This window comes from Macaca mulatta, chromosome 19 (genome assembly GCF_049350105.2).
Source record: "Macaca mulatta isolate MMU2019108-1 chromosome 19, T2T-MMU8v2.0, whole genome shotgun sequence".
Classification (NCBI taxonomy): Eukaryota; Metazoa; Chordata; class Mammalia; order Primates; family Cercopithecidae; genus Macaca; species Macaca mulatta.
The window spans coordinates 52,978,676-53,535,135 of record NC_133424.1 but is presented as its reverse complement, the minus strand read 5'-3'; the positions used below and the strand labels follow the sequence as shown (position 1 = coordinate 53,535,135).

The 556,460-nt window shown below is 52.9% G+C and overlaps 18 protein-coding genes, 10 long non-coding RNA genes and 2 pseudogenes across 203 annotated transcripts in view; 14 read left to right on the top strand and 16 right to left on the bottom strand.

Moving 5' to 3' along the window:
• The window catches only part of LOC144337541 (uncharacterized), a 14,153-nt gene extending 3,279 nt beyond the window's left edge, over window positions 1–10,874 (bottom strand). Inside the window, exon 1 of the long non-coding RNA XR_013410747.1 lies at window positions 3,280–10,874. This is a non-coding gene — a long non-coding RNA (uncharacterized LOC144337541). The remainder of the gene's footprint in view (window positions 1–3,279) is intronic.
• A 23,475-nt stretch (window positions 10,875–34,349) lies between these two features.
• Window positions 34,350–48,723, top strand: CXCL17 (C-X-C motif chemokine ligand 17). The gene is made up of 4 exons (XM_001105835.5): window positions 34,350–34,658; window positions 45,659–45,739; window positions 46,415–46,516; window positions 48,289–48,723. The coding sequence occupies exons 1-4, from the start codon at window positions 34,580–34,582 to the stop codon at window positions 48,384–48,386; spliced, it is 360 nt and encodes a 119-aa protein (XP_001105835.1). The 5' UTR covers window positions 34,350–34,579; the 3' UTR covers window positions 48,387–48,723.
• A 1,418-nt stretch (window positions 48,724–50,141) lies between these two features.
• Window positions 50,142–77,104, top strand: LIPE (lipase E, hormone sensitive type). Of its 16 annotated transcripts, XM_077982925.1 has the most exons (12): window positions 53,621–53,816; window positions 59,250–59,504; window positions 60,043–60,134; window positions 67,426–67,961; window positions 70,038–70,128; window positions 70,239–70,384; window positions 70,569–70,754; window positions 70,892–71,186; window positions 72,282–72,509; window positions 73,092–73,268; window positions 75,563–75,987; window positions 76,518–77,104. In XM_077982925.1, the coding sequence occupies exons 4-12, from the start codon at window positions 67,446–67,448 to the stop codon at window positions 76,749–76,751; spliced, it is 2,298 nt and encodes a 765-aa protein (XP_077839051.1). In that variant the 5' UTR covers window positions 53,621–53,816; window positions 59,250–59,504; window positions 60,043–60,134; window positions 67,426–67,445; the 3' UTR covers window positions 76,752–77,104. The 16 variants fall into 16 exon arrangements, with proteins under 16 accessions (XP_014979550.3, XP_077839051.1, XP_077839050.1 ...); XM_077982924.1 differs by lacking the exon at window positions 59,250–59,504; XM_077982922.1 differs by lacking the exon at window positions 59,250–59,504 and having other exon boundaries at window positions 70,038–70,143.
• On the bottom strand, window positions 59,230–65,418 carry LOC144337553 (uncharacterized). Its single transcript, XR_013410760.1, has 2 exons — window positions 62,787–65,418; window positions 59,230–59,705 (listed from the first exon to the last, which is right to left on the bottom strand). It is a non-coding gene; the product is annotated as an uncharacterized LOC144337553 (long non-coding RNA).
• Window positions 69,806–82,613, bottom strand: LOC114673985 (uncharacterized). Of its 4 annotated transcripts, none has more exons than XR_013410733.1 (3): window positions 81,850–82,613; window positions 76,973–78,955; window positions 69,806–70,102 (listed from the first exon to the last, which is right to left on the bottom strand). It is a non-coding gene; the product is annotated as an uncharacterized LOC114673985 (long non-coding RNA). The 4 variants fall into 4 exon arrangements; XR_013410734.1 differs by having other exon boundaries at window positions 76,973–78,652; window positions 82,537–82,613; XR_013410732.1 differs by having other exon boundaries at window positions 76,973–77,077; window positions 82,537–82,613.
• A 6,707-nt stretch (window positions 82,614–89,320) lies between these two features.
• CNFN (cornifelin) lies at window positions 89,321–92,554 on the top strand. 3 transcript variants are annotated; one of them, XM_015124098.3, is made up of 5 exons: window positions 89,330–89,478; window positions 90,048–90,229; window positions 90,679–90,792; window positions 92,097–92,233; window positions 92,331–92,554. In XM_015124098.3, the coding sequence occupies exons 2-5, from the start codon at window positions 90,193–90,195 to the stop codon at window positions 92,418–92,420; spliced, it is 378 nt and encodes a 125-aa protein (XP_014979584.2). In that variant the 5' UTR covers window positions 89,330–89,478; window positions 90,048–90,192; the 3' UTR covers window positions 92,421–92,554. The 3 variants fall into 3 exon arrangements, with proteins under 3 accessions (XP_077839246.1, XP_014979584.2, XP_077839245.1); XM_077983119.1 differs by having other exon boundaries at window positions 89,406–89,478; window positions 90,150–90,229; XM_077983120.1 differs by lacking the exon at window positions 90,048–90,229 and having other exon boundaries at window positions 89,321–89,478.
• A 6,140-nt stretch (window positions 92,555–98,694) lies between these two features.
• On the bottom strand, window positions 98,695–151,440 carry MEGF8 (multiple EGF like domains 8). Of its 3 annotated transcripts, XM_015124043.3 has the most exons (41): window positions 150,538–151,440; window positions 143,415–143,578; window positions 142,969–143,175; window positions 141,994–142,174; window positions 141,824–141,912; window positions 140,864–141,279; window positions 140,258–140,403; window positions 140,010–140,132; window positions 134,610–134,764; window positions 134,190–134,309; window positions 133,670–133,814; window positions 133,422–133,585; window positions 129,654–129,854; window positions 128,421–128,621; window positions 127,737–127,973; window positions 126,800–126,918; window positions 126,575–126,706; window positions 126,375–126,488; window positions 125,675–125,923; window positions 125,007–125,206; window positions 124,459–124,669; window positions 124,110–124,359; window positions 123,402–123,534; window positions 122,120–122,367; window positions 121,932–122,042; window positions 121,665–121,783; window positions 121,137–121,344; window positions 120,519–120,699; window positions 119,810–119,973; window positions 118,880–119,024; window positions 116,818–117,049; window positions 115,609–115,732; window positions 115,225–115,438; window positions 114,635–114,849; window positions 108,915–109,122; window positions 108,576–108,735; window positions 107,858–108,050; window positions 107,216–107,386; window positions 106,779–106,909; window positions 106,154–106,286; window positions 98,695–102,147 (listed from the first exon to the last, which is right to left on the bottom strand). In XM_015124043.3, the coding sequence occupies exons 1-41, from the start codon at window positions 150,722–150,724 to the stop codon at window positions 100,879–100,881; spliced, it is 8,370 nt and encodes a 2,789-aa protein (XP_014979529.2). In that variant the 5' UTR covers window positions 150,725–151,440; the 3' UTR covers window positions 98,695–100,878. The 3 variants fall into 3 exon arrangements, with proteins under 3 accessions (XP_014979529.2, XP_014979530.1, XP_077839015.1); XM_015124044.3 differs by lacking the exon at window positions 106,154–106,286; XM_077982889.1 differs by lacking the exons at window positions 142,969–143,175; window positions 143,415–143,578; window positions 150,538–151,440 and adding an exon at window positions 135,697–135,787.
• A 475-nt stretch (window positions 151,441–151,915) lies between these two features.
• On the bottom strand, window positions 151,916–162,810 carry TMEM145 (transmembrane protein 145). Of its 6 annotated transcripts, none has more exons than XM_077983007.1 (15): window positions 162,623–162,810; window positions 161,773–161,847; window positions 161,591–161,698; window positions 161,421–161,507; window positions 161,227–161,328; window positions 161,043–161,127; window positions 160,861–160,932; window positions 160,680–160,748; window positions 159,864–159,944; window positions 159,685–159,763; window positions 159,459–159,552; window positions 158,541–158,713; window positions 156,328–156,448; window positions 153,175–153,381; window positions 151,916–152,687 (listed from the first exon to the last, which is right to left on the bottom strand). In XM_077983007.1, exons 1-15 carry the CDS (start codon window positions 162,740–162,742, stop codon window positions 152,439–152,441), a joined length of 1,722 nt encoding a protein of 573 aa, XP_077839133.1. In that variant the 5' UTR covers window positions 162,743–162,810; the 3' UTR covers window positions 151,916–152,438. The 6 variants fall into 6 exon arrangements, with proteins under 6 accessions (XP_077839133.1, XP_028694712.2, XP_028694715.1 ...); XM_028838879.2 differs by having other exon boundaries at window positions 152,800–153,381; window positions 161,591–161,668; XM_028838882.2 differs by having other exon boundaries at window positions 161,591–161,668.
• Window positions 162,811–165,458: 2,648 nt separating this feature from the next.
• Window positions 165,459–169,709, bottom strand: PRR19 (proline rich 19). 2 transcript variants are annotated; one of them, NM_001194317.2, is given in 3 exon segments: window positions 165,459–166,009; window positions 166,094–166,700; window positions 169,350–169,451. In NM_001194317.2, coding segments are annotated over 2 exon segments (1,071 nt in total). In that variant the 5' UTR covers window positions 166,695–166,700; window positions 169,350–169,451; the 3' UTR covers window positions 165,459–165,539.
• A 4,486-nt stretch (window positions 169,710–174,195) lies between these two features.
• PAFAH1B3 (platelet activating factor acetylhydrolase 1b catalytic subunit 3) lies at window positions 174,196–181,186 on the top strand. Of its 5 annotated transcripts, none has more exons than XM_015124038.3 (6): window positions 174,196–174,329; window positions 174,688–174,781; window positions 174,986–175,075; window positions 177,009–177,125; window positions 177,204–177,254; window positions 180,855–181,186. In XM_015124038.3, exons 1-6 carry the CDS (start codon window positions 174,196–174,198, stop codon window positions 181,140–181,142), a joined length of 774 nt encoding a protein of 257 aa, XP_014979524.3. In that variant the 3' UTR covers window positions 181,143–181,186. The 5 variants fall into 5 exon arrangements, with proteins under 5 accessions (XP_014979524.3, XP_014979523.3, XP_014979522.3 ...); XM_015124037.3 differs by having other exon boundaries at window positions 177,204–177,287; XM_015124036.3 differs by having other exon boundaries at window positions 177,204–177,326.
• A 1,248-nt stretch (window positions 181,187–182,434) lies between these two features.
• CIC (capicua transcriptional repressor) lies at window positions 182,435–210,022 on the bottom strand. Of its 27 annotated transcripts, none has more exons than XM_077982907.1 (22): window positions 209,162–209,285; window positions 206,040–206,755; window positions 203,952–205,485; window positions 191,241–191,390; window positions 190,922–191,156; window positions 190,713–190,842; window positions 190,435–190,617; window positions 190,187–190,352; window positions 189,104–189,306; window positions 188,791–189,016; window positions 188,253–188,356; window positions 186,748–187,981; window positions 186,469–186,656; window positions 186,014–186,135; window positions 185,754–185,920; window positions 185,361–185,651; window positions 184,939–185,264; window positions 184,384–184,628; window positions 184,132–184,286; window positions 183,917–184,048; window positions 183,496–183,627; window positions 182,435–183,407 (listed from the first exon to the last, which is right to left on the bottom strand). In XM_077982907.1, exons 2-22 carry the CDS (start codon window positions 206,214–206,216, stop codon window positions 183,040–183,042), a joined length of 6,468 nt encoding a protein of 2,155 aa, XP_077839033.1. In that variant the 5' UTR covers window positions 206,217–206,755; window positions 209,162–209,285; the 3' UTR covers window positions 182,435–183,039. The 27 variants fall into 27 exon arrangements, with proteins under 27 accessions (XP_077839033.1, XP_077839030.1, XP_077839032.1 ...); XM_077982904.1 differs by having other exon boundaries at window positions 185,361–185,654; window positions 209,162–209,284; XM_077982906.1 differs by having other exon boundaries at window positions 184,132–184,283; window positions 185,361–185,654; window positions 209,162–209,284.
• A 12,040-nt stretch (window positions 210,023–222,062) lies between these two features.
• DEDD2 (death effector domain containing 2) lies at window positions 222,063–282,930 on the top strand. 9 transcript variants are annotated; one of them, XM_077983101.1, is made up of 7 exons: window positions 222,074–222,206; window positions 260,147–260,591; window positions 260,878–261,485; window positions 262,743–263,108; window positions 264,490–264,609; window positions 270,788–270,928; window positions 281,704–282,930. In XM_077983101.1, the coding sequence occupies exons 4-7, from the start codon at window positions 262,781–262,783 to the stop codon at window positions 282,093–282,095; spliced, it is 981 nt and encodes a 326-aa protein (XP_077839227.1). In that variant the 5' UTR covers window positions 222,074–222,206; window positions 260,147–260,591; window positions 260,878–261,485; window positions 262,743–262,780; the 3' UTR covers window positions 282,096–282,930. The 9 variants fall into 9 exon arrangements, with proteins under 9 accessions (XP_077839225.1, XP_077839224.1, XP_077839227.1 ...); XM_077983100.1 differs by lacking the exon at window positions 222,074–222,206 and adding an exon at window positions 259,766–259,896; XM_077983099.1 differs by having other exon boundaries at window positions 222,063–222,206; window positions 259,898–261,485.
• Window positions 224,442–232,034, top strand: ERF (ETS2 repressor factor). Of its 10 annotated transcripts, XM_077983026.1 has the most exons (5): window positions 225,671–225,725; window positions 228,450–228,667; window positions 229,043–229,277; window positions 229,664–229,779; window positions 229,868–232,034. In XM_077983026.1, the coding sequence occupies exons 3-5, from the start codon at window positions 229,246–229,248 to the stop codon at window positions 231,139–231,141; spliced, it is 1,422 nt and encodes a 473-aa protein (XP_077839152.1). In that variant the 5' UTR covers window positions 225,671–225,725; window positions 228,450–228,667; window positions 229,043–229,245; the 3' UTR covers window positions 231,142–232,034. The 10 variants fall into 10 exon arrangements, with proteins under 10 accessions (XP_077839153.1, XP_077839148.1, XP_014979552.1 ...); XM_077983027.1 differs by lacking the exons at window positions 225,671–225,725; window positions 228,450–228,667 and adding an exon at window positions 224,442–224,468; XM_077983022.1 differs by lacking the exons at window positions 225,671–225,725; window positions 228,450–228,667 and adding an exon at window positions 224,444–224,594 and having other exon boundaries at window positions 229,043–229,259.
• GSK3A (glycogen synthase kinase 3 alpha) lies at window positions 237,033–250,008 on the top strand. The gene is made up of 11 exons (NM_001266636.2): window positions 237,033–237,373; window positions 239,423–239,610; window positions 243,215–243,298; window positions 243,455–243,565; window positions 245,500–245,630; window positions 245,719–245,825; window positions 246,808–246,905; window positions 246,986–247,081; window positions 247,509–247,695; window positions 248,034–248,126; window positions 249,315–250,008. The coding sequence occupies exons 1-11, from the start codon at window positions 237,091–237,093 to the stop codon at window positions 249,386–249,388; spliced, it is 1,452 nt and encodes a 483-aa protein (NP_001253565.1). The 5' UTR covers window positions 237,033–237,090; the 3' UTR covers window positions 249,389–250,008.
• On the bottom strand, window positions 252,896–259,476 carry ZNF526 (zinc finger protein 526). 4 transcript variants are annotated; one of them, XM_077976313.1, is made up of 3 exons: window positions 258,371–259,476; window positions 255,841–256,221; window positions 253,097–255,759 (listed from the first exon to the last, which is right to left on the bottom strand). In XM_077976313.1, exon 3 carries the CDS (start codon window positions 255,740–255,742, stop codon window positions 253,730–253,732), a length of 2,013 nt encoding a protein of 670 aa, XP_077832439.1. In that variant the 5' UTR covers window positions 255,743–255,759; window positions 255,841–256,221; window positions 258,371–259,476; the 3' UTR covers window positions 253,097–253,729.
• On the bottom strand, window positions 274,840–279,418 carry LOC144337545 (uncharacterized). The gene is made up of 2 exons (XR_013410751.1): window positions 276,348–279,418; window positions 274,840–275,526 (listed from the first exon to the last, which is right to left on the bottom strand). It is a non-coding gene; the product is annotated as an uncharacterized LOC144337545 (long non-coding RNA).
• Window positions 282,931–284,036: 1,106 nt separating the features above from the next.
• Window positions 284,037–393,218, top strand: POU2F2 (POU class 2 homeobox 2). Of its 38 annotated transcripts, none has more exons than XM_077982977.1 (17): window positions 284,719–285,139; window positions 322,424–322,484; window positions 361,531–361,596; window positions 361,729–361,763; window positions 361,924–361,980; window positions 366,737–366,853; window positions 367,098–367,394; window positions 383,498–383,603; window positions 383,702–383,793; window positions 388,045–388,158; window positions 388,311–388,452; window positions 388,547–388,695; window positions 388,775–388,951; window positions 390,347–390,413; window positions 392,005–392,206; window positions 392,335–392,408; window positions 392,684–393,218. In XM_077982977.1, the coding sequence occupies exons 3-17, from the start codon at window positions 361,539–361,541 to the stop codon at window positions 393,013–393,015; spliced, it is 2,019 nt and encodes a 672-aa protein (XP_077839103.1). In that variant the 5' UTR covers window positions 284,719–285,139; window positions 322,424–322,484; window positions 361,531–361,538; the 3' UTR covers window positions 393,016–393,218. The 38 variants fall into 38 exon arrangements, 37 of the variants coding, with proteins under 37 accessions (XP_077839113.1, XP_077839100.1, XP_077839103.1 ...); XM_077982976.1 differs by lacking the exon at window positions 284,719–285,139 and adding an exon at window positions 304,214–305,183; XM_077982973.1 differs by lacking the exon at window positions 284,719–285,139 and adding an exon at window positions 304,214–305,183 and having other exon boundaries at window positions 387,997–388,158.
• LOC144337526 (uncharacterized) lies at window positions 284,851–496,431 on the bottom strand. The gene is made up of 2 exons (XM_077983107.1): window positions 495,919–496,431; window positions 284,851–285,228 (listed from the first exon to the last, which is right to left on the bottom strand). The coding sequence occupies exons 1-2, from the start codon at window positions 496,429–496,431 to the stop codon at window positions 284,851–284,853; spliced, it is 891 nt and encodes a 296-aa protein (XP_077839233.1).
• LOC144337554 (uncharacterized) lies at window positions 325,280–330,315 on the bottom strand. The gene is made up of 2 exons (XR_013410761.1): window positions 330,145–330,315; window positions 325,280–327,097 (listed from the first exon to the last, which is right to left on the bottom strand). It is a non-coding gene; the product is annotated as an uncharacterized LOC144337554 (long non-coding RNA).
• On the bottom strand, window positions 346,061–351,479 carry LOC144337535 (uncharacterized). Its single transcript, XR_013410738.1, has 3 exons — window positions 351,310–351,479; window positions 351,043–351,166; window positions 346,061–349,799 (listed from the first exon to the last, which is right to left on the bottom strand). It is a non-coding gene; the product is annotated as an uncharacterized LOC144337535 (long non-coding RNA).
• On the top strand, window positions 394,088–398,126 carry LOC106994777 (uncharacterized; annotated as a pseudogene). Its single transcript, XR_001441452.3, has one exon. The product of XR_001441452.3 is annotated as an uncharacterized LOC106994777 (transcript).
• ZNF574 (zinc finger protein 574) lies at window positions 402,499–416,996 on the bottom strand. Of its 4 annotated transcripts, none has more exon segments than NM_001194277.2 (2): window positions 402,499–405,660; window positions 414,156–414,783. In NM_001194277.2, a coding segment is annotated over 1 exon segment (2,691 nt). In that variant the 5' UTR covers window positions 405,641–405,660; window positions 414,156–414,783; the 3' UTR covers window positions 402,499–402,949.
• Window positions 408,458–412,329, bottom strand: LOC144337538 (uncharacterized). Its single transcript, XR_013410741.1, has 3 exons — window positions 411,919–412,329; window positions 410,386–410,468; window positions 408,458–409,183 (listed from the first exon to the last, which is right to left on the bottom strand). It is a non-coding gene; the product is annotated as an uncharacterized LOC144337538 (long non-coding RNA).
• Window positions 412,791–491,883, top strand: GRIK5 (glutamate ionotropic receptor kainate type subunit 5). Of its 13 annotated transcripts, none has more exons than XM_077982912.1 (20): window positions 412,791–412,953; window positions 419,352–419,480; window positions 419,800–419,964; window positions 422,326–422,423; window positions 422,529–422,694; window positions 425,698–425,876; window positions 428,104–428,157; window positions 428,259–428,420; window positions 430,607–430,759; window positions 431,154–431,258; window positions 431,374–431,481; window positions 442,924–443,127; window positions 464,588–464,701; window positions 464,886–464,995; window positions 465,475–465,648; window positions 483,022–483,187; window positions 483,871–484,096; window positions 486,370–486,498; window positions 486,599–486,720; window positions 490,909–491,883. In XM_077982912.1, exons 2-20 carry the CDS (start codon window positions 419,402–419,404, stop codon window positions 491,335–491,337), a joined length of 2,943 nt encoding a protein of 980 aa, XP_077839038.1. In that variant the 5' UTR covers window positions 412,791–412,953; window positions 419,352–419,401; the 3' UTR covers window positions 491,338–491,883. The 13 variants fall into 13 exon arrangements, with proteins under 13 accessions (XP_077839038.1, XP_077839041.1, XP_028694696.2 ...); XM_077982915.1 differs by lacking the exon at window positions 412,791–412,953 and adding an exon at window positions 415,021–415,937 and having other exon boundaries at window positions 419,352–419,458; XM_028838863.2 differs by lacking the exon at window positions 412,791–412,953 and adding an exon at window positions 415,021–415,937 and having other exon boundaries at window positions 419,352–419,458; window positions 464,588–464,797.
• LOC144337544 (uncharacterized) lies at window positions 452,247–457,899 on the bottom strand. Its single transcript, XR_013410750.1, has 3 exons — window positions 457,779–457,899; window positions 456,301–456,658; window positions 452,247–455,007 (listed from the first exon to the last, which is right to left on the bottom strand). It is a non-coding gene; the product is annotated as an uncharacterized LOC144337544 (long non-coding RNA).
• LOC144337546 (uncharacterized) lies at window positions 458,227–459,858 on the top strand. The gene is made up of 2 exons (XR_013410752.1): window positions 458,227–458,587; window positions 459,041–459,858. It is a non-coding gene; the product is annotated as an uncharacterized LOC144337546 (long non-coding RNA).
• LOC144337527 (deoxynucleotidyltransferase terminal-interacting protein 2 pseudogene) lies at window positions 481,069–482,588 on the bottom strand (annotated as a pseudogene). The gene has a single exon (XR_013410725.1). The product of XR_013410725.1 is annotated as a deoxynucleotidyltransferase terminal-interacting protein 2 pseudogene (transcript).
• ATP1A3 (ATPase Na+/K+ transporting subunit alpha 3) lies at window positions 495,959–527,197 on the top strand. Of its 44 annotated transcripts, none has more exons than XM_077976288.1 (24): window positions 495,959–496,120; window positions 502,040–502,126; window positions 502,225–502,284; window positions 503,193–503,396; window positions 505,101–505,214; window positions 505,332–505,466; window positions 506,549–506,666; window positions 506,787–507,055; window positions 512,453–512,651; window positions 512,728–512,837; window positions 512,923–513,112; window positions 514,836–514,918; window positions 515,744–515,963; window positions 516,231–516,406; window positions 516,485–516,621; window positions 517,962–518,112; window positions 519,108–519,276; window positions 523,242–523,396; window positions 523,476–523,599; window positions 524,204–524,349; window positions 524,846–524,976; window positions 526,005–526,106; window positions 526,439–526,530; window positions 526,814–527,197. In XM_077976288.1, the coding sequence occupies exons 1-24, from the start codon at window positions 496,115–496,117 to the stop codon at window positions 526,840–526,842; spliced, it is 3,207 nt and encodes a 1,068-aa protein (XP_077832414.1). In that variant the 5' UTR covers window positions 495,959–496,114; the 3' UTR covers window positions 526,843–527,197.
• On the top strand, window positions 497,211–501,515 carry LOC144337560 (uncharacterized). The gene is made up of 3 exons (XR_013410768.1): window positions 497,211–497,532; window positions 499,765–500,219; window positions 500,937–501,515. It is a non-coding gene; the product is annotated as an uncharacterized LOC144337560 (long non-coding RNA).
• Window positions 527,198–534,274: 7,077 nt separating the features above from the next.
• On the top strand, window positions 534,275–536,939 carry RABAC1 (Rab acceptor 1). Its single transcript, NM_001260923.1, has 5 exons — window positions 534,275–534,396; window positions 534,678–534,890; window positions 535,287–535,384; window positions 536,517–536,618; window positions 536,702–536,939. The coding sequence occupies exons 1-5, from the start codon at window positions 534,341–534,343 to the stop codon at window positions 536,788–536,790; spliced, it is 558 nt and encodes a 185-aa protein (NP_001247852.1). The 5' UTR covers window positions 534,275–534,340; the 3' UTR covers window positions 536,791–536,939.
• Window positions 536,940–556,460: the final 19,521 nt, after the last annotated feature.

Genomic DNA, 556,460 nt, shown 5'->3' with positions numbered 1-556,460 from the left:
CCACAGGAAAAAGGGTGCTCACTTTACTTTCAAATCAATGCCCAGTCACTGTTAGCGCAAGCCACAGCAGTGGAGCTAACCAACACATGATGTAAAATGCCTTCTGTTTGCCTGGTGCTATGACAAGTATCACAGGCAAGATCCCTGAAGATGGAAAGGGGCATCCCACAGAAGAAAGCAGCAATCACAGCTAATGCAACTTATCCTGCTTCTGGGCTTCATCTTCCCCCAACTCACTGATTCAATCTGTCCTCCACTTTGACAGTCAAAGAGATCACCCGAAAACACAAGTCTGCTAATGTCAATGATACTGCCTTTGGAAACATTATAACAATGAAAAAAATATGGCAGTAAGAGATCTTATCTAACCATGCTCCCCCATCTTGTCTTTCCGTAATCATTCTTATGCTTAGGCTAAACTAACTTTGGGAGATATTTAGCTTATAGTTTAAATGATAAGAAACCTTCCCCAAAACTCAACCACCTTTGTAAAGTTAATGAATGGCCATCGGTCTAGGGGGAGGAGAGGAACCTGAATTCTGCTAAGCTGTAGACTGGTCACCAGATATGCCCTGCACATAACATCACTGTTGTAAATTGGCCTTTTGAGATATCTTTTCAGGTTTTTTGCATGTCTGACACCCAGAGCTCTACCTGGACCTGCCAACTCCACTCCTGTGGCCCTACCCAGAAGCAACTCAGCTCAAGAGAGCAGCTTCAAGACCCTATGATTTCATCTCCACCCAAACCAATCAGCAGCAAGCACCCATTACATGGCCACTCCAACCCCTTCCCCTAAACGCCTTTGAAAAACCTCTAACCTATGAGCTGAAGATGAGGCTGATTCAAATAACAATTCCATCTCCCATGTGGTGTGGCCAGCCTTGTGTCAATTAAACTCTTTTGTCCCACCCCCATAAACTCTTTCTTTATTGCAATGCTGTGGTCATTATTTGTGCAGCGGGCAGGAAGAACCCATTGGGTGGTTACATCAATCCCCTGCCTAAAATCTAGGTGTAGTTCTCCATCACCTTGAGGATAAAATCTAAACTTCTTCACCAAGCATACCAGGCTCTTCATAATCTGGTCCCTGATTATTTCTAATCACTGTCCCTGTGTACTATCTGTGACAACAGGCTCAGCTACTTGCAGTTCCCCGAACATATCACTGACTTTGCACTCCCTCACATCACTGACTTTGCATGTATTGTTCCCTCTGCCTAGACAGCCCTCCTCTCAATTTCTACTCCTCTTTCAGAACTTAGCTCTTAAAAATAGAAAGAAAAAAGAAGAAAAGAAAATGTTTCACTGTTCTCAGCATTCTCATCCCAGGATGAGTTAGTGAGCCCTCCCCTGTGCTCTTACAACACTTGTTTTGTCCTTTAATCATAACGCTTGTCATTCTTTTTTTTTTTTTTTTTTTTTTTTTTTTGAGACACAATCTCACTCTTGTTGCCCAGGCTGGAGTACAGTGGCACGATCTCAGCTCACTGCAACTTCCACCTCCCGAGTTCAAGCAATTCTCCTGCCTCCGCCTCCCAAGCAGCTGGGATTACAGGTGCCCATCATCACGCCTGGCTAATTTTTGTATTTTTAATAGAGACGGGGTTTCTCCATGTTGGCCAGGCTAGTCTCAAACTCCTGACCTCAGGTGATCCGCCTGCCTCAGCCTCCCAAAGTGCTGGGATTACAGGCGTGAGCCACTGTGCCCAGCCCATGCTTGTCATTCTATTCTGTAACTGTTTGACTTGCCTCCCTTATAAGACTATGAGCTCCTTAAGGGCCACCATGTTTTTATTCCCATTAATACACTCGGTACCTAATATAGTGCTTTGTAGCTAGTAGGCATTCAGGAAACTACATGCTTATTAAGGAATTCAATGAATGAATGAATAGCACCAAACATTTACTGGATTCCATGTGTGAGGCACATGGTAAAGTGTTAAACTTAATCAACGTATTGAGTTTGTGAAAGGAAAATAAAATCCTGGGATCCCAAATTCACTATGCCAAAGGGAAAAGTTAAGCTTGGGAACTGAGTCATGCAGAAACTGCCTTCTTTTTGTTCCTAAACAGACAGCTGTAATTTCACAGGCTTACATTATCTTATGTAAAATGTAGATCTGTTGAGCACTAGATAAATGCATAATTGACTCCCCCCCCCCATTCCTTTTTTTTCACATGTAAAATGTGAATTCACTGAGTGCTAATGTAAAACAGTTACATTTACTTGGGAGCCTCCCAAGAATGTAATTGTTTGCCTCACTGCCTACCCTCCTTTTTCTTTTTCTTTCCTCCTCCTCCTCCTGCCTGCTGTTTCTCCTTTAAATATTGAAGTCCTCAAAACCATCTTTGGAAAAAGCAAGGCCACAGATTCTACTGCAACAGGTCTCTTTTTCTCCAGGTGCATCCTCAACCTTGGCAAAATAAACCTCTACATTGATTGAGATCTGTCTCAGATACTTTTTGGTTTATACGTATCTGTAATATAAATAGTATCTGGCCAGATACTAAAAAAATCAGTAACTGCAGGTGCAGTGGTTCATGCCTGTAATCCTAACACTTTGGTAGGCCCAGGTGGGAAGATCATTAAGCCCAGGAGTTCAAGACTAGCCTGGGAAACATGAGGAGACCCTCTGTCTCTACAAAGAAGAAAGAAGACAGAAAAGAGAAGAAAGAAGAAGGAGGAGGAAGAGGAGGGAGAGGAGAGGGAAGGGGGAAGGAGGAGGAGGAAAAGGAAAAGAAAAGAGAAAGGAAAAGAAAGAACAAGGAGGCCTAAATTTGGGGAAAAAAAAACTCTGAGAAAGCACCTGCCTAACCTCCCTCAGGAGACTCTGGTGAAAAGCAAATGTGATAATGCCTGTGAAACTATTTTGTAAATTGAAAAACTATACAAAACACCTAAAGAGAAGCAATAATGTTATTTCTGCCCTTCTTAGGTTATTTCAGAACAGGAATGGTATAAACCTGAAGTCTACCAAATAATCACTCCTTTCCTGAAACATTTTATCAATTTATTCACTTCTCCAGGTGCCCCAAGTTAGGTGTCTCCTGAGATGTATCTTGCAGAACTCAAAACTGTTAATAGAGTTATAATGTCAAAGTACCTATAACATACAATAAAGGCCTTCCTCACCCACACAGAGTCTCTCACAAGAGGCTTCTTCCCTGATATTGCACTGGCTTTCTAAACAATCCTCCACCTACAGTTTTTCCCCTTCATACCAATTCTGCATTTTATCATTAAAATAATCTTCCTGGCCAGGTGCGGTGGCTCACGCTTGTAATCCTAGCACTTTGGGAGGCCAAGACGGGAAGATCACAAGTTCAAGAACAGCCTGGCCAATATGGTGAAACCCCGTCTCTACTAAAAATACAAAAATTAGCTGGGCATGGTGGCATGTGTCTGTAATCCCAGCTACTCGGGAAGCTGAGGCGTGAGAATTGCTGAACCCGGGAAGGCGGAAGTTGCAGTGAGCCAAGATCACACACCACTGCACTCCAGCCTCGTGACAGAGCAAGACGCCATCTCAAAAATAAATAAGTAAACAAAGATAAAAATAAAAGTCTTCCTGTATCATAGAATCATAAACTCTCTAGCTAGAGAAACTCCTCTACAATCACATGATCCAAACTTCTTACTGTATAGATGACGGATCTAAGGCACAGAGAAATAAAAGAATACGTCACCAAATCAAGGTCATAATATGAATGTTATTCCCCTCCTCAAAAACCTTCAGATAAATTCCAAACTCCTTAGCACAGCATTCAAAGCTCTTTACAACCTGACCTCAACCCACCTATTCAATCTCATCTCCCTCTCATATCCCCTACAAGCCCTTGGTTCCAATCTTCCCTATCCTCTGAACTGATGCTACTTGGCCTCATTCTGTTCTTTCTCTGGAGTGTCCCTCCACCTTCTTCTCCAACCTTTGCAGGTTTGCAAAACTCACTTGTTCAGAAAGCCTTCCCTGGCTTAGCTCATAGGGCAGCTCTCATACCTCTGAACTCCGAAAGCCTTCACAGTCCATGACACTTGTTGGCTGACGTTATTGCGAAAGTTTCCCATTCACAATAATTGCACCTCAGATAAACATCATTGGTTTCAATAACACCACTGCGCACAACCAGCCAGTATTATGTTACATGCATTCCCAACATTGTGATCTACATGATTTTCTATCTTATTACCTCTCATCCCATCTAGACTGCAACCTCCTTAAAGGCAAGAGATTGTACTTTATATTTTTCCACAGCCCCCAACTGCACCTAACCTGTGACTGTGAGTGTTTACTGAGCACCTATAGTGTGTAAGTTCCTGTTCTAGGGCCTTTGTGTACGTGATGTCATTTGATCCTCATAATTCAGCCAGGCACAGTGGCTCATGCCTATAATTCCAGAATTTTAGGTGGCTGAGGTGGGAGGATTGCTTGAGCCCAGGAGTTTCAGATGAGCCTGGGCAACACAGAGAGACTTCGTCTCTACAAGAAATTTAAAAATTAGCCAGGCATGGTGTCGCACACCTGTAGTCCCAGCTACTTAGGAGGCTGAGATGGGAAAATTGCTTGAGCCCAGGAAGATGAGGCTACAGTGAGCTGTGATCAAGCCACTGCATTCCAGCCTGGTAACAGAATGAGCCTCTGTCTCAAAAAAGATCCTCATAATTTTCTCACAAATGAGAAAAGTGAGACTCAGAAAAGAGTAAACTGTCAAGATCACACAACTTAACTAAAAAGTGGCAGAGCTATAGTGAAATGCAGGTTCCTCGGCTTCCAAAAAGATATTTAGCCAAAAACCATGCTGCCTCTAACCCAGTTGGTGACTTGAATGGGACAGGTGCACCGGAACTGCTCAGTGACTGACCAAGCCATTCACAAGCCCAGGCAGAGGCCCAAAGTATACACGACAAGGAATCAAAGCAGGCTTGATGCTCCCTTCCTCTAAAGCCCAGATTTGGGTTTCCCCAGGTCCCTGCAGGGTCTCCTTAGTTTCTTGGCACTGACTGTTCATCTTGTGCCAATTTAGGCAGAGGCCCCACTCTGTTCCCCAGGTAGCTTATCTGGGAGCCCTGACCAAATGGGTAAGACAGCAGGATACAAAAAGCCAGATTCCTCCGAAGCAGTGAGAAAAGTGATTCTTGAGCAACTGGCTCACTGGAAAGGAGCCCTTTCCTATGGCCACCCTGCTCCTGTGTTTTCCTTTCGGGGCCTGTTAGGCCTGTCAGGCAACTTTGGGATTAGGGAAACAAGACTTTTGCCAACAAACTGTGTCTAACAGAGTTGGAGTGGGAGAAGCCCTGACACCTTGCAAACCCCGGGACAGCGGGAAGACCCGTCTCTCTCCTGCCTTGCCCTGACTGAGGGCCACATCCTCCATGTGCCCGTGGGGAAGCACAGCTTGGAAAATAGGCTTTTCTACCCTGGCGGCAACAGCTGCCATTTACTGCCATCAGTTATTTAATTTAATAACTGATTGCCAAGCTCTATACCTGGTGCTTTAAATGTTTGTGTTTTGGGGGTTTTTGTTGTTGTTGTTGTTGTTGTTGTTGTTGTTGTTTCCACCCCCCCCCCAATCCTTGTTAACATTCTGTGGACCACAGTCCAGTGCAGTAGTTAAGGACACAGGCTCTGAGGTCAGGCTTCCATGTTCAGAATCCCAGTTCCACAACTTAAGAATTGTGTTAATGTGGGCATGCTGCTTAACTTCTCTATGCCTCAGTTTTCTTATCCGAGAAATGACAACTACAATAGTACCTAATTCCTAGAGATGTATGGGGATTAACTATATTAATAAATATAAAGTGCTCAATACAGTAGCTATTATAGCTATTACATGATATCATCTTCATTTTACGAATGTTGCAATTGAGCCCTAGAGAGCTTAAGTCAGTTGCCCAAGATCACACAGATAATAGAGAACAAAGTGGATTTAAATCCAGGTCCAGTCTGTCTGACACCAAAGGCACCAAACCCCCAGTGCTTGAAGTCTCCCTCTCTGTCTCTTTCTCTCAAGCTGAACTATACTTACGGAGCTGCTGGGGTGGTTAAAGAGCTACCACAGGACCCAAGTTAGAATTAAGTTCCCAGGGTCACCCTGGAGAAGTGAAAATATGTAGGGCCCAGAGCTGCCATTAAGAATGTGGGGTTTGGGGCCAGGCATGGTGGCTCAGACCTGTAATCCCAGCATTTTGGGAGGCCTAGGTGGGTGGATCAGCTGAGGTTAGGAGTTTGAGACCATCCTGGCCAATATGGTGAAACCCTGTCTCTACTAAAAACACAAACAAAAATTAGCTGGGTGTGGTGGTGGGCACCTGTAATCCTGGCTACTCAGGAGGCTGAGGCAAGAGAATCACTTGAACCCAAGAGTCAGAGATTGCAGTGAGCCGAGACCACACCATCGCACACCAGTCTGGGCAACAGAGACTCCGTCTCAAAAAAAAAAAAAAAAAATGTGGGATTTGGGCCAGACGCAGTGGCTCATGCCTATAATCCCAGCACTATGGAAGGCTGAGGCAGGAGGATCACTTGACCCCAGGAGCTAGAGACTAACCTGAACAATATAGCAAGACCCTGTCTCTACAAAAATAAGTTAAAAAATTAGCCACATGTGGTGGCACACACCTGTGGTCTCAGCTACCCAGGAGGCTGAGGTGGGAGGATCGCTTGAGTCCAGAAGGTTGAGACTGCGGTGAGGTGTGTTCACACCACTGCACTTCAGCCTTGGTGACATAGCCAGACCCTGTCTCAAAAACTAAAAAATAAAAATAAAAAAAAGAATGTGGGGTTTGGGCTGAGCACAGCAGCTCAAGTCTGTACATAATCCTAGCACTTTGGCAGGCTGACACAGGAAGATCACATGAGCCCAGGAGTTTGAGACCAGTGTAGGCAACAAAGTGAGACCCTGTCTCTACAAAAAATTAGCCAAATGTGGTGGCATGAGCCAGCTGCTCCGGAAGCTAAGGCAGGAAGATCACTTAAGTCCAAAAGGTCGTGACTGCCATGCATCGTGATTGTGACAGGGTACTCCAGCCTGTGCAACAGAGTGAGACTCTGTCCCAAAAAAAGAAAAAAAAGAATGTGTCGTTTGGAAAATTTTCACTCACCCTACCCCCAGTGATTTTACACAAGTGACATCAGGCTGAAATGATATCAAAAGCAGTATTAAAAGAGGAAAGAAGTCATGAAAGGGCATCATGAAGAATTAGAAGAATGGGAGAAAACAGGGAAGGAAGTCCCAGCTGCCACTGCCTTTGTGCCTCTGTGTGGTGGAGGGGACAGCAGCTTAATGTACGAGCCTCAGACAAAAACTTGGCACCAGTTGGTCTGAGCATGTCTTTTTTAATTTTTTATTTTGAGACAGGCTCTGCCTTCTGTCACGCAGGCTGGAGTGCTGTGGTGCAATCATGACTCACTGCAGCTTCGACCACCAAGGCTCTAGTGATCTTCTTGCCTCAGCCTCTCAAGTAGCTGGGACTATAGGCATGTGTCACCATACTCAGCTAAATTTTTTAATTTTTTTTTTTTTAAGAGATAAGGTCTCGCTATGTTGCCCAGACTGATCTTGAACTCCTGGGCTCAAGGAGTCCTCCCACCTCGGCCTCCCAAACGATTGGGATTAAAGGCACGAGTCACCATGCCTGGACTGAGCATTTCTTGTGCATCTTTCTCCACATATACCCCTCCCCCCTTTTTTTGAGATGGAGTCTCACGCTGTCACCCAGGCTGGAGTACACTGGCATGATCTCGGCTCACTGCAACCTCCTCCTCCCGGGTTCAAGCAATTCTCCTGCCTCAGCCTCCTGAGTAGCTGGGATTACAGGCGTGTGCCACCTCGCCCGGCAAATTTTTGTATTTTTGGTAGAGATGGGGGTTTCACCATGTTGGCCAGGCTGGTCTCAAACTCCCGACCTCAGATGATCCACCCACCTTGGCCTCCCAAAGTACAGGGATTACAGGTGTGAGCCACCATGCCCAGCCTTAATTTTTATATTTTTAGTAGAGACAAGGTTTCACCAAGTTGGCCAGGCTAGTCTCTAACTCTTGGCCCCAAGCAATCCTCCCACTTCAGCCTCCCAAATTGCTGGGATTAAAGCCATGAGTCACCATACCTGGCCCTGCCCCCTTTAACTACTGCCCAGCATTCCAGTCTGAATGGAGAGAAGTAATTATAGTTCCCTAGGGATGGCTCCACAAGGCTCAAATTGCCCTGCCATCTAGCTACTACTGTTTGTAAGAACAACTAACAAATCCCACTTCTGGTCCCCCAGGGAACATGCACTCTTTCTCCACCTCTGGGTGTGCTTGAGGCCATGCTGTTGTATCTGGAGAGCTGAGGGGCAAGCTGAGTGATAACTGCAGTTGCCACCCCCACCACATTCCCCGCCACAGCCTTTCTTAAGGAGCCCAGTATCTTGCCTTCCCGTGGCCACTGTGTCCTAAAAGGGAGAGTCAGAAAGTGGCAAGGGGCTGGACTCACACCCCACTCTCCTGTGTCAGCTGCTGCGTGTCTGAGCTAGCCTGCCTGGTTCCGAGAGCTCCCAAAGGCTTGCAAGAGAGAGAGTTGGGTACTGTGAAGAATTAGCCCCAGAAGACCGTGTTCAAGAAAAGATAAACCATTCGTTCCTGAGGAAAGGGATCCTATTTTATTTATCTTTGAGAATTCAGGACCTGGCCCTTGTTAGATACATGAAAAATATCAGTGAAATTTGTTTTTAAAGGGCAGAATGCCTAAACGTTGGTTAGAAACAAGCCATAAATCTGACCAGGTTCCTGCATGTCAACGTGTCGCCAGTTTTCCGGGAACAGGATGATACCTCTGTCACAGAAACGATCAAATCCTCTAGGTCCAACTCATAAATCCAAGGGTGTGATGGCTAAACAACCAACATCTGATTTCTGAGAACTGACCTTGGACTGTTCAGAAGGTCTGAGAATTTCATCCTCCACCTCCCAACCCCTCACATGATTCATACCCAGGAATAAAACAAGGCGGATTTCGGACTGGATTAAGAAAATTTCTAACATCTTATCCAGCCTCTGACAAGCTACCAGGACATTGCACAAAAAGCAGAAACAGAGAGAGAGCAAGCCCAGCTCCTAAATCACTTTCTCTCAGCATCAGCACATCAGCAGCCACTGATCCACATTCTGACCCACACGCATGCACCAGACACATGTAATACACTCACAAAGCTTCACCTTAAACTCTTAAGTAGCAGTGACATACAAGACATTATCACAGCACTCAGAGTCTCACATGTGTTACAGGAGCTCCCCAGACAATACTTACCAAACTGTAAGAATATACCTCCACCCACCCTTCACCATATCTGTATGAATACTGGGAGCTGTAGCATGCACATGTGTCTCTCTGTGCCCTGGATCTGTCAGGTTCTATGGAAAAGGGGAAATATGAAACAGAGACCCTGACGGCTATGAAAAGAATTTCCTGCAATTTGCTTCAAAGACACATAGGCAGGAAACAGTTAGGAAATCTATCAAAACAATTATAGCCTACTCTAGAAACTAAATATTAGAGAGGCAGGCAGAACAGGGAGGGAAGTCACGTCATTACCAGAACATATGAGAAGTCTGTGCAATGGCAGGGAAGCTACCAACTGGGCCTCCTTCCCCAGAGCCAAGGGAAGCTCCTGCCTCCAGAGACTCTCCTCACTACACCCACAGTGGGCCTCTTCAGCCCACAGAAACACAGAGCTATTTAAGAAGAGATGCAAATAAAGCTCACAACTTGTTCTTTTTTGGGGAGGGAGGCACACGTGACAGACAAAGCCGCATTCGGGGCTCTGCCACACCTGCTGCAACCTACCACTGCTAATCATAAAATCAGAACTTGAGAACACAAAAGATGATCTCACTCAAATCCAACAGTTTACAGATAAGAAAACTCCCGTCCAGAGTGAGCGAGTGACTTTCTCATGGTAACAAAGAAAGTTGGTAGCTTAGCTGACACAGAACGAGGCCTCCTCACTCCCAGCCCAGAGCCTTTCCTTCACTTCTGAATCTTCCTGAGGCCAGAGTGTGTGAACTTCCCCAAAACTGAGCTGTGTAAAACTCTCTGATGTCCGCACCCAAGGCAGTGGGTATAAATGGATTGGTCCTCCAAACTTGCTAGTGGATGAGGTGGAAGCAGAAAGATTAATACTTCCTCCTGTTTGTCTGTCTTGCTCAGCTCAGGGCCCTAGGGCAGTCACAAAAGATGAGGACACGTGAAGACTGCAGCTGCAGGTAACAGGATTCCCGTTTCACATCCCAGGCTGCAATTCCACTGTCCCCCATCCACTGCTCTCAGCAGTCCCCACTTTTTTTTTTTTTTTTTTTTTTTTTTTTTTTGAGACGGAGTCTTGCTCTGTCGCCGGGCTGGAGTGCAGTGGCCGGACCTCAGCTCACTGCAAGCTCCGCCTCCCGGGTTCCCGCCATTCTCCTGCCTCAGCCTCCCGAGTAGCTGGGACCACAGGCGCCCGCCACCTCGCCCGGCTAGTTTTCTGTATTTTTAGTAGAGACGGGGTTTCACCGTATTAGCCAGGATGGTCTCGATCTCCTGACCTCGTGATCCGCCCGTCTTGGCCTCCCAAAGTGCTGGGATTACAGGCTTGAGCCACCGCGCCCGGCCCAGTCCCCACTTTTGAGCAGATTGAGGTGAAGCAGCTAAACTTCATGTCACTCCACCTCCATGGCAGAGCATGGCAGGCCCAAAAGAAGTCACAACTAAAACTGCTCCCCTCCCAGGGCTCATTGCCCAACCCAGCACCAAACCACATGAAGGTCCTCAGCTGGGAAGTTCCCCCACAGGACAGAGAGAGAAGTGAAACCCATCTCAGGGGAGAAAAACCAATGAAAGACAAATGTAAGAGGTGCTGCCTCACAGTGCCTTCTCTGGTATAAAGGCAAGTGGTCCTCCCACCCCACCCCTCCCTCCAAGAGCCCAGAGAAAGAAAGAGAGCATGGACCACATTATTGTTTTGGGTTTTGTTTGTTTGTTTGTTTGTTTGTTTGTTTGAAACGAAGTCTCGCTCTTTCGCCCAGGCTGGAGTGCAGTGGCGCGATCTTGGCTCTCTGCTACCTCCACCCCCTAGGTTCAAGCAATTCTCCTGCCTCAACCTCCCTAGTAGCTGGGATTACAGGTGTGCACTACCAAAGCCCAGATAATTTTTGTATTTTTAGTAGAGACAGGGTTCCACCATGTTGTCCAGGCTGATGTCAAACTCCTGACCTCAGGTGATCCACCTGCCGCGGTCTCCCAAAGTGTTGGGATTACAGGCGTGAGCCACTGCGCTGGCCTACATTGTTAATTTCACAGAGGAACAAGACCCAAACTGTGGTGACTGAAGAAGCCAAGATTCCATTTCCTTCCAGAACCAGACATTCAGCCTGAACTCAGTAGGTCTCAAACATCAATGTTTGAGAAATTCTTCTTTCAGTTGGCCCAAGTGAGAACTACAGATCTCAGGTTTTTTTGTTTTGTTTGTTGCCGTTGTTGTTGTTGTTGTTTTGAGACAGTCTCACTCTGTTGCCCAGGCTGGAATGCAGTGGCGCAGTCTCGGCTCACTGCAACCTCTGCCTCCCGGGTTCAAGCAATTCTCCCACCTCAGCTTCCTGAGTAGCTGAGAGTACAGGTGCACACTCTCATGCTCAGCTAATTTTTGTATTTTTAGTAGAGACAGGGTTTCACCATGTTGGCCAGGCTGGTCTTGAACTCCTGACCTCAAGAGATCCCCCGTCTCGGCCTCCCAAAGTGCTGGGATTACAGGCGTGAGTCACCGCGCCTGGCCTAGATCTCGGTTTTTGTTGTTGTTGTTATTGTTGTTTGTTTTTGAGACAGAGTCTCACTCTGTTGCCCAGGCTGGAGTGCAGTGGCGCCATCTCGGCTCACTGCAAGCTCTGCCTCCTGGGTTCACGCCATTCTCCTGCCTCAGCCTCCCCAGCAGCCAGGACTACAGGTGCCCGCTACCACGCCTGGCTAACTTTTTGTATTTTTAGTAAAGACGGGTTTTCACCGTATTAGCCAGGATGGTCTCAATCTCCTGACCTTGTGATCTGCCCGCCTCGGCCTCCCAAAGTGCTGGGATTACAGGCGTGAGCCACTGCGCTCGGCCTAGATCTCAGTTTTTAACAAACATTCTCGAAGATTCCAATACAGATGATCCAAGGACCACTCTATGAGAAGTCCTACCCTGTTGTCGATCTGGGAGTCAACCTGAAAGTTGACACTTTCTGTACCTGAGCTGCATTTTATCTATGTCTTCGTTAAAGGTAAAAGGAAACAAAACAAACAAACACAGAAAAGGCCAGGCGTAGTGGCTCACGCCTGTAATCTCAACACTGGCAGGCCGAGGTGGGCGGACCATGAAGTCAGGAGTTCAAGACCAGCCTGGCCAACACAGTGAACCCCCGTCTCTATTAAAAATACAAAAATTAGCCAGGTGTGGTGGTGCGTGCCTGTAGTCCCAGCTACTTGGGAGGCTGAGGCAGGAGAATCGCTTGAACCTGGGAGGCAGAGGCTGTAGTGAGCCGAGATTTCACCACTGCACTTCCAACCTGGGCGACAGAGTGAGACTCTATCTCAAAAACAACAACAACAACAACAGAAAAGTATAGAATATACTGAACTACACTGAACTGCTGAGTGATTAAGACCACATGCTATGTAGTCCCCCAGGCGGCCTGGCTTCATATTCTGGCTCCAGCATACAAGCTGCAAGGCCCTGGGCAAATGACTATACCTCACTCCCCTCATCTGTAAAATGGGGCCAATAAAAGTACCCACCGCATGTGCTGTTGTGAGGATCAATTGAGGTCATCTAGTTAAAGTGTTTAGCACACTGCCTGGTATGTACTGAGCACACAATATTTGTACTATTAGTACACAATATTAGTTACACTAGCTGTGTTAGATGTACTAATTGTAAACATACAATATTTGTTGGCTATTAGCATTTAATATTGTCATATAAACATATAAAACTCATTACTCATTACACTCAGGCCGGGAGCAGTGGCTCACGCCTGTAATCCCAGCACTTTGGGAGGCCAAGACGGGCAGATGACCTAAGGTCGGGAGTTCGAGACCAGCCTGACCAACATGGCGAAACCCCCTCTACTAAAAATACAAAATTACCGGGCGTGGTGGCACATACCTGTAATCCCACCTACTCAGGAGGCTGAGGCAGAAGAATCACTTGAACCCGGTAGGTGGAGGTTGCGGTGAGCCAAGATTGTGCCATTGAACTCCAGCCTGGGCAATAAGAGCAAAACTCTGTCTCAAAAAAGAAAAGAAAAAAAAACTCATCACACCCAAGAGACTGGATAGGCCAAGTAATTTTTAAGCAGTAGAGAGCCTTCCAAGGAGACATCTAGATGTGGTAGCCTGGCTTTTAGCTTCATCCTTCTAAGCTACTTCTTCCCCTTTACCCTCCTAGTCTCACCTCTCCCCCTTCCAACCCATGGACACAGTGTTCTCAGCAGAACTGTACATTTGCATTGTGCTTTTTATAGTTTACAAGGAATGCTAACATATTTTACAGCATGTGTTTCACCTGCTTGCTCTTCCCTATTATCTTTCTCCAAAAGTCCTTCCTTCACTGTCCTCTTTTCACCTCTCCATTCATTGATTCACAGTCCCCATTTTCCAAAAGACCTATTGGTAGTAAATATGTGACCCCTGGGCTAAGAATATCTATCCAGCCAAAACCCTGAAAAATCGCTCTGATCAGAGAACAGGGAGGGAAAGAGTAGAAAACAGCCATGAGCTCAATGCAGGAGAGCAGGTGTGAAGTTCCCACAGAGGCAGAGACCTCCCCAGCTCACTCCCTCTTTCCTCTTCATCATCTACCACTCCTTGGCTCCAGCCCCAGCTGTATTCTTCCCACTCCCCACACAGTAGTTCCACCTGGATGGCCCATAGGCATCTTACCTAACATCCAAAACTGGATTTAGCATTTCAGTCCCTAACCAACCTAGCCCCGCCCTTATCTTGGTGCTAATGACATCTGGTCCACCCAAATGCCTAAACTAGACACAGCTCAGAGCCATCTTCAGACCCCTCCTTCCCATCTCCTCCTCCCCTCTGGTCACTCACAAAGACCTCCAACTCTTCCTCAAATGGCTCACGCCTATCCCCCTGTTCTCCATGCCCTCTGATCTCGCACTTCAGATCTGTCTCTCATGTGGACTCTCCACAGCCACACTTCTCCTAGAGTATATGTCCTGAGACACAGGTCACTTCCCACTTAAAGCCTCTGGTAGTTCCCCACTCACAAGAGTCCAGACTCCTTAAGCTGGTGGTCAAGACTTTCACAGTCTGGCAGGACTCTGCCCTTCCTGCTATCAAAGAGCACCAAAACAAGACCAGAACAAAAATATCCACCCTCTCCACTCTTGCCTAAAAGGCCAAAGAGCACATAAAGCCTGAGGGTTGGTCCCCTCTCATAAGGACATTAGCCAAATTGATTTCTTCTGAGCGTGGGTCCTTGGGCCCTGAAGGAATGATATAGATTTCAATGAGGAAGAGGAAAGAAAATGCATGGCCAGAGCAGTCAAGCTGTAAGGGCTTGAGTTAATCTCAAATCTCATTTTGCAGAAGGCACAGCTAAGGCCTAGATAGGCAAATCTACTCATTCAAAGTCAGAGCTCAGTCACCAACACCACGACCCAGGTCCTGGCCCACAATTCTTCTTCTTCTGCCAGCAGGCCTAGAAGACTCACTCAAGAACAACTGTCTTGGATTCCCACAGCTTTCCCCTTTCTGTGGTCACAACTCAGGACTCCCTACCCTGCCCCACAAGCCTGCAGATTCTGAGATGACCGGGAAGGAACAGAACAGGAAGGTGTGAGCTTTGGCACCAGTTCAAGGTAGAACTGTACGGGCTAAACACAGGGCCTTTGATTATAGAAAAAAATAGGCCCATTGTCTTGGTGGGTGGAACCAAAGCATAGCAGCATCTAAGAAACCAGTTTCTTTGTGTCCAGTGATGAGGACTTAGCCCTAAAATATTAGGATGGGGAGGGAGGAGGGGTGAAAGGGACACATATTTTAATACGATAGATTAGCAAACTAATACAGGAACAGAAAACCAAATACTGTGTCTTCTCACTTATAAGTGGGAGCTAAATGAGAACACATGGACAGAAAGAGGGGAACAACAGACACTGGGGCCTACTTGGGGGTGGAGGGTGGGAGGAGGGAGAGGATCAGAAAAAAAAAAAAATGTTGGGTACTATGCTTAGTACCCGAGTGACAAAATATCTGTATAGGAAACCCCTGAGTCACAAGTTTACTTATATAACAAACCTGCAGGCCAGGCACAGTAGCTCACGCCTGTAATTCCAGCACTTTGGGAGGCCGAGGAGGGTGGATCGCCTGAGGTCAGGAGTTCCAGACCAGCCTGGCCAACATGGTGAAACCCCGTCTCTAATAAAAATACAAAAATTAGCTGGGTGTGGTGGCGTGCGCCTGTAATCCCAGCTACTCGGGAGCCTGAGGCGGGAGAATTGCTTGAACCCAGGAGACAGAGGTTGCAGTGAGCAGAGATCGCGCCACTGCACTCCAGCCTGGGTGACACAGCGAGACTCTGTCTCAAAAAACAAAAACCAAAAACTTGTACATGGAGCCCTGAACCGAAAATAAAAGTTTAAAATATTTTAAAAGAAAATTTAAAAAAAAGAGGCAATTACAAGAGTTCTTACCCCTAAGTTTTGCTTGTTTCCTCACATAGTGCTTTATACAAGGTCCTCTGATTCCCCCAGGATCTAGGAGGGTTGGGGAAAGGTGTAGCTCCCTGGAGGATAGAGGAATCAAGAAGAGATTTAGATGATTCCATTATGAGGCTATTAGTAGAGAAAGGAGCCACTCTATGTTTCCCTAATTGCTAGTAAAGAAAAACAAAAAACAAACAAAAAAAAACTCAGGGCTATATATCCCCCCTTTCAACAAAGGAAACAAACAAACCTTCCTACTAAGTTACTAAGTACAGGTGACCTGTTCCGGGACTGGGGCCCTGCCCACCTCAGCATTGTTAATAAATAATAGGAGGAAAAAAGCAGAAAACGCTGAGCCCTAAACAACAGATTTTAGGAGCACATTCTCCCCTGCCACCGAGTCTGAAACTCCTTCATATTGATTCCAGGCTCCCGGAATGTCTCAGTTTACCCCGTAAGATGTCACTGAACACATTCCTTGATGACTAGTCATTCCTTTGAGTTTGATCCATGGAAATGATGGACCATTTAGATCGAAGGATAAGGCCCTCTCTTTCTGCCTTTGCAAAAACTATGCCTATAATGTCACTCCTGTCCTTGGCAAATTCATCCTTACACTCAGAGGCATGCCTTCTCAGTGATCTTCCAGAGGATTTCACAGGTACATTGAAATACTTCTATTTATAACATCGCAATGTAATTGTTACTCGCGTCCATGTGAAGAGAGTCTACTACACAGGCACTTGGGTGTAAGTGGGCTGAGTCTGAAAAGAGAGTCAGCAAAGGGAGAATAGGGTGGGGCAGTTTTACAGGATTTGGGTAGGTATCGGAAAATTACAGTTAAAGGTGGTTTTCAAGACTCTTGTAGGCAGTGGTGGAGGTCACAAGGTGCACGGTGGAGAGATCATGAGACTCATTGTCCAGGAAAAAGAATGTCACAAGGTCAATTGGTCAGTTACAGTGGGGCAGGAACAAATCACAATGGTAGAATGTCATCAGTTAAGGCAGGAACTGGCTCTTTTTACTTTTGTGGTTCTTCAATTGCTTCAGGCCAGCTGGATGTATACGTGTAGGTCACTGGAGATATGATGACTTAGCTTGGGCTCAGAGGCCTGACAGTAATTATCTTTAATTTCTTACCTTTGAAAATTAAGACAAAAAGTATGAAAGAAAAAATAACTATCACTTGTATTCTATTTTCCACCCATAATCTAGACCTAATCATTGTTTAACATTTTGGCCTATTTTTTCCAGTTCCTTTTTTCTGTGTAGCAGACTGTAACCTCCTGGAATGTAAAAACTACATACATTTTTCCCGGTTCTTACAGTTCTGGAGGTCAAAAGTCCAAAACAGATCTTTCTGGGTTAAAATCAAGGCATTGGCGGTGTTCTTTCTGGAGGTTTTCTTCTGGAGGCTTAAGGAATGGATCCTCTTCTTTGCCTGACGCAGCTTCTCGAGGCCACCTGTATTCCTTTGCTCATGGCCCCCTTCCATCTTCAAAGCCAGCAGTGGCCAGTGGAATCTTCCTCATACTACATCATTTTCACTCTGACTCTCCTGCCTCCCTCTTTCACTTATAAGAATCCTTCTGATTACAATGTGCCCACTCAGATAATCCAGGATAATTCCCCCAACTCAAGATTCTTAACTTCATCTTATCTGCAAAGTCTTTCTACCAAATAAAGTAAAATGCACAGGTTCCAGGGAGTAGGATGTGGATATTTTCAGGAGGCCATTATTCTGCCTAATACAGGTACCTTTTATAAACTTCACCAACAACAAAAATTTGCCTTGCCTTCCTTCTGTGTCTCACTTTTCTGTCTGAATCATAGGCAAGAGCACAAACTTTGAGGTGAAATACACTAGCACTGCTACAAACTGGCTGGATGATCCTACCATTCACCTTGCATCCCTCAGCCTCTACTCATCTGCAGCACAAAGATGACTCTTACTCCATCAGAGGATGACAATAAAAGAGTAAATTAAAATGTGTAAGGCATTGGCCAGGCGCAGTGGCTCACACCTATAATCCCAGCACTTTGGGAGGCCAAGACAGGTGGATCACAAGCTCAGGAGTTCAAGATCAGCCTGACCAACATGGTGAAACCCTATCTCTACTAAAAATACAAAAATTAGTTGGGTGTGGTGGAGCACACCTGTAATCCCAGCTACTCAGGAGGCTGAGGTAGGAGAATCCCTTGAACCAGGGAGGTGGAAGTTGCAGTGAGCCAAGATCACGCCACTGCACTCCAGCCTGGGCGACGGAGCGAGATTTCATCTTTAAAAAAAAAAAAAAGATGTGTAAGGCATTAGACACAGAGCCTGGTACCTGGTGAGCCCTCAGTAAACATTTCTTTCAGTCTTTTCCTTTTGCCATCCCATTTCTCTCACCCTCACCCATCTTCTTGGTCTCCTTTCTTTTCAGTGACTTGCTCACTCTAAACTACCATTTAGAAAGCAGCCACACTACCCATTCTCTTGTCATTCTGCTGGAAAGTTCTTGTGATGGAGTCTGCTATCTACTCAAGACAGTCCACATTATTTGTATGGAGAGGTCTGTTTAAAACAAGAAGTCCTTTTCATGTTCACATAAAATTTTTACATGCTTCCTCTTAATGTACACATACCAGTCCCAATTCTGCCCTGCTAATTCATATATGCATTTCCTTATTTCACTCTTCTTCAGTCTCTTTTTTGAGACAGAGTTTCATTCTTGTCACCCAGGCTGCAGTGCAATGGCACGATCTCAGCTCACTATAACCTGTGCCTCCTGGGTTCAAGTGATTTTCCTGCTTCAGCCTCCTGAGTAGCTGGGATCACAGGCACACACCACCACGCCTGACTAATTTTTGCATTTTTTAGTAGAGATGGAGTTTCGCCATGTTGGCCAGGCTGGTCTTGAACTCCTGACCTCAGGCAATCTGCCCACCTCCGCTTCCCAAAGTGCTGGGATTACAGGCATGAGCCACCGAGCCTGGCCCAGTCTTTCTCTTTACATCTTATAAATAAGGATAGTACCTGCTGGGCGCGGTGGCTCACACCTGTAATCCCAGCACTTTGGGAGGCCGAGGCGGGCGGATCACGAGGTCAGGAGATCGAGACCATCCTGGCCAACACGGTGAAACCCCGTCTCTACAAAAATACAAAAAAAAAATTAGCCGGGCATGGTGGCAGGCACCTGTAGTCCCAGCTACTCGGGAAGTTGAGGCAGGAAGAATGGCATGAACCCGGCAGACAGAGCTTGCAGTAAGCCAAGATCACGCCACTGCACCCCAGCCTGGGCGACAGAGTGAGACTCCGTCTCAAAAAAAAAAAAAAAAACGAACAAACAAAAAAAGACTGAAGCAGAGAAGTTTAGTAATGTACCAAGTGTCACTCAACTCCATAATTTAACCTCATACTCCTCCCCATGGGGCAGAGGACATCCTAAGATTTCCAAGGTCTCCTGAATGACATCCACCTTTCAGAATGATTTTTGCCCCCTTTACTCTCAGGATTTGACAAACAGCCAGCATTTTGTTTTCTGTCTCACCCTTCACTTATGCAGCTGTTCCCTAACACCACACTCACAACTATGCAGCCCTGAATAAAAGCTGGCTTTTATGAACCTCAATCTCTTTTGGCAAAAATGAAGGCCAGGTTCTGGCCAGGCACGGTGGCTCAAGCCTGTAATCCCAGCACTTTGAGAGGCCGAGACGGGTGGATCACAAGGTCAGGAGATCAAGACCATCTTGGCTAACCCGGTGAAACCCCGTCTCTAGTAAAAAATACAAAAACATAGCCAGGCGAGGTGGCGAGTGTCTGTAGTCCCAGCTACTCGGGAGGCTGAGGCAGGAGAATGGCGTAAACCTGGGAGGCGGAGCTTGCAGTGAGCCGAGATCCTGCCACTGCACTCCAGCCTGGGCGACAGAGCAAGACTCCGTTTCAGAAAAAAAAAAAAAAAAAAAAAGGAAGGCCAGGTTCCCAGTTCTCATAAAAAGTAATTTTTTTTTTTTTTTTTTTTTTTTGAGACGGATTCTCACTCTGTTGCCCAGACTGGAATGCAGTGGTGCAATCTTGGCTCACTGCAACCTCTGCCTCCCAGGTTCAAGCGATTCTCCTGCCTCAGCCTCCTGAGTAGCTGGGATTACAGGTGCACACCACCACGCCTGGCTAATTTTTGTATTTTTAGTAGAGACGGGGTTTCATCATGTTGGTCAGGCTGGTCTTGAACTACTGACCTCGTGATCCGCCCTCCTTGTCCTCCCAAGTGCTGGGATTACAGGTGGGAGCCGCCGCATCCAGCTGTAATTTTTGCTGAATTGTTAACTATTTGTACAGTCATTCTCTAGCTGTAAAAGGGGTGCACTAGGGACAGATAATGTCATGAGAAGGAAGCAGGAGGAGGGAAAGTAACTGGAATGATCACAAAGGGGAGAAGATTTGAAATCCAGAAACAGTCATAAAACACACCCAGAGTGTGTGGCCTTTGAGCAATGACAGTCCCACCTGCCTCTTTCCAGGCCTAGTGGCCTCTGACTTCCTTCTCAGTTGCCCCTCCCAACCTTGCTTTCTTAGAACAATACTAATGGCCAGGGAGGTGGGGCCAGGCCAGAGCACATAGCACTGAGTGGTGGGGATGGAGGAGCTGAAGTGGCAGAAGAATGACTCATGCGGACCTGACTCACCCAGGTATACATCACCTGGGCAGGGAATGGAAGAGTGAAGGGCTGTGCAGGACGCATGGTTTAAGGCGTTGTACTAGGGAGTGGTACTTCCTCACTGCTGTCTCACTGACAGCAACAGAGTGGGTGTGGAAGACATCACAGCTTTTTCCTATTTCAAAACCCACTGTCCCTCCCTTCTCCCTCTATCCAGTTACATTCCTCTGCCCTTAGGTCACTTATTTACTCAGTTGTATTCCAAGGAAAAAACAAAATCGCAGTTGAATTTCTTAAAGATCCAAGCATTCGGTTCCGTTAAAGAGCGTCTGTCCTCTTAGTGATGACCAGGCACAAATCTTTTTAAAAGGCTCTGCAGGAAATTTTGATAAGAGCCTTCACACCACCCACATACTTTCTGGGAATCACTGAGCTATTAAAGTGATGAGGAAAGAATCTGCTATATGCTGTGCTGGGGACCTTTATGTTTGCATCTGATCTAAGGGTCACAATGACCCTTTGATGCAGGTACTATTACCCCTCTATTCCAAGATGTTGATAAACTTGTCCCTTATCTCAGAACTGGTTAAGGGTGGAACTGCTCAAAGGATTCAAACTCACATATTTCCGAATCTAAAGCTCATGGTTCACTCCACACCGTGGTACCTACCAGAATTCAAAGAAAGGAAGGATGACCGCTTCTAACAGGAAAAACTATGCAGGCTTCGATGAAGAGACAGGGTCTCAAATGGGCCGTAGGACAAAGAATAGCTCAGGAGGCTGAACAGGAAGGCAAGGGTATTATACAGGAAGGAGTAAAAGAATTAGAATAAGATCAGGCATGAGAAAGTAAAACGTAGGTTAAGTCCTTCCATGAAGATCAATGGAGTAGATTGAGGCCATGCTATGGGGGCTTTAAATGGTAGCCTAAGGAACAGGAACTTGATCCTAGATGACAGCAATCACTGGAAAGCTTTGAGAAGGTCACAAACATGACCATATGGTATTTCCAGGAAGATTACTCTTGACAGTATTATTAGGCAAGATAACTTGGAGAAGTGGTTCTCAGCTTTGGCAACTCAGTAGAATTACCTGGAAGTTTTATTTTCCTTTCTTTACTTTCTTTTTTATTTCATTTTATTTATTTATTTATTTATTTATTTTTTTGAGACGGAGTCTTGCTCTGTCACCCAGGCTGGAGTGCAGTGGCACCATCTCAGCTCACTGCAAGCTCCGTCTCCCGGGTTCACGCCATTCTCCTGCCTCAGCCTCCCGAGTAGCTGGGACCACAGGCACCCGCCACCACGCCCAGCTAATTTTTTGTATTTTTAGTAGAGATGGGGTTTCACCGTGGTCTCGATCTCCTGACCTCCTGATCCACCTGCCTCCGCCTCCCAAAGTGCTGGGATTACAGGCGTGAGCCACTGCGCCCGGGCCTTTCTTTACTTTCATCTGAAATAATTTCAGACTTTCAGAAAACTTCTACAAATAGTCAGGGTCCTCATATACTTTTCACTCAGCCTCCCCTAATGTTAACATTTTAGATAACCACAGTATAATCATCAAAATCAATAAATGATCACTGATACCATACAATGAATGAATCTGTAGACCTTATTCAAATCGCCTTTATCTTCCCACTAATGTTCTTTTTCTGGACCAGGATCCAATCTAGGATCAGACACCGCATCTCATTGCTCTGTCCTCCCAGTCTCCTTTAATCTGGGACAGGTCCTCAGAATTTCTCTTGCCTTCATGACCTTAACATTTTCAAAGAGTATTGGTGAGTTATTTTGTATAATGACCCTCAGTTTGGGCTTTTCTAGTTGTTTCTCATGATGAAACTAAAGTTATATACACTGGGTAATAATACTACAGAGGTGATGCTGTGCCTTCTCCATCCATCATATTAGAATGCCCAAAGATGGGTCGGGCGCGGTGGCTCAAGCCTGTAATCCCAGCACTTTGGGAGGCTGAGACGGGCGGATCACAAGGTCAGGAGATCGAGACCATCCTGGCTAACCCGGTGAAACCCCGTCTCTACTAAAAAATACAAAAAACTAGCCGGGCGAGGTGGCGGGCGCCTGTAGTCCCAGCTACTCGGGAGGCTGAGGCAGGAGAATGGCGTGAACCCAGGAGGCGGAGCTTGCAGTGAGCTGAGATCCGGCCACTGCACTCCAGCCTGGGCGGCAGAGCGAGACTCCGTCTCAAAAAAAAAAAAAAAAAAAGAATGCCCTAAGATGTAGATATCTCTGATTACTGGAGATGTTAACTTTGAGCACTGGGCTACAGTTTCCTCACTGTAAAATGACCATTTTCCTTGGAAGCATTCATAAACAACCAGTGCCTGGGCCACATCATGCACTAATCAAATCACACTCTCTTAGGGGAAGTCACAAGCATTGGTAGGTTTTAAATGCCCTACAAGTGACTCTAATCAGTATCCAAGGTTGGAAACCCATAGCTTAGACAGTGAAGATTAGAATCCTGGAAATCAGCTAGGAAGCCATCCTTGGGCTTCACTTTTTAAAAGAACATCCAGTTACAGGCACAATAAATATATCTGAACATGGGCATGGCCCCTTTGTAGGAAAATAGGAAGGTTAAAAAGCCCCTGATTGGCCGGGTGCAGTGTCTCACGCCTGTAATCCCAGCACTTTGGGAGGCTAAGGCAGGCGGATCACGAAGTCAGGAGATCAAGACCATCCTGGCTAACACGGTGAAACCCTGTCTCTACTAAAAAAAAAATACAAAAAAATTAACCAGACGTAGTGGCGGGCACCTGTAGTCCCAGCTACTAGGGAGGCTGAGGCAGGAGAATGGCGTGAACCTGGGAGGTGAAGCTTGTGGTAAGCCAAGATTGCACCACTGCACTCCAGCCTGGGTGACAGAACGAGACTCCATCTCAAAAAAAAAAAAAAAAAAAAAAAAAAAAAAGCCCTTGATTGGGAAAGTGATGGGTGAGTAGGCTGCTGTCCAATAAAAAGAGAAGGCAGAACCCCAAGTAAAGGGTCCAGCCCTTCTGGTCCATTTTCTCTCCAGATGTCAGAGAAACCTTTGCTCCAGTGAAAGTACATACTATGTAATTTTAATATCCTAAGCCTGACTGACACGGCCTCCTAATTGCCACCGACAGGGAGGGAATTATGAGTCATGTGATATAAATATATGACCACACATGCAAAGATGTACACTTCCAGGTATGATTGAAAGAACAATTCACAGAATCCAGATCAGAGGTACATTAACTCCCTAAACCATCCTGTCCTCCCAATTCGTTGTGGTTTTTTTTTTTTTTCTCTTGGTCTATCACCCAGGCCAGAGTGCAATAGCGTGATCATAGTTCACTACAGCTTTGAGCTCCTGGGCTCAAACGATCCTCACACCTCGAACTCCAGAGTAGCTGGGACTACAGGCACACACCACCACACCCAGCTAATTTTTTATTTTTTCGCAGAGATGGGGTCTCGCTATATTGCCCACACTCCCACTTGGTCTTCTGTCCCGAATCTCTTCAGAAGTAAGAGAGTAAAGACTGTTGTAATTTTAATGAAACAGGAAAGTGTGTACACATCTCCTGTAACGAGGCTGTTTAAGCAAAAAGATAATGGGTTCAACTTCCTCAGTTATTATTTTGGCATTTCCATAAAGAGATATCATCAATCTCTCCCTTAGAGAGACCACGGATATCGTGAAAAGGAAACACCAATTCAACCAAAACCCAGAGGCAGGAAGGACCCTGACGAGCAGTCCGAGGTATTCACATGCCTGCCAGGGTCTGGTGCTGCTGGTGCAGAAGGAACTGCTATTGGTACTAGCTGAAAAAAAGAGACAGCAGCTCTAATACTCAGTGGGTAGTAAAAAAAGAATTCACTCAATTCACCTTTGATTCTCACACAGCCAATACCATTCCAGCCTCCCCATGGAGTCTCACTGAGAGGGCTGGCACATAATTAAATGCCAATACATGGGTAAAATAATTTATAGAAGTGAGGGATCAACTGGGTCAGGAATGGCTGGGAAAGGTTTCATGGAACAGACGGGATTCAGGTGAGGTCCTGAATGGTTCAACCTTAGGAAAGCAAAGACAAGGAGAAACACACGCCAAGGGAACCAGGTGGCAGGCACCACTGTAGATGCTAGCTTTGAAGAGGGTTCAGGAATGAGAGTGGGTTTGCAGATGTTGTTTTACTTTTTTTTTAGTTTTACATTTGGGGGTACACAGTAGGTATATATATTTATGAGGTACAGATTTTTTTTATTTACCCCTCTCAACCACCATGTGGGGTTATTTCACAGGATGATGTTGATCCTCAAAAAGGTGAAGTTACTTGCCAAGGTTGTTGGTGGATGTTGGATTAGAAACTCAGTGAGTCTAACACCGGAGCCCATGCCACCACCACTACCACTGAGAAAGACCAGAACGGAGTACGTGTAGGGAACAGGAAGGAGCAGGAAGAGCTAAAGCAGAAAGAGATGGTTAAAATACAGGGAAGTGGCCAGGCACAGTGGCTCACGCCTGTAATCCCAACACTTTTGGAGGCCGAGGCGGGCAGATCACGAGGTCAGGAGATCGAGAACATCTGGCTAACACAGTGAAACCCTGTCTCTACTAAAACTACGAAAAATTAGCCGGGCGTGGTAGCGGGCACCTGTAGTCCCAGCTACTAGGGAGGCTGAGGCAGGAGAGTGGCGTGAACCCAGGAGGCGGAGCTTGCAGTGAGCTGAGATGGCCCCACTGCACTCCAGCCTGGGCAACAGAGCGAGACTCCATCTCCAAAAAAAAAAAAGCAGGGAAGTTAGGTGAGCCTGCTAAAGGGGGATCATACATATGTTGTGGAGGCCTGAACACTGGACACAGACATTTGAACTTGATCTTGTGAATTACCGAAGAGTTACTGAAGGTTTTGAGTAAGGGCAGGACCAGTCAAAGTGACATGTTGAGCCAAGCCCAGAGTGGGTGATAAAAATGAGGCTCTGAGTTCCTAAGCTAAAGAGATGCCACCAACAACAGTGAAGGGGCCATGTGATGCATGAGGCAAGGACTGGACAAAAAGGCTGAAACCCTGGGTTTAAACGCAAAACGTCATGCAGTGAGGTCATGGCTATGGAGGGCAAGTTCTATTCTTTCTCCGCACCTCAGTCTCTCCTCATCCATAAATCAGATGCAGTGAGAATTAATCTCTAAATGATACTCAAGCCTTGCAACTCAACGTGTGGTCCACCAACCAGCAGCAATGACATCGTCCAAATGCTCTTTAGAAATGCAGAATCTTGTGAAAATGCCAATCACAAAAAAAAGAGATGCAGCATCTCAGGCCCCACCAGAAGAATCAGAATCTGTATTTAAACAAGATCTTTGGGTGATCTGTGAGCACATTAAAGTTTGTGAAGCATTTCGTCTAGATCTTTTTTATTTTGTATTCATTTTTGGAGTTTTTTGAGACACAGTCTCATTCTGTTACCCAGGCTGGATAGCTTAATGCAACCTGGACCTCCTGGGCTCAAGGGAATCCTCCTGCCTCAGGCTCTCAAGTAGCTTGGGCCACAGGCATGTGTCACCGTGCCCGGGTAATTTTTTTATTTTTTGTAGAGAGGAGGTCTTACCATGTTGCCCAGGCTGGTCTGGAACTCCTGAGCTCAAACCATCCTCCTGCTTCAGTCTCCCAAAGTGTTGGGATTACAGGCATGAGCCATTGCACATGGCACTTCCAGTTCTAAAACACAATTACTTCACACTCACCTCAAATGCTGTTACTTCACAAGAGGAAAAAGGAAAATAAAGTTTACCTTTAGCCTCATTCATGCCCTTAATCCTAATGGTGTCAGACTGGCCCACGTCGGAGCAGAGGTTTTAGGAAACACCAGTGAGGCAGTGCTGCCACCTTGTGACCATCACTAGTAAATGCACTTAACCCTTGTCGCCAGCAAAGGAAGTGGGAGGGCTGGCAAGCGCAAAGGGTAGGGGGCAAAGTCCAGGTCACAGAGGAGATAAAATCACAATCGCCCACAAAGACAGGAAGTAACTGTCAGAGAGCTCAGCCTGCATTATAGGGCGGTGTCTCATTGCAAAGGACAGTTTGTATAATACCTAATATGTGGTATCAGTGGGAAACCTGGTTTCAAGCCAAGCTCTGCCCTTGTAACCTTAGAAATCACTCACTCTAACAGGTATTTTCAGACACCCAGCTCAGGCCTGAACTCCACCAGTAAACTTGTAATTTCCCAAGGAAACTTACTTTACTGTGACAGTTCTTTTCCATCCTGAGCCAAAATGTGTCTGAGACACACTCACCAATCTTCATCCTACTCTCTGTAGGCTGAAATAAGTCTAACTTCATACCCTTTACCGTCCTCAATCTTCAGGAAACGTAGAAGGGACTAATGGTCTTTTAAAGACACACCTCACCAAGCTTAGTCTCCAACTTAAAAAGGACTGGACAGTACTTTTACCTCTTGCCCGTCTCAGAATTAGAGCCTGTCCTCGAGATGCTACAGCGTACAGTCCATTTGAACTTTTATATGGACGCACTTTCTTGCTCGGCCCCAACCTTGTCCCAGACACCAGCCCTCTAGGTGACTATCTTCCAGTCCTCCAGCAGGCTAGACAGGAAATTTGCCAGGCTGCTAATCTTCTCTTGCCTACTCCAGATTCCCAGCCATATGAAGACACCCTAGCTGGACGATCAGTTCTTGTTAAGAATCTGACCCCTCAAACTCTACAACCTCGATGGGACCGGACCCTACTTAGTCATCTGTAGTACCCCCACTGCCGTCCACCTGCAGGATCCTCCCCATTGGGTTCACCGTTCCAGAATAAAGCTGTGTCCGTCGGACAGCCAGTCTAATCTCGCCTCTTCCTCCTGGAAGTCGCAAGTACTCTCCCCTACTTCCCTTAAACTCACTTGTATTTCTGAAGAGTAATAACCCTCATGAGCCTAATACGTCCCTTCATCCTATTAGGTCTATTCATCCTTACCCTACTTTTTGCAACAGGGCTTTACGCAGTCACCCCCACTACTTGGACTGAGCCTCCAAAAACTTGTCATCCCTACTATCTTTTGTCTAGTCATACTCCTATTCACCGTTCTCAACTACTCATAAATGCCTTGCTCTTGTTTACACTGCCGGTTTACACTGTTTCTCCAAACCAGCACGCTGATATCTCCTGGTGCTATACCCAAATCACCACTCTTAACTCCTTCTTAGAGTGGATAGATGATCTTTGCTGGCAGGGCACCCTCCAATACTTCTACCCTGATGAAGTTCTATTCTTTACTTTTATGCTCACTCTTATTCTCATTCTCATTCTTATGCCACCCTCTACCTCTCCCCAGCTATCTCTACCACACTATCAATTTCACTCACTCTCTCCTAGCCGTCTCTAATCCTTCCTTAGAGAACAATTGCTGGCTTTGCATTTCCCTTTCTTCCTGTGCCTACACAGCTGTCCCCACCTCACACACAGACTAAGCAACACCTCCTGTCTCCCTACACCTCCGAACTTCCTTTAACAGCCTTCACCTTAGCCCTCCTGAAGAACTTCTTTACTTTCTAGACAGGTCCAGCAAGACCTCCCCAGACATTTCACATCAGCAAGCTGCCACCCTTCTCTGCACTTACTTAAAAAACCTTTCTCCTTATATTAACTCTACTCACCCCATATTTGGACCCCTCACAACACAAACTACTATTCCTGTGGCCACTCCTTTATGTATCTCTTGGCAAAGACCCACTGAAATTCCCCTAGGTAACCTTTCATCTTCTCGATGTTTCTTCACTCTTCATCTCCAAAGCCCAACTACACATATCACTGAAACAATTGGGGCCTTCCAGCTCTGTATTACAGATAAGCCCTCTATGAATACTGGCAAACTTAAAAACATTAGCAGTTATTATTGCTTAGGAAGACACTTATCCTGTATTTCACTCCATCCTTGGCTACCTTCCCCTTGCTCATCGGACTGTCCTCCCTCTTGTTTGCTTATACCCAGCCCCGTAAATAACAGTTAAAGTTTGCTCGTAGATACCCAACGCTTTCTCATACGCCATGAAAATCGAACCTCCCCCTCTATGCAGTTACCCCATCAGTCCCCATTACAACCTCTAACGGCTGCCGCCCTAGCTGGATCCCTAGGAGTCTGAGTACAAGACACCTCTTCTAGTATTCCTTCTCATCGCTTTACTTTGCATTTCCAGTTTTGCCTTGCACAAGGTCTCTTCTTCCTCTGTGGATCCTCTACCTACATGTGTCTACCTGCTAATTGGACAGGCACATGCACACTAGTTTTCCTTACTCCCAAAATTCTATTTGCCAATGGGACCAAAAAGCTCTCTGTTCCCCTCATGACACTGACACGACAGAAAAAAAAAGGTTATTCCACTAATTCCCTTACTTATCGGTTTAGGACTTTCTGCCTCCACTATTGCGCTCAGAAATGGAATAGCAGGCATTTCAACCTCTGTCACGACCTTCCATAGCCTCTCTAATGACTTCTCTGCTAGCATCGCAGACATAGCACAAACTCTGTGAGTCCTTCAGGCCCAGGTTGACTCTTTAGCTGCAGTTGTCCTCCAAAACCGCTGAGGCCTTGACTTACTCACTGCTGAAAAAGGAGGACTCTGTATATTTTTAAATGAAGAGTGTTGCTTTTACCTAAATCAATCTGGCCTGGTATATGACAACATAAAAAAAACTCAAGGATAGAGCTCAAAAACTCACCAACCAAGCAAGTAATTACGCTGAACCCCCTTGGGCATTCTCTAATTGGACATCCTGGGTTCTCCCAATTCTTAGTCCTCTGGTACCTGTTTTTCTCCTTCTCTTATTCGGGCCTTGTGTCTTCCGTTTGGTTTCTCAATTCATACAAAACCGCATTCAGACCATCACCGATCATTCCATATGCTACTTTTAACAACCCCACAGTACCATCCTCTGCCCAAGATCTCCCCACGGCCTAAACTTCTATTCCATGTAACCCATTATAAAATTTTCTTTAAGGTGTCCACGCAGCCCCTAATCCCACTCGAAGCAGCCCTGAGAAACATCACCCATTATCTCTCCATATCACCCAAAAAAAATTGTTTTCGCTGCCCCAACACTTCAACACTATTTTATTTTTCTTATTAATATAAGAAGACAGGAATGTAAGGCCTCTGAGCCCAAGCCTGCATGTATACATCCAGATGGCCTGAGGCAACCGAAAAGTACAAAAGAAGGAAAACAGCCAGCTCCTGTCTTAACCGATTGACCAACCTTACCACATTCTATTATGTCTTATTCCTGCCCTGTCCCAGCTGATTGATCGATCAACCTCGTGACATTCTTCTTCTGGACAATGAGTCTTATGATCTCCCCACCATGCACCTTGTGACCCCTGCCCCTGCCTGCAAGAGAAAAACCCCCTTAAACTCTAACTTTCCACTGCTTATCCCAGTCCTATAAAACCGCCCCATCCCTAACTCCCTTCACTGACTCTCTTTTTGGACTCAGCCCACCTGCACCCAGGTGATTAAAAGCTTTATTGTTCACACAAAGCCTGCTTGGTGGTCTCTTCACGTGGACACGCATGACACTAACATTTTTTCTTTTCCTTTTTTTTTTTTTTTTTTTTGAGACAGAGTCTGGCTCTATCACCCAGGATGGAGTGCGGTGGCGCGATCTCGGCTCAATGCAACCTCCCCGTCCTGGGTTCAAGCAATTTTCCTGCCTCAGCCTCCCGAGCAGCTGGGATTACAGGTGCCTGCTACTGCACCCAGCTAATTTTTGTATTTTTAGTAGAGACATGGTTTCGCCATGTTGGCCAGGCTGGTCTCAAACTCCTGACCTCAGGTGGTCTGCCTGCCTCTGCCTCCCAAAGTGTTGAGACTACAGGCATGAGCCACCACGCCCGGCCAAGTCTAACACTTTTTCACACAACCGACCTTCAAATATTGGTAAACAACCTCAGCCGGGCACGGTGGCTCACACCTGTAATCCCAGCACTTTGGGAGGCCAAGGTGGGTGGATCACCTGAGGTCGGGAGTTTGAGACCAGCCTGACCAACATGGAGAAACCCTGTCTCCACTAAAAACACACACACACAAAAAAAAACAAATAGCCAGGCATGGTGGTGCATGCCTGTAATCCCAGCTTCTCGGGAGGCTGAAGCAGGAGAATCGCTTGGACCCAGGAAGCGGAGGTTGCAGTGAGCCAAAATTGTGCCATTGCACTCCAGCCTGGGCAACAAGAATGAAACTTCTTCTCAAAAATAAAAATAAAAAAATAAAAAACAACCTCTATGTGCCACCTACCCCGTCTTCCCTCAGCCATTTCCCATGTGGGTTCACCTGAAGCCCCACACCCTCTGCTCACTTTCCCACAGGTAAGTGAAGTGCAGCAACCACAGCTGACACTCCGAATCCTCAGGGTGGTCCCCAGAGCAGTAAAGCCACAGGACCCCCATCCCCATCCTGGCACCTCACGCCTATCTAGAAGCTGAACGCCACATCAGTTGATCTGGGGACGCTGACTTTCCCTGCTTCTGCTGCTGCTCAATCATCCCACATGTGTGCAGGTGTCTACTTTTTATTCAGTTTTATTTTGTAAGAAATATTTATCGGAGCCTGCTGTGTACTGTCACTGGAGAGACAAAGGTGAAATCACACCTGGTCCTGCCTCACAGAGCTCCAGGCTATGGACAGAACCCACTCAAAGTCAGACCATTACCATTCAGTGAGAAACACCGTGACAGACATCAGAAAAGGGTTTTCTTTTTAAAAAAAACAAAACAAAACTTTTTATAGAGACAGGGTCTCACCATGTTGCCCACACTGGTCTCAAACTCCTGGGCCCAAGCCATCCTCCCACCTCAGCCTCCCAAAGTGCTGGGATTACAGGCACCCATCCAACACAGGCTTTTTGACTCATCTCACTAATCCCCTGTGAGTAATCTTCCACTCTTGGTTTCCTGGGATCAGTTTTCTTCATTTCAAGCTCAAAGTGAAAAAGAGAATGCAAATTTCCTTGATGGTCCTTTGTGTGGTCACAGCTCAACCCGGCATGTCCTCCTGGCTAATCCAGGGTGCTCAGGACTCCCACTTCACTCTGAACGTCCTCTCTCCTATTGGAGCTCACCACATCTGCACCTGCAGCAGCCAGGTGGCTGTACACTAACAGAAAATCCAGCAAGTCAGGAAACTTGATTTACTCCCTTAACTTTGAGGTTAGTGACTGTGTTGTTGAACTAATCCTATAATTTCCCTGAACTTTAATTTCCACGTCTGTAAAGTGGGGCAGGTGGATTCGGTCACCCTAGGTGCAGCTGTATAGTGAGAGCTCCTCAGAGGCAGCAGCACACCTGATCTCGGCATCCACCGTCTGGCAAATACCAGGCACACACTAGGCACTCAAAGCCTCACTGAATATATGTGTGAATAAATGACTATATGCGAGCCATGTGGATCATGGTCAAAGTCAACAAATATTTCTGAACGTCTACCAAGTACACTGTACAACAGGGAAATAAGTAACCCACACAGGACGGTGTTTTCTCCCAACTTCCCCTTACCTCCTTCCTGGGGAAGGGAGGGCCTCTGTACATCAGAGAGACTCTTGATACAAATAATGTTCTTGAGATGTGTTATAAGAAGTTGTCGGCCGGGCGCGGTGGCTCGAGCCTGTAATCCTAGCACTTTGGGAGGCCGAGACGGGTGGATCACGAGGTCAGGAGATCGAGACCATCCTGGCTAACATGGTGAAACCCCATCTCTACTAAAAAATACAAAAAACTAGCCGGGCGAGGTGGCGGGCGCGTGTAGTCCCAGTTACTCGGGAGGCTGAGGCAGGAGAATGGCGTAAAACCCGGGAGGCGGAGCTTGCAGTGAGCTGAGATCCGGCCACTGCACTCCAGCCTGGGCGACAGAGCGAGACTCCGTCTCAAAAAAAAAAAAAAAAGTTGTCATGTTAACAAGAAAAAAGTCCATTTGTCTTGGGGGTGTTTTATATTAATAGACCTAATGGACCCAAAGCCCCCTCCAATGGGACACAGGATGCAACACCCACCCCAAGTGCATGGAGGGGAAACCAGATGGAGTGAACTGACAGGGAGCAGGACCTGGGGGAGAACAGTGAGTAAAGAGACTGAGACACCCAGAGGAAGGTCTGAGGAGGAGCTCTTGGCCCCTGCAGTGGCCTCGGTGTGGACTGATGCAGAACTCAGCAGCACAAGTAAAGTGGCCGCACCAGGCTCCATTTGTACATGGGATGGTTTTTCAGTAACATTTGCTTTCTGCTAATGGGCTGCATTTTCACACACTTTTTTTTTTTTTTGCTCCAGGGGGCACCTCTCCTACAACACGCCCCTGCTCTGCACGACCCTCCTCTCTGCCCTCCACCAACCCAAATCCTCCCCCATCTCCAGCTCAAGTTCCACCCGACCAAGTCCCTCTCAGTCCCCCTGCACTCTTGCCACTTGGAGAGATGACTGCACTCATATCTCTGGGCTTTATGAAATGGATGTCATGTCCCTGGTTAGACTTGAGCCTCCTGAAGGCAGAGACCATTTTTATATTTTCCCAAAGAAGCCACATCCGTGATTTGCATCAGAACAAGCTTAGGCCCAGCCTGAGCCTTCAACTTGGACACAGGCTCAGTCCTAGCAGTCCCTGGCCCCTGCAGTGCTTTATAAACACTGCAGTAGCAAAGTCCACAATCAACTCTGTGACAAGTCAACAGGCCGAGATAATTTGAAAACGTGGAGAAAAAAGAATGGTCAAACAAAAGCAAAGGGCTTTGACTCATGCCTTTCCTCTTTCCTCCTCTCAGGGAAACAAAGTCACACCCCCTGTTCTCACTCCTGCCTGGAGGCTTCCAGGGAGGGCTCCCTTGTTTGCCTTCCCTTCAGCCCCCATGAATATCACCCAGCATTCAAGCCCAGCCTCTCCTCTCCCTTTGCGCACATTTCCTAAAGTCTCAAATAAATGTCAAGTTTCGTGAGTGCTGATATTCTATGCCCCTAATGTTTACTTCGAGTATTATTACCTTTCTTCTTTGACCTGGGGCCATTTCCAAAGAAGTGCTGGAGCCAGGCGCCCCAGCAGCTGGGCAAACACACTTCAGGGTTCCTTCCCTTCTGTGGCTCCTGTTTCTCAAACCCTCTGGGACCTGCAGCTCTGGAGGTCTCTTCCCCCAACCCAGTTCCCTCTCCTTTAGACCAGAACAGCTAAGCCATGGCCACCTTCCTGATGGACACACAAGGAGGCCTGGTGTCACCCACTGCTCCGGGGCGGTGTTCTGGGCAGGGGAGCTGCCTCTTGTCCCAGATCCTGCTCTGCTGCTACCTTATGTGGCTACAGAATTGAAGGGAATTGTGAACAGAGAGAGGACAGAGCAACTTCCCAGGCAACAACACTACTATTGCTGATATTTTTAAAAGGATGGGAGCGGCCGGGCGCGGTGGCTCAAGCCTGTAATCCCAGCACTTTGGGAGGCCGAGATGGGCGGATCACGAGGTCAGGAGATCGAGACCATCCTGGCTAACACGGTGAAACCCCGTCTCTACTAAGAAATACAAAAAATAGCCGGGCGAGGTGGCAGCGCCTGTAGTCCCAGCTACTCGGGAGGCTGAGGCCGGAGAATGGCGTGAACCCGGGAGGCGGAGCTTGCAGTGAGCTGAGATCCGGCCACTGCACTCCAGCCTGGGCTACAGAGCAAGACTCCGTCTCAAAAAAAAAAAAAAAAAAAAAAAAAAAGGATGGGAGCAGGAGGGGAAAGAGACCTTGTCAAAGTCTCGCCTACCAACACTTAGCAGCCACTTTCCTGTCAAATATTCAGATAGAGAGGGTCACTGAAAGGTATAAGGAAATCCAAGCAAGAAAAAAAGGTTTGAGGAAGAAATCATGAGGCACTGGGGTGTGAGGAGGCGGGAAAGAGTACAGGAGAGAACTGGCACGGCTGCCAAGTTATCAGTCACCTTCTTATGTTCTTAAGAATGCTGCATTTCTTTTGTTTGACCAGTTTCACCTCCCAGATTCCCATAAAGCACATGGTCTAATCTGTTACCTAAGAGCAAAACAGCGTCACCTCACCTGTTCTCGCCCTCAAATGGGAACGCTGGCCTGGGACTAAAGCATAGACCGCCAGGCTGAGTACCCTGACCTGAGTCATCCCCAGAGATCAGCAGCCTCCAACAGGGAACCTTCCATTATACTCTTCAAGCAACTTAACAGCTGCACCAACCGTTGCAATGAAAGTTCTAATCTCTTCCTTCCTCCTGTTGCTGCCATTGATGCTGATGTCCATGGTCTCTAGCAGCCTGAATCCAGGTAAACAAGACTGTCTATGAAGGGGAAAATGAGGGGAGGAAATGTGGCAAAACAGGCCACAGACACATCAAAATGCAGCTTCTCTTAGCTGTGGGGTATTGGGGTGAGTGAGCCTTTCTCAATGCCAGTTTCCTCCTTTACAAAAAACAGAAAACTGTACTTACACCCAAACGATGTTGACAGAGTTAAATGAGATATTGTATGTGAAAATATCTGCAACTGGCCGAGCGCAGTGGTTCATGCCTGTAATCCCAGCACTTTGGGAGGCTAAGGCGGGCAGATCACAAGGTCAGGAAATTGAGACTATCCTGGCTAACACGGTGAAACTCCATCTCTACGAAAAATACAAAAAATTAGCCAGGCGTGGTAGCACGCACCTGTAGTCCCAGCTACTCAGGAGGCTGAGCCTGGAGAATTGCTGGAACCCGGGAGGTAAAGGCTGCAGTGAGCCAAGATGGTACCACTGTACTCCAGCCTGAGTTACAGAGCGAGACTCCGTCTCAAAAATAAAAAAGAAAAAAAAAAGAAAATATCTGTAATTGTAGCTGATCCTCCTCACACACACAGGTATGTATGTATGTATGTATATATATACTAGCTCAACAAAGATTTGCTCCCATGTCTTCTCCCCCAACCCTTTTCCAAAAGAGTAACATAATTATCATGGCTAAACTTAATGATGGTGGTGGGAGGGTGTTGAAGGCAATGGTACCTTTATAGAAGATCAGGAAGTCCTTGCTTATATTCTTTACAGTGCACCGGAATGCCACCAACATGTCTTAATGCTATTTACTGGTAATGAAATAAACTAGAAAAAGCCTGTCACCAGGTAGTGTCCATATTTGAAGCTTTATTCGTAGCAAGCCCTGCTGTAACAGCTCACATTTTGGGAAGCAGACCTTAGCTTAGGGGTTGCAAATCTGCTCCAGCTTTCACTATAAAGTGGCCCAGCCCTTCACAGAGCAACCACGAAGAACAGACCTGACCCCCATGTATATTTCTGCTTGTGAGCACCATCTCCCCAAAGGCCACTTTGAGGTGAAATGGCTTTGCTGCATACTCAGCACCAACTTGGTCCTAAAATCAGGAGGCATTCTCCCTTCTCCACTCCAATTTCCAACATCTCTTCCTTTGTAGAGAGAGTGCTCTGGAAGCTGCTAAGCCCCATAGCCCTAGGGCCTAGACCACTATTCCAAAAGGGAAGACTTTTCCATCACTATGACAGACACCCATGCTACAGTCCTCTGCCTGAACTCAAAGCTCTAGTCCCAACCTGTTTTTCCAGTGTACCTCCCTCTACTCACTAAAAAATACTATTCTCCACCCAAACTAACCTGTTTGCTCTTCGCTGAACATGTATTGTGTTTTCCCATCAGCTCAACTTTGCTCAGACACCCAACTCAAAACCACCTTCCACAGCTTCCTTCAGTTCCTCTCACAGGCAGACATGTGGTCTCCCTCCTGAGAGCCAGCTTAGCCCTGCTGGACACTCTCTTCTTGCACTCATCATCTGCTGCCTTATATTGACGGGCCTCATGTGCCTTTCCTGCCTCTACGCCCTGCGTCGGCTGCAAACTACTTGGTGGCACGGACTGGTGCACTGTTTCCATATCCCTCACGCTATTCAGCTCAGTACTCAGCGAACATTAGATAACCTCAAGAATGCATCCTCAGGTTTCTAAATCAAACCAGGGCTTCATAGCAGCTCTACTGACATTGGGGCTAAACAGTTCCTTGCAGTGGGGGCTGTTCTGTGCACTGTGAGATGTTCAGCAGCATCCGCGTGGCGTCTCTCCACTACACGCCAATAGCAGCCTCCCCTCTCCCTCATCCAAACCCATTATGGAAGCCAAAAATATCTCCAGACATCGCCAAATGTCCCCGGAGGGGGATCCACCCTTGGTCAACAACCACTGCTCTACACCAATAGTTCTCTGCATGGCCACACTTTTAGACTCACCTAGACCTTTACACTCAGCCTGGGAGTCAGGGGGACCTAGATCTTGACTCTGCCACACACTTGGCAACCCTAGACAAGTCGCCTCACTTTTTTGAGTTTCAGTTTTATCATCTTAAAATGAAGAAAATACCACTTGTCACACACACTTGTGAAGATTAAATGATCCGCAGTGTGACCTAGAAAGGGTTTAATAACGGACTGAGTAAAATTTCTAAGTCGCTCCTAAAGGACAAGGGTGAGGAACTGGGGAAAGCTCCCTGCGCCACCAGGAGGCACCATCACAAACCACGTCGCGGGGGTGGCAGCCGGGCTCAAGCCTTGTTTCCCAGCCAAGTGAAGTTTTGCAATGTAGGCCTGAGTCTGAGCTACTTAGTGGCTAAAGGAAATAATAGCTCCTCCATCCCCAAAATAAATCTCAGAATAAAGTCTAATCTTATTTTATCTCTTAATCACATACATGCTCAATATGCTTTTCACAGGGTTAAGGGAAATAAAAATAAGTGAGAATATATGAGGTCATTAGGAAATAAATTACTTATAATAACAGATTCATTAATTGTAATATTATTTAATTATAAAATTACTTATATCAGACACATTAAGAACTCCTATATCACAAGCATTGTTCTAAGCACTTCACACTTATCTCATTTGTCCTCACAAATCTAATGCATTTCTTACTTTTTCTTACTTTTCATTTTTCAGACTTTGAAAAATATTATAAAAATAGAGTTCCAGTATAGCCTTCATCCAATTGTTTTCAAACAATATCTTATGTAACCATAATACAATTATTAAAACCAGGAGATTAGCATTGATACCATAATATTAACTAATCTACAAATGTTCAAATCTTGCTAATCGTCCCACTCATGTCCTTTTTCTGCTCCAGACTCCAATTCGGGATCCCACTGAATAAAATGTCAGATCTCCTAAGTCTCCTCCAACCTGGGATAGTTTCTCAGTCTTTCCCTCTCTTTCAGGACCTTGACACTTTTGAAGAGTACTAGCCAGTTGTTTTGTAGAATGCTCCCTGAATATGGGTTTGTCTGATATTTCCGGCTACGCATTTTAGGCAAGAATACTTCAGAAGTGATGTATCCTTCTCTGGACATCCCAGCAAGAGCCCCAGGATGTCGGTATCTCTCATTACTGATGGGGTTCACTTTAAGCACTTGGTTCAGGTGGTGTCTGCCAGGTTTCTCTACTGTAAGGTTACTATTCGTCTCATTGTAATTAATAAGTATCTTGCAGAGAAACACTTTGGAAATATGTAAACAGCCTGTTTCTTCTCATCATACTTTTTTTTCTTGTTGTTCACCAGTTAACAGCATCATCATACTTTTAACATTAATTTTTAGAATCTATGGATGATTGTTTCCTACAAAGAATTATTACTGTGGTATTGGACAAATAGTGATTTTCTACTTCTATTGTTCCTTCTACATTTATCTAATCGGAATTCTGCCATAAGAAAGAGTTATTTCTTTTTCTTTCTTTCTTTTTTTTTGTTTTTTGTTTTTTGTTTTTTGTTTGTTTGTTTGTTTTTGAGATAGAGTCTCACTCTGTTGCCTAGGCTGGAATGCAGTGGTGTGATCTTGGCTCACTGCAACCTCCACCTTCTGGGCTCAAGCGATCCTCCCACCTCAGCCTCCTGAGTAGCTGAGACTACAGGCACACACCACCACACCCGGCTAATTTTTGTATTAGTAGAGACAGGGTTTTGTCATGTTAGCCAGGCTGGTGTCTAATTCCTGGCCTCAAGTGATTCCCCCACTTCCACCTCCCAAAGTGCTGGGATTCCAGGCGTGAGTCACCATGCCCAGCCTTTTCTTCCTTATTTATTTGTTCAGTTATTTATTTATATCAGCATGGACTCATGAGTATTTATAGGTTGGAATCCATTACTATCATTATTTATTATGTTGCTCATATTGTCCCAAAATTGGCCACTGGGAACTCCTTCCAGTTGGCTTCTATGACCTTTAGACATGTCTCCATCATTTTTTGAGCAGTTCCTTCGTTTCTGACACCACAAGAAGCTTCGGGCTCCTCTTGTGTTTTTCTGTCCCAGCCCTGGATCAGCTATTTTTCCTGGAAGCCCTAGTTCCTTTCATGGGAGAATGATATTTACAGACCATGGGCACTGACTGATAGGCCCATTGCTAGCAGGTGCTGGTGCTTCTAGGCCCTCTAGTGGTCAGAGCTGGGAAATAACACACACGCACACTCATGTACAGCAGTCCCCACTTAATCGCAGTTTCAGTTACCCGCCAACTGTGGCCCCAAAATATTGTTATGTTATCTTGAGAAACAGAGAGAGAAAGGCCACATTCACATCATTTTTATTACAGTATATATATATATATATATATATATATTTTTTTTTTTTTTTTTTTTTTTGAGACAGAGTCTCACTCTGTCACCCAGGCTGTAGTGCAGTGGTGTGATCTCGGCTCACTACAAGCTCTGCCTGCTGGGTTCACGCCATTCTCCCGCCTCAGCCTCCCAAGTAGCTGGGACTAAAGGCATGCGCCACCACAACCGGCTACTATTTTGTATTTTTAGTAGAGACTTGGTTTCACCGTGTTAGCCAGGATGGTCTCGATCTCCTGACCTCGTGATCTGCCTGCCTTGGCGTCCAGAAGTTCTGGGATTACAGGCGTGAGCCCCCTCCCCAGCCTATTACAGTATATTTTTTAAATTGTTCTATTCTATTAGTTATTGTTAATCTCTTACTGTGCCTAATTCATAAATTAAATTTTATCATAAGTGTATATGTGTAGAAAATATATACATATATAGGGTTTGGTACTATCTGAGACTTCAAGTATCTTGGGAGTCCTGTGGATAAGGAAGGTCTACTGTACTATTATTAACCACATCTTACAAATTAGGAAAATGAGGCATAGAAAAGTTACACAACTTTGTCCAAAATCCCAAAGCAAGTATATAGTGGATCTGGGAAATGAAAATAGTGACAGATGCACCATAAATCCTAACAAGTGGAAGTAACTTATTTACACATCGACATCAGCAGAAAGCCACAAGCCCAATATTCCAGCATAGACACTCTCTTTGGAAAATAACCAAAATTCCACAGCAATAACCACAATGATAACCATCATGTACTCAACACCCGCCTGGGCACTGAGCTCCCACAGCAGCTCACTTATTCCCAACAACTCTGTGAGGAGGATTTTACCATCCTCCTTTTACAAATCAGGGAATCGAGGATCACAGAAGCCAAGTGACTTGTCCAAGTTGACATAGTTAAGTGATAGAGCCAATAGCTGACCCCAGGCCTATCTGGATATAAAGTGCACGTTTATGCCACTGTATCAGTGGTTCCCAAAACTGATTTTAGGTGCAATGTAAATAAGCTTCTTTTTACTTTAATACTTCTGTGTTTATTTTAATGCATGTTAGGAAAAAAACTAAGCATACATCAAACCTGTAATTTCACAGATAATATTGCATAGGATGAGGATGTTTTGCAAAATAAATTTATTTAGAGAAAAAGTATAAGGCTGGGCACGGTGGCTCAAGCCTGTAATCCCAGCACTTTGGGAGGCCGAGACAGGCGGATCACAAGGTCAGGAGATCGAGACCATCCTGGCTAACACAGTGAAACCCCGTCTCTACTAAAAAATACAAAAAACTACGGCGCCTGTAGTCCCAGCTACTCGGGAGGCTGAGGCAGGAGAATGGCATGAACCCAGGAGGCGGAGCTTGCAGTGAGCTGAGATCCCGCCACTGCACTCCAGCCTGGGCGACAGAGTGAGACTCCACCTCAAAAAAAAGAAAGAAAAAAGAAAAAGTATAAAGTGGCCAGGCATAGTGGCTCATGCCCGTAATCACTTGATGTTAAGAGTTCAGGACCAGCCTGACTAACATGGTAAAACCCGCTTCTACTAAAAATACAAAAATTAGTCAGGCATGGGTGGTGGGTGCCTATAATCCCAGCTACTTGGGAGGCTGAGGAAGGAGAATTGCTTGAACCCGCGAGGCAGAGGTTGCAGGGAGCCGAGATCGCAACACTGTACTCCAGCTTGGGCGACAGAGTGAGACTCTTGTCAAAAAAAGAAGGAAGGAAGGAAGGAAGGAAGGGAGGAATGGAAGGAAGGAAGGAAGGGAGGGAGGGAGGGAGGGAGGGAGGAAGGGAGGGAGGGGAGGGGAGGGAGGAAGGGAGGGAGGGGAGGGAGGAAGGGAGGGAGGGGAGGGGAGGGGAGGGAGGAAGGGAGGGAGGGGAGGGGAGGGGAGGGGAGGAAGGGAGGGAGGGAAGGGGAGGGGAGGGAGGAAGGAAGAAAGAGAAAGAAAGAAAAAAGAAAAAGCATGAAGTAAATAATACTAAGGGTAGTTTAAGCTATAGAAAAAAATCATAAAGATGGTCTAAAAATGTCTGAAGTTTGGGAGACATAATACTATAGCACCATGCAGCTTCATTTTCAGTTTCCTCTGTGAAACTAGGGTCATATAGCAGTGCAGAATAAAACAATAGACTAAGAATCTTGTACCTGTAGCTGGGTGTGGTAGTGCTTGGGAGGCTGACGAAGGAGGATCACTTGAGCCCAGGAGTTTGAGGCCACACTGTGCTGTGATCATGTCTGTGAACAGCTATTGCACTAGCACGGGCAACATAGCAAGACCCTGGTCACTAAAAATAAAATAAAATCCTGGACCTGGGTTTCAGCCCTAGATATGTCCCCATTACCTTTATGAACTTGGGCATTTCATTTGCTCTCTCTGGGACTGTTTCCTCATCTTAAAAAAAAAAAAAGGAGATAGTGATTTAATGAAATTAGTACAGCCCTTGGCTGGGCGCAGTGGCTAACGCCTGTAATCCCAGCACTTTGGGAGGCCGAGGTGGGCGGATCACGAAGTCAGGAGATCGAGACCATCCTGGCTAACATGGTGAAACCCCATCTCTACTAAAAAATATAAAAAACTAGCCGGGCGAAGTGGCGGGCGCCTGTAGTCCCAGCTACTCGGGAGGCTGAGGCAGGAGAACGGCGCGAACCCCGGAGGCGGAGCTTGCAGTGAGCTGAGACCCGGCCACTGCACTCCAGCCTGGGCCACAGAGCGCGACTCTGTCTCAAAAAAAAATAAAATAAAATAAAATAATAAAATAAAATAAAATAATTAAAAAATAAAATTTAAACATTAATACAGCTCTTTTGAAAGCAATTCTTAACTTTTGACCCAGTAATTCCACTTTGGGAACTCTCTCCCAAGAAAATAATCTAAAATTTGGAAAACAGTTATAAGAACAAAGAAATTTACCAACTTCTAAAAAATAAAACTTTCTAAATATTCAGCAATGGGAAAGCAGTTAAATAATTTGGAACACATAATTATTGAGAGTATTATGCATTCATTAAAAATGTGTTATAAAGATAACACAGCAACATGCCTATGAATGGAAAAAGAGAATGTGTTTACATTCTATGGTTATCACTACATTGTATAAAAAGCATATGCAGGCCGGGCGCGGTGGCTCACGCCTGTAATCCCAGCACTTTGGGAGGCCGAGGCGGGCGGATCACAAGGTCAGGAGATCGAGACCACGGTGAAACCCGGTCTCTACTAAAAATACAAAAAATTAGCCGGGTGCGGTTGTGGGCGCCTGTAGTCCCAGCTACTCGGGAGGCTGAGGCAGGAGAATGGCGTGAACCCGGGAGGCGGAGCTTGCAGTGAGCCGAGATCGCGCCACTGCACTCCAGCCTGGGCGACAGAGCGAGACTCCGTCTCAAAAAAAAAAAAAAAAAAAAAAAAGCATATGCAGGTAACAAATATGCCAAAATACCAACAGTTTGTAAGAATAGTAATTTCTCTGTTTGTACTTTCAAAATTTTCTCCAAAGGTTAAATTACATTTAGACTGAAAAAAAAACTTCAGAATTAAGGAATTCGATTAAATAATCTCTGGGATTTCCTTCAGGGCCTAAAATTCTGTGGTTTTTCTCTGGAACTAGGAGTAGAGGTCAGGCAAGAGTAAAAATGTTAGAAAAGTTTACATGGCAGGGGCTATGCCAGGTTAAAGTACTTTGATAACACTCAAAACAGCACATGAGAACACTGGAAAAGCAGCCCTTGGGGAAATGACGCAACCCCCTCCATCTGTGTGGCAGAAGTCTGGGAAGTAGGAGGCCTGAATTGAGCCATATGATCTCTAAGGGTCCCCTCCAAACAACATATCCATCCACGTATTGAACAAACATTTACCAAATGCCTACCATGTGTCAGGAACCACGTAGCTGAATGACTATTGAGCCAATGGTTCAGAGTCTAGTGAAGGAGAAAGATTTTATGTTAGTTTGCTAGGACTGCATTAACACAATACCACAGACTGGGTGGCATAAATAAGAGAAATTTATTCCTCACAGTTCTGCAGGCTGGATCTATGAAATCAGGGTGCCAGCACAGCTGAGTTCTGGCAAGGGTCCTCTTCCAGGCTGCAGACAGCGGACTTCTCCTCTTATCTTCAAGAGGTGGAAAGAGAATGAAAGAGCTCTATAGGATCCCTCCTACTTTTTTTTTTTTTTTGCGACGGAGTCTCACTCTGTTGCCCAGGCTGGAGTGCAATGGCATGATCTTGACTCACTGCAACCTCTGCCTCCCGGGTTCAAGCAATTCTCCTGCCTCAGCCTCCCCAGTAGCTGGGATTACAGGTGGCATGCGCCATCACACCCAGCTAATTTTTGTATTTTCAGTAGAGACAGGGTTTCACCATGTTGGCTAAGCTGGTCTTGCACTCCGGACCTCAAATGATCCGCCAGCCTCAGCCTCCCAAAGTGCTGGGATTACAGGGATGAGCCACCATGCCCAGCCTAGGATACCTTACTTTTAAAAAAAAAAAAAAAATATATATATATATATATATATTTTTTTTTTTGTAGAGACAAGGCCTCGCTATATTACCTAGGCTGTCTTGAACTACTGCCCTCAAGCAATCCCCTTGCCTCAGCCTCCCAAAGCACTGGGATTACAGGTGAGAGCCACCACACCTGGCCTATGTCCCATTCATAAGGGCCTTTTTTTTTTTTTTTTTTTGAGACGAAGTCTTACCTTGTGGCCCAAGCTGCAGTCCGTTGATGCAATCTCAGTTCACTACAACCTCCACTTCCCGGGTTCAAGCAATTCTCCTGCCTCAGCCTCCCGAGTAGCTGGGACTACAGACGCATGCCACCATGCCCAGCTAATTTTTGTATTTTTAGTAAAGACAGGGTTTCACTATGTTGGCCAGGCTGGTCTTGAACTCCTGACCTTGTGATCCACCCGCCTCAGCCTCCCAAAGTGCTGAGATGACAGGCGTGAGCCACCGCGCCCGGCCCAAATCTCCTTTTATTATAAGGACACCAGCCAGACTGGAGTAGGGCCCACCATAACAGCCCGATTTAATCACCTTTTTTAAGGCCCTATCTCCAAATACAGGCATTCTGAGGTACTGGGGGTTATGGATTCAACCATATGTGAATTTCAGGAGACACAATTCAGTGCATAAAAGATTTCAAACAACAACATTACAGTGCAATAACAGAACTGCATTCAAATACAATAGGAACCGCATGAAGGCATAATTCATTCTGACAGGAAGTATCAGAAACCACCATAAAGGAGGTGTCATCTGAGCCAAGTTCTTACTTGAGAATCTCAAGTCTATAAACCATCATCCTTGATTGTCATAGGAATTTTTTTTTTTTTTTTTTTTTTTTTTTTGAGATGGACTCTTGCTTTGTCACCCAGGCTGGAGTACAGTGGTGCAATCTTAGCTCACTGCAACTTCTGCCTCCTGGGTTCAAGAGATTCTCCTGCCTCAGCCTCCTGAGCAGCTGGGTCTACAGGCGCCCGCCACCACACCTGGCTAATTTTTTGTATTTTTAGTAGAGAGGGGGTTTCACCGTGTTAGCCAGGATGGTCTTGATCTCCTGACCTCATGTTCCACCTGCCTCGGCCTCCCAAAGCGCTGGGATTCCAGGCGTGAGCCACCGAGCCCGGCCTGTCATAGGAATATTTTAAGTATCAAAAAATGGAGATAAGATAGAATCAGAAGATAAAAACAGGCTCGGATAGAGGCCAAAAGAAGAATGTATTTGTTCCAGAGGAACAAAGGTAAATACCATCATTTGATAGCTGAACTGGGACTCTGGATTCAAATACAGCTACTTGGGGTGGGTGTGATGGCTCATGCCTATAATCACAGCACTTTGGGAGGCCAAGACGGGCAGATCGCTTACACCCAGGAGCTCCAGACCAACCTGCGCAACGTAGCGAAACCCTATCTTTACAAAAAATACAAAAACTAGCCAGGAGTGGTGGTGCATGCCTGAAGCCTCAGTTACCGAGGAGGTTGAGATGGGAGGACCAACCAAATCCAGGAGGTCGAGGCTGCAGCCGTGACTGCACCACTACACTCCAGTCTGGATGACAGAGTGAGATCCTGTCTCAAAAAACAAACAAACACAAACAAACAAACCCAGCAACTTGGAGGTCAAGGGAAAATCTTGGTTTATGGAATAATCTCCTCCTTGCTCTCACTCTTTTAAGTCATGAGGATTTTAGTGTGAGGTATGGGGAGAGGTCGGGAGGCTTTGACAAAGCCCTACCTTTTATCCTCTCTTCCATCTAGAAGCCATTCTTTCTCCACCTACCTTCAGCTACGCTTTTCCCTAGGCCAGATGTTGTTTAATCATGAAATTTTTTAATATGGTTACGTATAGGCCGGATTTTAAACCTCAATTCCTCATTGATTAAAATACCCCTCAGCTGGGCACAGTAGCTCATGCCTATAATCCTAGCACTTTGGGAGGCCAAGGCAGGAGGATCACTGGAGCCCAAGAGTTCAAGACCAGCCTAGGTAACGTACCAAGACCCCATCTCAAAAATATAAATAAAAATAAAATATTCGTCTCTTAAAGTAACCTAGATTCTTGAAGTAAAAATGGAAAAATGGAACTGTGCTGACCTAGGTAGCACAATGCTGGGAGGATCATTTCTGTTCCCTTTCCAGTGTCTGGATGTGACCTGTTTCCTTCCGACAGGGGTCGCCAGAGGCCATAGGGACCAAGGCCAGGCTTCTAGGAAGTGGCTCCAGGAAGGCGGCCAAGAATGTGAGTGCAAAGGTCAGTAACTCAGCATCAACAACAGCGATGGCATCACCATGACCCCAGCTCTCTCCCTTGGGCCCCTCTGAGACCAATGCAGATGTTATCTCAGCTGACCTCACCCATTCCCCTCTCCACAACCTGCCACATGCAGCACCCGTGCCCGCTTTCTTCCTGACTCTCAGGCAAAAACTGGACTTCTCCAAGGTCTAGGGGGAAAGCCAGCCAATGTCAGGCTGCCCCCTGCCCCTTATCCTTTTCCTAAAGAACGCAGGGCTACCGCCCAAAAGGCTTTTTATTTTTTCCTGGCCTTCCAAAAGCTTCCTGAATCCTATTCTCAGCCTTATTTTACTTATAGGTAAGACTGAAAGCAGAGAGACAAAATGGCTTCCCCAAGGGAAAGCAGCCACTGGAAAGCAGACACCCAAGCCTTACTCCTCATTCTTTGGAGTAATGATATTCTGATGCACCCTCCAAACCTGCCACCAAACCCTTGCCCAAACAGGTCAGGAAAAACAACTCAGAAATACAAGCATTCAAATAGCCGGATGGACACTGTTCTGTGTTGACCCCTTTTCCTACCCCATTGCAGTAGAAATTCAAGGCACAGAAGATGGCGATTAAAGCTTCGTCCTACTCCCTCCTATCGTATGTATTAACTCTCCCATCTAAGCAGCAGTGCTGTTGTTTCAGATTGGTTCCTGAGAGCCCCGAGAAGAAAAGTCATGACAGTTTCTGGGCTGCCAAAGAAGCAGTGTCCCTGTGATCATTTCAAGGGCAATGTGAAGAAAACAAGTAAGTTTTCAGAGGATGATTTTCCTTATACCACAGTCACTCCGTGGAATCACTAGGGATGAAGCACGGTTGAGAATAGAAAAAAGAGGTGAAATTAAGACCAGGATAAGCACACAACTCAGCCCTTTCTACTCAATGTCAACTTGTCAGGAAATAGGAAGAGCAGGAAAAGCAGGATACAATTCTCCTGATACTGGAAAGGTTTAACCAAATTCTTAGATTTTAAAACCTCACTTTTACCAAAGTGGGGGTAGATGGGGCTGTTGGAGACCTGGTAATTAATCTCTGAAGATTACACCAGTGTCAGTATCAAACAGAATTTGACTCCTCCCTAGTCTAGCAGTTTTGTGTTTGTTGTTTTGTTCTGTTTTTTGAGTGGGGGTCTTGCTCTGTTGCTCAGGTTGGTCTCAAACTCCTGGGCTCAAGTGATCCTCCCACCTCAGCCTCCCAAGGATCTGGGGTTAGAGGTACACACCATCATACCCAGTTTAGTCTACCAGTTTTTAAGTGTCATATTAAAAAGTATATTGGCAGCCAGTCACAGTGGCTCACGCCTGTAACCCCAGCACTTTGGAAGGCCGAGGCAGGTGGATTGCTTGAGGCCAGGAGTTCAAGACCAGCCTGGCCAACATGGTGAAACCCTGTCTCTACTAAAAATATAAAAATTACCTGGGCATAGTGGTGCACGCCTGTAATCCCAGCTGCTCGGGAGTATGAAGCATGAGAATTGCTTGAATCCGGGAGGCGGAGGTTGCAGGGAGCTGAGATCACGCCAGTGCACTCTAGCCTGGTTTTGAACTCCTAGGCTCAAGCTATCTGCCCACTTCGACCTCCCGAAGTGCTAGGATTACAGGCGCAAGCCACCATGCCCGGCCAGATTTCTTAAAGGTCAGACTAAGGCAATACGTATAGTATAATCTCATTTTTGTTTTTAAAATAAACCATTGTATTTATATACCAGAAGGTATGGAAAAATATGTAGCAAACTATTAACAGTGGCTAGCCCTGGAAAATGTGTTGTAGAGGCTAGGGTGGGGATTTAAAAATGTTTTTCCACTGGATGAGTCTTATTTTTATAATCTTTAAAACTCTCATAAAAATTAGATGTTGCCTGGGCACAGTGGCTCACGCCTGTAATCCTAATATTTTGGGAGGCCAAAGTGGGCGGATCACCTGAGGTCAGGAGTTCAAGACCAGTGTGGCCAACATGGTGAAACCCCGTCTCTACTAAAATAGAAAAATGAGCCAGGCATGATGGTGGGTGCCTATAATTCCAGTTACTCGGAAGGCTGAGACAGGAGAATCGCTTGAATCTAGGAGACAGTGGTTACAGTGAGCCAAGATCAAACCACTGCATTCCAGCCTGGGTGACTGAGCGAGACTCCATCACAAAAAAAAAATTAAATGTTAAGGCCAGGCACGGTGGCTCACGCCTGTAATCCTAGCATTTTGGGGGGCCGAGGAGGGTGGATCACCTGAGGTCAGGAGTTCCAGACCAGCCTGGCCAACATGGTAAATTCCTGTCTCTATTAAAAATACAAAAATTAGCCAGCCATGGTGGCAGGCACCTGTAATCCCAGCTACTCGGGAGGCTGAGGCAGGAGAATCACTTGAACCTGGGAGGCAGAGGTTGCAATGAGCAGAGATCGTGCCACTGCACTCCATCCAGCCTGGGCGATAGAGCAAGACTCCGTCTCCAAAATAAAAAATAAAAAGAAAGAAATGTTAAAAATGTTTTTAACACTAGCCTCTCCCCTTTATTTGCACCCTAGGACACCAAAAGCACCACAGAAAGCCAAACAAGCATTCCAGAGCCTGCCAGCAATTTCTCAAACAATGTCAGCTAAGAAGCTTTGTTCTGCCTTTGTAGGAGCTCTGAGCTCCCACTCTTCCTATTAAATATTCTCAGTCAAGAAGACAGTGAGCACATCTACCAGACACTCTTCTTCTCCCACCTCACTCTTCCACTGTACCCACCCCTAAATCATTCCAGTACTCTCAAAAAGCATGTTTCTCAAGATCATTTTGGTTGTTGCTCTCTCTAGTACCTTCTTCTCTTGTCAGTCTTATCCTGTGCCCTCCCCTTACCCAGGCTTAGGCTTAATTATCTGAAAGATTCCAGGAAACTGTAGCTTCCTAGCTGGTGTCATTTAACCTAAATACAATCAGGAAAGTAGCAAACAGAAGTCAATAAATATTTTTAAATGTAACAGATCAAAATTGTTTCTTTCAAATGGGGTCTGCCAATTCACATCCAAATGACCCATTTTACTCTATTCACTGCAGACTGAATGCAGATTCTACACATAATTCTCCCCACCAAGACCCTCACTCTGTCTCCATTGGCCTACTTGTTCATCTTTCACTCATTCAACAAATCTTTCTGAGGTAAGAGCTAGGTAGGACAAAAAAAAAAAAAAAAAAAAAAAGTATACCAATGAACCGGACATGGTCTTACTAAAGATAATATAGGTTTAAAAAAAAAATTAGCACAGTTTCTTAGCACTTAGGCAGCCTTTGGTATTTATAACTACTATCATCACCATTACCACCATCGTTATCAGTTATCATCATCAGTGGTCACTGTCTTTGAGTTTCCAATCTAGTACAGGATCATAGTTCAGGGCTAGAGAGATGGCATGGAGTATCTCAAATGTCATTCAGAAGGGCCTCAAGCTATAAAGATGGGAGGGCATGACATTAGTTTTTAGCATGGGAGTTAAATGATCAGAGTGACAATATAAGGAAATTAAACTGCCAACCTGGCTGGGCGTGATGGTTCACACCTGTAATCCTAGTACTTTGGGAGGCCTGGGGCGGGAGGGTGGCAGGCGGATCACTTAAGGTCAGGAGTTCAAGACCAGCCTGGCCAACATGGCAAAACCCCATCTCTACTAAAAATACAAAAATTAGCCAGGCGTGGCGGTGCGTGCCTGTAGTCCCAGCTACTTGGGAGGCTGAGGCAGGAGAGTCACTTGAGCCCAGGAGGTGGAGGTTTCAGTGAGCCAAAATAGCACAACTGCACTCCAGCCTGGGGAACAGAGCAAGACTCTGTCTCAATAAATAAATAAATAAATAAATAAATAAATAAATAAATAATCTGGCAACCATTTGTAGGAAGGAACAAAGAAGGAAATAATTATTACAACAACTACAGAGACTGCCCCCTGAATGACGCTTTCCTCAAACATCAGAATGAGAGAGGAAAAAGGAACACTTATCCAGCATCTGGCTTCTATCATCCCAGATGACACAGAAGCCTAAACTGGGATGCTTGCCTTATGAGAAGAAACATTTTAACTGAGTGGTGGGTGGGGTGGGGCCCTGGGGCCCTATTTATGACACAAGAGAGCAAGCCCCTCCCTTCTTGTAAGAGAGTGCTGGGCACATAGCCTCCTCCTATTCCTAATCCTCCCACCAAAGAAAGAGGCACAGAGTTCACTACTTAGTGGGGGCCAGCTGTGATCGGCCCACTGCCAGCTGCCTTAAAAAGGAAGACCAATGATGCCAGGATGGAGTGAAACCCAAGGGAACGTGCCATCATGAGGAATCAATGAGATATCTGTGAAGAGAGAAGGCTGGGTGGGAGCCCAGAAGGATGAAACCTGGAAGATCAATATCTCCCGTGAGGGAAGTAACAATGGAGCCAGGTTCTAAGTCAGCATCTAGGCCAGACTGGCAACCTGAGCCACACCAGAGGCCTATAACCACGCCAGAGCCAGAAAAGACACCCATAGCCCAGCCAGAATCGAAGACCCAACAGGAGCCTGATTCAAGGCAAAGACCCCTCACCCAGCAGGAGACCCCTGCACAACATGATGCTGAATCCCAGAAGGATCCTAGAGCCCAACAAAAATCTGCTTCACAAGAGGAATTTCTTGCCCCACAGAAGCCTGCACCACAGCAATCACCTCACATCAAAAGGGTGCCCCTCACTCAACAGGAACCTGCCTCCCAGCAGGGACCTGGGCTAGGAAAAGAATCTACAACTCAACAGGAGCCAGCATTGAGAGAAAGACATGTAGCCCAGCCAGGGTCTGGGCCAGGAGAGCCACCTCCAGTTCAACAAGAAGCGGAATCAACACCTGAGGCCCAGGCTAAACCTGGAGCCAAAAGGGAGCCATCAGACCCGACTGAATCTACATCCCAAGAGACACCTGAACAGTCAGACCAGCAAACAACTCCAGTCCAGGGAGCCAAATCCAAGCAGGGATCTTTGATAGAGCTGGGATTTCTAACAAAACTGCAGGAACTATCCATACAGCGATCAGCCCTAGAGTGGAAGGCACTTTCTGAGTGGGTCACAGATTCTGAGTCAGAATCAGAGGTGGGATCATCTTCAGACACAGAGTCTCTAGCCACGATGGGTGGAATGGTGGCCCAGGGAGTGAAGCTACCCTTCAAAAGAAAATCTGGTTATAAAGTGATGTCAGGATATGGTGGGACGTCGCCACATAAGAAAACCAGTGCCCAGAATCACAGACACTACCAGGATACAGGTGAGTTTGAACCTGGAGGAATTGAAGCCTCTCAGGGACAGTCATTCATTTACTTAAGAAATACTAAAAACTTATGGTGTATCAGGTTAGCTCTGGTTAGCCTTCAACAATCCTGAGATAAAGATCAACATTCCCATTATTAAACAAACAAAAAAAAAGCCGGGCACAGTGGCTCACGCCTGTAATCCCAGCACTTTGGGAGGCCAAGGCAGGTGGATTGCTTGAGGCCAAGAGTTCAAGATCATTCTAGCCAAGATGGTGAAACACCATCTCTACTAAAAATACAAAAATTAGCCAGGCATGGTGGCGGGTGCCTGTAATCCCAGCTACTCAGGAGGATGAGGCAGAGAATCGCTTGAACCCGGGAGGTGGAGGTTGCAATGAGCCGAGATCGCGCCACTGCACTGCAGTCTGGGCGACAGAGTAAGACTCCATCTCAAAAAAAGAAAAAACGAAGTCTCACTCTGTCGCCCAGGCTGGAGTGCAGTGGCATGATCACGGCTCACTGCAGCCTCAAACTCCTGGGCTCAAGCGATCCTCCTACCTCAGCCTCCCGAGTAGCTGGGACTACAGGTGCACCACCATACCCAGCTAATTTTTACATTTCTAGAGACGTGGGCTCGCTCTGTTGCCCAGGCTGGTCTCGAACTCCTGGCCCCAAGCAAGCCTCCCACCTCGGCCTCCCAAAGTGCTGAGATTACAGGCATGAGCCACCGAGCAACTGGCCAACATCCTCATTTTATAAATGAGGACACTGAGGCAGAAAAATAAAGAAGTAAGGGTTCTTGCACAGGGCCATGCAGTTAGGAAGTGGCAAAGTCAGTATTTGAAGCCGGGGTCTTTCTCCCCTGGACCAGGCTCCCTCCCTACAGAGGATCTGGGGAAAATCAAATCCCAGAGTGGGAAGGCACTCTGGGCTAGGGACCAGGAGACGAGGAAAGTGGCCCTCTTGCCAGTATTCATTCATCCATCCACAGAAACTGACCAAGCACCAGCTCTGGGGCAGACACAGGCATAAGTCCCAGCAATACAATGCCAGATGGGACCTTACCCTTCTGGAGTTTCCATGCAGGCTAGGCAGAACATCGGGGCATCAACAGTCTCTCAGTTTACCAGGTCTGTCCTCTGCTGCCAGGAAGACACCTGCTTCCTGCCAGGTTGCCCCCATAGGGGACTCAGTCCAGCCAGGCGGAATGGCCTTGCGGGTTGTGTTCTCAGCAAGGAGGAGCTGGGAGGAGGTGCGGGAGCCGCCAAGGTCTCAGGCAAGGTCAGGGGCTGACGGCAGGAAAGTTGGGGGAGCAGCATCAGAGGATAACGGGCCCAAGGCTCTGGGCTCGCTGCAGGCGCTCTCTCGCCTTCTCTGCCTCTTCCCGGGGCCCAGTGCTGCCCCCTGCCTGCTTCATAGGAGCCCCAGGAAGCTCGGATCTTCCTTCTCTAGGCTCAAAACCCCTGCTATGGAGAAGGGAGGAATGCAAGTTTTATCTCTGGAACTGGAGGTTACTTGTTGAAGTCCCCTGTCGTGGGGGGAAAAAGCAACGCAGCCCTAATCCTGAAGTTGAGGGCATGTGTGAGGCCCTGGTCCAGAGGGCAGGCAATGGCGGCCCCACCGCCCAGAAGCCAGTCCGTCCTGTCTCTCCCAGAGCTGATAAGAGGATAACGCGTTTCTCAGAGCCGGGGCTGGTGGGTATGCTTTGAGAGGGAAGGAGGAGGGGCAGCAGGCAAAGACAGGGATCGAGGTCTGCTCTCCCCAGTGCTGAGGATGGAAAGCTGTTTCTCCAGGCATCCAGAACACAGTCTCAAGGGATGCCCGCCCCACACCGCCACGGCGGGTGAGGCCGCCTCTCAGGCGGTCCAGAAGCAGTTAGCTGTGTGCGTGTGCGCAAGCCTCGAGCCTCCTATGTTTCCCGCCTTTTCTCAGGCATGCGTCGTTCCCTCTACCTCCGCTCTTGGGCCGGCCAGCGGCGTGAAGCTAGTGCGCAGGCGCCGAGCGTCCTCGCCACCACCACCCACCACCCCCATTCTCGGAAGCAGGGATTGGGGGGCTGAGACAGAGGGAGAAAGATCCCCCAGGAAAAGCGCAATAGGAGAACTAGGGGCCGGGAGAGGGAAGGCGGGGCTCCCTCCTCCAACGGCTCTCAGGCACAGCCACGCCTCCAGCGCTGGCGCCCCGCCTCCTCTTTGACTTGGCAGAGGACCTGGCCCGCCCCCACCCCAGGCGGAGGCCCAGAGGCGCCCCACTTTTACCCCTTCAAAAGGCGGGCCGGGCCGCGTTCTAGGGGATCCCTCCCTGGGAAGGTGAGTGGGATGGCGAGACTGAGCCAGCACATGGGAGGCTTCCCAGCACGTGGGAAGATTGGGACTTCCCTACTGGGGTGCTCCCCGCGGGGCTCCGCACTAGTCCTGCCCGAAGGACGCTTTTCGCCGCCTCCAGGGCTGCCTTTTTGTTGGCCGCGAGCCCTTTAATGCGCGATAGGGGGGCGGAGCCAGATCTTAAATTCTGGCGGTTGGGGGCGGAGCACGGCAGCGGAGGGAGACCAGGATTGGCTAGGGAGCAGGACCCAGAGAATAGCAAGCTCGGGATTGGGTAATAGGGGGGCCCGACGGTAGTGTGTAGCGAGGATTGGCCCCCTGGGCAGGGCCTCGCGGCTGGAATTGGCCCCCGCGCGAGGACCGCGGGGAATTGATGGAGTCGGCCGGGGGAATGGAACCCGCCGAGGCCGCTATGGCCCCGGCCTCGAAGAATGCCAAAGAGGTCTCGAGGAGCCGCGGTCGCCGGCGGTGGCGAAAAGGCAAGGCCAAAGGTGAGCGCGCGGAGACCTGGAGCAGCCCGGAAGGAACCTCGTACATCCTGCGGGGGAGTGGGGACAGCGTGGACTGGCCCACTGCCACGAGGAGTGGGGGGGTCTACGGACTGGCCCATTGCCGCTTGCGGGGAAAACGGGATGATCCACTGTGAGAAGGGGGTGATGTGAGAGCCGAGAGGCCCACCCTGGCACAGGGACTAGCTGACGCCCGGATCGGCTTGGGAGCAGAGTCCGGAATGCGAGCCTCGTGGACCCAGGTTCCCGCTCGGATTCCGTATTCGCTGTGTGACCAAGGGCAACGGCTGCCCTCAGTGTTTTTCCACCTGGGGAATGGTTCAAAAGCGCCGATGTTCAGGGCTCCAGCGCTCTTGAGAGGATAAGGGGGAAGGAAGTTAGCAGGTGTTACTCCAAGAGGAAGTCTAGGGGTGAGTCAAGGAGAGGTAGGAGGAAGGGGTACCCATAGTGGAGAGTGCAGCGAGGCCAGTAAAGCTCATCGCAGTCCCGGCCTCCCACTCGGCAAGTCAGTCCATCCATCCAACCATTCATTGTCAGCCCACCTGCTTCAGCCAGCTCCACTGTGGCCTACCCCTGGCCCCTACCCTTTCCAGGACAAATGGCCCTGGCTTGGCTTCAGACCTGCAGACCTGCACACCTGCCTCAGGAAAAGGGAAGGCCTGATTTCTCTAGGGTGTCACATTATTTTCAGGTCTCAAAAGGCAGAACAAAGGCTGACAGACCAACAGAAATGCTGCAAGCCTCAGGCAGGGGCAGGTCCTCAGTTAGAAGCAGTTATCAATCAGCATGGGGACCTGTGGGAAGTTCCCATGCAGGAAGGAAACTAACACCACCCCTCAGCCCCCGGGACCCCAAACTCATTGCTTCCCCTGCCATAGAACACATCATTAGCCCAGAATAGACCTGGAGTTGGCTCCAGACACACGCAGGCTCAGACAGGCTCAGAGGGCAGACAGACTGAAGCCCAAGGGCACTCGCTGTCACAGCAAGACACTGAGCCTCACACCAGCATAGCATACCCAGAGGCAGTACAGACTGTAGTTAAGAAACGTGGGCGTTGGAGATCTGGTTCCTCAGGCTGGGAGCTGTGATGTGCTGGGCAGGAGACTCCCTCTTTCCCTGCCTCAGCTTTCTGAGCTCTAAAATGGGTATGATGATAGGAGTACCTCCTTTTGTGAGGTTAGAGTGAGTGTAGAGCATTTGGCACAGGCACACAGCAAACCCTCAGGAGAACTGAAGGTTATTGTTACTGTTAGTCCTCACTAGACAGTGAACATCCTAAAAGCAGGACTGTATCTGCCTTGTTTACCCTGTACTTCCAGAGCTTGGTATGCCAGGCAAATAGGCACTCAAATATTTATTGGATTAATAAGTGAAGGAATGTGTGAACTGTAACAGAGATCATAATACTCATGCTTCCCTTGGGGTTGTCATGAGGAGTCAGAATCCAGTTGGGCAGGGCTCCCTGCAAAATGAGCCATTCACAAAGGCTCATTCCTGCAAACTCTAAGATTTGCCTGTCATTATTTCCTAAGGCCCCGCCCTCGTGCCAGGCTTTAGATAAATTAATCAGACCTCACTCCTGCCTCAAGGGCATCTGGGCTGGCTGGAGCAATCCTCGTCATCAGTTTCATCTTGCCAGTAACTGGATGAGGCTAGTGTCCTTATGATCACCCCATTTCCCAGATGATGACACTGGGGCTCTGAGGGACCAAGGCCGCCTAGGCTTCCTTACTTGGCCAGTGAGGGCAAAGAGATGGCTGCCCCAGCCTCCTCCAGGCAGGGAGTTTGTGGGCCCACAACTGCTGTGGGCCCAAATTTGATTCTGGGCCCAAGAGGTTCCAGTCACACAAATTCGTTCAGCAGACATTCATTGAACACTGAGCTGTGCTAGGCCTGGGCTCTCGGTAGCAAGAAGAACAGCTTCACAGTTGAGCTGGGGACACAGATGTTACTCAGATAAGACTATGATTGTAAACTGTCATAAATACAACAGAGAAAAACACCCTGGGAAGATAGAATTGGGAGGCTTCCCAAGGAGGCAATATTGGACCCAAGGATGGACAGGCGTTAAGTGTGCAGGGGGCAGGCAGGGGAACAGAGTGGACAGGATAGAGAAAGACCTGAGGCTTGAGGAAGCATTGAGTTACAGTACAGAGGGAGCTCAGCCAGGGCCAGGAGGAAGAGGAAGAGGAAACAGCTCAGGCAGGTTAAGAGAGGAGGATGGTAGCTGGGTACAGTGGCTCACACCTGTAATCCTGGCACTTTGGGAGGCCAAGGTGGGAGGACCCCTTGAGTCCAGTAGTTTGAGGCCAGCATGGGCAACATAGCAAGACCCCACCTCTTTTTTTTTTTTTTTGAGACAGAGTCTCGCTCTGTCGCCCAGGCTGGAGTGCAGTGGCACGATCTCGGCTCACTGCAAGCTCCGCCTCCCGGGTTCCCACCATTCTCCTGCCTCAGCCTCCCAAGTAGCTGGGACTACAGGCGCCCGCCACCTCGCCCAGCTAGTTTTTTGTATTTTTTAGTAGAGACGGGGTTTCACCGTGTTAGCCAGGATGTTCTTGATCTCATGACCTCGTGATCCACCTGTCTCGGCCTCACAAAGTGCTGGGATTACAGGCTTGAGCCACCATGCCCGGCCTGCAAGACCCCATCTCTAGCAAAAATACAAACATTAGCCAGGCATTGTCGGGTGTACCTGTAGTCCCAGCTACTTGGGAGGCTGAGGTGGGAGGATCAGTTGAGCCCAGGAGGTTGAGGCTGCAGTGAGCTGTGATGGCACCACTGTACTCCAGCCTGGGCAACAATGAGACTTTGTCTCAAAAAGAGAGAGAGAGGCCGGGCACGGTGGCTCACGCCTGTAATCCCAGCACTTTGGGAGGCTGAGACGGGCGGATCACGAGGTCAGGAGATCGAGACCATCCTGGCTAACATGGTGAAACTCCGTCTCTACTAAAAATACAAAAAATTAGCCGGGCACAGTGGCGGGCACCTGTAGTCCCAGCTACTCGGGAGGCTGAGGCAGGAGAATGGCGTGAACCCAGGAGGCGGAGCTTGCAGTGAGCCGAGATCGCGCCACCGCACTCCAGCCTGGGCGACTAAGCAAGACTCCATCTCAAAAAAAAAAAAAGAGAGAGAGAGAGGAGGATGGTACCTGGCTTGGGAGGCCATGTCCAGGATTGGGGGCTTTATCCTGAAAGCAAAGGAGAGGGTGAAGGGTTGGAAGTATGTGAACAGATTTATGTTTTAGAAGGATCCTGTGGCTGCTATGCAGACAACAAAGAGAACAAAATCAGAAATATATAAAGAGCTGTCACAGTCACCCAGATAATGATGCTACAGCCTGCACCAGGGAGGAGGCAGTGGAGGTGGGGAGAAGGGCCAGGTTCCAGAGGCCTTTGGTAGGCAGAGTGGGCAGGACTAGGGGATGGATTACATGGGAGATGGTGTGCGGGGAGGTGGCCAGGATGACATCCTGGGTTCCAGCTTAGGCAAATGGGGAGAGGGTTGTTCTCAACACACACGCAGAGACCAAGACATGCACAAGCATGTATATCCGTTTATACATAAACAAATACGCCCACACAAGCTCACAGGCCAAAAGAAACAGAGACACAGATACATTCACAGGCTAAGAAACACACATAGGCCATGACACTTGCATACGAACATTCATACCTTCAAACGTACCAGTGCCGACGGACACAGGCCAGGACACGCTAGCCATGACACATACCTGCAGAGGTGCATATGTACACGTGAACCCCAGACACCCTCACACCTGACCAGAAAGCATATACTTTGAAGCACAGACAGAGGGAGCAGCACACAGAAACAGCAGAGATCAGCAGCGCTGCCCTGGAGCTGCCCCCTGCTGGCCGTGTGACCCCAGGTGGTCACGTCACCTTTCTGTACCTCAGTTTTGTCATCTGCCAAAAGGGATGATAATGGTCCCTCCCTCATGGGTTGTGGGGCAGGTGACATGAGTCCTTCGCATACAACACATAAAGAAATCTCATCACCTCCCTTGAGAATGAAAAAAAAAAAAAACCCACAAGAAAAGAAATCCCAGCACTTTGGGGGACCGAGGTAGGAGGATTGCTTGAGCGCAGGAGTTCGAGACCAGTCTAGGCAACATAGCTAGATTTGATCCGTATTTCTAAATTCACACACACACACACACATACGGAAAGAGACCAGGCACCAGGCACACAGAGACTGTTGGTGCAATGTTTGCTCTTTTATTCAGCCACTCATTGTCCCCGCCTGCATCTGATTCTAGGCTTCCCGACTTCAGAAGCCTTTGCTTCCTCCCAGGCCCCAGACCTGGCCCTTCCTCCATCCCCCATCCACCCCCACCCCACTTCCTTCCCCACCGCCCTCCTTATTCCTGTTCAGTCCCCAGGAGTCGGATTCAGCTGTCCAGAAGCTCTTTAGGGCAAAGAAAGGTCCAGTGCCCAGTAAGTGGGACACCCCCCAAAGCCAAATCCCCTCTGCCCTACCTCTGCCCTAGTCTGCACCCACGGCCCCAGTGGGCCTGCCCCTGCCCCAGTGCCCTCTGCCAGGGATTCCTGGCGAGTTTCTGGCAGCCTCAACATCCCTTCCTGCCAGCTCCACCCAGCCCAGCCCTCAGGGAGCAGCCTGGAACAGGACAAAGGGCAGAGCTCTGGAGTCCCTAGTGCCTGGGTCCAGCCCCTTCCCCACTCCTTTGTGTAGTCACTTGTTTTGTCGGAAATGTCACCTCTCCTCATCTTTTTATCTTTTTTTTTTTTTTTTTTGAGACAGAGTTTCACTCTTGTTGCTCAGGCTGGAGTGCAATGGTGCGATCTCTTCTCACCGCAACCTCCGTCTCCCGGGTTCAAGCAATTCTTCTGCCTCAGCCTCCCGAGTAGCTAGGACTACAGGCATGTGCCACCACACCCGGCTAATTTTGTATTTTTAGTAGAGACGGGGTTTCTCCATGTTGGCCAGGCTGGTCTCGAACTCCCGACCTCAGGTGATCCACCCGCCTCGGCCTCCCAAAGTGCTGGGATTACAGGCATGAGCCACCACGCCCAGCCCCCACTCCTTACCTTAAAAGATCCCTACCAGCACGGATGCTACCACTTTACCAAGGGATGGCAGTGCACCAGGCACTGCCTAAGGGCTGAATAAAACAGGCAAAAGTCCCTGCCCTCAGGGAATTTACAATCTAGTGGGGGAGATAGAGAGCAAACAATATAAATTCAGGCATGTCTCAGAGATATTTGGGGTTTGGTTCCAGACCACTTGATAAAGCGAGTCACACAAATTTGTTGGTTGCCCAGTGCATAGAAAAGTTATGTTTACACTATCCTATACTCTATTAAGTGTACAATAACATATGTCTAAAAATACCATGTACATATTTTGTTTGTTTGTTTGTTTTTTCTGTAGAGACGGAATCTCACTATGTTGCCCAGGCTGGTCTTGACTCCTAGCCTCAAGTGAGCCTCCTGCCTTGACCTCCCAAAGTGCCGGGATTACAAGCATGAGCTACCACAGCTGGCCCCATACTATGCTAATGATCATCTGAGCCTTCAGCAAATCCTCATCTTTTTGCTGGTGGAGGGTCTTGCCCCAGTGGTAGTGGCTGCTGACTCACGAGGGTGGTGGTTGTGGAAAGTGGCTGTGGCAGTTTCTTAAAATAAGGTAACAATGAAGTTTTCTGCTTCAATTAACTCTTTCACAAAACAGTTCTCTGTAGCATGTGATGCTGTTTGATACCATTTTGGCCACAGTAGAACTTTCAAAATTGGGGTCAGGCCAGGCACAGTGGCTCACGCCTATTATTCCAGCACTTTGGGAGGCCGAGGTGGGCAAATCACCCAAGGTCAGGAGTTTGAGACCAGCCTGGCCAACATGGTAAAACCCCGTCTCTACTAAAAATTCTAAAATTAGCTGGGCATGGTGGCAGGCGCCTGTAGTCCCAGATACTTGGGAGGCTGAGGCAGGAGAATCACTCGAACCTGGAAGGCGGAGGTTGCAGTGAGCCAAGATCGCACCATTGCACCCCAGCCTGGGCAACAAGAGTGAAACTTGTCTCAAAAAAAAAAAAAAAACGGGGGCAGTTCTGTCAAAGCCTGCTGGTGCTTTATCAACCAAGTCTATGTCATAGTCTAAATCCTTTGTTGCCATTATTCCTGGCTATCAAATGTATTTCTTTTTTTAATTTTTTTTTTTTTTGTAGATGGGGAGGGTCTCACTATGTTACCCAGGTTAATCTCAAACTGGTCTCAAGCTATCTTCCTGCCTTCGCCTCCCAAAGTGCTGCAAGTACAGGTATGAGCTACCGCACCCAGCCTACAAAATGTATTTCTATTTTAAAATGTATTTCTAGTTTTTATTATTTAATAAGACTTAGAGCTAGGCATGGTGGCACATGCCTATAATCCCAGCTATTCAAGAGGCTGAGGCAGGAGGATCACTTCAGGTCTGATGTTCAAGACCAGCCTAGGCAACACAGCCCTATCTCTTAAAAAATACAAAAAGTTAGCCAGGTGCAGTGGCTCTCACCTGTAATCCCAGCTACTCAAGAGCCCAAGGCAGGAGGATCTCTTGAGGCCTGGAGTTCAAAACCAGCTACCTAGGCAACGTCGCAAGACTCTGTCTCTAAAAACCTGAAAAAAAAAAAAATGAACCAGGCATGGTGGTGCCCATCTGTAGTCCCCGCTACTCAGGAGGCTACAGTGGGAGGATCACCTGAGCCCAGAAGTTCAAGGCTGCAGTGAGCTATGATCGCACCACTGCACGCCAACCCGGGCGACACAGCAGGAATCCATCTCTAAAACTGAAAATTAAAAAAATAATAATAACAAATAATAAGACTTAAAAGTTGAAATTATTCCTTGGCCGGTGGGCTGCAGAACAGATGATGTGTTAGCAGGCAGGAAAACAACATTAATCCACTTGTATGGCTCCACCAGGGCTCTCTGGTGACCACGTGCATTGTCATTGAGAAATATTTTGTTTTTTTCTGTGCAGTCCGTCTCAACAGTGGGCTTGAAATATTCAGTAAACCATGCTATAAACAGACATGCTGTCATCTAGGCTTTGTTCCATTTAAGAGCACAGGCAGAGTACATTTGGCGTAATCTTGAGGGCCCTAGGATTTCTGGAATGATAAATGAGCACCGACTTCAACTGAGTCACCAGCTGCATTAGCCCCTAATAAGGGGGTCAGCCTGGCCTTGAAGCTTTGGAGCCAGGCACTGACCTCCCCTCCAGCTATGAAAGTCCTAGATGGCATCTTCTTCCAATACGTGGTGGTTTCATCTACACTGAAAATATGTTGCTTAAGGCAGCCATCTTCATCAGTGATCTTAGCTAGATCTTCTGGATAACTTGCTGCAGCTCCTCCAGCAGCACTTGCCACATCACCTTGCAATTTTTTTTTTTTTTTTTTGAAATGAAGTTTCTCTCTTGTTGCTCAGGCTGGAGTGCAGTGGCACCATCTTGGCTCACTGCAAGCTCCGCCTCCCAGGTTCAAGTGATTCTCCTGCCTCAGCCTCCCAAGTAGCTGGGATTACAGGCATGTACCACCACCATGCCCAGCTAATTTTTTGTATTTTAAGTAGACACGGGGTTTCTCCATGTTGGTCAGGCTGGTCTCAAACTCCTGACCTCAGGTGATCTGCCTGCCTCGGCCTCCCAAAGTGCTGGGATTACAGGCGTGAGCCACGGTGCCCGGCTGTCACCCTGCGCTTTTATGTTACAGAGATGCCTTCTTTCCTTAAACCTCATGAATCCACCTCTGCTAGCTTCCAACCTTTTTTCTGCAGTTTCCTCACCTCTCTCACCCTTCATAGAATTGAAGAAGGACAGGGCTTTGCTCGGGATTAGGCTTTGGCTTAAGGAAATGTGGCTGGTTTGACCTTCTATCCAGACCATTCAAACTTTCTCCATATCCACAATAAGGCTGGTTCACTTTCTGGTTTGTTTTTTTTTTTTTTTGGGTTTTTTTTGGTTTTTTTTTTTTTTTTTGTAGACAGAGTCTCACTCTGTCACCCAGGCTGGAGTGCAGTGGCGTGATCTCGGCTCACTGCAAGCTCCGCCTCCCAGGTTCACGCCATTCTCCTGCCTCAGCCTCCCTAGTAGCTGGGACTACAGGTGCCCACCACCACACCTGGCTAATTTTTTTGTATTCTTAGTAGAGACGGGGTTTCACCATGTTAGCCAGAATGGTCTCAATCTCCTGACCTCGTGATCCGCCCACCTCGGCCTCCCAAAGTGCTAGGATTACAGGCGTGAGCCACCACGCCTGGCCAAGGCTGGTTCACTTTCTTATCATTCACGTGTTCACTGGAGTAGCACTTTTAATTACTTTCATGAATTTTTCCTTTGCATTCACAACTTGGCTAACTGGCAGAAGAGGCCTAGTTTTTAGCCTGTTTCTGCATTGGACATGTCTTCCTTACTAAGCTTAATCACTTCTAGCTTTTGATTTAAAGTGACAGACACAAGACTTTTCTTTCACTTGAACACTTCGAGGTCATTGTAGGGTTATTAATTGGCCAGATTTCTATTTTATTTTATTTTATATTTTATTTTTCATTTCATTTCATTTATTTGAGACAGAGTCTCGCTCTGTTGCCCAGGCTGGAGTACAATGGTGTGATCTTGGCTCACTACAACCTCCACCTCCCAGGTTCAAGGGATTCTCCTGCCACAGCCTCCCGAGTAGCTGGGATTACAGGCACACACCACCACACCTGGCTAATTTTTTATTTTTAGTAGAGATGGGGTTTCACCATGTTGGCCAGGCTGGTCTCAAACTCCTGACCTCAAGTGATCCACCTGCCTCAGCCTCCCAAAGTGCTGGGATTACAGGCGTGAGCCACCACACCCGGCCTCAATAGTGTATGTCTCAGGGAATATGGAGGCTCAAGGAGAAGAGAGATGGGGGAAATGGCTGGTCAGTGGAGCAGTCAGAACACACACAACATTAATCGGTAAAGTTCGCCCTCTTACGTGAACATGGTTGGTGGTGCCCCCAATTACAATAGTAACACCAGAGATCATTGATCACAGATCATCATAACAGATATAATAATAATGAAAAAGTGTGAAACACTGTGAAAATTACCAAAATGTGACACAGAGACACAAAGTGAGCTCCTGCTGTCAGAAAAATGGTGCCAAAAGACTTGTTTGAAACAGGGTTGCCACAAACCTTCAATTTGTAAAAAATGCAATACGTGCGAGGCACAGTAAAGCAAGGTATTCCTGTAGTAAATTGTATAATATGCTAGACGGTGACAAGTGCCACAGAGAAAAATCACCCAATACACCATCTCAGGAAGGCCGAGTGAGCCCACAAAGCAAACCGCATGCAGAACACATGGGCCATGGCCCCACTTATAAACCTGTCTCCCATCCTGAGCCAGCAGAATGACCAAGTGCAGTTTCCAGATGAGGAAAACAGACTTATCCAGTGTTGCCAGCAAGGGCTTGGGCCATCATCCCATTTTCTCTTTCTTTCTTTCCTTCTTTCCTTCTTTCCTTCTTCCTTTCCTTCGTCCTTTCCTTTTTTTTTTTTTATTTTTGAGACGGAGTCTTGCTCTGTCGCCCGGGCTAGAGTGCAGTGGCATGATCTCCGCTCACTGCAAACTCCGCCTCCCGGGTTCATGCCATTCTCCTGCCTCAGCCTCCTGAGTAGCTGGGACTACAGGTGCCCACCACCGTGCCCGGCTACTTTTTTGTATTTTTAGTAGAGATGGGGTTTCACTGTGTTAGCCAGGATGGTCTCGATCTCCTGACCTCATGATCCACCCGCCTCGGCCTCCCAAAGTGCTGGAATTACAGGCGTGAGCCACCGCACCCGGCCTCCTTTCTTCCTTTCTTTTCTGACAGAGTCTCGCTGTATCGCCAGACTGGAGTGCAGTGGCATGATCTCGGCTCACTGCAACCTTCACGTCCTGGGTTCAAGCCATTCTCCTGCCTCAGCCTCTCAATAACTGGGACTACAGGCATGCGCCACCATACCACTAATTTTTGTATTTTTAGTAGAGACGGGGTTTCACCATGTTGGTCAGGATGGTCTCAATTTCCTGACCTTGTGATCCACCCACCTTGGCCTTCCAAAGTGCTGGGATTATAGGCATGAGCCACCGTGCCTAGCCCACATCATCCCATTTTCACAGCTGCAAGCCTAACACTGACTCCTGAGGCCTCTGTCTATCCATCTATCTGCCAGCCCTGGGAAGGGGCAGTCCTCTCCCGAGCTAACTAGCCCCTCTGCCCTCACTCTGCCTCTTCATGCCTTCCTTCCTGCTTCAGATATCCACTGAGCATCTGCTATGTGCCAGATCCCATGGTGGGCCCCAGGGCCACCTGGGGGATGACAGTCCGGGACAGAAGATTCACCTCCAGCCAAGCAAATGACCCTGAGGCCTCAGGGCCCCTCAGTCACACAGGCCCCTTCTAAGGCCCAATCTTTTTTTTTTTTTTTTTTTTTTTTAAAGACAGAGTCTCACTTTGTCACCCAGGCTGGAGTGCAGTGGCACGATCTTGGCTCACTGCAAGGTCCGCCTCCCGGGTTCACGCCATTCTTCTGCCTCAACCTCCTGAGTAGCTGGGACTACAGGCGCCGCCACCACGCCTGGCTAATTTTTTGTATTTCTAGTAGAGACGGGGTTTCACTGTGTTAGCCAGGATGGTCTCGATCTCCTGACCTCATGATCCGCCCGCCTCGGCCTCCCAAAGTGCTGGGATTACAGGCGTGAGCTACCACGCCCGGCCCAAGGCCCTAATCTTGTACTTGTAATTCTGTATTTCTTCTTCCCAAAGGGCCACGCCCCTGTACCTTATAAGTTTCATGGCTCCATAAAACCTAGTCCTGTCCTGGGGGAGATGAACAAACGTAGACAAATTATAAAGTGTCAAATGGCAGGATGGAACAGAACTAAGTATCATGGCAGAAAATAATGGGGGCATGCATATCTTAGATGGGGAGGAGCAACTGGGGAGTACCTGTTTGAGGTGACAAGCTGAGGCCAGACAAGGAGTGTGTGGAATGACACAGGTGAATGACATGGGTGAAGCATCTCTCTGAGCCTCTGTTTCCCTATGTGTGAGGTGGGGATGCCAATCACAGCAGGGTGGGCTGAGAGGGGTAAGTGGCAGATCCAGGGTACCCAGTATGTTCAACCACCCAGTAGGACCAGCAGGCAGCTCAGGCCCCTAGCTGAGCCTGGCACTACCCTTAATCGGCTTTTGTCCTTCCAGGAGGGACAGGCAGGGCTGGCTACCTCCTCTCTCCCCCCAACAGCTGGGGCTGGCTGTGCCAGGGCCAGACTAGGAGGCGGGAGCTGAGATCACTGGGCCTTTGGCTTCCTGAGTCCTCTCTGGGGAGAGAGAGGGCAGCCTGGCTGGGTGAGAGGGGACAGTTTGTTCAGGACTGGGGCTGGGACTCCTGGGTCCTAAAGGATGAAGGGGCTGGGGCTGTGGACTCCTGGGTCTGAGGGAGGAGGGGCTGTGGGTGTGGACTCCTGGGTTCTAAGGCAGAGGAGCCTGTAGCAGGACTACCAGTTGAGCTGAGTCTGCGAGCAGGTGGGGGGCAGGGCAGGGAGCTGGGCCCTCTACTCTGTTTACAGCACGTGGTCCTCACTGATCTTTCAGGGGGGGAGGTGGCTTGTGCGGCTACACCCTGGGCAGGCCAGCCCCGCCTCCGGGTTTATAGCCCCAGGCTGCTACTGGCACAAGCCACAGACCAGCAGTCTCAGCCCAGGGGAGCTCGGAAGATGCCTAGGAGGGGTGAGTGTGCAGCCAGCTGAGAGACAGGAATGGCCGCTGCCAGGCCCCAGGACCTAGAAGGGAAAGGAAATACCTTCTTCTAGGGGAAGAGGCAAGCTGCTGGGCTTTGGGAGGGAAGTCCCTGAAGTAGATGGTAGCATTCCACCAACGGCAGCTTGTTCAGGACCTGAGTGACAAGGCATCCAAGAAACAGGACGGCCTGAATGCCTGGGAAAGGATCTCAGAGGGAAGATCATTGGGGACTGGGAAGTGTGGTGAATCAGACGTAGTCCAGGGCAAACTTTGAGATGTGGTTTCCAGAGTCCTGGCGGGGAGCCCCACGTAAGTGTGGCTGTGGACTCAGAGAGCTGGGTTTACAAAAGCTCTGCCACTTGCAGTGCAGCTTTAACCTCCTCACTTAAAACCTGAGCCTCGGCAGGGCGCGGTGGCTCATGCCTGTAATCCCAGCACTTTGGGAGGCTGAGGCAGGCAGATCTGAGGTCAGGAGATCGAGACCATCCTGGCTAACATGGTGAAACCCCGCCTCTACTAAAAATACAAAAAATTAGCCGGGCATGGTGGTGGGCGCCTGTAGTCCCAGCTACTCAGGAGGTTGAGGCAGGAGAATGGCGTGAACCCGGGAGGCGGAGCTTGCAGTGAGCTGAGATCGCGCCACTGCTCTCCAGCCTGGGCGACAGAGCGAGACTCCATCTCAGAAAAAAAAAACCTGAGCCTCAGTTTCCTCTCCTGTAAAATGGGGATGCTGGCAACAATAGAGATTTGAACCTAGGTGACATGGGTCCCAGAGGGTTAGCGCGCTAAAGCAGCAAACACACAGAAAGCTCTCAGCCCGGGACCTGCACGGATATGCTCAAGGTCGATAACAGCGATGAGTATCGCTGTTCCAGGCAGGGGAGCAGGGCTGGCCATGCAACCCAGGACCCGTGGACAAGGCTGAAGGCCAGGGGACCCCACTGGGGGAGAAGCAAGACTGAGTTTTTGGGATCTCTCAGAGAAACAGGGAGGGAACTGGGATTTAGAGGGGCTTCCACAGCCAGACTTGAAGAATGAGGAATGACTCATCAGTGAAGTCTAGAATTGTGAACTCCTGAGTTCAGGGAGAGCTGCGCTTGGGGACCAGGGTCCGGAGAGATGGGAATGGGAGGACTCGGGCTGAACTCTCCCAAATGTTGTTGGAGGGGAAGGGCCTGTGGGTAGCACTTGGGGCCTAAGAAGGAAAGATGGGATGGGTCCTGAGAGTGGGGACCAACTGGAGGTCTAGACTTCTTGGAATCTAGGAGAAGGAGTCTTGGGCCCCAGGAGAGTTCATGGAAACAGGTGCCTGGACTCTTGGGTCCCTGGAAGGAAGAAAGGACTGGCAGCCTCCTGGATCATAGGAGAGATGAATGAGTTAGGGAAGCAGAGTCATGTGGGCTCAGGGAATGTCTGGATTCCTGGGTCCGAGGGATAGGAGGCCAGGGCAGCAAGTTTCTGAGTCCCAAAGAGGTGACAGCAGGGGCTCCTGGATCCTGAAGAGGAAGGGTCTGGGGCTTGGACTCCTGAGTCTGAGGGAGGAGGAGATGAGGGCCCAAACTACTGGCTCCTGAGGAGGGACAAAGGCACTGGGAACTGGGGCCCCAAACTTCTGATTCCTAGAGACAAGAGGGTGACCTCTTGTGTCGAAAGGAGGAGGAACCTGGGGTCCTGGGCTCCTGGAACTGAAATAAGACAGTGCTGGGGTCTGAAGGAGGAGCGGATAAGCTATGGCCCAGACTCCTGGGCTCCAGCTGAGCAAGGCTTGGTCCAACCCCGCCTAACAGGCCTCCCCACCTACCCACAGCCTCGAAGCTCATCTACAACATGGACCTGCACACAATGACACAGTCGCTGGTGACTCTGGCGGAGGACAACATAGCCTTCTTCTCGAGCCAGGGTCCTGGGGAAACCGCCCAGCGGCTGTCAGGCGTTTTTGCCGGTGTGCGGGAGCAGGCACTGGGGCTGGAGCCGGCCCTGGGCCGCCTGCTGGGTGTGGCACACCTCTTTGACCTGGACCCAGAGACACCCGCCAATGGGTACCGCAGCCTGGTGCACACAGCCCGCTGCTGCGTGGCACACCTCCTGCACAAATCCCGCTATGTGGCCTCCAACCGCCGCAGCATCTTCTTCCGCACCAACCACAACCTGGCCGAGCTGGAGGCTTACCTGGCTGCCCTCACCCAGCTCCGCGCTCTGGTCTACTACGCCCAGCGCCTGCTGGTTACCAATCAGCCGGGGGTGCTCTTCTTTGAGGGCGACGAGGGGCTCACCGCCGACTTCCTCCGGGAGTATGTTACGCTGCATAAGGGATGCTTCTATGGCCGCTGCCTGGGCTTCCAGGTGAGCCCCCTGCCCCGTGCCCCGTGCCCCTCTGGGCCCACGATGAAGGCACCTGGTGGCCCCTGGCCTGGCCTATAATATGGTAAAGTAACCACAGTGGTCAGCATTATCGGACTCAGCAAACAGCAGGTACAGAAAGGGGAAGTTGGCTGGAGCTCAGACAGAGCTGCACCAGGGGTCTCAAACTCATGGGCCCTAGGTCATATCTGCTGGGTAGTAAGAAATCCAACTTGCAGAGCTTTTTCACCAGGATATCCACTACTCTCTGTTGTTCTACACACAGGAGATACATTCACTCTGTTACCTGTCTGGCCCCTGAAGTCACTTGAGGTTGAGACCCCTCAGGGAGGGATCTGGAGCCATGTGACCCTGTAGTCTTTCTGGCCCTCTCTGGGCCTCCCCTCGCCTCAGCCTCCCCCTCCCACCCCATGTCTCCAGGCTTCCCTGCAGGCTAGCCTGTTCTCAGCAACCCAGCCCAGGTGTTCCTGGAAACCTCCCCTCACCAGGGCTGAACCCACGAGTATTGATCAGCCCAGCTGGGCCAGCCAGCTCCTCCCTGTGTCCCAGCTGTGACCCTAGAGTCATGAGAAAGAGATCCTGGGGCTGCCCAAACCAGCATCCCAGCCATAATAGCCAGGCATTCAGGTGCCCTCTGGCCTACTGGGCACCTGGCCAGGGGCAGGGCCCAGCTCTGCTTTGGTACAGGGCAGTCTCCCCTCTAAAATGTCAGCCTCTGGGAGGGCAGAGGCCTCCCCTGTCTTGGTCACTGGACCAGCCTGGTGTCTAGCATGCAGTAGGACCTTGGCCAGTGTAGAGTGAACACAAGAATGCACCAGTCCCTTGCCTTGGCCTCCTGTGGCTCCATTTCCTCTGATCCTGTGTCCCCATTGTCTTGTGTTTTTTTGGTTTGTTTTTTTTTTTTTTTTGTATTTTGTTTAATAGGGATGGGGTTTCATCACATTGGCCAGGCTGGTCTCAAACTCCTGACCTCAAGTGATCCGCCCGCCTAGGCCTCCCAAAGTGCTGGGTTTACAGGCATGAGCCACCGCACCCGGCCCCCACCATCTTTCCTTAACTGCCTGTCTGCTCCCAAAGTGCTGGGTTTACAGACATGAGCCACCGCACCCAGCCCCCACCATCTTTCCTTAACTGCCTGTCTGCTCTGTCAGACGCTGTCTCCCCCTTCCCCTGTGGTGGCCGGCTGGCCCCATGTCTAGGCCTCAGTCACCCTCTCTGGCTGTCTTTCTGCCTCAGGTCCCTGTGCCTGGGGGGCTGTCTCTGGCCATCTCCCTGTTCCTGTCTTCCAGCTGCCCCCTCTCCCCATCCATCCTCTCTCTGACTTTCAGGAAGTCCCTGCACCATCCTACTCCCCACCTCACAGCCTACCAGTGGCACCACCCTGCACTGAGAATGAAATCCAAATTCCTCTGCCCAGGACCTGCATGAGCCCCCTTTGCCTCTCCAGTGTCACTGCCTGCCCCTCTCCCCACTGCTCACTCTGCTCCAGCCACACTGGCCTCCTGGCTGTCGCTACCCAGGTCAAGCACCAAGCATGAGCTCACCTTTTTTTTTTTTGAGACGGAGTCTCACTCTGTTGCCCAGGCTGGAGTGCAGTGGTGTGATCTCCACTCACTGCAACCTCTGCCTCCCTGGCTCAAGCGATTCTCCTGCCTCAGTCTCCTAGGAGCTCACCTTTAAGCCTTCACGCTCTCTGTGCCCTGTGCAGGGAACACCCTCCCCTCGCTTCAGTCAGATCTCTCCTCTGAGACCCGCTAAGTAGCCTGACCCCTAGTCATCGCTCGTGTCCTCTCCACTTACTGCCTTTTTTTTTTCTCAAACCATTCGTCATTCCTTGTTTTGATACTGTGCATGGCTTTGCTTGTCTGCTGATCATTTGTTTTCCGTTTGAGAACATCAGGTCCTTGAACCAGGTGAGAGCTATGCCCAGCACACAGTAGGAGCTCATGAAATATTTACTCAATGAACGTGTCTTCCCTGCACATCCCTGTGCCTCGCTCCTGCCCTGTCCCCATCCCTCTCCTGAGCGGTGGGTGACGCAGCCGCGTCTCTCCACAGTTCACACCTGCCATCCGGCCATTCCTGCAGACCATCTCCATTGGGCTGGTGTCCTTCGGAGAGCACTACAAACGCAACGAGACAGGCCTCAGTGAGTCCCAGCCGGGTTCTACTCGCAGCCTACCCTCCTGGCCCTCCTCCCCACTCCTGCCCAAGTAGCCTGACCCACTGGGGCTCCCTGACACCCCTTCCGAACCCCAGGTGTGGCCGCCAGCTCCCTCTTCACCAGCGGCCGCTTTGCCATCGACCCCGAGCTGCGTGGGGCTGAGTTTGAGCGGATCATACAGAACCTGGACGTGCACTTCTGGAAAGCCTTCTGGAACATCACCGAGATGGAAGTGCTATCGGTGAGGGCCTGTTACCGATGGGGACACTGAGGCCCAGAGACCCATCTGAGGCCACAGTAGGTCTCTGTGGGGCTCCAGGCCCAGGAATGGCACACAAGGGGAAAGACTGCGGATCAGAGGGAGGGGTGAAGGGCACCCCTGCAGGCAGACCCTCCCCAGCACCCCTTCTGTCCCCTCCCTCCAGTCTCTGGCCAACATGACATCGGCCACCGTCAGAGTAAGCCGCCTGCTCAGCCTGCCACCCGAAGCCTTTGAGATGCCGCTGACTGCTGACCCCACACTCACGGTCACCATCTCACCCCCACTGGCCCACACAGGCCCTGGGCCCGTCCTAGTCAGGCTCATCTCCTACGACCTGCGTGAAGGACAGGTAGGGTTTCAGCCTCAGCCAGGGACAGGGACACAGCCGAGAAGCACGGGCAGCCCCCGCCTTGGCATCCCCATGGAGGGGTGCAGCCCTGGCCAGCTCTCCCCAACCTCACACATCACCTCCCTCCTCACCCCCAGGACAGTGAGGAGCTCAGCAGCCTGGTAAAGTCCAACGGCCAACGGAGCCTGGAGCTGTGGCCGCGCCCCCAGCAGGCACCCCGCTCGCAGTCCCTGATAGTGCACTTCCACGGCGGTGGCTTCGTGGCCCAGACCTCCAAATCCCATGAGCCCTACCTCAAGAGCTGGGCCCAGGAGCTGGGCGCCCCCATCATCTCCATCGACTATTCCCTGGCCCCCGAGGCCCCCTTCCCCCGTGCGTTGGAGGAGTGCTTCTTCGCCTACTGCTGGGCCATCAAGCACTGCGCCCTCCTTGGTGAGCCTCAGACTCCCACAGCCACCTGCATCTGCTCCCATCCTGCCCAGCCTGCTTCAAGCTCCTCCAGCCTCAGCCTCACACTTTCTACCTTCCTCACCCCCACACCTCCCAGCTCCTGCTCACCCAGGTCCTGCCCAATCTTCCGCCTCAGCCAGTTTATCCTCTGTCCCCGACTGTGGCACCCAGACTCTCCATCTCCTCCACCTCCACTTCCCACCCACCGTCCTGTCTCCTTGGGCCTCTGCCATCCCCCTCTGGTAGCTCCAGGCCCTGCTTTCCTGTCCTGCCAGCCTCCTGGCCCACAGTCCAGCTTCTCTGACCTCCCTCTTTGAAGATCAGCATCTTGGGAGGACACTGAGGCACAGAGCAGGGTGTGGCCATGCCCCAGAGCACAGAGCCTGCAGCCCAGGCCCTCTGTGCTGAGCCTGAACCCTGACCTTCCATTCCCATCCTCTGAGGCCCCCCTCCTGCAACAGGTCTGAGCTCGGCTCGCCTTCCCCACCACCTGCCCTCGCTGCTCCCAATCTCCAGCCCCGACAGACTTTCCCAGCACTTCCCTGCGCCTCCAGGTCCTGAGTCATCCTGATCCTCTGTCTACCACATGAGCCCAAATCTGTGCCTCAGTCTGCCAGTCTCTAAAACTGCAGTCTGCTGGCCGGGCGCGGTGGCTCAAGCCTGTAATCCCAGCACTTTGGGAGGCCGAGACAGGCGGATCACGAGGTCAGGAGATCGAGACCATCCTGGCTAACACAATGAAACCCCGTCTCCACTAAAAATACAAAAAAATTAGCCGGGCGTGGTGGCGGCGCCAGTAGTCCCAGCTACTCGGGAGGCTGAGGCAGGAGAATGGCGGGAACCCGGGAGGCGGAGCTTGCAGTGAGCCGAGATCGCGCCACTGCACTCCAGCCTGGGCGACAAAGCGAGACTCCGCCTCAAAAAAAAAAAAAAAAAAACTGCAGTCTGCTAGGCCTTGGAATGCCCCACACCCCACCTTGGAGAGCCCAGTTCTCCCAGCTTGAGTTCCTCCCTACCCTCCCTCCCCAGTCTCCTGCCCCTGCCAGGCTGTAACCAACCACCCCTCTCCCAAACCAGGCTCAACAGGGGAACGAATCTGCCTTGCGGGGGACAGTGCAGGCGGGAACCTCTGCTTCACCGTGGCTCTTCGGGCAGCAGCCTACGGGGTGCGGGTGCCAGATGGCATCATGGCAGCCTACCCGGCCACAATGCTGCAGCCTGCCGCCTCTCCCTCCCGCCTGCTGAGCCTCATGGACCCTCTGCTGCCCCTCAGCGTGCTCTCCAAGTGTGTCAGTGCCTATGCTGGTGAGGCCCACACCCTCAGCAGGGAAACAGGACTGCATGGATATCTGGGTCCTGCAGGGATGGGCTGGGGACCGGGACTCCTGTGACTGAGGAAGGAGAGGCCAGGCAGAGGAATCCAAGACTCCTTGTCCCTTTTGTGTGTGTGTGTGTGTGTGTGTGTGAGAGACAGAGAGAGAGAGGGAGAGACAAGGTCTCGTGTCGCTCAGGCTGAGTGCAGTGGCTCAAACACACCTCACTGCAGCCTCGACCTCCCAGGCTGAAGCAATCATCCTGCCTCAGCTTCCCAAGTAGCTGGGACTACAGGCGTGCACCACCACGCCCATACCCACGCCCAGCTAATTTTTGTTTTTCGTTATGTTGCCCAGGCTGGTCTTGAACTCCTGGGCTCAAGCCATCCTCTCGCCTTGGCCTCCCAAAGTACTAGGACTATAGGAGTGAGCTACTGCGCCCAGACTCCTTATCCCTTTTGAAGCAATTGGATATTCTCACGTCCCTGGGGCCACAGATGCCTGAAGTTCTGGGTGTTAAGACTGGGCCCAGAAAGAGAGGAAAACAACTCAGCTCCCCACATATACTCTGCAGGTGCAAAGACAGAAGACCACTCCAACTCAGACCAGAAAGCCCTAGGCATGATAGGGCTGGTGCGGCGGGACACAGCCCTGCTCCTTCGAGACTTCCGTCTGGGTGCCTCCTCATGGCTCAACTCCTTCCTGGAGTTAAGTGGGCGCAAGTCTCAAAAGATGTCAGAGCCCATAGCAGGTGAGTGATTCACTCCCATCACCTGCCCAGCCAGGGTGGGCCGAAGGGACAGCCTAGCACAGCAAAAGTCCCAGGGAAGATGCTGGGCATGGTGGTTCAGGCCTGCAATCCCAGCACTTTGGGAGGCTGAGGTGGGCAGATCACTTGAGGTCAGGAGTTCAAGACCAGCCTGGTCAACATGACAAAACCCTGTCTCTAGTAAAAATACAAAAAAAATTAGCCGGGTGCGGTGGCACACGCCTGTAATCCCAGCACTTTGGGAGGCCAAGGTGGGCAGATCACTTGAGGTCAGGAGTTCAAGACCAGCCTGGCCAACATGACAAAATCCCTTCTCTACAAAAAAATACAAAAATTAGCAGGGTGTGGTGGTGTACACCTGTAGTCCCAGCTAGCAGGGAGGCTGAAGCCTATGAGAATCGCTTGAACCTGGGTAGCAGAGATTGCAGTGAGCCAAGATTGAGCCTCTATACTCCAGCCTGGGCAACAGAGTGATACCTTGTCTCAAAAAAATTTTTTTTAAAAGAGTACCCTTACTGGGCTGTGGTGAGGTCTGCCTCCACCCATTTGGGTCAAGTGGCCAGCACAATACGTGGCACCCAGTAGGTGCTATTAGAAGATGCCAACACCCCTGGTGTGCCCATTCTGTCCCAGTGACCCTCTGGGCCACAGAGCACTTAAGTAGTTACTATCACATTGTTTTGCACCTCGCCTTCGTGGATTTATAAAGACAAGTAAGGCTGGGTGTGGTGGCTCACGCCTGTAATCCCAACACTTTGGGAAGCTGAGGCCGGCGGATCACTTGAGGTTAGGAGTTCAAGACCAGCTTGGCCAACATAGTGAAACCCCATCTCTATTAAAAATACAAAAATTGGCCAGGCGCGATGGCTCATGCCTGTAATCTCAGCACTTTAGGAGGCTGAGGCGGGCGGATCACAAGGTCAGAAGTTCAAGACCAGCCTGACCAACATGGTGAAACCCCGTCTCTACTAAAAATACAAAAATTAGCCAAGTGTGGTAGCAGGCGCCTGTAATCCCAGCTACTCAGGAGGCTGAGGCAGGAGAATCGCTTGAACCCAGAAGGCGAGGTTGCAGTGAGCCGAGATTACACCACTGCACTCGAGCCTGGGTGACAAAGTGAGACTCTGTCTCAAAAAAAATAAAAGTTAGCTGGACATGGTGGCACACCTGTAATCACAGCTACTCAGGAGGCTGTGACAGGAGAATTGCTTGAACCCAGGAGGCGGAGGGTGCAGTGAGCTGAGATCGCATCACTGCACTCCAGCCTGGGCAACAGAGCAAGACTCCATCTCAACAACAAAAAAAAAAGAAGTAAAAAACTGAAGCTGTAGGGTCTTGGCCCTCGTGGTAGGCAGTGTGGGTCTGATAAAATGAACAGATCTGAGGCCAAGCTGGGCACACCAGGTGGGCTGAAAGTATATCTTTAGCATCATTTGGGCACTTGCTTGCCTAGTCATGTGAAGGGATAAAACTGAAGAACACAAAGGAAATTTGGGGAAGCAGATCCATGTTGGCTACAGGTGCCAGACCCCTAAGAATTGGATACACGCTGGAGACTTGTTAGCTCCCTGTGAACAGAGCCTCCCTTCAAGCCACTGGGCCTGCTCACTATTCAAGTCACTTTGATCCATTTACACCCTGTGGTAAGTGTAATCCCAGCACTTTGGGAGGCCTGGCCAACATGGCAAAACCCCGTCTCTGCTAAAAAAAAAAAACCACAAAAATTAGCTGGGCATGGTGGCACATGTCTATGGTCCCAGCTACTCGGGAAGCTGAGGCACGAGAATCACTTGAACCTGGGAGGTGGAGGATGCAGTGAGCCATGTTCTCGCCACTGCCCTCCAGCCTGGGTGACAGAGCGAGACTTTGTCTCAAAAAAAAAAAAAAAAAAAAAAACTGATATACTGTGATTCCCAGTGGGTAGCAGTACCTAATCCCACATCTTAACCCACTGAGTCCTGCCACCTATGAACCAAGGACTATTTTCATTTCCTTGATCTAGAAGAAAAAATAAGTTCCTAGAAGTAAACTGCACCTAACCTTCCCAGTCACACACACACACACACATCCTTCACTAGGACACACAGCCCCACTGCCAAGACCCCTGCCCCCATGACCACCTGGGGCATCTGGAACTCCACCCATCCCCTAGGCGAGAGTCTGGGGAAACAGCCTTTCACAGCCCTCCACAGGTGACTGCCCTTCCCATTGCATTCCGTGCCAGCCACACACACCCAAACTAACGGAGCCAGGCCTATCTGCTCCCCCTCTCTCAGAGCCGATGCGCCGCAGTGTGTCTGAAGCAGCGCTGGCCCAGCCCCAGGGCCCACTGGGCACAGATTCCCTCAAGAACCTGACCCTGAGGGACTTGAGCCAGAGGGGAAACTCCGAGACGTTGTCGGACACCCCCGAGATGTCGCTGTCAGCTGAGACACTTAGCTCCTCCACACCCTCCGATGTCAACTTCTTGTTACCGCCTGAGGATGCAGAGGAAGAGGCTGAGGCCAAAAATAAGCTGAGCCCCATGGACAGAGGCCTGGGCGTCAATGCCGCCTTCCCCGAGGGTTTCCACCCACGACGTTCCAGCCAGGGTGCAACACAGATGCCCCTATACTCCTCGCCTGTAGTCAAGAACCCCTTCATGTCGCCACTGTTGGCACCCGACAGCATGCTCAAGAGCCTGCCACCTGTGCACATCGTGGTGAGTGCCAGAGGGGGCCGGCACAGGTGCATTTAGAGAGGAGCAGGGCACCCAGGGAGGAGCGGGACCGGGCACAGGTGCACCTGGGAAAGACAGCTCTGGAGTGGGGAGAAAGGGACAGGCGTGTGCCCAGGAGAGAACAATGCCCCGAACAAACGGGAGGAGGACAGGAGTCAGGGCTGCCTCCGTTTTATTTTGCAATTTTGAGTACCAAGAGACAGGATCAGTGGGGCAGCCCCTTGGGCTTGGAGAATCAAGAGGGAAAAAAGGTGGGTTTGGCGGGGTGGGGAGGGAGAGGCTGGACAGAGGCCAGGGAGTGCAGTTCAAGTCATTCTCCCTTCCTTCCCACCACTCCCCCACTTCCCTCATTCTCTCCCCAACTCCTCACCCACCATGTCTCCTGCCTCCGTCCACCCCTGTCTGTATCCATATTTCCTGCTCCCTTTGTTCATCAAACCCCTCCTCGCTCTACCTGACCCCGGTCTGTCGGTCCCCCACCCTCTCTCCACGTCCGTCCTGCTGTCCCGTAGGCGTGCGCGCTGGACCCCATGCTGGACGACTCGGTCATGTTCGCGCGGCGACTGCGCAACCTGGGCCAGCCGGTGACGCTGCGCGTGGTGGAAGACCTGCCACACGGCTTCCTGACCCTGGCGGCGCTATGCCGCGAGACGCGCCAGGCCGCGGAGCTGTGCGTGGAGCGCATCCGCCTCGTCCTCACTCCGCCTGCCGCGCCCGCGCCGGCGCCCGCCCCACCTCTGGTCTGAGCCGCCCGCCGGATCCGGGCTGCGCGGGGAGACGGGGGCTGCGGGGGGCGACACTAAAAGCCTGCTGTTCCCATCTGCGCCGGCCTCCGTCATGAATGCGCTCCGGGCCGGGCGGGTGGGGGCGCGGGCTGTGCCTTACTTAAGTCGGGGGTGGCAAGGGGGCGGGGCGGGGGCCCGAAAGCAGAGACCCCCGCCACGGGGAGGGGGACGCGCACACACACCGGTCACCGAGACGGCTGGACCTGCACACCACCGCTACCTTCTGCTGCTGCTGTGACCGCCGCAGGGACGGGGACTGGCCCTCCCTTGCAGGTCGGTTTGTCTGTCTGTTGTAAATAAAAAGTATTTAATTAGTTTGGCCTCTCTCAAATACGGTGGGGTATTTGCCCACCAGGGGGCAGCATCGGACTCAAGCGGCTGGGAACCAAGAAACCTGGGATGAGGAAGGAGTGTGGGGGCCTGGATTCTTGGGACCAGAAGGGAGTGGACTTCCTGGTAACCCAGACCCACCTCCCCTCGGACTTCATCCAGGTATACTGCCAGGAGATGCTGGGTCCTCAGATCCCCCCCTTGAAGACCTTCGGTTAGCTGGACTCGCTCTGGTCCCAGGGAGACCAGGCTCAGCATACATCGGGGGAAATAAAAGTTAAAAATAGGCCGGGCGCGGTGGCTCACGCCTGTAATCCCAGCACTTTGGAAGGCCGAGGCGGGCGGATCACAAGGTCAGCAGATCGAGACCATGGTGAAACCCCGTCTCTACTAAAAATAGAAAAAATTAGCCGGGCGCAGTGGCGGACGCCTGTGGTCCCAGCTACTCGGGAGGCTGAGGCAGGAGAATGGCGTGAACCCGGGAGGCGGAGCTTGCAGTGAGCCGAGATTGCGCCACTGCACTCCAGCCTGGGCGACAGAGCGAGACTCCGTCTCAAAAAAAAAAAAAAAAAAAAGTTGGCCGGGCGCGGTGGCTCAAGCCTGTAATCCCAGCACTTTGGGAGGCCGAGACGGGCGGATCACGAGGTCAGGAGATCGAGACCATCCTGGCTAACACGGTGAAACCCCGTCTCTACTAAAAAATACAAAAAACTAGCCGGGCGAGGTGGCGGGCGCCTGTAGTCCCAGCTGCTCGGGAGGCTGAGGCAGGAGAATGGCGTAAACCCGGGAGGCGGAGTTTGCAGTGAGCTGAGATCCGGCCACTGCAGTCCAGCCTGGACAACAGAGCAAGACTCCGTCTCAAAAAAAAAAAAAAAAGTTAAAAATAATGTCTTGGGTCTCAAAGGCTCCAGTGACCCAAACACCCTACAGAACTGGAGCAAAGTCAGCAGGAAACCAGAAACAAACTGGCACTCAAAATACTATAAATGCCGCCAGCCACAGAGGTTCACGCCTGTAATCCCAGCACTTTGAGAGGCAAGACAGGAGGATGGCTTGAGTCCAGGAGTTTGAGACCAGCCTGGGCAACATAGACCAGTCTCTACAAAAACATTTAAAAATTAGTCGGGCGTGGTGGCACACCCCTGCAGTCCTAGCTCCTCAGGAGGGTGAGACAGGAGGATCACTTAAGCCCAGGAGTTCGAGGTTGCAGTGAGCTATGATCGCACCACTGCACTCCAACTTGGGCAAGAGTGAGACCCTTTTTCCAAAAAAACAAAAACTGGAAATGCAAGCTCTGTCCAGCTGTGACAATCAGCTCTTGGACCAACTCTCTGGCCCCTTGTAAGCCCTGAGTTTGGAGTTGAGATGATTTATACCCAGGACGTTCCTTCAAAGGGCTTCTGATCCTGGATTCAGAGAGGGGGGAAGAACAGACACAGGCTGTCACAGTCCCCGGGGTTCCACCTGTGGTAGTCAGGGAGGGCTTCACAGAGGTAGTGATCTGAGCTTGACACTAAAGGATGAACAAAAGTCTGCTAGGAAGAAAAAACATTCCAGGTTGTGAGAGCCAGCTGGCAGTGATCAAAGCTGCCACCTGGCTAGAAAAAGCTTCCACCTGACCAGAAGGTCAGGTGCAAAGTGGGGAGGGGCGTGAAGGGCCTGGAGTGGTCAGCAGGAGCAGGGCCTGAAGAGCCTGGAGCATAATTTGGACTAAACTGGAGGGCAGTGGGGAGCCACCGGAGCGCTTTGAGCAGGAAAGGGCCAGGGTCAGCTCAGGGCACTAAAAGATTCTGCTGGGACACTGGGGGATGGACAGAGAAGGGCAAACTGGAGTCCTGCAGGCCAAGAAGGAGGCCTGAGCTGGGGCAGGAGCTGTGAGGGTAGGGAGTGGAGGTGGAGCATCCCAGAGCCATAAAAGCTGGGAAGAACAGCACTTCCTGATGAGGTTACAGGACAGCAAGGGGACAGAGATGACACCCAGGTCTAGCCATGGGAGCAGGTGGACAGTGAAGCTGTCTCTTCAATAGGAGGAGGCCCAGGTGTGTGTGTGACACGTGAGACCTGCTGAGGGCCATTCTGGACATGATGAGCTGCAAGGTCTCAGGAAGACAATCCAGGAGGCAACAAAGGTCAGAAGTGCAGGCTGGGGCTGGGTGTGGTGGCTCATGCCTGTAATCCCAGCACTTTGGGAGGCCGTAGTGGGTGGATCACCTGAGGTCAGGAGTTCAAGACCAGCCCGGCCAACATGGCGAAACGCTGTCTCTACTAAAAATACAAAAATTAGCCGGGTGTGCCGGTACATACCTATAATCCCAACAAATTGGGAGGCCGAGGCAAGAGAATCGCTTGAACCTGGGAGGCAGAGGTTGCAGTGGGCTGAGACTATGCCACTGCACTCCAGCCTGGGCGACAGAATGAGACTCTGTCTCAAGAAAAAAAAAAACACACACACACACACACAATGCAGTCTAGGTGGAGCCAAGGGACTGGAACCTTTCCAGGAAGCCTGGGCAGGTAGGACAAGCAACAAGAGGGCCAGGACAGAGACAGCCCTGAGGATCACGCCCCCAGTAAAGGGGTGGGCAAGGGTGGGCAGTGGAAGGCAAGGCTGGAGGGTTCTAAGGAGCAGCCGGAGAGAGAGGAAGCTGCCCAGGAAGGAGGATGTAGGGCGAAGGGAGTTTCAGGGAGTGGACCAGGTCAGATGAGGATTAAAATGTTATCCTCAGGTCTCAGCAATAGGCAGGTGACCTCAGTGACCTTGTCCAGAGCCACTGCAGGGTCATGGCGGTTGGGCAGCCAGACATAGTGCATTGAAGAGGGAGTGGAAGGTAAGGGATTGAGCCAGTGGGCGCCACAAGGGAGCTTGATACAAGGCGCCTGTGTTTAGAGATGCTGGACATGTTTGAATGCTGGAGGGGTGGGAGAGACTGAAGCTGCAGAAACAAGAAAGTGGTTTCCTGGGGGGTGGGTGAGAAGCAAGGGATCCTCAGCTCAAAGGTCCTCGTTCACCCAGCAAGTGACTTCTGAGTCAGGGCCTGTGCTGGGGCAGGGAGCCACAGGGAGCTCCAGCCTGGGCGACAGAATGAGACTGTGTCTCAAAAAAAAACCACACACACACACACAATGCAGTCTAGGTGGAGCCAAGGGACTGGAACCTTTCCAGGAAGCCTGGGCAGGTAGGACAAGCAGTTCTGTAGCCCAGAACTCTTCCTGAAGGTCCAGGTCCACTGGCCTGAGTCACTGCTCCCCTTGTCCAACTCATAGAACCCCTTGCTCACCTCTGTCCAAACAGTCACTACCCATCAACCTGCTCCTCTTTCCTGTCCCCACCTCAGGGATGGCTCCATTGTCCTCCAGGCCAGAGCTCTGGGTCTCATCCTGGACACCGCCTTGTCCCATAGCCCATCAATCCCCACTTTCTGTTCTCTCTGCTTCCGGAATCTCCTTATTTATTTATTTATTTATTTATTTATTTATTTATTCTTTTTTTTTTTTTTTTTTTTGAGACGGAGTCTCACTCTGTCGCCCATGCTGGAGTGCAGTGGCGCAGTCTCGGCTCACTGCAAGCTCTGCCTCCCGGGTTCACGCCATTCTCCTGCCTCAGCCTCCCAAGTAGCTGGGACTACAGGCGCCTGCCACCACGCCCGGCTAATTTTTTTGTATTTTTAGTAGAGACGGGGTTTCACTGTGTTAGCCAGGATGGTCTCGATCTCCTGACCTCGTGATCCGCCCGCCTCGGCCTCCCAAAGTGCTGGAATTACAGGCGTGAGCCACCGCGCCCTGCCTATTTTTTCTTTTTCTTTTTTTTTTTTTTTTTTTTTTTTTTTTTGGAGACAGGGTCTCACTGTTGTGCAGGTTGGAGTACAGTGGCATGATCTTGGCTCACTGCAGCCTCGACTTCCCGGGCTCAAGTGATCCTCCTGCCTAAGCCTCCTCAGTAGCTGGGACCACAGGCACGCACCACCACACCCGGTTTTTTTTGTCTGTTTGTTTGTTTGTTTGAGACAGAGTCTTACTCTGTCACCCAGGCTGGAGTGCAGTGGCACAATCTCAGCTCACTGCTGCAACCTCCGCCTCCCAGGTTCAAGCAATTTTCTGCCTCAGCCTCCTAAGTGGCTGGGATTACAGGTGCCCACCACCACGCCTGGCTAATTTTTTGTATTTTTAGTAAAGACGGGGTTTCACCATCTTGGCCAGGCTGGTCTTGAACTCCTGACCTCGTGATCCACCCACCTTGGCCTCCCAAAGTGCTGGGACTACAGGCATGAGCCACCGTGCCCAGCCACACCCAACTAATTTTTTGTAGAGATGAGGCTGTCACTGTGCTGCCCAGGCTGGTCTTGAACTCCTGGCCTCAAGTGATCCTCCCACCTCAACCTCCCAAAATGCTAGGATTACAGACATGAGCCATGGCACCCAGTCTTGCCTCCTGAATCTCTATCTTATCCCCTCAGCCTCTTCCCTGATCCAGGCTCCACTCTCTCCTGCCTGAATCCCTGCCAGAGCCACCTCCTGGGCTACTGGCTTCCAGTCTCATTCCTCCAGTTCTGGTCCAACTATGACCTTGTCCTTCGCTACTCTCAACCCTTCCATGGCTCTCCACTACCCCCTCACCCTCAGGACAAACTCCAAGCTCCTCAGCGTGGCCTCTGCCCATCTCTTCAGCCTCCTCCAGCCTTACAGTTCCCCTGCTGGCCACACAGACTTGACTGGCCTTCCGCTTGGGCACCTGCGCACAGTACTACTCCTGCATGCCTCCCTGTCTTGGGTCACGCTGAAACACCCTCCCCACAACCACTTTGCAAACTGGCACCCCCACTTTGCCTGGCATCTCCTGCTCCTCCAAGATCCAGCTCCAATGGCCCCTCCCCTGGCAACCCTTTCCCGACCACGCCAAACTCAAAAAAGTCTCTCCTGGGCTCCCCACCGTCTCTGCACACCCATGCCCATCGATGTCCGTCCTCCCATCTGGCCCGGGCTCCTTGAGGGCACGGCCCAGGCCTGACTCATCTTGGTCACCAGCATCGCCCAGCACAAGGCTTGGCACACCAGAAGCCTCAGGAAATGTTTGTCTAACTAAGTAATAGGTGGGAGAGTGTGTGAGTGAGTGGCTAGACGAGGGAATCCGTGAGTGAGTGGCTAGACAAGGGAATCCGTGAGTGAGGGAATTAAGGAGGGCAAGAAGGGCTGAACGGATGAGGAGCAGGAAGGCAGGAGCAGACGAGAATCAGGCGTAGGGTGTGAGGAACGGATGAATAACTGAGATCCAGCATCCCGGTCTCAGTTTCTCCAAGAAAGCAAGATGGGTTCGCCGGGACTGAGCTCCCCCCTCCGCCTCGAGCCTCACCAAGCCTCACGGTTTCCCACCCAAGCTATGTCCAGACTCCCAATACCAGGCGTGCTGGAAAGGGCTTACCCGGCCAGACCCGCAGAACCGGTTCCCTCGCGAGCCCGCTGGGCCCTCTGCGGAGTGGACCCGGATTCGGATCTCTCAGGTTCCGGGTCTATTGGCCGACTGATGGGGGCTGGCAGAGACTGGCGTCTCGGAAAGCCTATCGCTGCCCGAGTTGGGCTGTGGGCCCCGCCTACTAGGCAAAGCGTCCTGAGTGGCCCAGGGAGGTAGAAGGCCGAGTGTCCATTGGCTGGAAGATAGTGACTGACGTCAGGGATAGCTTATCGCAGCCAGACTCCAAAGAAGCGCCTGGCGTGTCGGACCCGCCTCCGGAGGGGCTGAGTCAGGATGGGAGCCCTGGGCGTAGACGGTCGCCGAGTGGCCGCGAATAGAATTTCTGGCCCTCAATACCTAGGCTGTTTGCTGACCAGATCCTTGGGTCTTCAGGAAGTTTAGGGATTTGAGAGTTCAGACTCCTTGGTTCTGAAGGAGGAGAACCCTGGGACCCGAGGAAGGAGGGACTAGGGGCCCGGACTCCTGGGTCAGAGGGAGGAGGGGGCTGGAAACCTAAAGGTTTGATGTCTAGGAGCGGGAACTACGGGATCTTGAGTCACTCGCCCGCCCAGGGATGACAGGTTTGGGGTTCAGGATTTTATCAGGCTATTTATGGGAAGGGAGCCAGGCCTTACCCCCAGGCACGTGGAGGTAATGAGGTGGAGATTGGAATACAGAGGGAGAAGGAAGAGGCTCAGGGGAAGCTCTGGCCTAAATATGCCCTTTCCTCATCCCGAAAAGGGAAGTCAGAGGCAGGTGCTGTCTGCAAAAGGAACCCAGAACTGGAGGAGACTGGAGACTCACGTGAGACCACGAGAAAAACAGAGCTACCAAAGGGGAAATAGCAAAAATAAAACAGTAATAATAATAGAGCTCTCTTGTACTGAGTTTACTGTGGCCTGGTTCTGTGCTGAGCATTTTACATAATTATCTCATGTCTTCCTCGTCACAGCTCTGAGAGATTGGATTATTACTATTATTATTATCCCCAGTTTACAAGTGAGAAAATTGAGGCCCAGTGAGGGAGAATCAAAATACAGATGTAAAAATACAAGAGAGACACAAAACACAGATGGAGATAAACAAAGAGTTACAGGCCCAGAGAGAAAAAAGAAAATGCAGGCAACAAACAAAAGGAGAGGAGCCAAGAGCTAGGACTCCTGGGGCTGGGGGAGTGGAGAGCTGGAGACTCGGACTCCTGGGTCCTGGGGAAGGCAGGGCCAAGGATGGGATCTCCCAGGTATTTTCCCCCGCGAATCCATGATACTAAGCTTGTCCAACCCTTCTGGCTGTGGGTGTGAGCCCGGTTGGGGTCGAAAATAGTGATTAGGAGGTGCAGATGCATCATGAGCCTATTAGGAGGTGATAAGAAAATGATTCATGGCAGTGCCCTTAGCCTGGAAGGGACCTTTCCCCCACGGCCTCTGTTCTTTGATCTGGACAGATCTGGCCTTTTCTGTCCCTCCCCATCGCTGCATCTCCGTCACTCAGAACTGTCACTGAGGCCCATTGTGGAGGCAGAGGGCCACCCTGGAGCAGCAACAGCTTCCCTGGTGGGCATTCATCTCTCTGGGTCTCTCTGCTTTCCCCCAGACCCTGAACCGACCAGAGGTCCTGGCACATTGCAGGGGCTCAGGAAATGCTCATGGAATGAATGGACGGAGATCCCCATCTCTGCGCAGCTCTTCCTCTGTCCCCATCCGGTTACGTTTTTCTGTGTCACCATCACGTCTCTTAGCCTCCCCCTCGCCTCACCAGTCTCCTCCCACCTTCCCTTTCAACCTCACCTTTCTCCTCGAGCCACTGGGCCCACTATCCCCATTAGGGAGAAACCAAGGCTCATTTTGGAAGATCTTTCTCCCAGGGGTCAGGTACAGGACATTATGTAAGGGAGTGGCCTCACAGCTGAGAGAAGGGTTCTCAAGAGTCCAATTACAGACACACTGCCAGCACCGCAGTCAGAAATGCAAGATCACACCAAACATGTGCCTTCACAGTTTGTGTTAGATTTGATGTTGCATTTACACCCACACAAAGAATCACACACACACAGTAATACAATCACCTACAAGCACAAACACAAATACAGGCACACAATCACAGAATCACCCGTGATCACAGCACACAAGAAATATCCTATTCCACATGCAAAACAGACACCCCAGCGATGAAATTACATGACCAGTCACTGAGAGGCCACTCATCCAGCTCCTACCAGAAGGAACTGAGCAAAGACCTGGGTTAATTCCCTACTGTATCCCCGGCAACCAGAAGAACACATCATCGTCATCAGCAGCAGCAACAAAAAATGTTTCCTATGTGACAGGCACAATTCCAAGCACTTTTTTTTTTTTTTTTTTTTGAGATGGTGTCTCACTCTGTTGCCCAAGCTGGAGTGCAGTGGCGCGATCTCGGCTTACTGCAATCTCTGCCTCCTGGGTTCAAGCAATTCTCCTGGCCCAGCCTCCCAAGTGGCTGGGACTACAGGCACACACCACCACGGCCAGCTAGTTTTTGTATTTTTAGTAGAGATGGGGTTTCACCATCTTGGCCAGGATGGTCATGAACTCCTGACCTCAGGTGATCCGCCCACCTCAGCCTCCCAAGGTGCTGGGATTATAGGAGTGAGCCACTGCGCCCAGCCACACTTTTTATTTAATGCTCTCAACAACCTTATTTGCAACAACCCATCTTATAGGTGGGAAAATTGAGATCCAAAGAAGTTTAGTGACTCGCCCAAGGTTTCACAGCCACTGACAGGCAATCAGAATTTGGTGGGGTTTGTTTTTTTTTTTTTTTTTTTTAGATGGAGACTTGTCCTGTCACCCAGGCTGGAGTGCAATGGTGCGATCTCAGCTCACTACAACTTCCGCCTCCTGGGTTCAAGCAGTTCTCCTGCCTCAACCTCCCGAATAGCTGGGACTACAGGCACATGCCACCACACCCAGCTAATTTTTTGTGTGTGTTTTTACTAGAGACAGGGTTTCACCATATTGACCAGGCTGGTCTCGAACTCCTGACCTCAAGTGACCTGCCTGCCTCAGCCTCCCAAAGTGCTGGGATTACAGGTGTGAGCCACCATGCCCAGCCAGCAGTCAGAATTTGAACCCAGGCTGGGCACAGTGGCTCATGCCTTTAATCTCAACACTTTCGGAGGCAGAAGCAGAAGGATTGCTTGGGCCCAGGAGTTTGAGACCAGCCTGGGCAACATAGCAAGACTCTGTCGCTACAAAAAAGTTTTAGAAATTAGCTGGCATGGTGGTGCACACCTGTGGTCCCAGCTACTCAGGAGGCTTGAGTCAGGGAGGTCAAGGCTGCAGGGAGTCCTCCCACTCACTGCACTCCAGCCTGGACAACAGAGTGAGACTTTGTCTCAATAAAAAAAGAATTTGAGGCTGGGCGTGGTGGCTCACGCCTGTAATCCCTGCACTTTGGGAGGCCGAGGCAGGTGGATCACCTGAGGTTGAAAGTTCAAGACCAGCCTGCCAACATGGAGAAACCCTGTCTCTACTAAAAATGCAAAAAATTAGCCGGGCATGGTGGTGCACGCCTGTAATCTCAGTTACTCGGGAGGCTGAGGCAGGTGAATTGCTTGAACCTGGGAGGTGGAGGTTGCGGTAAGCTGAGATCTCACCATTGCCCTCCAGCCTGGGAAACAAGAGCGAAACTCGGTCTCAAAAAAAAAAAGAATTTGAACCCAGGCTTTCCCAGGCTTTCTGGCTCCAGAGTCCATCACATAAGGCTACCATTCAATACATAATTGCTGCCTTAATCCACCAGAATTACAGAATCACAGTAACTGCGAACACACCCAAACGGCAGCGCAGTGTGTGGACTCACAGGAGGGCAATACAGACACACAAATAGAAGAGACCCTCTCATATCACACCACAGACCACAGAAAAAGCACAGAGACACATCATGATAGTCAGGGATTGTCATGACAATTGGTCACAACCACACACAGAGACACAACACACAGAAACACAGGGGCACACCCAGAGCTCCCCAAGTCCCTCCTGTTCCGCTCCCAGCCCCGCTGGGCTGGCCCTCAAGGAAACAGCAGGTTGAGGATGGGAAGGGGGGCCACCCCACTTGTCCGCTCAGCCCGACCGGTTCCACCAGGGCCACAGATGGCACAACCCACCTTGTGAAACCCAAGTGATGACTGACCCATGTTGGGCAACTGGACTCAGACCTGGTCTGGATGCCTGGGTTCTGGGGAGAAAGGGCCTGGGAGCCTGGACTCCTGTATTTCCAAAGGAGGAGGGGGTTGGGTGCCCCATTCCTTCTAAGGGGGAAGAGGAGGATTGGGACCTGGACTCTCAGATCCTGAGGATGGAAGGCTGGGGCCTGGACTCCTAGATTCTGCGAAAAGAGGGGGCCGGAGTCCTGGATTCCTCTGTCTTTGATGGTAGGGTTCCAGATTTAGCAAATAAAACTATAGGAAGCCCAATTTAATTTGAATTTTAGATAAATAACAAATACTTTTTTAGTATAAATATGTCCCAAATACTGCATGAAACATACTTATACTAAAAAAAAACTGTTTGTTGCTTATCTGAATTTCAGATTTTACAGGACATCCTGTATTTTATGTGGCAACCCTGTTTGAGGAGGATGTAGGCCGATGCCTGGTGACTGGGCCACCATCACTCCTCAGCCCCCCAGGAGCTCCTCCTCCTGCTCACGGCCCTCCTCGCCCCCAAGCAGGCCACCTCACAGCTTCCCCAGTCTCTATTTCCTCACCTGCATGAATTGCTAGATCTAATTGGGGCCCCCAGGCTGTGTCAGGAGTGAGAGAGGAAACTTGAGGACAACTCAGAGTGTCATCCTGGGAGCCCTAGGGTCCTCGGAGATGACTGACCTTGAGTCACCTGCACCCTTAGTCTGGACAGCAGGGGGGATGGGGCCCTGTGGCTGCCTCCACAGGGCAGTTCTGGAGATGAAGAGAGATGGGAAGCGAGATTCAGAAGAGATTTTGACTTAGGAGACAGAGACCCTGGGATAAGGGCATAGAGACACAGAGCCTGGAAGGAGAGGGACCCAGAGATGGAGAGACAGAGATTTGGAAAGAGATCTGCAGAGATGAGGAAAGAAAGAGAGATTCACAGCTGGAAAGGTGAAGATGCAGGGTGAGAGACAAAGATTCAGAGATGGGGAGACAGGGATGTTAGGACACAAGTGGGAAGGAGATGTTCCCCAGACATCCAGGCTCCAGGGCCAATGATGGACGTGCACCGGCAAGACAGTGAGCACTGCCAGGAGTTCTGGGGACAAGGAGACTCAACCCTCTGGGTGGTGCTGGGAGACCAAGGCTTGGGTCCTAATGTGTTGGAGGCAGGGAGGGGATACCTCGGATCCCAGGCTAGCAGGGCGATCCACCTGCCATCACCCCATACCGTAGGGTGATGACACCACCTTCTCTGCAGGTGACACCCCAGTTTTCTAGTACCTCCTACATTTTTGGGGTGACACCCGTGCTGAGAACCCCACCCAGCTCTAACACTGCTTCCCTCACTGAGTCACCTCCCAACCCCGTCAGGCCTGTTGAGGGGAGACTTTGGCGACTCAGGCATCCAGGCCCCCAGCTCCTTCCCTGCTCAGGAGCCCAGCAGTGTGGAATCCCAGGACCCCTACCTTACTGAGGGATGTGCTCCTGGCCTCATGAGACATGGGAGTCCGGGGCCCCAGCCCCTCCTCCCTCAGACCTCGGGGTCCAAGCCCCCAGTCCTTTGCTCCATTAGGACCCAGGAGTCCCGGGTGACGTCCATGTCCTTCAGGAACTGCGGCTTTTCAGTTCCCACCCTCCTCCCTTCCCAATTTGGAGCTGGGGTGAGGTGTGTTTATTTACTTTGGTTCCAACATGAGTCATTCCCCAAAACACACTGCCCCCCATGTGTCTCCTGGCTTGAATGGGGAGGACATTGTCCCCCTCTCCCAGGAAAGTGGGGACATCACTGAGAGTCTGATGAGAGACCCTGAAAGGGGAGCCCCACACAGCACTCTCTCGCACTCCACCTGGCCTTTCTCTCTCCCCACCCATCACCTCTCCCCATTTCCCTACCCTCTAAGCCTGTTCAGTGATTCCCCCACCTGCCTCTCCACTTTTCCATCTCCATCTCTCTTCTGTCTCCCATCTCCCCATTTTTTTTTTTTTGAGACAGGGTCTCGCTCTGTCACTGAGGCTGGAGTGCAGTGGCAGGAACACGGCTCACTGCAGACTCAACCTTCTGGACTCAAGCAATCCTCCTGCCTCAGCCTCTCAAGTAGCTGGGACTACAGGCACATGCCACCATGCCCGGCTAATTTTATTTGTATTTTTTGTAGAGATGGGGTCTCCCCATGTTGCCCAGGCTGGTCTCCAACTCCTACGCTCAGGCGATCCTCTCGCCTCAGCCTCCCAAAGTGTTGGGATTACAGGCGAGAGCCACCATACCTGGCCCATCTCCCCTCTTCTTGTTATTTCTTTTCACATTTTTGTGCTCCTCTGTTTCTTGGCACCTCTCCATCCCTCTACATCTTCCTGTGTCTCTCCCTTCTGTCTAGAGGGACTTCCCTGCCTGCCCTTCTGACACTGTGTTTCTGTCTCTCCCTCTCTTTTGGTCTCTGCACATTGACGCAGCTGTGGCCCCCCAAACCCCTACCCCACCCCACCCTGCCGCCTTCTCTCCCCTCAGTCCTGGGAGCTGAAGCAGGAGGGGAAGTGGGGTGATGGGAGTGGAGAGGGAGGGCGGGAAATCCCAGTTCGGGGAGAGGGTCGACCAGACCGGCTTGGCTCCCTGGGCACCTCTGTCAGAGCCCCGCCCAGGGCTGTGTGGCCGCCCATATAAGTGGCTCTGGGCTGAGAGGGAGAAGTCAGTGCCTGTGTCTCCACACCTCTGTCTCCATCACTGCCTCACGGTCCTGCAGGTAGGAGCAACCCCTCTACAGCCCTCTTCTTTGAAGTTGGGTGCCTCTGCTCTGATCTCCCTCCTCCTCATCCCACTCATATCACTCTGTCTCCTTTCGTATCTCTGAATGTCTGTCTCTCGGGACATCTCTGTCCTTCCCAATGCCCCCAAATCCCTCCTTCTTAACTGGGGTGGGCTGAGCTGAATTTAGAAGTCCTGTGGCCCAGCATCACCTCTATGAACCCCCTTGGCCTGGGCCGTCAGACGCGGGGTGTTCCTCCTCATGTCTCTGAGCCTCAGTGTTCATCTGTGAGATGGGCTTGCAGAGGAGTCAAAGTGCTGGGCACATGTGGGCGTTACTGGTGACATCTCTGTGGGCACCTGGCTCTGATATTTCTCCCCTTGTCTCTGACTCTGTCCATCTCCATTTCTTACTCTCTCTCAAGCTCTACCTCGGGTATGGGGAGGGTCCTCTGCCATCTGTCGGGCAGTTGGAAAGCAATGGGCGAGTTTCTCGCCCCCACCCTATCCATTCCCTACTCCTTGTCTCTCCTGGCCAGCAGGCTGACTTGGCCTCTTTCTCCCCAGCTCCTCTACCCCTGAGAGCCCAGCCCCCGGTGCCCCAGTCCCTTGCCCCCACCTCCCCAGTATCCAGTGTCCCTTGGACAGACTCTGCCACTGTCGCTGCAGCCACTTCTGCCGTCCCCAACGCCACCTCCTCAGGGCCAGCAAGATGCAGTTTGAGATGCACGACAACGTGAAAGGCAAAGGTGGGATCACTGGGTGGACCAGCAACCCTCTCAGTACTGGAACCTGGCCGCCTCCCTCCCCTGGGCACCCTTGCTTCGAAGACAGACGGCGCCTGCTTCCACCCCAGAGGCCCCAGAAATGCTGCAACCCAGAACCCAGGCCCAGACATGGAGGAGGAGGAGGCACTGCCAGGCCCCACCCAGATGTGGTTCCCACCCTTCCTCGGATGTGCAGGAGACCCCCACCCCCAGCCTAACCAGACGTGCAGGACCCAGTAGCAACAGGGACAGACTGGGGTTGCCGGTACCCAGATGTGGCAGAAGGGAAGGGGGAGGCACAGTGGTGCCCCTTCAGTGGGCGGCCTGGTGGCCCCGCCCAGACTGCCCGGCAGAGGGAAGGGTGGCAGAAGTGCAGGGCGCAGGAGGTGCTGCGAGGCTGCCAGCTGACCCCTACCCTCCCACCTCTGCAGCTATGTCCTACCCCGTGACCAGTCAGCCCCAGTGCGCCACCACCAGCTGCTACCAGACCCAGCTCAGTGACTGGCACACAGGTCTCACGGACTGCTGCAACGACATGCCTGTCTGTGAGTGCCTGCCTGCTCCCTCTCCAGGCCCAGTGGAAGGCGGGTTTGGGGGAAATTAGGAGAGGGAAGCTCACCTCCAACCTCCTCCCACCGCTTGCTAATCCCACTCCCACCTCCCTTCCTTGGACTCGGAATTCCCACTCTTTAACACTCACCCTTTCCTCAGACTCCCAACACTCCCTAGGATACTACCTCATGCCTTCCTACACTCAACTTCTCGGGCCCTCAACCTCCCCCTTGCACTCTTAGCTTTCCTCACTGTGACGCCCAGCTCCCTCTTCAAACCATAACTCCTGGCCCAGTGCACTGGCTCACGCCTGTAATCCCAGCACTTTGGGAGGCCGTGGCAGGTGGATCACGAGGTCAGGAGTTCAAGACCAGTCTGGCCAAGATGGTGAAACCACGTCTCTACTAAAAATACAAAAAATTAACCGGGTGTGGTGGCGGGCGCCTGTAAACTCAGCTACTCGGGAGGCTGAGGCAGAAAATTGCTTGAACCCGGGAGACAGAGGTTGCAGTGAGCCAAGATTGCGCCACTGCACTCCAGTCGGGGCAACAGTGTGAGACTCCATCTCAAAAAAATAAAAATAAAAAATGAAATTAGCCAGGGGTAGTGGCACACACCAGTAGTCCCAAGCTATTCGGCAGGCTGAGGCGGGAGGATTGTTTGAGCACAGCAGATCGAGGCTACAGTGAGCCGTGTGATCACACCATTGCACTCCAGCCTGGATGACAGAGCGTGACTTTAATTTAGTTTTCTTTCTTTCTTTTTTTCTTTTCTTTTTCTTTTTCTTTTTTTTTTTTTTTTTGAGACGGAGTATTGCTCTGTCGCCCAGGCTGGAATGCAATGGCACAGTCTAGGCTCACTGCAACCTCCGCCTCCCAGGTTCAAGCAATTCTCCTGCCTCAGCCTCCCAAGTAGCTGAAATTACAGGCGCACACCACCACGCCCGGCTAATCTTTGTATTTTTAGTAGAGACGTGGTTTCACCATGTTGGCCAGGCTGGTCTCAAACCCCTGACATTGTGATCCGCCCGCCTCGGCCTCCCAAAGTGCTGGGCTTACGGGCGTGAGCCACCGCGCGTGGCCTCCAATTTCTAAAAACAGAGGAAGAAGAAGAAGAAAAAGAAAAACCCTATCTTCCAATCGCTAAGCCATCCTCTCCTTGGACTAATTCCCTCCGGGACCTCTCCTTGGCTGGGACCCTCATGCCCCTCTGCGACTAATCAGCCGTGCCCCTCCCCGGGGCGGAGCCGTTGGGAGGCCCCGGCTGGCCCGCCCCTGACCGCCTACGCCCCACCCAGGTCTGTGCGGCACTTTTGCTCCTCTGTGCCTCGCCTGCCGCATCTCCGACGACTTCGGCGAGTGCTGCTGCGCGCCCTACCTGCCCGGAGGCCTGCACTCCATCCGCACCGGCATGCGGGAGCGCTACCACATTCAGGTGCGCGCGGGACTGGGGACCCGCGGGAGCAGGGAGCTGGGGACTGGCCTCCTGGGACCCACGGTAGGGCTCCTGACCACTCTCTCCCACCCTCTAGGGCTCCGTCGGGCACGACTGGGCGGCCCTCACCTTTTGTCTGCCCTGCGCGCTCTGCCAGATGGCGCGGGAGCTGAAGATCCGAGAGTAAGGAAGTTCCCTGTCTTCCCCGTCCTTTTCCACCAGTCTCACCTCTGGCCTTATCTGGCCACTCCTGGGAGGGACTGCCTCACCACCCCTGTCTCGCTGCCAGAAATACACCCACAATAAAAACCTGAAAACCAACTCCGCCTACATCCATTTTGTCCCAGGGTAGGAATCTGGGTGGAGAGAGAGGATTGGTGAGAGAGGTGGGGACACTACAGATGCCTACGTGTGACCCCGCCAGGCAGTGTGTGACTTTGGCAAGTTATCCCTCCCAAACCCCAGGCGCCCTCACCTTAACAAAGTAAAACCACTAACGCTTTAGCTGCAGACTCCCTGCGTGAAGCTGCCTGCACTCTGAAAATAAGCAAAACCAGAAAGTCAGTCTTGGGAGGGCGGGGGCACTGAAGTTCAAAGGAACAACACAGGAGAGCGCCCTTGCTTGCTCCATGCCTATGGACTGTTTGGCCTGCACACAATTCGAACAGGCGTCGGCGACTTTTGTCTCCAAAGCAGAGAACTTCCAAGCTTAAGGCTCTCTGGAGCTAAAAAGGAATATTTTTTTATTTTTTTCTTTTTTCTTTTTTTTTTGAGACGGAGTCTCACTCTGTTGCCCAGGCTGGAGTGCAATGGCGCGATCTCGCCTCACTGTAAGCTCTGCCTCCCGGGTTCACACCATTCTCCTGCCTCAGCCTCCCGAGTAGCTGGGACTACAGGCGCCCGCCACCACGCCCGGCTAATATTTATTTTTTTTTGTATTTTTAGTAGACAGGGTTTCACCGTGTTAGCCAGGATGATCTCGATCTCCTGACCTCGTGATCTGCCTGCCTTGGCCTCCCAAAGTACTAGGAGTACAGGCGTGAGCCACCGCGCCCGGCTCCTTCTTCTTCTTCTTCTTCTTTTTTTTTTTTTTTTTTTGAGACGTAATTTCGCTCTTGTCGCCCAGGCTGTAGTGCAATGGCGTGATCTTAGCTCACCACAACCTCCGCCTCCTGGGTTCAAGCGATTCTCCTGCCTCAGCCTCCCGAGTAGTTGGGATTACAGGCATGCGCCACCATCCCCAGCTAATTTTGCATTTTTGGTAGAGAGGGGGGTTTCTCCATGTTGGTCAGGCTGGTCTTGAACTCCTGACCTCAGGTGATCCTCCCACCGTGGCCTCCCAAAGTGCTGGGATTACAGACATGAGCCACCGCGCCTGGCCTAAAAAGGAACTTTTAGGAACTGTCTACTTCAATCAATGCTCTTTCCTGCAAAAGCAACCAACAGCAGATCAAAAAATGTTCAGGTCTCAAAATTGGACAGACCTGGGATCTAATCTTGACTCCTCAACATTTAGCTGTGTTATCTTAGTGAATTCATAAACCTTTCTGAACCTGATTCCCCCTCTGGGGCTAACAATCCCTAGCATGTCATATGGCTATTGTGAGAACAAGAGATGGAATAGAGGGAAAGGCCAAAATGTGAACTCAAATCACTGTGGGCTGGATGTGGTGGCTCCTGCCTCTAATCTCAATGCTTTGGGATGGCTGAGGCAGGAGTATCACTTCAGGCCAGGATTTGGAGACCAGCCTGGGCAACACAGCGAGACATCTCTACGAAAAATTTTTGAGCCAGGAGCAGTCACGCCTGTAATCCCAGCACTTTGGGAGGCTGAGGCAGGAGGATCGCTTGAGCCCAGGAATTCGAGACCAGCCTGGGCAACATGGCAAAACTGTGTCTACAAAAAATACACAAAAATTAACCAGGCATGAGGCTGGGCGTGCTGGCTCATGCCTGTAATCCCGGTATTTTGGGAGGCAGAGGCAGTTGGATCACCTAAGGTCAGGAGTGCAAGACCAGCCCGGCCAACATGGCAAAACCCCGTCTCTACTAAAAAAAAAAAAAAAATTAGCCAGGCATGGTGGTGGGTGCCTATAATCCCAGCACTCAGGAGGCTGAGGCAGGAAAATCACTTGAACCCGGGAGGCAGAATTTGCAGTGAGCCGAGATTGCACCACAACACTCCAGCCTGGATGACAGAGCAAGACTCCTTCTCAATCAATAAATAAATAAATTAGCTGGGCCTGGTGACGTGCACCTGAAGTCCCAGCTAATTGAGAGGCTAAGACAGGATGATCACTTGAGCCCAGAAGGTGAAGGCTGCAATGAGCTCACAGGATGAGACCCTGTCTAAGAAAAAAATAAGAAAAAGAAAAAATTTCTTAAAATTAGCTGGGCAAGGCTGGGCTTGGTGGTTTACGCCTGTAATCCCAGCAGTTTGGGAGGCTGAGGTGGGCGGATCACGAGGTCAGCAGATAGAGACCATCCTGGCTAACACAGTGAAACTCCGTCTCTACTAAAAATACAAAAAATTAGCGGGGCATGGTGGCGGGCGCCTGTAGTCCCAGCTACTCAGGAGGCTGAGGCAAGAGAATGGCGTGAACCCAGGAGGCGGAGCTTACAGTGAGCCGAGATCACGCCACTGCACTCTAGCCTAGGTGACAGAGCGAGACTCCGTCTCAAAAAAAAAAAAGTTAGCTGGGCATGTGGCTCACACCTATAGTTCCAACTACTCTGGAGGCTATGGTAGGAGGATCGCTTGAGTTCAGAAAGTCAACGCTGCAGTGAACTGTGATCACGCCACTGCACTCCAGCCCAGGTAACAGAGAAAGACCCTGTCTCAAAACAAAACAAAATCATTGTTTTTTGTTTTCTTAAGACAATCTCGTTCTGTCACCCAAACTGGAGTGCAGTGGCACCATCTCAGCTCACTGCAACCTCTACCTCCTGGGTTCAAGCAATTCTCGTGTCTCAGCCCCACAAGTAGCTGGGATTGCAAGCGTGTGCCACCATGCCTGGCTAATTTTTCTATTTTTAGTAAAGACAGTGTTTCACCATGTTGCCCAGGTTGGTCTCAAACTCCTCAAGCAATCCGCCTATCTTGGCCTATCAAAGTGCTGGGATTACAGGGGCGAGCCACCACACCTGGCCAAAATCATTGTTATTATAATATGTATAATATAGCAACTATTCTAATTTTTTTTTTTTTTTTTTTTTTTTTTGAGGCAGAGTCTTGCTCTGTCGCCCAGGCTGGAGTGCAGTGGCACAATCTCAGCTCACTGCAAGCTCTGCCTCCCGGGTTCGTGCCATTCTCCTGCCTCAGCCTCCCGAGTAGCTGGGACTACAGGCGCCTGCCACCTCGCCCGGCTAATGTTTTTGTATTTTTAGTAGAGATGGGGTTTCACCGTGTTAGCCAGGATGCTCTCGATCTCCTGACCTCATGATCCGCCTGCCTCAGCCTCCCAAAGTGCTGGGATTACAGGCATGAGCCACCATGCCCGGCCTATTCTAATATTAATATATTACTATTATTTGCTGTTCTCTCTCTCTCTCTTTCTCTGGAGCTGTATCCACTCATTGAGTGACATCTTCCCTCGGGATATCTAAGAACCATCTCAAATCTAACATATATAAAACCTAACTGCTGAGGTACCCCAATCCCCAAACCGCCTAGTCTTTGCCATGCCAGGAAACAGCAAACTCTACCCGTTCCGTTGCTCAGTCACTTTCTCTCTCACCCAGTGTCCAATCTGTCAACAAATGCTGCTGGTTCTCCCTTCAGAATATATCCAGAATCTCACTTCTCCCTGCTCTGCTATCCCGACCTTGTTCCAGCCACTCTCCTCTTCAATACGGACGCAGGGGCTTCCTCACTGGGCTTCCCACCCTCTTCTACCCCTTTAGCCTCTTCCTCCCAGGGGAATCCTGTGAACACCTACATCAGAGCCCATTCCTCTCAGGCTCAGAATCCTCCCATGGTGCCATCCCTGACAGAGTGGAAGCTTGAGTCCTCACTGTGGTGCAGGGACCTGCAGGATATGGCTCTTGTTCCCTCTGTGACCTTGTCTGCCTATCTCCCCTTATTCCCTCTCTGCGCCAACCACATGAGTCTTGTTTCTCTGAAATGTCAGGCACACTCCAACCTCAGGGCCTTTGCACTGGCTGTTCCCTCAGCCTGGAATGCTCCTCCCTCAGATGTCCCTCTGGCTCACTCCCTCATTGCTGCTCATGTGTCATCTTACGAGAGAGGCCTTCCCATCCCACCTATGTTAAATAGCAAGTCCCAGGCCAGGCGCGGTGACTCAAGCCTGTAATCCCAGCACTTTGGGAGGCCGTGGTGCGTGAATCACTTGAGGTCAGGAGTTCACGACCAGCCTGGCCAACATAGTAAAACCCTGTCTCTACTAAAAATACAACAATTAGCCAGGCATGGTAACAGGCACCTATAATCCCAGCTACTTGGGAGGCTGAGGCAGGAGAATCATTTGAGCCCGGGAGGCAGAGACCGTGCCATTGCACTTCAGCCTGGGCAACAAGAGCAAAACTCCGTCTCAAAAAAAGAAGAAAAAAAAAAGCAGTGCCAACCCCCTGCTCTCTCACTACCTTTTCTATCACTTTCCAGCATCCAGCATCATTTACTTTTTATTGGGCACCACACTGGCTTATCAGCTCCATGAGGGCAGAGACCTTGTTCACTACTCTGTCCCCAGCTCCCAGCACAATGCGGGGCCCATTGTAGGCAATCAGAAGACACTGGCTTAGAAAAGGGAAGCAATTTTGGAGGTAATGTGTGGGGCAACGGAGACAGGCTTGTGAGTGGCTCGTCTCTTAATTAGCCCTGAGTTCTTAGGCAACAGAGCTTTTGAATGGGCAAAATGGAAAACCAAGCCAGCACCTCCCAGTGATGACAGGAAGATTAAGACTCACATCAAGCACCCAGCACAGTGTCTGGAGGGCTGTAGGCTCTCAGTAAAATATTCCCTCTATCCCTGAAATCCCCAAGGGGTTGGGAGCCACACATAGCCTAGAACTCAGGCATCCAGCCTTCCATGCCCAGACTCTCTCCCACCTCAACATACGCCACTTGCACTCAGGTATGTGCAGGCAGAAGTGATAGTGGAGGGCTGACGTGGAGGGACGAACACGTACCATAGGGCATTTGTGAGAGTCAGGGAGCGTGGCTATGCATCCCAGAGAAAAGGCCCAGTCATGGTGCAAATCGTCTTCTCAGGAGGTTGAAGCTACAGTGCGCCAAGATCACATCATTGCACTCCAGCTTGAGTGATAAAGCTAGATCATCTCCGAAAAAAAAAAAAGAAAAAAGAAAATACCGTGTTATTCCTGGCCCATAACGGAGACTCACACACCCTCTGAGTCCAACACATCGTCCTCCTCTGCTGAGCACCTGATGAAGCAACCAGCTTGCACTTAGGAGCGGGGTTGTGCAGAAAAGATTACATTGTTTAACACACCCAGCAAGATGCCTACGCTGCTGAGGCTGATGGAGGGATCTCCAGCTCCCACCTGGGAGGAATCAGGGCTTTTGTTTGCCCAGGTGCATACCAGGTAAAGCAGCTCTCACAATGCTTTCAGTTTTGGCTATGACTCTCATCAAAGTAGAGAAAGCTCATTGTTCTAGGGTCTCATTTCATTCTCGGCCCTGTCTGGTTCGAACCCTTCTATCAGGGCCTGGAATAAAATCTGTGCCTGAGTTAGGCATGGTGGCTCACACCTATAATCCCAACACTTTGGGAGGCCAAGGTGGGAGAGGATCACTTGAGCTCCAGAATTCAAGACCAGCCTGGGCAACATGGTGAAACCTCATCTCTACCAAAATTACAAAAATTAGCTGGGTGAGGTGGTACACGTCTGTAGTTCTAGCTACTTGGGAGGCTGAAGTGGGGGGATCGCTTGAGCCCAGGAAGCTGAGGCTTCAGTGAGCAATGATTGCACCACTTCACTCCAGCCTGTGTCACAGAAAAAGAGACACCCTGTGTCAAAAACAAACAAACAAACAAAAAACCAAGGCCAAGTGCGGTGGCTCATGCCTGTAATCCCAGCACTTTGGGAGCCAAGGTAGGCAGATCACTTGAGGTCAGGAGTTTGAGACCAGCCTGGCCAACACGGTGAACCTTGTCTCCTCTAAAGATATAAAAAAATTAGCCAGGCATGGTGGCACATGCCTGTAATCCCAGCTACTTGGGAGGCTGAGGCACACAAATCACTTGAACCTGGGATATGGAGGTTGCAGTGAGCCAAGATCACACCACTGCACACTAGTCTGGGCAACAGAGTGAGACTCTGTCCGCTCAAAAAGCAAAACAACAAAAAGCCGTAGCTGGGACCAAGGCAGCCTATTTCCCCTCCTGAGCCAAACTGGGGTCTCCCTGAGGAAGATCTAAGGAAGGGTCAAAAGCCACTGCCCACGTCTCCCCTCGGCGCATCCCTTCTGGGAAACAAGAGCTGTTTATTGTTATTTATTATGCTTCTGTTGTGGCAGACCCTTCCCCCTTCCGCCTTTAGGAGGGGCAGTCAGGAACAAAGCCATCCCAGCTTGGAAGTGGTACCATCATAAGGGCAATTATCCAAGTTATTCAGTGTTCGGGGCTGCATCAGAGTTGAGAGCCAGCCCTCCTGAGACATGTGCAGATGCACTCAGACACCTGGGTCTTGCCCATACTTTTTATTTGTTAATTTCGTCGCTCCCCTCTTCTTCCGATGTGGTCCCAGCCACCTCTGACATGCATGCATTGGCAGGGCCTCTCACACTGAGGCTCCACGTGAAGGGAAGATGCAGAGTCCAGTTTCTCCAGGAGCTAGTGATGGAAGTCTTGGGAAAGGAGAGTCCCAAGTTCAAGAAGACAGCTAGGGTCAAAGGGAGGGAGGTCCTCAAGGGGTAGAGAACAGGAGTCCAAGGAGGTGGCTCAGGTGTGGCGTGGCCCCGCGGGAGAGCCCAGAAATCTTCCAGATAGCACTGTCTGGAACAGGGCTGTGCAGTGACGGTACCAGCATTTTCATCCCCAACCTCAGTGTCCCCCATGCCCACCTGGGGTGGGATCTCAGGCAGAGGTTTTGTCCCCTCTGAGGCTCCCCCTGAACACGCCTCTGTTGTTCCAGCATTCACTGCGTGACCCTGGTCCCGGTGAGGTAACACCACTGCTGAGCTTTGTCCCTGCAGCCTGGGGATCCTGCTCACCTCTAGGCTGTCTCATGATGCCATCTGTCTCTTCCCAGCCACTTCCCTTGCCAGCACTACCAATCCCCCTACTCAATTTCTGCTGTTGAAATATTCAGTGTTTCTGTATCCCTAGTTGGACCTGAGTGAAGAGATGTCTGAAGGGCATCTCATGTCAAGAACCAGACTCTGATCTTCCTCACAAGCCCCACTCTCCCCCATTCAATTAACGACCCCCTCAGCCATCCACAGTTCAGGCCACAAAGCTAGGGGTCATCGTGGATTTGTCTCCTCCCTCACCCTGACGTCCACACCATCATTATATTCTTCCACACACATCCCGCATCTGAGCGGGACTCACTCATTGCCACCACCCTATTCCAGTCCACCATCCCTGCTGCCCCTCTTGTCCCTCCAGTCCATTCTCCACAGCACAACTAAGTGACCTCTTAAATTTTTTGAGATGGAGTCTCACTCTGTCGCCGAGGTTGGAGTACAGTGGCGCAATCTGAGTGCACTGCAACCTCTGCCTCCCGGGTTCAAGCAATTCTCCTGCCTCAGCCTCCCAAGTAGCTGGGACTACAGGTGTGCGCCACCACGCCCGGCTAATTTTTGTATTTTTAGTAGACACGGGGTTTCACCATATTGACCAGGCTGGTCTCGAACTCCTGACCTTGTGATCAGCCCGCCTTGGCCTCCCAAAGTGCTGGGATTATAGGCATGAGCCACCGCACCCAGCCCTCTTAAATTCTGAAATAGGTACATCGGATCCTGTCACTCCCCTTCATCAAACCATCCAACAGCTTCCCGTTGCCCTGAGAATAAAACTCAAAACCCTGTGTGGGGTCCACAAGGCCCTGGGTGATCCAGCCCCTGCCTGTCCCCAGTCTCATCTCCTCACACTTGATCTGGGTCACACTTGCCAGTTTTCCAGTCCTTCCAATAAAACAAGCCTGCTCCCACCCCAGGGCCTCTGCCTTCACTTCCCGAAGCTCTTCCCGTGGCTGGTTCTTCTCAGGCATTCTCAGTCTAGCTTCTCTGAATGTCCAGCCGACTTCACCCCGTCGTCCCTCACTGCCACGTCCTCTGGAGGCCTCACGGCACTTCTCCCTCTCTGAAACCATGTTACTCGTGTGTGCACATGTGCAAGTGTTCATGTGTGTGTGCATGTGGGGTGTGTGCGTGTGAACTGATTGTCTCCCTTCACTAGAACCTAAGTACCATGAGATCAGGGAACCTCGTCTCTCCATTCCTGCTTTGCCCCATGCCTATGACAGTGCCTGACAGAGTAGGTACTCAATAAATAGCTGCTGAATGCAGAACAAAGGAGGCCCCGTCGGGGCACCCCTGAGGGAAGGGAGCCAGTGGTCTCCAAGGAGACAGTGTCCAGGGGCCCCCAGGTGAAGGGCCCCCAAGTCCAGGGCGGCCCCACTGGGTGACCCAGCTGCTGTGGATGAGGACCCTTGGCATGTCAGAGGGACATGCTGGTGAGGTTGTCCTGGCTCAACAGTCCCTTCCGGCCCACACCAGCCCCATGCCCACTGCCCCCAGCAACCCCGCCACCCCCACAGTACTCATGCAGCCTGTGCCGCAGTGTGACGAGGGCTGACCCCAGGCAGGCACCGTTGGGTGCATGGGGCCCGCCAGGCAGCTGGAGCAGCAGGGTGGCCACGCCGGCCATGCCATCTTCTGTGGGCTCGAGGGTGATGGGCCCAGCTCGCAGCCCAGCAGTGGTGGCAGGGATGGCTGGCGGGCAGCAGCCCCCTCCCATGGGTCCCCAGGGACCACCGGCCCCTGTCAGCAGCAGGGGTGCCAGGAAAGGCTCAGAGCGGCGGAAGGCGGGTGGTGGGAGCCCAGCTGGCTTCCAGGTGGGGGCCAGGGCAGTAGGGTCAGGTGGGAAGCAGACAGTGACCTTGGCGAAGGGGCGGCTGGCCATCTTGGTCATCTCCTGCAAGTGCCGGCGTTGCTCCTGCCGCTGATCCAGAGCCTGTTTGGCCTTCCAGAGGAGCACACAGAGTGAGAGGAAGAGGAAGAAGCAGGAGAAGAAGACGGAGAAGAAGACAAACAGGTCGATGTGGGCCTGGTCCTGCCGGAAGAAGAGCAGACCCTGCGAGTCGGCTGAGCCGTTGGTGCCGGGCCCACTTGGGTCTCCCACACCCAGCAGCAGCAGGTAGAAGCGGCTCGACTTGAGGGCATGGTGCTCGTGCGGGTAGGTGATGACCAGCCGGTCCCGCACACTGTGGACCACCAGCACTGCCGACGGCTCCGTCACTGTCACGTAGGTAATCAGGCCCTGCGGCCACACCTCCCGTACCCGTGGCTCTGCTGGGGCGCCCGGTCCACTGCTGGCTCCTGCTCCTCCTGGATCCCCGGCCCCCCGGGGCCCACCATCTGCAAGGGGTGGCGGAGGTGGTGGGGGTTGGGATGCCTGGATGTGTACTGTATGGACGCCAGTGTCAGGGGCCACACGGACCACGAAGGTGTCAAAAGAGGTGGAGACATAGAGGTCCACGGCCCCAAAGGTCACGTCCAGCGTCAGGCGGATGTCCACGTTGGTGAATTTGGGCTGCACACCAAAGAGGACAGTGCGGCCAGGGCCTAATGCCCGGCGCTTGGGCTCATGGAAGCAGTTGGTCTGCGACGTGGGGTCCAGGCAGCACTCCTGCTCCACTGAGATGAGGCGGTAGCACTGCTGGCCGCCCAGCGGGTTCCCATGGAATGATTCTCGGCACTTAGCACACTGCGGGCAGAGTTAGAGGCGGTGGCCATCAGGGCTGAGCACGGTGCCAGCCTGTCCCCCAAGCAGCAGTGACGAATACTCTATACCTACTGCTAAGTAGCCATTGCCCTGGGCCTCACCCCCACTGCCCCAGTCACTTCCCTGTGACCCCCGGACCTTCTCTGCCACAGTGTAGACCTTGCCAGGACCTGACACTCCAGCACTGCTGCCCCTGGTGTCACCCTAGTGACCTGAGCACCCTGATACTGAGGCCTCTGGCACTCTGAGGCACAGCAACAAAGAACACTGCTGCATTCCGCCTCTACCTCCTTGCTAGCTGTGTGGCCTTGGACTAGTGACTTAATCTCACTGAGCCTGAGCACACAGACTTAACCCATGAGCTCTGCACATAGGGAGTAACCATGGCTTGCTCACAGGACCGCTGAGATCATGCGCATGGCACTTGGCGCAGGGTCAGCCAGCCTCGCCCGCCTGCCTGGATGCTTCTATACTGTGCCAGGGGTCCTCCCACCCCGGGGCCTTTGCACTGATGGACCCTCTGCCTGCATGGTTCTCCTCTCACGTGCCAGCTTGTGGGGCCCCCTTGCCTCCTTCAGGTCTTTGCTCAAGAGCCTCCTTCTCACCTAGGCCTTCCCTGGCCACTGTGTCCTGTGTCTACCATTCCCACTCCCCAACAGCCCTAGCCCCTGCTTTCTACTTAACTTTCCTTAGCGCTCATCACTGCCTAACACATGAGCATCTGACTTGTTTGTTCATTTCTGGATGCCTCCATGAGAATACAAACTCCTAAAAACAGAATATTTGCCTGCTTTGTTCCCTACTGTGTCCCCAGCAACCCACACAGTGCTTGCCATATACTAGGTGCTCAATGACTATGTGCTGAATGAATGTGTGGCTGGATGGATAACGGCTAAGATTCCTGTGGCTTAGTGGAAACCACTCAAGTTCTGAGATCAGATCAGGGTCACTCCAGGCTCCAAGCCTAACTGACCACCTGATCTGGGGTGATACTTCTTTTTTTTTTTTTTTTTTTCTGAGACAGAGTCTTGCTCTGTTGCCCAGGCAGGAGTGCAGTGGTGTGATCCTGGCTCACTGCAACCTTTGCCTCCCACGTTCAAGCAATTCTCCTGCCTCAGCCTCCCGAGTAGCTGGGATTACAGGTGCCTGCCACCACGCCCAACTAATTTTTGTATTTTTAGTAGAGAAGGGGTTTCATCATGTTGGCCAGGCTGGTCTCGAACTCCTGACCTCAAGTGATCTGCCCGCCTCAGCCTCTCAAAGTGCTGGCATGAGTCACTGTGCCCAGCTAGGACATTTGATGTCTCTGAATCTGTCTTCCTCTTAAGTCTGTACCCCACTGAGGCCCCAGCACAGTCTTGCAAAGTCTTTCACATCTATGCTGTCACCACTGTCTACACAGCACAGCATCCAGCTCTGTGGCAGGTGCTCCTGGCATTCTAGTTATTACTGCAATCACTATTAGAACCAAGAGAAAACAGGCGCAGTAACTCATGCCTGTAATCCCACTGCTTCGGGAGGCTGAGGCAGGAGTGCCGCTTGTGCCCAGGAGTTCGAGACCAGTCTGGGCAACACAGTAAGACCCCCATCTTTAAAAAAAAAATTTAAATTAGCCAGGCATGGTGGTGTGTACCTATAGTTACAGTTCCTCAGGAGGGTGAGGCAGGAGGATCACTTGAGCTCAGGAGTTCAAGGTTGCAGTGAACTATGATTGCACCATTATACTCTAGTCTGGGTGACAGAGTAAGCCCAGTATCAAAAAAAAAAAAAAAAAAAAAAAACCAAAAGCCTGACCAGGCACGGTGGGTCATGCCTATAATCCCAACACTTTGAGAAGCCAAGGTGAGTGGATTGCTTGAGCTCAGGAGTTCAAGACTAGCCTGGGCAACATGGTTAAAACCCCATCTCTAAAAAAAAAAAAATTAGCCAGGTATGATAGCGCAATGCTTGTAGTTCCAGCTACTCAGGAGGCCGAGGTGGGAGAATGACGGAAACCGGGGAGGCAGAGGTTGCAGTGAGCCGAGATCGCACCACCGCACTCCAGCCTGGGTGAAAGAGCCAGACCCTATCTGAAAAATAAATACATTAAAAAAAAGAACCGGCCAGGTGCAGTGACTCACGCCTGTGAGCCCAGCACTTTGGAAGGCTAAGGTGGGCAGATCATAAGGTTAAGAGATTGAGACCATCCTGGCCAACATGGTGAAACTCCGTCTCTACTAAAAATACAAAAATTAGCCAGGCGTGGTAGTATGCGCCTGTAGTCCCAGCTACTCAGAAGGCTGAGGCAAAAAGAATCCCTTGAACCTGGGAGGCGGAGGTTGCAGCAAGCCAAGATCGCGCCACTGCACTCCAGCCTGGTGACAGAGTGAGACTCCGTCTCAAAAAAAAAACAAACAAACAAGAAAAACTACTACTTCTGAGCAGCCAACAGACCTGGTAGAGGAGGAGGTCTGATTTAATCTCTGAGACTCCCTGGTAAAAGTCAATAGGCCTTTCCCTTATCAAGAAGGCAGAAACTCTGGGCTGGGTGTGGTGACTCACGTCTGTAATCCTAGCACTTTGGGAGGCCAAGGCGGGCGGATTGCCTGAGCTCAGAAGTTTGAGATTAGCCTGGGCAACATGGTGAAACCCCATCTCTACTCAAATATAGAAAATCAGCCAGGCATGGTGGCACATGCCTGTAGTCCCAGCCACTCAGGAAGCTGAGGCAGGAAAATCCCTTGAACCCAGAAAGTGGAGGTTGCCGCAAGCAAAGATCACACCACTGCACTCCAGCCTGGGCAACAGAGCAAGACTCTGTGTCCAAAAACATTAAATTAAATTACAAATTAAAAAAATAAAATGTAAAAGGAGAAATTCTGGCCCAAGATAGAAATGTTAGGGGTCAGTAAGGCTTGTAAAACTGTTGCCATTTGGGGTGGGGTTGCATCTTTGCAGCTATTATGTTTCCATAGATGGGCAAGGGAGACTGAGAGCAAGGGACTTTCTCATCCCTCTGGGACTGGAGAGAGAAGATGGCTGGGTGAGGTGGCAGGAACTGTACTCTGAGGAGGGAGCCTGGCACATTATAGAGGCAAGTCCGGAACACAGCAGCCACCCAGGTGGCCAGTGCAGGCGCTCCAGGAGCCTCTGTGCAGAAGAAAAAGGGAAATGCACTCCAGGGGAATTTGAATCTGGGTATTAAATGATGTGAGATCTCTGCTAGCCTCAGTTCATCAGAGGGGGTCTGCCAACTGGGAAGAATCTGCCTGAAAATGAAGCCAATGCAGAGGAAAGCAGAGTCAAGATGCAGAGAGACTCCTGATGGCATTGTGTGAGTACCTGGATCCAGCCAGTCCTGAAGGCAGACCCCAGACCCTCAGTTCTTAGAGTCAATACATTTTCTTGTCTTCTGTTTTTTTTTTCTTTCTTTCTTTCTTTTTTTTTTTTTTTTTGGAGACAGAACCTGCAGCCTCCACCTCCTGGGCTCAAGCAATCCTCCCACTTCCACCTCCCAAGTAGCTGGGACCACAGATGTGCACCACCATGCCAGGCTAATTTTTAAATTTTTTTCAGAGATGGGGTCTCACTATGTGGCCCAGACTGGTCTTGAACTCCTGGGCTCAAGTGATCCTCCCGCCTCAGCCTCCCAAAGTTCTGGGATTACAGGCATGAGCAACCATGCCCAGCCCATTTTCTTTTTTCGGTGCAGCTACCATGAGATAGATTTTCTGGCATGTGCCACCTTTAGCTGTGACTACTTGTAATGGAGACTGTCTCCCAACCAGTCTGAGAGTCCCCCAGAGGCTCATATCTGGGTCCCCAGCATCACCGCCCAGGTCCTATAACTGAATGGGGCTCAGGAACAGTCTGTCAAGCTGCCCTTGATCCCAAAACCACTGATTCAGAACCATGTTGTCAGTCCTGCCCGAGCCTGGCTACCTCATCCCAGCCCTGACCTCTACAAGGTGTAAGGCCCTTGGCCTATCACTCGCTTCTGCAGCCGCACCTGGAACTTGTAGCAGTCTCGACGGTCACTGGGGGAGCTGCCCTGGCATGTGCCTGTCTCTGTGTTGTTCTGACACGGACAGCCCGTCCCATCCTGCTCGTTACATGTGTCCGCGTGGCCGTTACACTGGCATCTGGGGAAGAAGTTGAGGGTTACGGAGCCCCCATGGCCTGCAGCGGTCCAGGATGGACACCCTCTATGTGAGCTCAACTCTGTGCAACAGGCCAGAAGAGGAAACTGAGGTTCACAGAGGTCAAGCTGTTTGCCCAAGGCCACAAAGCAGTTAAATTGCCATTGGGATTGGAACCCAAGTTGCACAGACTCCAGCACTCACTGAACACCCAGAAAGAAGGAGATGGAAAGGGGAGGTTGTTCCAAGGCCTCTGCCCTCAGCCGTCCCATCTTGTTCTCGATCGGGCCGCTCTGTGGCCTGCACTTCAGCACTAGCCTTGGAGGTAGGCAGTGGCATCACATTCCAGTTCCTTCCCTACCCCGAACTTAGCCTGGGCGCTCCCTGGGGATGTCATCCTCTCCTGACTAGGGGCGGAGGACTAAGGAGGGGGTCTGGCTCTAGAGTTTCTCCCAGTGAGAAGGGCCGGATCTCCGGCACCCCCGTTCCTCTTACTTAGTGCACTTCCCGTCCAGAAGGAAGTAGCCCTGCAGGCAGCTCTCGCATTTCTCCCCATAGCTGTTATTCTGGCAGTTCACACACATGGCCTCGTCTTCACTAGGACCCTCTGTCACCCAGTTTTCAATCTGGCCAAGGAAGGACAGTGTGATCACAGAAAGGCATGGACCAGCCCACTCCTTCCCTCAGACCCAGGAGTCCAGGCTCCCACCCTCTCCTCCCTCAGACCCAGGAGTCCAGGCCCCAGCCCTTCTTCCCTCAGACCCAGGAGTCCAAGACTCCAGCCTCTATGCTCAGACCCAGGAATCCAGGCCTCCAGCCCCTCCTCCCTCAGACCCAAGGGTCCAGGTCTCCAGCCCCCTCCTCCCTCAGACCCAGGAGCTCCCCAGCCCCTCCTCCCTCAGACCCAGGCATCTGACCCCACTCTCTTTCACCTCCTCTGGGTCCAGTGAGTACTTCTGTGGCTCTCCCTTGGCCATTTCGAACTCCTTCTTGGAGATGCAGACGTGGCTATTTCCACGACAGAAGGTGTGGCAAGGCCGGCAGGTCCCGCCCCCAACAGCTGAACCCACAAACAGCGGGAGGCACTGCTCACAGTGGCTGCCCTGAGAACCGAGGACAGGGTGGTCAGAGAGACTGGAGAGTCACCTGGGGTAGGAGGGCGTGAGGGGCACAGGGGCTGGTTCTGAGAGCCCATGGGAGGGCAGCAGAGGCTCGGCTACCTGGTTTGGACAATCCCAGCCTCCCTGGGATTTAGCCCCTGCCTTCCCTTGCACACCTGCAGCCCAAAGTCCTGAGCTCAAAAGCCCTTCCCTCCATTATCTCAAATCCTCCTCCACGTGCCTGTCCTCCTGGCCCAGCTCCCACTCCGTCCACTAGTCCAGGGCAGATCCTCTGGGATCCAAACCCAGGCAGCGTCTCCCAAGTCTCCACACATCTCCCTGGGACAAGGCTCTGGCTTATCTATTCCTGGCTTATCAGGGCTCAGAATGAGATGTGAGCTGCCTGAGTGTGGGAAGAAGGCAAGCAAGGGCCTGGGTCCCAGGGTCAGGGGTCTGAGGCCCCAGAAGGCCCACCTTGGTGTGGTTGCGGCAGAGCAGGCAGTGGTCGCGCGCCCCAACACCAGCACATTCACTGTGGCGGTTGCAGCGGCATTCTGTGGAGCAGTTGCGGCCCACAAAGCCAAAGTGGCAGCGGCAGTGGTCGGGCTCCACGCATGAGCCGTTCACGCAGCCCTGGGCGCACACAGGGCGGCACAGCCCTGTCACGCTGCAGGGGCAAAGTGGGGGTCAGGGCAGGTGGCCACCCTCCCCATGGCTCCATGGCCTAGCGCCCAACCCACTACCCCACCCTCTTCTCAACTGGCTGCTCATCCCTGCTCTGTCCCATTGCTATCTCCTCTTCAGGATCTAGCCCACCACCCGCTCCAGGTGTAGCCCACAACCCCTCTCCTCTTTTGAGGGTACCCTATTCTTTTTTTGATTTTTTTGTAGAGATGGGGTCTCCCTATGGGCTGGTCTCAAACTCCTGGCCTTAAGTGATCCACCTGCCTTGGCCTCCCAAAGTGCTGGTATTACAGGCATGAGTCACTGTGCCTGGCCACTGGGGTACCCTATGAAACTCATTCTTCCCTGCTCAGTCTCACCACACTTGCCCTTCCGGGATCAATCCCACTGCCTTCATGCCTCAAGCTTTCTTTTCTTCCATCCTGCTTGGCTCTAGGCCTCATCCATTACTGCTCCCACAGACTCTCCCACCCTAGCCTGTCTGGCCCCGCGCCACCTGCAGCCTCACTTGTCCATGGTGTAGCCTGTCTTGCAGCTGCACTCATAGCCATGGGGCTGGTCGTGGCAATTCTGCGTCTCGTTGCAGTCGTGGTGCCCGTTTGCACACTCGTCCTCGGGGGGGCAAGACAGGAAGGCCCAGGAGGCCCCCGGACGCCCACACGTCAGCCCTAGCACCAGGGATATAGCGTTTTACCTGGACCTCTGTACCACCTGCCCCAGCCGCCTAGGCCCTCCCTCCTGCTTCCTCTGAGTCCCACCTCTGGGTCTGGCCCAGTACCCCCATGTTCACTGTATCAGACACCAGCCAAGGGCCAATCCCTCTCCCCCATGTCCAAAGCCCTCTCACCATCACGGGGGCCGCTGAGTCCACCCTCCATGCAGCGGCCGCCTCCATCCTGCCCCCCCCAGGCACACCAGCCACAATGGGGGCGCCGCAGGCACGAGGCACACTGGGTTGCCTGAGCACAGCCCAGGGAGCAGCTCTCAGGTCCCCGGAGCAGCCGCCCACAGCCTCCGGCCATACATCGCAGTGGCAGGTAGGAAGGGCTCAGACACTGTATGGGGAGGGGAGGGGGATGGGGATGCAGGGAAGAGAGAGGTGGGGAAATAAGGTTAAACAAACACATTCTGGGTATCTTCCCAGACCACACCCTCTTTGAGGTCTCGCCCCTCCCTGGCCACAGACAGGTAGAGCAAAGTGGACACTAACTGGGGTCTTCAGGTTTTCCCTCTCAAGCATTTGTAACTACACCCCAAGGCTGGAAGTCGGGCTAGGGAGGATCTTGAAACTGGAAGGTTGCCTGGCCACAGTGGCTCACACCTGTAATCCCAATACTTTGCGAGGCTACAGTGGAAGGATCACTTGAGCCCAAGAGTTCCAGACCAGCCTGGGCAGCACAGTGAGACACCATCTCTACAAAAAATAAAAAATTAGCTGGGCATGGTGGCACACACCTATAGACCCAGCTACTTGGGAGGCTGAGGTGGAAGGATTTTGTGGGCCCGGGAGATTGAGGCTGCAATGAGTCGTGACTGCACCACTGCACTCCAGCCTGGACAACAGAGTAAGACCCTGTCTCAAAAAAAGAAAATAAACTGGAAGATCATGTAGACTTGGGTAGAAGGGATTGTTTAGATAAGCAAATGATGATCAAAGAAAGAGGACGCAGACAGACAGGAAAAGAGCAGGCTGCAGAAAGAGACAGAGATGAGAACCACGTGCCCCAAAGACAGATGGAAAGGCAGCTGTCCAGGCTCTGTCTCCAGTTCCTCATGAGGCCCTGCTGTACTTTCTACCCTGGGTTCCAACAGGTACCACTGTATTGGTGGAGGGAGTTCCCCTCCTCACTAAGAGCGCTTCTGTTTCTTCCAGGTAAAGGAACAATGGCAACGATCCGAGAAACAGATAGAAAAGAGTATCAGGAGTGGGGCTGCAAACCAGTTTCTTAGAAAAATGTAATCCCAGCACTTTGGGAGGCCAAGGCGGGTGGATCACGAGGTCAGGAGATCGAGTCCATCCTGGCTAACACGGTGAAACCCCGTCTCTACTAAAAATAGAAAAAATTAGCCGGGTGTGGTGGCGGGTGCCTGTAGTCCCGGCTACACAGGAGGCTGAGGCAGGAGAATGGCGTGAACCCGGGAGGCAGAGCTTGCAGTGAGCCGAGATCGTGTCACTGCACTCCAGCCTGGGCGACACAGCGAGACTCGTCTCAAAAAAAAAAGAAAAAGAAAAAGAAAAAGAAGAAAAAATGTGGCTGCTGAGGCAAAAACAAAAAAAAGGCTTCTCCCACCCCACACTGAGAAGCTGATGAGTCCTTGGTTAGGGGGTGGGTAGCAACTCACAAGCCATATTTATATGTCAGGACCCCAAAAATGTGCACAATGAGATTCAGGCTCTTGGGAACTTACCTCAGTGTATAATACAGGCATTTTATTTATTGCTTGGGCCATAAGTGAAGTATAAGAGGAAAGAGATTAATCTGCGCTGGCTGCCTGAAAGCACTTAAGAAAAGGCAAAGCAACCATGGAATCCTAAAATAGAAAACCCTGACTGCTGTGGCTGGAGCTCTGAGCCCACTGAGGGGCCTGCAAAGAGCTGAGACTTGCTGAACTGCCAGAGGCAAATTCTCTGCTGGGCTGGGCTTCCAGATCTAAATTTAGGACGCTTGTTGGCAGATGGTGGGACAATCTGGGAGGGGTAGAGCACCCTGAATCCTCAGTCCTGGACAGCACTTTCTGCAGTGATCTCCCTAGTGACCAAATGCAAAGATGCCCAACACCATACACTGCATTTCCTGAGTTCATGGAAAAGGTGTATGAACATAAGTTCTGAGAGCAGGACTCTAACTCGTCTGCTGACATTCCCCCCAGCCTAGCAAAGCGCCCAGCAGAAAGAAGGTGCTCAATGATAAATTCGCTGAAGAGAGGGAGGGTGGATGGGAGGAAGGAGGCAGACCAGAGAAGGGTGTCTTTGCTGCCTGCCCCAGACTCACAGGCCAAAGTCATTAAAAAGAACAATGCTGGGCCAGGCGGTGGCTCACACCTGTAATCCCAGCACTTTGGGAAGCCAAGGCAGGTGGATCAAAAGGCCAGGAGTTCGAGCCCAGCCTGGCCAATATGGTGACACCCGGTCTCTACTAAAAATACAAAAATTAGCCGGGTGTGGTGGCATGCGTCTGTAGTCCCAGCTACTCAGGAGGCTGAGGCAGGAGAATCACTCGAACTCAGGAGGTGGAGACTGCAGTGAGCTGAGATCGCACCATTGCACTACAGCCTAGGCGACAGAGCGAGACTCCGTTTCCAAAAAAAGAAAAAAAGAGGCCGGGCGCGGTGGCTCAAGCCTGTAATCCCAGCACTCTGGGAGGCCGAGACGGGTGGATCACGAGGTCAGGAGATCGAGACTATCCTGGCTAACACGGTGAAACCCCGTCTCTACTAAAAAAAATACAAAAAACTAGCCGGGCGATGTGGCGGACGCCTGTAGTCCCAGCTACTCGGGAGGCTGAGGCAGGAGAATGGCGTGAACCCGGGAGGCGGAGCTTGCAGTGAGCTGAGATCCGGCCACTGCACTCCAGCCTGGGCGGCACAGCGAGACTCCGTCTCAAAAAAAAAAAAAAGAAAAAAAGAAAAAAAGAACAATGCTGGAAGGTTAGAATCAGGCAGCCCTTGAGCCAAATCACAACAGGTCTCACCTGTTATGTTTGATTTGTGTGGTGGAATCTAAGCCAACACTTCTTTTTTTTTTTTTTTTTAGACAGAGTTTTACTCTGTCACCGAGGCTAGAGTGCAGTGGCACAATCTCAGCTCACTGCAACCTCTGCCACCCAAGTTCAAGCGACTCTCCTGCCTCAGCCTCCCGAGTAGCTGGGATTACAGGCATGTGCCACCGCGCCTGGCTAATTTCTGTATTTTTAGTAGAGACAGGGTTTCACCATATTGGTCAGGTTGGTCTTGAACTCCTGACCTCATGATCCACCCACCTTGGCCTCCCAAAGTGCTGGGATTACAGGCGTGAGCCACAGCGCCCAGACTAATTTTTTTTGTTTTGTTTTCTTTTGTTTTAGAGATGGGGTCTCGCTCTGTCACCTAGGCTGGAGTGCAATGCCATAATCATGGCTCACTGCAGCCTCAACCTCCCAGGCACAAGTGATCCTCCCACCTCAGCCTCCCAAGTAGCTGGGACTACAGACACACACCACCATACCTGGCTAATTTTTTTTTTTTTTTGTAGAGATGAGGGTTTTGCTATGTTGCCCAGGCAGATCTCGAACTCCTGGCCTCAAGCAATCAATCTGTCTCAGCTTCTTGAAGTGTTGAGATTATAGGCCTGAGCCACCACACCCAGCTAAGCCAGCACTTTAAAGCTATGAGGTTTCATAGAAGGTCTGGCAAAAGTCCCCTCTCACATTCACATACACCATCAACACTATGCTCGTCTGGCCCCTGTGAGCAGGCTGTGCTCTCCAATTCACTGGCCCCACCTCATCCCCTTGCCTCCCTCCTGGCCACTCCCCAATCTCCTTAGCCATCCCAGCTCTTCAGGCATGTGAGAACCTGGCAGGCACCAAGAGGCTGGGGGAACAGTGCATGCCCACAGGACTGTGGGTATGCCTTCTGGTTCCTGGAGCTCCCACAAAGATAAATGATGGAAATTTCAATAATATCTGGGGAGTACCCATACCACCAGTAGAACCCCAGGCTTGGAGACAAGAGGCCCCTGCTTTACCACAGACCAAAATCACAGGGGCTTCTGCCCTTCTGGCCACATCGAGAGCCCCCATGGGGAGTTCCCGCAGCCACCCTCTTGGTGTGTCCCATACAATGGAGACTGGGAACCCTCCCAGTGGCAGGACTTGGGTCAGCCAGATTGGCCCTCTCACCACTGCTCATTACAGTAACAATGATCATGATCATTAACCATTTTTTAGTCCTTCCTGAATGGCAGGCATTGCTCTATGCTCTAAGTAAATTATCCCCCACTTAAATGGTACAACCTCCCTAGGGGACAGGATCTAGTGAAATGATTCCCATTTTAGCTAACTCTCCCTGAGGTCTCGGAGAGGGGAAGTCACTCATCCAAAGTCAAACAGCCAGGAAGTGGCCAAGCTGGAGTCAAACCCAGACCCCACTGACTTCACAGCCTGAGCTTTTGATCACAAGGCAAACTACCTCCCGGTGAGAGCTAATGTACCACTCCCAGGCAGGGCTCCTAGCACTGGATGCCAAGGTCTGTGGGATTCTTGGTCCTCCACACCCTGCCCTCCTGGTCTCGGATTTCCATGAAGCATTGTTGGTTTCTTTAGTCCACCTCTCAAAATGGCAAGTGTCCCACATCCCTGCACTGTTGTCTACTAGTGTCTGGGTGGCTGGACTGATCACTTAGTTCATGGGTTGTGGGATGGTGAGTAGTTTTGCCTCCAGTGGGTCTTGCACAATCGAAGTATGAATGAGGAGTGGACTCTGGCTGAGTGACAGTGCTTCCACATGGGACAGTGGGAGGTGAATGTGTCTTGTCTCCCACTGGGGGGCAGTGGGGTGGGGTACGAATGCCTTTGTCTGCCACCGCAACAGTTTAATCATGTCAGGCGGAAGCATCTTTGGAATGGACTTTCTGGAAACAAGAGAGCATGCGCTGGGCAGTCCAAGGGGTGGACTGTCACGGGTACACACATGCCTGCCTAGGCCACACCCACCTTCAGGAATGATCTCTCCACCCCACAGCCTAGAAGAGGCCTAGATCTGACCTGCCACATTTGAACGGCATGCTCCTAGCCCTCCCTGGCCACATCCCACTACACCAAGGCTGGACATGTAGCTCGTGCACTAAGTCAGAGTTTCTCCTCGAGAATGTGAGCTAACCGACAAACACAGAGATGAACGTGGTCTCTGGAATTAGAAGGCATCTATACTGGGAGTCAAGGCCACCATCTGAGGCCATGTGTGTTGACATCAGGCCGAGAGAAAGCAGACAATGGAGAAGTGCAGAGAACAGCTGAGAAGATTATGGGTCATGTGGCCTGAGAGCGGCAGAGCATCAACACTTCCTACTCTCAGAGTCCATCAAATACCCCCACTTCCTTATAACAAAACCAGCTCGAGGGAGTGTCTCTTTCTTACAACCAAAAGTTCCATCGGTAGAGAGAGAAAGAGAGAGAGGAGGGAAACAGAAAAGGTTTGGGAGGTTGAAGAGGAAAGTATTAAGAGTCGTGGATGTGAACCTATGAATTATATCAACAAAATTAACAATAAAAATTAAATTTAAAAATGTTTAAAGTCATGGAAAGGATGAGGAGACCATGATACCATGGACAAGAGTTGGAGAGGCAGAGGCTGGGGGCTGGGAAAGTGGAAACACACAGAAGCATGGCTGGAGGACACAGCAGGGACCCTCACAAGGCAACGAGGGAGGAAAGAGATGGTGGCACCAGAAGGAAGCAGGACTGTGGCTAGAGCCAGGGAGATGGAAGGAGGGTGGAGGAGATGGTGGAAGAAAGGTCCCTGCCAGGGCAGAGAGGAGGGAGACCTGCCCGGGCCCTTGCCTGGCATGGTCCTGGCTGGGTACAGTACCTGCTGCAGGCTGCTGCTCCAGACACAGTGCTGCCAGCCCCCATCCGCTCCCTTAGAGTCCAGGCAGGAGGTGCAGTTGGGTAGGAGGTGACAAGGGGTGGGGCAGGGCAGTGGGGGTGATGATTCCACCGGCATGGGGGACACATTCAGCAGAGAGTGGCTGAAACAGGTCCAGTCATAGGTGGGCTGCACGGACAGGATGCGGCGGGTCTCCCCTGGGGGTGGGGCATGGGGATTAGAACCTCAGACCCAGGAGATCACAAGCTCAGCCCCTCCTCCCTCAGACCCAGGAGCTCAGGCCCAGCCCCTCCTCCCTCAGACCCAGGAATCAAGGCCCAGTCCCTCCTCCCTCAGACCCAGGAGTCCAGGCCCCCAGCCCCTCCTCCGTCAGACCCAGGAATCAAGGCCCAGTCCCTCCTCCCTCAGACCCAGGAGTCCAGGCCCCCAGCCCCTCCTCCGTCAGACCCAGGAATCAAGGCCCAGTCCCTCCTCCCTCAGACTTAGGAGTCCAGGCCCCCAGCCCCTCCTCCCTCAGACCCAGGAGTCCAGGCCCCAAGACTCCCCTCTCAGGAACTGGGCCCACTGCTCACCCGTCCTCTTGAACTGCCGTGTCCACATGCATTTGCCCTCCCGCGTGCACTGCTCGCAGTCGGCAGCCCCGCACGCAGCCTCGGAGCAGTTCCCTGCCCAGAAGACCTCTCGCTGGTTGATCCGACAGTCATTCTCAGAGGTGCAGGACCCATTGCGTCCAATGCAAGCACCCTCGGGGCAGTTGGTACACCACTTACAGCGGGGAGCGGATGCCTGGTGAGGGAAGACAGGCTGGATGGGGCCCTCAGCACCCCTCCTGAGCCAGCTGAGAGCTCGGTGGTTCCTGAGACCCTGGGGTGGGTGGGACAGTTGACCAGAGTGGAGACAAGGACCTCCCTGCCCTACACCTGCCGCTTCTCATCCCCGTCTCCCCCACCACTCACCTCTCCATCTCCAGGTTGCAGGGTCCGAGGATGGCGGGCCAGGCACTCACTGCAGGTCCGGAGACGTCGACATTCCTCCGGGGAGCGAGGCATTGGGGAGCAGGGGGAGCCCCCACAGCCCAGTCTAAAGGGAATGAGGCCTGGCTCACTCACATCCATCCAGATCCCCTCCTTCTGCCTCCCAGACACTGTCCTGCAGGTCCCCAACCCTGCATCCCAAGCAGGACACAGCACAGGCCTCCTAGGCCTGGCTCTCCCTACCCCGACTTGGTAATAGATGGTCCCACATCCACCTGTCACCCAGACCGCAGATGCTGGACCACACCACAGGTCCTCCCACCCATGCAGCCACCGAAGACTTCTGCCTCCTGGATTTCTCTCTGACCATCCCCTCCTCCCCATTCCTGCAGCCCCTTGCCCAACCTGGTCCCCACCTGCAGCCTCTCGTTACTCTACCCCTCACAACAGCTCCAGGGATCTCACTGCCTAGGTCCATCCCTGCCCTGTCCTGCTCAGGCCTTCTTCCATGGCTCCCTGCCCTGCACAGTGGGGGTCCACAATCCCTTACCCCAAATCCCAAGAGGTACACACATTTCAGACTGTTCTGGATTTTAGAAGAGCAGTGGGTGTACCCACTGTTACACAACACCTCCAGTAGGGTCTGGGGGAAGGAGCACCCCGTAATCAAACCATTAACATTCTTGTAGTAACTGACAACACACCCACTGGGCGAATAAGGCTCACTATTAGCCTCACGTCAGTGAGGGTGACTGGCAGCCAGGTGAGTCTGTGCTAAGCTTAGGAAAGCACTTTCAGTGTCCAGGATGTCTGGATTCCCGGAACCGCAGCTGAGGAGTCTGCGGAGCTGGATGGAGCCAGTGCCTCTGCCAGGCACGGGAAGCCCTGTCTGAACTGACCCCCTCCGGCTTCCAGTCTCAGCCTCACTTCTGAATCACTGATGGTCTCCACTCTACCGTTCTTTTATGGCCCAGCTCAGACTCAGCTCCTCCAGCAAGTATTCTTGCATGAGACCCCAGTCCCAGGCAGGTGTCCCCACTCAGAGCTCCCCCGGCCACCCTGCCTGCGGTGATTCACCCCTTTCCTGAACCAGACAGTGTACTCCTGAGGCCTCTGTCCTGGTGTGGCCTAGCACAGGACCCCCTTCAGAGGGCTCCACTCCCCACTGCCTGCCATGGTCGCCATGGTTACCTGTGGGCCTGATCCCCGGACAAGCAGGCCCCATGGCACCAGGTGCAGGCCCCAGACTGGTTACAAGCTTCGGGTGAGGATAGCAGGCGGCAGGGGTCAGGGGGCAGGGTCAGTGCCAGCAGGCGGCCCAGGGCCACTCCCCCGAAACCCCCGGAGATGTACAGGCGGCCCCCGACTGCTGCCACAGCATGGGCCACAGACTCCTCCACTGGGGGTCCCACAGAGGCTGGGCCTAAGGAAAGATGGGGTATTCAGACAAAGAGAGAGCAGGAGACTCCAGGAAGAGACCCACACCATGATGCCAGTCAGAGAAGGATGCAGGGAGAGAGGAGAAACACAGGGTCAAAGGAGAGCAGAAACAAGACCAAATGTGGTGACTCACACCTCTGATCCCAACACTTTGGGAGGCTGAGGCGGGAGGACTGCTTGAGCCCAGGAGTTCAAGACCAGCCTGGGCAACATAGAAAGACCTCGTCTCTATAAACAATAAAAAATTAGTGGGGCATGGTGGTATGCACCTGTGGCCCCAGCTACTTGGAAGGCTAAAGTAGAAGGATCACTTGAGCCCAGGAGGTTGAGGCTGCAGTGCACTGCACTCCAGCCTGGGCAACAGAACAAGACCATGTCTCAAAAAAAAAAAAAAAAAGAGCAGAAACAGAGGAAATACATGAGGAGAGACAGCAAGCAAAAAAAAAAAAAAAGGGAGAGCCACTGCGCCAGGCCACCAATGCATTTTTTTTTTTTTTTTTTTTTTTGAGATGGAGTCTCACTCTGTCGTCCAGGCTGGAGGGCAGTGGTGTAATCTCGGCTCACTGCAAGCTCCGCCTCCCGGGTTCACGCCATTCTCCTGCCTCAGTCTCCTGAGTAGCTGGGACTACAGGCGACTGTGCCTGGCCCCACCAATGCATTTTTAAGATGGTTAATTTTGACCGGGCACGTGGCTCATGCCTATAATCCTAGCACTTTGGGAGGCCAAGGCAGATGGATCATGAAGTCAGGAGATCGAGACCATCCTGGCCAATATGGTGAAACCCCGTCTCTACTAAAAACACAAAAAATTAGCCGGGCGTGGAGGCAGGCGCCTGTAGTCCCAGCTCCTCAGGAGGCTGAGGCAGGAGAATGGCGTGAACCCAGGAGGCGGAGCTTGCAGTGAGCCGAGATCGCACCACTGCCCTCCAGCCTGGGCGACAGAGTGAGACTCCATCTCAAAAAAAAAAAAAAAAAGATGGTTAATTTTATGTTATGCGACTTTCACCTCAATTGTTTTAAATCCTCAAAAACAAAATTGAGAGAGACAGACATGAAGTAGTGGAAAAGACAGATTAAGAGAAAAAGGGAATTAAATCCCAGCACTTTGGGAGGCTGGGGCAGGTAGACTGCTTGGGCCCAGGAGTTCAAGAACAGCCTGGGCAACACAGTAAAAACGTGTCTCTACAAAAAAAAAAAAATTATTCAGGCCTGGTGGCGTGCTGTAGTCTCAGCTACTCGGGAGGCTGAGGAGGGAGGATTGCTTGCTTGAGCCTGGAAGGCAGATGCTACAGTGAGCCAACATAGCATCACTGCACTCCAGCCTGGGCACAGAGTGAGACCCTGTCTCTAACAAAAACAGAAAAAGAGACAAAGGATCAGACAGAGAAGCAAAAAGGAAAGAAGACAGACGCAGAAGCACACTCACAACAGTCACTCACAACATTGAAATAAAAAGGCAAGTGACAGGCACGCTTCTAACCTATGAACAGCAAAGACTGGCAGGAAACACCCCCATGTCTAATAGTGGTTGTCTCTAGAGAGGGGGATTATGGGTGTTTTTTTCCCTTCCTATTTTACAAATTATATACAGTGAACATTGTTACTTTTACAGTCAGAATAAAAAATAAACTTCTCTAAGAAAAAAAAAAAGGAAGGAGGGCATCTCCTGGTGTTTAGATAACATAGAAGGAAGGGAGCTCTGCCAGTGGGTCTACAGGGGCCCAGTGACTCCTGAGGAGTGGGAGTCCCAGGACGGGTATGGGGCTCCTCCTCAATGTCCCTCAGCCTCCTGGGAGCCACAATGGGGACTTACGGGTGAGGTCGGGCAGAAGCCAGGCATTGCAGTTGACTTGGTAGAGCAGAACGTCGCTGCTGAACTCGTCAGGGTCCGAGCGCCCCCCAAGAACCACCATGGTGTCCCCTAACAGGGCTGAGGCATGGAAAAGCCGGGGACGGGGCTGTTGGGGAGATGGGGTAGGGGGGCGGACAGGACAGCTGTCAGAGCTGTCCTCTGCTCCCTCTCAGCCCTCCAGTCACCCCTGCACTTCTCTACCTGCCCCCCGCAGCCCACCCAATCCTAACTCTCATCAAATCTCACCTCCTTCAGGTGAGGTGAGATTTCCTCCAGGAAACCTCCTGTGCCGGCAAGAGCAGCCCACAGAACCATCTCCTTCCTGAGTTCCCGGAACCCCCATGACCCAGGCTGCTCCCTAGGAACTTAGCCCAGACCCCTTGAGATGAGCCACCCACATTCCTCACACAATCTCCCTAGAGACAGTGGGGGCGTCCTGGGGGTGAGGCTCAAGTCTCTTGCTTCTAGCCCCTTGCCCCCAAGACGGGCTTGGAAACGTGTAGACTGAAACCACCAGCCTCTCTAACCAGTGCAGACAGGGCTCCCTGCCCTCCTACACACATTCTCCTTGGCCTTGAAGGCAGAAAGAGCAGGGAGCCTCGGTCCTGCTTTGTATGAGTGGAAAAACCCAGGACGGGGAAGGGGCCTGCCAGGGCCACACCAAGTCAGGACAGAGCTGGGCAGAGCTCATGCCTCTGACCTCCCGGCCTCAGGTTCTCTCCTCCAAATCAGGGATGGAAGCAGGGGAGATGTGGGGTTATCAGCTTAGTTAGGGAACGCAGAAAGGAGGGGAAGCAGGAATCCGGGATGGAGCCAGTACCTGGGGCGCTGGGAAAGAGGGCCCCTCCCTCCTGCCCCATACATCCATGGGTCTGGGCCTCTTTTCCTGACCTTTGCCCCCTGAGAAGGGGCCAGCAGGCTCCAGGTGCGGTCAGGACAGTGCAGGGAGTAGAGCTCGGGGGATGGGGCTGCCAGCTCCACATGGAATCGGAACCCCCCAAACACATAGAGGGAGTCGGTGGCCTCATGGTAGACGGCGGAGTGACCGTAGAGACCTGGTGAGGGGCAGGGTGACAGGCTGGGGGAGGGGCTGACAACACCACTGATCCCAGTGACCTCCCGGTCCCCCTGTTCAGTGACCACTGAGGCTGGAGGCCTGGGAGCCTCTCTCCACCCATCCCTCTCACTTGGGTTCGAACAGACAATCACTAGAGACTCTGGGAAAGAGAAGGGAGTCCTCAACTGGCAGGAAGTTCTACCAGGCTCTCGGGAGGGAGACAGGGCATCCAGAATGTCTAGGGGACAGCGATCAAAGAAAGGAAGTGAGATTGAGGAAGAAACCCTGAGGAGCAGGGAGCTCAGAGCCTGGGGGCGGGGGACGGTGGCCACATGTGGCCAGGAGTGGGCAGTTAATTATGGAGTCTGGGAAGGACAGACAGAGAACGTCAACATTCAAGAGGGGGTCCTGAGAATCTGCGTATGGGCAGGAAAGAGAGGGAAACAGGTGGCCACAGAGCACAGGAGTGGACGGAGAGCCCACAGGAAGCCTGGATGCCCGGGAGGTCCATGGGAGCTGTCCCCTCCCGGTCCCCAGCCCCACCTGTGGGGGGTGTCCCGCTCTGGGCTCCTGACACCCAGGTGCCGGTCGCCAGCTGGTACTCAAGCAGCTGCTGGTTGAAGCCATTTTCCGGGGAATAACCGCCCACCAGGAGCAGAGATAGGCCTCGGCGGGCAGTAAGGGTGTGACCAGCAACGGCTGGCAGCTCCACGGTCTGGGGGGCCTGAGGGATGGAGGGCCAAGGTCACCGATGGGGCTAGAGGTCAGGGGTCACCTTGTGGGTAGAAGCGATCCTCAGCCCCCCAGAGTCCTCCCTGAAGTACTAAGGAAGGAGTGACCCCCCAGGGGCCAGTCAGACCAGCCTGGGTCCTGGCAGGTGCACAGTGGGCCCCTTGGCATTTCCACCTGCCCAAGCCTGGTGTGGCTTTGGGAAGTGTGGCTTTGGGAAGCCCTTGCTCCCCTGGCCTCTCTCTGCTGCTGAGTGAAGCTGTGTCCCAGCCCAGGACTGGCTCGAGACAACAGTGTGCCCCAGGATGGCTGAGGAAATTCAAGTCCAGGGCTTCTGTTTCCTCTGGGGGTGAAGCTGGCAGGAGCTACCACAGCTGTCTCTGTCAGGGCCCAGCAGAAGGGCTGGGGAGTGGGCTGGGGAGAGTTGCTCACCTTCTCCTGCCGCCATTGCAGGGTGGTGAGGTTGAGGACCCAGAAATCACGGGTGACACCCCCAGCGGTGAGTCCCCCCAGCAGATACATGGCACCACGGCCAGCAGGCACATATGCAGCTGCATGGAAGGAGCGGGGCGATGGGCCTGGGCCCCCATCCTCAGCTCCCGCCAGCATCTGTGTCCACCGCCGCTCACTCACTGAGTACCTGGGGCCAGGGTGCAAAAAAGCAACCTCATTATAATCATCTCAGCATCTTTCAAGGTGACCCTGCCTGACAGATGTCCCTGCATCCCGTGGGGTGACCTTCCTATGACAATCCTCTCACCATTCCCTGGGGTAGCATCACCTAAATAAGTACTCTGGTCCCCAAGTGTCCCCGGGTGAGCCTCCTGTGACAACTGTCCCAGTATCCTTTGAGCTGTCCTTTACTTTAGAGGCTTTTCTGCACTCCTCTGAGGTGACTCTTAGCATCCCGAGGTGACCTTCTCTCATTCGTAAATCCCATCTGCCTAGGGCAGTCCTCACCTGTACAGGTTTCCCAGCAGCCCCTGGGGCAGGCCCAGGCCCCCAAACATCCACAAGGTGGCATCAGGTCCCTCCACCATGGTGTGGCCCAGGCGGTGCAGGAAGCGGCTGGCAGTGTCCTACGGGTGGGTGAGGACGTCAGGGATCAGGCTAGGGTCAGGACAAAGTGCCAGGCCTGGGTGTAGGGTGTAGGGGTGGTACCAGGAGTGGAGGTGGGAGAACGACCTGGGGGCAACCATCCCTAGACAGTGGGTACCCGCAACTCACGGCTGAGAGGCGGCTGTCCATGAGGGTCTCCCAGACCAGCTGCCCACCATCCAACTTGGTGGCGCAGTCAGGACCCCCGAAGCCTTCGGCACAGATGCACACACCCAGGCTCTGGAGGATGACAAGGGACTCAGGGGAGCCCTGATCACCAGCCCTGTCCCACCAGGCTTGACCTCTCCCACCTGTACCTGGTTACAAGTTCCTGCCCCAGTGTGGGCATTGCAGTTCTCAGGACACAGAGCCATCCGGCAGTGTGGGCCAGCCCAGCCTTGAGGACATCGGCAGAGCCCCGCACCTGCAGCACCGTCCTGGGGCACGCATTCCTGGGGGACTGGGCAGCTCCCAGGACCCCCTGACCCACAGCGGGCGGAGCCCACCGAAGCATTGAAGCCCCAGGATGAGGAGCCATTGGCCTCCCAGTGCAGCACCAGCAGCCCTGTGGGGAGAGAGGCCAGAGGCTGGTAGCAAAGCCATGCTCCTGCCCCATCCAACCCCAGATGCTGAGAAAACCCAGTGTGACTGGGCGGGGAAGGAAGGCACCATATTATTCATAATCATCGCCAGGATGAACCAGTCTGCACCCCCTCCCTCGGCCAACCCATCAAGATTGATCTTCAAGCCTAAATCTCTCACCAACTGATAGCTACCTCCTGAGCTGCTATCCAAGCCCAAGTCCCGTCTCACCTGGACACTGGTACTCATCCCCTACTGGTTCTCCTGGCTGCCTACACTCCTCCCCACTCATGGTGGCCCAGTGATCCTCAAAACGTGAATTGGGCCCTGTCCTCAGCAAGCTCCAAACCTTCTACAACTCCTACTGCCCTTACATAAGACTGGATCTCTTTAGAAAAGATAGTGATTTGGGGGCAGGTGGGACAGGAATTACTTGATATGTTACGATATATAAAATATGCCTCAATAAAGTTATATATATAGGCCGGGCATGGTGGCTTATGCCTGTAATCCCAGCACTTTGGGAGGCCAAGGTGGGCGAATCACTTGAGGTCAGGAGTTCAAGACCAGACTGTCCAACATGGTGAAACCCCATCTCTACTAAAAATACAAAAAGTAGCCAGGCATGGTGGCATATGCCTGTAATCCCAGTTACTTGGGAGGCTGAGGCAGGAGAATCGCTGGAGCCCGGGAGGCAGAAGTTGCAGTGAGTTGAGATTGCGCTACTACACTCCAGTCTAGCTGGAAAGAGTGAGTGGTGTGGAGTCCTCACACCAGCCACATTCTATGTGCCCCAGAGACATGTCTCATTCAGCCCTTCTCTCTGCAGACATAGCTCAGCCAACACAATCCTATTTTCCTCTCAACTAAGGACAATGAGGTCCAGAGATGGTGAGGGACTACATCACCCCACAAGCAGTGGCAGACCCAGGTCCTGCGCCCACTTCAGGTGATGAGTTCGGGGGCAAGGGATACATAGCCCAGGACTAAGAGGTCCCACTTCCCCAGCCCCCATACCAGACAGGGCCTGAACAGTGAGGGGTCTGTCCCGTCGCTGGCCGCAGAAGGCAGCTATGAGGCTTCGGTCCGACTGGACAACACCAGTGTCCAGGAAGCGTGGGAATCCATCAAAGGCCAGGACGTAGCTCAGCTAGAGGGGTGCAGAATCGAGGATTAGGAGACAATGAGGATGAGAACGAGGGCACCTGGAGTCTGGGAGAAGGAGAGGTTCAAGAGGGGGAGGCAATCTGAGACTGGGAAATGGGCTGTTTGAACATCCAGGGGAGACTGTCAAACTATGGCAGGGAGGCAACCACTCCCCTTCCTGTGTCCAAAGTAGACATGGCTCATCTATCAGGCACCTCTTGCATTAAGCCTCTTTCTCCACATGCAGCTCCTGGCAGTCAGTACCAATCAATCAGAGTTGGTGCACAAGGTGTAACAATTTACCATTCCTGGTCTGGGAATGGGGAGATTGAGGATCTGGAGAACTGGAGATGGGAGCTGAGGAAATCGGAAGCTATCTGGGAAGTGGGAGAGTCTGTCTGTGGGCCTAGGAACAAAGCACTGGGGATCTGAGGAGGAGTTTGGGTTTTGAAGGATTAAAAGCAAAAACAAACAAACAAACAAAAAAGCAACACTGGGGTCAGGGTCTGGGGATGCAGACTGGGTCAGGGGACATGGTTCTGGCTCATGGGCCTGAACCCTTGTTTCCTCAGTGCTCACCGTGCAGGGGGTGCTGCTGTCGGGGGAGAAGGTGAGGGTGAGTGGGGGACAGAGGGTCCCGGGAGCACAGGGCTGTAGTTCCTCAGTGGCTGAGACAACCCACACACAATAGGACAGGCCAGGCCCGGCTCTCGCAGCCCCGCCACCTGGAGGCAGCAGCCCCCCGACCCGGCGTGAGCCCAGTGCCACTGAGGACACATTGGTGAGGAGGGCTCGACCTCCACACTCCCGGAAGCAGGAACCACCGGCCCTGGGGAGATGGAGGAGAGCCAGTGTCAGACCAGTCCTGCCCCTCCCCACTGTATCCCCAAGCACACCCTACCTAGCCCTGGCTGGCCCGCTGGCTCACCGGGGATCCCCATAATAGCCTGGGGAGCAGAGCTGGCAGTGGGCACCCTCGGTGTGGTCCTGGCAGAAGCAGAGCCCACTGAGGTTGTCGCAGTGGCCACGGCGGGGGTCCCCGTGCCCATTGCACTGGCAGGGCCGGCAGCCCCTAGAGCCCGTGGCGTTGCCGAAGCTGCCGGGCCGGCATCGTTCGCAGTGCTCTCCCCATGTCCAGTCTGTGGAGGCCCCAGCAGGTGGGATAGAGTCAAGTCAAGGGTGGAAACAGGCCCAGGCCTACTGGGTCAGCTAAACCCTGACCCCACCCAGCTGCTTCAAAGGTAAGAAACCAAGGCTCAGATCAGGGTAAACAGCAAGTCCCAAGAGGGGGAAGTGAAGCCCAGCCAGAGTGATGGGTGGCACTGAAACCTGTTTGAGTCAGGAACAGGAATGGGGCAGGGGACCCAGAGCTGCATGAGGGGACACTGAGGCCTCCTCCAAGAAGAGCAAGCTGGAGCCCCAAGAAGGGAGGAGGCTCCCTGGGTCCAGGCTGGGGCCAGGACGAGGGCTGCTCACCCTGGCACTCGTCGCAGAAGCCAGGGCCCCGCTTGCGGCAGTGGCTGTGGAAGCTGCAGCCACAATCCCGGGAGCAGCGGGGTGCTGGGGGACCCGGGGCGGGTGTGGGCAGGGGCAGGTCTGATGTCCAGCCTAGGTCGCACACGCAGGTGAAGTCCGGGGGGCCGCTGCACACACCATGGCCACAGTCCTCCAAGCACCTGAGGGGCCGTGTTGGGGGTGGGGAAAGCGCCAGGCAGGCCCAGAGCCCCTAAAGCACCTCATCACCTCCACCCACCTCATGACACCATCAAAGCCACTGGCTGTTTCCATGGTTTTGCACTACGTGGGTGACCCTGTCTCCAAGGTAACTCCATGCATCACCACGCCTGTCTCTATAGCAACCACATAGCACCACTGTGAAAACCTCTTTCAACTACGTCCTCTGCCTCCATGGCAACGCTGAAGACTATGGCCCACAGCCTATGGGTGCCCTGTTTCCATGGTAACCAGGGTTACACTGGGGACCCTGTCACTCTAACGAGGACCTAGTCTGCAAGGTAAACCCCTGGCTAACTAGGGATGCTGGTTCCACAGGAAGGGACCCAGTGCCATGATGGCTTCCTCCCTCCACCTCCATGTGCCCCAGCCTGGGGCGACATCTCCATAGCAACCCCCACCTCACTCACGTGCGGTTGCAGTGTGAGATGCCATCACCCTGGTAGCCCCGCTGGCAGTGACACTCGTAGCTGAGGGGCGTGTTCAGGCAGGTCGCCCGCGGATGGCACCGGGCCAGGCCCAGGCGACACTCATCCACGTCAGGACAGCGGGCATATGCCCAGCGGGCAGGGAGGGCCACAGGAAGCCCCAGGCCCTCCCCCACCCACAGGGAGCAGTTACCCCCACCGAGGGGCCCTGAGAAGTCCCCCTGTAGGCACCTGTGGGGTGAGAGAGTGAAGAAGCAGGGGACAACATAGAAACAGGAGCCATACATAGAAACAATGACAGGGAGAGAGGAGGCCAATCGCAAGGAGAGGGACGAAAATATAGATTTGGAAAGAGGGACAGAGAAACCAGGAGAAGTCGAAGACAAAAACAATTTTGGAAGACAGAAGAGAGACATAGACGGAGATGCAGTGAAAAGGAGAGCAGAGACAGAAACAGACAAGGAGAAAGAAAACGAGTTGCAGAGACCCGGCAAAGGAGGACAAATTGAGAAAAAAGAGCGGGAGGGTAAAATAAACAACAGAAAAACAATATGGAAAAGGGAAGGTGGCCATGGGATGGGGTCAGGGCAAGAGGGCAGAGAAGCAAAGAGGCTATTAGAATGACCAGTCATGGAGGAAGGACACAGCCGGGCACCCTGCCCACCTGCCCGCCTGGGCTCACCGTCCCAGTGTGGGGTTGTCCTCATTGCCACACCAGCCACACTCGTGGCTCTGCAGACACTCGTGGCAGGTCAGGAACCCATCGCAGCTCCGGCACCGTGGCTCCGAGTGCACACTGCAGGATGGCAGGGGTGGGGGTCAGAGCCCTGGCCCCTTGCCAGTGGGGATCTTCCTCTGTTAACCCTGCCCCAGGGACCGTACCTGTCATCCCAGCCTCGACAGCCCCCGTGTGGGTACCGGGCCAGGTAGGCGGCAAACAGGAAGCAGGTGTGGGTGGACTGGCACCAGGCGCACTGGCTCGAGTTGGCCAGGCAGTCCTCACAGGTCAGTCGCCTGGGGCGGGGAGCGGTGGCCAGGTCACTCCACAGCCAGCCCACATCCGTGGGCACATCCACCCACCCACTCCCTGGACCCAGCCAGACTCACTGGTTGCAGAGTGGGGGACACTCGTCTGGACTCTTTATGGCACCCCGACCCCGGCCCCGCCGGCTGCAAGCCGCGTCTCCTTTGCGGCTGGTGCTCTGATGCCACTCACAGAAGGGGTCCTGGGGGTCAGTTGGGCAGAGGAGTCAGAACCCCACTCAGCCATCTCCTTTGGGATCCCAGTGCCTATCCCACCCCCTGCCCCACCCTGCAGACTGTCCCTGCAAGGCCATCTCCCTCCCCAGCTGCCTGCATCTCTGGACCCCTCCCTTCAGCCACAGACACCCATAGATCTGCCTGCCCAGCACCGACTCTCTCTTTTGGGCAACAGCGCCCCTTCTGTGTGGTCCGGGTGGGGCTGATTCAATCCTCAGGATCCAGAGGTGGGCAAGGGGCCACACTCCCTCCCCCAAACTCCAGTCATTGGCCCAGGAGCCTGCACAAGGCCCAACCAGAGCCACTGAAGTACAATCCTGGGACTTCTGTTGAGCTCCTGGATGGTGGTGGGGTGAGGGGAGAGAAACAGAAAGCCTCACTGTTTGAGACAGAGCAAGGACTGAGAGCCTGAAGCTTTAACTCACAAAGAAACAAACCCTCCCAGGGAACAAGAGGAAGCAGGGTGTCGAGGGCTGCCTGACATCACTAGGAGCTGGCAGGCCTGAAGGCCTACTCCTGGGCTCCAGTGCCTGTGCTGAGAAACTCCCCGCTAGTGGAAAAGGGTGGAGTTGCATTCTCTGGCCCCTGCAACAGGGAGAGTCCTGACTCCCAGGTGCCTCTCTCTCTAGCTCCATCTCACCCTCCCCACCAGGCTCTGCTGATCAACGACAAAAGAAAGCCCTTGCTATTTCCCCCACGCCCCCCACCAGGGGTTCCCTTGGCTGCCTGTTGCCTGCTCTGGCTGCCTCCACCTTGTGACCTCCCCTGGTGGTCCCACAGGCACCTGGGTGCAGGCATGGCAATCCCGATGCTCCTCGCAGAGTGGGCAGAGGGTAGGCACCAGCACCAGCAGGGACCCACCAGCCCTGTCATCCCTGCAATGGGCTCCACCCTGGCGCAGGTGGCAGCTGGCACTGGTCAGGCACCAGCCACAGCCCTGGTCTGCCAAGCAGCCCAGGCAGGAAGAATAGGAGGTGCAGGCCGACGAGCGGTAAGGCTCCAGGAAGAAGAAGGAGATCTCCTGGGGAAGGGGTCACAGGAGGGACAGCAGTCAAGGTCTGGGGCAGGGGTCAGAGTCTGGGGCTAACTGAAAGTAAGGGTTTGGAACTCAGGTTGAGAACTCAGGCACATAGGAAGTCAGGATTTAGGAAATCAGTAGAGGTCCAGGGTCTGGAGGAATCTGGAGATTATTATAGGTCAAAGTATGGAGGGCAGAGGTCAGGGTCAGCAGGGTCAAGGGTGAGGAGTCAGAAGACAAGGGTCAAACTATGGGATCAGGTCAGGGTCTATGGGCAGAGGTCAGGGGCCACAGGGTTCAAGGGGAGGTTCAGAGTTCAGAGGCCAAGAGTTAAGTAGTCCGAGGCCAGAATCTAGGGATTTCAGAGTTTGCGGCCTGGCGTTCAGAAAGCCCAGGTGATCTGAGGCTGGGGCCTGTGGCTAGGGTTGGAGGTGGGTCCTGGGTACTCACACTGCCTCCTGGCACACCAGTCCGATCCCACAGCAGAGTGAGCTCGCTGTGCCCAGGGCCTGCCGAGCCGTTCAGCTGGCCCCGGATCTCTACTGCATACTTGTGGTCCCGCCCGGGCAGGGGGAAGAGGCGAGCAGACCCAGGGCGCTGCAGCTGCCGCGTCTCCTTCTCCTGATGAGCCACCCAGCGCCCCACCTCCTCCTGGGGTAGGGGTGAGTGACAGGCAGGGGCCTCAGAACCCTTCTCATTCCTTCCTCAGACCCCTGATACCTCCAAACCCACCCTGCACCCCACCCCCTCCTAAGAAGAGGGCCTCAGAGCTCCTTAGATCCTGAGAACCTCGGAGGTGAGACCCCCAGGGACCCTCCTCCTCCTCAGGGGCTTTTTTTTTTTTTTTTGAGACAGGGTCTCATTCCGTCACCCAGGCTGGAGTGCAGTGACACGATCATGGCTCACTGCAGCCTCAACTTCCCACGTTCAAGTGATCCTCCCACCTCAGCCTCCCAAATAGCTGGGACTACAGGTGCATGCCACCATGGCCAGCTAATTTTTGTATTTTTTGGATAGATGATGTCTCATCATGTTTCCCAGGCTGGTCCCAAACTCCTGGGTTCAGGCAATCCACCTGCCCCTACCTCCCAAAGGGCTGGGATTACAGGTGTACACCTCCACGCCCGGCCTTCAGGGGCCTTTCAGGTCTGACTCAGACCTTCCTCACCTCCTTCAAAGTTGCCCTCAAATTCTGCTCACAATTGAAAACTTCAGCACCCTCCCTCCTCTACTGAAGATCCATCCCCAGCCGGGCGCAGTGGCTCACGCCTATAATCCCAGCACTTTGGGAGGCTGAGGCAGGCAGATCATCTGAGGTCAGGAGTTCCAAACCAGCCTGGCCAACATGGTGAAACTCCATCTCTACTTAAAATGCAAAAAAATTAGCCGGGCGTGATGGTGCATGTCTGTAATCCCAGCTACTCAGGAGGCTGAGGCAGGAGAATTGCTTGAACCTGGGAGGGGGAGGTAGCAGTAAGTCAAGATCGCGCCATTGCACTCCAGCCTGGACAACACAGTGAGACTGTCTCACACAAAAAAAATACTAATAATAATCCATCTCCTGCCTCTGATTTCTCCCCAGTCCTCCCCCAGAACCTTCAAATCACCACAGATGCCCTGTACCACACCCCTAGCTCCCATATTTACCATAAACACCCCCCTGAATGTCCCAGGCAGCCTCACCATGTTCTCTGTGTCAGGGCCACGGGCCATCCGGGCCAGAACGTGTAGGCGCTGGGCCCGGGCCCACACAGCCACGTCCTCAGACCCTGGCCCACCCGGCCCTCCAGGCAGCATTGGGTAGATGAAGCCACGGTAGACCAGGGACACATCTGTTTCTGCGCTGGGTGTCAGGGTGATGGTCGTGCTGCGGACAATCGACACCTATGCAACCAGGGATGGGTGTATACGTGAGTCCCTTTCTGGACTGTCCCCAAGTCTCCACACCCCTGAGGCCACATCAGAGCCAGAAAAGACTGGTCAACCTAACTTTCTTCCCCATTTTACCAAATGAGAGATTGAGGCCGAGGGACAGGGGTTAGGTGGCTTGTCAAAGGTCACTCTGGGAAAAGAGGCAAGACCTAAATTCAGACAATAGACAACAGGGTCCCAGAGCCCACCTTTACCCCTGGCCTCTTGCCATTTCCATCTCACATTAAAACTCCAGGACTGGACACTTCAGTGTCTTCTTATCCAACTCCTCACCTTTTCAGCTAAGCACTTCAAAGCCCAGATCTAATATTCAAAGTGACAAAGTGCAAGATTTATTTTCCTGGTGTGTGATTTTGTAATAGCAGAACAGTGGAACAGTCCAAGTGTTCACCAGTGGGAGGCTATTTAAATAAACTACAAATGTAAATGGAATGTCATACAACTGTTTAAAAAAAAAAAAAGAATGAAAGCCAGGCACGGCCAGCACTTTGGGAGGCCGAGGCGGGCAGATCACTTGAGGTCAGGAGTTCAAGACCAGCCTGACCAACATGGTGAAACCCCATCTCTACTAAATACAAAAAATTAGCCTGGAGTGGTGGCGTGCACCTGTAATCCCAGCTACTTGGGAGCCCGAGGCAGGAGAACCGCTCAAGCCCAGGAGGCAGAGGTTGCAGTGAGCCGAGATTGCCCCATTGCACTCCAGCCTGGGCAACAAGAGCGAAACTCCATCTCAAAACAAACAAAAACAAATACAAAAACCAGCCAGGAATGGTGGCACATGCTTGTAATCCCAGCTGCTCGGGAGGCTGAGGTGGGAAGATCACTTAAACCCAGGAGGCAAGGTTGCAGTCAGCTGACATTGCTTGCCACTGCACTCGAGCCTGGGCGATAGAGAGAGACTCCATCTCAGCTTGCAGTGAGCCGAGATCTGGCCACTGCACTCCATCCTGGGCGACAGAGCGAGACTCTGTCTCAAAAAAAAAAAAAGAGAGAGAGACTCTATCTCAAAAAAAAAAAAAAAAAAAAAGAACGAGAGTGTTTCTCAAGTTCTGTTAGAGGAAGCTTGCCAGGAAGAAAAAAAGGAAGCAGTCGTGTAATATTCATAATGTTACTTTCGTGTGAAAGAAAAATGATACGATGTCATGCTTCCTTGTATTTGAATAGGTAAATTCTGGAATGAGATGAAAGAAACCCAAATGGATCTTCCAGGGAGGTATGGTGGCCTTAAGTTGCAGCCAAGCTGGGGCTAGATAATTCTGGACCACTTAAGGGGTAGGGAGTTGGGTAAATGAGAGAGACTGTCCATTTAATGACTTTTTTTTTCTTTTTCTTTTTCTTTTTTTTTTTGAGACTCTGTTACCCAGGCTGGAGTGCAGTGGAGCGATCTCGCTCACTGCAAGCTCCGCCTCCCGTGTTCATGCCATTCTCCTGCCTCAGCCTCCCGAGTAGCTAAGACTATAGGCACTCACCACCATGCCTGGCTAATTTTTTTGTATTTTTAGTAGAGACGGGGTTTCACTGTGTTAGCCAGGATGATCTTGATCTCCTGACCTTGTGATCCGCCTGCCTCGGCCTCCCAAAGTTCTGGCATTACCAGTGCGAGCCACCGCGCCTGGCCTTTTATTTATTTATTTTTAATTAAAATGGAGTCTCACTCTGTTGCCCAGGCTGGAGTGCAGTGGCATGATCTTGGGTCACTGCAACTTCTGCCTCCCAGGCTTGAGATTCTCCTCCCTCAGCCTCCCAAGTAGCTGGGACTACAGGCACGCATCACCATGTGTGGCTAATTTTTGTATTTTTAGTAGACACGGGGTTTCACAATGTTGGGCCGGCTGGTCTCCAACTCCTGACCTCAAGTAATCCCCCCGCCTTAGCCTCCCAAAGTGCTGGGATTACAGGCACCCGACATCACGCCCAGCTAATTTTTGTATTTTTAGTAGAGACGGGGTTTTGCCACGTTACCCAGGCTGGTCTCAAACTCCTGACCTCAAGAGATCCGCCCACCTCAGCCTCCCAAAGTGCTGGAATTACAGATGTGAGCCACCGTGTCCAGCCCCAATGACTTTTGATATCACTGTGATTTTTCAACCATGTGAATATATGAGCTATTTTAAAAATCAATAAAGAGGCCAGGCGTGGTGGCTCACGCCTGTAATCCCATCACTTTGAGAGGCTGAGGCGGGTGGATCAAGAGGTCAGGAGATCGAGACCATGCTGGCTAACATGGTGAAACCCCGTCTCTACTAAAAATACAAAAAATTAGCTGGGTTTGGTGGTAGGTGCCTGTAGTCCCAGCTACCCAGCAGGCTGAGGCAGGAGAATCACTTGAACCCAGGAGCTGGAGGGTGCAGTGAGCCGAGATCATGCCACTGCACCTCCAGCCTGGGAGACAGAGAGAGACTCTGTCTCAAAAAAAAAAAAAAAAAAAAAAAAAAATCAATAAAGAGCTACTGTGGAAAACAGTTTGGACATTCCTCAATAACATGAATATGGAATTACCATATAACCTAGCAATTCTCCTAGGTATACAGCCAAAAGCATTGAAAACAGATGTTCAAACAAAAATGTGTATACAAGTGTACACAATGTGTACAGCGACATTATTCACAATAGCCAAAAGATGGAAACAGTCCAAACGTCCATCAGCTGACACGAATGGATAAACAAAATGTGGTACAGCTACACAATGGAATATTACTCAATCACAAAAAGGAACAGAGTTCCTTTCCGAATGAAGTTATAAAATGAATGAGCCTTGAAAACACTATGCTGAGTGAAAGAAGACAGACACAAAAGGCCACATAGCATAGGCCTCCATGTACATGAAATGTCCAGAACTGGCAAATCCAGAGATGGAAAACAGATAAGTGGCTGCCAGAGACTCGGGGGAGAGTGGAATAGAGAGTGACTACTTAGTGAGTCCAGGGTTGTCCTCTGGGATGATGAAAATGTTCTGTAACAAGATAGTGGTGATGGTTGCACAATATTGTAAATGTGCTAAATGTCACTGATGAAAATTTTTATCTGTATTTTACCACAGTGCAAAAATTCTTTTTAAAATCTATAAAGAGGCCAGGCACAGTGGCTCACGCCTGTAATCCCAACACTTTGGGAGGCCAAGGCAGGCAGATCATTTAAGATCAAGAGCTCAAGACCAGCCTAATCAACATGGTGACACTTCGTCTTCTACTAAAATACAAAAATTAGCTAGGCACAGTGACGGGCGTCTGTAACCTCGGCTACTGAGGAGGCTGAAGCAGGAGAATCACTTGAACCCAGGAGGCAGAGGTTGCAGTGAGCCGAGACTGCACCACTGCACTTCAGCCTGGGCGACAGAGTGAGACTCCCTCTAAAAATAAAAATAAAAATAAAGAATAAAGTCCATAAGGAAAATCAGACCCTTGAATGTAAAGACTTTTGGAGTAAACACAAGAGTGATAAAGATGCATTTGAGAAAAAACAAACCCTAGGATCAAGATCATCATCAACACCCCACCGAAGGCCACACCTCCTACCCACCTTGTCAGGCTGGGAGGTGTTGGGCGGCTGCTGGAAGGTGAGCAGGTGTAGGCCAGGCAGGAAGCTCTGGGTGACACAGGCCTCCAGGGACGTGACGAAAACAGGCGCAGGCCCCCACCAGCCCACCGTGCCTGAGATCTGCTCCCCTCGGCAGCGGGCCTGCTCTGAGAGGACAGCGGGTGGGGGCTGGTGGGTCAGTGTGGAGTGCTTCGGTCCCCTCCCCCAAGCCCACTGCTGTGGACACTCACCAGGCCGAGGGAGGCAGCTCTCATTGTGCACACACCAGCCCAGGGTGCCGGGTCCCCGTGGAGGGGCTGTGGGGCTACTGAAGGCCAGGCAGGCCTGGCAGTCACCCAGGAGGCGGCCCAGGCCCAGGCAGCTGGCGGCTGGACACTGCGAGGAGGAGAGGGGAAAGGGCTCACTGTCCACTGGAGCTCAAGAGATCTGGGAAGGAAGGGCTGTGGATACAGGGTCCTGCGATGGAAAGGGCCAAAAAACTGAAGAACAGGGAGTTGAAAGACGACTTGGAATGTGGGAGATTCAGAGGACGGGGGATGCGGGGATGGGGTCACGGTTTCAAAAGGGTCGGGCTGGGTGGGATACGCAAAGATTCAGGCTCTGCGGTCTGGAATCAGGAAGGAGGATCTTCGGCATGAAAACAAGTCTCCCAGTTGAGGGAAAGTCCTTGTCCAGCTGGTTAGGCAGAGGGAGACACTGAGGGAGGACAGGTCTGTGCTAGGGAACAGAGGGTCTAAGGCAGTCACTTACAGCCCCCAAGGGGGTCCCAGGAGGGGGTGCAGCTTGGCAGGCTCCTTGGCACCAACTGCATTCCGGGTCCCGGGAGCACACGCTGTGATCTGTGTACATGGAGCAGTAGTCCAAGTGGTACTGCAGGGAGGCAAGGGGACGGAGGACAAGCCTCTCAGGCCTGGGCCGGCCTCCCAAGTCCCCGTTTGCTTTAGCTATCCCAGAGGACCCTGAGTGCTCAGCACGTCCATCCGTTCCTCCCCCAGGCCCAGGGACCTCTAGCTCCTCTTTCCTCTGCTCTGGGGATCTCCTTCCCTTCCCTCATGGCCCTAGGGATCCCCCCTCCTTCTCCCAGGGATCCCCTCCTACCTTTCCCCTCACCTGTGGAAACCCTGCTACCTCCTACCCCAGCCACCCTTTCCCTGTCACCTCAGTGCTCACGTCAGGGGCAGGTGCCTGGAACACAAAGGGGGGCACCTTGTACGCCATCAAGTCCCCACGGGGCCGGCCGCTGTACCCCCCAGCCACCAACAGGACGCTGCCACCAAGCACCGCAGCCACATGTGAGTACCGACCACTGGGAGGCGCTGCTCGGCCTAAAGGAATAGAGACCCCAATGACATTATTAGACTCTCAGCCCCTCCACCACCTCCATGGCTCCCGATTCTCCTGGGCCACAGTCCAGCCTTCTATTCTGGTGGCTGCTTCAACCTCACCTACCCAAGGACACTCTCCCAGCCCACCTGGCCCTGAACAAGCTGAGCTCCCTCACCCCTACCCAAATCATCTTTCTGATCTTTAGAGTCAGAAAGACTTGGGTTCAAATCCCGGGTCTACCACTTACTTGGGTTCAAATTGTGGATCAACTACTGACTAGCTGTGTGATCCTGGACAGGAGAATGAACTCTGAGTCTTGGTTTCCTCCTCTATAAAAAAAACCATCATCTCGTCCTCAAGGAGCTGGGAGGACGGAAGAATCTGCTGAGCCCCAGCAGGCTGCCTCAGTCTCCTGTTTTTGTCTGTCTAGCACCAGCCTCTCTTCTGATGATAGCGCCTGATTTTCCTCTGGAAAACCAACCTTTCCCTCTCCCAGTCCATGAGACTTAGGTGGAGTTGTCCCTGGTTCTGGCAGAAGTGAGGCCTTAGCCCAGGCCCATCAGTCTCAGTGACTGGCTCGGGGAGGGGTACAGGGCCTGATTCTCAATTCTTGGGGCAAAGACACTCTCTTCTCTCTGGGCATTTTACAGCAGTAGGAGGTAATCCACGAGCTGCCTGTGACCATCTACACAAGGCAAGAGACTGAAGTGAACCCAGCTGAAAAATTGAGTGAGAAGTGGCCGATGCCATTTTGTGAGCACCTAGATCCAGCCCAGCCTGAAGATAGGCCCTATAGTTTTCACTCAAGTCAGCCAGGAAATTCTCCTTTTCGCTTAAGCCAGCTGGGTTGGATTTCTGTCAGTTACAGCCAAGAATCCTGACTGACAGGTAAGTGGTCAGTGAATGGTGACTTCCCTACCCTCTTACCGACCTGCATGCACTGTAAACGTGTGGGACTTGGCCCGGGGAATCACAAACTGCGAAGCAGGAAGAGGCCTCCAGAAACATCACACTCCTGACTCCTGCCAGTGAAGGGGACCAAGGGATAGGCAGACGAGACCTAGAATGAGGGCCTCAGACACCGGGTCTGGACTTTATTACTGATGGTCACACAGGGTTCCTCTAGGGCCTTTCCTCCTCCCCATCCCGTAAGTGGTAAGGTTCCTTCCTTAAACCTGCCCTCTCCTCTCTTTCCTTTTCAGGGAGGAGGAGTGAACAGATGGGACTCTGGGAAGCCCACACGTCCCCGAAGTGATACGCCCAACCTGTGGGTATAAGTATCTTCTGAAGAGAGGGCATGTGGCTTTCATCCGATTTCAAAGCAGTGTCTGATCTAATAAGAGTGAAACATTTCTCCATATCTCCTCCCTGGTGACTCCTCTGGCCCTGAGACAGGACCCTCACTGCTATAAGAAAGACAACATGGCTGAGCGTAGTAGCTCACGTCTGTAATCCCAGCACTTTGGGAGGCTAGGTCTCACGAAGCTCGCTTGAGGCCAGGAGTTCAACACTAGCCTGGACAACACAGCAAGACCCTATCTCTAAAAAAAAAAAAAAATTTTTTTTTTTTTTAATTAGCCAGGTGTGGTGGTGTGTACCTATAGTCACAGCTATTTGGGAGGCTGAGATGGAAGGATGATTTGAGCCTAGGAGCTTAAAACCAGCCTGGGCAACATAGTCAGGTCTAATGGCTACAAAAAAAAAAATTTTTTTTTTTTTTTTGGGGGGGAAATGGAGTCTCCCTCTGTTACCCAGGCTGGAGTGCAATGGTGTGATCTCGGCTCACTGCAACCTCCGCCTCCCTGGTTCAAGTGATTCTCCTGCCTCAGCCTCCTGAGTAGCTGTGACCACTGGCATCCACCACCACGCCAGCTAATTTTTGTATTTTTAGTAGAGATGGGGTTTCACCATATTGACCAGGCTGGTCTCGAACTCCTGACCTCATGATCTGCCCGCCTTGGCCTCCCAAAGTGCTGGCACTACAGGAATGAGCTACTGCGCCCAGCCAAAATTTTTTTTTTCTTTTTTTTGAGACGGAGTCTGGCTCTGTCGCCCAGGCTGGAGTGCAGTGGCGCGATCTCGGTTCACTGCAAGCTCCGCCTCCCGGGTTCACGCCATTCTCCTGCCTCAGCCTCCCACATAGCTGGGACTACAGGCGCCCGCCACCATGCCGGGCTAATTTTTTTGTATTTTTAGTAGAGATGGGGTTTCACCATGTTAACCAGGATGGTCTCGATCTCCTGACCTCATGATCTGCCCGCCATGGCGTTCCAAAGTGCCGGGATAACAGGCGTGAGCCACCGCGCCTGGCCTTAAGTGATAGTTTTATACAGATGGTTGTTTGGGGATAGCCATGCTGTCTCTGTCACTTATCTACCGTGATCTTGAAAAAGTTGCTGCTAAAGAACTATCAACAGGCCGGGCGCGGTGGCTCACGCCTGTAATCCCTGCACTTTGGGAGGCCGAGGCGGGCGGATCACGAGGTCAGTAGATCGAGACCATCCTGGCTAACACGGCGAAACCCCGTCTCTACTAAAATACAAAAAATTAGCCTGTAGTCCCAGCTACTCCGGAGGCTGAGGCAGGAGAATGGCGCGAACCCGGGAGGCGGAGCTTGCAGTGAGCCGAGATGGTGCCACTGCACTCCAGCCTGGGCGACAGAGTGAAGACTCCGCCTCAAAAAAAAAAAAAAAAAAAAAAAAAAGAACTATCAACAGAGTAAGCAAACAACTATCAACAGAGTAAAAAAACAACGTGAGAAAATATTTGGAAACTACGCATCCAACAAAAGTCCAATATCCAAAACCTATAAGGAACTTAAATAAACTAACAAGCAAAAAACAATCTGATTAAACAGTAGACAAAGGACATGAACAGACATTTTTCAAAAGAAGACATACACATGGCCAATAAGCATATGAAAAAAATGCTCAATATCACTAATAATGAGAGAAATGCAAATCAAAACCACAGTGAGATACCATCTCACACCAGTCAGAATAGCTATTATCAAAAAGTCAAAAAATAACACATGCGGCTGGGCGCAGTGGCTCACACCTGTAATCCCAGCACTTTGGGAGGCCGAGGCAGGCGGATCACGAAGTCAGGAGATCGAGACCATCCTGGCTAACACAGTGAAACCCCGTCTCTACTAAAAATACAAAAACAAAATTAGCTGGGCGTGGTGGCAGGCGCCTGTAGTTCCAGCTACTCGGGAGGCTGAGGCAGGAGAATGGCGTGAACCCAGGAGGTGGAGCTTGCAGTGAGCCAGGATCGCGCCACTGCACTCCAGCCTGGGCAACAGGGCCAGACTCCGTCTCAAAATAAATAAATAAATAAATAAAATAACACATGTGAGTGAGGTTGCAGAGAAAAGAGAATGAATGCTTACTACTGCTGATGGGAATGTAAATTAGTTCAGGCATTGTGGAAAGCAGTTTGAAGATTTCTCAAATAACTTAAAACAGAATTACCATTTGACCCACCAATCCCATTACTGGGTATATACCCCAAGGAATACAAATTGTTCTACCATAAAGACACATGCATGTGCATGTTCATCGCAGCACTGTTTACAATAGCAAAGACATGGAATCAACCTAAATGCCCATCAGTGACAGACTGGATAAAGAAAATGGAGGCCGGGCGCATTGGCTCACGCCTGTAATATCAGCAATTTGGGAGGCCAAGGCGGGTGGATCACCTGAGGTCAGGAGTTTGACACCAGCCTGGCCAACATGGTGAAACCCCATCTCTACTAAAAATACAAAAATTAGCCAGGTGTGGTGGTGGGCGCCTGTAATTCTATCTACTCGGGAGGCTGAGGTAGGAGAATCACTTGAACCTGGGAGGTGGAGGTTGCAGTGAGCTGAGATCATGCCATTGCACTCCAGCCTGGGTAACAAGAGTGAAACTCCATCTCAAAAAAATATATAGAAAGAAAAAAAAAAAGAAAATGTGGTACATATACATCGTGGAATACTACGTGGCTATAAAAAATAATGAGATCATGTTCTTTCCATCAGCGTGGATGGAGCTGGAGACCCTTATCCTAAGCAGATTAATACAGGAACAGAAAACCAAACACTGCATGTTCTCACAAGTGGGAGCCAAACATCGAGTGCACATGGACACAAAGAAGGGAACAACACTCTTGAGGGGCCTACCTGAGGGTTGGAGGAGGGAGAGGATAAAAAAACTACCTACTGGGGCTGGGCGCGGTGGCTCATGCCTGTAATCCCAGCACTCTGGAAGGCTAAGGCTGGCAGATCACCTGAGGTCAGGAGTTCAAGACCAGCCTGGCCAACACGGTGAAACCTCATCTCTACTAAAAATAAAAAAAAAAATTAGCTGGGTGTGGTATGCGCCTATACTCCCAGCTACTTAGGAGGCTGAGGCGGGAGGATCACTTGAACCCAGGAGGTGGAGGTTGCAGTGAGCCGAGATTGCGCCACTGCACTCCAGCTGGGTAACAGAGTAAGACTCCTTCTCAAAACAAACAAACAAACAAACACAAGAAAAAACTACCTGTTGGGTACTAGGCTTAATACCTGGGTGATGAAATAATCAGTACACCAAATCCCCATGACACACAATTTACCTATATAAAAAACCTGCACAGGTACTGCTGAACCTAAATTGAAAGTTAAAAAAGCCGAGCACGGTGGCTCACACACGTAATCTCAGTACTTTGGGAGGCTAAGGTAGGCGGATCACTTGAGGTCTGGAGTTTGAGACCAGCCTGGCCAACATGATGAAACAATGTCTCTACTAAAAATACAAAAAAATTAGTCAGGCATGGAGATGCATGCCTATAATCCCAGCTACCCAGGAGGCTGAGACAGGAGAATCGCTTGAACCCAGGAGGTGGAGGTCGCAGTGAGCTGAGATCACGCCACTGCACTCTAGCCTGGGCGATGGAGCAAGACTCCATCTCAAAAAAAAAAAAAAGAAAAGAAAATGAACAAGAAGGAAAAGTTGCTGTCTCTTAGGCATTTCCCTGGGGCAGCTGGAAACTGGCAAAACCTGGATTGGAATCCACATTGGATATTGCCATAAGGGCCTCCATCTCCATAGTGATGATGCCCTGGTCCCATCTCCATCCCAGGCTCGCCTCCTGAGGCTGGCACCAACTGACCTGGATGTCAGGCTCACCCTTACAGACTGAGGTAGCTTGAGTCCAGAATCACTGTGGAGGGAGGTGGGACCCTTGGGAGTCCCTAGGGAAGAACAGGGACCACTCACCCTCAGGGGTTCCTGGCGGGGCAAGCTCAGCTCCTGACACCCATTGATGGCAACCAAGGTGGTAGAAGAAGATGCCATCTTCGTAGCACTTTTCCTCCTGGTAATGAGTGTGCACATTGCCCCCTGGGAAAGAAGGAAAGGGGCATAGCTGGCAAGCCTGGTGGAGGTGGGGACTGCCATGCAGGGAGCCTCAGCTCAGGGTTGGCTCAGGCCCTCGGCAGGCAGGCAGGACTGGGGAGCCTCCTCACCATAGACCACCATGTAGTTGCCCAGAACACTGGCTGTGTGGAAGGCTCTCTCCCTTGGGCCCTGAAGCCCATCCCGCCCCTTCAGCGTCGTCCACACACGCCGATCCACATGGAAAAGCTCAGTGGAGTTCACTCGCACAGAGAACCTATCAAAGGAGAAGCAGGGCAGGGGCTTAGGGCAGGAAGCGTCCCTCTCCCTCCTTCAGGCTCTTAGGAGCCATGTGATCACCCAGGGGTGAGACTGACCATGACTGCCTCTATGTCCCCTCCAAACTAGAAGTTCCCTGTGGGCAGGACTCTGAGTCATCTCTGGGTTACCCGCATAAGCTAGCAAGGGGTGGACACCAAGCAGGGCTCTGTTGAATGGATACATGGGTGGGAGTGTGTGGGAGGCAATTCACCAAGACATTGAATAAAACATCAGAGAATGCGTGAGTGGGTGAGTGAGTGAATGAGTGAATGAAGGAATAAGTAAATACACAAAGGAAGGAGTGACTGAAAGACCACAGGAGTCCAATAGTGGGCAAAGACCTCTAAAGACTAAAGGCCTATGGTGTTGACCTGGGCCTGGCCTGTGGGGCATGGGTTGTGGGACAGGTCACTTACCGGGCAGTGGAGGGCCGGTGTCCACCATGGACCAGCAGGGCACGGGACGGGGCATGGAACACCATGGAGTGGCCGGTGGCAGCAGGGGGCCGTCCACCTGCTGGAATCACCTGCTCCCAATAGCCCCCGCTGGTGCTGTCAAGGCGGAAACGGAAGAGGCCAGAGGAGAAGAGGTCGTGCTGGGTACGGCCTCCAGACACATATAGCCAGACATCATCCACCAGGGCAGCCGCATGACCTGCCAGGCCTGGGGGCCCCGAGGAGCTGGAGGCAGGTGGTGCCAGGAGCTCCCAGTGGCCCCTGCCCAGTGGACTGAAGGCCCACACATCGTTGATGAGTGAGCCGTCTGCCAGCTCACCACCCATCAGCACCAGGGAGCCGGCCCAGGCCACGGCCACATGGGAGTGACGGGCAGCCTGTGAGGAAGAGACAAGAAACAGAGGTAAAGACATAGCAAGGGAGCCAGAGCCAGGCTCAGACAGAGAGATGCAGAGCCAGAGAAACATAAAGAGAAGGCGAGATAAAGACAGAGACAAAGAGAAAGGTAGAGACCGGTAGAAAGAGAAAAGAAGAGACAGATTCACAGAAACAGAGAAACACAATAGGAGAGGGAAGAGGCAAGAAGACAGAGTTAGAGGGACAAATGGCAGACAGAAACAGACCCAGAGAAATGGAGACACAGAAACGGAGAACACAGAAGCCCAAAAGTCAGACAGATGAAAACAGAGACAGATCGAGCGACAGGAGACACGTGGAAAAGTAAGATACACAAAGGCAGATAAAGGAAGAAAAAGAAGAAAAAAGAAAATCAGAGAGAAAAGGCAGAAACAGGGAGAAGTAGGTTCCTACATCAAGCTGCGGGAACTGGGGGAGCACTGGGTGATAGGGGGTCAGTCTGGGGGTCCCTAGCTGGGTCTGATTGAGTGTACAGGCTCCTCCAGGGCAGAGGAGGGGTCATACCGGGGCAGGACTCAGGTCCCAGGATTCCCAGGTGTTGGCGGAGAAGTTGTATAGGACGAGGTCACCCAGGGCATTGTTGAGGTCCTGGCCTGCGGAGGGGTGGACAGTCTCATGACCTGGCCACAGGCTGCCAGGCCTCCAGACCCCAGATACTCGCCCTATCTGCTCACCTCCAAAAACTGCCAGCAGCCCCGGTGGGGACAGGAAGGCACCAGCTGCTCCAATACGGGCAGAGAAGGCAGGGTCCCCAGCACTCACGTTGTGCCACCAGCCAGCCCCCTGGTTCTCCCACAGGTGCAGGTCACAGGCACGTCCCAAGAAGCCAGGCTCACAGCGGCATGGTCCCAGGGGCTGTGGGGAAGGAGACATAAAGACAGAGATAAGAGACAGAGAGACAAGGACAGAGACAAAGGAGACACAAAGACAAAAAGAGGCAGAATGAGACAGGCACAAAGGGAGAGAGAAAGAGATAGATAGGAAGGGAGAGAATGGAAACGGAAAGAGAGAGAAAGAAAAGGAGACAGAGAGAGACAGGAAGAGGGGAAAGGCAAATTGTCAGACAGAAACAAGAGACAAAGAGACACAACCAGAAGGAAGCAGACAGATGGAAAAAAGACCAACAGAAAAAGGAAAAGACACACAGAGAAAAAGGAGAAAAGACAGAAAGAAGGCAGGCTGGAGAAGACAAACAGCATGGTTGACATTCAGCCTGAACTGAAAGAGCTCAGATCTGGGGAGGTCAAGGCGGGGAGGGCTCAAAGCGCAATCCAGATTGAAAGCTGGGTGTGCACAACTTCAGCGAAAGGTCAGCGGTGCGAGGCTGGAAGTCATGGCAGGGGGTCCAAGGCCACACAGAGTGGCTGGATGGGAGGACGGAGTTGGGCCTGGCTGGAGGAAGGAGGGTGGTGTTCACAGGTAAGAGTGGGGTACGCTCAGCAGGGGAGGGCCTGCAGGTGAATGTGGGGTGGGGTCGGAGTAACAGGTTGGGGGCAAGCTCTGGAAGGAGAGGGAAGTGGGTATCATGGAGCAGGGTGGGGTGGTGGGGGGAGTTTCATGCAGGAGCAAGGTCAGACCTAGGAGATAGGTGTGGAGAGTATGCTCACAGATCAGGGCCCCAGGGGAAACAGGGCTGGGGACCAGCTCACCGAGGCGCAGGTGCCATGGCTGCCACAGTAGGCTGAGCACTCCTGCACGCCACAGTCAGGACCCCCCCAGCCCGGCTCACAGGCACACACACCCGGCGGCTGGCACTGCCCGTGGCTCCGGCAGCCACCCGGGCACAGGGAGAAGCGGAATGAGGCGTTAAAGCCCAGTAGGTTGTAGTTGGCATCACTGAAGAGGTGCAGCAGCATCTGCAAGCACAAGGTGGGCTGGGTAAGGTGGGCAGAGCCTGGGGATTGGCCTGGGAGGGTGGCCCACTCCTGTCCCCTTCTATCCTAGGGGACCCAGAGCCTCATCTCCTTCCTTTGCCTCTCTCCACCTTCCCTTGTCCCTGTGCTCTGCTCTCGAATGCCCTCTTACTGACTCTCTGCCCCTCCTTTCTTCTTCCATTTCCCTTGGTTTATCTACCCACAGCCCCATCCCCACTAACCTTGCCTGAGGAAGCTTCGATGGGCGGAGGCCGGGTGCTCCCACTCAGACTGGCAAGCAGCGGCCCTCGCGGGGAGTCACCGTCATACACAAACAGGTAGTCATACGTGCACTCTGTGTCCAGGAAAAGGAAGTCCAGCAGGATCTGGTGCTGGGGGCTTGGGGCTGGGAGGTGAGCACAGAGGGACTAAGCTCTAAAGCGGACCTTTTCCCCACACCTCCCTGCAGCCACTATTGTACACCAAACCCTGCTCCAGGTGATGCTGGGGGCTCAAGGATGAGTCAGACCTGGACCTCACCTTGGAGGGGCTCCCAGTCTCATAACCTAGGGCAGTCAAGGGCTGTGACAGCCGGAGGGACAGGTGCTCAGAGAAAGAATCACAATATTCCAGACCTCTAGAAAGGTCACCTGAGATCAGAATGAACATCCCCACCATTCAGATGGGAAAATAAAGTGCAGAGAGAAAACCCCATCCCAGTGGCCACACAGAGCAGAAGCCACAGTATTCCTGATGCCTCTCTCTTCCTGTCCATGCCTGAGCTTCAGACATGTCCAGGCTGGAGGGTCAAGGTCATAATCCCAGTGAGAAAAGCACCTCTGTGACAGTCCCCTGGCCCTCGCTGAACAGAGCTTCAAGAGAAGAGTCCAGTTTCTTCCCCCTGAAGAGAGGCCTAACCTTGGAGCAGCATAGTTCCCCTCTGTCCCCATCCAGAGTCTCACCTCTGTTTACTGTGATGGCTACAAGCACAAACTCTGGAACCAGACTGCCTGAGCTTATGTCTTGGCTCTGTCACTGAATAGCTACTAGCTGTGTGATCTTGGCCAAGTAACCCACCCTCTCTGGATTGGTCTCCTCATCTGTAAAGTGGGATATAGTGGTACTGTAGTGGATTCAAACTTATAGGCCACTCCTGCCACTGAAAGGTAATTCCCTGCCCCTTGTATCTGGGAAAAGCCTTAGTGACTTGCTTGACCAATTAAAAAACAGCAGAAATTCTGAAACTTTCAAGGCTAGATCATAAGAGGACTTGTACCTCTCACCTGGGCCTCATAGAACACTCCTTCTCAGAACACAGCTGTCATGCTATGAAAAACCAAAGCTGGCCAGGCACGGTGGCTCACACCTGTAATCCCAACACTTTGGGAGGCCAAGGCAGGCAGATCACGAGGTCAGGAGTTTGAGACCAGCCTAGCCAATGTGGCAAAACCCCAACTGTACTAAAAATACAAAAATTTGCTGGGCATTGTGGCAGGCGCCTGTAATCCCAGCTACTCAGGAGGCTGAGGCAGGAGAACTCCTTGAACCCAGGAGGTGGAGGTTGCAGTGAGCCGAGATTGTGCCATTGTACTGTAGCCTAGGGGACAAGAGCAAGACTTCATCTCAAAAAAAAAAAAAGAAAAGAAAAGAAAAGCCAAAGCCACAAGAAAAGGCCACACACAGGCATTCCAGCTGAGAGTCCCAACTGAGCTTCCAGCGGATAGCCAGCATCAACTGCCAGCCCTGGGAGGGACCTTCCTGGATGTCCAGCCAAGGTGAACATTCAGCTGACTGCAGCTCCAGCTGACATCTGACTGCAACCTCATGAGGAGCAATAATGCACATGAAATGGTGACAACGGAGCGGGGTGGGTGGCTCATGCCTGTAATCCCAGCACTTTGGGAGGCCAAGGAGGGTGGATCACTTGAGGTCAGGAGTTCGAGACCAGCCTAGCCAACATGGTGAAACCCCGTCTCTACTAAAAATACAAAAAATTAGCTGGATGTGGTGGCACATGCTTGTAATCCCAGCTACCTGGGAGGCTGAGGCACAAGCATTCTTGAACCTGGGAGACAGAGGTTACAGTGAGCTGAGATTGTACCATTGCACTCCAGCCTGAGCGATAAGAGTGCAACTCTGCTTCAAAAAAAAAAAAAAGAAATGCTGAAAACGAGGCCCACATATCGTCGTGGTGAGTGCCACTACCCCTAACACTGGCACTGTCTTATTCTCTGCCAGTCCTGTTTCTGGAAGCCCCTCTCATTCCACATCCCACATGAGAAGGCTCCTGAACAGGCAGCTCAGGGGAGGCCTCTGGGTGAGGGAAATTAGGAGGCCTAGGCTCTCGCTCTGGCTCTGGCTCTGCCCATGACCAGCTGGAGGACCCTGGGCCAGTTCTTTCCCCCATGACCCTGAGTGTGTCTATCTAGATCCTGGAGACACTCAGCCACCACTGCCAATGGCTGGGTGATCCCGGGCCAGTTCCATGGGCTCTCTGAGCCTCAGTTTCCATGACTGTAAAATGGAGATAATTCCCCCCACCCACAAAGGCTGGAGTGAACATTCAATGAGGTGACGACTCCAGCCTGCCAGCTTAGAGCCACGGTGTGCCCTGGCTGCCTGGCCTCATCCTGTCTCACCAGAACCATTCACCCAGCCTCCTTCTTGCCCTGACATGAGTCTCTGATCTTCCCAACTCAACATCTGGCCCCATCCCTCCCCTGCCCCAAAGCCCTGCATGGCTCCCTAGCACCCTAGGAGAAAGTCCAGTTCCCTAGCCTGCTGTTCAGAGCCTTCCTTTGTCTCAAATCACTCCACTGCTTACAGCTCTAATGGGAGCTGGGCCTTTGTACAAGCTTCTCCCTCTGTCTGCAACGTATTATCTCTTCCCACCACCAGCCCTCTTCCTGATGCCCCCTAGCTGGGTTAGGTGCCCCTCTCCAGGGTTCTCACATCCCATTATAACCTTCATTCCTCTGGGCCAGGAACATCTATGTCCAGTTCTGTCTCCCTGCAGCCTACAAAGCCCATAGGGCAGGGCCTGGATGTGGGCCTAATTCCCTCTGCAGCATTGCCCAGACCTAGGCTTGGCAAAGGCTCAGGAAATGCTGGATGACGGAATGAAGAAATACACAAAAGAAAGAATACTAAAGCTGGAAGCTCTCCCTCAGGGTCTGACCAGAGCCCCCAAGAACATCAGACACAGACCCCACCCATGCTCTGGGGAACGCAGAAGAACCATTCAGCAGGGCCACACAACCAGACCTCCCAGAATCTTACTAGCCTCAACCACACTATAAAGCTCTGTTTCTGGAATCACAAGTACATCTTTGTTAAGTGCCTGCCGGAGGCCAGTTCACCATCTGCCTCCCCAAGTTCTTCCCTAAATTGAAGGTCTGTTTCTACCCAACCCCCATACCATTCCAGACAGAAATCTGATCTCAAACCCCTCCTGCTCAAAAGCAGGATGCCTCTTATTCATGAAGATGTTATAAGGACTAGGACTGGGCTAGGCGTGGTGGCTCACATCTGTAATCCCAGGGCAAATCATTCGAGGCCAGGAGTTTGAGACCAGCTTGGCTGACATGGAGAAACCCCGTCTCTACTAAAAATACAAAAATTAGCCAGGCGTGGTGGTACATGTCTGTAATCCCAGCTACTCAGGAAACCAAGGTACGAGGATCACTTGAACCTGGGAAGCAGAAGCTTCAGTGAACCAAGATCAAGCCACTGGGCTCCAGCCTGGGCAACAGAGCAAGATTATGTCTCAGAAAAAAAAAAGTCTAGGACTAGGTAAAGTGTGAACATAATACAAAGTTAGTGGGTTGGTTGTTTATCTTTTTTTTTTCTTGAGACAGGGTCTCGCTCTGCTGCCCAGGCTGGAGTATAGCAGTGCAATCTCGGCTCACTGTGACCTCAGCCTCCTAGGCTCAAGGGATCTGCCCACCTCCGCCTCCCCGGTAGCTGGGACTATAGGCACATGCCACCACCCACCACGCCCAGCTAATCTTTTGCAATTTTTTTGTAGAGACAGTGTCTTACCATGTTGTCCAGGCTAGTCTCTAACTCCTGGGCTCCAAGTAATCCTTCCATCTCAGATTCCCAAAGTGCTAGGATTACAGGCGTGTGCCACTGCACCTGGCCGGTTATTTTATAATAGATACAGGAAGATGTTGGTTCTCATAGGTAAGAAGTGACAGGCATTGGTAAGAACAGATCATCAAGGGGGGTCTGGAGGTCTCCCAGACTCCTCCCTCACCCCAACATCTACCCAGTTGGTCCCCAAGCCTCATCAGTGAAACTCCACAAACATCTATTGCACTCTCTACACCTCTCCACCCCTCTAAGCCCCTGCCCTAGTTAGGAACTCATTCTCTCTTGCCAGATCAGCTCACCAAGTCTCCAGTCTGCCCCCCACCCAGCCTGAGGGCAATGCCCTACTCCTGCTCAAAACCTCCTGTGGCTCCCCATCAACCCCAAGGGGAAGGCCAGGCTGCTCAGTGTGACATTCAAGGCCCCCCTTCCCCTGCTTCTGGCTCTCATTACCTCCCAGTAAAAAGTGCCATCAGACCAGACAAACCTAGACAGGGATCCTGAGATACTCCAGCCACCCTCATGTCTTCATAGAGGATGTTTGTTCCCTTTTCCCACTCAATAAACTCCTACGCATGCTTCAGAACCCTGTTTCAGTGGCTCCTCCTCTGTGACCTCCAGCACAGTCCTCTTTCCTCCCTAGGTACATCCACCCAACCCCTCCACTTCCCTTCTCAGCCCTGAGCACTGTCTCAGTGAACACACTGGGGACTGAATATCTGTGTCCAGCCCCACTATTCCCAAGCAGTCTGAGACTTTTTTTTTTTAGGTGGCATCTCGCTCTGTCACCCAGGCTGGAGTGCAGTGGCGTGATCTCAGCTCGCTGCAACCTCCGCCTCCCGGGTTCAAGCAATTCTCCTGCCTCAGCCTCCTGAGTAGCTGGAATCACAGATGTGCGCCACCATGCTGGGCTAATTTTTGTAGTTTTAGTAGAGGGGGGGTTTCTTCATGTTGGCCAGGCTGGTCTCTAACACCTGACGTCAGGTGATCCGCCCCCCTTGGTCTCCCAAAGTGCTGGGATTACAGGTGTGAGCCATCACACCCGGCCTAGCCAGTCTGGGACTCTTTAAGGCCAGAGAGTGATTTATATCCAGCACACAGACCCCTTTGCCACACACACACACACACACACACACACACACTTCCTATTCTGTTCTCATCCCACTAGCTTAACAGGAATGGCCCCCAAGCTGGGGACAGGTAAACATGCTAACACCGAGAAACATGCCTTCATCCATAGCCCACACAGCAGCCAGAGAGATCTTCTAAAACATAAATGAGATCATGTCTCCTCCCTGCTCAAAACCCTTCCATAGCTCCCCAGAGCCCCCAGACAAAGACAAAGCTTCACAGCCTCCCAAGGGAGGCCCTGCATGATTCAGGCCCTGTCACACCTCCGGCCTTTGCCCAGAACCTCCCGTCTGGAGGCCAGTTTCTACATCCACTACTCTGTGAGGCCTTCCTGGGCTTCTGCAGGTACTGCCTTTCAACTTCTCTTCCACCCGTTTGCCCTCAGGATACAGCTCAAAATCACAAAGCCCTTCACTTGCTGGCTCCTCCCACTCTGCAGCCTCTGGCTCATTTGTTGTCTTGTATTCCAGGTTTTTGCTTTTAAGATGGAGTCTCCCTCTGCCGCCCAGACTAGAGCTTTGCGGAGCAACATCAGCTCACTGCAACCTCCAGGTTCAAGCTATTCTTGTGCCTCAGCCTCCTGAGAAGCTGGGACTACAGGCATGCGCCATCACACCCAGCTAATTTTTGTATTTTTAGTAGAGACGGGGTTTCACCACGATGACCAGGCTGGTCTGAAACTCCTGACTTCAGGTGGTCTGCTGGCCTTGGCCTCCCAAAGGGCTGGGATTACAGGCATGAGCCACCATGCTCTGCCAGTATTCTATGTTTTAACACACTGGATTTCTAGTTCTTCAGAAGCATCACTCTCCTGCTTCCCTACCTTTGCATGGCTATTCTTGCCTGGAATGCCGTTCTGCTCCCTCCTACAGATGCCTCTGATCTCAGCTATACCCCAGGTTAAATCACAAGTCTTCACAGAGAAAGAGCCAGTGAAGCAGGGTTCTGAGGCATGCATAGGAGTTTATTGGGTGGAAAAGGAAAACAAACAGCCTTGAAGTGCGTTTGTCTCTTCCACTGACTGGGAGTCCAGAAGGGTAGGGCTGGGGCCTTTTCTCCCCTCCTGACAGATTCCTATTGGTCCTTTAGGTCTCAGCTTAGACATTTCCTCCTCCAGGAAGCTTCTCTGTTCTCCCCGGCCCCAGATCAGGCACTTTCTCTGGGCTTTCTCAGGCCTGTGGGATTCCTCCATCACAGACCACTCTTGGCTCTCACTATTAGTGTGTTTGTCTCCCCGACTAGACTCCAAGACCTAAGTCACCGGGGATTGCTGGAGCTGTCTCAGTCTGGGCTATGTCCAATGGGAAACATAATGTATGGCACATGAATGACAGAAGAAAAATGCTTTTATTGAAGTACTTTACAAATAACAACAATAATCCTAATGCCATTTATAGAACAGTTACTATATGCCACACATCAGGCACGTGAAATACCCGTTTTCATTTCATTGCAACAACTCTATGAGGTGAGTACTCTTGTTATCCCATTTGTGGGGGGAAGGAAACTGAATCTCAGAGAAAGAAAGTCACGTGCTCAAAATCACAAAACTAGTAAGAAGAAGCCAGGCACAGTGGCTCACACCTACAATCCCAACACTTTAGGAGGCTGAGGTGTGAGGATCGTTTGAGCCCAGGAGTTCGGGTCTAGTCTGGGCAACATGGTGAGACTCTGTCTCTACACACTCAGTTACTTGGGAGGCTGAGGTGGGAGGATCACTTGAGCCCAGGAGGTAGAGGCTGCAGTAAGTAAACTGTGTTGGTACCATTGCACTCCAGCCTGGGTGACAGAGTGAGACCCCCACCTCAAAAAAAAAAAAAAAAAAAAAAAAAGGAAGTAGTAGTAGAACCAAATTCAAAGCCAGATGATTGGATCCAGACCCTGAGTTCTTAACAGTTACTCAGAAGACCCGGCACTGATGCTCCTGTCTTGTAATTGTAAACCTGGGTGTAGGTGCATCTCCCCCACCAGACTGGGAGGCCTTCCAGGGCAGGGCCCAGGTTGGCTGCAACCCTGGCTGTCAGGCATTTTAGAGCAAAAGGCCTGGACCAGAACCGAGCTCTGGGAATGTGGTGAGTGGATGAATGCACACATGAATGAACTAGCAGCGAATTAGTGAGTGACCCACGCGGCCCCACTCACCCTCGATGAGCCACTCGCAGTTGCCATTGACGCTGTAGTTGCCAGCACCATCCGTCACGAAGCCTGGCGCCTCCCGCAACACCTGCCGCTGCCCCTTGCAGTCCCCCGCCTGGGCCCCAGGGGACAGCGACCCCAACACGGCCAAGGCCAAAGCCAGTGCCGTGGCCAGAGCCTTGCCCAGGGCCATCGCCGCCTCCTGTACTGACTCTTAGAGCGGGAACGGGCCGTAAAAACCTGGAGAGGACCCTCTACCCGGCGTGAGGCCCTGCAATGCGACCTCTATAGGCATAACATGGCCTTGTAGACCGAGGAGGTCCTGGAGACGCAGTCCCGGCGAAGGGAACGGCCACTGCTGACAGGCTCTGGAAGCCGAGGGCTGGGCCCTATAGAGCGATGGAGGCCCTGTATATGGAGTCACTATGGACGGGGACGACCCCTAAGGACCTTGGGGGTCCCCTATAGACACGGGCCCCCATAGGGGGCCAACCCCATAAACAGTGTCCAGTATTACAGACTCGGGCTGCTGCAGGCCAAACGGACCTTATATACGGGTGAGTCCCCAGGGGGCGAAAGGCTCTACGGCCCGGCAGAAGCCTCCATAGAGGCTGCGGGCCGGGACAGACCAGGATCCGATGGTCCAGGAGAGACTCCTCCAGCCGGGGGCGGGGCGCGAGCGGGTGCCGGGGGCGGAGTCCGTCTTCAGGGGCTCGGGCCTGGACCCCATTGACGCACTCCCCTTGCTCACCCACCCGCGCCTCCCTCCCAAGCCGGATGGGCCAAATCAGAGAGACGAGGGGACGCTTGGGCCAGAGCGGCCGCGGGAAGACCCGCTGTGGGAGGGCGAGGGGCCTAGAGCCGAGGAGCCGCAGTGGGAGGCACGGCGGAGAGGAGGCGAGAAGTTGCAGAGCGGTCGGTCAGAGCGGCCCTGGGAGGACTGCGGAGCGCCCAACCCCAATCCTCCATAAAGGGAGACTTCCGGGGAAATTCCCCGCCCATTTATTCCCAACCGCATGCGCAGCAGCCTCCTCCTGGAGCGATGCTCCTGGAGACGAGAAAATTACACATGCGCAATGCTAAGATCGTAACCCAAACTCTGGGTGCCTGTGATTGAGCAAAGCACGGGCCACTGGAGGGCGCCTCTACCTCTGAGTGAGGAAAGGAAGGCAAAAATAAAGGAGTGGTGCAAGGCCCTGCTAGATGTTTGATCATCTTCAACGTTCCCAGATTCTGGAGCAACATAAAGATCAGGTTATACAGGCCTCTGCCTCCGGTTCCAAATTCCCATTTCACAGATGAACACAATGAGGCCCCGAGCCTGACATAGTTCTGGCTCAGCCCCGCCGCTGAACACCATCAAGATGTAAAAGAAGCCATGTTATAGATAAAAACGAATCTTTTTTATTTTGGCAAGAAGGGGGAAATGTCTTTCTGCCAGGGACCCGAGGGAAGGCCCCCGGAATGGAGATAGGGGCAGACGGAGCACGGATCCGAGGTCACAGATCCGAGGGAGGGTTTCAGGGTCGAGACCAGCATCGCAATATCCATCCCGGGGTCGCAGAGTCCTGGAGAGTCACAGGCAGGGTCCCGGCGGTCACCACGGGTGTTCCGGAGTCCAGCGGGGTCAGAGGTCTCGAAGGGGGCCAGGGGGCCGGAGGTCACGGAACAGCGGGAGCCCAGAATCCGGCGCCGTTCGGGGCAGGGGCTGAGGGAGGGGACGGGGAGAGCGGCTCCCGCGGGATCGTTTGGCACAGAGGGGAGGGGGGCGGGACGCAGCGTACCCAACCTGGGCGCGCGGGGTAGGAAGGGTCGGGAAGGCCCGGGATGGCCGAGCTCTCGGGCCGGGATAAAGCAGGGGTCCGGAGCCCGGTCACGGCCCATGGGGCAGGGGCGGGCAGGGGTGCTCAGACCGGGGGTGCGGTACCCCCGGCCGTGTGCATGCTGAAGTATTCGGTGAAGCCGGTGTGCGGCGCCGCCGTCTGGGGCACGAGCGGCTGGTAGGGCGGCGTCGGGCCGTCCCAGCCCGGGTCGGCCGCCTTGGGGAACCGAGCGGGAAGTGGGGGGGAGGCTGCGCCCGGCTCGGCCATGGTCACCACGCGGCCCCTCGGGGCCACCGCCGCCGCCACCGCCGTCTCCTCCACCTGCTTCCCGGCCTGGGAGGGGGGTCAGGGTCAGAGGCAGTCCCGGACCCTCGCGGGGCAGATGCGGCCCCGAAGGCCCGTCCCCCTCCCCCGGAGAACCCTTCTACCCCAGGTGTGGACGCACGTGTCAGTCAGGGAATGACTGGGTGGCGGGGCGCCTGGGCAGCGGGGCCAGGTACTCAAAAGGCGGCGTCGGGGCGCGCGGGGCGAACTCCGGCGGCGGCCGGGGAGCTGGGGGAGAGCCGCGGAAGGCGGGCGGTGGGGGCACGGCGCAGGGCGTCTGCAGGGGTGTGCGCAACAGCGCCAGTACCCAGTCAGGCAGGGTGGGCGCGGGCGCCAGGGGACGGTCGCGGCGCGGTGTTGGGGCGTGGGGTGTGCGAAAGGCAAGGGGAGGGCTCAGGCGCCCGGGCGCCGGGGGCGGCGGCGGGGCCGGGAGCGGGGTCAGGTACTCCAGGGGCGGCGCCAGCAGCTCCTCGGGCGCTGGGGCTGCGGGGCTTACGGAGGTGGTGGGCGGGGGGATGGAGAAGAGCTCCGTGAAGTTGGGCACCGAGTCGCTGATAAACGTCACGTTCCCATAGACGTGCTGCGGAAAGGCCTTGTCAGCGGATTGGTTCCCTCCGGGTCCAGGGACTCCAGCCGATGCGATCTGCGACGTGCGCACGTGGTACGGGAAGTTCTTGTTGGCCGCTGATGGGCGGGTCATGATCTGAGGCCAGGGCCAGGAGCAGGTGTGAGAGGCACTGTCAGGCCAGAGGCTGTCCCCATAAACTTGGGGTTCGAAGGATTCCCTTTCAGTTGACATCCCCCACACTTCCTGAAGCCATTCACACTGGATTAGGTGCCCCCTCTGGGCTCTCAAAGTGCCCTGGATCCTTACCTTTTCCCTTCAACACAACTCGACCTGTGCTTCCTCCATCAGAGCCCTGATCACTGAGCTATCACTGATCACTGACTGGTTAGAGTCAGCGTCCTGCACAGTATGATAGCCACTGGCTGCATGTAGCTTAAATTTCATCAAAATAAATTTTAAATGTTGGTCAGTCACACTCCCCAATACACACTCACTATGCCCTACTCACATTCAAGTGCTCAACAGTCACATATGGTTAGTAGCTCCCATATTGGAAAGTGCAGATAATAGAATATCTTCATAAATACAGAAAGTTCAACTGAACAGCAACTAATAGACTCTAAAATGTCTCCATGAGGCAGGAACCAGACTCTTCTGTTCCCTACTGAGTCCCTAGTACCTTCTAGAACCATGCCAGCACATATAAGCCTTCAATAAATATTGGTGGGCCGGGCGCGGTGGCTCACGCCTATAATCCCAGCACTTTGGGAGGCCGACCTGAGTGGCTCACCTGAGGTCAGGAGTTTCAGACCAGCATGGCTAACATGGTGAAACTCTGTCTCTACTAAAAATACAAAAATTAGCCAGGTGTGGTGGTGCGCCTATGATCCCAGCTACTCTGGAGGCTGAGGCAGGAGAACCCTGCTTGAACCCAGGAGGTAGAGGGTGCAGTGAGCTCAGCTCATGCCACTGCACTCCAGCCCGGGTGACAGAGCAAGATTCCATCTCAAAAAATAAAATAAAATAAAATAAAATAAAATAAAATAAAATAAATATTCGTGGAATGTAGGGATGTCTGGTACCAGTTAGTCTGATAGGCCGTGAGGGCAGGGACTGGTTGTGACTCCCTTGCCATATTCCAGAAGCCTAACACAGCTCCTCTAAGGTTGTGCTGTAAAAATGAACAAGGAGCTGAAAGCAATGAGCAGTGGGATACCCAGGTGGAGCTGTGCTGAGCTAACGTGAGCATCCTTAGGAAGGAAGCTGGCTGAGATACAGCAGGAAGGGCACTGCGCTTGCCGTTCTGAGCCTGCATCCCGCCTGTGGGATCTGTAGCTCACTGAGTGTGGGATCTGCGGCATGTTGATTAAACTCCCTGAGCCTCGCTGTGGGGAAAAGGGATTGTAGCGCCTACTTGGAAAGATGAAAGGGTGGAAATGAAAACCACTGGTGCAGAGCCCGGCACATGGTGGGTTCTCAGCGTTTCTTCTCTTTCTGTCCCTTTCTGACTTCCTGCAGAGCTTCAGCATGGACCGGCCTGGGAAGGTGAGCGAGTCTGTACCTAAGTCAGGCTCTGAGGCAAAGGATGGGGACCTGTCCCCTCCCTTAGTGGCTGGGCCCACTCCCTACACAGTGTATGTTGTAGATCCCCGGAGTCAGAAGCTGGGACACTTGGTCATGCCTGTTTCCCTTTCTGGTTGCCCTTCATTTCAGACCTTGTGGTCTGCTGGAGAAGGACAGGATTCAAAGTATTTGCCTGCCGCCAAAGGCCACGGAGCCCTAGCACGTCACTTCTCCTCTCTGGGCCTTAGCTTCCCTGCTCTGTGTAATGGGAACAACGTCAATTATCCACCCTCTCCTGGAGCTGCTCTGACAATTAAACAAGAGGGCAGGAATAAATGCATATGGATGTTCCTAGAATGAAACAGACTGGTTCAAGACAGGTGTCCAGTGAACAACTGATGAATAAATTAATGACTATTAGAACTGTCACCAAGAATGTCAGATAGGATGTGAACCCAGGTAAAGAACAGATGTGGTGGGGTCCGGGTGCAGTGGCTCATGCCTGTAATCCCAGCACTTTGGGAGGCCGAGGTGGATGGATCATGAGGTCAAGAGATAGAGACCATCCTGACCAACATGGTGAAATCCCATCTCTCCTAAAAATACAAAACTTAGCCAGGCACACGCCTGTAGTCCCAGCTACTCTGGAGGCTGAGGCAGGAGAATCACTTGAACCTGGGAGGCGGAGGTTGCAGTGAGCCAAGATTGTGCCACTGCATTCCAACCTGGTGACAGAGTGAGACTCCGTCTCAAAAAAAAAAAAAAAAAAAAAAAAAAAGCTTCACCCTGTGCCACCCCAGCTGCTTCTTCCTGAACAATGGCCTGTGATGGCAGAATGTGGGCGGGGGCAGGGGGAGAGTGGAGAGATCAAGGATAGTGGGGAAGGCAGTGGGGATACAGAAGAGAAATGGAAGAATCTGGGGACACAGGGTCAGGAATGGAAATGGGAAGGGAGGGCAAAGAGAGAGTATGGGGGTTGAGGAAAGAAGCCAGGACACAAGGTAGGAGAGAGGAACGGAAGAAAATGGACATGGGCCCCGAGAGGTGGCTCAGGCCTGTAATCCCAGCACTTTGGGAGGCCGAAACGGGTGGATCACCTGAGGTCAGGAGTTCGAGGCCAGCCTGACCAACATGGTGAAACCCCATCTCTACTAAAAATACAAAAAATTAGCCGCACATGATGGGGGGCACCTGTAATCCCAGCTATTTGGGAGGCTGAGGCAGAAGAATCACTTGAACTCGGGAGGCAGAGGTTGCAGGGAGCCGAGATCGAGCCATTGCACTTCAGCCTGGGAGACAGAGTGAGATTCTGTCTCAAAAAAAAAGAAGAAAATGGACTCTGAGGGGCACAGTAGAGGAGCCTGCAGGAAGCAAGCGGGCGCTCAATAAAGGAAGAATAACTAAAGGGAAAATGGATCAAGACCTCAGAACAGGAGGTCCAGCAGATCAGGTGTAGGAGCCTCATGCATCTTCTGCCCTCGGGTCCTCCCCTCCGCCCCCACAGATGCCCATCCTCACCAGGAACACGCCATGGGCGTACAAGTGGATCCCCAGCTGGATGCCATTGACAATCTTCTCCCGGGCCCACTTGGGGATGCCGAAATTGGCAATCAGGGCCATGACAGGAACCGCAAAGAACCTGAAGGGGGAGTATTGGGTCAGCAGAGACACTGCTCCTGTCCTCCACCCCACCCTATAGCCCCGCCTCCCCTGCCATGTATACACACAGACCCCAGGCAGGTCCCAAACTGGAGAGAAGCCAGTGTGACCTTCAGAAGCCAGAGACTGAAATGGGGCAGGACTGGACTGGGAAATTCTGAGGGGCAAGAATGAGGTTCAATTTAACTCAGTTCCACAGCACCCCAAATCCTGGCATCTAATAAGAAATCAACAGATAGGGCGGAACGGTGGCTCACGCCTATAATCCCAGCACTTTCGGAGGCCGAGGCAGGCAGATCACCTGAGGTTAGGAGTTCCAGACCAGCCTGACCAACATGGCAAAATCCCATCTCTACTAAAAATACAAAATTAGCTGGGTGTGGTGGCATGCACCTGTAATCCCAGCTATTTGGGAGGCTGAAGCAGGGGAATCACTTGAATTCGGGAGGCAGAGGCTGCAGTGAGCGGAGATTGCACCACTGCACTCCAGCCTGGGCAACAAGAGCAAAACTCCATCTCAAAAAAAAAAAAAGAGCCAGGCGCAGTGGCTGACACCTGTAATCCCAGCACTTTGAGAGGCCAAGACGGGTGGATCATGAGGTCAGGAGGTCGAGACCATTCCTGGCTAACACAGTGAAACCCTATCTCTACTAAAAATACAAAAAACTAGCCGGGCATGGTGGCAGGCGCCTGTAGTCCCAGCTACTCGGGAGGCTGAGGCAGGAGAATGGTGAACCCAGGAGGTGGAGCTTGCAGTGAGCAGAGATAGTGCCACTGCACTCCAGCCTGGGGAACAAAGTGAGACTCTGTCTCAAAAAAAAAAAAAAAGAGAAATCAGGCCAGGCGTGATGGCTCATGCCCGTAATCCCAGCACTTTGTGAGGCCAAGGCAGGTGGATCACCCGAGATCAGGAGTTCCAGACCAGCCTGGCTAATATGGTGGAAACCACATCTCTACTAAAAATACATAAATTAGCTGGGCATGGTGGCATGCGCCTGTAGTCCCAGCTACTCGGGAGGCTGAGGCAGAAGAATCGCTTGAACTCGGGAGGCGGAGGTTGCAGTGAGCTGAGATCATGCCACCGCACTCCAGCCTGGGCGACAAAGTAAGACTCCGTCTCCAAAAAGAAAAAAAAAATACATATTTGATGAATGAATGAACAAAAGATAATAAGAAGTAAGGACTTATTGCATGCCAGTCCTGTTTCTAAGCATTTGACATACATAAACTCATTTAACTCTCACAGTGACTCTATGAGGCAGATAAAATTTCCATCTCCATTAAAAGGTGAGGAAACTGAGGCAGAGAGAAGTTAATGGGCTTGTCTGAGGTCACATCATCTATAAACTTTAGAGCTGGGATCTGAACCTGGGCAGTCTGGCTCAGAATCTGCCAACCTTATTGCTATGTTATGGTGAACCATAATAATTAAAATAGTTTTGGGTGTTTTTTCATTTTGTTTGTTTTGTTGTTGTTGTTTTGTTTGATTTGTTTTTGAGATGAAGTCTCACTCTGTTGCCCAGGCTAGAGTACAGGGGCACGATCTCAACTCACTGCAACCTCAGTCTCCCAGGTTCAAGTGATTCTCCTGCTTCAGCTTCCTGAATAACTGGGAGTACAGGCGTGCACCACCATGCCTGGCTAATTTTTTTGTATTTTTAGTAGAGACGGCGGTTTACCATGTTGGCCAGGCTGGTCTTGAACTCCTGACCTCAAGTGATCCACCCATCCTGGCCTCTCAAAGTGCTGGGATTACAGGCATGAGCCACCGCACCCAGCCTACAATAGTTTTTACTGAACATTTACTATGTGCCAGACACGCGGCCCTCATGTAGTGGCCTATGCTTGCTCAAGATATCCCTTTGAGGAGATCCTGTTGTTTTATGGGTAAACCTGATGGACTTCTTGTGAAAGTAATTTTCCACAAAGTGAGTAAGTGTCAGATTCTGGGTGACAGCTGCCTGAGTGAAAAGCCCATCTTCCTCACTATGGAGGGTCTGAGATGGGAGGCAACCACTTCTGGGGAGCCCCGAGAGGGAGGCAGGGACAGGCTGGGGCCCACCAGTTCTCACCAGAGGGTATAGGCAGCAAAGAAGGGCACATAAAAAGGCTGCTTCTCAGGAAAGTGTCGCAGTGAGACGAGCACAGCATAGCAGAACCACACGTAGGCCGCCACCTGCAGTCCGATGAGCCCGTAGCCGGCCGGCGACTCATACGTGTACAGTACCTGGCCCGGGTCAAAAAACTGGACCCGCGGGAGAGGGTCCATCACAGCCTGGCCTCCTCCCCTCTATTAGGGTCCCCGGACCCCACCCTTGGGCACATGGGAACAGAGGTACTCCGTCAGAACAGAAGCAACAGGAGAGCCAGGCATGGAGACAGAAGCATATCGAGGTAGAGAGAGAGGGTGAAAAAGACAGGAAGAGAATAAATCAGTTACTGTGTGCTCAACACGGGGCTAAACACCTCTCATGTGTGAGTTTTTCCATCAGCATCAACTCAACAAGGTAGGTCTTATTATTGCTCCATTTCACAGAAGAGGAAACTGAGGCTAAGAGGGAAGCCCTTTGGCCAAAGCCATATAGAAGATAGAAAGCCTTAGAGGAGCCCCATGGGTTAGGTAAGATCCTCCCAATTTTCCAAGAAGAAAATGGGCCCAGAGACAGGGGTCGTCACCCAAGGTCAGGCAGCTAGGAAGTGGGAGAGCTGGTGTGGAATCCAGGTCTGTGTGACTCCTGAACTCTTAGTCACGATATTGAGCATAAATGTGACAGACAGTGAGAGACAGAGGGAGGAGAAAGAAAGCTGCTGCGGGATGGTGAAGAGAGGAGGAATCACTTAGACAGATGGGGAAGCAGAAAATCAAAGAGCGGGAGAGAAAGCGAGCCAGCAGGAGCGCAATGTGGGCAAGGGCGAGCAGACAGGTCAAGGGGGAGGCGGTGCCAAAAGCAGGGGAAGGCGGGGCCTGACCAGGGGCCAGTGGGACTCACTTCTGCCTCGTAGATGAGCAGCACCACATGAGTGAGCGTGTAGAGGGTCATGTAGACAGACAACTTCACGGAGCCCGCGTGGCTGATGCGGCCCCTGGCGGCAGGCCATGAGGGGAGACAGCAGGGTGGGGGCCGTCAGGGAGGAGGATGGGCCTACCCCCTCCCCCACCCTGCCCCTGTCCTGCTCCCCCGTCAGCCGCCCCACGAGCACGCCCTGCCCGGGCACCGTGTCACCGTGAATCCCTTCCCCAGGAGGATGAGCATCAGCAGGAAGATGAGGAAGCTGGAGGAGAAGAGCAGCTTGGCTGGGAGAAGGGAGGAGGGGGTGGCTCAGAGCCAGGCTCAGACCCGATGCCCGACCTGAACCCTGGGCTCCACCCTCTCCCCACCCAGCTTCATTCTCACCCAAGATCTTCACACTCTCGTTGCCAATGCCATCGGTGGCATACTGACCCCAGTAGATGCAGAAAAAGAGAAGGCTCAGAACTGGGGGGAGGATGGGCAGAGAAGAAAGGATAGAAAGCAGCTGTGGGGCATCACTGTCCTCTAGCACTGCCATCCAAGTGGTCTGAACCCCGCCTCCTCCCTCAGGACTCCAGACCTTCTACCCCCACTCACCTGCTAGGAGAATCTGAAGTACAGCCCCCAACCCTGCTCCCCCAGGACCCACGGATCCAGGCCCCCACCCCCTCCTCCCTTAGACCCAGGGGTCCAGGCCCCCACCCCCTCCTCCCTCAGACCCAGGAGTCCAGGCCCCCAGCCCCTCCTCCTCCAGGACCCAGGGGTCCAGGCCTCCAGCTCCTCCTCCCTCAGACCCAGGAGTTTAGGCTCCTAGCCCCTCCTCCCCCAGACTCAGGAGTTCAGGCCTTTATACCCCCTCAAGGACCCAGGGGTGTCAGGTCCCACTCCCTCTTCCCCCAGGAACCAGGGGTTCAGGTTCCCAGCCCATCTTACCCCAGGAACCAGGGCTCCAGGCCCTGAGCCCCTTCTCCCTTGGATCCAGGAGTCCAGGCCACCAGCCCCTTCTCCCCCAGGACGGAGGAGTCCAGGCCCCCAGCGCCTTCTCCCTTGGACCCAGAAACCCAGGCCCCCAGCCCCTCCTCCCCCAGGATGCAGGAATCCAGGCCTCTAGCCCCTCCTCCCCCAGGACCCAGGAGTCCAGGTGTCTGGCCCCAGGTGTCTGCTCTTCCAGAACGCAGAAGTTGGGACACAGAACCTCACCCTCTACTCCTGCTGCGGCCATGAACATTTTATAAGTTGTGTGGAGCAACTGACGACCTTTCAGCAAATCTAGGAAGCAGAGTAGGGAAAGGCTGTCCACAGGCAGAAAGGGAGAGCAGCTCACCTCCCACAACCCTGCTCCCTTCTGTCTCTTCCCCAACACCCCATATGCCAGACTCACATCCAAAGTAACAAGAAAGGAAGAAGATGAGGATGAAGATGAGGAGGAAGGTCACATCTGTCTCCAGGATCCCTGCCAATTTGGTAGGAGGAGTAAGGTTCATTCAGGTGGATGTCCCCTCAGTGGGCACCCAGCTCTGGTGTCCCACAGAGAGCCTGGTTTCCGGGTCCCCACGTGCTCACCAAACTCGTCAGCGGAGAAGTGTCGTGTCCAGAAGGACTTGCCATTGGTGAGGACCATCTCATACTCTAGCTGCAATCCATCACCCTGTAGGGAGTATGGAGGCCTAAGAGGGGCCCTGGGCAAGTTGGGAGTTGGCAGAAAGGCAAAGAGAAGGTGGCCCAGGTGGCCACCCCAGCACCTTACCCCACACTTGCTGAGCGCAATATACCACCACCTTTCACGCACTGAGCGGAAGCTGCGGCCACTGGAGCAGCTCAGGTAGCGGGTTCCCTCCTCTGATACCACCTGGAGACAAGCAAGAAGACTGAAGCCTGCCCTTGACGCCCGCAAGGCACCATCCTTCAGCACCTGCCCACTGCCCCAGGCTGGGCCTGTACCTGACAGCCGGACCAGGCATACTGGGTGGTGAGGTTGATGACCTGGTTGTTCTCTGGCCGGATCACTGACTCCTTGGCCAGGCAGTCCTAGGGAAGGCAGGGACAGGGTCACTCCCTCAGCCAGCCACGACCTTCTCCCCTCTCCCCCATGCCCTCTTCACAGCCCTCACCTTGTCCCCTGCCTTGTACACGGCTGGCCACTGGGATGGGTCGTCAAAATAGAGGAGGATGTTCTGACAGCACTTGGCCTGCAGACCACAGATGTTGTGGGCGAGGAGCTGGGGCAGCCTGTGCCTTTGGAGGCCAAGGGAAGTACCCAGCCTCAGTATGGCGAGTGTTGGGGGAGACTCACCTCAGGGTAGCGGAAACGGAAGTCCAGTCGGCCGTAATCCGAGAGGAAACAAAATCTTGTCAGGAACACCCAGTCCTGAAAAAGGGGCCCAGTCTGATCCTCTGCTGAGAGTCCTTCAAGAACTCTTTACTCCATAGACCCCCAACTTTTCTTCCCTACCCCTCAGGTACCTGGCTTCCCAAGTACTAGAAGGAGACCAGGTCACCTCCAAAATCCTTCCCTGATCCCATCACTGTGGGTCCAGGATTCCTGCCGCCCTGATTTTCTCCCTCCATTGCCCCCCCAAGTTTCCTCCCCTCCATTCAAACACTCCTCCCTGCATTTCCTGGGAGGCCCCAGAAAGACCTTAGGGGCCAGATGCCCATCCTGGCCACCTCGTGTCCTGGCCAATATCTGACCCCGTTCTCCCAATATCCACACTCCCCTGCACCCCACCCCGTGCTCCCAAAAACCATCCCGCGCGGGGGAATCTTCCAAACGGCCCCCTCCCGGTCCTGAGCGGGAGTGTGGCAGTGAGCTCCGGGCTCTCTGCTGAGTGAAAAGTGCTGTCCCTTCAGCACCACCTCTGCACCACCCCCCTTCCCAAACTCTGACTCTCCCAACCTGCTCTCCCTCCCCGCCCAGCTCTGACCTCAACATCCCTCCTACAACCCCCAGGTCTGGCCATGACCCCACGGCTCCTCTTAGCCTCGACTCTGGCCCAGTCCCCCATTGCTCTCGGCCCCATTCCCCCGAGGCTCCCTGAGTCCGCCGGGAGAGGCGGCAGGGGGCGGGGCGGTACCCGCTCCCCTCGCCTCCCTTGCGTCCCCCGGGGGCCGGCGGGCGACAGAGGAGGGATCGGCGTGCTCACCTCCTTGGAGCTGAGGTTGCCCCGCACGTACTTGGCCCGGGCGCGGGGGGGCAGTGACAGCAGCAGGAGCAGCAGAGGCGGCAGCAGGCGGCGCAGCGCGGGCGCGCGCTGGGGCTCCATTCCGCCCGCTCCAGCCCCGACTCCGCTCCGGCTCCCGCTCCGGCCCGGCGACGGAGGCGAGAGCGCGCGGGCCGGCCAGAGCGCGCCCCCGATTAAAGGGGCCGCCGGGCGCCGCGCTCCCCGCCCCCTCCTACAAGAGGGCCCTACCTGACTCCTATCTTCAACGCGTGGGAGGGGGATGTTCATCCTCTGTCACCCCGCCCCAGCCCTCCCCTCCTGGAGTCCCGTAGATACCTATGGTTTCCCGTGTCCTAAACTGAACTCATGTCTTCCAAAGCCATGCCCCCTCCAGACTGCCTTCTCTGGATACCCCCCTGTCACCCAGGCTGGAGTGCAGTGGTGCGACCTCGGCTCACTGCAACCTCCACCTCCCAGGTTCAAGCGATTCTCCTGCCTCAGCCTCCTGAGTAGCTGGGATTACAGGCGCCCACCACCATACCCGGCTGATTTTTTCGTATTTTTTATAGAGATGGGGTTTCACCATGTTGGCCAGGCTGGTTTCAAACTCCTAACCTCAAGTGATCTGCTCACCTCGGCCTCCCAAAGTGCTAGGATTACAGGCGTAAGCCACCGCGCCTGGCCAACAAGTCTTTGATTGCCCATCACCACCTCTATTGCAACCACCCCCAGCTGTGTCCATCCTGGAGTTGCCAGCATTCTAGATCTGATGCACCCTTCGAAGTGCCCACGGAGGCACAGAGAGGGCAAGCCACTTGTTACACTCCATGGTAGTGGTGGAGCCCTCAGTATAACCACCGTACCCCTCTGCCTGACCATGACCTGTCACTGCTTACCACGTTGTGAAACTGGGTTGCTGTGAGAGACAGAGGTGGTAGTGTGAGATAGCCAAAAGCGTGTTTCAGATCCAAGTTGAAATAACTTGCTTGGGTTCATTCAAATCCCAGCCTGGCCCCTACTTTGTCATTTGTCCACCATAAGACCTGGGCCAAGTCATGCAGCCCTGTGATCTCTCAGCCCAGTCCCCTCTATGCGGGTATCAACCCTGTGGTTTCCCAGAGGACAACAGCAAGCCCTAGAAAGGCTTTTCAGAGTACAAGCCACGCCCTTCACCTTGATTTTCCTGATCAGACTCCAACAAATATTTCTAGCTTTATCCTTCTCCACTGCAGAAAACTGGGGGCTGCTCAAAATATAATTTTTTAAATTTTTCTAAGCCAAGGGGCCAAGCCGGAAATATAAGTGAAACATTTTTTTTGTTTGTTTGTTTGTTTGTTTTTTGAGACGGAGTCTCGCTCTGTCGCCCAGGCTGGAGTGCAGTGGCGTCGGCTCACTGCAAGCTCCGCATCCTGGGTTTACGCCATTCTCCTGCCTCAGCCTCCTGAGTAGCTGGGACTACAGGCGCCCGCCACCGCGCCCGGCTAATTTTTTGTATTTTTAGTAGAGACGGGGTTTCACCGTGGTCTGGATCTCCTGACCTTGTGATCCGCCTGCCTCGGCCTCCCAAAGTGCTGGGATTACAGGCGTGAGCCACCGCGCCCGGCCAAGTGAAACATTTTTAATGGAGAGCATGGATCCCAAAAAGAGGGGCCCTCTGCTACTTGGCCAGTTGTGCCAGGAAGGCTTGTAGTTCTGCTGCCAGATCCCTTTTTTTTCTCTTTCTTTCTTTCTTTCTTTCTGAGAGAAGCCAGAAATGCAACTTAAAAAAAAAAAAAAAAAAAGCAAACTGCCTGGTTTGTAACAGTAGGCAACTGATTCAAACATTTAAAACATATCGTGGGTGAAATTTTAAAAAGCCTGTGGACCAGATTCAGCCCTGATCTGTCACTCCTGCCCTGAGCCTGCACATACACTGTTCCCTGTGTTCACACACCAGGAGGCATTCAAGGGCAGGCCCAGATGTGCCTTACTCTAGGTCCCAGTGTGGCCTAGGGATTTGCTGAGTGAAAATGGCCCTACATCTGCTATGCACCCTCCTCCAGGACTTGCATATGCTGTTCCCCTTGCCTGAAATGTTCTTTTCCATAAGTACCAAGTTTCCACCAACTTTGAAAACTACAGGGTTGGCAGGGCACGGTGGCTCATGCCTGTAATTGCAGCACTTTGGGAGACCAAGGTGGGTGGATTACTTGAGATCAGGAGTTCGAGACCAGCCTGGCCAACATGGCGAAACTCTGTCTCTACTAAAAATACAAAAATTAGCCATGTATGGTGGCGCTACACCTGTAATTTCAGCTCCTTGGGAGGCTGAGGCAGGAGAATCGCTTGGACCTGGGTAGCGGAGGTTGCAGTGAGCCGAGATTGTGCCATTGCACTCTAACCTGGAGAAGAAAATGAGACTCTGTCTCCAAAAAAAAAAGAAAGAAAAGATACAGCTCTTCTATGAAGAATTCTCTCCTCACTAGGGCAGTCATCACTCCCTCCTTGGACTGCCCCAGCCCCTGCACCTCTCTTGCTCTCCTAGACACAACCATTGGAGCTGGGGTTGTGTGTGCCCACCACCAAACTGGGAGCCTCATGAGGACAAGGCCTTTGTCTCACTCACTCTGGGGCCCCAGCATCACCAGAGCTCAGGGTCAGGTATACAGTTAGCCACAGTGGGCATATGTGTTGGACTAATTGAAGTCCCAATTTTCCCCACTATGCTGGCTCCTCAGGCCCTATGAAGGTAACAAGACACAGTACCATCCCCTCCATCTTGAACCTAGAACTCAGAGCTAAGGAAAGCTGCTCTCCTGGGTCAGCAACTCACTGAAAATCAAGAGGGCCATGAAAAGTACTTTATTGAGGTAACTGGGAATACAAGATATCTGTCCCTAGCCCTAGCCTCAGCCCCTCCTCAGTACAGTCTCATGGGTGGAAAAGACCAGGCTTCCGGACTGCTCTGGGCCACTACCCAGGAGAGGCTGGGCGGTGGGGAAGCAGGGCAGGGGCTCCAGTCCAGGACAGAGGTTCGGGGCAACAGGGGTGATGAAGGCTGAGGCAGGGGCTGAGGGAGGCCAACCCCCCAGGGCCGAGGAGGGGGTGGCGTGGCTACCAGCCAGATGCTTTTTAGCAAGTCAAACGCTGTTGGAGGACCCCAGGCTGTTCCAGATGGCGAAGACAGTGAGGGAAAGTATGGTGGCCAGGGACCTCTTGGTGGTGCCATACTCCCCCTGTGCGCAGTGGGCATGCTGGAGGTGTAGGGCATGGGGAAGGTGAACTCCTTTGTCCCTTGTTGCTTCCTTTGCCTCCCCTCCTCTGGGACTTGATCAGGGCTATTGATCCAGAAGGGTGTCATCTTTCTCTCAGAGACCCCAGGCTTGGCCCCTGGCACAGAGAAAGAAGCATAGAGGCCAGCTGAGCTAGAGTCGACAAAGGGAAGGGGAGTACAGGGGCAGGAGCGAGGCTCACCTGGCAAGGGTGGCTGGCAGCCCCGAAGCACCAGTGCAAGGTCAGGCACACAACCATGACAGGCCTGCAAGGTACGCACGATGGCATCCCTGGCATCCTGAATCAGGTTCCTCCGGGGGAAGGCCTGTGGCAAACTCAGCTGACACGGCAGCTCTGCCAGCAGCTGCCCCACGCCAGGCAACTCTGGGGAACTGGGTGGGCCTGGGCCCGAACCTCCAGGCATCTGGTTCTCTTTGTCCCTGGATTGTGGGGCTATTTCCTGGGCCCTGCCTGGGCTTGGGGAGGGCTTGGCGGGGAGTGTGGGGCTGCCTGGCACCAGTGTCCCACTGCTAAGCAGCCTTGCAACATCTAGGGATTTCACCTCGTGATTGAAGAGACCCCGATGCTCCCGGCTCAGCCGGCCCTGGGTTATGACCACGAGCTTGGAGGCAGTAGGGACCACAGGTGGATCCCGAATGGCCACAGGAGGATCGTGATGGGCTAATGGCCGGCGGCTGCCCACCAGGGCCTTGTTACGTTCTCGCCTAGTCTTCCGACGGCGGACACGACCAGGTTTCTCAGGCTGCTGAAAAGGTTGGGAGACTGGTCCCCGGGTATCCATGGTGTCCTGGAATATAAAGATAGGGTGGCCATCAGCATGCAGATAAGTCAAGGGGAGTAGCAAAGTGAATAGGGAGGGCCAGGCGCGGTGGCACATGCCTGTAATACCAACACTGGGGTAGGCCGAGGTGGGTGGATCACTTGAGGTCAGGAGTTCAAGACCAGCCTAGCCAACATGGCAAAACCCTGTCTTTACTAAAAATACAAAAATTGGCCAGGCGCAGTGGCTCACACTTGTAATCCTAGTACTTTGGGAGGCTGAGGCAGGTGGATCAACTGAGGTCAGGAGTTCGAGACCAGCCTGGCCATGGTGAAACCCTGTCTCTACTAAAAATAGAAAAATTAGCCAGATTGGCGTGAACCCGGGAGGCGGAGCTTGCAGTGAGCTGAGATCCGGCCACTGCACTCCAGCCTGGGCGACAGAGCGAGACTCCGTCTCAAAAAAAAAAAAAAAAAATTAGCCAGACATGGTGGCACGCACCTGTAATTCCAGCTACTCAGGAGGCTGAGGCAGGAGAATCACTTGAACCCAGGAGGCGGAGGTTGCAGTGAGTTGAGATCATGCCACTGTACTCCAGCCTGGGCGACAGAGCGAGATTCTGTCTCAAAAAAAAAAAAAAGGCTGGGCGCGGTGGCTCAAGCCTGTAATCCCAGCACTTTGGGAGGCCAAGACGGGTGGATCACGAGGTCAGGATATCGAGACCATCCTGGCTAACACGGTGAAACCCCGTCTCTACTTAAAAAATACAAAAAAAAACTAGCCAGGCGAGGTGGCGGGTGCCTGTAGTCCCAGCTACTACGGGAGGCTGAGGCAGGAGAATGGCGTAAACCCGGGAGGCGGAGCTTGCAGTGAGCTGAGATCCGGCCACTGCACTCCAGCCTGGGCGACAGAGCGAGACTCCGTCTCAAAAAAAAAAAAAAAAAAAAAAAATATATATATATATATAGCTTGGTGTGGTGGTGCACACCTGTAATCTCAGCTACTCAGGAGGCTGAAGCAGGAGGCTGAGGCAGAAGAATCACTTGAAACCAGAAGGCAGAGGTTGCAGTGAGTCAAGATTGTGCCACTGCACTTCAGTCTGGGCAACAAAGTGAGACTCCATCTCAAAAACAAAACAAAACAAAACAAAAAAACAAGTGAATAGGGAGATGTTTTGGGGTGAGGTGGGAATACTATTTAGGGTGACCAGATGAGGCCAGGCACGGTGGCTCACATCTGTAATCCTAGCACTTTGGGAGGCTGAGGCGGGAGTATCGCTTGAGGCCAGGAGTTCAAGACCAACCTGAGCAGCAAAGCGAGACCCTCGTCTCTACAGAAAATAAAAATAAAATTAGCTGGACGATGCCAGGTGCGGTGGCTCATGCCTGTAATCCCAGTACTTTGGGAGGCCGAGGCAAGCAGATCACCTGAGACCATGAGTTCGAGACCAGCCTGGCCAACATGTCGAAACCTCGTCTCTACTAAAACACAAAAATTAGCTGCATGTGATGGTGCGTGCCTGTAATCCCAGCTACTCGGGAGGCTGAGGCAGGAGAATCGCTTTAACCCAGGAGATGGAGGTTGCAGTGAGCCGAGATTGTGCCACTGCACGATAAACCTGGGCAACAGAGTGAGACTCTGTCTCAAAAAAAAAAGAAAAAGAAAAAGAAAAAAATTTGCTGGGATTCCATGGCCCACACCTGTAGTCCCAGCTACTAGGGAAACTGAGGTGGGAGGATCCCTTGAGCCCAGGAGTTGGAGGTTACACTGAGGTATGATTGCACCACTGTGCCCCAGCCTAGGCAAGAGAGTGAGACCTTGTCTCTCAAAAGAGAGAGAGAAGATGAGAGAAAATAAGTGAGCAGAGAGAGATTGGAAAAGGTTTGGTCAGATAAGGAATCACAGGGGTAGGATGAAGTCGAAGGAATCACTGCTAATGGGAAGAGAAGCCAGGAAATAGAGAAAGGCTATTAGGAACAGGGACATGGGGAAACAGTTAAAAGATGGAGGGTGGGGGCCAGGCGCAGTGGCTCACGCCTGTAGTCCCAACACTTTGGGAGGCCAAGGTGGGTGGATCATTTGAGGTCAGGAGTTGGAGACCAGCCTGGCCATCATGTGAAACTCCGCCTCTACTAAAAATACAAAAATTAGCCGGGCGTTGTGGTGAATGCCTGTAATCTCACCTACTCAGGAGGCTGAGGCAGGAGAATCACTTGAAATCGGGAGACGGAGGTTGCAGTGAGCCGAGATCGCGCCACTGCACTCCAGCCTGGCGGACACAACAAGACTCAGTCTCAAAAAAAAGAAAGAAAGAAAAAAAAAAAAGGATGGAGGGTGGCGAACGGGTCATGAGATTGGAGGGATCTGGGGTACCAGAAAGGGATTCTGGACGGAGAAATCCAGGAGTATACGAGGTACAGGGGAATACATAAAGTGGAAAGAGATGGTAGACTAAAAGAAACAGGAGAGGGAGAGCGGCAAGAGAAGTCCAGCGAGCCTGAGAAAACCTCGAGAGAACAGAAAGGGAGACAGAGGCGCAATCAGGGACAGGGCCTGATCACAAAGGAAGGGCCTAGGGTAGGAGAGGAAGCATGGTGACCAGCCGTGGTTAGGGCAGGGGTCGCAGAGTGAAGGAAGTGGGGTATGGTTGGTAGGAGCTGGGTAGGGGAAGTGCACGTCTCCTGCCCCAACGAACCCCGGCCCTTCCCACTTCACGTACCTGTGGGGCGCAATGGCTTCTTTTCCGCGGTGACCCCAGCTCTCAAAGCCACCTGGCTCTGTTCCGGGCCTCGGGCACCCCTACACGCATGCGCGTGCCCTTTCCATGCCCTTTGGCTTCGTAGCTCTGAGAGGACGGAAACCCAGAGGCGCGTGCCAGAGAAGTGCCGGTTACAGCCCCGCCCCTACCAGCCTCAATTTCAGAACTCTCCCTTTCTTGGTTTTAGCACCTCCCATCCACCAATTGGCTGTGAGGTTCACTAGGTCCGCCCCCTTCCTGAATGCTGATTGGTTCCGATAGCTATCGGCGGTCTTTAGGGGGCTGGTTGAAACCAGGCGTGCCAAGCGGAAGAAGGGTCATGGTAGCCCCCATGCACAGCAGTCCCCCAAGCAGCCACAGACATATTCCCTAGAAAACTTATATAGTTGGCCCGGCGTGGTGGGTCACGCCTGTAATCCCAGCACTTTGGGAGGCAGAGGCAGGTGGCTGGCTTGAGCCCAAGAGTTCAAGACCACCCTGGACAACATAGGGAGACCCTGACTACAAAAAATAAATTAGTGTTGGGCGCGGTGGCTCACGCCTGTAATCCCAGCACTTTGGAAGGCCAAAACGGGCAGATCACGAGGTCAGGAGATCGAGACCATCCTGGCTAACACGGTGAAACCCCGTCTCTACCAAAAATACAAAAACTTAGCCAGGCATGGTGGCAGGCGCCTGTAGTCCCAGCTACTCGGGAGGCTGAGGCAGGAGAATGGCGTGAACCCGGGAGACGGAGCTTGCAGTGAGCCGAGATCGCACCACAGCACTCCAGCCTGGGCAACAGAGCGAGACTCCATCTCTAAATAAATAAATAAATAAATAAATAAATAAATAAATAAATAAGCTGGGCGCAGTGGTGCGTGCCTGTGTGCCCAGCTACTTGGGAGGCTGATGCAGGAGGATCGCTTAAGACTAGGAGGTGGAGGCAGCAGTGAGCCATGATCAGACCCCTGCACTCCAGCCTGAGGGAAAGGGCAAGACTCCCTAAAAGAGAAAAAATTAGGCCGGGTGCGATGGCTCACGACTATATATCCAGCGACTCAGGAGGCTGGGGCAGGAGAATTGCTTGAATCTGGGAAGTGGAGGTTGCAGTGAGCTGAGATAGCACCACCGCACTCTAGACTGGGCAACAGAATAAGAGTCCATCTCAAAAAAAGTTAGTATAGTGTTGTGATTCATAGCTAGGCTTGGTTTAAATGCCCAAAGTGGCACAATTGGGCTGTGTGACCTTGGAAACGTTTGTAACTGGTCAGACTTAGTTTTCTGATCTGTAAAATGGGATTGGTAATAAAACTAGCTTCCTCATTTGGTTGCTAGAAGGATAAACTAGACCAATATGTCTAACTTGAAATGGGCCTGGTGAATGAAGAATGCCTGGAAGCTTTGTTTCTCACCAAGTTTTGCTTCAGGAACTGCTCCAATTTATCTGTCTACACTTGTCCCCTCAGACTTTACTTAAAAATTTTTTTTTCTCAGCTGGGCACAGTGGCTCACGCCTGTAATCCCAGCACTTCGGGAGGCCAAGGTGGGTAGATCATGAGGTCAGGAGATCGAGACCATCCTGGCTAACACAGTGAAACCTCATCTCTACTAAAAATACAAAAAATTAGCCGGGTGGCACACGCCTGTAGTCCCACATACTTGGGAGGCTGAGGCAGGAGAATCACTTGAATCCGGGAGGCAGAGGTTGCAGTGAGCCGAGATCACGCCATTGCACTCCAGCCTGGGCGACAGAGCGAGACTCTACCTCAAAAAAAAGAAAAAAAAATTATCTCTCTTTTTTTGCTTTTTTTTTTTTTGAGACAGAGTCTTGCTCTGTTGCCCAGGCTGGAGTGCAGTGGCACTCTCGGCTCACTGTAAGCTCCGTCTCCTGGGTTCACACCCTTCTCCTGGCTCAGCCTCCCCAGTAGCTGGGACTACAGAGGCCCACCACCACGACTGGCTAATTTTTTTGTTTTATTAGTAGAGACGGGGTTTCACCATGTTAGCCAGGATGGTCCCGATCTCCTGACCTCGTGATCTGCCCATCTTGGCCTCCCAAAGTGCTGGGATTACAGGCGTGAGCCACCGTGCGCGGCCAAAAATTTCTCTCTTATTAAACCACTGACTTGAAGGCATAATTATGACTTCTTTTCTTTTCTTTTTGAGATGGAATTTCAATCTGTCACCCAGGCTGGAGTGCAGTGGCACAATCTCGACTGATTGCAACCTCCACCTCCCGGGTTCAAGCTATTCTCCTGCCTCAGCCTCCCAGGTAACTGGGACTACAGGCATAGACCACCATGCCCAGCTAATCTTCGTTTTTTTTTGAGACGGAGTCTCGTGCTCTGTCTCCTAGGCTGGAGTACAGTGGCACAATCTCAGCTCTCGGCTCACTGCAAGCTCTGCCTCCCGGGTTCACGCCATTCCCCTGCCTCAGCCTTGCGTAAGCTGGGACTAGAGGTGCATGCCACCACGCCTGGCTAATTTTTTGTATTTTTAGTAGAGACGGGGTTTCGCCATGTTAGCCAGGATGGTCTCAAACTCCTGACCTCGTGATCCGCCTGCCTCGGCCTCCCAAAGTGCTGAGATTACAGATGTGAGCCACCGCGCCTGGCCTAATCTTTGTATTTTTTAATAGAGATGGGGTTTTGCTATGTTGGTCAGGCTGGTCTCGAACTCCTGACCTCAAGTGATCCGCCCACTTCAGCCTCCCAAAGTACCAGGATTACAGGAGTGAGCCACTGTGCCTGGCTGATTATGACTTCTTTTTTGGAGACAGGGACTCACTCTGTCACCCAACCTGGAGTGCAGTGACACAATCATGGCCCACTGCTGCCTCATCTCCCGGGTTCAAGCAATCCTCCCACCTCAGCCTCCCAACCTCCCAAGTAACTGGGACTACAGGCACTTACCTTTTTTTTTTTTTTTTTTCTTGAGACAGGGTCTCACCTGGCTCCCTCAGACTTTGTTTGTTTATGTAATTAAGACAGAGTCTCGCAGTGTCACCCAAGCTGGGCCACTGTATCGCCCTGGCTGGGCTGCAGTGGCACCATCTCAGCTCACTGCAACCTCTGCCTCCCAGACTCAAGCGATTATCCTGCCTCAGCCTCCCAAGTAGCTGGGACTACAGGTGTGTGCCACCATGCCCAGCTAATTTTTTTTTTTTTTTTTAGTAGAGATGGGGTTTCGCCATATTGACCAGGCTGGTTGACCTCAAATGATCTGCCCATGTCAGCCTCCCAAAGTGCTGGAATTACAGGCATGAGCCTCCATGCCGGTCTCCCTCACACTTTAAAATCAAGCTATTCCACGATATTCCCCCTGCCTAAAAAGAAAGTGATTACCTGTGTCATTTCTTTCTGCTTGCCCAGCCTTCATTATCTTTCAGACCCAGCTGAGATACTACTCCTAGGAAACCCATAGTCCTCAGAGTCCTTCTCCTCTTCCTCCCCAGAGGTTCCTGTCTCAAACACAACTTTGACACCTGTACACCTTTGTATCTGGATCTGTCTCCCTGAATACACTGGAACAAGGTCAGGAGCTCACCCACTCATTTCCTATTGATTCAGCAAGTACTTGTGGAACAACCACTGTGTGCCCAGCCCGTTCCAGGGAAGTGGATTGAAAAAGAACATAAACACAATGAATAACACTCATCTCTGTCTCAGTATCAATCCACCTCGAAGGAATAAATACATGGGAAGGTCCCACCTGGAGTGGGGCTACAAGAACATGACCAGGACGTTTAGCGGGGAGTGAGACCCCCACCTGGTCCCAGAGAAGAGGGAGATCTGAGAAGACACTGAGGTCTGAGATTAATTTGGGGCGGCTTTCGGGGAGAGGCGCGACCCTAGGTGGCCTTGGTTGTGGATGTAGGTTTCAGAGCTCAGACACACCCAGTTGGCCTGTGGGTTTAGAGAGGGGTGTAGAGGCTGCAGATCTGCAAGATGATCTGCCGGAGGGACGCCAGACTGGACCTGAGCCCTGGAGGCGTCTCTAATTTCCTTTCTCTTTCTGCACCTTCTTCTACCCTCCACGCAGGTCCACGCAGGTCCTATGGTGTCTTGAATGCAAAGATACGTAGTTTATATGTTACGCCGCGCGCGCGCGCACACACACGGTGTTTTGAGTAGGGGTCCTGTGATGTCTTGAATGCAAAGATATGTACTTTAGATTTTTTTTTTTTTTTTTTTGAGACGGAGTCTCGCTCTGTCGCCCAGGCTGGCGTGCAGTGGCGCGATCTCGGCTCACTGCAAGCTCCGCCTCCCGGGTTCACGCCATTCTCCTGCCTCAGCCTCCCGTAGTAGCTGGGACTACAGGCGCCCGCCACCAAGCCGGGCTAATTTTTTGTATTTTTAGTAGAGACGGGGTTTCACCGTGTTAGCCAGGATGGTCTCGATCTCCTGATCTCGTGATCCGCCCGCCTCGGCCTCCCAAAGTGCTGGGATTACAGATTACATGCTTGAGCCACCGCGCCCGGCCGTACTTTAGATCTTTAGATTTTAACACACACACGTACACACACACACACACACACACACACACACAGTGTTTTGAGTAGGGGAAGCCCACGAGCAGATAGGCTCACTAAAGCCCTGGCGCTGCCTTAGAGTGGCTCCTTAGAACGGAGCCTCGAATTTTTACGTTTTGTCATCTTCCTTTTCTGTCCCCCACATCAGTAGAAAATGGGAGCGTCCCCTCCTAGCCAGGTGCATTCGAGCCACCCCTTCAAGGGAATCCAAGAATGGACTCGTCCACTCTCTCCCCTCCCCCACCACGTGAATGGGCCCCCCGCCCCTCCGCCCCCCCGCAACAGTAGGTGGTCCCTTCCGCACATTTCGCTCTGTGCAGCAAATGGTTTCTTCCCATTTGCTAGAAAGACGGCTAGATCTTCCCGCCCACTCTCGACTCTTCAGGTAGTTCGCCCCTCCCCGTGGCCGGTGGGTGGTTTCTCCCTCCTCCCCGCCTCGGGAGCTGGATGGTCTAGCCTCTCCCTCCCCCCATCCCGTGCCGGGTGCGCGGCCTGGGAGTCCGCCGCCCGAGCGGGAAGCGCCGGGCGAGCCCACTGCGCGGCCATCGTGGGGGAAGCGAAGGTTCCTGATTCCGAAGGTTTCTGTCCCTGGAGAGGAGGCGGCGCCCTGTATCGGCCTTCGTCCTCCGCGGGTGTGCTATCGTTGGGACGGTCCTTTGTTGCCTCGAGGGGGAGGAGTGGGCGTGGCGGAGCCAGCTCGGTCTGGAACACTCCCGGGCCGACCCGACTCGCTCATCCTGCAGGAGCTGCGGCGCCAAGATGAGCCGAGAGGAGAACCCAGCCAGCAAGCCCACGCCGGTGCAGGACGTACAGGGCGACGGGCGCTGGATGTCCCTGGTGAGCGTTCCCACCTGGGATATTGAGGAGTCCTGGGGGCGGGGGGCGGGGGGCGGGGGTGGCTCAGGAGAACGGCTGGTTCGTGCCACTCTCACTACCTGATTGGGAAACTGAGAGCAGTTGGGGAGGCGCTGCCTAAGGGAACAGGGCGGGGTGGGCCCAGGAGCGTGCGTGCCATTGACTCCCTCTCGCGCGCTCCCGCAGCACCATCGGTTCGTGGCTGACAGCAAAGATAAAGAACCCGAAGTCGTCTTCATCGGGGACTCCTTGGTCCAGCTAATGCACCAGTGCGAGGTGAGGGCAGTCCCTCTCTCCCTGCCCCATCCAGCCCTGTGCCCATGCTGACACATCTGGACCAGAACCCCGGCCAGGTGGGGTATTATGGGAGTACCCAGATTGGCCTGAGGCAGCCTGAGGCTACGAGAATCTTGGTGTAAGGTGCAACATTCTATTGAGAAGAAATTGTATGCCCTGGTTTTATCAGATTGGATTTGTGTATAATGTACCAAGACCTAAAATAAGGTTTTCCTGCCATAGGCTTGCCTAAAGTGAGGCTCTTTCTTGTTTGCTTTAAGCAGTGCGAAGCCCTGATGGGTTTACACAAAGCTATAGTCACTTTACAGGAAGTGAAGGTCAACTCTAATGGCACTCCACAAAAAGGACTCAATCATAATAATATCTTTCCACAAAGCATGTCCAACTGTAATGGCTTTCATCAAAATAAGTTTCAACTGTAATACCGTTGGTTCAATGCATGGCTCAAACAGACTGGATTTTCATAGTGAGTCTTGCTTCTGTGGGGCTTGGTTTATTTTGTTTGTTGGTTGGTTGGTTTTTGAGACAGGGTCTTGCTCTGTCACACAGGCTGGCTTGCAGTGGTATGATCTCTGTGCACTTCAACCTCTGCCTCCTGGGCTCAAGCGATCCTCCCACCTAAGCCTCCTGAGTAGCTGGGACTACCGGTGTCCACCACCATGCACCCGGCTAATTTTTGTAGAGATAGGGTTTTGCCCTGTTGCGCGGGTTGGTCTTGAACTCCTGGGCTCAAGCAGTCCACCCACCTCAGCATGAGCCACAGAGCCTGGGGCTTGGTTTAAAGTGAGACTCTAGGCCAGGTGTGGTGGCTCACACCTATAATCCCAGCACTTTGGGAGGCCGAGGCAGGCGGATGACCTGAGGTCAGGAGTTCGAGACCAGCCTGGCCAACATGGCGAAACCCTGTCTCTACTAACAATACAAAAATTAGCTGGGCACGGTGACACATACCTATAGTCCCAGGTACTTGGGAGGCTGAGGCAGGAGAATCGCTAGAACCCAGAGGCAGAGATTGCAATGAGCTGAGATCACACTACTGCACTCCAGCCTGGGCGACAAGAGTGAAACTCCGTCTCAAAAAATAAATAGGCTGGGCACTGTGGCTCATGCCTGTAATCCCAACACTTTGGGAGGCCGAGGTGGGTGGATCACCTGAGGTCAGGAGTTCGAGACCAGCCTGGCCCACATGGTGAAACCCCCATCTCTACTAAAAAATACAAAAAGTTAGCCGGGGCCGGGCGCGGTGGCTCAAGCCTGTAATCCCAGCACTTTGGGAGGCCGAGGCGGGCGGATCACGAGGTCAGGAGATCAAGACCATCCTGGCTAACACAGTGAAACCCCGTCTCTACTAAAAATACAAAAAACTAGCCGGGCGCGGTGGCGGGCGCCTGTAGTCCCAGCTGCTCGGGAGGCTGAGGCAGGAGAATGGCGTAAACCCGGGAGGCGGAGCTTGCAGTGAGCTGAGATCCGGCCACTGCACTCCAGCCTGGGTGACAGAGCAAGACTCCGTCTCAAAAAAAAAAAAAAAAAAAAGTTAGCCGGGCATGGTGGCATACGCCTATAGTCCCAGCTACTCGGGAGGCTGAGACATGAGAATCGCTTGAACTAGGGAGGCGGAGGTTGCAATGAGCCGAGATAGTGCCACTGCACTCCAGCGTGCATGACAGAGTAAGACTCTGTCTCAAAAATAAAATAACTCTGTCTCAAAAATAAAATGAAAAATAAATAAATAAAAGTTAATAGGTTTCTATAAAGTGAGGTTCAGCCATGCTGGAGTTTTGCTCCAGGTGAAATTTTAAGACTGCTTCCATGAAGTAAGATTCTTCCATAATGGCATTCGGTTAACACCTGGACAGAGGGGGATGGTCCATGGGGACAGTGCCCTTGTGCCCATACCATTTCTTGTCCACAGATCTGGCGGGAGCTCTTTTCTCCTCTGCACGCACTTAACTTTGGCATCGGTGGTGATGGCACACAGCATGTACTGTGGCGGCTGGAGAATGGGGAGCTGGAACACATCCGGCCCAAGGTGAGCGGGGCTTGGGTGGGGCTCTAAAACATGTTTTGGCTGCCCCCTCACCGCTGCTTCATGTCTCTTTTCCCACAGATTGTGGTGGTCTGGGTGGGCACCAACAACCACGGACACACAGCAGAGCAGGTGACTGGTGGCATCAAGGCCATTGTGCAACTGGTGAATGAGCGGCAGCCCCAGGCCCGGGTTGTGGTGCTGGTGAGAGGCTGGGAGGGTGGGAAAGGAAGAATGGCAGTGGTCTGGGACCCCCTCAGATACAGCCACAGTTGGCACGGTTCTGGGCAACTTGACATAGAGCAGTGGCTTTCAGGCAGAATCTCACATTGGAGCTTGCTGCACCCTTCAGAGTGGCTATGGTTGCAAATGTGCTCAGAGACCTGTTAGCCTTTTTTGCCCAGGGATGGCTTGAGACTTTGGGGGTATTGAAAAACTAAAAAACGGTTGGGCACGGTGGCTCGTGCCTGTAATCCGAACACTTTGGGAGGCCAAGGTGGGAGGATAACCTGAGGTCAGGAGTTTGAGACCAGCCTGGCCAACGTGGCAAAACCCTGTCTCTACTAAAAATACAAAAATTAGCTGGGCATGCTGGCATGCGCCTGTAATCCCAGTTACTTGGGAGGCTAAGGCAGGAGAATCACTTGAACCTGGGAGGCGGAGGTTACAGTGAGCCGAGATCACGCCATTGCATTCCAGCCTGGGCAACAGAGCGAGACTCCGTCTCAAAAACAAAAAGAAGGCCAAGGCGGGTGGATCACGAGGTCAGGAGATCGAGACCATCCTGGCTAACACGGTGAAACCCCATCTCTACTAAAAATACAAAAAATTAGCTGGGTGCGGTGGCGGGTGCCTGTAGTCCCAGCTACTCAGGAGGCTGAGGCAGGAGAATGGTGTGAACCTGAGAGGCGGAGCTAGCAGTAAGTGGAGATCATGCCACTGCACTCTAGCTTGGGCGACAGAGAGAAACTGTCTCGAAAAAAGAAAAATTCAAAAATGGTTGGGCATGGTGGCTCCTGCCTGTAATCCCAGCACTTTGAGAAGCTGAGGTGGGAGGATCGCTTGAGCCCAGGAGTTCAAGACCAGCCTGGGATGTAGCAAGACATTGTCTCTACTAAAAATTGTTAAAAATTAGCTGGGCGTGGCTGGGCGCAGTGGCTCATGCCTGTAATCCCAGAACTTTGGGAGGCCGAGGCGGGCAGATCATGAGGTCAGGAGATCGAGACCATCCTGGCTAACATGGTGAAACCCCGTTTCTACTAAAACATACAAAAAACTAGCCGGGCGAGGTGGCACACGCCTGTAGTCCCACATACTTGGGAGGCTGAGGCAGCAGAATGGAGTGAACCCGGGAGGCAGAGCTTGCCGTGAGCTGAGATCGCGCCACTGCACTCCAGCCTGTGCGACAGAGCAAGACTCCGTCTCAAAAAGAAAAAAAAAATTAGTTGGGCATGGACTGGGCGCAGTGGCTCATGCCTGTACTCCTAGCACTTTGGGAGGCTGAGGCGGGCGGATCACCTGGGGTTGGAAGTTCAAGACCAGCCTGACCAAATGTGGAGAAATCCCACTAAAAATACAAAATTAGCCGGGCGTGGTGGCACATGCTTGTAATGCCGGCTACTCGGGAGGCTAAGGCAGGAGAATCGCTTGAACCCAGGAGGCGGAGGTTGGGGTGAGCCAAGATCGCACTATTGCACTCCGGCCTGGGCAACGAGTGAAACTCTGTCTCAAAAAAAAAAAAAAAAAGGCCAGGTGCGATGGCTCACTCCTGTAATCCTACCACTTTGGGAGGCCGAGGCGGGCAGATCACAAGGTCAGGAGATCGAGACCATCCTGGCTAACACAGTGAAACCCCGTCTCTACTAAAAATACAAAAAGTTAGCTGGGTGTGGTGGTGGGTGCCTGTAGTCCCAGCTACTCGGGAGGCTGAGGCAGAAGAATGACATGAACCCGGGAGGCGGAGCTTGCAGTGAGCCCAGATCGCGCCACTGCATCCAGCCTGGGCAACAGAGCCAGATTCCGTCTCAAAAAAAAGAAAAAAGAAAAAAAGAAAAATAGCTGACTATGATGGTGTGCAAAACCTGTAACCCCAGCTACTTGGGAGGCTAAAGGGGAAGGATCACTTGAGCCCAGGAATTCAAGGTAACAGTGAGTTGTGATCATGCTACCGCACGCACTCCAGCCTGGGTGACAGAGACCCTGTCTCACCAGAAAACAAAAGAAAAATCCTCAAAAAACCTTGAATAGGCCAAAAGTTGTCAGGCATTCCTGGGGTAAATCTAGGCTTCATCACTTGTGGGTAGCTAAGACATTTCCTCTTCTGAAGGGGGATTGATCCCTTGCCATGAGCCATGATGTTGATATCTTTTATTTATTTATTTTTTTTGAGACAGAGTCTTGCCCTGTTGCCCAGGCCAGAGTGCAGTGGCACAATCTGGGCTCACTGCAGACTTCTCCTCCTGGGTTCAAGCGATTCTTCTGCCTCAGCCTCCAGAGTAGCTGGGACTGCAGATGTGCACCACCACGCCTGGTTAATTTTTGTATTTTTATTTTATTTATTTATTTATTTATTTTTTTGAGACAGAGTCTCGCTCTGTCGCCCAGGCTGGAGTGCAGTGAAGCGATCTCAGCTCGCTGCAAGCTCTGTCTCCCAGGTTCACGCCATTCTCCTGCCTTAGCCTCCCGAGTAGCTGGGACTACAGGCACGCGCCACCACACCCAGCTGGTTTTTTTTTTTTTTGTATTTTTTTAATAGAGATGGGGTTTCACTGTGTTAGTCAGGATAGTCTAGATCTCCTGACCTTGTGATCCACCCACCTTGGCCTCCCAAAGTGCTGGGATTACAGGCGTGAGCCACCACACCTGGCCTAATTTTTGTATTTTTAGTAGAGATGGGGTTTCACTACATTGGCCGGGCTGGTCTTGAACTCCTGACCTCAAGTGATCCACCCACCTCAGCCTCCCAAAGTGCTGGGATTACAGGAGTGAGCAACCGTGCCTCACTTATTTATTTATTTATTTATTTATTATTTTTATTTATAAAGAACAGATTTATTTCTTACATTTCTGGAGGCTGGGAAGTTTAGGATCAAGGGGTCAACATCTGACAGGGGCCTTCTTTCTCAGTCATCCCATGGTGGAAAAAAGGTCAAGAGAGGGGAAGAGAGAGAGAGAGAGACAGAGACAGTACAAGAGAGCCATTTATTTATTTTTTGAGACAGGATCTGGCTCTGTTGCCCAGGCTGGAGTGCGGGTGGCATGATCTAAGCTCACCGCAACCTCTGCTTCCAGGGCTCAAGTGATCCTCCCATCTCAGCGTCCCAAGTGGCTGGGACTACAGGCACACGCCATCATGTCCCGCTAATTTGTGTGTATTTTTGTTAGAGATGGGGTTTCACCATGTTGCCCAGGTTGGTCTCGAACTCCTGGGCTCAAGCGACCCATCCAGCTCTGTCTTGCGTCATGCTGGGATTACAGGCGTGAGCCACTGCACCTGGCCAACGTCAGCGTTTTTCTAAGTGATACTTGGGAAGAGGCTAAAACCCAGAAGTCTCTTGCTAAATGAGAGCTAGGATGTGATATTTAGGAACTACCCTCCTGCCCTCCCCACTTGCCCATCCCTAGTGTTTTCTGCAGCTGGAAACTTCATGGTGTTGGGTGAAGGACAGGTTGGCATAGAGAACAGGATACCCAAATGCTTGTTTCCTTACTACACCTCGTGTTCCTGCTCAGGGTCTGCTTCCGCGAGGCCAGCATCCCAACCCACTTCGGGAGAAGAACCGACGCGTGAATGAGCTGGTACGGGCAGCATTGGCTGGCCATCCTCGGGCCCACTTCCTAGATGCCGACCCTGGCTTTGTGCACTCAGATGGCACCATCAGCCACCATGACATGTATGATTACCTACATCTGAGCCGCCTGGGCTACACACCTGTTTGCCGGGCTCTGCACTCCCTGCTTCTACGTCTGCTGGCCCAAGACCAGGGCCAAGGTGCTCCCCTGCTGGAGCCCGCACCCTAAGCATCCTGCTGCCTTCCCACAACATTAAACTCTCCTTCCTCGGTGAGCTGTTTCCTGCTTTATGGTCAAACCTGTCTGGGTATCTGGGTACCACCACTAGTCCTTATCCTGATCTGTGACCCTGCAGTTCTGCAAGGTTTTTTGTGTAAGACAGGGTGTCTCTCCATCACCCAGGCTAAAGTACAGTGGTGAGACCACAGCCCACTGCAACCTCAACCTCCCAGGCTCAAGTGATCCACCCACCTCAGCCTCCTGAATAGCTGGGACTATAAGCCTGTGCCACTATGTCCAGCTTGTTGTATTTTTTGTAGAGAAGTGGTTTTGCCATGTTGCCCAGCCTGGTCTGACTCCTGAGCTCAAGCAATCCACCCACCTTGGCCTCCCAGGGTGCAGGCATCACAGACATGAGCCACCATGCCTGACTGTGGTTCTATTTCTGCCCAGGGGAGGCATCACTGATCCATCAAGGCACTGTGATTCTTGAGGTTAGGTTAATTTCCACTATCACAATAGTGTGCTTCAGGCAGGCGCTACCAATCAGTAAACACTAGGTAAGACCGGCTTGCCAGCACTATCCTACAAGACCAAGGTCAAGCAAGAATTCTGGGAACACAGTGACCCAGTACAGTCAAGCCCAGCGTACCCTGTCCATCTCTGCATATGCTGTTGCCCTGGCTGGAACTTCCAGGTGCTCCAGCTCTAGCTTAGATGCCGCTTCTGTGGAGATGTCCTGATCCTCCCACTGCTAGTTGTCATCCCTCCACACATGGTGTGGGTATCTGTCACCTCGGGTGGGCACTGTGTCCACATGCTGAGCAGGAGGGGTGTCACTCAGGGGAGGGGTCAAGCCCAGTTGCAGTGCTGGCCCAGGCCACATGGGGGTAGCAGGGGTCACAGGACAAGAGTACTCCAGGTAGACTAGGCTCCCTCCCACCCACTACCACCTCTGGGCTAAGACCTCTTGGGGCCTGTTTCCTGAGGACGAATGACCCCAGAGCCAGTGAGGCTAAACCATCAGGTGGCATCTTGCCTCAGGCCTTCCCCAAACTCATGCAGTCCAATGGCTGAGAACGGGGCCAGCAGGCATTGAGACTCCCTGGGCTCCTAAACTGGAGAGGGGCCATCTGTTCCACAGCAAGTCAGTGACCTGGCCTGTGGGGTTCCTCTGATGTTGGGGGCAGTGGTACTGGAATTGTTCCCCCCACATCATGGAAAGCATACCGCTCCACAACAACTGAGGACAGGACGTACAACCAACAGCCCTCCCTGTTAAGAGCCTGCAGCCACACAGGTGTGTTAAACAGCTTTAATCTCGCTCATTGTGGCTTCTCGGCACAGTAAGAAATATTGCACATGATCAACATGTTTTGTTCTGGGGAAGGGGGCAAGGGCAGGGGGAATCACCTTCTTAGAAAGTACAACCCAAGTTGGGAGGGCAGAGGGGGTGAGGAGAAAACCCTCCCCGTGCCTGTGGCAAAGTGCAGGAGCCCCCACCCCCAAACTAACCTGAGTCCAGCCCCTCTGGGGAAAAAAGGGGTGCATGAACTCCCCGTATTCCACAGGCGCCTCCCTGTGGCCCAAGGCCCACACCACCCTCCAGCTTGCAGCCCTCACAGGAGCCATTTTGCATAAAGTGAAAAGCTCTGAAGGTCACACACTCCAGGTTATGTACAGGGGCTTGGAGGAGGGAGACTGCCCCTGCGGCCCCTCAGCTGCCCCCCAGCACCGGGAGGGAGCTTCAAGGGAAGGGGGTATTTACAAGAGGAGCAGGCCTCATTCCGCCCCAAACTGGAGGGGACGAAATGGCTTTACCCGAGAGGAGATAACCTTCCTGCCCCCACATACTGTCCATGTCCTGAGGGGGTACTATGAGTCCTGGCATGTTCTCAGGGTTCCCTCACCTGCCTGTGGCAGCTGTGGAGGGACCTGGCGGTGGGGGAGAGGGCTGGGGAGCCCCCTCCCAGCCAGGCTGTCCAGGCCCCGACTCTGGGGGCGGAGGCAGTGGCGGGGCAGCCTGGACCGTGCCAGAGTCGGAGCTGGGCGAGGTGGGGTCAGGGCCCCCTGCAGGGCTGGGAGTGGGGGCAGGGGCAGCAGCGGTGCCAGTGGGGGGCGGTACAGGGAGAGGAGCCTCAGCTCCAGGGGGCTGCTCGGTGGGAGTGGCTGCCTGCATGATCTTCTGGCGCACCTCACGGATCTTCAACTGCAGACAAACCTTGGAGGGGAAGATGTCTGCATAGCGGGCCTGGAAGGCGGCTGTGGCCTGGGCTGGAGACAGAAAAACAGTGGGGAGCACAGGATGAGATGTGCAGACAAGTCACACCCGAGTGACCCCAAGACTCCAAGACAGGCTCACCTGATGGGAAGAAGCCATGGTCCTGGAAGAGCTGCATGACCAGGGCCCGGCGCTGGTCTAGGGTGCGCCGCAGGGAGGAGTACGGCACCTTCTCATACTCTAGCTCCCCAAGCACATCCTCGGCTTCTGTACCTGTGCAGGGCACAGGCAGCATGGCAAGGCTGCAGCAGCAGCAGGGCCTTCCTACCACCGTCTGAGTGCCCATCCGAGCCCTCACTGCATTCTATTTCACAGTGGAGTCAGAGAGGGGTCCCGCCCACAGTCACAGGGCAACTTAGGGGCCTGCCAGACTCCAGAACCCAGCCCTGACAGGCTGTGCTTCCTCCCAGCCTGGATGGACCCACCCTACCTCTCCCACTCTAACTGCCTTCCAGAGACCCACTCCTCTTGCAGGCCCCCCGAGTTCTGCCCACCACGGCACCTGTACGGTCAAAGGTGAAGATGTCCCCCTCGCACTTGGCACTCTTGGGGGTGTTGGGCTCCGAGCTGCAGCTGGAGCGTCTTCTCATCTTGCGCTTGGGCGAGGTAGGGTCCTCGGGTGCTGAATCCAGGTCTGGCCAAACAGAAGCAGACTCAGTGCAGGTGGCCCCAGTCTGCCCTCCACCTATGGACCCTGGTTGTCCGACGCTCGCCTACCCGTGGAGTTCTTCCTCTTCTTGCGGTAAGAGCCCAGGATGGCCCGGGGTGAGGTGGCCAGAGACTGCAGGGTGGGGGAGGGCAGCACCTCCTCAGGCCGAAACTCAGGCAGCTCAGCAAAGCGCTCTTCGAAGTCCACTTCTGACAGGACCCTGCTGGAGGGCTGGCAGGGTCACCTCTCCCGCCTCGGCCTGCAGCGGCTCCCACTCCCACCACCCCAAACGCTCCACCAAGGCCCCAGCCCATGCTCACTTGTCCACAGAGTCAAAGGTCTTCTTCAGGGGCGGGGGCCGCACCTTCACCTTCTTGCCAGTACCAGCCGCCTCCTTGCGCTCGGGGGTATCCCCGGCTGCCCGCCCACTGCTGCTCTCGCTGCTGCCACCAGGGGCTACGGCTGGAGCTGGGGCTGGGCTGGGAGGAGTGGGAGGCTCCCCACGATTCTCCAGGCCCTGCCCAGGGACGCGCCAGTCTGAAGATGAGCTGGGGAATTTGCTGGCCTGGGATGGAGATAGGCAGGGAGATGGAGAACACTGAGCTCAGAATCTGGGGCAAAGGCCAGAAACAGAGTTGGATCTGAACCCGCCCGGCAGACCCCTCGAGAAGGCCGTCACACAGCCTCAGGAAGGCCAAGACAGGGGCCTCAGATGGGAGGGGAGGCAACACAGGCAGGCAGAAAGGACAGGGGGACCCTTTAACCTGAGAGACACACAGGCATGGAGGGAAGAGGAGTAGGACAGAAAAGCAAAGACGTCAACGGAGAGGCACAGCCAAGTGGCAGTGGGAGCCCCACGGCCTGCAGGCACTCACCATGGTCTCAGGACCCTTGGCGCTGGTCCGCTCCTCAGCAGGCGGGGGCGGTGGGGGGCTGCTCCGGGCCGTGGGAGTCCAGGTCTCTGGGGCAGGTGGAGGGGCTGGTGGTGTGGGCTGCCCCTCAAGCTCAGACTCTGGGGCAGTTGGCTCTCGGACTGGGCCAGGCTCCAGAGGCTGCCGGGGTGCAGGGCCAGGTCGCCCAGAGGCACCTGCCTCAAAGGACCCCACAGGAATGCTGGCGATGGCTGCCTTCACTTTCTGGGGGGCCTTCGGGCTGGGCCGCTGGGCCTTGGGGGCCACTAAGCTGTAGGTCATGGAACCTGCTAGTGGTGAGAAAAGTGTTTGCTGAGCAAGGCCTGACTGGAGCCCATCCCCTGGGTCCCCCAACTCACCCTGCTCTGGGTTGATCTGACACCTACCTGTGGCACTAGGGAAAGGGCTAGTCGGGGCTGGGGTGGCAGTGGCAGGGGCTGGCGGGCCCTTGGGCAGAATGGTGGCTGCAGGTGGGGTTGTGCTGGTGGCCACAGTGTAGACCAGGCTTGGGGGGGCCTGGGACGGCTGGGCCAGGGGTGCTGAGGAGGTGGGTGCAGGGCTGCCAGAGTAAAACGCCGTTATGACAGGACCTCCGGGGGCTGCACAGGCAGGTGGCAGCTGGGGACTGGGCACAGGCGACACGCCCACCTGACCGGGAGCCAGCAGTGGGGCTTGGCCTGCTGAGAGACAGAGAAGGAGAAGCAGGAGACCAAGTTAGGGCCCAGACTGCCTCAGCCCCACCCTGGGTCCCCAGCACTGCCTGCCAGGCCGCCCCTCACCTGAGAGCAGGGGCTGCACGAAGGCGGGGCCACTGGGCCCCAGCGAGGTGAAGCCTAGAGCTACAGAGCTCGTGGGCCCGTACGAGGTGACTGTTCCAGCCTGGCTGGATGCAGGGCTGGTACCCAGGGGCAGCGCGTGCCCGCCCGCTGACTGCACATAGGTGATTCTGCCGCAGGGAGAGGAAATGGGGAGGAGTGAGGTAAGCTGGCCCCGCCCCACCCCTTCCCTGGCCTCTGAGTGTGGGCTCAGCTGCAATTACCTGGTGGAGGAGGGCAGCAGGACCTTCTGAGGCTGTGAAGTGGGTCCAGGGAGTGTGGCTGGGCTCAGGGGCGGCACCAGGCCGCTGGGTGTGCTCACAGGCACCGGGGTCAGCTGGATGATCTGTGGGGAAGGGCACCCATAGGCCAGGATGAGCTGTGGCCCCTGACTGGGGCAGGGGAGGACCAAGACCTAAAGTGGGGCTCTAAGCAAAAGCAAGGAACACAGAACTTGGGGTGAGAACAGGATGGGCAAGATAACAGTGGGAGGTGGGGACACAGAGTAGGGTACAGACACTGAGAACTTGAGAAAGTCAGGATGCACAAAAAAATCACGGAAGATAGCAAGACAGAGAACCAGAGACACGGAAAAGGAGAGAAGATTGAAGGAAAAACAAAGAAATGGTGGGGTACAGGGGCCAACACCCAGCACGTAGAGAGAAAAGCAGTCCCTCACCTTGCTGGGGGGCTGGGCACCATTCTGCACAGGTACTGAGAAGGGTGGGCTCACCAGTGGCAGCGGCTGGCCGGCCCCTCCACCCCGCACTGACATGCTAGGGGCGGCCAGGGGCACTAGGACCTTCCCAGGCAGCAGTTGGGCTGAGCCACCCGGGGGCGGGGCCTGCACGGGAGAAACTGACTGGGCTGGAAGTTAAGAGGCAAGAAACAAAAAGGTTACAAGGGAGTCAAATAGGTTTACGGCCCCTCTCCTAGTGCTGCCCGGCCCAGGTCTCACCTTTGGGGGGTGGGGCGGAGGGTACAGACTGCAGGATGGGGATGCCAGGAGTGGGTGCAGTGGCGGCCAAGACTTTGCCGTTGGTGGAAGTGCCCGGTGGGAGGGTGAAACGGATGCTGGTGGTGGGTGCAGGGCCGCTGGGAGTCGCTGCCTTGGTCCCAGGGGCTGGTGCTGGGGCAGGTGCCACCTGAAGCTGCTGGGGCAGCGTGGGCAGGATGTACTGTACCTGGGTGATTCCCCCAGCCTTGCCCAGGGCACCTGGTTGCAGGATGCCCAGGGGTACTGGCCCATTGGGGCCACTCCCAGCACCTGCTCCTGAGCCCGCAGTGGTCCCACCGCCAGGGGCCCCCTGGGCAATGAACTGGACAGCAGGGGGCGCAGGGGCCCCATACCCCGGGGTGCCCACCAGTAGGTTAGTGACAGTGGCAGGCGCCTTTCCCACAGTGCCCAGCAGGGGTCCAGCCACCAAATGTGGGGCTGGTGAGGTGGCTGCTGCCGACTTCTTGTCCGAATACACTAAGCTGACACCCAGCGGGGAGCCCCCAGGCACCCGAGACCCAGTGCCCATTTCAGTCCTGGCACCTGCTGTGTCATTTGGAGACGCCTCAGCCCGGCCAGAGGTGGGGAAGGGCTTAGAGGCGATGGGCACAGGAGTGCTGCTGACAGGCCGCACCACGTTGGTGACCATGGTGGCAGCAGGACGGGACAGGGGAGCTGCTGGGGCCCCATAGGCCAGTGATGGGGCGGGGGCGGAGGGCACTCTGGCTCCGCCACCCTCTTGCTCCTCCTTGTTTGGGGGCAGCACCAGTGTCTGCAGAATGCTTCCTCCTCCGCTGGGAGGGGCCGCGATGACTGAGGGGCCTGGCGGCTCCAGGCCACCCACACTTTCAGGTCTCTTGCGCCGGAAGGTGGCAGGATCCGTTGGGAGGAACCGGGTAGCCTTGGAAGGTGTCGCTGGACCCCCAGCCCCAGGAAGCGGGGGCCGTAGGGGGCCCGCTGTGCTGCCCTGACCAGACTCCTGGGCCTTGAAGGTTCCTGAGCCCAGTGAGAAGGAGGTGGCTGCCGAGGCTGAGGAGGAAGCAGGCGAGGACGCAGAGGAGGATGGGGTGGAACTATAGCCTTTGCCAAAGGCTACAGGAGGATCCGGGGGCCCTGGGGGCTCAGGGTCCAGTGGGGGACGGCAGTGGGTAAAGGAGGAACGGATCACAGGTGAAAACACCTTCCGACCAAAGCCCTGCATGAAAGGGAGACACCCTAGGTCAGGACACTCCAATAGCAGCCCCCTAGCCACGCCCATCCAGCCTATCAGCCAGGCCAGCCTAGGGCTGCACCCCTCCCAGCTGAAGGCCTCAATTCATCCTGGCTATGACCCAACTCCCCACGGGGCAAATAGCTTGACCTCTCTGGATCTTAATCTCCCCCTCTCTCAAATACCCGGGAGAAACAGACATTCCCGTGGTTTAGGAGGGAGTGTGATGTGACAGCACCATGACCCAAGCCCTCACCTTGTTGCCCTCTGGGTCCTCCCCAGAGCTGTCCCCACTCTCGCTGTCGGTCACCCGCTCCTTGCACTTGAGATCAATGTCAGTGGTGCCGAAGCCATCATCAGCTGAGGGAGTGGAGGGAACAGTATGGGGAGGGGGCTAGATGCAAGGGGACCCAGGAGGAAACAGTCTGGAGCCTGGATCTCAGCTCTGCTCCAAACCAGCAGGGAGTGCTGTCCAGAAAAGATACTCCTCAGCCCAAGACTGTGCCCACGTGCCCAGTGCCCAGTGCGGGAGCCTATGAGGCTGCAGGAAAGAGCCCCTAACACTGCATCTGAAGATCTGGTCACACCCAGGTCCTCCAGATTTCCTGCAGGGCTGGGGGCTTCCTGAGGGCAGGGCTGGGTTTACTCGGCAGGGCCTGAACTGGCCACATGTAACCATAAACCAAGTGGAAAAGAAACCAAAGGGGCCTAGGGGCCTGGATCCAAGTTCTGCCCACCCTCTGAGCCTTGGCCTGCTGGGTCCTGGGCAAGATTCTGGGCCCTGCAATGCTCACCAATGACATCATCATCCCCTTCCTCCTCACAGATGACCATGCGCTCCTCATCACTCGTCATGTCCTCACTGGCCGCACGCTGAGAACGAGAAGCTCGGGTGGGCAGCAGCGAAGGCCGCCCGGTGGCCGCCAAGGCACCTCCCTCACCGGGGGCTGCAAAGGGACCTGGAGCTCCATACTGGGTAGAAGGCTTTGGGCCAGAGTACGATGCAGGGCCGGACACCATCTGCAGGAAAGGTGGCAGGGAGGTTTCAGCGGGGCTGCTGCCTTGGACAGGCTCCCTGCCCACCCCCTGGGGGCCTGCACCCCAGACCTGCGTCAGTTCCTGCAGTGCCTGACTGTCTACTTCGCTGCCATCCAGGCTGTGTACCCCACTGTGAGAGAAAGCTCGGGGCCGAGCTGAGCCAGGTCCCCCAACTGTGTGTAGCCGTTCTGCCCCACAGGAGCTGCTCCCCGGAACCTTGGCGTCCGAGCTCAGGAGTGTCTGGGCTGCGACGGAGAGGAGCTCAGAGGACACTGTAAAGTAGAGGGGGGCGCTATACAGTCAGTAAGCCTCTCACCAGCACCTAGACTGGCCCAACAACCCATAGAATTTCTAGGTACTAGGCAGAAGCAGGCTGGAATTTCTGGGCCACTTGGTGAAATAAAAAAACACCACCCACCACCAGTCCAACATCTCCTTCCTGCTGATTCCTGCCCTCTGGGGTTGCAGCAGGCCCATTCCCTGGGGGCTAGCCCTCCTGAAAGTAAGGAGGCCTAGAGAGAGGTTCATGTGGTGCTGGCAGTTCCCTCATCTCAGAGAAGAAGTAACTAGCGTACCCACCCTCATAGAACTGCATATCCATAGGAACTACCATCTATCTTCATAGAACTGCCATATCCATAGGCTCACTCCAAAAATGTGCCCCAGAACACTGCCAGGCACACCAGACACCCTCAATAAGTGGAAGCAGCCCATCAGGGGTGTTTGCGAGCTGCAGTGGCTCCAACTATGGTGTTGGGGGCCAGTCAAACTGAGGTTTACATTCTAGCTCTGTCACTTGCTTGTTTATGACTTTAAGCAAGTGACTTTGCCTCTCTGAACCTCAGTTTCTTCTTCTAGAAATAGAATGGGGTTTTGCAGACTAGAGCTTATATTCCCTGTAGTGCTTGGCACATAGTAAACACTCATTATACAAGAGTTGATAATGAGATTGCTGTTTGGGAATCTATCTGTCTGGATCTCCCTGGCTCCTTCACATGAATCAACTGCCGGTTCCTTTACAGATAAGGGTCGCCAAATAAAAGTGATAGAGCACAGAGGAGCTGCTGGGGCAGGGGAGGAGCAAGCAAGGGGGTAGCTGGTGGCTCTCGGGGAGGGAAGAGGCAAGGTGGGAGAGCCAAGGGGCTGACTAACCCCCAGGGGCAGCGGCAGTGCCCGTCTCCGACATGCTCCGCTCCCGCGTCTCCTTGTGCCCTCCTGCCAGCCCCAGGCTCGTGGGCTTGGCCTCCGAGCTGGACTTCTTTCGGTCCTTGTTGCACCACTTCCAATCTGGGTGGGCCTTGAAGTGGGCCTCCTTCACCTGGCAGGAGAGGGCAGGGCAACCCTTCACTCACCCACCCCACCAGAAGAAGCTGGGAGGAGCCAAGAGGCAGGGGCGTTACCTGGAAGGCCAGGTCGTGGTACTTCTGCTTCTCCTTGGGCCCCAAGGCATACCACCACTCGCCCAGGATCTTGCTGACGGTCCGGTTGTCCTGGTTGGGATGACGCTGGTGGACCAGGGCCCGGTGCCGCTTGCTGAAGATCATGAAGGCATTCATGGGCCGCCGGATGTGGTCCTTCTCCCGCTGCATTAAACACAGCCCAGAATGGGACAATTAGGACCAGGGAGACAGGTGTGGGTGGCCACGGGGTAAGCACGGGACAGGCAGGGATAAAGTACCTTGTTGGGGCTGCGTCCATCCTTCTCAGAAGATGAGTCCCGTTCCTTGGGTAGGGCACTGAGGGACTGGGTCCGACGTTTTCCAGGCGGTAGAGGCAACTGGATCTCAGGAGACATGATGGAGAGGAAGCTGCGGCAGGGCAGCAGGGACAGTGAGGGCCATGTCTCTGGCCATCCCACCCCCAAGTACCACACCTCAGGGAACTCACGCATCATCATGGTCACTCTCTGTCTCACTGTCCAGTCGGGGCTCTCCTGGGGGGCCAGGGGCCTCCTCCTCTGTGGTGGGAGGCGGACCCTTACCAGGTTCCACCACCCCCAAAGGGTGTGGGGGTCCGGGTCCTGGGCTCTCAGGGCATGTGGCTCCAGGGGGCCGCCCAGGGTCAGCACCCCCTGTCCCACCTGGTGGCCTTTCATGAGCAACAGCTGCCGACTCAGCAGGTTCTGGGGACACAGAGGTAGATCAGAGGGCTCCTAGGCCACCTGGACCCCACACCCTTGCTTCCCCCCAGTCCTCCCAGCCCTCACCTTTGCTCTGGTTGGAGGCCACTGGGTGGCTGGCAGGTTGCTGGGCCTCGCTCGGCTGCACGGAGGGGTCAGGCTGGCTGGGTGCCAGGAAGGGGACTAAGGAGTGCCAGGGGAACACAGCCACAGAGCGAGGTTCCACATTCGTCCACACTGTGGAAAGGAGCCAGGTGAGCTCTGCAGCAGAACCTGGCCCCAGCCCCAACTCAAGCTCTTCCCCACCCTAGATGAGGTAGCCCCACCCCTTTTGTCTACCCCCCACCCCCAACACCAGAGTCTCTTGGACTCGTCCATGCAACGTCACTCAGGAAAAACTCCTCCCTGAAAGGTTTCTAGATTTATAAAAAAGAAAACAGAAGCGGGTAAGGGAAATAGTACTCACGCCCCACTCCTCCCCCCACCAATCTCCATCAGCCCTGCCACCAGGGAACAGGCCAGAGGAACGATTTGCTCCTGCCACAAACCAGGTCATGCTCGGCTGCCATCCCACACTACCAAGGCCCCAGATCTCTACGGGCTGGGACCCCCACCCCCGTCATGCCACATTCCCAGCAGCCCAGTCGCCACCCGACACAACCTCTCACCTTGGCCTCATGCTCTCTTTCCCTTTCCTGAGGCATACAGCCCCATGTCCCCTCCCCTCCAACTCTCCGTTCACTACCCACAGGCTGTGGAGTCTCTTACAACTGTGGTGTGGGAACTGTGGTGTGGAAGAAGTCCTGCTCCTTGCCTGCCTTCCCCACCCCAAACAGTGCCAGACCTGCCCTTCCTGGCTGGGCACAGGTGGCTCTAGCAACTCTCCCCTTCGCCCCCACGAACAGAATGCACCATCCACAAATCGGCCTCCCAGCCGCCCTCCCCATCAGCCCCTCGGCTTATCTGTAGTCCAGGGTCCAGCCCCCTTGCCCAAAACAGGGGAGGGTGTGGTAAACTCCTTGGAAGAAAAGACACGGACAATGGGCTAGAAGAGAGGATTGTTACAAGTCTCTACCCAGAGAGGGCACAAGTGCCAGGTGTTTCCTTGAGGATATGCACAGGAAGATGCTTCCTCACCAAGAGGCTGGTCCCAGGGGTCCAACCTTCAGCCCCAAGAGGTGGGTGGTGGAAGAGCAAGCTCTAGGCTGGGACCTACCCCTGGCTGGACTTTTGGGGCGGGCCTAGGATACAAGTGGGCTTCCCCTCACAGAGCCTGGCTCCCTGGGGAAGTGGAACCAGCAGAGGAGAGAGGCCCCTGCTCGGGGAAGACGAAGAAGGGAGGAGGGAACCGCCCTAGCCCTGCTCTCCATCATTCCAGGCCTTCCCTTGATCCAGATCAACCTGACCTGAGGTGACCTCCCCATGCCTTCAGGAGCCTGGAGAGATGGGCATGGGAGGGGGGGAAGCTCTGTGCGAGGCACTGGCCTGGAGACCTGATTCTGTGAGGGGCTGACAAAGGAAAAAGTAGACCTCAGGAAACAAGGGACTGGGATCACGAAGACAGCACTGAAGAGCACTCAAGACTACAATGACCCTGTCCCTTACCCCTGAAAACCCGCTGGGCCCTCCAACCCCATATAAAAGCCTCCAGAGACTTAGACCTGTGTCTCTCTTTGCAAAGATCTTTCCCATCAGGGTCTCCTCTTTTCTGGGGGGGGGGGGGTGGGGAAAAGGGACCCAGCAGACAATGGAGAGCAGTCCTTTGGTTCTGCTCCCTCCTGAACCCCTCCCCAGTGCACAACCCGCCAGGTTCTTAGGTGTCGCGCTCTCTGCAAACTACACCACACACACTGCAGCCCCTCACTCTGATATCAGCAAACAGTGCCTCACTCGCTTCCTGAGCCCTGTCCTCAGCCCCACTACCCAATCCAAGCCTCCTCCCCTAGGACCAGCAGGTCTCGTGCTGTTCCTATTCTACCCCATGCTCCACAGCCGGTTACTCGGCACCCCTCACCTTTCTATTACAGCAGCCCTGTGCCATCCCATCACTTTAACATCACAGCTGTCCCCAGGTACGCGCCACTCCGCTACACTCCCACCTGCCGTCACTAACCACTCGGCCCGGCCAAGCTCCGTAACTTTCCCCATCATCCCTTTACTCTGCCTTTACTGTTCTCTCCTACTATACCCCCATCACCGTTACTCCGCACTTAGCACCCCGACACCTTGACCCCTGCAGTCCCAGGGCCCAGGCGCTACTGACCGAACATGCCGAGGCCACGGGAGGCCGCGCTGGACGCGGGCATCAGGGGCCTGTGGGCCGAATACATGGTCCGGCGCAGGGGGGGCCCGGCAGGGGCTCGCACCTCCTCAGCGGCCGACGCCGCTCCGCCCGCAGCCCGCTCCTCGGCCGTCGCCGCTTGGGCCCGGGGGGAGCGGGAGGCCGTCGCCGCATGCCCCCCCCGCCGCCCCCCTCCGGCCGCCCCACGCGGGGGTCTCCGCCGGGCGCGCCTGCGCACAGCGCCGCCTGCCTCCCGCCGCCCGGGGGGCGGGGGAGGTCAGCGCGCACCGGCCCCGCCCCGCCCCCCGGCGCGCGCGGGGGCCGTCACGGGGCGCGCGGCACGGGGGCCATCGGCGCCGCCCCCTCCCTCTCCCTCCTCCCTCGCGGAGTCCGGCGGGCGGGGCAGGCGGGGCAGGCGGGGCGGGGCGCGGCGCGCGTGCGCGGGGGCGGCCCCCTCCCTTCCCCGCTCGCTGGCTCGCTCGCGCCCTCCCTCCCTCGCAGCTCCGGCGGGTAACGGCTCTGGCCCCGCGCGCCCCGGCTGCCGGCGCCGCCGCCCCGCCTTTCCGGGCCCGGGGCCCGAGGCTCAGCGCCGGGTCGACCTCCGGCCCCGGGCGGGCAGACGGACCAGCGTGCGTGCGTCCGTCCGTGCGCTCCGAGCGAGCCCCGCGCCGAACCACCGCCGCCTCCCCGCCCCGCCACTACTACGCGCTCCCCTCCCCCCGCCGCGCCTCCCCCCGCCCCTTCCCCGCTTCCCCCGCGGCTTTCCGCGCAAGCCCGGCCCCCCGCGCGTGAGCCCATTGGCTGCCGCCGCCGCGCGCGGGTCAGGCCCCGCCGCGCCCGCCCCCATTGGCCGCCCCGGGGGAACGTCAGTCATATGCAAATAAGGGCAGGGCGGGGCGGGCTCCGGTTGGCCCCGAGCCGGCCGGGGGCGGGGCCGCGGTAGGAGGGTGGCAGGGAGGGCGCACTGCAGTAAAGGCACCGAGCCAGGGGGGCGGTTCGGGGCGCCGCGCTGCGGAGGTCCCGGGGTTGTGCGTGGTGCTGTGTGTCCAGTCGGCGCGAGGAACACGCTCACGCGTGGCTCGGCCCGCCTCCCGCACACCCGCTTGGGCGCGCCTGGCCCCGCTGGGCAGACAAACTGCGCGTAGGGCTGGACGAGGCATCCCTGAGCCCTCACCTACTCACACTCACTCTCCTCACAGACATACACACACACACTTTCGTGCCACACCCATTATCTCCTACACACCCCACGGGCACATATACCCTCTGTCTTACACCCACACTGTGACACACGAAGTCACACCTCACACACCTGCTCACACAGATGTACAACCGCACACGCTCACAGTCCATAGCTCCCCACCCACCATCGTGCATTCACCCATCCTGTTCTCATCACCCATCTCATCCATGCCCTGTCACACATGCCTTGCCAACCCGCATCCTCATCACACCCCCACCAGCCCACATGAATCATGCAAACAGACAACATGTCAAACAGGAGGAACTCAGCATAGCCCTGCTTGTCCACTACACACTCCACACCCCTCCCACACAACCACATACTCCTCCATCACACACACAGCCTTCCTAGCACTCACAAAGCACCTCCTATTCCCAGTGCACACTCAGCTCTCGCAGACACCATCATACCGACCCCACCCTCTATATAATCCTACTCTAATGGGCGCTACCTGCTTCAGTACCCAGGCCCATCAGGTATACAGAGCCCAGTGGCCATCGCCATCATTCAGCCACTCACCCTGACATTCATCTGCCACTCTGGACCCTCTATCTAGCAGCATAATGCAGGGGACCACAGAGCACACCATGGTGACCCCACCACACTACTCTGCCAGCCACCCACTAACCCCCACTCCTCCCAGAAAAAAAGGGCCAGGAAGAAAGGAAACTAACACTTACTGGGGCTGCTGTGTGCTGGGAGCTTGTGTGTATTATCTGGTTCATTGAATCCTCACAGCCACCTAGGGAGGTATGCTTTATTACACCCATTGTTCAGGTGAGAAAACGAGCCTCAGAGATTGAATAAACTGTGGCAAGATCATGCAGTCAAGATGTACCAGCCCAGAGCTCCAACTCAGGTGCTGTTTCCATTACTCAAGGCTTAACCTCAGGGTGGACCCAGGGAGGGAACTCCAAACAGAGGCTGGGGAATATAGTTAGACAATGATACAGAGCCACGTGGACCACAGAAAGTTGAGAGGGCTCACATGAAGACACAGGCAAGGATGTAGAGCCCATCTGGCAGAGACACAAAGGCCCTGGATCACGCAAGAGGGGCCCTGGGGCCATACCCAGTAAAGGCACAGGACTGGGGTCGCACAATTGGGCAGGTAAAGGTTGCACAGGCTAAGACGGACCAAGACTGGGCTGTTACACAGGTTGGATGGTCGACAGGAGCAGAGGAGCTCTTTCCTCAACCTGCCTCATCCACTGACAGAGCTGAAGGAATGGAGAGGGGGCAAAAACTGGGTAACCTGAGCCCAAAAGGGAAAGGAAGGTCTGTAGCTCTCTGACCTCCAGAGACTGCAGGGCCAGACACTTGGCTGTGAGCCTGGAGGGGCAACCAGAGGGACTATTAGGTGACTGCCCCCTCCTTCCTATGCAGTCCCAGACTCAGACCCTCCATTACCTCACTGCCCCAGGGACTGCAATGTGAGGCAGGAATTGAGGCTGAAATCAATGTGGCCCGCTATCTCCCCACCACTGCCCCCACCACTGCCCCCTCCTCTCCCCACCGGTGAGTGAGTCACCTACTGGCAAGTTAACCCCTTCCCTACTGCAATAAAGCCCAAGGACAGAGCTCAGAGGAGCTCTGCCCCCCAGATCCCCCACTTCTGTTGGTTCAGAAAAAGAGCCAGGCATGGCACAGGAGGGAAAGAGGGCCCCACACATCTGGGAGGGTTGCACATCTGGTAGAAGACACAGTGCCCACGGAGGAGAGATGGGAAGAGGCCCCTTTCGGGGCAGGGTACAACCAAGTGGGGGCCTAGCCTGGTAGGGAGGGGCGGGAATCCGGGCGGGAAGGGCCCCCCTGCCCTGGGCGCTGGGCCAGCCCTATACTTAGCTTCTATTGTTCAGGGTGGAGGAACCCTGGGTGGGGGTGGATTAGGAGCAGAGGGGAGGGAGCAGGTCCTGTCCCTAGACAGCTCCCTCTCTCTTGCCATCCCCAACCCTAACAGAGGCCTCCCTAGTTGGAAAAAGGTACTGAGCAGGACTGTGATGGCAGCCACCCTCTGCACCAACCCCTAACCAACTCCACAGAAGGACTGCCCCTAAACAGCCCCCACTGTGCCACCACACCCAGGCCTGGGGACAGGGAACCCAGACGAAGACATCAACAGTCACCCAGGCGGGCTGTACAGGCTGAGGCCTGCCCAGAGGCCTGGGGCGAGCAGCCAGGGATGCTCACAGACTGAGGGACAGGCAGAGGCGCACTCTAAACTCACGGGGCCCATTTATTGAGCCCGCTAGGCACCGCACCCCTGCCGGCCGCCTGCGGCTCCCCACCCTGCTCTCCAGGCCCAGGTCCCCGCCTCAGCTCACCACCCTGGTGTCCCCAGCTCCCCTCACCCGCTTTCCACATACACACCCACCCACCCACCCCGGGCGGCGTCGGCGACGGCCAGGGTTGCCTGGGGAACGAGCCCAGGATTGGGCTGGCGCGGCTCGGCAGGGATGGGGGGCTAAAAATAGCGCTGGGGTGAGTCAGTGTGAGTGGGGCTGGGGTAGGCAGGGGGACCAGGAGGAAAAGAGAGACAGGGGAGAGTGTGTGGGGGATGGTCCCCAAGGATTGGGAGATGGGTGGGATGCGGGGGTCGGGGGTTGAGAGACGTGGGTTTGGGGAAGGGAAGGTGCGGGGGCGGGGAAGGGGTGTACAGGCGCTGGGGCTGGGAGGGTTGGTCTACGCGGGCTGAGGGAGGCGCCAAGGCCCGAGCAGAGGAGGGGGCGCCGCCCTGCGTTCCCCTTCCCTCCCCGCGCTCACGAGATTTTCCACTCGCCGCCTGGCCCCTAGCCAACCCCAGGCAGGCCCCACAAAGCCGCTTTGTGCAGGGAGGGCGGGCGGGTGCCCGGCCGGCCTGACACCCACGCGGGCCACGGCGGGGCGCCGGCCAGCTGGCACCCGAGCTGTCTGCGGTGGGAGGGAGGGTCCCCCACCCAGCCCAAGGACGCGGCCGCGCAGGGGTTAATCGCTCAGGGGCGGGGAAGCAGGCCTCGGCCAATCAGCGGTCGGCGGGCGAGACGGCAACCAATGGGAAGGACGGAGGACCGACACAGGAGGCCTGCACCCAGGGGCGCGCGGGAACCAGCACCCCTGGGTGCCAGCGGGGGCTGGGCGCGGCCCTCGCTGGGTGCCAGTCCGCGTCTACGCAACCCCCAGAGCACCTGGTTTCCCCGACTACTTCACAAGACACAGGCTCAGTGGGGGGACAGCATCTTGCAGCCGGGAGGTGGCACAGCTGGGATTTGAACCCAAATCTATCTGGCTTCACAATCAGCTTTTCCGCCGAAAAAAGGGGACGGGAGTTCCCTGCCCGGTGCCTCGTGGGGAGCGGGAACAGGGGATAGGGTGGGGGTGGAGGAGGCGGCGCGGCGGGCTAGGGTCCAGCCGCCTGCGGTGCAGCCGCTGCCGCCGGTGGTAATGGGAGCCAGACGCCGTCGCCGCCGCTAATGCGCCTCCCTCCCGGCCACTAATGGAGCCATTAATACCCGGGCGCCGGGGGCTCCGGGACGTACCAACCCCTACCCCCCCTGCCGCGCATGCGCGCGCCTGCTGTCCCGCCGCGGCCTGCCGCCAGGAGGCAGCCTGACGCCTCGCAGTTCCAGGTGCTGGGGGCTGCTAAGCTGGTGGAGCTGGGGTCTCTTCTACAAAGTCACCAAGACTCATTCCTGCAACTTCACAAGCTCTTCCTCCTCTCCTCCTCTTCTCCAAGCCATCTTCTTCCCAATTCCTGCCTTTCCAGGGCGATCTCCAGGGGTCTCTGACACCTAGATCCGACCTTTTCCCTCCCCTGCTCTAAATGCCTTCTTGGCTCTTTACTGGCCCGAGTCCCAGCTTCTCAGCCTGGCATTCAGGCTGGGCCTGTCGTCCACAGCACCCTTCTGCTAAGCCTGGACTCTGGTGTCAGCTCCAGCCTCAACTAGCCACTCGGAGTTCATGCACTTTCACTCCTCCTGGTCTTTTCTCATGCAGCTGCTTCAGGTGGAATTGCCTTTTCCTTTCTTTGACTACTCTGAAATCTACTCATTCCTCATACTTCAGCTCAAATGTCACCTCCAATGAGAAACCTACCTGATCCTCCCTTATCAGCCCCCATGAACCAGAGTTGTCCCTGCCCCCTGGCTTCCCCAGACTCAGTACCTCCCTAGGCTCATCCTTGCCTGTGCCTGCATCCACATCTGCCTTCCTCACCCACTTGCCCCAGGACTGCTCAGCCCTGGGCCTGGCAGAGGGATGAGGAGGGAGCTGGCTCCTGCTGGTGGAGATAGGGTTCACTGTTTGAGACAAAATGGAAATTATGGTGGGCAGTACCTGGATCTGGGGAGTCAGGAGACCCAGGCTTAACCCCTCTGGCCCCTCTTTTTCCCCACCTGCCCAAGCATAGTTGGTGGGTACTGCCTGGTCTCTGAGGCCCTACCCATTGGGGTGCACTATATCTGAGACTCGTTTCAATGAAGCTGGCATCAAATGAAAGGCAAGGGGTAGCGGGGGAGGTAGGGTGACCTGGGTCATGCCCTCTAGCACGTGGGTGGGCACAGAAGCTTCTTTCCTGCCGCCCCCCACAGCCAGATCTCCTAGCTTGGTCCATATAGCCCCTGCCTTCCTGCCTGTCTTGGGAACAGGTGTTTGGATGGTGGATGGGTCTGCAGGATGGATCTCAACACTTCTCAACAGATTTCAGGGACAGTAGTAGGCAGTTAATTTGTCAAAGAGCATGAGGGGACTCCCCGGCCTGGACAACCTCCCAACACTCCCCAAGAAGGAAGTAGGAGACCTGGTGCTTGGCAACTGCCCACTGTCTTAAAAGAATAGAACACCTGATATGCACAGGGTGGGGCTGGGAGGCTGGCATGGGGGCAGCAAGTCCATCCAAAGAGTAGGAGTGGGAGGGCCAAAGAGAAGCCAAGGCTGGCCCAGAGACACAGGATGCCAAGACTGGCAGCCAAAACAGAGGGAGGGTGGGCTGAAAGCTCAGACAAGGACTGAAGTCTAGAGACAGACAAACCCAGGAAGACATAGGGAGCCCCCAGACTCAAAGAAGAGTCAGACAGATAGAGGTCCCGAAAGAGACACACGTATCGACCTAGAAATAGAGACCAGAGATAGAGCAAGCCAAGGATAAGACAGACAGACAGAGCCAGACTGCCAGACAGAGGCCCAGGACAAGAAGCAATGCCCGTCAATAAGGGGAAGCCAGGCAGGAAGCTGGGAGCCGGGAGGGAGGCCATACCAGGAATGGGGCTGAGACATCTGGCCTCCTGGACTGGGGCTGCAGGCCCTGGGGCGGGATCCTCTCCTGGGGAGCAGGCGGGAAGAGTCAGAGGGAGGTGGCAACGGCAGCTGGCTGGCCATGCCATGCGCAGAATGTGGAGAATGCCAGCCGCCTGCCCCAGCAAGTCCCCCAGCGGAAGCAAATGCCTGGCTGGGGGCAGGAGCAGGCAGGCTGCCCTGGGCCGCCCCCTCACACCTGCTGCCCTCTGATGGAGGGTCAGGCCCTGGCACGGGCCAGCAGAAGGGACGAAGCCTGCAACCTTACTATACCACTGAACATGGTCTGCCCTATCTGGGCCCCGTGGGGAGAAGGCTGCAAGCTGCCTACCTCCCAAGGGCTTAGGGAGGCCTCTGGGAGAAGAATGAAAGGGCCGGCTGTTCAGGAACCTGAAGGCGGCCTGGATACCTCAGCATGGGTGTTGTTAGGGAGGTGCTCCTCAGAACTGCCAGGACAGGCACTGGACAAGTTATGACGACCAGGTAGCCCCCAGCAAGGGGCCTCCCTTCTCTGATCCTCAGTCTACCCCTGGACAACAGGCCTGGCAATCTGCTTCACAGCATCAGGCAAAGCTGATGAAATGGCCCCAAGCCCGGGGTTAGGCACACAGTCTTCGCACAGTAGAGTAGGTATTATTGTTATCATTGTTATTATTGAAAGTGCTTGAGAGCCTGGGATCTGGAGCCAGACAGTCTGATTTCAAATCCTGGCTCTTGGCAGCTGGGTGCGGTGACTCACGCCTGTAATCCCAGCACTTTGGGAGGCCAAGGTAGAAGGATCACCTGAGGTCAGGAGTTCAAGACTCCTGACCAACATGGTTGGTCCTGGCCAACATGGTGAAACCTCAGCTCTACTAAAAATACAAAAATTAGCCGGGCGTGGTGGCGCACTCCTGTAATCCCAGCTACTCGGGAGGCTGAGGCGGGAGAATCGCTTGAATCCAGGAGGAGGAAGTTGCAGTGAGCCAAGATTGCGCTATTGCACTGCAGCCTGGGCGACAGAGCCAGACTCTGTCTCAAAATCCTGGCTGTCTGGCTTACGCCTGTAATCCCAGCACTTTGGGAGGCTGAGGCAGGCAGATCACCAGGTCAGGAGATCAAGACCATCCTGGCTAACACGGTGAAACCCCGTCTCTACTAAAAATGCAAAAAAAAATTAGCCAGACGTGGTGGCAGGTGCCTGCAGTCCCAGCTACTTGGGAGGCTGAGGCAGGAGAATGGCGTGAACCTGGGAGGCGGAGCTTGCAGTGAGCCGAGATCGCGCCACTAGACTCCAGCCTCGGCGACAGAGGGAGACTCTGTCTCAAAAAAAAAAAAAAAAAATCCTGGCTCTCTCTTTTCCTAGCTGAGGGACACCGGGCAAGTCACTTAGCCTCTCAGGCTACAGTTTCCTCCTCTGTCCAGTGGAACTAGTAATCATGGTACCAGCCTGGGGCATTGTGAGGATTCAGGGAGTAAAGGCTCAGCAGGACTCACTGAAGTGTGCCAGGCACGTGTATCACCTGTGCTGCTCGGTGAGTTATTATTACTGCCACTTTTGGTAGTGAGAGTCCCACAGTCTGGAGGCTGGGAGATGGCTCAAGGCCCTCATCCTGCCCCTCACTGGCTGGCTGGCCTCAATCAAGACTCTCCTTTTGTCAGGGCCTCACTTTTCCTCATCTGGAAAATGGTAACAAGAGCCCTGCTGGGCCTACTCTGGTAAGCCTCAGCATCCCCTGCACCAGCGCCATCCCTCCCCACTCCACAGCAGGAGTGGCCACATGAAACAATACTGTAGGGGCCATGTTGGGGGCTGTGGGCACATGGAGGGGTGAAGGGTAGGGGAGTGGTTACAGACCCTCTGATTTAGTTTCTTCATTGCCAAAGGACAGAAACCCCTGCTGTAAAATTTTGTTCCTATCACCTATAACAACAAACGTAAAAAATGTTGGCGTCAGGGTGAAACACACGGCTCACAACCTCAGTTCTGTATATGAGCATGAGGGGCAGGCATAGCCCATGTCCCTGTGCCCTGTCCCTAGGGACTGGCCTGGGCTGGAACCCCATAAGGGCAGGGCCAGGCCAGTGCTCCTTCCTGAAAGGGCTCCTGCCCTAGCCCAAGCCACAGTGGCTCCTACCCACATCCACACCCAGCCTCTTTCCTCCCTGGTTTCCCTGCCTCTGGCCTCAGAGACTCAAACACACCCTCCATGGTGCAGCAGTGGTTGAATCTGCTCAAAACCTTCCATGGCTCCCTAGTACCCTCAGGATACATTTCATAATGATCTTACTTAAGGGTCCTCTCTGATCTGACCCTTGCTCACCAATCCAGCCACACATCCCCAACACTCACTCGCCATCTAGAGCCTTTGACTTTGCAGATTCAACATCTTACAAATACCTGCTTTTGCCTTAAGGCCTTTGCACAAACTCTTTCCTCTGCCTGAAGGTCCTTCCTGCCTACCTAGCCGGGCTCACATCTGCACACCCTTCACGTCTCAGTTCATAGGCACCTGGCCCTTCTTCCAAGAAGCCTTCCCTGACTTCTCAGACTGGACAGGCATCTTCTCTGGGCTCCCACGGCCTCCTGGGCTTCCTCCACCCCATCTCTGACCACCCCAGACTGTTACTGTCTAGGGAGGGGTCTATCTTTTCCAGAGGCCATGAACCCTGTGTAAATAGGACTGTGTCCTCAACACCATCCAGCACAGGGCCAGGCACAGCACAGGGCCAGGCTCTGAATCAACAGTAGATTAATAAATAAATAAAAATAAATAAGGCCAGGTGCAGTGGCTCACACCTGGAATCCCAGCATTTTGGGAGGCCAAGACTGGAAGATTGCTTGAGCCCAGGAATTCAAGACCAGCCTGGGCAACATAGTGAGACCCCATCTCTATAAAAATAAATAAATACATACATAAATAAACAAGAAAGAAAGAAATGCTAGGAAGGAGCTTCTGACAGGTCTGTCACCCTCTCTGTGTTGCTCCTACAAGGCCCAGCCTGGCCTTGGTCCCTGGCTGTCCAGCATCATCTCAAAAATGGCACTCTTCCACCCCTAGCCTCAGCTCTCCAGCCACCGTGGCCTTCCATCTTCCCCTCCCAGGCTGTGCTCCTTCCGGCCTCGGCGCTGTCCCGTCACCCTCCTCCCAGGAGGCTCTTCTGCCCCACAGTTGCTGGTTCCCACTCATCCTTCAACTCCTGAATTACACGCCCTGTCCTCAGGGCAGCCAGGCTAGATTCACACCTGGAGGAGTGCCCAGCACACCCCCCGGCTCCCTTCCACGGCACTGACTGTGCCTGTGATGTTTATTGGACACAGTGGTAAAGATGACGGCTCCGGTCCTGGTCCTGCCACCTCCTGGGAAGGACCTGTTAGAGACTCCATCTGCCCATCTGTAATCCAGCACTGTGGCCACATGGTCACGGGCCAGCCTGCCTGGGTTTGAGGGCTGCTGCAGGATTTACTAGCCATGTAACCCTGGGCAAGTTATGACCCTGGCCTTAGTTTCCTCTAAACAAGCATAATCATAGCACTCTCCTGTTAGGGTGGTTGTGAAGATAAAATGAGCTAATATTTGAAAAGGGTTTAGAACGGGGGTACATGGTAAGCGCTCTATGAGGTGGATATGAAAATTTGGCAAGCTCACCTACATACAGTGCTTACCATGGCAATGCCCTCACCCGGTCCCCCAAGACATGGAAGCTGTTGCCACAATTATCATTCTCTGTTATCCCATCAGATCCATGGAGACCTGACTCAGTCCGCACTCAATAAAGGTTTGCTGACTGATAGACCTCTCGAGACCAGAATCTCTGACAGGAGGCCTCTGGAAACGGTGCCTTGAGCCTTAAAAGTCCATTCCCTTCCTGACATGTGAATTCCCACTGCAACATCTGTGCAGAGAGGAGGCCGGCCTCCCCTTGAAGCCCTCCCAAGGTGAGAAGCTCACCTCTCAAGAGTTCAGCTTGCAAGAGGCCCTCTAAGAGGTGAGCTTGGCACAGCCCATCCACTTCCACTTCTTACCTGTTCCAGGCCGGCCCATGATGACTTCCTTCTTGGGGGCAGGGTGGCTGGTGTAGCTGCTGGGCACCAAAACGGGCAACAGGGCAGCAGGTGAGGGGTGGAAGGCCACAGGCTGAAAGGGTGAAGAAGCCAGGCCAAAGGTGGGCATCGGCTGGGCCACGGCAGTTGGTGCAGCTGGAGGTACAGTGATGGGCACGGGGGCTGGCAGAGGTGGGGGCAGGCCAGGCTTCCCACTGGCCACCCCAGTGGGCACCGGGGTCTCACGGCAGCCCCGCCCAGGTCCCCCAGCCCGCACCTCACCAGCAGTGCCCACCTCCCCAGGGAATTTGGAGGGCAGTGGCACATCAGGGTTGCGGACAATGACAGGTGAGTCCCGCTGCACGGCAGGCACCCTGCGCACAGAGGGCCCCGGATCCGAGGTCAGGCCGGCAGGCGGGGGCAACAGCAGCAATGGTGAGGGCTGGCGGGAGCGAGAGAAGGGCACAGCAGGGGACACGGCCCGGAAGCCAGCTGGCGTGGAGGGTGTAGATGTGTGGGACACCGAGTCCACACCAGAGTCTAAGCTGTCACTCTTGGGAAAGTCTGGGGCGGCTCCTCCACCCCCTGCGCCAGGGGCCCCCAAGGCCCCTGGGTGCGGCAACAGCTCTGTCTTCCGTCGCCCAGGGCTGATGGGCACGGTGAAGGTCAGGTTGGTCTGGAAGGTGGGTAGGATTCCAGAGGAGTGGCGCTCTCGGGGGGCAGGTGGCGGTGGGTGGGGGCCCAGGTCTGGCGGCGTCAGCACGCCTGCCTTAGGGGTGCTGGCGCTCAGGTGGCGACTGCGGACTGCAGTGCGCTGGATGACTGGCGAGGCATTGATGGGGCTGAAGTTGGCAGGGCGGAAACCGAAGAGTGGCGAGGGTGAGGGTGACGGGGCTGGCGAGAAGGGCGATTGCGTGGAGACGGGTGAGAAGGAGGGCGTGCCTGAGCGCGAGCTGCCCAGCGACACCAGCATCACGGCCGCCTCACACTCGTCGAACTCAAAGCGTGACAAGTCAGCAGGGGCCACCAGGCGTGGCCGTGAGTCTCCACGAGCCGCCACACTGCTGGCCTCACTGTCCCTCGACGTCTCATCACCCCAGTCAAACTCCGTGCTGCCCTCACGGGCTGCCACGGCTGCAGGCCGGCCCGCCCCCCCAGGTCCACTGTCTGCCAGGCCCTCCATCTCTTTGGTTCGCATGGACAGGTGACGTGAGCAGTAGCCTCGCCGCTGTGACTCCTTCATGCAGCCATCTCGCGAGCATAGCCGGCGCCACTGCTTGCCGTTGAACTTCTTTCGTATTCCGCTGGGTGTACAGACCACATCACCCTTCTTGTACTTCTGCTGGGCCGCTGTCAGTGGCGTGCGGGCCCGGGCTGCCGGTGCGGTCCCCTTTTCCAGGGAGGCCACACTGCTGCTGCGGCTGCCACCCTGGCTCCCCTCCTGGCAGGGCGAGGGCTGCTCGCCAGGGCGGCCAGGGCCCACAAAGGCTGGAGACTTGGGTGGCGGTGACAGGAGCTGGGGTGGGGGCAGTGGGAGCAGAGCGGGGGTACCCAGCGCTGGAGGGTGCTTCTCCTCACCCTCCTCACAGTGAGTACCCAGGTTGCCACCAAAGCTGATCTTAGAGACCTCAGCGTCCTCGGGCTGTTTGGGGTCCAGGGCAGCAGGGCAGGGTGGCAAGGTGGCCCCAGGCTCCACGTGCTCTTCCTCGGGGCCTGTTGGGGGCTTCCTCAGCATGGCCTCAGGTTCCCAGGGGGGGCGCAGCAGGCGTAGGCTGGAGCGGGCCACCCACACGGCCTCCTCCGGCTCACGGTGCAGTGGCTGTGGGGGCTGCGGGAGGCTGCCTGGTGGGCCTGGCTGGGAGCTGGGGCCAGGGCTGAGACGGACCTTGTAGGCAGCTGGCTTGGTGGCCACCTCCACCACCACACCTTCCCGGTAGGCAGCCACGCCGGGCTCCACACAGGTACAGACAGCTGTGCCCACCACCAGGGCACCTGGTGGGGGTGTGGCATCCAAAACTACATCCACACCAGCACCTGGCACCCCCTCGTAGAAAGTCAGGGCTCGGTCACCAGGGAACTGCACACCCAGGTCCTGGCTTCGGCGCACCTGGCGCACCACAGCCGGCAGAAAGAGGCCGTCACCACGCCGGGCCAGCACCCGCTGGGACCGCAGCTGCCGCAGGTCATAGCTGCCACTGGTGCTGCCGGGGGGCCAGGGGCCTGGACCACAAGGCTCAGCCGGCTCATCCTCCAGGTCTGCCGAGTGCTCACTGGCTGTGTCAGTGGAGGAGGAGCGAGTGGAGGTGGGTGGCCGTGGAGGCACCCCCAGGCCACTGGCCTCCTCAGGGGTCCGCACCCTCTCTTCAGGGGCCCCAGCCACCCCACTGCTGCCAGCTCCGTGCTCCTCTACATACTTCTTCTTGGGCGCTCGAGACTTGAACGTGGCCGTCTTGCGGCTGAGTGAGGGCTCCCAGCGGCCTGCCTCCCCATCCCCTTTGGGGTCCTCAGCTGGGCCTGGAGCCGGGTCGCCAGGGTGCAGCTCCAGTGGAGGACCTTCAGCCCCAGGGCCCCGCTCAGCCTCCTCTTCCTCCCCTTCCTCAGCCTCTTCGGGCCCAGGCTGCGGTTGCGGCTGCTGTGCCTCGTCGTCCTCCTCCTCTGGCTTGTCACCCTCCCCAGCCCCTCGCCGCCTCAAAGCCTTGGCCCTGGTGGCTGGGGGAGACTTGCTGCCACTGCCAGGACCTGAAAGGCCAGTGCATGCCTTCTTCATTGGCTTCATTTTTCTTCACCTGCAGGGTGGGAGAGCAGACAGGGATTATGTGGAGCAACTCAGGAACCGCCCCCAGAGCCAATGTACCCTAAGATTTCCCATTTGCTGAGTCTACTGTCTCCATTCCATCCCCAAGGCCTCCTCGCTGGCTGCCCTCAACTCATGTGATACCTCAGTCAGCACCAGGCACAGGCGAGCACCCGAGTCCCCTGAGTATACACACTCTGGCTCCTTGGGGAACATTCACAGACACCTGCTGGCTCTGCAGAGGACACAGAGCACATGCTCTGAACGCCCCAAGGGGACATCAGAAGCACTAACAGTTCACACCTATGGAGCACTCCCTGGGTCCTGAACTCCATGCTAAGCTTGCCTTATTAACCCGTTTCATCCTCACAACAGCCCTAAAAGTAGGTGCTACTATCGGCCTCATTTCACAACTGAGGAAACCGAGCCACAGAAAGATGAGGCAACTTGTCCAAGATCATCCAGGTGGGAAACAGTAGCGCTAGGGTCTGAACCCAGGCTCTCTGGCTCCAGAGTCCATGCTCCTGACCATTTCAGTGTGCTGCCTGTCACATGATCCAGAGGGCACATTTACTCTCACTGTCGCCATGCAGACAGTACATGCACTCAGACACACACACATGCACAAGCACCAAGTCACAGAAAGGGAGGTAACTGGGCTGTGATATGAGCCTCTCTCCACCCCCCACCCTCCCTCTGCCACTCTGGGCGGCCTGGCATGGCCAGGCATTGTGGGAAGAAGTGGGCAGCTGAGAGTCCCGAGGGACGGCTGCCCACTCTGTTCTGCACCCCAGGGCTGCCAGGTACAGCCATCTCCCCAGATCCTGGCAGGGAGCAGGCAGGGGCATGTCTGGGGCAAGAGCTCATACCCAGCACTGCCACGGGGCCGTGCATGAGCACACGCACGCGCACAAACACACACACACGCACACACACGCACAGAAGCACGCACACGTCATCACACAGTGGGACACAGAGCTACACCCCAGGGTTTCTCTGTCCCACTGGATGGGAGCCTGCTCCTCCCCCCACAGCACCCAGCATGATACCCGCAAGCCCAGCCCCTTTCTTCTTGCCTGCATGCATCCCCGCCCTGGCTGGGCTGGCTCTGGCAGGGTGGTTGAGTCGGCCAGCCCCCCGCAAGTCCCCAAATATGCCCTCCAACTCCAAGTGGGGATAAGTGGGATAAGGTCAAAGAAAGCAGGACAAGCCCAACAGGCCAACCTCACCCACTTCCTGAACAGTCATTACTGCCCGCCCCCTTTCGAGCTGCCCTGAGAAAAGACAAGGGGAAAAAACTTTACTCTGAAGTGACTAAGAGAACCTGAGAGACCAAAACGGAGGCCTCTAGGAGGGTTGGGGGACCCAGGACCATAAGCCAAACACAATGAGGGGCAACCCCAACTCAGTCTTCCAGCTACTGGGGGACCCTTGACCTCATGCTCTCTCACTAGGGGCCTGCTCCTCCTGTGGAGCCTGGAGTCCCAGGCCTGCCCTTTCTTGGGCCAGTCCTGGGGTCCTCACAGGCAGAGCCTGGAGGGCACCCCAGGGCTGGCACCCAAGTGCCCAGAAGTTGGGTAGCCATCACCACTTACTACCCACTGACGCACTAGACTACCATATTGGGGACTGAGATCTGGCCCCAGTTTTTTCCAAACACAAACCTTTGCATACCCCACCCAGGGCCTACAACTATGCCGCCTGTACCCCCTAGACCTTGCTGCCTGGCCCAGCCTCTCTTCACCCCAGAGCTGCTTTCTTTTCCCTAGGGCCTACTCTCTTCCTGTCCAGCCCCTCTGAATAACTCCCACCCAAGCCCCGGGGGCCCTCACCTTCCTTAGATTTGAGTAGTAACTCCCAGAACCCAGGCCAGCCCAGGCCCCGGCTCTTTGGGGTCTCATACCCTCTGTTTCTATTAGCCCTCCTGGCACCAGCTTCTCTGCCACTCTCTCTCCCATCCTGTCACCACCTCTATCTCTACCTCTCTGTTAGCATGCCCTAGGCCCCCTCCTGTCACCCCCTCCTTGTCACCCCCATTTATCTCTGTCACCTATTCCTCCCAGTCACTCTCCTGTCAGCCATCTCCGGACCTGTCACCTTCTCTCCCCATCACCTCTCCTTGTCACACTCTCCAACTCTGTCCCCTCCCTCTCCCTGTCACCCTGATCTAGTCCTGTCACCCCTCCATTCCTGTTACCCTTCTTTGCCCACCACCCCCTCCCCCAGTTACCCCTTTTCTGTCAAACCCCCACCACTTCCTCCACTCCCTCCTCCCTTCCCACCATTCCGCCCACCCCTTTCCCCCTGTACCCCCTCCCCGTCCCTGCCACCTGTCCCCTCTAGGCCCCCAGCCCCCTGGACCCCCCTTTCCCGTGTCAGCCCTGGCCCCGCCCCTCACCTTGGGCTCGGCGGGGTTTCGGGGCGGGGGGCCGTGGCTCCGGCTCGGTCCGGTCCGGTCCCTCCCCGCCCCCCCTCCGGCTCTCCCTCTCGATTCTCCCTTTTTTTTTTACTCCAACACACAAAATGGTGAATGGACCTGCAACAGCTGGAGCAGCCAGCCAATCAGCGATCACAACCCCGCTGACCGGCGCCAGCCTAGACCAATAGATATCCGCAGCCTGGTCGGCTCCGCCTCTCGACTACGAGCGACGTTCGCGGGGACCAATCGGGCCCATCCGGCAGCGCTAAGGGGCGGGGCCAAAGTCCAAGACCGGCCTCCCTCCGGGACCGACACCAACCTGAGCCTACGACCGCCTGATCTGCCTAGGGCCCTACCCTACAACAAGTGAAGGACACCAGCTGTATCCAATTGCAGGCCGTCTTAGTTCCAAATGACAAATACAGTACCCAGTCGCCATGCAGCCTAGGCCGGAACCCAACCTCTGTGAGGGACAGTAACCAATGAAATGAAAGAAGGAGGGGCTAAGGGACAGGTTGTCCAATGAGTGGACGTAGAAGGCGTGGCCCGAACGTTTGTTGACCGACTAGTCGCAATTCCTGCTGGGAATCGTAGTCTTCTCACGTCTTCGGCCCATAGCCGACAGTACAAGGCAGACTACAACTCCCATGTGACAGAGTGCCTGGAGCACCAAAGAATCCCGGCGAGGAGAAAAAGTCGAAAAGGGCAGTTCATCGTGAGTCTCACTGGACGCCAGGAGTATCTTAGACCCAGGGCCCCGACTCACCCGTATTCCTGGCTCTGGCGTCGCCGGTGGCTCCTCTCAGTGGCAGCGGTAGCGGCAAGAGGGGGAGGTGCAAGGAGCAGCCAACCGCCACCCGCGAGCCCCGCAGCCAATCAGCAGCTCCCGGGGCGGTGCAATGACCTCACCGGCTCTACTCTCTTACCCCTCCCCCATGTGGTTGTTGCTGCCGGTAGACAGAGTAGGGAAGTTTGGGTTGGGGGAGGGGAGGCGAACCAGTGATGTCACCTTTCCCCTTCTTGATTGGCTGCTGGGTGGCCGGGACTACGACCAATCGACAGTCTCGAAAAGTCTGGCGCGGCCCCGCGGAAAGCACTGTTGCCACCGGGAGGGGAGAGAACGCGCGCTTGTGGGGTGTCGCGCGCTGCAGTATAGGCAACGCGCGCGGCCTGGGGCCCGGGGGACAGGTCACCTCCTCCAAGAGTTTGACATTTAGGACAGCGAAGTTTGACAGCCCACTAGGCATTGGGACAGGGGGCCGAGATGAGGAAATGCAGCGCTTCTTGGGGCTTCGCACTGCATTACGTGGAGAGCTACACCTTGTGGGTGTACGCCCCTGGAGGAGGGAGATTTTTAAAGATCCTAGGGGTAGGGGGGTATCACACTGGAGTGGAGGAGGACAGGGAGATGCCCTGTTTGTAGTAGATGCCTGCTGCCCAGATACGAGTTTACAACCAGGTGTGAACCTGTCTGCAATGCATTTATGCCTTCCACCTTGTATTTGCCCTGGTCCGAGGCTAATGGGAAGCCATATGGGTTACGCTGGCCGCAGGGAGGGTTTCTTTTGCCTGTGACAGGTTTAAATTCCACACTGGAAGTCACACCATTTGTGAGGAAACTGCATCCAGTCTATGGCAAGTCATACTGTCCACGAAACACTCAAACTACGTGTGAAAGAATGTGCTAGGGCATAGAGCTAGTTCATAGCATAGAAGAAATATCAGTCGTCCAATGTGGTTCATGGACTATGAAGGATATTCACATCTATGAGAAAGTCCCACTGTTCACAAATTATTTGTCTGGAGATTGAGGGAAATTCACTGTCCACAAGGAGTTCACACTCGGAAGGAATCTTATACCCTACACTGTTATATTATTATTATTATTTTTTTTTTTTTTCCCCAAGACGGAGTCTCGCTCTGTCGCCCAGGCTGGAGTGCAGTGGCGCGATCTCGGCTCACTGCAACTTCTGCCTCCTGGGTTCAAGCGATTCTCATGCCTTAGCCTCCTGAGTAGCCGGGATTACAGGCGCGCGCCACCACGCCCCGCTAATTTTTGTATTTTTAGTAGAGAACGGGTTTCACCATTTTGGTCAAGCTGGTCTTGAACTCCTGACCTCATGACTCGCCCACCTCAGCCTCCCAAAGTGCCGGGTTTACAGGCATGAGCCACTGTGCCCGGCCTAATTCTATTTATTTTTATTTTATTTTTATTTTTTTTCAGACAGGGTCTCACTCTGTCGCCCAGGCTGGAGTGCAGTGGCAGCATCATAGCTCACTGCAACCTTGAATGCCTGGGTTCAAGCAATCCTCCTGCCTCAGCCTCCTGAGTAGCTGGGACCACAGGCATGTACCACCATGCCCTGCTAATTTTTTTTTTTTTTTTGTAGAGATGGAGTCTCACTATGTTGTCTAGGCTGGTCTCCAATTTCTAGCCTCAAGCCATCCTTCCATCTTGGCCTCCTGAAGTGCTGGGATTATAGGAATAAGCCACTGCGTCTAGCGTTTAATGTAATCCTAAAGGACAATTCATCCTTCCATATTGGGTGGACCCGGAGTTGAGGGAGGTTTGACAAAGCAGTTTATATTGTGCACATTGGGTAGATGCTGAATCTGGGGGAAATTTACACTCAAGAGAGTGCGCACTGTCTTTGTAGGGAGCCCCATGGGGAGTGGTTTATGGTATCACAAAGGGGGTTCACAGCAGCCACAGAAAGTTCTCCATGCATGGAGATGTGCCCTGTCTGTGTTAACTTTGTCATGGATATGAAGAGATTACACTGTCTGCGGGGAAGCTCATAAGGGGCAGGAGTTCACATTGCCCATGGGAGCTTACATTATGTTTGGGGGAGATTTTTATTGATTAAGGTAGGGTTTCGTGTTCCACAGTCAGTTTGCATCAGGTGTGAGGGAGAATTAGACTTTTAGCAGAGAGGTGTGTACTCTGCATGAGGGAATTCTGCATGAGGGAACTTGGCCTAGGGAACCTGCTGCAGTGAAAGGAGGTCTCGACTGTCAGTTGAACGGCTTTTCTCTGGCTGTGGTAAATTTATAATGTCCGTGTAGGGATCCCCACTGCTTACAAGAGTTATACCATGTTGGGATGCTGAGAAGGCAGATCACGTGAGGTCAGGAGTTCAAGACCAGCCTGGCCAACATGGTGAAACCCCATCTCTACTAAAAATACAAAAATTCGGCTGGGTGTGATGGCTCACGCCTGTACTCCCAGCACTTTGGAAGGCCAAGGTGGGTGGATCACCTGAGATCAGGAGTTTGAGACCAGCCTGGCCAACATGGTAAAACCCCGTCTCTACTAAAAATACCACAAAAATTAGCCAGGCATGGTGATGGGTGCCTGTAATCCCAACTACTCAGGAGGCAGAGGCAAGAGAAACGGTTGAGCCCAGGAGACAGAGGTGGCAGTGAGCTGAGATTGTGCCATTGCATTCCAGCCTGAGCAACAGAACAAGACTCTGTCTCCAAAAACTAAAAATGCAGGCCAGGTGCGGTGGTGCATGCCTGTACTCCCACCCAGCACTTTAGAAGGCCAAGGCAGGCAGATTGTGAGCTCAGGAGATCGAGACCATCCTGGCTAACACGATGAAACCCCATCTCTACTAAAAATACAAAAAATTAGCCGGGTGTGGTGGCATGCGCCTGTAGTCCCAGCTACTTGGGAGGCTAAGGCAGGAGAATCAATTGAACCCAGGAGGCAGAGATTGCAGTGAGCTGAGATTGCACCACTGCACTCCAACTTAGGCGGCAGAGCGAGACTCCGTCTCAAAAAAAAAAAAAAAAAAAAAAAAAAATTCAAAAATTAGCCAGGCATGGTGGCACGCATCTGTAATCCCTGCTACTCAGGAGGCTGAGGCAGGAGAATGTCTTGAACCCAGGAGCTAGAGATTACAGTGAAGTGAGATTGCACCACTGCTCCAGCCTGGGCAACAAAGTGAGACTCAGACTCAAAAAAGAGAAAAAAAAAAAAAAAAGAAAAAAAGAGTTATACCATGCATAATAAATACATGAAGGAAACCTGGAAATGGGAATTCACACTGTCCAAGACCTGTTTCCCTGGTTATTGAGGAAAAGTGTGCACAGGGAGCTGCACCCTGCCCCTGGGAGAATTACATAAACCATAGTTAACTTAGTTACACAGTTAATTGAAATTACACTGTCATGCTGGGTAAGGGGTGATGCTACAGAAGGCAGGATAGCACAGGCTTAGCCAGACTGCTTAGGGTAAAATCCCAGTTGGGCTTTTTCCCAGCTGTGTGATGTTGGGAAAGTTACTTAACCTCTCTGTGTCTTGATTTCCACCCTTGTAAAAAGGGATAATAAAATAATCTTAAGCAGTAAACCACAGGACTTTTTTTTTTTTTTTTTTGAGACAGAGTCTTGCTGTCACCCAGGCTGGAGTGCAGTGGCGCGATCTCGGCTCACTGCAAACTCCGCCTCCTGGGTTCACACCATTCTCCTGCCTCAGCCTTCTGAGTAGCTGGGACTACAGGTGCCCACCACCATACCCGGCTACTTTTTTGTATTTTTAATAGAGACGGGGTTTCACCATGTTAGCCAGGATGGTCTCGATCTCCTGACCTCGTGATCCGCCTGCCTTGGCCTCCCAAAGTGGTGGGATTACAGGCATGAGCCTCCGCGACCAGCCAAGTCATAGTGTTTTAATCTCTGTGTGTATAGAAGGGATACTGGATAAATTTTTTTTGTTTTGGCTCTTTTGAGATGGATTGTCGCTCTTGATGCCCAGGCTGGAGTGCAATGGCACGATCTCTGCTTACCACAACCTCTACCTGCCAGGTAAGCAATTCTCCTGCCTCAGCCTCCTGAGTGGCTGGGATTACAGGCATGCGCCACCACCCCTAGCTAATTTTATATTTTTAGTAGAGACAGAGTTTCTCCATGTAGGTCAGGCTGGTCTCAAACTCCCAACCTCAGTTGGTCTGCTCGCCTCGGCCTCCTAAAGTGCAGGCATTATAGGCATGAGCCACCGCACCCGGCCATTTTTTGTTTTTTCTTTTGAGACAGAGTCTTAGTCTGTTGCCCAGGTTGGAGTACAGTGGCGTGATCTAAGCTGACTGCAGCCTCTGCCTCCTGGGCCTAAGTGAGCCTCTCACCTCAGCCTCCCGAGGAGCTGGGACTACAGGCATGCAACACCATGCCTGGCTAATTATCATTTTTAGTAGAGATGGTCTCCCTATGTTGCCCTGGCTGGTCTCAAACTCCTGAACTCAAGCGATCCACCTGCCTCAGCCACCCAAAGTGCTGGGATTACAGGTGTGAGCCACTATGGCTGGCTGCTATTGGTAACTTTTTTTTTTTTTTTTTTCTTCTCTGAGACGGGGCTTCTCGGCTTACTGCAACCTCCACCTCCCAGGTTCAAGCGATTCTCCTGCCTCATCCTCCTGAGTAGGTGGGAATACAGACATGCATCACCACACCCAGCTAATTTTTGTATTTATTTATTTTTATTAATTTTTTTTTTTTTTGAGACTTAGTCTTGCTCTGTCACACAGGCTGGAGTGCAGTGGCACGATCTCGGCTCACTGCAAGCTCCACCTCCCAGATTCACGCCATTCTCCTGCCTCAGCCTCCCAAGTAGCTGGGACTACAGGCGCCCGTCACCATGCCTGGCTAATTTTTTCGTATTTTTAGTAGAGACGAGGTTTCACTGTGTTAGCCAGGATGGTCTCGATCTCCTGACCTCGTGATCCGCCCCCTTTGGCCTCCCAAAGTGCTGGGATTACAGATGTGAGCCACCACACGTGCCTTTTTTTTTTTTTTAGTAGAGATGGGGTTTCACCAATTTGGGCAGGCTGGTCTCGAACTCCTGACCTTGTGATCCGCCCACCTCGGCCTCCCAAAGTGCCGAGATTACAGGCCTGAGCCACAATGCCCAGCCAGGTAACTTTTTATAGAAGAACTAAGACTGTTGGTGGGGGCGGTTCATGGAATTTTATGAAGGTTACAAAGGTCCAGAGGGTTTCTTTTTTTCTTTTTAATATTTGTTTGTTTGGTTTTGGTTTTTTTGTTTTGTTTTGTTTTGTTTTGTTTTGAGACGGGGTCTTGCTCTGTTGCCCAGGCTGCAATGCAGTGGTGCCATCTCGGCTCACTGCAACCTCGGCCTCCCGGGTTCATGCCATTCTCCTGCTTCAGCCTCCTGAATATCTGGGACTACAGGCACCCGCCACCACACCCGGCTAATTTTTTTTTTTTTTTTTTTGTATTTTTAGTAGAGATGGGGTTTCATCATGTTAGCCAGGATGGTCCCGATCTTCTGACCTCGTCATCCGCCCACCTTGGCCTCCCAAAGTGCTGGGATTACAGGCGTGAGCCACCGGGCTCAGCCTGTTTTTGTTTTTTCTTTTAGGGACCAGGTCTCACTACATTGCCCAGGCTGATCTTGAATTCCTGAGTTTCAGCCATTCTCCCGCCTTGGCCTCCCAAAGTGGTGGGAATAAACAGGTGTGAGCCATGGCCCAGAGGGCTTCAACAGAACATGGAGTTTCTACCTGTGTATGGGAAATAATTACCTCATCCATGACCTGATGAAACTGACATACCACGTGGGGTGCTGTAGCTCTCACACCTGTAATCTCAGCACTTTGGGAGGCCCTCATAGGCAGATCACTTGAGGTTAGGAGTTCAAAACCAGCCTTGCCAACATGGTGAAACCCCATTTCCACTAGAAATATATTTTAAAAAAGGTCGGGAGCTGTGGCTCACTCCCGTAATCCCAGCACTTTGGGAGGCCCAGGTGTGTGAATTACCGGCGGTCAGGAGTTCGAGACTAACCTGCCCAACGTGGTGAAACCCCGTCTCTACTAAAAACACAAAAGTTAGCCAGGCATGGTGGCAGGCGCCTGTAATCCCAGTTACTAGGGAGGCTGGGGCAGGAGAATCGCTTGAACCGGAGAGGCGGAGGTTGTAGTGAGTTGCGATCGTGCCATTGCACTCCAGCTGGGGGCGACAAGAGTGTAACTCTGGGCCAGGTGCAGTGGCTCACGCCTGTAATCCCAGCACTTTGGGAGGCCGAGGCGGACGGATCACGAGGTCAGGAGATGGAGACCATCCTGACTAACACGGTGAAACCCCATCTCTACTGAAAATACAAAAAACTAGCTGGGCGTGGTGGCGGGCGCCTGTAGTCCCAGCTACTCGGAGGCTGAGGCAGGAGAATGGCGTGAACCCGGGAGGCGGAGCTTGCAGTGAGCCGAGATCGTGCCACTGCACTCCAGCCTGGGTGACACAGCGAGACTCTGTCTCAAAAAAAAAAAAAAAAAAAAAAAATTAGCTGGGAGTGGCCGGGCACAGTGGCTCACGCCTGTAATCCCAGCACTTTGGGAGCCTGAGGCAGGCAGATCACAAGGTCAGGTGTTTGAGACCAGCCTGGCCAAAATGGTGGAACCCCATCTCTACTAAAAATACAAAAATTAGTTGGGCATGGTGGCGGGTGCCTGTAGTCCCAGCTACACGAGAGGCTGAGGCAGGAGAATCCCTTGGACCCGGGAGGCAGAGGTTGCAGTGAGCTGAGATCCCGCCATTGCACTCCAGCCTGGGCAACAGAGCAAGACTCCGTCTCAGAAAAAAAAAAAAAAAAAAAATTAGCCAGGAGTGGTAGCATGTGACTTGGTCCCAGTTACATGGGAGGCTGAGGTAGGAGGAGGCTTGAGCCTGACAGGCGGAGTTTGCAGTGAGCCGAGATGGCGTCACTGCACTCCAGCCTGGGCAACAGAGCCAAACCCTATCTCAAAAAAAGGAAAAAAAAAAAAAAATAGCTGATTCTGGAATAGTCAAAGGTAGAGCTGGTGGAAATTCCCTTCAGATTGGATATCAGATGAGAGAAAGGGGGCAAGGATGACTCCAGGGTATTCAGCCTGAGCAGCCAGCAAAATGGAATTGCAATTTCCTGAGATGGGGAAGCCTGTGGGGGCAGCTGGGGGGAGTTCAGGAAGACCATTTTTGATTTGGAAAGCTTGAGAAATTCAAATAGACACACTGATGAGGTCGTTGGATGTGCCAGATTGGAGTTCAGGGGAGAGACAAGACTGAGATACAAATGTGGGCGGAGGCTGGGTGTAGTGGTTCACAGCTGTAATCCCAACACTATTGGGAGGCTGAGGTGGGAGCATCACTTGATCTTAGGAGTTCAAGACCAGTCTGGCCAACATAGTAAGATCCCCATCTCTCCAAAAAGATACAAAAATTAGCCAGGTGTGGTGGTGCACAGCTGTAGTCTCAGCTGCTCAGGAAGCTGAGGTGGGAGGATCACCTGAGACCGAGGATGTCAAGTCCGCTGTGAGCTGTGATCGTGTCACTGCACTCCAGCTGGACAACAGAGTAAGACCCTGTCAAGAAAGAAAAAGAAAAAAGAAAGAGAGAGAGAGATTAGAGACACACACACACACACACACACACACACACACAGAGAAGGAGAGAAGAGAGAGATAAACAAGTAAATAAATAAATGAATGTGGGTGTAATCACCATAGGGATGGCATATCCACCATGGGACTGGTGGAGGTTATCAAGGGAACGAGTCTAGACAGAGGAGAAAAGAGAGATCTGATCCCTGGTGACTTCAGCATCTCCGGTCAGGGAGATGCGAAAGATGGTACTCTAAGGGGGTGACATTCTGTTTAGAGGTGGTCACACTGTTTATGGTTGTCTATAACATGAGATGAGTCATACTATTCATTTTTAAAATTTTTGTTTGTTTTGATAGAGAACACTGCAACAGGGTTTTGCAGAGGGGGAGAGATTGGACTCAATCCCTGGCATCACAATAGTTTTTTTTCTTAAGAAACAGGGTTTTGGCTGGGTGCAATGGCTCATGGCGATGGCTCATGCCTATAATCCCAGCACTTTGGGAGGCCGAGGTAGGCGGATCACGAAGTCAGGAGTTCAAGACCAGCCTGGCCAACATGGTGAAACCCCGTCTCTACTAAAAACACAATAATTAGCCAGGCGTGGTGGCGGGTACCTGTAATCCCAGGTACTCGGGAGGCTGAGGCAGAAGAATCGCTTGAACCCGGGAGGTGGTGATTGCAGTGAGCCAAGATGGCGCCATTGTACTCCAGCTCTGGGCGACAGAGCAAGACTTTGTCTCAGGGGGAAAAAAAAGAAACAGGTTTTTCAGCCAGGTGTAGTAGCGAGTGCCTATAATCCTAGCTACTTGGGAGACTGAGGTGGGAGAATTGCTTGAACCCAAGAGGCGGAGGTGGCAGTGAGCGGAGATCGTGCCACTGCACTCCAGCCTGGGTGACAAGAGCAAAATTCCACCTCAAGAAAAAAAGCTGGGCGCGGTGGCTCAGGCCAGTAATCCCAATACTTTGTAAGGCCGAGACAGGCAGATCATGAGGTCAGGAGATTGAGACCATCCTGGTTAACACGGTGAAACCCCATCTCTATTAAAAATACAAAAAATTAACTGGGCGTGGTGGCAGGCACCTGTAGTCCCAGCTACTTAGCAGGCTGAGGCAGGAGAATGGCGTGAACCCAGGAGGCAGAGCTTGCAGTGATCTGAGATGGCGCCACTGCACTCCATCCAGCCTGGGCAACAGAGCCAGACTCTGTCTCAAAAAAAAAAAAAAAAAAAAAAAAGAGAGTGCTGGGTGTGGTGGCTCACACCTGTAATCCCAGCACTTCAGGAGGTCAAAGAGGGTGGTTATCTGAGGTCAGGAGTTTGAGACCAGCCTGGCCAACATGATGAAACACTGTCTCTACTAAAAATAAAAAAAATAAAAAAAATTAGCCGGGTGTGGTGGTGTGCGCCTGTAACACAATCTTGGCTTACTGCAACATCTGCCTCCTGGGTTCAGGTGATTCTCCTGCCTCAGCCTCCTGAGTAGCTGAGATTATAGGCACCCGATACCATGTCCAGCTAATTTTTGTACTTTTAGTAGAGATGGGTTTCACCATGTTGGCCAGGCTGGTCTTGAACTCCTGACTTCAGGTGATCCACCAGCCCACCTCAACCTCCCAAAGTGCTGGGATTACAGACGTGAGCCACCGCACCTGGCCAATGTTTCACCATCTGTACCATCTCTGGGAGTGGGTATCAGTGTTGATAAAGCAATTGGAGTCACATAGACCACTGAAAGGCTACAATATCCAGGGACACGTTTGCACAAACCACCAAACTTATGAGGCCCAGGCGACATTTTCACGAGGGACTTTCACTCTCTGCGGATCATTCAGATTCTCCCATGAGGCATGCCGATCATCCGTGATTGTGTTTCATAGAAACAGTGAGTTTGAGCCATCCATCTGGGTCAGAGTGGGATTATGACATTAATACACAGTTTCACACTCAGTGCTGTATGCTTTATTTTTTTTTTTTAATTTTATTTTTAAGAGAAAAGGTCCCTTAATACCTAGGTGATGGGTTGATAGGTGCAGTAAACTACCATGGTACACGTTTACCTATGTAACAAACCTGCACGTCCTGCACATGTATCCCAGAACTTAAAATATAAATTAGAAAAAAGAAAAAGAAAACACAAGCCTGGGCTGCCCTTTGGACATCACGGACACAGATATGTCAATAAGAACCATCCTCTCAGCCAGGCTTGGTGGCTCATGCCTGTAATCCCAGCTCTTTGGGAGGCTGAGGTGGGCAGATCACCTGAGGTCAGGAGTTCGAGACCAGCCTGGCCAACATGGAGAAATCCCGTCTCTACTAAAAATACAAAATCAGCCGGGTGTGGTGGCACATGCCTGTAATCCAGGCTACTGGAGAGGGTGAGGCAGGAGAATTGCTTGAACCCAGGAGGGAGAGGTTGCAGTGAGCTGAGATCCTGCAACTGCACTGCATCCTGGGCAACAGAGGGAGACTCCATCTTAAATAAATAAATAAATAAATAAATAAATAAATAAATAAATAATTTTTTTTGTAGAGACAGTCTCACCATGTTGCCCAGGCTGGTCTCGAATTCCTGGCCTCATGAAATTCTCCTGCTTCAGCCTCCCAAAGTGCTGGGATTACATGTGTCAGACACGAACTGCAACCAGCTTGTTTATTGTTGTTTACTCTAACTGTTGTTACAGTTGGAGTCTGTAGGGTAGAGTGCTTTTGTTATCCATGGGGCATAGAGTTCACTCTGCTAATAATTATTAACAGTATTTATTGCATACGTCACATCTCTGATTTTTCTTTCTATATATATATTTTTAAGACGGAGTGTTGCCCTGTCACTCAGGCTGGGGTGCAATGGCATGATCTTGTCTCACTGCAACCTCCGCCTCCGGGGTTCAAATGATTCTCCTGCCTCATCCTCCTGAGTAGCTGGGACTATAGGCGCCCCCCACCACGCCCAGCTAATTTTTTTGTATTTTTAGTAGAGACGGGGTTTCACTGTGTTAGCCAGGATGGTCTCGATCTCCTGACTTCGTGATCTGCCCGCTTCGGCCTCCCAAAGTGCTCAAAAACAAAAAAAGAAAAAATAAATAAATAAAAAGGCCAGGCGCGGTGGCTCACGCCTGTAATCCCAGCACTTTGGGAGGCCGATGCGGGTGGATCAGCTGAGGTCAGGAGTTCAAGACCAGCCTGACCAACATGGAGAAACCCCGTCTCTACTAAAAATACAAAATTAGGCTGGGCGCGGTGGCTCAAGCCTGTAATCCCAGCACTTTGGGAGGCCGAGACGGGTGGATCACGAGGTCAGGAGATCGAGACCATCCTGGCTAACACGGTGAAACCCCGTCTCTACTAAAAAACACAAAAAACTAGACGGGCGAGGTGGCGGGCGCCTGTAGTCCCAGCTACTCGGGAGGCTGAGACAGGAGAATGGTGTAAATCCGGGAGGCGGAGCTTGCAGTGAGCTGAGATCTGGCCACTGAACTCCAGCCTGGGCGACAGAGAGAGACTCCGTCTCAAAAAAAAAAAAAAAAAAAAAAAAATTAGCCGGGCGTGGTGGTGCAAGCCTGTAATCCCAGCTACTCAGGAGGCAGGAGAGTAGGATAATCCTGAGGCAGGAGAATCGCTTGAACCCGGAAGATGGAGGTTGCAGTGAGCCGAGATGGTGCCATTGCACTCCAGCCTGGTCAACAAGAGCAAAACTGTCTCAAAAAAAAAAAAAAAAAAAAAAAAAAAATTAGCTGGGCATGGTGGTGGGTGCCTGTAATTCCAGCTACTCAGGAGGCTGAGATAGGAGAATAGCTTGAACTGGGGAGGCAGAGGTTGCAGTGAGCCGAGCCGAGATCGTGCCATTGCATTTACAGCCTGGGTGACAAGAGCAAAACTCCATCTCAAAAAGAAAAAAAAAAAAGTAACCGGGCATGGTAGCATGTATCTGTAGTCCCAGCTACTCAGGTAGCTGAAGTGGGGGAATTGCTTGAGGTAGGGAAGTTGAGGCTTTAGTGAGCCATGATTGTGCCACTGCAATCCAGCCTGGGCAATACAGTGAGACCCCCATCTCAAAAAAAAAAAAAAAAAAGAGGTGAACTAACTGAGTTCATTTGCCCTGTCAGAGACAAGAAGTAGCAAAGGTTGGGTGTAAATCAGATCTCTGTCTTGGTGGTGGGAGGGTAGGGGTCACTGGGTTTGTTACTGATGTGTTATCTTTTTTTTTTTTTTTTTGAAACTGAATTTTGCTCTCATTGTCCAGGCTCCAGTGCAATGGCGCAATCTCTGCTCACTGCAACCCCTGCCTCCCGGGTTCAAGCGATTCTACCTCAGCCTCCCGAGTAGCTGGGATTACAGACATGCGCCACCACGACCGGCTAATTTTTTGTATTTTTAGTAGAGATGGGGTTTCTCCAGGTTGGTCAGGCTGGTCTCGAACTACTGACCTCAGGTGATCCACCCGCGTCAGCCTCCCAAAGTGCTGAGATTACAGGCGTGAGCCACCGCGCCTGACCTTTTTATTTATTTGTTTATTTTATTTTATTTTTATTTTTTTTCAGACGGAGTCTCGCTCTGTCGCCCAGGCTGGAGTGCAGTGGCGCGATCTCGGCTCACTGCAGGCTCCGCCTCCCGGTTTCACGCCATTCTCCTGCCTCAGCCTCCCAAGTAGAAGGGACTACAGGCGCCTGCCACCGCGCCCGGCTAATTTTCTATATTTTTAGTAGAGACGGTTTTAGGTTTCACCGTGTTAGCCATGATGGTCTCCATCTCCTGACCTTGTGATCCGACCGCCTCGGCCTCCCCAAGTTCTGGGATTACAGGCGTGAGCCACCGCGCCCAGCCTATTCATTTTTAGACGGAGTTTTGCTGTTGCCCCAGGGGGAGTGCAGTGGAGCGATCTCGGTTTACTACAGCCTCCGCCTCTTGGGTTCAAGTGATTCTCCTTCGTCAGCCTCCTGAGTAGCCGGGATTATAGCCGCGCGATCATGCTTGGGAAATTTCTGTATTTTTAGCAGAGATGGGGTTTCACCATGTTGGCCAGGCTGGTCTGGAACTCCTGACCTGAAGTCAGCCAACTCCCACCTTGGCTCCCAAAGTGCTAGGATTACCGGGCCCTGATGTAATATCTTTGAAAATCTGCCTTTTTTTTTTTTGAAGGGGGTAGTAAAAGAGGTAATAAAGCATAATGGTAAATGGTAAGTGTGGTGATTTAGAATTGGTTAGATCTGGGTTCGAATCTCAGTTCCAATACTTCCTGGCTGTAAGATTTAGTGGACTGATTTTCCCTCAGAGAGCATCACTTTATCTGTAAATGGGGATAACAACAGTAATTCCCCTCGTTGGGATTTTGTGAGGATTAAATGAGAAGATGCCCCTGACAATGCCTGGCCCAGTGCCTGGCACATCATGAACACTCGGAATTTGGGAGCTGTTATTCGAACAATGATGATGATTATTATTGCTGGACCACACCGCTCCCAGAGGGTTACAATATCCGTGGGGGAGCTGTACTGTCCGTAGGCAAGGTTACATAATTCCCCGGGGGTTGTGGGGGAAAGCTTCCCTGGAGCCCTTGGTCTCCCCAAGGAGGAGGCCTGAGATTTTTTTTTTGAGGCACCAGTGAGGAACCTGTCTAAGGCGGACTAGGTACCCCGCAAGCAAGGAGGCTGGGATTGAAGCCCTAGGTACCGGGAGCCTGAGCTCCGCAGGCCTTCCCTGTGTGTGACTTTTATGTGTCTCCCCGCCCATCTTCTGGATTTGTCCCCCACCCAGCCCCCCCAACTCCCGCCCGCCATCCATACGCCCTTCTTTGGAACCTCAGAATCTTTTTTGAGACCCTGTTTCCAGGCTATGCCTGTGAATATTGCTTCTATTTGGCCTCTACCCTGCTGCCGGCTCCTGGGCTCCATCAGATCTGCACTGTGATTTCCTGTTTCCCAGAGCCTCAGGCTTCATCCTTCCCTCCCGGCTGAGGCAGAGAACGGAGACTTAACACTTCCCTACGCTCTGGCTTTCGATCTTAAGCCCTGTCTTCCTCTCTCCTGGCGACCCTCAGTGCCCCTTGGGAGCACATTTGTTCAGACTTTGGTCGCCCCCTCGTATCCTGGCCTCGCCTCCGGAACCCCCGGTCCTAGTAGTGGAGGTGGGGGGACCTCCGGCGCCAGCCCTGTCCCCGGGACAGCTGCAGCCTGGGGACGGTGGTGGCGGGGGCTTCCAAATGCATTCTCTCTGGTCACTTCCTCCCCAGCTGGACTAGGGCTATCAGGAAGGCCAAGACCCCATCCCCACAGGAGCGGAGGGCACAGTCGCCTCCCCATTTCCGATGCTGGGAAATGCATCCCACCCATTCCACCCCACCCCTGGACAGCTGCCCCCATTCAGGCTCAGGGTTGGGGGGGCTGGGTAAAACCAAGCTGGTAATGCCGTCGTCTTGATCATCCTCTAAGGTCCTGACCCCGTCCCTCTGCAGAGAAGATTCTGCCCCCTCCCCACAAAAGTTTCTGACCCCCCGCTTCCTCGGAAGGGCCCCCCGTTTTCCCATACAGGCTCCCAAAAGAAACTCTGGAGCCCGCAGCGGGCAGAAGAGGAGGAGGGGCAGCAGGTAGCGAGTGCGGAGGACTTAAGTTATCTGCAGACTCGGAGCTTCGGACTACGGTCATGACCCGCGGGACCCCATTCCACCCCCGCCCCCTCCTTCCTCCCTCCCCCGCCGCGCGGCCCCTTTAAGCCCGGAGCCGGCCGGTCCTCAGTGGCTGCGCGCCGGCGAGCGTGTGTGTGAGTGCGCGGGGAGGGGGCGGGCGCAGTGTCTCCATGGCGACGCGGCGGTGACGTCGCCGGCCGGGGGGCGTGGGCGTCCCGGCCCCGGAGTGCGATATTAACCCGGGAGGCGGCGGCGGGGAGGGGAGAGGCTCTGAGAGGCGAGGCCGGGTGAGGCGGCAAGGGCGGCCCGACGGGCGCGGGACGGGACGGGGCAGCGCGGGCGCCGGGAGCCGCGGCCCGGAGTCGGGGCGCTTCGCCCCGGGCCCCCCAGCATGAAGACCCCGGCGGACACAGGTGGGGGCGGGGGCAGCACGTGTGGGGGAGACTTGTTGCCCCGGGAAACCGAACGGAGAAACTTTGGGGGGGCTGAAGGGGTCCGGGGGAGCCCAAGTGATCCCCAGTTCTGGGGGACCCCTCAAGCACTCGAGACCTGTTGCTTCTCGTGGCGCGAGCGGGGTTGCTGCCTGGGACCCCCGATTCCTAGCTCCGGGCGGAGTAGTGTGGGTGCTGCGGGTCTTGGTTCTGTATCCGTACCGGGACCCCGCAGGCCGGGCTCTCCCCACTCCCGGGATCACGGGGGTGGCGGGGTCCTTCCCCTCCGCTCTTGTCACGTTGCACTCTGGGGGCCGGGACGTGTGCGGGGCGGGGGGGTTCGTCCACCGGGCCCGCTATCCCTGGTTCTGCGCTGCGCGGTCCGGTTGGTGACCTTCACGGCGGCGCGTGCCCTGCACCAGGTTAGCGGGGGATACGGGATGGCCTCTAGGAGGAGGGCGTGAGTGGGGAGCCCGGGACTCGGGGTCCGGGCTGCGCCGCCCCTCCCCCGCCCGCCTCTGTCGGCTCCTCGCTCCCCCGCCCTCGCCGAGTCGCAAAGTTCCAAAGCGCAGCCCGAACGTTCGAAAAAGGAACTTTTTGTTTCCGACCTTAGAACGCGCGGCTTTAAGGTGGCTCCGGGGAGACCTGGGTACCCTCCTCCCGCGCCACCGGGGGCCCGGGGTTGAGCAGGGTGGGGAAGGTGGGGGGAGACGCAGAGACTCCCCCCTCGCCCCCCCTCCCGGATCCACCTCTTCTCTTTCAGCGGGCCGTCTCTTCCCTCCGCCCTTCTCTTCCCCGCCAACTTGCTCCTCCTTAAGGGGCCAAGGTTCCCCTCCCCCTCGGCCGGCGGGCGGGGGGCAGCGGGATTAACCCCCCTCCCACTCGGACTTTTCCCCCTCCCCTCCCCCGCCGCCCCCGGGCTCGCGCGGGCTGGACTTTGCGCCCAAGCGCGCAGGGGGAGGGGTCCCAGCCGCCCCCTGCCCGTCTACCCCGTCGGAATCCGGCCCGGGGCGGGGACGGGGGAGGGGGAAGGGGGCCGGGCGCCGCTGTTCAAACTTGTTTCCTTCCCCCGGCGGCGGCGGCGGCGGCGGCGGCTCGGGCTCCTGTGTGCGGGTGTGTGCCCCGACCGGCCCACCCACCCCACCCCATCCCCACCCTACCCCATCCCCACCCCACCCCATCCCATCCCCACCCCATTCCCACCCCATTCCCATCCCCATCCCCCTGCTCGGCGGGTGGGGGCGGCTTAATCTTAAAGGGCTCCGAGCTGGGCTCCGGCGCCTGGGGATTGGGACCCGGACCGAGGAGGGGCCCTGGGGGTGGGGCCGGGGTGCGGAGTGCGGTAGGGTCAGTCACGTGCGTCCCACACACTGCCCCGGCTTCCAGTAGCTCCCGGGCCGCTGGGCCCTGGGGGCAGCAGGAGCCTCCCCTCGCCCGAGAAGGCGGCCGAGGCGCCCAGACAACCTCGCCTCATCTTCCTTGCCTGCTACCGGCCTTGGCCTGATAGGACCTGCAGGTCGCTTCCCCAACCCTGTCTGGGGGCCGAACAGTGTGTGGGTTCTCCAGCTGGGGGAGGGGAGGGGCGGGAGGCCTGGAATGGCCTCCGATCGGTGCATCTTTCCCGTCTGCCTCCTAGCCTGCAGCTCCGCACCCCTCCATCCAATCCTCCATCCCGGCCCCTCTCTCCTCTGCCGTGGCTGTTTCCCACTTCCTGTTTTCTTCCCGGCTCTGGCGCCATAGAGGGCCGCCTGGAGTGGGGGAGGTGGTGGGGCCCCCCAGGAGGCCGGCGTGTTCTTCCTCTACCACCACTCCTCCCTTCCGACCCCCTTAAAAAAAGTTTGGGCCGTCACGTGAGGTTGGGGGGTGCCCGGGAGTTTCGTCCCCCCAGGCTTGCATAGTTTGTCGGGGAGAATCCCTACCCTACCTCTGTAGGACCCAGGTGTGCTTCTGGGACCTCGCCATCCCAGCCCTTACTGTCTGTCTGCTGCCACTTCTGCACCCTGTCTCGCAGTTTCCTGAACCCCTCTCTCCATGTGCCAGCTCTCCCTGCCTCACTGGCCCCCATGTTCCCGAGGTTCCGCACCCCCAAGCTTCCTCCATGCAGGTCTGGTGTTTCCCTGTTTTAAGCACGTGGACGCATACACAGCACACTCACACATGCTCCCCTTGCCCGTGCCTGGCTCCTGGCTCCAAGGCCTGGGGAACAGAGCCCCATTGAGACACCCTGACTTCACCCCCTCTTCATTCTCCCCACCACAGCCGGGAACAGGCCCTCATGTATGCTGTGTCCGATGAGGAAAGCCGTCGTTGGGGTGGGCCTGGGAGTGGGGATGGGTCCCTGCCAGAAGTGGGAGCCAGGGTCCAGGCCCTGGAGGAGGGGTTGCTCAGGGAAGGGGTTTAACAAGGGGGCCTGGGACAGCTCCCAGAATGCGGCTTGAGGCCTTTCCAGAGCCCCCCCACCTCCTTTCCGAGTTCCCTTTGTGTTGCGTGTAGTCTCTTTCACTCCCTCTCTTCTGCAAAGTTTATTTTTAGCCTCCTGCTCCCCCGCTCCCAGGACTGTCGCTGCACACACGTTGCCTGGTTACCGGGACACGGAGGCTGGGGCGGGTGGGCTGGGAAGGGTGGCTTTAATTTTGGGGGGAGGGTGGAAGTCAGTACATCCCCCACCCCCAGATTGATGTCTCAGGGGCTTCAGCCCCCCTTCTGGGTCTAGAGCCAAATTGGGGCTGAGGTGGAAGTAGCATGGAGCTTCCTGCCCTGAGAAGGACCGGGAGCTTTTTGGAGGGGATGTGAGGGTCCATGAAGCTGGTGGCTTGGTCACCTGGGTTCCAAAGGATCCTGGGCCTTGCAGGAGACCTTGTGATCTGGACTCTCTAGAAGGGTGAGGATAATGGGGTGAACACCTAGGTTCCCAAGAGAGCGATGGGGCTCTGGGGTCCCTGGAAGGGGTTGTCAAAGGCTGTCACTTTTAAATGGAACTGGGGCTGTTGGTACTGGTGTGTGAACAGCCGGAGGTCATATCCCTGGCACCCTGAGGGGCTGGTGGAAGGCTGGGATATATCCGAATGGGGCAGGGACTTCGGGGATTATGTGGTACTGCAGCCCAGTCTGGGCGGGAGTTGGGGGCCTGGGTCCCTGTGAGGGACAGTGAGCTCTGGATTTGGAGGGGGTGGTCCCTGTGGGAGCAGGAACTACTGATTCCCTGGGTTCCCAAGGGGAAGAATCCCTTGTTGGATTCCAGACTTGGGTGGAGTCTTTGAGGGTGGATGTGTTGCCCGGAGGTCTTGTTGGTACCTGCTTGAGCTGGGGCCAAGGGAGGCGGATTGACCCCTGCAGCCTGACTGGATTTGGGAGCCGCCCATCTCTAGCCAGCCACCTTGGCCTTCTCTCTCTAGTGGCACCAGGGCCCCTGCCCTGCCTCCCCCGTCCTTCCCTTCCTCCCCTTTCCCTCCTCCCACCCCTCCATTACCGGCTGCCTGGTGCTGAATTATTGATGGCCCCTGATTACCCGGGGGTTTGGGAAATGACAACAACCGCAGCCCCCCCACCCCCCACCCCAGGCTGCCCACCCCCTCCAGAGACCAGCCAGCCCACCACCAACCTCTACCCAAGGTTAATGCTGGGGGCGGGCAGGCAGGTGGGCAGGGAAGGAGCTGAGGATGAGAAGGCAGAAGTGGGAAGAGGGTGACAGCTCCAGGGTGCCTGCTCAAGCTCCAGGCCTGGGCTGGGCCCTCCAGCCAGGTGGGGCCTGGATGCCTGGGTCTGGGGAGGGCAGTGTAGCTCAGAGGGTCCAGGGCTTGGGGGCGCCTCTCAGACAGTCTGGGTTTCACTCTCCAGGGAAGACAGAAGCCTCTGTGTGTGCAAGCGCTGACCTCATCGGCAACCAGTCACCCCACCCCTCCTGGTCCTTTTAAGAAAAAAAAAAAAAAATCTTCCTCTCAGGTCCTGGGGTGGGAGTAGGGGCTCTGTTGGGTCTTCGGAGGAGACAGGGCATGTTCCTGAGGAGGAGATCTGAGTAGCTGGGGTGGTGTAACTGGCTGTGAATGGGAGTGGGGGTAAGCTGGGGGGGGTGTACCCCAACCCGGCTGGCCACGTGTGCCCCTTCCTGCCCCTCCCCCACTGGCAGCCCTGCCCGCCAGCCTGGCTTGGTGCCTGGCCCCCTGGCACTGGCCCCGGGACCCACCGCCGACGGTTTCCTGTTTCTCCCGGTGTCGCTGGAGCAGGCTCCAGCTTCCCCTCCCCCCAGCTCCTGTCTAGCCCCTCACATGCAGACAGACACACACACACTGTCTTCTCTTAAATCAGGTCTTGACTGAGGTGAGACAGATTTCCCTATGTTGAAGGCAGGGCAGAGGTGGACCCTGGGATGGGACCCAGAGCCCTGGACTTGGCATCCTGACCCCAGGCCACTCCCTGCCTCCTATCCCCAGGGTTTGCCTTCCCGGATTGGGCCTACAAGCCAGAGTCGTCCCCTGGCTCGAGGCAGATCCAGCTGTGGCACTTTATCTTGGAGCTGCTACGAAAGGAGGAGTACCAGGGCGTCATCGCCTGGCAGGGGGACTACGGGGAATTCGTCATCAAAGACCCTGATGAGGTGGCCCGGCTGTGGGGCGTCCGCAAGTGCAAGCCCCAGATGAATTACGACAAGCTGAGCCGGGCCCTGCGGTGAGGACGGGCTGGGGACCCCTGAGCACATGTGGACTGTCCCCACCCGATGCACAGCCCCTTGCCTGTGGGAACAAGCATTGGGTCTGACCCCTGGCTTTGCCAAATCCTAGCTGTGTGACCTTGGGCCACTCCCAGCCCTTCCCTGAGCCCCTTGGTAACGCAGAAGTATCTTGAGGAGAGAATACGGTCACCAGTGGATCCTCTAGTCTTGCCTTACATGTGAGGAGAGAGCTGGTACCCACTCTCTGGGCACTTGATTTGTCTTCTGTGGCCCACGTTCCTCAGTTGGCCTTTGGGACCACACCTAAGTGCGTGTTAAGGTGTGGAGTCTAGACCTGGATCCCACATACCTGACCCTCCCAATGGCATTTCTGTACCCACAGCTATTACTATAACAAGCGCATTCTGCACAAGACTAAGGGGAAACGGTTCACCTACAAGTTCAATTTCAACAAACTGGTGCTGGTCAATTACCCTTTCATTGATGTGGGGTTGGCTGGTGAGTACCGGGGATGGTTGGTGTGGAGGGGGTCTGTGTGCCCCTTCAGGCTAGGCCAGGGGCCTTGACACTGTCTCCCTTCCGCCAGGGGGTGCGGTGCCCCAGAGTGCCCCGCCAGTGCCGTCGGGCGGTAGCCACTTCCGCTTCCCTCCCTCGACGCCCTCCGAGGTGCTGTCCCCCACCGAGGACCCCCGCTCACCACCGGCCTGCTCTTCATCCTCATCCTCCCTCTTTTCTGCTGTGGTGGCCCGCCGCCTGGGCCGAGGTTCAGTCAGTGACTGTAGTGATGGCACATCAGAGCTGGAGGAACCGCTGGGAGAGGATCCCCGGGCCCGACCACCTGGCCCTCCAGATCTGGGTGCCTTCCGAGGGCCCCCGCTGGCCCGCCTGCCCCATGACCCTGGTGTCTTCCGTGTCTATCCCCGGCCTCGGGGTGGCCCTGAACCCCTCAGCCCCTTCCCTGTGTCACCTCTGGCTGGGCCTGGATCCCTGCTGCCCCCTCAGCTCTCCCCGGCTCTGCCCATGACGCCCACCCACCTGGCCTACACTCCCTCGCCCACGTTGAGCCCGATGTACCCCAGTGGTGGCGGGGGGCCCAGCGGCTCAGGGGGAGGCTCCCACTTCTCCTTCAGCCCCGAGGACATGAAACGGTACCTGCAGGCCCACACCCAAAGCGTCTACAACTACCACCTCAGCCCCCGCGCCTTCCTGCACTACCCCGGGCTGGTGGTGCCCCAGCCCCAGCGCCCTGACAAGTGCCCGCTGCCGCCCATGGCACCCGAGACCCCACCGGTCCCCTCCTCGGCGTCGTCATCCTCTTCTTCTTCTTCCTCCCCATTCAAATTTAAGCTCCAGCCACCCCCACTTGGACGCCGGCAGCGGGCAGCTGGGGAGAAGGGCCCAGCTGGTGCTGACCAGAGCGGTGGCAGCGCAGGCGGGCTGGCCGAGGGGGCAGGGGCGCTAGCCCCACCGCCCCCGCCACCACAGATCAAGGTGGAGCCCATCTCGGAAGGCGAGTCAGAGGAGGTGGAGGTGACTGACATCAGTGATGAGGATGAGGAAGACGGGGAGGTGTTCAAAACACCCCGTGCCCCACCTGCACCCCCCAAGCCTGAGCCCGGTGAGGCACCCGGGGCATCCCAGTGCATGCCCCTCAAGCTACGCTTTAAGCGGCGCTGGAGTGAAGACTGTCGCCTGGAAGGGGGTGGGGGCCCCGCTGGGGGCTTTGAGGATGAGGGCGAGGACAAGAAGGTGCGTGGGGAGGGGCCTGGGGAGGCCGGGGGGCCCCTCACCCCAAGGCGGGTGAGCTCTGACCTCCAGCATGCCACGGCCCAGCTCTCCCTGGAGCACCGAGACTCCTGAGGGCTGTGGGCAGGGGACCCGTGTGCCCCCCACCCCCCATGCTTCTTTTGCTGCCTTAAGCCCCCTGTGCCCTGGAGGTGAGGGCAGCTCTCTTGTCTCTTCCCTGCCTCCTCCCTTTCCCCTCCCCACATTTTGTATAAAACTTTAATTTCTTTTTTTTAAATGGTGGGGGTGGGTGGGTGCCCAGGGCTAGGGGCTGTTCCCTGTCTCTGTGGGTTTCTAAGCTCTGGGCAAAGTGGTGGTAGCGGGGAGGGAGGGGGAAGTTAAGGGGGCCACCTCCATTCTGGGGAATTTATATTTGAATTGAGGCTTTGGCCTTAACACCCAGGAACTTTTTTATTACAATCGCTTAGGAAGTAAAGCCTTGTCTCCCTCCCTGTTCTCTGCCTCTTGTACCCCTCTGGCCCACCCACTCTGCCCCACTCCCAGCCCTTCTCAGCCCCAGCCCTGCCTGCCCTGCCCCTCCAGGGGGCCATGAGTGCCTAGGTTTCTCATACCCCACAAGGTCACAGCAGGGGAGGGAGGGACAATTTTATAATGAACCAAAAATTCCATGTGTTGGGGGGTGGGGGGCGGAGGAGGGTGAGGGGTGCCGCCCATGGGCCACAGATCTCTACAAGTGCCTGCTATCCCTCTCCCACTCCCCACCCCAGCACCGGTCCAACCCCTTCACCCCCAGCTGCTCCTAGGACTGGCCCATGGGCAGGCGGGTGGGGGGATGGGAAGGGGGTACCCTGAAACCAAACTGGAAGCCTCCTCTGCCTCCCAGCTGGGGCCTCTGGAGTGGGGTGGGGGGCTGTGGTCAAGCCTTATTCTGTATTGGGGACTGAGGGTGGGGGTAGTAGAGGGGCCGCTGGAGAATGTATTCAAAACAATAAAACTTTGGACCTTTGGATGCGGTGATCAATGTCCTAGGTGCTGGGTGCAGCCCCCTGCTTTTGTTTGATTCTGAAGGAGGGGCCCCAGCCTGGCTGCCAGTGGGTCTGTGGCCAGATCGGTATAGAGAGCCTAACCCTAATCAGAATGGGCCAAATCCAGGCCTGGGAAACTGTCTTGACCTCAGAGGCACTTAAGTCCCAGAGTTTGATGATAGTGGTCTCGGGCATGCACCAGCTTCATCTGACTGCCCCTCTGTTCCATGGGGACCTTGTCCTTGAAAGCTCTTCCCACTGTTTTTCGCCACAATCCCACTGCCCTTGCTCTTCTGATTGCCTGGATGCCTTCCCACTTGTGGCTGTGAATTCTTCCCACACCCCAGGTCCCCAGCGAAGACCAGGAGCTCCCTTTTGCACTGCCCCTCACACCCTGCCCACACCCTTCTCTTGTTGCTCTGAGTTCAGCCGGGAGCCCTTTGGAGAACAGAACAGCCTGCAAGTTACCTTGCAAGGTAACTTGGTGATCTTCTGGTCCAGCCATGGGAACACCCCCAGCCAGCACACAGCCAGGGGACTGGCTCACTAGTCATCAATGCTGTTGATCTACTGTGTGTCCAATACTTATGAGCTGCAATGTTGTAGCTCTTTCATTATCCAGTAAGGTAGGGGCAACCAGTGCTGCTAAGTGACTTGCCCAGGGCCCTGTGGCTGAGCCAGGACTTCAAAGCCCACGTTCTTTCAACAACTGAGTTTTCCTTCCTAACACCAAGATAGTTGGATCCAGATCAGGCTTTCAGGATCAGAGGATTTGAGATGAGCTCATAAAGCTAGAAGCTGAGATTGGAGAGCTCGAATCAGGGATGAAAGAATTAGGAGGAATAATCCAGGCTGGAAGTGCCTTTAGAGACAAGTCCTGTCTCTTTCTCGCAGGTGAGGTGCCTGAGGCCCAGAAAGGGGAAGGGGCTTCCCCAAGGCCACACAGCTGCTAAGAGATGGAGTGGCAATTGAGGGCTTGTTGGACTGGCTTCACCATGAAACTCCACTCTGTGCAACCCTGAGGGGGAAGGAACGTTGACTGGCAACTGCTACCCACTCGCACCTCATTTCATGCCAGCCAGGGTGGGTGGTCCCAGATGATGTCGGTTGGCAGGGAAGAGAGGATCCAGAGCTAGGATACTGGCAGGAAACCGAGGCTCCTGAGGCGGCCTGCGGGAAACTGCTCCCTCTCCTGGGTGATGTAAGTCATTCCCTGGGGTGGGGGCCACTGGGCTATTTCTGGAAGCTGGGATGAGACATGTCTCCTGGCAACATAGTTGCAGCTGAGTTGGTGGTGGGGTGATGGAGATGGGGATGTTGTCTCTCGGGAGGAGAGGACCCTAACTACTGGCCTCAGCCTCTAAGCCCAGTGCCTTCAAAGCACTTCTAACCACATCTAATATGGAATCATCAGTGCTCAGCTCAGCTCCCTAAGTGCTGTCCAGGTCAGACCACAGCCCTACCAGACTAGTTGCCCCAGATTCTGGCTGTGTAGGATGTCACAGGTGGCATTTGGCCTTAAACTCCAGTGGCTCTCTAACCTTTAATCACATTTAGGTGTGATTAAAGGAACATTTCAAGCAATGTTGAAATGTTCCTGCAAGAAGACACCCTTGGTCCCATCCATATCCTCTGAGATCCTTGCTTCCAAGTAGAAAGCCCTTTACAGATGCTCTCAAGGCACTTCACATGTTAATTAATCTCATCAGAGACTTCCCCACTTTGTACTGTAGCCCCAGTACCTCCACAGACTCTCAAATTCCCTTCCTGATGCTTCTCAACCATCCCTCACCCCTTCACGTCGCTCAGAGATCCCCTTGGTCACCAGGAATTTCTGTCTCCCATAGACCTTTTTTTTTTCTTTCCCAAAACAGTCTCACTCTTGCTCAGGGTGGAGTACAGTGGTGCAATCTCAGCTCACTGCAACCTCAGCCACACGGGTTCAAGTGATTCTCGTGCCTCAGCTTCCCAAGTAGCTGGGATGACAGACCTGCGCCACCACACCCAGCTAATTTTTTTGTGTTTTTAGTAGAGATGGGGTTTCCTCCATGTTGGCCAGGCGGGTCTGGAACTTCTGACTGACCTCAAGTGATCCGCCACCTTGACCTCACAAAGTGCTAGGATTACAGGCGTAAGCCACCGCACCCAGCCATCCATAGAACTTCTAGCAGACACCCTAAGTCCCCTCAGGCTTCTCCACTGGTCCCCAGTAAATTATCCTCAGGTCATTAAGCTCATCAAAGACCCCTTCACCGCTCCACGGACTCCTCTTAGCCCTTCTAGACACCAGGCCTCTCTCAGACGTTTACAACCCTTCTAACATCCCTCTATGAACATTCTCACCCTCTACAAACATCCTGATAGATTTCAGACCGTCACCCTCAAACTCCCACGGACCCCAGTCCCCTCGTGGCGGTTGCCCACACGCACCAGCGCATGCCCCACGGGTTCTGGCGGTTAAGTAACCCACTCTATTCCGCCCCATGTCGCCGCCCTTTTGAGCCGTCTTGGTCCGGTTTTGGAATCCCTAGGTCAAGGGGCCTGACTCAAATTTTTACTTTTTGACTCAGAGCTGCCATCAGACGGCAGCAGGCACCGTTTGGCTAGGAAACTACAACTCCCAGAAACGCCCGCGCCGAGCTGCGCGTGGTGCAGCTGCCTGCTAAGTGAAGGGAACGGAAGTGTGTCCGCACTTTGCCTTCTGGGTAATGTAGTCTCCACAGGCTTTGGCGCTATCATCACCTGCGGTCGTGTCCGCGGGGAATTGCAGTCAGTAACAAACTGAGTGGACAGGACTTTCTTCTGATTTCAGAAAGGACAGGACAGTTAGTATAAACACAAGCTCGGATTAACATGAAGTCCAGAGACTCCATTTCCCACCATTCCAGGAGGCGGGAGGGGCTAAGAAAGCTTTCATTCTACCTCTAAGCATTTCCGGGGGAGGAAGAGACAACCACACACACAGGAACTGTTTCCCAGCGCTCTTTGGGGGCTACTCTCTTTCGGATATTAATCGATAAATAGGACGACTCACTGAGTACACAAAACCTGAGGCTACTCTTTGCAGCTGGCCTCCTTATTTTTGGCTTTCCGGGATCCTGTAATTTAGGAAGCGGAGGACGCAAAACACAGAGTGGGAGGCCCGGTGCCGTGGCTCAAGCCTGATATACCAGCACGTTGGAGGCTGAGGTAGAATCGCTTGAGCCCTGGAGTTGGAGACCAGCCTGGGCAACATGGCGAAGCCCTCCACCCTACCCCCACCCCGCAAAAGAAACCAAACCAAACCAAATTAGCAGGGCGTGATGGTGCACGCCTGTAGTCCCACCTACATGGGAGGCTTAGGTGGGGGGATTGCTTGAGCCTGGGAGTTCGAGGCTGCAGTGCCACTGCCCTCCAGCCTGGGCGACAGAGCGAGACCCTGTCTCAAATAAAGCAAAATCTGAAAACTGAATGGGGGTTCAAGACATAATTTTTTTTTTTTTTTTTTTTGAGACGTAGTCTCACTCTTGTCGCCCAGGCTGGAGTGCAGTGGCGCGATCTCGGCTCACTGCAACCTCCGCCTCCCGGGTTCAAGCGATTCTCTTGCCTCAGCCTCCTGAGTAGCTGGGATTACAGGCGCCCGCCACCACGCCCAGCTAATTTTTGTACTTTTAGTAGAGACGGGGTTTCGCCATGTTGGCCAGGCTGGTCTCGAACTCCTGACCCCAGGTGATCCGCCCGCCTCGGCCTCCAAAAGTGGTGGGATCACAGGCGTGAGCCACCGGCACCCAGCCTGAGCCACCGCGCCCGGCCCAGAAATTCTATTTCCGTCTTTTTAATGCTCCATTCAGCTTCCTGGTGCGAACCACATTGCTAGGAAAAGCTAGACTGTATCCGAAGACTAGTTAGTGTTCGGAGAAACCGCCGGGAACTTTGTTTCCCGAATTCTTTGCAGAGTTGCGGTTAGAGAGGGGACATTTTTTCTTTCTTGATCTATGGTCACCTGGAACTTAAAGGTGCTTGGCTCCATTTTCCAGCAGTCCTTGATCGACCTCGCCTCTTTCTTTAAGAAGAACCTGGGGGCGAGGAAGGAGGGGCTGAAACACTTTTAAGTCTCTCCAGGGAACTACTGCAGTCTCTAACCTTTCGCTCCACGCCCCCGATGGTGGCCATTGGACTCCGCTTCCCGACAAGCCTCCGCAAACTGGCCTCACAAAGGGTCAGGTCTGGACTATTCCCCAGCAGGCTTGGAGCTCATGGGCGATCCCGCCCCCTCAGTCAATGGGGAGGATGCCTTGAACTCCATTTCCCAGAACACACCAGGGCTCGCTGTGGCAACTGCACTGAAGCCTTGGTGTTGACTACACTTCCCGGCAGGGACTGCGGCCTAGCGTACCTGGGAAGAGAAGCGCGAAATTTACTCCATTTCCTCTCCCATCTCCGGAATTGCAGTATCCACTTGGGACTTAAGAAACCACCTGGGACTCCATTTCCCGGCGTGCTTTAAGAATCGCTTTACACCTGCAATGCGGTGAGGGCGTGGCGATGACTCCATTTCCCGGCTTGCTTCACGGCCCGAGATCCGCAGGTTCACGCGCGCCGACTCAATTTCCCAGAGCGCACCGGGCTCTGGGACGCACACACAGCCAATAAACTGAGTGAGTGGACTCTGTTTCCCAGCGTGCATCAGGCTCTCTGCTTCCCGAAATACTTCAGGGCTCCCCGTCGTACCGTCGGCAGACAGATTACCCTGGACTCCATTTCCCGACGTATAGCGCGACCCGTCATTCCCGCGGTCTACTCTGAGGCTTTTGTGGACTTCATTTCCCGGCGTGCCACGGGGCTCTCTGTGCGGGCCGAGGGCGGCGACGGCGGCGCGGACGACAGCCGGACTGCATCTCCCGGCGTGCCCCGCGGCGGGCGCTGGGCCGGAGCCGGAGCCCAAACCCGAGCGGCGCGGCCTGGAAGAGGCCAGAGCCCGGGGGAGGCGGCGGCAGCGGCGGCGGCTGGGGCAGCCCGGGGAGCCCGAGCCCCGCGGCCTGGGCCTGTGCTCGGCGCCATGAGCGGCGGCGGGCCTTCGGGAGGCGGCCCTGGGGGCTCGGGCAGGGCGCGGACCAGCTCGTTCGCGGAGCCAGGCGGCGGAGGCGGAGGCGGCGGCGGCGGCCCCGGAGGCTCGGCCTCCGGCCCAGGCGGCACCGGCGGCGGAAAGGCATCTGTCGGGGCCATGGGTGGGGGCGTCGGGGCCTCGAGCTCCGGGGGTGGACCCGGCGGCAGCGGCGGCGGAGGCAGCGGAGGCCCCGGCGCAGGCACTAGCTTCCCGCCGCCCGGGGTGAAGCTGGGCCGTGAGTACTAGCGGCGCCCGTGTAGGGTGGTGATCAGGGTTCCCAAAGCTCCTCAGACATCCATCAGGTTCTTTCATATGCTTAGGTAGGAGCCAGAGGTCACTATGCCTCCCCAAATCGGGGATCTGAGCCCTCTTCCTCCCAGGAAAAGGGGTCTTGGGGTTACCATCTCTTGGAGATCAGAATTACTCTTGGATCAGAATTACTAACACTCAAAGAAACAGGGGTTACAAGTCCCTGTTCTTTCATTATTGAGATCTTGGGTCCTTGAGCCTTAAGAACAGGTATCTGACGTTGCTACTCATTATAATATTGGATCAGAGGTCACAGTCGCTTGCAAATGGGGATTTAGGGTTATTGTCTCCTAAGAGAACAAGAATAAGACCAATCGCGAAAAAGAGGGATCTGCATTCGCTGTCCTTCAGAAGATGAGGATTTGGAGTGAATATCACTTAGAAGCAGGGCTTTGAGGTTACTGTGTTGTGTCCCCAAAGAATAAGGCCAGGCTTGCCAAACCTGGTACTCAGATCACCTTCCCTATTAAAACCAAGACCTGGCATCATTACCCACCCTAAATATTGTTGAGCTGTACCCCCAATGGTGAGAATTAATAGTTACTGCTTCTTAAAGACATTGGGAGTCAGCATATCCTTCAAATCAAGTCCATAGTCCATGTTTTAAAATACATGGCTTGGTGTGTCTCCTTTAACAAAAATGGAATGGAGCAGGGTAGGTCACAGTTTCCTATAAAATATGGATCTAAGGTTATACTTGTTCAATAATTGTTCTAAGGTATGGTGTCATTGGCTCTGAAAAAAATAGTGATGTAGGGTTATCTCCCTCTGAAAGAACATGTCACTGGCCCCTCAAAATGGATTTGGTGGCCGGGCGCGGTGGCTCACGCCTGTAATCCCAGCACTTTGGGAGGCTGAGGCAGGCGGATCACCTGAGGTTCTGTTTGAGACCAGCCTGGACAACTGGTGGAACCCTGTCTTTACTAAAAATACAAAAAATTAGCTGGGCGTGGTGGCGGGCGCCTGTAATCCCAGCTACTCGGGAGGCTGAGGCAGGAGAATCGCTTGAACCCAGCAGGCGGAGGTTGCAGTGAGGCGAGATCGTGCCACTGCACTCCAGCTGGGCAACGAGAGCGAAACTGTGTCTCAAAAAAAAGAAAAGAAAAAAAAAAAGAAAAAATGGATTTGGTTCATCAGTTACTCAAAGGGGTCACTATCCTTTAAGAATGGCACCAAGGTTTGCTACCATTTGAATAATGGGAATTGGAAATTATAGCTTTCCTTCAAAGGACTGAGGCTGGAATAGCCCCTTGATAATAAAGGTCAGGTTCATCATTCTCATAATTTGGTGCTTGTCCATTAGGGACCACCCACATACGGGGAGGAGTCTGGGTCTCTGGACCACTCAGATGAAGAGGTCAGGTCAGTGTTTTTTTCTAACCTCAAAGTACCAAAAAGTGAGGGTCAGGGCACTGGTACATACAGCAGGAGAGGACATTCATTTCTGTCACCAAGAACCAGTGAAGTTACCAGCTCTACAGGGGAGGACTTAGAGGTTAGTATCCTCTAGGCTGTGAGATAGGTTAGTGTTTTCCTGAAGTAGGAGTACCTGAGGGTTACTGCTCCCTTAAGTGGAAGAGGCCAGGTCAAGCTTTCTCCAAAGAGGAGGGGCCAGAGGGCAGTAGATCCAGAGTAGATGGAGTCAACATCTGATGTCTCCCAGTACCAAGACGACCAGTGATCTATTGCTTCCTAGAAGTAGAAATTTGGGGTTGCCAGCCCTTGAAGCAGAGAGATTTAGGTATCAATATCCTCCCATGTGGAGGGGGGGCAGGATTTAAGGTTCCCAGAAAGGAAGAGGGTTTGAAAAGTCACTGGGAAGGTTCCAGCATCCACCTTTCCTCAAAGAGGAGGAGGGAACAAAGAGGTCCCCAACGAGCTTCCTGCAGAGATTTCCCTTCCTCCTACAGCCCCAGGATGGGGTGATGCGCAGACAGGATGGGTCAGTGGATCGTGTATCCCCTTTGTTCCCCAGGTGACAGCGGGAAGGTGACCACAGTGGTAGCCACTCTAGGCCAAGGTCCAGAGCGCTCCCAAGAGGTGGCTTACACAGACATCAAAGTGATTGGCAATGGCTCATTTGGGGTCGTGTACCAGGCACGGCTGGCAGAGACCAGGGAACTGGTCGCCATCAAGAAGGTTCTCCAGGACAAGAGGTTCAAGGTAGCTTGGGCGGGATGGGGACAGGGAGGTTTGGGGACTTGGTGTGACTGGTGGGAGAACCCCAGCCAGAGAGCTGGAGGCTTAGGTTTCAGAGCCATGGACCAGAAGAGAAAGTGGGGAAAAGAGGAAATGAGACGTGGGGAAAAGAGGAAATGAGATGGGAAATGTGGATCCCAGGAGAGCCCAGAGCTTTTACTGGGCATTTGCTCAATGTAAGTGCTTTATAGGCAAATTCTTATTTAATTTACATAAAGATTCTCTGAGGGTAGATACTGCGGTTATACCCATTCTAAGTGTACGCTAACCTTAAGCAGGGAAACAAACTCAGTAACAGGATTGCCTGAGGTCATAGAGCAAGTGCCCCAGTCAAGGCTAGAATCTGATTCCCAAACCCTACCTTAACCATTTGGTTACACTTCTTCCCAGAAGAGAAAGGGACCTGGAAGAGCTAGCGCAGGGGGTTCGGAAGGTCGCGCTCTCCCCAGGTGTTTGGCCAGTGCAGGATGGAATGGAGGTGCCCGTGAGCTAGGAGAAGCTCAGGGAGCTAGAAGGAGGTGGAGGAAGTGGAAGTTGAGGAATAATTAGTGTTTAAGGGCCTGGCATTTGGAGCTTAGGCTAGTCTGGATGTAGGAGAACTGAGCCTAGACTGGAAAGGAACCAGACCAGGGCCTGGGTCTTGGCAGGGAGGGCCCTTGGGCAGGAGGAGCTCTAGGGTTTCAGAATTTGATTGGAGTTGAGTTCCAGAAGTGAGAGGGATGTGGGGGCAGGGAGTTCCTAGGCCTCACAGAGGAATAGAGAATGGGTAAGAATGATGAGACCACATTCTGGGAAGAGTCCGATGCCTGGAGTCTGGGACTCAGGATCCTAGATAGAGTTCAAGGATCCAGATGCTTCCATGGGACCAGGGTGAGCTGGATGGCCACCACCTGTCTGTTGTTGCTTGTGCTAGGTAGGGGGCAAGCCTCACATGCCCACACCTGATTTTTTGTTTTTCTTTTTTTTTTTTTGAGATGGAGTCTTACTCTGTCGCCCAGGCTGGAGTGCAGTGGCACGATCTTGGCCTGCTGCAACCTCTGCCTCCCAGGTTTAAGCGATTCTCGTGCCTCAGCCACCTGAGTAGCTGGGATTGCAGGCGTGGGCCACTACGCCCGGCTAATTTTTTTTTAAATTTTTTATTTTTAGTAGAGACAGGGTTTTGCCATGTTGGCCAGGCTGGTGTTGAACTCCTGACCTCAAGTAATCTGCCCCTGCCTCGACCTCCCAAAGTGCTGAGATTGTAGGCATGAGCCACTGTGCCCAGCCCTGAGTTTTCAAGACAAACTAAAAACTGGATTTAGATGTGCAATCTTTTTTTTTTCTTTTTTTTGAGACGGAGTCTTGTGCTGTCACCCAGACTGGAGCGTGGTGGCACGATCTCGGGTCACTGCAACCTCCGCCTCCTGGGTTCAAGCGATTCTTCTACCTCAGCCTCCCAAGTAGCTGGGACTACAGGCGCGTGCCACCACTATCGGCTAATTTTTTTGTATTTCTAGTAGAGATGGGGTTTCACCATGTTAGCCAGGATGGTCTCTTTTTTTTTTTTTTTTTTTTTTTTAAAGTCAGAATCTTGTTCTGTCACCAAGGCTGGAGTGCAGTGGTGTGATCTCGGCTCACTGCAACCTCTGCCTCCTGGGTTCAAGCAATTCTCATACCTCATCCACCTAAGTAGTTGCAATTACAGGCATGCGCCATCATGCCCAGCTAATTTTTTTGTATTTTTAGTAGAGATAGGGTTTTGCCATGTTGACCAGGTTGGTCTCAAACTCCTGGCCTCAAGTGATTCCCCTGCCTTGGCCTCCCAAAGTGCTGGGATTACAGGTGTGAGCCCAGCTGTTTTTATTTATTTATTTATTTATTTTTATTTTAAGGCTGGGTGTAGTAGCTGACTCCTGTAATCCTTAAACTGATTGGCTGAGGCAGGAGGATTGCTTGAGGCCAGGAGTTCAAAACCATCCTGGCTAACATAGCCAGGTTCTTTTTTTTTTTTTTTTTTTTTTTTTTTGAGACGAAGTCTGGCTCTGTCCCCCAGGCTAGAGTGCAGTGGCCGGATCTCAGCTCACTGCAAGCTCCGCCTCCCGGGTTCACGCCATTCTCCTGCCTCAGCTTCCCGAGTAGCTGGGACTACAGGCGCCCGCCACCTCGCCCGGCTATTTTTTTGTATTTTTTAGTAGAGACGGGGTTTCACCGGGTTAGCTAGGATGGTCTCGATCTCCTGACCTCGTGATCCGCCCATCTCGGCCTCCCAAAGTGCTGGGATTACAGGCTTGAGCCACTGCGCCCGGCCCATAGCCAGGTTCTTTAAAAAAAAATAAATAAATTTTATATTATCCTTTTAATTTTATTTATTATTATTATTTTGAGACGGAGTCTCTGTTGCCCAGGCTGGAGCGATCTCTGTTCACTGCAAGCTCCGCCTCCTAGGTTCACGCCATTCTCCTGCCTCAGCCTCCCGAGTAGCTGGGACTACAGGCGCCCGCCACCATGCCTGGCTAATTTTTTTTGTATTTTTAGTAGAGACAGGGTTTCACCGTGTTAACCAGGATGGTCTCGATCTCCTGACCTCGTGATCCGCCCGCCTCAGCCTCCCGAAGTGCTGAGATTACAGGCGTGAGCCACTGTGCCCAGCCCCGGCTTATCCTTCTTAAAACTTTCTTTTGGAGAAAAAAATCAGAAGGTGTCATTTGATTTTTACATTTCAGCAATAAGTTGAATTTTTTTTATTTTTTATTTTTATTTTTATTTTTTGAGATGGAGTGTCGCTCTGTCGCCCAGGCTGGAGTGCAGTGGCCGCATCTCAGCTCACTGCAAGCTCCGCCTCCCGGGTCTACGCCATTCTCCTGCCTCAGCCTCCCGAGTAGCTGGGACTACAGGCGCCCGCCACCTCACCCGGCTAGTTTTTTTTGTATTTTTTAGTAGAGACGGGGTTTCACCGTATTAGCCAGGCTGGTCTCGATCTCCTGACCTTGTGATCCGCCCGTCTCGGCCTCCCAAAGTGCTGGGATTACAGGCTTGAGCCACCGCGCCCGGCCTATTTTTTATTTTTAAAGTAGGGTGGCTTGGCGCGGTGCCTCATGCCTGTAATCCCAGCACTTTGGGAGGCTGAGGTGGGTGGATCACGAGGTCAGGAGATCGAGGCCATCCAGGCCACCGTGGTGAAACCCCATCTCTACTAAAAATACAAAAATTAGCTGGGCGTGGTGGCGCATGCCTGTAATCCCAGCTACTTGGAAGGCCGAGGCAGGAGAATCGCTTGAACCAGGGAGGCAGAGGTTGCAGTGAGCCGATATCGAGCCACGGCATGCCAGCCTGGCAACAGAGCAAGACTCTGTCTCAAAGAAAAAAAAAAATTGGGGTGAAGAAAACATATCTGTGGCCTGGGTTTAACCGGTAGGCTTCCAGCTCGTGTGGGAGGAGAGTAGTCTGGAGACAAGGAATTGGGGGATACCCTAGGGGACCTTGAAGCTGGGACACAGGGAGTAGCTGCCTGGCTGTTGTGGGGAGTGAGTAGGGAGGGGCAGCCGAGAGAGTTGGTCGTATACTGAGACTCTCTCCCTTTGCCCTCAAGAACCGAGAGCTGCAGATCATGCGTAAGCTGGACCACTGCAATATTGTGAGGCTGAGATACTTTTTCTACTCCAGTGGGGAGAAGGTGAGACCTCGAGGTGGTGGTGGTGGTGGGTTGCTCCACCTCGACTCCAGCCATTTTCTTGCCCACCTGCCTTTCCCCCACTGCTGCCTGCACACCTTCCTTCCCCCTTCCTCACTCTTCTCACAGTGCCTCACGCCTCTCCTTTGCTCCCTGCAGAAAGATGAGCTTTACCTAAATCTGGTGCTGGAATATGTGCCCGAGACAGTGTACCGGGTGGCCCGCCACTTCACCAAGGCCAAGTTGACCATCCCTATCCTCTATGTCAAGGTATGCTGGCAGGCGGGCTGCTGGGACCCAGACCCAGAAAGCCAGGGGCTCTGGAGCCTCCCACCTTTTATGGGATCCCTCATCTGCCAAGTTTGTGTTGGTTTTCGGAGGCCCCATGACCCCCAGAGATGGAGCTTGCCTGACACAGGGGAGGGCCAAGGCAGGCAAGGCCTAACTGAATCAGGAAGGCAGCCTGACCTGGGGCTGCAGAGGCTGCCAGGTACTTGCTTAGGTCCATATAGGGAGTCCAGTGGCACCAGAGATGTTGGAGTTAGCTCAGGATAAGGGGTGGTGGGGACCAGGACTGCATAGGAAGCTGCTGAGGCCAGAGTTCGGGCCTTTAGAGCCTTGGTTGGGGGTAGGTGGGAAGGAGTTAGGGTTGGAGGAAGGTTAGCATCCACACAGCCAGGAATGCATCTCCGTCCATCATCTGTGCAGGCTCATTCCTCAGTGCCTGGTGCCGTGCCCTGGGTGTTACAGACCTTCAGGAGGTGTTTGAATGAATGAATGAATGAATGAATGAATGAATGAATGAATGTATGATTGCAGCCCAGGGATGATGTGGCAAACAAGCTGGAGCAGCCTACTGCATTGGAAGGAGGTGGGTGGGTTTGTTTGCTGGAGGTCACTTGGGGCCCAGCTGCTGCTTCTGCTGGCTTTACGTACCCAAGCCTGGGTGAGCCGATGTGGACTCTACCAGTGGTTGTGGCTGTTGGACCTCACCTCCCAGGAGGGGAGCTCTCTGGTTTGGCCAATCTGTCCTGTGGCTGCCTGCACACGGGGCCCAGGGCTGAGGAATTCCAGACGCACCACTGACTGCGACGCAGGCCTTGCCCTTGAAGAGCTCTCAGTTTGGTAGGGTAGACAGGCATCATCACAGAAAACTATTAAATGAACTAGCTGCTGCCATACTAGAAGGAACACAGGGAATTCTGGAAATGGAGGAAGCACCCAGCCTGGTGTGTGGGTGAGAAGGATCAAGGAAAGCTTCCTGGAGGAGACCAAGCACAGGGCAAGGGAGCGGCATCTTTGGCCGAGGGGAAGTGGAATAAAGGGAAGGGGGTCTAGAAAGCAGCCCTGTCAGGCCCTGGTCTGTCTAGGCCCTGGGGGATGCAGCAGTGACTGAAACTCAAAATCCTGCTCTCATGGTACTTCTGTTCTAGTCAGTGGGAGGGAGAGTGGCAGGAAAATGAAGCTGGCGAGGGGGCAGGCTCAGGGGTGGTTTTGATTGTCGGATTAAGGAGCCAGTGGTTTTGGTGAGGGGGAAGCTGAGTGCCTGGCTCCCTAGCCTGTTTTATGACAACCTCCTGACATATCTTACTCTTCAGGCTTCTGCCAAGGGTTGTGATTAAAGCAGTGGTTCTCAGAGTGTGGTCCGGGGACCAGCATCAGTGCTGGAGAGCTTGTTGCAAATGCCTGATTCAGAACTCACTGACCAGAAACTCTTGAGAATGGGGCCCAGCAGTCCCTGTGTTTTTGTTTTTTGAGACAGGGTCTCACTCTGTCACCCAGGCTGGAGTGCAGTGGCGGGATCTCAGCTCACTGGAACCTCTGCCTCCTGAGTTCAAGTGATTCTCTTGCCTCAGCCTCCCGAGTAGCTGGGATTACAGGCGTGCACCACCACGCCTGGCTAATTTTTGTATTTTTAGTAGAGACAGGGTCTCAACATGTTGGCCAGGCGGGTCTCGGCCTCCCAAAGTGCTGCGATTATAGGCGTGAGCCACCACGCCCGGCCAGTAGTCCCTGTTTTAACAAGTCCTCCAACTGACTGTGGTGCACACTAAGAGAACCAAGGGTTTCAAACGGGTTTCCCCAAAGCTGTGGTGGCACCAGGGAGAGTGGGCCTGGAAGGGCTCTTCAGGCCAAGCTGGTGGGGTAGTGGTGCTGTATGGGGAAAGCCGGGCTAAAGTTCTGCTGTCCTGTGCCTGCCCCAGGTGTACATGTACCAGCTCTTCCGCAGCTTGGCCTACATCCACTCCCAGGGCGTGTGTCACCGTGACATCAAGCCCCAGAACCTGCTGGTGGACCCTGACACTGCTGTCCTCAAGCTCTGCGATTTTGGCAGGTGGGCCTGGGGCGTTTTGAGTGGCTGAAGAGGCAGGGGGGACCCCAGCCCTTGCCCCGTGTTTACCCCTGCCCATCTTTTCCCACAGTGCGAAGCAGTTGGTCCGAGGGGAGCCCAATGTCTCCTACATCTGTTCTCGCTACTACCGGGCCCCAGAGCTCATCTTTGGAGCCACTGATTACACCTCATCCATCGGTCAGAGTTATGGGAGGGGGGTGGGGGGAGTGGCAATCTGGGAAATTTCGGAGTTTACTGTGCGCTGTATGCCAAGCTTGGTGATGAAAGCTTAACTTCTGTTCTTGTATCCAGTCCTCACAAACTTAGGAGGCTGATGCTGTTGAATGCTCATTTTACAGATGAGCTTAGAGCTGTGAGGCTGCCTGCCTGCACTGGCACCACTGGGACTGGGCAGGGCTGGGATTTGAAAGCTGACCTGACTCCAGAGTCCATACCAGCTCTGGAACCTCCCTGTCAGCCCTCTGTTCTCAGCTAGGGGGAAGGGCTGCCAGAGACCTTGGGGGAACCAGGAAGCAAAGCTTTGCCACCATGAAGGTGCAACTTGCTCCCAGGGCCTCTGTGTCCTTCCGTTTGTGGGGACAACTGCCATTTTCCAGGCATGAGGGGAAGCCTGAATTGAGGGAATGGGCATGAAAGACTTTGAAAGGGTACCTTCCACAGCAGCGTGACAAACTGTGGAGTCCTTAGGTATGAACTCGTGCTGTGGGGGGTCAAGGTACAAAGCAGGGAGGAGTGAGACTGCCAGGCTGTAGCTCTTCTCATGGGCAGGATAAAGGTTGGAACAAGAGGAAGGCAGTCCAGGATTTAAGGCTGTACCTTCCTGTGGCCCAAAGAACATGGGTGCCTGTTGGCAGGTTTGGGCCTAGTTTGGTCTGTCGTCCAAGGCTAGTGGGAGAGAGCGAGCTCATTGAGGTCCTTAGCAGAGAGAGGAACTGAGGGCTGGAAACACACCTATACTAGAGAGTGGAGCAAAGGCTTGCAGACCTGCAGGGTCAAGGTTAGGCCCATGTTTCTAAGCTGCATGTGTCCTTGGGACAGGTGCTTCGTCTTTGAGAAAACAGGGCTCCTGACACTCTTAGGATGGCCATGAAGAATAAAAGCACTGGGAGGTTGGTGGCCCTACTCGCCTAGCCCTGACGCTGCCCCCATTTCCCCTTAGATGTTTGGTCAGCTGGCTGCGTACTGGCGGAGCTCCTCCTGGGCCAGCCCATCTTCCCTGGGGACAGTGGGGTGGACCAGCTGGTGGAGATCATCAAGGTGAGGGGCGGGGCCGGGGTGGGCAGGGGGTGGGGCTGAGGGATGGGGCCCTTGTCTCAGAACCCCCCCTCTCTTTACAGGTGCTGGGAACACCAACCCGGGAACAAATCCGAGAGATGAACCCCAACTACACGGAGTTCAAGTTCCCTCAGATTAAAGCTCACCCCTGGACAAAGGTGGGGCAGGACTAGGGGCTCAGGGCAGTATGGCTGAGAGCTGGTCCCCTTTGGAGGTCAACTATTCTGTGGACCTGGCCTCAGAATCATGGCTTGGGAGGATTTGAAGAGTTATCCAGGGATCAGTAACTTCCATCCGATTTCAAAGTTTATGGCATTTTAAAAGTTGAGAACCCACAAGTAAATTCAAGATTCCAGTTTTTATGGAGGGTCAGCAGGGCTCATATGGTCCCAGACCTGGGCTGGCTGCTTACCCGATACAAACTGACCTCTCCTTAGTGGTTGGGCCTCAATTTCTTCATTTGGAAGGTGGGGGTGTGGGAAGCAGCCAGTCATAACTTGCCGCAGGCACTGTGGCAGTGAGATAATAGGAGTATGCCAGTGCCCAGGGCATCTCACTCTCATGACCCCTGCCCCCATCCCCCAGGTGTTCAAATCTCGAACGCCGCCAGAGGCCATCGCGCTCTGCTCTAGCCTGCTGGAGTACACCCCGTCCTCAAGGCTCTCCCCACTAGAGGCCTGCGCACACAGCTTCTTTGATGAACTGCGATGTCTGGGAACCCAGCTCCCTAACAACCGCCCACTTCCCCCTCTCTTCAACTTCAGTGCTGGTGGTGAGGGCATAGTCTGGGATCTGGGGAGTGGGGCGGGGTCAGGGGGCAGCCAGATTGCGAAGAGCTTGGTGTTGAAGCAGGAGTGGGGAGCTAAGGGCAGGGTACAAGGCAGGCCTGGGGCTCAGGAAAGATGACGCCCAGATTCAGGGGGAACTGAACCTGCTTCAGTCGTGCTCTACTGTGATCTGCCTCGTGCTAAACTTTTTCTGGTTTTTCATTGAGAGAGGTCTGTGGCTGAGGTGTCCACAAACAACTGGCCTTTCTAATTGCTGGGTTCCCATTTGGTGCCCATCATAACCCTGCTGTAGTCTACCCTGACTGGTATGTCGTGTTTCTAGAACTCTCCATCCAACCGTCTCTCAATGCCATTCTCATCCCTCCTCACTTGAGGTCCCCAGCGGGCACTACCACCCTCACCCAGTCCTCACAAGGTAAGTGGGGGCCATCTGCTGGGGGTTAAAGTATCTCTCAGCTTGGGGAGTGTGGGGCTGCTGTTCGCTCAATCGCTGGGTTTCCTGAATGTATTTTTAAATCATTGACATTTTGATGGCTTAGGAAGCACGTCTTACAACATGTGAATGACCACCTTTAGAGGGCATTCTTGCGTACTTCTGTGTTTAAATGCCAATGGGAAAGCCAGAGAAATAGCGTTTGGCCTGAACACAAACAAAAAGTTGAATGTGTTGCCCAGGTTTTTTTTTTTGCAATAGAGTTTCACTGTCACCCAGGCTGCAGTGCAGTGGCTCGATCTCGGCTCACTGCAGTCTCTGCCTCCTGGGCTCAGGCAATTCTCCTGCCTCAGCCTCCGAGTAGCTGGGATTACAGACGCACACCACTATGCCTGGCTAACTTTTGTATTTTTACTAGAGATGAGGTTTCACCATGTTGGCCAGACTGGTCTCGAACTCCTGACTTCAGGTTATTTTCCCGCCTTGGCCTTCCAAAGTGCTGGGATTACAGGCGTGAGCCACTGTGCCTGGTCATGTTGCCCAGGTTTAAAAACGGCGCTATTTTGTGTAAAAATACAGATTTCCTGTTTCTCTCAGGGAAGAAAACCAGATTGGGCAGCAGAGGGCCCGCCCATCCTACTGACAGTAGACAGTGGGCGCCCTTTATATTTTTTAGATGGAGTCTTGCTCTGTCACCCAGGCTGAAGTGCAGTGGCACAATCTCGGCTCACTGCAACTTCCGCCTCCTGGGTTCAAGTGATTCTCCTGCCTCAGCCTCCCGAGTACCTGGGATTACAGGCGCACACCACCATGCCTGGCTTCTTTTTTGTATTTTGAATAGAGATGGAGTTTCACCATGTTGGCCAGGCTGATCTCGAACTGCTGACCTTGTGATCTGCCCACCTCGGCCTCCCAAAGTGCTGGGATAACAGGCATAAGCCACTGTGCCCAGCCCAGCCACTCCGTTACATGGAGCCTGGCACTCTGTTGCGTCACTGAGTTACTATCCCGGCCCTTTAGCACTTACTTGAGTTTGCAACCCTTCACCTAAAGTAACAGCTTGTAACTTTTAACACAGCATCTACGACAAGAGAATTCCTACTCTTGGGTTGGGCGAAGGGGTGTCTGAAAGGCAAAGGCTAACTCTGCTCCTTCCCTCCCTCCCTCCAGCTTTAACTGAGACTCCGACCAGCTCAGACTGGCAGTCGACCGATGCCACACCTACCCTCACTAACTCCTCCTGAGGGCCCCACCAACCACCCTTCCACTTCCATCTGGGAGCCCCAAGAGGGGCTGGGAAGGGGGGCCATAGCCCATCAAGCTCCTGCCCTGGCTGGGCCCCTAGATTAGAGGGCAGAGGTAAATGAGTCCCTGTCCCCACCTCCAGTCCCTCCCTCACCAGCCTCACCCCTGTGGTGGGCTTTTTAAGAGGATTTTAACTGGTTGTGGGGAGGGAAGAGAAGGACAGGGTGTTGGGGGGATGAGGACCTCCTACCCCCTTGGCCCCCTCCCCTCCCCCAGGCCTCCACCTCCTTCAAACCCCCTCCCCTCCTGTGTTCCTTGTAAATAGAACCAGCCCAGTCCCTGTCTCCCCTTCCCTTCCCTGGCCCCCGGGTGTAAATAGATTGTTATAATTTTTTTCTTAAAGAAAACGTCGATTCGCACCGTCCAACCTGGCCCCCACCCCTCCTACAGCTGTAACTCCCCTCCTGTCCTCTGCCCCCAAGGTCTACTCCCTCCTCACCCCACCCTGGAGGGCCAGGGGAGTGGAGAGAGCTCCTGATGTCTTAGTTTCCACAGTAAGGTTTGCCTGTGTACAGACCTCCGTTCAATAAATTATTGGCATGAAAACCTGCTTTCTGTCTGGCTGCCTGTTTCCACTGAGGTGGTGGGGGCTCCCAGGTGGGGACTGTTCTGGGACAGGAGTGAGCTGCATCTCAGGCAGAGGGCTGTCTGAAGGCCCTGGCTCAGGTGCCCAGCCTTCTCGCATTGTGGCTTTCTCTGCACGTGTGGTGATGAGCTCCGTCTAGGTTGTTATCTGCTGTCAAGGCCTGGGAGGAGTCTGCCCCATGACCCAGCATAAATCATCTGCTTCTGTTTAGAGAGGGAGGGATTAACCTCCCAGTAACTGGTGAGCCAGTTGGGGATCAGAGAAGGGAAGGTCATGGGGCTTATGTGACAGTCAGGACTTGAACAGGCTGTCTTAGCCCAAGCTGCCTGCCGCTCTAGGGTCTGGGGGGACAGGAGATGAGGAGTTACTCAGGCCAAAACTTAGCCTGCTTGTAGACTCTTTGTTGGGTGGCCATGGCTGGAGGTGGCACCCTAGAAGATTCCAAGCCTTCATTTCCAAGTCTTAAACAGGACACCTACCTGGTCCACCTCTTAGGGATCTTGGGAAGTGACAACCCTGGGAAGGCAGGGGCAGAGAACTTGACTTTTATCCTCACTTAAAACATGCTGGGGCCAGATAGTGGGGCACAGGCAGAAGGAAATGTTATCTCCTCCACATGGCACCAAGCAGTGAGTGTGGCCAGGACACCCCAGAGTTGGAAGGGGGCCTGGGGAGGAGCAACGGGTATGCCCCCTACTGGATTCCACTGGTGAACAAAAAGGGAGGACCTTCAAATGCTCCAGATGGAGTAAAAGGACTGTTCCTGTGGGGTCTGCGCTCTCCAGTTTGCTCACCCCACTCCAGGGGCATCTTTACACTGCCTGGGATAGGACAGACCCTGCCCCTTCTTTGCTCAACACAACTTGGATTTCGCTTGGTTTGTAGAACAAATGAATGAATATAAAGAGCAAGCAGATTGATAAGGGGGAGGATGGCCATTCTGGGCAAGGGGCAGACCTTGGGATCCTGGGGATGCCTTCCTCCCTGCTACTCACATGTGGTCAGCCATGAAGTCACTGAGGTGTCCCTCACCCTCCTACCACCCCATGACCCCTTCCCAGGTCTGGCCCTGTCTTCTGCTGGACCATCTTTAGCCTCCCACTCACCCCACTTTGAGCCCAGATCTAATACCCAGTTATGACCCTCCCCCAACCTGGAACTACTCAGCCCAGCTTTCAAGGCCTTCCAAAGTCTAGGCCTCCTTCCTGGACAATTCCATACCCAGCTGCATTTCACCTCCCCTGCCTGAGCACTCTGGTCTGCAGGGGCCTGGGAGGAGCCTATCATGAATCACCTACATTTGCTTAGGGAGAGAAAGACTTATGGCTGGGCTTGGTGGCACACACCTGTAATCCTAGCACTTAGGGAGGCCAAGGCGGGCAGATCACCTGAGGTCAGGACTTTGAAACCAGCCTGGCCAAGATGGCAAAACCCTGTCTCTACTAAAAATACAAAAATTAGCTGGGTGCAATGGTGGGCGCCTGTAATCCCAGCCCAATTAGGGAGACTGAGGCAGGAGAATCGCTTGAACCTGGAAGGTGGAGGTTGCAGTGAGCTGAGACTGCACCACTGTGCTCCAGCCTAGGTGACAGATCAAGACTCCACCTCAATCAATGGAGAGAAAGACTATTATCCTAGGTAACCTCTGAACAAGGTGGGAATCTTCCTGCTCCCAAGACCTTTGATCTTTTGAGGCCCCCTCAAATCCCAACAGCTCTGACACTGGTTTACTTTTCCTCTAGTTAGGATGAATCGTCCTCTGATCCTCTACACCTGCACAAGTTTCAGGTCTTAATCACTCAGAACAGTATGGGTTACAAATGGGGGCCTAAGGGACCTCCTGGACTCAAATCTCACAATGTCCCTGCCTAGTTGTGAAACCTTGTACAAATCTGTTCTTAGTTTTCTTTTTTTCTTGTGTGTGTGTGTGTGTGTGTGTTTAAGTGACAGGGTCTTGCACTGTTGCCCAGGCTGGAGTGCAGTGGTGTGATCACAGCTCACTGCAGCCTCAATCTCCCCCATATCAAGCAATCCTGCCTCTGCCTCAGCCTTCAGAGTAGCTGGGAATACTGGTGTGCACCACCATGCTCGGCCAATCTTTATTATTTTTAATAGAGACAAAGTCTCACTCTCTTGTCCAGGTCTTGAATTCTTGAGCTCAAGTGATCCCCCTGCCTCAGCCTCCCAAAGCACTCGGATTATAGGCATGTGCCACAGAGGCCCAGCTAACTTAATTTTTGTAGAGATGAGGTCTTGCTGTTGCCCAGGCTGGTCTCGAACTCCTGGCCTTAAATGATCCTCCTGCCTCAGTCTCCCAAAGCACTGGGATTGCAAGCGTGAGCCACCGTACCTGGCCAGTTTTTTTTTTTTTTGAGATAGACTCACTCTGTCACCCAGTGGCGCAATCTAGGCTCACTGCAAGCTCCACCTCCCGGGTTCACGCCATTCTCCTACCTCAGCCTCCTGAGTAGCTGGGACTACAGGCGCCCGACACCACGCCCAGCTAATTTTTTGTATTTTTAGTAGAGACAGGGTTTCACTGTGTTAGCGAGGATGGTCTCGATCTCCTGACCTCATGATCTGCCTGCCTCGGCCTCCCAAAGTGCTGGGATTACAGGCGTGAGCCACTGTGCCCAGCCACCAGTTTTAAAAATCTGTACAACAGGGATAATATTGAAATCTATGTCACAGACTGTTGGGATCATAGTACACATACAGTGGTCAGTATGGTGCTTGCCTCGGCTAGGCAGTCAGATGAATAACTGGATGGTCTCCAAATATACCAAGAGCTCACCCTCTTGCAGTGCTGTCTACCTGGAATGTTCTTTTCCTCTTTCACTACCAGATTCCTACTTTTCCTTCAGGGACTACCTCCTCTAGGAGTCCTTGACTCCTGATCTTCCACCATGGAGGTCTGTTTCCTGGGATCCCACTGTCCCTGCACATCCCCATCATAGCCCTGAGAAGCCTTAGGCCTGACTCATCCCTGCCCCCAGCATCACCCAGTATGTGAAGAGGGAGGCCTTAGGACACACAGGCTGAATGAATCAATGAGACACACTCAGAGAGCAAGCCATCTGTACTTGTGTGTTTCTCCTATCAGACTGTGCATGCCTTCTGTGGGCAGAGCCTGTGCTGACTTGCTCCTGGGTCTCCAGCATCACCCAGTCTGGAGCTGAGGACCTGGGTACCTACAGATTTCCTTCCACACTGTCAGAATTGAGACAAAGGAAGCCCAGAGAAATCAAGTACCCTCCTCCACCAGGCAGAGCAAAGTCCTGGGTACCCAAAATCCAGGGAAGGCAAGGGCTGGGGGTACAAGCAGAGGATCTGAAGAGGTATATGAGAGTGGCCAGCACAGACCTGGAATAAGCTTGGTGCTCAGTGAAGGTTACCTGATGTTGCTGGGCACCAGGGTGATGCAGTGCAAAGGGCCTTGGCCAACCCGCTTTGCAGCGTAGCTGGGTGACCTGGTACAGATCACATTGCATCTCAGAGCTTCAGTTTCCCCTCAGGCAGAGAAAGATGACAAGAGAAGCCTGGAAGGGTTGTTCTGGGGAGTCAGTGGGTAAAAGAGGCCAGGGTGGATCCTGGCACACGGTGGGTACCAGACCAGTTTGGCAGAGGTCCTCTCTCCCCAGAGGTACCCACACTGGCTGTTGCAACCAAACCCTTTTGTTGCTTTTCAGCTGCGTCACACGAAGGCTGTGTCCAATTGCAAGAGCCCGCCTGCTTCACTGGCCCCCAGTGCAGCCTGGCACAGCTGCAGCGTGTCCTCAAGCGCCAGCGGCTGGGATGTCTCAATGATGGCGATGGTCTCCCCCAGCTCTGTGCACATGATAGTCTGTTGAGGCTCAGGGGGTGGGGGTGGGGCAGGAGGTGGTGATCTGGGAGGCTGTAGTGTCAAAGTCCGAGCTCGGGCATGGACCCGCTGATGCAGTCGCAAGCCCGCCATGGCGCGGAACCAGCGGCCACAAGTCCCACAGTAGTAGGGACTCTTGTTGTAGAGACCAGTGATGGGGAGGCGGGGAGCGCGGGCAAAGGCAACTGGCCGCAAGTGCAACCGCCGGTGCTGCTGCAGGTTGGAGCTCTGTGTGAAGCGCTTGCCACAGTCCAGGCATTGGTAGGGACGTGCGCCCGTGTGGGTCAACTGGTGGCGGCTGAGGTTGGCCAGAGAAGCAAAGGTCTTGCCACATGAGTGGCACTGGAAGGGCCTCTCGCCCGTGTGTGTCCGCAGGTGGTTGCGCACATGGATCAGCTTCTTGAAGCCCTTGCCACAAACCCCACAGCGGTGGCGCCGTTCGGGGGGCCCGTGTACTGCCCGCCGGTGCCGGGACAGCCGGGAAGCTGAGGCAAAGGACTTGGAGCACTGTGGGCAGGGCAGCTGGGCAGGTGGGGCAGGGGGTGGTGGTGGAGGGGTGGGCTCTGCTGGAGCTGGGGGAGCTGTTGCTCCTGTGGGAGGTGCCCCGCTTTTGCCAGCGTGAGTGCGCCGGTGGTAGAGGAACTTGGTCATGTTGCTGAATGTCTTGCCGCAGCGACAGCGATGCAATGGGTTGGCAGTGTGGGCCCGCCGGTGGGCCACTAATGTGAGTTCTGTGCCAAAGCCGCGGCCACAGTCTACACAGAGGTAGCGGGCTTCCCCGCGGTGCAGCCGCAAGTGCTGCTCGAGTGACGCTGCTTTCTTGAAGACCTTGGAGCAGGTTGTACACTCGTGTGTGCCACCAACGTGGGCCCGCCCATGAGCCTGCAGCCGGTTGGCGGAGCTGAAACTGCGCTGACATTGGCTGCAGTGGAAGGGGTGGGCAGCAGATGCCGGGCTGTGAGATGTCCGCCGGTGTTGCCGGCGAGCCCCTGCTGAGGGCCGGTGCTGGGGACAGTCCCCGCAGCCCTGAGCCCAGCTAGCTGTGGACTCGTCACCTCCCACAGCATCATCACCGACCTCTGCCATGGCCTCCTCATCCTCCGTCTCTTCATCATCTTCTTCATCCTCCTCATCGTCGTCCTCCTCCTCCTCCAGCCCATTGCGCTCCTCTTTCTCTAGGGAGTCAAAGTGGGTGCCCTGATGCTCCAAGAACTCCTCAGGGGTGGCACAGAGGGTAGAGCACTCAGGACACTCATAGGGCTCCATCTTGACTTCGGATGGGGGAGAAGGTGGAGGCAGTGGTGTTGGGGGAGGCAAAGGAGGTGGCACTGGTGGCTCAGCTACCGTGGCAGAAAGGTGCTGGGCCTTTCGATGAGCCACCCACAGCTCGGGTGAGGGGAACAGCTCCTGGCAGTCCCAGCACTGGTATTGGATCTGGTTTGCAGACTCCCGGAGGTGGGCATCCTGGTGGGCCAGGAGCTCACCAGGGGAGAGGATGAGCTGGCTGCATTCACCACATTGGAAGGGCCCCTCAGTGCCCGGCACCAGCTCCGGCTCCAGGCCAACATTCTGTGTGGTCAGTGCCTCCTCCTCTGAGACAGCAAGCATGTGCTGCTCCTGGTGTGAGAGGACTTCCTCCAGTGTGTTATAGAGGCTGCCACACTCAGAGCACATGAACTGGTGATGCTGGAAGAAGAGGGATGAGGCAAGGGCCTCCCCAGGTGTCATCTCAGTCACCTCTGTTGACATCTCCATCATCTCCCCTGACATAGGTGTTGACATCTCCACTGCCCCTGGTGACATCTGTGTTGGCATCTCGGCCACCTCAGCCACCACCTCTGCCATTGTGGGGAAGGCAGTGCCTGGAGAAAGAGGGGCAGGAGCCAGTGAGAAAGCAGGAAACCAAGGGGAGGTGGAGTTCTCTTGCCCATCCCACTACTCACCAGCCTCTATTGCTCAGAAAGTCTTAATCCAATGTTTCTGCCTCGGTCTTCTGTGATCCCATGTCTCCGAAGCCTACAAACACCCCATGGCAGCCTGCAGGAGAGAATCAGCACTCAGCCCAGCCTCTTTTTTTTTTTTTTTTTCTGAGATAGAGACTTGGTCTGTCGCCCAAACTGGAGTGCAGTGGCACAATCTTGGCTCACTGCAACCTCTCGCTCCTGAGTTCAAGTCATTCTCGTGCCTCAGCCTCCTAAGCGGCCAGGACTACAGGGGTATGCCACCATGCCTGGCTAATTTTTGTATTTTTTTTTTGTAGAGACAAGGTTTCACCATGTTGGCTAGGCTGGTCTCAAACTCCTGACCTCAGGTGATCCACCTGCCTTTGCCTCCAAAAGTGCTGGGATTACAGGTGTGAGCCACCACCCCGGCCAACAGCCCGACCTCTTTTTTTTTTGAGATGGAGTCTCGCTCTGTTGCCAGGCTAGAGTACAGTGGTGCGATCTCAGCTCACTACAACCTCTGCCTCCCAGGTCCAAGTGATTCTCCTGTCTCAGCCTCCCGAGTAGCTGGGACTACAGGTGTGTGCCACCATGTCCAGCTAATTTTTGTATTTTTAGATGGGGTTTCACCATGTTGGCCAGGATGGTCTTGATCTCTTGACCTTGTGATCTGCCTGCCTTGGCCTCCCAAAGTCCTGGGATTACAGACGTGAGCCACCACACCTGGCCCAGCCAGCCTGGCCTCTTTACCGAGAGGGCCAGGCACACCTTTTCTGAGAATACCACAGCCTTTGCCTGCTGCGCAGTTTCCTCTTTGTGCAACACTTTTCCTCTGCCTCTTATATATACACACACAGATACACCCAAATGTTTAAAAACACAGGCCCTGGAACCAGACTGTCCTTGGCTTGAATCTGAGCTCTACGACTTACTTCCTCTGAGATTGTCTTCTTACCTATAAAACGGGGCTAAAAGTAGTACTGACACAAAGTCCCTGGTACTTGTAAAGGTCAGCTGTAATCCTGTGTAGTTCTCCAGAAAGATTGTTTTTGGACCCTAAGTCTTTGATGTTGCTATTCCCTCTGCCAAGAAACTTCTCTCCTCTTTTTGTCTGACAAACTCCTACCCAGCACCTTTTGGGAAGCCTTGTCTGACATCTCTACATTCTCAGGGTTCCTATGATATCCTGTGCCACCTCTATCATGGCAAATATCATGAGTTTGGGGTGGCATCTCACTGTCCCTCACTGGACTGAGAGTTTGTGGGTCTGACTCATTGTGGAGGCTCCAGTCAGCAACAAAATCTCTGAGCAGGGACATGAATTTTAACTTTCAAACTTCCCTCTATATGCCCCATCTTCCCTTCTACGTATGTGGGCTGAACCCCACCCAGGCCCCTTCACACAGCAGGGACTCAGAGTACACTCAGCAAATGACTGCCTCCCTCCCAGGCCTAGCAGCTAATCTCATGAATTCAAACCCATCTTCTTTACCTCTTTTTCACCTAATCTATTAGTACCAGAAGGCAGGTGGAGTCTAGTTTACAGCCTTGCATATAGAAGTTGCTCATATTGCCAGGCGCAGTGGCTCATGCCTGTAATCCCAGCACTTTGGGAGGCCGAGGCAGGCGGATCACAAGGTCAAGAGATTGAGAGCATGCTGGCCAACATGGTGAAACCCTGTCCCTACTAAAAAAATACAAAAATTAGCTGGGCATGGTGGTGCATGCCTGTAATCCCAGCTACTTGGTAGGCTGAGGCAGGAGAATGGCTTGAACCCGGGAGGCGGAGGTTGCTGTGAGCTCAGATTGCGCCACTGCACTCCAGCCAGGAGACAGAGAGAGACTCCATCTCAAGAAAAAAAAAAAGTTGCTCATATTAAGCACCCAGAGCATAGGAGATTAGCCTGTACATCACTGAAGTATGTCCAGTGCCAAGAACAAGGTCTAGCACACAGTACATATTTAGTGACTGAGAAATGCTCCCAGGCCAGGCATAGTGGCTCACGTCTGCAATCCTAGCATTTTAGGAGGTTGAGGTGGTTTGATCCCTTGAGCACAGGAGGTCGAGGCTGCAGTGGGAAGTGAGACCTTGGGAGGGGTTTTTTTTTTTTCCCTCTTTTTGAGACAGGGTCTCACTCTGTTGCCCATGCTGCAGTGCAGTGGTGCAATCTTGGTTCACTGCAGCCTCCACCCCCTGGACCCAGGTGATCCTCCTGCCTCAGCCTCTTGAGTAGCTGGGATCACAGGTATCTGTCACCATGCCTGGCAAATTTTTATTTATTTTATTTTACTTTTTTTGAGACAGAGTTTCGCTCTTTTTGCCCAGAGTGGAGTGCAGTGGCGCAATCTCGGCTCACTGCAACCTCCGCCTCTTGGGTTCAAGCAATTCTCCAGCCTCGGTCTCCCAAGTAGCTGGAACTACAGGCATTCACCACCCCACCAGGATAATTTTTGTATTTTTAGTAGAGATGAGGTTTCAGCATGTTGCCCAGGCTGGTCTTCAACTCCTGACCTCCAGAGGTCCGCCCGCCATGATCTCCCAAAGTGCTGGGATTACAGGCGTGAGCCACTGCACTTGGCCCCTGGCTAATTTTTAAATTATTTGTAGAGAGAAGGTCTCCCTAGGTTGCCCAGGCTGGTCTCGAACTACTGAGCTCAAGCAATCCTACCGCCTAGGCCTCCCAAAGCGCTGGAATTACAGGTGTGAGCCACTGCTTGGCCGATCCTGAGTTTAACTGTCCCTGTGCACAGTCCATTTCTACCAGACCAACTCTCCCATAAGACTGTGAATTCCCAAAATACACAGCCCAGTACAGGGCACTGCTTTCAGTTAATGCCCAAAAAATAATCCTCGAGTAAATTATTCACTAAAGGACCTGGAGCTAAACTTTCCTTATCTACTATTCCAACCCCCTTCCTAATTTTTGAGTTGCCAGGCCCCTGCACACAACAGCCATTCCATAAAGGACCTTCCTGGAAGTAGGCAACCAGGGGCCCGAGAGTTCATTTTTCTTTGATTACAGTCCCATTTCCAACAGAGAACTCCCCTAGGGCGAGGCCCAGTGCCTGCTGCAAAGCTTGCACAAAGCAGGTACCCAATAAATGTCTACGAGGTGGCCCGGGAGACTTGAAATTTGCCCTTTCCTCGTCTACGATTCTTTCTCTCACTCTTGAATTGTGAACTACTTAGGAAAGGAATGGGGGGTTTTCACACAGTATATCAGTAAGTCTTTCCAGGAAGGAACCCACTAGGGCCCTGGAAATTCAACTTTCCCGCTTTACAACGCTTTTCTCCTACCAGACTCATCTCCTCGGCCGGGTGAGAGCTCGCAGCAGTGGGTGGTGGGCGAGTTCCAGCGTAGGCTACTGCACACTAAAGGAGCCCCAGGGCACACAGGAAGGAGCGCTCTCCTTCCAGCCCGCGCCGCTCCCGCCCTAGCGCAGGCCTCAAAGCTCTTCGATCCCTGCAGACCCCTTAGTTTTCCTTCCGCCCTCTCCGTCCACCCAGCGCTCTCTTCCCCGTCCCGCCCCGCGGCGCCCTCACCCGTTTCTCTTATCTCTTGCAGCCCCTGCCGCTCTTGACACAGACCCTCGGCTCTGGGCGTGTGGGACCCCTCACTATCCACACCTCCCATTGGGCGGTGCCCTTACCCGTGGCGGCCAATCAGAGCCCGCAGCGCAGGGCACGCGACCTTGCGCCTGCGTGTTGCCACTCAGGCGGGGCTCCGGGAGTTATCCACGCACACATCTGCGCCCTGTGGGCGGGGCGCAGGGCGAGGAGAGGCGCCTGCGCAGTTCTCCGGGACGCTGTTGGGCCAAGCGTCGGAGAGTTCTGTAGACAGACGCGGGCAACCTTTGGTGAGCGTTGGGCTCATGGAGTGAACTGGGCGGCGGGAGACCTTGACAGAGGTGTCATTTCTTTTTTTTTTTTTTTTTTTTTTTTTTTTGAGACGGAGTCTCGCTCTGTCGCCCAGGCTGGAGTGCAGTGGCCGGATCTCAGCTCACTGCAAGCTCCGCCTCCCGGGTTCACGCCATTCTCCTGCCTCAGCCTCCCGAGTAGCTGGGACTACAGGCGCCGCCACCTCGCCCGGCTAGTTTTTTTTTTTGTATTTTTTAGTAGAGACGGGGTTTCACCGTGTTCGCCAGGATGGTCTCGATCTCCTGACCTCGTGATCCGCCCGTCTCGGCCTCCCAAAGTGCTGGGATTACAGGCTTGAGCCACCGCGCCCGGCCAGAGGTGTCATTTCAAAGCTGAAGAGACGGAGCATTTCTGAGAGTACAGCTTTAGAGCCCGACACACTTGGAGTTTCGCCTCTCCAGGCCTCAGTTTTGTTGGTGTGAAGTGAGCTTGAGTCACAGCCACCTCAAAGGTTGTTTAGGGGATTGGATGATATCACACATGCACAGAGCTCGTACACTGTAGGCGTCCACTACAACCCACTTAGCAAGACAGAATCCTTCAGTTTGTTAAATTGCTTTCCTATCTTTCCTACTCTTCGTTTGATTTAATGATAGTCCCTTACCAGGCCCTCCTTGTGAGTTTAGCCCAGGACTATGCTTCCGTAGCTTACCATTGCCATCCATTTGTTTCACAAGTAGGGAAACTGAGGCCCAGAGAGGGGAAGAGATTTTTTGGGGGCTTTGTTTGTTTGAGACGGAATCTCGCTCTGTTGCCCAGACAGGAGTGCAGTGGTACGATCTTGGCTCACCGCAGCCTCCGCTTCCCGGGTTCAACCGATTCTCCTGCCTCAGCCTCCCGAGTAGCTGGGCTTACCGGCATGCATCACCACGCCCGGCTAATTTTATATTTTTTGTAGAGACGGGGTTTCTCCATGTTGGTCAGGCTGGTCTTGAACTCCCGACCTCAGGTGATCTGTCCGCCTCGGCCTCCCAAAGTGCTGGTATTACAGGCGTGACCCACCGCGCCCGGCGTTTGTTTGTTTTTTGAGACAAAGTCTCGTCCTGTGGCCCAGGCTGGAGTGCAGTGGCACTATCTCTGCTCACTGCTCCCTGGTTCAAGTGATTCTCTTGCCTCAGCCTCCCAAGTAGTTGGGATTACAGGGGCGTGCCACCACGCCCGGCTAAGTACAGACAGGGTTTCACCATGCTGGCCACGCTGGTCTCGAACCCCTGGCCTCGTGTGATCCTCCCACCTCGGCCTCCCAAAGTGCTGGGATTACAGACGTGAGCTACCGTGCCCAGCCGATTCTTTTGAATTCACTGCTGCAGTTCAGGCAGAGCCAGTACTGGGCCAGTGCTAGGCAGGACCCAGGTTTCCCGACTCCCAAGAGGATTTAATTCCGGGGGTGAGAACCGGTCCAGGGAGGGGACTTGTCTCAAGCACATGCAGGCCCTGACTTTGAGTCACCTAAATGGGGGGCGTGGCGACCGTCACACACAAGGCCCCGCGGTAAGGGGACACGCATACACCACAGCCTAGACGCCGATTCCCCGAGAGACCCTCTCTAGTTGTTGCAAGTTAGGGAGCGGGTATCTGGGCGACCCCGGAGGGCAGAGATTGGAAGAGGTTACGGAGAGGCTGTTTTGGCTCTGGGTGGAGACGTCTGACTGTGATGGGGGTCGTGATGGACGCCATCGAGATGTGCACAGTCGGAATGGAGGGTTCTGCTGCCGCCTGGAAGGAGGTATCCGTCCTGAACGTGAGATGAGCGAGTTCCGGTTTTGATCAGGGGAAGGAACTTCTAGACTGGGGGCGGGATTTCCAGTTGGGATCACGAGACAGCACAGTTGAGATGTAGATCCCTGGCTGTCACTAGAAGTGAGGGACAATCTAATGGAGGAGTGCCCAGGACCAGATCATATAAGGCCTAGGAGTTACTGGGAGCCAGGAATGTAGTGATTGTGTTCCTTTGCCACGGGCAACTAGGGGCGGTGGTGATGTGGGCGTCTAGCTCGTGATCAAGAGGGGGCTGTAGTTAATGAGATGAGTAGTTACAACTACTCGTGACGTGGCGCTACATGGTCCCGGAGGCTTGAGTCACGGGCGGGAAGTAGGGACCTGGAACCGGGTACCACATACAGCCCCAAATGCGGCGCGCTCTCGCTCTGCGCAAGCGCAGCACCTGCGAACCAAGACGCTTCTGTTGGGGGCAGGTCAAGCGGCCCAGGAAGGGCGGGGCTTGGAGGCATCGTTCTGCGCATGCGCTTAAGGGGCGTGGCGGTCGCACCTGCGCGAGTTGGGGGAAGGAGGAGGGGCGAGGTGACGCAGGCGTAATAATAGAGAAGGTGCCAGAAAGATCCAAAACAAGTGGCTGCGGCCGTCGCCCAGGAGTCACCGGACGCCAGAATCTGGTGAGGATCCAGAGAGGCCTAATGGTGACTGGTGGCGGGTAGACAGGACCACCTGGGCTCTGGGAAGCAGGCGGGGCCGCCCTTGCAGGGCGAGGGGGTCGGGTTCGGACGATACCACCTGTGTGGAGCAAAGGGGCTGCCTGGGTCGCTCTTCCGTGGAGGGGGCAGAGGGTCATTTTCGGGCGGTACCACTTGCGTAGAGCCGGGGGACTCATCAGACGGTACCACTGGACGGAGCAACGGGGCTCGCCTGGGCAGTCCTACCCAGAGTCAGGGGCAGTCGGCAGGGAGCCCCGGGGTGGACCCCGAGGTTTCTTTGGGCCGCATCGTTTGGTCGGGTCCGGAGGCGAGCTCCGAACGTAGCACGGTGGGGGGGGGGGGCAGAAGCAAAGCGGGCTCCGGCGTCCCGACCTGTTCTTAGGGGACCTCGGGCGGGACCATTCCCTCCCGGGGGAGGGGGAAACCGAGGCGGTTGGGGGTGCGGGAGCGGCCCTGCCCGGCGCGACTGGGCGGGGGAGACGCGCTGGCGGTGTGGGGTTCGGGCCTCCGCGTCGCTGACCACTGCCCCCTCCTCGCTGTGTGGGTTCTAGGCCGGGTTCTGAGCTTGTTCCGCCTCCCTCCCCCGGGAATGGCGCTATCCGGGTCGACCCCGGCCCCGTGCTGGGAGGAGGATGAGTGCCTGGACTACTACGGGATGCTGTCGCTTCACCGTATGTTCGAGGTGGTGGGCGGGCAACTGACCGAGTGCGAGCTGGAGCTCCTGGCCTTTCTGCTGGATGAGGCTCCTGGTGCCGCCGGCGGCTTAGCCCGGGCCCGCAGCGGCCTAGAGCTCCTGCTGGAGCTGGAGCGCCGCGGGCAGTGCGACGAGAGCAACCTGCGGCTGCTGGGGCAACTCCTGCGCGTGCTGGCCCGCCACGACCTGCTGCCGCACCTGGCGCGCAAGCGGCGCCGGCCAGGTACGGTTGAATGGGAGGGTGTCACACTTCCCGGGAGGAAAGGGCCTGGCTCCCGCTGGGCCTCCTGGTGCCTGCAGCTTATGTCCCATTCCACCACTCCCTCTTCCCACAATATCAATGAGAAACACAAGAGGAGGGAAGCATGGCTTTGGGAATTTGGCCACATCAGTGATGACGATTATGGCCACTGTTTACGGAGGACTTGTTTCATGTCAGGCACAGCTGTTAGCCCTTCATATGAACTAGTGCCTTATAGCCTCCCAGTAATCCCACAAGGAAGTCCTGTTACTGTCTTCACTGTAACCAGGAAAATAACAAGTTCAGAGAAGTTAAGCAGTTTGCACATGTAATAACAATCCTGTTTGCTGGGTCTAGGGGGTACAGGATGATGGGGCTGACAAGGTGTTTGTTCCATGAAGTTTAAGTTTAGTGGGACACTCAGACAGAGAACTTATTTTTAGATGCTGTTTTAGGAAGACTAAAAATAATGGAATAGAGAGAGTTGGGAGAGCAGCAAGGTGAAGGGAGGCTTTGTCCTGAGGCTGCACTGCCAGCCATGCATAGACCCCAGGGGAGAAAATGCCAGGGAGCATCCAAGGCCCGAGGTGGGAATTTGGCATCATCAGAGGCCAGTGTGGCAGGAGCAGAGGGGACCCAAGCTAGGGGAGAGAGGGAGGTAAGTTATGAAGGGGCTTGCAGAGACCGTAGCTGGAAAGTGTGGGAGCCAGAATTCAAACCCAGCCAGCTTGTCCCCAGAGTTGATGCCCTTAATCCTTGTGAAGGAAGTGCCCCTGGAGGATAGCAGTCTTGAGGTGAGAAGCTAGGAGGGGTTCAGGCTGCCAGTAGCCCTGTGCATGCCTAGACCAGGCCTTTGTCTGGGTTGCTAAAGGGGCAGTGGCTAGTTTGGGGAGGGGGGATTATGGCCTTCCCTGGCCCAGAGTAAGCCCATAGGATTTAGATAAGCAGGAGAAGGACAGCTCTAGGGAAGAGCTGACAGCGTTTTTGGATATCTATGTCTGAACATTAGGCTCTAGAAGAGAAGATTTGCAGAGCCTGCACAGAGGCCTGCTTACTCCTTGGGGAGAGCTGGGGGCAGTTGATGCCAAGGCAAAGGGCCATTACAAAGACCCTGACCATGACTATTAACAGAATAACCTTGACAGTTTGAGCTGCCATAGACATGGGTTAGATTGCCCCAAGTGGTGATGAGTTCTCTGTCTCAGGAGGCATCTGAGCAACCTCTGCAGGAGGTGTTTCAGAATGAGTGGGTATTTGGGCTCTGACTTCTGGGGAACTTAGGCACCCCGTGGTGCAGGCATTCTTCCCAGAGTGGGAATTAGTGCCAGGAGACTGAATGCTTCTTCCTGTTCTCTTCCTCCAGTGTCTCCAGAACGCTATAGCTATGGCACCTCCAGCTCTTCAAAGAGGACAGAGGGTAGCTGCCGTCGCCGTCGGCAGTCAAGCAGTTCTGCAAATTCTCAGCAGGGTCAGTGGGAGACAGGTGAGCCCAGCTAGGTGGGTGTGATGGCCGTATCCCTCTTTTCCTTATGAACTGTGCCTATCAAGGAAGGGGCCTGAGGGGTTATTCTGTCTCATTTTCACTGTGTGTGTGTATTATATGTATGTGTGTGTTTTTATTGCTACAAATACTGTGTTCTGAAGCAACATATAGAATTGTTGCACATGGTTTCATATTTCTTTTAAATGGTATTACATTGTGGGTATTACTCTGCACCTGGTGGTCTTTCTAGATGTGTCTGAGATTTATTCATGCTATCTCCAATTGTTTTCTTTTAATTGCCATGCCCCAATTAACTTATTTATTCTCCTCACCGCCCCTAATTTTTTTTTTCTGTTTGTTTTTTTCAAGATAGGGGCTTGGTCTGTCACCCAGACTGGAGTACAGTGGTGAAATCATAGCTCTCTGCAGCCTTGAACTCCTGGGCTCAAGCTGTCTTCCCTCTTCAGCCTGTTAAGTAGCTAGAACTACAGGGGCATGCCACCGTATCTGGCTAATTTTTTCATCCTTTATAGAGATGGGGTCTTTCCCTTGTTGCCCAGGCTGGTCTTGGACTCCTAGCCTCAAGCCATCCTCCTACCTCAGTTTCCCAAATTGCTCGATTACAGACATGAGCCATCATGCCCAGCCACCCCTATTTGGTTTTTTTGTTTGTTTGTTTTGAGACAGAGTCTTGCTCTGTCGCCCAGACTGGGGTGCAGTGGCGCAATCTCGGCTCACTGCAAGCTCCACCTCCCGAGTTAATTGCTTTCTCCTGCCTCAGCTTCTCGAGTAGCTGGGACTATAGGTGCCTGCCACCATGCCCAGCTAATTTTTGGTAGAGATGGGGTTTCATATGTTAGCCAGGATGGTCTCGATCTCCTGACCTCGTCATCCGCCCGCCTTGGCCTCCCAAAGTGCTGGGATTACATGCATGAGCCACCGCGCCCGGCCTGGTTTTTTTTTTTTTTTTTTTTTTTTTTTTTGAGGCAGAGTCTCAATCACTCAGGCTGGGGTGCAGTGGTGCAATCTCTACTCACTGCAACCTCTGCCACCCAGGTTCAAGCAATTCTCCTGCCTCAGCCTCCCAAGTAGCTGGAACTATAGGCGTGTGACAGCATGCCTGGCTAATATTTTTGTATTTTTAGTGGAGATGAGGTTTCACTATGTTGCCCAAGCTGGTCTTGATCTGCTGGTCTCAAGAAGTCTGCCCACCTGGGCCTCCCAAAGCGCTGGGATTACGGGCATGAGCCACCGCGCCCTGGCCACCTCTCTTTTTTTCTTTTTATTATGTGAAATTTCAAACATAGAAGTTGAAAGATTAGTACAGTTAACATCTTCCACTTAGGTTCAGTAACTGTTAAGATTTTCCTACTTTTGCTGTATGTGTATATGTAATTCTGGATTTTTTGTTGAACCCTTTGAAAGTAAATTACAAGGCCGGGCGCAGTGGCTCAAGCCTGTAATCCCAGCACTTTGGGAGGCCGAGGTGGGTGGATCACGAGGTCAGGAGATCGAGACCATCCTGGCTAACACGGTGAAACCCCGTCTCTACTAAAAATACAAAAAACTAGCCGGGCGTGGTGGCGGGCGCCTGTAGTCCCAGCTACTCGGAGGCTGAGGCAGGAGAATGGCGGGAACCCGGGAGGTGGAGCTTGCAGTGAGCCGAGATCGGGCCACTGCACTCCAGCCTGGGCCACACAGCGAGACTCTGTCTCAAAAAAAAAAAAAAAGAAAGAAAGTAAATTACAGACATCAGGATGCTTTACCCCTAAATTAGGCATCCATGGAGAATAAGGATGTTTTCCTTTACCACTTTAAGACCATTATACCTAAGAAAATAAACACAAATTCTCTAATATTCTAACAGTCAATTTTCACATATCCGCAGATTGTGGGGCCGTTCAGAATCTGTTCATAGTTGAGTTGGCATGCATTCCGTTGTTATGTCTCCTTAGTTTCCTCCCGTAGTGCAGAAACTGTCCCTATACCCCATACCTTTTTCTTTTTCCTGTAACATTGATTTATTCACCCTAGCAGGCCGGTGGTTTTGTAGAATGTCCTGATTGTTTATCTATTTCCTGATGGAGTCATTTAACTCGTCCCTCTTTCCCTTACATTTCTTATTAAATGGGAATTGTGTCTGAGGCTTGGTTAGATTCAGTTTATACGTTTCTGGCAGGAATAATCCTTGGTTGCTGCCATCTAGTTCATACTGGAGTACATCCCCAGGCATGTATGGCCTGGCTTTTCTGATGTGGGAAAATTTGATCACCTGGTTAAGCGATTGTCTGCCATGTTTGTCCATTGAGAAGGGACGTTTAGTTCTCGTGGTTAGTAAATAGTCTATGAGATGATACTTTGGCACGTCCTGTTCCCTAATAGCCATTTACTCAGTGGGTTTCACATGTGTGAGCTCCTTCTGAATCAGTTATCACATTGGTGTTTATAAAATGGTGATTTTTCTAATTCTTTTTCTTTTTTCTTTCTCTTTCAAGAGGTATTCCCCCAATGCCCCTTTGAGTTTGAGTGTCACTATAGACCCGTACGCTATTTACGGACTTGTTACAGTCAGTCAGTCTTCTGAAGGTTCCAGTTGGCTAGCCTCTTGTGTCTTCTTCATGTGTTTATATTGTTCTTTGGGTGCTTCCTGCTTTGTGGCACTGCAAGATGTCCTGGGCTCACTTTGAACTTTCCCTTCCCCACCCTAGAATCAGCTGTTTTTCAAGGAAGCTGTAGTATTTAGAGACCAAAACCTGGGTGCTGAGTGTGTATATTGTTTCTAGGTTCTTTCAGTGAATAGTGCTAGAGACTTTACTTTTCAAAAAGTTTCTGTTAGTATTTTAAATTTAAGATTAACATCATAGCCATGTTTGGTGGCTTATGCCTGTAATCTTAGTGCTTTGGGTGGCTGAAGCGGGAGGATTGCCTGAGGCCAGGAGTTCGAGATCAGCCTGGGCAATATAGTGAGACCCTCTGTCTAAAAAGGTAAAAAACCTGGCTGGGTGCAGTGGCTCACACTTGTAGTCCCAGCAGTTTGGGAGGCTGAGGCGGGTGGACTGCTTCAGCCCAGGCATTTGAGACCAGCCTGGGCAACATGGCAAAACCCTGTCTCTATAAAAAATACAAAAAATTAGCCTGGCATGGTGATGTGTGTGTGTAGTCCCAGCTACTCAGGAGGCTGAGGTAGGAGGATTGCTTGAGTCAGGGAGGTGGAGGTTACAGTGAGCTGAGATCACGCCACTGCACTCCAGTCTGGGTGACGGAGCAAGACTCTGTCTCAGAGAAAAAAAAAATGAGCTGGGTGTGGTGGCATGCCACTGGTCAATAGAAGGAGACCCAGACTCTAAACAAAGAAACAAGAACGTTACAAAGACTTTTTTTTGAGATGGAGTCTCACTCTGTCACCCAGGCTGGAGTACAGTGGCGCCATCTCAGCTCACTGCAACCTCTGCCTCCCAGGTTCAAGCGATCCTCCTGTGTCAGCCTCCCGAGTAGCTGGGACTACAGGCACACACCACCACATCCAGCTAATGTATTTTTAGTATTTTAGTAGGAACGGGGTTTCACCATGTTGGCCAGGCTAGTCTTGAACTCCTGACCCCAGCTGAACTGCTTGCTTTGGCCTCCCAAAGTGCTGGGATTATATGTGTGAGCCACTGCTCCCAGCCAGACTTTTTATTATTATTATTTTGAGAAAGAGTTTCACTCTTGTTGCCCAGGCTGAAGTGCAATGGCATGATCTCGGCTCACTGCAACCTCTGCCTCCCGGGTTTAAGCAATTCTTCTGCTTCAGCCTCCTGAGTAGCTGGGATTACAGGCATGTGCCACCACGCCCGACTAATTTTGTATTTTTAGTGGAGACGGGGTTTCTCCATGTTGGTTAGGCTGGTCTTGAACTCCCGACTTCAGGTGATCCGCCCGCTTTGGCCTCCCAAAGTGCTGGGATTACAGGCGTGAGCCACTGCACCTGGCCCCAGCCAGACTTTTTTATACTAAAAGTCTTTCCTCTTAATAATACTGTGATGTGGATTTGTTTGATTTATTTTACAATGGTAATTAAATAGCATCAAAATAACAAAGTCAGTACAACTGCTGACTATATCTAGTGAATGAAACTTAGATTTTATTTGTGTTTTTTGTTCTCTGAGCATATCCCATTGAGATTTTACAGTCAGAATGTTCTTCAAGTTACTTGAATAATCTTTCATCTGATTATTCATGTTACCAATTATGTATACAATCCCCTTCCTCCCTCCCTCCCTCCCTTCTTCCCTTCCTTCCTTCCTTCCTTTTCCTTCTCTTCTTCCTTCTCCCTTCAAGGGTCTAGCTCTGTTTCCCAGGCTGGAGTCCAGTGGCGCAAACATTGCTTACTGCAGCCTAGACCTCCTGGACTCAAGCAGTCTTCCCACCTCAGCCACCCAAGTAGCTGGAACTACAGGCACGTGCCACCACACCTGGCTAATTTTTTTTTTTTTTTTAGTAGAGACGGATTTTTCCATGTTGCCCCAGGTTCCAGGTTGGTTTTGAACTGCTGGGCTGTAGGCTGCGATTACAGACATGAACCACAGCATCCGACCAGGTTCATTTTCTTCTGTGTTTAATTTTCTTTTTTTTTTTTTTTTTTTTTGAGACAGGGTCTCACACTGTTGCTCAGGCTGGAGTGCAGTGACACAATCTTGGCTCACTGCAGCCTCCGGCTCCCAGGTTCAAGCAATTCTCCATCCTCAGCTTCCCCAGTAGCTGGGATTACAGGTGAGCACCAACATGCCCAGCTGATTTTTGTATTTTTTGTAGAGACACGTTTCACCATGTTGGTCAGACTGGTCTCAAACTCCTGATCTCAAGTGATCCACCCACCTCGGCCTTCCAGAAGTGCTGGGATTATAGGTGGGAGCCACCGCATGCCTGGCCTGTTTGTGTTAATTTTATGGTTTATTTCTTTTAACTTTTTAAATGTGTAAATCGGTTACATGAGTCAAAAGTCAAAACTGAAGCATGGGGCCGGGCTTGGTGACTCAACGCCCATAATCCCAGCACTTCGGGAGGCCAAGGCAGGTGGATCACTTGAGGTCAGGAGTTCCAGACTGGTCTGGCCAACATGGTGAAACCCATCTCTACTTAAAATACAAAATTAGCCAGTTGTGATGGCAGACACCTGTAATCCCAGCTACTCGGGGGCATGAGGCAGGAGAATTGCTTGAACCTGGGAGGCAGAGGTTGCATTGCGCCACTGCACTCCAGCCTGGGCAACAAGAGTGAAACTCGATCTCAAAAAAAAAAAAAACAACAAAAAAACAAATATGAAAAGTGTTTTTTGACCAGGCACGGTGGCTCACGCCTGTAATCCCAGTACTTTGGGAGGCCGAGGCGGGCGGATCACAAGGTTAGGAGATGGAGACCATCCTGGCTAATGCTGTGAAACCCCGTCTCTACTAAAAAATACAAAAAATTAGCCGGGCGTGGTGGTGGGCGTCTGTAGTCCCACCTACTTGGGAGGCTGAGGTGGGAGAATGGCGTGAACCCGGGTGGTGGAGCTTGCAGTGAGCCGAGATGGTGCCACTGCACTCCAGCCTGGGAGACAGAGCGAGATTCTGTCTCAAAAAAAAAAAGAAAAAAAAAAGAAAAGTGTTTTTAGACATGTCATTTCTACTGTTGGGTGCCCGTCACCCCCAGTTCATTCATTTCTAGTCTGTGCTTCCAGTGTTTCATTTTGCAAATATATATAATCTTAATTTCTTTCTTTTCTTATGCAAAGTACAGCACATTGTACACACTTATTTGTATCTTGCTTTAAATCCTTAAACAGTCTATCTTGGAGATCTCCCTATATTCCTGTTTTTTCTTGCCAGATATGTTGTTCCCAGGTTTTCATCGTGATAAACAATGCCCTGGTGGCGGTTGTCGTGTTTGTCTCCTGGTGTAAGTGTGCAGAGATTTCTCTAGGGTCCCATCACACCTGGAGTGGGCCTGCTGCAGCATGGTAGGGTGTATTCATGTGCCCTTCCTAGATGATACTAGTTGGTACTCTTCATCTTTTAGAAAGGGCCACTGAAGAAGGGAGGCAGAGTGGCTCACTCGGGCTCAGCACCAAGAACACCTTGAGTTATTTTCCAGGCATACAGCTGGGCACTCTAGCTGTCATCCTAGTCCTCAACTTGCCCCATTTTTTTCTCCTCAGGCTCCCCCCCAACCAAGCGGCAGCGGCGGAGTCGAGGCCGGCCCAGTGGTGGTGCCAGACGGCGGCGGAGAGGGGCTCCAGCCGCACCCCAGCAGCAGCCAGAGCCCGCCAGACCTTCCTCCGAAGGCAAAGTGACCTGTGGTAGGTGTCTGCAGGCCTTGGCAATGCGTGCCCCGGGCGGGCTACAGAGGGTGGGAGAAATGAGCATTTTTCTGGGGCATATGACACACTTGGCAGATGGGTGGCAGCTCTCGTTCACCACAGTGGAATTCTTGTCCTTTCTCTTGTCATCTTGCCTGTCTGCATCCTATCCATCGTTGAAGGATCAGATCTTGTGCCACCTCCTTCAGGAAGCCTTTCCTGACAACCCCCTGCCCTAGTTTCAGTTGTGTATTCAGTAAACATCTGCCTGGGTTTACTTATTCAGACGTTTCTTGTGCAGTGGCAGCATATCACAGGCTAAAAAAACGACGATCCTGGATCAGGCTGCCTGATTTACATCCTGGTCTTGGCACTTAAATAAGTTGTCCAACCTCAGGCCAGTAATTGAACCTCTCTGCCTCAGTTTCATTTCATTTCTTTTTTTTTTTTTTTGAGACGCTGTCTCTCAGGCTGGAGTGCAGTGGCGTGATCTTGCCTTACTGCAACCTCCGCCTCCTGGGCTCAGCAGTTCTCCTGCCTCAGCCTCCCAAGTAGCTGGGATTACTGGCACCCACTGCCACACCCAGCTGATTTTTGTATTTTTAGTAGAGACGGGTTTCACCATGTTGGCCAGGCTGGTCTCGAACTCCTGACATCAAGTGATGCACCTGCCTCGGCTTTCCAAAGTTCTGGGATTACAGGTGTGAGCCACCGCGTCCAGCCATCCACCTCAGTTTCCACATCTGTAAAGTGAGGCTGATAATCGCCTCCCTGTTTGGATTGTTGGGAGAAAACAGATTTACCCACGGTATGCCTGGAGCAGCGCCCAACCTGGCACACGCTGTACGAGGGTTTATTGTTCTCACTGTTGCTGCGCAGTATGCCTGGGGCAGGAGTGCTGCAGCGAGGGTTCCCGATCTTATGGAGCTGGCCTAGTCAGGTGACCAGTGAGACTGAAGATCATTTTAGACAATGATAAGCGCCACGAAGAGAGGGTGGGAGCATGTCTAGGAGCCAGGCTGGGGCCGGAGCAGCTGGGCCTGGAGGACCACGGCAGGGATGACAGTTTGGATTTTATTCCATGCACCAGGCACTGTCAATGGGTTTTGAGCAGGAGGGTGACATGATGTGATACCTCTTCAAGGAACTCTAACTCCATCTGGAAAATCAGTTATTAAGCAAGTTAGGGTTTTCAAAGTGTTTAGCACGCACTGGGCATCTAGTAGGTGCTCTGCTAGGTGTGTGTTAAGTAGATTAATCGCTTGAAGAGGCTGTGAGGTCTGCAGAGAAGGACTGGGCAGAGGTCTGGCCTGGGGGTCGTGTTGGAGAGGGTGAGAAGTGACCTAGGAAGTAAAGAAGGGCACTGGCCATAGGGCTGACTGTAGACACAGTGGATTGGGGACTCTGCTGTGAGACTACTTTGACCTTGCCCTTGAGAAATTCCACTTGGTCCTGTGGGGAGGACACAGCCATGAGCACCCCCTCAACTGTAGTACTCCTTTGTCTAGTTGGGCAGCCTTTGGAAACACAGAAGGGATCAAATATGGTCTTCGAGCTCTCAGGCTGCAGAGAAGACAGATCAGAAAAGTGGCAGCGAGGCTGGTGTGACAAGTGGCACAGGCATCGTGAGTGCAGGGGCTCTGGCGTGTGCAGGGAGTCCCCTGACCAGCCCCAGTTTCCTTGTGGAGGTGCCATGTCTAGAACAAGCTCAAGGAAGCTGGAAGAGGAGCTGGAAAGGGTGATCCTGGCAGAGTGACTTATGTGTGCAGTCCCTAGCCGGATGTGGTCAGGGCTGAGTCTGTCTGGAGCAGAGGCTTTGTGGGTGAGAGCGGGTTGAGATGAAGCAGGCAGGGGGCCTTGAAGGTTTGGATTTTATTCCAGGGGGCGGTGGGTGGGGGAGCCATAGAAGGGTTTATTTGTTAATTCCTTTATCCAGTTTTTATTAGTGAGTATCTTCTCTATACCAAGCACTGTTCCAGGCACGGAGGGCACAGAATTGGACCAGGTGAAGAAATTCCTCAGCCTCCAGAAGTTTACATTATAGTGGGCGAGACAGATAACTCGAAAATAAGCCAGCATAGCAGGTGGCATCAGCTAGTGACAAGTGCCCTAATGAAACATGAGGCTAGGGGTGGTGCTGAGCCCCTGTGGAGGGCTGAGGCTGCTGAGGGAGGGGAGGAGGCACTGGGGGAAGCGGCAGGTGCTCAAGGTGGAAGGGTTCAGTGGAGGAGGCCAGTGTGGAAGCCGGAGGTCAGGCGGCCTAGTTGGAGCTGGTGAGATGCTGGCGTGTCCCGTCTTCCAGGAGACCTTGGCCTGGAGGTGCTTCCTTCTGCCATTTGCAGAGCTTTCTCCAGCCCACAAAGCATGCACACCTGCCCCCTCCTAGTGCCCATGATGGCCCTCCAGGGAGTGGGCATCATGCCCACTTTGTAGATGAGGCAGCAGATACCTGTGCTGGGTGCTGTCAGAAGGAACAGACCTAGAGAGCCAGCCCTAGGTCCAGGCAGCTACGCGGGCTTGTGGGGCAGAGTTTGAGGGGGTGGTTGCCTGGTGTGACTCCCCTTCGAATCAGCCAGTAATTCCCAGAGCCACCAGGCTGGCTGGGCAGGTGAGGGAGTCATTGCCTCAAGGAAGACAGGAACAGACCAAGGGAGGCTTCGAATGTTTCCCGAGGCGAGGAGGTTGTTAACCAGGGCATGGCTAGGCCTCTGTGGGAGATGGGTGAGCAGGTCTGACTGCTGACTCACCGGGCAGGGTGGGGCTGGAGTGAGGTTCTCCCCATCTGGGCTCCTGTTTTTCCCTCTGGAAAATGGGATGGCGGCCAGGCACAGTGGCTCACGCCTGTAATCCCAGCACTTTGGGAGGCCGAGGCGGGCGGATCACGAGATCAAGAGATGGAGACCATCCTGGCTAACCCGGTGAAACCCCGTCTCTACCAAACACACACACACACACACACACACACACACACACACACACACACACACACACACACACACACAAAATTAGCAGGGCGTTGTGGTGGGTGCCTGTAGTTCCAGCTACTCAGCAGGAGAATGGAGTGAACCCAGAAGGCAGAGGTTGCAGTGAGTCGAGATCGCACCACTGCACCACTACAGCCTGGGCGACAGATACAGGCTCCGTCTCCAAAAAAAAAAAAAAAAAAAAAAAAAGGGATGGCTTACTTTTAGAGAGGCCAAATGCCAGAGGTGGAAGGCCTGACTGAAGAAGAGGCCTGCCATTCTTAACTCCTCCTCAGCTGTGATACCTGTGACTCCCCGCCAGCTGCCCTCCATTGAGGGATAGAACTAGACAAACTCCCAACTGCCTGAGACAGTGAGGAAGGGCACCTTGGTGGTCCTAGGCTTGGACACAGGACATCTGAGCGACCGTGTCCTTCTCAGGGTCTGTGGTGGGCACTACACACCTGGCCGTGAGTTCTCAAGACAGCCGTTGAGGTGGGGTGACATCTTGCAAAGGAAGAGGCATGCTCAGGGAAAGGCAGTCACTAGTCTCAGTGGCAGGGGGCAGAGCTGGACTGAAACTTGGGTTTGTTTATTTGTTTATTCCATATGTATTTATAGAGTGTTTAGTATTGGCTAGGTTAGCAGGGATGGGAGGCCCTGCCCTCATTGAGCTTGTGTTCTGGCGGGAGAAAGCCAAGGGAGAGATTTCAGACGTCAGGGAAAGGATGTTCCCGATGGAGAGGACAGCGGGAGCACAGGCCCAAGTGGGACGTGCCAGTGCTCAAGCGAAGCGTGGAGGATGGCAAGGAAACTGGCAGGAATGGAGGAGACCCCTAGGAGAGGGAACCAGGGCAGATCCTGCGGGGCCTGGGTTTTGCATTTCTTTTAATTATGGAAAGCAGTTGGAGGATTTGAATGACAGGATCAGTTTTGCTTCTCCCCTGCAATTTTTTTTTTTTTTTTTTTTAAATTATGAGACAGGGTCTCAGTCTGTCGCCCAGGCTGGAGCACAGTGGCTCAATCTCAGCTCACTGCAACCTCCGCTTCCCAGGTCAAGTGATTCTCCAGCCTCAGACTCCTGAGTAGCTAGGACTGCAAACATCACCCACCATGCCTAGCTAATTTCTGTGTTTTTTTTTTTTAGAGGCAGGGTCTTGCCCTGTTGCCCAGGCTGGTCTTGAACTCCTGAGCTCAAAGCGATTCACCTGCCTTGGCCTCCCAAAGTGCTGGGATTACAGGCATGAGCCACCGCCTGGCCCCTGCAATTTTTTCTGTGGAAAATATACCAAAGTGAATAGACTAGCTTCAGCCATTGTCAACTCATGACTGATCTCAACTTAGGATAATTAGGAATTTTGGAGTCAATTCTGGTTGCCCTATGATGTCATCTGTAGATGTTTCACTGTGTATTTTGTTTTTGAGATGGAGTTTTGCTTTTGTTGCCCAGGCTGGAGTGCAATGACACGATCTCAGCTCATTGCAACCTCTGCCTCTTGGGTTGGAGTGATTCTCCTGCCTCAGCCTCCCGAGTAGCTAGCATTACAGGCATATGCTATGACACCTGGCTAATTTTGTATTTTTAGTAGAGATGGGGTTTCTCCATGTTGGTCAGGCTGGTCTCGAACTCCCGACCTCAGGTGATCTGCCTGCCTCGGCCTCCCAAAGTGTTGGGATTACAGGTGTGAGCCACTGTGGCTGGCCAAAGATAAAAATAGGGTTTCACACCAAAAAAGATTAATAACTCCTTACTATCAAATATCTGATCAGTGCTCAGATTTTCAGTTGTCTCATAAGTGTAGGTTCTCTGAAGTCTGTCCTTTCCCCTACCATCTGTCTTTCTCTGCCTTGCATTGTATTTTTTGAAAGCAGTTGTCCCGTAGCATTTCCCGAAGACTGGATTTTGCTGACTGTATCCTGCAGTAGGGTTGATCAGTGTGTTCTACCCTGTCTTTTGTATTTCCTGAAGATTGGAAGTAGGGTCTGGAGAGGCTTGATCAGATTCTGGTTTGATGTTTTGTTTTCCTCAAGCCTGCTTCTGAGGGTGTGTTGTGCCCCTCCATCAGGAAGCAGGTGATGGCTGCTTATCCCTCTCTGGAGTTGGAGGCAGCTTCTCCTCATTGCCTCAAATCAGTAGTTCAGTAGGAGTTGAAGAACTTTCCATTTGACATGATGATGCTGGCTTTGTTGTGGAGAAGAGATGAGTGAGGCAAGCCAGGATGCTGGGAGGGGTCCCACCATTGTCCAGAGGGGGCTGGTGCTGGTCCTGGTGTGGTGGCAGGGGCAGGTGTGGGGTCTCTCCACTGAAGCACATTGGCCACCTCTCTCCAGCAAGGCTGGAAGCCCTCCAGTACTGTGGAAGCACAGGTCCTCTTTTTCCCCAGCCCACCTGTGTTAGTTCATTTTTGTGTTGCTATAAAGAAATACCTGAGACTGGGCCGGGCGCGGTGGCTCACGCCTGTAATCCCAGCACTTTGGGAGGCCGAGGCGGGCGGATCACAAGGTCAGGAGATCGAGACCACGGTGAAACCCCGTCTCTACTAAAAATACAAAAAATTAGCCGGGCGCGGTTGTGGGCGCCTGTAGTCCCAGCTACTCGGGAGGCTGAGGCAGGAGAATGGCGTGAACCCGGGAGGCGGAGCTTGCAGTGAGCTGAGATCGCGCCACTGCACTCCAGCCTGGGCTGGGCGACAGAGCGAGACTCCGTCTCAAAAAAAAAAAAAAAAAAAAAAAAAAGACCTGAGACTGTGTAATTTGTAAAGAAAAGAGGTTTATTTGGCTCACGCTTCTTCAGGCTGTATAAGAAGCATGATGCCAGCATCTGCTTCTGTTGAGGACCTCCGGAAGCTTCCACTCATGGTGGAAGGCCAAAGGGAGCTGGCTTGTCACATGGCAAGAGGTGGGGGGTGGGGGAGCTGCCACACACTTAACCAGCGGTCACGGGAAATACCAGAGCAAGAACTCACTCGTCATCAAGGGATTCATGAGGGACCCAGCCCCATGATCCAACACCTTCCATCAGGCCCCACCTACAATATTGGAGTCACATTTCAGCATGAGATTGGGAGAGAACTCACATCCAAACCTGATCACCACCCAACTAGGAACTCTTGGAGGGAGGACTTGAATGAAGTTCATCTCTGGGCTCCCAGACACACCCAGCCCAGGACCTGCTCCCTCGAACTTCGCCCTGGTCCCCCACTGAGTAGCCCATTTCACTTGATGTCCCATCTGCCCCGAAGAGAGACTGGTGAGGTGGGGGTGGGGGACAAAAGGGTGCCGGGCCCACCTGCGTGGAGGAAGCAGGAGCAGCTCTCCTCTCTAGGAAGGCGTGGCACCTGCCCCTGCCCTCCCAGGGACAGGGAACTTTTCCCCACAGCTGCCAAAGTGGAAAAGATGCAGCCAGCTCCCGGTCCAGCACACATGGTGCTGGATACTCTTCCCGCCTCCCTACTCAGGGCCACACTGGACAGTTCCTCCACTGCTCTCCGTGTCTATTGCTCTCATCCTGGACAGCCACTTGTGACCCTTCCCCACCTGCTGCCGTGGCCCTGTTTCTACTCACCTGCCACTTCACAGCACAGCTGGAGTCGCCCCTAAGTCAGCAGGTCCTGCCTCTTGTCCTCTCTGCATGCCTGGCCTTCCTGGCCTCCCCTCTTTCCTTGCATTCAGCCCCAAATTATCACAATAGCCCCATGTGGGCGGCTGCTAGGGGGAGCCTTGTTTTACACAGGAGGCCACCGAGGTGCAGAGAGGTGTGGTCACCTCCAGAGGCCGTAGAATCTTGAGTCTGCTGGCGATTGGGATTGAGATCAGCCTCCCTGACCTGGCTGCCAGTTCTCCTCTAGTGCCCTTCTGCCCTCCACGTTCCTGCCACACCGGCCCCTCAGCCTGTGCAGGCCTGAAGTTCATTTTCTCTCTGGACTTCCATGAATGCTCATCTCTCCTGAGAATGCCATTCTTTTTTTCTCTCTTGTTTTTCTTTCTAAACCTACTTGTCCTCCTTCACATTTTACTTCAGATGTCATTTTCTAGAGAGATCTCTGATCCTTTCAATCTGAACTATAACTTGCTCTGTCTCATTTTCTCTGCTGGCCCTCAGATGTCTTTTAGTTGTGTATTTGATGTGTATGGTTCTGTGTGAGGTAGCAAACAGGATGGGGTAGTTAAGAGCGCAGATGCAGGAACCAATACTTCAGGTAAAATTCCAGCTCTGCCATTTCCTGTCTGGTGGCCTTAGGCAGGTGACTCAACTTGTGTGCTTCAATGTCCCCATCTGCAGAAAAGGGATAATAACAGCATCACCTCATAAGGTTGTGGGGACAATCCAAGGGGTCGGCAGATGTGAAGTATGTAGTACTGTGCCAGCCCATAGTAAAAGCTATATGCAGGTGTCACCTGTTGTGATTATTTTGGGGAGGGGTAAAGCACATGATTGGGTGCTAAGGGTGGAGCAGAGGCTCAGAGAAGGCTCACCTTCTCCTATTGCCTGGTGGCACCTCCCTGTCTTTTCCCTGTGCACCATGATCATGCTTTCCAGCTCAGAGGTGGGAGTGTGGTCTGCTGAAGGATTTGCTCATCTGTAAACGGGGCTGATGAAGTGCTCTGAGGATTAGATGGGCTGAGAGAGGAAAGCCCTTGAGTAGAGCCTGGCTTGTGGGGAGTGCTTCCTAACTGAGGGTTACACGTCTCCCCGTCCCACTTGTGGCAGGGCCCTCGTGTCACTGTAGCATGCTTGGCATTCATGAAATATCTGTTGAATAAGAGATTGAGGCCAGGCGCGGTGGCTCACGCCTGTAATCCCAGCATTTTGGGAGGCCGAGGCGGGCGGATCACAAGGTCAGGAGATCGAGACCATCCTGGCTAACACAGTGAAACCCCCGTCTCTACCAAAAATACAAAAAAATTAACCAGTCGCAGTGGTGGGCGCCTGTAGTGCCAGCTACTCCGGTGGCTGAGGCCGGAGAATGGCATGAACCCACGAGACGGAGCTTGCAGTGAGCCGAGTTCATGCCACTGCACTCCAGCTTGGGCAACAGAGCGAGACTCCGTCTCAAAAAAAAAAAAAAAAAAGATTGAACGGGGGCACAGAGATCTGCTCTGGCCTTGTCCCTTTCCCCTGTCCACTGTGACATGGTAGGGGCTCTGGGTGAATTGAGAATTTACACCAGAGGTTCACGCTGGGGAGAAGGACGAACTGAGAGAGGACTCAGCTCACTAGCTGAGCCTTGGCAAGTGTTCTGGATGGAGGAGGTAGACAGGTCATTTTCTGAGTAAGGGTCTTGTTGGGAACATTTTCTTGTGACTCGAGTGCAGGGTATGGGGGGACATGGGAGGGGTTGGAGGAGTCCAAGGAGGAGGTTGGCTTAGGGACCCATGAGAGAGAGGTGAAGGCCTGGGTGAGGGCCATAGTGGTAGGGAGGTGGGTGTCGAAATTACAGTTCCTGTTTTTGGGAGCCTTCTTTGTCGTAGGGCTGTGAGTCAAGCATTTTACGAGTTGCCTCATTTAATCCTTGTGACCTCAATGTGCAGCAGGGACCTCTTGTTTGTTTGTGTGTCAGATGGGGAAACAGGTTCAGAGAGGTGAGGTCACATGCCCAAGGCCCCACAGCTTAGAGAGTGGCAGAGCTGGGACTCACCTCAAGGTCTGTAGGACTCTGCCACCCTGCCCTGCCTCTGTGGCCAGCCACCCCTGTGTGGCCTGGAACAGGCGCTGCTTCTCCCAGCCCCCTGCTTTCCCACCCACATTGATTGAGGTCATGGCCAGTTGCTTACTGGAGTCAAGGACTCAGTCAAGGACCTGGTCCTCTGGATGGAGACAGCTGGGCCTGAATGCCGTGGGAGGGCCCGGGGGCTGAGGCCGGGCAGGCTTCCCTGGGCATTGAGTGGAGAGGATGGGGTTCCCCTAGAGCCAGAAAGAGGAAGGGTTTGGGGTGGGAGGAGGAAGTGGGCAGGGCTGTGAGGTTGTCTTGGGGAGCAGGGGCCCTGCCTTCTCTTTTCTGCTCAGTGGCTGACATGGTCTATGAAAGTTGAAGGGAGCCACAGCATGAGACGTTCCCTCCCAGAGCCTCGTTTCCTTATCTGTCAAGTGGGCTAACGGTGGCCCCTGCCCCACAGGGCTGATTCTACTGCATCCCCAAGGGTCAGGTAATTGGCATATCAGAGGGGTTGATGGCTGCCATTCCAGGAGCACCCCTTGGACGCTGTGTGCAGTGTTAGCTTGTTCCTTTCCATCCATTGCTCTTTTTAATCTTCTTAACAGCTCCTCACAGCAGGAATTGTCCCCTTGTTTAGGCAGGAACCCATGCTCAGAGAGGTTGTGACTTGTCACAGGTCACACTGCTAAAGGCTCCTGTGTGGGAATCCACTTCATTAATTGAGGAGCCTACTCTCAGGGACATAGGAGGTTAAATGACCTCTGTCAGGCACTGCCATTGCCTGGCCATGTGACCTTGGGTGAGTCACTTCATTTCTCTTGGCCTCCATTTCTTCATCTGTAAGTTGGAGGTAATAGGGCCTGTCCCACAGGGTCATTTGTAGGTTAAATGAGTTTCTGTGATTCAAGTACTTGGTGTAGCGCCTGGCAGATAGTCAGCACTCTGAAAGTGTTGGCTACTGCTATTTCTGGCTCACAGCTAATCCTCAGGACAGCCTCACTGGGTGTGTAGAGAGAATTGGGGTACTGTCTCTAGCCCAGGTGATGGGTGGGAATTCAGAAATCCTGGAAGAGAGGTGGTAAGCGAAGTTCATGATTACAGGATAGCCTCAGAAGTCCAGTGTCCTGTCCCCTGTGCACAGCTGCCACCTCATTTGGGCATATGTGGGGACAGCTGTGACAGAAACCAACTCAAACTGGCTTTAGCAAAAAGGGGAGTTGAGTGTAGCTGAAAATCCAGCTACGATCATGGGCTAATGTGATGACCTCAGGAATCTTTTTCTCTCCGCGGCTGGCCCTATGTAGGCTTCCTTCTCTCCTCTTGGCACAGTGGCCCCCAGCAGCTCTGGGCTTCCAGCCCATCATCTTAGTAGCTCTGTGGCAAGAGAGCACCTGACTCCCAGTAGAGCCAGCACAGGTCCAGCCGCAAGCCTCCCTGGCCTGGTCAGGACCCTGCGCGTCCGCAGTGGTGGCTCAGGTGCATGGGAGGGATGGGGATGTGGCTGGCACCATGTGAATCTCATTATTTGGGGGCTGGGTGTGAGGCTGGTTGCCTAAAGGCAAGTCCTTTAGTTCATGCATTAGTTCTTCACAAATACATATTGAGCCCCCACTGTGTGCCACAGTTACACAAGTGAACAAAACAGACAAAAACCCTTTCCTTCCTGTCATCTGTCTCTCCACACTGAGTGTAGAGACAGATGATGACCAGATAGTAACTGACAGAGGAGGTTAGAAGGTGATAAGTGCCTTGGACAAAAATGGAGCAGGGTGTGGGACCTGGTGTGCTGTGGAGAGGGCTGGGTGGGTGGTTACAGTTGTAAATAGGTTGGTCTAGGTGGGCCTTGTTGGAAAGGTGGCTTTTGATCAAAGACCTGCAGGAAGAGAGGGAGCAAGTGTTGTGCAGATCAAGGGAAAGAGCACCCCTGGCAGGGGAGAGGCTTGTTGGAGCAGTGAGGAGGTGGTGGGGCTGGAGAGGAGGAGGATGTACTTGGTCAGGGAACCCACAGAGCTGGGGAGGCTGTGTCAGGACTAGGGTGTGGCTACCGGAAGTGGGTGGAGGGAGAAGGCTGGAGGGAGGAAGGGTGGTGGTGGTCCCCGTAAGCAGTGTGTCTAGTGTTGGCCCCCTCCCTGACAAATCCCTCCTTCCCCTGCAGACATCCGGCTCCGGGTTCGAGCGGAGTACTGCGAGCATGGGCCGGCCTTGGAGCAGGGCGTGGCATCCCGGCGGCCCCAGGCGCTGGCTCGGCAGCTGGATGTGTTTGGTCAGGCCACCGCGGTGCTGCGCTCAAGGGACCTGGGCTCCGTGGTTTGTGACATCAAGTTCTCAGAGCTCTCTTATCTGGACGCCTTCTGGGGCGACTACCTGAGTGGCGCCCTGCTGCAGGCCCTGCGGGGCGTGTTCCTGACTGAGGCCCTGCGAGAGGCTGTGGGCCGGGAGGCTGTTCGCCTGCTGGTCAGTGTGGATGAGGCTGACTATGAGGCTGGCCGGCGCCGCCTGTTGCTGATGGAGGAGGAAGGGGGGCGGCGCCCGACAGAGGCCTCCTGATCCAGGACTGGCAGGACTGATCCCACCTCTGAGTCTCTGGGCCACCTTCTCCTGGGAAGACGACCATCTCTACCCCTAGAGGACTGTCACTCCAGCATCTCTGAGGACTTCGACAGGACCAGGACAGCAGGCCCCTTGACAGCCCCTCCCACAGGATGTGGGCTCTGAGGCCTAAACCATTTCCAGCTGAGTTTCCTTCCCAAACTTCTCCTACCCCCAGGTGTGCTCCCTTAGCCTCTGGAGGCAGGGGCTGGGCCTGTATCTCAGAAGGGAGGGGCACAGCCACACATTCACCAAAGGCCCCTGCACATTGTATCTCTGATCTTGGGCTGTCTGCACGCTCACAGGTGCACACACTTGCTCATGCTCACACTGCCCCTGCTGAGATCTTCCCTGGGCCTCTGCCCTGGCCTGCTTCCCAGCACACACTTTGGCCTAAGGGCTTCTCTCTCAGGACCTCTAATTTGACCACACCCAACCTGGGCTTCAGCCACACCAGTGGGCACTGGAGCTGGGGTGCACATGGGGCCTGCTCACCTTGCCCACACATCTCCAGCCAGCCAGGGCCCTGCCCAGCTTCAATTTACAGACCTGACTCTCCTCACCTTCCCCCTGCTGCCCAGAGCTGGACATAGACTTGCACTTGGACTGTCATCTGGAGTGTCACACGGGAGTGTTGTGGCAGCATCAGACCAAGGCCTACTGTTGCACATGGGGCCAAAACCAGTAAACAGCTGCCTTCTTTGAAAGGGAATGCAAAGGCTTTGGGGGTAATGGAAAAGATCTTTTACAAATGATACCAATTAAACTGCCCTGGAAAGGGCATAGGTGGGCATCGGCCTCTCTAGGACTCTTTATTTATTATTTAATTTAAAATTTTTTTAGAGTTGAGGGTCCTGCTATGTTGCCCAGGCCAGCCTCAAGCTCCTGGGCTCAAGCGATCCTCCCGCCTCAGCCTCCCAAGTAGCTGGGACTACAGGTGCCTGTCACCACGCCCAGCTTTTGGACCACAGTAGGCTGGGGGAAGGAGTGTTCCTGGCCCAGTGTTAGGGGCTGGAGCTTGGACAGGATGCTGGACCATATGCCAGCTGATAACCACATGCTTGTCTTCCCTCCGGGCCTCAGTCTTCTCATCTGTCAAAGGAAGAAATAGAATATTGCCTCGGAGTCAGAAACTCTTCCAACCATCTTCACACATGCTTTGCTCCTATATGTCCTTAGGGGCTCCCAGAATTTTTTTTTTTTTTTGAGACGGAGTCTCGCTCTGTCGCCTAGGCTAGTGTGCAGTGATGCGATCTCGGCTCACTGCAAACTCCGCCTCCCGAGTTCACGCCATTCTTCTGCCTCAGCCTCCTGAGTAGCTGGGACTACAGGTGCCTGCCACCACACCTGGCTAATTTTTTGTATTTTTAGTAGAGACAGGGTTTCACTGTGTTAGCCAGGATGGTCTCGATCTCCTTACCTTGTAATCCGCCCACTTTGGCCTCCCAAAGCGCTGGGATTACAGGCATGAGCCACCGCACCCAGCTGCTCCCAGGATTTTTAATTTGTTCCGTGAGGTAGGCCAGCTACACCCAAAGCTGATGGAGCCCCTAAGCTTTGGAAATGGAAAAGATAGGCAGCCAGGTGTTCTCTGCCTGGAATTCATCTCCACGTGGCTCCCTACTGGTCACACCTTCTGGCCATTGACCTTCTCTTCACCTGGGTCTCTTCTTTCGGAGGCCAAACACTTCCTCCTGCTGTTCTGTGGCTCCAGCTGAGGTTGTGGCCTCTTGCCCTTCCCCCACCCCTCGTGTAAGGGCTCAGGAACTCAAGTTTCTCTTACTCAATACTCAGGGTTTTCCTTCCTGAGGGGGAAGGGACTCAGGGGTGGGGAGTGGGGGGTAGGGTGGCAGGGATTTCCAAGGCTGCCTTTCCTGCAGGGAGGGATACCACTGCCCACATCTTGGAGCCTGTCCTGGAACTTCAACCTGTCTTAATGTGCAGGAGGGGAGTGGCAAAGACTAGTCCTGAGTCCCATCCAGGAGCCAAGGCCTGGCCCAGCCAGCTGCTATGTGATCCCAGGTTCTGCCTTGACCCTCTGTGGGAGGAAGCTGAGTTCCACCGGACACCTACTCAAGGTCTATTTAGCCCTCAGCCACGCTGTGGGATTTTAAAGCCATGTTTGATGTGAAATGAACTGAGAGAGGGCAGATGATTTACCTGAGAGGTGGGAGCATTGACATGGAGAGTACCTTAGTGACTGCAGTTAGGTGAGGCATGAGGTGGGGATTCCACTCCCTTGCCCTGACCCTTCCATTTTCATGACCTAAGGCTGAGGCTGTCCTCTAGGTGGGGTTACCTGTGTTTGGGCTCTCAACTACTGGGCTAGATTCTAGGACCTGCCATTCCCTTGAGCCCCTAGCCCCTGGCTTTTCTCCTGGCCTCATTTGAATACGGCTCCTACCTCAAGGCTGGACACATTTCCGGCTCTGCCCCCTGCTTCCGTTCCACGTTGTTGGCCCCACCCCATTCTCTGGGCCACCTCCCCCCAGCCCTGTTCAGCCCCGGACCCGCCCAGCACGTGCCTGCCGGAAGTCAGGAGGGCCAACCTTGAAGCTGAAGGGATCTGCGCTGGGGAAGTGCATTTGGCGGGAACTGCGAGGCAGAGGCTCGGGCCTCCAGAGCGCAAGCGCCGTGGAGCTCGCCTGAGTGAGTCAGAGTGCCGGCGAGGCGCGCGGGGGTGAGGGACAGACCCTCGGGGCTCAGAAGTGGGTCAGATCTGAGCCCGGAGAACAACCCAGGGAGCTTCGGGGGTAGAGAAACAGGATCGTGTGGAGACAGGGCGTGCAGCCACGGGAGATCGGAGCCCACGGGAGATGTGGGAGGCCGGCGTGGCCCCACAGAGGAGCGGAACCTTGAGCCGGCCCATGCGGGCTGAGCGGGAGTTCCGCAGAGTGACGGGGCATTCCGGGCACGGGACAGCCTTTGCTGGAATTTCTCGGCCCTTGCAAAGGTCTCGGGATGTGCCTGAATGGGATATAGTCAGACGGACAGAGTAAACGGTAAGTGGGAACGTGCCACCATCACCCATTCGAGGGTCAGCAGCCATGGTCTCCACGTTTTTCCACGTGGGGAGCAGGCACAGGTGGGGACACAGGCCTGGAACCCGACAGTTACCACACAAGGAGGTCACGTGAGACAGGCCCAGCATGCCTGGGCCGGCAGCAAATGGCCCACAGGTCCCTGAGGAGACTCTGGCCTGGGCGCTGGCTCTGGAGGGTGCCTGCGATGATGCAGACACAGCGGGTCAGAGCCCAGAGGACGCTGAGGGCACCGGGAAGCTCCCTGTGCGTTCTGTTAGGAATCACCACCGCCACCGCCCAGATATATTTAGTTGTGAAATAACATTCCTAAAAGCGCAGGACAGAAACAGTTCATATTACTTGAGTTCAGGAGTTCAAGACCAGCCTGGCCAACGTGGTGAAACCCCGTCTCTGCTGAAAATATAAAAACCAGCTCGCATGGTGGCACATACCTGTAATCCCAACTACCAGGGAGGCTGAAGCAGAAGGATCTCTTCAACCTGAGAGGCGGAGGTTGCAGTGAGCCAAGATTGTGCCACCGAACTCCAGCCTGGGCAACAGAGTGAGACCATGTCTTTAAAAAAAAAAAAAAGAAAAGAAAGGTGTGGGAGGGAAGAAGAAGGGGAGGAAGGGAGGGAGGGAGGGAAGGTAGAAGGAAGGAAAAAAGGAAGGAAGGGAGGGAGGGAGGGAAGAAAGGGAGGGAGGGAGGGAAGGAAGGGAAGAAAATGAAGGAGGGAACCTCCCTCCTTTCCTGTGTCACCCATGCCAAGAAATACATTAGCAGCAGGGACTCTGGGGGACATCAGGGAGCCACCTGCCTACCTTTCTGTCATGCTCTCCTTCTCTCTCTCTTCCTCCCTCCCTCCCTTCTTTCCTTCCTCCCTCTTTTTCTCCCTCCCTCCCTCCCTTCCTCCCTCCGTTCTTCCCTCCCTTCCTTCCTCCCTCCCTCCATTTCCTTCCCTTCCTTCCCTCCCTCCCTTTCTTCCTTCCCTTCCTCCCTCCCTCCCTCCCTCCCTCCCTCCCTTCCTTCCTTCCTTCCTTCCTTCCTTCCTTCCTTCCTTCCTTCCTTCCTTCTTTCCACCTTCCCTTCCTCCCTTCCTGCCTTTCTTCCTCCCTCCCTCTCCTTCCTTTTTTTTTTTTCCTTCAAGACAAGGCCTCACTCTGTTGCCCAGGCTGGAGTTCAATGGCACAATCTCGGCTCACTGCAACTTCTGCCTCCCAGTTTCAAGAGATCCTTCTGCTTCAGCCTCCCTGGTAGTTAGGATTACAGGCTCATGCCACCATGCCTGGCTAAGTTTTATATTTTTAGTGAGAGACGGGGTTTCACCATGTTAGCTAGGCTGGTCTCAAACTCCTGACCTAAGGTGATCCTCCAGCCTCAGCCTCCCAAAGTACTGGGATTACAGGCATGAGACACGGCACCCAACCTCTTCCTTTCTTTCTTCCTTCCTTCTTTTCTTCCTTCTTTCTTCTCTCCCTCACCTTCTTCCTTCGTTTCTTTCTTTCTCTTTTTCTTTTGCTTCTTTCAACAGGGTCTTGCTCTGTCACCCAGAATGGAGTGTAGCAGCACGATCACGACTCATTGTAACCTCAAACTCCTGGGCTCAAGCAATCCACCTCAGCCTCTTAAGTAGCTGAGACTACAGGCACACACCACCACACCTGGCTAATTTTTTTCTTTTTAGTAGGGACGGGGTCTCACTATGTTGCCCAGGCTGGTCTTGAACTCCTGGGCTCAAGCAATCCCCCTCAGCCTCCTACAGTGCTGGAATTACAGGCATGAGCCACTGCCTTGTTTTTCTTCAATTTTCTAGTTTTTCATCACTCAGTGATAGAGTTAATTTTATCTCTTCTTGAACATAATATAAATGGAATCATACCATATGTTTGCTGTTGTGTCTGGTTTCATTTGCCCAGCGTTTGTGAGATTCTTTTATGTTTTCCTTGTCTGTAGTTGACTCATTTATTGGTGTATCATGGTACTCCATTGTATGAATATACACAATGAGTTCATGCACTGAACTGCTGATGGACATTTGGGTTGTTTCCAGTTTGAGGCTGTTATGAATAATGCTGCTATGAACATTCCTGTGCATGGTTTTTGGTGAACAAATGCTTGTGTTTCTGTAGGGATATACCTGGAAGTAGAATTGCTGGACATAGGTATGGGTATGCATGAGTTTGGCTGTCTATACTATTTCCTGTAACTGCTACAACAAATTACCATAAACATGGTGGCTTAACAGAATATAAATGTATTTTCTCATAGTTCAGGAAGCCAGAAATCTACAACCAGTTCCACTAGACTGAAATCAAGGTGCCAGCAGGACTGCACTCCCTCCTGAGGCTTAGGGGAGAATGTGTTCCTTGCCTATCCCAGCTTCTGGTAGCCACCACCATCCCTTGGCTTGTGGCAGCATCACTCCAAGCTCTGCTTCTGTGGTGCCTTCTCCTCTTCTGTCTGTGTCAAATGTTCCTCTGCTTCCCTCTTAGAAGGATATATATGATTGCTTTAAGGGCCCACCCAAATAATCCAGTATAATCTCTTCATTTCACAATCTTTAATTACATCTGCAAAATCCTTTTTGCCATTTAAGGTAACATTCACAGGTTCCAGCACTTCAGTCTGGACATCTTTTGCAGGAAATTTTTCTGCACACTACACTCTCCAATTATTTTTCTGAAGTGTCAGTACCAGTTTACTCTCCCACCAGCACTGAATGAGAGCTCTCTTTGCTTCACATCGTCACCAATACTATGTGTTGTCAGATGCTTTAGTTTTGCTGATCTGATGAATGTGTAGCGGTTTATCGTTGTGGTTTACTTTTCTTCTTCCTAATGATTAAATTCTGCTTTTTCTTGAATGAGGAGTAGGAGGTCTTTGAGTGTATAGAGTGGGTGAGGGTATTCCAGGTAGATGGAATAGCATGTATGAAGGTCTCAGGAAATACTTGTTTAAATTGAATAAGAGGTTTAAAAGATGCATTAGGGGCCGGGCGCGGTGGCTCACGCCTGTAATCCTAGCACTTTGGGAGGCCGAGGTGGGCAGATCACAAGGTCAGGAGATCGAGACCACGGTGAAACCCCGTCTCTACTAAAAATACAAAAAAAAATTAGCCGGGCGCGGTTGTGGGCGCCTGTAGTCCCAGCTACTCGGGAGGCTGAGGCAGGAGAATGGCGTGAACCCGGGAGGCGGAGCTTGCAGTGAGCCGAGATCGTGCCACTGCACTCCAGCCTGGGCGACAGAGCGAGACTCCGTCTCAAAAAAAAAAAAAAAAAAAAAAAGATGCATTAGGTTACTTAAAGTAAAGAGAATTATTATTACCAAGGGTAAATAAGATGCAGAGGTAGACTTTTCTGTTTCCCTCAAACACCAAGTCATTCAACAAACATTTACCAGCTTAAACACCTGTCCTAGGTACTACAAGATGAGTTAGATACAACCCCTCCCTTGATAAACTCTGGCTTAGTAGGGAACATGATCACTGGGGACATCTCAAAGGGATGTAAGAGGGACTGTGGCGGTCAGATGAGGAAGACACCAACTCTAACCTGGCTTCACAGGACCTGGATTTCCTTGAGACTTATGTCCTCAGGTTCCACCAATCTCTGTCCTACTTCCCTGTTGACATCCATTGACTCCGTGGTCACTTCACCTTGTTCCTGAAGAGTAGCACCTGCACACAGACTTCCTCTCCACCCCAACCCATGTTCTCCTGCTGGGATATTTAACTGTCCCTGATAATCCATCCTTGTAATGTTCTAGCCTCACAGTCTCTTTCCATTTCATTTCTGGTGACCTTCATACCACTTTAGTCATCCACTCGCATGACCACACCTTGGATTTAGTCATTACCGGGAAGTGTAACATACATAGTGAACATTTACAGAGCAGTTATACCACATGCCAGGCACTTTGCCGAATACTTTACATGTGTTTACCGCTGAGACAAACCTGGAAGGCTGGTGTTATTATCCTCATTTTACAGATGAGGATAGACACTCAGGAAGGTGAAGTCACTTGCCTGGGTGACACATTTAGGAAAATGGCAGAGCGGGATTCTAACACATGACTTTCTGAGTTCCAAATAAAAAATCCCTGATTTTAACCACAACCCAGTACTCTTTTCCATGTTTAGAATCCAGCATCCTGCTCTCTGATCCCAGCACCTGCCTTTCAGGTCTGACAGCCCCTCACTGCCATCACACCTGTGGCGTCAACTCAAAGAGAGCTCTACTCCCTTGATCCCTCTGTTTTCTGCCAGTCTGTCAGACCCCTCCTGGCTTCTCTCCCTTCCTTGCCCAGCCAGAGTCTCATATTGGACCATCTGAGCTCTTTCACTAGCTCTCTTAATAGTCAAGGTCCCAGCAGGAAACAGAAGGCACCACAGCTGGGATTTTGAAGATAATTTAATGAAGGGACTATTTGCAGAGGTGTGGGCAGGGTTGAGGTAACCAACAAGGGAGGTGAAGGCAGCAGGAAGCTGTGACCACCCTTAGGTCTGAAGGAGTGAGGAAAGGAATGGTATTACTGGAGTGCTGTGAGAGTCATAGAACATGCCTGAGAGGAGCCAGAGTTGTGGAGGGGCACAACCACTGCCAGAACCAAGGTGCTGACACAGAGCTGGGAGTTGGAGAAGAAGTATCCAGAATGCTTTCTTTTTCTGTTCTCTGATGTCCTGCTGATGCTTCTCTTAGGGAGGAACCTAATTAGAAGTCAGAGAGCAAGGGGGGTCAGATGATGCCACCTATATGGATAGAGAAGGATGGAGGGTGGACCTGGAGGGCAAATGGAAAATGACCAGCATACGCTCTCAATTCCCCTACAACCCTAGCCACCGCCGCCGCCTTCTCCTCCTCCTCCTCCTCCTCCTCCTTCCTTTTCTTCTTTCTTCTTCTATTTATTTGTTTATTTATTTATTTGAGGCTGGAGTGTGGAGTGCAGTGGCGCAAACTCAGTTCACCGCAACCTCCACCTCTTGGGTTCAAGCGATTCTTGTGCCTCAGCCTCCCAAGTAGCTGGGATCACAGGAGGTATCCACTGGTTCCCCCTTTTTTCAGGTTACAGACTTTGCCAGACCTACGCTAAAATCCACCTCACCATTGTATTTATAAGTGTTAATTTAACCTTTTTTCCCACAGTACTTCCTTGGCCTACCCGGTACGCCTCGACATTACTCCGACTATCCTGATGCATATACCGCGTGAAATATTATCTCATCTGTAGGCTCATTTATCTCACTAACAGCAGTCATACGAATAATCTTTATAATTTTTGTATTTTTAGTGGAGACCAGGTTTCACCATCTTGTGCAGGCTGGTCTCCAATTCCTGACCTCGAGTGATCAGCCTGCCTCGGCCTCACAAAGTGCTGGGATTACAGGTGTGAACCATCGTGCCCAGCCCCTTATACCTCCAGCCTCTGCCTTATCTGCCAGCATATCCCTGACTGTGGTCCAGGTGGTAGAACTTGGCTCAGGGAAAAATGGTGGCAGAGTAGCACATACAAGTGTCACTCAAACTTCTTAGCTAGCCCCCTCTCTCACTTACCCTTCTCCCTTGAGTATCCTTACAACCCTACCCTTTCAGTCTCAACAAATAAAATTGAGGCAAACGGACCATGATTTCCTTCAGCTTGTTATCAAACCCATATATATATATATAGGTTTTTATATATATATATAGATAGATTTTTTTAAATGAATGAAACAGCCCTTCATGTAGCCACACCCATATTTATTTCACTTCTCCAGGCTCTGTTCTGGTCCCCCTCTCTACCTGTGTATTGCTCATCCCAGCATGACTCCCAGACTCTTACTCCATCTTTCTTCCCTTCCCTGTTTTCAGACCTTCCCTCTTCTCTGTCCTCCTTCTCAACCTATAGATACATTCACATTTCTACTACCTTAGAAACTAACTAAAAGAAAAAAACTCACCAGATGCAGAGTGGCTCATGCCCATAATCCCAGCACTTTGGGAGGCTGAGGTGGGAGGATTGCTTGAGCCAAGAGTTCGAGACCAGAATGGGCAATATAGTGAGACCTTGTCTCTGCTAAAAATAAAAAAAATTAGCCAAGTGTGGTGGTGTGCACCTGTTGTAGTCCCAGCTACTCAGGAGGCTGAGGGAGGAGGATTGCTGAAACCTGGGAGATTGAGGCTACAGTGAGCTATGATCCCACCACTGCACTCCAGCCTGGGTGACAGAGTGAGACCCTCTCTCAAAAACAAAGAAACAAAACAAACTCCCTCCCACTCAAAAAAACCTCTACTTTCCTCCAGGCTTTGCTGCCCTCGTGCTTGTCCTTCGTTGTCCTCCTCATCTCATCCCAAATTCTTGAAAGGACAAGTATGAGTTAGGGTTCTTTGGCTGCAACAGCAGAGACCGACTCTTGCTAACTTAAGCAAGAAAGATATTTATTAGAAGGAGATTAAGGTGGCACTCACAACAGGGAGAGACTAAAGAAGCAGGCTTCAGAAAAGACTAGAACCAGGGCGGTAGCAGGGATTGAAGTAGCAGGAAGGAATGGCAGCTTCCTCAGGACCCTGGGTGCAGCATGAATCAGCTCCAATCAGATTTGGGACTCCTGTCACATAAGCTTATGATTCAGATTCCAGGGAGAGCTTCTGACTGGTGCAGCTTGAGTCATGCGGCCTCCCATGACTCCCCTTGGCCTTTGGACAGCTGGGTGCCCTGACAGTCTCATGGAAACATATCCAGTAGGACATGGGTAATGGGTACTCAGTGAAAAGTCAGGGAGCCATTACAGAGGATGGCGAAATGGATGCTGGGCAGGCAGAAACATTGGTATCCATTCCTGCTTACCAGTCCTGGCCTTCACCTCCCATTTGAGTCACAGCTCACTGAAACCATTCACATTGAGCTTGTTAAGGACTTTGTCTTGCCAAATCCAGGGATATTTTTCATCTTTTTCTAAAGCTTTAACTCCATCGACCAGTACCTCTCTTTTAGAAATCTTTCCTCCCTTGGCTTCTGCATATTAAATCAACCCAAGGCCCTGCCTGCCTGCCTGCCTGCCTGCCTTCCTTCCTTCCTTCCTTCCTTCCTTCCTTCCTTCCTTCCTTCCTTCCTTCCTTCCTTCCTTCCTCCCACCCTCCCTCCCTCCCTCCCTCCCTCTCTGTCTTTCTTTCATCTTCTTTTCTTTTTCTTTCTTTTTTTTTTTCTTGAGACAAACTCTGGCTGTTGTACCCCAGGCTGGAGTGCAATGGCGCGATCTCGGCTCACTGCAACCTCCACCTCCCGGGTTCAAGTGATTCTCCTGCCTCAGCCTCCCAAGTAGCTGGGATTACAGGTGCCTGCCACCATGCCCGGCTAATTTTTGTATTTTTAGTAGAGATGGGGTTTCACCATGTTGGCCAGGCTGGTCTCGAACTCCTGACCTCAGGTGATACACCTGCCTTGGCCTCCTAAAGTGCTGGGATTATAGGCTTGAGCCACTGCGCCCGGCCTCTTTCATTTTCTTTCTCTTTCTTTCATCTATCTCTCCTTCCTCTGTTCCTCCCTTACTTCCTTCCCTTTCTTTCTTTTCTTTCTTTTTCTTTCTTTCTTTTTCCTTCCTTCCTTCCTTTCTCTCTCTCTCTCCTTCCTTTCTTTCTTTCTTTCTTTCTTTCTTTCTTTTTCTTTCTTTCTTTCTCTTTCCTTCCTTCCTCCCTCCCTGCGTCCTTTCCTTTCCTTTTTCCTTCCTTCCTCCTTCCTTCCTTTCTCCTTCCTTCCTTGTTCCTTCCTTCCTTCCTCCTTCCTTTCTTCCTTCTTCCTTCCTTCCCTCCTTCCTTCCTTCCTTCCTCCTTCCTTCCTCCCCTTCCTTCCTTTCTTTCTCCTTCCTTCCTTCTTTCCTTCTTTCTTTCTTTTCTTTCTTTTTTCTTTTCTTTCTTTTTTTTTTTTTTTTTGAGACGGAGTCTCGCTTTGTCGCCCAGGCTGGAGTGCAGTGGCCGGATCTCAGCTCACTGCAAGCTCCGCCTCCCGGGTTTACGCCATTCTCCTGCCTCAGCCTCCCGAATAGCTGGGACTACAGGCGCCCACCACCTCGCCCGGCTAGTTTTTTGTATTTTTAGTAGAGACGGGGTTTCACCATATTAGCCAGGATGGTCTCGATCTCCTGACCTCGTGATCCGCCCGTCTCGGCCTCCCAAAGTGCTGGGATTACAGGCTTGAGCCACCGCGCCCGGCCTTTTCTTTCTTTTTTCTTTCTTTCTTTCTCTCACTCTGTCACCCAGGCTGGAGTACAGTGGTGCAATCTCAGCTCAACCTCCACCTCCCAGGTTCCAGCGATTCTCACCTCAGTCTCCTGACTAGCTGAGACTACTGGTGTGTGATAACACCCTTAGCTAATGTTTGTATTTTTTGTAGAGATGGAGTTTCACCATGTTGGCCAGGCTGGTCTTGAACTCCTGACATCAAGTGATCTGCTTGCCTTGGCCTCCCAAAGTACTGGGATTACAGGCGTGAGCCACCACACCCAGCCCTGTTTTTTTTTTTTTTTTTTTTTTTTTTGAGACAGGGTCTCACTCTGTCAACCAGGTTGGAGTGCAGTGGCACCATTTCAGCTCACTGCAACCTCTGCCTCCCAGGCTTAAGTGATCCTCCCACCTCAGCCTCCTGAATAGCTGGGACCACAGGCACGCACCACCATGTCTGGCTAATTTTTTGTATTTTTGGTAGAGACGGGGTTTCACCATGTTGCCCAGGCTGATCTCGAACTCCTGAGCTCAAGCGATCCACCTGCCTTGGTCTCTGAAAGTGCTGGGATTATAGGCATGAGCCAGTGCGCCAGGCCATAGTCTTTTATAACCTAATCTCAGAAGTATCCTGTCACTTTTGCCACATTCTATTCATGAGAAGTGAGTCACTTTTTTTTTTTTTTTTTTTTTTTTGAGACGGAGTCTTGCTGTGTCGCCCAGGCTGGAGTGCAGTGGCCGGATCTCAGCTCATTGCAAGCTCCGCCTCCCGGGTTTTTACGCCATTCTCCTGCCTCAGCCTCCCGAGTAGCTGGGACTACAGGCGCCCACCACCTCGCCCGGCTAGTTTTTTGTATTTTTTAGTAGAGACGGGGTTTCACCGTGTTAGCCAGGATGGTCTCGAACTCCTGACCTCGTGATCCGCCCGTCTCGGCCTCCCAAAGTGCTGGGATTACAGGCTTGAGCCACCGCGCCCGGCCGTGAGTCACTTTTGAAATGAAATATAGAATGATTTAAAAAAATAAGTGAGTCAAAAGGTTCAGCCCACGTTCAAGCAGAGGGCACCACACAAGGGTATGAGTGTCAGGAGGCAGGGGTCACTGGGACCTCTTAAGGACTGCCTACCACAGCTTCCATAATGAAGCAGGCTCACGGTTCTCTTCTCTTCTCCCTGACAGCTTCTTCTCTGGTCCATTTAGGGACTCCAGTCCTCTGCCCACCATTTTTTTTTTTTTTTTCCGTGATGGAGTCTCGCTCTGTTATCCAGGCTGGAATGCAGCAGCATGATCTCTGCTCCCACTGCAATCTCTGCCTCCAGATTCAAGCAATTCTTCCTACCTCAGCCTCCCAAATAGCTGGGATTACAGGCACCCACGACCACGCCCAGCTAATTTTTGTAGTTTTAGTAGAGATGGGATTTCGCCATGTTTGCCAGGCTGATCTCAAACTCCTGATCTCAGGTGATCTGCCCTCCTCAGCCTCCCAAAGTGCTAGGATTACAGGCGTGAGCCACCGCACCTAGCCTCTGCCCACCTTTGAAATGTGGCGCTTCTCCTGGGCTCTTTCCTGGGCTTAGAGCTCTTCACATTCGGCGTATTCTTCCTGAGGGACATCATCGACTCTTGGTTTCAGCTATCAACTGTATGCTAATAATGTCCAAATCTTCAGCCCAGAGACCTCTCTCCATGACACTACACACAACTGTATTCTAATATAACTCTTTGCTGGATCCAGGGCATGTCCCATAGGTACCTCAGATATAAAAGGTTCAAGAAAGAACTTTGTTGAATAAGTTCTGTGCCTCTATTTTTTCCTGTCTCAATGAATGGCACCTCCAGGCATCCAAGTGAGAAACGTGGGCATCATCCTTGACACAACCCTCTCCCTGACCCTCATATCCAAACATAAAGCCCTGCTGACTTGAGTTACTTCCGGGTTTTTTAAACCTGTTGCCTCCTTCATGTCCCTGATACCAATGTCAATACTGGCCATTAGCATCTCTTGCCTAGGCTATTGCAGTAGCTTCCTGGCTTTTCCTGCCTTCATTCTTGTTCCCTCAGATTCATATTCTCAAAAATGCAAAGCTGCTTTTGATGAAAACCCATCAGCCGCTCCCCATGGCCTCCTAGATCAAAAGATACTTAATGATTGGGCCCCATCTAGTCTCTCCAGCTGCATTTTTCTCTTATGGTTTATGCTTTAGCAATCCCAGCTGCCTCCCTGCACACAACCTACTCTTCCTCACTTGTGTGCTTTTGTTCATGCTTCCCTCCAATTTTAATGACCCCTTCAGAAGGACTATTTCCTCTTTAAAAGTCTTTTTTTTTTTTTTTTTTTTTTGAGACAGAATCTCTCTCTCTCACCCGGGCTGGAGTGCAGTGGCACGATCTTGGCTCACTGCAAGCTCCACGTCCCAGGTTCACACCATTCTCCTGCCTCAGCCTCCCGAGTAGCTGGGACTACAGACGCCCACCACCACGCCTAGCCAATTTTTATTTTATTTTTATTTTTAGTAGAGACGGAGTTTCACTTTGTTAGCCAGGATGGTCTCAATCTCCTGACCTCGTGATCCACCCGCCTCAGCCTCCCAATCCCCTTTAAAATTCAAGAAAATGCCTGGTGTAGTTGTGCACACCTACAGTTCCAGCTACTGGGGTGGGCGAGGCAGTAGGATAACTTGAGCCCAGGAGTTCAAGTTTGCAGTGAGCCATGATAGTGCCACTGCACTCCAACCTGGGCAACAGAGTGAGACATCATCTCAAAAATAAGTAAAATTCAATTTTCCCGGTCTAGTTTTGTGTCCTAGCACACTATACTGTTGTGATTTATATATGCATTTGTGTCTCCTACTGGACCATGAGCTTTCTTGATGGCAGGAATTGCGTCCTGTTCTGCTTTGTGTCCCCAGTACCTTCTATGGAGATCATACAAGTATAGGTACTCAAGCTATGTGTATTGAATGGATGAATGGATGAACTGGAGGTCTACATTAACATATGATTTATATTAGTTGGTTCTTCAAGTCAAGTAGAAGTTAGCCAGGGTAAGAAGAGTGAGAAAGGCATTCCAGTTATAGGGAACTGCAAGTACAAAGGCCAGAAGGTTAAGGGAGGTGAATTCAAGGAAGTGGCAGTGGTTTGGTGTGGTTGGAGTATAGGGTGCATAGTGGTGCTCCCAGGAGCCAGTTACTGTGAAGGTCTGAAAAGCTGAGTAAGGAGTTTGGCTTCTGTCGTGTGTGCAACAGGGAATAAGAGTTTGAAGCAGGGGAGTGATTTGATCAGAGCCATATTGTAGAAAGATTAATTACCTCAGTAGCCAGTGTGGAGGATAGACTAGAAAGGGGGCAAGACGGGAGACTGGGAGGCCAGGTAGGAAGGACATCCATGGGCCAAGCAGGAGATGTGGAGGCCTGAACTAGGACACTGGGTGCAGGGAAGAGAAGAGGAGATGGATTTGAGAAATACTCAGTTGAACTCTATGAAATTCCCGTTTTGTAAGAAAAAGCTAGGTGATATTGTCAATTTCATATATTCATAATTTTTCATATTAATATTAATGAAGTAAATGAACTGGATGGGATTTCAAGTCTTTGATTGGATGTGAATATGAGGAAGAGGAAGGTGACAAGGACAGGGACCGTTTTTCTGACTTGAATGCCAGAACGGATGGAGTGTCACCATGGGGAGCGGGAACCAAGGTCTGGGGGCATGGTAGGGTAGATGACATGTTTAGATTAGACATGTTGATTTTGAGGTATTTTTAGAACCTCTAGGAGGTGGCTGGGTATCCTGATGTGAAGCTTAGGAGAGAGGGCTAAACTGGAGACAAATTTAGTGATTACCAGCATAGAGAAAGCAGTTGTGGGAGGAGATGATTCACCCTGGGAGAGCAGCCAGACAGAGCTGGAGAACCAAGAGAGTAAGGTTTCTTAGACACCAAGAAGATTTTGAAAAGATATCTGTGGCTACATGCTGCAGAGGAGAGTCAGATAGGACTGGAAAGTGTTTGTTGGATTTAGCAAGGAGGAGACTGTCAGGAACAGGGGTGTGTCTTGGGGGACAGTAGTGGGAGTGGCTTGGACTGGCCTCTGGAAGGGCAGGCTGGGCCTGGACTTGGAGGTGTCCCTTCATCCTTAGTAATGCATCACTTCAGCCACCAGGGGGCAGTGGCCACATGGAATCCAGGTTGGAGGGATTCACTGGGGCCCACAAGCTGTTGGAGATATGGACAGCGTTGGGGGACAGGTCCAGAGCAGAGGATGTTTCCTAATGGAGAGAGACATCCCCATGTGAAAAGAGCAGGGAGGAAGTTCTGGGAAGGGCAGCGGGAAGGAGACCTTTCTGTGGGGCAGACAGGAGGACAATTGGAAATCCCCAGTCCTGGCTGGGTGCGGTGGCTTACGCCTGTAATCCCAGCACTTTGGGAGGCCGAGGCGGGCGGATCACAAGGTCAGGAGATCAAGACCATCCTGGCTAACACGGTGAAACCCCGTCTCCACTAAACATGCAAAAAAAAAAAAAAAAAAAAAAAAAAATTAGCCGGGCCTGGTGGCGGGTGCCTGTAGTCCCAGCTACTTGGGAGGCTGAGGCAGGAGAATGGCGTGAACCCGGGAGGCAGAGCTTGCAGTGAGCCGAGATTGCGCCACTGCACTCCAGCCTGGGTGACAGAGCTAGACTCTGTTTCAAAAAAAAAAAGAGAAATCCCCAGTCCTGGCCCAGTGCGATGGCTCATGCCTGTAATCTCGGCACTTTGGGAGATCAAGGCCAGTAGATCACCTGAGCCGAGGAGTTCGAGACCAGGCCATGCAACATGGCAAAAACCTGTCTCTACCACAAAATGCAAAAATTACCAGGGTGTGGTGGCGCACGCCTGTCGTCCCAGCTACTCAGGAGGCTGAGGCAGGAGAAGGTTGAGGCGGCAGTGAGTTGTGATTGCGCCACTGCACTCCAGCCTGGATGACAGAGGGAGACCCTGTCTCAAAAAAAAAAAAAAAAAAAAAAAAAAAAATTCCCCAATTGTGTCTTGCACTTTCCTTCTCTCTGGGCCTTTCCAGGTGCAGGTGGGTTTTATTCAACATGGTACTTCCAATAGCCATGGGTTTGTATTTTGAACGTTAATTTTCTTTGCTCTCACTTCTTGATAGTCTTATTCTGCATTCTGTGTTCAAAACATAGTGAACTTTTTTCAGTTCTCACCTGCTTCCATGTGAAAGCTCTTCTTCCATGGGAACGTCTCCTCCATCCTGACTCCTCTTTATCCTTCAGGTCTTATCTCAGGCATCACCTCCTCTCAGAAGCCTTCCCTCACTGCCCCATCCACCTCCTCTTGGCTCCCATAGAACTTTATCTTGAGTCTTGAATATTCTGGCTGGTAATAATTTATTTATTTATTTGCAATCAGCTTTATTGTGATACAATTTGCATGCGATAAAATTCACCAGTTTTAAGTATACAGTTTGATGAGTTTACACGCACACGCAGTTGTGTAACCACCACCACGATCATGTTACAAAACATTTCCATTACCCCAAAAAGTTCCCTCCGGCGCCTTTGCTGTCAGGTCCCCTCCTTCCACTCCAACCCTTTTCAACCACTCATTTGCTTTTCTGTCACAGTAGTTTTGCTGTCTAGAATTTCATGTAAATGGAATCCTACAGTGTGTGGTCTTCTGCATTTCTCACTTTGGTTGTGAGGTACATCTGTGTTGCTGTGTGTATCAATAACTGTGTATTTATTGTTCATTCCCCCCCGGCAACAACTTCAGATGAGGGTCTCTATGAGGGCAGAGTTGTGTATCATTTGCATTTGTTTCTTCAGCTTGCAACATAGTGCTAGCCCGTGATGGTATTCAGTACGCATGTCTTAAATGGAACCAAACTGAATGCTCAGGAAGAGTCAGCCTGGGAGAGCTTCTGAACCCAGGTGTGCATAAGGCAGGACCTATCTGCAAGATGCCTCATGGCCTTTGCATCCCACTCCAGCTGCTCCTCCATTTACCCTGGCTGGTTCTGTTCAGCAGGCCCTCACTTCTCTGGCCTTCTCTAACCCGCTTCTCTTCACCTGGTCTTCGATTCCCCGCTTGTGGTCTCAGGGCCTGCTCCATTGCCTGCTCCATTGCCTGCTCCAACCTCCTCCTGGTCTTTGGAAGTCTCCACACCACTGAGCCCTGGCCTCCCTGAGTCTGCCAGTCTCTCCACTCCTCCTGCCTGTCCCAGGACCCTACCCACTTCAGATGACTCCACATGTCAGTCCAGCTCTGCGTACCTCTCTCTTTGTGCCTCCGGGTCCCTCTCTCTGGGCCCTTTCTAGGATGATGGAGACAGCTGGCTGCCCCATTCTAGGGAGCTAGGTGGTGATTCCTCTTCCTTTATCTCTTTTGCTTCACCTTCATCCTCCGACTCAAACACCTCCCCATAGGAGATCACTGGGGCAACCTCTAAATTTCATTCGACCAGAAAAGCCTTTGTCTGTTTCTTATTTCTTTCCTTTGGGTCTTTATCTCCTTCTCCCATCTTCTTTCTCCTCTCCCCAGTCCCCTTCACTCTTCCTGATACCCTCACTCCACTCTGCTCACCATTCACCTCCCTTCCTCCTTTTCCTAGCTTCCTCTTTTCTCTCCCACCCATTCTCCTCCTGTCCTTGTTCTCCTCCTTCCTCACCCACCACATCTCCCTCTGCCTGTGTCCTCAGGGCCTCCTCCCTTCCTTCTATACATCCAGTTCCAGGTCCAGGTCTGTCTCTCTCTCTCTCTCTCTTTTTTTTTTTTTTTTTTGAGACAGAGTCTTGCTGTATTGTCCAGGCTGGAGTGCAGTGGCACAATCTCGGCTCACTGCAACCTCCGCCTCCTGGGTTCAAGTGTTTCTTGTGCCTCAGCTTCCCGAATAACAGGTCTCTTCTTTTTGCCCCTTCTCCTTGCACCACTTTTTTTCCTTCTCTCCAGTTTCTTCCCTTCCTGCTTTGTGCGCCTTCGTTTCCCTTATCTCATACCCTTTATCCTCAGAGGTTGGAAGGGAGCCCCAAGACTCGTAACCAAGACACCAAGATGTACACACACACACACACAGCCACAGATGTGTGAACAAATGTTTCATTAATGAGCAAATGCATCTATCTAAAGGTATGTTCAAGGCTGGGCGTGTTGGTTCACACCTGTAATCCCAGTACTTTGGGAGGCTGAGGTGGGTGGACCACCAGCTCAGGAGTTTGAGACCAACTTGACCAACATGGTGAAACCCCGTCTCTACCAAAAATACAAAAATTAGCTGGGCGTGGTGGCATGCGTCTGTAATCCCAGCTACTTGGGAGGCTGAGGCAGGAGAATAGCTTGAACTTGGGAGGTGGAGGTTGCAGAGAGCCGAGATTGTGCCACTGTAGTCCAGCCTGAGTGACAAAGCAAGGCTCTGTCTCGAAAACAAAAAACAAAAAACAAATAAATAAATGTATGTTCAGACGCACACACGCAATTAAAGGCATCCATAGCTTGCAATGTTTTGTACTTAGTATACATCAGGTACTATTATTTGTATACATATTTCCGAAAGATGAACAGGCAGAACGAGGAGGGAATAAGAGCTGAGCTCACTTGTACAGGAAGAGCCATGTACATGCACACCTGTACCCAGAGATGGCCCTCACTCAGACATGCACACACACATATTCCTCACAGGAGTCTAGTACTTCTGGAATTGGGCTATTTCAGAAGCCAAGAAAGCACACATGTTTTTGCTGTGTTGTATGCAGTGTATGGTGTACATCTTTGCTTGTGCCTGGTGTGTATACATATGCTGCATCAGCCTTCGTGGGATCATGACTCAGGGCTGCGCGGAGCCCTAGAAATCAGTTAGGGCAACCTGCATGTGGGGATTGCTTGAGTCTCTTATTGGATCTGACTTTTGTAAGTCCGTGAGGGATGTCAGCTTCTGCTTAATATGGATATTCTGGATAATTAAGATACCAATCATGCATAGGCTGTGGACCACAGACTCTTAACATGCTGGCAAGTAAGCACATGATATGGACTTAGCACATATCAAACGAAGTTTTTTGGATCCTTAAAATTGGTTCTTTAGCCTGGGGGAACATATGGAGACCTCATCTCTGCTAAAAAAAAAATAATACTAGGTGGGTGTGGTGGTCATGCCTATAGTCCCAGCTACTTGGGTGGCTGAGGCAAGAGGGGATTGCTTAAGTCCAGGAGTGTGAGGCTGCGGTGAGCCATGATCACGCTGCTGCACTCCAGCCTAGTTGACAGAGGGAGACCCTATCTCAGAACAAATAAACAAAAATTGGCGCTGTGTGCTTAGTGTATACTCACTGCACACACAATTATTATGTACTTGGTCATTCTTAGAAAAGATGAGCCCTCCCACCCCATCCATGTACTGGTCCTTGTAGGAGCCAGGGCCAAGAGAGGGAACAGGACATCCTTGGCCTCTGCCTTGTCCCTGCTTCCCTTCTAGTAGGTACTCAGGTTGTCCATAGCTCCTCTTGGGTCTATTGTACACGTACAGACAGAGGGACCTGGGAGTCTTCTGGGTAGCTTCATTGCAGGGTCCGGTATTCCTTTTTGCTCTTTCCAGAGTGGATAGTATGTGAGCTTTCATTATACACATCATTTTTTGAGTTCCCTCCTCACTAGTGGGACCCTATGTGCCTTTGCATGCAAGCGGAGTGGGTGTTTCTTATGTTCAGTTTTGTTATGTGCCTTCTGTGGGTCACCAGAACCTGCTCATGGGTGTCTCTTATGTTCACACTAGCTAAGTCTATTAGGTTGGTGTGCCTGCTTTGTAGGCACGGGGGATGGGGTACTTCCTGCATTCGTTTGTGTTGTGATCACACAGTATAGGTCCCAGGGAGGCTGCTTGGTAGGTGGCTATGGGGTGGTTCCGTATCCACTGTGTTCATGCCCTGTAGGCCCATGTGCCTAGTTTGTGTGCAGGTGGAGTGGGCGTTTCCTGTATTTATTTGTGTTGTGAACACACCGTGTGTATCCCAGGAGTCTGCTCTGTATGGGGGGTATTAAGTGGTCCCATGTCCATTATGTACTTGCTGCATAAGACCCATATACCTACTTTGTATGGACAGAGGGTGTTTCCTTGCATTTATTTGTGTTGCGCACACAGTGCAGGTCCCAGGAGGCTGCTCTGTACAGGGAGTAGTAGGTAGTTCTGTGTCTATTATGCACAGGCTGCACAGGTCCTGGGTACTTACTTTGTACGCCCACGGGGTAGGTGTTTCCTATATTTATTTATGTTACGCACTTCCAGTGTAGGTCTTGGGAGCATTCTCCATACACGTGGGCAGTTGGTGATTCTCGTGTTTCACACACACACACGAGGGTCCCGCATGCCCACTCAGTACGCACGGGGTAGCCTTGCTGGTAACAAAGCGAAGGGCGGCTGCAGCTGCTAAGCCAAGACCGCGCAGCGCGTGCCTGCGTCCTCCTCCTCCTCCTCCTCCCTTTCCCTCCCTGCCTTCCCCGTCCTTTTTCCTCCCTCTCACACCCCCTCCCAGGTCTGGGTACCACTTGCAACCCTATCCTCCTCTTTGCACCACTGCGCCCCTGCCAGCAGGGGGCAGGAGCCATGCACCCTCCCAAGACCCTATGCCCACCTTCCTCTGGTCGGAGCCCCTTCACCCTTGGCCTTCCTTTCCTTCCTCCCTGTCCCCAAGCCATAATGTGCCTGGCACAGGGGAGGTGCTTGGTGACTGGGCACTGCCCTCCTCTCTTTCCTCCCCTCCCCTCCCTTCCCCACTCCTCTCCTTTCTGCTATTCTTCTCTCCCCTCCTATCTGCCCTTTCCCCCTTGGTGCTTCCCTGGACCCTCTTGTCACCTTCCTACTTTCTGCTCTCACCCCAGCCTGTCCCTTCCTCCTTTACCTGGGCTCTGTCTCTTTGCCCCCCATCCCCAACCTCGTCTACCAGATCTCATTCTCTATTTCTCACTCTCCGTTTGTCTCTTCTTGTCTCTGTCTCGCATCTCTCTGTGGATCTCTGTCCAACAGAAAGCCTCTTCCAGTGCCTTTCTCCATCTCACTGTGTGTCTCTCTGTGTGTCCCCTGAGGTTCCTCTGTTCCTGTCACTTTCTTGCAGTCTCTGTCCATGTCTCTGCATTTCTCTGCCTCACTTTGACTCTCTGGGTCTCTGCCTTTGCTTTCTTTCTCTCACCATCTCTGTACTTCTTTTCATCTCTTTTTATGTCTTGATCTCTGTTTCTCTCTTTGCACATTTCTTTCTGTCTCTGTTTCTTAGGTTCTCTCTCAGAATCCCTATGTATATTTCTCTGTGTTTCTGTCTACACCTCCTTGTTTGACTCTGTCTCCTTGTTTGACTCTGTGTGCCTTTTTCTCTCTCAGTCTCAGTCTCTGTATCTTTTGGTCTCTGTCAGTGTCTGTCTTTCTGGCTTTGCATCTCTCTGTCTCTCTTTCTCTGTCTCTTTCAATGGCTCTTTCTTAATCTCTGCTTCCTCAGGTCTATCTCTCTTACCTCTGTGTGTGTCTGCCTCTGTCTCTATGTCTCCCTATCTCTGTATCTCTGCAACACTGCCTTGCATCTTCATTTGTCTCTCTTTGCATGTAGCTTTCTTCTATCTCTGATTTGTGCATATCTATCTCTTATTTCTGTGACTCTCTCTTTGTGAATTAGTCTCTTTCTCTCTTCATATATATTTTTTCACTATTTCCCTATCTCTGTGTGTCTACTTCTCTGTGGCTATCTTTCTGACTCTGCATCTCTCTCTCTGCATGGACCTCTTCTCCTTATCTCTTTGTCCCTGGGTGTCTCTGTGGTTCTTGGCACCCCTTTGTGTCCCCATCTGCTCCCTCCTCCTTCCTCTCCCCCCACTCTGTCCCTGTGTCTCTATGTTTCTGTGTGTCTCTGGACATCTCTCTGCCTCTATGAGTCTCTCTCTTTGCCTCCATGTCCCCTATACTTCCTGCCCTCTCCCTTCTCCTTTTCCTCTTTGTCTCTGGGTGTCTCTTTGAGTCTCTGGCTTTTAGGGCCTCTCCCTGCCTTTGAGTCCCCTGTGCTCCCCACCCTTCTCTGTCTCTTTTCTCTCTGTGTGTCCCTGTGTCTATTTGTTTCTATGTGTCTCTGTGTCTCTGAGCATCTCTCTACCTCTAGGAGTCTTTCTCTGCCTCTGCATCTTCTGTGCTCCCTGTCCTGTCCCCTCTCTTTTTTTCCTCTGTCTCTGTCTCTGGGCGTCTCTGTGTCTCTGAGTATCTCTGTGAGTCTCTGGACCTCAGGGTCTCCCCATACCTTTGAATCCCTCTCTGCTCCCTGCCCCTCTCCCTTTCCCCTCTGTCTCTTACTGTGTGTCCGTGTGTCTCTGTGTCTCTCAGTATCTCTGTGAGTCTCTGTGGGTCTCAAGGATTCTCCTTGTCTCGGTGTTCCCTTCTATTCCTGCCCCTCTCCTCTATCTCTGTGTCTCTGTTTCTGCATATCTCTGCATCTCTCCGTCTCTGTGTCTCTCTGTGTCTCTGTGGGTCTCGGGCCTCTCCCTGCCTCCGTGTCCCCTGCGCTCCCCGCCCTCTCCCTCTCCCTCTCTCCCCCCTCGCTCTCTCACTCGCGCTCTCTCTCTGAGCATCCTTGGGCCCGGGGTTGCCATGGGGACAAGGTGGGAGCCGGGGATGGCGCGCGCCTGGGCTCGCGCCGGCAGCTCAGGCGAGGAGCAGCGGCCAGAGCAGCGCCAGCAGCAGGCAGCGAGCGGGCGCGGGAGCGGGAGCGGGAGCGGGGGTAGCGTTGGCGGCGGCGGCTCCTCCTCGGCCATCCCCTCGGAGCCGTGCAGCTGACGCGCATGGCGAAGACAGCGGCGCCTACCGATGGGAGCAGCGGTAAGGCAAGGCGGCGCGGCGCAGCCGGGCGGGCGGGCGGCGGGCAGCCTCCTCCTCTCCCCAGCTCGCCTGCGCGCCCGCCCGCCCGCCCTCCCTTCCTCCCTCTCCCCTCGCAGCCCCTGCCCGCCCGCCCGCCCGCGCCACGCTCGCCCTTCCATTTAAAAATCTTTAAAACTTTGCATATTAATATCTGCGCTTTGCATAATCTGACCCGCGCTTTATTGATTGCAAGAAGCTTAATGCAGCCGGCTCGGCCTATTGCAGAGAGCTCTCCGGGCGGGAGCCGGGCGGGCGCCGCTCACTCCGCACCGCGCTCCGGCTGCCCGCCGCCGCCGCCGCGGCCCCGGCCCTCTCGCCTCCCTCTCGGCGCCCGGCGCCGGGGCTTTGCCCCCTGGCTGGGTATTTTTATTATTTGGGGATGGGGTGGGGGTCAGCTTGCTCTCAGTGGCAGTGAGGGAACCAAAGGAGAGGTGTACGTGGGGGCGGGGGGAAGGGATGGGAAGAAATGGGGACGGAGAGGAGGTGAAGAGGGAGAGGAAAAAGGGAGAAGGGGCAAGAAGGATGGAGAAAGGAGAGGCGTGGAGGGGGAAGCAGTAGAGAGAGGAGAGGGCAGTCGGCTGAGGACGGACCTGAAAGGACGGAGGAGCGGAGGAGCGAGAGCCGAGGCAGAGGAGAAAGGAGGGAGGCAAGAGCGCAGACTAGAGAAAGAGCCTGACGGCCGCAGAGCTGAGGAAAGAGGCAGGCGGTGGGCGCTTCGCCGCTGCTGCCCCCAGGCCAAAAAATAAAGAAAAGAAAAGAAAAGAAAAATACCAATAAAAAGACGATGAAAATAAAACAAATCGCAACCGGGGCCACTGAACACAAAAACGAGCGAGGACGGAGAAGAGAGGCGAGGTGGCATCTGCTCCCGGCTGGCTGCGGTGCTTCGGAGAGGCTCCCCGGGCTGGGCGGGACCCCATTTTGACCCTGCATTTGAGGAAGGGGCGACTGTGGAGAAAATGAGGCGAGAGGGGGTCAGGGCTGGTGGCGGTTCCGCCTGTTTTTTTTTTTTTTTTTTTTCCTCTCTCTCTCCTTTCCTGGGGGTGTGGGGGCCGGTTTAGTATGATGATGGTGAGGATATTGGTCGGTGATGGTCTCTGAAGCTCCGAAGCAAGCAGGGTGCATGGGGGGGAGAGGTAAGAGGGCACAGGGAACGAGAAAGGGCTGGGGGGTGGGAATGAGGGGTGAGAGAAAGGAGCAGGGTGCCTTGGACAGCAGAAACGGTGAGAAATAGGAAAAAGCAGCCGGGATGGGGCACTCAGAGGCGGTGGCATCTCAGGCAGGAGGAGAGATAGCAAACGGAGCTCCAGGGCCCCAGAGTGATGTTGGGGAGCCACGGTGCACCCCTCAGCTCTCTGGATAAAGTCTGTAACTTGGGGAACCCCTTCGATTGCCTGCTGCCTCTTTACTCTCTTTTCTTTCCCTTTTCATGTCCTTTCTCGGCTCCTTTATTTCTATCTCCTTTACTGTTTTTTCTTTCTCCCTGTTTTCCAGTTTCTCTGTCTCTTCCTCCTCTCAATAAAAGCTTTCCCCTCCTCCCCACCCCTTAGTTTTTCTTTTTCTACCTCCCTTATCTGCACCTCCTTCTTTTTTCTCCCCCTTTTCCCTTCCCCTTTCCCCCTTTCTTTTATTCTTCCCTTCCTGCCACTCATTTCCCCTGTTGCCAGCTCTTTCTATTTCCTCCCTCAGTTTCGTTTATTCATCACTCTTGCTGCTCTGGCCTTCAACAGGGTGCCAGGGAAAGGGGCTCCATGCAAAGGCAGGAATCCCCAACTTCCTACCAGAGCCTAACCCCTGTTCTGAAACCTCATATATTTCTACTCTCTTTTTTACCCTGAGTGGGGGTTTGGGTCTGTCCCCTGGGTTCCAGCGCCACCCCCTACTTCCTTGTGGCCTCCTGGAGAAGTCTTGCTCGATGCTCACTGGGGCTCTGGGAGGGGGAGGGGAAGATCTTAAGTGAGGGCTCATGGCTGTGGACTCAGCCCCACTGAGAAGGGTGTGGACAGAGAAGAAAATGACATGGATGCCTAGCGGGAAGTGAAAACGGGAGGAAATTGGGGCGGAGGTCCATTTGAGAGAGTCCTTAGAGCTTTCGAGTCCAGGTAAAAGATCCTGAGAGAAAGCCTTTGGCCTGATGACCACTCCCCACTTTCTGCCTCCTTCCTGGGGCCCCTGGAGTTGGGGAGTAGGTCCTGGATTTAGAGAAAGATCCAACCAGCCGCTTTGCTCAGTAGCTTTTAGTTCTCTTGCCATCTTGTCAGGTGGATTTGTTCTTCCACCCCCCAGGATATAAGTGGAGGGTACAGAGTCAGTGCGCAGTGGGGGGCTGGTGTGTACAGAGTCAGACCATGACGGCAGCATGCAGGTGTACAAGGCCTGCATGTGTGGCGAGATGTGTTCAGGAAGGACTAACTGTGTGCTGGGCCTGGAAGCCTTGGTAGACTGAGGAGCCAAAGGTGTAGAATCGTGACATGCATTTTCTGTGGGGGGCCGGGTACTGGGGGTCCCCATCATGGGTGACATATGTGCACGAAGGAGTCAGTGCGAATTTGTACTGATGTCTCCCTCGTCTTGATGTTTATGTACCACTCGCTATGCGTGCACTCAGGAGGCCCTCTTTGCCTCCGTGCATGGAAGCCGTCCACGCGCGTGCAGGCCCGTGTACCGAGTCTGGCTTCAGCAGTGGACACGTGACACTTTGTATGTGCAGCGTGTTTGGAGTAGAGGCTCTGTGTATGGGTACTAGGTCTGAATGTAGTGTGTGCACACAAGGGTGCACATCAAAGAAAGTCACATATGTGAAAGTACGATTTCTGCATGGAGATAATATTGTTATTGCTCAGGGTCTCTGTGTGTCCCAGGTAAAAGGGAGGGTGGGTTTGTGAAGCAGGGTTGGGGTAGAGTGATGAGAGATGTGTGAGTGCACAGAGGTCATGGGCATATGGCTGAGTTTGACAGTATGCTTGCACAGCAACCTTGAAGCTGGGTTCAAGAAAACAAAACAAGAAAAGATCCCCTCTCCCCGCAGTCTACCAGCCCATGAAAACCTTCCCTGGACCTTCTGTAGTAACAAAGCGTCCCATGTCAGGGGGTGACAGGCAGACCAGGAGTAAAGCTGATCAGGGCCATAGGCAGCATCTCCAGTTGCTGATAATGCGATTCCATATCTACTTCCTGATTTATGGGTAATGCTGGACAGAGGCCCATCCTTGCTGTTGGAGAGGTCCAGACCCCCATTTCCCTGAGGCTGCTGGTGAACCCTGTGGCAGGTTGCAGTGTCATCTTTGGGGGTCTTGGTTGCCCTCACTTCCCTCTGCTAGTCTTTGCAGGGAAAATGGAAAGTGTCTGTGTCAGGGCCATGTATGCACACACCCCTGTACCCATGCTGTGTGCGTAGAGGTTGTTAGCCTATATGTCCTAGACAACATGCTGGCCAGGTTTTTTTTTTTTTTTTTTTCCAGCAAGTCCATCAGTGGCCACTCCAGGCCACCTCCATTCTGGTTCATATATACTCCCTTCTTGTATGCAGGGCCCATAGGCCAGAACTTGTTCCTCCACCAATGTGACAGCCAAGCAAGGGCCCCAACCTTAGCACCCCACTGGGTAGAGCTTTTCATAGCCCTGGTACATAATCATAATGTGTAGAGGCATGACTTGCAACGAGGGGAGCAGGGACAGATGGCCACACCAGGGGCTACTTGGACATCAGTGGGGGCAAGGGAGAAGTTTCCATCTCTGGCATGTGCTGGTTAATTTCCAAGATATTTCAGGATGGAGGTGGTTGAGAAGCCCAGGTGTGAAGAGTTGTTAGAAGACAGAGTGGGTGTAAGGCTTCCTCAGACTGATGTCTATTCCTCCTTCTGAATATATGTCACTTACCATTTTTCCCTTGGGCTCAACATCTCCTGATCTAGTAATAATAATGACAATGATGTCTCTCACACTCACCTCACTCTCACAGCAGCCCCAATGGAGCCCCTCTCACAGATGAGAATTCCGAGGCCCACATTATTTGCTCAGCCTGTCAGCAGCCGTGCTGGCGCTAGAACCAAGGTCCTCCTCATACCGAGCCTTTTCTGTCCTTATAGGTCTGCCCTCTCCCATTAACTGCCCCAGCGCCATTTCTTTTCACTGGCTCTGCCTCTTCCCCCACTTCCTCCCTGCCCCCTGAGATGTCCATCCACAGACCTGTCTCCCAGGACTTGTCGGGTGGATGGATGCCTTATGTGGTTCAGTGAGGGCTCTGAGGACCTGGGTCTCACTTTATATCCTGAAGGGAGAGCCAGCAAATGAGCATCGTTGAGCTCATTCTGTCAGTGATGGTTTGGGGCTGGGCCTGTTCAAAGACGGGTTTGCATGAGCTTATGGTCCCCCCTACCCCTTCTAATGAGCCCTGTGTCACCTTTGCAAATCCACATGGTGGCCTTGGGAGGCAGGTGCATTTTCCCTCACTCAATCACCACCCCAACTTCATTAGATCCTCAGGACAGGCAGCTTTCCCAGCTCTGACGCATTCGGAAGGAGGCTGAAGGTGGTGGCTCCACATGCAAGGTCCCTGCATTCAATAGGTATTTATTGAGTGGTGTGAATCACTGAACAAATAAAGTCCAGTGAGTTCCCTGAGGTAATCGGGCAATGGTGGTATGATCACTCCTTAACCTGAAAATGATCTCTAGGCATGGACCATGGGCCAACACAGGCCTGGACTCTGAAGCAGAACCAATCCCAGCCTTAGGATTCTGGGCGCCTGGACTGTCAGCACAAAGGGAGTTTCCAGGTCATTAGGAATGTGGGGAATGAGGATGGCGTGGGTTTAGACAGGGAGGTGAGTCTTTGAGAATGCTCAGACATTGAGAAAAGCAGGCTGGTCGGAGGGCATAAAGATGGCAGAGGGAAGTGAGGAGGAAGCAGCCCAGATTGGAGGTGTAGTCTAAGAGTAGAGGTTGGCACAATGTTGCAAGGCCCTGTCTGTGGATGCTCAGCTGCTGCTCTGAGAAGTTTGAACTTGATCTGGCTGGCAGCGGGGAGCTGTCATGCCTGCAATCACACACACATACACATATACAAGTGCATCTCGTGACAATGTACTTTGGATAATACAGACTTGTGTGTGAGCATGAGTGTGCTTGTGCACACACACAAGGACCTTTATCCTGGCATCCATTCACAGAAACCAACAAGGTTAGGGGGCTACTTTAGTCCTCACTCTCAGGATCCTGTAGTGTACAGGGCTGTGGCCCACACACGCAAGTATAAGAGCAGACTGGGGACCCTCCCCCATCCGGGGTGCAGACTCATGTGGCATTCACAGACTTAATCCGCCGCAGTGAGGCCAGGGAGGCAGCATCTGTCACTTTCACAAACACAAGCAACGGAGTCTGAGAGAGACACATTCCACTTGCTCACAACTGCTTCAGAAACAGACGCCTGTACTGCACTGCCCCCCATGCCCAAAACAGGCACGGCCCCTCATGGCCCCCCACACCAAGCCCAGGCCGATACACCAAGTCACTCCTGCATTAAAGTGCACACACACACACACACACACACACACGAAGCTCAGCCCCTGACATTCCATCTCCCCATATGCACAACCGTATACTCAGGCACTCTGACTTTAAGCTAAGCTGCTGACTTCCTATCCCCTTATTCACACACAGACACACACACACACAGGCACAGACACAGGCACACATGCATACACACACACACACTCGTTTTGACTTAAAACATAGCTATAGCCATCCCACCACCGATACACATATACCTACAAGCGGACTTCCACACATACTCAAACACACAGCCTCACAATCCACCAGAACCACTGTGGCCAGCGGTCATTGAAGAATGACAGTCTGAGCAGTTTGCTGAGGGGAGGGTCGCCCTGAGGCATGGGCTGAGGGTCATACAACAGGGTACATCGGAATCCCTTGAGGAAAAGGTCAGGCCAACCCCAAGAGGGTTCCATTGGTCCGGACGGTTCTGCCAGGTAAGGGAGATTCAACAAATACAGGCCAGAGGCAGGAGCCGACTAATGGCCGAGGCCGCCGATGGCCGAGATGGCTGGCCAGCGAGGAGGGGAGGCTCGACAATTGATGTGACTCAGAGCTGGACAAATGATGGCGCATTTGGCTGAAGCTGGCTGGGGGGCCCATGACCAGAGACCAGGCAGCCATTCTCGCCTCAGCGGGGAAGGGGCCAGATTGAGCTCTGTTGCAGCAGGGTGGGTTTCCCAGCCTGGCTCCACGGTGCATCCCGCCTGCCGTTTGTGTCTTGGGGTCTTTGTATGTGTGTGTGTTTGTGTGCATGTGTGTTCATACATTTATCTGCAGTTGTCAGCGTGTGCCTACCTTTGTAGAACTTTGTGTCTTTGGGACTCTTGGTGTGCATCTATGTATGTGCCTTTGTGTGTGTGTGCGCTTATGCGTATATGTGTACATGCCCACCCACAAAGTGTTCGGGGACCTTTCTTGTTGGACTCTGTGCATTTTTGTGTCCATGTGTGCATTTGTGTCTATTGAATGTGTAGAAACCTTTCTTACTATGAGACGCTATGCACTCTTGAGCATTTGTATTTTTTTTTTTTTTTTTGACGTTGGGTTGAAGGTTAGGGTGGGGAAGAAGCGATGGGTCTGGCTCTGCACTCTGAGCCGTCCATGCATCTGGTGGCCCATGAGGCCGTCTTTGTGCATCTGTTTGAGCCTCTGTCTAGGTGTCGGCGGGTGTGGGCTTGTGTGCTTGCCTGTTTCAGAGTTTGAATATCTGTGTATCCACAGCAGCATCTCCCTCTGAGCATGGATGTGGGTGGAGTGGGCCAGACCAGGATGAGGGGGGCATCTCCCTGAATCTCATCAGACCTCTGGAGGGGGTCACACAACTCATGCTGAGCCCGGCTGGGACCCAGCAGCACGGCACAGTGCAGACCACCCCTCCTCCTCCTTTTCCCCCCATGACCTTTGAGCACAGCAGCCCCAAATACATATTTATCAGAGAGGCTATGGGGACCAGCCCCTCCCCCACCACTCCCCTCAGGGCCCAGCCTGCCTGGCTGTGGAGAAATTAACCTTGTGACACAGGAGCTCGCTGACACCCCGACCCCCTCCCCATCTGCAAGGCACATATGAGCAAGAGTGTGTGTGTGTGAGAGAGAGAGATAGAGAAAAGGTACTCATCCAGACTGGGAAGGCAGCAGCAGCTAGGGGAAGAAAGACACAGGTACACACACACGTGTTTGTATCACCCCTGGCGCGCGCGCACACACACACGCACACACACACACACGCACTCACTCGCCAAACTAGAGAGGCCACATAAGTCTTTAACAGATGCACAAGGCAAATACTGAAATACATAAGCATGCAGACACATGCAATGATCCTGCAAGAGACATACACAGATTCTGAAACACATGATAGCCATGTGCACCCCTGGGTCCTGAGACCCAGGTACCCATACTTTTGGTCAGAGATTCTCTAAGAAAATTCATAGATGCTAAACCCTGCAAATGCACATAGACATGTGTGTGTTTGTCCACAGAGTTGCCAAAATGGACACACCAGGTTTGGAAACAAGGATAAACACATACTCAGGCACAGGTATGAAAACCCAGATATCTGTGCAGGCACGTAGGTGCTGAGACCTCTCAGGGCAAAACAGACACCAAAACACCAGGGTGCTCCTCGTGTGGGGGTTTGTTTTTCAATAGAAAATGTATATATAGAAATACTAAAACATGGCAGCATCCCAGCCTGTATGCCCATGGGTGCACACCGGCCATGTTCAGAAATCCCACAGGGAGGCCACACGTGGTGACCAAAAGGGCCATGCCCTGAGTTATAGCACACAAACACCCCCCAGGCTAGCCTCATCCCCTTAAAGTGAAACAAAATAGGTAGATGTTCAAGTGTGAAAATGTGCATGGAATTAACGAACTCATCACATAGGTACTGAGCCCCTATAGGAGTCAGGCTCTATCTTAGAAGCTGAGGAAACAGTGGTTTACAAGACAGACCTGGGCCTTGCTCTCTAAGAGCTCCAAGCCAACAGGACCGGCACTGATCAGACCTCAGTGTATAGTTCGTTATAAATGGAGATAGCATCTGGTACGGAGAGGAAAAAGGGGCTACAGGAGGGCATCATGGGAGCACCTGGTTTAGATTGGTGGGCTAGGTGTAACATCTCTGAGGAAGTGACATTTAAGCTTGACATCAGACACAACATACAGATTCTAAATGTGTACACATATCCCTTCTGAAACTCACAGAGGCCACACAGGCATAAATAATGCAGCACTCAGATGCCCCTACCCTCACCCTACTATGCTGCACCTTTCCCTCTAGAAACTCCTCTGGCCTGTCCCTAGGTGGGAAATGGGATCCCTTCGCCTGGGGCTCAGATTCTGGGCTCTGGATGAGGTGCACAAAGCATTCGGGGGCAGTGCTGAGTAGGGAGCCCAGGAGGATTCACCAAGGAGGAGGCGTGGAGAGGGTGATAAGGTTATGAGAAGAAGGAAGGCAGACGATTCTCTAAATGGAGGTGCTTGCCTGGGCAAGGGCATGGACATGTGAACCAGCATAGACTGTTCCCAACAATCACGTGAGGCCCAGGGTCACGGGACCTTCAGGAGGACTGAGAGGAGACGTTACATGACTGGGAAGGGCTGTGAGGCTTGGGATTTATTCTGGGCGAGCCACATAACCACAAAAGAGTTTTAAGAAGGGACTAGACAGGGTGTGTGAGCCAGGTACCAAGTCTGGTCTCTCTGAGCCTCATGTGGGGGTGGGACAGGATGGGTAGCCCCTGGAGGAAGGGATCCAGTGAGCAGGCCACCAGTCACAAGGACTTCTGCTCTACCTGTCCAGTATGGGAACTCTGGTCAAGGCCTGGTGAGGGAGGTGGTACAGAACCACTTTCCCCTTGCTCCCAGCCCCATATCTTGGCCACTGCTACGATTTGCCCCCAAATGGAGATTTGCTAGGGAATGGGGGTCAGGAGCTATAGTCCCCCTTAGTTTCTACTGATGTTCTATTGATTTCTGAGCCTCCTGTGGCCAGGCCTGAGCTGCATGTCCGGTCACCCAGATGAGGCAGATCTTTCCATGTTCTAGAGGAGTCCTCAGTCTGGGGAGGTTGACCCTGACACACCCTGTCAAGGGACTCTGAGGGCTTACTGAGGGCTTCTTGGGCTTGTTCTTGGAGAATGAATGGGTCAGAAGGCTCCATAGGCTATATGGGCAATGGGTGAGGATGGAGCCTGGTTTTGTGAGGGTGAGACCAACCCATACCTGCCACAGAGAAAGCCTGTCATTTCTCCCATCATGCTTAGAACATCTTTCTTGGCCTGCAAACCCTGCATGAGCTAGCACCTGTCTGTCTATTCAACTTTTACTCCCTCCCTCCTGGCTCTGGAAGCTTAAGCCATTCTGGCCTTCTTGCTGTTCCTTAAACCTTGTTCCTGACCCAGGGCCTTTGCACTTGCTGTTTCCTTTGCCAGGAAAGCTCTCAAAACCTACCTTTTCTGATAGACCTTTCCTTTATGTTTAAAATAGCAGCTTTTTTTTTGGGGAGGGGGGTGGACAGAGTCTTGCTCTGTTGTCCAGGCTGGAGTGCAGTGGTGCGATCTCAGCCCACTGCAACTTCTGCCTCCCAGGTTCAAGCAATTCTTGTGCCTCAGCCTCTTGAGTAGCTGGGACTACAGGTGCGCACCAACACACCCACCTAAATTTTGTATTTTTGTAGAGCCGGGGTTTCACCATGTTGGCCAGGCTGGTCTCGAACTCCTGACTTCAGGTGATCTGCCTGCCTTGGCCTCCCAAAGTGCTGTGATTACAGGCATGAGCCACCACACCTAGCCAATAGCAGCATCTTTTTTTTTTTTTGAGACGGAGTCTCACTCTGTCGCCCAGGCTGGAGTGCAGTGGCCGGATCTCAGCTCACTGCAAGCTCCGCCTCCCGGGTTCACGCCATTCTCCTGCCTTAGCCTCCCGAGTAGCTGGGACTACAGGCGCCCGCCGCCTCGCCTGGCTAGTTTTTTGTATTTTTTTTTTTTTTTTTTTGAGACAGAGTCTTGCTCTGTCGCCCAGGCTGGGGTGCAGTGGCCGGATCTCAGCTCACTGCAAGCTCCGCCTCCCGGGTTTAGACCATTGTCCTGCCTCAGCCTCCCAAGTAGCTGGGACTACAGGCGCCCGCCACCTCGCCCGGCTAGTTTTTTGTATTTTTTAGTAGAGACGGGGTTTCACCGGGTTAGCCAGGATGGTCTCGATCTCCTGACCTCGTGATCCACCCGTCTCGGCCTCCCAAAGTGCTGGGATTACAGGCTTGAGCCACTGCGCCCGGCCAATAGCAGCATCTTGTAAGCCACTTTCTCCCTGCTTTATTTTCCTTCTTAGCTCTTAAATATATTTTCTTGTCTATCATATCCCTTCCTCCACTAGAAGGTGGATTCCACGATGGCAGGGACTTTGTCTTGTTCGTAGTTGTATCTCTAGTGTGTAGCACAGTGCCCAGAACACGATAAATGCTCATTGGATGTTTTGTCAAATGAACTGAAGCCGGATCCCCTGTCACCTACTTGCCCAATATATCACCTACTTGCCCAATATAATGGTGGAGGTATGTTGTCAGACCTCCACCTGTGTCAGACAAGGGTGGCAGAGCTCACCTTCGGGGGCTGCACCTATCAGTGCTGGAGGGGTACATTGGCAAGTGAGTCCACCTCCTACCTGAGCCTCAGAGCAGCCAGACTACAAAACCATCATCATCCTGGGCCTGTATGCTCCCATCCTGCACCCTCATCTCCCTCACGACACTCCCCTCACTCCAACCAACTCCTCCTTACTCCCATTGTCAGATCTGCTCACCCCCCCATGCATGCTGCTGCCCTTCCCCTCCTTCACCTCCAGCATACACTCTGATGGCCCCCGCCCCCAGACACAAAGGAGGGGAGACCACAGACTGTGGAGTCAGACACACCCGGCTTTGAGTCACATCACTCCTTTTAAGCCTCGAGTTGCCTTGCCGGCAAAATAAGGTTTTTGTCGGGATGAAGAGCAGTGGCACGTGTGATGATGACGCTAATAATAGCTGCTATTTATTGAGTACCTGCCAGGTGTTAAGCATTGTGCGAGGTGCTTTGAACTTTTTTTTTGTTGTTCATTTTTAAAAATGGAGGAAAAAAAAAAAAAGACTCTGAGCATGGAGTGTCCCCAGAGCATGAGACCTGGTGTCCGGTGCTGTGAATGACAAAAGTGAACATAGTCCATCTGCAGAGCTTACTGTTCCAGTGTGTGCACACACATACCCAAAGTGTCACACAAGTCAGGTGATGGGGAGCTTGTGCTCCTGTACTCGATGCTTTTCTGCAGAAGCCCCAAGAGATAGTTTGGGGGCCATTGCAGCAGCAACTCTCAGAGATAAGGGGCCATCCCCAGCCATCCTTAATTCCCCTTTACCAACCCATTGGGAGCTTTCATTGTTCATATCTGGATTGCAGGGCCCAGCATGGGATCTGGCCTAGAATTGGCCTCAGGAAATGCTTACTGAATGAATGAATGAATGAACAAAGGAATATTTTTAGCTGAGTATCTTCATTGCATTTGTTCATTTGCTCAGGTTACCAAGACATACCTTCTCCCTTCCCTACCCACCACCTTCACTTACTACCCACAGCATTTGTGGCTGCTGACGGTAGTACTGTTAATTTCTCCCACTCATTGACCCTTTTTTGTGTGTCAGGCCTTTTGCTAAGTTCCCTATAAGCATGGGCTTGTTGGCTTCTCACACCAGCAAAATGAGGCAGCTGTTACTATTATCTTCATGCTATGTTTGAGCAAACTGAGGCTCAGAGAGGTGAAGTGACTTTTGCCCAGGGCCACCACAGTGAGGAAGCGGCTGACCCCGTGTTTACCCACTGTGCTCTTCTGCCCCACAGAAGCGCACATTATCTCAGGAGTCTGCATGCACACTTGTTCTTGCAGTTGTCCCTCTCCCAGTAGTTGGATGGCACTACCCAGATCCAGGAGCCCAGAGCCCCAGCTTCTGGTCCCAGCTGTGTCATGACCAGTTGAGTAGCTCTGGGAAAATCCCTTCCCTCCCTCTGGGTCTTCGTTTTCCCTCCAGCAGTTCCTCCTGTCTGTAAGCCCTCAGCCAGTTTCCTGAAGAGGGGACAGGGGACTGTATTTGGCTTGGTGCTACCCCGCCCACTCTATTGAGAGCAGAAGTCAGAAGAGCCAGCTCTTCTCCATTCAGCAGACTTCAAATTCATTCACATTCTTGAGGGCACTGAACTCTGCTGGGTTTGGACATAAGGGAGGACATAAGACAAGCCTGGCTGGGAAAGGGAGAGGGGAGCGGAGAAACAGCACTCGTGGTGCCTCCACTGAGCACCAGGCCACAGTCTACCAATTACAGACAAACAATGTGAACGATGTGAACAAACGATGTGAACGATGTTCATTGTAGAAATAACAGAAAACACAGAAATTCAATGAGATGAGAAGAAAATGACCGTGATAATCCAGTTAAACGAACAACAAAAAGGACATTACCTTTTGCTGTCTTTTTTTTTTTTTTTTTTTTTTTTTTTTTGAGATAGCCTGTCACCCAGGCTGGAGTGCAGTGGAGAGATCTCGGCTCACTGCAACCTCTACCTCTGAGGTTTAAGCGATCCTCCCACCTCAGCCTCCCGAGTAGCTGAGACTATAGGTACATGCCACCACACCCAGCTAATTTTTGTATTTTTTTTTGTAGCGATGGAGTCTTGCTATGCTGCCCAGGCTGGTCTTAGACTCCTGGGCTCAAGTCCGCCCACCTCGGCCTCCTAAAGTGCTAGGATTACAGACATGAACCATTGCACCCTGACTGTCTGTCCTAGATAGCTTCCCCCCCCCCCAAAGGGGATTATGCCTATGACTTTACCCAAAGAATTTATTAAAATTTAGATACCTGGTACCCAAACTCAGATTTTTTTTTTTTTGAGACAGAGGCTCACACTGTCACCCGAGCTGAAGTGCAATGGCATGATCTCAGCTCACTGCAACCTCTGCCTCCCAGGTTCAAGCGATTCTCCTGCCTCAGCCTCCTGAGTAGCAGGGATTACAGGTGTCTGCCACCACGTCTAGCTATTTTTTTATATCTTTAGTAGAGATGAGGTTTCGAACTCCTGACCTCAGGTGATCCGCCTGCCTTGGCCTCCCAAAGTGTTGGGATTACAGGCATGAGCCACTGTGCCTGGCCTTTTTTTTTTTTTTTTTTTTTTTTTTTTTTTTGAGACAGAGTGTCACTCTGTCGCCCAGGCTGGAGTACAGTGGTACGATCTCAGCTCACTGCAACCTCTACCTCCTGGGTTCAAGAGATTCTCCTGCCTCAACCTCCTGAGTAGCTGGGATTACAGGCGCCCGCCACCACACCTGGCTAATTTTTGTATTTTTAGTAGAGATGGGTTTCACCATGTTGGCCAGACTGGTCCAAACTCAGAATTCTGATTTCTGTTCCAAATTTATTTATTTTTGGTGAGGGGAACCATCTGTATGTGTATTTTGTAAAAACGGAATGATATGCTACCTACTTGCTTATAACTTGCCTTTTCCTCTTCCTAACAACAGATTATGAACACAGTTTCCTTGTCAATAATTTTATTTCATGGTGTGAGCTGAGAGGAGTGTAAAAAAAAATTTATTTCAACCATGTTTTCAACAACTCTGCAGTCCTTCTTTGTATGGCCACTATACCATCATTTATTGTACCAGTCCCCACTCATAGGATATCTAGGTTGGTTTTATAATTATCCCCAGTTAACAGATGAATTATAATTATAATATAATTATCCCCAGTTAACAGATGAAGACATTGAGTCTCGAATGTGAAGCCTCTCACATGTGTGAAAAGCTAAGGCACAGTCAGGGGGAGCTGGGGACCGCTTGGGTGCCAGCAACAGTCCCTGGCCTCCCTCAGGGAGGGTCTGAGGGACCCTGAGAGGAGAGAGAAGCCTGGGTAGAGGAAGCCCCCAAGACATAAGACATGTGACGTGTCAGAGGGGAGGCAGGGGCCCTTGAGAAGGAGACCACCCTCTTCCAGGCCCCAGAACCAGGCGCGATGCTGGCCTCAGTCCTGCCCACTCAGGCTTCCCTCATCCTTCCGCTGCCCCCCTCCTTGAGCCCACTCATCGCCTGCTCCATCTTTGCCAGCTTATCAATAGGTTAAGTGGTCAGGTCAGCGATATTGACCATTTGATTAGGACCTTGTCAGATCAATCCCTGGCTCATCTTGTGGGCCTCCTCCCCTGCCCACACACTCCCTCCTGTTCTTCTGCTCCAGGGAGCAGGTGGCCACAGAAGCCTCTGCTCTCCCAACACAGCACCCCAGAACCGGGAGCCCCATGGCCCTTTGTGGGCCATTCCTGGTCCTCTGTTCAGGTACCCAGTTCCCATACCTTCTCCTTGCATCCACCTCTCTTACTCAGAGTCATTAGATCTTGTTTGCTGTATGTCCCCTGCTCCTCGGAGTCCAGTCAGATAGAGCTGTCCCCACTTGGCTGTGTGACCTTGAGCAAGTGACTTTACCTCTCTGAGCCTCCATTTTTCACAGCAGTGTCATGGGATGACACTCACCGAACAAATGTGAGATGCCGAGAGATCACACCTGCAGAGCAATGACCCAACCCTGGTGCATGACCAGCACTCAGGAAATGCCAGTACCGATGTGTCTGTGAGTGCCAGTGTTTCCATCTGTCCATCAGTGGGGTTGTATATGGGTATTCTGTGTCTGTGGGGGCAAGTGGCATCATCATTCTTAGGCCTGTCCCAAGCCCTAGCTTGGGACCACTCCCTGTGCTGGGCAATGCTTCGGACCCCCAAAGGAGCCAGGCCCTGCCCTGCCCTCAAGGAGCTCACAGTCTGCCACGTACGTGGCAAACTGACCCCAGGACACGGCAAACCATTATATACACCAGCTGAGAGGAGACTTGGGCCAGGACCAAACCCTGAGCTTGCTTTCCTTCTGTGAACACTGGAATCTACCCTTTATGTGGCACAGCTGCAGGAAATGTAGGCTTTGGAGTCAGACACATCAGGTTCAAATTCTGGCTCCCCCTCTTCCTGTGCCTGCTAACTGTGGGCCAGCTGCTGCCCCTCTCTGTTCCTCAGAGTCCCCATCTGTACAATGGGAGAAGACATCTTGTAAATAGCTCCCAGTCTTAAGGCACTGCTGGGAATACAGCTCCCAGATCCTATGGACTGTCTCTCTACTTGGAGGTGTTGTGTGCTTGGGAGAGGGGTCCTCTCCCCTCTGTCAGAGGGCATATTGGGGTTTGGGAACCCGGGAGATGGGATGAGAGTTGGAAGCAGATATGCCAGGGATGGTGCTGCCTATGAGCTTCACAGCCCCAGGTAGCAGAGGGCAGGGAGACTGAAGTGTGGGCCCTGCTGCAGGGAAGCCCAAGGTGGGGGTACTGCCTGGGGGAAGACCCCAGCCCTAAGGTGCTGTCTGACTCTGGCCCCCCCGAGGCCTGGGGATTCCCTCACCCGCCCCACCCACCATCACTTACACCAATATTGACGGTTAATGCCGTGTCGCCACCGTGTTCAACACTCAGCGCGGCTAATTGTTTTGACTGGGAATCGGCAAGGCGATTAAACGCCATCGATTTTGCCCTGCGCGCTGCATCGATTTTTAAATTTCCTATTGATCCCGGCCCTAAATCTCCTTAACCAAGACCTCACCGTGGAGATGACAGCCGCTGATTAGCTCCAGGGCGGGGGCTGGGGGGAAGCAGCCCCTGGGCGGGGAGCAACCCCAGCTCCTCCCTCCCTCCAGGGCCCAGGGGTTCTGGTCCCCTTCTGCCCCTGAAGATGAAGGCCCAGGGAGAGACAGGACAGATGGAAGAGGAAGTGGGGAAACCCTTGGCCCTTTTTACTCCCCTTTTGCTTCTTGTTTGGGCTTTTCCCTGGTCTCTCTGCCCCAGCTTCTTTCATTCCTCTCTGTCTATGTCTCCCCATCTCTTCTCTTTCTCTCTCCCCTTCCTTCTCAGTCCGTCTTTTTCTCTGTCCTCCTCCACCTCTTGAACTCTGGTGCCTCCCTTAATTCCTCACTCCTCCTTCCTGCAGGGCTGTGGAGAGGCTCAGCAAACCCTCTTTGGGGATGGGCCTCCTGACCTCTTGCCTACCTCTCTGTTCTCTCCATCTTGTACACAGGAGGTAGAAGGACCTTTCCAAAGGCAAACTGGATTGTATCCGTCTCCCTCTCCCTCTCCAACGAAGCCCTGGCTGCTTGGACCAGGCACTTGAGGCCCTGCAAGGAGCAGCCCCTGCAATCTAGAAGCCTCGTCTGTCCCCAGTTCTCTTACTGAACCCTGGACAGGCAAAGTCCTGGCATTCTCGTTCCTTGCACTTGGTTCTTTCTCTGACTAAAATTTGTCTTCCAGGTTTGGCTTGGGTGTTATTTCCTCCCTAAGTCTTCTGTGATCTCACCCAGGATGCCCGCAGCACCCTCTGCTTATTCCAGCGTGTTGGCATTGGCTCTTCCTTCTGTCTCCTCAACTTGCCTGTGAGCCCCATAATAGAACAGAGACCTTGTCTAATTCATCTCTGTCCCCTGCCACCCTTGATTCAGAGCCAGAGAAGCCTCAATATTTGTTGATGAACTAAATGCACAAATGAATGGACAAATGTACAAGTCAGAAATATCATTATGACTTTTATTTTTAATCTCCCCACAGCACAGAGGAACTTAATAATGAGTAACCCTTTCAAATTTCTGTCTCATTTTATCCTCCTAGCAGTCCTTTGAGATACACAGTTTAATCAATTAATTCCTCCATCCACCCACCCATTCACTCTGTCATCCGTTATGCACTAATTGAGCATCTCAAATTTGCCAGGCCCTCTGCCAAACACAAAAGCTACAAGACACAGTCCCTGCACTTTAAGAAGCTTCCAGTCTGATGGGAAAAACGATGTTCCACAGTGGCAGGTACCAGTATGCCCATCTATGAGATGGGGACACTGAGACTCAGATGCCAGAAGTGACCACTGAAGGCAACAAGTGGCTCACTGGACCTGAGTCCCAGGCACCTGACTCCACAGTTCGCCAACTGCAGCTCCTGATGATGTGACAGGAGGAGGGTTCCTCCACTGGAGGAATGCGGAATCCCGCATGAGGATGAGACGAATTCTCCAGGATGTTGACTGCATTCTCCTCTCTCTCCAGGTTCTCGACTGGACCGGGTTGGTGGCCTGAATGTATTAGCTTCGCTGCGTCTGCCCAAGAGGTAAGGACCACGGCCTCAGAGTTTTGCTTATTGATGCACCTTCTGTTTTCTCACAGAAGTCTCTGCTTTCCCATTCTCGTCTCTGTACTCACCCTGGGTGTGTTGCTGCTCTTCTCCACTCTGCCCACCCAGAGGTTAGAATGTGACTGCTCTGTTTTCACCCTCCACGCATCCTGTGACTTTCGGGCCAAACCAGTGGTTCTTGGTGTTGGTAACTGTGGGTGTTTCTGCTGATGAGTGTTAGGGCTCAGTAGGAGAGAGATAGGGGTAACTCGGTGGCTCAGATCACAGCTTTGGGGTCAAACACACCTATGTTCGAATCTCTTTTCCTGACTTCGCGGGACTTGGGAAAGTTGGAGCCTCCATTTCCTTATCTGTAAGTAGGAATACTAATAGAACCCACCTGAAGTGCCATCCTGAGAGCAAAAGGAGATAGAGGAAGAAGAACAGGTGGCTGAGTGATCCTGGGCATGGCTCAGTTTCCCCATATGTCAAAGGAAGGTAATTAATAGCATTTGCCACATGGAGGTGGCGTGAAGATGAAAGTACTTATTCACTGGAATCGTGTAGCTGGACAAGTGGGAGCTCAAAATATGGCTGGAAGCGTTCCCCTGAACAAAGAAGATTTTATGAAGCCCCTCCCTGAAGCCTACTGAGACTCCCAGGTAGAAGCCGTAGTTCTGCTGCTCACCTCTGTGGGAAGCAGGAGCTCTGGCCATTTGCCCTGGTGTTTGCTCCAGCTGGCTTGGTGAGGTCTTGGCAATGAGCATCTAGGGAGGAGGGTGGACAGGTCTTCTGGGGTGGGACAGCCCTCTTCTGCCACCCCTGTTCCCACCAGAGAAGTTTAACCCACAGGTCTCAGGACCCTGGGGAGGCCTCTGGGTGCCCTTGAAGGACTCCTACCCAGGAGTCCTCTGCTGTACCAGGAATCACAGACCTATTTTAAGAAGCAGATGGAAGCTGTAGCCCAGGGTTTACAACCCAGTATTGTAGGGACTGTGATGGACTGAAAAATGCATGAGGTGGGGGACTGCTTTTTAGCTCCTCTGACTGTTCTCATGCACAGATGCAACCTTGACTTGCCAGGGTTTCTGATTTTTCAAAAGAAGCCAGAATCCTAGACTTGTATGTGAAGTCTTCCAACCTTTAAATGTTGGCAACTAATGCAAAACTTCCAAAATCTCCTTGTGGTCCAAACCACATGTTTCAGGCAACCTTTGGCCCATAGATACCAAGTTTCGCAACAGTATAGAGCTTCTCCTAGGAAAACACATCCCTACATATACCCAGTTGTGCTACACTTTGGGATGATCACAGACCCCCTGAAGCTCATTCATGGACCCCTGTTATCGCTGAGAGTATTCGTTCCAGGATGTGTCATTTCTCTAGTGTGCTTTCTCCAGGGAACTGAAGTTGCAGCTTTTCCAGGAATCCTCACATCCTTGAAAAGAGAGTCAAGGAGTTTCCAGGTTGCAGAATTAGTTTGGGAGCTAGAGACTGGCTTTGAGGAATGTCTGAAAGTTAGGCTGAAGTAACAGAGGGGTTTAATTATGTTTCCAGTTGGTAGAGGTTACAGTTAGGTCTATGATTTCAGTTATTTATCTTCAAATAGGTGTTCATTAAATATCCATGATTTCACGGACATGTGGGTGACTGATTGGTAACTAGTAACAGGGCCGGTACATTCCAGTGAGGAAACTGATATTTATTAGAGGCCACCTTTGTGCGAGGGCCTGTTTTGGGCACTTTGCTTTTAATCCTCACTGCAACCCTGTGAAGTGGGCGTTGGCACCTGTTACAAGAGAAAGAAACTGAGGCACAGAGCGTGAAGGCAACTTGCCTAAGGCCACCCAACATGTAAGCAGTAGAGTCAGAATTTGAACCTGGGTTTGCCTGACCTTAAAACTCTCATTCTTTTACCTCACCAAAACCCACCCTAGTTTTTGGTATCTCCACAGTGCGGCAAATTTTTGTACTTTGGGAGTGAATTTGATTTCAGACACCACCTGAAGTCTGATTTAGCAGCAGCTCTGATGAATTTAGCAATGATAATACTGGGGCCACTTGTTGGTCTTTCAGTAGAAACTGGAGACAATTATACACTAGAGAGACGCTTTGCTGATGGAGTTTGTAAACTGGCCTTGAAGGCTGTTGCCAAAATATCAGATGGTTCAAGAAAAAGTTCAGCCTCCTGAGGAGACATCTTTGAAGGAAGCCATACTCTTTTAGGTGTATAGTTTTGTTATGAAACAACTACAATAAACATCGCCCCCACCTGCTCTGTCTTTCCTTTATAGCCACACTTGGAAGGTGAGTGATGCCCCAAACATGTCTGGAGGCCCTCAATGCTCTGTGTGGGAGCTGGAGCTCCAGGATGAGCGAGAGATCCCCTCCCAGCCCTGGGGTCGTGGTTGCCTCTGCTGCCCGCACTCCCATGTGACTCCCCCTCCTCCTCTCCCTTCTGGCCCTTCCTCCAAATCTCTTCCCACCCATGCCAGGGCCTTCTCTCCACTCTGGGTTGACTTTACTTCTCTACCTCCTCAGCTCTCCATCTAAGGCTCCTCAACTCTGAGGGCCTTTCCTGACCCCTGGGCCGGATGACGCCTCCTTTTCCCTCCTGAGCACTATCACCATATCTGATTATATTCTGTATGTTTAATGTCTGCCCCCAGAAGCCACTGGGCAAAAGGACCTCTCTGTTTGTCTAACACGTCTGTCTACACTCAGTCCCTGGCACAGTGTAAGTGCTCAGCAAGCGTGAGTTGAATGAATAAATAAGTGAGCAAACAGACACATCAGCGCAGATCCATCCATTTATTCCTTCAACCAACATTTTCTGGGATTCCTTGTGTACTAGGCCTCGTGCCACCATCTGGAGATGCAGAGAGGCGGGAGACCCATGTGGCCTTTGAGGGGCTTTCAGGCTGGTGGGGGCTCAGGCACAGACACCACCAACCTGAACCAGGGGACTGCAGGATGCTGGGTTAGGGGAGAGAGGGGATAGACTGGTCGGCCTAGGGGGTCCTCAGGAAGTCTTTGGGGGTAAGGAGAGAACTCCTGAAAGGTAAGGAGAAGCCGAGGGCTAAATTATGTTTCGGGTGGATGGGAAGGGGTGTGGACTGACTGGGTTCCTACTCACTATTGGGGACTGTGGATGCTGACCTGGCCTCAGAGTCCTCACAGCCAGCTACAGTCCCCTGGGCATCTGGTGCCCTCCAAGTGCCAGGGCAGGAGCAGGGCTGTGGTACCACTTTGTCTCTCCTTCCCTTCTGTCCTTCCATCCTTCCATAAAAAGACACAACGGACTTCAATGTGGAGTGGTCCCAGGGCTACAGAGGTAACTCAGATATAAGCAGCAGGGATGTGCCCCAGGGTGCTGGCACACCCCGAGGGGAGTCCTGAATGCCTCGGAAGCAGAAGCTTCGCTCTAGGTGAGCGGCTTTCATCCTGGGCTGGTGAGGTGATGTGGAAGGAACAGAACTCAGGGCTGCATGAGGAGGATGTTTAGCCACACATGAGGACATTCTCCCACGGCCAAGAGTGTAGGTGTGGCAGGGGGCTGCCCTGGGGTCGGAGGCGCAGGCCTTAAGGGCAGTTCAGGTTCTGCAGACAAGCCGAAGAAGCCAGGGGGTGACGTCAGGGACTTGTCCGCATGCCCCAGGCCCAGTCTGCCTCCTTCTGAATTGCACCCCTGGGAGCTTTGGCTAGGGGAATAGGGTGTGTGCTGTTCCAGATGTGGCTTGAAGGATGACTGGGCTGGGACAGAGCTTCAGTGTAGAGGCCGCTCTGGGATGCTGGTGGGCTATGACTGTGGGGTGGGACCCATAGGGTGGTCTGTAAATGGCAGCTGTGTGATCTGGGTAGTGGGCAGGGGCACTACTCGCTGGATGTGGAGTCCAGATGTGAGGGTCTGTTTACCACTCTGGGGTGCTGGGAGGTGGCAAGAGATTGCTTGATCCTTTTGGCTGCCTGTGCTCTGTCACTGGGTGGGTGGAGACAGCTGTGGACTGGGAATATTTGTCAGCCATGGGGTGGGGATTGTAGATGCGTAGGAGGTAAAAATGGCTTGCATCTCTGAGCTAGTTCGGGGACCAGTGGGTCCCTGGAATCCCTGACAGTCCCACAGCAAATGAAGGTCAAGTAGCCACCATCCTAGTAAGCATGGAGCCCCAGGTGCCGAGAGCAGGCACTTGGCTCTGACTTCAAATAGAGAGACATTCCTCGGGGCTCTTCGAAGCACTGGTGAGGGCTGGTAGGCAGAGAGAAGGCCTCAGAGAACAGCCCTGGATGTTTTCAGCTGTGCTTGTTAGAAATCTTGATGCGTGCCCCACCCCCACCCTGCAGTTGTTGGGCTCACGCTGCCCTACCGGGTCTCTGCTCCTGGCTTTCCTTCCTTTCCTCTTCCTCTCCCTTTGGCTCCAGCCCCAGCATCATCTTTCTTCTTTTTCTCGGTCTTCATTATAGGTCTTGGCCTCTCCATTCCTCCCTGGTCACCTCCTTTTTCTCTGAGCTGGATCTCTGTGTTGAGTGTTGCCTGTGGGCTGAGTCTTAGCTTTTGTCTCCAGAGAGAGCCACACTGAGATCTGGAGATTGGGGAGATCCAGAGATCGGGCCTGGTATGGGTACGAGGCAGGGGAGGAAAGAGAGGAGGAAAAAAGGTGATTGAGGGAAAAACAAGAAAGGAAGTATTTACCCACTCCTGGCACTCCAGGACAGCTTGAGGTCCTTTACACAATGATCCACCTTTGCGTTTCTCAGACTCTCAAGCAATCCTCCTTCCCCAGCCTCCCATGTAGCTGGGACTACAGGCTAGGACCACTGTGCCCAACCTTGCTTTTCTTGGGGATGAGGTGGATAGGAGGGCCAGAGGGATTGTCTGAGAAAGGGGAATCCAGAATACACCAGATGGGAGTGGAGGGAGAGGAAGACCCAGAGAGCAAGCACAGAGAAACACAGAGAGGGGAATGGAACAATGGAGAGGAGCAAAGAGGAAGAGGGAACAGCAGAAAAGTCAGAGGCAGGAAAGCAGAGTGAGGGACTCAGAGACAGAAAGGAACAGAGAGAAAGAGGGAGCGTGCTTGTGAGCTGAGTGAGTGAGAGTGCGTCAGAGAAAGATGAAGGCAGCTGGGATGAAGGCAGGGGACAATAAGAAAGAAAAAAACAGTTCGGGGCAGCTGCAGCTGAGGCAGGTGGGCAGGACTGTGGGGCAGGAAGGAAGGACCTCACACCTGGCCCCTACCCCCCAAGCTGGCCATGCCTGGCAGAGTACGAGGAAATTGGCCAAGGCTCTGGTGTGTGTGGACTGTGTGTGGAGGTTGAGGTGGTGGTGTGTGGTAAGGAGGAATGTACTGCTCTCTCTGCCCCTGTGATCAGGTCCCAGTTGGCTCTGGCTGGTCCCTGAAGCTACCTGAGATCATCCCTGTCCATTCATCCTGTCCCCTCCCCACCCTGGCTCACAGGGACTCAGAGGAACATGGAAAAGGCTTGAGCATCCCTGACTTCTGGCCTGGGGAATGGGGAGAAAGGGGTGTGTGTGTGTGTGTGTGTGTGTGTGTGTGTGTGTGTGTGTGAGAGAGAGAGAGAGAGAGAGAGAGAGGTCGGTCACTTTGGACATGGTCCCCTTTCAGCTTCTCTCTAGCTTTGCCATCTCAGAGTCTCTAGTGCGTTACCAACTCCCCTCCACCACTATCTGCCGTCTGCCTTTTATCTCTCTGGTCTCCTTTCTGTCTCTCACTTTCACTCAGCCTTTCTGTTCCTCTCTGTGCATTGCCCCCTTTCTAGTTCTCCCTGCCTCTGGCCCCCGTTCTCTCTTTATCTGCGTCTTCTCTCTGTGTGGCTCCATCACTGGGTTTTCCGCTCTGTTGTGTGCTCTTTCTCTGTTTCTCTCTCCGTCTCTCCAGTCTCTGTCTCTGTGTCTCTCTGTCGTGCTCTCTGCCTTTGCCCTTCCTCTGCTCTTTTTCTCTGCCTTTGCCTCCTGGTTTTGGTGTCTGTGTCCCTTCTAGTCTCTTTCATCTTCTGTCTCTGCTTCTCTGTGCGTCTCTCTGTGTGTCCCTCTGTCTCTCACTCTGCCATTCTCTTTCTCTTGTCGTCTCTCGGGGTCTCTGGCTGTCCATCCCTGCCTCTGTGTGTGTCTCTCTCGCTCCCCCTCCCTGCCCCCCCTTTTTTTCCTGTTTCTAACACCCACACTCACATCCTACCTCTGGAGTAATTGCTTTTGTCTGGGTTGGACTGGACTTGTGGTGGGGGGAGGGCGGGGGGAGCGGGTGGCGCTGGGGGGGTTGGGAGGGACGGAGGTCGCTTGGTGGAGTTGAGGTGGCATCCACCAAAGCAGGGGTGTTGAGGAGCAGAGCTACAGCCTGCCCAAGGTGTGGGGGGGTGGGGGCCTGGGCCCATCCTGGCAGGGGTCTGGGGTCTCTGGCAGGGAAGGGAAAGAAGGCAGGCAGGCCCTGACATTGGGATTTGGAGATGATGTAGTGATAAAACAGGCTAGCCAGTGTCTCCGTGGCAGCCCCTGCTGCCTCGCCACCCTCCCCCACTCAGAGACTCAGAGTTGTAGCCTCTACACACACACACCCTGCCATGTACACCGAGTCACCATGACACACACAGGGACACACCCAGAGCCTCCAGCCCACTTGTGGAAACACAGTCGACCATCGGCACACAGGGACACACAACATCACATAGACACACAGAGAAACCACATGGACTCTCCGACATTCATGAGGAGAATGCGCTTCCAGTACACACAGAGACCACCGCGCAGATCCCTGAAGCACACACAGCTGCCCACAGGCACAGGCACGGGTCCACACGGGACCCATGGAGGCTCGCGCATAGCAGCATCGGTGCTCAGACACACTCTGGCAGGGGCACGTGCACGCCAACACACACAGGCTTCCAAGAGCACATGGGAACACACAGCTACCCCATTAACTGGGGACAGAGGAGACAGATCCCTGAGGTGCTCCTGGGATACATCCCCAAGGGACAGACAGAGACATAGGGATACCCAGGGTCAAGGAAACACTCATGGAAGTGCATACACAGCCACCCAGTGCTCCTGGGACACATCCATGAACTCATGGTCACACACAGACATGACTCAAGGGCCAAGACGCTCGGGTATGTGCAGTCCCAGAATCTCCCAGCAGAGCCTGAGGACACATGCACACCCTGCGTCCATGGTAGCTTGCACACCACAGACCTCTCGCTGGAACCTCCTGTCCGAAGCCACACAAGCCTCCCACCCCCACCACACATGTGCAGGCCAGACCCTGGGGTGAGGCCAAGGCAGCTTCTACCCATAGGGACCCAAAGGCGGGGCAGCCGGCAGCTCTGTGGGTAGGCGCAGGCTGGCCTGAGGGGTTGCCCCACTGTTCTTTGCGTCCATTCACCGTAGGCTACTCCAGCACCCCCCAGACTTTCCCCTGCCTCACGGACTCAGGACAGTGTCTCTCTGGACCCGCAGGTGCCCCCTGCCCACCTCCCAGAGCTCTGTCCGTCACACACCTTCAAAGGGCCCCATCTACCTGAGCTGCTCCCAATTGAGGGGATGCCTGCTTTCTCCCAGGGGGCTTGTCCCTCAATTTATCCCAGCCCCCTACCTGAAACTGTGGCCCCCATCCCCATCTGCTTCCTTGCCCACTCCCATACTCACCCCCTCTCCCGGCTGTCCAAGCTCTCAGCCTCCCTAAGCTCTCCTGCTGTAGGGGAGTGGTGGGGGGTGCCTGGCCCCTCAGAGGCCTGGGTAAGGGGTACATGATGGTGGGGGACCTGGGTGCGGCTCCAGGAAAAGGAAGCAAGGCAAGCAAGGGAGAGAGAGAGAGGCAGAGGCAGGCAGCCAGCCAGCCGGCTTTATATCCCTGCCGTATTGATCCACCATGTCACAGCCCCGGTCGATAGCCAGCCGAGAAAGAGAGAGGGAGAGAAGGGAGGGGAGGTTTGGGGGAGGGCAGCCGGGACCCCTATAGTCCTTGGCCCATCTGGGGCCTTCTTGGCAGGCTGTGGGGGCATGTGTGAGCCCATCCCACCCCCTCCAAAAGAGGCCCGCCTTATCCTCCCCCTCTTCCTCTTGGCTGCGGCCCTCTCAGCCAAGAGCCACCTCAGCCTTCATAGGAGAATTTAAGTACAGAAGATCTGCCTGTTTCCTTCTGTCTCTTTGGAGGCTCCTTATCCCTGTGTGCATGGGGGCTCACAGCTGTTCATTGCCTCAGCTACCCTTTGCGCCCCACAGTTGGGCTTTGTGGATGGGAGGCCCTGACGCAGTGTTATGGGTGGATTGTGACCAACCAGAGTGTGAATCCTCCTCCTTCCCTGTGGCCATGGGCCACATTTTCCCAAAGGGGAAAACTGAAGGCTTCTTCCCCAGCCACCACGAGCCAGGTACTCAGGAGCACCCTGTCTATGTTGGTTTCCCGCCCTTTCCGACGGACGTTAAGTTTCTTCCCACAGCTGTGCCAGGCCAGTGCTCGAGGTCACATTTAGACATTTTTTCTGGCTTCCTCCCCTGCCCACTGGCTTAAGAGAGGAGAACACTTAGCCGCATTTTTTCCTCAGCCTCCTCTTCCCTCTCCATAGAACCTTCTACCATCTGCCCCCACCAAACCTCCCCTGACCTGGGTGGGGAACGGCAGGAAAGGAAGATGTCTTCCCTTAGTAGGAAGAGAAGTGAGGGGCGAGACTCTGGGACAGCGCTGAGAACCCTGGGCCTGGGCTGTCTCGCCTCTCTGGGCCTCAGTTTCCCCCCACCCCCATCCGACCCTGCCCAAGCTGGAAGGTCTGTATGGCTCTGAGATCCGTAGGGATTGGTGCAGATGGGAGGCAGGGCCATCCAGAGGGTGAGCACAGGGCCAGAGGGGTGCCTGTTGCCCCTCCCTCAGCCAGGACTGCCCGGGTCCCAGGTGCGTCCCCCCAGCCCCCAACTCCCCAGGGCTCCAGTTCTTTGTCTGTCCAGATCCTCCTCTCCTCCCAGCCCAGCCTCCGAGAGGTTGAGGAATCACCTTAGCCTTGACCCGAAGGGGAGGGCAGAGGAGGGGCAGGCGGCCCCCACCCCCGCCTTCTGCCCATGGCCATCCCCACAGCCCCTCTCCTCCCCGCTTCCCTGAGTACCAGGCCATCCCGCCAGCATCAGGCCGATGCTCCCTTTGTTAGGAAGGGGGAGGGGAAAGAGACAAGCTGAGGGGACGTGGCCTGACCCCCGACCTCTCCCCCTCCCTCCTCCCATCTGGGTCCCCAGGGGCTCAGAGCCCCCTTGACGGACAGTTCTGACCATCAGCCAAATGGCTCCAGGACTGAGCAGGGGGCCAGGTAGGGGGGAGGGGAGGAAGGCCTGGCCAGGGCCCTCAGCCCACCACGGATATTTGTGTGTGGGTGCTCTGAGGTTGGAAGGAGGCCCCTAGGAGGGGTGGCAGGGGGAGATGGGCACCCACAGAAGACAGGCTCTAGGAGGAACCTGGTTGGATTGGGGGATACAGAAGCAAAGTGGGACTCATCCCAGAGCCAGCAGTTCTGGGCACCCTGTGGATAGGGGCCTGGCCCAGGCAGATGCCCCCACCCCGCCCCCACCCGGCCTGCGGCATTGGGAGTGCAGTGAGTTTTAAAAAAAATTAAAAGAAAAAAAAAAAAAAAACAGGAGCAGGAGAAGCTGGGGGAAAAAATATATAAGAAAAAATATAATAAGAACTAAGCGGTGGCTGCAGGAGAGAGAAAGGGCAGGAGGCGGGGAGGGGGGTGCAGGGGGGAGGGCGGCTCGGGCCCTGGTCGCTGCGAAGGCCGGCCGCCGGCCTCTGCGCTGAGCCCTCCGCGTCCCCCCTGCCGGCCCCCTCCAGCCCCGATCGATCCAGTTTCTTGGCAATAAAGCATTTTTATTGTCAGCTGCCCTGAATGCCAAATGTGAGCCTGGTCCTGCTCCCCCCCACAACCTGCTTCCTCGCCACCCCTCCCCCAGCCCTCTCTACCCCCTCCCCTGCCATTCCCCCCACCGCAGGATCAGCATCGTCCATCACCAAGACCCCCTCCTCTTCCTCCTCATCCATGTCAGCTGCAGTGCCCGCACATCTTCAATAATCCACCAAGCCCTCCACCCCCCATCTAGGCCTCTGTGCTCCCTTCCCTAACCCCAAACCTGCAGAGGAGCAGAAAGGTGGTCACGGGATGGGTGGTCTTGGGGGGCACAAGGATGGGTAGGAGGAGGTATGGGAGGGTGTTGGGGTCGCCAGGCAGGGAGACGATGGCCACAGGTTGAGGGAGGCATTGGCCAAAGTCAGGATAGCCAAAGCCTGTCCCTTAGCAGCCAGCAAGGGACAAGAACAGTAGGGTGTCTGTGGGGACCAGTGCCTGGAGAGGGGAGACAGGCTGCAGCCCCTCTGCCCCTGGTTACAGCACTTCAGCTCTCAGTCCCCCAGGACCTGTCTCTGCTCCTTCCACACTGAACTTGGCCCTTTTCTTTGGGAGGCAGCTGGGTGTAGGAGAAGAGAGAGGGCCGGGAGCTGGACACCTTCCCATGCATCAGTCTCAGCTCTGCCCAGAGCAGTCCCTTCAGGGATGGGGATGACACCACACACCCTGCTGGACTGCTAGTGTGAGGGGCAGAGGAGAGGGTGTTGGGAAGCAATTTACAGAAGGCCCTGGTGGCCCCATGTCAGCTTGCTCTTTCCCCTCCCTCCCTTTTTCTTTTCTCTCCTGTTTTCTTTGTCTCTCTTTCTGCTGTTCTCTGTCTCTGCCTCTTTATCTGCATCTTCCTGTCTCTGTCTCTCTGTTTCACTCTGACTCTCTTTCCTTTATTGCTGCCTCTCCCTCCAGGGATTTAAAAACCTCCATATACTTCTCTGTTCTACCTTGATAGTCCCCAGTTACTCTTTCCCTGCACCCCTCTTTTCTCTGTCCTGCTGCATGCTTTTCACTCTGTCTTTTTCTACCCTGCTTGCGCCCCACATCCCTTGTCTGGCCCCATCTCTCTTGGTTCATCTCCCCTCCCACAGCCATAGAAAGAAGCGGAGGCTCAGGTCCTTGGAACATCAGCAGAACATGCAGAAAAAGGGTCTTAAGCCCCTCTTCTTTCTCTTGGCAGTGTCAGTGCCTAGGGGAGTTCAAACAAGTCTACTGGGAACTGAGGGGTGGGGCCTGTCTGTCTGCCACAGACGAGCTGTGTGGCTTTGCTCAAGTCATGCCGGCCCTGAGCCTTGGTTTCCCCTGAAAAGCGAGCTGCTCCAAGGGTGTTTACAGCCTCCCCTGTGGATTATATTGCCTCGAAAGCCCAGGGTCCTCTGTATCCTAGGGAGGGAGTTCAGGGCAGGATCTTCACACTGGGAAACATGGTTGCCCCTCTTCTCACCTTCTCATGGTGTCTTGGGAAGGTGAAGCTGCAGACGTGGGCAGGTCTAGGGTGCCGAGATTTTTCCTCTCCGTCTGGGCGGGAGAGAGGCCCGACCAGGGTCATGCTTTAAGGAATATGGGGCGTGGATTCAATACGCCTGGGTCCATGTCCATTGTCAGCTCCCCAGAGCAGGGGCCGTGACATCACTGGTCCCTGATACATTGCTTGCCACACATATGGGGTTCAAGGGACATTTGTGGAGCAAGTGAGGAAGAACCCGTGCAACAGTATGGGCTGGGGCGGGGCCGGGCCAGTTGGGGAGGAGTAAGTCCTGAGTAGGAGGCACAGTGGGAGGAGCAGAGGGGTTCAGACATCTTTGGGTTGAATTGAGGAGAAGTTGACAGATGGAGGCATTTGGAGGAGGAGGAGGATCTCAGGATGACCCTGGGTGTCCTTTCCAAGCCTCTCTCCTTCACCTAGGACCAGTCACCTCCACCTCACACCAACAAGCTCTGCATTAGTGCAGCTTTCACAGTTCCCCACCTCTGGCCTCACAGCTACCTGGTTTGCGGAGGGCAGTGAGGATCTCTGTGTTAGAGAGATCCCTCTGACATAGGAGATCGGCATTTGTGTTTCAAAGGTGTGTGCAGACCCACGTATTTACCCACATGCTATGTGCTTGCTTATGCCTGAAACAGTGCTTACTTTTCACCAGTTATGAATTTTTTGGCATTACCATCAAACAAAAGTTTTCCAAGTAGTACAAGGCCTTCCTAATAGAAGACAGAAAGGTCCCTCTGGGCCATGTGGGAAAGGCCAGGGTGTGAGCATAAGAACTAGGCGTCAGCTGGGCCAGGGCTGGGTGGGTCTTGGGTTGGAGATGAGGTTGGCAGGATCAGCTGAGGAGTATAGGATTCGGGCCAAGGCCAGGAAACCTGGAAAGAGGTGAGGGCTTTGGGGGTGAAGGATGAAGAAGGGGGCAAGAGATCAGGGGATGCTTCTCCTGCAATGACCATTTCACCACCTCCCTGGCTGCCTGAGGAAGGGCCACCTGGACAGGGGCTGCTCTTTGGAGTTCAGAACATGTACAGGTTTCCCACTGCCTGCCTTGAGAAGGCAACTGGGCACAGATTTGGGAGTCCCTTTCCATCTGGCTCCGGCTGCCCCTCCTGTGAGTCCTCTCTGACTGACCGCTAGCCTCTTATCATCCTTCGCTCATGCTGTTCCCTCACTGGAAGCGGAACCATTCTGGCAGCTGCTTATGGACTGCCTTCTGTGTGCCCGGCTCTCAACCTGTGCTCCTGCTGACCTCCGACCACCCTAGGCTGTAGGCATTTTCATTATTCCCACTTTGCAGATGGGGACATTGAGCCTCAGAGAAGGGAAGTGACTTGCCCAAGGTCTCTAGACAGTGAGAGGCAGAGCCAGGACTGTGATTCTGGCTGGCCCTCTGCATTGATTCCATTCATGTTTGTCAACAGCCCACTGCTAGGGGTCAAGCTCTGTTGGAGATGCTCGGGAAACTTGCCTGCCTTGGTGTGAGGGGTACAAATCCCGGCTCTTCCACGGACCCACCATGACACCCCGGGAAGGGGGCTCCTCGTGTCTGAGCCTTATTTCCTCCTCTGGGTCATAACTACTACCTCATAGGGGTCAGGGAAAGGGGAAATACAAAACGCAGTGTCACCTGACAAATGGCCATGCCCCTTCCTGTTGTTCTTCTCCTCTCTGACTCCTACCCATCCTCTAGGTTCCAGGTCTTTTAAACTTTTATATTTGTAGAGCACTTTTTCCCAACGCACTGTCAATATTCATTGACTATTTGGATCCTCACCACTAACTTTTAAAGGAGGAATTATTATCTTGATTTTATAGAAGTGGAAACTGAGACTTTGAAGACTTAAGTACTCTGCCTCAGGTGCTTGTCGCTATGCAGGATCCATTTAATTCATTCATTCCACGTGTCTGTTGAGCACCCACTATGTGCCCGGCATTTGTTGGGCACTAAATATGTAGCAGGAAGCAGAACCAGCACAGCGTATTTTCATGGAGTTGACAACTAGAGAAGATGCAGATCTTTCAGTGTAAACATCAATCAAATACAAAATCAGAAACTGATAAGTCTGTCCCAAAGAATAGACTAGAATAGGGAGCCAGGAGAGAGGGCAAGGTATTTAAGCCAAACCTTAAAAGACGGGTAGGATTTAACGGGGCAAAGAACACAGGAGAAGTGTTCCAGGCAGAGGGAATGGCACATGCAAAGGGCCTGGGGTCGCAAAGAGTGTGGTTTAAAGAACAGAGAGGAGACAGCACGGCTTGGAGCAGGGTAGGCAAAGAGGAGAGTGATGGGGGAAGAGATGAGAGGTGTCAGCAGGGGTGGGATGACATAGGACTTTATAGGTCGGGTTAAAGCGATTGAGTTTTATTCCCAAATGCATGGGAAGCCCCTGGAGAATCTTAAGCAAGGGAGTGACACCACCTGATTACGTTTTAGAAGGACCCTCTCTGGGGGCCGGTGGGGGAGATGAGACTATCTGAGACAGTCATGGAAGAAGGGATACCTTCGGGGAGGAGACCACTGAAGTCACTCAGGCCAGGGGTGGTGGTGGCCTGGACTGCAGTGGGAGGAGTGGAGGAACCAGAGAGAGCTTTTGCTTTTGGAATTGGTGACAATATCAAGGCTCGAAGAAGTGGAGAGCAGAGAGTGAGAGTCTGACCCTTCCAAACCTGAGCTTTTCCTCTTACCAGGTCAGGTGCTACTTTTTCCCTAGGAGGCTGCGGGAAGCCTCCATGAGGCAGGTGCCTGCATTGCTTCTATTTAGTGTTCTCCATGTGAACCCTAAAGTACCTGGTTGGCACTGAGAAGTTTGTTGCCAGACGGGGATCTTGCACAGATGTGAATGAGGGGCCTTCCCTGAGGAGACTTCATGGAGGAGGTGAGCTCTGAGTAAGGTGGTGTACGGAGCGAGTAGATTTGAAGGTGTTGGCTCCTCTCACAGCTGGTCTTTCTGTGTGAGCTTGGAGAATCTGCTAGGGCCCCACAAAGTAGGGCTGGGGAGCATTGTGCAATCTGCATCCCAGAGTTGTCGTGACTCAAGGTGGGCAGGTGACGTGAAGGCACTCAGTGAATGGTTCATATTGGCAGAAGGCCGTAACTGGGGACAGGGATGGGAGACGCATAAATGTCTCAGACAGCAAAGCCCAGGTCCAAGTCCAGTGTTTCCTGCTGAGCCAATGGGACAAAGTGGGCAAGGGTTTGAGGGAGAGGAAGAGAACAGTGGATGGCAATGTGAACTTTGGAGTCCGACTGCCTGGGTGCCAATCTCAGTTCCATCTGTGTCTCCAGCCAAATGATTTAACTTTGCTAGGCATCAGTGTTTTCCTCTGTAAAATGGGGATGTTAACGATGCTTTTTTGTAGAGTATTGAGAAGATTCAGTGAGAAAATGCTTCTAAATATTAATGTAGGTGGAGGGCTTCTCTTTAACTTGTCTAAAGCCGAACTCTTTTTTTTTTTTTAGACAGAGTCTCGCTTTGTCACCCAGGCTGGAGTGCAGTGGTACAATCTTAGCTCACTGCAACCCCCACCTCCCGGGTTTAAGTGATTCTCCTGCCTCAGCCTCCCGAGTAGCTGGAATTACAGGTGTGTGCCACCATGCCCAGCTAATTTTGGTATTTTTAGTAGAGACGGGTTTCACTATGTTGGTAAGGCTGGTCTTGGACTCCTGACCTCAAGCAATCCACCCACCTCGGCCTCCCAAAGTGTTGGGATTACAGGCATGAGTCACTGTGCCCGGCCTAAAGCAGGACTCTTGATTCCCTTTTCCAAGTTTCTCCAGGAGCTTGTGTCCATCTCAGTAAATGGTTGTCACACCAACAACCTAGACTTCCTCCTTGATCCCTCACTTTCCTTCAAATGTTCAGAGCTCAGAGTTTGCGTCAATGATGACAGGCACTGTATCTCATGTGATCTGGGCCAATACAGTTCTGTTAAGTTAAACTCCTCTGAATCAATGTAGAGCACGTTCTGTAGGCAGGGCCCTCTGTGGATGCTGTTCAGGGTCCACACAGTTCTGAGAAAGGCACAGAGAGGTTGAGTGGCTTGCTCAAAGTCACACAGCTAGGACTCAGAAGTCTTTGCAGAGGCTGAAAGAGGCCAAGGCCACTTCTAATTCTTGAGCCTCCTAGTGTACTAAGGATGGAGGAATACTGAAATGGAATTACAGACCTGTGCTTTTATCAATGACAACAATAAAATACCACATTAACTAATATTTATAAGATCATTTCAGGATTTATTAAAACAAAATTCATAGTATCTTACAGGTGGTGTGGTCTGTCAGTGTCACTCAACTATAAAGTAGAAAATACACATCTTGTTTTAATTTCATCCCCTTAGGAATGTGACACACGGGCCAAGTGACACATAGGCCACACCTAGCCCTGCAGCTGGGACCTAACTACCTATTTATGTGACTCCAAATTTGACACCTTTTCAGCCATCCTCAGTTGCTTTTGCAGAGAGGCAAGAGACCCAGGACCTCACAGACTTTGGAGGAAGAGAAACATGCATGTGATCAGTGTAACAGCAAGGCCTGGGGCAAGGGGAGCTGGGCTCTGGAATCGGCCTGCCCATGACTGACTCTGGGCAACTCTTTGCCCTCTCTGACCCACCTTGGGGTGCTCCTCTGAAAAGGGGGCGGATAATAACAGCCCCTGCTTTAGTGGATTGTTGGGAAGATGCCAAAAGATGATGCAAAGAATGCACGTAACACATGCCTGCACAGAGCAGGTGCCATGTAGCTGCTCTTGTTACTTAGTAGAATAGTGGGATGGTCTAGGGGCCTGGGGCATCAAGGCTTGAGAGCTCCCCAGGAGCATGGCCAAGCTGAGCCACCCTGTGTCCCCAGCTCCTGGCACAAGGTCTGGAACAGTGGGCCCTCCCTAAAGATGTGGAACTGAATGGTGTGGAAGAGGCTGTTGCCCAGGCTGAGCAGGAGTGGAGCACCAGGGGAGGACCAGGGAGCTGAGTGGAGTACCTGGCCTTTGCCTTCTTCTCCTGCCTTGTGAGGCCAGGCGGGTGCTCCCATTAGCTCCCTTTTGCAGGGTGTGGAGGTCATTGCCCCTTTGTCAGCTTCTTCTTCAACGAATCAATACCAAACACCTCCTGGGTTGCAGGTGCTGGAGACACAGCAGTGAACAGGACAGACACAGGCTAGTATGATTATTATCATGGTTCTAATCGGAATGGTGAATGTGGATTCACATTAACTCATTATTAAAAAGAAGTAAAACAATAAGTGAATGGATAGAGAAAGAGGGCTCTGTCCAGCCCAGTGACGGGAGTATGCCATGAACCAAGGATTATGATTAATCCAATTTTGTGCACCTGGGATCCTTCTAAAAGACAGGATGAGACATAACGGGACACACGTGCTCCCTGTGCTGGCATAAACATTCAGGTTGGGGGAAAAGAGGTGATAAACAAGCGTGTGACATGAAGCTTGAAGGTGAGACAGCAAAAAGTGTTAGAAAAAAGTGCAGCCTGGTAGAGGACATAGTGATGAGAAGTGCCATGTGAGGCAGGATATCAAAAGGCCTCTCTGTGGAGGGGGTGTTTAAGTGTAATTCTGGAATAAGTAAGGGGATGAGCTATAGGAACACCTGGGGAAGGACTGCACCAGGCAGGAGGAAGGGCAAGAGCAAAAGTCCTGAGGCAAGAAGAAGTGCAAGTGTGGATTGCAGGAACAGAAAGACAGCCAGCTTGGAGGAAGTGAGTGAAGAGGGTGGGGAGAGAGGAGTTGAGGCAGGCAGGGGCCATTCAGAATGAGGCATCTTGCAGCCGGCTCGCTTTGCTGGCCATCTCTGTGGCCTCCCAGGCTTGGGTCGTTAGTACCCTGGACAGCGGCCTTGGCCCTTCTGAGCGCTTGCCAAGATGGGCGCTCCCTACTGAACACACAACTTATATTAAGTCTGTTTCTGGGCAGTGAAATGGGGATAGGGAAACATGATATCGCAGTGATCGGCCCCTGCCCACAGGAAGCATACAGTCATTGGACAAGACGTTAATGTACAGTTTAATGAATTTTTTCTTTTTTTTTGAGGCAGAGTCTTGCTCTGTTGCCCAGGGTGGAATGCAGCAGTGTGATCTCGGCTCACTGCAACCTCTGACCCCCGGGTTCAAGCCTCAGCCTCCCAAGTAGCTGGGATTACAGGCATGCACCACCACACCCAGCTAATTTTTTGTATTTTTAGCAGAGACAGGATTTCACCATGTTGGCCAGGCTGGTCTCAAACTCCTGGCTTCAAGTGACCCAGCCTCAGCCTCCCAAAGTACTGGCATTACAGGCGTGAGCCACCACACCTGGCCAGTTTAATGAATCTTGATCGAGTGAACATCTGTGCATTCACCACTTGGGTGGAGATGTCAAGAGCACCCAGAAACCCCACCCCGTGTGACCCTTTCCAAACATACTGCTTCCTCCCTGCTGGAGGTAACTACAATTCTCACTTTTGGGATCATGATTTATTTGATTTTCTGCATGTGTATCATTTGATATGTTCTAATTTTAATAATTTAAAAAAATGAGTACAGGCCAGGCACAGTGGCTCATGCCTGAAACCCCAGCAGGTAGGGAGGCTGAGGGAGGAGGAGCACTTGAGCCCAGGAGTTCAAGACCAGCCCATGCAACATGTTGAAATCCCGTCTCTACCAAAAAGTACAAAAATTAGCCGGGTGTGGTAGCATGTGCCTGTAGTCCCAGCTACTCAGGAGGCTGAGGTGAGAGGATTGCTTGCTGGGAGGTGGCAGTTGCAGTGAGCTGAGATTGCACCACTGCACTCCAGCCTGGTTGACAAAGTGAGATGACCCTGTCTCAAAAACAAAAACAAACAAAAAACCCCCAAACCCCAACCCCCCCACCAAAAAACAAGTACAATCTCATTATAAAAACTAAAGTGATGGCCGGGCATGGTGGTTCACACCTGGAATCCCAGCACTTTGGGAGGCCGAGGCAGGAGGATCACGAGGTCAGGAAATTGAGACCATCCTGGCTAACACGGTGAAACCCCATCTCTACTGAAAATACAAAAAATTAGCCAGGTGTGGTGGCATGCGCCTGTAATCCCAGCTATTCGGGAGGCTGAGGCAGGAGAATCCCTTGAACCTGGGAGGCAGAGGTTGCAGTGAGCTGAGATCACACCACTACGCTCCAGCCTGGGCGACAGAGTGAGACTCCATCTCAAAACAAACAAACAAGCAAAAACTGAATTTATTACAGAAGAGGTTATAATTAATTACCTTCCAGACCATTTTTTTCTGCATTGGCTTAATACTTGTGCACCCATAGAAAAGATATAGTTTTTAAAAATAGATGTATGTGTTTCACATCAATGATATCAAATTGGATAAATTGTTCTGCAACTTGCTTTTTCACTCAACCGTGTCTTGGAGAACTTTTCATGTCCGCACCCATAGATCAGTCTCATTCTCTTTCATAACTGCAAAGTATTCCTGAGTATGAATGTATTATAATTTACTTAGCCACTGTCCTATTGGTGGCATCTAGACTGTTTCTTATTTTTCTCAACCTCAAATCATGATGTAGTTAGTGAACATGTTTGTTCTTAGGGCATGGTGGCAAGTATTTAAGATTAATTAAGTTCCTGGCCAGGCATGGTGGCTCTTGCCTGTAATCCCAGCACTTCGGGAGGCCAAGGCAGGCGGATCACTTGAGGTTGGGAGTTCGAGACCAGCCTGACCAACATGGAGAAACTCCATCTCTACTAAAAATACAAAATTAGCCAGGCGTGGTGGTGCATGCCTGTAATCCCAGCTACTCGGGAGGCTGAGGCAGGAGAATCGCTTGAACCCAGGAGGCAGAGGTTGCAGTGAGCCAAGATTGTGCCATTGTACTCCAGCCTGGGCAACAAGAGCAAGACTCCGTCTCAAAAAAAAAAAAAAAAAAAAAAAAAAAGTGAATTAAGTTCCTGTCAGCCAGTGTTACTGCCTCCATTTCACAGATGAGGAGCCTGAGGCTTAGAGAGGGAAGTCACTTGCCCAGGGTCACACAGCAAGTGAATGGAGTAACCAGATTCCAAACCCTCGTTTGATTGACTCCCAAACTATTCATTATGTGCACCTGTATAGATGGTTAACCATCTGCAGGGCAGTTGTCCTTACCCAACAAACATTCCTGGAGCCTTGGCTAAATGCAGGCCCAGTGCTGGGCTCTGAGTCTACAAGAACATGTCAAACTGAGCCCTGTTATCAAGGAGCTCACAGTCTGTAGGGACAGCTTCACTGGGGGTGATTCAGTGCAGTACCATTAGTGCTAAAGCCCAGGGGTGCTGCCTGGAGCTGTGGCAAGACTGAGGTCAGGGAAGGCTTCCAGAGAGAGGAGATCTGAGCAGAGGCTGGTGTGTACAGAATTTGTGTCAGACAAAGCAGGCATGAGGGATGGGACACATAAGGGAGCCCAAGTTATTGAACAGAGGAGAAAGGTGAGCTCTGAGGGTGAGATAGCTGAGGAGGTTGAGAGGCACCATATCCATTTGGGTTTGGAGAGCCAGCCTTAGATTTTATTCTGTGGACCATGGGTGCCTGGAAGGATTTATTCATTCAACAAGTAAGGTTCAAGCATCAACTATATGCCAGGCACTGTTAAAGCACCAAGAATACCACAGTGAACAAGACAGAAAAGGACACCTGTCTTCAGAGAGCTTACATTTTAGAGGGTAAAAGAGACAGTAAAGCAAATAGGCGGCAATTGAATTTCAGAGTGCTCTGAAGGAAATAAAACTGGGAATGGAGCGGAGCATGACTAGGGAGGGTTTCTCTGAGGATTGGCGGAGTCTTGAGGGATGAGAGGAAGGGGAGGAGGTGGGGAACAGCGTTCACAGGGGCTGGCAAGGTTGAAGGCCCCATACTGGGGACAAAATTAGCTTCCTCCAGTGTGTCTGGGGTGTGGTACTGCCGTGGCCAGAGGGGAAGTCCTGTAGGGCCCTGGAGGCCACAGTAAGGGGACTGGGTTTGTCCTGGGGGCAGCATGGCTGGAGGGCTATGGACCAAGGCCATGGGCTCTTGCTTTTCAGCCTTTGGACAGCTCCCTGTGCTGGGGTGACAGCAGCGGCCTCTGAGCCTGCAGAGTTGGTGCTAGGCGAGTGGGAGCTAGAGAACAGAAAGTGTGCACATGGGTTGTGGAAAGCCTGTGGGTCTGGGGGCTCCTGGGCCAAGAGTGGAGCCTCGTTGAGGAAGACCCAGGGCCAGGCGCCTGCTCCCACAGGTCATTCGGAGACCCTGGTGAGCACATGGCAGTGGATGCCAAGGGACCCTGGGGGATCTACAGTCTAAGTGAGACTCGCACAAGCCAGGTTGAGGAGCAGCGAGCTCAACACAGCAGCTGAAGCACAAACTTTGGGGTCAGCAAGCCTCTGGGTTCACCCCAGCCTCATTGTGTGACTGTGGGCCTCAGCTTCTTCATCTTTAAAGTGGGGATGATAATGGTCTCTCCCTCATAAGATGACAGTGAGAAGTAAATGGGTTGCTGAGTATACCCAGCCAGGGCATCCTTAGAGTAGGCTGGCCATGCTTTACCTCCCTATTGGCAGTGGCTGGTTGAGCCATCAGTCCATCTCACCTGTTCTTGTTTCTTTCAAGCTATATAGAATGTTAGATCTGGGGCCGAGCACCATGGCTCATGCCTGTAATCCCAGCACTTCGAGAGGCTGAGTTGGGTGGATCACTTGAGGTCAGGAGTTTGAGATCAGCCTGGCCAACATGGTGAAACCCTATCTCTACTAAAAATACAAAAATTAGCTGGACATGGTGGCGCATGGTTGTAGTGCCAGCTGCTTGAAAGGCTGAGGCAAGAGAATCACTTGAACCCAGGAGGTGGAGGTTGCAGTTAGTCAATAAATAAATAAATAAATAAATAAAATGAATAAAAGAATGTTTTAGCTGGAAGCAGTCTTAGAGTGCTTCTCCAGCCCATCTCAGACATATATCTGGGGAAACTGAAGTCCAGGGAGTTCAGGGGGCTGGCCCTAGGTCACTAGAGGGGGAATTTCAGAACAGAGATTGGTTGGTCTTCTTTTGTTTGTTTGTTTGTTTGTTTGTTTTTGAGAGACAGAGTCTTGCTCTGTCGCCCAGGCTGGAGTAGAGTGGCGTGATCTTGGCTCACTGCAACCTCTACCTTCCGGGTTCAAGTGATTCTCCTGCCTCAGTTTCCCAAGTAGCTGGGACTACAGGGATGCGCCACCATGCCCAGCTAATTTTTGTATTTTTTAGTAGAGATGGGGTTTCACTATATGTTGGCCAGGCTGGTCTTGAGTACCTGACCTCAGATGATCCGCCCTCGTTGACCTCGCAAAGTGCTGGGATTACGGGTGTGAGCCACCACGCCTGGCCAGTTAGTCTTCTTTTATCTTCCTTGAGCCACATCACAGTGCTTCTTTTCTTACATGAGGAGAACTGGGAATTCTGGTGGATGTGGAAAATTGGCTGTGGTGGGGAGATATGATGGGGAATGTTTGTGTCCATGTGAATTTGTTAAGCATCTGCTGGCTTCCTGGTCCACAGACCTTGCTTCTTGGAAGATGCTGCTTCCTGACTTTCCCCCGGGAACTGACCCAAGTGTCGTCCCCATTCTGCTTCCCTTCTCACTGTCTTAAAGTGATGGCCTCGCATCCACCCAGCCACCCCAGCCCAGCACCCACTTCCCATATCCTGTTCCTGTAGACTCCAGCTTGAATGTCATCCTAATCCTCATCCTAATCCTCATGACTCCATTCTCCCCTCCCGCCTTGGACCACTTTCCCAGCCTCCCCACTGGTCATCCTGCTTCCAGATTCCATGCTACCAGCCTGTCCCCACATTTGTCCCCAGTAGAACTTCGTTACACAGAATGCTTCTGCACAGAAGCCTTCCACCTGCAACTTCAAATCCAACCTCAAAGCAATTTGGGAAAGCCAAATTTTGTAGTTTTAGTAGAGATAGGATTTCACCATGTTGACCAGGCTGATCTCAAACTCCTGACCTCAAGTGATCCACCCACCTCAGCCTCCCAAAGTGCTGGGATTAAAGGCATGAGCCACCGTGCCCAGCCCCAGCTCTAACTTTCTATAGCTTGAAAGAAACAAGAATAGGTGAGATGGACTGATGGCTCAACTGGCCACTGACAAAGTTTGTCCCCACCTTGGGGTATTCAACCTTGGAAACCCCCTTGAATGCTGCTTCCCACCTCCTGCCCTTCCTTTCATCCTTCAGGACCTCAGGTCCTACCCTGATCTTTCTTACCTGAGCTTAAGCTCTTCCACTTGCCCCAATCTTCTGTGGCAGGAAAGATACTTTAACGTACCTGGACCTCATTCTTGACTTCTCTGTGACTCCCATGCCCCACATTCAGCCAATCACCAATTCTTGCTTCTTGTCACCATCACCGAATGGTGATGTGGAACTCATCAGCTTCCTCACACTGACCCCCACACCCCATCCTCTGGTTCTTCACTGCGGCCTCCAAAGCAGCCAGGATTGTCACAAAAGTGTTCACAGAACCACGCCACTCCCCTGCTTGAAACCTTCTCAGGTGTCCCACTGTTCTTGAAGTCGCAAATTCTTACCTGTGTGGTCTGGCCCTGGCCACCTCACCACCTCACACCTCATCTCCTATCTTCTCTTCTTTGTTCACTCTGCTCCAGCTCTATAGGCCTCCTTTCTGGTCTTGGAATTGCCACCCTGTTTACTGCCATGGGGCTGTCGCCTCCTCTGTTCCCATTGCCTGGAGTGTCTTCCTTCACATTCTTTGCCTCAAGAATGCTGTGTCCAATTGCTATGTAAATGTCACTTCCTTGGGACAGTTTTCTGCAACATGCCACCCTTTGTTTATATCAGGTATCCTCCTTCTACTTTTTTTTTAAGAGTCAGGGTCTCTCTCTGTCACCCAGGCTGGAGTGCAGTGGCATGATCGTAGCTCACTGCAGCCTTGACCTCAAACAATCTTCCCACCTCAGCCTCTCGAGTAGCTGGGACTATAGATGCACACCACCACACCCAGCTAAGTTAAAACAATTTTTTTTTTTTGTAGAGATGGGGTCTCGATATGTTGTCCAGACTGGTCTGAAACCCTTGGTGTCAAGCAACTCTTCCACCTCAGCCTCTCAAAGCGCCAGGATTACAGGTGTGAGCCACCATGCCCAGGCCCTTCTCTACCTATTCTTGAAATCACTTTTCCTAACTTAGAATTACATATTTATTTGATGGCTTTTTATTTTTTTATTTGATTTGTTTATTTATTTATTTTAGAGATTGGGTCTTGCTCTGTCACCCAGGGTGGAGTGCAGTGGCGCCGTCATAGCTCATTGCAGCCTTGAACTCCTGGGCTCAAGTGATCCTCTTGCTTTACCCTCCACAGGAGCTGGGACTACAGGGATATGCCACCACGCCGGGCTAGTTGATAACTTTTAAAAATTGTTTATCCCCCAAAGTCTATGAGCTCTATGGGGTGCTTTTAACCACTGTATTCTCTGAGCTTAGCAATGGCTTAGCACATAATAGCATTTATTGGATACTTATTGAGTGATAAATTACCAAGGTATTTTTATCCACTCCAGTCTTCCTCTCAGACTGTTAGCTCCTTGAGGTCAGATTTTAGATCTAGCTCACCTCTGGGTCCTCAGCTCCTGGCACGGGGCTTGGCACTGAGGGATATGAGGAAATGTTTGAACTGAAGGAAATGGGGAAGGGTTGGCCCACCTTCAGCCAGGAGCTGATGGGATCAGGATTACCGAATATCAAGAAGCTGACTTGAAGGCTGTGGGCATTGGGCTGTGAGCTGCAGAGGTATTCCAGCATTGCTGACTGGACAAGGAGTGGCTGACTGTTACGGTTGTCTCCTGAAGGATGGGGAGCATTTCACGCCTCCAAGAAGGAGCTCCATGGCTCAATACAAAGTGATCAAGCTGTTAGGGAAACAGACCTGGGCTTAAATCCTGACTCCACCACTCACGCTGTGTGATTTGGGACAGGAGACTTCACTTTTCTGAGGCTCAATTTGTTAGTAAAATGAGGATGATAGCAGACCTTACCTCCTCAGACTGTCATAAAGACTTAGAAGTAGGGCCGGGCGCGGTGGCTCAAGCCTGTAATCCCAGCACTTTAGGAGGCCGAGACGGGCGGATCGCGAGGTCAGGAGATCGAGACCATCCTGGCTAACACGGTGAAACCCCGTCTCTACTGAAAAATACGAAAAACTAGCCGGGCGAGGTGGCGGGCGCCTGTAGTCCCAGCTATTCGGGAGGCTGAGGCAGGAGAATGGCGTGAACCCGGGAGGCGGAGCTTGCAGTGAGCTGAGATCCAGTCACTGCACTCCAGCCTGGGCGGCAGAGCGAGACTCCGTCTCAAAAAAAAAAAAAAAAAAAAAAGACTTAGAAGTAATGTATTGGTTCAAATAGCACAGAGTAGGCCGGATGCAGTGGCTCACGACTATAATCTTGGCACTTTGGGAGGCTGAGGCGGGTGGATGGCTTTGAGCCCAGGAGTTCCGAGACCAGCCTGGGCAACATGGCAAAACCATGTCTCTACTAAAAGTATAAAACTAGCTGGCTGTGGTGGTGCACGCCTGTGGTCCCAGCTATCTGGGAGGCTGAGGTGGGAGGATGGCATGAGCCTGGGAGGCAGAGGTTGCAGTGAGCCGAGATTGTGCCACTGCACTCCAGCCCCAGCCTGGGTGACAGAGCCAGACAGTCTAAAAAAAAAAAAAGGAAAGGATAGACAGCAATGCTGTGGTGGCTGCTGCTCCTAATGAAGACAAAGAGGAAGATACATTTTAAGTCTCGGAATGCTGGATATTCCTAAACAGAACTTGACTTTGACTTAGGGCTGCCGGAGAAGCAAAGGGGCTCTTCGGGTCTAGAGGGCAAAGCAGGTGTGTAAACAGAAAATAGGCTTGAGGCTGGGCGTGGTGGCTCATGTCTGTAATCCCACCACTTTGGGAGGCCGAGGTGGGTGGATCACATGATCTCAGGAGTTTGAGACCAGTTTGGCCAATGTGGTAAAACCCCATCTCTCCTAAAAATACAAAAATTAGCTTGGCCTAGTGGCGCGCACATGTAATCCCGGCTACTCGGGAGGCTGAGGAGGCATGAGACTTGCTTGAACCCAGGAGGTGGAGGTTGCAGTGATCTGGGATCGTGCCATTGCACTCTAGCCTGGGCAACAGAGTGAGACTCTGTCTCAAAAAAAAAAAAAAAAAAAAAAAGCTGGGCGCGGTGGCTCAAGCCTGTAATCCCAGCACTTTGGGAGGCCGAGACGGGCAGATCACGAGGTCAGGAGATCGAGACCATCCTGGCTAACACGGTGAAACCCCGCCTCTACTAAAAAATACAAAAAACTAGCCGGGCAAGGTGGCGGGCGCCTGTAGTCCCAGCTACTCGGGAGCTGAGAAAGGAGAATGGTGTAAACTCGGGAGGCGGAGCTTGCAGTGAGCTGAGATCCGGCCACTGCACTCCAGCCTGGGCGACAGAGCGAGACTCCGTCTCAAAAAAAAAAAAAAAAAAAAAAAGAAAAGAAAAAAAAGCCTGGACTTTAAAAATAAAGCTAAAGCTTAATTTAATTTTTTTAAGAAAGGGAAATAGGCTTGAGTCCAGAAGCCAGGAAAGTGGGCAAGAGTGGCAAGCAGTGTCTAGGGTGGGCCAGAGCTGAAGCTGGGCATGGTTTGAGGGTATCTGAGGCCCACTGGGGGACCACATGGCCCTGCAGCAGGAGCAGACACACATCTCTTTGTGTATGTGTTTGTCTGCCACCCCTGTCATCCTGTTTTCCTGCTTGTTTGGGTCTCTAAGTTAGCTTTCCCTAACCCCCAGAGGTTGCCCCTGGCCTGGGTGCTGCTGAAGCCCTGTGTGCTTAGATGCAGCAAGGAGACTGGGCAGAGGGAGGTGGGTGTCATTGAGTCTTGGGCCCAAGTTCATCTCTTGGCCCAGCCATGGACTCGGAGTGTGGCCTGAGGCTTGGTCTCTCTGTCTCCTGACAAGCTAGGGGTCTGAGGGGCCTCTCTGAGCTCCCACATGCTATAGCCTTACAGATGAGGGCAGTGCCTATGGGAAAAGAACCCTTGGGTCCCCTCACAGAGCAAGGATGATGCTGGGGGCTGAGTAGAGAGATCGCCAAAGCAGCAGGCATTTAGAGAGAGGCTGGGGAACTGAGCCACAGAGAGGATCCCCAGGGGTGGCCAAGAGGAAGAGGCCATGGCTGGGGGGCCCTGAGGGGTGAAGAATCTCACTCTGCTGTCCCCGGTGGGCTGGCTGCTCCCCACCACCACTCCCCGCCGGGCCCCCGGGGGACCTCGCTCTAATAATGTATTTGATCGACTCGCTGGCCGCGTACAAGCGATTATTGTCTTGTCGGGAGTCAAACGTATCGATCCAGCGAGAAATATGAGCGGAGCAATGGGGCCCGCGTGTCAGTTACCAGCCCCGCTGGCCCTGGGGAGCCCCCTACGTCTCCTTTAATTACCGCTCAGCCCTGAGCCCAGCCTGGCCTCCCCTGTGCTGCCTCCCTCCTAGCTCCCTGCACCTCAAGTGGCCCCCACTGCTTCCCAGCTCCCATGCCCTACCTGCCTCGCTCAGCATGGCTTGAGGACTCTTCTGTGGCAATGAGGCCACCATCTCCCCCTGCCTGAGTCTCCCTGTTCCAGCTGCCAGGTTATACCCACCCAGTGTGTTCCAAACTCCGTCCCTCTATCCTCTCTCAGGCAGGCCCATCCTCCTTCAGGATGCCCTCACCAGGCCCAGCTCTGGTCTGAGGCACTGAGAATGGAGCCAGCATAGGAGGCGAGAGGTATGGGGTTGTTTCATCTTTCAGGGAGCGTATATAGCCTTCCCCGGCTCCAGGACTGAACTGCAGACCTGGCCATACTGGAAGTGGGTGGTCCTTCTCTGCCGGCTCTAGGGGGCTGGAATGGGGTCACATCCAAAACCGTGCTCCTGACATGGATGATGTTGAATCTGTCCAGGGTGGAGCATAGGGGTGGCTGGTGAGGTTTTGCCCGCCCCCCCCCCACAATGTCCTATAGCCCCATTTCTAAGCCCCCCAAAACAAATCCTAACTGAAAACAAAGCTTACTGCGTAAATGTCGCTTTGAGACAAGGCTCCAGTACCCACCGCCATTAGGCTGCTGTCGGGAAGACCCTCATGTATAGAAATCCTGTGGCCAGTTTCTGTGTGGTCTGTGGATCTCCTCTGTGAAATGGTCTTTACAATACGGGATGTTGTGGATTGTAGATGCCTGGAAACAGTCCCCTCTCGTGTGCATATATGAGAACTGCCAGTCCTTCCTGTTGTGCCCACCTGCCTGCCTGGGCGTGTCTGGGTGCACAGGGCACGTGTGCAGTCAGGGGAGGGCACTCCTGTAGTTCTGCCTGTAGTATGCCCTTTCCGAGTGTGCCTGTGTGTGAGTGGGTGCGAGTGGCCAGGATGCATGCCTGGGCATATATGTGTAGAAGTGCCCTTGTGCCCATGGGTCCATGTGAGGGAGTAGAGCGGGTATCAGTATATGGGAGTGACCATCGTCAGCAGGGAGGGCTGGTGTTAGGGCCTGTGCACATAGATGTGTTCATGCACGTCTGTGTGTGTACGTGTGTGTGTGTGAAGTGCTGTGCTCCATCTGTAGAAATATTTGTGTGTGGGTGGGTGAGTCTAGGCGTCTGTGCATGCACCTGTGGTTTAGGGGCTCCCCCAGCCACGGCGCGCAGCATGTCTTGCGGAGCCCAGGCGGGCAGGTGGGGTGTCTGGAGACGCCAGGCAGCCCCACAGCCTCAGACCTCAGGACCAAGAGGAGGATGAGGGCAGCGGACTCGGGCGCGCCTTTGTCTGAGCTGCGGTGCGCTGGGAGTCCTGCGCCTTTGTGTGACCCTCGCAGGTGTGCGCGCGGGGGTGTTGGGGGGGTGTTGGGGAGGGGAGTGGAGGGAGGGGTTCCCTCCTCCGCAGCCGGCCCCGCCCTCCGGGCCATTGGCTGGGCGCTGCCGCCCTCTGGCGGGCTCGGAGGGAAGCGCTGACCTGGGAGCATCGCAGCGCGAAGAGCCAGCTGGCAGCCCGGGGACCTGGTGCTCCCCTCCACCGGAGCCGCCTCGGGCGCCCGCATTTGGCCGGCGATTTATTGTAGCTCCAGGCCAAGTCCCCTATCCACCATTCCCACTACCACTGCCCACGGGCACCACTTCCTCCCAATGGTGACACCCAACAGCTCACCTGCAGATAGGCGCAGGGCTTGCTTGATCTTCCCTGCCGTGGCGTGCTTTTAAGCTTCAACGCTTCTTGGCTCTGGGCCCTTGGGAAAGCTACTGCTCACCTCTCTGATCCTCAGTCTTTTCATCTGTAAAATGGAGCAAATAACAGTGACCACCTCATTGGAGATAGCACCTGTCAAAAGTGAGGCACAGGGTCAGGCATCGGCAAAGCCCTGTCTCCAGTGAGCTGCTGGCTAGTGTTCTAATGTTGTTACTATTGTGGACCCACCTTCTCTCCCAGACCCATTCCCTGTCCCAGATTTGTTTGCCTCCATGGGAGCGATAGAAGCCGGGGGCAACAGTTTCAGGCACCTCCCGGATCGCAGCTGTAGGAGTCGGCTCTTCTAGCCTGCTTATCCTCTGCCCCACTAGCCCCCACCCCCCAACACACACACATGATTTGGGGTGGGCCAGGCTGCCGGGGCGGGTCTGTGGGCCAGGGTATTTTCCCTTCCGAAGGGGGCGGACCGGCCCTGTGGTTTCCTCCCTGAGTGACTTCCGGCAGGGAGGGCTCGGCCCCCAGAGAGGGTGGGGAGATGACACAGTTGTTCCCCCAGCCCTGGCGGGGCGGGCAGCATGGTTCACTCCAGCATGGGGGCTCCAGGTAAGGGGGCTGGTGCCTGCGCCACTGCTCAGAGGACAGGCAGCACATTTAGGTTTGCTCTGCGGGCCCTCCCTGCCCCTCCTCCTCAGCTGTCTCCATTGTCCTTCTCTGTACTCTAGCAACTCCCTCTCTCCCATGCCTGGTCTCCTCCAACCCCCACAGCTCCTCTTTGCCCTCCCGTTCCACATCAGGCACTGGAACTTCCAACCTCTTCTTTTCTCTGTTGCCCTGTTCGGAAGGGTCTGGGGACAGGAGGGAGGGAGCTGGGTGTTGGTAGCGGGCCCTCATGTGGAGAACCAGTGGGGTGGGTGACATGGGCGATCCTTGGATAAGGGCTGCAAAGGGATTGGAATGCCAAGTTGCTGGACTTGGGGGATGTCATTCCCTTTTGAGTGTGTGTGTGCACATCTGGTACGGGTGTGTGTGTGCATGTGTGTGTGCAGTAGTTCTGAGTGCTCTGAGTGGGACTGCTCTGTGCTTGTGAGTGTGGGGGGCTGTTGTGTGTGGCATTGTGGGGTGATAATCGCCTGGCTCACTTCTTCACCTCATTCACCTCAGACGTCACCTCCTCAGGGCAGCCTTCCCTGACCTCCCCATCTAAATTGGCACTGATCCTGTCACTCTCAGTTCCCTCACCCTGCTTTATCTTTTCTTCACGGCACTTATCACTGTTGGGAATTTCATTATGTGTTTGTTTGTGTGCTTATTAAATGCCTTCTCCACCAAATGTCAGTTGACTGAGTGAATATTGCGCGCCAGGCACGGTACAAGGTGGTGATGGCTGTTACTCAGCAGTGTTGATGGGAGTCTTAAATGAGATAATACATGTAGCATGCTTAGCACAGTGCCTGGAACATGGCAAGCACTCAGCCCTACATGCCTGTTTCATTTGTGGCTGTGTAGGCATGACCATGGGCGTGAGTCTTGGTTTGGTGGTATGTGCTGTCCTATATGTGCCATTGTGTGCGGGTATCCCCGTGTCCTCCACCAACATGTATCTATTGAGCAGTTCTGTCTTGGGTGTTGGAAATACAGTGGAAAGGGTAGCTCAGGTCTGTTCGCCTGGAGCTCCCAGTTTATTGGAGAAGACAGACCTGTCACCAATGACAACACAGACAGGTCAGGGCTGGGATGGGGGAGGTCCAGACAGAGGGGTCAGGGCTGGGGTGGGGGAGGCTCAGGCAGAAGGGTCAGGGTTGGGGTGGGGGGCAGAGGCAGAGGGGTCAGGGGTGGGATGGGGGGACAAAGAGGGGTTGGGGCTGGGTTGAGGGAGGCCCAGACAGAGGGGTCGGTGCTGGGGTGGGGGAGGCCCAGGTAGAGGGGTCAGGACTGGGGTGGGGGAAGCTCAGGCAGAGGGATCAGGGCTGGGATGGGGGGATGTCAGTAGAGGGGTTGGGGCTGGTATGGGGGAGGCCCACACAGAGGGGTCAGGGCCAGGATAGGGGAACATAGGTAGAGGGATTGGGCCAGGACAGGGAGGTATTAGGGGATTGTAGGAGCCCTGAAAACATGTGATTTAGTTGGTGGAATATCAAGGAGAGCTTCCTGGAGGAAGAGGGTGTCTGAGCAGGGATACGAAGGATGAGTGGGTATGAGCAAGCAAAGGCGGTGAGGAGGGGGGTGGGATGAAAAGAAGACTATTTGCAGGGTGACATGTGTTTATTTGTTGAGGTGACTGTGTATGCAACTGTGTGTATGTATGTGTGTCCATACCGTGTAGACACAGAGATCCTGGGTGTCTGCTCCCACTGACTCATTCCTCTCTGGGGTTAAATGGGGACCTCAGAGGTGCTGAGCAGTAGGCTAAACTCTTTACTTGGGATTTCTCACAGAACAGCCCTGCCTGGGAAGACTGGGGTGGATTTTCCCTGCCTGGACATGAATTAATACACTGTGTGACTGTGGGCAGATCATTCACCCTGCCTGTTCTCAGACTCCACACCTGTGAACTGGGTTCAGAGGTCAGCCCTGGCCATCTTCCAGGATGAGGTGACTCTGGGTGTATGTGTGTGCACTTGTGTGTGTGCGTGTGTGTGACTCTGTGTGAACATGTGCATGTCTGGGTGTGTACCTCTGGCTGGACTGGTGTGACTTGGTGTGAGAACGTGTGTAAGTACATGTGTGTAAGTACATGTGTGCGTACACATGTCTGAGTCTATGAGTGACTGGGTATAGTATATAAGGGGGGTGTCTGTGTGTCTATCTGTATTCGACTCTGGGTGTGTGAGTTTTGTGTACTTCTTGTGTGTGTCTGGCTGGCTGTGTGTCACTCAGTGTGACAGTGTGTGTAAGTGCATGTGTGTACACACATCTGGGTGTGTGTTTTGCATATATGCCCGTGGCATCATGTATGGGCATGTGTCGTATCTGCAAACCTGTTCACATTCCTGTCTGGAATCTGTGCACATCAGTTTCTTGTAGTGTGTTGGCCAGGGCCTTGCCTGGCTGTGGCCATGGGGTGTGTACTGTTGGCAGCTCTTGCCTGCTGTCAGCGCAGCTGTGGGGCCACCTCTCTTGTTGTGTCTGCTGCCCGTATCTCCATCCCTCCCTCCTGACAGCTCAGAAATGTTCACTCCCTTGAGGCCACCCAGGGACAGCTGTGGGGTGGGGAGGGGTGAGGTGCTGCTTCTGGGGAGGACGGGGACTCGGCCAGCTGGGCCCACAGAGGTTCCCGGCAGCACCAACCTGCCCACAGGGGCTCCCAGGCCGTACCCTTAATTGAAGCGGGCTGCGGAGGCAGGGGACCCAGGGGACAGGACAAGTGGGGCCAGGAGGGGTGAGGGGCAGTCCTTGGGTCCTCTATATTTAGCCCCATTTTCGGTAAGTGCTAACGAGAAGCTGGTCTAAGTCTGCTAAAACTGGCGGGGGGAAATGCAGAGGAGAAGTGAAAGTCCGGGGAGGGAGGAGTGGGAGGGCGGAGAGGACCCAGAGTCCTAGGCCTGGGGCAGTCGGGCAAGCGAGTGTGAGCTCAGGGCTGGGCAGCCCTAGTTGTGGAGGGTGGGGGGCTCTGACCTGAGGAAGGTGGGATTCAAGGGGCAACATGGCTCCAAGGGACCTAGTAGGGCTATGCATTGCTTTTTCTCTTCCAGTTCCCTTAAAATATTACACATTACCTATGATGAGGGGTGGAAATGGCCATACATAACCAACCAATTTTTTATGTGTGAATGAGGCTTTGAGAGGAGCTTCTGAAGGTGCCAGGGGATGGAGCACATTAGAATCACCTGGAGGGGGCTTATGCCTGTAATCCCAGCAGTTTGGGAGGCCGAGGTGGGCGGATCACTTGAGGTCAGGAGTTTGAGACCAGCCTGCCCAACATGGCGAAACTCTGTCTCTACTAAAAATACAAAAATTAGCCAGGCATGGTGGTGCATGCCTGTAATTGCAGCTACTCAGGAGGCTGAGGCAAGAGAATCGCTTGAACCCAGGAGGCAGAGGTTGCAGTGAGCCGAGATCATACCATTGCACTCCAGCCTGGGCAACAGTGAGACTCCATCTAAAAAAAGAATCACCTGGAGGGACTTTTAAATATCTGGATGCCCAAGTCACACCCTGTACCACTGAAATCAGAGAGTCTAGGGTGGGAACAGGCATCTGTATTTCTGTAGAGTTGAGTGACAGGCAATGGGCTTCTCTGTCTGGGCTGAGGTTAAAGCTGAGCCATTTGACGGACCCTCCAAGTCCATGGTTGCTGGTGCCCTGGAGTCCCTGTTAAGGCATCATTTGGCTTTTAGTCCATGGTGGAGATGGAGCTCCCTGTTCATTTCTGGTGGAAATAATCTGACCCTTCTCTCAGATTGAGCTCTGATAGGGGAGGTAGAAAGAGAAAGGACAAAGGGTAGCAGTTGGCCATTTTGTTGTGGCCCAACCAAGTGTAGGGCAGGGGGTATGCAGGGATATGTAGGAGTGGTTGGAAGAATTTGGGGAGAATAAGGGTAACAGAATGGTGAAAAATTTTCCCTCAAACCATTCTTGTCTTTCCAGCCACTGTCCCTGCAGAGGAAATCTTACCTTAAAGATTTAAGTTAAGATTTCTTGGGGATGTTGGGTGACAGTAGCAATAGGAGTTTGTTTTAGACAGGATTGGGCCCTGGTCAGTTAGGGGATTCTTTAATGCATTCATTCATTCCAAAGACATACTCCTAGGCCTGTGCAGCAATGACTCCAGCCTGGGCTCCTGTGGAGCCGACAGTTGGGGTGGAGGTCTCTGCCCGGGATGATCAGGATGTGATGGAGAACAGTACAGGGGCAGTGAAGCCCAGAGGAGACAGACACTGACCATCTGGGGAATCAGGGAGTACTTCACAGAGGAGGTGACATGTGAGCTGGACCTTCAAGAGGAGCAAGAGTTTGCCAGTAGAGAAGGAAAGGGTCAACCAAGTGGGAGAGGAGCAGAGGCAAAGGCCTGGGGGAGGGAGATCAGGACCTTGGGGCCACTGATCCACATGTCTTCTGCTGGGCAGTGTTTAAGAAGCTGAGATCAGACCTGCCCTTGAAAAATTCCCGGTCTGATAGGGGAGACATACTGGGGCCCGGCTAGCTACAGTCAGCGTCTAAGACAGTGACAAGGGGAGGTGCTAGGGTAGGGGGAGCTGGAGAGAGACCTGGCTGGTAGCTGGAGGCATCAAGGTGGTTGTTTCATAGAAAACAGAGCTTATGGCCGGGCGCAGTGGCTCACGCCTGTAATCCCAGCACTTTGGGAGGCTGAGGCGGGCGGATCATGAGGTCAGGAGATTGAGAACATCCTGGCTAACACAGTGAAACCCCTTCTCTACTAAATATACAAAAATTAGCTGGTCGTGGTGGCACACACCTGTAATCCCAGCTACTTGGGAGGCTGAGGCAGGGAACTGCTTGAACCCGGGAGACCTCCGGAGCTTGCAGTGAGCCGAGATCGCACCACTGCACTTCAGCCTGGGCAGCACAGTGAGACTCTATCTCAAAAAAAAAAAGAAAAAAAAAGAAAGAAAAGAAAACAGAGCTTATGCTGGGTTCTGAAGGATGAGTTGGGGGTCACCATGTAGACAGATTGGGGAACAGTGTTCCAGGCAGAGGGAACAGCCCATGCCAAGGCCTCAGGAAATGTTTTAAATGGCAGAGTGCGGCTTGGTGCCTCACACCTGTAATCCCAGCACTTTGGGAGGACATGGCAGGAAGATCATTTGAGCCCAGGAGTCTGAGACCAGCCTGGACAACATAGAGACCCATCTCTACAAAAAAAAAAAAAAATTTTTTTTAATTAACTGGATGTGGTGGTGCACACCTGTGGTCCCAGCTACTCAGGAGGCTGAGGCAGGAGGATAGCTTGACCCCAGTAGGTCGAGGCTGCAGTGAGCCGTAATTGTGCCACTGCGTTCCAGCCTGGCTGACAGAGCAAGACTCTTGTCTTAAAAAATAAATACAATAAAATAAATAGCAGGGAGACAGTAGGACAGGGATGGGGAGTAGTAGGAGACAGAGACTGCTGCAGAGAGGGACATTCAGCAAACAGTTACAACCCGTTCTGGGCTTGTGATGCTGGGGACCCAGTGATGAGTCAGACCAGGCCTGTTGCCTTGGTCTTGTGGGGAAGGAACCTGGACACAGACGGTCACAGCTGGGGGCTCAGGGATGGGACAGCAGGAGGGCAGGGGCTGTGAGAGGCTGTCTTAGTTTGCTAGGGCTTCCACAGCAAAGTACCACAGACTAGGTGACTGAAATAAGAGAAATTCATTCTCACAATTATGGAGGCTGTAAGTTAGAGAAGAGGAGAGGATATCAGCAGGGTTGGCCTCTTCCAAGGCCTCTCTTCTTGGCTTGTGGTCAGCTAGTCTTCTCCTGGGTCTTCATATGGTCTTCCCTCTGTTCCCATCTGTGACCTAATTCCCTCTTCTTCTTCTTCTTCTTCTTTTTTCTATTCTTTTTTTTTTTTTTTTTTTTTTTTTTTTTTTTTGAGACGGAGTCTTGCTTTGCCACTCAGGCTGTAGTGCAGTGGTGTGATCTCGGCTAACTGCCACCTGCCACCTCTGCCTCCCGGGCTCAAGCGATTCTCCTACCTCAGCCTCCTGAGTAGCTGGGATTACAGGTGCACACTACCACACCCGGCTAATTTTTGTATTTTTAGTAGAAATAGGATTTCACCATGTTGGTCAGGCTGGTCTCGAACTCCTGAACTGGTGATCTGCCCACCTCGGCCTCCCAAAGTGCTGGGATTACAGGCATGAGCCACTGCTCCTGGCCCCCTCTTCTTAAAAGGATGCCAGTCAGATTTCAGTAAGTCCACCCTAATGACCTTATTTTACCTTAAGTGTGTCTTTAAAGACCCTATCTCCAAATACAATTACATTCTGAGGTACCAGGAATTAGGACTTCAGTGTATGAATTTTGGGAGATGCAACTCAGCCCATAGCAGAGGCTAAGGATGAGTGTGGACTTGCTGGGCTGGCAGTGGGGTCTGAGCCTGGCCTGATCTGTGGGTGGGAGAGGGATGCCCAGCTAGCTGGGAGTGTGGAACCTGCACAGTCTGCTGTCTGTCAAGCAGAACCCCCAAGCAGGGGGAGATGCTCAACGTGGTTGAAGAGCACGGTGCATGAGCTGCAAGAGAAAAGCAGTACAGGGTGGTGGGCCAACCCCTGGAGGCCAGGCCCATCAGCCTGGTTGTTTCTCCAGGAGATAGGGAGGAGCCAGGAAAGGATTGCCCTGAGGCAATGTGGAGCTCCGCCTGACGGAAGGGGGCCAGAGGAGGCTGGGGCTGCAGTTTTAGGAATGCTAGCAGGGGTGGGATTTAGGACCAGGTTAGAGTTAGTGGTTGTCTGAAGTAGGGCTAAGGTCTGGGTGAATCAGAGCTAGGATCAGGCAGGATTCCCTCCTTTACTGCTCCAGAGTCAGGATACATTTGCCGCCCAGCTCCCTTCTTGTCCTTCTTATATCTTGTATCAGTAGCCATTTAATGCCCTGTCCCCAGGGCCAGGAAACAGGACCTGAGCTCTGGTAGCATCCTGGGCACCCACTCCCCACCCCCACCCTCAGCAGTCTGCATCTTTTTTTTTTTTTTTTTTTTTTTTTTTTTTGAGACAGAGTCTCGCTCTGTTATCCAAGCTGGAGTGCAGTGGTGCAATCACGGCTCCCTGTAGCCTCAACATCCTGGGCTCAAGCGATCTTCCCATCTTAGCCTACTGAGTAGCTGGGACTGCAGGTGCCCACCACCATCATGCCCGGCTAACTTTTTTATTTTTTGGAGAGACGGGGATTTCACTATGTTGCCCAGGCTGGTCTCAGACTCCTGGCCTCAAGTTATCTACCTGCCTTGGTGCAGTGTGCATTTAATGGGACTGTGTGCTGGCTTTTTTGCTTTTTAGCTTTTAAATGTTTTCTTGCTGTTAAAACATAATGTATATAGAGTAAAGTGTTCAAATTTTAAGTGTACAGCTTGATGAATTTTTGCATATGTAAGGACCCTGTAACCACCAAACAAGATCCTTTCTCACCTGCTGCAGGCTCATGCCCTTTCCCAGTCAGTACCCCCAAGGTGCTCACTCATCTGACCGTGATCATCTGCTATCAGCTTGCCTGTTTTTGAATTTCCTGTAATTGGAATCATAAATTACGTCTGCCTTTGTGTTTGGCATCTTTCATTCAGCCTCATGTCTCCAAGCTTCGGCCATGTGTATGAAGCAGGAGTTTGTTCTTTTTCATTACTGTGGCGTATTTCATTGTATGGACATACCACATTTTGTTTATCCATTCACCTGTTGATGGCCCCTTGGGCTGTTTCCAGTTTGGGGCTGTTATGAAAAGACTGCAGAAGCATTTCTGCCTATGTCCTTTGATGGGCAGGACACGTGTTTCTTTTGGGCAGATGTCCAGGAGTGGACGTGCTGCATCTTAGGGAGAGGGCATCTTTTCAACTTTTCTGAATGGAGCTTGTATCGATTTACACTCCTACCAGCAATGCACGACCTGTCTTTTTAATTAGGAATTTAAAACTCAAGCAGCATTTCACATTGAATAATCCTCAATTGCAAGATTTCTAGACTTTTTTTTTTTTTTTTTTTTTTTTGCAGTTGCTGAGTTCTTCCTATTTCCTATCCCTCACTTTAGCTCCATTCTTTTTTTTTTTTTTTTTTTTTGAGACAGGGTCTCACTCTGTCACCTACGCTGGAGTGCAGTGGTGCAGTCACAGCTCACTGTAGCCTTCACCTCCTGGGTTCAAGCAATTCTCCTGCCTCAGCCTCCCCAGTAGCTGGGACTACAGGTGCATCCCACCGTGCCCAGCTAATTTTTGTATTTTTAGTAGAGATGGGGTTTCTCCATGTTGCCTAGGCTGATCTTGAACGCCTGGGCTCAAGAGGTCTGGCCACCTCAGTCTCCCAAAGTGCTGGGATTGCAGGCGTGAACCACTGTGCCTGGCCTAGCTGTCTTCTTTAAGTATCTTGGTGCAGAGCACACTAGAGCTGGACAGCTCCTTTAGTAGGGGTGGGGTCATGGTTTAGGTAGGGATTTTGGAGTGAGTTGTGGGAAGAGTTTGGATCAGGGACAGGGTCTCAGTACAGTTGGGAATCAAGGTCAGATGAAGGACTTGAACCATCTGGGCACAACTTGGGATTCAAGGTGAGTAAGTGGACTAAGGATGGGTCAGGCTGAAGCCCAGATTTGTCCTGGGGTCGAGGACCAGGAAGGGTTGCATTCAGTTTCAGGATGAGCTTGGGCGAGGGGACTGTTGGAGATGAGATGGCTGGAAGTCAGGACTGGGGCCATTAGACTACAGTGGATCTGATTACAAGTAGGAGCCCTGGAGTCATGAAGACCAGGGGTCCAGTCAGGGCATGTCTACTGTCTTGCCGTGCTTTTGGGGAGGTGACATCCTTTCTTGGAGCCTCAGTTTCCTCCTCTGTAAAACATGGTAATATTAGCACTAACCACTAATGTGAGCTGTGAGTCATATCTAGCTCTGTGCTTGGCACTGGTGAGCACTCGCCTTTCTGTGAAAAGTATCGGAGCATTTTGAGGACAGGCATTTGTCTACGTGGGTTTATGTCTCCTGGTGCCCAGCTTGCTGCCTGCCACCCTCCCTTGGCTGCCTCCTTTCATTTCCTGGGCCTAGGGAGCTATAGAATGGGGTTGTATTACAGGGGTGGACTTAAGGCTTGAGGGTTCAAGCCTGAAGTCCCAGATCAGGTTTCGATTGGAGGACAAGCTCAGGGGTAGAGCTGAATGGGGCTGGGGTTACAGAGGATCAGGGTGGATCTGCTAGGCGGGTGTGCTTAAACATAAGAAGAAAGGCCAGGTGGGAGTGAGATGTGGACGGGGAAAGTGGTGGGGTGGGGAGAGGGCCAGAGGGTGGCTGAATCACACACACTCAGAGATCTGACAACTGCCTCCTTTGGGGACGCTGCAGCCCCATCACATCTCTGAGGCCCCACTCAGAGTGGAAAACATGTCTCACCCGAAACCTGGTAGGGCAGGACGGGAGCCTGGGCGGCCCGCCGCAGGAGGAGGCCCAAGGCTGCTCTCCCTCCTTTGGGACGTCACCAGCCTCCTCCTGGGCAGCTGATACCTTCTCACGACCACCTTCCACCTCCTGCCCTGCCCTATGCTGCACTGTGGATAACACCCCTCTGTCACTTTCTGGAGGAGTGAAAGGATAAGGCCAGATCCCCCAAGGCTTGAGGGCTGTGTCTCATCTTGCCAGAGGAGGGCAGAGGCCCAGAACGGAGGACATGTCTCTTGGGAAGAGACACTTCCAAGGTGGCTGGGGGTAAGGGGGGAATTTGGGGGAAAGGCTCGGGGAGTGTGGTGGAACGGGGGCCCGAGAGCCCTCCTGGCTTCCCCTCCTTCACCCCACTTCCATTCCTCCTCTGTCCCCAGAAATAAGAATGTCTAAGCCCCTGGAGGCCGAGAAGCAAGGTCTGGACTCCCCATCAGAGCACACAGGTGGGTGGGCAGGGAGCAGGGGGGCAGGGGTCACCATGGGCAGGGGAAGTGGGGCAGATGGGAAGAGGGCTGGGAGGGGATAGGTGTGGTGGGGGTGGCTGATGACAGCACATCCTTTCCCTCTCTTTGCAGACACTGAAAGAAATGGACCAGACACTAATCATCAGGTTAGGAGGGAGTGGATAAGCGGGAGGGGATGGGGAGGAATGGGGAGAGGGGTCAGAGGGGGCTGCGTGCCACCTGTGGTAGGAGGACAGGGAGCTGGGGTGGTCAGAAGCTGCTTCACTGCACTATTCCCATCCCCTTGCCCCTACTTTCTCTTTGCAGAACCCCCAGAATAAGACCTCCCCATTCTCTGTGTCCCCAACTGGCCCCAGCACAAAGGTAAGCACCTGTCGGAACAGCCAGGGAAGCGGGCAGCGCTTGGAAGAGGGTCCTCAGGAGGCCTGCCTCAGTCCCAGGGCTGAGAGAGCACTGAGCCTTGGTACCTTGGTAACGAGGTTCCTCCCGCCCCTTCTCACTCTTGGGCTCCCACCCCAGGCCTGTGACTCACGCAGGCTCCTTCCCCTTCCCTAGGGGGTGGGGGTGGCCAGGGAAATCCCCCCCAGAGCCCCAGGGCGATGAACAACAGGAAGCCAAAGGCCCGCCCCCATCCCAACTTCCCTGACCCAACAGGGGCCTGCACCACCCCCTGTCCCCCAATATACACATTTAGTGGCCAGCTGAGGTGGGGGTGGGGGGCTGGCACCAGTTGAGGATAGCTGTAGGGATGCAGGAGGAGAGAATGACAGGGAGGCCGGAAGCAGCCAGGCAGTGCAAATTCCACATCCAGATGGGGCCCTGTGCCTGGCATTCTGGGCTTCTTGGGGTTTGCTTGGGCCCCGGGCTCCACCCTCCATCCTGGTGCAGGGGTATCAGGCAGGTCCAGAGGCTTGAAGGTAGCACTGGATGTGGGGGCAGAGAAGGTGTGAGCAAGACTCCAGACCCTGACCAGCGGTGGCTGAGGGATGGGGTGGGAGGCTGGGAACTGCTCCCCACCCTGCTACAGCTTTGCTCTGTGACCATGGGAAAGTCACTTCCCCTCTCTGGGCCTCTCAGTTTCCTCTTCGGTATCATTGGTCAGGGGGGAGGGGGCAGTCGGATGGGATGGCCTCTGTGGTTGCCTCCATGTCTGGTGTACCCCCCTGCCACCGTGAGAGGGGAGGACAAAAGTGCTTTGTGAATGGGTGTCCTGCTTCTGTGCTGAGCACTTTGAACGGCATCCAGTGGAGACGGGCTCTCGATCTTGACCTCCTTGACCCTCTGATGGCAGGTTTGGCTCTTGCCTTAGCCCTCAGAGCACAGCGTCTATCCATTGCCCCCACCCTGTCCTCAGTTGAATCAGATATTTCCACTCTGTTCTCAGACTGGCAGCAGGCTTTCTTCTTTTGGGGATGCCAGTGGGACCAAGGGAAAGAAGGTTTCTCCCTCCCCTTCCTGGCCTCGGGCTCTGTCCACAACTCGCCCTGTTTCTCTGGCCTTTGCCGCTCAGCTTCTCTCCATCTCTTCTGTCTCAGTCTTTCCCTAACTGAAGTGATTCATGTGCTCCTGTCACGGTCTCAGGCATAAGACCACTGTGTGCAACTATTTACATATAATTTTGTTAATTGGCTCGATTTTTTAAAAAAACACCTTATTATGGAAAATGTGAAGTGGATACAGAAATAGGGAGAAGGGTATAATGAAAATAAACCTCCTAGATAGCCATCAATCAGCTTCAACAATTACCAGCTCATGAACTGGCTTGCTTTTCAACAGCTTTTTAAATAAATGTTTTTTAAATGGAAATTTCACAAATGGAAAACCAGAATCACTTGCCACGGAAATAAATACGATGATTATTAAAATTTACCCAGAGTCTCTTGTGTGCCGAAGGGTCTAAACCTCAGAGGCCTGTTCTCTGCTTATTAAAAGAGGAGATTAGGGCTGGGTACGGTGGCTCATGCCTGTATACCCAACACTTTGGGAGACAAAGCAGGCGGACTGAGGTCAGGAGCTTGAGACCAGCCTGGCCAACATGATGAAACTTCAACTCTACTAAAAATACAAAAATTAGCTGGGCATGGTGGTGAGTGCCCGTAATCCCAGCTACTTGGGAGGCTGAGGCATTTTGGAGAATTGCTTGTGCCCAGGAGGTAGAGGTTGCAGTGAGCCGAGATCGCACCACTGCACTCCAGCCTGGGCAACAGAGGGAGACTCCAGCTCAAAAAAAAAAAAAAAAAAACGGTGATTAGGCCAGGTGCAGTGGCTCAAGCCTGTAGTCCTAACACTTTGGGAGGCCAAGGTGGGTAGACTGCTTGAGCTCAGGAGTTCTCAAGACCAGCCTGGTCAACATAGTGAGACCCTGTCTCTACAGAAAATACAAAAATTAGCTGGGTGTGCACACCTGTAGTCCCAGCTACTTGAGACTGAGGCAGGAGGATCGCTTGAGTCTGGGAAGTCGAGGCTGCAGTGAGCCATGATGGTGCCAGTGCACTCCAGCTTGGGTGACACAGCCAGACCCTGTCTCAAAAAAAATTAAATTAAAATAAAAGTGGAGATTAGCTAGTATTGGACAGATGGTAAAGACATTCAAGCACTAGTCAGAGACTGTAAGATAACCAGAAACAATGAAAAAGCACTGAAAAGGGAATAGTGTACTTACCATGGCATTCAACATTATTTTTAAAAAGCTTTTTTTTTTTTTTTGAGATGGAGTCTTGCAGTGTCGCTCAGGCTGGAGTGCAATGGCATGATCTCGGCTCACTGCAACCTCCGCCTCCTGGGTTCAAGCGATTTTTGAGTCGGAGTCTCGCTCTGTTGCCCAGGCTGGAATGCAGTGGCGCAATCTCGGCTCACTGCACCTCCACTTCCCGGGTTCAAGTGATTCTCTTGCCTCAGCCTCCCGAGTTACTGGGATTACAGGTGTGTGCCACCATGCCTGGCTAATTTTTGTATTTTCAGTAGAGACAGGGTTTCACCATGTTGGCCAGGCTGGTCTTGAACTCCTGACCTCAAGTGACGCTCCCGCCTCAGCCTCCTAAAGTGCTGGGATTAAGGGGTGAGCCACCATGCTCAGCCTGTTTTTTAAAAAACTTTGTATTAAAATATGATACACATTAAAAACACACATAGATCTTCAATGTATGACTCTGCGAACTTTCAGAAACTTAGCACACCCATGTCACTAGCACCAGATCAAGAAGCAGAGCACGACCAACCTTCCAGAGGCCCTTAATACCCTTGCCAGGGATAGCCACTACCCTGACTTCTCATACTCAGTGTCATTTCATGCTGCATCTCTACAGCACTTTCTTTTTCTTTTCTTTTTTTTTTTAACCTCTCTCTCTCTCTCTTTTTTTTTTAAGAGACAGTGTCTTGCTCTGTTGCCCAGGCTAGTCTCAAACTCCTGGCCTCAAGCAATCCTCCTGCCTCGGCTTTCCAAAATGCTGGGATTACACCACACTTGGCCTCTGTAGCTCTTAAACTTTCTAATGCTTATATTCCATAATTTGGGACATGCCATTCACTGTCTATTATTTGGCCTTTCCTTGGCCTCTGTGTCCCCATTTCAAATATCACCCCCCTGCCAACACGCTGTGTCATTTTGCCCAAGTTGCTTTCCCTCTCTGGGCTTCCTTTTACAAAATGGTGTTGGGCTATCAGGCTGAAGGATGATCCCACTGTCCACTTTAGGCCTGAGGGTATGTAATCCATCAGGCCATGCCTTCTCCCACCACTGTGTGTGCTTCAGCCAATAGGCCTTTCGGCCAACAGCTGCTGTTGTCTGGCTTTTTACCTAGGAGCGGAAGAGGCCAGGGTGGCTCCATGCTGGTGGTCTGTTCTGTGTGTATGGTGCAGATGTGTCCATATCATATTCAGAGAGACATGGAGAGGCTTTGCGGACCTCAGGGGCGGAGGCTGAAGCCTGGCATTTCCTGGGCGACATCTGGCTTGTCCACAGTGCAGGACAAACGCTGTGCTTTGCTTATTCTGCCAGTATTTTTGTTCTAGATTTTGAAAAGAGTGGCCAGCAGGAGCTGAGTAGGAGCCAGATAAGACTTCCACTCAGGCAGGCACTCTCTCTAGCCCACCTCCATCCACCCCTACTCCTGTCATTCATTTGTGCTCATTTCTGTGAGCTTCTGAGTTTGTAGCCCAGATTCCAAGGTGGTGGTTTTTCTTATACCCAAAAACCTTTTCTTCCAACAAAGTCTTACTTCATTGGACAAATAAGAGATGCACCTGGCTAGGTGCAGTGGCTTTTGCCTGTTATCCCAACATTTTGGGAGGCCAAGGCAGGAGGATCGCTTGAGCCTAGGAGTTCAAGACCAGCCTGGGCAACATAATGATACCCTGTCTCTACAGAAAAATTTAAAAATTAGCCAGGTATGGTGGAGGGCAACTGTAGTCTCAGCTACTCGGGAGGCTGAGGTGGGAGGATTGCTTGAACCTGGGAGGTAGAAGCTGCAGTGAGCTGTGATCATGCCACTGCACTCCAGCTTGGGCAACAGACCAAGATCTTGTCTCAAAAAAAAAAAAAAGGAAAAGAAAAGCAAGAGAGATGCACCTCTGTGTGATACAGATGAAGGGTGTAGGACCCAGAACCCGCTTATTTGACCTCCCAGGTGCCCAGTGGGACTATTTTCCTTTTTTTCTATTTTTTTTTTTAGAGATGGGGTTTCACCATGTTGGCCAGGCTGGTTTTGAACTCCTGACCTTAAGTGATCTACCCACCTCGACCTCCCAAAGTGCTAAGGTTACAGGTGTGAGCCACCATGCCCGGCCACTATTTTCCATTTTACAGACAGGGAAACTGACTCTCAGGAGTGGAAAAGCGCTCTGCAAAGGGGACTTCTCCTGTAGGGAGTTTGGGTGCAGGTGTTGTGTTAGCCCTATCTGATTGATGAGGAAACTGAGGCCAGAGGAGTGGTTTGAAGCTCCCAGCGGTCAGTGCAGGACCACAGGCCACACCCTCATATCCACACCCCAGTCTGCTCCTCCTGTGCCAGCCTGATTGCCATTGCCACACATGTGCCCTCTCTTTGGTTCACAGGTGGGCATTCTCTCTGGCCTCCACTTAACATTCTGGGGTCCCGGACCCTGCCTCTCTCCCCCCCAGATCAAGGCTGAAGACCCCAGTGGCGATTCAGCCCCAGCAGCACCCCTGCCCCCGCAGCCGACCCAGCCTCATTTGCCCCAGGCCCAACTCATGTTGACGGGCAGCCAGCTAGCTGGGGTAAGTACTCAGGGAAGGATGGGGACGAGGGGACAAACCAGCCACCCCTCATCTGTTATAGGGCTAGTGGATGAACTGTTCCACCAAGGCCATAGCCACTCTCTCACGCCTGCCTCTTGCCGTCTTCTGTCCTCCAGGAGGTCTTGTCCCCTTACTTGCTTGGCTTAGGCACTAACCCCTCTCTGCCTTCTCTGCTCCTCTTCAACCCCCTGCTCCGACTCCTGCTGTCCCCGACACCCCACAGCTCACGGCACTGATGCCAGCTCAGCAGCAGCTCCTCCTGCAGCAAGCCCAGGCCCAGCTCCTGGCCGCCGCCGTGCAGCAGTCCAGTGCCGCCGCTGCTGCTAACGCCGCTGCCGCCGCCGCCGCCTCCGCCTCCGCCTCCTCTACTTCCTCCTCCTCCTCCTCCTCTGCCTCCTCCTCGACCTCGCAGCCTCCAGCTTCCTCTGGGGGGGGTGACCTGCCACCACCACAGCCTGCCAGCCAGCCCCCTGGGACCCCACAGCTCACCTTGTCCCAACCCATCCAGCTCACAGCACAGGTAAGGGCAGCCACTGGGGACCAGGCTCCCTGCAGCGAAGGACATGCAGAAACAGTGAGTGTGCGGGAAGGGGCTGACTGGTCCACATGGACTGTTCTGACCACCAGCCACATGCCAGGCAGTTCCTAGCAACCCTAGGAAGCTTTGGGAGATGTTGCTATCCCATCTTACAGTAGGGTAAAGTGAGGCTCACAGAAAGGAATATCCCACATCATAATCCTTCCTCTGGTGGTGTGTTGGGGGCAGTGCTTGCTATGCATCTCGCTGGGAGTTCACAGCCTCCTGGGAGGTTGAGATTGTTGTCCTCAACTTACAGGTAAGGAAACCAGGAGTCACTCCCGTGAATGGTACCATGTGGATACAAAACAAAAGGCTGAGAATAAGAATGAGTGCCCTACCCTCATCGTGTCCCCTGGCTCATCCAACAAGATGCTCTTTCCAAAAAAGGGGCCTGTGATCTATGAGTTAGGAGGTTCTGCATCACCTGCCCGACTCTGGAGCTTTTGCTAGTCCATAGTTAATCATGAATTAGTGGCTGTCTCAGTTTCCTAGGGCTGCCATAACGTAATACCACCAACTGGGTGGCTTAAGACAACAGAAACATTGTCTCCAACCAGAAGTCCAAACTCAAAGTGTCGGCAGGGCCATGCTCTCTCTGAAGGCTTCCAGGGAGAATCCATCCTTGACTCTTCTGGCTTCCGATGATGCTGTCAATCCTTGGTGTTCCGTAGCTTAGTAGATGGCTGACTCTGATCTCTGCCTCCTCTGTTGTCACATGGCCATCTTCTCTCTGTGCACCTGTCTCTGTATTCAAATTTTTCTTTCTTGTAGGGACACTAGTCATTAGTTTAGGGCCCACTCCGATGACCTCATTTTAACTTGGTTACATCTGCAACCCTATTTCCAAATAAAGTCACATTTACAGGCACCAGGAGTGAAGACTTCCACATATCTTTTTGGGGACACAATTTAACCCCTAACAGTGGCCAATAGAGTTCCCATAAGGACAGCCAGGGGAGCAGAGTGGGAGCTGAGTAGGCTTCCTCTTCCGAAGGGCAGCTGTCTCCAGCCCACTCCTGTCCACCCCTTCCCACGTCACCCATTCATGTTGTCTGTCTGGTTTCCACAAGCCTTAGAGTTGTGGCCACGTTTCAGGGCAGTGAAGGTCCTAGGAAGCCCTACAGCAAAGCCACCTGTTAAACTTCCCTTAGCCTAGCATTTCCCTCAGTGAGTGCTCCACAAAAGGCTTTTCTCTTACTCCATCCAACTGCTTCCACAGAACCCTAGATATAGATGCTGTCCATGCAGGGAGCTGTCCAGCCCTGGTGAGGCTGTTCCCTTGATACGGTTCACCCCAATAATGGCCTGTTCCATCCTTGACCAATGCTTCCATTTGGGACTTTCCTTAAAGCTGAGCTGATACCTGCCTCCTTAGAACTTCCTTCCACTGGGCCTGGTTCTTTGGAGACACTCTGTAAACTGGGCCCACGGCTCCGTGATGGCTCTTGTAGATGTAGCCTTTTTTTTTTTTTAATGAGATGAGGTCTTGCTTTGTTGCCCAGGCTGGAGTGCAGTGATGTGATTATGGCTCACTGCAGCCTCATCCTCTTTGGGCTCAAGTAATCCTCCCACCTCAGCCTCCTGAGTAGTTGGGACTACAAGTGCATGCCACCACGCCCAACTGATTTTTTTATATATACATATTTTTTTTGTAGAGACAGGGTTTTGCCATGTTGCCCAGGCTGGTCTTAAACTCCTGAGCTCAAGCGATCTGCCCGCCTTGACTTCTCAAAGTGCTGGGATTACAGGCATGAGCCACGGTGCCCGGCCCAAACGTAGCCTTTCAATACCTGACTCTCCAAGTAACAGTAACTTAGTCTGTTGGGTGCCACCTTTGTTCCAAGCACCATGCCAGTGATGGCCTCTTTGCACCCATGAATACTCCCCACAGCTGAGGCTCCAAGGGGCAAAGTGACCTGCCCCAGATTATAATGTGAGCAGGAGTGGCAGAGCCGGCCTGGAAGTCCAGGGCTCTAACCACATGATCCGCGGCTGCTGCTTTTAGCTGTCCTTCACGGAACATGGTTTCTAGCCCCTCCCACCCCGGCCACCAGAGACTCCAGCAGCAGGTGTTCCATTTGCCTCGTAGCATAGACACCCCTTTACTGAGCAATGCCAAGGGCTTGGGGCTCTTCACTGGGGCTAGGCTCTTTCACATCTCAGTGGCCCTGCTCTTGTTCTCTCTTTTCTGTGGAAGTCTGCTCCCTTCCTTTACCTGGACAGTTCCTCTTCATCTAAGCCCCAGCCCAGGAGTCCACACCTCTGGGAAGTCATGATGACTGCCCTCCCTCCAGCTGTGCCTGAATCTGTCCGAGGAAATATCAGTTGAAGGAACAAAGACTAGAGGATAGAAGGCGGAACAGGGCAGCCTAGCACAGACCCAGCCAGGCCACCACCTCTGTAAGCAGCAGACGTTCTTGCCTATGCACTCCTAGAGCCACCTCCCCCAGCTCCCCAGGGACCCAGCAGCAGCACGCTGAGCCTCTACCACCTGCCGTCCAGCCCAGGCCCTGATTGTCAAGGTCTCCTTAAACCCCTCCTCCTTTCCTCTCACTCCTCCTTCCCCAGCTCCCCTCAGCTGGGATCTTTCCCTTTCTGTCCTCAACAAGTGCGAAGCTGGGCCAAGTTTGTTTTCTGGGAATTCCTTCTCACAAACTGAGTTGCCCTTTGACATCATTTCTACAATGGCACCTCCTATGGGCACCATGCCGGGCCTAGGCTTCAGAGGGACCAGCTCTTCCTGACTTACCTACCCACTGCTCCAGCCTTCCCTGGCTCCTAGGCTTGGATGGCTCTCCCGGGCTGCATCTCATGCCCTCCACCCCCTAGTCCACTTCTCATGCCTGCTAAGCTCTGATCCTGAAGTCATTCCACAAACATTTCCTGGCCTCCTGTGTGTCAGGCCATGGCAGGAAGCTGAAGACTTAGGAGTGAGTCACAGCCATCCTTGCCCCTGAGGGGCTCCCCGTCCTGCAGTAGAGCAAGCACATCAGTGAGCCACTAAGAAATGTTCCACTTGAAAGATACTAAGAAGCCCAGGAAAGAGAGTAAAAACCACTCATAAATGCTGTCCCTTTGAAATGATATAAAGTACCAAGGAAAAGTCCCCCTTCCATCCCTCTGATGTCAGCTTCCAGAGTAATGCTGATTAAACAGTTTGGCAGGATCCTTCCCTGCAATCTCCTAGCTTGTACAGATGAAGGGGCAATTATAATACAGTTTTATAATTTGTCTGTCCATTGCTCAGTGTGACGTCTTCTACCGAGGGGGCTGTGTGGATATTTACCGAATCAATGAGGGATGTTTTGCAGCAGATTTTCAGTCAAGGGTAGGAAAGATACCTCTCCAGGGAAGTATTTCAGAATGTCTGGGGTAAGGGCAGGCATTGATTGAAAACTTATGTTAACAGTTAAAACATCATTTTTTTATTGGAGAGTAGGGGGAAAAAATCCTATTTTCCTAATAGGACAATGGCAAAGAAAGCTTGACAAAATCTTTTAGGCTGCTAGGACCTAGCGAGTGAAAGTTTCCCAAAGAAACCAACAAAGTGTGATGGGAATGTGGGAAAAGAAATGGGATGTGTGTCTGAGGGAATCAGGACCCACATCTGTCCAGGCTTTCAGGACGAGGTGGGATCTGAACTCAGGGGAATGGGAAAGAGTTTGCTGGGAAGGGGCTTCCAGGCTGTGGGAATGGCAAGTGCAAAGTGAGAAAGCAGGGCAGGCTGCAGCGGCACAAATAGGGATGGATGAACTGGGAGGGAGGAGCCAAAGCCCAAGTCCAGGTGGCTGAAGAAGACTCAGGAATATTTGGCTCAGGTCACTGAAAAGGCCTGGCCTGGAATATCAGGCCCAGCTCCAGGGGTCTGTCTCCCTGTTTCATTATAGGGCAGGCATAATCGGTGTCAGCATTTCCAGATTTGTAGCTATCCTGCCCAGGGAGATAAAACACATCCCCTGGGTTGGGTGGGGTGGCTCAGGCCTGTAATCCCAGCACTCTGGGAGGCCAAGGTGGGCGGATCACTTGAGGTCAGGAGTTCAAGACCAGTCTGGCCAACATGGTAAAACCCTGTCTCTACTAAAAGTACAAAAATTAGCCAGCCATGGTGGCATGCACCTGTAATCCTAGCTACTTGGGTGGCTGAGGCAAGAGAATTGCTTGAACCCAGGAGGTGGAGGCTGCAGTGGGCCAAGATCGTGCCACTGTGCTCCAGCCTGGGCAACAGAGTGAGCCTCTGTCTCAATAAAACAAACAAACAAAAACACGTCCCCTGGCTAGGTTTGAGTCCTTGCCCTCGACCCCAGAGAAGGCAAGTTCAGCCCTATCTGGACGTCGTGACTTGAAGATGGGAAAGTGTAACCCCCGAAAGAGATGGGTTCTGTTGCTTGAGTAAGTTGAAGAAAGGGCAGTGGATACCAGGCCAGCCAAAACTGCCCGCCTGGAGGTGTGTGGTCAGTTCATCCACAGGGCTTTGGAGTACAGGAGCCTGGCCCAGGCATGCCAGTTGCTCCCACTGGTTCTGGGGTTGGGATCTGCTGTTGCCTGTCTGTCCTGGAATTTTAGCATAAGGTAGCATGTGATATAACATGCAGTCCATATGTAGGTATTTTTTTTTCTCCCTGTTGAATCATTCTCCATTTGTGGTGTTCTGCCCTGATCTCTACAACTTCCTGGGTTCCATGTCACAGGGCCAACCTCTGGGGGTCCAGAGAAGAACCCACACTGGAGAATGGCCACCTCCTCGACCCCTACTCCCATCTTTAGAGCTTGCCCTAGTGGAGTGACTGTACTAATCATAGAATGGACTGCAGGGGATAGGAGTAGAAATGAGAGCCCAGTAGGAAGTCCTTGAAGGCATACAGATGGGACATGAGGGTGGCTTGAGCCAGGAGGGTGAGGATGGGTGTCCTGGTTGCTATTTTGTATTGATTGGATAGGTCAAGGATGACTCCTAGGATTTTGGCTTCAGCAGCTGGGTGGTGATGACGTGGTTTCCTGAGTTGGGGAAGACGGGAGGAGTGGGATGTTTTGGAAGGCTGGGGTAGGGAGCCAGCAGTTTCATTTTGGACATGTTAGTGTTTGGAGAGTCTATTAAACATCCACATGGGGACACTAACTAAGCAGATGCATATTTGAGGCTGAAGCTCAGCAGAGTATCGGGGCAGGAGCTGAAAGTCGTTAGTTGTCTGGAAGAGAATGAACTTGGCCAGGCACAGTGGCTTATGCCTATAATGCCAACACTTTAGGAGGCCAAAGCAGGAGGATGGCTTGAGGCGAGTTCGAGACCAGCCTGGGCAACATAGTGAGACCCCATCTCTAAAAAAAAATAAATAAATAACCAGGTGTGGTGATGCATGCCCATAGCCCCCAGGCTACTTGAGAGGGTGAGGCAGGAGGATCGCTTGAGCATGGGAGGTCAAGATGGCAGTGAGCTATGATTGCAACATGACACTCCAGCCTGGGAGACAGAATAAGACTCTGTCTCCAAAAAAAGAAAGAAAAGGAAGGACAGATGGACAGATGGAAGGAAGGAAGGACTCAGCCAGATTGGGTTCCCACTCTCAAGAGCTCACAGTCAAGTGTGGTGACATGAGGTGGGCAATGGTAGCAAATGCTCATTTTGAGGGATATGTTGTAATTTCCAAAATGCTTTCTAGATATTATTACTCAGACCTCAGAACAACCCATTGAAGCATTAGACATTATTATCCCCATTTTACAGATAAGAAAACTGAGGCCCTGAGAAATGACTCAGTCATAATGACTGCCATTTATGAAGGACCAATTAAGTGAACAGGAATCAGGCTAAACATTCTACACGTATTGTCTCAGTTAATTCCTTTAACAGCTCCATGAAGTAAGATTTATTGTGGTGTCACCTGAGGAAACTGAGGCTTAAAGAGGGTAAGGAACTGCCTGAGGTGTGTGAGGGGCAGTCAGGATTCTGGGCTCCAAGGCCCAGGTCTCTGTATAACACCTTGCATTGTGATCCTATACATTTAAGGAGGCTGAGACCTAGAAAGTGGCTTCCCCCAGGCACACAGCAAGAAGCAGGTGACAGGGCCAAGGCTTAAACCCCTGAGTTTCCAAGCTGGAAGGGACCCTTGCACCCCACTAGTCTAATCTTCCCTTAGGTTAGGCATTTCCTTGTCACTGTTGTTGCCAGGTGAGGATTTTCACCCAGGTGGCTTCCATGGCAGGCACCCCTCCCTTCCCAGGCAGTGCGTCCCACCATCCGACAGACTGAGATTACTCAGAGTGTCAGAAAGCCTGACCTCATTTTAATTTTAAGTTTTATTTTATCTATGCAGTTAATTTTTTTTTTAGAGACGAGGTCTTGCTCTATTGCCATCATAACTCACTGCAACCTCGACCTCCTGGCTGAAGCAATCCTCCCACCTCAGCCTCCCGAGTAGCTGAGACTACAGGCATGCACCATCATATCTGGATAAGTTAAAAAAAATTTTTTTTTTGTTTGTGGAGATGGGGTTTCACTATGTTGCCCAGCTGGTCTTGAACTTGGGGCCTCAAGTGATCCTCCCACCTCAGCCTCCCAAAGTACAGACATTATAAGCGTGAGTCACTGCACCTGGCTGAGTTTTAGTTTATTTTTTAATTAGCAAATAATCATTGTATATATTTATGGGGTACAATATGATGTTTTGAGACATGTATACATTGTGGAATGATCAAATCAGGCTAATTAGCATACCTATAACCTCAAATATTTATCATTTCTTCATGGCGAAAACATTTAAAATATACTTCTTGCCAGACACAGTGGCGCACTGTAATCCCAGCTACTTGGGAGTCTGAAGTGGGAGGATGGCCTGAGCCCAGGAGTTCAAGGCTGCAGTGAGCTATAATCATGTACTGCACTCCAGCCTGGGTGACAGAGCAAGACCCTGTCTCTTAAAAAACAAAAACTAAAACAAAAACTAAAACTCTCTCTTTGATATTTTGAAATATACAGTACATTATTAGCAGTAGTCACTGTGCAATAGAACACAACGGAAACTCCGTATCCGTTGTCCTCCTTCCCTTTCCCCATCCATCCTCCCCTCCTCATTTTGAACACAATCTATCACGATATAGTTTACATAGTTCCCAGACCCCACTCATTCCTGTTCTCCCCTACTCTGGACTTAACTTGTCCTAGAGAGGGAAGGTCCAGAACTGGTCACAATTTGCCATATCAGGGATGGGAAAGGAATGTCAACTCGTGCACCAACACCATTCCAGTCATGGTGACTGCCAAAGCTTGTGTGGAGGCCTCTAATGGGGGTGCGAGAGGCCACAGGGGATGGGCCGTCTGCCTTGTGCACTGGAGTGAGGTGCAGCACCTGGGCCGTTGCAGCCGGCCGGCTCTGGGGCCCAGCCTCCTCAAGTTCACTGTTATGGCTTTCTCTTCCCCCCCTAGGTGGAACAGAGCCCAGGTGGGAAAGTGGGCAATTCACCCATGTATCCTGTAATCCACATATCCATCTTTCTGCCCCCATTCATAGCCAAAGTCCCAGCTATGGCAAAGTACTGCCAGTCTGTCCTGAGGTTTCATCTCATTCATTCATTGAAATGTATTGATCACCTATGAGGCTCCTGCACTGGGAGGGTGATCAAAATACAGCAATGAGTAAGAATCGGTACCGTCCCTTCTCAGCTTTCACGGACATGCTAGCTCTTGTGCTAGGCTTCCTTAAAGCTTAGGGACAGAGCAGCTGATCCACGAAATAAGCCAGCCAGGGTCTTTTCTCTGGCCTGTCTCCACTTACTATAACTTCTCCACCATCTGACTCGGACTTAACACGCCCCCAAGTGGCTTCAGATGGCCATGCTGCTGCTAGATTGTAGAGAAATGGCGCCTCCTACCGGCTTACCCCAGTCCTGAGCCAACTTACTGTTCCTGTTCACCCAGAATCTTATCTTCTCTCCTTTCTTCCTTTCTTCCTTTCTTCCTTCCTTCCTTTCTTTTTCTTTCTTTCTTTCTCTCTTTCTCTCTTTCTCTCTTTCTTTTCTTTCTTTTCTTTCTTTTTTTCTTTGTTTTGTTTTGAGACAGGGTCTCGCTGTGTCACCCAGGCTGGAGTGCAGTGGCATGACCATGACTCACTGCAGCCTCGACCTCCCAGGCTCAGGCCATCCTCCCACCTCAGTCTCCCGAGTAGCTGGGACTACAGGCACGTGTCCCCATGCCTGGATTTTTTGTAGAGACCCCGTCATGTTGCCCAGGCTGGTCTGGAACTCCTGGGCTCAAGCAATCCACCTGTCTCAGCCTCCCAAAGTGCTGGGACTACAGGTGTGAGCCACCTTGCCCCACCAGCTTTCTCCCCTTCTTTCATTCCTTTAGTTGGCAAATATTTAGTGAATATCACCATGCCCAAGCGCCTTTCTGGGTAAGGATATAGTGGAGAATGAGGTAGATAAGTTTGTGCCCTCTTGGAGCTGACCCCGCTGTAGTTGGGGATATAGGCAGGAAGCAGGTAATTGCTATGAAGGAAAGAAAAGAGCGTAATAGAGAGTGTTGGAGGAAAAGGAAGACTTCATCAGAGTGTGTGGCCAGAGAGGGCCTCTCTGAGGAGGGGGGCATTTGATGGAGACTTAAATGATGAGGAGGGACCACCTCTGTGTAGATCTAGAAAGGGTATAGCAAAGGTACTGAGGTGGGGACTTCTCTGTGGGTTCAGTAACAGGAAGGAGACCAGTGGGGCTGGATCAGAGTTAGGGAGTTAGAGTCATGTGAGGCAAGGAAGGAGAGACAAGAGGGGGTGCCAGGCCATGCAGGGCCATGGCCTGGAGCTGGATTATACCACAAATGTGATGAAAGTCAGTAGAGACCTTGTGGCTCAATTTACATTTTAGAACAAGGACTTGGAGTCCATAGACCACCCCTAGAGGAGTCTGTGCATAGAATTCAGAGTCCAAGAACTTGGATGGGAAAAAAAATTACATCTCAATTTTTACTATCTTCTGACCAAACCATAGCATGTCCCTCTATCATGTATGTAGACAACAGACCACAGTACTCAGACTTTGTCACCAAGAGAATGTGCGCAGATTTTCTTATACTTGTTGCAGATCTCTCCAAATACTGTTTTCACTCATGATTACTTTGAAATGACAGTAGTCATCAGATCTATTGCTGGATCTTGTTGCTTAATGTGCTAATAAAGAAACGCATAAATGATTATATGATAATTCGAAATATGTTTGATGACTATATTTTGTAAAATTTTAATTAATTTTTTTGAGACAGAGTCTCACTGTGTTGCTTGAGCTGGAGTGCAGTGGCACAGTCGCAGCTCACTGCAACCTCTGCCTCCTGGGTTCAAGTGATTCTTCATCCTCAGCCTCCCGTGTAGCTGCAACTACAGGTGCCCACCACCACACCTGGCTAATTTTTTTCTGTACTTTTTGGTAGCAGGGAGTTTCACCATGTTGGCCAGGCTGGTCTCGCACTCCTGACCTCAGGTGATTCACCCGCCTTGGCCTCCCAAAATGCTGGGATTACAGGCATGAGCCACTACACCCAGCCAAATTTTAATTAATTAATTTTTATTTTATTTTATTTTGTTTTTTGGAGACAGGTGTCTCCCTTTGTTGCCTAGGCTGCAGTGCCATGGTATGATCATAGCTTACTGCCACCTCAAACTCCTGGATTCAAAGGATCCTCCCACCTCAGCATCCTGAGTAGCTGGGACCACAGGCACTCACCACCATGCCTGGCTTATTTTCCTTCTCCTCCTCCTTTCCTTCTCCTGCTCCTCCTCCTCCTCCTTCTCCTCCTCCTCTTCCTCCTCCTCCTTCTCCTTCTTCTTTTTTTTTTTTTTTCCTGTAGAGACAGGGTCTTGCCATCTTGCCCAGGCTGGTCTCAAACTCCTGGGCTCAAAAAGATTCTCACATCTAGCCTCCCAAAGTGTTGGGATTATAGGCATGAGCCACTGTGCCCAGCCCGTTTTTATTTTAGATTCAGGGATACATGTGTAGGTATGTCACAAGGGTTATATTGCATGATGCTGAGGTTTGGGGAATAATTGTTCCTGTCACTCAGATAGTGAACATAGTACCCAGTAGGAAGTTTTTCAGCCCTTGCCCTTCTCCCTCCCTTTGGAGTCCCTAGTGATGATGACTATAATTCTATGTGATTGATTTCATTTGAAACTCTATATATCTGGCTGGGCATGGTGGCTCACACCTGTGACCCCAGCACTTTGAGAGGATGAGGTGGGTGGATCATCTGAGGTCAGGAGTTTGAGAACAGCCTGGCCAACATGGTGAAACCCCTTCTCTACTAAAAATACAAAAATTAGGTGGGCATGGGCATGGTGGGCGCACCTGTAATCTCAGCTACTTGGAAGTCTGAGGCAGGAGAATCACTTGAACCCGGGAGGCAGAGGTTGCAGTGAGCCAAGACTGAGCCACTGTACTCCAGCCTGGGTGACAGAGAGACTCCATCTTGTCTCAAAAAAAGAAAGAAATAAAGAGAGACAGAAGGGAAAGAAAGAAAGAGAGAGAGAGAGAAAAGGCAGGAAAGAAAGAGAGAGAGAGAGAAAGAAAGGAAGGAAGGAAAGAAAGATTCTATATATCTTATGTGTTTTTAATTCTGAGAAAAGGGCAATAGGGTTTTTTATTTTTTTCAGATGCTAAAGAATTCAGGGCACAAAAAAGTTTAGAACTCTATTGTTTTAGACCCCTCTCTGCCTGCCTGGGGGTGAATGGATGGTCTGGGGTAGAAGGATGGTGGTTTGGACCAGGACAGTGACTGTGGACAGGAAGAGATGTAGAGGGAACTGGGAGGACTTGCAGATGGATTGGGTGGATGGGGAGAGGAAGGGAGGTGGAATTAAGGTTGACCTCTAAGTCTCTGGTCTGAGAAACTGGACAGGGATGTGGTTAAATGTTTCCCATCTGAACTTCTCACCATGAGACCTTCTGCAAACTGGGATGCACTTTCCCCATTCTTTCCTCTCTCTGGTGATTCAGAATGAAACCCACAGACACCTCTCTAGGCTTCTGGAGGAAAGGGGAATTTTCACTGAGAGTCATGCTGAGGAGGAACAGGAGTTAACAAATACTTTAATCAGCAAGCTAAGGGTTATAGGAAATCAGAAAAACACTGGTAATAAGACTTGATTTCTGGTCTTATTCATTAGATTCAATTCAGTGGGCATTTAATGGGGGCTTACCAGGTTCCGATATGAGTTAGGGATACAAGAAGAATAAGATATGCCTCTGGTCTGCTAGAATTTCAGTCTAGCAGAGGAAAGGTACACATAGGCAAATGCATTGACTTGGGAGACGTGCAGCACAGGGCAGGTGGGTCTCGTTTTGTGGGGCCAAAAGATTTTGCAACTTGGAGTCCCTTTGAAAGAAAAAGACAATGTTTGAAACAAAAATTAGGTATGGGGTCTTGAAAGGGTTCACTGTAAATGGGGGGCCATGAAGCGTAAGTGTTGTGCACTTCACAGTTGAGGTGAAGCGGAGGTGGAGGTATTCCTGGGCTGGGGTAGCTGGGTAAGGGAAGGCAGGGTGGACATTGTTTCACAGGATAGAGTGCTAGGACTTCAGAACCCTTAAACTGGATTCTGAGATGATTAGCAGCAAGAGTGAGAGAGGTCAGGAGCACAGGAGTACCCAGTCCACTGCCATACACGGAATAAGCAGAGGCACCCCCAGGGGGTCAGGGAATAGCGTTGAGCCGTCGAAAAGCAGGGATATTGATCAGCAGTGACTGTTTGGGTGTGTGGGGGTGAGACACTGGGATATTTATTTACTCAGACCAGGTACGTGTTTCAAATCCCAGAGGTGTGGATGGACTTACAGTGTGGCCTTCTAGTATGGTTTTCCAGACATCAACTATGCATACCCAAGCAAATATCCAGATATACTCCTTTTTTTTTTTTTTTGACACAAACAGTACCACATCATATCCTCTGTTCTGCCTCTTGAGCTTTCCACTCAACAAGACATCCTGCAGATTGTTCCATATCAGGACACAAACGAGACTCCTCATTCTTGTTGATGACTGTATAGTATTCCACTGTAGAGCTCTACCCTCATTCATCCAACCCGTCCTCTCTTGCTGCATGCCCAGCTACCTTCTACTGTTTTACCAAAATGCCACTTGCTGCTGGGAACAGCCTTCTAGAGAGGTGCAGCCTTCTAGAGTGAGAATAGATAAATTTCTAGCAGTGGAATGGCTGAGTTGAAGGCTGTGTGCAATTGTAATTTTGATAGACATTGCCAAATCACCCTCTCACCAGCATGTACAAGAATGTGTGTTTCCCCACACTCCCCAGTGTAGTATTACACACTATTTTTATATTTGGTGATCTGAGAGGTAAAAATGATATCTCAGTGCAATTGCAGTTGTGTTTATCTTATTGTGAGTGAATCTGAGTGTATTTCCATCCAGAGCTGTTCACATTTATTTCACTGGACACTCTCCAGGCCTGTCTGTCAGCCACATTACTACTGGGTTGTCGGTTTTTTACTTACGGATTCGTAATCACTATTTTTTTCTTCTTCTTTTTTAATTATATAGAGTTATTTGCAAAATCACTCTTTGTATATTAAAGAAATGAGCCCCTTCTGTTGAATTGCTTATATATTTTCCCAATTTGTTCACTTCCTGGCACATCAAATTGGTCTTTGGAATAATAATAGCATTGGGAAGAATTGAGGGGCATGTCCCAACCCCCACAATTTCCCAGAAGGAAAAAAACTGTAAGTAACACGTTATAGCTTTCAACTCTACATAAAATTTGCCAAGTAAATGATGAAGCATCAGTCTCGGTTCATTAACGTATCTATGTGGAACACCTACTGGGTGCCAGGTGCTGTTCTAGGTGCTGAGGATACAGTGGTGACTGAAACAGTCAAGATCACACTCTCATGGAGCTGACGTCCCAGTGAGAGGGGAATGTCATGAATGAGTAAACGGAATAGCGATGCCTGGAGATGGTGATAAGCCTTGTGAGGGAGATGAAATGGGGTGATAAGGGGAGGCCGGGTCAGGGGCTGGTATAGACTGGGTGGTCAAAGAGGGCACCTCTGAGAGGGTGACCTTGTGTTAGGACCCAGGCATAAGTGTCAGAATTAGAACTGCCCAGTAGAGGGAACAGCATGTGTACAGGGCCAGAGCAGGAACAGGAACAAGCTTGATGCATTTGAAAAAAACAGAAAAGGGCTGAATGGCTGGAGCACAGCCAGGGAGGGAGAGGGCGGTGGGAGATGAGCAGGGAGACAAGCACAGGCCTCAGTATAAAGGGACTTGTAGGCAGGTGAGGGGTTTTGTTTGCGTTGTTGAGGGCTATGAGAAGCCACTGGACTGTGTGTGTAAGGCGGTTTTGCTTTTTCTTTCAGAAATGTTTAAACGTAAACGTAGAGAGAATTATGTCATGAACCCCATATACTCTTCACCAAGCTCAATAGATATCAACATTTTGCCAGTCCTATTGGCAAATAGGGTTTCATCTAAACTCCTTACTTTTTTTGGTGGGTGGAGGATTGAATTTTTTTTCCTCTCCCTCTCTCCCTACCTCATCCCCCCTTTTTTCTCTTTATTTTACTTTATTTTTTACTTACCACTATACAAACAAGATTTTTTTTTGACATAGGGGGTCTCACTATGTTGCCCAGGCTGGTCTTGAACTCATGGACTCAAGCATTCCTCCTGCCTCAACCACCCAAGGTGCTGGGATTACAGGCACACACCACTGTGCCTGGCCCTGTCTTTAAAAATACTTTTATTAAAATATAATACATATATAAAGGTGCACAAATCATAGGTATACAGCTATGAACACTCCCATGGAACTGGTACCCAGATCTAGAAACAATGTGGCCAGCCCCCAGAAACCCCCTGGTGTCCCTTTTCAGTCTTTACTCCCCAGACTTCAACCATTAGAATCATACAGGATGTTCTCTGTCATAACTAGCTCTCTCACTGATGATGTTTGGGAAGTCTATGTTGTGGCACGTAACTGTGACTTGTAGGACTGCTCATTCTTGTTGCCGTAGCTTCCACTGAAACAGTTTCTTTACCCATTCTACTGTTGTGGGCACTTGGGCTATCTTCAAGTCCTGCCTATTTCAAATGGTCCACGTGAACATTGTAGTACATGTCTTGTGGTAAACACATACACATGTATGGTGGGTTACATGCAGGAGTGGAGTTGCTGGGTCATAAGGGTGGTGTATGTTTAGCTTTCTTAGATAGTGTCTATATTAGTTTGCTAGGGCTGCCAAAACAAAGAACCACAAACTGGGTGACTTGAGAGAAATGTATTGTCTCACAGTTCTGGAGGCTGGAAGTCAGAAATCAGGGTGTCAGCAGGGTTATGAGGGAAGGATCTGTCCCTTCTGAGGGCTGTGAGGGAGGGATCTGTTCCAGGCCTCTCTCTTTGGCTTGTAGGTGGCTGTCTTTTCCCTGTGTCTCTTCACATCATCTTCCCTTTATCCATGTCTATGTCCAAATTTGCCCTTTTTATAAGGACACAAGTCATATAGGATTAGAGCCCACCCTAATGACCTCATTTTAACTTGATCATCTGCCAAAGACCCTATCTCCAAATAAGGTTAATCTCTGAGGTTCTGGGGGTTAGGATTCCAACATATCTTTTTGGGGGGTGGCAGGGAGTGGGGGGAGACACTGCAACCTATAACAGTGCTAAAGAGCTTGCGAAAGTGGTTGTACTAATTTACACTGTTTGCTGGAGCATTAAAGCTAATTCCAGACATGATATTATTTGCCTTGGGAGTGTTTTTTTGTTTTGTTTTGCTTTTTGTTTTTTTTGTAGACAGAGTCTTGCTCTGTCGCCCAGGCTGGAGTGCAGAGAGGTACAGTGGCATGATCTCGGCTCATTGCAATCTTCGCCTCCAGGTTCAAGCGATTCTCCTGCCTCAGCCTCCCGAGTAGCTGGGACTACAAGTGTGTGCCACCATGCCTGGCTAATTGTTTGTATTTTTAGTAGAGACAGGGTTTCACTGTGTTAGCCAGGATGGTCTTGATCTCCTGACCTCATGATCCGCCTGCCTTCACCTCCCAAATTGCTGGGATTTCAGGCGTGAGCCACTGTGCCCAGCTGGGGATGTTTTTGAAGGAGGAAAGACCTGGTCTGGTTTACAGTTTATTTATTTATTTATTTTTGTCAGCCAGGTTGGAGTGAATAGGCGTGATCTCGGCTCACTGTAACCTATGCCTCCCAGGTTCAAGCAATTCTTCTGCATCAGCCTCCAGAATAGCTGGGACTACAGGCATGTACCACCACACCTGGCTAATTTTGTATTTTTAGTAGAGATGGGATTTTGCCATGTTGGCCAGGCTGGTCTTAAACTCCTGGCCTCAGGTGATCCACCCACCTTGGCCTCCCAAATTGCTGGGATTACAGGCATGAGTCACTGCACCCGGCCTGGCTTACATTTTTAAATAATTCTATTTTTTCTGTGGAAATGTTTAAACAAGGCAAATATTTCATCAAGAAAGGGTGGCTGGGCACGGTGACTCCCAAAGTAATCCCAGCACTTTGGGAGACCGAGACGGGCGGATCACGAGGTCAGGAGATCGAGACCATCCTGGCTAACAGTTGAAACCCCTAAAAGTCTCTACTAAAAATACAAAAAATTAGCCAGGAGTGGTGGCGGGCACCTGTATCCCAGCTACTAAGGAGGCTGAGGCAGGAGAATGGCATGAACCCGGGAGGCGGAGCTTGCAGTAAGCTGAGATCCGGCCACCGCACTCCAGCCTGAGCGAGACTCCATCTCAAAAAAAAAAAAAAAGAAAGAAAGAAAGAAGGGGTAAATAAAGAGTGAGCTCTCCCACAACTGCCCAGTTGGGACTCTCTGGTACCCCATGGTAGAGAGAAGCCTCTGGGTGCCCTTAGCTCAGGGATGCCATTCAAAGATCGAGTGGACCATCCCTCACTGCCCAGTGCCAGATTGCCATGTGGAGCAGCTTCCTGGTTTCAGCCCCTCAGGGTTCAGTTGATGCAGAGAGGATGAAACCCAGCCAGGACTCAGTCTGTCTTTCTGTCCACCCCGCTCCCTGCCAGGACATACAGCAGCTCCTCCAGCTCCAGCAGCTGGTGCTTGTGCCAGGCCACCACCTCCAGCCACCTGCTCAGTTCCTGCTACCGCAGGCCCAGCAGAGCCAGCCAGGTAAGGCCCCCCACCCCAGATGGCCTCCCTGACACCTCCACAGAACTTCCTCACCTTCCTCTCCCCCTCACCCTGTGTATTTCCCCTTGTCCCTCCAGGCCTGCTACCGACACCAAATCTATTCCAGCTACCTCAGCAAACCCAGGGAGCTCTTCTGACCTCCCAGCCCCGGGCCGGGCTTCCCACACAGGTGAGACTGTCCATTGAGTGCACCAGGCCGGGCCAGCAGCAAGGCCTGCTGAAAGCAGGGTAAACGGGGGTGTGGAGCGAGTGAGAGTCTCCTCTCCATTTAACCCAGCCACACTCTGCCAGTGATTTGCTGTGAGACCTCAGGCAAGCCCATCTCCCTGTCTAAGTCAGCCTCTTCCTCTATAGAATGAGGGGAGCTGGCCCAGACGAGTGGTTCTTAACCCTTTCAGGTACATGGGCTCCTTTGAGAATGTGATGAAAGATTTAGATCTGATCCCCATTCCCCCAAAATGCTCATGTGCAAAAACACACAAAATTGTAGGGCGTTGCGAGCCTTTAGGCTACAAATGCCTGGGGCCTCTTCCAGCACTGCGATGGAGTATTCTCTGAAGAAGGCCTTCATTAGGTGATTATTTCACATCCACTTCCCAGACTGGAGACTGAAAACAAGGCCCACAGGTGTCTTTTATTTGGCCATTGTCAACTAAATTCCCAGAAAGCACCAGATTTTCAGTTCCTCTTGATAAACCAGAAAATCTGGCAGGGCCGTACCTGTGTCTATGTGGTGGCTTGGCGCAGTGAGCAGTTGGCCTGACCACTAGCAGGAGCAGAGGCCCCTTAGCGTGCCAGCTCTCCAGACCACCTTGGCACCTGGACCCCAAGGCCTTTCGTTCAGTTTGCTGCCTGAGTTATAGACTTTAATGATCATTTTCACCACCTTTTATGAATTTCAACGTTTTTTTCCACCCATTTTTTATAGCCCTTTAAAAAAATATACGTTAACTATTTCAGAAGGACTGAAAAGATTAGAGACTAGGCCGGGCGTGGTGGCTCACGCCTGTAATCCCAGCACTTTGGGAGGCTGAGGTGGGCGGATCACAAGGTCAGGAGATCGAGACCATGGTGAAACCCCGTCTCTACTAAAAAAAAAAAAATAGAAAAAATTAGCCGGGCGCAGGGGCGGGCGCCTGTAGTCCCAGCTACTCGGGAGGCTGAGGCAGGAGAATGGCGTGAACCCGGGAGGCGGAGCTTGCAGTGAGCCGAGATTGCGCCACTGCACTCCAGCCTGGGCGACAGAGCGAGACTCCGTCTCAAAAAAAAAAAAAAGATTAGAGACTTAGCTGCAGTTCTGAAATCCCAAACACTCTGAAAGTCAAGTTGTTCTTGCACCATTGGTATGAGAACTCATTTGACTGCAAAACCTGCCCTGCCATGATATGAGGCAGTGTGTGACTTTTCTTTGCCCCTCTTGGTATGGCATTTTTGCTGCTGCAAAACTGTTACTGTATCTGATTATGTAGTAATATCCTTGACCCCAGTGGGGGTGGGGGCTGTGCCACATTATCTATGATATACATCCTATGTTGGCTTTCTTTCTTTTTTTTTTTTTTTTTTTTTGAGGCAGAGTCTCGCTCTGTCACCCAGGCTGGAGTGCAGTGGCGCGATCTCGGCTCACTGCAAGCTCCGCCTCCCGGGTTCCCGCCATTCTCCTGCCTCAGCCTCCCGAGTAGCTGGGACTACAGGTGCCGCCACCACTCCCGGCTAATTTTTTTGTATTTTTAGTGGAGACGGGGTTTCATTGTGTTAGCCAGGATGGTCTCGATCTCCTGACCTCGTGATCCGCCCGTCTCGGCCTCCCAAAGTGCTGGGATTACAGGCTTGAGCCACCGCGCCCGGCCCCTATGTTGGCTTTCTTTCTTTTTTTTTTTTTTTTTTTTTGAGATGGAGTCTCGCTCTGTTGCCCAGGCTAGAATGCAGTGGCTCAATCTCAGCTCACTGCACCCTCTGCTCCCGGGTTCAAGCAAGCGATTCTCCTGCCTCAGCCTCCTAAGTAGCTGGGATTACAGACATGCGCCACCACACCCAGCTAATTTCTGTATTTTTAGTAGAGATGGGGGTTTCACCATGTTGGCCAGGCTGGTCTCGAACTCCTGACTTCAGGTGATCCACCTGCCTCGGCCTCCTAAAGTGCTGGGATTACAGGCATGAGCCACCGTGCCTGGTTGCCTATGCAGGTTTTCTGAAAACTGAAACAGGCATGGTGGTGCATGCCTATAGTCTCAGCTACTTGTGAGCCTGAGGAAGGAGGATCACTTGAGCCCAAGAGTTTGAGGCCAGCCTGGGCAACATAGTGAGACTGGTCTCTAATACAACAGCAAAACCTGAGAGGGGTGAGAGTGGGTGGATGATGAGAAGTTACTTAATGGGTACAATGTACACTGTTCGGGTGATGGATACACTAAAAGCCTAGGCTTCATCACTACACAATACATTTGTGTAACAAAATTGCACTTGTACCCCTTAACATTTTGTTTTTTGTTTGAAACAGGGTCTTACTCTGTCACCCAGGCTTGGAGTGCAGTGGTGCGATCACAGCTTACTGCAGCCTCAGCCTCCTGGGCTCAAGTGAAGCAGTCCCCAGCCCTCCTGAGTAGCTGGTACTACAGTCACGCCCCACATGCTCGATTAATTTTTTAAAGTTTTGTAGAGATATGGCTGGATGCTTTGGCTCACGCCTGTAATCCCAGCACTTTGGGAGGCCGAGGCGGGCAGATCACAAGGTCAGGAGATCGAGACCATCCTGGCTAACACAGTGAAACCCTGTCTCTACTAAAAATACAAAAAATTGGCCGGGCATGGTGGTGGGCGCCTGTAGTCCCAGCTACTCGGGAAGCTGAGGCAGGAGAATGGCGTCAACCCCAGAGGCGGAGGTTGCAGTGAGCCGAGATCACGCGACTGCACTCCAGCCTGGGCGACAGCGCGAGACTTCGTCTAAAAAAAAAAAAAAAAAATTTGTAGAGACAGGGTTTCGCCATGTTTCCCAGGCTGGTCTCAAATTCCTGTGCCCAAGCGATCCTCCCACTTTGGCTTCCAAAAGTATTGGGATTACAGGTGTGAGCCACTGCACCTGTTGTCCTTAAATTTATACAAAAAGAAAAAAAAAAGAAAAAGAAAAAAAAAAAAAAAAAAGGACCGGGCACGGTGGTCACCCCTGTAATCCCAGCACTTTGGGAGGCCAAGGTGGGTGGATCACCTGAGGTCGGGAGTTCAAGACCAGCCTGACCAACATGAAAAAACCCCATCTCTACTAAAAATACAAAATTAGCCGGGTGTGGTGGCGTATGCCTATAATCCCAGCTACTCAGGAGGCTGAGGCAGGAGAATCACTTGAACCCGGGAGGCAGAGGTTGTAGTGAGCCAAGATCGCACCATTGCACTCCAGCCTAGGCAACAAGGGTGAAACTCCGTCTCAGAAAAAAAATAAAAATAAAAATAAAATTAAAACAACAACAACAAAAATCTGAAAAATTCCTAAACATCTGGCCCCAGCATTTTGGAGAATAATGGATCAAGGACCTGAGTGACGGACATCCCTGCACCCACCACTTGCTTCAGATCCTTTATTTTTAGGGCAATAAATCATCCCAGATAGAGCTGTTGCTTTTTTGTAAATCTCCCTAATTGCCTCCCAGTCCTTTATTTTATTTTATTTTTTTTTATTTTATTTGCAATCTACTCATTGCTTAGGACTTAATTTCTCAAGAGCTGTCTTAGATTCACAGCAAAACTGAGTGGTAGATATAGAGATATCCCATCTATCTCTGCCCTTGCACATGCACAGCTTCCCACATATCTATATCCCCAACCAGAGTGGTACAAGTGTAACAGCTGATGAACCTACATTGACACATCACTATTACCCAAAGTTCATAGTTGACATTAGGGTTCACTCTTGGCGTTGTACAGTCCATGGGTCTGCACGACCTACTCATCTTTAACCCGGTTCTCTCAACAGCCCCGTTGGGTAGACAGAACAGCAGTGATTGTTTCCATCCCGCAGAGGGGGAAAGTGAGGCCTGGGCTAAGCAGTGACTTGGTGGCAGGGCCAGTCCTTGATTCCCCGGTTGAGATGAGGATGAACCACTGCCTCCAGCTCCAGGGAAAGAACCCTGGCTGCTCCTACTGGGAGTTCGCAGGCGTGAAGGGACAGTGCAGAGAGTCCCAGGCAATGAGGAAACCCATGTAGGGCAGCAGAGTCCAACCTTTAAAGGGATTGACAGTACGTGTGGAGGAAGGCGGGGGGAGTCTGCAAGCGGCGGATGGAACGCAGGGGCGAAGAGGGCGGGAGGGGGACTGTGCATCCATCGCTGAGCCCACTCCTGGTCCTCCGCCCTACATCCCACCCACCTGCCCACCCCACCAGGCCGTGACCCGCCCTACGCTGCCCGACCCGCACCTCTCGCACCCGCAGCCCCCCAAATGCTTGGAGCCACCATCCCACCCCGAGGAGCCCAGTGATCTGGAGGAGCTGGAGCAGTTCGCCCGCACCTTCAAGCAACGCCGCATCAAGCTGGGCTTCACGCAGGTCTGGAGCCACCTTGCAGGCTGGGCGGTGGGCGTGGGGGCGTGGTCAGTTGATGAATGCCGCGAGGGGCGTGGCCAGCCGGTAGGCGGAGCGGGCCCAGTGCCGGAAGGCCCCGCCCTGATCTCCGCCCCTTCCACGCCGCACTGGCCCAGGGTGATGTGGGCCTGGCCATGGGCAAGCTCTACGGCAACGACTTCAGCCAGACGACCATTTCCCGCTTCGAGGCCCTCAACCTGAGCTTCAAGAACATGTGCAAACTCAAGCCCCTCCTGGAGAAGTGGCTCAACGACGCAGGTGGGACTAGGCTGGGGCTCCCGCGTAGGGGGCGGGCGGTGGCCGGTGGCCGCGGGAGGCGCCTTCTAATGCTCACGTCTCCCTCGGGGCACAGAGACTATGTCTGTGGACTCAAGCCTGCCCAGCCCCAACCAGCTGAGCAGCCCCAGCCTGGGTTTCGACGGGCTGCCCGGCCGGAGACGCAAGAAGAGGACCAGCATCGAGACAAACGTCCGCTTCGCCTTAGAGAAGAGTTTTCTAGCGGTGAGGCCCTCTCCTGGGTGGCCCTCACCTGAGGGGTGGCGGGTGGTGGGCCCCAGGCTAACAAGCCCTCTGCCTGCAGAACCAGAAGCCTACCTCAGAGGAGATCCTGCTGATCGCCGAGCAGCTGCACATGGAGAAAGAAGTGATCCGCGTCTGGTTCTGCAACCGGCGCCAGAAGGAGAAACGCATCAACCCCTGCAGTGCGGCCCCCATGCTGCCCAGCCCGGGGAAGCCGGCCAGCTACAGCCCCCATATGGTACCAAGAGCCCGCCTGGGGGGTGGGAGACCACAGAACTCCGCAGGCACCTGTGTGAAGCCCACCCTACCTGGTTGTCCACAGAGCCTAGAACAGAGGCAAGGAGAGTCACTCTTGGGGACAGGCCATCACGTAGATGGGCACAGTCACACAGGGGCAGTTTCCAGGGAACTGTGGTTTTACCTGGGGGATACAAGCACCCCTAGATACACACCGACATAGCCAGACACAGAGTTATTACAGTGGCATAGCCACACAGGGAGGGATATATGTCCAAGGACGTGGTCCAGGTTAGAACACACAGGCTCACAGCCACAGGGAGGCAGGGAGAGGCATTTATTGGCCATTCAGGGACATTGTCACACCCATGGGAGTACTCTCAGGTCCATAGCTACACACAGGCCCACTTGATCTCAGACACAGCTGGGACATCCTTTATCCCATCCCTTTATTTCCATTCCTCGAAAGAGCTGTGATGTTCCAGAGAGGAGCCCCCACCCCCAGTGGGGTGAAGGAGGCACTGTCTGAACTGAGTTCTAAAGGACAAGGGAGAGTTAGCCAGCCACGAGAAGGCAAAGGGCCTTCCTGGACCAGTGTGCACTAAGGCCTAGAAACCAGGGTGTGCCCAGCCCAATTTGAGAAACTCCAGTGCAATTTAGTGTGGTTGGCGCTGCAGTTTATATGAATGAGGTTGGGGAAGGGGTGGGGGCATGTACCCTAAGTTTTACAGTGAAGAGCTGGAACTTGAACCATGGGCAGTGAGGAGGTAAGGAGGGGTTTTAAGCTGGGGAAGGAGAGAAACCACACATTTAGTGAGGTTTCTAGGGCTGATGCAAAGGTGAGACTGGAGGTGGGGTGGCCAAGAAGGAAGCTGGTGATGGTCCCAGAAAATCAAGTAATACGACATCTCAACACCCTGATGCAAAGATATGCATCCATTTAGCCTCACACTTCAGATCTGCTCTTTCCCTGCCTGGGTCACTTTGATCAGTCTCTGCTGCATTGCTTGCCAACCCCACTGGTAAAAGGGTGGTGTTTGCTTGTCCAGGGAAAAGAATTTTAGTTTTGTAGAACCAACAATAGTAGGAGCATGTAGAGCAGCCACTCTTCCGGTGTAGTCACTTCAGACAGGATGCAACCCTGCAGAGACTAGCCAGACAGGGTGGTGTCAGAAGAGAGGTTCGGGGTGCTCTTAATGGAGAATTAGCCCTTCATGCTTGTGGCTCAGGATCAGCTAGGGCAAGTGTGAAGAAAGCATGTGGAATAATACAAATGCAGCATTGTGCCAAAGCCCCCTGCCCCCATCCTGGGACAGAGGAGTGGGGTCCTGCAGGGAGCATCACGGGGGCTGCTGGCAGACAGTGGCTAACCATACCTCCTTTCTTCTCTCCTCAGGTCACACCCCAAGGGGGCGCGGGAACCTTACCGTTGTCCCAAGCTTCCAGCAGTCTGAGCACAACAGGTCAGGGAGGGCAGAAGATGATGAGGGGGGCGTGGGAGGATGTGGCACAGGCTGGAGCCTGAGGTTCCCAAGTGGCTCTGGGTGTCCATGGGCCTCAAGACTGAGCCCGGGGAGTGTGGGTGGGGGAATGGGAGAGACAGTGGGAAGAGGGCAGGACTCACCCCTCCTCTACAGGAGCAACTCAGCTTTAATCTGCTTCACGATTTCATATGAAAAAAGCATGGGCCTGGTAAAAGGTGAGGCACTTGGGTTTTGTGCCTTGCCTCTGTCATTTTTAGGCTGTGTGAATTCAAGTGCTTATTTTATCCTTCTAAGCCTCAGTTTTTATAAAATTATTATAAATCTGTAATATATACAAAAGATATAAATACATGTATGTAAGAGTGTATGTATGTATACACACATACATGCATACATACATACTCTTGTACCCAGAGTTCCCCTCCCTATTCCTGGGACACGGCAGGTTTAGATGTATGGTTATACACCATATATATAAGAATAATATAAAATTGGCCTGGTGTGGTGGTTCATGCCTATAATCCCAGCTCTTTGGGAGGCCAAGGCAGGCAGATCACCTGAGGTCAGGAGTTCAAGACTAGCCTGGCCAACATGAGAAACCCTGTCTCTACTAAAAATACAAAAATTAGCTGGGTGTGGTGGTGTGTGTCTGTAATCCCAGCTGCCCGGGAGGCTGAGGCAGGAGAATCGCTTGAACCCGGGAGGAGGAGTTTGCAGTGAACTGAGATCACACCACTGCACTCGAGCTTGGGCAACAGAGTTAGATTCCATCTCAAAAAAAAAAAAAATATATATATATATATACACACACACACACACATATGTACACACATAATATATATACACATAATATATATGCACATAATATATACGTAATAGATATATATACACAAAGATATATATATACACACATACACACACAGAACAACATATTGCCCGTCCCCAGGCTAGAAAATAGTAAGTGGAGATTTATAAAGTAGTGCTTGCCTGGCACTGTACTAAGCTCTTTGTAAACTGCATTGACTGACTTAATTCTCAAACTCATTTTATGAGATAGGTTCTATTATTATCCCCATTTTCCAGACAAGGGATCTGAAGGTCAGAGGTTAAGGCACTCGCCCCAGGGCACCCCTGGGATGAGACAGAGCCAGGAGTTTCTACCCCAGCAGTCTGGCTGAGTCTGGGCCCTCAGTCCCTGCCAGGTTGCCCATCCCTCAGCTGTGGCAATGTGCCTGGCATCCCTCGCCCCTCCCCTAGAGGGAGCCATAGGGTTCTGACTCCTGGGGGCCCCCGTTTCTAGTCAGTAAAAAGGTGGTTCAGGGCGGGGAGTGCAGAGTGCCAGGGCTCAGCAGGAAGCAGCTGCTCTGACTTCCATTGTTATGATAGGGGTCACTATGGCAGAGGCACAGGGAAATCACTCTGGGAAGAGAGGGCAGGGAGGTCTAAGGCTGTTCTGACTGAGGAGATGCTTCGTGAGCTGGGTGGGAGGACAAGTAGGAGTTGGCCCCAGGTTCCTCAGTGGGGGATGAGTGGAAGCTGAAGACCCCATCTCTCTGTCTCTCTCTGGCAGTTACTACCTTATCCTCAGCTGTGGGGACGCTCCACCCCAGCCGGACAGCTGGAGGGGGTGGGGGCGGGGGCGGGGCTGTGCCCCCCCTCAATTCCATCCCCTCTGTTACTCCCCCACCCCCGGCCACCACCAACAGCACAAACCCCAGCCCTCAAGGCAGCCACTCGGCTATCGGCTTGTCGGGCCTGAACCCCAGCACGGGGTAAGTGGGTGCAGGTGGGAGGCTGTGGGGAGAAGCAGGGTCGCTGCTGCTTCTAGGGTGGGGAGCTGCACCCCAGTTATGTTGGCAGGTCCCTGCCCCTGCTAATGCCTCTGCTTTGCCTCTTGCAGAAGCACAATGGTGGGGTTGAGCTCCGGGCTGAGTCCAGCCCTCATGAGCAACAACCCTTTGGCCACTATCCAAGGTGCGTGCTGCCTCATGTCACACCCATCGTCACCAGCCCTATCCTCTGGGGCCTCGAGCCCTGCCATTGTTGCTCCAGCCATGCCATCCTGCCCCTGCTCACTGCATCGCTCGCCTCTTCATACCCATCTCACCTTTGGGGAAGATGTGAGGGGTGCTGATGGGGGTCAGTGGGACCGATGGGGAGATGGGGGGCACTCTGGGCAGGACGCTGGAAGGCAAAGGTCTCCCCTGGCCCGGCGTGCCCCCAGCCCAGCCTCTCTCTCTCCCCGCCAGCCCTGGCCTCTGGTGGAACCCTGCCCCTTACCAGCCTTGATGGCAGCGGGAACCTGGTGCTGGGGGCAGCTGGCGCAACCCCGGGGAGCCCCGGCCTGGTGACCTCGCCGCTCTTCTTGAACCATGCTGGGCTGCCCCTGCTCAGCACCCCGCCTGGCGTGGGCCTGGTCTCAGCAGCAGCTGCGGCCGTGGCAGCCTCCATCTCCAGCAAGTCTCCTGGCCTCTCCTCATCCTCTTCATCCTCCTCCTCCTCCTCCTCCACTTGCAGCGAGGTGGCCGCACAGACCCCTGGAGGCCCAGGGGGGCCCGAGGCAGGGTCCAAACCTGAGTGAGGGCCAGTCATGCCTCCCCTCCCATTCCTCTGATCCCTGCCTTGGTCCCTCACCTGGGAAGAGGGCGAGGAGGCCAGTGGTGGGGACACAGAGGGTCCTCAGAGCAGAGTGACAAGGGAGGAAAGACCAAAAAAACCAACCAACCAAAAAAAAAAAAAAAAAAAAAAGGAAATAAACTAACCAACAAAAGAGAAAACCAAAAATAATCACAACAGAAACCAGCTGCCCCAAAGGAACCAGAGGTGAAAAACAAACAAAAAAAACCAAAAACTAACCAAAAAAAAAAAAAAACCCACAAAATCAAACAAACCAAAAAACCAGTCGCGAGCCAGACCTCAGCGTGCTCACCCTCACTGCTACAACGCCAAATAAGAACCCCAGCCAGGGGCGGAGAAGCCTCCAGCAGGTCAGACCTCATGCCACCGAGCCCTGGCTGTGGGACCAACCCCCAACCCTGCCTCCCCGCATGGGGGCTACAGATGGAAAAAGAAGATGCCAGCTTCCTAGTCCCGGCCCCCAGCCCTGGACCAGCGAAGACAGGGCACAGCCTGGGCAGATGGGCTGATGGGCTGGGGCTCAGCACCACCCACCAAATGTTCTTTTCCAGAAGGTGAAAGAGAAAGGGCCTGAACAACCTTACACCAAATATTCAGTAGCTTCATCCAAAGGATGTACAGAATTTTTAGCATTGTGCTCAACAGAATGTGTCCCTACCATGTGTCCCCATCTCCCCTGGCCCCCAGCTCTCCCCACCTGGGCAGGGGGGCTCGCTTTAACCTCCTGCCTCCCCCCAGCCAGGGGAGAGTTCAAGAGAAGGCCTGGGGACAACTTTTCATCCCCTGTTCCTCCCTCTTTTCCCCTTTGAAAGGTGGGCTAGGCCATTTTGCCAAGTTCTAGCTCTCACAAGTCCCTCCTCAACCCTGTCACCCTCCTCTGCTCTGGAAGCGACCCCCTCCCCATCTTATGGGAAGGTGGAAGTTTCAGGCTAGAGGGGATGAAGGCATTCAGTTGAGGGCATTCAGTTGTCTTTTTCCATCCTGTCTGTTTCCCCGAAAAAAAAAAATTCATATTCCAGTGCCTATCCGTGGGATCCTTCACGTTCTTTGACATTAACCAGAAACCAAAAAGAGAACTCACCTTGCTTTTCCCACCCCGTGCCCCTCTGGTACTGGCGAATGCCTCTCCCTCCCCCCCACATGCACACACGCACACACCCCAGTGGTGGGGTTCCTCGAGATGGCATCCCCATCAGGGTCCATGTGGTGGGACAGTGCCACAGCCTGTGGTCCCCATCTGAGAGGGTGCGGTGGTGGCCACCAATCCCACAAGACCTCCACAAGTCTTGGCTGGACCCTGTGTTTGACCAGCCCTGGACACATCTCCACTGACGACGGACAGAGGAGAGACGCCACTGGGAGCCACCCTGCCCTCCTGCTATTGTGGAGGCCAACAAAGTTTTGAACCAAAAACCAAAAAAACAGAAACAAACAATAAATTTAAACTAGAAAAAAAGAATTTATATATATATACACGTATATATATATATAAAAGGGAAAGAAGATGAGGACTCTTCAAGAATAAGACGGAACCGCGAGGCGGAGCCAAGCCCCTGCACCGGTGGCCCTTGTTCCCCGAGGCGGACAGAAGGACGGATGCTTCTTTCTCTTCACAAATACCTCATGGACGTCGTCTTTGGGAAAGCCGGAGGGGGCGGCTGGGGCAGGGCCTGTCCCTCGGCCAGGGCAGATAGAAGCAGGTGGGTGGGGCTGAGAGAGGGTGTCAGGGACAGGGGTGAAGAACCCCAAACTCCCCCCCCAAATCAACTGAAAAAGCTTTAAAAAAAGAAAGACAGGAAAAAAGGGAGTAAGAAAGCAAAAAGAACAGATGAAGGAAAACTTAACTTTCCGGTGGTTTGATTCCTCCTTTGATTTCTTTTTCGGTTCTCTTTTGTCTGTCCTCTCTCCTCTCCTTCCTCTCTTCTCCCTCCTTCCTCTCTCCTCCGTCTCCCTTTGCTCTCCTCTCTCAATCTTGTTCTTTCTGTGTCTCTCCTCAAACCAAAGTGTTGCAGTGAAGGACACGAGCCATTGAAATCAGGGTGGGGCCTGACAGCCACAGTGTGGCCCCCGCCCCTCGCTGGGCAGGAGCAGAGAGAGGGGAGAGCCCTGAGACCACAGGGCTTTGGCCTGGGCAGCTTCCACGTTCTGCCGGACACTTTGAGGAGAGGCAGATGGAGCCCCAGGCCTCAGCGTTCTCTTTTTTCTTGTCTCCCTTCTCCCACCCGGGAAATGAAACTGTTGGGCTGGGCCACGGAGGCAGCAGAGACTCGGCCATTGCAGGGGCCTCCGGGTGCCTTGTCCGGGCAGTGGTGGAGTAGCCACCCCTCCCACCCCTGGCACGATGGGGCCTGGCACCTTGACCCATCCTCGCCGGAATGTAAGCATCTCCGCTGAATGACTCCCTGCCCTTACCCTACCTCTGAGTTTGTCCATGTTTATTTCCTGAAGAGAGAAGGGACTGGCAAGAGGGCCTGGGCCCCAGCCCAAGGGTGGAGAGGGGGCCAAGGGCTCCTGACCAAATAGGAAGGACATTTGAGCAGAGCAAAATGAAAGGAATTACAACCAAAAACCCCCTCCGAGAAGACAGGCAGCATGGAAGGCATGGTGGAGATGACTCAAACAAAAACTATGATTCTAGACCAAAAAGGAAAAAAAAAAAAAAAAAAAAAGGAAAGAAAATCCAGGACTCACCACCACCCACTTCATCCTGCTTCCTCCCCATCAAGTCCCACCACCTGGGACCTCTCCCCACCCCAGTATGGGGTAGTGGGGCAAACAGACGAGGAGGAGCAGGGGGCAGGGATGGGGCAGATGCCCTGACGTTGGTGGAGGGAACCCTGTGCAGCCAGGGGTGCTGGGGACCCTCCCCATCCAACCCTCACACCTAGGAAAAGAAAAACAAGAAAAAAGAAAATTCCTGGGAGGGGGAAAAATAACCAAATCCCAAGCTTTAACTACAGCTGTGAAACCAAATATTGGGAAGGGGGTAGGAGGGAAGGAGGGGCAGGTGAGCCCCAGGTCTCCCCCCTGGGCCCCCCTCCCCCGAGGACTCGAGATAAGGCACCAAATACCTCATAGAACTTTAATGTTAAAAAAAGGAAACCAAATATCGTTGGCTGGGGGCCAGCCAGGGCAAGGGGCTGGGGGGCTGGAGGGAGCCAGGGTTGGGAAGGTGATGGGGGAATTCATGCCCCCCACCCCCATCTGCCCCTTCCACTCTGGTCCCCCGTCTCGACTCCGGGAAACAAAACTATCTCATCGTTTTTATTTTGTGGTCTGTACAGAGCCTGTGTCCGTGTGTCTGTGTGTGAGCGAGAGAGTTGGAGGGCTGGGGAGCTTTATGTGGGGGATGGGGAGGGAAACCCCAGGCTAGGCTATGGGCTAGGTTAGGTGTCCGAGGTTGGGAGCTGAGGGCCTGGGCTAGAAAGAGAGGAGAGATGAGTGGATTGGAGCAGTGGGGAGCCCTCTGAATTTCTCTTCTCCCCAACCTTGACCTCCTACTTAAGGGAGGGACAGAGACTGGGTCTACCCTAATGGTGGGCCTTTTCATTGTGCCAAAAAAAAAAAAAAAAAACTGATGCCAGTAACTAAACCACCTCTCTCTGTTCTCTTCTGGGGGGTGGGGTGGGTGTGTGTGTGTTGGGGTGGGTAGGGATGGGGAACCCAAGCCCCAGTAGGAGTTGGGGCTGAGATCAGGAGGAGGGGAAGGATATGAGTTTTCTACCCATCTCCCCGGAGAAGGCCATGATGGGCTCTCCAAGCCCTGGGGAGATTTGGCGAGGGACTAGCCAAGTCAGGGTGACCTCTTGACCTGACTAGTTTTTCTAACCCACCCGAATACCAGGGTGCCTCTCTCTTCCTCTAGCCCAGGGTAGGGGGACCTGAGTGAGAGAGTGAGACAGACAGCAAGATTGAGACACGCGGGCCCCCACTGGTCTCTGAGTGGGAAAGGCAAGTGCGAGAGATAAAGGCCTCCAAGAGAAAAAAGAAACAAACCAAAGATTTAACCATTTAAAAAAAAAAAAAAAACCCACAGACAACTCCGCTACCTTTTTATACGTTGGAAAAAAAAGTGAAAAAAATTTAAAAATAAAAATTAAAAAAAAATACACAAAAACTCCAAGCCGCAGGTCCTTCATGCGGTTTAAACTTTGACCTCAGCAGTCTCCAAAGCAAGACGACGATGACAAAGGCGGAAACAAAGAAAAAATAATGTATATTTTTAAGTATTTGTCCTTGAATTGTTAGCTCCTTGTTAAACAAACAAGAAAAGGAGAGAAAAATCCAGAGAGAAGTGTTGCTGGGATGGAGACGACTATTTACTATGTCTGTGACCCCTCCCTTTTGCCTCCCTCCCCTTCCTCTCTTTCCTGTCCTCTATCCTTGCTGCCCCTCCCCCAACCTGTCCCCCAAACCCAGGGGCTCAGTATTTATTTATTTATATAATTGCAGGGTGACTGGGGGCCTCTCTCGGCAACTCATAGAGGGCCTTTGGATCATGGTGGGGTGGGGAAAGAGTGAGGAGTCTTTGGGAAGAGCAGGGGCCTGAACTTTGATCAACTCCTTTCTGGCCTCTTGTCCCACTGCTGCCACCATCACCTTCCAAATCCAGGGCTGCACTAGGGCAAGGTGACCACCCTACCTCGTAAAGACCTGATTGGTGCAGCCCGTTCTGGTGTGGGTGTCTCTCACCGCCCAGAATGACTAGGTTGGAATGGAGGTGGGTGAAGTTGGAGGGGGTGGCAAGTACAAGGCAAGGGTGCCCAAGAACTGGCATCCAGAAATCAGCCCCAGAGTAGACCTGTCTTTCCTCCATCCTCACCAAGTTAGCCTCCCTTTCAGTTCCGTCTGACCCCTGTGTTGGTAGCCCCTTCCTTCCCTTTCTGTACCCCCTCCCTGTCTCTTCTCGTGGTAGCGGGTTAGCGTTTCAGTGTTCTTAACTCCAATCTGCTTGTTCATTGTACAATGTGCTTCTTTTAAGGCCCCATTTTTGTAACTTGAGTGTGTCATTCATCTGGACAACAAACATCAAAAAATAAAAAATTAAAAACTGTACAGAGAGAAATGATGCCTGCTCTCCCTTGGTCTCCTCTCTGTCCTGGGAAGAGTGGTGAAGACATCAGGGTGTGGGGTTGGAGATCTGTATGCTGGGGAGGGGAGGGCTTTACTTCTGTTCCAATAGTGAATGTTCACAGTCTGGGCAACAGAGTGAGAACTCTTCTCTACAAAAGCCCCAAAAACTCAACTAGGCGTCATGGCGTGTGCCTGTTGTCTAGTCCTAGCTACTTGGGAGACTGAGGTGGGAGGATGGCTTGAGCCCGGGATGTCGAGGCCGCAATGAACCGTGATCATGCCACTGCACTCCAGTCTGAGTAACAGAGAGAGACCTTGTTTAAAAAATAATAATAATAAATAAATGTTTAAAAATAGTGAATGTTTGTTTGGAAGTAAAACCTGCACAAATGTTCTTGCCAAAGAACCGTCTTTGAATTCAGGATGAATTCACATTTCCGAATTCAAATCTCAATTCTGCCGTTCTATGACCTTCAATATGTGAGTTTCTGTGTCCTCACTGTAAATTAGGGACAATACCTACCTCACAAGGTTGTAGGATGATGGTCTAAGTAAAGTGCTTAGGACTGGGCTCCAGCACACTGTCTTCAATAAATGAGAACTATGAGAAAGGCAGGAAACCAGCAAGTACCTCCCCATTTCCATCCCTGGATGCTTCCCTAGAGGACTAAAGAGACTCTTCAAAACCAGAGTTTCAATTAACACATTAAAAAGTTTCAGCCTCACAAATTGTCAAATAAATTAACAGAAGAGTTATACGTCATTTTTTCACATCACCAAAAAAATGCAAAAAACAAAACAAAACGCCAGGCGCGGTAGCTCACGCCTGTAATCCCAACACTTTGGGAGGCTGAGGCAGGCGGATCACCTGAGGTCAGGAATTCGAGATCAGCCTGGCTAACACGGTGAAACCCCATCTCTACTAAAAATACAAAAATGCTTGTAATCCTAGCTACTCAGGAGGCTGAGGCTAGAGAATAGCTTGAATCCGGGAGGTGGAAGTTGCAGTGAGCCAAGATTGCGTCATTGCACTCCAGATCAGGCGACAGAGCGAGATTCCATCTCAAAAAAACAAACAAACAAACAAAAACCAGGCCATGTGCGGTGGCTCCTGCCTGTAACCCTAGAATTGAGGAGGCCAAGGCAAGAAGAACCCTTGAGCCCAGGAGTTCAACACCAGCCTGGGCAACATGGTGAGACCCCATCTCTACAAAAATTGAACAAAATTGGGCCAGGTGTGGTGGCTCATGCCTGGAATCCCAGCACTTTGGGAGGCTGAGGTGGGTGGATCATTAGGTCAGGAGTTCGAGACCAGCCTAGCCAATATGGTAAAACCGCGTCTGTACTAAAAATACAAAAATTAGCCGGGCGTGGTGGTGCGTGCCTGTAGTCCCAGCTACTTGGGAGGCTGAGGCAGAAGAATCGTTTGAACCTAGGAGGTGGAGGTTGCAGTGAGCAGAGATTGTGCCACTGCACTCCAGCCTGGATGACAGAGTGAGACTCCATTTCAAAAAAAAAAAAAAAATTGAACAAAATTAACTGGGCATAATGGGGTACATCTGTGGTCCCAGCTACTTGGGAGGCTGAGGTGGAGCTCTTGAGCCCGGGAGGCCAAGGCTGCAGTGAGCTATGATAGTACCACTGCACTCCAGCCTGGGTGGTGACAGAGCGAGACCCTGTCTCAAACCAACCAACCAGAGTTGATTTTGAAGTTTTCTGGTGGTACAATGTACACACCAACCCCCTTCCTTTTTAGAGCAACATTAACTCTTACTCAAATTATTGTGCCCATCTGTCATTCGGCAATAGCAACAGCTTCTGCAGGCCATCAGGCCATGGACTGATCCCTAAGACCTCACCACTAAAAGGTAGAAGTGGTATTAATGAAAATGCACTGTTAAGACTGGGCGCGGTGGCTCACGCCTATACTCCCAGCATTTTGGGAGGACCAGGCTGGCGAATCACTTGAGGCCAGGAGTTCAAGACTAGCCTGCCCAACATGGTGAAGCCCCATTCTGCTAAAAATACAAAAATTAGCCGGGCGTGGTGGTGCACGCCTGTAATCCCAGCTACTCAGGCAGCTGAGGCACAAGAATCACTTGAAGTTGGGAGGTAGAGGTTGCAGTGAGCCGAGATCATGCCACTACACTCTAGTCTGGGTGACAGAGTGAGACTCTATCTCGGGGGGGGAAAAAAGAGCTGTTGGGTTTCCTCAACACTGTTCCATCCTCTAATGTATGCTTGGCACACAGGTGCTGGGATCCTGCAAATTCAATAGTGAGGGCTGTGGCAATCGAGGCACAGGAAAAGTATGAGTGAAAGATAGGTTTCATATGTAGTAAGACAAGAAGTGTTAGCATTGCAGTGTTTTGGCAAGACTGAAAAAACGCAAAGCTCCTCAACTCTCCAAACAAGTCAGCAGGGATGAGGCATAATAGTACATGGAGGAAGATCATTGGCTTCAGGCCCATCTTCAAGGTGGCACAGTCAGAACCACACAGAACCCAAGACCCCATCTCTACAAAATAAATTAGGCAGAAGTGGTGGTGCTCGCCTGTAGTTCCAGCAACTTGGGAGGCTGAGGCAGAAGGATCACTTGAGCCCAGGAGGTTGAGGCTACAGTGAGCCATGATCATGCAACTGCATTCCAGCCTGGGTGACAAAGCAAGACTCTGAAAAATAGAAAAAAAAAAAAAAAAAAACAGGCCAGGTGTTGTGCCTCATGCCTCTAATCCCAGCACTTTCGGAGGCCAAAATGGGATGATCCCTTGAGGCCAGGAGTTTTAGACCAGCCTGGCCAACATAGCAAGACCCCATTTCTAATAAAAATATAAAAATAAAACCTAACACAGTAACAGAAAACCAAACACCCCATGTTCTCACTCATAAGTGGGTTGAACAATAAGAACACATGGACACAGGGAGGTGAGCATCACACACTAGGGCCTGTCAGAGGGCAGGGGGCTAGGGAGGGATAACATTAGGGGAAATGCCTAATGTAGATGACGGGTTGATGGGTGCAGCAAACTACCATGGCATGTGTATACCTATGTAACAAACCTGCACGTTCTGCACATGTATCCCAGAACTTAATTTAAAAAAAATCCTAGGATTTGGAACTCTATGTATATAAACATTAAAATGTATGTTTATATATGTCTATAAAGAGTGAAACAATAATCTCTTTATATATATATATCAATATTTACTATATCTATTGTATAATTTATATACATGTAACAGGTAGGATACACATACACATAACCTACTATGTATTTTTTTGTATAAACAGAACCCTAATACATTAACTTTTCAAATGTTATGTCATTTATTTTATAAGATTATTAGAATTTGTTTTGTTTTAGGCCAGACACGGTGGCTCATGCCTAGAATCCCAGCACTTTGGGAGGCTGAGGCGGGTGGATCACCTGAGGTGGGGAGTTGGAAACCAGTCTGACCAACATGGTGAAACCCCGCCTCTACTAAAAATACAAAAATTAGCCAGGTGTGGTGGCATGTGCCTGTAACCCGAGCCACTTGGGAGGCTGCGGCAGGAGAAACACTTGAACCTGGGAGGTGGAGGTTGCAGTGAGCCAAGACCACACCATTGCACTCCAGCCTGGGCAGCAGAGCAGACTCCATCTCGAAAAAACAAATAAATAAATAAAAGGAAAAAGAGTTCAACAGAAGGATTTGGAATAATCTCTGGGGAGAGGGGGTCTCAGAAGCAAGGCTAGCACAGCAGCCTAGCATCCCCCCAGTCACATACTCCTATCTTGTCTCCACCACCCTCCCCGACGTATGCAGAAGGCAGCAGAATGGAGAGAAAAGCATATGGGTGATTAAACCAAATGAAATGAAATCAGGCTTGAATTCAAGCTCTGCCCTGCCTGGATTGAATCTGACCTTGGACAAGTCATCTCAATGCTTTTGACTGGAGATTCCTTCCCTGCAAAATGTTCTCACCTAATCAGTGTGAATATTACTGTTATATAGTACTTGAGACTAACTAGATGTTCAAACATTGGCCAGCCATTCCAACAATCCATCTCTCACAATAAAAATCTGTTGGCTGAGCCAAAGTCCAACTCCAGGGGGATTCAAGTCACCACCCCTATGTCCAGACACATATTATTCAGAATCTCCTTTAATTCCACAGCCCCAGAGATCATGCCTACCTGCATTTGCTCTTGGGGATCAATGAGAAAATCAGATGGCCTTGGGAGACAAGGCCCACATCAGGCCAGGAGTCAGGGATAGGGGTGTCAGAATCTGATTTCTCTGAAAGTTCCTGCCGCCAGCACAAGCACCCTTGAGCTTTTCCACAGAGCCAGGGACCTCTAGTGGCAAGAGTCATGCTACCTCCATCTAGCAGTAAAGTGAAGGCCCTGCTTGAGAGCCATGCCCATGAACAGCAGGTCATTCTCTTCAGCCCAGCAAATGTTTACTGGGCTTGTACTATCCCTGCTACCTGCCAGGCCCACTTCTGGGTGCTGGTGACGCAGCCATGAGAGGTAAGACCCGTGACTCCCAAATTCCACTCTATACACTGCTGGCAACTTGGTCTTTATTGATGGTTTCATTTTTGGGGTCACCAGTGCTAAGAGGTGGAAGGTGGGGGGGCACCTTTTTGTGTGTCAAGGACCCCAAAGCACCCACCTCAGGAGAGAATAAATCCAATTTAGAACTTACAAGGTGGTAGGGATGGGAAGAGGAAGGGACACAGTATGTACAGATGCTTAAGGGGATGCTGGAGGGCCTTCAGCAACAGGGCATGGAAGTGCTGAAGAGGAAGTCAGGCAGAGTCAGCCACTGATCTGGACCCCCTCGGCCTCGGCCAGAGGGTAGATCTCAATGGCTTCCACAAGGGGCAGCGCCTCCACAGCAGTCTCCATCACGGCCAGGCCAACGGCAGCCTCCGCCTCTGCCAGCTGCTGCCGCACAGCTGCCTGATGCTGCTGCTGATGGGTCTTGCGGTGCTTCCAGAGGTTGGAGAAGGAGCGGTAGCTCTTGCCACAGTCAGGGCAGGAGTAGGGTCGTTCGCCTGTGTGGATGCGGCGATGCTCTGCCAGGCGCATGGAGATGGCAAAGGCCTTGCCACACACTTCACAGGCAAAGGGCCGCTCACCTGTGTGCAGGCGCCGGTGGTCTTTCAGGTGGGTACTCTGACGGAACGCCTTGCCACAGTCTGGACATGGGTACGGCCGCTCACCTGTGTGGATACGCCGGTGCACCTGCAGTGATGTCTCTGTGCTGAACAGCTTCTTGCACTCGCTGCACTCTAGACCCCGGCGGCGGGCAGGGGTTGCAGGGGATGCTGTAGCAGTGCCTCCAAGGCCTGCTGGAGAGGCAACTGGTGCACGAGTGGCCCGTGGGGCTCGAGGGGCAGGAGGCTCCTTAGCCAGGACCTCTCCAGGCCCAGCAGCCGCATGGGCCGCCTCGTGTGCCTGCAGCCGAGCAGCTGAGCCCACTTTCTTGCCACAGGTGCCACACTCAAAGCGCCGTGGGGCCTGGGCAGCAGCGGCTGCACAGCGGTGCTCCCGGAGCCGCAGTGAGGAGGGGAAGGCAGCCCCACAGGATGGGCAGCGGTGGGGCTGGCGTCCGGCATGGACCACGAGCTGGTGCACCTCCAGCAGCCGGCGCAACAAGAAAGAGCGGGGGCATTCACGACACTTGTAGGGGTATTCACCTGTGTGATGGTAGCGGTGCATGAGCAGGCGGTAAGGGCGGTGAAAACGCACCCCACATTCCTGGCAGCGGTAGGGGAAGTGCTGGGCATGCACCAAGCGGTGCTGCCTCAGTGTGGAGCTCTGTGTGAAAGCCTTGCCACAGTCCCCACACCGATAGGGCCGCTCTCCTGTGTGTGTGAGCCGGTGGCGGGCCAGGTTGGCAGGCGAGTTGAAGGGCTTGGAACAGTCAGGGCAGGGGAAGGGCCGCTCCCCTGTGTGCGTGCGCAGGTGATTACGCACATGAGACTTCTTCTTGAACATCTTGCCACAAATGCTGCATTTATGGCGCCGCTCCAGCCGGTGCACAAAACGTTGGTGCCGGGTCAGCTGCAAGGCCTTTCCAAATTCACGGCTGCACAGGAGGCAGCGGTAGGTGCCTGGGGCAGCAGGCCCTGCTGAAGTCTCCTCAGACACAGGGGGCTCAGGGGCCTCTGGCTCTCCCGTCTCTGCGGGGGCTGGCTCAGGGAAACCAATGACAGGTTCCTCTGGTGGGACTGGTGTTGTGGGCAGAGGGACACCCCCTACCCCATGAGTACGCCGGTGATAAAGGAACTTGGTAAGGTTGACAAAGGTCTTTCCACACGGACATGAATGCAGAGGATTTGGGGTGTGGGCTCGCCGGTGGGCCAGGAGGAGGGCCTCTGTGCCAAAGGCCAGGCCACAGTCTACACACAGGAAGTGTGACTCGCTGCTGTGGTCTCCAAGGTGCTGGTCCAGACTGGAAGGGCTGGGGAAGACACGACTGCACAGGGGGCACTTAAAGACGCCCTCCCGGTGACTCCGCAGGTGCTGCTGTAGCTGGTGGGGTGAGAGAAACAGCTGGTCACAGGCTGAGCAGAAGAGCTCCTGTGTGGCTGCCCCGCCTGCTTCTCCACTGTTGTTCCTCCGGGCCCTGCGCCCCCGGCGATCCCGCCCAATGGCTTCACCATTGCGCAGCTCATAACTATGGTCAGAAGCTGGCACGGGGTCAGGCTGAGACACAGGCACCTCTGCAGGTGACGAAGCCTGCACCTCCTGCTGTAGGGCAGGCTCCTGAGACTCGGGGACAGGAGCAGGGAAGTGAGTGGCCTGGTGCTCCAGGAAATCCGCTGGCAGCTGGAAGAGCTGGGAGCACTCAGAGCACTTGTAGAGGAGCAGCTCCACCTCGGTCACCACCTCAGTGGTGGTGGCAGCGGCAGATGGGACAGTCGCCCCTTCCCCACCTTCTTCTGCCTTTCGATATGAGTGCTCCACAGCCACTCGGGCCTGGCCCACAGGAGGCCCTAGAACAACTGGGGACCCCAGGACAACAGGGGCAGGAGCCTTGGTGGGTGTAGCCCGGAGATGTGTCTGCCGGTGGTTCAGCCACAGCTCCTGGCTGGCAAAGAGAGCCTTGCAATCCACACATTCGTAGTGGATGGTGCTGGAGCTCAGGGGTGGTGCCTTGGGTGGTGGCTCAGCTGGCACTGCCTCCTGGGGTGTCATCATCTTCAGGTGCAGCTCCTGGTGCTCCAGGAGCTGGCTGGGCGACATCAGCAGTTGACCGCACTCCAGGCACTGGTACTGGCTCTCCTGCACAAGGGTCTGATAGAGGCCCGTGCCTGAAGCTGTGTCTGTGGCAACAGTGACTCCGGGGTCAGCCACGCCCACCAGCTCAAAGTGCTGCTGGGGCACGTGGGAGTTTTGGTGCATGAGCACCTCTTCCAGGGATCCATAGAGCTGGTTGCACTCAGAGCAGACATAGCGGTGCTCAATGTACAGGACTGTCTCCTCTGATTCCTCAGTCATGGCGGCAGCAAGGCCCTGGGCTGGAAGAGGGGACAGTGGGGACAAACCAGTTAGGTCACCGATTCCTCAGCTCTTCCCTTTATCACTCTCCACTCCCAATACCTTAGATCTATGCCCCCTCCAAGTTCTTCCTTCGATTTTTAAAATTCTGCTTCCCTCCTAATAATCCTTCCTCCCCTCAAGATAACAAACACCAAACACAAAATCTCCCAGGCAGTCCCTTCCCCAGGAATTTACCCAGTCTCACCTCTACATCAACTTGCATCAAATTCCACCCACCAGATCCTTGTAACCTGTTCAGTCCCCTCATCTCCCACACCTCACAGTGGGCCCCACAGTTACACCCAGCACATGGGAACCTCCACTCAGACCTCCTTCCACTGACTCCTTTTCTTAGCAACTCACATCACCCCATTCCTCTCCAAGGTACCCAACTGAAACCCCATATAGGCCTTCCCCACCTGTTTCTCCCAGCCACACCCCTCCCATGACCTCTGCTCCTTCTCCCAGGTTCTCAGACTTCTTTTTACACCCAGACCAAACTGCCCAACGCCCCACCACTCCACTTTCAGCACTGTACACGGTGCCACCCCTCCCCTTCACACGCAACTCCCCTGCTACCCACCAACTCTTCCTCGGGTGCCTGGATTCCTCACGTCAAACTATATCCCTTCTCCACAATCAGATTTTCTCACATTGGCCTAACCCATCTCCACACCCAGACTTTGCCCACCTTAACCACTTCATGATACCCAGCCCTGTTTAATTACTTAAACTCTTCTACAAATCAAGGCTCTCTCCAACCCTAATCCCCTATCCAGAATACCCAGACCCATTTTCACAAAGGCCTACTCCTCCCTGTTTCAGACGTAGACCCTTCCACCACCCTAACTCCTGTCTCCAGGGTATCTTTCCACTCTTTACATTCATCACCTCTTCTTTGTACCAAGACCAAATAGACAATTCTAATCCCCTTTGGGATACCCAGGTCCCCTCTTCCCATTGATTAAAACCCTTCCTATTCATACACAGCCACTCATTCAGGGACGCCCATACCCTCACTTCATATCAACCTATGCCTCTCTTGCAAACAGACCTCCCCCTGCCCCGGCAAATCCATCTCAGGAATATCCAGATCCTCCTTCACATTATTAACCCAATCTTTTTTAATTTGCGAGAAGACCCAACCCACCCTAACCCATTCTAGGGATGCTCAGACCCTCCTCTTCGTAGCAACATAAGTCCTTTGTGTAAAGATCCACACACACTCAACCCATTCCAGGGATATCCAGACCGTCTTTCACAACGGCTTAAGCTCCTTCTACACACACCCCTCCTGCTGCCCAAATCCCCTTTAGGGATACCCGGACCTCCTATTCTCATACAGAACCCCCATCACCACCCTACTCCAGCAGACAGACCCCTTTTCCTCACACTCAAGCCCCTCTCACTAGCCTACTACTTTGGGGGTACTCAGACCCCCAACGTCTTAGCAACCTCTCAGTCTCATTCCAGGAATTCCCAGGCACTCGTCACTTTAGCACACAGATCTCTCCCACCCTACTTCCTCCCCTTCCAATAACCAAATCCCATCTTCACCTTGGCCTAATTACCTGTACTTAAAAAAGACTACCTTTCCCGGCTCATTCTAGGAACACCCAAACATCCTTTTAAAATACACATAACCCTTCTTTGTACAGAGACCTCTCTCCACGTATTCCAAGGGTACCCAACCTCCTGATACATGGTTTAAGGCCTCTTCACATTATTTTAACCCCATCCGTTACAACTGGACTCCTCCTTAGTTCTAAACCGCTCCCTTGGGGATATCGATTTCCTAATATTTTTTCACACCAAAACCCCTCTCACTGCCCCAGTTCTTTCCAGGAAGAACTAGATATTTTCCCCCTCCACTAACTTAATTATCTTTCTCACGCCCTAAGCCCCTCACTGGGCACCCAAGTGCCTCTAACCGGCCCAGCCCCTTCGTCCTGGACTTGCCACACCACCAAGTCCTTTACCCCAAACCCTGGGGAGCGGCGGAGCCCTTCTGGGACAGCTCTGAGGCCTCCCCTTCCCGCCCAGGTGCCCCGCCAAAGCCCCAGCCCAAGCCCCGCCCCTCCTCACTCAGCCCCGCACGCGACTCCAGGCCCCTTCCCCACCTGCCGCTCGGGCCCGGCCCCCGCCTTGCTGCCCGCGCGCCCGGTCGGCCGTTGGTGCCGCTCCGCCCTAACTGCCCGGCGCGCACCCCCTCAGGCCCTCAGTGCGCAGGCGGCCTGGCGAGAGGAGGCCGCGGCGGCAGGGAGGGCAGCCCGGCTAGCCTTTGCGCGCCCGCTCGCGCTCACCTGCTTCAGCCGTCTCGCACGCCCCGGGCCCGGGCCCGGGCCACGGCTCCCCTTGCACGGCCACCCTAACGCTGCGCCCGCTCTAGCTCTCGCGTCGCCTCTCGCCTGCTCCGTAGCCTCACTCTCGCCCCCAGCTACCCTCAGCAACGCCCCTCCCACCTTCCTCCTCGGCCGCCGCACGGACGGCCGGACGCAACCAATCATCGCCCGCTCGGGCCCTGCCGTTCAGCCAATCGAAGTTCACGTCTCTGAGGCTTGGGCCAATAGTGAGGAGCATCGAGATTTCCCTCAGCGCCCAACCAATCCTTTAGCGACGTTCCCTCACCGGTCAGCCCTCGGGTGCATAGTGCCCGCCCCTTTAATCCTCCCTAGAGGATGCTCCTCCTCCTCCTTGACTCCGCCTCCGACGGCTCCAGTGGGCAACTCTGAGCGGAGGGCGGTGCGATGACGTCAGGCGGCGGAGCGCCGCCGCGGGCGCCATCTTGGGGACGCCATGAGGGAGTCAGCGTTGGGGTCAGGGAGAGGGAGGGAAAGATCCTGGGAAATTGAGGCACGCGGCACCCCGAGGGGTGGAACCGGGGAATGGAGGCACAGGAACGTTTGTGGTTTCCCCGAGGGTCAGAGGGAGAAAGTGAAACCACTTAGCGTGATGGGGCGAGGGCAAACTGCATTCAGTGCCAGTCACTGAGAAAAGAAACCAAGGCTCCAGACTCACTTTATTAAAAGGAGGGAAATGAAGGCGACAGGAAGAAACAGGGTAAAGACCGAGGGGACTTTTGGGAAGTGGAGAGAGGAGAAATGTCAGAGGGGAAGCAAGGAAAGCGAGGATATCGAGAAAAAGAAGAAGCAAGGACAGACAATTTCACTGGAAGAAACAGGGAATGTGGCGGGTAGAGGACCTGAAGGACAATCGGGGTGAGAGCCTGAAGGAAGTGAGCCATTAGCGGGCGGACTCCACTCCACCTCCTTCCGGGGTGACTCTGACCCTTACACCTCGAGAGCGGGGCCCCATGTGTCCAAGGGGCTCTGGCCATTCCTACTCACCTCGTTCCTGCGCCCCTCAGGGCCTTGGGAGGGAGTTGCCCCAGTACTGTTAGAAACGTTTCCAGGCAGGGCGCCGTGGCTCACGCCTGTAATCCCAACAATTTTGGGAGGCTGAGGAGGGTTCATCACTTGAAGTCAGGCGTTCGAGACCCACCTGGCCGGCCGGGCGCGGTGGCTCAAGCCTGTAATCCCAGCACTTTGGGAGGCCGAGACGGGCGGATCACGACGTCAGGAGTTCGAGACCATCCTGGCTAACACGGTGAAACCCCGTCTCTACTAAAAAATACAAAAAACTAGCCGGGCGAGGTGGTGGGCGCCTGTAGTCCCAGCTACTCGGGAGGCTGAGGCAGGAGAATGGCGTAAAAACCCGGGAGGCGGAGCTTGCAGTGAGCTGAGATCCGGCCACTGCACTCCAGCCTGGGCGACACAGCAAGACTCCGTCTCAAAAAAAAAAAAAAAAAAAAAAAGAGACCCACCTGGCCAACCTAGTGAAACTACCATCTTTGCTAAAAATACAAAAAATTAGCTGGGTGTGCTGCCTTGTGCCTGTAACCCCAGCAACTCGGGAGACTGAGGCACAAGATTTGATTGCACCCAGGAGGCCGAGGTTGCAGTGAGCCGAGATCGTGCCACTGCACTCCAGCCTGGGCGACAGAGCAAGGCTCCATCTTAAAAAAAAGAAACGTTTCCAGACCTACTCCCTGAACCCAAGCACAGAGGAGTTTCAGTTTCTCGGATGAGGAAACTCACTCTCAGAACTCTTATTTATTTACCTACCTGATGCCAAAAGCCACTATGGGATGCGTCTCACGGTGAGACCCGGGACCAATTCATCAGCTTTGCTATGGTCATTTAGTCATTAGATGTCCTAACCTCATGGATTAAATTATCTAACAGCAGGCCTGTGTAGTTAAAACAGATTGCCGGATTGGAATCCTGGTTCTAGGGCAAGTCAACTATCCTGAGCCTAAGTTTCTAATCTGTGAAATGGGGCTAATCACAACCCATCTCATGGTGGTTGTGAGGCACAGAGTAAAAGACATCTAGGAGTTACTCTTTATTTTATTTTATTTTATTTATTTTTGAGACGGCAGAGTCTTGCTCTGTCACCCAGGCTGGAGTACAATGGCGCAATCTCGGCTCACTGCAACCTCCACCTCCCGGGTTCAAGCGATTCTCCTGCCTCAGCCTCCTGAGTAGCTGTGACTACAGGTACTTGCCACCATGCCTGGCTAATTTTTTTATTTTTAGTAGAGACGGGGTTTCACCATGTTGGCCAGGGTGGTCTCAATCTCCTGACCTCATGATCCACCTGCCTTGGCCTCCCAAAGTGCTGGAATTGTAGGCGTGAGCCACTGCACCTGGCCTATTTTTTTAATTTAAGTTTTTGTTTTGCTTTGTTGTTTTCTGGAGAGGGATCCTGTCGCTCATCGCCCAGGCTGGAGTACAGTGGCATGATCTCAGCTTACTGCAACCTTCGCCTCCTGGGTTCAAGTGATTCTCCTGCCTAAGCCTCCCGAGTAGGTGGGACTACAGGCACACACCACCACTCCCGGCTAATTTTTGTATTTTTAGTAAAGACGGGATTTTGCCATGTTGGCCAGGCTGGTCTCAAACTCCTGACCTAAGATGATCCACCCCCAACTCGGCCTCCCAAAGTGTTGGGATTACAGATGTGAGCCACTGTGCCCAGCTCCTAATTTTTTTTTTTTTTTTTTTTGAGACAGTGTAGCTCTGTCACCCAGGCTGGAGTGCAGTGGTGTGATCTCAGCTGACTGCAACCTCTGCCTCCCAGGCTCAAGCAATTTTCAGCCTCCTGAGTAGCTGGGATTACAGGCATGTGCTGCCATGCCCGGCTAATTTTTCATATTTTTTGGTAGGGACGGGTTTTTGCCATGTTGGCCAGGCTGGTCTTGAACTCCTGGCCTCAAGTGGATCTGTCTACCTTGACCTCCGAAAGTGCTGGGATTACAGGCATGAGCCACCGTGCCCGTTTTTTGTTTTTTTGTTTTTTGTTTTTGTAGAGATAGAGTCTTACCATGTTGCCCAGGCTGTCTCAGAACTCCTGGGCTCAAACCATCCTCCTGCCTTGGCCTCCCAAAATAGTGGGATTACATGTGTGAGCCACTGTGTCTGGCCAGTTGTGATTTTTATTAGTATCTCTAGGAGCCTAATGATAATAACTAACATCTCTTGAGTGTATTATGACGTGCTAGGTATTATGCTCAATGTTTACATGCATTATTCAGTTTAATCCTCTCAACAATCATGTAAGGGAGAAACTGTCATACTGACTTTACAAAACATCGAGGCCCAGAGAAGTAACTAGTCGTGGTTCCCATAGTTAGGAAGAGTCAGGATTCCAACCCAGGAGTTGACCTTAAGGTCTCCATTCTTGGCCCCCAGGCTCACCTGCCTGGCAGGTGGGAAGTTCAAGTGGTTCGATGTTGAAGGGATGAATGCAAGAAGTAAAGGAAAGAGCTGGTGGAAATTAGTGAGCTAAAGCTAGGCTTGGCCTGCTTTGAAGCAGTCTGGGTTTGCCCTTAGGGCAAAATCACCTGGGATAGGTGCCAGAGAAGTGGAAGCCATGCTCAGTTTTTGACAGGCTGTGTGACCTTGGGCAGATTCTTGCTCCTGCTGAAACTTCCTTTTCCCCACTTGAAAATCTGAGGATCGGGCTGGGTGCGGTGGGTCACACCTGTAATCCCAACACTTTGGGAGACCCAGGCAGGCTGATCACCCGAGGTCAGGAGTTCAAGACCAGCCTGACCAACATTGAGAAACTCCGTCTGTACTAAAAATACAGAATTAGTCGGGCATGGTAGTGCATGCCTATAATCCCAGCTACTCGGGAGGCTGAGGCAATAGAATCACTTGAACCCCAGAGGCAGAGGTTGCAGTGAGCCAAGATGGCGCCGTTGCACTCCAACCTGGGCAACAAGAGCAAAACCCCATCTCAAAAAAAAAAAAAAAAAAGAAGAAAGAGGGCCGGGTGGCCGGGCGCGGTGGCTCAAGCCTGTAATCCCAGCACTTTGGGAGGCCGAGACGGGCGGATCATGAGGTCAGGAGATCGAGACCATCCTGGCTAACACGGTGAAACCCCGTCTCTACTAAAAATACAAGAAAATTAGCCGGGCGAGGTGGCGGGCGCCTGTAGTCCCAGCTACTCGGGAGGCTGAGGCAGGAGAATGGCGTGAACCCAGGGGAGCGGAGCTTGCAGTGAGCCGAGATCGCGCCACTGCACTCCAGCCTGGGGCACAGAGCAAGACTCCGCGTCAAAAAAAAAAAAAAAAAAAAAAAGAGGGCCGGGCGCGGTGGCTCAAGCCTGTAATCCCAGCACTTTGGGAGGCCGAGACGGGCGGATCACGAGGTCAGGAGATCGAGACCATCCTGGCTAACACGGTGAAACCCCGTCTCTACTAAAAAATACAAAAAACTAGCCGGGCGAGGTGGTGGGCGCCTGTGGTCCCAGCTACTCGGGAGGCTGAGGCAGGAGAATGGCGTGAACCCGGGAGGCGGAGCTTGCAGTGAGCTGAGATCCGGCCACTGCACTCCAGCCTGGGCGACAGAGTGAGACTCTGTCTCAAAAAAAAAAAAAAGAAAAGAAAATCTGACCGGGCGTGGTGGCTCACACCTGTAATCCCAGTACTTTGGGAGGCCGAGGCAGGCAGATCACGAATCAGGAGATCAAGACCATCCTGGCTAACATGGTGAAACCCCATCTCTACTAAAAATACAAAAAAATTAGCGGGGCGTGGTGGGGGGCACCTATAGTCCCAGCTACTCGGGAGCCTGAGGCAGGAAAATGGCGTGAACCCGGGAGGTGGAGCTTGCAGTGAGCTGAGATCGCGCCACTGCACTCGTTTGGGCAACAGAGCGAGACTCCATCTCAAAAAAAAGAAAGAAGAAAATCTGAGGATCCAGGTAACTTCTCAGGCCTTTTGCTTGGACTTCCCAACTTGATTTGGGTTGTGTAGGTCTCTCTTCTCTCCAGATGATATAGGAATAAGCTGAGGCCTGGACTGGTCTTTCTGGAGGTGGTAGCACAGGACTGGCTAGGATTTCGGGGACAGGTTAAATTTAGAGTGGATGGTGGTCATTATTATTTTTTGTGTGTGTGTGAGATAGAGTCTCGCTCTGTCTCCCATGCTGGAGCGCAGTCGCATGATCATGGCTCACAGCAACCTCTGCCTCCTAGGTTCAAGCAATTCTCGTGCCTCAGCCTCCCAAGTAGCTAGGACTAAAGGAGCGTGCCACCAGGCCTGGCTAATTTTTGTATTTTTAGTAGTGATGGGGTTTTGCCATGTTGGCCAGGCTGGTCTTGAACTCCCAACCTCAGGTGGTCCACTTGCCTCGGCCTTCCAAAGTGCTGGGTTTACAGGAATGAGCAACCGCCCCGGTTGAAAGGATGGTGTTCTGTGTTGAAGTCCTGCATAAGCAAAGTCCCAGAGGCAGGTGTGAGTCTGGGCTTTTAGGCCTGGCTGAAGCTGAGTGTGGTGTTTGAGGGGTGGGTATAGATGTTGACCAAGTGGGGTAAGCAGGTGTGTGCAAAGTTGGTGGTCCTTCAGTGTCAGATATATGTGTCAGATGTGTGTCCAGGATGCCCCACATGCCAGCTTGCAGAGGGCTTCCCGTGCTAGGCTGGCATGTGGTCCAGGAGTTGCCATGTGCCAGCTGTGTGTTCGAGGCATGCGGTCACATGTGCTGTGGGCTGCACGTGAGTGTGTCAGTGTCTCCTCCCCATCACGAGCATCGGGGGTGGTGGTGAGTCACGGGCTCAGCCTTCAGTGCCAACTGTCATGTTTCTTCCCCCCAAATTTCACCCCCCCAGCCAGCCATGCACCACCCACCCCCACTCCAAGATCTGTGTCGCTTCTCTCTTCCATCCCCCTACCCTGCTCAGCTCCTTCTGAGAGGCTTAGAGTGTTCCCTGAGAAGGAGTCTCCCACTTCTCCTGGCTCTGCCCTCCAGCTCCCTGTCCTTCTCTTATCCACCTTTCCCACTGCCTCTCTGCTCCTGTGACTAGATAATGAGGGCCCCTTCTCTCCACCCACTCATCTCTGTGGGTCCCAAGGATTTCTCTGTGCACCACAGGGAATTCCCATACTCACCACCCATCCCCTCACCTCTATAGGAGCTATTTCTATTGGGAGAAGCTTGCCCCGCATCTCCAGGCTGGCAGCTCCTGCCTCAGTGGCTCTCTTGTGTCTATGAGCCACATCCTTGTCTTTGTGGTCCCCTGGTGTCTGTAGGCCTCCCTTGTTTCTGTGACCTTCTTCGGCTCTCCTTGGCTGTCTCCCTGCCCTGTGGACCGCTCCCCATATCCGAGGAGTGGTTTCTGTTTCCAGGGGCCTCTCTCGTGTCTCTGGCTTCTCCCCTGTTTTCCTTCACGGGAGGTCTCTGTGTCCACATACTGCCCCTTGTCTCCGAGGTCCTTTTGCTTGTCTGTGCAGGCTGCTCCCTTGTGTCCATGGGCCTTTCTTTCTTATCCCTGGGCTTTTCCTGTCCTTGTGGGGTTTATGGGCCTCAGCCCACTTCTCTGGACAGTCTTGATGGCTGTCTCTCTTCTCTTCATTTCTCTTCATCTCTGTAGCCCTCTCCCCTCATCTCAGTGGCCTTCTACCCAGGTCTCCTTGCCTCCCATCTCTGTGGGCTCCTGTGCCCAGGGCTGTCTGGGCAGGGCGGTGGCATGGGGTGGTAGAGGGGGTGGCTCGGGGGTGGGCCTTCCATCCAATGCAGCTCCGTCTTCTCATCAGCATTCTCCTCGCGGGGGGGCCCCCATCCCCAACCAATACGGGCTCCCCCTCCCCCGACTCCCCTCCCTACTCGCTCACTGCCTGCCTCCCTCCCTTCCTCCTGCCCGCCCTCCTCCCTGCCTCCCTCCCTCCCTCTTCTCTCTCCCCACAACCCCCCAACCCTACCCCCCCCGCGCTCCAGGACCCAGCGCGGGCGGCAGGCGGGCAGGCAGGCGGGCAGGCAGGCGGCGGCCTCAGAGGGGAGACTGAGCGGTGGCGGCAGCAGTGGCGGCAGCCAGCGGCGGGGAGGCAGGCCCAGCCGGGGACTGGAGCCGGCGGCTTCTCCTCACAGGGGACCAGGAGTCTGTGACCAGGCCCTCCCACTGAGGCCCAGCACCGGGAGCCCCTGGGACACCCCACCCTCCTCCGCCTTTCTCTTTCACCTGCTCCTCTCCATCCTCCTCTCTCTCCTCCCTTTCTCTCCACTTCATTTGCCCCCTTCTCGGCCTCTCTGGGTCTCCCAGCTCTCCATCCTCCCCAGCCCTCCACTCCCGGGCTCTCCTCGCCCCCAGCATGCTTTTCCCGTGGGGGCTGAGGGCTTGAGGACTCCGGGCCCTTGCCTCAACCAGGGCAGGGCCCAGGCTCCAGGGGGGAGGGGGGAAGGGGGCGGCCCCCTCCCCCAGCAGGCCCTCCCCTCCCCCACTTCTCCTGATGGCCGGCTTCCTTTTCTCCACCCAGTCCTCGCCCCCTGTGGCCCCCCCAGGTCGGCCCGGCTAGGGGAGGGGGCGGGGGCCCTTTCCTGGGCCAGCTTCCCCCTCCCCCGGCTTTGCCTGTGCCCCCCCTTCCGTTTTCACCTTCCTCTCCTCCTTTCCTCTCTCCTTCCCCTCCATTTGCTCCTTCCCCCTCTCCTCTCTCCCCTTCTCTCCTCCATTTTCTCCTTTCCCCTTCCTCCCCCTCCCTGGCCCGCCCTCTCCTCTTCCACCTGTCCTTCCTCCCTGCTTCTGTGGAGCCACCGTTTTGGATTAGTTGGGGGCCACCGCCAGCGGCGGGGGAGGGGGCCCTGTGGACTGCCCTCTCCCCCCGCCCAGCCCCACCGCCACCCAGCGCCGGAGCACCTCCCGTTGTCGGTCCTCGGGCCTCGAGGGAGCCCAGCCCTCCGTCCCACCAGGATCCGTGAGTGTCTGCAGGGCGGGGATTGGGCTGGGTTCTGGGTCCTGGAAGGCTGGGCTTGGTGCTGCCTGGCAGGGGGGCACCACATTCTCCCCGTTCTCCGGACTGGCAAGTACCCTCCCCCACTAGGGGCCTGCTCTGCGCCCTCCATCTCCTCAGTGTCCATTCACCTCCACCTCTTCTCACCCCTTATTCTGGGTACATGCTCACTGCCACCCCCAGCTTTCCAGCTTTGTGGGTCCTACTGGGCTGACTGCTCTTACTCGGGCTCTGACTTACCCCGGGCCCCTGGCATGTCTGTGCCCCTGCTGTCTCCAAGCCTCCGTCCTGGTCCCAGACTGGCTCTTTCTGTTCCTCTGAGCCTCATCCTCTGCCTGCCTTCGGTGGGCCCTGGCCCTGTCCCCATCCCATCCAGTCTCTGTCTCCTGGAGATGTCTTTCCGCTTTTGAGCCCCCATTTTCTGTGTCTCTTGGGCCCCTCTCTGACTCTGTCCAACTTCTCTCTTCGCTGTTAACCCAGGCTGCTCTCAGCATGTCTCTGTTTAGATCCCTGTCTCTGTCAGAACTCCTCCACCCTGGCTTCCCTCTCTCCGAGTCTCCTTTGGCAGGTCTCTTTCCACTTCTCTTTCCATTCTGTGCCTCCGCTCACCTGTCCTCCTCCCTCTCTCTGCCTCTGGGCTTGGAGGCTGTCTTCCCTCTGTCACTTTTCCACCTCTTTCCCCCAGATCCACTCTGGGTGCCCGGCTCCTCCGTCCCTCCCTCCTCAGCTGCTGCCCCACTGCTCCATGGTCCATGCTGACTTTTCCTGGCTGGTCCAACTCTTTCTACTCCCATTCTCTCTCCCCACTTTTGTGTTACCTCACTTGGCCTTTCTGTTCCCTTTTCTCTCCATATCTGGGGGCTTTCGGGCCCCAGGATCTCCTGCTCCCCTGCACGGCTTTCCTGAGTGTCTTGGGGTGGCTGTGCCTCTGTGTGGGTCTAGCCCCTCCTGCAGGCGCTTGCCCTGTCCCTGCCTGTGCCCCTCTAGTGCACTCACTCCATCTCCCCACCTCTGTTGCTCTCCCTGACTCCCCCTTTCTGTCTCCCAGTTGCTTTTCCCCCTTGCTCCTTCCTCTTCTATGGGCCTGCTATGCAGCTGTGACATACTGTCTTTCTTTCCGACTGGCCATCTCTCTTTGCAGAGTTTGGCCGTTTCTCTCCTTCTCCCAAGTCTTGTACCTGCTGCTATTTCTTTATCTCCCTTTGCCTTCTCCCTCACCCCGTGTGCCTTTGCTGGCCCTCCTTGCCTCTCACCTTTGCTGATGTCTCTCCTGTGCCCACTGTTGCTCAGCTCTCTGCTGGGTTTTGACCTTTATCTGGCTTTGCCCAGTCTCTGGGGCTATGAGTCCTGGGCCTGCCTGACACCCTGCCTGCCCTGTCTCTGTCTCCTTTGATGTCTCGCTTCTAGGCCGTGTCTGTCTCTTGCTCTCTCACTTAGCCTCAGTTCCTACCTCTTGGGCTGTCTTTCTGTGTATCTGTGTCCACCTGCTGCCCCTCAACCCTGTCGTGTAGTCTTTTTCTCTGTCCACTCCCACCTTTGGCTGCCACCTGTGGGTTCCTGTCCTTCTGCCCCATCTTTCCTTCAGTCTTTCTGTCCTTTGTCCTCTGCTCCCTGATTTTCTTCAGGAGTCCCTGGTGTCTCAGGATGACCCACTCCCCTCCTGCCTCTCTCCTAGCCCCGCCCTTCACACTCCTCCCACTGTGAGCGCCTCTTCCCGGTCTCCCAGCATCCCTTGCGCCTCCATCCTTGACAAGCCTTCACCGTAATCCACATTATAGTTTGCAGTCCCCAGCCTGTCCATCATGCCTTCCCACCCGGCACTCTCTCCTTCTCAGAGGCCCAGAGGGCGGTGACTTGCTCAAGATCACGCAGTGAGTCTGGGGCAGAGCTGAGACTGATCCCTGGCCTGGGTTTTCCAGGCCACTTGAGATGGTCAGAAGGACTTGTGCCTCTATCCTTCCCTCGAAGTTCTCATTCCAGTTTCACCAGCTCAAGCTGTCCTTCCATGGGGACTGAGTGGGGTCCGGTGTCCAGGCCCACCTCACAGCATTCTGGGCCCCCCACAGTAACCCTACTCCATGGAAACCCAAGCATCCCTTCCCTTGGGGCACAGCCCTCAGCCAGAGGGAGCGGAGCTGTGCGTCTGGCCGAACTGGTTGCCCTGCAGAAGGCCGGGGTGCCTAGAGGAATCCCTGACTCCATAGGAGTGGAGAGTTGTGAAGAGCAAAAATGTACCATCTTCCCCTTTACTTCTGCTCCCCAGCAGGGTGGGGGGCAGCGGTTTGGCACCAACTTCTGGCAGGCAGCTCACTCCCTGCCTTGCTAACTCCTCCCTTCCAGCTCTTCCTGTTTGTATCCAAGTCGGTTCATATCTTTTCTCCATCCTCTGTCTCCGTCTTCCTGTGTCTCACCTGTGACTTGGTTTCCACCTCTCCAGCCTGTCCCTCTCTCTTCCTCTCCCTGCTCTGTCCTTTCTTTATCTTGCCTCCTCATCCTCCTGTCTCTCCCCTCTTTCTCCCTTCTTGTCCTCTTCCTAGCTCCTTGTAACTCTCTTCTTTTCTCTCCATTTCTACCCCCATTTTCCTATTGTCTTGTCTTTGTCTTCCCTTGTATTTCTATTTATTTTGTCCTTTCTCTTTTTCTGAGTCTCTGTCTTTCACTTCTCTAAGCCTCTCTTTCACTTTCTCTGTTTCCTCCCTTCTCTCTCTTTGCTTATTTATTTATTTATTTATTTATTTTTTAGCTCTTTTACTGCTCTGGGTCCATTCATCTATGGGGCTCTGTGTGTGCCTCTCTCTCTTTTTCTCCATCTCTCCCGAAGTTTCTTAACTCCTGGATACTCTCCCCTCCAGACCTCGGATGTCCAGGCCTCTCTCCCCATGGGATTGTGGGAACCAGGGACGTCAGGAAGTGGCAAGTGAGGCCTGGGATGGGGTTGCCTAGCAACCACCGCATCCTCTCCAGCCGGTTTCTGTTGCCTAGTAACGGCTGCCTGCCCAGAGACAGGGGCGGGACTGGGTGGGGGGTGGCACTTCCTGGTTTCCTATTAGGGTGGGGCTGGTCCCAGGAATTCACTCCTACCTGAGAACCTTGCACGCCTCCCTCCTGTTTTGGTAGCTGGGCCCATCCTCTCTCTTGCAGCCTGTCCCACTCAGCACCTGAGCACTGTGACCTCCGCTCTCCTCTCTGAGCTGAGCTTCCCTTCTCGCAATGCCCTCAGTATTGCCAGCTTCTGAACAGAGCAGGGCTCTGCAGAGCTGTGAACTGCTTGCCAACAATGTCCCCAAGGCTTCTGTGATCACCCCATCCAGCAGGCCTCCAAGGGGTTCCATCCCACCACATAGTAATCTCCCCCTGGGCTGGGGGGTCTCCCTGTAGGTGGCGAGTGGGGGCCGCGGCAGCTGCGTCCCCATGAGGAGGGGAGGAAGATGCCGGCTGAGCTGCTGCTGCTGCTGATTGTTGCCTTCGCCAGCCCCAGCTGCCAGGTGCTCTCATCACTGCGCATGGGTGAGGCCCTCCCGCACCCTGCCCCTGTGTCCTCAGAGACCCTCCCGTCAGGCCCTGGGGTTCCTCTGGGGACCCATGCATGCCAGTCCCTCAGGACCTGGGTCTCAACTCTCTTCAGCAGCAAGGAGTCCCAGCCTCCAGTTCCTCCTTCCCCCAGGACCCAGGAGTCCAGACCCCTAGCTCCTACCAACCTCAGATCCAGGTGTCTAGACCCCTGGTCCCTACACCTACCTCACCCTAGAGCCCAGGAGTCCAAGACCCCAGCCCCCTCCTTCCTCATGACTCAGGAGTCTGGTCCCCAACCCCTGTGTACCCTCAGCTGCAATCCTGGATGATCAGACAGTGTGTGGCCGCGGTGAGCGTCTGGCCTTAGCCCTGGCCCGGGAGCAGATCAACGGGATCATCGAGGTCCCAGCCAAGGCCCGAGTGGAAGTAGACATCTTTGAGCTGCAGCGGGACAGCCAGTACGAGACCACGGACACCAGTGAGCGGGGCCTTGGGGGCATGGGGTGAGGCAGGGCAGGCCGGTGGCCCTCAGTCCATCCCTTTGCCCCTGGCTTCTGGCCTGGTCTTGTCCTCTTCTAGCTCCATCTTCCCCCTTCCTTTGTGTTTGTCTTTGCCTTCTTCCGAGACATGGCTGCTGCTGGGCCTGGAGGTTGGAGAAGAGGGAGAGCATAAGCCCCAGGTCTGCTCTGGAGGAGCGCAGGGTGGCATTGGAAAGATAAGCCCTGTCATCCCAGCTGGCCATGGATGCTTGTTAGCCCCCAGAGCTTAATAACAAGCCCCAGGCATGGAGGGCAGGAGGCTTGCGCGAGGGTCAGCAAAGGCATTCTGGAGAAAGCTAGTCTGAAGCTGGGCTCTGAAAGGTGAACAGGATGTAGAAGGAGTGGCATGGCTCCAAGCACAGCCGGCCACATGACGGGGGTGTGGAAGTGTCTATGGAATACTAATGGGCTGAATGTTCGAAGGTGTCACTTGAACAGATGTGCTGCAGTTAGACCTTCGGAAGATGCTGCCTTAAAACATGTTTTAGACAGGTTTCTTTCCTGCAGGCCTTATCAGAGGCTTTATGGTGTTACTGCATGTTTCAGATTACTAAGAGGGAGAATGGGGTATGGCGTTTCCCAGGCTTTTTTGGCTGGTGTAGCACAGAGTATAATTTGGGAGAAGCTGGGATGGAGGGTGAGGAGGCAGATGGCATTCCAGGCATGTGCCTAGAGTCTGGAGATGGGGTGGGGATCAGGGTGGGAGCAGAGGGAAATATTTGGAGCCAAGGAATGAGGGTGTGTGGGGTTGAGCCCATCCTGAATCCACCTGGATTCAGGGCATATTTGGAGAGATTGTGAGAGATTTCAGAGCTAAGTGTGAGGCAGTAGGAAGCGAGGCTGTGCAGGCTGTCAGGCCGGCTCAAGGAGGCTAGAGTGCTGGGGTGAAAGATGCCGCCTTCACCCACAAGCACTGAGAAGCCATTGATAGGTCTATACCAGGGAGCAAGGCTTCTGGAAAGAGAATCTGGAGGCTGGATTTGGGTAATGAGTGAGAACTCTGGTATATGTCTGAGTTGAGAGTCCTAAACTAGGGCAGGGACCAAGGGGTTGAAGAGAAGGGGACAGATGTGAGATATTTGAGGACAAAGAAGAGATAGGATGTGGTGACTAATTGGCTGTCAGGAGAGAGATTGAAGGCAAGGACCATTTCCAGGCATCTGGTCTGTGTGGATGGTGGGGCCCTCACCAGTGTGGAAGGTCCAGAAGGAGCCAATTTGGAGGAAATGAGGTGTTCAGTTATGACACCTTTAGTTAGAGGTGGCAGAAACCAAACTCAGCCTGGTTTAAGGAAAAAAGAGAACATATTAGCAAATGTCACTAAAAGACCTACAGACACATTTCAGGCATGGTCGAATCCAGGTGTTCAAACGATGGCCTAGGATTGTTTCAGGCATGGCTGGATTCAGGTATTCAAATGACATCCTGGAGAATCTCTCTTTACTTTTGAGGCCTGCTTTCCTCTGAGTTGGCTTTATTTTCAGAAATGCTGTCTCAGCTGGTGGTGAGATGGCCCCAGCAGCACCAAGCTTACATCTCACCAGTTTAGCAAACCCAGTGATAATTGTAGCAAAAGACCTGGGGAAGGTGCTCCATGGTCTGATTTGCGCGCATACATATCTCTGAACCAGTTGCCATGGCTAGAAGAATGGAGTTCTGTGACTCCCCAAGGCCTGCATCAGGTGCCAGTCAATCATGGGAACACTGGACTGAAGGGTGGGGATAGTTCCCCCAGGAGAAGTTAGGGTTCTGCCGTGAAAACAGGCACTGGACAAGCAAAAACAGCAGCTTTCCACCTCCCAGTCTCGAGACACACGTGTCTAAGAAGGAAGAGAGCAGAAGAAAGAGGAGGAAGTAGGTAAAGCAGGAGAGTGGTGTTTGGAATATGAGGAGGCTCCAGGGGACCTGGGCTGCGGGGTCAGGGGAGGAGGTAGTGAGTGCACCGTGGGTTGTGGCATGGCTGAAAAGATTGAGAACAACAGCGGCTGAGGCACTAGGCACAGGCTTTGCAGGCAGAGGAGGCCCCTGGTGTCTCTTTCTCTTTATCCCTTCCTTTGATCTCCCTTGGCCTGACCTGTCCCTCTGTTGCTGTGTCCTCATCTCTCTCTGTCTCATGCCCCCTCATGTTCACTTGTTGGGTGGGGTCAGAGACTGTCCTTCTGGGTCCCGGATGGCAGAAGAGGATCAGGCAGTTGCCAGTGTCTGATCCTCTCCTGGGCCATGGGGGCTCCCTGAGAGATGGGGAAGGAGAGGAGGCAGGGGGGTCCCTGACTCTGTGGTCTCTTCCCCTTCCCTTGCAGTGTGTCAGATCTTGCCCAAAGGGGTTGTGTCTGTCCTCGGGCCCTCCTCCAGCCCAGCATCTGCCTCCACTGTGAGCCATATCTGTGGAGAGAAGGAGGTGAGGTGGGGAGCATGGGCCCAGGGCTTTGCAGGGAGTGGGTCCCTGGGAGGCAAGGGCTGGGCGGAGAAGCAGGATGGAGGCCAAAGTTTCCTCTCTGTCCAGATCCCCCACATCAAGGTGGGTCCCGAGGAGACACCCCGCCTTCAGTACCTTCGCTTCGCATCTGTCAGCCTGTACCCCAGTAACGAGGACGTCAGCTTGGCAGTCTCCCGAATCCTCAAGTCCTTCAACTATCCCTCGGCCAGCCTTATCTGCGCCAAGGCTGAGTGTGAGGGAGAACTGGATGTTTTGTTTTCTGTTCCCCAGACACCCCTTCCCAAGAGATCTGGTGTCCCACATAGTGGTTCACTGCCCGCTAGTTAGAACCCTGGGGCACCCAGACACCAGGCTCTTCTCCCATCTTCAGAAACCGAGGCCTCTGGTTCCACAGACCCCTTCTCTCCTCAAAGAGATCCATTTAGTCCCCAGATGGTGACTAAGCACCTGTCATGTCAAGGCCCTCTGCTAGGCCTGGGCGTGGTCCCTGGGTGCTTGGAACTCCAGTTCTAGTGGAGGTCATTGGTCATTGAGCTGTTGTGATACAGAGTGGTACGTGTGCTGCCAATGGGCATGTGGAGCCTCTGGTATCACATAGGAGGGATCCTAATCCATCTGGGAGGTTCAGAGCCTGTGCCTATGAGAAAGAGACATCCAAGCTGAACCTGAGGGGTGTGGGAAGAAAGAGGGAACAGGTTCTAAGCAGAGTGTGGCAAGGGCAGAGGTAGAGGGCCCAGGGAGCATGGCCCTTCAAGAGGCTTACAGATGCTCCCAGTGGCTGAAATATGGGAACAACGAAGCAAGAGATGATGGGAGCCATGGGAGGTCCCCATGCAGGGCAGGGCGAGGGGACAGGGTCAGATTCGTGTTCTAGAAAGAGTGCTTAGGCTGCAGTGTAGAGAACAGGCTGGAGAGTGACAAGAGGGGTGGCAAGGAGACAAGCGAAAGGCAGGGAGAGGCGACACTGGTCTGGGCCCAGGTGGTGGCAGTTGGAATGAGGGGGCCAGGGTGATGTGAGAGGCAGTGACGGAAGGAAGAGGGTGGGGCTAGGGATGGTGTGAGGCCTCTGCCAAGGAGGAACACTATTCATCAGGGGCACACGTTGGGCGTGGTGTGTCTTTGAGACATTCATGTGAGATGTCTGGTAGACTGGTGGATTTGTGGGTATGGAGCTTGAGGCAGGGAGGGACTGTGCTCCGTAGCCTCTAGAAGGAATTCCTCCTTCAAGAAGTATTTACTGGGCCAGGCGTGGTGGCTCACACCTATAATCCTAGCACTTTGGGAGGCCAAGGTGGGAGGATGGCTTGAGGCCAGGAGTTCAAGGCCAGCCTGGGCAACATGGTGAGACCCCATCTCTTAAAAAAATTTTATTGAGCACCTGCTCTGTGCCAGGCACTGCTCTTGGTATTAGGGGTCAGCCATGGGTGAAGTAGTCCAAGTACATTCTGATGAGAGGACTTGGGCAAAAAACACCACAAATAAGTGTATTACATGGTTAGAAATAGTGAGTTCTATGGAAAAGTAGAAATGACTTATGAAGAAGGGTGTGGGCGTGGGGTGCAACTTTAAATGAAATGGTGGGCGAGGGCCTCATTGAGAAGGTGACGTTGGAGTAGAGACCTGGAGGAGGGGAAGGAGGGAGCCATGTTAGGATGTGAAAGAAGAGGGTTCCAGGCCAAGGGAATAGCCAGCGTAAAGGCTGCAGGACAGGAGCAAGACTGTGGTGTGTGCAGAACAGCAAGGAGGCGGTGTGGCTCAAGCCCAGAGAGTGAGTGGTGGGGAGAGGAAGGGCTGTGGGCTGGGTGGTTTAAAAAAAAAGTATTTATGGAGCAGCTGCTATGTGCCAGGCCCGGCTCTTGGTATTAGGCTATTAGGGATCAGTCTGTACTCTAGTGTCTCAATGAGTCCCCCGCCCACCATTTCATTTAAAGTTGTACCCCACACCCACACTAGACTCCCAGTCTTCATAACTCACTTCTGCTTTAACGTAGAACTCATTACTTCTTTTTTTTTTTTTTTTTTTTTGAGACGGAGTCTCGCTCTGTCGCCCAGGCTGGAGTGCAGTGGCCGGATCTCAGCTCACTGCAAGCTCCGCCTCCCGGGTTCACGCCATTCTCCTGCCTCAGCCTCCCAAGTAGCTGGGACTACAGGCGCCCGCCACCTCGCCCGGCTAGTTTTTTGTAGTTTTAGTAGAGACGGGGTTTCACTGTGTTCACCAGGATGGTCTCGATCTCCTGACCTCGTGATCCACCCGTCTCAGCCTCCCAAAGTGCTGGGATTACAGGCTTGAGCCACCGTGCCCGGCCAGAACTCATTACTTCTAACCATGTAATGCACTTATTTGCGGTATTTGTTGCCCCACTCATCTCCTCATCCTGTACCCGGTCTGCTTCACTCACGGCTGACCCCCAATACTAAGAGCAGAGCCTGGCTCAGAGCACATGCTCAACAAGCACCTTTTTTTTTTTTTTTTTTTTTTAAAGAGATGGTGTCTCACTATATTGGCCAGGCTGGTCTTGAACTCTTGCAGTCTGGGCAGTAACAAGGGGGTGAGGTGGGCAGATTGTGTGGGGCCTTGGAGGCTGTGAGGACTTCGGCCTCAATGACTCTGACTGAACTGAGAAGTCATTCGAGGGTTTGGGGCAGAGGAGGAGCACATCTGACCCGCATCATTCTGGCTGCTGTGTATGGAACAGACTCAGGGGCAGGCTTGGGGATTGCAGCAGGCAGGAATTGGTAGTGGCTCAGGGCAGGGTGGTGACAGTGGCATGGGGTAAGGGGATCTGATGTGTTTGGAAGGTAGGGCCTTGATGGATTGGGTGTGAAAGAGAGGAAGCCAGAGTTTTGGCCTGAGCGACTGGCACACTGGAGATGCTGTTCACCAACACGGGAAAGCCGTGGTGGTTGAGCAAGGAGATTAAGCATGAGATGCCTGTCAGACCCCCAGTGAGGGGTCAGGAAGGTGGCAGAGACAGGAATCTGGAGTTCTAGGAAGAGGTCTAGGTTGGGATTTTAATTGGGGAGGGCCCAGGCTTCGAGTCCCCAAGCCCATTACCCCATGGGATCCAGCTGCCCCATGTCCTTGCACACCCTCGAGTCCTCTGCCCAGCTGCCCCATGTCCTTGCACACCCTCCAGTCCTCTGCCCAGCTGCCCCATGTTGAGGAAGAGTGAGTGTCTGTGCCATGCCTGGGTACCTAGAAGGGCTCCAACCCAAGGCCCCACCCCTCCCTCAGGCCTGCTGCGATTGGAGGAACTGGTGCGTGGCTTCCTCATCTCCAAGGAGACGCTGTCAGTGAGGATGCTGGACGACAGCCGGGACCCCACGCCACTGCTCAAGGAGATCCGTGATGACAAGGTGTCCACCATCATCATCGATGCCAACGCCTCCATCTCCCACCTCATCCTCCGTAAGGTGAGCCCCCCACCTCTAATTTCCCAAAGGACTGGGGCCAGAAACTTGGGGTGACTGAGCAAGTCACCCAATGCCATGGGCCTCAGGAGTCAAAAGGGGGCTTCAAGACCTTCTTCTTCCGTGAAGATGATAATTGTAAAGTTTGTCTCTCAGCCTGCCTGCTTCCTGGTTGTGTGGTCCTGGGCAGTCACCCCATCTGCCTGTGTATAGTCACTGTTCAGTGGGTTGTGAGGATAATGAGTGAGTGGCAAGTAAAGTATGTAGGGCAGTGCCTGGCCCAGAGTCAGATCTGGCTACATCGTAGCACTGAAGGATTTTTAAACATTTTTTTTATTGAGCTCTGTGTTAAGGTGTTTTTGCATGTATTTTTTTTCTTTTTTTTTTTTTTTTTTTTTTGAGACGGAGTCTTGCTTTGTCGCCCAGGCTGGAGTGCAGTGGCGAAATCTCAGCTCACTGCAACCTCCGTCTCCTGGGTTCAAGCGATTCTCCTGCATCAGCCTCCCAAGTAGCTGGGACTATAGGCACCTGCCACCACACCTGGCTAATTTTTGTATTTTAGTAGAGATAGGGTTTCACCATATTGGCCAGGATGGTCTTGAACTCCTAGTAACCTAGTGATCTGCCTGCTTTGGTCTCCCAAAGTGCTGGAATTACAGGCGTGAGCCACCGCACCCGGCCAGTAACCAAATTTGTATTATTTATTTTTCTCTACTTTTTTTTTTTTTTTTTATTAAAACCGTATGTCAGCTAGGTGCAGTGGCTCATGCCTATAATCCCAGCACTTTGGGAGGCCGAGGCGGGCAGATCACGAGGTCAGGAGATCAAGATCATCCTGGGTAACACAGTGAAACCCCATCTCTACTAAAAATACAAAAAAATTAGCCGGGCGTGGTGGCAGGTGCCTGTAGTTCTACCTACTCAGGAGGCTGAGGCAGGAGAATCGCTTGAACCTGAGAGGTGGAGGTTGCAGTGAGCTGAGATTGCACCACTGGACTCCAGCCTGGGTGACAGAGCAAGAGTTGGTCTCAAATAAAAACAAAAACAAAAACAAAAAACCCACATATCACTGCTGGCTGTAGCCCACAGGAAGTGCGAACAGAATCCACTGGGTTCTTGAGACAGGATGACTTAAGGAAGAGGTTTCAGGTTTGGGAGCCAGGCAGGCCTGGGCTGGGATCCTGTCCCCTCCTGTGCCAGCCGTGTGAACAGTTGTCTCTTCCCTTTCCAAGCCTGCCCTTCCCTGACACCCACGTGATGAGAGCCCAACTCCTGCCACCCAGGAAATGCAAGCTGGTGCCCTTTAATTTTATAATTCTCGTGGGGGGACAGACTTGGGTGCTTCTGGCAGGAAGAATTTTTCCAGCTTTGTTTTCCTTGAGGACTATGAGAAAAGGGGCTCAAGAATGAATCTTGACATTCAAACTGGCTGCTATTATTGCAAAGCACTCTTAAAGATTGCAGGGAATCGATTTTCTGACCTTATGCCTGGGCTGAGCCCTACACATTAGCAGCCCAACCTTGGCTTTTGGAGAGTGTAGGGCTTAAAATTAAGGCTCTCCTCTCCGCTGGGCCTGGTGGCTCACACCTGTAATCCCAGCACGATGGGAGGCCAAGGCAGGAGGATTGCTTGAGGCCAGGAGCTTGGGACCATAGCAAGACCCCATCTCCACAAAAAAAAAAAAAAAAAAAAAAAAAAAATTTTCAATTAGCTGGGCATTGTGGTGCATGCCTATGATTCCAGGTACTCAGGAGCTGAGGTGGGAGGATCACTTAAGCCTGAGAGGTCAAGGTTTCAGTGAGCTATGATCCACTGTACTCCAGCCTAAGTAACAGAGCAAGATCCTATCTTTATAAAAATAATAATTCCCCTTCCTGCCCTATTTCTGAGACTTCTTCTTACCTGTCTCCAGAAGGAAATCTTGTAAGTGCCTTCATGAGAGATGGGGGCGTTTGGGGACCCTATTCTCTCCTCTAGCAAAATCTCCATCCCACCTGGGACAGCAGTCAGCATGGCAGGACACCAGGGACTAAGGCCTCCCTCTGCCCCCACTTGTCTCCTCCTCCCTGTCTGTCTATCTCTGAGCATTTCTTACTTTACTGTGTTTCCCATGGGATGTCTTCTCACCAGGTCTGTCTCTAAATCTCTCTTCCTCTCTTGAGTCCTCCCCATCTCTGCCTGTGGGTCTCTGTCTCTCACTCTGCCTCTTTGCCTCCCTGTGTTTTCCAGGCCTCAGAACTGGGAATGACTTCAGCGTTTTACAAGTACATCCTCACCACCATGGTGCGTAGGCGTTCTGGCCCCTCTCTGCCCCCACTTCCCTCCCACCACAGCTGTCCCACTTAGGTCTCGGCCCCAGGCCTCACCACCTCTTCTGGTCCCAGGACTTCCCCATCCTGCATCTGGACGGTATTGTGGAGGACTCCTCCAACATCCTGGGCTTCTCCATGTTCAACACATCCCACCCCTTCTACCCTGAGTTTGTCCGCAGCCTCAACATGTCCTGGAGGGAGAACTGTGAAGCCAGCACCTACCCAGGCCCTGCGGTGAGCACACAGATACCCAGTCACACCCAGAGACACTCTGTGCACAGATACTTCTGGGACCCCCTTTCAGACCTCGCTCAGATCATGCTCAGAACCCTCTCGCCTCCCTGAGGCCTCGTGGTGTGGCTTTGTGATGCACTGGGGCCATGTCCTCCTCTCCCTCTACCTCCCACACCACTCTGGCCATACCAGCTCCTCAAGGTGCCTCTGATGCCCCAAGCACAGGTGCACCTCAGGGCCTCTCCACACCCTCTTCCCCCTGCTTCCCGTGAACTTTCTGAGAGAAGCAGTGGGTCGCTCCCCATCACTAGGACATTGCTCCAGTGTCCCCTCAGGTATAAGATTTTTCCTTCCTCCTACTGTTTAAAAAATGGTAAACTTGGCCTGGCGTGGTGCCTCACGCCTGTAATCCCAGCACTTTGGGAGGCCAAGGCAGGCAGATCACCTGAGGTCAGGAGTTCAAGACCAGCCTGGCCAACATGGTGAAACCCCACCTCTACAAAAGTATAAAAATTAGCCGGGCGTGATGGCAGGTGCCTGTAATCCAGCTACTTGGGAGGCTGAGGCGGAAGAATCACTTGAACCCAGGAGGCGGAAGTTGCAGTGTGCTGAGATCGTGCCATTGCACTCCAGCCTGGGTGAGAGAGTGAGACTCTGTCTCAAAAAAAAAAAAAAAAGGGTAAACTGGCCAGGCATGGTGACTTACACTTGTAATCCCAGCACTTTGGGAGGCTGAGGCAGGAGGCTCACTTCAGGTCAGGAGTTCAAGATCAGCCTGGCCAACATGGCGAAATCCTGTCTCTACTGAAAACACAAACATTAGCTGGGTGTGGTAGCACGTGCCTGTAATCCCAGCTACTTGGGTGGCTGAGACACAACAGTTGCTTGAACCTGGGAGGTAGAAGAGGTTGCAGTGAGCCAAGATTGTGCCACTGCACTCCAGCCTGGGTGACAGAGCAAGACTCTGTCTGAAAAGAAAAAATAAAAAAGGTAAAGTATCTACTTTTTCACCCCTCCCTGCCTTGTCTTTTTCCGTAGCACTTATATTTGCTTATTTCATCACGATGTGGCTTACTGTATATTAGACTTACATAGAGATATGGATTTGAGGACTGTAAGTTCCATGAGGGCAGGGGGTTCTGTTTATTTTGTTCATCATTGTATCCCCAGTACTTAAAACAGCATAACTCATAACAGGTGTCTGATAATAGATGTTGAATAAATACCAGCATACAGAAGATGCATATTTATATGTATTTGTTCACTGACATCTACTCAGATACCAAGACACCAAGACACTTCTACGCAGAGTGCACATGGACACCAAGCTGTCTAGTCAGTTGGGTCCACACAGGGACATCACACGCCCCAACACAGAGGCACATTTGTGTGTACTCCTGTGCACATCTACACAACACAGATACTCAGACCTTCACACTAACACAGCTAGGGCACACCCTAACAAGCACACACAGTGGTTGTGTCACAGCTTGGTGGCCAGAGTGTATGGGACGCTCACTGTGTGCCAGGTGCTGTTCTGAGTGCTTTACAGGCGTTATGTCACCAGATCCCCACAACAGCACATGAAGGTAGAGATTACTATTATCCTCATTTTACAGAAACGGAAGCTAAGGTTCAGGGAGGAATGAGGACTTAGCCCTGTCACAGAATGAGAAAATAGCAGAGCCGGGCCTCTAGCTCTGAGCCACCTGCCTCCCAGGCCTGGGACCAACCATTAAATGCTCCTACCTTTCTGACACCACCCCCACCCTTCGTATAGATGAATGGGCATGGTCATCCAGCCCCACTCATGTAAACATGTCCCAGACACACTCAGATGGGGACTGTGGCCATCTTCCCTGGCCTGCATCACCCAGATTGCCGGACATACCTGCCCATGCAGGTGACACAGCTGGCTATCCAGGCACCCTCTGAGAGACACATGGCCACACACAGTCTGGGAGACCTACTCCCACCAAGACACGGGAAGCACACACACCTTCCCCGCTGTCCACTTCCCAAAAAAGACACTGGAGCCACTTGCTCACTCCTGACCCACCCAGTTTCCCATTCCTGGGGAGAGGGAAGTTATTTGAGGGCTTGAGGGTGGCAGCTCAGGGGCCTTTGGGGCTCCCCTGGCTAAGCAGCCTCTTATCCATCCCACCCCCACCTCTGTCCCACCACAGCTGTCAGCTGCACTGATGTTTGATGCCGTGCACGTGGTGGTGAGCGCTGTCCGAGAGCTGAACCGCAGCCAGGAGATCGGTGTGAAGCCGCTGGCCTGTACGTCAGCCAACATTTGGCCCCATGGGACCAGCCTCATGAACTACCTGCGCATGGTGAGCCTGAGCAGGGGTGGGTGGAGGAGGCAGGGCATGGCCACCTCAGGTGGGAGCACTCACTGTGTCCACCCTGTGGCCCTCTGCCCTCCCCGCTCCTCCCACCGTACCCACTGCCTCCCCTGTCCACTCCCGGCTGCTGCTGCCTGTCTGGGTTGCTCTCTCTCTCTCTTTCCGAGTCTTGCCTTCTTCATGCCTTTTGTCCCATCTCCCCTTGCTTCCTTGCATGTTATCTTGCTGTTTTGACTGTGATCTTCCTCTTTCTTCTCTCTCTTGTCCCCTCCACCCTGGTCTGTCTGTGCCTTTCTCTGTGGATGTCTCATCACGCTGGGCCTTCCCTGCCCATCTCTGGGCCCCTGCATCCTCCCTCTGCCCTGCCTCCCCACCCTGCCAGGTAGAGTATGATGGGCTGACCGGGCGGGTCGAGTTCAACAGCAAAGGGCAGAGAACCAACTACACCCTGCGCATCCTAGAAAAGTCCCGGCAGGGCCACCGTGAGGTGAGCAGACCCAGGGCGACGCCAGAGCCCTGCTGGGGTGAGGGTGGGGGCAGGCCCAGAGGCTGCCATGACCTTGGGCAGGGCCTGAGCTGACAGTACCCTCTCTGCCCCCTAGATTGGGGTGTGGTACTCTAACCGCACCCTGGCCATGAATGCCACCACCCTGGACATCAACCTGTCGCAGACACTGGCCAACAAGACGCTGGTGGTCACAACCATCCTGGTGAGTGGCCCTAGACGGGGGCCTGGGAGTGGTAAGTGAAGGGGCCTGAACGCTGGGCCTTCCCTGACGCTGCCCTGAGCCCAGTCCTAGCTCCCACCGTGAGGTGGAGGGATGCATTGGCTGGCACAGCGCACAGGCCAGTGGGGGCCGGGATTCCTGCACCCAGCAACTCCAGGTTGTGAATAAGGCACTACCATCCAAAACGCTGCCAGAGCAGGGAGGGAGCAGACTGCCCTCAGGGCCAACTTTAACCCAGCTCTTTGCACAGTGTCTGGCCCTGGTCAATCCTGGTGAATCATGATTGCCAGAACAGTTGTTTTGCCACCTTTGATGACAACATGTATCAACAATGCCAACTCAGTGTCCATCTTGAAGTTGTAGAAACTGAGGCTTAGAGAGGGAGGCAACTTGCCCAGGGTCACACAGCAAGTAACCAGCACAGGCCAGGACTGAAAGCTATGTCTCTAATCCTTCAGAGCCCGAGTCTTGACCACTGTGTTCTGAAGCTCCAGACCTCTCAGTACCCAAGCACCAGCGAGGGGCATTGTCCTGTAGCCCTGAGAGTGCCACTCCTGCATTTCGCCAGATCAGAGGCAGAGGGGCCTTTGTACATCAAGTATTTATTGAGCACCTGTTCTGCACCAGGCACTGTGCTAGGCCCTTTCCAAGCGTCATTCTTTAGACCTCATGGCTACCGTTGTGAGCTTCGTCTTATTTCCCCGTTTTGAGGATAAGGAAGCAGGTCACACGGTGAGTTCCCGGCAGAGCTGAGTGTCCAGCTCAGAGCTAGTGCCCTCTCTGCTGCACCATGCTGCCTCCTGCCAGGCACAATGGGCTTCCTCCGTGGCCTTAGGAGGTCAGGGAGGGGGTGATGCACAGGCCTGGCGAGCAGGAGGCTTCCCCAAGCAGCTGGCCTGGAGGCTGAACACGCCAGGCAGCCACACTCTTCAGAGCGGCCAAGTCTGCAGCCTGTCAGCATTTGTTGTTACTGAGGGAGCTGCTCAGTAACTTTGAGCTGTGTCAGCTATTAGCTGTGGATGCTGACATTCAGAGAGGGTTACAAGAGGGTTTTGCAGGATGTTAGAGGGCCCCCTAAAGCAGTGAGTCGCAGAGCAGTTCCCTCGGTCCCTAGGGAACTCCTGATCTAAAATGGACCTCGAGTCCCTCTGGAGCAAGGCCAGTGATCCTGTTGTGGAGGGACAGATGGCCTGCAGATGGGAAACCAGACACCTCCTAACAGCCTCCCCAGGGGACCATGGAGGCTTGGCTAGGAGCAGTCAGACCCTCTGTGCTGTGGTATGCGGTCAATCCTTGAAGCCTGTGGAGGCAGAAAAGTTGGGGGCCTTGGTGGGGAACAGGGTGCAGAGGTCAGGGAGGGGAGGTCAGGAGAGCTGAGTCATGACCCTGGGAGCTTCGAGTGTCTTCTTCACTCTCCTCCCCGCTTCTTCTCAAGGCCTGGGAGCTTGTATTTTTCTTCCCTTCGTGATGTTCACCCATCTCTTGATGGGTTGATTCACTTATTCATTTGGTCCATAAATATTTACCAAAGCTGTATGGTGCTGGCCCTTACATTCTAGAAGCACAGAAATGAGTCAGGTGCTCTCGGGTGGCACTGGGAGGTGGTCCCATTCTGATGGAAGAGACAGACCTGGACACAGTCATTCCCACAATGAGGGCCTCCCAAAGAAAGGAGGGACTGAGTCAGCTTTAAGAGGCTGGAAGAAGGCTTCCTGGCAGAGGTGACCTTAGATGGGGTTGCATAGGAGTTGGGTGTGCGGAAAATATCCCAGGCAGCAGGAGCGGCAGGAGGGGCAGGAGCCAGGGTTTTAGGAGGTGTTTGTCAGTTTGAACAGGGAGGCAACAGCCTCTGTGTACACAGTCAGACAAGCCCTGTTCATTCGCTGGTATTGCCTGACATGGGTTTCTTGGCAAGACCTGTGTCAGGTACTTGGAGATTCAGATGTGACTCAAACTGGGTGCCTAGGGCAAGATGTGGGTTAGAACTTGTCTCATTCGCTGCTCTATTCCCAGGGCCTAGAGCCGTGACTGACACCTAGCAAGTACAGAGGGTTGTGGTGAGTGATGGGACAGAGGCAGCCTAGGGGCTGTGGGGCAGCAGGTGGGGAAGGGGCTCTGAAGGACCTAGTTGTCCTGTGCTTTACCTTGGAGAGAGAGTGTTGAGCAGGAAGGGGCGGGGCCAGATCTGGAGTCAGGAAAGCTCCTTGTTGGCCCTTGAGGGATGCTGCTGGGATTAGAGGTGGTCCAGGTGTGGGAGCGAGGGGCTCTGGTGATGGGAGTGCAGGCTAGCGCTGCCCCTGGGGCAGGCTCAGGGATCTCGTGCTGAGACAGGATGGGCTGGCACTGAGATGGAGAGAGGCCCCAGCTGGGGTACAGAAGTCCCATGGAGTTGAGACAGTGCAGGGGCCTGCCCTCCTCAGCCCCTGGTCTTGCCCCAGTCTTGGAGAATTTCTCAGGGCCCCCAGGTGGTCCTGAGGATTCCCTTCATTGAGCTGAGACATCTCACCCTGCCCTTTGGTGACTAGTGTGGCAGTTAAGAGTAGTCTCTCTGCTGCGGACAGAGGGACCTCAGTCCCATTCCTCTGCTCTTATTAGTTCAAGTCCCTTAACTCTCCAGTCTCCTTTGCTTTATCTGTAAAACGGGTCTGCATCTCACCTTGAGGGGCAGTGAGAGGATCACATGAACTAAGAAGGCCCTTGCAGTGCCTAAGGTACGCGTAAGAGAACCTCCCTCCCTCCCTCTCCCGAGCTTGTGATTCATGGCTTTGAGCGTTGTGCCAAGCCCTGTGCTCATGTGACTCAATCTTCACAGAAGCACTGATTTTCAGATAAAGAAACTCAGGCATGGGAGGGTTAAATGACATGCCTGAGGTTGCCCAGCTAGAAGGCAGCAGAGCCCACATGCCTGTCTTTTGCACCACGTTGCTTCTAATATTTTTTATTTTTATTTTTTTGAGATGGAGTCTCACTCTGTCACTGAGGTTGGAGTGCAGTGGCACGATCTCGGCTCACTGCAAGCTCTGCCTCCCAGTTCACGCCATCCTCCTGCCTCAGCCTCCCGAGTAGCTGGGACTCCAGGCGCCTGCCACCATGCCCAGCTAATTTTTTTGTATTTTTAGTGGAGACGGGGTTTCACCATGTTAGCTAGGATGGTCTCAATCTCCTGACCTTGTGATCTGCCTGCCTCGGCCTCCCAAAATGCTGGGATTACAGGCATGAGCCACTGCGCCCGGCCACGTTGCCTCTATTATTTCTACTTCTTTCTGAGCCCTCAGGGCTGTGTCCTGGGCCTGGCACTGCCATCCACACACTGTGTGACCCTAGCAGGTCTCTTCTCTCTAGCCTCGGTTTCCTCCTTTAAAGTGAGGGGATTAAAGTATTCCTAGCAGTCTGAGCATGGTGGTTCACACCAGTAACCCCAGCACTATGGGAGACCGAGGCGGGAGGATCACTTGGGCCCATGAGTTCGATACCAGCCTGGGCAACATGGCGAAACCCCATCTCTACTAAAAATACAAAAATTAGCTGGGCGTGGTGGCAGGCGCCTGGAGTCCCAGCTACTCGGGAGGCTGAGGCAGGAGGATTGCTTGAACCTGCGAGGTTGAGGCTGCAGTGAGCCCAGATCATACCACTGCCAGGGTGACAGAGTGAGACCCTGTCTAAAAATAATAATAATTAATAAATACGTAAATAAAATATTCATAGCAGAGTGAGGAGGTTGGACTAGATCATTGTTGTTTAAACTACACTCCAGGAAATCCTGGACAAGGATTTGGATCCCAGGTTCATGAAAGCGTCCAAGCAATCAGCTTGTAAGGAATGTTCTGGAACCTACCCTACTTTAATTTTTTGTTTTTACTTTCCAGAAATTTTCATTGAAGTGTAACACACATACAGAAATGTGCACAAATTGTGTTACTTCTCACTGAAGTTTCAAAAACTGAACACACCTGTGTAATCAACTAGCTGTCCCCAACCCAAAGCCACCCCATGCCCTTCCAATCATTAACCCTCCAAGGCTAACCCCCATCTCAGCTTCTGTCACCACAGATCAGCTTTGCCCACCCTTGAACCTCATATAAATGGCATCGTACTATGTGTTCTCTCTTGAGACTGGCTTCTTCTGGCAACATTATGAGATTCATCTGTGGCATTGCAGGAGGTATAGTCTCATTGTTGTATGTTGAATGTACTGCAATTTCCTGATTTGTCAACTCTGGATGGATGTTTGTTTCTGGCTTTTTGCTGTTAGGTATAGTACTGCTAGGAAGGTTCTCTTCCATGTCTTTTGGTGAACGTGTATTGGTGTTTCTGTTGGGTGTGTTCTAGTTGCTGAGTTGCAGGGTGTTTGTCTCAGCTTTAGCAGTTATTGTAAAAGTGTTTTACAAAGTGGTTGAACCACTTTCACTTTCATTCCCAGCAGCAGCAAATGAATGAGAATTCCACTTGCTCCTTGTTTTGTCAGTGGTGAGTGTATAAAGGTACCAACCATATATGGTGGTTTTCATTTGCATTTCCCTGATGATCAGGGAGGTAGAACACCTTTTTGTGTTTATTGGCTACTTGATTTTTCTTTGTTTTTGTTTTTTGAGAGAGGGCCTTGCTCTGTTACCCAGGCTGGAGTGCAGTGGCCCGATCGTAGCTCACTGCAGCTTCAACCTCCAGGCTCAGGCGCTTCTCCCATCTCAGCCTTCTGAGTAGCTGGGACCACAGTCGTACACCACCACACCCAGCTAATTAAAAACAAAATTTTTTTTAATTGACAGGGTTTTACCATGTTGCCAAGCCTGGTCTCGGACTCCTGGGTTCAAGGGATCCACCCACCTTGGCCTCCTAAAGTGCTGGAATTACAGGCATGAGCCACCACACCTGGCCCTTTATTGGCTATTTGGAAACCCTCATTTGTGAGGTTCCTATTCATGTCTTTTTCTATTTTAAAAAAATTGGGATATATGACCTTTTTATTGATTTGTGAGTTATTTATACATTCTTGAGTACAAGTCATTTGTCTGGTGTATGTATTGCAAATGTCCTCTCCCCCTTTGTGGCTTACCTTTTCATTCTCAGTAGTATATTTTGGATAAAAGGATTTGATATTTAACTTTACTAAAGTTCACTCCATCAGCTTTTTTCCTTTATGGTTAATGCTTTTAGAATTTAAGAATTCCGTGGATACCCCTATATCATGAAGATATTCTACTATTTGTGTTCTAAAAACTTAATAATTTTGCCTTTTACATTTGGATCTGCCATCCGATTTTTACGTAGGGTAGGGGAGTCAAAATACATTTTGTTCTTGTTTTTTTGTTTTTTTTTTTTCTTTTTTGTTTTCTTTTATTTACTTATTTTTTTGAGACAGAGTCTCACTCTGTTGCCCAGGCTGGAGTGTAGTAGCGTGCGATCTCGGTTCACTGCAACCTCCGTCTGCTGGGTTCAAGTGATTCTCCTGTCTCAGCCTCCCGAGTAGCTGGGATTACAGGCACCCACCACCATGCCTGGCTGATTTTTGTATTTTTAATAGAGGTAGGGGTTTCACCATATTGGCCAGGCTGGTCTTGAACTCCTGACCTCAAGTGATCCACCTGCCTTAGCCTCCCAAAGTGCTGGGATTATAGGCATGAGCCACCGCGCCTAGGCCAGAATACATTTTTTTTTTCCATATGGGTATTTAATTCAGCAGCATAGGCCGGGCGCGGTGGCTCAAGCCTGTAATCCCAGCACTTTGGGAGGCCGAGATGGGAGGATCACGAGGTCAGGAGATCGAGACTATCCTGGCTAACACGGTGAAACCCCGTCTCTACTAAAAACACAAAAAAATTAGCCGGGCGTGGTGGCGGGCGCCTGTAGTTCCAGCTACTCAGGAGGCTGAGGCAGGAGAATAGCGTGAACCCAGGAGGCGGAGCTTGCAGTGAGCTGAGATCCGGCCACTGCACTCTAGCCTGGGCGACAGAGCGAGACTCCATCTCAAAAAAAATAAATAAATTAATTAATTCAGCGGCACCATTTATTATAACAATCATTCTTCCCCCTTCAGGACAGTTTTACCTTTGTCACAAATCAATATCCATTTATATGTGGGTTTCCAAACACTCCATTCTACTGTCTATTTGTCTATCTTTGTTCTAGTACTACAATGTCTTAAATACCATAGCTTTAAATTAAGTGTTAATATTTGACAGGGTAAACCCCCAGTTTTGCTTTTCTTCTTTAGGATTACTTTGGTTCTTCTTGACTCTTTGCATTTCTTTTTATTTTTTGTAAGTTATTTTTATTGAGACGGGGTCTTCCTATGTTGCCTAGGCTGGTCTTGAACTCCTGGGCTCAAGTGATCCTCCCTCCTTGGCCTCTCAAAGTGCTGGGACTATAGGCATGAACCACCAAGCCCAGCCAACCCTGCATTTTCATACACACTTAAATCTCATACTTCAATTAAAAAAAAATTGTTACACTGAGCGTGGGGGCTGAGCGTGGTGGCTCACGCCTATAATCCCAGCAGTTTGGGAGGCTGGGGTGGGCAGATCAGTTGAGCTCAGGAGTTCGAGACCAGCCTGGGCAACATGATGAAACCCTGTGTCTACAAAAAATACAAAAATTAGCTGGGCTTAGTGGCACGTGCCTGTGGTCCTAGTTACTCTGGAGGCTGAAGTGGGAGAATCACTTGAGCGCAGGAGGCGGAGGTTCTAGTGAGCCGAGATCGCACCACTACATTCCAGCCTGGGTGACAGAGCGAGACCTTGTCTCAAAAATAAATAAATAGACCGGGCGCGGTGGCTCAAGCCTGTAATCCCAGCACTTTGGGAGGCCGAGGCGGGTGGATCACGAGGTCAGGAGATCGAGACCATCCTGGCTAACATGATGAAACCCCGTCTGTACTAAAAATACAAAAAACTAGCTGGGCGTGGTGGCGGGCGCCTGTAGTCCCAGCTACTCAGAGGCTGAGGCGGGAGAATGGCGTAAACCCGGGAGGTGGAGCTTGCAGTGAGCCGATATCGCGCCACTGCACTCCAGCCTGGGCGACAGAGCGAGACTCCGTCTCAAAATAAATAAATAAATAAATAAATTAATTAAATAAATAAATAAATAAATAAAATTGGGGAAGGGACAGAAGTTAATACAAACCTATGTAAAATAGAATTCAAAGAGTACACAGCAGGTGAGGAGTGAAAAATCATTTTCCTTCCTTCCCTGGGTCTTTCATTTTCTTTTTTCAGAGGCCACCATCCTTCCAGAAATGTCTACGCGTATACAAGCACATCCTTGCTCTTTCTTTAACAAAGAGTAGCATATTGTACACGTTGTTCCGTAGCTTGTTTTTTTCCTCCTAATATATCTTGTAGACCTTGCTATTTTAGTGGTTGCCTGGGATTCTTTTATGACATCGATAATCTTTTTAACTTGGCCCAAATTAGGTTGTTTCAGTCTTTGTTCTCACTACAAGCAATGCTGCGCTGACTTTCTTGGACCTGCGTTTTTGATGCACAGCCATTTGTAGGGTAAATTCTTAGAACTGGACTTAGCAATATCTCATTGTCTGGCTGCAGTGTTGGGCTTCTGCATACAATTCTTTTTGAAGTCTGAAGACCCTGGATTTGAGGCTCCTTGAGGACCCTTCTGTTCTAATAGTCTGTGGCTCTAAGTTGAGTCCTAGATTATGGTTATCTAATTTTGAGTTATATTCACAGACCCTAGACTCTTTTTGTCTTTCTAAGCTCAGACCCCAGTCCTGAGACCCTGAACCCAAGTTCCTCAGTCTTGAAATTAGAGATCAGCTTGGCATAGTGAAGGAACAGGGTTCAGAGTGCACAGTGACTGGGTTGTGAAGCCCAGCTCTGCCCCGTCTCCCTTCCCACTGCCCTGCTTCAGCTGGGTGGCCTTGGGCTAGATTCTTTACCTCTCTGAGCCTTGGTTCTATCTTCTGTATGTCAAGGGGACTGTATGGGAGCCAGGCCCTTGTCTCTAGGATTCTCGATTTCTGATTCTCCAGCTTTGATACCCAGCCTGGGTCCCTCACCTCTGTCTGGCTTCTCCCATATCCACTGTCTGATTCTGTCCACTTGAGCTCAGTCTAGCACAGGGTTTAAGAGGGGAGCTTTGGAATCAGACCAACTTGTCCTTCTCAGACACTTACTACTTCACTTCTGTGGACCTCAGCATCCTCATCTCTAAAAGAGAGGTAATAATACTGCCCTCCCACGCTGACAGAATTGCTGTCACACAGCAAGCCCACAAGAAATGCTGGCTGCTGCCGCTATTATTAGTATTATCTCACATTCTTGTTCCCAGTTCCACAGTTTTGGTTCTGGAAAGGCAGCTTGATAGAGAATCACTGACTGCCCTCCATCCCATCATCGTGTAGCTGTAGGGCTCTGTGGGGTCCTGGAGTCCAGAGCCTATGACCTGGCCACATAGTAGGAGATTCCATCACTGTGTGACAAACCACCCAGAACCCAGAAACTGAAAGAATAGCAGTTGATTATTTTGCATGATTCCATGGGTCAACTCAGTGGTTCTTTGGCTGTTCTCGCTTGGGCACACTGTGGCAGCATTCAGCTGCTGTCCAGACTGGACTGGTAAGTGAAGAATGGCTGTGGATGCTGGCTGTTGGCTGGCACGCCTTGGTTCACTCACCCTCCAGCAGGCCAGCCTGGGCTTCCTTAAATGGGGGCTGCTCTGAAGGCTGAGGCTCTGGAATTCACACAGCATCACTTCTGCCACATCCAATTGGCCAAAACAAGTCATAAGGCCAGCTCAGACCAAGGAGTCTGGACTCAGGGATAAATGGACCCCATCTGCTGATGAAGAAGCAGCACAATATTGTGGCCACATCTACCATGGAGCTCAGTAATTGTGTGTTGAATGAATGAGAGGTGACAGAGGTCACTTGACCACTTTGAGCCTCCGTGTCCACATGTGTAAAAGGAATCTACTCATGCCCATTTCAATGTAAGGTCGCCATGAGGAATTAAAATGATGTAATTGAGAGAATGCACAGCACAGGTTCTCAATATACAATAACCATTGTGGATATTTTATTTTATTTATTTGTTTGAGAGAGTCTCACTCCATCACCCAGGCTGGCCGGCAGTGGCACAATCTTGGCTCACTGCAACCTGAGCCTCTGGGACTCTACCTTAGCCTCCCGAGTAGCTGAGACTACAGGTGCACACCGGCACGCCCAGCTAATTTTTGTATTTTTTATAGAGATGGGGTTTTGCCACGTTGCCTAGGCTGGTCTTGAACTCCTGGGCTCAAGCCATCCACCTGCCTTGGCCTCCCAAAGTGTTAGAATTACCGGCTTGAGGCACTACACCTGGCTCATTGTGGATATTTTAACCAAAGCTCTTTCCTGGGTCTTCCCTAAGTCCTAAGTCCTTTTGTTCATTAGTCCAAAGTGACATTGTACAACCAGCCATTTAGACAATAACTGTGTCCAGATAAGTTTCCCACTTGTTACCATCTTTACATGCCTTGTCTTCCTAGCACTTAGACCATCCTTTCTGCTTTTGTGTTTCTTTTTTTTTTTTGTATTTTTTAGTAGAGACGGGGTTTCACCGGGTTAGCCAGGATGGTCTCGACCTCCTGACCTTGTGATCCGCCCATCTCAGCCTCCCAAAGTGCTGGGATTACAGGCTTGAGCCACCGCGCCTGGCCCGCTTTTGTGTTTCTTTGGCACAATGGGGTCAGTAAAGTTTGCTCAAACCCCTCAGAAATAAGCATCAACGTGGCAAACTGACTGTAGGTCAGAGAGTGCAAACTAGAAACTGTTTGTTTTGGCCTGCAGAACATTTAATAATAATCGGTATTAGAATTTGAATTGGTTGCTGTATTAGTTCGTTTTCATACTGCTGTAAAGATCTGCCCGAGACTAGGTAGTTTATAAAGGGAAGAGGTTTAGTTGACTCACAGGTTCAGCATGGCTGGGAAGGCCTCGCGAAATTTACAATCATGGTGGAAGGCGAAGGGGAAGCAAGGCACCTTCTTCACAAGGCAGCAGGAGAGAGATGTGCTGAGTGAAGGGGGAAGAGCCCCTTATAAAACTATCAGATCTCGTGAGAACTCACTATCATGAGAAGAGCATGGGGGAAACCGCCCTCATGGTTCAGTTACCTCCACCTGGTCTCTTCCTTGACACGTAGGGATTATGGGGATTACAATTCAAGGTGAGATTTGGGTGGGGACACAAAGCCTAACCATATCAGTTGCTAACATTTATTTTATTTTATTTTATTTTATATTATTTTATTTTATTTTAGAGACAGAATCTTGCTCAGTTGCCCAGGCTAGATGGAGTACAGTGGTACAGTCATAGCTCACGGCAGCCTCAAACTTGGGCTGAAGCAATCCTCCTACCTCAGCCTCCCAAAGCACTGGGATTTCAGGCATGAGAGTTACTAACATTTATAATCAGGAGATTTTACAAAACAATCTTAGGTTTCCAAATTCTCTTGAAATTGCACCATCTGGGTCAGGTGTGGTGGCTCACGCCTGTAATCCCAGCACTTTGGGAGGCTGAGGCGAGCAGATCACTTGAGGTCAGGAGTTCAAGACCAGCCTGACCAACATGGTGAAACCCCGTCTCTACTAAAAATATGAAAAAAAAAAAAATTAGCCGGGCGTGGTGGCAGGTACCTGTAATCCAAGCTACTTGGGAGGGTGAGGCAGGAGAGTCACTTAAACCCAGGAGGTGGAGGTTGCAGTGAACTGAGATTGCACCACTGCACTCCTGCCTGGGTGACAGAGTGAGATTCTGTCTCAAAAAAAAAAAAAAAAAAAAAAATTGCACCATCTGTCATCTTCAGCCTCCCTCCCTCATGGGGCACTGGGCTGGAGCTAAACCCTGGTGAAGGATACTCTCTTGGACCCATTGGTGGCTCATGAAGTTGGTTTGGTGAGTCATTACCGGACATGTGGAAAGGTGAAGTATAGCAGAACAGAAAATATCAGTGTATTGCCCATAGTTACTAGGGCAAGGACTGTTCTGTGGAATTAAGTCTAGTTATGTGTGTTCATGTGTGGGTGACTTGGGTTGCAGGGTAAAATGTATCTTTTACTGCGAGTTGTAATACGAAATCTGAAAGCCCCTGATCCACTTTGGCACAAGCTCTACCTAGTCTGACTCACTCTAAAGTTACCTCCTCCCTCGTACGCATTTGAGCTTGGGACCAATGAGTGTCAGGTTGGCTGCTGGAGATTAAAATGGCTCCCTGCAATCTGCTAGGGACTGGCAGTGCCCATGTGTTTTTCCCTGGCTTTCAGGTCTATTCCCCACTCTGAGCATTTGTAAGTGAGAAATGTGTACTATGAATAAATCATCCCTGCTCAGCAAGCAGATTCCTGCTCTACCTGCCTGGTCCGGGCTCTAGGATCCCCAACCCAGCTCCTAGACACCCAGTCTCTGACCCCTGCTCTCTTCTGCCCACCCAGGAGAACCCGTACGTCATGCGGCGGCCCAACTTCCAGGCCTTGTCAGGGAATGAACGCTTCGAGGGCTTCTGCGTGGACATGCTGCGGGAGCTGGCCGAGCTGCTGCGCTTCCGCTACCGCCTGCGGTTGGTGGAGGATGGGCTGTACGGGGCACCCGAGCCCAACGGCTCCTGGACAGGCATGGTTGGCGAGCTCATCAACCGGGTACGGCTGGGCTGGGGCTGGGGAAGAGGCATGGACCCGGCGAGTGAGGGAGGGCAGGCAGCTGGGCAGCCAGTCGAACCTTAGAAGCAGTCAAACCTTAGAACCTTAGAAGTCAAACCTTAGAATTTGGCCGGTGGCAGAAGTGGAAGGAGCCATGAAGGGCTCCTCAGACCACCTCACTGATGTTGTGCTGTATGCCTGTGCCTGGCGGGTGCCATGGGATGGGACAGAGGAGGAGAGGTGGTATATGCATCGAGAGGTGGTACATACATCACCACCTGTGTCCTGCTTTGCCAAATGCCCCTGTCGTGCCACCTTGGATTAGTCGGTGTGCAAATATTTGTTAAGTGAATGAAAGAGACATGGAGTGGCGAACAGGAAAAGGTCTGAGGTGGTCAAAGGCTTCCTGCAGGAGGCAGGGCTGAGAGCAGGAAGTGCACCTCACCTGTGTGCTATGCCCAGCACCTGCCAGGGAGGGCCTGGCACGTTATGGACCTGGAGGGTTGCGTGTAGAACTCACACATTCACCTGTTCAGTGGGTGTTTATTGAGCACCTACTATGTTCCTTGCTCCTTGCTGGACATGGGATCCCACTACTAGTACAGTGGATCTGGACCCCGCCCCCAGGAGCTTAGAGTCTCTTTGGGGTGCAAGACAGCAAATGACCACAGCACAGAGCCATCTGGGCTTTGATGGGGGAGCTCAGAGGAGGGGCCCAGAGAAGGTTCCTGACCCAGTCAGGCATCCTGGGGGGCCTCCCAGAAGAGATGATACCCAAAGTGATTCCCAAAGGGCATGAAGGAGTCAGCAAGGTGAAGGGGGTGTGGAAGGGGAGCGTATTTGGAGCAGAGGAAATAGCATCTACAAAGGTGGGGTGATACGAGGGAGTGGGGTGCACTGGAGAAACCAGCAAGGCCTGAGCATGGACAGGATTTGGTTGCAGCTGAGGAGGGATGGAAGGCAGGGCCATGGGAGGTGGCAGGCAAGGGTGCAGTGGAAAGGATCTTTGGGCATCAGACAATCCTGGATTTGAATCCTTAAGTGTCATTTCTCTTCTCTGAACCTCAGTTTTCCCCTCCCTAAGATGGGGATAATAATACCTTGCAGGTCTATAGTGAGGGTTACGGGACATGGGGACAAGTACCTCATACATTGCTTGGCAGATACTAGGGGACTGAAATGTAGTTCCTCTTTTTATTCCAGGTGGGAGAAACTATGGGCGCAACTGCCCAGAGGCAGGACTGTGCCCTGGGAGATAAGTAGGCCCCTGGTTAGGACACGCCCAGAGCTGGTGTGCAGAGCAAGAGACTGTGGCCAGAGATGGCCAGGGCGACCTTGACGTTAGACTTTACTGAGCTCATCAGAGATTCTCACCCTCCTCTCTCTCATGCCAGAATTTACAGCATCCAACCCCCTGAACATCACCAGGAAAGACACGAGAGGGCCACTTTGCTTGACAAGGACGTTTATCCCTTAGGGCACTGACTTTCAAAAGTTATTTTGATAGCAGAACTTTTTTTCCAATTGCAAGCTCCCTCAGAACCCTGGGCAAGAGCAGAGCTGCTCTGGTGGAGGCAGAGATAGGGGGGCCTCCCGCCCCACCCCACAGGCAGGCCCCGAGGCGCTGCCCCATAAAGCTGCCAGCTGGCTTGAAAACTTCTGCCCCAGGGTGAGTTTTAAGGTCAGGGTGAATTTTATTGTTATTATTATTATATTTATTTATTTATTTTGGAGACAGAGTCTCCTCTGTTGCCCAGGCTGGAGTGCAGTGGCACGATCTCTGCTCATAGCAACCTCTGCCTCTCTGCAACCTCCACCTCCCAGGTTCAAGCGATTCTCCTGCCTTGGCCTCTTCTGAGTAGCTGGGATTACAGGTGCGCCACCATGCCTGGCTGCTTTTTGTATTTTTTGGAGCAACAGGATTTCGTCATGTTGGCCAGGTTGGTCTTGAACTCCTGGCCCCAAGTGATCTGCCCACCTCACCTCCAAAGTGCTAGGATTACAAGTGTGAGCCACTGTACCCAGCTCAGGGTGAATTTTAAAGCCTGAAGCCCAAAGAGGCCCCTGGTGAGACAGGAGATGAGTAGCCCCAGAGCTGACAGCTCTATGCCCACCTGAGGGTGTAGGCTTTCTCGTGACCTGTTTCCACAGCCTGATCTTTAGTCACGTAGGCTCAGAAATATTCTTTCATCTGGTATCCCAGAAATAAGCAGGCTCCAAGGGAGTAGCCCTGCACCTGAAGTCACTCTGAACTGGATGCCCTTTTTTCACCAACACAGAAGTCTGGAACAGTCCTTATTTACAGCTGTCTGACCTTTGTGTCTCAGGGCCTACTCAGTAGTGTGGGGTGAGAGGATTTGGGGCCTGCGGCCAGCAAAGTGTGGCAGCCAGGAGTGTTTCTGGTTGGCTGTTTGAATCTTAGCTCTGCTGTGCACTGGTTGTGTGGCTTTGGGCAAGTGCTTAACATTTCTTTAGGTTGTAGTTTGTTCTACTGTAAAATTGGGGAATTACAGTCCTTTAGCACATAGGGTTGTTCTGAAGAACAACATGCAATGAAGAACTTAGAACAGGGCTTGGTGCATAGTGGGTGCTGTATGCATGTGTCCTTTTTTTTTTTCCTTTGAGACTGGATCTCTCTCTGTCACCCAGGCTGGAGCACAGTAGTACAATCACAGCTCACTGAGGCCTCAACCTGCTGGGCTCAAGTGATCCTCCCACCTCAGCCTCCCGAGTTGCTGGGACTATAGGCATATGCCACCATGCCCAGCTAATTTTTGTGGTTTTTGTAGAGATGGGGTCTGGCCCTGTTGCCTAGGCTGGTCTTGAACTCCTGGGCTTAAGCAATCCTCCCACCTCAGCCTTCCAAAGTGCTGGGATTATACTATTTTTATTATTGTTATTATTCATACTGGCATAGCCAGCACATACATAGATTTGTGTGTTCATCCATTTTCCATTCAGCCAGTATTTGTTGGGTGTCTACTGTATACCAAGCCCTGTGCTATACCCCGGGGATACCATGGTGAACAAGCCCGATGTGCTCTTATTGAGTGGGCTAAAGGGTGTGGGCCTCAGCAGAAAGCCCATGGGATGCCCTTGAAGAGTTTTTGGGTTTTGTTGTTGTTGTTGTTTGTTTGTTTGTTTTGTTTGTTTTTCTGAGACGGACTCTTGCTCTGCTGCCCAGGCAGGCTGGGGTGCCGTGGGGTAATCTTGGCTCACTGCAACCTCTGCCTCCTGCGTTCAAATGATTCTCCTGCCTCAGCCTCCTGAGTAGCTGGGACTACAGGCGCATGCCACCACACCTGGCTAATTTTTGTATTTTTAGTAGAGATGGGTTTCACCATGTTGGCCAGGCTGGTCTCAAACTCCTGAATTCAGGTGATCCACCTGCCTCAGCCTCCCAGAGTGCTGGGATTACAGGTGTGAGCCACCGTGCCCGGCCACCCTTGAAGGGTTTTGATCTGGCTCAAGTGAATTGGCCCTGGGGTTGGGGGAAGCAGTGGTAACAGGAAGACCAGTGAGGAGATGAGGAATGAGCTGGTGGGCCTCAGGCAGGAGGAAGTCAGAGCTAGAGACTAGGGGAAGGGCTAAAGAGCACCAGGGCTTGGTAACTGCATAGGGTGGGAGATGCAGGAGAGGACAGAAGGGAGAGTGTTCCTCCTGTGTCTGGCTTGGGCATCTGGGTGATGGCAGTGACATTTATGGGGAGAACACTGGAGGAGGAGCTGGAGCATGAAGGATAGGCGGGGCTTGGCCTTGCCCTGCTGTGCCGAGCTGCACAGGAATAGTCACCACCGTCATCACAACAGCAGCAGCTGTCATTTGTTGATTTCACACCATGTGCGAGGAACTTTTCAAGTGTTACTTAACATAATTCTCATAACAGTCCTTCATGGCCTGAGGATCACTGCCCAGTGTGAGACCTGGAGTCCCTAACACACAGGGCTGCAGCCAGGTGTGTCTGACTTAAGGCCCGTGCCCTTTCCAGCCCTCCAGCCAGGAACTTGGGAAGCCTGGAGTACATTGATGGAGTGGCATGCTGTGCCAGGGCCTTGTCCGAGCTTTCTGACTGTCTCCATCCTTGACTCCTCATGGCCACCCAATGAGGAAGGGACTGGTAGCCCCGTTTTCTCAAATGTACGATGAGACACCAGGGTTTCATGTCCAGGCCACATGGCTAGAGACTGGGAGAGCCAAGGTGGGCACCCCATCAGGGTGGCCCAGAGCTGGTGAGTGACTTCCAGATGGAAGACAGCCTGGGGCACCAGCATCCCGCCAGTCATCCCCGGGGCCAGGCACAGGGCTCCTTGGCCAGTCTTGAATTATGACCCATTTATTCCACCCAGTGGCCATGGCTGGCATTGGCCTTCTCCCTACCATCACTGCCATGGTGTGAATTCAGGTCCCACCCCTCTCATCAGCCTCCTTACTGGCCTCCTGGCTTCCAGTCTCTCCACTCTCCAGCTTGTTCTCCAGCAGAACCTTTCTACAGTGCGAGTCTGATCTGTCACTTGTATGCTTTCACGGAAGCCCCTGAGGCCATCAGGATAAAGCTTAGCCTTCAAGGACAGAGAAGATCTTAGGTCGGGGTCCCAGGAAGCTGACTCTGAGATGGAGACGTACAGGCAGGAGGTGTGATGGCGAGCCCCTGGAAACCTGCCCCATGCGGGAGGGAAGGAAGCAGGCTTGGGCAGAGGAATTGAGCTGTGCTGCAGTCACAACTGGGCCTTAGCCGCCCCACAGGCAGCTCTGGAGCTGGACTGGCCGTCAAGGACCTCCCCCTGTGGTAAGGGTGCCAGGCCTTTAAGCACCCACTGATACGTCACTGGACATGGGCTGCTTTTGGGGAGTCAGGACTTTGGGTGAAGGGACACTCTTCTACTGACAGAGCTGAGAGCCGTCAGCCACCTACACCCTGAGTAGCTGAGGCAATGAGTGCCCCACTCCTGAAACAGAGTCTGGGTAGCCACCATGGTGTCCACTGTAGCAATGCACTGGTTAGGAGCCAGAAGGAGCCAGCTTCAGGTCCCCAGTGCTCCCACATGATCCCTGGAAAGCCACTTATCTCTGAACCTCAGTCACTCCTCTTGGAAAGGGGCTAATGTTACCTCCCTCACTGAGGGTTTTTTTGTTTTTGTTTTTTTTGAGGCAGCGTCTCACTCTGTCACCCAGACTGGAGTGCAGTGGCGTGATCTCGGCTCACTGCAACCTCTGCCTCCGGGGTTCAAGCGATTTTCCTGCCTCAGCCTCCTAAGTAGCTGGGATTATAGGCACGCACCACAATGCTCGGCTATTTTTGTATTTTTAGTACAGATGGGGTTTCACCATGTTGGCCAGACTGGTCTTGAACTCCTGACCTCAAGTGATCTGTCCGCCTTGGCCTCCCAAAGTGCTAGGATTACAGGCATGAGCCACTGTACCCAGACAGTGAGTTTTGATGAGTTTAAATGAGAGCACATTTGCACGGAGCCTGGCACATGCCTGGCTCACTTGTGGTCACTACTGCTAGATATCTTTCTTGAGGCGGTCTGTATGTGAGTGTGGTTAGAAGCATGGGCTTTGGAGTTGGCTAACCCCGGGTTCAAATCTGGACTTACTCCTTACTGGCTTTGTGACCTGCAGGCAGGTGGCTGCCCCCTCTGAGCCTCAGTGTCCCCTCAAATGGGGAGTGGTGACCCCTAACTTGGAGGGGTATCACAGGGGACAGATGAGATCAACACAGGTCATAGATGCTGTCATGACCAAGACGATACCCACCCACCTCACCTGTGGCCTCCACACCCTGGGGATGGGAGCCTTGTCTACTTTGCTGTGTCCTCAGCTCAGGGCCTGGCACATGGCAGGTTTCCAGTAAGTTAGTGTTGAATGGGCAATTGACTGATTCTGTCAAGGAGTCTTTAGAAATGCTGTCCCCAGTTCTCTTCATCTGATAGAAGATGTACACACACGCCAGGCGTGGTGGCTCATGCCTGTAATCCCAGTACTTTGAGAGACTGAGGCATGTGGATCACTTGAGGTCAGGAGTTCGAGGCCAGCCTGGCCAACATGGTGACACCCCATCTCTACTAAAAATACAAAAATTAGCTGGGCGTGGTGGCGCATGCCTGTAATTCCAGCTACTCAGGAGGCTGAGGCAGGAGAATCGCTTGAATCTGGGAGGCAGAGGTTGCAAAGAGCCAAGATCACACCACTGCACTCCAACCTGGGCGAGAGAGTGAGACTCAGTCTCAAAAAAAAAGGAATTAAAAAGAGAAGATGCACACACACACACACACACGCACACACACACACACACACACTCAGCAGTTTTTCTTCAGCTGAGCACATAGTGGTGGATTTCAACTTTCCTGCTTACATTCCTTATCCAACCCTGTCTCCTCGGGGGTTGCATCGTCTTCTAGATTGCATTTTCAAATGACATGTAGTATTTGTCTTCCAATTCTAAAATGGTTACTCATTGTGAAAAACACACGTCCAGGCATGGTGGCTCACACCTGTAGTTCTAGTGCTTTGGGAAGCTGAGGCGGGAGGGTCACTTGAGGCCAGGAGTTTGAGACCAGCCTGGCAACATGGTGAAACCCTGTCTCTACAAAAAATTAGCCAGGCATAGTGGCACACACCTGTATTCCCAGCTACTTGGGAGGAGGCTTGAGATGAGAGGATTGCTTGAGCCCAGGAGTTCAAGGCTGCAGTGAGCTATGATTGTGCCACTGCATTCCAACCTGGGTAACAGAGCGAGACCTCATTTCTGAAACAAAACCAACCAAACAAACAAACAAACAAAAAACATAGGTTGGTACAGAGAAGGAAGATATTGCAGAATACTTGTTTTTATGCTTATTTGTTATTTGGAAATTTTACATATGTTGTGTTTCAGGTTATAAAACACTATTTATACTAATTATAATCCCATTTTGCACAAAAAATAGTGGGTATATATGCATCAAAAAATTATAAACAGGTCAGATGCAGTGGCTCATGCCTGTAATCCCAGCACTTTAGGAGGCCGAAGTGGGAGGAGCTTGAGCCCAGGAGTTCAAGACCAACCTTGGCAACATGGTGAAACCCTGTCTCTACAAAAATTGAAAAAAATTAGCCAAGTGTGGTGGCATGTGCCTGTAGTCCCAGCTACTCAGGAGGCTGAGGTGGGAGGGTTACTTGAGCCTGGGAGGTTGAGGCTGCAGTGAGCCATGATTGCACCACTGCACTCCAGCCTGGGCGACAGAGTGAGACCCTGTTTTAAAAAAATAGGCTGGGCACGGTGGCTCACGCCTGTAATCCCAGCCCTTTAGGAGGCCACGGCGGGCAGATCACCCAAGATCAGCCTGGCCAACATGGTGAAACCCCATCTCTACTACAAGTACAAAAAAATTAGCCAGGCATAGTGGTGTGCACCTGTAATCCCAGCTACTCAGGAGGCTGAGGCAGGAGAATCGCTTGAACCTGGGAGGTGGAGGTTACAGTGAGCCAAGCTTGTGCTGCATTCCAACCTGGGCAACAAGAGCGAGACTCTGTCTCAAAAATAAAAATAACTAACTAAATAAAGTCCATCTCACTAAAAAAATGTTACATTATACTGTGTTTCCGGTTATAAAACATATTTGTACTAAGTATAATCCCATTTTGCACAACAATAGCAAGTATTTATGCATTAAAAAAGCATTTTTGCATACCATCAAATTTTCATAAGCAATTATTTGAGAAGGAACTCCTTTATTTTCTGTTTATATATGTAATACCAAACGATAAAACATCAAATGGTACGAATAGCAGAAACACTGGATATACATGATGGTCTCACACCTCAGAGACCATATTCATCCAATTCATTTTCTACAAATTTATTAATACAGGTACATTTTTAAATTTCTTAATTTTTTTGAAACAGAGTCTTGTTCTGTTGCCCAGGCTGGAGTGCAGTGGCACGATCTTGGCTCACTGCAAACTCCACGTCCCAGGTTCAAGCAATTCTTCTGCCTCAGCCTCTTGAGTAGCTGGGATTACAGGCGCCCACCATCATGCCCGGCCAATTTTTTGTATTGTTTAGTAGAGACAGGGATTTCACCATGTTGGCCAGGCTGGTCTCGACTCCTGACCTCAGGTGATCTGCTCACCTTGGCCTCCCAAAGTGTTGGGATTGCATGCGTGAGCCACCATGCCTGGCCTAAATTTCTTAAATTTTTATTTTTGTAAAAATGATATCCTGCTATACTTACTGCTGTGTAGTTTGCTTTTTTTTACTTATGACTTGGCCATCTTCCCATGTTAGTACACACAGATCTGCCTCGTCTTTAAAAGCAGCTACCTTTAGGCCAGGCGCAGTGATTCACGCCTATAATCCCAGCACTTTGGGAGGCCGAGGAAGGCGGATCACCTGAGGTTGGGAGTTCAAGACTAGCCTGACCAACATGGAGAAACCCCGTCTCTACTGAAAATACAAAAAAAAAAATAAGCTGGATGTGGTGGCGCATGCCTGTAATCCCAGCTACTCGGGAAGCTGAGGCAGGAGAGTTGCTTGAACCTGGGAGGCAGAGGTTGCGGTGAGCCAAGATCGCGCCATTGCACTCCAGCCTGGGCAACAAGAGCGAAACTTCGTCTCAAACAAAAACAAAAACAAAAACAAACCAGCTACTGAAAAACAAAATCACTTACTGAATAACTATTGAGAGACTCTTCTGCGCCCACTCCATTTCGGCCACTAGGGGGCAGCAGTGTAATGAGCAGATGTGCTCCTTGTCCCCCCTCTTCCCGCCCCCCACCCGCACTGCTGATGTTCTAGTGGGGGAAACTGACAGGGGATATATTAATATCGTGTTAGGTGAAGCGAGGTAAGGAGATAAAAGTGTCTGGTGCGTGGATGCTGTTTTAGACAAGGTGGTTGGGTAGCGTTTGAGAACAGACCTAAAAGGGGTGGGGAATACAGTCCTGAGAAGACCCACCAGGGAGGGTTTCACGAGGGCAGAAGTTTGACTATTTTCCTCACTTCTGCATCCCCAGCGCCTAGAACCATCTGACACCCAGCTGGTGCACAGTAAATAATTGCTGAGTGAAAGGATGGATCTGGGGGAAGAGTGTTTTCCAAGTAGAGAGCCCATGTGTATAAAGACTTGAGGGGAAAAGTTGGTTAAGGGGAAAGAGTGAGGGGCAGAGAGATCTGAGAGCAGGGCCCACATCACAGGGCCTCACAGTCACTGCTAAGGAGTGTGGCTGTTATTTTTTATTATTTTTTAGTTTTTGAAACAGGGTCTTGCTCTGTCACCCAGGCTGGAGTGCGGTGGTGCAGTGCGGTGGTGCCATCTTGGCTCACTGCAACCTCAACCTCCCAGGCTCAAGCGATCCTCCCACCTCAGCTTTCCCAGTAGCTGGGATTACAGGCACGCTCTACCATGCCTGGCTAATTTTTGTATTTTTTGTAGAGGCATGGTTTTGCCACATTGGCCAGGCTGGTCTTGAACTCCTCGGCTCAAGCAAGCTACCTGCCTTGACCTCCCGAAGTGCTGAGGTTACAGGTGTGAGCCACCGTGCCTGGCCTTGGCTGTTATTTTTATTGTGCTGCAAAGCCATTGAAAAGTTTTCCATCCTGGCGAACACGGTGAAACCCTGTCTCTACTAAAAAGTACAAAAAAACTAGCCGGGCGAGGTGGCGGGCGCCTGTAGTCCCAGCTACTCGGGAGGCTGAGGCAGGAGAATGGCGTAAACCCGGGAGGCGGAGCTTACAGTGAGCTGAGATCCGGCCACTGCACTCCAGCCTGCGCAACAGAGCGAGACTCCGTCTCAAAAAAAAAAAAAAAAAAAAAAAAAAGAAAAGTTTTAAGCAAGGAATGTGCCATGATATTTTATTTTATTTATTTTATTTTGAGACAGAGTCTCACTCTGTAGCCCAGGCTGGAGTGTAGTGGCACGATCATGGCTCACTGCGACCTCCACCTCCTGGGTTCAAGCAATTCTTGTGCCTCAGCCACTCAAGTAGCTGGGATTACAGGCATACATCACCATGCCCGGCTAATTTTTATATGTTTAATAGAGACAGCGTTTTGCCTTGTTGGCCATGCTAGTCTTGAACTCCTTGCCTCAAATGATCCATCTGCCTTGGCCCCCCAAAGTGCTGGGATTACAGGCATTAGCCGCCTGATCAATTTTTTTCTCCTTTTTATCGAGGTGAAATTTATGTCACATAAAAATAACTACTTTAATGAGTGCAATTCAGTGGCATTTAGTACATTCACAGTGTTGTGCAATCACTACTGCCATCCAGCTCCAAAACATTTTCATAACCTCCCAGAAAACTCATACCCATTAAGCAGTCGCTCCCCATTCCCTCCCCGCTACCCCAACCCCTGGCAACCACCCATCTTTCTGTCTCCATGGGTTTACCTATTGCAAATATTTCACGTAAATTGAATCATCCAATGTGTGGGCTACATCCAATATATGGTCTTTCACCTGGCATGATATTTCCAACTTTTCAAAGTTCATCCACATCATGGCATATACCAGTACTGCATTCCCCGCACCTTTTTTTTTTTTTTTTTTTTGAGACAGACTCTTGCTCTCTCGCCCAGGCTGGAGTACAGTGGTATGATCTCGTCTCACTGCTGCAGCCTCCACCTCCTGAGTTCAAGCAATTTTCTCCTGCCTCAGCCTCCTGAGTAGCTGCGACTATGGGCGCACGCCACCACACCTGGCTAATTTTTGTATTTTTAGTAGAGACAGGGTTTCACCATGTTGGCCAGGATGGTCTCGACCTCCTGACCTCGTGATCCACCCACCTTGGCCTCCCAAAGTGCTGGGTTTACATGCGTGAGCCACTGTGCCTGACCTGCATTCCTTTTTACAGCTGAATAATATTCCATTGTATACAAGACCAGCGGTATCTAATTTTTAAATCATTTAAAAATGATTGCACTGGCTGCTGTCTCGAGGAACACCTTAGTGAGACAAGAGTAGAAACACAATGGTCCATTTAGGAAGCTGTTGGAGGGCATGGATGAGAGAAGATGTTGCCTTTGAGTGGCAGCTGTGTCAGGCATGCAGCCAGCTTGGATGTGCCTAAGAGGAAAAGAGGAATTGGGGTGACTGTGGGGTTTGGCCAGGGCACCTGGCGAACGGCGAGGCCGGTTTCCACTCTAAGGAGGACATGGGAGGAGCAGTTTGCTGGGGCCGAGAAACGAGAGTTTTCTCTGGGCACGGATCATTTGAGATGCCTGCTTAAAATTCAAGTGAGGATATAAGGATTCCATTGTGTGGCTCAGCATGAATTATTTACCATATCCCATATTGATGGCTATTTGGATGGCTTCCAGTTTTGCTAGCATAGCCAGTGTTACGATAAACTTGGCCTATGGATTTGTGGGAGTGTTCCGGAGGGATACATTCCAAGAAGTGAAAGTGCTGGGTCAAAGGGTATGAATTTTTTCTAAGTGTATACTGCCAAATAGCTGTTCCAAAAGACTTCACCAATTTATATTCCTATCAAAAGTGCATGAGAATGTGAAATTTCCCATACTCTTGCTAACAGTCAGTGTCATCAGTCTTTAAAATAAAAGCTTTGCCCATCTCGAAGGCCAAATATAATATTATTGTTTTAACCTAAACAGAATGTTACCTGGCCGCATACTAGTAATCCCATGTGGATGTACCATAATTTATTTAGCCATTTTTCATAACTAGTTGTTTCCAGGTGTTTTTATTGTTTGTGCTCTTATAAATAACCATTAACAAACATTTTTTCTATTTTTGAGATTGGGGTCTCACTCAGTTGCCCAGACTGGAGTGCCGTGGTGCCATCACAGCTCACTGCAGCCTCAACCTTCCCAGGCTCAGTGCTCCTTCCACCTCAGCCTCCTGAGTAGCTGGGATTACAGGTGTGCACCACCATGCCTGGCTAATGGTTTTGTATTTTGTTGCCCAGGCTGGTCTTGAGTTCCTGGGCTCAAGTGGTTAACCCATTTTGGCCTCCCAAAGTGCTAGGATTACAGGCATGGGTCGTTGCACCCGGCCAACAAGCATCTTTATGCACAAAAGCTTTGCCTGCATTGTAGCCTATTTTCTTAGGATTGGTTCTCTGGATAGAATAACCCGGGGGAAGAAGAAGACCCTTTTTGTGGCTTTTGTGATATTTTGTTGAATTATTTTCCAGAAAGACTACAACAGTTTCTATACAGGCTCCTCAGCATTGAGTGTTTTTATTGGCTTTTAGCTATTTAGACAACTCCCTGTCATTTTCATGGATGACATATCATTTTGATTTTTCCTGCTTTGACTGGTAGGCCACACAGTGGGGCTTATGTGGTCAAGTGATTGATGGAATCTGAACCCAGGTTAACTCAGAAGGGGCCTGATGGGGCCACGGTACCACTCTGTGTTTTCCCAGGTCCTGGTTGTATAACTGGAATAGACACACATGGTAGCTGGCAGAATCTGTCATTGGCGCACTGACCCATGGAGTCAGGGCCATTATGGTAGAAAAAGCCACGTGGAAGCTCCTGGAACTCCCTGTCTTTCCCAGAATAGTAATTCAAAAGCAATTCTCTAACCTTTGTGGAAATTGTGGAGATTGGTGTCACCATTAACAGCTTGGAAGAAGCAGGGGTAGTGATCCCATCCCCATTCAGCTGGTCCGTTTGGCCTGTACAGAAGGCAGATGGATTTTGGAAGAATGACTTTGGATTATTGTCAACGTGATCGGGGTGACTCCAATTGCAGTTCCTGTCCCAAATGAAGTTTCTCTACTGGAGCAAGTCAGCACAGCTGTTGGCAGCTGGTGTGAGTTACTAACCTGGCAGATGCTTTTTTCTTCATACCAGTTTCCAAGGGCTACCAGAAGGCAAGGGTTCACATCTTCACAGTCTTGCTCAGTGCAACATCAATTTTCCCACTTTCTGTCCTGATTTAGGCTGCAAAGAACTTGAACTCTGCAGTCCACATAGCCTCACACTGGTCCCCTACATTGACAACATTATGCTGATCAGATCTGATGAGCAGGAAGTAGTTGAGTAAGTACAGTTGGCATTAAACCTGGTGGATGGCAGTCTGGCAGGGTCCAGTCTGGCAGGGTCCAGAATGGATACAAAACAGCACCGATTGCCAGGCACAGTGGTTCACGCCTGTAATCCCAGCACTTTGGAAGGCTGAGGCAGGAGGACTGTTTGAGCTCAGGAGTTCAAGACCAGCCTGGGCAACATAGCAGGACCTTGTCTCTACTAAATATTAAAAAAAAAAAAATAGCTGAGCATGGTGCATGCCTATAGTCACAGCTACTTGGAAGGCTGAGGTGGGAGGATCACTTGAGCCTGGGAGTTCGAGACTACAGTGAGCTATGATCACGCTGCTGGATTCCAGCGTGGGCGACAGGGCGAGACCCTGTTTCGAAAACAAAAACAAAACCTGGGCTGGGCGCAGTGGCTCGCGCCTGTAATACCAGCACTTTGGGAGGCTGAGGTGGGTGGATCACCTGAGGTCAGGTGTTCAAGACCAGCCCGGCCAACACAGTGAAACCCCGTCTCTACTAAGAATACAAAAATCCCAGCTACTCAGGAAACTGAGGCACAAGAATCGCTTGAACCCAGGAAGCGGAGGTTGCAGTGAGCCGAGATCATGCCACTGCACTCCAGTCTGGGCGACAGCGAGACTCTGTCTCAAAACAAAAACAAAAACAAAACAAAACCCAGCCCCATTTACTTGAATAGAATCATATCAGTTATTTGAACAGACAGCATTTAGTATAAAGAATTGTTAACTAAATGTAAAATTGTTAACAGCTAACTTAAAGGGTAAAAAGAAAACTAAGAGGTCATGGCAGTAGCAACGGCAGAAAGCAGCTACCACCCTTAGTCCTTAAGGGACAAGGGGAAGAGTTTGAAAGATGAAAACTTAGAAGCTCAGAGGAGGGGCCCCACAGAGCTGAGACTTAGACTGCTGAGGAGGGGTGCTGTTGGGTTGATGCTGTGACATTTCGTGGACTTTTTGGATTTTGGTGACAACTTGTACCACATTGGGATGTGCTACTTCAATCCATTTACTTTCCATACACCCCATAAGGCTTTTCATTTGGAGTGAGGTCCAGAGCATCAGAGACTCTGCAGCCAGTCCAGGCTGCGTGCGAGCTGATCTGCCACCTGGGCCAGATGTAACCAGCAGATCCGGAGATTCACTCACAAAGTGTTGATGGCAAATAGGAATGCTGTATGGAGCCTTGAGCAGGCACCAGTGGCTAGCTCATTGTGCAGACCTCTAGGGGTTTTTTGTTTGCTTGTTTGTTTGTTTTAAGAAGAAGTCTTGCTCTTGTCCCCCAGGCTGGAGTGCAGTGGCACAATCTCGGCTCACTGAACCTCAGCCTCCCGAGTAGCTGGGATTACAGGCGTCTGCCACCGCACCTGGCTAATTTTTGTATTTTTAGTAGAGACGGGGTTTCACCATGTTGGCTAAGCTGGTCTCAAACGCCTATGCTCAGCTAATTCTTAAAAGCTTTTGTAGCAGCCAGGCACAGTGGCTCACACCTGTAATCCCAGCACTGTGGGAGGCTGAGGTGGGTGGATCACAAGGTCAGGAGATCGAGACCATCCTGGCCAACATGGTGAAATACCGTCTCTACTGAAAATACAAAAATTAGCTGGGCATGGTGGCACACACACGCCTGTAGTCCCAGCTACTCGGAAGACTGAGGCAGGAGAATCGTATGAACCTGGGAGGCGGAGATGCAGTGAGCCGCGATCATGCCACTGCACTCCAGCCTGGTGACAGAGCAAGACTCCGTCCCAAAAAAAAAAAAAAGTTTTTGTAGAGATGGGGTCTCACTGTGTTGCCCAAGCTAGTCTCGAATTCCTTCTTTGGCCTCTCAAAATGCTGAGATTATAGGCATGAGCCACTGCACCGACCTAGCCAGCTTTTTCTGGCCAGAGTGTAAATATTTTCAGCTTTAAGGCCTTATTGTCACAACTCCTTAGCTCTTCTGTTGTATGGAAAGTAGTCATGGACAATACAGTGGGCCTGGCTGTGTTCCAATAAAACTTTATGTACAAAGGCAGACAGATGGGCTGGACTTGGCCCAAGGGTCATAGCTTTCCCACCCCTCACTCTCAGGTGTCATGGAAGTATCATGGCAGGAAGTGGCCACATCTCTAGTTCTGAAGGAAGAAAGGGAAGAGCTGAAACTCTTGGAAACTTAGAGGAAGGGCTCCGTGGAGCTGAAAGTCAGACCCTGGGAGAGGTGCTCGCAGCTGGCGCTGGGTTCTGGAGAGAGGCTGGATGAGATGGGTTTGTAGATGTTGGGAAGCTGCACACCGGATTCATCTGCTGCCAGGAGAAGAAACGATGCTGCCAGGGAGAGGGCGGAAGACGGCTGGGGTGGGAGAGGAGACAGGAAGGAGCAATCCCTCCTCCCTCCTCAGTCTGGCAACCTCCCTCTAGCGCCCCCTATTGGCAGAGCCTGGCAGAGCGCAGCGGGCAAAGCAGGAATATGGTTTGCACAGAACAGGGTATACAGGATGGATTGGGAGCTGGGGGACTATCACAAGTGCTTTGATTGGCTTTGGGCATTTAGATGACACCCCCCCGTCATTATGGATGACTTGTCATTCAAATTCTTCCTGATTTCATTTCAGAGATTAAATAACTGTGAGGGGGCCCATCAGGGTAGGGGCTAGAGGGTCAGGGTGGGGAAGTCATCTCTAAGAAATAGGTCTTTTACCATACATGGTGGCTTACACTTGTAATCCTAGCACTTTGAGAAGCCGAGGTGGAAGGATTGCTTGAGCCAAGGAGTTCAAGACCAGCCTGGGCAGCATAGTGAGACCCCCATCTCTACAAAAAATGAAAAAATTAGCCAGGCGAGGTGGCACATACCTGTAGTCCCAGCTACTCAGGAGGTTGAGGTATAGGAGAATCGCTTGAGCCCAAGAGTTTGAGGCTGCAGTGAACCATTTTCACACCACTGTACTCCAGCCTGGGTGACAGAGCAAAACTCTGTTTCAAAAACAAAAACAAATAAGCCTTTCTTTTAGAAATGAAAAGTGAGTAGGAGGAGGGAAGGGGGCTCCAAAGACTCTAGGAGGAGCCTAGGAGGAACTTGCAGCATTTAGGATCCTTCCATCCCACCTTCAGATGAAACCCAAATCTCACCATCTCTCTCCACCACCACTGCTGCCACTCAGTCCTGCCCCCAGCACCACCATGGGCATCTGCAGTTGGCTCCCTGGTTCCCACATCCACTCTTGTGCCTGTGGTCTGATAATGTCACTCTCTTTTCACACCTTCCTATATGACATCCTCATGCAATGTCCTCCATTGCCTAAGGTGCAGAATCCAGTTCCCTTACTGTGGCCTGCAAGGCCCTGCCAGGCTCTGGGCCCCATTCTGTTGCCTTCCCTGCCCCTTCTATTCTGCTCCAGCCTTACTGGCTGCTGCAAGTCTCTTCCCACCTCAGGGACTGAACCCACTGATCCCTCAGCCTGGAATCTTCCCCCTAGGTCTTCTCCTGCCTTTTCTGTACTTCCTTCATGTTGCTATTCAAATAAGACCCCCCTTGCAACAGTGGGGAGCAGATCTAAAACGTCATCTTCCCCCAGTCTCTCTCTAGCTGCCTGCTTGATTTTTCATCACAGCACTTGTCGCTACCTGACATTGTATGTTTCTATTCACCGCTGTATCCCCAAAGCTAGAATTGTGCTGGGCTAGTGGAGGGTGCTCTGCAAATATTTGTCAAGCAGGTAAATAAATGAAAGAATGAACAAATGGAAAGGGCAATGTGGCTGCAATGTGGGACACAGGGCAAGATGGTAGGGGGTGAGGCTGTGGGGGTTGGATGGTGCAGGACGTTTTGGGGCCAGGTGTAAGGCAGGGTGTCATAAGGGGAACAGGTGTGGGGCACAGTCTTATTGGGGTGATAGGTGTGGTCAGGGCCTCGTCGGGTTGGGTGGGGCGTTTGGATGATAGTTTAAGAACAAGATGGGGTGCGGTGGCTCATGCCTGTAATCCCAGCACTTTGGGAGGCTGAGGCAGGTGGATCACCTGAAGTCAGGAGTTCAAGACCAGCCTGGGCAACATGGCAAAACCCTGTCTCTACTAAAATACAAAAATTAGCTGGGCATGGTGGCATTCACCTGTAATCCCAGCTACTCAGGAGGCTGAGGCAGGATAATTGCTTGAGCCTGGGAGGTTGCACTGAACCAAGATTGTACCCCTGCACTCCAGCCTGGGTGATAAGACTCCGTCTCAAAAAAAAAAAAAAAATAATAATAATAATAAAAAATAGGGCTGGGCGCAGTGGCTCATGCCTGTAATCCCAGCACTTTGGGAGGCTGAGGCAGGCGGATTACCTGAGGTCAGGAGTTTGGAGACCAACCTGGCCATCGTGGTGAAACCCCATCTCTACTAAAAATAAAAAATTAGCTAGGCATGGTGGCACACGCCTGTAGTCCCAGCTACTCGGGAGGCTGAGGCAGGGAAATCCCTGAAACCCAGGAGGCAGAGATTGGGCTACAGAGCAAGACTTGGTCTCAAAAATAATAATAATAATCATAGTAATAATAAAAAGAACAAGGCGCCATGTCTTATACCGGTAATCCAAGCACTTTGGCTGAGGCAGGAGGATCACTTGAGCCCAGCAGTTCGAGACCAGCCTGGGGAACATAGCCATATCCTGGTCTTTCTAAGAAATAAAATTAGTCAGGCATAGTGGCTCGCACCTGTAGTTCCAGCTACTCAGGAGGCTGACGTGGGAGGATCACTTGAGGAGTTCAAGGTTGCAATGACTTATGATTGCACCACTGCATTCCAGCCTGGTTAACAAAGTGAGACACTGTCTCTAAAAATAAAAATATGAACAAGCAGAGTCATTGCAGAATTTATTTATTTATTTTTAGTTTTAGTAGAGATGGAGTCTTGCTACATTACCTAGGCTGGTCTCTTGGACTCTTGGCTCAAGCATTCCTCCTGATTCAGCCTCCCAAAGTGCTGGGTTAACAGACATGAGCCACTGTGCCCGGCCCATTGCAGAATCTAAGCAGGGGAATACTGTGACCAGATTGTCATATGTTGGGATCTCTGGGGCTGCAGGAAGTATGTCCTGGGAGGCAGAGACCAGCTATTCAGTCAGAGATGGTGGCGTGGGCGGGTGTGAGTGGCGGAGGCAGAAAGCAGTGACTCTGTTCCAGAGGTGTTTAGGGGTCAAAATCGGGGGGCTTGAGGATGGATGCAGTGAGGGGTGAGGGAGAGGCTGTGTACAGGACAACCCCCATGCTTCTGCCTGGGATGGTGCTGGATGGAAGACTGGATGTGGAACAGTGTCAGGGAGAGGTGGAGGCTGCTGCTGCCACCATATTGGCCAGAGGTTCAAGGACTTGCTGACTCCTCCCATCAGTAAGCCCTCATTTCTTGAACTCCCTGGGATCCAGGGAGGAGTCACCCACCTGGGCCTGACCTCAGGCACCCCCAGCCATGGAGGGACCAGGGCTGCAGGCAGATAAAGCCCCTAGGCGGGGAGTGGTTCTGAATCCAGGGGTTGACTGTGGCAAGAGGCTTAGTCTCTGTGCCTCAGTTTCTTCATGTGTAGAATGGTAGAAATGGAGGTCCCTCTGCATTGGGTTGCTCTAGGGACCAAACAGGCTACTCTGAGGAAAACCCTGGGACAGTGGCTGCACGGGGTAAGTGCTGTGTGCATGCGAGTGTCTGACTGCGTGAGGTTTTATTGTGGTACCAGGGAAGAAGAGGTCTCTGCATCTGGGAGGGCCCCAGAGGAAGCAGCAACATTCCTGGGTTTCAGTGGAGGAGGATGGGACATGAGACACAGCAGATCCTGCTCTAAGCTGGCCCCGAGCAGTGCCAGAAACACATGACATGTCCAACTGGCCTTGCTTCTGAAATGTTTGTGGTTTAGCAGCACAGGCAGAGAAGAAACAGATATTTTCCAAATTGAGCGATGTGTTGAGATCAAGTGGTGTCCAGGGAGTGGGGGTCCATGAATGGCATCCCAGAGGAGCGAAGGCATGAGGGGCCCTGGAGGGATGGATAGGATCCAGCTCTACAGGGTGGACAGGCGCCTCAGACAGAGCCAGAAAGAAGCTGGCACGAGAGAGAGGGGTGGCGAGTGGCCCAGGAATGTGGTGGGGGAGCCATCGGCTGCCTGGAATGCCAGTCAGAGAGGCTGTACTCGGTCAAACCCAAGCAGGGTCTGTTGGGAACCTGCCATCTGTGGGCTCTGGGCTGCCCCACTGAGCCAGACAGGCAAGGAACCTGTAATGGAGTGAAGACAGCCTATTACCAAGCATCTGAGCAAGGCCATCTCCAGTCGTGCTAAGAACAGGGTGATGGGGCCTGGCGTGGTGCTCATGCCTGTCATCCCAACACTTTGGGAGGCTGAGGTGGGCAGGTCACCTGAGGTCAGGAGTTCGAGACGAGCCTGACCAATTTGGTGAAACCCCGTCTCTACAAAATATACAAAAATTAGCTGGGCATGGTGGCATGCCCCTATAATCCCAGCTACTCGGGAGGCTGAGGCAGGAGAATCACTTGAACCCAGGAGACGGAAGTTGCAGTGACCTGAGATTGCGCCTTTGCACTCCAGCCTGGGTGATAGAGCAAGACTCCATCTTAAAAAAAAAAAAAAAGGGCCTGGGGAATGTGAGAGGACCCTAGGGTAGGAGTGAGGTGGGGTCTGGAGGCTGCTTTGGTGAGGGCTGAAGGGGTGGGTGTGATGGGAGCCTGGAATGGGGAAGAAGAGCTTGGGGGAGAGCATGTGCAAAGGCCCTGAGGCAGGCATGAGCCTGCTGCGTTGAGGAAAGAACAAGCCATCGTGGCTGGAGCAGAGCTGGCAAGACAGAAGATATGAGGGGAGGCTGGCAGGGCAGCTGAGCCCCAGGTCGCCAGGGCCTCTTGGCCATGAGAGGGTTTTGTCTTAGGTGCTGGGGGAAGCCATGACAGGTTTTAAACAGGAGACTGTCCCCTTGGCTTATATGTGAGGAATGGATTGGGAGGTTATGAGTGGCGACGGGGCGCCAGGGAGGCAGCCAGTGCTGTAGTCAGGAGTGAGATACCAGTGGCCCAGGCCCAGGCAGTAGAGTTGTAGAGAAATGGACAGATCCAAGGAGTGTTTCAGGAGCAGAGCCGCTGTCCTTGCCCGGCCCAGCAAGAGGCAGGTGTCTGGCCTGAGGCATGGCCCCAGGAGTGAGTGAGGAGAAGGCCAGTGTGGGAACAAAGGATGGGGGGCCCTTAGGCTTTCAGGAGGAAGTGGGATCTTGAGCGTCTGGCCCCAGGACCGGAGCCCACCTGAAAGGCCGTTGCTTCCTCCTCTCTGAAATGAGGATGTGGCCATCAAGCAGGGCCTTGCTGGGACAGACCCCCAGTGGGTGCTTAAAATAATTAGAGTCCTATATTAGTTGTGATGATTCCCACAACGACTAACGTATTAGTCATAAAAGTGGCAAGTGTACGAGAAAGGGGAGAGAAGTTCCCTATGCTCAACACCCAGGAATTCCCAGAGAGATTCTCCAAATCCACATTCTGGGCCCCTGCCACACCGCCGCCTCTGGATGATGCTTCAGGGCTGTGCTGTCTCACTCTGCTCCTCGGTTATATCGAGGCTGGTGCCATCTCTCCTGTACCTGGCTTTAGCTGTTTAGCCTGGGCCATCTCCCTCTCTGCTTGGGATCATCTTTGGGGTCTGTGTCCTTTCTCCCCAACCCTGGATTTCACGGTGGGCCAGTCTGCTCTCTCTTCGACCATGGGTTTTGTTTTTAGCCTGTGCCACCTCTCTCTACCTCGTGGTTATCTTTTGTGCCTGTGCCATCTCTCACCGACCTTGGGTTTGTATCTGGGTCCTGTGCCATCTATTTCTGACTCCAGGTGAAGTTTTGGGCCTGGGCCACCTCTCCTTCATCCAGGGTTGTGCTTTGGTACTGGTGTCATCTCCTGACCAGGATGCTGTTTGGGGCTTGTGCCCTATCTCCCTGACTATACGCTGGGCCGGGGCCTGGGTTACGTCTCCACTGGCTGTGGACACATGCTGACCTGCACCCTTCCTCCCTACCCAGGGTCATTTCTGGGCCCTGCATCCTCTCTCCCTGCTCTGTGTTCTGTCTGGGCCTGTATTATCTCGAGTTCTGCCAGTCTCAGCCCCTTCAGGACCTTGGCTCTTTTATGGCCCTAGGGAGAAGTTGGTGCTTGAATTGGAGTTTGGGGAGAGCCCCCATCCCCAGCCCTTGATGCTGGGGCACAGTTGAGGCCTAGGGGACGGAGTCAGTGTGCCTGGAGACGTGAGATGATGAGGATGGATATGTGATGAGAGTCCGATTTCAGGCCCAAGGTGGACTCCTGCAGTCAGTCCAGGCTCCTGGCCCATTCTGCTCCCTACCTCTCTCTCTCTTACCTCCCTCAGTTGCTCACTCTCCATGCATTTCTCTCTAACTGTCCACTTCTGTCTTCCCCTCTGCCCCCCTCCGCCCCCGCCTGGCTTCCCCTCCAGCAGAAGGCAGACCTGGCTGTGGCCGCCTTCACCATCACAGCTGAGCGGGAGAAGGTCATCGACTTTTCCAAGCCCTTCATGACCCTGGGGATCAGCATCCTCTACCGAGTGCACATGGTATGGTTCCCCTGGAGACCGTGGGCTGCTTGCCTGGCATGGAGGCTCGGAGGCTGCGAGTGGGAGCCAGACTTCCCCAGGACCTCAGATGGGCCGGTCAGGCTCCCAAGTCCCTGGTGGGGCAGGGGCTGGGTGTGAGGCTCAGGCCAGGGGTGGCTCTGGGTCTCACTCCCTCTCCCCACAGGGCCGCAAGCCTGGCTACTTCTCCTTCCTGGACCCCTTCTCCCCAGCCGTGTGGCTCTTCATGCTTCTTGCCTACTTGGCTGTCAGCTGTGTCCTGTTTCTGGCTGCCAGGTGAGTCCACTGCTTACTGGGAAGGAAGGGGCTGGAGGAGGCACGAGCCGGGGCCTCTGGGACTGACCTGCCCCTTCTCTCTCGGAACTGTCCTTGGCCTCCCCTTTGGGGCCTTGGATTCCCTGCATCCTCCTTTCTCAATTTTGTACCTTGTGTCTGAGTCTCATTCTTCCCCTTGTGGCTCTGACTGCTCTGTGATTCTGTGTTTGGGTCTCTCCCCTTCCCTCCTCTCCCTTTTTTACCGCCTCCTTTCTCTATTTCTCTCTGTGCATCTCTGTGTCTGTCTCTGCCTCTTCTGTCTCCATCTCTGTGCATCTCTCTCTGCCTCTTTTCTGTGTGTCTCTGTCCATCTCACTCCTTTTTCCATCTCTCCCCTTTTTCTTCTGATCACTGTGACTTCATCTTTTTCCTTTGCTTCTCTCCTTTTCCTCCCCACCTGGGCCCTGGGCTCCATCCACCCGCTGCACATCTCTCCACAGGCTGAGCCCCTACGAGTGGTATAACCCGCACCCATGCCTGCGCGCACGCCCCCACATCCTGGAGAACCAGTACACGCTGGGCAACAGCCTGTGGTTTCCCGTGGGGGGCTTCATGCAGCAGGGCTCGGAGATCATGCCCCGGGCGCTGTCCACGCGCTGTGTCAGCGGAGTCTGGTGAGAAGCTTTCTATCTGCCTCTGCCCGGGGAAGGGGAGGGACCCATCTGAGGCCTGGGTGGGGTTGGGGCTGTGGCATCTCCTGGCAGATTTGATTCCCCATTTCCCCCTGCAGAGCTGAAAGATGAGGAATGGGGTGGGGAGAGCTGAGCTCCAGCTCTGCTGCTCACTGGCTGTGTGAGTTTGGCTAGGTCGCACCCCTCCCCTTGCCTCAGTGGCCTTCCCTGAAAGATGGGGAGAAAGATGCCCACGTCTCAGGGTTGTGAGAATTCAGTGAGGCTGCTATGGAAGAGTGCTCTGTGAGCCCTACAGCCTTGTGTGGGCAGGAGGGGTACAATTGTAACAGGATCAGTGTCACTGTCTTGGACGTTGCCCTGGTCATCACAGGGACATAGAATCTCCAAGCCAAGACAGCTGTCACTGCCTAGATGTTTTCTCAAAGTCCCACAGGGACCCAGTATCTCAGACAGAACTTCTTTGCCCCCGTCCCAAGCCCCAAGAAACTACATGTCAGACGGCAAACACCCACAGCTTGTGGTGTCTGGCCCACAGGTTTGATATTGTTGTTGCTGTTGTTATTTTGAGAGAGTCTCCCTCTGTCACCCAGGCTGGAGTGTGGTGGCACAATCTCGGCTCACTGCAGCCTCCACCTCCCAGGTTCAAGCAATTCTTTTTTTTTTTTGAGACAGAGCCTCGCTTTGTTGCCAGGCTGGAGTGCAGTGGCGTGATCTTGGCTCACTGCAACCTCTACCTCCCGGGTTCAAGAGATTTCCCTGCCTCAGCCTCCTGAGTAGCTGGGACTATAGGCATGCACTACCACACTCGGTTAGCTTTTTGTATTTTAGTAGAGACGGGTTTCACCATGTTGGCCAGGATGGTCTCGAACTCCTGCCCTCGTGATCCACCTGCCTTGGCCTCTCAAAGTGTTGGAATTATAGGCGTGAGCCACCGCGCCTGGCACACCTGGCTAATTTTTGTATTTTTAGTAGAGACAGGGTTTCACCGTGTTGGCCAGGCTGGTCTTGAACTCCTGACATCAAGCGATCTGCCTGCCTCAGCCTCCCAAAGTGCTGGGATCACAGGTGTGAGCTACCGTGCCCAGCCTTGGCTCACAGTTTTAAGAAACTGGGAATTGAATGCCAACACTTGGAGCACATTCACTCACAAATTTAGATTTCTTGCTTTCCTTGAAAATCTGGGAGATCTGGAAGCGCTTGGCTGGCATTCCTGCCTGGTGTCACTGTCTGCTCCCATCCACCCCCGTTCCCACTGCCCACTGCAGTCGCCTGCTGGCCTGGCCTCCGTAAGCATCCACGTTTGCTACCCTGGGCTTTAAATAGCAGCTGGACTTGGTTGCTGTTCCTGCAATTCTTCTCACCTCCTGTTCCTCCCAAGAACCACGGAGAGCCGAGGAGAATGCTTGGAACAGGGAATATGCTCCCTGTTTATGGATTAGGAGACTGAGACCCAGAGAGAAGGAATAGCTTGCTAAAGACTGTGTAGTCAGCTAGAGGCAGGGCCGGGCTGGGGCCAGGACCAGGCTCCTTCCCCCATGCCAGTGGGCCCTCAGCACTGTCCAAGCTCAGCCTAGCCCTCAAGGCCCTTGGGAGCCTCTCCAGGGCAACCCCAGGTATCTGGCCTTCTTGAGGAACACTTCTTCCTCACCTCCCCACCACAGAATTCACTCACCCATGGTCATTCTTTTACAGGAAAAGGGTCTCGATCCAGACCCCAAGAGAGGGGTCTTGGATCTCTCACAAGGAAAAATTTCAGGGCGAGTCCATAAAGTGAAAGCATGTTTATTAAGAAAGTAAAGGAATAAAAGAATGGCTACTCCAATTGCTTGAACTCAGGAGGCGGAGGCTGTAGTGAGCTGAGATCTCGCCACTGCACTCCAGCCTAGGTGACCAAGCAAGACTCTGTCTCAAAAAATAAATAAATAAATAAATAAATAAATAAATAAATAAATAAATAAAAGAATGACTACTCCATAGACAGAGTAGCCCCGAGGGCTGCTGGTTGCCCATTTTCATGGTTATTTCTTGATGACATGCTAAACAAGGGGTGGATTATTCATGCCTCCCACTTTTAGACCATATAGCGTAACTTCCTGACGTTGCCATGGCATTTGTAAACTGTCATGGCTCCAGTGGGAGTGTAGCAGTGAGGACGACCAGAGGTCACTCTCGTGGCCATCTTAGTTTTGGTGGGTTTTAGCTGGCTTCTTTACTGCAACCCCTTTTATCAGCAAGGTCTTTATGACCTGTATCTTGTGCCAACCTCCTGTCTCATGCTGTGACTTAGAATACCTTAACTGTCTGGGAATGTAGCCCAGTAGGTTTCAGCCTCATTTTACTCAGTTCCTATTCAAGATGGAGTTGCTCTGGTTCACATGCCTCTAACAATTTCACAGATGCCTATTGAGCCTGTCCATGTGCCACGCACTCAGGTGAGGAATCAGCCCCATCCCTGCCCTGGAGAGGCAGAGGAGCTGATAATAAACTAGTAAACAGATAAATCGACACTGGACATCCTATTTTATTCAAAGAATAGGTCCCAAAGATATTATCTAATTTGTGCCTTTTTCAATTCAAGACTAACCTTAATAGGTGGCAGTTTTTTCCCTTCTCCTAAGTGGAACTAACTGCGGTATGGCAGGCATTAGCAATTCACTTGGCTTGGACACTTGCAAGTCTTGATGGTTTTTTTAAACGGTTTTGGATGGGCATCATTTCCGATGATACCCCTGTAGAGGATTGCTTGAGCCCAGGATGTTGAGGCTACAGTGAGCTGTGATCACGCCATGGCACTCCAGCCTGGATGACAGAGCGAGACCGTCTCAAAAAAAAAAAAAAAAAAAAGGCACAAAACCCAAAAAAATCCAATGAAAGCCCTATAGCCGTATTTGTTTCCTATTGCTACTGCAAAAAATTACCACAAATTTAGTGGCTTAAAACAATACACATTTATTCTCCTATAGTTCTGGAGGTCAGAAGTCTGAAATAGATCTCAATGGGGTAAAATCAAGTTCTTGGCAGGGCTGGTTCCTTGTGGAGGCTCTATGGTGAGAACCCGTTTCCTTACCTTTTCTAACGTTTCGAAGCCACTTGCATTCCTTGGTTCATGGCCCCTTCCTCCATCTTCAGAACCAGCAGCATAGGATCCACAAATCTCTCTCTCTAACTTCCTTCTTCCATTCATAAGGATCCTTGTGATTCCTTTGGGCCTTCCTGGATAATCCAGAGTAATCCCCCCCATATCCAGATCCTTAACTTAATCACAGCTGCAAAGTCCCTTTTGCCGAGTAAGGTCACATCTTCACGTATTCTGGGGATTATAATAGAGAGTTCTTTGGTGCTGGTGGGCGGGGCCTATTCTGCCAGCCACACAGTCCAGGTGAAATGTACTAACATTTTCTATATAATGATGTTGCAGATGCACATAAAATGTGCTATTGAGGAACCAAACAGGATACAGTAACAGAACAGTAGAGCATGGGGGCTGTCAGAGGAGGGTCCCCTGAGGAGGTGAAGTGGGCTGAGTCCTAAAGGCAGAAACAGAGTTGTCCATGCCAAGGAGAGGGAGGAGCATTTTAGAGAGGGAGAGGGCCAGGTGTGTGAGGTGCTGAGAGGGCGCCCAGGAGACCTGCCGTGACAAATATGGTGGCGTCCGGGTTGGGGGAGACCAGTGGCCTCCTCTCTGCTGGTCACTGCTTCTGCCGCCCGGCCAGGGGCCCTTTTCCTGAGGGTCACACTCTCTAGCCAGCTGTTTTCTGCCCCTTCCCATCGCTGTCACCCGGACAGCTCCCACTCATGTTCCCTCCCTCATCGGAGCCTTTGGCCCTGGGGCCCACTCTCTTCTGCACCCAAAGTCCTCCCACACATTCACTCATTCAGCAGATGTTTGAGAATCTTCAGATGTGACGTAGCACCATGACTCAGCAGGCCAGTCCCTGCCCTTGTGGGACTCAGGGTCCAGTGTAGCGGGTGGGATTTGGTGCCATCACCCTTGAGGACTTGGCTGGTAGCTGACCTGCAGCAGCCTGGCCAGAACCCACCAACTGGGCCCCTCCTCTCCAAGGCCCCCTCAGCCCACAGCCTCCTGCAGCCACACCCGAGGTCTTGTCACTATTCAGGGCGACTCTGCCTCCAGAGTTAACGTTTCTTTTTTTTTTTACCCCTTTTTTTTGGAGATGGAGTCTTGCTCTGTCGCTCAGACTGGAGTGCTGTGACATGATCTCAGCTCACTGCAACCTCCGCCTCCCAGGTTCAAGTGATTCACCTGCCACAGCCTCCCAAGTAGCTGGGATTACAGGTGTGCACCACCTTACTTGGCTAATTTTTGTAGTTTTAGTAAAGATGGGGTGTTTCCATATTGGCCAGGATGATCTCTAACTCCTGACCTCAAGTGATCCACCCACCTGGGTTGGCCTCCCAAAGTGCTGGAATTACAGGTGTAAGCCATGGCACCTGGCTGGAAGTCATCTTTTCTTTTCTCTCCTTCCCTTTCCCTTTCCCTTTCCCTTTCCCTTCCTTTCCTTTCCTTGTCTTGCTCTGTCACCCAGCGTGGAGTACAGTGGCGCGATCTCGGCTCACTGCAAGCTCCACCTCCCAGGTCCACGCCATTCTCCTGCCTCAGCCTCCCAAGTAGCTGGGACTACAAGCACCTGCCACCACACCCGGCTAATTTTTTTTTTTTTTTTGTATTTTTAGTAGAGATGGGGTTTCACCATGTTAGCCAGGATGGTCTTGATCTCCTGACCTCGTGATCCACCCACCTTGGCCTCCCAAAGTGCAGGGATGTTACAGGCGTGAGCCACTGCGCCCGGCCGGGAGTCAACATTTCTAAGGTTTCACTCTGACCGTGGACCCCATCCCTCCCGACTCTCCCTTGGTCACTTGGTGCGATGAGTCCTCTGACCTCCCTCTTCCCATTCTCTGAGCCCTTCCTGCTTTCACTCATCCATCTCTAGGTGGCTCCTAGGCTGTCTCTGCAGCCATTGTCCTCAACTTTTCCCAAGGTCCTCCTTTCCTCACGCCCTCCTGGCGAGAAAACCACAAAACCTCAGATCTAGCCAGTAGTTGGGCTTTGCCCACCTTCCCCCAACCCCAGCTGCACCAGGGGCACGTATGACCCCTTATCCATGCCTCCAGTCTCTGTCTTACCTCCAGGCAGCATTCACCAGGTTAGCCACCCTACTAGAAACTCTCTCCTTGCTTCTAGGCTCTGTGTCCTCCTGGTTTCCTCCAACTTCTCTGGTCCTGTTTCATTTGCTGTGGGTTCCTTCTGCCCTTGCCATCCCTCAAATGGGGCTTCTTGCTCACACCAGTGAGTTTTCAGTGCTTGCAGACCCAACACCCTCTTTTTATAACAAATATTTTTTAATACATCCTTTTCCACTGAAATTCCACTGAATTTCCAGCTGAAATTCAAGGGTAATATATCTTCCTACACGCATAATTTGTAAACAAATCAATATAACGCCCTAATTGCAATATGAAGGAGAAAAAGCAGGGAAGTGACTTCTAATAAAGTAATATTATGGCAATACACAAATGCCTGGGTGTGGCTACACCAGAAGACAGAATACAACAGTCGGCGCCTGCTTAGAATGAGTAAGTGGCATGATGAGAAGTAAGATAATTTAACAGAATTATGTTGCCACTTGATATCTGACACATCGAAATAGTTGATGAATAAGTATGTTTGTGCAAATACAAGTCACTGTGAACGTGATTTGCTAATGCAGCTAGTGCAAGGATCTTGACTTGGGTCTCGAGTTTGAGTGGAGTTGCTGTCAGAGACATGATTTCCCCCAACAGTGAGCAGCTCTCAGCAAAGTTCCAAACAAAACAACACCCAGTCATCCCTCAATTAAAACAAGAGGTGCATTTCTGGTGTGTACTAGGCACTGAGTAATATTTGTTGTTGTTGTTTTGTTTTGTTTTTATTTTTTTATTTTTGAGACGGAGTTTTGCTCTTGTTGCCCAAGCTAGAGTGCAATGGGACGATCTCGGCTTACTGCAACCTCCACCTTCCAGGTTCAAGCGATTCTCCTGGCTCAGCCTCCCAAGTAGCAGGGATTACAGGTGCCAGCCACCACGCCTGGCTAATTTTTTGTATTTTTAGTAGAGACGGGGTTTCATCATGTTGGCCAGGCTGGTCTCGGACTCCTGACCTCAGATGATCCACCCGCCTCGGCCTTCCGAAGTGCTGGGATATAGGCGTGAGCCACTGCGCCTGGGCAAACAGTTTTGTTTTGCATGAATGACAGCATTGACCAGTAAGATGGGTTTGGAGAGACTTGGTTTCTGGAGAGGCTGAGTCAAACCCTGGGTCTTTGTGCCTTGGGGTTTTGGTTTTATTTTGCAGGAGGCTGTATAATTCATCTCTCTCTATCAAGCCCTCACTCCATCCCCATCCCAGTGCCTAGTGTAGCACTTTGCACGTGTGTTCTGCAGAGGACAGCTGCTGTTTTCATTATTACATGCTGGGAATGTGAGGGTGGGAAGTCTGGGAGGCCCTTTTCAGCATCTCCTGCCTTCAGGCCCCTCAGATCTATATGACCTACAGGGACCCTGGCCATTCTTACTTGCCAGCAGGGAGGACAGAGGGGACCACGGTAAGACAAGCGGTTGCTCTGGGGTCCTGCAGCCAGGCTGGTGGGAGCCTGTTCTCCCGGGCCGGTCCTGTGTCACCAAGACAATGAGAGCAAACACTTGCATACCACTTGCTGTGTGCCAGATGAACGCAGTCACTCTTTGCAAAACCCAGTGAGGAAGGGCCTACAATTGTACTAACTTCACAGGTGAGGAAGCTGCAGCACAACTCCAAGGTCACACGCAAGGCAGTGATGGAGACAGGATCTGGGGATTTTCCAGAGATCTTTCTATGATTGATTTCTAATTTAGCTCCATCATGGTCAGAGAACATTCTCTAGAGGACTTTAATCCTTTTAAATTTATTGAGACTTGCTTTAGAGCTCAGCATATGGTCTGTCCTGGTAAAATGTTCTATGTGGAGTTGCATTGAATGTGTTTCTGCTGTTGGTGGGTGCAGTGTTCTATAAGGGTCAATTGGGGCCAGTAGGTTGATCATGTTATTCGTTTTTTCTATCGTTACTGATTTTCTACTTGTTCCATCAGTTATTGAGAGGAGTTTTGAAATCTAACCCTGTAATTGCAGGAAATTTATCCATTTCTCTTCAATTCTATCCATTTTTGCCTTATGCATTTTGAAGCTTTGTAATTAGGCACACAAATGTTTAGGACTGTTATGTCCTCTAGATGAATTGACACGTGTCATTATATAATGTCTCTCCTTATTCCTGGTAACATTCTTTGTTCTGAAGTTAACTTTATTTGATACTAATATAGGCACTCTGCCTTTCTGATGCTTAATGTTTGCATAGCATATCTTTTCCCATTCTTTTACTCTCGACCCATCTAGATTATTATATTTAAAGAGCATTCCTTTTCTTTTCTTTTAAATAGAGATAGGGTCTCACTTTGTTGCCCAGGCAGGTCACGAGCTCCTGGGCTCAAGTGATCCTCCCATCTTGGCCTCCCAAAGTGCTGGGATTACAGCTATGAGCCACCACACCTGACCAAGTGTGTGGTGAGTATCAGGGAGTGCAATGGTGTGATCTCAGCTCACTGCAACCTCTACTTCCTGGGTTCAAGTGGTTCTCCTGCCTCAGCCTCTGGACTAGCTGGGACTACAGGTACATGCCACCATCCTGAGTAGCTGGGATTACAGGTACATGCCACCACACCCAGCTAATTTTTATATTTTTAGTAGAGGCAGGGTTTCACCATGTTGGCGAGGCTGGTCTTGAACTCCTGACCTCAAGTGATCTACCCGCCTCTGCCTCCCAAAGTGCTGGGATTATAGGCATGAACCGCCATGCCCCACCCCAAGTGTGTTTCTTATAAACAATGTACGCTTAGGCCTTAGAGCAAGGTTTGGCCAACTTTTTCTGCATTGGGCCAGATGGTAAATTTTTTTTTTGGAGATGAACTCTTGATCTGTCGCCTAGGCTGGAGTGCAATGGCACAATCTCAGCTCACTGCAACCTCTGCCTCCTGGGTTCAAGCAATTCTCCTGCCTTAGCCTCCCAAGTAGCTGGGACTACAAGCGCACGCCAGCATGCCTGGCTAATTTTTTGTATTTTAGTAGAGACAGGATTTCACCATGTTGCCCAGGCTGGTCTCAAACTCTGGAGCTCAGGCAATCCACCCGCCTCAGCCTCCTTAAGTGCTGGGATTACAGGCGTGAGCCACCGTGTCTGGCCAGTAATTTTTCTTTTAAATTTTATTTCTATGCAATAGTTGTACATATTTTTGGGAGTACAGGTGACTTTTTTTTTTTTTTTTTTTTGAGATGGAGTCTTGCTCTGTCACTCAGGCTGGCGTGCAGTAGTGTGATCACAGGTCACTGCAGCCTCAACCTCCCAGACTCAAGTGACCCTCCCACTTTAGCCTCCTGAGTATCTGGAATCACAATCACAGGCGTGCACCACCACACCCGGCTAAATTTTTTTGTTTTTGGTAGAGATGAAGTCTCACTATGTTGCCCAGGCTGGTCTCAAACTCTTGGGCTCAAGCAGTCTTCCCACCTCAGCATCCTGAAATGCTGGGATCAGGGTAATTGGGAGATCCATCACCTCAAACATTTATATTTTCTCTAAGTAAAGATGTTTTTAAATCTTTATCTTTATCCCTATTTTTTTAGAGACAGGGTCTTGCTCTGTCTTCAGGCTGGAGTGCAGTGTGACTATAGCTCACTAGAGCCTCAAACTCCTGGGCTCAAGGGATCTTCCTGCCTCAGCCTACTGAGTAGCTAGGACTATGTGCCTGACTAATTTATTATTATTATTATTACTTTTGTGTGTGTGTGTGTGTGTGTGTGTGTGTGTGTGTGTGTGTGTAGAGAGAGTTCTTACTTTGTTGCCCAGGCTGGTCTTGAACTCCTGGGCCTCAAGCGATCTTCCTGCCTCGGCCTCCCAAAGTGCTGGAATTACAGGCATGAGCCACTGCTCTGGCCCTAAGTAAAATATTTTGGACTTTGTTTGTCATATGGTCTTTGTTCCAGCTACTCAGTCTTCCATTGTAGTATAAAAGCTGTTGTAGATGATACATTAAATGAATGAGTGTGGCTGTGTTCCAATAAAACTTTATTTATGGATACTGACACTGAAATTTGAATTTTATATAAGTCATGTGTCATAAAATATTCCTTTTTTTTTTTTTTTTCTGAAGCAAGATCTCTCTCTGTTGCCCAGGCTGGAATACAGTGGTACAATCTTGGCTCACCGCAGCCTCAACCTCCCAGGTTTAAGGAATCCTCCCACCTCAGCCTCTTGAGTAGCTGGAACCACAGGCACGTGCCACCAAATCTGGCTTTTTGTAGAGATAGAGTTTTGCCATGTTGCCTAGGCTGGTCTCAATTCCTGGGCCCAAGCGATCCACCCACCTTGGCCTCCCAAAGTGCTGGGATTATAGGTGTGAGCCACTGCACCCAGCCTGTTCTTTTGATTTCATTTTAACCATTTAAAAATGTGAAAACCGGCCAGGTGTGGTGGCTCACGCCTGTAATCCTAGCACTTTGGGAGGCCAACGTGGGCAGATTGCCTGAGCTCAGGGGTTCTAGACCAGCCTGGGCATCAAGGTGAAACCCCATCTCTACCAAAATACAAAAAATTAGCCTGGCGTGGTAGTGTGTGCCTGTAGTCCCAGCTACTTGGGAGGCTGAGGCAGGAGAATTGCTTGAACCTGGGAGGCAGAGGTTGCAGTGAACTGAGATCGTGCTACTGCACTCCAGCCCGGGCGACAGAGCGAGACTCCGATTTGGAGACGAAGTCTCGCTCTGTCGTCCGGGCTGGAGTGATTATACATATAGGTTTTTACATATATATAGTATATGTATATGTGTATATATACGTATATGTATATATGTATGTACATATACATATACTATATATATGTAAAAACCATTCTTAGCTTATGGGGCTGTACAAAAATAGACAGCAGGCCAGATTTGGCCTGTGGGCCATAGTTAGCCAACCCTTGGTTCAAACCATTTACCCTTAATGTAATTACTGATATGGTTAGGTTTAAATCTGCCAATCTGCTATTTGTCCCATCTGTTCTTTGTTCCCCTTTTTCTCTTTTTCTATGTTTGAGGGTTTAGTGGGACTTTTTATTTCCTTTTCTTTCGAGACAGGGTCTCACTCTGTCACCTAGGCTGGAGTGCAGTGGCACGAATACAACTCCTCGGCTCAAGCCATCCTCCTGCCTCAGCCTCCTGTGCAGCTAGGACCATACGTGCGCTCTACCATGCCCAGCTAATTTTTTTATTTTTTGTAGAGACGGGATCTCACTTCATTGCTCAGGCTGCTCAAACTCCTGAGTTCAAGCAATTTGCCTACCTTGGCCTCCCAAAGTGCTGGAATTACAGCATGAGCCACTGTGCCTGGCCTGTTGGGATTTTTAAGATTCTGTTGCCGGGCGCAGTGGCTCAAGCCTGTAATCCCAGCACTTTGGGAGGCCAAGACGGGTGGATCACAAGGTCAGGAGATCGAGACCATCCTGGCTAACCTGATGAAACCCCGTCTCTACTAAAAAAATACAAAAAACTAGCTGGGCGAGGTGGCGGGCACCTGTAGTCCCAGCTACTCGGGAGGCTGAGGCAGGAGAATGGCGTAAACCTGGGAGGCGGAGCTTGCAGTGAGCTGAGATCCAGCCATTGCACTCCAGCCTGGGTGACAAAGCAAGACTCCGTCTCAAAAAAAAAAAAAATTCTGTTTATCTCTACTCTTGACTTGTTAACTATGCTTCTTTGTTCTATTTTTCTTAGTGGTTTTCTGGATTTACAATATGCATCTTTATTACAAAATATTTTCAAGTAACATTATACCATTTCACATAAGATATAAGACCTTGACAACATATGTTCCTCTCACCCTCCCATCTTTTGAGCTCTGCATATCTTATGAACCCCATAATACATTAGGTTTGTGTGTATGTGTGTGTGTGTGTGTTAAACAGTAAATGCAGCTGGGTGTGGTGCACCGCTCACGCCTATAATCCCAACACTTTGGGAGGCTGAGGTGGGAGGATTGCTTGAACCCAGGAGTCCAACACCAGCCTGGGCAACATAGCGAGACCTCACCTCTACAAAAAAATAAGAAACATTAGCCAGGCATGGTGATGTGTGCCTGTGGTCCCAGCTACGTGGGAGGCTGAGGTGGGAGAATTGCTTGGGTCCAGGAGGCTGAGGCTACAGTGAGCTATGTTCATGTCTTTCCACCCCAGAGCGAGACCCTGTCTCAGAAACAAAACAAAATCACTAAATGCTTCATAAGGAAATTTGAAAGTGAGGAATATATCTTTTTTATTTACCCACAAACCTACCATTTGAAGAGGGTACCCTTCACCCCTTCTGGTACATCCACGTTTCTATCTGGTGTTGTGTTTCTTTTAGCTGCAGAACTTCCTTTAATATTTCTTGCTGTGCGGGTCTGCTGGCAATTAATTCTCCCAGCTTTGGTTTTGTATGAAAAATGTGTTAGTGTGTCTTCTTTGAGGGATATTTTTGCCTGCTGTGGAATTCTAGGTTGACAGCTTGTTTTGATTTTTCTTTCAGCATGTTGCATCGTCTTTGGGCTTGCACACTCTCTGACAAGAAGTCGACTGGCACCCATGTTATCTTTGATTATCTGAATGTAATATGTTTCCACCCTTCTAGCTGCTTTTAAGATGTTTCTCTTTATTGCTGGTTTTCAGCAATTGATTAGAATGTGTCTTGGTGCGTTTTATAAATATGTGTGTTTAGCCTACCTGGGGTTTATGGAGCTTAGATCTGCAAGTTTATGGTTTTCATCAAATTTGAAAAGTTGTAGGCCATTACTTCATCAGATTTTTTTGCCATTGAGGCTCTGCGCTCATTTTCAGTCACTTTTTCCTTTCTGTGCTTTATTTTGGATAGATTCTATTGCAGTCTTCAAATTCTCTAATCTTTTTTTTTTTTTTTGAGATGGATTTCCACTCTTGTCGCCTAGGCTGGAGTGCAGTGGCGCGATCTCAGCTCACCGCATCCTCCACCTCCTGGGTTCAAGCGGTTCTCCTGCCTCAACCTCGCAAGTAGCTGGGATTACAGGCATGCACCACCACGCCCGACTAATTTTATATTTTTAGTAGAGACAGGGTTTCTCCATGTTGGTCAGGCTGGTCTAGAACCCCTGAGCTCAGGCAACCCATCCGCGTCGGCCTCCCAAAGTGCTAGGATTACAGGCGTGAGCCACCGTTCTTTTCTTTTTCTTTCTTTTTTTTTTTTTTGAGACAAAGTCTTACTCCATCGCCCAGGCTGGAGCACGGTGGCACAATCTCAGCTTACTGCAACCTCCGCCTCCCAGGTTCAGGCAATTCTCCTCCCTCAGCCTCCTGAGTAACTGGGATCACAGGCATGCACCACCACACTTGGCTAAGTTTTGTATTTCTGGTAGAGACGGGTTTTCGCCATGTTAGTCAGGCTGTTCGCAAACTCCTGAACTCAGCTTATCCTCCCACCTTGGCCTCCCAAAGTGCTGGGATTTTTTTTTTTTTTTTCTTTTTAAAGATAAGGTCTCACTCAGTCATCCAGACTAGAGTGCAGTGACGATCAGGCTCACTGCAGCCTTAAACTCCTGGCCTCAAGTGATCCTCCCACCTCAGCCTCCCAAGTTGCTGGGACTATAGGCAGGCACCACCACACCCGTCTAATTTTTTTATTTTTTTGTAGAGACAGGGTCTGGCTATGTTGACCAGGCTTATCTCAAAGTCCCAGCCTCAAGTGATGCTCCCGCCTCGGCCTCCCAGTGTGCTAGGATTACAGGCATGAGCCACTGTGCCTGCCCAAATTCCCTCAGCTTTTCTGCTACCGTGTCTAATCTGTGTAATCCCTTTCAGTAAAATTTTTCTTTCAGATGTGTGTATTTCATTCTCTAAAAGTTCTGTTCACTTCTTTTTTTTTTTTTTTTTTTTTTTTTGAGACGGAGTCTTGCTCTGTCACCCAGGCTGGAGTGCAGTGGCCGGATCTCAGCTCACTGCAAGCTCCGCCTCCCGGGTTTACACCATTCTCCTGCCTCAGCCTCCCGAGTAGCTGGGACTACAGGCGCCCGCCACCTCGCCCGGCTAGTTTTTTGTATTTTTTAGTAGAGACGGGGTTTCACCGTGTTAGCCGGGATGGTCTCTCGATCTCCTGACCTCGTGATCCGCCCGTCTTGGCCTCCCAAAGTGCTGGGATTACAGGCTTGAGCCACCGCGCCCGGCCCACTTCTTTTTTATGTCTTCTGTTCCTTTCATTATGTTCATGTTTTTCTCTAGACTCCTGAGCATTCTGAACATATTTATAATAGCTGTTTTCATGTCCTTGTCTGCTAATTCCATCATCATCTATGTTAATTCTGGGTCTGTTTCAATTGAGTGATTTTTCTCTTGGTTATAGGTTATAGGTCACATTTTCCTGCACCTTTGTTTACCTGGTCTTTTTTTTTTTTTTTTTTTTTTTTTGAGACATGAGTCTTGCTTTGTGGCCCAGGCCAGAGTGCAGTGGTGATCTTGGTTCACTGCAACCTCCACCTCCTGAATTCCAGCGATTCTCGTGCCTCTGCCTCCCAAGTAGCTGGGATCACAGGCGTGCACTATCACACCCAGCTAATTTTTGTATTTTTAGTAGAGACGGGGTATTGCCATGTTGACCAGGTTGTCCTTGAACTCCTGGCCTCAAGCAATCCGCCCACCTCGGCCTCCTAAAATGCTGGGATTACAGGTGTGAGCCACCGTGCCCAACCTGGTGTTTTTTTTTTTTAAATTACATAATAGGCTGGGTGCGGTGGCTCATGCCTGTAATCCCAGCACTTTGGGAGGCCGAGACGGGTGGATCACGAGGTCAGGAGATCGAGACCATCCTGGCTAACACAGTGAAACCCCGTCTCTACTAAAAACACAAAAAATTAGCTGGGCGTGGTGGCGGGCGCCTGTAGTCCCAGCTACATGGGAGGCTGAGGCAGGAGAATGGCGTGAACCCAGGAGGCGGAGCTTGCAGTGAGCCGAGATCGCGCCACTGCACTCCAGCCTGGGTGACAGAGCGAGACTCCATCTCAAAAAAAAAAAAAACAAACAAAATTACATAATAGGCCAAGCTTGGTGGCTCATGCCTGTAATCCCAGCACCTTGGGCGGCCGAGGCAGGCAGATCACCCGAGGTCAGGAGTTCAAGGCCAACCTGCCAACATGGTGAAACCCCATCTCTGCTAAAAATACAAACATTAGCCAAGTGTGCTGGCGAGTGCCTGTAATCCCAACTATTCAGGAAGCTGAAGCAGGAGAATCGCTTGAACCTGGAAGGCGGAGGTTGCAGTGAGCTGAGATCGTGCCACTGCACTCCAGCCTGGGCGACAGAGTGAGACTCCATCTCAAAAAAGAAAAATTACATAACAGACATTGTTTACATTGCTGAATATATTTCTCTAAAGGGTATTAGAGACTTTTCCTGGAATCTAGTTAAGTTACTTGTGAATTACTTTGATCCTTCTAGGCCTGTTTTTAAACTCTTTTAGGACAACTTTAGCATTGCCTTTATTCTAGGGCTAACTTAATCCTATTTCTAGTATGTTACACTTTTGGGTCTCTACTGAATGTCTCATGTATTCAGTGAAATCTTTCTACTCTGGCTGGAGGGAACTCAAAAGGCTCTCAGCCCTGTGTGAACTCTTAAGAATTATTCTCTCCTTGAAAGTTGCTCTTGTCCAGCCCCACAGAGTTTCACCCCATGCATGCACAGATTGATATTCAGTCAAAGACTCAAGGGGAACAGCGGTTTCTGAACCCTCTCTCTCTTCACAGCTCCCTCCTCTCAGGCACTCTGTCCCCCAGATTCCAGCCATCTTGGCCTGCCTGATCGCCAGTCTCCATCTCTGCAACTCAGCAGGATTGCTGGGCTGTTTGGGCTTCCCTTCCTATAAATTAAATCCAGCCAAACAGCCTGGACAATGATAAGACTCATTTTGTTTCTCTTCTCAGGAATCACAGTTCTACAATGTCTGTTGTCCTATGTCTTTATTTTTATTTTTATTTTTTTAAATTACAATAATGTTTATATATCTTTGATCATTTTTATAAAGTTCTTTGAACATGTTAGCAAACTTTATCCTATCTTTTAAATTTTCTTTAAGCATTGAAAACTTTACAAACCATCAGTTATCTTAAAATGGTTGAGATTCTTTTTCCTTTTTTCCCTTAACGAGTCTACACCAGGGTGGGTCTTTTAGACACCCCTATTTTCTAAGGGCATGTAATCGATTCTCAAATCAACTTTTTCCAAATAGAAATTCCTGTACGAACAGGGCCAGTCTATGGTAAATTAATTTAGATGATGGTGTTAGTTTTCAAAACGCTTTTAATAAGTAAATAAAGGGGCGATATAAAATGTGGCAGTTTGCTTGGTAAATCTTAATTGTGAAATTTCTTCTTCTTTCGGAACTTTTTTCCTGCTGCATTTGCTGCTTTTTCAGCCATGATCTCTAAGTACTTCCTTCGGCTGTATCTTCTGAACTCAGAATCAGCCAGCAGTTCTTCCACAATAGTTCTTTTCCTATGCTTCTTGGGAATTCGTGAATGGTAGAAATCAGCTGGATTGTCAACAATGGTTCCAATCTGGAAGTACTTGGGGAAGCCATCTCTATCATTTTTCTTGTAAAATCTTTGGGTCCATGCTGGCTCTCATCTTCAGTGCTTTGAGATCATTTTTCAGTTCATTTGTCATTTCTGGAGCTTTCATACCAAACCAGCCATCCCCTGCTGTTTTTTGTCGTTCTTCTCTGCGTTTTTTCTGAAGTTCATACTTTGATTCACTATATGGTGGAACACAGTGGTTTTTTTCAAAATCAGGTGTAATGACAGCTTTCTGCAGAAGCTCATTTTTCTTTTTCTCCTTGATCTGTGTTAGGGTTCTCTTGTTAGACTGTAGTTTATCTGCATTGAAATTAATATACAAACAACCCAACTGCTTGATACTCAGACCAGGGTCTATGCTGCTGCTTGTCAACTTTAGAAGTTTAGCCTTTGTGCTATTTAGTAAGTCTTCTTCATCACTACACTCATCTTCATTTTCGTCATGGTCTGATGAATCTTCTTCACTTTTTTCACCCTCTTCCTCTTCTTTTTCTTCCTCAGTGGCAACCTCACTTGCTTTGTCTTCCTCTTCCAAGTAAAAATTTTTATCAGCACTCATTCCAGGAGTTGTGTCAATTACAAACAATGCATTGTCACATGACAGACTTTCTGTGTCTCCACTTAATGACTCCCTTTCGCCACTATTTTCAACAAAACATAAAGTATCCTCTTCATTCTCACTGTTTTCAGACTGTTGGCTTTCATCACTGCTGAGAACTAATAATATGTCTTTAAATAGTTTCCTGGTCGGGCATGGTCGCTCACGCTTGTAATCCCAGCACTTTAGGAGGCTGAGGCAGGTGGATCACCTGAGGTCAGGAGTTTGAGACCAGCCTGGCCAACATGGCGAAACCCCGTCTCTGCTAAAAATACAAAAATTAGCCGGGTGTGATGGAGGGCACCTGTAATCCCAGCTACTCAGGAGGCTGAGGCAGGAGAATGGTGTGAACCTAGGAGGCAGAGCTTGCAGTGAGCTGAGATTGTGCCACTGCACTCCAGCCTGGGTGACAGAGCAAGACTCCGTCTCAAAAAAACAAAAACAAAAAACAAAAAACAAACCAAAAAAACAAAACAGGCCGGGCACAGTGGCTCATGGCTGTAATCCCAGCACTTTGGGAGGCCAAGGCAGGCGGATCACAAGGTCAGGAGATCAAGACCAGCCTGGCTAACACGGTGAAACCCCATCTCTACTAAAAAATACAAAAAATTAGCTGGGCGTGGTGGCGGGCGCCTGTAGTCCCAGCTACTCAGGAGGCTGAGGCAGGAGAATGGCGTGAACCCGGGAGGCGGAGCTTGCAGTGAGCTAAGATCGCACCACTGCACTCCAGCCTGGGTGACAGAGCGAGACTCCGTCTCAAAACAAACAAACAAACAAAAAACGTTTCGTGTATTCTATCCAGCTCTTTAGCTGTTTATGGTGGGAAGGTATTTCCAGACCATCTTACTCTTTTATATCTGGAAGTAGAAATCTCCAGATGCAATATTTACAACCAGGGAGTCTGGCTTCAGAATCCACACTCCCTGCTTCTGCACCCAGCAATCACTGAGCCTTCTGGATGCTGGGGTCACTTGGGAGGGGCACCACCAATGGGGGGCATGGCCACGGGGGCAGGGTGGCAGGGGTGGCTCCAGCCCATGGCTCACCCCTCCCACCCCTCAGGTGGGCCTTCACCTTGATCATCATCTCCTCCTACACGGCCAACCTGGCCGCCTTCCTCACCGTGCAGCGCATGGAGGTGCCTGTGGAGTCGGCCGATGACCTGGCAGATCAGACCAACATCGAGTACGGCACCATCCATGCTGGCTCCACCATGACCTTCTTCCAGGTGGGGCTACCAGAACCTCTTGGGCATGGTATTGGGATCCCTGCCATGCAGAGCAGCTCAGGATAGGTCTGGGCAGGGTCTCCTGGGTCAGAGGGACTGACTATCAGTAGCAGCTTTGGAGGCTGGGGAGCAGAAAACGTTCTGTCATGGGGATCACAGCTGGCTGGCTAGGGAACTGGGGAATGAGGGCAGGGAGGCATATGTGGTATCAAATGTCAATGTCATATGGGCCAAATGGGATCAAGGAGGCTGCTGGAAGGGTCGGGACCAGGAATATGGGCTGACAGAGAGAAGGGAAGGCCCTTCAAGGTGAAAAGTGCTTGATCCTTTTTATTTTGGGGTGGTGGGAAAGAAAGAAAAGGAAAGCAGGCTTGGCAGGGAGGTCCTAGTGGTCTAAAGGAGGCCTGAATTGGGCAGGGGTCACTGGCTGGAGGATTAAGGGGGAGGAGGTGGAGGTGCACTCACCGGGCCCCCAGATGGGTGGTGGGCACAGTGGCTGTGGGGATGCCTTGGACCTGGCCTGGACAGTTTGTCCGTCTCATCTCTCTCCTCTGCTTTGGCTCTTTCTGTCTTCCTTTGATCACCTTGAACTCTCCTGGGTTGAGGGAGACTTCCTGGAGGACGGGAAGGGCTCGGGGAAAGGAAGCGGCTGGAAAGACCCTCCCCTGTCTTCCCCTGCCCAGAATTCACGGTACCAAACGTACCAGCGCATGTGGAACTACATGCAGTCGAAGCAGCCCAGCGTGTTCGTCAAGAGCACAGAAGAGGGCATCGCCCGCGTCCTCAACTCCCGCTATGCCTTCCTGCTCGAGTCCACCATGAACGAGTACCACCGGCGCCTCAACTGCAACCTCACCCAGATTGGGGGACTCCTCGACACCAAGGGCTACGGCATCGGCATGCCGCTGGGTACGGCACAGCGTGGTGTGGAACACAGCGGGGCCATGGGCATCCGAAACCACCTGTGAGCAGGCCCAGGACCGGGCCAGGCACCCCCGAGGCAGGCTGGGTGTGTTGCATGTGGCCTCCTGGCTGTATGGTCTTGGACAGGTGACACCACCATCCTGAGCCTTTGTGCCCCCAACCTACAAAACCAGGCCTAGCAGCAATCCAGCCCTCGCAGAGCTATTGGGAGAATTCAGTGAGACTGTGTGTACAATTCAGTATATGTGGGTGGTGGGGCTTGCTGTCTTCCCTCAAGGGCCCCTTGAGGGGGTGAGGACCTGGTCTTATTTGTTTCCTATTTCCTGCATAAAACCTATAGCCTGGCTCAGAGCAGGTGCTTGAAAAATGCTTGTAAGATGGATGGGAAGGATGGAGGGATCTGGTAGGGAGACTTGTATTGCCTATTTACATTTCAGGACACTTTTTTTTTTTTTTTTTTTTGAGACGGAGTCTTGCTCTGTCACCCAGGCTGGAGTGCAGTGGCACGATCTCGGCTCACTGCAAGCTCTGCTTCCTGGGTTCACACCATTCTCCTGCCTCAGCCTCCCGAGTAGCTGGGATTACAGGCCCCCGCCACCACGCCCAGCTAATTTTTGTATTTTTAGTAGAGACGGGGTTTCACTATGTTGGCTAGGCTGGTCTCAAACTCCTGACCTCAGGTAATCCGCCCGCCTCGGCCTCCCAAAGTGTTGGGATTACAGACATGAGCCACGTCGTGTGGCCCAGGACATGTTTTTCCAGGACTCAGTGCTGGAAATCATGACCAAATTGTCATCAAATTTTGGCATTTTGACTTTTAAAATCATCCACGTACTGATGACACCTGTATTAGTTATCTATTACTGCATAGCAAATTGCCCCAGATCTTAGCAGCTTTGTAGGTGAGTCGGTGCCAGGGAAGCAGTGTAGGTTAGTGCTTGGAGGACAGGCCCAGGAGTCACACCGACCTGGATTCAAATCCCAGTTCCGTCTGGTCACTGTGATTTATGCCTATAATTCCAGTGCTTTGGGAGGCCAAGCCAGAAGGATCACTTGAGCCTAAGAGTTTGAGACCAGCATGGGCAACATAGCAAGACCCTGTCTCTACAAAAAATTAAAAAGTTAGCCAGGTGTGGTATGCACCTGTAGTCTCAGCTACAGGCTGAGGTAGGAAGATCACTTGAGCCCAGGAAGTGGAGGTGGCAGTGAACAATGATCATGCCACTGTATGCAAGCCTGGGTAACCAAGTGAGACTCTGTCTCAAAAAAAAAAAAAAAAAGAAATCCCAGTTTCCTCCCTGACCCAGCGCACAGCCTTAAGCAAGTGTATCGCTTTCCTCATTCAGAAACACTTGCCTCAGGTGGGAATACCTGCCCCACAGGATCATCATAAGACCTGAGTAAACCCAGGGTCTGGCACACAGTTGGTGCCTGGTAGATATTAATCACCTTCACCTGCCCATGTCTCTGATTCTGTGGTAGATGGTCAGGAAGTATCTTAGTCAATGAAGAAATAAGTATAGAATAGGGTGTGTGGGGTGTTGAAACCCAAGGATAGCTTAAGGGCAGGACTTGAGGGTGGGGAGGAGAGGTGGTCCAGGGTGAGGTGTGGATGGGGATTCGTCTGGTGTCCTACTGCATACCAAGTCCCGCACTGGATGCTGTGATACCCTGACGGGGCTGCAGATGACAGATGATAAACACATAGCCATATAATACAGTGTTAGGTGGTAACAGCTGCTCCAAAGTAAATTAAGGGGAAGACACTGACAGGGAGTGGGGTGCTTGGTGCCATTTTAAATAAAGTCGTCAGAATAGACTCCCTGGGGAGCCAGCATGTGGGCAGAGACCTGGATGAAGTGCGGAGAGGAACATTCCAGGCAGAGGCAGAGGTCCTAAGACAGAACTGTGTGTGATGGATTTGGGGAGCATCCAGGAGGCTGGTGGGGCTGGAGCTGAGAGCTGTGGGGATGAGGGTGTCTGAGAGTGGCTGAGGGGAGGAGCTTGCAACAGGAAGCCACGGAGAGTCCTGAGCACAGGAAAGGCGTGGCCTGTGACTCTTCCTAACACTGTCTCTCTGGCTGCTGGGTTGAGAGGAGACTGGGTGGGGTGGGGGTGGGTGAGGGGAGGCCACAGGGAAGACCCCAGGCACGTGGTGGAAGCGGGGGAAGGCTGTGGTGAGGGCACAGTTTGGGGTTTGGGGCGGGCAGGGCTGCGGGGCTCCGATGGCTGGTCCAGCCCCTCATGTGCCCACCCAGGCTCCCCGTTCCGGGATGAGATCACACTGGCCATCCTGCAGCTTCAGGAGAACAACCGGCTGGAGATCCTGAAGCGCAAATGGTGGGAGGGGGGCCGGTGCCCCAAGGAGGAGGACCATCGAGCTAAAGGTCAGCTTCTGCGTGTGGTGTCCCCTTCCCACAGCCCCCTCCCAGCCCCCTTCCCACACGGCCCCGACACCATGACTCCCCAACTCCGTTTGCCCCCCAGGTTTGGGCATGGAGAACATTGGTGGCATTTTTGTCGTACTCATCTGTGGCCTCATCATTGCTGTCTTCGTGGCAGTCATGGAATTCATATGGTCCACACGGAGGTCAGCAGAGTCCGAGGAGGTGAGGAGGCTGGGGGCGGGGATGGGCAGGAACAGGGACCCCCAGGGGCTGAGGTGCGTGAAGATCGTGGCATTGGGAGCCATACGTGGAGGGTGGTGGGGATCGTGAGAAGGGCGGAGGAATGCAGGAGGTGGGGAAGTAAGAGAGCTGATGGGGCCAGAGAATCAGCGCGTGAGGAAGAACAGGAGGAAAAGTAGGTACAGGGAACGATGAGGATGCAGGGAGAGGAGTTGAGGGACAGGATGTGGGGAGCCACAGAGGCAGAAAAGCAAGAAGAAATAAGAGAAGAAACAGGGCCGGGTGCAGTGACTCACGCCTGTAATCCCAGCACTTTGGGAGGCTGAGGCGGGCTGATCACCTGAGGTCAGGAGTTCAAGATCAGCCTGGCCAACATGGTGAAACCCCGTCTCTACTAAAAATACAAAAATTAGCTGGGCGTGGTGGCGCACACCTGTAATCCCAGCTACTCGGGAGGCTGAGGTGGGAGGATCGCTCGAACCCGGGAGGTGGAGACTGAAGTAAGCTGAGATCGTGCCACTGCACTCCAGCCTGGGTGACAGAGGGAAACTCCGTCTCAAATTAAAAAAAAAAAAAAAAAGAAGGATAAACAGGTGAGGAAACAGTAGACGATGGAACCTGAAGGGGACATAGCCCTGGTCTGGTCCCACACCGTGTTCAGGAGGGCTGCTTCCGTGTCCCTGGGGGCCGCCCAGCCACACCCCTGCATTTTCAGACCCATTTGTGCTCTTGCACCCCTGGACTGCTGGTTCCCCACTTCCCCTCTCTCTGTCAGCCTCCAGCCCTTCCTCCCCTCCTCACATCCAGCGGCTGACCTTACATCTACTCCCCAGACCCTGGCTCTGCATCCAGCTGCCTGCCAGTGTTCTGCACTTGGCTCGAGGACTCCTCTGAAGGAGCTGTCCATGAAGCTAGTAAAGGTGCCCTCCCCCTGTGTCCAGGTTGCCTTCCCAAGGACATCCCTCCAGCAAGTCTCTCCTTTCCTCCTGCAGCATCAGTTATCCTCTCTTTATTGGATTCAGGCCACCGACATACAAATGTGCTGTCATTTCTCCAGTCTTAAAGAAACCCTCTCCCGACCTCACTTTCCCTCCCAGCCACCACCCACTTTCTCCCCTTCTCTTTACAGCCTTGGCAGCAGTGGGGGGTCTCCCTGATGTTTCCAGTTTCTTCTTTCCTCCCATTTCCTCTTGCCCCCACTCCAGTCTGGCATCTGTCCCCGCCACTCCACTGAAGCCACTCTTGTCACCAACACTTCCACGTCTGAAATTCCCGGTCTCAGGCCTCATCTATATGAGGTAGCAATGGGCTTCGGCACAGCCAGTCACTCTCAGTCCTCAAAGCCCCTTCTTCCCCTTCTCCCACCTCTCTGGTCACTCCTTCCCAGACTCCCTCGTTGGGTTTCTCTTTCTCCCCAGCCTCTGTTGTGGGGCTCCAGGGCTCAGTCCTTATACTGCTTCTCTTCTCGGTCTTTCTCTACTCCTTCGGTGATCCCACCAGCCAAATGGCTCTTAAGACCCGCTATGTGCTGGTGACTCTTGTGTTAGTTATTTATTGCTATCATAAAAATGACCTTAACAGCTTTAAAAAGCCAGCTTCCATTGGTTCACAGTTTCTGTGGGTCCAGAGCCTGGGAGCAGCTTAGTTGAATGTTTCTGGCTGCCGTGGGTCTCTGGTGAGATCATAGTCATGTTTTTTGACCAGACTGCTGTGGTCTGAAGGCTCAACAAGGGGTGGAGGGTTCCCTTCTAAGATGGCTCACTGTCCCAAATGTCCCCATGGGATTTTAGTTTCTGGAAGTAGCCAAGTGACAACATGGAGAGACCAGTTTCATTGAAAGATGATTTTTGCCCAGGTGTAGTGGCTCATGCCTGTAATCCAAGCACTTTGGGAGGGCATATCACCTGAGGCCAGGAGTTCAAGACCAGCATGGCCAACATGGTGAAACCTTGTCTCTACTAAAAATCCAAAAATTAGCCAGGCATGGTGGTGCACACCTATAGTCCCAACTACTCAGGAGGCTGAGACAGGAGAATTACTTAAATCCGGGAGGCGGAGGTTGCAGTGAGTCGAGATCGCACCACTGCTTCCAGCCTGGGCAACAGAGTGAGACTGTCTCAAAAAGAAAAAGAAAGAAAAATGGTTTTTATTCCTTAACATTTCCCAGGAGAAGGGGACACAAGGGAAACACTAGAAGCAGGAGCCAGCAGCCCACACCCTTTATTGGGGTTTCCTCAGGAAAGGCAAGGCAGGGCAGGGTAAACAGCTTACAACTGACCAGTTTGAATAATGTCAGTGGACTCTGGGCTATAGGGGCTGGCCCTAGTTATCTGGTACCTGGCCCCTGGGTTGATTTAGGGCAGGAAGAATATTGGCTTGGTATGTGAGAGTTAGGTAAAAGGGGAGGTTGGGGGTATAGACTCAGGATTGGTTGGTTTGCACATGAAAGGCAGCTGAGCCCTCTGCTATCTCTAAGGCTTGGCTAGTTCTGGGAGGGGTAGTCTCTCCCCAGCCTGCAAGATGTTTAAAGTGTCAAAACATCCTAAGACACAGAAAATAAAAAACACGATGAATACACTCACATGGCAGTTGGCAGGAGGCCTCAGTTCCTCAAACAAGGGCCTCTCCAAGGACTGTTTGAGTGTCCTCATACCATGGCAGCTGAGATCCCCCAGGGTGAGTAATCAGAGAGAGCAAGGTGGAACAGAATGTGCAATTGCCAAGCCTAATTCTGTTGGTCACACAGACCAGCTCTGATACGCTGTCAGAGGGGATTACACAGGGGTATGGATGCAGGAGGTGGGATCTTGAGGGCTGCCTGCCTTAACCCACAAATATGTGTCTCCCCTGAAGCCAAGGTCTGCAACTTCAGCTCCACACTTGGCATCTCCACTTGGATGTCTGATAGGTGTGCACGTGATGCGATGTGTCCAATATTGGGCTTCTGCCCACCCGTGAGGCAACTTGGTCCTTCCAGTTGCTCAGGCCAAAATATTGGACTTTTGTTTCACTATTCCCTCTCTTCCATGCCCCGTGTCTGATCTCTTAGCAGATCCTATTGGCTTCACCTTCAGAATATGTCCAGAATCCAGCCCCTTCTCAGGTCGCTCTGGTCCAGCCACCCCCATCTCCTGCCCGAGTTATTGTCATAGCTTCCTCCATGGACTCCCTGCTCTTACCCTTGGCCTCCCTACAATCTGTTCTCAACACAGCTCCAGAGTGATCCTGTGAAAACACAGCAGTCCTGTATCTAAAGTTCTCCAATGGCTCCCATCTGACTCTTCCATTCTGATTGTCAGAATGAAAGCCAAAAATCCTTCCAATGGTTTATGGGCCTTAGCAGAGCAAGCCCGCCTTTGACCTCATTTCCCTGTCTTCCCTGTGCACGCCCCCCTCCAGCCAGGCTGACCTGCTTGCAGTGCCTCAGACGTGCCAAGTCGCTCCCACCTGGACACTCCAGCCCTGCCTGGTTATCTGTCCAGCATGCTGGCCTCCCAGGTTTCCACGTGGCTCACCCTGTCTTTATTTAAGGATCCTTCCCTCAGTGAGGTCTTCCTTGACTGCCCTGTCTCAGAATTCATCATCACTCCCTACCCATACACCTTAGGCCTCTTCCCGATTTTCTTTCCAAAGCACTCATTGCGCCTAACATACTACATGAATGTTTGTTATCTTCTGTGTGCACACTTGAGTATAACCTCCACGAAGGCTGGGACTTCTGTCTGTTTCGTTCTCTGCCATATATCCCCAGTGCCCAGAACAGTGCCAGGCACACAGCAGGCCACGGGTAAATATGCCTTGCAATAATGAACGCATGGATGGGGGCAGAGGATGGGAAATCAGGAGGGAAGAACTGGAGAAAATTTAGAGTGAAAAGACCAGAGGAAAGAGAGGAGCATAGGTGGAAGGTGAAGGGCAGATTCAGGAACAAACACAGAGAAGAATGGAGACATTGGAGATAAGTGGGGAGACAGGAAGGGAGAGGTGGAGAGGGGAGGCAGAAAACGGGGGGGGTGGGGGATAAAGGGAAGAGAAGTGGGAAGGGAAGCGAGGGCAGAAGGAAGAAAGACCCGGCCGAAGAAAGGAGGAGGAGGAGTGGGGTGTGGAGAGGAGCTGGGGGAGGCGGGAGGCGGACTGCGCCGGGACGGTGACCGCCCGCGCCGCCCCCAGGTGTCGGTGTGCCAGGAGATGCTGCAGGAGCTGCGCCACGCCGTGTCTTGCCGCAAGACGTCGCGTTCCCGCCGGCGCCGGCGCCCGGGCGGCCCGAGCCGGGCCCTGCTGTCGCTGCGCGCAGTCCGCGAGATGCGCCTCAGCAACGGCAAGCTGTACTCGGCCGGCGCGGGCGGGGATGCGGGCGGCGCGCACGGGGGCCCGCAGCGCCTCCTGGACGACCCGGGACCCCCCAGCGGAGCCCGACCCGCTGCCCCCACCCCCTGCACCCACGTGCGCGTCTGCCAGGAGTGCCGGCGCATCCAGGCGCTGCGGGCCTCGGGGGCCGGCGCGCCCCCGCGTAGCCTGGGCGCCCCCACCGAAGCCACCAGCCCGCCCCGGCCGCGGCCTGGCCCCGCCGGTTCCCGGGAGCTGGCGGAGCACGAGTGACCACGGGCGGGGCCGTTCTGGCGCCCGAACTGACCGCAGGGACGGGGTCTGCCCCAGGCCCCAGCAGTCCCCGCTCCCCCAGCGGGCGCGGGACAGGACTTGTGCGCCGGCGCCCCGGACGCCGCGATTTTGCCTTTGGTTCCCGGTGAAGTCCGAGGCCCGGCTCTGGAGCCCGCCTGCGCCCCCCAGTGGACTCGCAAGAGGGTGCCGCGGGCGAGAAGGGCGCAGGAACCGAGGACTCCAGGGGCTGGGGACTTCGGGGGCCGCTCTGGGAAGCGGAAAGCAGTCAGCGGGGAGGACCCCATTCTGGAACTGCTCAGACTTCCCAAGACTTGACGCAGCCCCCCACGCTTCTGGAGGTGGGGAGGGCCTCTGGACAGATGGGTGTCCCCTGGTGCCCCTCCACTCTTCTCTTCCTCTCTTTTTTGGGGGGAGAAACCTTGGAATTTCTATGAGACCCCCCCAGGGAGGGGGTCAGTTGGGCCCCCATCCCTCCCCTTGCCACATCTCAGCCCCTGTTGGAATAAAAAAAAGAACAAAACCCCAGAACTGGGGATACCGGCTCTCATTTCCTGGGGGTGTGAGGGCATTGGAGGCTTGGGTCTCTGGGGCACCTGCCGAGAACCGGAGTGAGCCTCGATGGTTACTTCTATGCTCTCTCCACCCTCGGCCCTGCCTACAGGCTGCAGGCCAGCCGGGGTTCCAGCACCTGGCCCCTCTCCACTGACCTTCTCTCAGGACAGAGGGAGGCTGCGACAGAGACCCTGAGACAGATGGAGAGATGCAGGGATCTGGAGACGCGGAGACACCGGAAGCGGAGACACAGAAAGAAAGCAGATGGGGCTGGGGGAGGGGAGGGCCAGTGAGCTGTTGAGTGTGGCCGTGCCTGGGGTGGCGAGTGTGTGCCTGGGCCGGGGTGATTCAGTGACGTTGTGATAGTGTGTGCACGTATCCGCGAGGCCATCTTCAACTGTCTGTGACTGTGACCCCCGTGTTTCTGTTGAAAATGTACTTCCCCAGCCCCCAAGTCTAGAGGAAGTGAGGAATCCCAGTAGACTGGGGGGGTGGGCGGGCTGGCAGGGGTGGGAGAGGCTGAAGGGCTGATGGCGCAGGAGAAAGGTGGGTCCGCCTTCTGTCCCCGCCCTCCCTCGCCCCGCCGGAGGTTTCTGTGGAAACTGCAGCTGAGGAAGGACGAGTGAAGGTCACACAGCAAGAGTCAAAACGAGGCCGAGCAGAAAGGGAGAGATGGAGGGATGGCGAGAGACAGAGATGGGGAGAGACAACGAAGGGGGCAGAGTGGGCGGGAGAGGGATGGGGAGAGAGAGCTGGGGGACACAGAGCCGGCGAGACAGGGAGAGAGGCTGGGTGAGGTGGAGAAGGAATAGAGGGCTGAGACCAGAGGTGAAGCGGGAGGGTAAGAGACACCTGGAATTGAGGCAAGAGACAGGAAGCCATAAAAAACTAAATGGAGCCTGGAGGGGGCTGGAACGGAGAGGAAAACCTGACTGGAAGGGTCCCAGAGAAAGCGAGGCTGGGCCGATCCCTGGGCGGCGGCCTGGGGCTTGGGAGCTGTCCGTTCAGCACCCAGTTGGCCAGCCTCAGCCCAGCGCTCCCGACTGTCCTCCAGGGCCTGCCTGTCCTGCGCAGTCCTGGCAGGCCGGCCACACCTCGGGAGACCCCTCCCCACACACAGCGCCCCCCGTCGCCACCCGTCCCCTTCTGCGTCTCAGACCCTGGTGGCCTGTGTGCCCCTCGGACAGGTGTGGGGGCGGGCACCAGCCTCTCTTTGTTGTCTTACATCTCTGTCTCTTACACACTCCAATCAATGTTTCTGCCCTTGGGCTGGACTGTCGAGGTGACTAGAAGAACATGATTACAGACATTTTTGGTTTCTCCCCTTCTCTGTCCCAATGCCTCGAGGCCAGTTCCCTCTGGGGTCTCTCCCCCATTTCTGAGTCCCCCATCCCCTACCAGGTTTCTGCTCAGAGTCTCCCCCTGGCCTTTATCTCTGAGTCTCCCTAGTTTACCAAGCCTGTCTCTGCCTGGCTCTCTACCTCCCTCTGTCTCTGTCACCTTCACTGAACTCTTCCGTTGCTCTGTCTCCGTGTTCTCATCTCTGCATCTGCCAATCTCTCTGTCTTTTTCAATCTGTCTGTATCTGCCTCTCTCTGGTTCTGGGCTGCCTGTCTGTTTCTCCCCCTGTGTCTCTCCTTCCGCCTCTCACATCTATCTCCCCTATCTCCCTTTATCCCTGTGACCTTCCCAGTCTTTCCTCCTCACCGCCCCCCCCTCACTTCTGCAGAGCCTCACCGGGAGCACGATGCACAGTCGTCAGTCTCATCAGGCTCGTGCCTGAGGAGGAAGTGCATGAGGGGGGACGTGAGCTTGTGTCTGAGGTGGGATGGGAAGGACTTGAGGCCTCCCCCGGCCCAGCTGGAGAGCAAGAGTAGAGAGAGCCTAGAATCTCCTGGAATCCAGGCCTCTCCCACCTCCCCAGGCTTCTCCATCTCCCCAATCCCATTCTCGATGGTCCAGGCCCATGCCTCTAGGCCAAGGTGTCAAGAGAAGGAACGGAGGATATGTTGATAGGCTCTCCCTCCCCCAGGAAGAGGGCAGAGTTGGGGAGGGGGCATCTGGGGGCGAGGCATCTGGGTTAAAAGATGTGGCTCCTCCCCCTTTCCCAGTCTCCATGGCAACAGCCCAGTCTGCAGGCCCAACCTCCTTTGCTGCAGAGGCAGCCTCCCTGTTACCATGGCAACAAAGGACAGCGAGAAAGATGGGGACGGGTCAGAGGACGGGATTGGGATGGGGCTCTGGGCACTGGGGAAAGTCTCCATTCACTCTCTGGCCCTATCTCTGTTCATATGCTGTGGCTCTGAATCTCTGTCTCTGTTTTTGTACCTCTCTCTGGCCTTCAGCCTTTCACACATTTCCTTGCACCAGGTCCTCAACCTTCACCCACCCACCCTCACACACCAAGCTCACTCCCCATCCCTTGCCTGTGTCTCCTACATCTCCTTTCCCATAGGTGGAGAGGATACCCACATTCTGAGAAAGCTACAAGGTCAAATGCTCTCTGTGTCTCTCTCTCTTCCTCTTCTACCATCCCCAGGGAGAGTCTGGGGTGTTCCTCCTAGAACAAAGTGGTGTTGGAGTGAGTGGGGAGGCCTCAACTTCTTGGGATCCAGTGGGGTGACTGATGGGGTGTTGTGTGTCGGCGGCAGGCCTGGGGTGTGGGTGCCGGCTGTGCGTCTGTGTGTGTACATATACTGTGATGAGGGCTGTGTGTCATGTGGGTGAGGGCGTTGGGGTGTGTTTGGAGGTGCAACAAAGATGTCTGCGATAGTGCTGCAATAACGTGATGTGTGTATGTGTGGGAGATGTGTGGGTGTCGTGTGACTTGTGTTTGAATTATTGTGCTGTGTGTAAGTGTGTGCACCTTTTTGTCTGTCATTCACAGTTAGCATTGGCAATTTTGCACTGTGGGCTGTTGCTCATGCCCAGACACACTAGGGAGCAGTGTGTGTGAGGATGTGTACAACATTGTGGGATCATGCAACGATGTCCACAAAGGCTGATGTAATGTGTCTGGAGGCAGTGTGAAGCCTGTGTGTGTGTGATGGTGCTGAGTGCAGGTGTGTTTTGGTTTCTGGGTTGCACGGTGTGGGTCTCTATGTGAAATGGTGGGAGGTCAGGTGTGGTAGAGTGTGTGATGTGTGAGTCTGTGATTTTCGGAGTGTCCATGTTAGTCTGCACAGCACTTTGTGACTGTGATTGTGATTATCTTGTGGTATGATGGGTGTGTAAGGTGTGTGCCTTGTGTGTGTTTCACTTCTATATGTTTGAGACTCTGTGTGTGATGGGGTGGTATGTGTGTGAGGGCACATGCTGGCATGTGATGGAATGTGAGTGCAACCCTGTGGTGTGTGCATGTCCCTAGCGTCTGGGCTATGAGTGTGATGGTCCTGTGTAACTGTGACACTGGGCATTTTCTGGGTCTCCTGGGGCCATCCTCCACCGTGTTGTGTCTCCCGTATACCCTGTGTGGTTGTGGCTCATTGGATAGCTCAGGCGTAGTGGGGGGGCACCCACAGTGAAGGAATCTCCGGGCTCCTCCCCCCATCTCCCCTCCTCAATTGCCTTTCTTGCTCTCTTGTGTTCCCCTCCAACTTCACCTCCTGCAGGGCCCGCTCCCTGAACAGCACCACCCCCCACCGTCTCCAGGGGCCCTGGTGCCACACTGCAGTGATTCACCGGGTTTTCCTCCCACCCCGTGTCACCACCCGCCCCCCCACAGCGTACCCTTCTCGGTGGTGGCACACCCCCACAATGAGAGGATTTCCGGGGTTCTCTTTCCCTGAGCGCCCCTCCTTGGAGGCCCTACCCCGTATTGAGGGGGTCTCCAGGTCCCCTATTGCGGGGGTCTCCGGGAATCCCCCCACCCCCGCAGCGCTCCTCTTTCGCGGCCGCGCCGCCACTTTGCGGAGCCCAGGGGGAGGACAGCTGCAGTACCGGGGGTGGGGCCGCCGGCCGTCCGTCTGCACGGCGGCGCCCCTGATTGGCCAGCGCCGCCCCCCTCCCGTGGACGCGGGCATATGAGGAGGCGGAGGCGGCGGCCGCCGCAGCCTCTGTGCGGTGGGACCAACGGACGGACGGACGGACGCGCGCACCGACCGAGGCGCGGGCGCTGCAGAGGCCCCCAGCCCAAGCCTGCGCCTGAGCCCTCCCAGAGGCCCCCGCCCCGCCCGCCCGGCTCTCACCCAGCGGAGCCGCCAAGATGGGGGTAGGTGCTGGGCCGGCTGAGCGCCGCTTCCGTGTGACATTGTGGGGCCGGTGACATTGGGTGTGCGCGGGGGGCGGGGGCGCCGGAACCCCTGCCCTCCGGGGCCAGGCCTGCGAGACCCGGGAAGCCGGCTGACCCGGCCAATGCATGTGGTCGTGGGGCTGCTGCGAATGTGTGCGCGGGGCCGCAGGGAGCGGCGGGGGGTCTGTGGCGCACGTTGACATGGCTTTGTGTGCGGGGATCAGCGAGGTCGTGGGCCAGCCCTCAGCATCTCCGCCTGACCTTGTGCGGTTGCATGTGCACGGTTGCATGTGTGTATGAGAGCTGCTGGCTCGGTCAGGCCCTGGCAGCGAGTGTGTGGGGCCCGTAGTGTCTGAAAGTCTGCAGTCGCATCTGGGTGTGTCTGTGAGAGCTCATGTTAGTGCGTCTGGGGTTATTGAGGCCCTCCTGCTTCCCTGGCAGGGTGCAGATAGGTCCAGGCTTTGGGATGGACACCAGATGACCTCTCTTTCTCCTTCCAGGCCTGGATGGGGGAGCTCTGCAGTGTGTGTGTGTGTGTGTGTGTGTGTGTGTGTGTGTGTGTGTGCGCGTGCAGGCTCCGCAGTGTCGCAGCGTGGGGCTGCAGTGTGTGTGTGTGTACAGCCCCTCATGTAGAGGAGCAGGCATGGGAGGCTGGGAGGAGGAGAGGAACAGGAGAGCCAAGGTGGGGAGACTGAGTGCACAGATGAGGGTGTGCGTGTGCAACTGTGTAGTGGGGAGCGTGCATGCCTGGCTGTGTCCTTGCCTCTGTGTCCGTGTGTCCTTGTCTGTCTGTGAGTCTCTCCAGCAGATGCCGCCTCCCTCCCTGGCTGACCACCTGACCCTTGCTGCAGCCCTGGATTCCTCCCTGTGTGTCTGGGGCGGGGCTGAAGGGAGGGGGAATCAGGAGAGGAGGGGGTGGGTGGAGGTAGGTGGGATGAAGAGGGCGGGAGAGGCCAGTGGAGGGAGAATATGAGGACTAGGGAGAAAGATGGCGGATAAAAGGCTGATGGGCCCAGAGATGGAGGCGGGGGATGGGGTGCAGCTCTGTGGGGTGGGGCAGGGTGGGCCAAGGGGGCTGGGAAGGAGGATTGGGTTGGGCCAGGACTAGGGGAGAGAAGGGAGAAAGGGGTAGTCAGTGATGGCTGTCAGGTAAGTGGGATGGAGTGAGGGAAACTGTGGATGGATTGGGAGAAGACTGATGCTAAAAGCCCTAGAGAAGGAAGTGGTGGGAGGGTGGTCTTAGGAAAAGGAGTGGGGACGAGAGGAGAAATGAAGGCAGCTTAGACATGGGAAGGAAAGACAGAGACACATGGAAAGACAGAGATGCTCTGAAAGAGACAGAGAAAGAGACATGGACATAGAGAGAAAGAGACAGAGAAGCAGAGAGACATGTCTGAGACACATGGAGAGACATTGAGAGAGAAAATGAGAAACTGAGGCTCAGAGAAAGAGACACAAGGACAGATATTTCCTATCTAGTGGCAACCACAGTCAGTCTGAGGGAAAGGAAGAAGAGGCAGAGGGCAAAGGGGGAGGTCAAGGGAGAGACAGCCAGAGATGTGGGCCAGGTCCCCTGCGAGGGGGAGGGGAGGCTGGCCCAGGCGCAGAGAGGCTGCGGGAGCTGGCGCCAGATCAGGGAGAGGCGGACAGCACGGAAAATGGCAAGGAGCTGCAGAGGCGGCCACAGCGAGACAGGCGTGGCCCCCACCCTTGGAGGTGCTCCCGCCCCACAGTGCGCCCATCTGGGCCTCCTGCCTTGACTGGGAAAGCCTCAGCTCTGCACTCCAACAGATGGGAGCCCGCTGGGGTCTGATCATGGCAAGGGCGAGCAGGAGCCAAGGCCAGGGCCAGGGTGAGCCAGGAGTCCAGGCTCCCAGTCCCTCCTCCCTCAGACCAGGAGTCCAGGCCCCAGCTCCTCCTCCCCCAGATCCAGGAGTCCAGGCCCCAGCCCCTCTTCCCTCAGACCAGGAGTCCAGACCCCAGCCCCTCCTCCCTCAGACCCAGGAGTCCAGGCCCCAGCCCCTCCTCCCCCAGATCCAGGAGTCCAGGCCCCAGCCCCTCTTCCCTCAGACCCAGGAGTCCAGGCCCCAGCCCCTCCTCCCTCAGACCCAGGAGTCCAGGCCCCCGGCCCCTCCTCCCTCAGACCCAGGAGTCCAGGCCCCCGGCCCCTCCTCCCTCAGACCCAGGAGTCCAGGCCCCCAGTCCCTCCTCCCTCTGACCAGGAGTCCAGGCCCCCAGACCCCTCCTCCCTCCAACCAGGAGTCCAGGCCCATCCCCTCCTCCCTCAGACTCAGGATTCCAGGCCCCAGTCCCTCCTCCCTCAGACCCAGGAGTCCAGGCCCGCAGCCCCTCCTCCCTCAGATCCAGGAGTCCAGGCTCCCAGACCTCCCTCCCTCAGACCCAGGAGTCTAGGCCCTGAGCCCCTCCTCCCTCAGACCAGGAGTCCAGGCCCCCAGACCTTCCTCTCCCAGACCCAGGAGTCCAGGTCCCCAGCTCCTCCTCCCTCAGACCCAGGAGTCCAGGCCCCCAGCCCCTCCTCCCTCAGACCAGGAGTCCAGCCCCCCAGACCTCTCCTCCCTCCAACCAGGAGTCCAGGCCCATCCCCTCCTCCCTCAGACCCAGGAGTCCAGGCCCCCAGCCCCTCCTCCCTCAGACCAGGAGTCCAGGCCCCCAGACCTTCCTCTCCCAGACCCAGGAGTCCAGGTCCCCAGCTCCTCCTCCCTCAGACCCAGGAGTCCAGGCCCCCAGCCCCTCCTCCCTCAGACCAGGAGTCCAGCCCCCCAGACCTCTCCTCCCTCCAACCAGGAGTCCAGGCCCATCCCCTCCTCCCTCAGACCCAGGAGTCCAGGCCCCCAGCCCCTCTTCCCTCAGACCAGGAGTCCAGGCCCCCAGCCCTTCCTCCCTCTTACCCAGGAGTCCTGGCCCCCAGCCCTCCCTCCTCCCTCAGACCCAGGGGTCCTGGCCCCCAGCCCTCCCTCCTCCCTCAGACCCAGGGGTCCAGGCCCCCAGCCCCTCCTCCCTCAGACTAGGAGTCCAGACCCCCAGACCCCTCCTCCCTCCGACCAGGAGTCCAGGCCCATCCCCTCCTCCCTCAATCCAGGAGTCCAGGCCCCTGCCCCTCCTCCCTCAGACCCAGGGGTCCAGGCCCCCAGCCCCTCCTCCCTCAGACCCAGGGGTCCAGGCCCCTAGCCCCTCCTCCCTCAGACCCAGGGGTCCAGGACCCCAGCCTCTCTCAGGATCTGAAAGTCCGGCCCTGGCCTTAGCTTTTATGGGGCCCCAAGCATCAGCTCCCAGCCTTCACTAAGGTTTCTGGGTAGGCAGCTGATTTTCTCCCTCTCTCTCTCTCCTGACCCCCATCTCACTCCTCTCCTGGCCTCCTGCACAGGACTTGACCCCAGGCCTTTGTAGCTCCACAACTCTCCATCTCTCCATGTCTCTCCATCCCTGGGTCTACCCTGTCCGGCAAAGCTGAGACCACCCCTGGCACTGCAGGGGAGTATGAAAGATGGTCTCCCCGTCCCCCAAGCCTCTGTGCCTCCGCATCTGAGACGCAGTGCTGCTGCAGGGCTGGCATGGGGCCAAGCCTCCCTCCCACCCCCTGCACCCCTTCTTGAGGCTCCCAGATCTCCAGCCTGCTGCCCCTCCCTGCACACCCCCACCCTCCGACTCAGCGTCTGGGTCTGGGGGCAGACAGCAGGCAGCTCAGGCCCTCTGCAAGGTCACGAGGAGATTAGTGCTGAGCCGCGCTGAGCCTCGGATCCCAGCTTGGCCCTGGGCCTGCAGGACCTGTCAGCAGCCCTCGCAGCACCCAGCCTCGCCCCACCCCTCCCACCAGCCTCGGACACTGCCCTCCCCATCCGCCCAGGCTCCCAAACTGGAACTTCAAGCACTCACACCATGCGCAGTTCAAGCCAGGACTAGGGCTTCTGCCTCTCGCTCTCCTGCTGTGTCCTCCAGGGACCTGGCCATGCCCAGCCTCTGTTAAGGACGCTCCATGGGCGTCCTTAACAGAGATCCCAGAGAGAGACAGAGACAGGGAGACAGAGACAGAGATAGAGGAAGGTCCCAGAGGGAGACAGTGAGAGAGACAGAGACAGAGATACAGACAGACAGAGAGAGAGAGGCAGATCCCAGAGACAGAGAGGAGATCTCAGAGAGGCAGAAATAGAGAATAAGATCCCAGAGAGAAAGTGAGAGAAAGAGACAGAGAGAGAAAGATCCTATATATATATATATATATATATATGGGGAGAGAGAGAGGGGAAGGTCTCAGAGAGAGAGACATTAAGAGAGAGAGGTATTGAGGAGATCCCAGAGAGACAGACAGTGGGAGAAAGAGACAGAGATAGAGAGGAAAATCCCAGGATGAGACAGTGAGAGAGAGAAAAAGGATGAGAGATATATGGGGAAGGAGGGGAACAGAAGATTCGAGAGAGACAGAAAGGAAAATTCCAAAGAGAGACAGAGAGAGAGAGAGAGAGAGAGAGATCTTAGTGATAGTGAGAGAGGAGAGATTCAGAGATAGAGAGGAGATCCCAGAGAGAGTGGGAGAGAGACAGAGATAGGCAGATCCCAGAGAGAGAGAGATCAGAGAGACAGAGAGGTTGAAACAGGAGAAGAGACAGGTAGGGAGAGATGTGAGCGTCCCAGAGGAGACAGCTTGAGAGAGGAAGATAGAGACACAATGACAGAGGGAGACAGACCGAAAGGTGGAAAAAGACAGACAGAAAGTACTGATCCTTGAAACGCCAACTCAGAGGGAAATAAGAACCCAGAGAGACAGAAACTCAGCCAGACCTGGGGAGAGACAGCCAAGAGATGGAGACAGACATCATGCAAGACAGAGAGACAGAAAGAACCAGATATCAGAGAGAGACAAAATCATAGAAAGACATATGCAGAGAGACCCAGAGACTGGGATCAGGATAGAGAATGACAGGGACAACATAAAGAGATCAGAGTGATAGAGAGAGAGCTATCGAGGGAGAGAAACAGCCTTGCAGAGATAGAGATACAGAGATGGAGAGATAAAGAGACAGGAGACAGAGAGATGATGAAACAAAACAATAAGACCAAGAGCCACAAACAGACCTAGAGAGACACATCAAGGGAGACAGACAGAGGAGAAAGAGATAGAGAGAGATACAGATGGAGACATAGAAAAGACAGATATGTAGGAAGATTGGACAGGGCCAGGGAGAGGGAAGAAGAGACAGAAGCAGAGTTAAAATGTCACATAGAGGCGGGGCACAGTGGCTCACACCTGTAATTCCAATACTTTGGGAGGCTAAAGCAGGAGGATCGCTTGAGTCCAGGAGTTAGAGACCAGCCTGGGCAGCATAGTGAGACCCTATCTCTAGAAAAAAATTAAAAATTAGCACACACCTGTAGTCCCAACTACACAGGAGGCCGAGGTGGGAGGATCACTGAGCCTCAGAAGTTGAGGCTGCAATGAGCTGTGATCTCTGCACTCCAGCCTGGGCATCAGAGTGAGACACTGTTTCAAAAAACAAAAACAAAGTCACATAGACACAGAACACAGAAGGGGAAAGACCCGCAGATGGGCACAGAAACAGAGAGAGACAGAAACATAGGCAGAAGCCAGACAGGGACCTTCGGGGACAGAGACTCAGAGACACACAGAACCAGAGACAGGGAAGCCGATCGGAGCAGACGAGACTCACCGAGGCCTGAGAGTCACCAGAGGCAGAAAGGAAGTGAGGTCATCCAGAGGTGCCAGGAGACACAGGGAGACTCCGAGAGGCAGAGACCCCCACCCAGAGATGCAGGGGCACCGGCCAGGAGGATAGCCGGGGCACGGAGGGCCGGTGTCCCCCTGGAACCCCTTCTCGCCCGCAGTCTGGTGACTCTGACAGCTATCGTATCGCCACCTCGCAGGACAAGAAAGATGACAAGGACTCGCCCAAGAAGAACAAGGGCAAGGAGCGCCGGGACCTGGATGACCTCAAGAAGGAGGTGGCTATGGTAAGCCTTGCCCTCTGCCCGCACACCCTCCCAGAGAGCCTCACCAGTTCCTGGCTGGCCTAGGCACTCATCGTCTTCCCCAAACTCCTGTTCCTCAGACAGAGCACAAGATGTCAGTGGAAGAGGTCTGCCGGAAGTACAACACAGACTGTGTGCAGGTGTGGCCAGGCTGCGGGCTGGGACCATGGGAATTAGGGAGGAGGAGCTGGGGGCTGGGACTCCTGGGTCTGAGGGAGGAGGGGCTGGGGTCTGGACCACTGGATCTGAGGGAGGAGGGGCTGGGGGCCAGGACCACTGGATCTGAGGGAGGAGGGGCTGGGGGCCGGGACCACTGGATCTGAGGGAGGAGGGGCTGCGGGCCGGGACCACTGGATCTGAGGGAGGAGGGGCTGGGGGCCGGGACCACTGGATCTGAGGGAGGAGGGGCTGGGGGCCAGGATCCCTGGGTCTGAGGGAGGAGGAGCTGGGACCTGGACTCTTGGAACTGAGGGAGGAGGGACTGGGGCCTGGACCCCTGGAACTGAGGGAGGAGGGACTGGGGCCTGGACCCCTGGGTCTGAGGGAGGAGGGGCTGGGGGCCTGGACCCCTGGGTCTGAGGGAAGAGGGGCTGGGGACCTGGACCCCTGGGTCTGAGGGAGAAGGGGCTGGGGGCCTGGACCCCTGGGTCTGAGGGAGAAGGGGCTGGGGGCTGGACCCCTGGAACTGAGGGAGGAGGGGCTGGAGGCCTGGATTCCTGGGTCTGAGGGAAGAGGGGCTGGAGACCTGGACCCCTGGGTCTGAGGGAGGCAGGGTGGGGGCCTGGACCCCTGGGTCTGAGGGAGGAGGGGCTGGGGCCTGGACCCCTGGGTCTGAGGGAGGCAGGGTGGGGGCCTGGACCCCTGGGTCTGAGGGAGGAGGGGCTGGGGCCTGGACCCCTGGGTCTGAGGGAGAAGGGGCTGGGGCCTGGACCCCTGGGTCTGAGGGAGGAGGGGCTGGGGCTGGTGTCTTAAATTCTGGGGGTCTGGTGAAGGCCTGGGGTGCCAGGGTTGCCCAGGGAGGGTTCTGTGTGAGTCCTCTGTCCCTCAGGGTTTGACCCACAGCAAAGCCCAGGAGATCCTGGCCCGGGACGGGCCGAACGCACTCACGCCACCGCCTACCACCCCAGAGTGGGTCAAGTTTTGCCGGCAGCTCTTTGGGGGCTTCTCCATCCTGCTGTGGATTGGGGCTATCCTCTGCTTCCTGGCCTACGGTATCCAGGCAGGCACCGAGGACGACCCCTCTGGTGACAACGTGAGTGCCTGGACCCTGCCCTGCGCAAGGCCCTACACATTTATTTATGGATACCACCCCCCAACTTCTTCCCATCCCTCCAGGCTTTTCACAGCCCACCCTCTCCCTTTTTCCCATCTAACTCACAATCACCCAGCAGGAGAACCAAATCAAATACAAGGCAAACTGAGGCTCAGAAAAGCCAGGTAACTTGTCCAAGGCCCCGCAGCAGAATGTGTGACCCGGGGCTATGTCCCAAGGCTGTGTGACCTCAGTGGCCTTGAGAACAGACACCAGCAGGTGGTCATGGCCTGACAGATACCCAGAGTGAGTATCACATAGAGACCCAGGCACACCCAGCTGCTGATACATCAGGGCCCATCCCCATAACACAGGGACACATTCGAGATGCAGCCTCAGATCCCATGCACGTAACACAGACCCACACACCAGCCACACAGAGATGCTCACCTGCGTAGGTGCACACACATGCATGCACGTGGAGGGTCAACACAGACACCACACCAGGATATGGATTCAAACACGGCCACCTAATTCAGAAACACAGACACAGACTCAGACATACATTGACGGAGAAGCTCACACACACACACACAGTAATGCAGGCATAACCTCATGATGGAGAGATGTGAGAGTCAGGCACAGACAGTGTCCTCAGATATTCAAATCTAAACAGTCTCAGACATAAGCTCTCACAGAGAGGCAAAGCTGGAGACACAGAGACAGAGAGCCACACACAGAGAACCGAAGAAGCTGCCTTGTAGAATGTAAAGTCAGGCATGCAGCCAGTCATACAGACACACGGACAGATAGCCGCATCCTAGACTCTTTAACATGTGCAGGAGGACAGACACACACACAAAATAGATGGACAAGTCGGGCATGGTGGCTCATGCCTGTCACCCCAGCTCCTTGGGAGGCCAAGGCAGGAGGCTTACTTGAGGCCAGGAGTTCCAGAAACCTGAGTTTCCCAGACAGACCCAGTCTCTAAAAAAATACAAAAAAATACAAAAAACAGCCAGGCCTGGTGGCGCACACCTGTAGTGCTAGCTATTCTGGAGGCTGAGGTGGGAGGATTGCTTGAACCTGGGGAGGTTGAGGCTACAATGAGCTGAGACTGCGCCACTGTACTCCAGGCTGGGTAGCAGAGCGAGACCTGTCTCAAAAAAAAAAAAAAAAAAAAAAAAAAGGCCAGGAATGGTGGCTCACGCCTGTAATCCCAGCACTTTTGGAGGCCAAGGCGGCGGATCACAAGGTCAGGAGATCAAGACCATCCTAGCCAATGTGGTGAAACCCCATCTCTACTAAAAATACAAAAAATTAGCCGGATGTGGTGGTACACGCCTGTAGTCCCAGCTTACTCAGGAGGCTGAGGCAGGAGGATCGCTTGAACTAGGAAGAGGAGCTTATAGTGAGCCGAGATCCTGCCACTGCACTCCAGCCTGGGCGACAGAGCAAGACTCTGTCTCAAAAAAAAAAAAACAAAAAAATCGACAGACCCTTAGATTCAAACACAACTGTTACAGAAAGAGGGACTCAAGCACAGACAGGGGAGACTCAGACACACCAACCCTCATAACCAGTCTGGGGTCAGACACACAAATACAGACCCCCATTGACACAAAGCTCCCTTCCCAGGCATGCAGGGACTGGTGGGGAGCGGCATGGGCGGCCCCTGATCAACATCCCCACATCTCCCCACAGCTGTACCTGGGCATCGTGCTGGCGGCCGTGGTGATCATCACTGGCTGCTTCTCGTACTACCAGGAGGCCAAGAGCTCCAAGATCATGGAGTCCTTCAAGAACATGGTGCCGCAGGTGAAGGGTGCCCGGCAAGGGGCCAGAGAGGGGTGTTAGTGTATGGGCTGGGGGCTGGGCCCAGTGACCCCCAGGCAGAGGGAGTCTTGGAGGTCACATTACTCCATCCCACCCCAGCAAGCCCTGGTGATCCGGGAAGGTGAGAAGATGCAGGTGAACGCTGAGGAGGTGGTGGTCGGGGACCTGGTGGAGATCAAGGGCGGAGACCGAGTGCCAGCTGACCTGCGGATCATCTCAGCCCACGGCTGCAAGGTGGGCCTGGGCCTGGGACCGGGCTTTACCCTCCCTCAGGCTGCCCCAGAGTCCATGCCCAGCCCCTCCTCCCTCAGACCCAGGAGCCCAGGCCCCAACTCCTCCTCCCTCAGACCCAGGGGTCTAGACCTAGCCCCTTCTCCCTCAGACTCAGAAGTCCATGCCCAGCCCCTCCTCCCTCAGACCCAGGAGCCCAGGCCCAGCCCCTCCTCCCTCAGACCCAGGAGCCCAGGCCCAGTCCCTCCTCCCTCAGACCCAGGAGCCCAGGCCCAGTCCCTCCTCCCTCAGACCCAGGAGCCCAGGCCCAGTCCCTCCTCCCTCAGACCCAGGAGCCCAGGCCCAGTCCCTCCTCCCTCAGACCCAGGGGTCCAGACCTAGCCCCTTCTCCCTCAGTCTCAGAAGTCCAGGTCCCAGCCCCTCCTCCTTCAGACCCGAGTCCAGGCCCCAAACCCCTCCTCCCTCAGACCCAGGAGCCCAGGCCCCAAACCCTCCTCCCTCAGACCCAAGAGTCCAGGCCCCCAGCCCCTCCTCCCTCAGACCCAGGAGTCCAGGCCCCTAAGCCCTCCTCCCTCAGGCCCAGGGGTCCAGGCCCCAACCCCTCCTCCCTCAGACCCAGGAGTCCAGGCCCCAACCCCTCCTCACTCAGACCCAGGAGTCCAGGCCCCAACCCCTCCTCCCTCAGACCCAGGAGTCCAGGCCCCAACCCCTCCTCCCTCAGACCCAAGAGTCCAGGCTCCCAGCCCCTCCTCCCTCAGACCCAGGAGTCCAGGCCCCTAGGCCCTCCTCCTTCAGACCTAGGAGTTTAGACCCTGGGACCCCTCCTTACCCAACAGTCAGGAGTCCAGGCCTAGCCCTCACCCTTCAGAGATCCTTAGGGACCCTAGACCTTGGCCAGCAGCCCTGTGTCCTCCCTACCTTCAAGATTCCAGCCTCTGGCCTCCCACACACCACTCGCCCACTGGGCACCCAGGCTTCTAGCTTTAATCTCCAGGCACACAGCCTTCAGCCCCAAGCCCTCTGCACAAACACCCTCCTGTCCCAGGCCCTGGACTGAACCCTGTCTCTGTTGCACCTACCCCCAGGTGGACAACTCCTCCCTGACTGGCGAATCCGAGCCCCAGACTCGCTCTCCCGACTGCACACACGACAATCCCTTGGAGACTCGGAACATCACCTTCTTCTCCACCAACTGTGTGGAAGGTGAGGCGGGTGCAGAGAAGACACACAGCTGGGGCAGACACAGGGACGTGTCCCAAGGGGTCAGGACCTCTGGAACCTCCCTGAGCCACCCCACCTCAGCCTAACCCCTCTGGCCTGCAGGCACGGCTCGGGGCGTGGTGGTGGCCACAGGCGACCGTACTGTCATGGGCCGCATTGCCACCCTGGCCTCAGGGCTGGAGGTGGGCAAGACGCCCATCGCCATCGAGATTGAGCACTTCATCCAGCTCATCACTGGCGTGGCTGTCTTCCTGGGCGTTTCCTTCTTCATCCTCTCCCTCATTCTCGGATACACCTGGCTCGAGGCTGTGATCTTCCTCATCGGCATCATCGTGGCCAATGTCCCAGAGGGTCTGCTGGCCACTGTCACTGTAAGGCCGGGCTCCTGCGTCTGCGCGGGGAGGGCCTGGGGGCCTGGGCCCCTGAGTCTGAGGGAGGAGGGGCTGGAGGCCTGAACCCATGTGTCTGGGGGAGGTGGGACTGGGGTCTGGACCCCTGGGGCTGGGAAACAAGGGGCTGGGGGCCTCGGCCTCTGAGTCTGAGGGAGGAGGGGCTGGAGGCCTGGACCCATGTGTCTAGGGGAGGTGGGGCTGGGAAAGAAGGGGCTGGGGACCTGGATCACAGTGTTCTTGTGAAAGACAACCTGGGCCTGACTCAGAGGGCCTCATTAACAAAGCAAACAAAGAAACAAACAAAAATCTGGAAAAACACTGGCAAGCCGTAAAGAGCCAACAATCCTATCGCTTGTTAAGTTTACTTACAAAATTAAGAAGTGCACGCTCGGCCGGGCGCAGTGGCTCAAGCCTGTAATCCCAGCACTTTGGGAGGCCGAGGCGGGTGGATCACGAGGTCAGGAGATCGAGACTATCCTGGCTAACACGGTGAAACCCCGTCTCTACTAAAAATACAAAAAAATTAGCCGGGCGTGGTAGCGGGCGCCTGTAGTCCCAGCTACTTGGGAGGCTGAGTTGGGAGAATGGCGTGAACCCAGGGGGCGGAGCTTGCAGTGAGCCGAGATCGTGCCACTGCACTCCAGCCTGGGAGACACAGCGAGACTCCGTCTCAAAAAAAAAAAAAAAAAAAAAAAAGAAGTGCATGCTCATGATGAAAAGTTCGAAGAGTACATCAAGTTAAAAAATAAAATAGGGCCGGGTGCGGTGGCTCACGCCTGTAATCCCAGCACTCTGGGAGGCTGAGGCGGGTGGATCGCGAGGTCAGGAGATCAAGACCATCCTGGCTAACATGGTGAAACCTTATCTCTACAAAAAATACAAAAAATTAGCCGGGTGTGGTGGCAGGCGCCTGTAGTTCCAGCTATCGGCAGGCTGAGGCAGGAGAATGGCGTGAACCCGGGAGGCGGAGCTCTCAGTGAGCCGAGATCACGCCACTGCACTCCAGCCTGGGCCACAGAGCGAGACTCCGTCTCCAAAAAATAAATAAATAAAAATGAATAAATAAATAAATAAAATAAAATAATGAGGCTGGGCACAGTGGCTCACTCTGTAATCCCAGCACTTTGGGAGGCCGAGGCAGGCAGATCACCTAAGGTCAGGAGTTCAAGACCAGCCTGGCCAACATGGTGAAACCCTGTCTCTACTGAAAATACAAAATTAGCTGGGCGTGGTGGTGCATGCCTGTAATCCCAGCTACTTGGGAAGCTGAGGCAGGAGAATCACTTGATCCCAGGAGGCGGAGGTTGCAGTGAGCCGAGATCGCGCCATTGCACTCCAGCCTGTGCAACAAGAGTGAAACTCCATCTCAAAAATAAATAAATAAATAAATATAAAATACATAAAATAGGCTGGGCACGGTGGCTCACGCCTGTAATCCCAGCACTTTGGGAGGCCGAGGCAGGCGGATCACGAGGTCAAGAGATCAAGACCATCCTGGCCAACATGGTGAAACCCTGTGTCTATTAAAAATATAAAAATTAGCTGGGCGTGGTGCTTGACACCTGTAGTCCCAGCTACTTGGGAGGCTGAGGCAGGAGAATCACTTGAACCCGGGAGGCGGAGGTTGCAGTGAGCCGAGATCGTGCCATTGCACTCCAGCCTGGGTGACAGAGCAAGATGCCATCTCAAAAAATAAATAAATAAGTAAATAAATAAAATAAAATAATAAGCCTGGTGCAGTGGCTCACGCCTGTAATCCCAACAGTTTGGGAGGCCCAGACAGGAGGACTGCTTGAGGTCAGGGGTTTGAGACCAGCCGGGACAACAGAGTGAGACCCCATCTCTACAAAAAAATGTAAAGGCTGGTGCGGTGGCTCACGCCTGTAGTCCCAGCACTTTGGGAGGCTGAGGCGGGAGGATCACCTGAGGTCAGGAGTTCGAGACCAGCCTGGCCAACATGGCAAAACCCCATCTTTACTAAAAATACAAAAATTAGCTGGGCGTGGCCAACCCCGGTGGCTCACACTTGTAGTCCCGGCACTTTGAGAGGCTGAGGCGGGCAGATCACAAGATTAGGAGATCGAGGCCGGGCGCGGTGGCTCAAGCCTGTAATCCCAGCACTTTGGGAGGCCGAGACGGGCGGATCACAAGGTCAGGAGATCGAGACCATCCTGGCTAACACGGTGAAACCCCGTCTCTACTAAAAAGTACAAAAAACTAGCCGGGCGAGGTGGCGGGCGCCTGTAGTCCCAGCTACTCGGGAGGCTGAGGCAGGAGAATGGCGTAAACCCAGGAGGCGGAGCTTGCAGTGAGCCGAGATCGCGCCACTGCACTCCAGCCTGGGCGACAGAGCGGGACTCCGTCTCAAAAAAAAAAAAAAAAAAAAAAAAAGATTAGGAGATCGAGACCATCCTGGCTAACACAGTGAAACTCCGTCTCTACTAAAAATACAAAAAAATTAGCCGGCCGTGGTGGCGGGCACCTGTAGTCCCAGCTACTTGGGAGGCTGAGTTAGGAGAATGGCGTGAATCCAGGAGGTGGAGCTTGCAGTGGGCCGAGATCGTGCCACTGCACTCCAGCCTGGGTGACAGAGCGAGGCTCCGTCTCAAAAAAAGAAAAAAAAGAAAAAAAATTAGCCGGGCTTGGTGGCAGGTGCCTGTAATCCCAGCTACTCAGGAGACTAAGGCAGGAGAATAGCTTGAATCCAGGAGTCAGAGGTTGCAGTGAGCCAAGATCACGCCACTGTACTCCAGCCCGGATGACAAGAGCCAGACTCTGTCCCCCCCAAAAAATAAATAAAATAAAATTTAAAAATTAGCCAGGCGTTGGCCGGGCGCGGTGGCTCACGCCTGTAATCCCAGCACTTCGGGAGGCCGAGGCGGGCGGATCAAAAGGTCAGGAGATCGAGACCATGGTGAAACCCCGTCTCTACTAAAAAAAATACAAAAAATTAGCCGGGCGCGGTGGCGGGCGCCTGTAGTCCCAGCTACTCAGGAGGCTGAGGCAGGAGAATGGCATGAACCCGGGAGGCGGAGCTTGCAGTGAGCTGAGATCGCGCCACTGCACTCCAGCCTGGGCAACAGAGCGAGACTCCGTCTCAAAAAAAAAAAAAAAAAATTAGCCAGGCGTGTTGATACATGCCTGTAGTCCCAGCTACTCGGGAGGCTGACCCAGGAGGTTGAGGCTGTAGTGAGCCATGATTGCACTACTGCGCTCCAGCCTGTTTATCAGAGGGAGAATCCATCTCAAGAAAAAAATACTAATACTAATACTAATAATAATTTAAAAGTTTTCCTCTGGCTTCTTTGCTGCCTGCTTCACCCCAGAAGTCCGTTCTCTGTGAGGTCCCCCTGACAGCTGTGAGCATATTGACTAAATGCTGTCTTCAAGGTGCATGCCAGGGACTATCCTGGAAATACCATTTTCCTCTTTCATTGTTTGACTTAATGTTTTATGCAAAGTTTTACATATCAAGGCTGGACAGGGTGGCTCACGCCTGTAATCCCAGCACTTTGGGAATCCGAGGTGGGTGGATCACTTGAGATCAGGAGTTCAAGACCAGCCTGGCCAACATGACAAAACCCCATCTCTACTAAAAATACAAAAATTAGCCAGGCATGGTGGTGGGTGCCTGTGATCCCAGCTACTGAGGAGGCTGAGGCACGAGAATCGTTTGAACCTGGGAGGCGGAGTTTGCAGTGAACTGAGACTGAGCCACTGCACTCCAGCCTGGCCGACAGAGCGAGACTGTGTCCAAAAACAAAAACAAAAAAACAAAACAAAACAACAAAAAAAACAAGTTTACTGTTTTCCGTATTAGCTATGTTAAATGCTACCTTATGTCAAAGAGATTTTTATATGCAAAGGATTAAGCATATTGTGAACATATAGTCTGATGATTTGGGGCAAACTGAACACAATCACGTCAGCTGCATCGAGATTGCATCTCCCTGAAGCCCCCTCAAGACCTTATTTAGCCACTACACCCCCAAGCCAAGGGTAACCGCTAATCTGGCTGCTAACAGCATAGATTAACTTTGCCTGTATTGAAACTTTGTATTAATGGAATAATTCAGTATGAACTCATTTCTGGCTCTTTTTGGCTGAACATGTTTTTGACCTTCACCCATGCGGGTGCAGGCAGCGGTAATGTATTTGTTTTTATCAATGTATAGCATTCCATTGTCCACAATTTATCTTTTCTGCTGTTAGTGGACATCTGAGTTGTTTGCAGTTTTGGACAATTTTTCTTTTCTTTTCTTTTTTTTTTGCTCTGTCACCTAGGCTGGAGTGCAGTGGCACGATCTCGGCTCACTGCAAGCTTCGCTTCCCGGGTTCACTCCATTCTCCTGCCTCAGCCTCCCAAGTAGCTGGGACTACAGGCACCCACCACCACGCCTGGTTAATTTTTTGTATTTTTTAGTAGAGACGGGGTTTCACCTTGTTAGCCAGGATGGTCTCGATCTCCTGACCTCATGATCCACCCGCCTCGGCCTCCCAGAGTGCTGGGATTACAAGCGTGAGCCACTGTGCCTGGCCAATATTTTTTTTTTTTTTTTTTGAGTCAGAGTCTCACTCTATTGCCCAGGCTGGTGTGTAGCGTCACGATCTCGGATCACTGCAACCTCCGCCTCCTGGATTCAAGGGATTCTTGTGCCTCAGCTTCCCAAGTAGCTGGGATTACAGGTGTTCACCACCATGCCCGGCTAACTTCTGTATTTTTAGTAGGGACAGGGTTTCACCATGTTAGCCAGGCTGGTCTCAAACTCCTGATCTAAAGTGATGTGCCTACCTCGGTCTCCCAAAGTGCTGGGATTACAGGGCTGAGCCACCCCGTCTGGCCTGAACAATATTTTAAGACAGAGTCTCACTCTGTCGCCAAGGCTGGAGTGCAGTGATGCCATCGTAGCTTACCGCAGCCTTGAACTCCTGGGCTCAAGCGATCCTCCTGCCTCAGCTTCCCAAGTAGCTAAGACTACTGGTGCGTGCCGCCATGCCTGGCTAACTGAAAAAACAAAAAAATCTCTAGAGTTGAGGTCTCACTGTGTTGCCCAGGCTAGTCTTAAACTCCTGGGCTCACACAATCCTTGCACCTCGGCCTCCCAAAGTGCTGGGATTACAGGCGTGAGCCACTGCGCCTGGCCATTTTGCACTATTATGCATGTGGCTGCTATGAGCATTCTTGTCCCTGTCTTTGGGTATCTCTGCCCTGTTTCTGTTGGTCTGAACTTGAGGGTGGCGTTGCTGCCTCGTTCTTTTCCAGGCCTTCAGGATTCTCCGGGGGCCGGGCTGCTGGGCTATGGCCCTGGTGTCATTCATCCAACCCTGCCTGCCGGGCTTGTCCCTGTAACTTGCCTGCCCTTGCTCGTCCTCCAGGTGTGTCTGACGCTGACTGCCAAGCGCATGGCCCGGAAGAACTGCCTGGTGAAGAACTTGGAGGCTGTAGAAACCCTGGGCTCCACGTCCACCATCTGCTCGGACAAGACAGGGACCCTCACTCAGAACCGCATGACGGTCGCCCACATGTGGTTTGACAACCAGATCCACGAGGCTGACACCACTGAGGACCAGTCAGGTGAGCGCAGGCCCCGGGTGAGGACCATGGGCGCCTGGCTCCAGGAGCCCCTGGCCCTCACACGTGCCTCCCCCAGGAACCTCATTCGACAAGAGCTCACACACCTGGGTGGCCCTGTCTCACATCGCCGGGCTCTGCAATCGCGCCGTCTTCAAGGGTGGTCAGGACAACATCCCTGTGCTCAAGGTGGGCTCAGCTGCTGGCCTCACCTCAGCCCCGCCTGTGTCCTGCCCTCCGCTGCCCCTGCTCTGACGACTCTCTCTCCCTGCAGAGGGATGTGGCCGGGGATGCCTCTGAGTCTGCCCTGCTCAAGTGCATCGAGCTGTCCTCTGGCTCCGTGAAGCTGATGCGTGAACGCAACAAGAAAGTGGCTGAGATTCCCTTCAATTCCACCAACAAATACCAGGTACTCTGGGCTTTCCGGGAGAGCCAGCCTGGACCTCAGGCTCCCTATGATGCCCGTAAAGGGGTGTCACAGAACCTTGATTTTCCCATCTGTAAAATGGGAATGATAATACCCACCTGGTGGGGAGAGGAACGGGGAGAACCTGGGAGTAGGAGCCAGATCTCTGTTGGAGTGAGACGCTGAGGAGTAAAGATCTTCCTGCAGGCCGAGCGTGGTGGCTCACACCTGTAACACCAGCACTTTAGGAGGCTGAGGCAGGAGGATCACTTGAGGCCAGGAGTTTGAGACCAGCCTGGGCAAGATGGCAAAACCCCATCTGTATGAATTTTTTTTTTTTTTTAGTTAGCCAGGTGTGGTGGTATGTGCCCGTGATCTCAGCGATTTGGGAGTTTGAGGCAGGAGGATTGCCTGAGCCAGGGAGGTTGGGGCTGCAGAGAGCCTACATCACGCACTGCACTCCAGCCTGGGTGACAGAGCAAGACCCTGACTCAAAAAAAAAAAAAAGAAAAGAAAAAAAGTTTTCCTACAGCAGAGAGTGGGAACAAGCAGGAGACCTCTTGGGGCCGAACAGCAACTTTCAATTATTCAGCAAACTTTTTTTTTTTGAGACAGAGTCTCACTCTGTCGCTCAGGCTGGAGTGCAGTGGCGCCATCTCAGCTCACTGCAAGCTCCACCCCCCGGGTTCACACCATTCTCCTGCCTCAGCCTCCCAAGTAGCTGGGACTACAGGCGCCCGCCACAACGCCCGGCTAATTTTTTGTATTTTTAGTGGAGACAAGGTTTCACCGTGTTAGCCAGGATGGTGTCGATCTCCTGACCTCGTGATCTGCCCGCCTCAGCCTCCCAAAGTGCTGGGATTACAGGCGTCAGCCACTGTGCCCGGCCTCAGCAAACTTTTTTTTGAGACGGAGTCTCGCTCTGTCGCCCAGGCTGGAATGCAGTGGTGTGATCTCAGCTCACTGCAACCTCCGCCTCTGGGTTCAAGTGATTCTCGTATCTCAGCCTCCCAAGTAGCTGGAATTAGAGGCGTGCACCACCATGCCCAGCTAATTTTTGTATTTTTAGTATTGATGGGGTTTCACCATGTTGGCCAGGCTGGTCTTGAACCCCAGACCTCAAGTGATCCACCCACCTCGGCCTCCCAAAGTGCTGGGATTACAGGCATGAGCCACCATGCCTGGCCCATTCAGTATACATTTTTTGAGCAGCCACCACGTTAGGCGCTGTTTTGGGTGCTGGGTGTACACACAGTAGTGAGTGAAACGGTGAAGTCCCCCACTCTCTGGGACTTACGCTCTGGCTCCAGAAGACAGGCAATAACAAAGGCATGAGGAGGTAATCATAGCGGTTGTGGTGCTGAGGGAGGGAGCCCTTCAGGTGTCTGGGGGAAGAGCACTTGGGTAGCAGGCACAGCCTGTGCAAAGGCACAGAGGCGGGAGTGTGCTGGCGCATCTGAACGCCAGCCGGCCAGCCAGCCAGTGCAGAGGGGCTGGGAGCCAGGGAGCTTGGTGGGAGTGGTGGGTGCTGGCTAGATCCTGTCAGACCTCACGGGCATGGAGAGGACTTGGCTGTGACTCTGAGGAGCACACAAGCCTCCAGGGGCTTCTGAGCCAAAGAGACACAGGAGTTGACTCAGAGCTTTTAAAATAACTTTATTAAGATATAATTAACATACCGTAGCTCGTCCCTCTAAATGTATAATAGTTTTAGTATATTTGCAGATATAGGCAGTCATCCACATAGTCAATTTTAGAGCATTTTCATCACCTCCAAAAAGAAACCCCGCATCGCTCAGCTGTCACCCGCCCCCTCCTCCCCCACACTCCCAGCCCTAAGCAACCACTAACCTACTTTCTGTCTGTATGGATTTGCCTATTCTGGACATTTCATAAAAATGGAAGCATATGGCCGGGCGTGGTGGCTCACGCCTGTAATTCAGCACTTTGGGAGACCGAGGCAGGAGGATTGCTTGAACGCAGGAAATTGAGACCAGCGTGGGCAACATAGGGACAGCACATCTCTACAAAAAATTAGCCAGGCATGGTGGTGCAGACCTGTGGTCCCAGCTACGTGGGAGACTGAAGTGGGAGGATCGCATGAGCCCGGGAGGTCAAGGCTGCAGTGAGCTGTGATCTCGCCACTGTTCTCCAGCCTGGGTGACAGAATAAGACCCTGTCTTTAAAAAACAAAACAAAACAAAACAAAAAACGGTGGGGGGAGAGGAGCACGGGTGTGGTGGATCATGCCTGTTGTCCCACCACTTTGAGGGGCTGAGGAGGGCAGATCACTTGAGGCCAGGAGTTCAAGACCAGTCTGGCCAACATGGCAAAATCCCGTCTGTACTAAAAATGCAAAAGTTAGCTGGGTGTGGTGGTGGTGCCTGTAATCCCAGCTACTCGGGAGGCTGAGGCAGGAGAATCGCTTGAACCCAGGAGGCGGAGGTTGCAGTGAGCTGAGATCGCACCACTGCACTCCAACCTGGGCAACAGAGTGAGACTCCATCTCCAAAAAAAAAAAAAGAGAAAGAAATATCCATGAGATAGACAGAAGCGGACAGGAATGAGCAGAGGTCTCTGTGAGAGTGTCCCCTCTGGGGGAGCCCCTGTGTGGGTCTGTCCTGGCACCCTTGGCTCTGGACCAGGGACAGGATGGGGCAGGGAGGTTCCTGGTGTCTGCGTGGCTCAGGCACGCCACCCTCTGCTCGGTCCCCAGCTCTCCATCCATGAGACCGAGGACCCCAATGACAACAGATACCTCCTGGTGATGAAGGGTGCCCCCGAGCGCATCCTGGACCGCTGCTCCACCATCCTGCTGCAGGGCAAGGAGCAGCCTCTGGATGAGGAGATGAAAGAGGCCTTCCAGAACGCCTACCTCGAGCTCGGCGGCCTGGGCGAGCGCGTGCTTGGTGCGAGGATGCCGGGCGGGCTCTGGGGTCCCTAGAGGGCAAGGAGGGTTGTGATGCTGCCCAAAGCCTGGCTCAGTCCAGGGCCTCCCAGAATGTAGTGTGAATGAATGAATGAATGAATGAGAGGGGAAGGCATCCTAGGAAATGAATGCTGACCGGCCGTCTTGCCGATGGGGAGATGGAATGCGGGCGATGCAGACATCTAGGGGCATGGGGCAGGGGCCCCGAGGCTGGAACCCTCACACCCCAACCCTTCCCTGCCGCCAGGTTTCTGCCATTATTACCTGCCTGAGGAGCAGTTCCCCAAGGGCTTTGCCTTCGACTGTGATGACGTGAACTTCACCACAGACAACCTCTGCTTTGTGGGCCTCATGTCCATGATCGACCCGCCCCGGGCAGCCGTCCCTGACGCGGTGGGCAAGTGTCGCAGCGCAGGCATCAAGGTGTGGCTTGGGGTGGCTGGGGAAGGCGAAGCCAGACATGGGGCGGGGGAGGCCATCCCTAAAAATCAATGCCTGCAGGTCATCATGGTCACCGGCGATCACCCCATCACGGCCAAGGCCATTGCCAAGGGCGTGGGCATCATCTCTGAGGGCAACGAGACTGTGGAGGACATCGCCGCCCGTCTCAACATTCCCGTCAGCCAGGTTAACCCCCGGTGAGCCACCCATCCCAACCAGGACCCTGGACATCCCTCTAGGGTGTTGACACAGGGACACTGCCTCCCCGCAACTTCCCTCTGCACTGCCCGTCCTGTTCTTTCTGGGACTTCTCCATGGACCAGGCCCTGGGTCCGGCCCTCCGTCCGGTGTGGGGACATTGCAGCCACAGAGGTAGCCAGGCATAGGTTTGCTTCCCAGTCTTTTTTTTTTTTCTGAGACAGAGGCTCACTCTGTCATCCAGACTGGAGTGCAGTGGCGCAATCATGTCTCACTGCAACCTCTGCCTCCCAGGTTCAAGCAATTCTGTGCCTCAGCCTCAGCCTCCCAAGTAACTGGGATTACAGGGGCCCTCCACCACACCTGGCTAATTTTTTTTGTACTTTTAGTAGAGATGGGGTTTCACTATGTTGGCCAGGCTGGTCTCGAACTCCTGACCTCAGGTGATCCACCTGCCTCGGCCTCCCAAAATGCTGGGATTACAGGCGTGAACCACCGTGCCCCGCCTGCATCCCAGCTTTTACTGCTCACAAACTGTGTGACATTGGGCAAGTCCTTTAGCATCCATGAACTTCAGTTGGCCCATCTCTAAAATGGGCTACTAATAATTCCTATCTCAGAGGATTCAGTAGAATCCAGTACTTCTGTGTCTGTCTCTCTTTTTTCCTGTCTGTCTCTCTTTGTCTCTCTCTTTTCTGTTCTGTTTTTCTGACTTCTTCAATTTTTCCATCCTCATGCCTATCTCTGACTCTGCCTCCCTTCCGTTTGTCCATATATCTCCATTCCTCTGAATCTGCTGCCCCTTGTCCGGGCGCAGTGGTTCATGCCTGTAATCCCAGCACCCCGGAGGCCGAGTCAGGTGGATCACTTGAGGTCAGGAGTTCGAGAGCAGCCTGGCCAACATGGCAAAACCCCAACTCCACTAAAAAATTAAAAAATTAGCCAGGCGTGGTGGTGGGCACCTGTAATCCCAGCTACTAGGGAGGCTGAGATGGGAGAATTGCTTGAACCCAGGAAGCAGAGGTTGCAGTGAGCTGAGATTGCACCACTGTGCTTCAGCCTGTGTGACAGAGCAAGACTCCATCTCAAAAATAATACATACATACATACATACATACATAAATGCACTGCCTGGAAGTCCTTCCTCAGGTCTGCCTGCATGCCCTGCTGCAGTAGCCCCCTTCTCCCCTGCTTCCCCCAGAGGCCCCTTCCCGCAGCCCCTGGTCCTCTGGCTCTCTTATTTGTGGAGCTGGCCCCTCTGTTTCTCTGTGCTTCAGGGCTCACTGTGCCACTCCTCACACACCCTGACCTCAGCCATCACCCTCTCTGCTCTTCCCAGGGATGCCAAGGCCTGTGTGATCCACGGCACCGACCTCAAGGACTTCACCTCCGAGCAAATTGACGAGATCCTGCAGAATCACACCGAGATCGTCTTCGCCCGCACATCCCCCCAGCAGAAGCTCATCATTGTGGAGGGCTGTCAGAGACAGGTGTGCTGCGCTCCCGCAGAGAGAGGGACGGGGCCTTGACTCCTGGGTCCTCACTGAGGCCGGGGCCTGGATTCCTGGGTCTGAGGGAGGAGGGGCTGGGGGCCTGGACCCTTGGGTCTGAGGGAGGAGAGCTGGGGCCCTGGACTCCTGGGTCTGAAAGAGGTGGGGCTTGGGGACTGGACTCCTGGGTCTGAGGGAGGAGGGGCTGGGGGCCTGGACTCCTGGGTCTCAGGGAGGAGGGGCTGGGGGCCTGGACTCCTGGGTCTCAGGGAGGAGGGGCTGGGGGCCCGGACTCCTGGGTCTCAGGGAGGCGGTGGCTGGGGACCTGGACCCTTGGGTCTGAAAGAGGAGGGCTTGGGGCCTGGATTCCTGGGTCTGAGGGAGAAGGGGGTGGGGGCCTGGACCCTTCCATCTGAGGGAGGAGGGCCTGGGAGCTTGGACCCTTGGGTCTGAGGGAGGAGGGATTGGGGGCCTGGATTCCTGGGTCTGAGGGAGGAGGGGCTGAGGGCTTGGACCCTTGGGTCTGAGGGAGGAGAGGCTGGGGGCCAGGATTCCTGGGTCTGAGGAAGGAGGGGCTGGGGGCTTGGACCCTTGGGTCTGAGGGAGGAGGGGCTGGGGGCTTGGACCCTTGGGTCTGAGGGAGGAGAGGCTGGGGGCCTGGACTCCTGGGTCTGAGGGAGGAGGGACTGGGGGTCTGGACCCTTGGGTCTGAGGGAGGACAGGCTGGGGGCCTGGACTCCTGGGTCTGAAGGAGAAGGAGGCTGGGGGCCTAGACCCCTGGGTCTGAGGGAAGAGAGTCTGGGGGTCTGGACGACCAGGTCTGAGGGAGGAAGGTCTGGGGGCCTGAACTCCTAGGTCTGAGGGGAAGAGGAGGTTGGGGACCTGAACTCCTGGGTCTGAAGGAGGACGGGGCTGGGGTCTTGGGCTTCTGGATCTGAGGGAGGAGACTCTGGGGCCTGGCCTCTGGGTGTCATCCTTACCCTCTCTCCCTCCAGGGTGCAATTGTGGCTGTGACCGGGGATGGTGTGAACGACTCCCCCGCTCTGAAGAAGGCCGACATTGGGGTGGCCATGGGCATCGCTGGCTCTGATGTCTCCAAGCAGGCAGCCGACATGATCCTGTTGGACGACAACTTTGCCTCCATCGTCACGGGGGTAGAGGAGGGTGAGTTGGCCAGGGCTGGCCCTGGAGACCAGGGTCACTGCCAGAGGCCTGAGACCAGCAAGGGGAAGTGGCCAGGGCTGCAGGGGGATGTGTGGCAGAGACCACAGCCCCCTTGGCCCTGGAGGAGCTTGAGACTGTCCTTATCTGTCTTCCTTCCCTGTGGGGTCAGAAGCTCCCCTGGGCAGGACTGAGCTGACATATTTCAGGGTCCCCACATCATCCAGCCCAGGTCCCATCTGGTGGGTGAAGCTGACTTGGAGACTTTTAAAAAATATTATCGGCTGGGCGCAGTGGCTCACACCTGTGATCCCAACACTTTGGGAGGCTGAGGCAGGTGAATCACAAGGTCAGGAGATCGAGAACATCCTGGCTAACACCCCTGGTGAAACCCCGTCTCTACTAAAAATACAAAAAATTAGCCAGGCGTGGTGGCGTGTGCCTGTAATCCCAGTTACTCGGGAGGCTGAGGCAGGAGAATGGTGTGAACCCAGGAGGCAGAACTTGCAGTGAGCCAAGATTGCGCCACTGAACTCCAGCCTGGGCAACAGAGCAAGACTCCATCTCAAAAAAAAAAAAAAAAAAGAAAAAAAAATTCTCAAGCCAAACCAGAGGGAAGTCAGGGACCCTGGGGGAGGCCTCAGGGGGCCCCTCTGCCAGCCTGGGCTGCAGGTCAAGGGAGCTTCCCAGAGTGTACAGGGATGGCTGAGCCAAGTCAGGGGCCATGCTGTGGCGTCCACATAGACTAGTGCCAGGGAGTCATAGGCAGAGGAACAGGTACACAGGCAAGGCGGTGTGAGGGGCTGGGTCTGAGGCTGGTGTTGCTGCTGAGGTGGGGGCACTGGGAGCCCAGGCCACAGAGCCCACAGGCACCACCTCCTGACAGGCCCGGACGAGGCCACAGAAGGGCTGGTTCACATTCAGATTTATTCTGATCATCAAATTAATTCATGATAATTATAAACAAATGCAAAAAGGCATTCAGGAAAAAATTGGAATCAAATTACCCATAACCTCGCCATCCAGAAATAATCACGATTCATGCCTTGGTGGATTTTCTTGCAATTTCTCTCTCCTATTTGAAATGTCTCTAGTGTAAAAAGTAGTTCATGGTAAAAGAGAATTCAAACAGCAAAGCTGAGCCCAGAGTAACAGATTAAATGTCCTTAGCCCTTGTTTCCTATGTCCCAGAGGAAACCATGGTGAACATCTTCTTATCCCCCCAAGAGACATCTTTTTGCGGGGAGTGGGGGCAGGGATAGGGTCTCAATCTGTCGCCCAGGATGAAGTGCAGTGGCACAATCACAGCTCACTGCAGCCTCCACCTCCTGGACTTAATCGATCCTCCTGCCTCAGGCCCCTAAGTAGCTGAGACTACAGGTATGCACCACCACACCTGGCTGATTTTTAAGGTTTTGTAGAGATGGGGTTTCGCCATGTTGCCCAGGCTAGTGTTTTATTTTTTGAGACAGAGTCTTGCTCTGTTACCCAGGCTGGAGTACAGGCGCACAATCTAGGCTCACTGTAACCTCCACTTCCTGGGTTCAAGCGATTCTCCTGCTTCAGCCTCCCGAGTAGCTAGAATTACAGGTGCATGCCACCACACCAAGCTAATTTTTGTATTTTTAGTAGAGATGGGGTTTCACCATATTAGCCAGGCTGGTCTTGATCTGCTGACCTGAAGTGATCCCGACACCTCGGCCTCCCAAAGTGCTGGGATTGCAGGCATGAGCCACCTTGCCCAGCCAGGACTTCAACTCCTGGGCTTAGGCAATCCTCCCACCTTGGCCTCCCAATTTGCTGGGATTACAGGTGTAAGCCACCATGCCTGGCCTCCCCAAGGCATCTTATGCATACACAATACACACACTGTCTCAGATACAGCCATCCGCTCCTTCCGAATCTTGTGCATCATGCTGGAAGCTGGGAGGCAGCTGTGAGCAGAGCAGGCACCATCCCTGTTCTCATGGGGCTGGAGAGACAGCCTTAAACAAGTTAACAGATACGTAATTACAAATTGTGATATATGCCCAGAAGAAAGCAGGTCGCTGCAATAGATAATAATGAGAGTCCTGCCCAGATGGGGTGGACATGGAAGGCCTCTCTGAAGGGAGGGAAGAAATGTCTAACTTCCGTCAGGGGCCAGGCACGGGGGCTCACGCCTGTAATCCCAGCATTTTGGGAGACCAAGGCGGGAGGATTGCTTGAGCCCAAGAGTTCAAGACCTGCCTGTACAACAAATTAAGACCTGGTCTCTACAGAAAATTTAAAAAATTAGCAGGGCATGGTGGCACACACCTGTGGTCTCAGCAACTCGGGGGGCTGAAGCAGGAGGATCACTTGAGCCTGGGTGGTCAAGGCTGCCATGAGCCATGATGGTGCCACTGCCCTCCAGCCTGGGAGATAGAGATCCGAGACCCTGTCTCAAACAAACAAACAAACAAAATAACTTCCATCAGAGGGCATTCCAGATATACCCAAAAGTAGAGCAAAGGCACAGTGGGCCCCTGCGCCTCCCTCCCAGCTGCAGCGGCCATCAGCGCACGGCACACCTTGTTTCTTCCCCACCCCCTGGAACACACACTGGATTATGCTGATGCACATTTAAGTCATCATTTCATCCATAAATATTTTAGGACGAGAAACCACTAGTTTGTGGAGAAGAGCACAATGCAGGGAACGAGAATATCAGGCGGGAGTGGCTCAGGCTCTTATTGCTACGCAAGAGCCATCAAAGCAATCAAAGCAGCCACACCGCAGGCAGCCTACCCCTCCCTCCGTCCCTCCCTCCCTCCCTCCCTCCCTCCCTTCCTTCCTTCCTTCTTTCCTTCCTTCCTTCCTTCCTTCCTTCTTCCCTCCCTCCCTTCCTTCCTTCCTTCCTCCTTTCCTTTCTTTCTTTTTTTTTTTGACAAAGTCTTGCTCTGTTGCTAGGCTGGAGTGCAATGGCATGATCTCAGCTCACTGCAACCTCCGCCTCCCAGCTTCAAGCAATTCTTCTGCCTCAGCCTCCCACATAGCTGGAACTACAGGCGCACGCCACCACGCCCAGCTAATATTTTGTGTTTTGGTAGAGATGGGGTTTCACCATGTTGGCCAGGATGGTCTCGATCTCCTGACCTCATGATCCACCCGCCTCAGCCTCCCAAAGTGCTGGGATTATAGGCGTGAGCCACCTCGCCTGGCCTGTTCTTTCTTAATGATTGACCTCTTTAGTTATGGGCTAATCTTTTTACTTGTTCATTTATTTAGAGACAAGGTCTCACTCTGTTGCCCAGGCTGGAGTGCAACAGTGGTTTATTCATCCCTCACCTGTTGATGGACGTGAGATTGACTCTGGGTTTTGGCTGTGATGAGTGGTGCTATGATGAACATTCTTGTACTTGCTTTTTGCTGGGCATAAACAGTCCTCCTGTCTCTCGGGTATAAAACCTAAGAGTCAGATTACTGGGTCGGTGGGGTGGGGGTTGTTTAATAGAAACTCCCAAACCATCTTCCAGAGTGGTTATTTCCAGAATGTTTCGACAAAGGTGATGTGGTTGGATGTTTACGTGGAAAGGTGGGTGGGTGAGAGGCCTGGTGTGGAGATTCGCACCTGTAATCCCAGCACTTTGGGAGGCTGAGGTGGAATCACGGCCCAGAAATTAGAGACAAGCCTGGGCAAAGTGGAGAGACCCTGTCTCTACTAAAAATACAAAAATTAGCTGGACGTGGTGGCGCGTGCCTGTAGTTTCAGCTACACGGGAGGCTGAGGTGGGAGGATCACTTGAGCCTGGGAGTCGAGGTTGTAGTGAGCCCTGATCGTGCCACTGCCCTGCAGCCTGGGCAACAGAGTAAGACCCTGTCCCAAAAAGAAAAAAATGGTGGGTAGGCTAGGAGGTAGAAAAGGACGCTAGACGGGGGCGGAGGAGGAGCAGAGGGAGTGGAGCTCCCTGGCATGGGTGCCTGCTCTGAGCCCGCCCGTGCCACAGGCCGCCTGATCTTCGACAACCTGAAGAAGTCCATCGCCTACACCCTGACCAGCAACATCCCAGAGATCACGCCCTTCCTGCTGTTCATCATGGCCAACATCCCGCTGCCCCTGGGCACCATCACCATCCTCTGCATCGACCTGGGCACCGACATGGTGAGTCCTGGCGGCCACCCTTGGGGCCCAGGAGGGTGGAGTCCTCCCCTTCCCGGCTCACATGGCCTCTTCCACCCAGGTCCCTGCCATCTCACTGGCATACGAGGCTGCTGAAAGTGACATCATGAAGAGACAGCCCAGGAACCCACGGACGGACAAGTTGGTCAATGAGAGACTCATCAGCATGGCCTATGGGCAGATCGGTGAGGCACTGGGGACTCCATCTCCTTACGGCCCAATGCCAGGCCTAGAGCAGTGCCTGGCCCACCGTGGGTGCTTGGGACCCTGGCGTTGACTCAGGGGAGCAGACGTGGACAGGACCAGCCAGTGAGCTATCTGAGGGCGGGGTCTGCACCCCATCCTTCTCCACCTCCTCCTCTCTGCTGCCGATGTGTGCAGAGCCCCAGAGGTGTGAAGCAGCCACACTTGGGGGCTGTCCCAGCAAGCAGTGGCTTCATGGCGGTGGTCCTAGGCCCAGGGAGGTCATTCCTGTGTTGGGAGCTCAAGCTGGGGATCCCCCAAGAATTCATGATGTTTAGGTGGCCTGGGTCGGATGGGAGAGGGGCTCCGGGTTATCCCTCTGGGAGAGCCCCCTCTCCAAAGCCCCTGTCCCAGGTGGCCCACCCATCTCAGGGCCTCACCACCAAGTGAGACCTCAGGTCGCCCTCTGGGAACCGGTGTCCAGATAACAGGGCCAGAGGGGCACACTTCCCTCTCCAAGGGGGCTGCTGGGCCCTCCGAGGTGCCCTGGGCTGGCTGCTGGCCCCGACCTGAGCCTCTCCTCTGCTTCCTCTCTCCTCCTTCCAGGAATGATCCAGGCTCTCGGCGGTTTCTTCTCTTACTTTGTGATCCTGGCAGAAAATGGCTTCTTGCCTGGCAACCTAGTGGGCATCCGGCTAAACTGGGATGACCGCACTGTCAACGACCTGGAGGACAGTTACGGGCAGCAGTGGGTGAGTGGGGCAGGGTGCTGTGTTCCTGCCCGGGGCGAGCTGTCCCAGCCATGCACGGCCACTTCCTACGATGGCTTCTTAGTCCCCCATGGCAGTGTCAAGGCCTTTGCTGGGCACTTGGGGCTTCCTGGATGCCCCTGCCCAGCCCATCTGGAGCCTTGTCTCCCACTGCCTGAGCTGTCTGCCCTGCCGGGCCTTCTTCCCTGCCTCTGTCTGTCCCTTCAAAGTCCAGCTGCTGTCTATCCTTGGGAGGACCACAGGGTCCTCATCCTCCTGGCCCCTGGCGGACGGTGAGGTCACCATTAACCTTTCTCCTTTCTTGTACATCTCCTGCCTCCTCCCTTGGGACCATGAGCCCGCAGAAGGAAGACACACCGGAGGCCCTGGGGACCCCATGCAGGATGGGGTGGGTCAAAGAGCACCAGAACGTCGGGGTGGCGGCTAGGGCTGCAGTGCCACTGACTGATGTCCCATGCCCCGGTCACCGCTCCTGCAGACATACGAGCAGAGGAAGGTGGTGGAGTTCACCTGCCACACAGCCTTCTTTGTGAGCATCGTAGTCGTCCAGTGGGCAGATCTGATCATCTGCAAGACCCGGAGGAACTCGGTCTTCCAGCAGGGCATGAAGTGAGGGCTGGGGGCACACGGCGGCTGTACAGCCATCCGTCCTGTCCAAGTGTCTGTCTGTCTGTCTGTGTACTTCCTCTTGTGTCCTTGCTTTGGATTTTTGTTGTTTTGTTGAGGCAGGGTCTCATTCTGTCACCCAGACTGGAGTTCAGTGGTGCAATCATACATAGGTCACTGCAGCCTCGACCTCCTGGGCTCAAGTGAGCCTCCCACCTCAGACTTCTGAGTAGCTGAGACTACAGGCGTGCACCATCATATATGGCTAATTTTTATTTATTTATTTATTTATTTATTTATTTATTTATTTATTTATTTGTTTGCTTATTTATTTAGAGACAGAGTCTTGCTCTGTTGCCCAGGCTGGAGTGCAGTGGCACGATCTCGGCTCACTGCAACCTCCACCTCCCGGGTTCAAGCGATTCTCGTGCCTCAGCCTCCCAAGTAACTGGGATTACAGGTGTGCACCACCAGGCTCGGCTAATTTTTTGTATGTTTAGTAGAGTTTTGCCATGTTGCCCAGGCTGGTCTCAAACTCCTGAGCTCAGGCAGTCCACCCGCCCCAGCCTCCCAGAGTGTTAGGATTACAAATGTGAGCCACCATGCCCAGCCCATTTTGGGTTTTGCCACTGCACTGATTTTCTCTCAAGGGATCCTGTGTGTCCTTGATTCTCTCTCAGCCTCTGTGTGTGGTGGAGGTGCTCCTGTCCTTTTCTTTTTATACCAGTGCTCCTCTGTGTCTGTCCCTGTCTGTCTGTATCTGTCCCTGTCTTTGTGTCTGTCCCTGTCTGTGTCTGTCTCTGTGTCCCTGTCTTTCTGTCTCTTTGTGTGTCCCCATTGCTCTGCCTCTTTGCCTCTCTCTGTCGGGGCATGTCTCCCCATCTCCGTCTCTCTTCCTGTGTTTCTGCCTCTGTCTGTGTGTCTGTCCCGCTGTCTCTGGGTGTCTGCACTGTGCCTCTCCCTGTCTCTGCGGGGTGGCATGTGCAGGGTGGGTGCTCTCTGGGCCCAGCCCTGCCCTTCTGTGCCTCCAGGAACAAGATCCTGATCTTCGGACTGTTTGAGGAGACGGCCCTGGCTGCCTTCCTGTCCTACTGCCCTGGCATGGATGTGGCCCTGCGCATGTACCCTCTCAAGTGAGTGCCCCGCTGCCCCCAGCCCTGCCCACACCAGCACCTGCCACGGAGCCTTCCCTTAGACTCAGTCTGAACCTCAGGCCCCACCTCCCCTGGTGTCCCCACTGCAGTCCCCGTTCTGATGCCCCCAAGTCTCCCCCATGGGCTGCTCCTACCACGGGTTACTCCGCAGACCCCAGGCCCCAGCCCTACCCAGGGCACCCTCCACCTGTGAGCACGAAGGGTCCTGGGAGACTGCCCCACCGCGTCCCCGCCACGTCCCCTCCTGTCCCCTGAAGCTCTGCCTCTCGTTAGAGCCCCGCACTCAAGCCCTCCTGCTCTCCCCTCCACAGGCCCAGCTGGTGGTTCTGTGCCTTCCCCTACAGTTTCCTCATCTTCGTCTACGACGAAATCCGCAAACTCATCCTGCGCAGGAACCCAGGGGGTGAGGGGGCTCGGCAAAGCGGCCAAGGGGGGCGGGGGACAGCAGGGTCTCAGGCGGCTGGTCCCAGGCTCCCCTCGCCCTGCTGGATGGCTCTGCCGCCCAGTTCCCACTCTTCTCTCTCTTCCCATCTCTCCAGGCCTCCGCTCTGTCTTCTCACGGGTCTCTGTCTGTGTGGTTTCCTTGTCTCTCTCCCTCTCTGTCCCTCTCTCTGTTGGGTGGCTCACCTTGCCTATCTCTCTCCATCTCTTACTCTGTCTCTTTCTTTCCTTCTTTGTCTCTCCAGGTTGGGTGGAGAAGGAAACCTACTACTGACCTCAGCCCCACCACATCGCCCGTCTCTTCCCTGTCCCCCAAGCCCAGGACCACCCCTGCCAGTCCCCCCCATTTTGTATTCTGCGGGGAGGAGCCCTCTCTCCCCATGGCCCCACCTTGGCCCCCACCCCCTCCACTATCTCCTGACACCCCTACTCTGGCTGGCATCTCTCCCCTGCCCCCTGCCTCTCTCCTCTCTCTTTTCTGTGTCAGTTTCTCTCCCTTTCCTCACCCCTCTATCCATTTCTCCGGCCCCAGCCACCTCCCTGGGCTCTTTTTTACTCCCTTTCAGCCCCTCGGCTGATGCTGTCTCTGGTTCTGGACAATTATCAAATATATCAGTGGGGAGAGAGAAGCAGTGTGTGTGTCGTGCCTGCTTTCTGGACAGGGACTGTGGCCGGGATGGCCGGGATGGCATCCCCTCTGCTGGGGCGCGTTGCCAGGCGATTCTCAAAACCTCAGGAAATTAGCCTGGCACTGGCTTGAAAGTCACCGAATCTCAGAGCCATCTAATCACCGAGTTTTCAACTCCACGAAACTCAGAGCAGCTTGAATTCGCCCGGCGATGGGATTGTGGAATCAGAACAGGGGAAAGGGAGGGGAAGCAGATGTGGGATGGTGACTGGGAGCCTCTCCTATAGGAGTAGGACCCAGGGGACACAATGCTGATGATGATGGTGATGACAGTGATTCACTGAGTGCCCGCTATGTGCTCTGCCCACTTCTAAGCACTCTGCACAAGGTGCACATTAAATATGCACAGAGAGGTCGGGCGCGGTGGCTCAAGCCTGTAATCCCAGCACTTTGGGAGGCCGAGACGGGTGGATCACGAGGTCAGGAGATCAAGACCATCCTGGCTAACACGGTGAAACCCCGTCTCTACTAAAAAATACAAAAAACTAGCCGGGCGAGGTGGCGGGGGCCTGTAGTCCCAGCTACTCCGGAGGCTGAGGCAGGAGAATGGTGTGAACCCGGGAGGCGGAGCTTGCAGTGAGCTGAGATCCGGCCACTGCACTCCAGCCTGGGCGACAGAGCCAGACTCCGTCTCAAAAAAAATAATAAAAATAAATAAATAAATAAATATGCACAGAGAGGAGAAGTGATTTGCACACAGCTAAGAAGAGACACATCTGGGATTTGAACCAAGGCTGTCCAAAGTTCTAGGTCGCTACGCTATTCTCTCATTTTATTGAGATAAACTTTCATACAGTGCAGTGCACACATCTTAAGGCTACAGCTCAATGATTTTAAAGTTGCATCTGCAGGCCAGGTGCCGTGGCTCCCGCCTGTAATCCCAGCCCTTTGGGAGGCCCAGGAGGGCAGGTCAATTGAGGTCAGGAGTACGAGACCAGCCTGGCCAACATGGTGAAACCCCATCTCTACTACAAATACAAAATATAGCCGGGCATGGTGGCACTCACCTATAATCCCAGCTACTTGGGAGGCTGAGGCAGAAAAATGGTGTGAACCTGAGAGGCGGAGTTTGCAGTGAGCCGAGATCACGCTACTGCACTCCAGCCTGGGCGACAAAGCGAGACTCTGTCTCAAAAAAAATAAAAAATAGGCCGGGCGCGGTGGCTCAAGCCTGTAATCCCAGCACTTTGGGAGGCCGAGACGGGCGGATCACGAGGTCAGGAGATCGAGACCATCCTGGCTAACACGGTGAAACTCCGTCTCTACTAAAAAAAAAATACAAAAAACTAGCCGGGCGAAGTGGCGGGCGCCTGTGGTCCCAGCTACTCGGGAGGCTGAGGCAGGAGAATGGCGTGAACCCGGGAGGCGGAGCTTGCAGTGAGCTGAGATCCGGCCACCGCACTCCAGCCTGGGCGACAGAGCCAGACTGTCTCAAAAAAAAAAAAAAAAAAAAAATTGCTGGGCATGGTGGTGCATGCCTGTAATCCCAGCTACTCGGGAGGCAGAGGCAGGTGAATTGCTTGAACCCGGGAGGCAGAGGTTGAGTGAGACTCCGTCTCAGGAAAAAAAAAGAAAAAAAAAAGTTGCATCTGCAAAGCTACCACCCAGATCAAGGCATAGAACCTTTCCCTCCACCCAGAAAGTTCACTGGAGCCCTCCAGTCGCCTCCCCTCCAGAGGCAAGAGCTGATCTGGTTTCTGTCACCACACGTCAGTTGTGCCTGTTCTTGAGCTTCATACAAACGAAACCTTACAGCATGTCATCTCTGTGTCTGGCTCCTTGTTCTCAGCATTATGTCTATAGGAGTCATCCATATTGTCACCTGTATCTGTGGCCCCTTCCTTATCATTCCATAACACAACTTGTCTATTCTCCTGTTGATGGACTTTGGGGTTTCCAGTTCGGGGCTATTACAATTGGTGCTGCTAGGGACAGGAACATTCTAGTCATGTCGTTTTTTGTTTTTTGTTTTTTTTGAAACGGAGTCTTGCTTTGTCGCCCAGGCTGGAGTGCAGTAGCACTATCTCAGCTCACTGCAGCCTTCACCTCCTGGGTTCAAGCGATTCTCCTGCCTCAGCCTCCCAAGTAGCTGGGACTACAGGTGCCTGCCACCACGCCTGGCTAGTTTTTGCATTTTTAGTAGAGACTGGGTTTTGCCATGTTGGCCAGGCTGGTCTCGAACTCCTGACCTCAAGTGATCCACCCACCAACACGGTGAAACCGTCTCTACTAAAAATGCAAAAACTAGCCGGGTGTGGTGGCAGGCAACTGTAATCCCAGCTACTCAGGAGGCTGAGGCAGGAGAATCACTGGAACCTGGGAGGTGGAGGTTGCAGTGAGCCGAGGTCACGCCCCTGCACTTCAGCCTGGGTGACAGAGTGAGACCCCATCTAAAAATAAAAAAACAAAACAGACTGGGTGCGGTGGTTCATGCCTGTAATCACAGCACTTTGGGAGGCTGAGGCAGGCAGATCACCTCAGGTTGGGAGTTCGAGACCAGCCTGACCAATATAGAGAAACCCTGTCTCTACTAAAAATACAAAATTAGCTGAGCATGGTGGCACATGCCTGTAATCCCAGCTACTTGGGAGGCTGGGGCAGAAGAATTGCTTGAACCTGGGAAGCGGAGGTTCCAGCAAGCTGAGATCGCGCCATTGCACTCCAGCCTGGGCAAGAATGAAACTCTGTCTCAAAAAAAAATAAAAGTGATCCACCCACCTCAGCCTCCTAAAGTGCTGAGATCACAGGCACGAGCCACCGCATCCAGCCCTCTAGTTGTGTCTTTTTTTTTTTTTTTTTTTTTTTTTGAGATGGAGTCTGGCTCTGTCGCCCAGGGTGGAGTGCAGTGGCCGGATCTCAGCTCACTGCAAGCTCCGCCTCCCGGGTTTACGCCATTCTCCTGCCTCAGCCTCCGGAGTAGCTGGGACTACAGGCGCCCGCCACCTCGCCCGGCTAGTTTTTTTGTGTTTTTTAGTAGAGATGGGGTTTCACCGTGTTCGCCAGGATGGTCTCGATCTCCTGACCTCGTGATCTGCCTGTCTCGGCCTCCCAAAGTGCTGGGATTACAGGCTTGAGCCACCGCGCCCGGCCTTTTTTTTTTTTTGAGACAGAATCTTGCTCTGTCGCCAGGCTGGAGTGCAGTGGCACGATCTCGGCTCACTGAAATCTCTGCCTCCTGGGTTCAAGTGATTTCCCTGCCTCAGCCTCCCGAGTAGCTGGGACTATAGGCATGCACCACCACGCCCAGCTAATTTTTGTGTTTTTAATAGAGATGGGGTTTCACCACTTTGGTCAGGCTGGTTTCGAACTCCTGACCTTGTGATCTGCCCGCCTTGGCCTCCCAAAGTGCTGGGATTACAGGCGTGAGCCACCGCGCCCGGCCCTCTAGTTGTGTCTTTTAATGACAGATGTGCATTCTGTTGGGTACGCACGTGCCTGGAAGTGGAATCGCTGGTTCATGGGATAGACTATGTTTAGCTTTCATGGACGCTGCCAGACCTTTTCCAAAGTTCGAGTGCCATTCTGCGTCCAACAGCGTAAGGAAGCAGCAGCTGCTCCACATCCCCTCTCCACTGGGAATTGTCAGTCCTTTTCATCTTCATTTTCGCCACCTTGGTGGGGCAGCGAATCCATTTCTCTCGAGGCAGTCTTCCTAACACAGCCCAGGGAGGCAAGTCAGAGGAGGGGCTGGGGCCAGGCCTGGGCCTACCTGCCTTCCAATGCCAGTGTCTGGGTGGCCGGGATGCTGAGCGCAAGTGTGAGTGGGTGAGTGTGCAAGTGCATGTACACACCCACCGCACAAGACAATGGCTGAGGGAGAAGCTTCCAAATCTGAGGGGGAAAGGCAGTTGGAGGGCAGCGGCCACGTGCGCTGGACACCCCTCGTGACCCCAGGGTACAGTCTGATCCTGGTAGGGGCTACATGAGCCCAGACCTCTCCTAGGAAACCCACAAATACTGCTTTATCTATCTGGTGCAAGGGAAGAGACGCTCCCATAGACAGGTGGGGAGACTGAGGCCCAGAGAGGGGAGGGCCTTCCTTGAGGTCACACAGCAGGGACAGTGACCCCAGGTTTCTGGCTGAATGCACTAAGGTCTTCCTGCTCTCCCAGCACCACTTCCTTGGGGATCCCAGGAGGCAGGGAGGAGGCCTCAGGCTGGAGGGATCCATTTTTTTTTTTTTTTTTTTTTTGAGACAGGGTCTCATTCTGTCGCCCAGGCTGGAGTACAGTGGCACAGTCACAGCTCACTGCAACCTCTGCCTCCTGGGTTCAAGTGACTCTCCTGACTCAGCCTTCCCAGTAGCTGGGATTACAGGTGCGCACCATCACGCGCAGCTAATTTTTTTTTTTTTTGTATGTTTAGTAAAGATGGGGTTTCACCATGTCGGGCAGGCTGCTCTCGAACTCCTGGCCTTAAGTGATCCGCCCACCTTGGCCTCCCAAAGTGCTGGGATTACAGGCGTGAGCCACCACACCCTGCCTGGAACTCACAATCTTCTTGGGTGTTCCCTCATCTCCCAGCACACCACCCGCCTACTCCCCTAATTCAGGGCCCATCTGCCAAAGGCCCCTTCTCTCAGGGACCCCATCTCTCACCATCTCTCATGATGTATCTGCCTCAGGCCCTCCTCTCCCACATTGCCCCTGTGTCCAGGCCCCATCTCCTGAAATTCCCTTATTCAAAGTCCCCCCCCGACCCTCCCACTCCTAGGGCCCCTCCTGCAATGTCCTTGCCCCTCAGACTCCACCGTCCCCCACCCCATCTCCCACCATGGCCCATGCTGTTCGATACCTCCAGGCCTCTGCCGCTATGTTCTCCGCTCAGAACAAAGACCAGTGGGTTTTGGAATGAAATTGCTTTCATTCAGTTCCTATAAGGAAACCCAATAGCTCTCATATCAAAAGTTAATCCTGGATCTCCCACAGCCGGCCATGGAAGAGGCAGCTGGAGCTCTGTCCCAATTCTATTCTCCAAGCTCTGTCTTTCCATGGAGGTTCTTCCAAGGGCTACCTCTGCTGCTCTGGCCCTTTGAATTCAGATGCTGCTCCCCTATTCCTGCTCGGGGGTAATCGTGCACTCCTCATTTGGTGTTTTGTTTTGAGATAGGGTCTCACTCTGTCGCCCAGGTTGAAGTGCAGTGGCACGCTCTTGGCTCACTGCAACCTCCGCCTCCTGGGTTCAAATGATTCTCCTGCCTCAGCCTCCCAAGTAGCTGGGATTACAGGCATGTGTATTTTTTTTAGTGGAGATGGGCTTTCGCCATGTTGGCCAGGCTGGTCTTGAACTCCTGACCTCAAGTGATCCGCCCGCCTGGGCCTCCCATAAGTGCTGGGATTACAGGTGTGAGACACCACACCCGGCCCCGCAGTCAAAGGAGTAGGATTTTCAAGTTTGAATCCTAGTTAGAAAACCTGATTCCAGGCCAGGTGCGATGGCTCACGCGTGTAATCCCAGCACTTTGGGAGGCTGAGGCTTAGGTGGGCGAATCACGAGGTCGGAGTTCAAGACCAGCCTGACCAACGTGATGAAACCCCGTCTCTACTGAAAATACAAAAATTAGCCAGGCATGGTGGCACGCACCTGTAATCCCAGCTACTTAGGAGGCCGAGGCAGGAGAATCGCTTGAACCCAGGAGGCGGAGGTTGCAATGAGCAGACATTGTGCCACTGCACTCCAGCTGGAACAACAGAGCGAAACTCCGTCTCAAAAATGAAAAAGAAAACCCGATTCCACTAAAAGCCTGGGGGTGACAAAGAGGAAATAAATAGTAACTAGCCAATCTGATCTTCAAAGTGTAACTCTTCCATCTTCAGTGTGGGGCCCTTGCAAAGGGCTTCCCTGCCTATTGCGCCACCAGCCCCTTGGACAGGGCCATCTTCCCCCCACCTCCTGGGAACGCCTTCCAGCAGGCTTCCAAGCACAAACCCTGAAGTGCCGTAGATCTTGGAAGACAAGACCTGGGCCTAAAAGAGTCACTTGGGGCCAGGCACAGTGGCTCATGCCTGTAATCCCAGCACATTGGGAGGCTGAGGTGGACGAATCCCAAGGTCAGGAGTTCGAGACCAACCTAGCCAACATGGTGAAACCCCGTCTTTACTAAAAATACAAAAAATTAGCTGGGCATAGTGGTGCACGCCTGTAATCCCAGCTAGTTGGGAGGCTGAGGCAGGAAAATCGCTTGAACTCAGGAGGCAGAGGTTGCAGTGAGCTGAGATTGTGCCATTGTACTCCAGCCTGGGCAACAAGAGTGAGACTCCATCCCAGAAAAACCCACAAAACTTCCCAACCTTTTCTCTTTCCCAATTTCACTCCCTCCTGTCCAAAGGTGTGTGTGTTTGCAGGTGGGGGGGGGGGTGGTGGCGGTGCGGAGGTGTCCCTAGTCCCAACTCATTCATCTTTGGGACTCCACAAAGTGGGGCAGGGGGCAACCTCAGATACCCCTCCAGCAACCATGACCCACTCACTAGCCTCAATCTCTTGAGGAAGGAATCAATTCCCACAAACTCTCTAAATCTTTCTACTCAAAATGTGGTCCATGGACCAGCGGCATCAGCATCACCTGGGAACTCAGAAATGCGAATTATGGGCTCCACCCCAGACTTGCTGAATGAGAACATCTGGGGTGGGGCCCAGGAGTCTGTTTTAGCAAGCCCTCTAGTTGTTTTTTTATGCCCTCTAGAGTCAGAACGACAGCTCTGCACGGTCCCCATTGTGCCCTGCCTGGGAGAGTACACAACACCCTCTTCTGCCATTAGAGCTCCCATAACGCCCTCTTTCCTGACAGCGCACCTGCACCCTCCTGAAACTACAGGTCCCACAATGCCCAGAGGTGCGCGCCGTCACTTTCTGGGATTATATCTCCCAAGGTGTCTTGCGAGTCAGACCGCCATCATGGCGCCCACCCTCCCAGCCACCGTCAGGACTACAACTCCCACAATGATCGGCGGCAGAACTACAGTCCCCAGCTGCTCCCGAGCGGCGCCACGTCGACTCCGCTGGGTGGGGCCGGCCTCGGGCGGGGCCGGCGGGGTCTGCAGGGTACCGGGCTGGTTACAGCAGCTCTACCCCTCACGACGCAGACATGGCAGCCCAGAAGGACCAGCAGAAAGATGTCGAGGCGGAAGGGCTGAGCGCCACGTGAGCGAGCCGGCTCTAGGCCCTCGGACCCGAGGCCCGGGAGTCCGGGACCCTGGCCCCCTCCTCCCTCGAGTGCCCGGAGTCCCAGCCCCGAGACGCACAAGCGCTGGCCCCGGTCTCCTCTAATGGGACCCTGGCGTCTGGGCCCCTACCCCCCTCCCCGCCTGTGATTCAGTAATCTGGGGTCCCGGGAGGGAGTCCAAGCCCCCTTAAACCCCTTCTTTTGCGGGGGTCTGAGGCTCCATCCCGGTCCACCACTGACCCGGCCCCACCCCTCGCAGGACCCTGCTGCCGAAGCTGATTCCCTCCGGTGCAGGCCGGGAGTGGCTGGAGCGGCGCCGCGCGACTATCCGGCCGTGGGGCACCTTCGTGGACCAGCAGCGTTTCTCACGGCCCCGCAACCTGGGCGAGCTGTGCCAGCGCCTCGTACGCAACGTGGAGTACTACCAGAGCAACTATGTGTTCGTGTTCCTGGGCCTCATCCTGTACTGCGTGTGAGTGCATCCCGGGCCCTGCACCCGCACTAGCCCCGACCGGGTGGACCCCTCCTCTCACAGCTCAGGCCCCGCCCTTCAGCGCCCGGGCCCTCCTCTCACCACCCAGGGCCCCCTCCTACCGCCCAGGCCCCTCCCCTCACCGCCCAGGCCCCTCCTCTCACCGCCTAGGCCGGCCCCGCCCCCAAGGATTGGCTCTGCTAGACCTACTTTGTCACCAAAGGGCCAGGTCCCTACCCCACCATCACCCTGGCCAGGATGCAGTGTGACTGAATGTCACCTGGCCCTCCCTGGTCTCCAGAATGTAGCTTGCCTCCCGCCGGTGGAGAAGGCCAGGGCTCCCTGGCTGACCAGCCCCAGCTGCCTAACCGCTGCCTCCCTGCACTCCTCCTCCAGGGTGACGTCCCCTATGTTGCTGGTGGCTCTGGCTGTCTTTTTCGGCGCCTGTTACATTCTCTATCTGCGCACCTTGCAGTCCAAGCTTGTGCTTTTTGGTGAGAAACCCCCTGCCCAGATGAATCCTTGGTCCCTCGAATCTTGGTCTTTTGGAATGCAAACCTCAGACCCCAAATCCAAGTCCTTCAAAACCCAAGTCCGCCGAAGCCTAGATGAACACTAGATCTCCCAAACCTGATCCTTTAAAAATCTCAGACACAACCGATGCTCCCATCGAGTCTCAGCCCCCTCAAATTGCTATTCCTCAAACCTAGGCTCCACCTGGCTGCTGTGCCTTAAACCTACTCCTCTTCAAACCACATGACTCCTCCCCTCTCTCCTCCCCTTGCCGCTTTCTGCGGCAAGCATCAGCTGCAGGTGCCCACACTGGACACCAGGTGGCGAACTTACACTGGCCTAGATCTGTTCCCGTTTCTTTTCCTGCTTTCTGGGATGTGACCAGAAAGAACTTGGAACTTGGGGAAGCTGAGGAGTGTGTTTCATGTGGTTCCCAGACTAGTACCAAGGACCACTGGGAGAACAAAATGCCAGGGGAAATTCCCCCCAGGGGAAAATCAAGGTTTGGAGTGGGGTCAAGGAGTTGGGATTGGGCTGTCAGGTAGACCTGAAGGCCAGGCTCTTCAGGGGCCTGCAAGTTATGTGCATGACGGGCTTAGGGGGAGGGAGCGCCTGCAGCACAGGCACCAGAGCATGCAGACCCCATCCCTGAGACTTCTATGAGAAGCCTGAAGTTGGTATTTTTATGTGAAATCATTCACTTTGCCAGCCACAAATCACATCCTTGTAAAACATCTCAAAACAAACACACATCCACAGGTCAGATTTGGCCCTTGGGCCACCAGTTTGAGACCCCTGGTCTGCGTGAGGGTTGCAGCAGGAGAGCCCTAGTCTAGGGAGCAGGAAGCTGGGATCCCAGGAACTTCCTGGAGGATGTGGGGCAGAGGGCAGAGCGTGGGGCTGAGGCAGGCGAGGACGGTGTGCTGTGTTCTGGAGGGCAGTGAGGACACCAGGGGAGCAGGGTGACCCCAGGACCTGGAGGGCCTTGGCATGAGGAGTTTGGATTTGATCCCGAGGACCTGAAGCTTATACAGATTGTTGGGGGGCAGCAGGGGTTACTCTGGGAGAGGGCATGAAGGGTCGGAACAGCGCCCCAATGCCATCTGCTTTCAGGCCGAGAGGTGAGCCCAGCGCATCAGTACGCTCTGGCTGGAGGCATCTCCTTCCCCTTCTTCTGGCTGGCTGGTGCGGGCTCGGCCGTCTTCTGGGTGCTGGGTGAGTACAGGGTCTGAGCAGCTGGGGTGGATGGTGGGGGCCAGGTACAGGAGCATGGCCCTGAGCTGCCGGCTTTCCTGCAGGAGCCACCCTGGTGGTCATCGGCTCCCATGCTGCCTTCCACCAGATTGAGGCTGTGGACGGGGAGGAGCTGCAGATGGAACCCGTGTGAGGTGTCTTCTGGGACCTGCCAGCCTCCCGGGCCAGCTGCCCCGCCCCTGCCTACTCCTGTCCTGCACAGCTCTGCTGCTCGGGCCCATAGCGCCGTCCCATCACAAGCCCGGGGAGGGATCCCGCCTTTGAAAATAAAGCTGTTACGGGTGTCATTCAGGAAATACTCCCCTAGCATCTTCTGTGGGTCTCTATGGGTGCAGCTGGGAATACTGTGCAGATCAGGGTTGGGGTGGAACCTGGGGTGTGGGCAAGATGATAAGGTAAACAGGTAAAATATTAATGGGATGCCCAATGGTGGTGAGTGCTGAGGAGGAGAAAAGAGTTGAGAAGGACAGTGTGCCGGGGGTCCCCGAGACCACCCCCGGGTTTGATGGTTCTCTAGGACTCGGGAATCAGAGAGCACCCCAGGTTTGATGGTTCTCTAGGACTCGGGAATCAGAGAGCACCCCAGGTTTGATGGTTCTCTAGGACTCGGGAATCAGAGCACCCCAGGTTTGATGGTTCTCTAGGACTCGGGAATCAGAGAGCACCCCAGGTTTGATGGTTCTCTAGGACTCGGGAATCAGAGCACCCCAGGTTTGATGGTTCTCTAGGACTTGGGAATCAGAGCACCCCAGGTTTGATGGTTCTCTAGGACTTGGGAATCAGAGCACCCCAGGTTTGATGGTTCTCTAGGACTTGGGAATCAGAGCACCCCAGGTTTGATGGTTCTCTAGGACTTGGGAATCAGAGCACCCCAGGTTTGATGGTTCTCTAGGACTTGGGAATCAGAGCACCCCAGGTTTGATGGTTCTCTAGGACTTGGGAATCAGAGCACCCCAGGTTTGATGGTTCTCTAGGACTTGGGAATCAGAGAGCACCCCAGGTTTGATGGTTCTCTAGGACTTGGGAATCAGAGCACCCCAGGTTTGATGGTTCTCTAGGACTTGGGAATCAGTATGCAATTGCACTGATAGCTCTGATTTACTCTCATCCAAGGATATGGAGCCAAGTCAGCCAAAAGAAAAGGTACATGGAGTGAACTCAGGAAACCAGGCATGCACTTCCAGAGGCCACACCTGATTCCTCCAGCAGTGGATCATGGTGACATGTGTGAAATGTCAGCCAGGGATACTCTGATCCTAGCCTCGGCGCCCTCGGTTTCATGGGGGCAGCTACAAGAGCACCTTTTCTCCAACACATACCAAAATGCCAGGCTCCCAGAAGGAAGGCCTGGGCCTGCACAAACAGCCTAGATAGACACAGCGAGCCACTCTATCAGGAAGTGGTAAGACCCCTCCTGACACCCAAGTTCCCAGCCAAGGACCAGCTGTGCACCCAGACCTGTCTAAAGACAGCAGTCTGGGGTAGAACCTGCCAGGTTAACTCTTTTCTGCACAGAGAAAGTTCTGGAGTGAGTTGCAAGTTAAAGAGGGTGACCAGAAAAGGCCTCCCTGATGTGACATTCACCAAAGACCTAAATTGAGAGAGGGAGCAGCCCAGATCCTTTGGAGGAAGAATAATTGGGGCAGAGGAAGCCACAGGGGCATAGCCCAGGAGATGGCAGCAGCCGGGAGGCTCAAGGGCAGCCAGGAGGCGGGTGTGGCTGGGGCAGATAAGCGAGAGGGACAGAGGGGGAGGCCAGGGAGCCTTGTGGGCCACGGTGAGGGCTCTGGGTTTACTCTGCATAAGATGAAAGACATACAGTTTGCTTTTGTGAGACGGGTTTTGCTTTGTTTCCCAGGCTGGTCTCAAATTCCTGGGCTCAAGTGATTCTCCCCCTGCAGCCTCCCAAAGTTCTGGGAGTACTGGTGTGAGCCACTATGTTCAGCCCAGTTTGCTTCTTGCCTTTTCTTTTTTGAGACAGAGTCTCACTTTATGGCCCAGGATGGAGTGCAGTGGCGTGACCACCACTCACTGCAACATCTACCTCTTGGGCTCAAGTGATCCTCCCGCCTCAGCCTCCTGAGCAGCTGGGACCACAGGTGCACGCCACCACGCCCAGCTAATTTTTTAAAAAGTTTTCGTTAGACAAGAGTCTCACTAAGTTGCCTGGCCTGGTTTCAAACTCCTGGGCTGAAGCAATCCTCCTGCCTCAGCCTCTCAAAGTGCTGGGATTACAGGCATGAGCCACCGTGCTGGGTCCAGTTTGCCTTTCATCATGAGGTGAAGACTGCCACGTGGTAGCAGTAACAAAAGAGAAACACACTTGGGAGGGAAAGTGCCAGGCAGATGAATACAAGGGAGGTGGCTGAGAGGGCCTGAGAAGTGATTTTATTTTTTATTTTTATTTATTTTTTTGAGATGGAGTCTGTCTGTGTCTCCCAGGCTGGAGTACAATGGCACAATCTCGGCTCACTGTAACCTCCACCTCCCAGATTCAAGCTGTTCTGCCTCAGTCTCCCGAGTAGCTGGGATTACAGGTGCCCACCAACAGGCCTGGCTAATTTTTGCATTTTTATGTTTTAATTTTTTTGAGATGGAGTTTCGCTCTTGTTGCCCAGGCTGGAGTGCAATGGTGCGATCTCGGCTCACTGCAACCTCCGCCTCCTGGGTTCAAGTGATTCTCCTGCCTCAGCCTCCTGAGTAGCTGGGATTACAGGCGCCCACCACCGCGACTGGCTAATTTTTTTGTATTTTTACTAGAAATGGGGTTTCACCATGTTGCCCAGGCTGGTCTCGAACTCCTGACCTCAGGTGATCCACCCACCTTGGCCTCCCAAAGTGCTGGGATTATAGGCCTGACCCACCGTGCCTGACCAATGACTTTAGATAGGGGTGGTCCGGGAGGGCTTTCTGAGGAAACGCAAGAAGAGCTGTGGGTGGAGTTTCCCAAGAAGAGGGCCAGCAAATGCCAAGGCCTCTGGGATGCAGCCCCCCAGCCTCTCCAACCTCGTGTCTCCTCAGCGAAACCCACCTACTCATCGTTGATGCAGCACATTGGTGCTCACCCAGGGCCCGCTGATGCCCAATGTTGTTCTGGAATTCTCCTGTCAGATATGGTGGCCAGCCACACGCGGCTGCCTCAAACACAGCTGATCCAAACTGACACATGCTATAAGTGTGAAATGCGCACCAGACTTCAAAGATTTAGTGTGAAAATGGAGTAAAATATCTCATTAATAATTTTTATAGGCTGGGCATGGGGGCTCACACCTATAATCCCAGCACTTTTGGGAGGCTGAGGCAGGCAGATCACTTGAGGCCAGGAGTTTTAGACCAGCCTGGCCAATATGGTGAAACCCTGTGTCTACTAAAAGTACAAAAATTGACCAGGCACGGTGGCTCACACCTGTAATCCTAGCACTTTGGGAGACTGAGACAGGTGGATCATAAGGTCAGGAGTTCAAGACCAGCCTGGCCAAGATGGTGAAGCCCCATCTCTACTAAAAATACAAAAAAAATTGGCCGGGCATGGTGGCGATCGACTGTAATCCCAGCTACTTGGGAGGCTGAGGCAGAGAATTGCTTGAACCCAGGGGCAGAGGTTTCAGTGAGCCGAGATTGCGCCACTGTACTCCAGCCTAAGCAACAGAGCAGGACTCCATCTCAAAAAAAAGGACAAAAATTAACCGGGCGTGGTGGCACCCGCCTGTAATCCCAGCTGCTTGGGAGGTTAAGGAAGGAGAATTGTTTCAACCTGGGAGGCAGAGGTTGCAGTGAGCCAAGATTGTGCCACTGCACTCCAGCCTGGGTAACAGAGAAAGACTCTGTCTCAATAATAATAATTTTTATGTTGATTATGTTGGAAGGATAATTTATTGATATAGTGGATTAAATTATTATTCATTTCACCTTTTGTTTTTTACTTTTAAAAACATGATTAAGGAGCCGGGCACAGTGGCTCATGCCTGTAATCTCAGCACTTTGGGAGGCTGAGGCAGGTGGATCATGAGGTCAGGAGATCGAGACTATCCTGGGTAACACGGTGAAACCCCGTCTCTACTAAAAAATACAAAAAGTTAGCCGGGCATGGTGGCAGGCGCCTGTAGTCCCAGCTACTCGGCGGGAGAATGGCGTGAACACGGGAGGCGGAGCTTGCAGTGAGCCGAGATCGTGCCACTGCACTCCAGCCTGGGCGACAGAGCAAGACTCCGGCTCAAAACAAACAAACAAAAAAACCATTATTAAGCCTGGGCACCATGGCTCACGCCAGTATAATCCTAACACCTTGGGAAGCGTAGGTGGGAGGATTGCATGAGCCCAAGAGTTTGAGACCAGCCTGGATAACACAACGAGACCTCCATCTCTGCCAAAAAGTTGAACAGTTATTTGGGCATGGTACTGTGGGCCTGTAGTCCCAACTACTTGGGAGGCTGAGGTGGGAGGATCACTTGAGCCCAGGAGTTCAATCCTACAGTGAGCCATGACTGTGCCATTGCACTCAGCCTGGGCAACATAGAGAGACCCCATCTCTTCAAAAAAACAAACAAGAGTTGCTGGGTGTGGTGGCTCATGCCTATAATCCCAGCACTCTGGGAAGCCAAGGTGGGTGGACTGCATGAGCTCAGAACTTCAAGACCAGCCTGGGCAACATGGCAACACCCAGGCAACACCCTATCTCTACAAAAAATACAAAAACTAGCCAGGCATGGTGGCGCATGCCTGTGGTCCCAGCTACTGGGGAGGCAGAGGTGGGAGGATTGCTTGAGCCCAGAAGGTCAAGGCTACAGTGGGCCGAGACTGCACCACCACTGCACTCCAGCCTGGGTGACAGAGCGAGACCCTATCTCAAAAAAAAGGCGGGGGCGGGGCGGGGTGCAGATTAAATAGAAAATTGCGGCCGGGCGCCGTGGCTTACACCTGTAATCCCAGCACTTTGGGAGGCCGAGACGGGTGGATCATGGGGTCAGGAAATCGAGACCATCCTGGCTAACACGGTGAAACCCCATCTCTACTAAAAATGCAAAAACTAGCTGGGCGTGTGGTGGGCGCCTGTAATCCCAGCCGTTCGGGAGGCTGAGGCGGGAGAATGGCGTGAACCCAGGAGGTGGAGCTTGCAGTGAGCTGAGATCGCGCCACTGCACTCCAGCCTGGGCTACACAGCAAGACTCCGTCTCAAAAAAAAAAGAAAAAAGAAAATTGCAAGTTAGCCTGGGCTTGATGGCTCACTCCTGTAATCCTAGCACTTTGCAAGGTGGATCACGAGGTCAGGAGATCGAGACTATCCTGGCTAACATGGTGAAACCCTGTCTCTACTAAAAAATACAAAAAATTAGCCAGGTGTAGTGGCAGGCACCTGTAGTCCCAGCTACTCGGTGGGAGAATGGCGTCAACCTGGGAGGCCAAGGTGGGCGGATCACCTGAGGTCAGGAGTTTGAAACCAGCCTGGCCAACATGGCGAAATGCTGTCTCTACTAAAAATACAAAAATTAGCCCGGTATGGTGGCGTGTACCTATAATCCCAGCTACTCGGGAGGCTGAGGCGGGAGAATCGCTTGAACCTGGGGGGCAGAGGTTGCAGTGAGCCAAGGTCGTGCCACTGCACTCCAATCTGGGTGACAGAGGGAGACTCCCTAGAAAAAAAAAATTGTAAGTCACCTCTATGGCTTATATTCTGTTTTATTGGACACACTGGCTTGCTTAGATGCTGGGGAAATGGCAGTGCCGGAAACAGACAAGGCCCTGCCATCTGGGAGCTCACATTCAGTGGGAGACGTGCAGGAAACACAAATAGAACCACCAACAATCAGGACACTCAGAGAGGGGTAAACGCTCCAGAGCCAAACAAACTGGAGAGCTGCTCAGCGCGCAGGGCCTTGCTGGGGACTGAGGGGCCGCTTGCCCCCTGGTGCAGGTCTGTCTCGGGGAAGAGTGTTGGAGCCAGAGGGAACAGCAAGTGCAGAGGCCCTGAGGTCAGATCTGCTCAATAACAGGGCGGTGCCCCTGGTCAGCCCCAGAGACCATGCTGGGGAGGATACTGGGGGCCAGATCACATAGGACCTGTGGGCCATGGTAAGGTCTTTGGATTTTGCCTTAAAATGTGAAACTATAGAAGGACATTGAATAGGGAAGAGGCAGCGTCTGGTGAGAATGTTAGAAATATCCCTCTGGAGGCTGGGCACGGTGGCTCACACCGGTAATCCCAGCACTTTGGGAGGCTGAGGCTGGAGGATTGCTTTGGCCCAGGAGTTTGAGACGAGCCTGAGTAACATGGCGAAACCCCGTCTCTACTAAAAATACAAAAATTAGTGGGGCATGGTGGCACACACCTGTGGTCCCAGCTACTGAGGAGGCTGAGGTGGGAGAATCGCCTAAGCACAGAAGGCAGAGGCTGCACTGAGCAGAGATCACGCCACTGCACTCCAGCCTGGGCAACCAGAGTGAGATCTTGTCTCAAAAAGAAAAAAAAGAGGCCGGGCGCGGTGGCTCATGCCTGTAATCCCAGCACTTTGGGAGGCCGAGGCGGGCGGATCACAAGGTCAGGAGATTGAGACCACGGTGAAACCCCGTCTCTACTAAAAATACAAAAAATTAGCAGGGCGTGGCGGGCGCCTGTAGTCCCAGCTACTCGGGAGGCTGAGGCAGGAGAATGGCGGGAACCCGGGAGGCGGAGCTTGCAGTGAGCCGAGATCGCGCCACTGCACTCCAGCCTGGGGGACAGAGCCAGACTCCGTCTCAAAAAAAAAAAAAAAAGAAAAAAGAAAGAAAGAGAGAGCGAAAAGGAGGAGGAGGAGGAGGAGGAGAGGAAAGGAGAGGGGAAAAGGGAAGGGAAAAAGAAAAGGAAAAGAGGGGAAGGGAGAGGAAAGGAGGGGAGGGGAGGGGAGGGGCGGAGAAGGGAGGAGAGGGGAAGGGAAGGGGAAGGGAAGGGTGGGGAGGAGAGGGTTATCCCTCTGAGGTTGTGTGGCGGATGGGCTGGAGGGAGGGAGACCAGGGAGGGTGATCCTAACTGGGGAAGATGGGGCAGGGAATGGGGTGGAGAGGCGGGACAGGGAAGAGTGATTCGGGAGGTTGAAGGACAGGCCTTGGTGGCAGACCTGCGTGGGAGGTGAGTGGAAGGAAGCAGGAAGACCCCCAGGCTTCAGACTTCCCACAATGGAAAGACCAGGGGGAGCCCAGGTGTCTTGACTCCACACAGGAGTGCACTTCCAGAATCTGCCACCAGAGGGCGGTCAAGTGCTTCTGTCAGGGAGGGAGCTAGAGATGGACTCCTGGGGGACCAGGCAGGGTGGGGACCTGGAGTGCCCCCAGCCAAGTCAGGTCACCTGGGTAGGTGGCCAGGGTTCCAATCCCAATTTTGGAGCAGCAGAGGGTGTTTGTTGACCTCAATGCCAGTATTCCCTGGGGGAGACTGCGTGTCCGTGCCAATGTTGGTGGGTGGATGCTAGGTCCAGTCTACATCGCTGGGTTTGCAGTGAATATGGTCGAGATGCTTTGCTTGGAGGCTACTGATGCCAAGGACCCAAGGACCCAGCTCTGAGATCACGGAGGCAGCAGGCTAGAGCTGCGGGTCAGGGGGAGGTTGATACTCAGGTCAAAGGCTTATTCTGAAGGCAACTGGCTATAGGTCTCAAATTCTGGTGTTGAGTTATTGAGATGCTGAGACCAGAAGCTTCCATCTGGGGTGATCAGGATTAGGGTCCCAGGGTCAGACGTGGTGGTTCATGCAATGTTGTTCATGTAATTCCAACATTTTGGAAGGCCAAGACCAGAAGCTTCCATCTGGGGGGATCAAGACTAGGGTCCTGGGGCAGGACGTGGTGGTTCATGCCTGTAATTCCAGCACTTTGGAAGTCCAAGACACTTGAACCCAGGAGTTCAAGATCAGCCTGGGCGACATAGTGAGACTCCATCAAAAAAATGAAAACCTGCCAGACGCGGTGGCTCACGCCTGTAATCCCAGCCTGGCCAACATGGTAAAACCTGTCTCTACTCAAAATGAAAAAAAATATATATATATCCGGGCATGGTGGCGCACGCTTGTAATCCCAGCTACTCAGGAGACTGGGGCAGGAGAATCACTTGAACCCAGGAGGTGGAGGTTGCAGTGATCTGAGATTGTGCCATTGCACTCCAGCCTAGGCAAAAGAGCGAGACTCCATCTCCAGAAAAAATAATAAATAAACTAAATAAAAATAAACTAGCTGGGCATGGTGGCATATACCTCTAGTCCCAGCTAGTCCCGCCAAGGCGGGAGGATCCCTTGAGGGCAGGGGTTCAAAACTAGCCTGGGCAACATAGTGAGACCCCATCTCTACAACAAAAAACAAAAAAATTAGCTGGGCACGGTGGCAACTGCCTGCAGTCCCAGCTATTCAAAAGGCTGAGGGAGGACCTCTTGAGCCCAGGAGTTTGAGGCTGAAGCGAGCCATGATCTCACCACTGCACTCCAGCCTAGGTGACAGAGCAAGACCCTGTCTCCAAAAAATAAAACCTAGTTTGGGGGCAAATGGTTGGTTGTGGTAGTCAAGATGCATTGTTTATGGGTGACTAACACTGAGGACTCAGATTCTCACTTTGACAAGATGGATGCTGGGGCTCAAGATCCTGACAGAGCAAGACTCTGTCTCGAGAAAAAATACATTAATTAATTAATAAAAATAAAAACCAAAACACTAGGGTACCATTTCTCTGTCTCTCCTGAACAACCTTGAGATTCGAGGTTTGGTTTGGGGTAGGAGAAATTGGAGGGCTTGGTGTTTCATCAAGGGGACAGAGACCAAAGGTCTTGTCTATTTTGGTGACAGTCTGGGATCCAGCTGGCTGGTTGGAAGTGACAGATTGGGAATCTGGTTGTCTTGTTTGGTGGCATAGCCTGGGGTCCAGTTTCTGATTTTGGGTAACAGTAATTGGAGATCTGTTTGGGAGGCTGAGGTGAGAGGATTGCTTGAAGCCAGGAGTTTGAAAGCAGCTTGGGTAAAGTAAATGAGGTCCCATCTCTACAAAAAAAATGAAAAATTAGCTGGGCATGGTGGTGCATGCCTGTCGTCCCAGATACTTGGGAGGCTGAGACGGGAGGATCACTTGAGTCCAAGAGTTTGATGCTGCAGTGAGCTAGGATCATGACACTTCACTCCAGCCTTGGAGACCCTGTCTTTAAAAAAGAAAATGAGGTCCGTTCTCAAAAAAATAAATTTTTTTTGAAACAGACTCTCGCTCCGTCACTTAGGCTGCAGTGCAGTGGCGCAATCTCTGCTCATTGCAACCGCCGCCTCCCGGGTTCAAGCGATTCTCCTGCCTCAGCCTCCCAAGTAGCTGGGACTACAGGCGCCCGCCACCATGCCCGGCTAATTTTTTGTATTTTTAGTAGAGACGGGGTTTCACCATGTTGGCCAGAATGGAGTCAATCTTCTGACCTCGTGATCCGCCTGCCTCGGCCTCCCAAAGTGCTGGGATTACAGGTGTGAGCCACCGTGTTCGGCCTTATTTTATTTTTTTAGACAGAGTCTAACTGTGTCACCCAGGCTGGAGTGCAGTGGTGCGATCTCAGCTCACTGCAACCTCCACCTTCTGGGTTCAAGCGATTCTCCTGCCTCAACTTCTCAAGTAGCTGGGATTACAGGCACCCGCCATAACACCTGGCTAATTTTGTACTTTTAGCAGAGAAAAGGTTTCACCATGTTGATCAGGCTGGTCTCAAAATCCTAACCTCAAGTGACCTGCCTGCCTTGGTCTCCCAAAGTGTGGGAATTACAGGCCTGAACCACCACACCCAGCCTATTTTATTTAGTTTTATTATATTTTTATTTTATTTTTGAGGCAGGGTCGTACTCTGTTGCCCAAGCTGGAGTGAGGTAGCATGATCATGGCTCACTGTGGCCTTGACCTCCCTGGGCTCAGATCCCACCTAGGCCTCCTGGGACTACAGGCACGTGCCGCCATGCCCAGCTAATTTGTTTTGTTTTGTTTTGTTTTGATAGAGACAGGGTCCCACTATGTTGCCTAAACTGATCTCGAACTCCTGGGCTCATCCACTTGCCAATTTGTGGTGACAGTTTAGATCTCGTTGTCTATTTTGATGTGCCAGACATTACTTATCCATGTCATGTTTGGGGTGACAGAGACTACTGGTCTTGCTTTCTAGTTTGGGGTGACAGTGACTGGGGTCCTTTTGTCCAGTTTGGACTGACAGTGATTGGGGTTCAGTTGTACATCTGGGGGAGGCAGAGACTCAGATCAGTCATCTAGTTTTGGGTGATGAGACCAGAAGTCAAGGCCTGCCTTGGGGTAACAGAGATGGGGATACAGTTTCCCGGTTCTGGGTGGCAGAGACTGCCTGGTTTGGGGAACTGAGACTCAGGGCATAGTTGTGCAGCTGGAGGGATGAGACTGAGAGGTGCCTGTTTTGGTTTGGGGCGGCAGGAGCTGTCATTTCAGTCCTCTAGCCTGGGGCGCAGAGTCCAGGGTGCTGGTCCCTTCTAAACATGGCTGACCCTGAGAGTGCTGATGCCTGAATGTTCCTGGGACAACTGAGTCAAGGGTTTCCTGCACTCAGGTGTAGGCTCTCTGAGTGAGTGTGGCCAGAGGTGTGGAGCTTCGTGTGCAGGTCACTGAAGCTGGGAGTCTGGGCATTTGGAATGGAGGTGTCAAGAGGTCAGGGCCCCAGGACTCAGGACCCACTTGAAGGGTGCTTCATGTCTATGACATGGAGGGCCAGTGTTTTCAAGGTACCTCCACAACTGTGGGTGGCAGTGATAGAGACCCCTGGGGGAAGATGGAGACTGAGGCTCTAATGTCTGACCTAGGGGTCGCTATGGCCAGGGTACACGTAACCTTGGGATTTCTGGCCCTGGAGACCCAGCTGCCCTTTACTGGACACAAGAGGATCCTGTGGGTCTAAAGCCTAGTCTGGGCCGGGTGCAGTGGCTCACGCCTGTGATCCCAGCACTTTGGGAGGCTGAGGCAGGTAGATTGCCTGAGGTTAGGAGTTTGAGACCAGCCTGGCCAACATGGTGAGACCCCATCTCTACTAAAAATACAAAAATTAGCTGGGGTGGTGGTGTGCGCCTGTAATCCCAGCTACTTGGGAGGCTGAGGCAGGAGAATCGCTTGAACCCAGGAGGTGGAGGTTGCAGTGAACCAACATTGCGCCACTGCACTCTAGCCTGGGCAACAGAGTGAGACTCCATCTCCAAATAAATAAATAAATAAATAAAATAAATAAAAATAAACTAGCTGGGCATGGTGGCACATACCTGTAGTCCCAGCTTGTCCCACCAAGGTAGGAGGATCCCTTGAGGGCAGGAGTTCAAGACCAGCCTGGGCAACATAGTGAGACCCCATCTCTACAACAAAAAACAAAAAAATTAGCTGGGCACGGTGGCAACTGCCTGCAGTCCTAGCTATTCAAGAGGTTAAGGGAGGACCTCTTGAGCCCAAGAATTTGAGGTTGCAGCGAGCCATGATTACACCACTGCACTCCAACCTGGGTGACAGAGCAAGACCCTGTCTTAAAAAACAAAAAACAAAACAAAACAAAAACCTAGTTTGGGGGCAAATGGTTGGTTGTGGTAGTCAAGATGCATTGTTTATGGGTGACTAACACTGAGGACTCAGATTCTCACTTTGACAAGATGGATGCTAGGGCTCAAGATCCTGAATTTGAGGCACCTGGAGTTTTTCTTGCCCAGTTCTGGGTGTGTGTGAGCCCTTGTTACTGTTTTGGGACACCTAACACCCGGCTCTAGACGTCCGCAGTTGTGTGGCTTCGTTACTGAGGGTGGGGACAGGGGCTACTGACACCCACGTTAGTGACGACAGTAGGGGCCTACTGTCTGGATTAGAAGTGACTTCCTGTGGCATTTCACCTGTCATGTTTGGGGCGAGTCAGTTCAGAGACTCAGGTGTTAAGTCTAGGGTGACTGGTTTTGAGGTTTAGCGGTGACCGAGGTTGGCAGCCCACATGTTGATTTGGGGGTCCTACTGATTACCTTAGGGCTGACTGAGGTTTGGAGCTCACTTGCCTAGTTTGGGGGTCACTGAGCCTGGGTGCCCCAGGCCCTCGTTTTGGGGACATCTGATACTGGGAGGCTATATGCAAAGTATGTGGGTGGCTGGCTGTGGAGCTCAGATGCCTATTTTGAGAGTGACTCGCTGTGGTTTTGCTGACCTTGAGCCCCTGAAGGTTAATTTAGGTGTAAGGGAAACTGTGGGTATTCTTTTTTTTTTTTTTTTTTTTTTGGAGATGGAGTCTCGCTCTGTCGCCCAGGCTGGAGTGCAGTGGTGCAATCTCGGCTCACTGCAACCTCTGCCTCCCTGGTTCAAACAATTCTGCCTCAGCCTCCTGAGTAGCTGGGACTACAGGTGCACGCCACTACACCCAGTTAATATTTTGTATTTTAGTACAGACGGGGTTTCACCGTGTTGCCCAGGCTGGTCTCAAACTCTTGAGCTCAGGCAATCCACCTGCCTTGGCCTCCCAAAGTGCTAGGATTACAGGCGTGAGCCACCACGCCCGGCCTGTGGGCCTGTATTCTAATTTGGGGACAGATTAAGGCTGGGGCCCTAAATCCAAAATAGAGGTGACTTACCATGATGTTCAGTTAGGGGGTTCTGAACCTGGGGGCGTGGTTCAGAGCCCAAGTTTGGGGCTCAAATCCAAAATGCCTTAGTTTGTGGGCAGCTGTGGCAAAACATTCAGATGTCTAGTTTAGGGGTGTGTAATGCTGCCTGCCCAGATGTTGAGGTTGGGATGACCATCTGAGACCCCAAACACCAATATGGGGTGACAGCTGGGGCCCAGATGTCCCTCGGCAGATCCAGTGCCAAGCTAGGTTGTGTCGCCAGATGCCTCCAGAGGGTGTGACTCTTGTGTATGAGAAGCCCATCTTTGGGGGGTTAAGAGAAGGCAACTAGATGTCTGGTTTGAGGGCTACTAGTTATGAATTTCTAACATTTATATACAATTTGGGGCTCACTGGGCCTCAAGACCTAGTTGCCAGGGTTTGTGGTTCTTTGTACCTAGTTTGGGGTGTTGTTCCTTTTTTTTTTTTTTTTTTTTGAGACAGAGTCTTGCTCTGTCGCCCACGCTGGAAAGCAGTGGCAAGATCTTGGCTCACTGCAACCTCCGCCTCCTGGTTCAAGCCATTCTCATGCCTCAGCCTCCCGAGTCGCTGGGATTACAGGCGGCCACCACAATGCCCAACTAATTTTTGTATTTTTACTAGAGACAAGGTTTTACCATGTTGGCCAGGCTGGCCTTGAACTCCTGACCTCAGGTGATCCGCCCGCCTGGCCTCCCAAAGTGCTGGGATTACAGGCGTGAGCCACTGTGCCGGTCCCAGGTGTTGTTCCTTAGTGTGGGAGTGTCTGAGGCTAATCACCCAGATACCTAGTTAGGGGTGACTGACACAGAGACTCAGACCCTGGGGGGGGCCTCAATGCCTGGATTAGGAGTGGCTTAAATTGTTTCCTTTGTTTTGTTTTGTTTTTTAGACAGAGTCTTGCTCTGTCACCCAGGCTGGAGTGCAGTGGCATGATCTCAGCTCACTGCAAGGTCTGCCTCACTGGTTCATGCCATTCTCCTGCCTCAGCCTCCCCAGTAGCTAGGACTACAGGCGCCTGCCACCATGTCCGGCTTTTTTTTTTTTTTTTTTTTTTGTATTTTTAGTAGAGACGGGGTTTCACCATGTTAGCCAGGATGTTCTCAATCTCCCGACCTCATGATCTGCCCGCCTCGGCCTCCCAAAGTGCTGGGATTACAGGTATGAGCCACCATGCCTGGCCCCCTTTTTTTTTACTTTTGAGATGAGGTCTCACTGTCGCCCAGACTGGAGTGTAGTGGTATCATCATAGTTCACTGCAGCCTTGATCTCCCAGGCTCAAGTGATCCTCCCGCTTCAGCCTCCCAAGTAGCTGGGCACTACCATGCCTGGCTAATTTTATTTTTTGTAGAGATGAGGTCTCAGTATGCTACTCAGGCTGGCCTCCAACTCCTGGGCTGAAGGGATCCTCTTGCCTCGGCCTCCCAAAGTGCTGGGATTACAGGCGTAAGCCACCACATCTGGCCTCTTCTTGTCTGTTATCAGGTCTCTTAACGGATTGAGAGCGCACCCCGGAAACCCAGGATAATCCCATCTCAAGATCCTTCATTTAATTGCATCTGAATAGACTCTTCCTGTAAGGTCACATTAGCAGGTTCTGGGGTTAGGATGTGGACATACCTTATTAGGGGGCCACCATCCAACCTCCTATGAGGGTGTTTGAGGCAGGCACCCTAAATCCCAAGTCTGATTATGGACTTCTTGGTGTTTGGATTAGGAAGATTGACCTTGAGGGTCAGCTCCATACACCTGATTTGGGGGTTCTTGACTTGCCTACTTCTGGGGGTAACAGCCTATGGGGTGCTTAGTGTAGGGTGACTGAAGTTTGGGGCACCTGTAATCCCGGCTACTCGGGGGGCTGAGGCAGGAGAATCGCTTCTACTGGGAGGCAGAGGCAGAGGTTGCAGTGAGCCAAGATGGCACCATTGCACTCGAGCCTGGGCGACAAAGTGAGACTGTCTAAAAATAAATAAAGTATTTTAAATTAAAAAAATTTAAATTAAAAAAAATTTTAAATTAAAAAAATTAAAAAGGCCGGGCACGGTGGCTCACGCCTGTAATCCCAGCGCTTTGGGAGGCCGAGGCGGGCGGATCACAAGGTCAGGAGATCGAGACCACGGTGAAACCCCGTCTCTACTAAAAATACAAAAAATTAGCCGGGCGCGGTTGTGGGCGCCTGTAGTCCCAGCTACTAGGGAGGCTGAGGCAGGAGAATGGCGTGAACCCGGGAGGCGGAGCTTGCAGTGAGCCGAGATCGCGCCACTGCACTCCAGCCTGCGTGACAGAGCGAGACTCCATCTCAAAAAAAAAAAAAAAAAAAAAAAAAAAAATTAAAAAATAATTTAGTAGTTTGGAGATCTGAGCTTCAATGCCACAGAGCCCTCCTAACGTTGGGGGTGTCTGAAGTTGGGAGGCTAGCTGCTGAGTTTGTGGGGTAACTTAGAGGGGTCTCTAACTCTTATGAGTGGGGGTGAAAGCTCAGATGTGTATTGTAAGGGCAGGTGATACTGGAATTCCAGGTGCCAAGTTGGGGCGCTTCTAAAGCTGGTTGTTGACTGGGCGTGGTGGCTCATGCCTGTTGTCCCAGTTACTTGGGAGGCAGAGGCAGGAGGATCACTTGAGCCTGGGAGGTCGAGGCTACAGTAAGCCGAGATCACACCACTCCAGCTCCAACCTGGGAAACAGAGTAAGACCCTGTCTTTAAAAAAAAAAAAAAAAAAAAAAAAGGGCCGGGCACAGTGGCTCACACCTGTAATCCCAGCACTTTGGGAGGCCGAGGCAGGTGGATCATGAGGTCAGCAGATCGAGACCATCCTGGCTAACACGGTGAAACCTCGTCTCTACTAAATTAGCTGGGCGTGGTGGCGGGCGCCTCTAGTCCCAGCTACTCGGGAGACTGAAGCAGGAGAATGGCGTGAACCCGGGAGGCAGAGCTTGCAGTGAGCCGAGATCGCGCCACTGCACTCCAGCCTGGGCGACAGAGCGAGACTCCGTCTCAAAAAAAAAAAAAAAAAAGAAAAGAAAAGAAAAATGTTGGTTGTCCACATGCACAGGTTAGGGTGACCAATGATTGGGTCTGGATGCAAGGTTTGGGGGTAATGCTACATAGAGACGTACATGACTAGTGTTAAGGTGACTTGCTGGGGCATTTCTGAGGTTCCTTGGTTTAGTGGAAACTGAGTCTGGGGAGCCAGCTGTCTAGTTTGGGGGAGTCTTAGGGTGGGTGGGACCCAGATCCTCATTTTGACTTGAGTCTGAGGATCCAGTTGTCAAGTTTGGGGTTGCCCAGTTTAAGGGTATCTGAATTTCAGTCCCATTTTCTAGTTTGTATGTGTTGAGAATGCGGTCACATGCTTAGTGGGGTGATAGCAGCTGGGGGGTGATAGCAGCCTATTTTTGTAGATTGTGGGTGATGTATCTGGGGGTCCTGATGAGGTTCAATGAGGAAAGTCTAGTTTAGGTGTGCCAAATTTGGGGCCCCAACGTCTAATTTGGGAGTGACAGTATGCGGGAATAAATGCCTAGTTTGGGGGGGCTTATGGTTACTTATGCTTATTTTGGGGAGACTGAGCTAAGGTCAATTTCCCTTATGGAGGACTTGTTTGGGGGTGAATGGACCTGGGCCCCAGAATCTTCATCTTGGGGTGTCTGGGGCTAGGCTGGGTTACCACCTTCTGTGTTTGTGAGTCCAGGTAGCTGTTCACTTGGCCTGGGGTGATCCAGGTCCATGTCTAGGTCTGATCCCAGGGGTCTTCAGTCAATGTGAGGGCTTCAGAGGGAGGGTAGGGGTTCGAAGGCCTGGTTTGTGGGTATCTAGATGCCTCCTTTAGAGGAATCTCAGACTAGGGTCCTGAGGTCCTAGGGGTCTAGTCCCAGGAGCTGGGGGAGCCAACCCTGGTGCTACCCCCCAAGGCTGGGCCTCTCCTGGGGGTGTTCGGGGGGGCAGTCCATTTGTGGGTGACCGACTTGGGGGAATAGGTGGCCCTGGTGGGGACTGAGCAGGGCCAGGCGTGGTGGGGGTGGGGGCGCTGCTACGCTGAGATGGCTGAGCCCCCGGGGCTGGCTGCAGCGGGGGTTCCCGCGGGAAGCGGAGCGCGGCGGGGCGGCCGGCGGCGGGAGGGCGAGCGCCGGAGTGACAGGAGAGGAAGAAAAATGGGCCGAGAAATCAGAGTGGACGCGCGGGGGGCGAGAGTCCGGGAGCGGGCGGCGGCGGTGGCGACGGGCGGGGGCCGCGTTCTCTGCCTCGGGGGACGCCGCCCGCTCACCTTCCCAGATCCACGCCCTTGGAGGCTGGGCCGGCGATCCGACCCCCTCCCCTAATTCCAATCCTGCACCCTCTCCCGGTCACTCCCGCCTTGTTCCAGTCCCCGCCACTCCCATATTCCAGGTCCCCTCTCGCGTCCCCGACGGCCCCCTCCCGCGTTCTCTTTTCCTTCCGGGACTTCACTTCACTTTCTCCGCGTTCCGAGCCCTCCCCACCGCGTTCTCCTGCCCACTCCGCCTGCGTTCTAGCTGATCCACCCACGTTCTAAACTGGCTCTGCGACCGAACCCCTGTCCCCTCCATGCCCTGGGCCCCTTCCCCTTTCCTGAATCTGTCCCTTTCTTCCAGTCGCCTCTTTTTCAGCAGCCCCCGGGATCCCCCCCACGTCCCCTCCAAAGGTTTGAAGCGGAAATGGGGCGCGCGGCGGCGGGGGAGGGGCGGGGCGGGGCGGGGGCGGCGGCCAATGGAGCGGGAAGCAGGACAAATGAGGCCCGGCCCGCGCGGCCGACAGGCCCCTCCATCTTCCCATTAGCGCCTAATGGCCCCCCCGCCGCCGCCTGATGAAGATTTATCGGCCCCGGAACCCCCGCCCCTCCGCCCCCGGGCTCCCCGCGCCCGCCAGGCCTCGCCCCGCCCCCGCCCGCGCGGACACCTGATGAAGCCGTCACCGCTGGGGAAGAGGGCGAGACGTCTCTCGGCCGAGACCCGACGAGACAGGCGCGCAGAGACGCCGAGGGGCGGCAAGGAGAAAGTTTCGGGGCCGCGGAGTCAGAGTCCTCGAGAGGGAGTGGAGGGGAGGGTCTGACCCGCAGCCGAAGGAGCCCCCCAACTGTGAATCCGACCCTAGTGTTGCGTCCGAGTCCGGCGCGGGTGGGAGAGGGGGCGGCTGCACCGGAGGACCGGGCAGGGTTTTCAGGCATCCTAGGGAGGCTAGAGGTGGGGGCCCGGAAGCTGGGGCCTGCGACAGAAGTGGACTCCGGACCAAGCTGGGACCAGGAGGGGCGGGGACCTGGACTCATGGGTCAGAGGAAGGAAGCTGCGGGGTGGCCTGGACTCCTGGGTCTGAGGGAGGAGGGCCTGGGGGCCTGGACTCCTGGGTCTGAGGGAGGAGGGAGGGCTGGGGGCCAGGACTCCTGGGTCTGAGGGAGGAGGGAGGGCTGGGGGCCAGGACTCCTGGGTCTGAGGGAGGAGGGAGGGCTGGCGGCCAGGACTCCTGGGTCTGAGGGAGGAGGGAGGGCTGGGGGCCAGGACTCCTGGGTCTGAGGGAGGAGGGGCTGGGGGCCTGGACCCCTGGGTCTGAGGGAGGAGGCTGCAGGGGTGCCTGGACTCCTGAGTCTGAGGGAGGAGACTGCTGGGGGCCTGGATTCCTGGGCCTACTGGAGGAGGGGCTGGGAGCCTGGACTCCTGGGTCTGAGGGAGGAGGGGCTGGGGGCCTGGATTCCTCGGTCTGGGAGAGGAAGGTCTGGGGGCCTGGACTCCTGGGTCTGAGGCAGGGAGGGCTGGGGGCCTGGATTCCTGGGTCTGAGGGAGGAGACTGCTGGGGGCCTGGATTCCTGGGCCTACTGGAGGAGGGGCTGGGAGCCTGGACTCCTAGGTCCGGGGGAAGCAGCAGCTGGGGTTTTAAGACTCCTGGGTCTGAAGGAGGGGCTGGGGCCTGGAATCTGGGACCTGGAGTCTGGGGCCTGGGGGAAGGAGGAGGCTGGGAGCCTCCACTCCTGGGCCCTAGGCAGGGAGCTTGGCTCTGGGGGGGCTGGGTTGGGAGGCCCCTGATTGATTTCTGTTTACCGGCTGTCCCCGCAGGCGGAAGAGCGAATCGCGCCCCATCCATCAACAGGCTCGCAGCCTCCCTAATAAAAACATTTTACTCCTAAATGATCTCGAACTAATTAACTCAAAGTGTTAATTAAAGTTTGCGCAGACAGCATTGTCATCAGGGAGGGCGGTGGATCCATCTTCCTGAGAGAGAGACAGTGTTTGGGGGGGCTCCCATCCCCCTCACTGCTGAGCCCTGTCCACTGCTCCACCCTGTGGCCTCCAACCTCCCCTGGGGGCTCTCCCGCCTCTGTCCCCACCCTCAAGCTCTTCTCTGAGCTCTTCACTGCTCTGTCTCTGAGTTTCTGTGTCTCTGTCTCTTGCCTCTCTTGCCAGAATGCTGTGTCCCCAGGGTTCCCACCTCCGGTTCATGTGGTGCTTTTGTGTGTGTGTGTGTTGGGGTTATGTGTGTGGAGCACATATGTGTGTCAGAGTTTGTATGTGGACACGTGCATGTCAGAGGAGATGCATGGCGGTTTGTGTGTGCACATGTGTGTTTGAACCCGGGGTGTATGTGTTAAAGTTTGCATGGGCACAGGCATATATGAGCCCAGAGCTATGTGTGTGTCTGAACATGTGGTCCATGCGGACAGGTAGGCTGTGGGACCTGACCAGGTGTCCCTGAGACAGTGTTTGAGGACCTCTAGGGGCCTCTTGCTCGGCAGGCCAGGCAGGAGCAGGGGCCGTAGGTGCACTGGGTGGGCGAGGGACCAAGCTCAAGTTCACTGGGCCCCTATCCCCTTCTCCCATCTCCCACAGCCCATCGCCAGCAGGGCCAGGGAGCCCAGGCCAGGACAGGCCACCAGGCCATGGGCACTGGTGGGGTGGCTGGCTGGGCGGCCCCAGTGTGAGCTCATACATCAGGGCTGACAGGCTCCGAAAGCCCCGGAATTAAAACCTAAATCGAATATTGATCACCCGCTCCGGCCGTGGCGCCCACGACGGCCCCCCCACCTCCCTCGCGCTTGCTCCCTGCTCCCTGGTTCTCAGGCGTCACCGCTGTCCTGTCTTTCCGTCTTTCTTGCCTCCTCTCTCCCCGGCTTCTCTGCACCCAGGCCTTCCTCTAGTGGCCCCAGCAGGTGCCCCCTCAGGCAGAGACAGAGACAGAGGCTGAAAGAGACACGGGGACATG

Bases quoted from the DNA above. Each gene is read 5' to 3' on its own strand.
- CXCL17 (XM_001105835.5), top strand. From the start codon at position 34,580: ATGAAAGTTCTAATCTCTTCCTTCCTCCTGTTGCTGCCATTGATGCTG. The intron at 34,659-45,658 runs GTAAACAAGACT...TCCTTCCGACAG, and splicing joins CTCTAGCAGCCTGAATCCAG to GGGTCGCCAGAGGCCATAGG. The intron at 46,517-48,288 runs GTAAGTTTTCAG...TTTGCACCCTAG, and splicing joins GGGCAATGTGAAGAAAACAA to GACACCAAAAGCACCACAGA.
- LIPE (XM_015124064.3), top strand. From the start codon at position 50,157: ATGGAGCCAGGTTCTAAGTCAGCATCTAGGCCAGACTGGCAACCTGAG. The intron at 71,187-72,281 runs GTGAGCCTCAGA...CTCCCAAACCAG, and splicing joins CAAGCACTGCGCCCTCCTTG to GCTCAACAGGGGAACGAATC. The intron at 75,988-76,517 runs GTGAGTGCCAGA...GCTGTCCCGTAG, and splicing joins TGCCACCTGTGCACATCGTG to GCGTGCGCGCTGGACCCCAT.
- CNFN (XM_015124098.3), top strand. From the start codon at position 90,193: ATGCAGTTTGAGATGCACGACAACGTGAAAGGCAAAG. The intron at 90,793-92,096 runs GTGAGTGCCTGC...CGCCCCACCCAG, and splicing joins CTGCAACGACATGCCTGTCT to GTCTGTGCGGCACTTTTGCT. The intron at 92,234-92,330 runs GTGCGCGCGGGA...CCCACCCTCTAG, and splicing joins GGGAGCGCTACCACATTCAG to GGCTCCGTCGGGCACGACTG.
- MEGF8 (XM_015124043.3), bottom strand. From the start codon at position 150,724: ATGGCCCTGGGCAAGGCTCTGGCCACGGCACTGGCTTTGGCCTTGGCC. The intron at 143,176-143,414 runs GTTAGTGGGGAT...TTGTGCTTGCAG, and splicing joins TCGAAGCTTCCTCAGGCAAG to ATGCTGCTGCACCTCTTCAG. The intron at 108,736-108,914 runs GTGAGAGGGCTT...CCCTGGTGCTAG, and splicing joins ACTCAGCGGCCCCCGTGATG to GGCTGACGTGTGGGCGTCCG.
- TMEM145 (XM_028838879.2), bottom strand. From the start codon at position 162,742: ATGGAGCCCCAGCGCGCGCCCGCGCTGCGCCGCCTGCTGCCGCCTCTG. The intron at 160,933-161,042 runs GTGAGCACGTGG...CCAAATTGGCAG, and splicing joins CTTCTCCGCTGACGAGTTTG to GGATCCTGGAGACAGATGTG. The intron at 158,714-159,458 runs GTGAGTCCCACT...CCGCGGGTCCAG, and splicing joins TGCTCATCTACGAGGCAGAA to TTTTTTGACCCGGGCCAGGT.
- PRR19 (XM_015124040.3), bottom strand. From the start codon at position 166,694: ATGGATACCCGGGGACCAGTCTCCCAACCTTTTCAGCAGCCTGAGAAA. The intron at 166,010-166,093 runs GTGAGCCTCGCT...TCTCTGTGCCAG, and splicing joins CTGCCAGCCACCCTTGCCAG to GGGCCAAGCCTGGGGTCTCT.
- PAFAH1B3 (XM_015124036.3), top strand. From the start codon at position 174,196: ATGGGCCCCCCGCCCCTCCGCCCCCCCGCAACAGTAGGTGGTCCCTTC. The intron at 177,126-177,203 runs GTGAGCGGGGCT...CTTTTCCCACAG, and splicing joins TGGAACACATCCGGCCCAAG to ATTGTGGTGGTCTGGGTGGG. The intron at 177,327-180,854 runs GTGAGAGGCTGG...GTTCCTGCTCAG, and splicing joins AGGCCCGGGTTGTGGTGCTG to GGTCTGCTTCCGCGAGGCCA.
- CIC (XM_015124045.3), bottom strand. From the start codon at position 206,745: ATGAAGCCAATGAAGAAGGCATGCACTGGCCTTTCAGGTCCTGGCAGT. The intron at 191,157-191,240 runs GTGAGGGCTGGG...CTGTGTCCCCAG, and splicing joins GGCCTCCAACCAGAGCAAAG to AACCTGCTGAGTCGGCAGCT. The intron at 185,265-185,360 runs GTAGGTGTCAGA...TCTCACCACTAG, and splicing joins CCCTTTCCCTAGTGCCACAG to CAGGTTCCATGACCTACAGC.
- ERF (XM_015124066.3), top strand. From the start codon at position 224,573: ATGAAGACCCCGGCGGACACAG. The intron at 224,595-229,042 runs GTGGGGGCGGGG...TCCTATCCCCAG, and splicing joins GAAGACCCCGGCGGACACAG to GGTTTGCCTTCCCGGATTGG. The intron at 229,780-229,867 runs GTGAGTACCGGG...CCCTTCCGCCAG, and splicing joins CATTGATGTGGGGTTGGCTG to GGGGTGCGGTGCCCCAGAGT.
- GSK3A (NM_001266636.2), top strand. From the start codon at position 237,091: ATGAGCGGCGGCGGGCCTTCGGGAGGCGGCCCTGGGGGCTCGGGCAGG. The intron at 243,299-243,454 runs GTGAGACCTCGA...TGCTCCCTGCAG, and splicing joins TCTACTCCAGTGGGGAGAAG to AAAGATGAGCTTTACCTAAA. The intron at 246,906-246,985 runs GTGAGGGGCGGG...CTCTCTTTACAG, and splicing joins AGCTGGTGGAGATCATCAAG to GTGCTGGGAACACCAACCCG.
- ZNF526 (XM_077976313.1), bottom strand. From the start codon at position 255,742: ATGGCAGAGGTGGTGGCTGAGGTGGCCGAGATGCCAACACAGATGTCA.
- DEDD2 (XM_077983099.1), top strand. From the start codon at position 262,781: ATGGCGCTATCCGGGTCGACCCCGGCCCCGTGCTGGGAGGAGGATGAG. The intron at 263,109-264,489 runs GTACGGTTGAAT...CTCTTCCTCCAG, and splicing joins GCGCAAGCGGCGCCGGCCAG to TGTCTCCAGAACGCTATAGC. The intron at 264,610-270,787 runs GTGAGCCCAGCT...TTTTCTCCTCAG, and splicing joins GCAGGGTCAGTGGGAGACAG to GCTCCCCCCCAACCAAGCGG.
- POU2F2 (XM_028838867.2), top strand. From the start codon at position 361,539: ATGTCTAAGCCCCTGGAGGCCGAGAAGCAAGGTCTGGACTCCCCATCA. The intron at 383,794-387,996 runs GTGAGACTGTCC...CCACCCCACCAG, and splicing joins GGGCCGGGCTTCCCACACAG to GCCGTGACCCGCCCTACGCT. The intron at 390,414-392,004 runs GTCAGGGAGGGC...TCTCTCTGGCAG, and splicing joins CAGCAGTCTGAGCACAACAG to TTACTACCTTATCCTCAGCT.
- ZNF574 (XM_077976310.1), bottom strand. From the start codon at position 416,391: ATGGGGGCTCAAAAGCGGAAAGACATCTCCAGGAGACAGAGACTGGAT. The intron at 405,661-416,213 runs GTAAGTCAGAGC...CCCCTCTTCCAG, and splicing joins AGACATGCCAGGGGCCCGGG to CCCAGGGCCTTGCTGCCGCC.
- GRIK5 (XM_077982908.1), top strand. From the start codon at position 419,402: ATGCCGGCTGAGCTGCTGCTGCTGCTGATTGTTGCCTTCGCCAGCCCC. The intron at 419,481-419,799 runs GTGAGGCCCTCC...GTGTACCCTCAG, and splicing joins GCTCTCATCACTGCGCATGG to CTGCAATCCTGGATGATCAG. The intron at 464,798-464,885 runs GTCAGGCTCCCA...CTCTCCCCACAG, and splicing joins CCAGGACCTCAGATGGGCCG to GGCCGCAAGCCTGGCTACTT.
- ATP1A3 (XM_077976287.1), top strand. The intron at 513,113-514,811 runs GTAAAGGGGTGT...AGTCAATTTTAG, and splicing joins TCAGGCTCCCTATGATGCCC to AGCATTTTCATCACCTCCAA. The intron at 524,977-526,004 runs GTGAGGGCTGGG...CTGTGCCTCCAG, and splicing joins GTCTTCCAGCAGGGCATGAA to GAACAAGATCCTGATCTTCG.
- LOC144337526 (XM_077983107.1), bottom strand. From the start codon at position 496,431: ATGCAACCGTGCACATGCAACCGCACAAGGTCAGGCGGAGATGCTGAG. The intron at 285,229-495,918 runs GGGAGGGGGGCG...CCAGGCCTGTGT, and splicing joins CCTCATATGCCCGCGTCCAC to CCCCACCTGTGCCTGCTCCC.
- RABAC1 (NM_001260923.1), top strand. From the start codon at position 534,341: ATGGCAGCCCAGAAGGACCAGCAGAAAGATGTCGAGGCGGAAGGGCTG. The intron at 534,397-534,677 runs GTGAGCGAGCCG...CACCCCTCGCAG, and splicing joins GCGGAAGGGCTGAGCGCCAC to GACCCTGCTGCCGAAGCTGA. The intron at 536,619-536,701 runs GTGAGTACAGGG...GCTTTCCTGCAG, and splicing joins GGCCGTCTTCTGGGTGCTGG to GAGCCACCCTGGTGGTCATC.